The sequence below is a fragment of the Capricornis sumatraensis genome, chromosome 9 (genome assembly GCF_032405125.1).
Source record: "Capricornis sumatraensis isolate serow.1 chromosome 9, serow.2, whole genome shotgun sequence".
Classification (NCBI taxonomy): domain Eukaryota; kingdom Metazoa; phylum Chordata; class Mammalia; order Artiodactyla; family Bovidae; genus Capricornis; species Capricornis sumatraensis.
The window spans coordinates 23,909,615-24,387,318 of NC_091077.1; the positions used below are offsets into that span (position 1 = coordinate 23,909,615).

At 38.7% G+C, this 477,704-nt stretch overlaps 2 protein-coding genes across 2 annotated transcripts; both read right to left on the reverse strand.

The window, feature by feature from the left end:
• Positions 1–38,652: 38,652 nt before the first annotated feature.
• On the reverse strand, positions 38,653–326,226 carry CHSY3 (chondroitin sulfate synthase 3). Its single transcript, XM_068980453.1, has 3 exons — positions 325,425–326,226; positions 322,619–322,902; positions 38,653–40,995 (listed from the first exon to the last, which is right to left on the reverse strand). Exons 1-3 carry the CDS (start codon positions 326,224–326,226, stop codon positions 39,433–39,435), a joined length of 2,649 nt encoding a protein of 882 aa, XP_068836554.1. The 3' UTR covers positions 38,653–39,432.
• Positions 326,227–454,470: 128,244 nt separating this feature from the next.
• MINAR2 (membrane integral NOTCH2 associated receptor 2) lies at positions 454,471–468,367 on the reverse strand. Its single transcript, XM_068981025.1, has 3 exons — positions 468,203–468,367; positions 458,505–458,732; positions 454,471–454,650 (listed from the first exon to the last, which is right to left on the reverse strand). Exons 1-3 carry the CDS (start codon positions 468,365–468,367, stop codon positions 454,471–454,473), a joined length of 573 nt encoding a protein of 190 aa, XP_068837126.1.
• Between the last annotated feature and the right edge of the window lie 9,337 nt (positions 468,368–477,704).

Consider the following 477,704-nt stretch of genomic DNA (forward strand, 5'->3'; position numbering starts at 1 on the left):
AAGACTCTTGAGGGTCCCTTGGACTGCAAGGAGATCCAACCAGCCCATTCTAAAAGAGATCAGTCCTGGGTGTTCTTTGGAAGGAATGATGCTAAAGCTGAAACTCCAGTACTTTGGCCACCTCATGTGAAGAGTTGACTCATTGGAAAAGACTCTGATGCTGGGAGGGATTGGGGGCAGGAGAAGGGGACGACAGGGGATGAGATGGCTGGATGGCATCACCAACTCGATGGACACGAGTTTGAGTGAACTCCGGGAGTTGGTGATGGGCAGGGAGGCCTGGCGTGCTGCGATTCACGGGGTCGCAAAGAGTCGGACACAACTGAGTGACTGAACTGAGCTGAACTGAAGTTCCTGGGAACTCATGGCCAGACAAAACTGCCACATCAAAGTCTCCATTATACCAATAAGATCTAGAATTAAATGAAGGTAACATCATCAGAAAATATAACTAAATCACTAAAGAGACAGTCTCACTACCACCCTGAGAGTAAGAAAGAAATCTTCATAGGGTCAAGGCAGAACTTTTACCCAGTCCTACATAAAATATTCAGCATATATTTTTTAAAGTCCTCATTCAGACCCAAAATAGATAGCAAATTAAATGTCTACAAATAGTAATTGAAACACAAAAAGCAGAACATGTGCTAAAAAAAGAAAAACACAACTACTAGAGAAATATCTCAGTGTAAGCAATCAGCAAAATAAAACCTGAATAATACCCAATATTAAAATTTTAATTATAAAAATATTAAACTCTTAAAACTTTTCTTTAATGTGTTACTATTTTGATTTCCAATCTGAAGCCTCACATATTTCTGTGGTGCATGCATGCTTAGTTATTTAGTCATGTTTGACTCTGCAACCCCATGGACTGTAGACTGCCAGGTTCCTCTGTCCATGGAATTTTCCAGGCAAGCATACTGAAGTGGGTTGCCATTTCCAAGGATCTTCCCAACCCAGGGATTGATCCCTTGTTTCCTGAGTCTCCTGCATAGGCAGGTGGATTATTTACCACTGTGCCACCTGGGAAGCCCTATTTCTGTGGCACCATAATATAAAAATCAAGTTTTATTTTATTTTTGATCTTTTGAAGTAGTTCTTATTTCTAAGCAATTTCTTGATTGAAAAGAATGGTACACAAATATGGTTACCCATGAACATGGATAAAATCTTGCAACATGATTTATATTTAGGGAATCAATTCCTAGGATATTTATAGAAATTTGGTTTCTAATATTATTCTACTTAGTTTTAGTACTATGTGATGCTATAATTCAGTAACATCCATTAGTACTTTTCATTCACATTTTCAAACTTAGGAAAGTGAACTGGAAAATAATAGTTTATTTTCATAAAGTTTGAAATTAAAGAATTTTATTTTTGAAAATTGTTTTCTAACCTCCAAATTTTTAGACGGCAACTCAAGCCATTACTTCCTTTTGAAAACCAGTCTCTGCTTAGGAAAGCAGACCAATTGGGCCCTGCCTAATGAAGTTCCCAAAGTCATAATTTCCCTAGAAAAGAGCAAATTAAAACATACACTGGTGTAATGATATAAATTCTTTTGAAGACCTTGCTGAGAACAGTCAAAGGAATTTCAGTAGCTTAAAATGTTCATCAGAAAATGTTTGATCTAGTCTTCACCGGTTAGCTGATTTTCACTGCTTTAAAATTTCCATAAAATGATTCAGTACCACTTCATAAGAAAACCACCTAACCTCAATTTAACAGAGCCAGCCACCACATTGTACTTGCAGTTCATCAATCAAGACAGAACTGTCTTCAGTTCAAGCCAGGAGAACACAACTAGGATAATAGTATTTGTTCTTACCAAATATCTCTATCCCTTTTCTTTAATCCCAATAGAATCCCATTTTTTTCCCCCTAGAAAATCAACCTCTTCTAACTGTTCATGTATTTCAGGGAAAGTGACTCAACTTCCAGCTTCCAGCACAAGCTTTACTGGTATTAATATAATTCCTTTTACCAGTGAGTGGTTTTAGGAAAGATTTCACGTATTCCACTGGATAGTAAAGTTTTTGAAAAATGTGTCCAGCATCTCATCAGCCTGAATGTAAAACTGACGTGGAGGAAGCATATGGTCTTTAATGACACATCAAAGATACTGAATCCATCAACCTTAAACCTTCCCTTGGTCTGAACTTTCTACATATAAAATTATTAATTTTCATATTCTAAGCCAACTTGAGTTGGAATTTTCGATTTCGTGCAGTTGATAGGATTCTATATGATATAGGTGAAGTTTCACTTTGAACTTGTGAACACAATTCTATTCTGTTGAATGATACAATGACTTTATGTTCATTCAGCACTGCAAAATGTTTTTTCCTCAAATTTATGTCCTATAAGAGATCCAATGTTTGAAGAACCATTCCTTAGCTGAACCATCTGTAGGCACTCTTAACAATTTTGACCAGTCTATACTAAAATTCCTAAGATGCTTTGTTAAACAAAGTTTACATTGGTTCCTAATGCCGTGTTTGTCATGGGTACCATGTTCAAAATTTTTTGATCATATAATAATCTGTAATAATAAATACTGTTGTTTAGGTGGAATTATTTATATCTACATTCTCAAAACCTGCAGTAGAAACATGCCACTAACAATTTGACTTTTTCATGCAATTGTTCGGGAAATTCTCAGCTAACTCTTCAACATGCTGATGAGTACTAATTCTGTAAGAATTAAATTAGAAATTATTTGTGGTCTCAATTCACTATCACTGTTTCATTCAATAGACATACTCATCTGCCAGAGGCTTTGAATACATGGAGAACAATTTTACTTAAGACAACTCTATTCACAGTAGTACTATTCTTTTTCACACAGAAAAAGAATGTTTTAAATAAGTCTTTGCTATCTTGGCCATTAAGATTTTTTATTCATAAAGTTTCAAATATGTATCATAATTCTGTCCAAAATAATTGTGTTTCATAATAATGACTTACTCTGCAGTTTTCCGACACAGCCACATTTGGTTTGCACACTGAACAAGCAGCATCCTCTTCAATCAGAATAAGAAATATGTGTTCTCCTATTTTTCTTTAAAAAATATATTGCCCTCTTACTTTTATATTTCAATTTTGAGAGAGAAATATTTTGCTGAACTCCACTGTAAGACGTAAGAGCAAAAGAAAGTACAGTGATAAATGGCAAATGACACTTTGTTTCACTGTCAAACAAACAGCAAGAACGGGAGGGGCCGTGCAGAGGGGAGTACTGCGCAAGAGGTCCCGGCCCAGGCACAGTGGGCGTGGTTCCTCACTTTCAGCTCACATCCGCCCGCATAGAGAGTGTTGCCAGCCTGAATTTTCAACAGAAACTGGAAGGCATATTGTGACACTCCCAATTTTAGATTCTCACAACCAATTAAAATGTTTAAAACAAACACTATACAAATCATAAAAAACGAGTACGCATTCCTATCCCTTGGGAATGCACTTTGTTTCTAGAGTGGAAGCTTCTGTAATTTCATGTCTTCCTTGTCCTCCAATTACATCCTTATTTTGTTGAGCACCTCTTTTAGCAGCTTGTTAAGGAGTGAGAGATTGGGATCTTATGTGTATCAAAATGTCTTAAGAATATCCTTCCCCTGGCTGATAACGTGTCTGAGCATGGAAACTTTTGAATAAAGTTAATTTTTCCTCAGGGAGGATATTGCTTCATTTCGTTATCTTTTAGGATTCAGAATTCTGAAGTCATTTGATTTCTTTGCCCTTTGTAACATTTGTTTTTCCTCTGTCTGGAAGCTTATAGAATCATCTCATTTCCTTTATTTTTCCCCCTTTATCATTATTTTCCAGCCCTTCTATTGAGTTATTTTAGCTCTATGATGTTTTAAATTTCGAAGAGCTTGTTTTAATTTCTGAATGTTCCTTTTCATGGTAACTTGTACTTCATTCATTTTGGGGATTTTGGTCTTGTTGGTATAGCTTTCTTCTTGTCTCTTCTTCCCTGGTTATTTTTTCTGCCTTTTTCTCTTTCAGATTAGAAACTTTCCTTGGATGTTTGGTAGCCCTTGTTTACCCGCTTGTATGTATGTGCACTAGTACAAAATTAGATTAGAAGCTCTAAGGACATGAATGCAGCTGAACAAAGTGATCTGACCGAACTGGTTAATTTTAGAAAACCTTAGCTGTATTTTAAAAAATTTCTTCTGGATTTCCCAGAGGAAATTCTTCTAAACTGCCTAAAAGGTAAAGCCCTGCATTCCAGCTGAAGAAGGTAAGAGGTTTTATGGTCTTTGTATGTGGAACGGACACATCAAGTTAATCCCCCTGTTTGCAGCACAGCACCCCCAACCTCAAAGGTGCCTGGTGGCATCTCTCAAGTAAATTATTCTCACAAGTAAAAAATCTCCAACATCTTGTGGTGAGGAGTGGAGAGAGGTGAAGGAGCTGGGGGAGAGGTGAAGGAATTTATAAATCTGGCTTCTTAACTTCTTTTAACCAAGTTTCTTTACCTCAATCCCATACTCCATACATACCCTCTTCTGGAAGTTCCTAGCCCAACGATTCCCAAATCACTGGGGAATTTTCTATTCTGCTTAATTGTCTGACTTATTCAAGTAATTTCCAGCTTCCAAAATTTTGACACTGTCTCCTCTCCTATTCTCCATGTCCTTGTGAATTTATACCTATTAAAGTTGGGTAGGTTTAATCTCTACCTTTAACTCGATGCAGATTAACTCTCTTAAATATATTAGAAATTACCATGGTTTTGGTTGGGTCTTTAAACTTGCAACCTCAGGGAATAAATGGTGATGATGATGATATAGGAATTAAGTATTTCTTCTTTGTAAATGCTTTACAGGGAAAAATATCAAGTATATTTAAAAACAGTGTAAAGTTGATATTAATATCCATATTTTCATATTTTGCCTTTGGGGGAAATGTGGAATAGATATTAAAACCCCTTCAGCAGTGAAATATTTTCTTACCAATATTTTTACCTCATCATTTTCTCTCCCCACAGTGGCTACAATGCAGTAGCATGTTATACAGTAGAAATCATTGCTTACACCTAGCTTTGAGAGGAATGTTTCTAATGTTTTACCTTTAATTTCCTCTAATTACAAAATCTGTTGTATATTTCTGATTAGAACACAGTTTGGAAAGGGTCTTTCCCTCTACTTTTAGATTGCTAAGTGTTTTGTTTACTTATTCTCCAGGCAAGAATACTGGAGTGGGTTGCCATTCCCTTCTCCAGGGGATCTTCCCAACCCAGGGATTGAACTCAGGTCTCCCTCACTGCAAGCAGACTCTTCACCATCTGAGCAACCAGGGAAGCCCTTATCAAATTCAGATTTATTGTATTTATCAGCTTTTATTAACCTATTCATATAATCAAACTGGATATTGATAATGTACAATGTAAAAATGTAATTTTACATTGAAAATACAGTCAATTACAGCAGCAAATTTCAGAATGCTGAGCCATCTTGGGCTTCTGTTAAAAAAACTTTTTCTAACATGCAATGATTTTAATTTGCTTGAATTTAGGATATTTGTACTTGAAATTTAAGGACTGTTTTTAGTTTGTGCTGTATCCTTGCCTGGTTTTGGTTAGTCTCATAAAATAAGTCGGAAATATTTCAGTTTTGTTTATCAGAAATGTTGAATCAAGAATTATCTATTACTTAGAGACTAAGTAAAACTCACTCCTCTGACTCTAATGAAAAGCCAGGAAGTAGATCTTTCCCTAGTTTTCCAAATTCTCATACCATATTTATCCAAAAATGGATATATTAATGTTGATTTTCATAGAAAATAATCTACTTCTATATTTCCAAATTTACTGAAACACAAAGTTGAAAATAGTGTTAAGTGATTTAAGTAATAAAAAGTACATAAAGAACTTAGAATAATTCTGTTATAAAGTACTCAAAAATTATTATTAATTTGATGTGTTACAGGTATATTTTTATAATTGTCATCTATGCTATATAACTACACACACATGTGTGTGTATTCAGGCAGGTTCTTTTAAAATTATACAGACCTAGAATGCCTTTTGGCCCTTTAAAGCAATTTTATTTTTTTCCTCATTTGAAAGCTTAACTCTTAGTGCAAAAACTGAAGTTGTCTCATTCATTCAAAATTTTTAGGGAAAGAAATCCTACAAACCCTCTATAATGATGGCAGTGTAGACATTTTAACCAATTAAGGGTGGATAACTAGTTTTAGGGGCTTCCTCAGAAGCTCAGAAGTAAAGAATCTGCCTGCCATATACAGGAGATGCAATAGACATTGGTTTGATCCCTAGCTCTGGAAGATTCCCTAAAGAAAGATTCAATGGCAACCCATTACAGTATTCTTGCCTGGGAAATCCCATGAACAGAAAAGCCTGATGGGCTATAGTCCATGGGATCACAAAAGAGTCAGACATGACTTAGCGACTAAAAAACAAGGTGATTTTTTTTTTTTTTTAAGTAGAGCCTGCAGGAAAGTTACATTTATTTGCTTCTTTGTTCCTAGAAATACATAACTATTTATTTAGTAGTAAATCCTACATGCCATAAGCTGCACTAGTGAGATACAAAGATAGTAAGGCATAGTTTTGAGTATCTAACTTGCTCAAATTTTAGTGCAGAAGACTGACATATCAATAAATATCTGTAGTGCAACATGTCAACATACACAGAATACCCTAAAAGAGATATGTGGAAATGCTGTCAAGCTCCAAGAATGGAACAAAATCATTTCACAAGTTTTATATGGTGTGAGGATCTTGGAGAAAGTTACGGAGAAGAAATGTCCCCAGCCTGTCATTGGCTGCCAATTTCAAGAGGATGACTCATTTATTTTCCTGGATCTCATCAGCCACAGGTAACCATATCTGGCCCAAAGTCCTACCCAGTTTTGTTTCTGAAACAGTCTTCCATCTGCTCAGGCATGTTGGTGAGTGACTTTCGCTTTCTTGGAAGAGTTAGGAAAGAGAACCACCTGATTACCCACTCAGGATTGAATGCTAAAGCTGCCTATAATACAACAGTCACCACATGCTCCAAATCCACAGGTCTAATTTTTAGCCTTACAACCAGGACTTTGGATGCTGCCCAATCTTTCATTCTTTCTCACTGGTTCCATTCAAAAGTTACTGACCTCACATTATTTCCACCAAAGCCAATACTTCATTTGTCCATTGTAGATGCCATTATACAGTGTGACAGCATTCAGGCAAATTTGATATATCTGTCCATCCTCTCACATATTTGAGCTTTCCTGAAGTCTTTTACAACCTAAGTCAGATCACATCACTTCTCTCCTTACACTCTCTAAAAGGCTTCCCATCTCTCTGAGTTAAAGCCAAAGTCATTACATCTTGCAATGCCCTCTATGACCTGGCTCTTAACTACCACTGAAGTCTCATTTCTCATACACTCCACCCCAACTACTGTTTTGTAACCATATGCGTCTCTTTGCTGTTCCTCCAACCTCAAGTACAGTCCCGCCTCAAGACACAGCACGTGCTTTCCCGTTGCCAAGGAAATTCTTATCTCACACATCAGTCTATTCTTAATTCAAATCTCTGCTCAACAGTCACCTTCTTAGAGAGGCCTTCTCAGGCTAGCGTGTATAGAATAGCAAGCTCCTCTCCCTCTGGCACTATCCTCCCTAGCTTGTTTCGCAGAATAAACTCTGACCTTTGTGCCTGCTTTGTTTTCTGTTTCCTCTAGTGGAATGTGGGCACAGTACTGTTTTGGCCACTGTTTTATCTCCAGTACCTGGAATAATGCATGGCACTTACTAGGTCTTCATTAAATATTGTTGAAAGATTGAATTCCTAAGGCATTTGATACTTTCCTGTGCTGCTCATTACACTCAGACTTGCAGAGCAATTCACATTCACACCCCGTTTGTTTTGTATATTACATTGCCACATTTGAGTAATGAGATTATGCAGAATCCCAATATGAGAATGAAAAATTAAATGGATAAACAAATACGTATTGTTACATAAAAATATAGTGCATTCTCAGGTAACAGAATACTGAGAGGAATAAAGAATATACATTTTTGTGCAAAACCAGACATATACAGTGCTATCTTCTGTCCACTTAATTCATCCAGAATGTTGAGAGTGGTCAATAACTTTCTAAGTATATTGAAATTTGGGGGACCTAAGTAGACTCTTCTTTATATGATTCATCTTAGTAGCTGGGATGCTCCGTATTTATAATTGAAGCCTGTTTAATTTAGTCTAGGATATTATGAGACTTGGTTTATAATGAATAAAATAATTAAGAGCAAAATAGGATTAAGTTAATAATTTTTCCAAATATTTTCCCCCAGGGAAAGTTCTGCTTTTTAATACTAGCCTGAATTGATTTGAAGTCTTATTAAAAGAAAATGAAAGATTTGTAAAAGGTTCTGTTTGTTTTAAGAGGAGGAATGCATTATTTTTATTCCCTAGGGGGAAAATTTGCAACTAGTTGATTCTGCTCTTTCCACTGCAGAAACCAGAAGCAGTTTCCTCATAAGCATTTCCACTATTTTTCTCCAAGTCCTCTATTAAGTATTTTAACAGCAAAATGTTTGCTAAAAGGAACAGAGGAATTAGATGAATATGAAACAAAAGAGAATATTTAGATTATTTGTTATCAGTATGATCTACATGATTTCTATCTTTCTGAATTTACTGAAGTTTCCTTGGTGGTCTAATATGTAATTAGTTGTTTTAAGAGTTCCATGGGAATACACAAAGAAACAGTATTCTGTATTGTTAGGGTATTGTGTTTGGGACACACTGATTAGGTCAACCATATGATTTATTACATTACAAGAACTCTTACATATTTTGGTCTGCTTCATCAATCATGATCTGGCAGTTTATTTAAATTCACCTACAACTACTGTGAATTTCTACAAGCACTTTTGCTTTATGTATATGTATGGTGTGACAGTTGGTATATAAAGATGTTTTAAAGTTATATCCTTCTTCTAGACTGCATGCACTTCATCACTTAAAAGGGTACTCTTTTTCTTATTTATCATTATGCCTTGAATAAAACTTATCCACCAAGTCCACAACTTTGTTAAATCTCCAAATATTTCCTTCATTCCATTATTAACCATTTCCATGTCTGGGTATTTTTTTATTCTTCTTCCATACTGTATTATAGTGCTACTCTATTATACTGTATGAAAGAAGAATTAAAAAAACACCAGACTGGTTCCAAATAGGAAAAGGAGTACGTCAAGGCTGTATATTGTCACCCTGCTTATTTAACTTATATGCAGAGTACATCATGAGAAACGCTGGACTGGAAGAAACACAAGCTGGATTTAAGATTGCCGGGAGAAATATCAATAACCTCAGATATGCAGATGACACCACCCTTATGGCAGAAAGGGAAGAGGAACTAAAAAGCCTCTTGATGAAAGTGAAAGAGGAGAGTGAAAAAGTTGGCTTAAAGCTCAACATTCAGAAAACGAAGATCATGGCATCTGGTCCCATCACTTCATGGGAAATAGATGGGGAAACAGTGGAAACAGTGTTAGACTTTATTTTTGGGGGATCCAAAATCACTGCAGATGGTGATTGCAGCCATGAAATTAAAAGACGCTTACTCCTTGGAAGAAAAGTTATGCCCAACCTAGATAGTATATTCAAAACCAGAGACATTACTTTGCTGACTAAGGTCCATCTAGTCAAGGCTATGGTTTTTCCAGTGGTCATGTATGGATGTGAGAGTTGGACTGTGAAGAAGCCTGAGAGCTGAAGAATTGATGCTTTTGAACTGTGGTGTTGGAGAAGACTCTTGAGAGTCCCTTGGACTGCAAGGAGATCCAACCAGTCCATTCTGAAGGAGATCAGCCCTGGGATTTCTTTGGAAGGAATGATGCTGAAGCTGAAACTGCAGTACTTTCGCCACCTCATGCGAAGAGTTGACTCATTGGAAAAGACTCTGAGGCTGGGAGGGATTGGGGGCAGGAGGAGAAGGGGACGACAGAGGATGAGATGGCTGGATGGCATCACTGACTCAATGGACGTGAGTCTGAGTGAACTCCGGGAGATGGTGATGGACAGGGAGGCCTGGTGTGCTGCGATTCATGGGGTTGCAAAGAGTCGGACACGACTGAGCGACTGAATAAAGAACTAACAACTATTATACTGAAAACTCAGGTTAAGTTCTAATTTTAACCATTACCAATATATTTTGGATGAAATAGTAAAAGAAAGGAAGCGAAAGTGGGAAATTGATTAAATACATAAATAGAGAATTAGCAACATCAAAAACAAACAAGCAAACAAAAATACCATAGGTTGTTGTTATAACTTTCTTCAACTAGTCTTGAAGTGATAGCTGGTATTTATAACTTCTGTGTTCTTCAGCTGGTAGGGTTGAGTGATACAGTGATACAAACCTTTCTCACTGTGGGGGATGAGACTTAGTAGTTTTTATTATTATTGCTTATTTTTAAACTCCATGGATCTTTTCAAGTGAAGCAGAAGTGCTAACAAGCATCCTAGAGAAAACTGTGGGCTTCATATATACTTTCCCCTTCTATTGTGTAATATCAATCATATTCACTCTCTCGTTGGTCACAACAGGGAATCTATCCACTCCATTCTTTCCTCATTGCTTCAAGGGCAGAAAGAGCCCCAACAGTCAGCTGGCAACCTCCTCATCAAGGTCAAGTGAATTCTTATTTTATGCCCTTGTGAATGATTTCCTGCCTTGGAAACCAAAAATCTAAAACTGCCAAAAGTATAGCTAGAGAGAATAAAACCCAATCTTGACAAAAGGTTCATTAAGAGAAATAATGAGAAGTACCATGCCCTTGGTGGCTATATTCTGGCTATGGAAAGCCAGAAAAATTAGATACTGATTATTGGTTTAGAGAGCATCCCATAGGATAGCACCTCAAATTTACAAGTCGTTGTCACCAGCTGGTATCATACTGAATAATTTACTGACCACTGAACCATTTTATAATAAATCCCTTAAGTATCAAGCTGTCTTGTCATTTTCACCATAAAAGAATTTCTTTGTTAAAAACAACGTATAAGCAATACAATTATGGGAAATATGGGATTCAGGATGTCTGCCGGGGTCCAGCCCCGGTGGATCCAGGGAATTTGAAGGGTGGACGGCGTTGGCGTGGAAAGACTTGTTTATTTATTAATATAAGATTAGATTAAGAAAGTATAGTGTAGTAGGAAGATTAAGTGGAGGAAGAGAGCTGAATAGCTTGGGTTACACGGAAGACCAATAAAATTCCAGACAAGGAACTTGCACCATCTACGTTGGGCCACTGGCGCTCACTTGAATATCTAAGGGTGCCTGGCCTTAGGCTCCCTTTCACGCGGGTCTTAACAGCCAGGGCAAGTAAGTAGACTTGGTGGGCCTCCGCGCCCCAGGTGGAGATTCAGCCTGAAATTAAAGTAAAGAGCAGAGGGAGGGAAAGAGAGAGGAGAAGAGAGAGAGACACGGGGGGAGCCAGATTCCCAAGAAACTAGGCCGAGAGACTAGTCCGAGAAACTGGTCCGAGAAGCTGGTCCCATCCTTTATTGTTCAGAAGGCCTTTTATACTTTTGATAAAACATGGAGATCAATGGGTAACACAAAATTATGTAGCATTCGCAACCCAGACTCTTTCTGTATATCATTTTGTATACAAAAGGTCTCAGGTGATTTACTATCTTCTGGCCAAGAGGCTTGTTAACACTTTTTGGCTCTCTTCCTTAATGAATGTTAATTTTGTTTCCCCCTGAAGTGTTTTTCTTTAATCTACATCTCCTTAAAGCGCTAAAGTTACATCTCTATAGAACAAAGGCGCAGTGGGTTATAACAAAGAAGGTACTTAACTCAAAGATCTAATGTTGCTAATACGAGGTCTACTACTTGTTTTTCTATATACCAACTATATCTAAAAATAAAGGATACGATAATTTAGCAGCAAGCATCGACTCAACAAACGAAACTTTTAATCAGTCCTATTCTAAAGATTTTGACTTCTCGGAAGCCCCTACATTCCTAGGATGTTTTAAGCTTCCTGTGCCTCCTGCGGTCAGGAGGCCTCAAGCAATCACATGTGCAGCTGTACGAGTCCTGCAGGCAGGCTAGAAAGCCATCAGAGGGGTTTTTGGATTGAAACACTCTTTCAAATGCAGAAGACTAAAGCCCTGAATTGACTTTTTCCAGAGAATGTCAGAAGAGTGGAAAAGCAGAGCACAAAAACCGGCAGATTTTTGTTGGGGTACATGCTTAGGAATTTCCAGAGGGGTCCCTGAAGTCTGAGCACGCCTTGCGTATGTCAGCTTCCTTCCTCATAACCTTGTCACGGGCAGGATTCCTCACACTGGCTTCCGGCAGATGTCTAACAAAGACAATCTATATTCAGGAAAAAAAATGTTTATTCCGGCAGGGGTAGTGGAATTCTGCCCCATCCATGCTGATATGGCTGACTATTCAATCCTCCAATCCCTAACCGGAGGGAAAAGGGTCTGTTTTGGTCTGCGCTGTTAGTATATGAGGCACTTAGCAGTGGGGTTAGCCAGATGAACTTCTGTGAGGGAAAGCCAAGGTTGTTTATAATGCATATAACCTGCTATCTTTGCCACTGTGGCCACTTTGCTCAACCCATTGAGCAAACAAGCATTGAGGTAAGATTAAAGAGTCACAAAGACATCCCTAGAACGCATCTTATAGTCTATCTGATAATTGAAAGCCTGGTCTGCAATATGTCTTTCATGAAAATTCATACAAGACACATATATTCTATACTCCAGGCACATTTTGAGGAAACCATATTTCAAATTGGCTTAAATATTGTTGCCGGTCCTTCCAATCATCTGATCATTCCATCCAAAACTGAGCCACTATTTATCAATCAGTATACAGTCATACTTCTTGCCAACCCTTTTCCACACCCTCCAGATGTATTACCTGAAGACACAGCTAACAGGACATTATTGCTTCTTCACTGTAGTCCAAGGATAGGAGGCTGCAACAGTTCTTTTCCGGTTACTACCATCAAACTGTGTGCACTTACCTGCAAACCAGGCTCAGCTATGTTTGAGCCTGGTCAAACTTCCTCGGTCAACTGTGTCCTGGTAATCTTGACATGCGGCCATAGACCAATGTTGAGGAAAGGGTGGTATTGCCAGCATCTCCGAGTAAATGATTGAAGACCAGACGCATTAACCACCTAACAGCAGGCACATGAGCAGTGAGCTACAGTTCGTCTAGCCCTGGACTGTCAGGCCCTCAAGATCAATGTGGTCATGGCCTTTCCAAAACCATCTGGATACTGTCATGGGGGAGAAGGGTCCCCGTTTGCAATACTGGGGTTGAAAATGTGACGCCAATTAGTCCCCATTAGATCGTGCTGCTGATGGGGTCCTTGGGCCTCACCATCCAAGACTCCCAGATGATTCTCATTCTACGACGGCTCTGTCTCCCCTATCAACAAGGCCTCGGTGTTCCCGAAAACGTGCAGCTTCAGAGTGAATGAGAGGCTCAGCACAAGTGTGAGCTTGGACACTGGCAGATGCTTGGTTTTTTTCCCGTAAGAGTCCTGGAGAGTAACCGGCCCTCCTCCGAATTGCTTCCGGCCAGGACTGACTCCTCTGTGTGTTTCCCTTCGCTCCGGGGAATTGCCCAAGCCACGCAGGCGCATTCGCTCTCTCCCTGGCCTCCCTGAGCCATGACGAGCTCAGCAACATGTCTCTTATTTCCCAGGTGATGTCTCTTATTCATAGATCCCTCAGCCAGCCGCTCCCCTCACCCTCATCCCCCGCCCCAGCAAGACTTTTAAGTTCCCCCAGCACCTCCCCCACTCCCCTTCTTGGGGAATAGGCAACGTTCGGTGGGATTGGGATTGGAATTAGGTAGCCATACTGGGTCCCCCATGAACCAGCTCCAGTTATCCGGGCCCTCACGACCCTTGAGTTCTTTAAGATCTCTGGTTTCTCTGAACCTCAAGGACTCACACACGCAGTACACATCCTTTCAGTAAGTCTTGGTTGGATCCGAACCCCCCAGACGGTGCCGTCCATGTGGAAGGATTCCCTCTGCCTCAGTACACGATACGTTAGAATTTAGAACATTCCAACATAGTTTGTAATATCTTAAGACTCCATTCACCTCGAGGTGAGGACTGAGGAAGGCGCTTCCTCAGGCACATTAAATTTAGAGAACTTGAGGATCTTGAAATAAAACTCTTAATATTTGCCATGATCTCTTATAGTCTTTTAAAGTCTGAATATGATGCCAACAGTTCTCAAATCCAGTTTAACTATAGCTATAGTAAACTCCTTGCAGTTTACAAACATGCTCATTTCTTGACTGCAACTGTATGAAAGAGCACAGCGGCTCTCTCTTAAAAAACCACTGGCTTCACTGAGAGGTGATAATTTCTCCTTTCATCATCTCAGGTGGGAGTCCCTCAACCATGCTCATACATAGGGAATACATCCTCTTTTAAACTTAATTAATTTTTGCATTTTGAGCATTCCATCTCTTTCCTGACAGAAACCTGACCAATAGAGATAATATATTGAATTTTTATAGTGTTTTCGTGTTTCTTTGCACGATTAACTAACCTACTCCACTGCTCCATTAGCAGAATAGCTTTGTATTAATCATTAATGTGAATGGCAAATATAGGTAGACAAAAGTTAAGCTCTTAACAGAAATAATAATATTTAGAACAACTGAATTTCCAAAGCTAGAGAAAAGAGTTTCTTGAATTCCAACAGGTTGACTCCTCATATCAAGAGCCAGAGCAAATTAAATATGGGTTAGTAACATAAACCATAAAACAGGAAAATATTCCAGATTATAATTTGAGAACAGATTTTCTGGAAGGGGGAGGATGAGGTGGTATTTGGAGAGAAAGATATATAAGTAGAAAAGAGCATAGATGCAAATAGAAATCATGTCTTCCACTCCTTTGGGTTGAGATCCCCAGGGTCAAATTGAAAGAAATTCCACATAGGCTTGGGTGAACAGACAGACTTGTTCTTCACTTTATGTAGTCTAAGAAGGTCCTTGTGCCTTAGAGGAATGTGCGTCTAAACAGTACTCAGGAGTGACTGACTAAATACTGTAGACAGACAGTCCAGAGAACAGATTCCTATAGCAGTGAAGAAAGCAATAGCTTAGAGCTCTAAGAGGGAATGCGAGATGACTGAGAGAGAATAAGCAGGGTAAGAGAAGATACAGATTACAAGGATCTGACACCTGTAAATCATTAGCATTATCTTGTAGCTTAGAATGACAGGGATCAGATAAGATGCTTCTCCATAACAGAAGCCAGAACCAAGACCAGAGTGATGTGATGATATACTTATCTCTCAGTGCCAGAATGATAACCAGCACGTTAGATACTGGGTTCATAACCAATGAGATGAAAATGAGAAAGAGGGGGTGGGACCTGAATTGACTTGAGTATTTACCCAATGTGACTGAATTCTAAAGCAGGCATGACCAAGTCACTTGAATTGACATATTGAAGTTTTCTATCATTAGCAGACATAGTATTGCACTAAATTCCAGACTAAAGCAAGCTTTTTATAGGTAAGCAGAGCCGTATCAGCATTCATACTTCGAGAAAGGTGACTGCTATGGATACAGGTGGGAATGCAAAGGACTTTGGAGAAATCTGCATGCAGAAAGTGAAATCATCTGGGCTTTCGACAACACGGGCTGGGAAGATAGATTGCACTTGGAAGAGAGTCAAACATAAGGACAAACAAGCGGTCATTAATTCTCCATCATCCTTTAGTTTTGCTCAGAATACAATGTTAGGGAAGGGGCTGATGAGCAGAAAAAGGTTATTGGATTCTGTAACACATCTAGAGTTGAATCTAAAGGTGAGCTAAAAATAACCAAAATTTCTGCCAATCCTGTCCCTACACAAATATCGAATATATCAAAGAGGTGGCACCTCAGGAAATTGGGGCTTGAGTTAATCACAAGTGAAAATCAATTTACATATTCAGCCTATTGGACATATCCTCCTGGAAGGAATATGAATGATCAGCCCTCAAACAAGCTGGGAGACACAAAGCCTTGCACTCTCTGAGAAATAAAAAAATAAACATTCACTCTCCAATATTCCTTTATACACAATTCTCAGAATATAATAAAATACATTACAAACATGAAGGAGGAAAATGTGATTCAGAACCAAGAGAAACAGTTGATAGAAGCAGACTTGCAGATAGGCAAGTTATTGAAATTAGCAGGCAAGAGCCTTAAGACAATTATTAACAATGTTAAATAGTTTAAGGGAAAATATGGATATAATCTGTGAAGAGATGGGACACTTCAAGAAAAATATAGAAACTCTAAAAAAGAACTAAGAAGAAATTTTAGATCTTAAAAATGCAATAACTGAAATAAAAATTCCAGTGGATTGGTTTTTTTTCTTGTAATACCCAATCTGCTCTTTTATCATGATTCAGTGATGGCTTGGTGAAATGAAAAGTTAAAACCAAAATGAAATATCAGAAAAGCTAAATTTTTCTAATTTTATGTACTGGAGACATTGTAAAGAAAAATAACTTTCATACATTGCTGGTAGGAGTATAAATAAAATAAATCACTCTGAACAACACTTTGCACAAGATTAAACATACATCTCTTCTACAATCTAGCAATTCTGCTCCTTAGCAAAGGACAAGAACATGTACACACACACACACACACAAAATGTGAAGATTTATTCACCATGGTTCCAAACTGAAAACATTTCAAACATCTACCCATAGTATAAATTACTTTAAAATTTTGATAGGATACTATATAGCAGAGAATAGGACATGTCATAGCAGAGAAAAAGAAAAAAAATGCTGGTACATATAAACTACACAAAAATCATAAAAAAAACTTTATGCTGAAAGAAATAGGATTAAAAATGTACTTACTGCATGATTCTGTTTGTATGAAATTCAGGAATAGAATGAAACTAATTTATGGTAATAGAGTTTAGGATGATGGTTACCTCTGGGTACATAGATAAATATTTACTAGAAGGCTTCAGAGGGAAACCGCTGGGGAAAAGGACTATGTCTTGATCTGTACATATGCAAAAATTCATCAGGCAGTACACTAAAGTTTGTGTACTTTACTGAATTCAAATTATATTGCAACAAATAAAGTGATATATTTAACATAGGCTACTACAGCACGATAAGATGTTTTAGACTTTTCAGGATAATACAGCTAAATAAAAATAAGAAAATAGTAAATATGATTTGTTTAGCAGTTACCAGAATATAGGATAACATCTATTAAGTGGCTCTTGAAATGGTCATGAGAAACACTGGACTGGAAGAGACACAAGCTGGAATCAAGATTGCCAGGAGAAATATCAATAACCTCAGATATGCAGATGACACCACCCTTATGGCAGAAAGGGAAGAGGAACTAAAAAGCCTCTTGATGAAAGTGAAAGAGGAGAGTGAAAAAGTTGGCTTAAAGCTCCAACATTCAGAAAACGAAGATCATGGCATCTGGTCCCATCACTTCATGGGAAATAGATGGGGAAACAGTGTCAGGCTTTATTTTTTGGGGCTCCAAAATCACTGCAGATGGTGACTGCAGCCATGAAATTAAAAGACACTTACTCCTTGGAAGAAAAGTTATGACCAAACTAGATAGCATATTCAAAAGCAGAGACATTACTTTGCTGACTAAGGTCCGTCTAGTCAAGGCTATGGTTTTTCCTGTGGTCATGTATGGATGTGAGAGTTGGACTGTGAAGAAGGCTGAGCGCCGAAGAATTGATGCTTTTGAACTGTGGTGTTGGAGAAGACTCTTGAGAGTCCCTTGGACTGCAAGGAGATCCAACCAGTCCATTCTGAAGGAGATCAGCCCTGGGATTTCTTTGGAAGGAATGATGCTGAAGCTGAAACTGCAGTACTTTGGCCACCTCATGCGAAGAGTTGACTCATTGGAAAAGACTCTGATGCTGGGAGGGATTGGGGGCAGGAGGAGAAGGGGACAACTGAGGATGAGATGGCTGGATGGCATCACTGACTCGATGGATTCGAGTCTGAGTGAACTCCAGGAGATGGTGATGGACAGGGAGGCCTGGCGTTATGCGATTCATGGGGTCGCAAAGAGTCAGACATGACTGAGTGACTGAACTGAACTGAACTGAAATGGTTTATACATTCTAGAATCATGTCTATGTTACAATCATTGATGCTCCACCACCTAGCTGTGGGATCTGGGCACAATAACTTAATCTTTGTGTTTCTGTGTTCTCATGTGTAAAAGAGAGATGGCAATAGTATTTACCTGATAGTATTATTGTAGGACAAATGAGAAAATATCTATAATTATTAGAGTGCCTGGAAAATGAGTAGATATCAACAAATGTTTATTATCATTATTATTTGTAGCAATATCCAAACCTGTATCTTTTTCAGATATAAATATTTGTTAAAAATAGCCCATGTGTCTGTTGTAAGGAAGGCCATAAATAACAAATAGTGATTTCTTAGTAAAATATTTCTGAAGGTTTATTCTAAAAATTAAGAAAAGATATTTAGGGAGCAAACTCATTTAGATTTGTCATCTGGAAAGATGTGAGGAAGGGAGAGCACTTTATACACAAATATACATGCGTGGAGACAATTTTATAAACAATATGCTGAAATTATCACAAAATTGAAGATAAAGGTCATGGACTTTAACATTTGATTTTGAAAGAATCTTAAATGCATATTTGTCTTTGTCATTCGCCATTTAGCCTTCATTTACAGAATAAATTCCAAAGTCCTTAGTATGACAGGAAAAGTCTTTATTAGGGCTTTTTTTTTTTTTTTTAAGAAGATGAAACCTACCTGCTCTCTGGTCCACAAAAAATTTACCCTGACTCCTCTGAACTTCTAATACATTCCAGTGGAATGGACCATGGCATTTCATGTGTTTTTCAGTAGCTTTTTGCTCTTCTTCCTTTTTTCCTAGACTATGTGTTCCTTAAGAGCACCAGCCTTATTTTAATCTGCTTTGACCAGAAATTAATACCATGATGAGAGGAATACAATAGGTACATAAAAACCATTTACTGAATGAATAACTACTTAGAAGCCTAAAATTAACAGAAGCAGGGGGCAGGGGAAAGTCAGAGAACATACACAGCTGTCTAAAATTATCAGAAACAGTCAGTCTATAAATTAATGTATAATAAGAGCAGGAGAGTGAGCATCTGCTTAAGGAAAGGATACTGAGAAATAAAGATACAGCAACAGCTTTCCATTTATCATTTTCAGAGCAACAAGCAGCTATTTAGAGCTACTCATCAAAGACTACTTAAGAAAAAGAAAGATGATGATAATGAAGTGTGATGAGCTTAAGGTTTAAAAAAGATTGTTGCCATTATTATTATTATATACTACAACGGAAAGAAGAAAAATAATTTTAAAATTGCATCCTTGAAAATTAAAACTGTGGGAAACCAGGAATATTGAAATGCATATAAATCAGAACTGTTCTAAATTATTTTAAAAAAAACCAACCCAAAAACAGGGAAGAGAAGATGGTGACACAAGTAGGGAAACAATGACAAGAAGGAAAATTGCTAGATTTTCTTAAGTGTATATTTTCCATTGGAGTACCAATAATCTTGCTTGGTTGTAGGAAAATTTAAAATACATATTATATCCATCATTCTCTTACATAAAAAGATTTATTTTTTAGGGTATTTAATGAACTAGTGGTCAACAAAAATGCTGGGTTTGCCTCTGTGAACGTGCTAAGTTCTTCACAGCATTTGAAAATCACTGGAGAGGTAAAGGAACCAATTAAACATACTCTTTTGAGATTTCAGTTTCCTGTGTCAATTTAACACTTCGGTCTAATCAAAACTCTTGATTGACACGTCCTCCTATTGTGGCATTTCCAACCCACTAGAAATTCTTTGTCTCTGAGAGATTGACAGTGTTCTGTGAAGTGCCTTTTAAACCCACTTTCCATGCATACACCTGTCTTCTGCTTGAGAAAAATAACAGCAGTTAACTCTTGACCCTTTCATAAGTGCGTCACTTTGGTTGTTTCAGTTTCTCTTGTATTGAGATTAGAAGTTGCAAGCTTTGAAGAGAGTCAGTATTTCTTTCTCTAGTTTTAATTCCCAGTTTTCAGGAGAGAAAGAGTTCAGCAATTTTCTAAGTATCTTGAATATGTGATAGGTTTAAAAGGGTCACAAATTCTTTGTAATTATTCCCATTGGGAGGTAAAGTGGAATTCCCTCTCCTTCATGACTTGATTAATGAATAGAAAGTGGCACACTTCTGAAGCTAGCTTTTAATAAGCCTTCGATACTCTGCCTTGGGAAGTTAAAATTTTGCTGGAGCTCTCAGCTGTCTTGCAAGAAGCTCAACTACCCTGGAGCAATCGTGCTTTGAGAATCCCTCGCCACACGAAGCGGAGAAGGCAATGGCACCCCACTCCAGTACTCTTGCCTGGAGAGTCCCACGGACAGAGGAGCCTGGTGGGCTGCAGTCCATGGGGTCGCTGAGAGTTGGACACGACTGAGCACCTTCACTTTCACTTTTCACTTTCATGCACTGGAGAAGGAAATGGCAGCCCACTCCAGTGTTCTTGCCTGGAGAATCCCAGGGACGGGGGAGCCTGGTGGGCTACCGTCTATGGGGTTGCACAGAGTCGGACACGACTGAAGTGACCTAGCAGCAGCAGCAGCAGCCACACGAAGAGGGTTCTGGAGGATGATACATCATGTACTGAAGAGAGGGAAAGAAGGGAGAGGGAGACATACAACCAAGAGCACCACAGCTCCAGACATGTGAGTGAAGGCACCGTCTTGGAAACGTGTCCTCCGTCCAGCCATCCCAGTAGATGCCATGGGAATCAGCTGAGCGTTTCCTGTATTTCTGGCCCACACAATCATGAAGAATAAAAAATGTCTGCTTTAAGCCACAAATTTTGGGTAATAGTTGGTTATGTAGCAATAGTTAACCAGAACAATTGGGAATCTACCAAAAGTTTCTTAAGATGTTTTTGTAAAATTAATCTTGCTTTCTACTTCTGCTTCAGTAGACCATCTGGATAAATAACAAAACAATTATTAAATTAAGAGTTATCTAATTTGCATGTAATAGGTCACTCAGAGAGTGTTCAACTAAAATATGACTTTTAATTATGGAAATAATAGCAATAACAAAAATTGATATTCTTCAGACCCTTCCTTAATTTTTCCCCAAGGGATGATAAAGTGTTAGCAGTTCTAACTATCTGAATTTTTTTTTGTAGAACAGTTTGTGCTTTTTTGACATGGTTGGAAATTGATGAGTGAAGAGGATGTCAAGTTCATAAAAATGACAAATGCTTCTGTCATTAACAGATGCATTAATCTCTGTCAGGAGAAAATCTTTCATTTGAGGAATAAGTTAAATAAAATTCTCATGCTGAAATTCCATTCCCATTGAAAATAAGCCTTTAATGGTAAACTTTCATTTGGGATGAAGTTTGTTTTTTTTTTTTTTAAAGTGAGGACATACATTTAACACACAAAAAAACATGTCACATTTCTGCCTGATCAATAAATTCCAATGAATGGTAGAGGACTGTAAAATGAAACAAGAAAGAATACCCACTGGATACCAGTGAGCACTGTTTCTTTCAGGAGGAAGTTCTTAGGAATTTTTGAGGCAAAAGTATTGAGTCAGCCTTGATTTTTACCCCCCTTTAAAAAAAGGCATTATGTTGCTTTCTTTTAGTTTTCTGAATCAATATAAAAGCGGGACTTCAAAAACCCTATTTCTTGAGTCATTGGCAGGTAAGATAATTAAGAGAAAAAGAGAAGCCCAGATACACTGATAACCAGAAATTAAAATAAAACATTTTGAAACAGGGACTAAAAGAAAGTATGGTTCATTCCCAACCTTGATAGAAAACCAGTTTCATGCTCCAGACACTGCCAAGCATGTCATATATGATCAAATCACTCAGTGATTTTTAAGAGAGAGTACACTGGCGTTCAGGAGTCAATGTTCCATGAATATTTTTTTATATCTCTTCATGGTCAGAGCTTACTGAGCCAACAGTGCTAGTAACCTGGGTTAAAAGTGCATGAATGGTAAGCACACTTTGGAAATTCAAGTCAGATACCTCAGAGAATGCTTTACATTTTATCTCCCCTGGCCTCGTTTATTTAATAGATTACAAGGATAATGGTTCTAGAGTCCCTCTGTCCTTATTTGCTCAGAGATGATTATTTCAGAGAAAGATAAGGTTTCTCCTTGTCCTGAGGATGAGCAGGATGGGTAGCTCTACCAGGCATCCTATGAAAGCTCTGAGATTCATAATTTTGGAATTCTTGTCCTGTGATACTGAGCCCCACTCTGCATCTGTCAGGTTTATCTGCTTGTAGAATCTGAGTGAACTCTGGGAGTTGCTGATGGACAGGGAGGCCTGGCGTACTGCGATTCATGGGGTCGCAAAGAGTTGGACAAAACTGAGCGACTGAACTGAACTGAGCTACCTCAACTTGTAGGAGGTTGGGGTATGGGAAATCAGTGAAGAGGCTGTGTAAATAAATAATCTGTTATTTAAGTGAGAAAACTCATGTCTTTTGTCAGGACAAAGCAAATATAGCTATAAAAACATAACAGAACTGGGGTCTATAGGATAAAATCTCCCATATTTGTGGTGAAAACTATGTTTAGGGTTTGGAAATCCCTGAGTTCTCTTAATCAAATTTCTATCCTATTTTTTCTCTATGTGTGTGTGTGTGTGTTCAGTTGCTTCAGTTGTGTCTGACTCTTTGCAACCCTATGGACTGTAGTCTGCCAGACTCCCCTGTCCATGGAATTCTCCAGGCAAGAATACTGGAGTAGGTTGCCATGCCCTCCTTCAGGGGATCTTCCTGACCCAGCAATCAAACCTGCATCTCCTGCATTGCAGGCTGATTCTTTACCCACTGAGCCACCTGGGAAGTCCAGTTTTTCCTCTATAATCCTGGAAAAATAAAATATTTTAATAAAGGCTAATTATGTATTAGAAATATTACTAAAGTGAAATTAATAATTTATTTTAATAGAACTGCATAAAAAATTTAGCCAGACCCCAAATTCTTTGCATCACTAGAATTTGAGTACAAATGCAGAAATGTGGTCACTAGTAAAGTAGAAAATGATTTCTCTTACCCAAAATTGGTGGGATTATTGGGAGTGGGGTGCAGGTTTTACCAAGTTTTCAGTCTTGACACAGTGCCTTGTATTAGCTGGTAATTAGTACACATTAATGGAGGTAAATCAAACAGGTAATTTGTCCTGTGATAGTTTATATGTGACTAGAGACCCATCCCAAATCACAAAGATTCAATGTAATGATGAAAATATTATGAAATAACATAAAATAACCTGTAATCTAGCCAATAAAGCAGAAGTAGATGTTTTTCTGGAACTTTCTTGCTTTTTCAATGATCCAGCGTATGTTGGCAATTTGATCTCTGGTTCCTCTGCCTTTTCTAAATCCAGCTTGAACATCTAGAATTTCATGGTTCACGTATTGTTGAACCCTGGCTTGGAGAAACTGTGGAAAATTCTGAAAGAGATGGGAATACCAGACCACCTGATCTGCCTCCTGAGAAATCTGTATGCAGGTCAAGAAGCAACAGTTAGAACCAGACATGAAACTATAGACTGGTTCCAAATTTGGAAAGGAGTAGTCAAGGCTCTATATTGTCACCCTGCTTATTTAACTTAGATGTAGAGTACATCATGAGAAACACTGGGCTGGAAGAAGCATAAGCTGGAATCAAGATTGCTGGGAGAAATTTCAATAACCTCAGATATGCAGATGACACCACACTTAAGGCAGAAAGCAAAGAACTAAAGAGCCTCTTGATGAAAGTGAAAGAGGAGAGTGAAAAAGTTGGCTTAAAACTCAACATTCAGAAAACTAAGATCATGGCATCTTGGTCCCATCACTTCATGGCAGATAGATAGAGAAACAGTGGAAACAGTGACAGACTTTATTTTGGGGGGGCTCCAAAAATCACTGCAGATTGTGACTGCAGCAATGAAGTTAAAAGATGCTTGCTCCTTGGAAGAAAAGTTATGACCAACCTAGACAGCATATTAAAAAGCAGAGACATAACAAAGGTCTGTATAGTCAAAGCAATGGTTTTTCTAGTAGTCATACGAGAGTTGGACTATAAAGAACTGATGCTTTTGAATTGTGGTGTTGAAGACTCTTGAGAGTCCCTTGGACTGCAAGGAGATCCAACCAGTCCATCCTAAAGGAAATCAGTCCTGAATATTCATTGGAAGGACTGATGCTGAAGCTGAAACTCCAATAATTTGGCCACCTGATGTGAAGAACTGACTCATTGGTAAAGACCCTGATGCTGGGAAAGATTGAGGGTGAGAGGAGAAGGGGATGATAGAGGATGAGATGCTTGGATGGTATCACTGAATCAATGGACATGGGTTTGAGTAAACTCCAGGAGTTGGTGATAGACAGGGAGGCGTGGCATCCTGCAGCCCATGAGATTGCAGGGAGTCGGACACAACTGAGTGACTGGACTGAACTGAACTGAACTGAATCAAGCCATGGATTTCCCAGGTGGTGCTAGTGGTAAAGAATCTGCCTGCCAATGCAGGATGTACGAGTCACGAGTTTGATCCCTGGGTGGAGAAGATCCTATGGAGGAGGGCATGGCAACTCACTCCAGTATTCTTGCCTGGAGAATCCCCATGGACAGAGGAGCCTGGTGGATTATAGTCCATGGCGTCACAAAGAGTCAGACATGACTGAAGTGACTGAGCATGCACACATATATGCACGCATGCAATCTATCCATATTTAATATGTCCATTATGAAAATATGATCTCATGAAAGAATAAGAATGGTCTGCATGGAGGCTTAAAAGAGTAAGAAGAAGAATTTCTTCCAGTACCTCCATCACTTTTGGGAGACTGGCAGACTAGAATTTTCTGGGCTGCTTGGTAATTAAAATGCTCACAGTGAAGAAAATAGAGCTGGAGTTAGGAAATGCTAAGTTGAAAGACATATATCAAACAATTAGTTTTTTTTCATAATTCAATTTTCTTTCATTTATTCATGCTTGTGTGATGGATATAACATATCAATTAACTGTTAGTCATAAGCTGTGGCTAGACACTTTTTCAATTGACTACCCAAAAGTTACAACCTTCATGTACTACTTCTTGCAAAGTATATATATAATTGTAAAGTTTGAACAATTAACTTAAAATAACTATCTCAAATATCATATGATATCACTTAAATGTGGAATCTAAAAAATGATATAAATGAACTTATTTACAAAACAGAAATAGACTCATAGACATAGAAGACAAATTTATGGTACCAAAAGAAGGGGGTGGGTGAGGGATAAATTAGGAGTTTGGGATTAACAAACACACACTACTATATATAAAATAGATAAGCAAGAAGGACCAACTGTATAACACGAGGAACTGTATTCAGCATCTTGTAATAACCTATAATGGAAAAGAATCTGAAAAGGAATAGATATATAATTGAATCACTTTGCTCTATACTTGAAACTAACACAACACTGTAAATTAACTATACTTCAATTAAAAAAAAGAAAAAAGAATAACTGCCTACATAACAGGAGATCAAGACATTGCAGATTTCTGATTATGTTTATTCTCTTTTTTTCTCCCCCAGCCTGACCATTAGTCACTGATGTTCATTCATAAGAATGTAGTTTTTTAATAATTTCTTATGCATATAAGGCAAGTTTTCAACTTGCCCAAGTTGATAGTTCACAAAATATAGTTTAATAAATTCCAAAAGTGAAATAGGCTAAAACATTTCATCCTCTAAATAAAACAGTGGATACATACACACTAAGACTAGACGGTTCATCTCAATAGCATTTATGAATGAAGCAGAAATATATTAACCTGTATTGAGTGAAGAGCCTGAAACTTCCTGCAGCCATGTAAGGGTGAATACTGTTACCTAGGATAAAGGCTCATGGTCTAGGGAGATCTGTGCCTTGGGAAATAGTATCCATTTTCCTGCTAGGTAAAGGCTCCTTGGACTTTCAAGCTCTCAAAATCTGATGGCAGCATGGCTTAAAACCATTATCTATTCCCATTATCTCCAAACTTGTGCTTACCAGACAAACTTTCACCCTGAATTTTGCTTCTAAGAAGGCTTTGGATATTGGAAAGATAACAATACAAGGCCAACTAATATGCCCTTGTGAATTAATTGGCAGCTGTTATCTCTAAATTGGCAAGCCAGTTGGAATAATGTGCCCTGTAAAATTTGCTAATACAGATCAATCCTCTCAAAATCTGCTCAAAACCCCTTAATAAGATGGAGCTCTGAACCCACAAGGGTCTCTTGATGTAAACCCAGTGCTATTCAGATTCCATAAAAGTGTAGACCCTCTGAAGTCACAATCTTTGATCTGAAGCTTCAAACCTAGGAGAGATTTGAGAGAGCATGGATCAGGAGATCGTACAACGACAGCCAGAGACAAGGATTATTTTAACATTCTAGAAGCAAAAAAGGAACCCCTACCACAGCTGTGCAGAGTAGAAGATCGAAATGAGCCATAACATCCCTGCTGACATCCTGAAGGACACTTTTAATACTCAGGATATTCTAAAAGATGGACAACCTGCTGATGAATGGGTGGAGGGGTAAAAAGCAAAGAAGTAAAATGGTGCATGACACTAAATCATGCTGAAGCTAGAAATCCACAAAGTTAAAAAAAGTGAAAAGGGTGAATTAAAAAAGAGAAAAGAGTAAAGATGCCGGGGGATAAAGAAGACAAAAAAGGGAAAAAAGGAGAACAGAGCTGAGCCTGAGCAGGAGACAGCAGTGATCTATGAACTAGCGATCTAGTGAACCCTAGATTGGGTTCAGGCTTCTGGTACTGAGATCCCTGAGCCAGTGCATGAATTCAGTTCCATGCTTTTCCAGAGCCTAAGCACCCGGCACTGAGCAAGGCAGTTACTGTCCTTGTTTTCATGGAGTGGATTATCTCAGAGAAGACAAGATTGGTATATGAAAAAGTAAACAATGAGAATACCAGGTTCACTGTGAAGGAATATGCTAGATAAAGGTATATGAGCTGCTCTATCAGGGGGATGAAAATTATCTACTGGTGATAAGCAGGTCAAGAAACATAACTTGGAGGGGGAGGGTGAGAGGAAGAAATTTAAGACTATGTGGATACGAAAGCCTCACTCACCAAGCGACCTTTGTAGTGAGACCTGAGTTACAAAAAGGAGTCAGCTAGGAGAAGATCTCTAGGACCCGCTTTCCAAGTTCAGGGAACAAGAGCAGCAGAGGCCTAAAGGTGGGAGTGAGCTTGGCATGCTTCAAAGTTCAAGTAGAGGCCCCAGTAATGGGAACAGAATGAAGCTGGGTGTAAAGGAGGGGCAGGGGAGGATAACACCAGGCAGGTGCCTGGCGACAGCTTAAGGAGTTTAGGTTTTATTCTAAGTATCTTTGGAAAATTTTAGAAACCTTTGAAAAAAGAAGCAACAATCAAACTATACATAATCAAAATTCTGCTTATTTTTGGAGTCGTAACATGCTAATTCAAACAACAACTTGGGGCTTCTAAAGTCAGTGAAGATTCTTATGGAAATACAGACTGTCCTTAGGCATTATTTTAAAGCAAAAAATGAATCTAGAATATCACTTATATGTGAAAACAAATGATACAAATGAACTTATTTATTTACAAACAGAAACAGATGAACAGATTTTGAAAACAAAAGGGAAAGTGGTGGGGGAGGGATAAATCAGGAGTTTGGGATTAACAGGTATATACTACTTTATATAGAATAGATAAAAAATAAGTTCCTACTATATAGCACAGGAAACTATATCTTCAATATTTTGTAACAATCTATAATGAAAAAGAATCTGAAATATATATATCTATATTCTTTCTCTATTCACACAAATATAACTGAATCACTATGCTGTACACCAGAAACTCATACCAACATTGTAAATCAACTGTACTTCAATAAAAACAAAAACACCAAAGATGAATTTTGTAATTTCTAAAGTCAGGTGTTCAAACTACTTTTAAAAAAACTACATTTGGCTTCAGTGGAAAGGAAAAAGAGGTTAGTACTATGCATCTTTGATCAATTTTGAGATTAAAATATATTTTTTCAAAAAGTACCCTAGTGTTTAATCAAACATTTTATCAAATATCCATTGCAAGAATTTTAAAATGTGTAATACAATATTCAAGCTTCTGAATATACCAAAGAAATCAATTAGAATGAGAAATGAATTCAGCGGTTCTGCCCATGTGACAGAGAGACTGCTATGAAGAACAGAAGAAATAATGAGCCGCAGGTTAGAGTTCCTGGTTCAGGAACAAGTTCCCATCTAAAGAGAAAAGTGCTAGAAACAAAAAGGTCAAAGAATAAAGGAAATACAAAAGTACATACAAATGAATGGGAGAAAGAGACTCATTACCATGCAAATTTCTCTAAATGGCCTTCCATTTCCTTGCAGCTAACTTTTGAAAAGAATTTCCTAAACTCATATCTCTTTTCTGAAAATGCCCAGCAAAATTATACCTGCAACTGACTCATAACAGGATTTTTTTAACCAAAAATGTTATGAATTCTCCCAGAATATCTATTGTTTCATAAGTGACTTTGACATTTTCCCATATGATTCAGAGACTAAAAGTTATTTCATGAAATAATACTAATAAAATTAAAAGAATATCCAGGAGCTATGAGAAGGAAACAACGAAGCGTGTCTTAGAAGCAAAAACTAGTATGTTTGATATATTCATTTATTTAAGGAGTAAGAACAGTTAATTATGCAGTTTAAAAGGATATATAAAAGTTTTTTTCATTCCAAAAAACTATTCATTCTGTGCAGCTTTAAAGTCTTTCTTTTAGATATTTGTCCCACTATTTGTGAGTCTCGTTTTCATATTAACTCTCTCCTTTAAGATGTTTTGAAAACATGAATTTTAGTATTATGGACAACCCAGTCATTTGGTGGAGACTGATGCTATCAAGGCAGTGGTTTGAAGATAATGAGATGTTATCTTGATATATTGTCTCCAATACGTCATTAGTGTATGTTTGTTAAGTGAGGAACTATCAAAGGAAAGAGGAAGGGAAATTCACTTTGCTCACCTGTAAGATGAGGATATGGTACCTACTTTAGAACTGATGAAGCTCAAAGGAGATGCTGTTTCCCCAAATAACACTGCAGAGTAAGTAAGCATTTAATGAATGGTAGCTGTTTTGCTGTTATAATGGTAAGTCAAATAACATAAACAAATCATGTTGCCTTTTCCTCTTCTTTATTAAAATGGCTTCCTGGATGAAGCGACAAATGGGAGAAATGTTTGGGGACAGAGGGAACTTTCCCTAAATAAACTGCACGTTGTCTAAGGGGCAAGTGGAAGAGAAAAGATGAATGAGAACAATAATGCGTCCTTTTCCTTCTGAGCCCTTTCTGAACTCTGAGCCTTTTAAAAAGAATTCTGTTTGTCTTAGGTAGAATATAAAAACATAGACATTACTGATATTAGGAAAGTATAGTGGTAACTGTATAAATCACACAATTATTTGATATTCTTAATCTTCATATAATAATCTTACCAGAAAAATAATATAAAATATATGCTAAAGCAAAATGATTTCTAAAAATACACAGTAAGGTTTATTCATAAAGTCTCCTTTCCTGTAAATGACTGAAAATTAATTCAATAAATATTTTGATGCAATGCTTTTCCTATTAAAGTACAAACCTGAATTTAATGTCGAACAGACTAATTGAGCACTTGGAAGCACTCCTAAGGGATAGCAGAATTTCAGACTTCTCTGCCTCCAGTCTAAATACTCAAGAGGAAGCATAAGATCCATACCCTTGGGATTCTGGCTGGCTAACAAGGAGGATAAATAATTCCAGCATACCTTAAATAGACCAGGGTTGCTAATAAAAGGGTTGAAAAACATGTTCACTTCAGCCTTCAAACTCATGATTTATACGGTAGTAATTTCTGAAAGACAACACTAGAAACTTGTAGTCTAAACATTACATCGCTTGTATCGAGTAGTTCTTCAGTGTGGGAGACAGGGAAGAATCTACTAGCAGTAAAAAGGAAGGAAACTATTAAAAGGAAAAGTGGGGCATCAGTATGTTGGAATGGCAGGAAACCCAGAAGGCGAGTGACAAAGAATGATGCAAACGTATACAATGCACCATCTCCCCTCACCTCCCTTCCCATTTTCTTAGTATTATGCACTGTTTTTATTGGCTGTGCTGGGTTTTCATCACTGCATGTGGGCTTTCTCTAATTGTGGCAAGCAGGGTCTACTCCGTAGATGAAGTGCACTGGCTTCTCATTGAGGTGGTTTCTCTCACAGGGTACAGACTGTAGAGTTTGGGCTCAACAGTTGTGGCACACGGGTTGAGTTGCTCTCTGGTGTGTGGAATATTCCTGGATGAAGGATCAAACCTATGTCCTGCACTGGAGGGTGACTTCTTAACCACTTGACCAACAGGGAAGTCCAAGTATTATGATTTTAATTAAAATGTTATTTATCACCTATAAAAGATATTCCTTTTATAAGTATAAAAGAAGGAAATGGCAAACCACTTCAGCATTCTTGCCTTGAGAACCCCATGAACAGTATGAAAAGGCAAAACGATACGACACTGAAAGATGAACTCCCTAGGTCGGTAGGTGCCCAATATCACTACTGGAGAACAGTGGAGAAATAACTCCAGAAAGAACGAAGAGACGGAGCCAAAGCCAAAACAGTACCTAGTTGTGGATGTGACTGGTGATGGAAGTAAAATACGATGCTGTAAAGAGCAATATTGCATAGGAACCTGGACTGTTAGGTCCTGAATCAAGGTAAATTGGAAGTGGTCAAATAGGAGATGGCAAGAGTGAGCATCAACATTTTAGGAATCAGTGAACTAAAATGGACTGGAATGGGTGAATTTAACTCAGATGACCGTTATATCTACTACTGTGGGCAAGAATCCCTTAGAAGAAATGGAGTAGCTCTCACAGTCAACAAAAGAGTCCAAAATGCAGTACTTGGACGCAATTTCAAAAATGACAGAATGATCTCTATTCATTTCCAAGGCAAAACATTCAATATCCCAGTAATCCAAGTCTATGCCCCAACCAGTAATGCTGAAGAAGGTGAAGTTGAATGGTTCTATGAAGACCTACAAGACCTTCTAGAATGAACACCCAAGAGATGTCCTTTTCATTACAGGGGACTGGAATGAAAAAGTAGGAAGTCAAGAGCTATCTAGAGTAATAGGCAAATTTGGCCGTAGAGTACAAAACAAAGCAGGTCAAAGGCTAACAGAGTTTTACCAAGAGAAAGCACTGGTCATAGCAAACACCCTGTTCCAATAACACAAGATAAGACTCTACACATGGACTTCACCAGATGGAAATACCAAAATCAGATTATCTTCTTTGCAGCCAAAGATGGACAAGCTCTATACAGTCAACAAAGACAAGACCAGGAGCTGACTGTGTCCAGATTATAAACTCCTTATTGCCATTTTCAGACTGAAATTGAAGAAAGTGGGGAAAACCACAAGACAATTCAGGTATGACCTAAATCGAATCCCTTATGATTATACAAAGGAAGTGACAAATAGATTCAAGGGATTAGATCTGATAGAGAAAGTACCTGAAGAACTATGGATGGAAATTCGTGACATTGTACAGGAGGCAGTGATCAAGAACATCCCCAAGAAAAAGAAATGCAAAAAGGCAAAATGGTTGTCTGAGGAGGCCTTACAAATAGCTGAGAAAAGAAGAGAAGCTAAAGGCAAAGGAGAAAAGGAAAGATATGCCCATTTGAATGCAGAGTTCCAAAGAATAGCAAGGAGAGATAAGAAAGCGTTCCTCAGTGATCAGTGCAAAGAAATAGAGGAAAACAATAGAATAGGAAGGACTAGAGATCTATTCAAGGAAATTAGAGATACCAAAGGAACATTTCATGCACAGACGGGCACAATAAAGGACAGAAATGGTATGGACCTAACAGAAGCAGAAGGTATTAAGAAGAGGTGGAAAGAATACACAGAAGAACTATACAAAAAAGATCTTCATGACCCAGATAACCATGATGGTATGATCACTCACCTAGAGCCAGACATCCTGGAATGCAAAGTCAAGTGGTCCTTAGGAAAGACCACTACAAACAAAGCTAGTAGAGGTCATGGAATTCCAGCTGAGCTATTTCACATTCTAAAAGATGATGCTGTGAAAGTGCTACACTCAATATGTCAGCAAATTTGGAAAACTCAGCAGTGGCCACAGGACTGGAAAAGGTCAGTTTTTATTCCAATCCCAAAGAAAGGCAATGCCAAAGAATGCTCAAACTACCACACAATTGTACTCAACTCACACACTGGTAAAGTAATGCTCAAAATTTTCTAAGCGAACCAAGAACTTCCAGATTCAAGCTGGATTTAGAAAAGGCAGAGGAACCAGAGATCAAATTGCCAACATCCGCTGGATCATCGAAAAAGCAAGAGAGTTCCAGAAGAACATCTACTTCTGTGTTATTGACTATGCCAAAGGCTTTGATTGTGTGGATCACAGCAAACTGTGGACAATTCTTCAAGAGATGGGAATACCAGACTACCTTACCTCCCTCCTGAAAACTCTGTATGCAGGTCAAGAAGAAACAGTTAGAATCGCACCTGGAAAAATGGACTGGTTCCAAATCGGGAGAGGAATACATCAGGACTGTACATTGTCACTCTACTTATTTAACTTACATGCAGAGAATATCATGCGAAATGCTGGGCTGGATGAAGCACAAGCTGGAATCAAGATTGCTCGGAGAAATATCAATAACCTCAGATATGCAGATGACACCACCCTTATGGCTGAAAGCGAAGAAGAACTAAAGAGCCTCTTGATGAAGTGAAAGAGGAGAGTGAAAAAGTTGGCTTAAAACTCAACATTCAGAAAACTAAGATCGTGGCATCTGGTTCCATCACTTCAAGACAAATAGATGGGGAAACAAAAGAAACAGTGAGAGACTTTATATTTGGGGGGCTTCAAAATCACTGCAGACAGTGACTGCCACTATGATATTAAAACGCTTGCTCCTTGGAAGAAAAGCTATGACCAACCCAGAGAGCATATTAAATAGCAGAGACATTACTTTGCTGACAAAGGTCTGTCTAGACAAAGCTATGGTTTTTCCAGTGGTCATGTATGGATATGAGAGTTGGACTATAAAGAAGGCTGAGTGCTGAAGAATTGATGCTTTTGAACTGTAGTGTTGGAGAAGACTCATGAGAGTCCTCGGACTGCAAGGACATTCAACCAGTCAATCCTGAAGGAATTAGTACTGAATATTCACTGGAAGGACTGATGCTGAAGCTCGAATACATTGGCCACTTGATGGGCAGTACTGACTCATTGGAAAAGACCCTAATGCTGGGAAAGATTGAAGGCAGGAGGAGTAGGGGACAACAGAGGATGAGCTAATTGGATTGCATTACTGACTTGATGGACATGAGTTTGAGCAACTCCAGGGGTTGGTGATGGACAGGGAAGCCTGGTGTGCTGCAGTCCATGGGGTCACAAAGAGTTAGACACAACAGAGCAACTGAAGTGATAAACTGATTAATCCTTAAGTTGTTGTATTTGTTTTCATTTTCATATGAACTTTTGGACTGAGTTAGTTTTGACTCTCATCATGTTGAACACTTAATGCAAAGATCCAGTAACAAGAATCAAGGCAGATTTGTATGTCTGTATTTGAAATTCACCTAGGTATACACCTACTTCTACCCATTAAGAGAAAACGAGAAAATGTGATGTTTGTGGGAATTTAGGAAATAGAATTTGTGGAAGAACTGAGAATGAGATGGAGACCAGCCCCACAGAAGCAACCTTAATACTAGGGAGAGGTTTGCTTTCAGGTAATGCATATTTTCAAGTCTTAAATTTTTTACTGGAGAACATTATTCCTAAGCAAGGTCTCAATAAATGTTTGCTAATCAATTAACATACAGATAAAAGCAATTATTCTAGGAGTTAAAAAAAAACCTTTCCTGTTGAAGTCTTTACATATATATATATATATATATATATAGTAGATCCAACTTAAATAAAAAATTATCCTTCTAATCTTGGACATACTGATTCCTTCAGAACTGATTCTATAAATAAAGACTGAGGTTGGGTGCTGATAGAATAGCAAGAACACTTACCAATGCATGATGGATAATCAAAACTTGGCACTCTCAGCTTTGATACCAACCTATGGACTAATAAACAGTGGTTGAATTTGACTGAAAGAAAATCCTGCGTGGGGGAGAATTCCAAATATGGCACAGAGGTTGGCAGCTTCTGGCGAGAGAAAGGAAAAGGGAGACTAACAACTCGCTGTCAAGCTGCAGGCAATACTGGAATATCCTGGCTTCCCTGTGCCAGCACCAGGTGGTTTGCTGCCTGCTGCTGATGTGGCTGTGCCATCACTTGGGGGCATGAACTACTGCTGAGGACTCATTATCCCGCCATCTGCTGGGTCAACCCCTGCAGTATGACTGGTGCCTGAGTGAGGCTGCGGGCTGCAGAGGCAGAGCCCACCGGTATATTCTGGGGCTCCATCCTGCTTCTACTGTTGCTGCTGCTCTAAATAGAAGGCCTCGGAGGCTTCTGGCTACAGCACAAACTATCGGTACTACATGCCTGACAATGATTAGGATGCTAATAAAAGTACAGATGGGGAAGGTAGGCAAGTCAGCAGCACTAAAACCTGAGAACAGATCCATTTATTATCCTTCAGGACACTACTTTGCCCCATAATATCCATAATTACAGACTACTGCTGGAGAGATATGCCATCAATATTTAAGAACAAATGGGAGTTTAAGTGGCCAATTCCTCAGATTACCTATAATCCCCTCTTAGATATTCACACTAAGTTCCTATGGGGTGCAGAACCACGGATGCAGATACTCAGAAAGCACGAGGAGTTAGGGAAGGAAAGGCAGACGGCCACATAATGAAAAGTATGGTGATACCTTCATTCCCCCATGCACATCGCATCACTGTGGCCCAGATGAAGCTACAAATACTTTATTGGCTATTTGAGACTCATCTTGATGTATTTCACCTGACTAAACATTTTTTTTTTTTTACCTGATTAAACATGCGTTCTTTTGGGTAAAAAGAGGAGATGAAGGAAGATACTTAATCTCTTTCTAGGTCCAAGTCTGCCTTAGGCTACTCCCTCCAGGACAAGGCAGTCCTAGGTGAGGGCTCAATAGGCCTGGCAGCACCACCACCTCTCTCTGAGCAAGATTAACACTTACGTATGCAATCTAGAAAAATGGTGCTGATGAGCCTATTTGCAGGGAGGGATAGAGGCACAGGCGCAGAGAACAGACTCGTGCACGCAGTGGGGGAAGGAGAAGATGGGACAAACTGAGAGAGTAGCACCGACATATATATACTGCCATGTGTAAAATAGACGGCTAGTAGGAAGCTGCTGTATAACACAGGGAGCTCGGCTCGGGGCTCGGTGATGACCTAGAGGGGTGGGAGGGAGGCTCAAGAGGAAGGGGATACATGTACGCTAACAGCTGATTCATGTTGTTGTACAGCAGGAACTAACACGATATTGTACAGTAATTATACTCCAATTAAAAAATAAAGTAAAGACCAGGAAAAAAAAAAAAGAAAAGGGGCCTCATCTTCTGAGTCCTCCTCCCAGAAGAAGAAATTGCCCAGGGATAATCTGAAAATGCAACCATGAAAAGTCAGAGTGGCCCAGCTATGGGGCTGCTGACTAGAGGTGGACTTCAGCTTTCTCATATGAAAAACAAGGGGACGTTGTTAACTTACCTTTGCAGCGAGCATTTAGTCTCTTGGTTGGACTATCAGTTCACACACTTGGATATTTCATTCCAGTAGTTCCCATTTATTAACTAGGCACAAAAGGCTCAACTCTTAGATTCAGAAATATATCAGCTGCATCACGCTAGTCTGTAAGGGTAAAGTGACATACGCAGTCAAGCAATTATGCAGTGGCATTCATCGTGGACAGCTTCTGTTCTTAGCTGACTGAACCACGTAAAAGGGCTGCTGCTGGTATTGGGAATTCTGAAAATATTTTTCCTGCTGGCTGAGGTCCAATGACTTGCAAGCAAGTAGATAGAAGAAATCCTGCTCCAACACAGTGCTACTCAGAGAGAGCCGGCAAAGAGGGCAAAGACTAGGATCAAAGCCTGCTGCTGCTGCTGCTGCTGCTGCTGCTGCTAAGTCGCTTCAGTCGTGTCCGACTCTGTGTGACCCCATAGACGGCAGCCCACCAGGCTCCCCCATCCCTGGGATTCTCCAGGCAAAGCCTAAAGAGGCTCTAACTGAGCAAAAGACCAGCAAACTTCTCTCTGTCGAGAACAAGCAAAGAGCAAATCAAGCTGAATAACAGATCAAATGTGGCTATGGCGTCGGCTGGATCTTTGCTCCCCCGTTGTCCCCTGCATTCTCCCCAGCAACTGAAAAGCCATGGGTTACAGTAGAAAGACGGGTGCTTTCGATTCAGACAGTAATGAGCATAAATTTCTTAATTCTAAAACAAGCCAACTGTGTGAATTCAGGATAGGTTACTTCATGACTCATGGCCTCAGTTTCCATATCTGTTGAATGAAGAAAGAGAATCAATATTCTGAGAGCTATCGAGAGGATTACATATAAACGGATAATGTAAGTAAAATGTACAGTGTTATACTGAGTGAACAGAAGGTGATCAATAAGATGATGCTGAAGGTTAATGAAATGGGTGTTGAGCTGATATTTAAATAGAACATCCATAGCTGTCCAAATAAAGTAATGCCAATAACACACACATACTGTGCTTCAGGCTGCGTTCGCATTGTGTTACCCCTCAACCATGGGGTTTTAACTAGTAGATAGCCCATGGACAGAAAAACACTCTTAGTTTTGCTAGTATCATTTTAATAAATTTTCAGTCATATTGCAGTACCTGAATAAAACCATAGGAAAGCTAATGCAGAATTATAAAGTAGAATTTAAGTACATTTATTTTAGCTTCAGTACCACACGCATGTGTGTAATTAAGTCCCAATGAGATCTCTGCATTCCCTTGTGTCATCAGAAGAATTTCATCAGAGAAATGACGAAATGGAGAATGCCACCTCATCCCTGGGCAGGTGCCTCACGACTTTCTAACATTTGGGGGGGTTTTAAATGAGGCCCTTTGCATTTATTCCTCAGTAAAACTCTGCTATTTCAGTTGCCCTAATTAAAGAGGAGATCCTGATTTCTTTTGTCCATTAATAACATCATTAATAATTATATTTCAGTAATAAATCTTCCCAAGTGACTATCTTTACTGAATATAAGTATGCTTATTACAAGGAAAATAAAATCCGCAAAAGAGCTAAGTGGACAATGCAGGAAAAGAGCTATTAGAAGAGGTTTGTGAAGGACAGAGACAAACAAGAGAGCAGAGATCAGCTCTGAAAAGTCAGCCTTGTCAAGATTTTTAACATCTAAAAGTGCCATTAATTCCTCTCTAATGAATCTTACATTATGAAGATTATATGTTTTAGTCAAGGAAAGTGCCATATTTGTCACAATATTAAGCAATGTTATTTTTTTGAAACCCCTAAAAGGTCTTTGCTAAAAGAGACGGTTGGCACATAAGAAAGTCATTACTAAGGCAAATGCGACATGACCTCAGGACAATCAGTTCCAAATAACGGCAATAACTTACAATGCTTTCAAATCAATTTTGATGCAAATTTTAGTGTTCCAGTTTGAAAAAAGAAAATCAAAGTATAAAACAGCATGTATAATACGCTACATTTTGTGTATCAAGGGAGAAGAAAATACACATATGTCTTTTCTGCTTATGAAACTGTAGAAAAACATGCCCACAAACATACATACACCTAAAATGGGGGTTATGTGCAGTTAAGGGCAGATTTAGGTGAATAGAGAGTGAGGCTGACAGCGGTAGACATTGGGAATTTTTGTTTGATTTTGGAACTATGCAAATATATTACTTATTTACAAGATGAAATTTTAAAAATATGCTTTCACAAGAGCTTCTTATACAGATTTTCATTTTTTCTTACATTTATTGAATAAGATTATATTTTTCTACAAACTGGGCACTACTGATTCAGATTTGAGAAAGAATGGTATAGAAATGAAACATTTTCCTATGTGTTTTATAAATAGCAATATAATTGTAAAATTAATTTTATATTTATAATTTCTGCATTTATTTTCATATCTTTGTGCCATCAGCCAACCTGTATTAAAATCTTTTTGACCTATTCTTGGTTCAGTTTGATCACAAAGCTAATGAGATCGAAGAGGAATAATACTTCCTCCAGATTGTAAATTATTGACTAAACAACTGCTCATTTTAATCGCTTATGAAAGCCAGAACTCAAAGCATACTGATATACATATCATGCCCATAATCCCTTATTAATGTTTCCAGCCTTTGTAGCAAGCATGCTCTGGTGACTATGACCATTATGAAATACATCAAATTTGACCAAAAGGAAACAACACAAATTTTTCAGTGTTTTTGAAAAAGAATACTGTCATACCTGTTTTATTATAAATAACCAGGTTCTGTCATATTTTATCTTCTTGCCAGCAAATGAAGGACATTGTTTCATAAAGCTTCTAAAATGTACATGAATATTTACTTAAATCATATTTCCTTGAGAAAATAAAGTTCATTCGCATTTATAGCAGACAGTTGTGAGGAGTAAGATAATTGTCATAAGACCAGGGTAGCCAGTACCGGTTGCTTGTGGAACAAAACTCCTCAAATTTTTAAAACTTTTTTTAAAAAATAAACTTACAATCATAAGTGTTCATTTACTTTAAAAATCCTAAAGATGAAGAAAATTATTGTCTATATATTTAAGTCCTTGTATAAATTACAAAACTCAAGTTTATGTTACAGAGTCCCTTCCCCATAGGAAGCATAAAGCACTTTTGTGGTACCTTTCACCAGTAAATATTTGTATCACATTGAATTTGACAAACAAAAGAAAAGTCGATATTGCATCTTAAAGCCCAAAGAGAACATTCTTCTAAGCTGTCTCTCATGTTGAATGAGCTTCAAAAGTCATTTGATTGCCACGATTTAACTCAATCTCAAATAAAGATATATAAAAGTAATATGCCTATTGACTTCAGTAGAAATCTGAAATATCAGTGAACTGCAGACTCTTCTTGTTTGAGGTCAACAAACACTCTTTGGAAGACAACCAAGAGTAGTTTAAGACCTGGACAACAAAATAAAATTATAACAATAATAATTATAATAATAAAAATAACAATAATAAAATTAAACAACAACAACCAACAATGAGGTAAACTCCCCTTTAAAAAGGCAATATGTGTTGCCTGGATTGTCAGGAGAGAGTTCGATTGTACCTGACACCCAAATGTTTTTCCAACCATAGTTCAGCCAGTTGCACGGTTGAGGCAAAAGTACTTGCCTTGGATCCTAAGCACATCTTATACTGCTTAGGGTCCAAGTTAGGGTCACAATGAACTGGATGGAAAATGTGGACCACTCCTACTTCTTGACTTCTGAAGGGCCTCAAGCCAGATAAAATGACTTTATTGTAGAGATCTACATCTTCCAGTCCCCAGCCTTGTATTGAGGTATCAAATCCACCTGCACCCAGAAGATCACTTTTATAAATACAGGTAATTCCATATCCATAATCTCTCCAGAATCCAGTCTTCTTTGAGAAGACAAAGTCGTCATCGGTTGGAGGGTTTCCCCCATTGGTCACCTTTGGGTCATACTGGCTAAAGATGATGGGGTAGTACACCTGTTGTCCCTGAATTGTATTGTCTCTACATCGTTGGAGAAAATCTCCTCTGAAGATCAAGTCAACATCACAAAATAGCAGCAAAGTATCATTGTCAAACTGGGAAGATCCCATTTCAAGACCAAGACCTCTGGAAAACTCCCCCTTCATGGGGATCAGGGTGATTTCTGCTTTGGGGTACTTGTTCTGATATTCTTGTATAAGCTCAATATGCTTGTTGGAATCTTGGCCAGAATCCTTACTGAAAAGGATGATGATCAGTTTTACATTCTGCTTTGGGATAAGACAAGTGTTTTCAAAGTTCTCCATGAATCTCAAGAAAGTCTCATACCTTCCAATGAGAGGAACAAGAATGTGTATTTTCTTTTCACTGTGCCCTCCCACTTCTTTGGCACCTTGAAAAGAAGACAGTATCTTTAAAGAATTAGATATAAAGGAGAATGACTGAGTGTCACTGTTAATACTCTCTACAAGGCTGTTGACATCTAGCTCTTCAGTTTCTCTGAAGAAAGGCTTGCTGAACAACTGCTGAAGATAGGCATGGCGTCTTACTGGCACAGTCAGTTTCCTCCCCTTGTGTCTTTTGTATAAGAGAAGTAAATCCAAAATGTACTCCACCCCGTGCATGGGATCAACCCTGCGGTAGCCATACTGAATTTCTTTGAAGTCAATGAGCCGTCCTCTAGTCTTGGCATTCTCATTGATCATCTCCATCACCTGTAGGATGGTATCATCCAGCGCTGTTCTCAGGATGCTATTGATGCTCTGTCGAGGAGGCTGGTTCTCAGATGCTGAGTAAAGGAGTTTCCCTGTCAGGAACTCCCATTCTATCACTTCATCTCTCTCCCGAGGCTGGAAGTGGTTGAAAGAAGGCATTACTCCCAGCTGCTGGTCCTCTTTGCTCACTTCGCTATTACTAAGCTTGCTCATCAGCGCACTCTCCCGGTGGAGCTGGATGGTGCGGTAGCGCAGTTCAGAAATTTTGCGGCTGAGCATGTAATTATGAAGCCTGTACTGGTAGGCGGGCCTTTTGTTTGGATGAAGTGTTATGGCTGCATGGATTTTGCTGTTGTGAAGGTCTTGGATATAACCCTTGCGATTGTGTTCATAATTTTCATGGAACAGTTGTTGCATCTGAAAAGTAGAAGGAAATCAAGATGTTAAAATAAATTTTAAAAGAAACTAAACAATAAAACAGTTAAACTAAAATACTTAATAAGAACTACTTATACCATATTTCATAACAAAAATGACATAACTTATGAAAAATGGGAAAAAATCTTTAATGGGCTCTTCACAAAGGAGAATATGTAAATGCCTGATAAACATACAAAACATTTCTCTCGCTCATTCATCACCAGTTTAACGCAATTTAAAGTCACAATGTGATATTTAACCTACAAAAATGGCTAATGATACATAATGCACTGTCAAAGTATTAATAGCAGATTTGGAACTCTCATACACAGCTGGTGAGAATGTAACTTGGTTCAACCACTATGGAAAACTGTATTGACTAAAATGATCAGATGCATTCCCTGTTACTCAGTAATTCTACTCTTAGAAATATGCCCAATACAATTACATCATACATTTACCTAGATATATATATATATATATATATATATATATATATATATATATTCAAAGCAGTATTATTCATAATACACCCAAACTGAAAGCAACGTGATGTACATCAAGAATTGATAAATAAATCTAATAGAAAATAATACATCAATTAAATGAAATACTACTACTCAACAACACAGACAAACTCACAAACAAGTAAAAGAAGCCATGTACAAATGAATACATTTTATATGATTCTATTCATATGAAATCAAGAAACAGGTACAGCTAACCGATGCAGTTAGCTGTAAGAATACTGATCAAAAATCCAGAAAGGGGGCAGGAAGCTCTGCAGTGTTAACAGTATTGTATTTGCTGATTTAAGTCATGGTGACACATATGCATTTAATTTGTGAACATTCACTCAACTATTACTTAAGATGTATTTGCTATCCCGCAATTAATAAATAACTTTCTTTTAAAAATATGCATATACATGTATGTAAAACCAGGTAGGTTTTTTGATATGTATGTACATAAATGTGTGTGGATATGTGAGAAGAGAGAGAGAGAATATGAATATCAGAATTTTCCTAGCAAAGGTGACCTAAAAAATGTAAGACCAATACCATGGCAGATTCTTTATCTCCAGTATTTCTCCTGGTTCTTATTCTATACTCTTAGATTTTCAAATCAACATCATCTGACCTTGAAGAATGTAACAGCAGATATTCTGATATGGATTTTAATGGCAACCCACTCCAGTGTTCTTGCCTAGAGAATCCCAAGGACTGGGGAGCCTGGTGGGCTTCCATCTACGGGGTTGCACAGAGTCGGACACGACTGAAGCAACTTAGCAGCAGCAGCAGCAGCAGCAAGAGAGTTTAGTTACATCCAATATTTTTTCCTAAAAACATACCAATTTTTATTTAAAACTTTGATGTTCAATCAAATTAAATCCATATAAATGGCCTATTATATCTCTAGTTTTGTATTATTATCCTTCACCTGAAATTGCCTCAACATATTACTTTAGGTAGGTTTCCATGGGGTTTTTTGGTATGCAACAAGGTAAAAAATTCTAATGGCATATAGAATACTAATGTTACCACCTCTACAAAGTATTGGCTCTCTGAAACTCTTCTTTCTTAAGGCCTGCTTTACATTACTAACAAAACAGGAACATGCTAAATTAAATAGGAGACATTGCTCAGAGGTGAACTGTTAAATTGCAGACTTATCTAGCTCCTTTAGTGATACTGAAGTGATTAATGATTAATACTGCACAACTTGATAAAGGTGACATTTGTTATAGAACAAAAATTATCAGTATTAAAATGGTTAAGTAACTTGCATCACTCATATCATTACAACACAAGTTCCCTATATAGTGCTTGTTTTTCTAGTGTATTCCTTTGCAGAAATATTACAAGCAAAGTCAGTGAGGGGGGCAATATTTAAAAAGAGCACACTCATACATACTCTAGGTAGTTAAGATCATCTTGAATTCATGTTATATTTTCCGTTGAGAAACATAGAGTATATCCAAATTTTCTGCTTATATGTAGGGAGGATCAAGCTCTGTAGCATAGACAGGAGAATGTTTAAGAGCCTGGCTGTGAAATTAGCCAGATCTAGACTTGAGTACTGGCTCCACCATTTCTAAGCCATTTCCTAGCCAGTCTATCTAAATCTCAGTCTCCTAATCTATAACAGAGAAAATGCCAACCACCTCAATGTATATTAAAATGTTGCTCAATAAGAAAAATATATATATACATTGCTTAGTACTATATCTGGTATCAATCAAGACAATCAAGACAAGGATTTGCCAGCCTCCTCCGGAGAGTCCTCTTTTTAACTAGGAGTTTTCAGAGAATGAGAGGAGCTGTCTTTAGGCTTGCCTCATCTTTGTTCATTTCTGGAAATGCTTGGGAACAGTTATAATTTGGCCATATACACTCAGTGCTTCAATGTATCAAGCATATCACTGAGGAACCTTCTGCTAATAAAAATCCTCAACATTTTACTACAAGAGAGATAAAGTATTGTGGGGATTTTTGGGAAACCAAGGTTCAAGAAGGTTAAGTGATTTAACCAAGGGTCTACTGAGAGCAATGGGATTATGACCAAAACTAGAAGAAGCAGTCACTTTTGCTACTTATCACACAAAATTTTGAATACAGCAAAATTGTTTTAAGAAAAAGCATAAAATATACATTAAAATTATATTAGCTTGTTTGAAATAATTCAGAATTTCCTTTCCCTTATAGAATTTTCAGTTGATTTCATGGTATCTCCACAGCCTCATACTGAAAGTAAAAATCATTTCACACTAACAAAATCACAGAAGCAACTGACATCAATGGGTCCTGACTGATTTCAGTGTTTCTGCAAGTTTCTGTGTTTCAAAGTCTCTGCAAGAGAAAAAGACTAGATGAACAATTGCCTCACTCCACCAAGAAAAGAATTCATGAAACCTAGGAAAGTATTAAGGGACAGTTCTAGAAGTCACAAGAAGAATTTTCCTCTCTCTTGGAAAACAACAAATTAGAAATATAAGATCTAGGGATGTCATGGTAGAGATGAAATGTCAGTTCACAGAACTAAGAAACAAAGATAAACTGTCTTTATTATATACCTTTGTTATATATATAATATCTTTGTATATTATACAAAATAAACTCAGATGTGAAAATTAAATCATAAGAAAAATAAAGAATAAACACTGTGGAAGGCTCAGTAAAGGGGAAAAAGAAATTAAGAAAGCTAAAAAATAAAATATAAATAAAGTTATGATGGTTTAAGAGAAATAATTCAGGACTTAGAAAAGTACTTTGTTTAGAGTAACTGCTATTAATAAGAGTTATAATAAGAGTAAGCTATTATTATTACTATAGTTGTTACTTCTTTTTTTTTAACTACTATTATCATCAGTGTAAGTATTGAATAAATGAGTAAAGGAGAATGGCCTCATTTTCCTTAGAAAAGAACTCAAATATGCTCAGTACAGCCATTATTTAATTTCAGATCATCATCTTAAAACTAAAAGACTGAATTGTCTTTAAGAGGTCTTTGTTGAAATGAAGTGGAAATAAAAGGCCATGCCATTATCAGAAAGCTTTGTGTTCTTTCTTAAGAAAATAATTTAATTATTTTTTCTCTATGAAAGAGAAAATGTCTATTTATATAAAGAACCTATTTCAATTTATTATAAGTTCTATTGTCCCCATTAGGCTACTTCATTTTTCATGAAAAGGATTCTCTAATTTAGAAAATTCTCTTTAAATCTCTTCCTACATATCAGACTAAGGAAAACTTGGGAAAAGAAGGTATTCTTGTCCAAGGAAGTACAGACTCAGAATAATTCATGAAGGTGAACAAGGAAATAATAAATCATTAAAGATGTGTAAAATATAATGGTGACTAGGTACCTAAGGGCTGGGCAATTTGCCTTGCAAATATTTTAATTCATTTTACTATGATTTAGTTATGCAGTTGCATATATCTAAAGGGAGAGTCTTAGTGCCCTTGATGCAAATGCCTAGTGATTTTTCTTTTATTTTATAAGACTAGTAGATATAAAGGTTTAGAGCAAAAGAGTGAATTTTTTTTAATTTTTATTTTTACTTTATTTTACTTTACAGTACTGTATTGGTTTTGCCAGACATTGACATGAATCCACCACGGGTGTACATGCGTTCCCAAACATGAACCCCCTCCCACCTCCCTCCCCATAACGTCTCTCTGGGTCAATCCCTGTGCACCAGCCCCAAGCATCCTGTATCCTGCATCGGACATAGACTGGCGATTCGTTTCTTACGGATGGCTAACAAACACATGAAAAGATGCTCAACATCACTCATTATCAGAGAAATGCAAATCAAAACCACAATGAGGTACCACTTCACACCAGTCAAAATAGTGAATTTTTGAATTAACACTATTACTTTTCCTCAATTATTATCTTCACATATTAACAGTAAAGTTCTTAAACTATGTCTTGCCTTTCTGGTAATAATGACACAATGAAAACAGTACCTAATTCTAAATATTAAGGAGAAGAAATAAGTTTGGGAAAAATAAACACCCATATATCATTCTATAATTATAAATAGAATGAAGAAATGTTAAAGGTATACAGTTTGAAAAAGTTTTGGAATTTGACAGCAAAGAACTAAATATGATAAGATATACCCGTCTTCATGCTTGTCACATAAAATTGAGAGCATTACATATTTTGCCACTAAAGATTTATAAAATAATAGTACCTTGGCAATAGCCACATCTAATCCACAAATTCTAGTTAAAAAAATTCAATGTACACAAGTAATAAAATTGAGTGAAACTGTATGCGTAAACATAAGTAAAACTTGGGAAATCTAAATAAGATCAGTGGAATATATTAATGCCAATATCCTGGCTGGGATATGTCACTATAGTTTTGCAAGATTTTGCCACTGGGAGAAACTGCTTTAACAAATCCATGGGATTTCCTTGCATTATTTTTTAGCTGCTATCAATAATTATCTGAAAATAAAAGATTTAATAAATATATGTGCAAAAATTAAAAATCATATCTTTTAAAAAAGTCATCCCAAAGTCTACTTAGAAGAAGGTGTTAAAACTTGTAGTTCAAAGGTTGTGGATCCAAAACTGTGACTTTGCCTTTGTTTACTTGGTAAACCCAGTGTTTTGAATACACTTGAAAAATGTTATGTGAGCAGTGCATTTTCCAGTAATTTTCAGTCCCATAAAGTTTCTTTATGTTTGTTTTATGAATTTAAAGTTGCCTGAGGGCATTTGTGTTCTTGACTATCTTTTTAAAGTAACAAAAAAAAAAATCATAAAATGTCTTCTCCTTTTGAAATTTTGTCACATGCCACAACACAGATGAACCCTGAAGACATTACACTAAGTGAAATCAGCTAGTTACAAAAAGACAAATACTATGCTTCTACTTTCATGAGATCTATAAAGTAGTCACACTCATAGAGACAGAAACTAGAATGGTAGTTTCCAGAGGCTGGGGGAGGGGGAAATGAATTGTTCTGTGGGTACTGAGTTTCAGTTTTGAAAGATGAAAAAGTTCTGTTGTTGCACAACAATGTGAATATAGCTGACATCACTAAACTGTACCCTTGAAAATGATAAAGATGGTAAAAAATCTTTTCCTTTTATTCCACATGAGCCTCACCTTTCCTAAACAGGAAATCTGGTCAATTACAAATCACAATCTGGCCAATTAGCATGTAGTAAGAGAAAAGTGTGAGCGGCTCAGTCATGTCTGACTCTTTGAGACACCATGGGGATTGTAGCCTGCCAGGCTCCTCTGTCCTTGGAGTTCTCCAGGCAAGAATACTGGAGCGCACTGGCATTCATTCCCTTCTCCAGGGGATCTTCCTGACCCAGGGATGAAACCTGGGTCTCCTGCATTTCAGGCAGACTCTTTACTTTGCAGGCAGATTAGTTTCATTCCTGGGTATGAGCAAAAAAAAATCTTTCCCTTTGGCTACAGGCTCAGACCTTGCACCCAGACAAGGGCAGAGAAGCAATACAAGAAAGACAGCACTCTAGAGAGCGCTGAACACATGCTGAGCTGTACCTAAGATTACCCCCAGACTTCCTAGTGTCCTAGGACAGTAGTTTCATCTCTCATTCAGGTAGTTTAGCTGTGGTTCTGTCACTTGCAACCAAAGGAATCCTGTCAACAACAATCTGGTAAGTGGATGTGTTTTAATTTTAGCTCTGTATTGATGCTCTGTATGATTTGCCTCTGTTTAATTAGCTAGTTTAATTTTGGTTGAAATCCTAAACAATCTCATATGGGCAATCTGTACCATTAAGACTGGTACTATTTTTTCTGTTACATTTAATTTTGTTAGCTATTTTAGTTTAAGAAAAAACAACCTGTCAGACAACACAGAAAATAGCTTCCAGATACTCCTAGTTGTGATGAAGTTTTCTCAGCAGTATATATTTGCAACAGTTTAAAAATACTTTCAGACAACATAGAACATCATCAAGTGACAGATTTCCCAGCAGGGTATATTCTGGACACAGGCCATTATAGGCAAACTTCAAAGGGATTTAAAATAAAAAAAAACAATCACCAAGTTCATAAGATTTCAGTTTATAATATTATGGCACATAATCAATTGTTAGTTTAAATAAATCCATATACCTTAATTAAAATTAACCTGTTAGAAATAAAGTAATACTATGATTAAATATGGGCTTCCCTGGTGGCTCAGAGGGTAAGCGTCTGCCTACAATGTGGGAGACCTGGGTTTGATCCCTGGGTCGGGAAGATCCCCTGGAGAAGGAAATAAAACTAATGATAACTGAACTTGATTGCATATCAGTTTGCTAGATTTAGCCTGACATACACACTTTCAGGCAGTGATCATACAAATGCTTCCTGATATTACAGTTAAGATAATAGCAGATGATTGTTGAAATCTATACACTTTACTTCCCCTGTAGATATTTTTAAATCTGGTAAATAGTCAAGTAAATTGTTTGCATTCAATATTACCTTAAAGCTTTTATTCTATTCACAATTTATTACAGTGACGAGCAAAGAAGAATTTTGAAGAAATTTTCAAGCTACCTCTTTGCAAACCTACACACATTCTTTCTTGATCTCATACCAATATAACTTAACTATGCCCTTCACTGGTGATTTAATTACCACACAATAACTTATATGAGACAATGGGAAAGAAGGAGGTTATCACTTCCAAACTAGACTTCAAGACCTCTGAAAAACAAATGGAAAGATAGTCGTTGCATGCAATTTTGAAAGACATGAACACAATTAATGAATCTTATCCTCTGAAGGAAACATATTAACTATATGCTGGAACTGATCATGCATAAAATTATACCTTGCTTTCCAAATAAAAAAAAGAAAGTAGTCTATTTTCTAGCTCATGAATTTTATTCCAGTTATGAAAGCTGTGAAAGCCCAAGTTGTTTCCTCTTTAACTATAAAGATGCTAAAGCTACAGTTAAAGACTTTTGTTGTTGCTGTTGATTTGTTATTTCCATTTTCCTGCAATTCAAGCTACCAATCATTTACCCTCATGAAAGACTGAATATGAAAGTGGTAGTTGCTCAGTCGTATCTGACTGTGACACCATGGACTGTAGCCCTCCAGGTAGGAGTGATTGCCTCTGTCCATGGGATTTTCCAGGCAAGACTACTGGAGTGGGTTGCCATTTCCTTCTCTGGCGGATCTTCCCAACCCAGGGATCAAACCCAGGTCTCCTGCATTGGACACAGATTTTTTTACCATCTGAACCACGAGGGAAGCCCAAAAGACTGATCATCAGCTTATTAATTTGAATGAACATCATATTATCCAATAAGGTAAAAGGTACAAGAATGGAGCAGACATGATATTTTACTTAGAGAATGACATGTGCTTTTATAATTATGAACTTAGGCTACAAGACCATTTTTAGTGATCATTATTAATGTTCCTCAAATAAAGAAAGTGAAAGTGAAGTCACTCAGTCATGCCTGACTCTCTGCGACCCCATGGACTGTAGCCTACCATGCTCCTCTGTCCATGGGATTTTCCAGGCAAGAGTCCTGGCCTGGGTTGCTATTTCCTTCTCCAGAGGATCTTCCCAACCCAGGGATCGAACCTGGGTCCCCCGCATTGTAGGAAGATGCTTTACCATCTGAGCACCAGGGAAGTAACTTCAGGGTAATTTGGAGCACTATTTGTAAGAAGCTATAAGTTGATGAAAGTGAAAGTGAAAGTGAAGTCGCTCAGTCGTGTCCGACTCTTTGCGACCCGTGGACTGTAGCCCACCAGGCTCCTCTGTCCATGGGATTCTCCAGGCAAGAATACTGGAGTGGGTTGCCATTTCCTTCTCCAGGATCTTTCAACATATAAAAGGAAGGCATCATGCAATTTAACATTAATGGTTTATGTTAGTAGGTCTATGTTTAATGTCAGTGGGTCTATGTTTAAATATACTCTGAAATGAAAATACGATATTATTTCTCAAGATTAAAGAATGAATATTTAATATTCATTATGTAGAAAGTTGACTTAGGCTGTCCGTACATGATAGAGTACAGTCTTATTGGATAAATTGGGTAGAAGAATATAGGACAATGTTATGTGCAGAGCAGATGTTCGGGAAACCTAGTGGAATCCAATTAATAAAACTTTTGAAAACACGAGAAAGATAACAGATTTATGAAAGTATGACAATTTCAGTAACTTTCCCTGACCAAACCATTCCTGATGTAATCCCTCCCGTCATTTTGTCTGCCTCTCATAATTGTAGAATGAGTGACACATTCATTCATTTAAAAATATTCATTGTGTTTCTACAACATGTCAGTTGCTATGGTAGAGCAACAAAGAAGCCTAGTCCCGGCCCTCATGGAGCTGACTGCCTACTGGGGGAGACAAGCACTAAATATATAAACTCATAAACAGCTGTCTAATTTTGACAAGTTATTAATTATGCCATTTGGTACCTGTTATTTTACTTGACTTTATATGCTTTTCTAGATAACCTGCTCCCAGGGGTCTCCTGGGTAGAGTACTTAATAAAATATTTATAATTAATTTTTAATAAATTCACATATTCACTCCCAAACTAGTTGGTAACCAAAACAGGAATCAAAACATTTACTCTAAGAACTCTGATTCTCTAAAGGAAAATTTTCAGCATTCTGCATTATTTCTCAGGCTTTTGAATGTTTTGTTAAGTTTAAAAATGCAATGTAACAGAAGTCTTCACACATCTTTGCTGTACAAGATTTGGGATGACAGAGGAAGAGATGGCTGGATGGCATCACTGGTTGGATGGCATCACTGACTAGATGGATGTGAGTTTGAGTGAACTCCGGGAGATGGTGATGGACAGGGAGGCCTGGCGTGCTGCGATTCATGGGGTCACAAAGAGTTGGACACGATTGAGTGACTGAACTGAACTGAACTGAACTTAAAGCTTTTATATCTCACTTTGCCGACTAAGGTCCGTCTAGTCAAGGCTATGGTTTTTCCAGTAGTCATGTATGGATGTGAGAGTTGGACTGTGAAGAAAGCTGAGCACTGAAGAATTGATGCTTTTGAACTGTGGTGTTGGAGAAGACTCTCGAGAGTCCCTTGGACTGCAAGGAGATCCAACCAGTCCATTCTGAAGGAGATCAGCCCTGGGATTTCTTTGGGAGGAATGATGCTAAAGCTGAAGCTCCAGTACTTTGGCCACCTAAGTGGCGAAGAGTTGACTCATGCGAAGAGTTGACTCATTGGAAAAGACTCTGATGCTGGGAGGGATTGGGGGCAGGAGGAGAAGGGGACGACAGAGGATGAGATGGCTGGATGGCATCACTGACTCGATGGACATGAGTCTGAGTGAACTCCGGGAGTTGGTGATGGACAGGGAGGCCTGGCGTGCTGCGATTCATGGGGTTGCAAAGAGTCAGACATGACTGAGCAACCGAACTGAACTGAACTAACTACTCACTTGCACTCCAATATTTAGACCATAACTGATGGTGGTCATACATCTTTTTACTATTTTCATAATTGATGTAGTCACCCAAGCAGGGTGAAAGGTGGAAGATACCCATCATCTTTCCTGCTTTGTGCCACTGGAATGTGAAATGATCGTAAGAGTCCAAACCGAGTCTAAGTCACACTGGCCTCTGTCACATTAATAATTCCTGCACAAGTAAATGAAGTGCTGCTGAGAGACCACGGAAAATGGGAATGAAAGCAGAGCAGGAAGAAGGTCTTTGACACCTGCATGGAGACACAGCAGTCTTCCTTTCAAGAAACAGGACACAACTAAGGTTAAAGTGGGTGGCGTTAGAACTGGATTGGGGGTACATTTCAGTTACTTAAAGGAAAGAGAAATGAAACTGTCCTGCTCATTTCTCTTTCATTCTTTCAGCTTGTGCTCATGCATGTCTATTTTGAGCCAAGATCCTGTCTCTGGAGTCATGGCCCTGGCTTTGAGATCTGCTCCTCCATTCCCCATCTGACCCCAGACAAATTACAACTTCTGGGAAAAGAGGAGCTCCTGGACTGTTGTGTACATTATATAAAACGTGCTTAAAATAGTGTCTGGCATCAATGGGTATCTTTATTACTATTATTCCATAAACTCTAGACAGTGAAATTTCTGGTACTTTAAAGCAGACTCAAAGATTTTCCTGCTATATGCTAACATTTAATTTGATAGGTTACTCATGAGTAGCCTTTCATATACATAAAGTGTAAAGATTTTAAAATTGTATATACTTTGCCTATAAGAAAAGACCTGTGCTTTTAGATCAGTTTCCAGATCATCAGCTACAATCTAGTAGATCATCAGTGGGTGACCAAACTCTGGACATGTTTCTACCTGGTTTAAAGGTCCCTTACCTCTCTTCTCTTGGAACATTCACTTTAGAAAACTTGTGGTTGTAAATGCTGCCTCTGCTCCTTTGAATAATAAATCTTTCAGCCTCTTGCCAGTTTTATAACCCAGGATTCTTTATCAAGTAGCTGGTATCCCTTTGAAATCAAGTAGCCCTTTGAAGGTAATGGCACCCCACTCCAGTATTCTAGCCTGGAAAGTCCCATGGAGGGAGGAGCCTTGTAGGCTGCAGTCCATGGGGTCTCGAAGAGTCAGACACGACTGAGCGACTTCACTTTCACTTTTCACTTTCATGCATTGGAGAAGGAAATGGCAACCCACTCCAGTGTTCTTGCCTGGAGAATCCCAGGGACAGGGGAGCCTGGTGGGCTGCCATCTATGGGGTCATACAGAGTCGGACACAACTGAAGCGACTTAGCAGCAGCCCTTTGAAATATAATCATCCAGAAAGACAAATCCTATGTCCCTATCTTAAGGGGAAGGTAGGAGGCTTACTTCCATAAGCACCAATTAGCAAACACAGATGTTCTGATATCACTAACCAGTGTCCATGCTAAAGTCCTCCAGAACTTTTTCATGACCTCATTCCAGCACTTACAAACTCTCCTGCATTGTGTTTCAGAGGTAGTTTAATTCAGTCTCTCTCCTCTATTGCAACAGTTTTGAATAAGGTCTTCCTGCCCTGCTTAACTCTGTCATGTGTAATTTTTCTTTCACATGGGTCATAAGCAGTACTTGGTGATGCATTATGTTGACTCACTTAAAACTCTTTGCTCTCATTAGCTTAAAAAAAAAAAGAAAAGAAAAGAAAGGCTCAAATTAAGATTCTACTCCTTATGGTGTAATCAAGGAGATAAGTAGTGCTTCCTTCCAGCTGATTTTATTAACATTAAAGTTTTATGAAAAATTATGAAGATCCCTAGAGCTAAACATCCAATTAAAATAAAATAAGCATGGCAGGATGTCTATTATAATGTTTTTCTTGGAAGAAAATTCCTAATTATAGTGCTGTAGACTTCTGCATGGGCTCAGCACTGTTGCGGAATGGAAGGGAATCACAGCTCTAATTAACAGGTAGGTGTTTCCAAGATGGTGCTAAACTAAAAATAAGTAAAGCATCATCTTTTAAAAGTCAAGTTTTCTGGAAATGAAAAGACAATGATTCAAGTCATTTTGGCCTTTTTAATTACACTGATATTTCCTTACTGGAGACTGGGTATATGGCTTTTTTGTAGCACAAATGTCAAATTGACACAACAGAAAAATGTAATTTGCTTTAGGGATTGATAAAATTATTTCATGAGACCCAGTTAGTGTCATAGTACACTCATTAGCTTTAGTAAAACAGAAAGGATAATTTGGGTTTCAAGTTGCAGAGTTATCTTTCAAGCTAGGTTAAAAGGAGTTTTTTTTAAAAAGTCATCTTGTCTGAACAGATAAATGACTTTTTAGTCCTGAGAAGCAAAGGTAGAATTCCAAGAAGAAAACAGATGAGAGCTGAGCAATACAACTATGCTTAGTACAAGCAATGACTTAAAAAGATGTATTTTATAAATAAGCAAAATTATACACTCCAAATCCCACTAGCTTTGAGGTTTGTTTTCACGACTATTCAATGCTATTCCTCCCAATACTGAAGGGTATTTAAAATATTTTCTACATAATTTTTATAGGGTTATTTAAGAAGATGGATCACTTATTTAATGAATATTATGTCTATTTTTTTTAGTATTTTGTAGGGCTAATCTCAGTGGCACATTCATTATAAAAAAAAACTTCATAAAAAGGTAAACGACTTGGAATCACAATTTAATGTATGAGTTATAGAACAATTAGCTATTTACAAGGAAAAATAAACTTAGACCCTCACCTACCTCACGTCTTATGCTGAATACATTATATACATGTATGTGTGTACATATGTCTGTATTTCAGACATATTCAAGATCTAAATCCTACTAGTGTTACCCCTCAAAACAAGGAAAAATACTGTAAAAGAATCAGAAAAATGTAGGTAAGCGTTTACATTTTCTAAGCACATGGATAAATCCTTAAGCAAAAACAAAACCATAAGCAAAAACACAAACAAAAATGATATGTAGTATTATATTAACTGTAAAACATCACCATATCAAAACTCCATAAATAAAACTTCAAACCAAATATTAAGTTGTATAAGTGATTCTTGCAATAATGATGCCACGTCAAGAGTTATTATCCTTAATATATCATTAATCTATCATTGCTCTCCTTTAACCCTCATCACCAGTCTCAATCTCTTCCATCTCCCAACTATCACCTGAATCTTTATTTTCTTCTTTCTATCTTCAGGATGGCCACTCTGGTCCAAGATACCAAGAACTTTCTCTGTATTTCTGTACTAATCACCTTTCTGACTCTGTATGTCTGACTAATCACCTTTCTCTCCTCTGCCCACTCTCTAAATGGTTCTCTATGATGCAACATGAGTCGGCTTTCCAAGATGCATATATGATCATGCGACCCTCCTTTTCCCCATCAATGACAGCCAATGCTCTTAGAATGATCATGCATTCCTCTCCAGCCTTCTCTCTTACCTCCTACCCTCTATGCTCTAGTCCTGCTGGCTTCCTCTCTCTCTTTATTGCCTTTGCACATGCTTTCCCACTATCAGTTTAAATATCACTGCCTCATGGATACCTTCTCTGAAAAGATTAGGCCTGGTATATATTCCCCTGGTACCAGGCACCATTCTTCCCCACGATTTGACTCAGTTTTAATTTTACATTAGTTTATTCATCTAAATATATGTCTCTATCACAAATTTGGGAGTTTTCCTTTTTTTTAAATTTTTTTTTATTTTTACTTTATTTTACTTTACAATACTGTATTGGTTTTGCCACACATTGACATGAATCCACCACGGGTGTATACAAGTTCCCAATCCTGAATCCCTCTCCCACCTCACACCCCATATCATCTCTCTGGATCATCCCCGTGCACCAGCCCCAAGCATCCTGTATCCTGTATCAAACATAGACTGGCACTTTGTTTCTTACATGATAGTATACATGTTTCAATGCCATTCTCCCAAATCATCCCACCCTCTCCCTCTCCCTCAGAGTCCAAAAGTCCATTCTATACATCTGTGTCTCTTTTGCTGTCTCGCATGCAGGGTCATCATTACCATCTTTCTAAATTCCGTATATATGTGTCAGTATACTGTATTGGTGTTTTTCTTTCTGGTTTACTTCTCTCTGCATAATTGGCTCCAGTTTCATCCATCTCATTAGAACTGATTCAAATGTATTCTTTTTAATGGCTGAGTAATACTCCATTGTGTATATGTACCACAGCTTTCTTATCCATTCATCTGCTGATGGACATCTAGGTTGTTTCCATGTCCTGGCTATTATAAACAGTGCTGCAATGAACACTGGGGCACATGTGTCTCTTTTAATTCTGGTTTCCTCAGTGTGTATGCCCAGCAGTGGGATTGCTGGGTCATAAGGCATATCACTGATGAACATAGGTGCAAAATTTGGGAGTTTTCTGAAGTCTAAGAGCATGTCATAGTTTCACTCTATCGTCAGTCCCTGGTACGGTGTAAATGGCTTCCCTGGTGGCACAGATGGTAAAGAATCTGCCAGCAATGCAGGGGACCCAGTTTCGATCTCTAGGTCTGGAAGATCCTCTGGAGAAGGTCCCCACTCCAGTACTGTTGCCTGGAGAATTCCATGGATAGAGGAGTCTGGCGGGGTTCGTGGGTTGCAAAGAGTCAGACACGACTGAGCGACTAACACTTTCACACTATGCTGTAAGGAATGCAGGACCAGGGCTGTCTGTAATCACACGCCTCTGAGTAGATTCCAGATTTTCAGAAAAGACAGAGACTTAAAGATCCTAGAATAAATCTGGTCTTTAAGTCTCTGCTTTAAAGCCTATCTCAGCACAGTGATAAAGTGAAAGGGAAAAAATGAATAAAACATACATACTAAAGGAAACAAATATAGTTTATTCTCCTGACTTTCTAGTTCTCTGCCTAGTACCACTGATTTTCTTCTTGATATATACACTCATTACTTCAGCAATGTTGCAGATTCCTCTCTTCCTCTTCCCAGCAATCCCTTTCAACATGTTGTATTTATTTCTTTTACAACCACTTCCTAATTATCCTTTTGTTTCCTCCCTTTTACTGCTTGGAACCTGGTTCAAGTTTGGATTACTGTAAACATCTCCATTATGGACACAGGCAGTAATACTCAAAGATGCCACAGAATATAAAGAAAAGATGAAATATAAGTGTATAATTTTGAACATGCCTAAATCAGAACTCCAGGAGAAACCAAGAGGACAGATTTCACAGGACTCTGGAGCCAATTTCTCTCCTTACTTCAATCAGAGCAGCTCTGCTTTGTATTATTATATATTCAGTTTTAAAGGAACAGCTTATTTGAAAAAAATTTCTGCAAACAAGAAAAAAACCAATTTGAAAAATCACTATTCTCTATCACCTGAAGTTGCCCGTTCTGCACATCCTTGCCAATTCAAACACTATACATCCTTTTAAATCTAGCTAAATGTCTACCACACAAATGTATCTTCTGTTAATTCCAGGACAGCCTGACTCTTTTTTTGCAAGGTATGACAGAGCTCACTGTATCACACAGTTTGGTGTTTACTATAATACTTGGTTTTCTAATTTATTCTTTTGTCAATTAGACAGTCATTCATTTAGCTAATTAGCTATTTACTTATTTTCACTTCCTTTCCTATCCAAAGTTAGATTGTAAATTTATTTTGGCAAAGAAACTACCTAGCAGATTTTGAATTTAACTCACTATGACTAGTGTTGGGTAATTAAGGATGACAAAATCTGATTAAATGATAATGTTTTTAATGAAGAAAAAAATAAATATGTTATATTAGAAAAAAATAAATAGATTTTTTCCTACCACAGAATTTAGAATAAATGGGAGTAGCTCTTTGGTACCGTAACTTGAGGAAGTTTCATAAATTGAAGAGAAAATTGCTTTGACAAGTTTGGAGCGAGTCCCATGGGACTGACTCTGTCCTTTGTGTAAGGACATGAAATGTGAGGCATGCTGTTTTGCTTAAATATCTTCTTTGTCAAACAAATAGTTTCTATGAATGTTTATGTAAGTTATGTGAAAGAAAAAAAAAACAAGCATAAAATATACTTTATGTGCATTTTGACAAATCCTTTCTCTATATAACAATATCATGTATGACACTAAAAGATTTATTCTACTCCTCTCAAATTTAAACTCTTTTTTTTTTGAGAATGAGAACCACTGTGATATTATGTGATAAAATGTGATATTATGTTTTTCCTCCAAATGTTTGCTTTCCACGTAATCCTTCCTCAAACTTCTTGATCCTTTTATTTTTTTGGAAGGGTGGGGCTAAGCATTAAGTAGTGCCTGATAAATGAATTCAATAATTCATATACCAGACTGCTGATCTGCAGAAGCTGCACTGATTGAAAAATTGCTTGTTTGATGACAAAATAAACTTGAAAGTAATTGCAATTACATAGAGAAGGTACAATATTGCTATATTCACAGCACCTGAATTTAGATCTAACTTGATTGCAGCTTTGTAATTTATTCCTTCTGTATTATTGTGAGATCCACACTATAATTGCTATGTGGCTTTTCTATCACCCCTCAAGATTCCCTTCTTACAGTGTCCTCACAGCTCTGCTCCAAAACTGGCACTTGTAGAAAATGTAATGAGAAATAACATACAAACTAAAAACAAACAAAACAAAGACAGGAATCTTGAGAGGTAGTTTCATGGCTTTTTAAAAAGGAATATTGGGAAGGAGTTGTTTTTACAAGAAAGACCATCGGATTGGTAATCTTTTAGTAAGCAATGTGATAGTGAGAAGCAATTTTATTTGTGTCAATCTTGTTACCCATTAAATGGTGAGAATAAACCATTGCCTTTCAAATATACAATATTGGTGTGAAGGTCAAAGAAGAACAATTATGTGAAAACATTAAATATATTCTTATACATGATATATTATTTAAATAAGCAGCTTGAAAGAAAAGATATAGAAAAATTTATCTCTGATTAAATGTTAATTTTTAATAAAAGTCTCAACAAGGCAAGGAATGATATAAAGACAGAACTATCAATAGATAAGAGAGGAGGAACTAAAGAGCCTCGATGAAAGTGAAAGAGGAGAGTAAAAGAGTTGGCTTAAAACTCAACATTCAAAAAATGAATATCATAGCATACAGTCCCATTACTTCACGGAAAACAGACGGAGAAACAATGGAAACAGTGACAGACTTTATTTTTGGGGGCTTCAAAATCACTGCAGATGGTGATTGCAGCCATGAAATTAAAAGACGCCTACTCCTTGGAAGAAAAGCTATGACCAACCTAGATAGCATATTCAAAAGCAGAGACATTACTTTGCCGACTAAGGTCCATCTAGTCAAGGCTATGGTTTTTCCTGTGGTCATGTATGGATGTGAGAGTTGGACTGTGAAGAAAGCTGAGCACCGAAGAATTGATGCTTTTGAACTGTGGTGTTGGAGAAGACTCTTGAGAGTCCCTTGGACTGCAAGGAGATCCAACCAGTCCATTCTGAAGGAGATCAGCCCTGGGATTTCTTTGGAAGGAATGATGCTGAAGCTGAAACTCCAGTACTTTGACCACCTCATGCGAAGAGTTGACTCATTGGAAAAGACTGATGCTGGGAGGGATTGGAGGCAGGAGGAGAAGGGGATGACAGAGGATGAGATGGCTGGATGGCATCACCGACTCAATGGATGTGAGTCTGAGTGAACTCCGGGAATTGGTGATGGACAGGGAGGCCTGGCATGCTGCGATTCATGGGGTCGCAAAGAGTTGCACACGACTGAGTGACTGAACTGAACTGAGACAGGATATTAAAAAGCAGAGATTACTTTGCCGAAAAAGATCCGTCTGTCAAAGCTATGGTCTTTCCAGTAGCCATGTATAGATGTGAGAGTTGGATCATAAAGAAAGCTGAGCACTGAAGAATTGATGCTTTTGAACTGCAGTGTTGGAGAAGACTCTTGAGAGTCCCTTGGACTGCAAGCAGATCAAACTAGTCAATCCTAAAGGAAATCAGTCCCGAATATTCATTGGAAGGACTGATGCTGAAGCTGAAACTCCAATACTTTGGCCACCTGATGTGAAGAACTGACTCATTGGAAAAGACCCTGAAGCTGGGAAAGATTGACGGCAGGAGGAGAAGGGGACAACAGAGGACGAGTTAGTTGGATGGCATCACCAACTCAATGGACAAGAGTTTGAGCAAGCTCCGGGAGTTGTTGACAGACAGGGAAGCCTGACATGCAGCAGTCCATGAGGTCGCGAAGAGCTGGACACAACTGAGCAACTGAACTGAACTGATCTGTAGATAAAAGATCTATCGGGGAGTAAAATCAAGTCCTTTTTGGTATAAATCTTAAATATTATTCAAGGATACTTTTACATTTTCAGCTAGTATTTTTCAAGTAAAATAAAATTGAATGGTCAATTGAAATCAGTAATCCTCAATGGAATAATGGTATACTAGAATTTGGGGTAAAATATACAGATACTATGGTTTGAATGAAACATAATTTAAAATTATTACTCCTTTCATTATTTTTACCACACTTTTTCCATCTAAAGTTTTTAACAACAGCAAAGAAGGACATCAGATTAGTAAATTAGTTTAAAAAAAAAAAACAGGAAACTTGGATTTCAGTAATTTGCTTTAGAACTCTGGGTTTCTTAAAACTCCATCAGGAAAAGTAAGAGTGGTTTAAAATTAGATGTTTTGTTCTTTCTGAATCCCTGAAATAATTTGTTTGCCTATTTTTGTAAGGCAAAATAATCAAACTACATTTTAGGGAAATAAAATCACTCAGTTCTACATCAAAACATTATGCTAAGTCCAAAGTGGTGAGAAAATGCAATAAGCCTTCTTTTACTGCAATGAGTTTGTAATAATTGTATAATTGACTGATATCCTTTCCAAAATAACCATGCCAACTTTGTGATAAATATGATGATGTACCTTTAAAATCCTAACAAAAATCTATACAACTATTAAAGAGAATTTAAGAACGTAAGAGCAAACTCTGAATAAATTGCCCAACCTATCATAATCCTGAATAAGCAATTCTTTAAAAAATAATTTCTGTTAGTTAAAAACTGATTAATTAAATTTATTATAATTTATTTTAAAATACAATGCAATTTCAGAAAACTTATCAGCCTAAAAAAAATGGAACTTGATAGGCTTACCCTAAAATATCTATGGTGGTTGAATAAAACTAGCTAACAAAAGCTTGAAAAGGAAGACATCAAATTTCCTTGAGTAACTTAAATTGTGTGGTAAAAGTATAAGAAGAGACAAATAGATTAACAGAGTGAATAAACAATCCACAGAGTCCTATATATATTCAGAATTTGGGTAAACTAAAGGTAGTAATTTAGTAATTTTAATAGGTAGGTAAACAACAACTGTTATTAGGACGACTGTTCATCATTTAGGAAAAATTAATTTGATTCCTAATATAGGCCACACCCAGAAATATACATTTTAGATGATTAATCTATATGCAGAAATACAAAACTATAGATGTATTAGAATAATTTACTTTTTCCCTCCCTATCTTTAAAAAAAAATATTAAACTTCAGAGCCTACTTTGAATAAAGAGAGAAAAGATTTTCAAAGAGGAAAAGACTACATATGTTAAGGGTATATACGGGAAAAAGCTCCAAATGGAATGCAAGAATTCTTTGTTTCTGCCACTTTGGGACTTTATTTTCATAAAACTCAGATGAATAAATTTCACTCTTTGTTCTCTTAAGTAAGTTGTATCAAAGTCATTGAACATACTTGCCTGAGGGAAGGCAGGAAACTATTTGTTCAGAGTTTTTGGTATTGTCTTCCTAAATGGATTATGGAGAATCTTGCCACAGGGGTGAGAGGGCTGGCTATGGGATCTGGTGACTCCTGTTTAGCTGTTAAGTCGTGTTGGACTCTTTGTGACCTCATGAACTGCAGCACACCAAGTTCCTCTGTCCTTCACTCTCTGGGTTTGAATCCTGCTCTACCTATTGTGATCTAGCATAAATCATTCAGTATTCCTTTATCCCAATTTTCCTACCAGTAAAAGGTAGAAAATATTGTAGTGGTCATGAAAATTAATTAGCATACACAACACATCTGGGAGAATGTCTGGCACACAGTAATCACTCAATAAATATTTCACCATGAATACTAGGAATGATTGAATATCACAGACAGCCCATAGACTATGCTCCCTGGAAAGTAATAATAAAAACAAGCTGGACTTCATTCCACTTTCTGGAGGTGCTCCTGGTATTCCCTCCAAAGGTTTCACTGTAGCTGTCATGAGTTCTGCTGGCGACGCCTCGCATCCTCTACTCCTACCTTCATTTGCCAAGTGAGCAACACAATCTAGATGACAACCTTCCTTTAGGAACTGAGGATTCCTTTTTTGGAAGCACAGAACTGAAACCAGTGTAGTTTTTTTTCTGCTACTAAGGGAAGCGTTTAATGCCAGAAACAGAAAGGAGATTTCCAGGATTCCTCCCCTCTGTGAGAATAAAAGAATGAAAACTCTCTAGCTCAAAGAAGCATCTCCAAATGCAGAAGACACCAGGACAGCACATAGTAGGTGCTCCCCAAACTGCTTAATGGATTTTGAGAGAAAGAAGCAAGAGGCAAAGGGAGGAAATTAGAAGGGGAAGGAGACAGTCACCTGAGAAGAAATGAGGCCCAAAACACCAGCGATGGATGGGCCTTTACTAGGATAAAAGACATTTCCTGTGTTACAGTAAGGGAATGAGGAGAAAAGGGTGCAGAATCAGGCAGGACTGAGGGTCAGGTGGTGGAAAAGGGAAGGCCCATGGCATGTTTTACAAGTAACTACTTCTAAGTAGCAGAGTATTGGGAGTAAGATGGTCAGAGAACTTGCTTGTTCACAATTTAACTCTTCTTGGTTGAAATGAGTAAAGCTGTAGTTCTGACTTTCATAATCTTCCCTTGAACAAAAATAGGATGCAAAAATTCAATCTGTTCCAGATTTAGATCCAAAATGGTATGAAAGACTTGACAGAAATCATCTTCTAAGATGAAGTTGTCTTTAAATGGTGCTAATGAATCTCAAAATAGAGTATATATCCAAAACATATGCCTCTCTTTTTTTTTTTTTCCTGAAAGCAGGGTGACACCTTCAAACTCTTTTCAAACCACTGTGCTGCCTATGATTTAGAGAGAAAAAAACCCAAGCCTACTATATGGAGTTTTAGTTGGAAATGTCCCATGTCACATTAGATGGGCACTTCTACCAAGAAGCTGTCCCATGGTAATGTCCCCAGGAAAAGATTATGTTGGATGCATTTCTTGGCTGCCTTACAGCAATTAATGGTGCCCATCCCTGTTCTTACTTGGCCTTTCAATCACTACCAATATCCTAAGTCTCACCACTCACACATCTAGTCATGTGTGCAAAACTGCTATAATAAGTATAACTGACATGCTAATTCAGTTGTGTAAAGTTATTAGATTTAATTTGCCATCTCACAGAGAAAATTCATAATTAAGATACTGCATTCAAGCATTTATTTCATTTACTTATTATGCCTCAACTGAAAGGGTTGATAAAGGAGGGGAAATATGTGTAAAACAAAAGTGCTTGTAATGTAGTCATCTCTTTTTACAATTCTTTTTTTTCAATTAACTGATTTATTTTAATTGGAAGATAATTATTTGACAATATTGTGATGGGTTTTGCCATACATCAACATGAATTGGCCACAGGTATACATGTGTCCCCCGCATTCTGAACCTGCCTCCCACCTCCCTCCCCACCCCATCTCTCTGGGTTGTCCCAGAGCACCGGCTTCGGGTGCCCTGCTTTATGCATTGAACTTGCACTGGCCATCTGTTTTACACATGGTAACGTACATGTTTCAATGCTATTCTTTCAAATCATCCCACCCTCGCCTTCTCCCACTCAGTCCAAAAGTCTATTATTTACATCTGTCTTCTTTGTTGCCCTGCATGTAGGATCGTCAGTACCATCTTTCTAAATCCCATATATATGCACTAATATACAGTACTTGTCTTTCTTTTTCTGTCTTACTTCACTCTGTATAATAGGCTCCAGGTACATCCATCTCATTAAAACTGACTCAAATGTGTTTCTTTTTATGGCTGAATAATATTCTCCATGTGTATGTCACCATAATATATAAATACGTATAAAGTCATCTTAATAACAACTTTTGTGTGAAACCTTCTTTAGAACATCTTAATACAGGATTAAGGAATAAATGCTTTTTAATACACTGAAAATCTCTGACTTCAATTTTCTCTTTCTTCCTTTACCCTTCAGTAATACTTTCCAGGTTATGTTGCAAAAGCTTCGGAACAAACTTTCAACTCATTTGTACTTTCCTTTATGAAATATCACTGTTTACAAAATTCATTCCCCTGATTAATGGCTGCCCCTGATTTAGAAATCAAAGGTCGTCCAGCTGTTTAGAACATACCTTGTCTAAGCCTCAATCCATGTAAACTGAGAAACTGACATTAAATGTTTACTAGGTGCTCTTGTTGGCCGTGAAGAACTCCAGTAAATTTAACACAGAATAGACCCTATTGTTATTCGATTCTTTAGGAACAAGACAGCATCAGAGAAGATGGTAGAGTTGAGATTCAAACTCTGGCAAGTCAGACTCTAAAGGCATGCTCCTTCCACTCAACCAGTCTAATGAAACTTTAATGATTAGGATTAGGTAGCTTCCTGGCTAACTGATTTATTTCTTGAACAGATCTGAGTCAGAAAAATTTTCTCTGCTAGTCTTTGGCCCTTTAACTCTTAACTGCTGGTGTTTTGTTCTAATATCTTGTGTTCTAGTGCCAAATACAGATGAGATTCCTTATTCCAGACAACATCCTTTCACATGAATGATGACTATGACTAAGTCTGCTGCAGTGCAGCCTAAATAGATCCGACTGGCACAGCAGTTCTTCACCTCTAAACACTGTTCTGCTGGATTTTAGTCCTCTTCAAGTACAATAACCAACCGCACTCCAAGCATGGTCTGATCAGAACAGCATTCCATTTGGCTTCTTATCTTGGCCTTTTGAAAATGTACTGAATACTTATTCTCTTAACTAACATTTACGCTCTTAATCTTCACAGGGTTCCTAAACATGATGTGCTTCCTGTCTATACCTCCACCTGAGCCTCTCATAAGAACAAGAGAGAGAGAAGTCAACACTGGGGAGCATGCCTACAAAGCTCGCTCCCTCCATCAACAATGTCATCATCGGCATGTCTGGGTACCACAGGTAAGCAACCACTCACAAATTCAGGTTTGAATCTAAGCCTCACTTTCAATTAGACAAGTGATCTGGACAAAGAAATTTAACCCATTAAGCTTAGTTTTTTAAGTTCTCAAGTTGGGAATGATAGTACCTTCTCATAGACATCTTAGCAATGACATTTGTAGATTCTAAGATCATCTACACACAGAGTAGATGCTTAAGAAAAAGTACTTGCTGTTTAAAAAAAAAAAAAAGCTTGCCAGGATATTGTCACAAGAGATGAATGTCAAAAAGTCCATGGTTCCACTTTCAGTCAGGAGTTTTCCCTGCAATGCAGCGTGCTTGCATGTGGCACACCTAGCTCACGTAGTAATCAACTAAACTCTCTAATAATTTGTCTCTTCACTACTTAAACAAAACTATCCTCGCATTTAATAACATCGTGTGTCCTCTGAGCACTGGGTGCAGGGGCACTGATGCTCAGAGTGCGATATGTGGTGTGATCTCCCAGGCTGGTGCTAGGAATCCATTCCTGGTTGACTTTGACATGTTATATTCCCTCATTCAAATCACTCAGGTTCTGCCATCCGACTTTCCTGATTTTTAAATGAGTGATAATAATATTGACCCATCTCACAGGCAGGCTGTGAAGAAATGCTAATTAATGTTCATGAAACCCTTTGAAAACACAAATTGTTATTGAAAGGCTAAATATGTGTAGTCAACAGAGGACAAGTGTAACTTGGGAGTAAGATGTCCTAGATGCTGAAACGGCCTTGTCTTGCTCAAACCGGAAAACCTTATAAACAATCTGACACCTGCTCAAAGTCCATACCCTCACTCTATTTTGAAGCAACACAGTTTTTAAGGATTTTGTGACTGAAAGCTAGAAATAAGCAGTAACTTGAATGTCTCTCTTTCTAAAAGGTGCAGGATGCACTTTCAAGGACTGTCAGAAAGAGAAGTTACTAAATTGCACAGGCGGGAATAAAATGACTCCAGGTAGAATATGATATGCTAAGAAATCTAGCAGTTCAAGACTCTTTTCTGTAAAAACTCAATATTACCAATACAGGTTTAACAGTACTCTACTCATGCAAAAGATCTATTGATTTGGCTCAACAGATACAACTTGCTCTCAAATTCTAAACTGTCAGGGTAAGAAAACATTTTGGGGATTGCCAAATATATTAGGAGTGTAAAATGGCTTAAAAACAAGAGAAAACTTGAGTTATCCCAGCCTTCTGCTAAGGCAGATCTTACCGGAGCTGAACAGCTGTTTAGCAGAATCTCACTGATGCACTGGTACCCTAGGAACTAGGCGGAGGGTTGCAGAGGCTTCTGAAAAGGAAGCTGCTAAATATTCCTCCAAATGACTTTTCACCAACTCATCCAGTGTAGGATCCCCCACCCCTTGCTCCCAGGACATATAGAACATAATGCCTAAACCATCTGGAAACGTTTTAAGTTGTCTTTTTACCCCACCAGGGGACTATGGCAGGATTTGTATTTTCCAAGCTTTTCAATTTTAAACAGTTAATCATCTTAGAGAATAGGGATATGCAAAGCTGGCAGTGTTTCTTAGGAGACTTGATACAAACTCAGTAGAGGAAAAGCAATGTTTTTAGTTTGAAGTGGAAGGTTGCATTAAACATGAAGTAAATATGCCTTCCTGAGCTGCCAGAATCTAAAAATAGGCCCTTGAACAGATTTTAAAGTGCCATTCTATGCTTTCTCCAATGAAGCCACTGGCACTATTAGCCTGATTACTATGTAAGAACAGGGCCAGATGGCTTGCCCTTGAACTGAAATCAAAGGGCCTTCTTTTATGTGAGCATTTTTTCACAGTGATGGCTTCCTAAATATGTAAAGGTTCTGTGTTTAGTACACAAAGGGAAACCGTTGCTCCATCAAGAACTTCCTCTCCAGAGTTCAGTACTAGGTTTTCTCAGCACACTGAATAATTACAAGCGAAATAAACTCATGGAAACGCCTCCTACAGCTTTTAATTCAGATAGCAATGTGTCCTGGAGAGGGAGTCTCCCACTTATTCAACATTTAAATTCTCTATTAAAGGATCAAATGTGTCAGACTTGCACTCAAGGTTTTGCCTAGGAGATTGCTAGAAATACAGACTTTTGGGTCCCAGGCTGGACCTACAGAATCAGAAGCCACAGTTTCTCAAGATTCCCAAGTGGCTTGGATGCAAGTCCAAGTTTTAGGTGCACAGAGTTAGTCACTTTCAGTCCAACTCTCTGTCTTCCTAGTAAGACCTCTAATTCCCTTAGTAGTTCAACTGTATTATGTCACAGTCCTAACAGCAACTTTAAATTCTCCTGCTACAAAACAGGGCTTCCCCGGTGGCTCAGCTGGTAAAGAATCTGCCTGCAATGTGGGAGACCTGGGTTCAGTCCCTGGATTTGGAAGATACCCTGGAGAAGGGAACAGCTCCAATATACTATTAAATAAGAAAGAATTTAAGCTGAGAGTTACAAAGCCATACCACACTGACACCTCATGTCAAAGTTAATAGACCTGTTGCTATTTATTGAACATCTTACTATGTGCATTTCATTAAAAAATGAAACAGATATGCTCTCAATCCAAAGAACAAACAATAAGAAAAGGCAGATGTAGGGAAAGCTTTGAAAACCAAGTAAGAAGTTACTCTTTTGTAAGAGACATTTACATTTATAAGGGAAAGCTCCATTTGCTAGCGTGTCTCCCTCTCTTGACCTCTGAAGAGGAGGATGACTAATTCTCTGGAAACCTGTATCAATGGAGAAAGCATAACTTTTTTGTATGCCAATCTGCCCTTGTTTTCTGCACTTTTCCGGGTATCCTCCTATAACTGACCACCGCCCCCACCACTACCCCTGGTGATGGTATTTAAGGTGGTGGCTTGGGCCAACTGTGTCTTCCTTGGTAGCTCAGTGGTAAAGAATCTGCCTGCAATGCAGGAGACTCAGGAGCTGTGGACCCCTGGGTCGGGAAGATCACCTGGAGGGCATAGCAGCCCACTCCATTATTTTTCCCTGGAGAATCCCATGGACAGAGAAGCCTGATGGGCTACACAGTCCATAGAGTCGCAAAGAGTCAGACTGAACTGAGCGCACTCACTTGGGTCAATTAGCTTTCTTGGGTCTCTTCTATGTATACAGGAGGTAGGCATGTTATTAAACTTCTACTTACTTTTCTCCTGTTAATCTGTCTTTTGTCATGAGGGGTGAGGGTGAGTATGGGAGCAGGTCTCAGGCAAGAACATAGCAGAGTTGAAGGAAATTATTTTGCCTCCCCCACATTATCAAAAAATGAAAGAAAGGCTTTTAACAGATGTTCAAGGGACATGAAATATTATCAATCAAGTTGATTTCATATTTCTTCTTAAACAGCTTTTAAAAACAGCTGTGATTCTTTTATTTGCTGCTTTTTAAGAGAAACTTTTATGTCTTGCTATATCTGTAATTTTAATTGTAAGTATTCCATCTGTGATTTTAAATTATTTATTTAACCTCCAATATTAGCGAGAAAGCACTGATTAGGAACTTAAATAGCTTTCTCCCTCTTACTTACTATCATAGAAAAAAAAAAATTAAATGCTCTTTGGTGAAGAAAAAAGCTCAACATTAAAATATCTACAAAAATTTCAGAAAGAAGAGAAATGATGAAGTTTATTAGAGTATTAAAACATCTTGTTAAGCATATTTTATTTAATTTTTCAGTGTGTGCTCTGGAAATCATTAATGTAGTCAGCCTGCAGCTGCTTCTTTTTGAATACAGAGGGTAAGAATTGGAAGACCACAGCTTTCATGGCTAGTCAACGATTTCGGTTACGGTCACAAGGTTCTCAAATTTCTCTGGCCTTCAAATATTTTGCTATTATTTCTTCATAGTAAATATTAGAAATAAATGCCTAGAACAAAGGCTTTTTATTTGAGTTTTCAAATTTAAAAGGTTTTAAAATTTTGATTCACTCAACTGAGGTGTGATTAACATGTAAGAAGCTGCACATATTTGATGTATACTATTTGTGAGTTTGTGGACTGGTGTGCACCCGTGGATTCTTTACCAGTTGAGCTACCAGGGAAGCCCAGGACAGGGAAGCCTGGGATGCTGCAGCCCATGGGGTCGCAAAGAGTCGGACACGACTGAGTGACTGAACTGACGGATGCATCCATGGAACCAACGCCACCATCAAGGCCACAGACAGGGTCATCATCTGCTAAAGGTTCCCCCCATCCCTGTTGTTGCTGTTATATTATTATAGTCTGTGTGTGCACAGTGTGTAATGTATATTAAGGGCACTTAAGAACTACCCTCTTGGAAGTTGCTGTTTAACACAAGGAGTTCAACCTGCTGCTCTGTGACAGCCTAGACGGTGGGATGGAATGGGAGGTGGGAGGGAGGCTGAAGAAGGAATATATGTGTACTTGTGGCTGATGCATGTTGATGTATGGCAGAAACCAATACGACATTGTAGCTCAATCACCCTCCAATTAAAAATTAAGAGGAAAAAAAAAAGAACTATCCTCTTGATCACTAGTTTTAAACTTCAGTGTGAAGATGCTGCTGGGGGGATAGGCACTTGTTTAAAAAAATGCAGATTTCCAGGTCTTATCTAAATACAATATAATTCTGATTTTTCAAAAGAGCCCTAAGTGATTTTGATGCAAATGGCCCCAGAATTACATTTTTAATGATGCTGGGCTGATGATGCACTGAGAGTCTGGAATCTTCAAGGAAATTAAAAACTTCTGAGATATATCCGCAGTGATCATGCCAGTGAATGCGAGTTCCATGAGGGAACGGACTTGTCTGACCTGTTCACAGTCACGTACCCAGTGCTGAGGTCAGCACCTGGCACAGAGTGGGGACTCCATGGCCATTTGTTAAGTGAATTCATGAAAGAATGAATTGACCATGTCAGCAGCTGCTTCTAGATTCCACACCCTTTACTTGGTCCTCTGTCTCAAATTAAACATCAGTCGGGTAATGGAGTCATGTCACAACATGCTCATCAAAAGACACACTGGCAGGCTCAGAATGGTGACATTCTGCAAAGTCATCAGCAGTCTTGACATTTACGCTGATTAGTTTTCTTCTCTGACCACTCACAAAATGAGAATATATCTGACAAACTTGCAACACCTGGGTGGATTATGATGCATCAGCATTCGTTTTTCAAATGCTTTCTCTAACACATCATACAAGGTACGGCACCCATAGTCCTAGTTCAGTGCTGTGTACATCTGAATGATATTGAAACACAGAGGTTCTTTTTTTCCAGATCTTGTGAACTTGTGAAATGTTTCTGCATTAGTTCAGTCATGCTCTGAAACCAATTTGGTGTGATGTTGCAACTGCAACTAGAGGTGAAGGGGGTAGGCCCACATAAACACATGATTTCTTTTACAAAATCTTTTATTATTTCTCTAGGGCACATGGAAATATTTTTATGAAACCTTCAAGTTACATAAAACACAGAGGAAGAAACCAATACAGTTGCAAGTTTTATTTCTCCTTGGAGATTCAGAAGAGATGGAAAACCCATGCCATTAACCACTAGAGCTGACCCAGTGCTACTTCAAATGTGCTTTTCGTTTGTAAGGACATAAGCACTAACGCAGTTTAGACTTCTGAGGTCCTACTCTATCCTGCAAGTTAGCACACTTAGCATGAAAGTTCACAGTGCTCTTAACACCAAGCTAAAAAAATCCTGAGACTGCTTTAGCCTAAATATTGTGTAATCATTAGAATTCTATTGATAGTATATATTCAAGCATTGTTATTTATCAATACTGGTTCACTGCATACTTTTCTGTTTATTGACAGTATTTTCAATGGTTTCTCTAGCACATTACTTCCAGTTTTCATTTTGAAATAATAAATGTTTGTTTTACAAAATGTGGGAAATAAAAAAGTAGTCAAAATATCTATTTTCCCAAAATCACATGAGCATCACCATTAATATTTTTATATACATACTTCCAATCTTTTTTTATTTGCATACAGTTGTATACAAGGCATATGCAATTTCACAATCTACTTTTAAAGATAGCTAGTTCAAATAGTTCATAAACATCTTAATGGTTGCATTAAAATTTCAATCATAATTTATATTTTAAAATTACTGTAACTTGCCACTTCCTTAAAGAAACTTAGGCACAGATACTGATGTATTTAGCAATAAATGCAAAGCAGCAACTCTGTGTAACTCCAATCCTGGGAAACAGATCTGACCCTTATATACCAGGCTGTTTGTCCATGATGCAGTTCTCATTCTTCAAATAAATCAGTTCTATTTAACATGATAATCTATCATAATGAGAAGCCATTACACATGCAGCTAAAATGTTGGGTGTTTTAAAAGTTAAAGACATTTTAACTGAAACTTCAAAAATAGAATATCACCTACTAGTAACATTAAGCAAAGCACTTCATCTTTCTATGACTTGATTTATTCTCTTTAAATAAAATGTCAAAAATATTTTCATTTAATTCTATTGCTTCAAAACATATGAAATTTAAAATTGAAAGAATTACAAGACCCATTTAGCAATCGACACTTATGGTAGGAGAGTTTAATGTAGATTTCTCAGTAAATGGTAGATCAGTAACTGTAAGGAATGAATGTTTGTGTGCACTCAGTCATGTCTGACTCTCTGTAGTGCCATGGACTGTAGCCCACCAGGCTCCTCTGCCCACGGGATTTTCTAGGCAAGAACACTGGAGCGGATTGCCATTTCCTTCTCCATATGACTTGATTTCTAATTTCTTTTAAAAAGGGAAAATGATATATAAATGAAGATAGAGCTGTCATGCAAATGAGCAGTGTCATGCAAATGACTGCCTGAAATAAAGTTCAGCTAAAACAATTACAATTCACATATACTTTTAAGACTGGCTCACAGAACTATGTCTGTATCTGAGAAAAACAGGATCTCAGGCAATACTACGAAAGTCTCAATCATCGGCCCAGATTTGATGTGGAGTGATACTCTGCAAACAAAGATTTTCAGCTTTTAACTTCTCTGTGAAAATGGGGCAAACAGTATTATCATTAGGTAACAATATGTGAAAAACTTTGGAGGTTTTGGGAAGATTTTTCTGTGTTCTGAAGTACTATTACTTGTATAAAAAGTCATTAAAACTGCCTTTGGCAAATATGAAAGTGCTTCTGAATATTTTTCAGCTTGGAAAAAATATCTTTATAGAAGAAACACTTTTAGAATCTTTTAAGCAATAGTGACCTATGGTCACCTACAAGTCATTTTCACTAGTATGTAGTTACGCTTAGATTGACTTCAAAAAAAGAAGATAGAGCAATGTAAAAGTGCCATTCTGATGTTTACTTTGTGATATTATTTTTCCCTGAATATAAAGGTCATACTTAATTTCCTACACTACTGGTAGGACTGCAAAACGGGCTCAATCTCTTTGGATAACTGTTTGGTAGTATACAGTACGGCTAAGTATGCATATCCCATGACCACTGATCCTACTCCTTAATCTATATAAAAAAATATGTACATCTTTTCACCAAAAGCCATGTATAAAATTTTCATAAGAGCAATAGTACGTAATAGCTGCCAAGAGTAGCAATAGCCCCCAATTGAAAATAGTCCAAGTATCTATTGAGCATTAGAATGAGTGAATGTATCATCCAAATGAATAAACTATACCTCTATGCAACAATATAGGTGACTGTCACAAATGCAATGCTGAATGACAGAAGCCAGATGCAAAAAAGCATAACTACATGAATTCATAGATTTAAAGTTCAAATAGCTGAGATTAATTTGGCCTGCTTAGAACTCTGGTACCTTAGAGGGTCTTTTAAGGTGGTTTTTTTTTTTTTCTGTTTGGCTTATTTTCATTAGTAAATTCAGTATTATTTTATATCTTGCTACTACAACCATTCTCACACTTAACTAACTCTGGAGGAGTAGTCCCTTTCTGTTTCAGCTGATGAATTCAAGCCAGTGTCATCAGACCAGTTCTGACAATGATCAAAGGAAAGAAACAGTCTGAAGAAGACCTACTATTTTTTATGCTTAGCTATCACTGTACTTCTGTCTACAAAAACATTCTCTCGTCATTATAGATTTTTTTTTAGTACACACAGAATTTCATAGCAATGCATATTAGTAAGAAAACAGTATTAGCAAGTGATAGATTGTGTGTTGAGGTGTCACACATTTCCAAACATTTACAGAAGACAGAATGCAGGGTCAGTTTCACATACACTATTCCTGTTTCTTTCACAGTCGCTCCCTTTCCTCTTTCTGTCTATCCCACTTCCTGCTATCTCCTGTTTTCTGGCTGATAAGAAGCTCCACCCACACAGGATCACTCGATTCTGCCCTGTTTCCTGGGGCATGGCCTCTCTGAAAACTCACCAAAGCAGCTATTAAGCTGCTTTTCCACCCTTGGAAAGTAGAGATTTGAGACTTTCAACCAGATGGTCTAAAAGATCCCTATACATTTAATAGCAGCAGCAACTGCCAGGATAATTTCCGCTCAGAAACAGCTTTAAAAGTAAGAGTTTGATGATCTTGAGTTTATGCTTTCATTGTCTCTTGACATTATGTAATTGATTCCCACAAAAACAACCAAAGCCTTTAAAACAAGATGGATTATGATACCTTACTTCTAAATATTTTCTTCAAATTTCATCACATTGAAATATTTTATTTCTTATTTAGCTAAGAGTAACATTTCAGAAAAGAAAGGTTTCAACTTTCCAATTGGAAAATAAAAAATATAAGCAAAAAGCCAAGATTCTCACATCAGAGAACACATTTTTGAGAGCCAGCAAATAAAATCATTGCTACCAAATGAAGTCATGATTTACTTTAAATAAATGAAATCATTATGTATGTATGTGTGTGTGTGTGTGTGTGTGTGTGTGTGTGTGTGTGTTGCAAAGTACACTAAGATTCCTATTTCCTCAGTTTGTGGCTTGGCCATATAAGCCAGTAGAAAGTGAACAGAAACTAAAAAGCCTCTTGATGAAAGTGAAAGCGGAGAGTGAAAAAGTTGGCTTAAAGCTCAACATTCAGAAAATGAAGATCATGGCATCCGGTCCCATCACTTCATGGGAAATAGATGGGGAATCAGTGGAAACAGTATCAGACTTTATTTTTTTGGGCTCCAAAATCACTGCATATGGTGACTGCAGCCATGAAATTAAAAGATCCTTACTCCTTGGAAGGAAAGCTATGATCAACCTAGACAGCATATTCAAAAACAGAGACATAACTTTGCTGACTAAGGTCCGTCTAGTCAAGGCTATGGTTTTTCCAGTGGTCATGTATGGATGTGAGAGTAGGACTGTGAAGAAGGCTGAGCACCGAAGAATTGATGCTTTTGAACTGTGGTATTGGAGAAGACTCCTGAGAGTCCCTTGGACTGCAAGGAGATCCAACCAGTCCATTCTAAAGGAGATCAGCCCTGGGATTTCTTTGGAAGGAATGATGCTAAAGCTGAAACTCTAGTACTTTGGCTACCTCATGCGAAGAGCTGACTCATTGGAAAAGACTTTGATGCTGGGAGGGATTGGGGGCAGGAGGAGAAGGGGACGACAGAGGATGAGATGGCTGGATGGCATCACTGACTCGATGGACGTGAGTCTGAGTGAACTCCGGGAGTTGGTGATGGACAGGGAGGCCTGGCATGCTGCGATTCATGGGGCTGCAAAGAGTCGGACACGACTGAGTGAACGAACTAAACTGAAATAAGATTCAGGAAATATTGATTGGTAGTCTAGTGATGTGAAAACCATATTACTTTGCAATGTTTTTAAAAAAGGCTTCAAACCTTGTCACTGCACCTGACTTCACAACTAAATTTTGTGAGATGCAGTTACATTTTTGAGGTGAGGTCTATTATAAACACAATCATTGGCTAAAAATTGTTTTAAAATCATACTTAAAATGTATCCAAGACCTAAACGTAAGGCTGGACACTACAAAATTCTTAGAGGAAAACATAGGCTGAACACTCTTTGACATAAATTGTAGCAAGATCTTTTTTGATCTACCTCCTAGAAAAATGAAAATAAAACAAACAAAAAAAAATGAATGGGATCTAATTAAACTTAAAAGACTGCACAGCAAAGGAAACCATAAACAAAATGAAAAGACAACCCACAGAATGAGAGAAACTATTTGCAAATGAAGTGACTCACAAGGGATTAATCTCCAAAATACACAAATATCTCATGCAACTTTATGTCAAAAAAAAAACCTAGTCATAAAATGGGCAAAAGATCTAAATAGACATTTCTCCAAAGGAGACATTCAGGTGGCCAAAAAGCACATGAAAAAACTGCTCAACATCATCAATTATCAGAGAAATGTAAATCAAAACTACAATGAGATATCACCTCACAGCGGTCAGAATGGCCATTATCAAAAAGTCTACAAACAATAAATAAATGCTGAAGATGGTGTGGAGAAAAGGGAACCCTTCTACACTGTTGGTGGGAATGTAAATTGGTATAACCACTATAGAAAACAGCATGGATTTCCTTAAAAAACCAAAAATACAACCACCATATGATCTAGCAATCCCACTCCTAGGCATGTATCTGGAGAAAACCATAATTCGAAAAGACACACGTACCCCAGCACTCACTGCAGCACTACTTACGACAGCCACGACATGGAAGCAACCTGAATGTCCACCAGCCGAGTAACTGATAAAGAAGGCGCGGCACACGTATAAGATGCAATATCACTCAGCCGTAAAAAAGAACAAGATAATGCCATCTGCAGCAACAAGAATAGACTTAGAGATTATCATACTAAGTAAAGCAAGTCAGACAGAGAAAGACAAATGTCATATATCACTCATATGTGGAATCTAACTTTTAAAATGATATTAATACAAATGAATTTATTTACAAAATAGACTCACAGGCTTTGAAAACAAACCTATTGTTACCAAAGGGGAAACATGGGAGAGGGGGAGCAATAAATTAGGAATTTGGGGTTAAAAAGCACACACTACTATACATAAATTAGATAACCACCAGAACCTACTACATAACACAGGGAAGTCTATCCAATATTCTGTAATAGCCTATATGAGTAAAGAATCTGAAAAAGAATGAATATATGTATATGTATAACTGAATCACTTTGCTATACACCTGAAACTAACACAACATTGTACGTCAACTCTATTCCAATAAATTAAAAAATAGTCATACTATTAAGCATTCCAGTAATACAGTACCTTCAAAATACTGCATTCTGCTTCCAGTTGCTTCACAATAGTCAGCATCTATTCTAATGACACTTCTTATGATAAGTGTATTCTTTGCCACATTTCAAATATATAATAATCAAGTAGAATGGTTTTGATATTCTATTGTAAAAACTCAGAAGGCAGCCACATGTCCCAAAGCCAGGAGAGAAGAAAACCTCAAACTCAAAATGAAGAGGATCCTTTGCCAAAAAGTTGTTTTTGTGCAGAGTTTCTAACAAAGTGTTGCTTCAATTATTATGGTTGACAGCTTTTTGCCTGACTAGTGTCAAGATGTAACTTTATCACATTCATTCGGACCTGTAGCTCACACTAAGACTTCAGTGTCCTGCCAAAGCATGACGGAGCCCACACAGCTTGCTCTCAGCTTCTGAACTTACAAAGTAGGAAAAATCATCATCTGCTGTTATCACTACTTCTGTCTTCAAGGTTGGTTTCCATGTGTCTTGCCCGAGGGATCTCCTTGAGCCAACTGATGACTAGCCTTGGCTGACTTACTGTTTGGATAGATTTCTTTGAGAATCTCATCACTGCTCTATTTTAATAAAAGTGATTTAGTTCCAACAGGAACTGTGTATGCTCTTGAGTTAATATATCCTTATCTCATAATTTAGGACTATTTTAGCAATATCTTGCTGATTGTTTAAGCAGATTGAGGGTTTATTCTTTATGTGGCCTCTATTATCTCTATTACATTATCTTTGCCAATGATTATGAAATGGAGTCAAATTGGAACATATCTGTTACATATGATTACTCCCCAATAGATCATTTTTCAAAAGGGTGCTGATTTAGGACTATGATTTTATAGTTTACATTTTAATATGGATTAGCCTAACCACTTTGGATCTGCAAGGAAAAATAACATAAATGCTAACCTTGGAAAGTCTTTTGCCATAAAACAAAATCATCTCAACCTGTTATTTATCATCATTCTCAACAACAAAAATACATCTTTCACAAGCACAAATTAAGAGGAAGCTTTCTTTTATCTTTCCCTTAGAAGACCATAAACCACTTGCCACACTGTGAAAATTCATTCATTTGACAAATATTAATTAAGCACCAATATACACCACGTACCATACCAGACTAGGTACATAGAAGCAAACTCAGTGACATGATACGGCCCTTCAGACTTTTCACTAGGCTATTTCCCTTTTCATATAGTTGGATTCCGAATCTTAGTGGGATTATCAATGTTGAAATTATAAAATCAGTTACTTCTTTCAGTTACCTATATTCACTTTCTGCCATGTAAATGGGTTCCCATTTCAGATTCTCTGCCTGGCTGACTGCCTCTGAATCCCCTGCCTCTAAGCTATGCACACTACCAGTACCCTGTATGCACAGGGTCCTCCCTTGCTTGCTCTACCAGCTTTAGAGGGAAAGTTTGCCTATCCTTAGGTGGGTATGAGATTTCCTGGCTGTTGCTGATAGCCTGTGTCTATCTCTGGCTGCAGCCTGCCTCTAGACTCCTAAGGAGATGCTGCCCTTGGCTCATCTACATATGCCCTGGCACCTGGGGCTGGCTTGGCCCTCACACAGCCTCCTCAGCCCAGCTGTGCCTCTTTGGCTCCACAATTCAGCCAAATGAGCCTCAATTCTGAAAAACAACATCTGCAGCAGAGATTGGTAAGCAGGAGTAACAAACCTGCCATGTCTGGCATACAGATGTATTTATGTATTTTGTTTGGCCAGCACAGTGTTGATACACAGATTTTTCTCCCTTAAAAAAAAAAAAAAAACTCACTACTAACATTTAAGAATTAGAAATTTTCACGTAAAAACCCCAAACAAACAAAAATCAAAAACTGGGCTTCCAGGCTGGTTAGAAGGTGGAGGGTGGAAGCTATAACATATGCTGGGTCCACAATGGCACATAACAATCTACCAGAAATGAGCAGTCTTTGATTCTTCAGGTTGTGTTATTTCTCTCTCCAGATGTTACCGCTGATGTGCAGTCTGTGGTCTCTCTCAACTGCAGTCAAATGTCAATGTCTGTGGTCATGTTTGTACTGCTGCTTTTTTTCATATGGAAGATTTGAGTAGAAACTTCATATATTCTTCTACCTCTGTCTCTTCTACAAGTGGGAAAACAAATGACTGATTTAAAAAGGGCTTTCCCAGGTGGTGCTAGTGGTAAAGAACCAGCCTGCCAATGCAGGAGATGTTAGAGACTTCGGTTCCATCCCTGGGCTGGGAAGACCCCTTGGAGAAGGAAATGGCAACCCACTCCAGTATTCTTGCCTAGAGAATCCCATGGAAAGAGGAGCCTGGCAGGCTATAGTCCATGGGATCACAAAGAGTTGGACATGACTGAAGTGACTTAGCACACAGCACAAAGGTGAGAGGAAAGGGAGAGAGAGAGACAGAGAGAGAGGATACATACCTATTAAGGGAAGAGAAGACCGTTCCATTCCTAAATGTTTAATGTGCAACATTTCTGATAGACTTCCAGTCAAATTCACACATTCACCTTAACTGCCTGATTCCTGTTCACATTCAAGTTTTTAACCCTTATAACAGAGTGCTTTAAGGAAAAGGCTCAGAGTGTGAAAGGATTCAAAATCAAGCAGAAGTACTGAGAATACCTGGTAGGATATTTAGCTGGAAAAGAGAAAACTGAGAAAGTAGAAACTCAGAATCTTTTCATGTCTGAATAGCTATTAGAAGCACTAACTTTGTCTTTGTGGTTCCAGAGGGCCAATAATGAGGAAGGGTTTGTAGGGAGATGTATTTGGGGTGTTTTAAATAGCATGAAAACCAGCAGGATACAACAAGATTCTACATCCCTGGATGTGTGCCACCGGGGTCTGTAGCAACATCTAGACTCCAGTTTTCTTTCAGCCCCAAATGGCTATGATTTTTAAATGGCAGGAGACACTGTATTAAGAACAATGATGCTTCCCTCAATTTTCTCTGAAGAGTGGAGGCTGGATAAAGGATGTGTATAAGGAAAACTGAAGAAAGAATGAGAGGTAACAGTTTTAAATACAGAGTATTGTTGGGAGCCAGTGAAATATTAAAAATCCCAAGAATTGTGAAGGCATACTCGGCCTCCTGAGGCTTATAAGGCTTTGGGCACTGAAATAAACTCTTTAATTCAGAGACAATACACTTTTACCTTCCTATAATAAGGTACAAGTTCTGCAGGAGGAAAAAATTACTGGAACAAACTCTAAGGTGATTAATCATAAAGATACCTACCACTTATGTACTTGTTAAGTGTCAAAGCAAGGCTATTTCACACTTCCTTTAGGCATATGCTAGGATCATCAAAAATAATATATCTCTTTTTAATTATAGTCATTTAAAATACAAACATATTCTTGTCTTTGAAAATAATCCCTATGAAAATACTCTGCACATATCAATTAAATCTTTTACTTTGGAATACTTTTTGTTCAGTGAAAGAAATGGAAAATTCAAAATGTAATAATTTCCATTTTATTTTTTCTCTTTATATGTAAGTTAAGTTTTATGGGCTAAGGTGTACATCTTCTCTGGGTCTGTAGCAGACACCCCAAAGTCACGTAGAAAGGGTAGTTTAATAAGCATTGCTGAAAGATCAGCCAGATTTATTAAAGAAATTTATATAACTACCCTGATAACATTTTTACATGTGGCTCCAGGTAATTCCGGAGAAGGCAATGGCACCCCACTCCAGTACTGTTGCCTGGAAAATCCCATGGACGGAGGAGCCTGGTGGGCTGCAGTCCATGGTGTCTCTAGGAGTCGGACACGACTGAGAGACTTCACTTTCACTTTTCACTTTCATGCATTGGAGAAGGAAATGGCAACCCACTCCGGTGTTCTTGCCTGGAGAATCCCAGGGATGGGGGAGCCTGGTGGGCTGCCGTCTCTGGGGTCGCACAGAGTTGGACACGACTGAAGCGACTTAGCAGGAACAGCCAGGTAATTTCAGTTGTTTGGCTTTGTTTTGCCTCAAAATCCCCATATACTTATGGGTTACTTTAACATCTCAAAGCTTATTTCTCTCACGCAGAATATTATATATTGCATAGATCATCAGTTATTAGGATGAAACTTGATCGTAAGCATTTAATATATTTTCTAAATCGGAAAAAGAATTGTAAGAAAAACAAATTTACCTTCACAAAATATATAGCTATACAAATCAAATTCCCTCCAACACGATATGAAAATCCTTTACTGGGTCTGGAATGCATCTGATCTTCAAGGTTGGTGCTTTGTCACAGCCTATAACATGGGGCCCCTCTCCCAGGAGAAGGTCAGCCTATGCCCAGGGTGATGAGTGAGACTCTTCAAAAGGATATACACAGTAACAGAGTTTCTAATAGACAATTTTAATAACATTCTATTCTTGCTATCTTTCAGAGACCATTCACATTATACACAGTTTTATTGTTTGTTTTTCTGTTCTAACTTCTTGTCTTTGAAGGAAGGAATGTCAGGAAAATATAGAAATAGAAAAAAAAATATTGTCAAAGACAAAAGGGAAAAACTCATTTTATTAGCTTCACTCTCATATCTAAGTCTTGAGGACTGATGTCTCCATGGGAATTCCAAGACTTTGTTTTTGGGTTATACAATGTATTAGCTTGTCCTTTTTTGCAGTGTATCTGTACACTATTACCCGAGAGAGTGGGATTATCCATTTACCTATCTATCTATCTCAAGAACCAGTTGAGCTCTATCTTCTTTCTGTCTCTGAGCCCACACTTCCTCATTTGTTAAAAAGAAAAAAATACTATTTTATCTGAATATTTTAAAAAATATGTGTAAAATTTCCATCTGTTGGGCACCATACATATAGCTATAATATTGATATGCTTTCTCACAGAAAGGGAGAATTTATTGGAAGTATGAGAATAAATATCTTTTGATGCAATAAAACTTGCCTTCTGGGCTTCCCTGGTGGCTCAGTGGTAAAGAATCCGTCTGCCCATGCGGGAGACGTGGGTTCAATCCTTGGTCCAGGAAGATACCACTTGCAGCAGTTCAACTAAGCCTCTGCGTCACAACTACGGAGCCTGTTCTCCAGACCCCAGAAGCTGCAACTACTGAGCATGTCCGCTGCAAATACCAAAGCTTGCATGTCCTAGACTCATACTCTGCAACAAGAGAAGCCACCACAACGAGAAGCTCTCGCACCACCACGCAGAGAAGCCCCAACTCGCCACAACTAGAGAAGACTCTACGCAGCAATGAAGACCCAGCACAGCCAAAAATAAATAAATAATCTTAAAAATTTTGCCTTTTACAGTGAAAAGGCAAGTCACAAACTGGGAGAAGATATCTGCAATACATATAGCGACGTGTTTATCATACAGAAGACACAAAAAGTATAAGCCAAACAGAATAATAAACAAAAGACTGTTTACAATAGCCAAGAAGGAAGCAACCCAAATGTCCATCAACAGGAGAGTGAATAAAGATGTACATACATACAATGGGATAAAATTAAAAAGGGTGAAATAATGCCACTTGCAGCAACACGGATGGACCTAGAGACTGCCATAATGAGTTAGGTAAGTCAGAGAAAGAGAAATATCGTATGATATTGTTCATATGCAGAATCTTAAAAAATGTGAACTTGCAAAACAGAAACAGATTCAGAGAGTGAACTTATGGTTACCAAGGTGGGGCAGGGGAAGGACAGATAGGGAGCTTGGTATTGACATATTTTAATAACAAGTTGACAGAGTAAATTTACTTGTGATAAACCTAATTAAAAATCAGGCTTAGGGATTATTCCTGGCGGTCCATTGGTTAGGATTTTGCCTTCCAATGCAAGAGGAGTGGATTTAACCCCTGGTCAGGGAGTTAAGATCCCATATGCCTTATGATCAAGAAAGCAAAAACAAAAAACAGAAGAATTATTGTAACAAGTTCAATAAAGACTTTTAAAAAACAGGGCGGATTTAATATCTTTTTCATTGTCTTAAAGATTAATTTTATCTCTTTTACAAAGAATATTTTTAATCTTTGAAGTGCTAAAAATAAAACAACCAAAGAAAAATGAAACTGATCATTCAACAAAGATACTTTGACCCTAGACAGCTTTTGCACTAGGGAGGCTATCAAGAACAACCATGTCAATATTGCTGTGATAGCAAAACAGTAACAGTAAAAACCTTAAAACTGAAACCAACAAACTAACAAAAAAAACCATTAGCAGAAGTCTAGATAAGTAACTTAGGGTATACTAACACAATGGAATATTAAACAATAGTAAAAATTAATGGACTATAATAATGCAAAATAATATGAGGGAATTTTAGAAAAGTAATGTTGAGCAATAAAACCACGCTGCAGAGAGTTCTATACAGTGTGGCATCATTTTAAAAAGCTCAATACATATAATTGACTCATTCAATGAATGAATGAATTAAAATAGTTTTAAGGCATACATACTAACATGAAAGAATTCTGTGTTTAAAGCTGGGAAATGATGTGCTCTAACCCAATATAATATAATAGATACTATGCTGAGGCAATGGTTGTAGGTTAGGGGAGAAATACAAAGAATCATCTATTGATGATGATCTGGTTTAAGTTGCATGATAAGCCCAAAAATATTTGTTATTATTCTACCTTATATTTTAAATAAGTGTTTTTTTTTAATTTTTGATGCACAAAATAATTCAAAAATAGAAAGCATACGCCAAGTAAAATTTAATCAATTTCGGAAAAGAACTGTCAAAAGTTTTGTGGTTCATGTGTTGCAAATAATGAGATTCTGACTCAAGTCTAAAGATAATCAACATCTCCATTAGATTATAAAATCTAACTATAAAACATTTGAAGTCAGGTACTGTAGTAAAATATGTTGTTAAGACAAAAAAATCATATATAAGATATAAGAACTTAAAAAAATTGTCATGGTCTCTCTGTAAGTGGCCATATAGTCAAAACAGGAATAAAGTCAACAGTTACATATCTTGCTGTTGCTGCTGCTGCTGCTAAGTCGCTTCGGTCGTGTCCGACTCTGTGCGACCCCATAGACGGCAGCCCGTGAGGCTCCCCCGTCCCTGGGATTCTCCAGGCAAGAACACTGGAGTGGGCTGCCATTTCCTTCTCTAATGCATGAAAGTGAAAAGTGAAAGTGAAGTCGCTCAGTTGCGTCCGACTCTTAGCTCACATATATATAAATAAAGCCACATCTGGTGTAAGGAGTCTGGCATTCTAACATAGTTCAAATATTTCTCAAGCTGTCATATCTCAGGAACAAATCTGTGGCTGGAAGTACATGGCAAAATCGATAGGCAGGATCCTATTTCAGGGTGATTTAAGATGAAGAGAATTAGGAGAGGCAATAGGATACTAAGGAAGTGATAAATCAAAATCATGAAGATAACACACTAGGGGAAGGTGACAGAAGATAATAAACTAGGGGGAAGGTGACAGGGATGTGAAAGGGGCAAGTGATGCATGGAGGTCAGAGATGTTGTCTCTGAGGAAGTAGCCATTAAGCATAACATTTTCTGGAGGGAAAAAAATCTGTTAGTTCAGTGGCCCTGAATGGGACCAAGGTTGGCGTATCTGAAAATCAGAACCAGATCTATCTGGCTGAAGCCATGAACTTGAAGGCCTGTTTAGGCGGAGGTCACGTGGCCTTGCCCACCATGGGGAAGTTTCTCAGAAGTTTATTGATCAACTTCTTTTGGCCTCACTCTACAGTCTACACATTTTCCCTGCACACTGTGATAACACCTCCATAGATACAACTGCCAGCTACACACCATAATTCTCATATCTTTTTGTATCTTTCACCAGATGACACTGCTGACAGTCACCTAAATTCAGCCTGCCAGCTTCTCCAGTTGGTGTTCGCACAGGTTCCTAAAATTCAACAGAACCAGAACCTCACACATTCCCCAGCAGCACAGCTCCTTCTGTGGGGTCCCTGCCCCTGCTCACCCAGTTGATCACTGCAGAATTTGGGAGTCAGCCTCAGTTGTGTTGTTCCACTCACTCCTTGAGTTCATGACTGAGTATTACTGATGCTAACTCATAACATGTCTTATCTGTGTCCTGACCTCCATTCCTGCCATTTCTTTAGTAATTGTCACCCCACCTATAATTATTAAACTGGTCTATTTTGCTGTTCTTCCTGCCTCAGGTCTTGCCCACCTCTAATTTGGCTTGCACTAGATTCTTACGGGAAACTTTTTAAAGGGCATGTCTGCCTTAAAACTCGTCAACTGCTTGCCTTGCCTAGAGGATAAAGTCCAAACTCTTAATGAGGCATGTAAAGCCTCTGGGCTCTGTTCCCTGACTCCTTTCCATGCTGTTCACATGCAAGGCTCCAGCCCAACTGAGACTGGCAGTTCCCCAGAGAGAATCATTACTCTCTCTGTCCTCATTGCACTAGTATAAACTTCCAATGCAGCATGGAAAATATTGTTGCTCTTATTTGATAATTTGCCTCTTTTCTTCATACCTTCCATTGATCCTCCATATTTAGGACAGAACCTACTAGTCCGTGGGTCGTGGCTACCTTCTTACTGAATGACTCAGAAGTGCATTAAGATCTGTCTGTTTAATTTCTAGATAAATCTCAAGCTTTCTTTCCCCTCATCATCCCTGCCAAAGCTCAGATGTGTGTCTCATCAGATCTGGCCTGGACTATTTCAGTAGCTTCTGAAATGGCCCACTCTCATCGTTCTCAAGTCCATCTGCCATACAGCTGCCGGAGTTAAAATCCGCTCTCATTGCTCCCTGCCTTAAAACGTAAGCTGCTCAAAGCTCCTTGGCATGAAGATCCATGACCCTCCCTGGATTTCTTTGTAGCCATCACACACTCAGTACGCTTCAGTTTTACAAACTTGGAGTTTCCCAAATTTATTTCTTGCTTTGGACTGAACTAATTCCTCTGCTTCAATCTTTCATTTCTCTTCTACCTCTTATATCACTCCTTCCCCAATCCTCTCTCTGTCTGGCTTAAAGGACTCAGCCATTAAGATTCAAATCAAGTATTACCTAATTAGTAAGCCTTCCTCTGACCCCTACATGGCTACACACCTCTTCAGATTCCCACAGTATTCAGTGCATACCTGGGTTATACAAAACCATGTGCTATTATTTTTCACCGACTTGCTTGTCTCTTTCATGGAAGGCGGGAGTCTGGAATTTTTCTTAAAATGAATCCTTGACACATGGCATAATGCCTAGGAAATGGAGGGCCTTCCATAAACATTTCTAAGAACAGGAGAAAAATTAATGTTCTTAATTTTAATCTATTGATAACATATGGCCTCTAAACAATTATATAAGCAAAATAACAATGGCTGTTTCTGATTTTTTTTTTTGAGTCTGAAGATTAATGAGGGCGGCAACATAATCTTCTGTCTTATACTTTTGCTAGGAAATATATAATCAAGACATAGTCACTTGCATGAAACACTATTTCCAGAGAAATGAGTAATGAGTTTAACACTACTTGCAAAGCCTGAGAGCTTTCTAAACAGCATTTAAGTGACAGTTTTGACATTTAGGGAAACCAATTCATTGTGATATGAGGAGATGGAGAAAAATGATGGTAACAAACAACAAATAAAATCAAATTTTGGAGTGTGGAGAGTCATGAAAGAACATGACTGGCATGAGCTACAAACTGAAACAAATGAAAATATATGTAAAAGGAATTAAAAGCTGATTCTAAACAGCTACAGTGCTTCTTGGTCTGGTTTTCCACAGAAAAATCTCAATGTCTATTCAGCAATTCATCCTGCAGTCCTCAAAAGGAATGAAATAACTCTGTATCTGTCAGTATGCAGTGTTTTAAGAGATGTTATCAAGTGAAAGAAACTAAAGTACAAGAGAGTGTTTATATAATATACTCACATTCATAGCCAAAAGGAAGAGAACACACATACACAAATATGTGTATATGTGTATATATATTTGTAAAGGTGTGTATATCTATGACTATATCTATGCCCATCTATATACAAAAAGTATTTCTGGAAAGATTAGATTCACAAATGGGTAACTCCAGGGAATGTTCTTTAGGGTCTGGTAATGGAGAGAAACACACTTCTCAGTTTACCCTTTTGCAGTAGCTTGTGAATATTTAGGCACATGTCACAAAATCATCAGAGGGGAAAAAAACACAAAATGTGGAAGAACATTTAAGTAAATAAACCAGAGTTGACCGTGCAATTTAATTGTTCACTTTGTTTTAAAGAAACTCTATACTACAGTTGTCCTTACCATTAAAACACTGAACTATGACATTTCAAGTGTGTGCACACTAATGTTGCAAGCAATATATAAAATTATATATATATATTTAAGTTAAAACCTTCAATCATAAGATCTTAAATAAATTAGTATAGGAGTAGTAATAGTAGTTAGTAATTTCAAGAGGATTCGTAAGTTTGTCCTCCAAGGCGGTAAAGGTCCTTTTCAAGAGTAAATGTCTTCAACATATGTATGTAACTGGGGTGTCACATGCACACATAATTAAAGATTATAATTAGTGACTGTCAACAGGATTCAGAAAAATGTTACATGTTCTTGATGGCTATCTGCCAATGTTAAATTAATGATCCTAGTCCTTATTGTGCCTTTACCAAAATACATAACTGGAATATAATATTTTGATTTCTAAGCCTCCCCTTCTAAAGCACAAAACTTATGACCTGCCTGATAGAAACAAAAAATAATAAAACAAAAAGACTGTTGGAATGTTCAAATAAATCACCACAAACTCTAGTATAGTAATCACTTAAGGACCACTTAAGGACCACTGCCTATGTACAGAATCAGACAAACCTAAGCTTGAATGAAAATGTGACACTTACAAGCTCTGTAACCCTGTAAAGCGAAATAGCTTACAAAAGCTTCACTGTCCCCTTCAGGGGCTTCCCTGGTGGCTCATATGGTAAAAAGTCTGCCTGCAATGCAGGAGACCCAGATTCAATCCCTGGGTCACAAAGATCCCCTGGAGAAGGAAATAGCAACCCACTCCAGTATTCTTGCCTGGGGAATCTCGCGGGCAGAGGAGGCTGGCCGGTTATAGTCCATGGGGTCACAAAGAGTCAGGCATGACTGAGCATGCACACATTAGCACTGTCTCCTTCAATAACAAAGGGAACATGTCTCTCTGGGTTGTTTAAAACATTTCTCTTTGGGAAAATATAAATAAAACATTAAGTAAATGGCCTTTAGTAGATGCTCAAATGTTATTAAATGGTAACACTAATACTTATAATAGTTATTAATCCTAATAATATATCAATAGTATTGTTCATGTGGTCTTCCCAGGTGGTAGAGTGGTAAAGAATCTGCCTGCCAATGCAGGAGATGAAGAGATGTGTGTTCAATTCATGCATTGGTAAGATCCCCTGGAATAGGAAAAGGCAACTCACTCCAGTATTCTTGCTTAGAAAATGCCATGGACAGAGGAGCCTGGTGAGCTACAGTCTATGGGGTTGCAAAGAATCAGACACAACTGAGCAACTGAGTACACCCCCCCCCACACACACACACACACAGCACTGTTCATATGAAACAACTGGAAATCAAGACTAGAATCAAGCACTGGAGGAGAGTAAGTCATCTAAGTAAAGGGAGTATGGTCTGGGAACAATTTAAACAAGTTAGCTACCGCTGCTCTCCATCAGGCTGGCAGCTCACTAGGAGACCCTTTCACTCTTTCTATTCCTTACAGTTTTATCTCTATGCTTAACCTCTTGTGAAACTTACTTTCTGAGATATGATAGAAGTCATAACATTCCATTAATTCCAAGTTCCTGACAGCTAAAAGTATAAATTATGTGTCCCAGATGGCACCCAAAGCTACCCAATAATCATGCATGTCTATACACAGCAAGGGGTCAATTTCAAGAATGACTGGATGAGAAAAAATATATTGCAAGTAATCTGCACAATTATCTCACCGATGACTGAGAATTTAATGGAAGCAAAATTATTAAAACCTTCTGATTCTGGCCCTTGTCACAGTGTTGAGACTGAGTCCTTCTTGTGTCTATCAAGAGGAACTTTTGGTAAATGGGTAAGTGGTTATATAATCTTTTACAAAAAAATCCCAGGACTCAGCACTAACAACATCTCTCCAACATGTCCAATTATATTGCAGAAGAAGTCGAGAAGGGACATATTTTACCCACCCATAAGAATTTCTAATAAAGGTTTTCTGAATGAATTATGCCCTGTAAGGGGGCTTAGAAAATATTAACTGTAATTTTTATGATGCCTTTAGGGAAAGACTACAGAGTCAGATTCTGAGGATTGTATTGGGCTCTCTCGGGTTTCCCAACCTCGGTGTTATTGACATTTGGGGCTGGAAAATTATTTGGTGTGTGTGTGTGTCCGTGTGTGTGTTTCTGTAGATATGTGAAGGGGGTCAACTTACACACGTAGGATGTTTGGTTGCGTGTTGGCTTTCACTAATTAGATGTAACTGCTATGTGTGACAATCATGAATGTTTTCAGACATTGCCAAATGCCTCCTGGAGTGGAAGGTAAAAATATCCCAGCTGAGAAATGCTGCACTACCTGTATTAATCAAATCAATTCTTGCTTCTGTAAGCCTATTCACTTTCTAAAGGAGTGCATATATTACACCTCTAATTCCTTCAAGGGAGTGAGGAAAGGTCTGATCTTTTAAAACTGTTTGATAACTAACATCATTACTCCTTCCCTGATAGCTCAGTTGGTAAAGAATCTGCCTGCAATGTAGGAGACCTGGGTTCGATCCCTGGGTTGGGAAGATCCCCTGGAGAAGGGAAAGGCTACCCACTCCAGTATTCTGGCCTGGAGAATTCCATGGACTGTATAGTCCATGAGGTCGTAAACAGTTGGACACAAGTGAGCAATTTTCACTTTAACTTTATCAATTTATTCATTCTTTCTCTAAAGAAATGATCAGCAGCTAGAAATATATTTTGGAAGTACTTTATTCATGAACCCATGCTGCCACCTGTTATGCTAGGAGAATGAAAACTTTGAATAATAAAGCTTTTGTTTGCTTATTTGATTTTGTTTTGCTTTAATTTTTTGATTGGCATAAATAACTAGGACAATGTATTCATCACCATTGTAATAATTATTCTCTTTCTTGTTTATTTTCTCACTGTCAACTTCAGTCCACTCTAAATCTTATCTACTGTATTGGCTATTTTGATATTTTCATAGGGAGATATACCTGTGGTTTACATACCCCCTCCACACATACACACACCTGTATGAAAGCCTGTGGTGCAGAGTGGAGGGAGATTGGACATGGCATCAGTTCCTGTGAAGGATCTTGTATGACTGACATCTGCTGTGATCCCTCAACAGATATTTGGTGCTTAAATTTTAAGATCAATTATTGATCAACCAAAGACAATAAAGATAAGACAAGTTAATTACAGTGGAAGCATGATATCCCAAAGAGGGTGAAACCAGACCTTTGTAGAACTAGGGGCCAATGCTATATGAACAAAATAAAATTAAACATAGAGATACAAGAAATCATGACGCAAGAGTTACAAGACACATTGTGAACAGGCTGGACAGCAGCATAAATGGGAGAAAGGGTGCCTTCTTGAAAAGTTCAACTGTGAGGTTATTTTTGCTGAGGCAGAAGCCAGCATTTGAGGAAAAGCCCCCAACAGGAAGAATCACTAAGCAATACAGTGAGCCAAGCAAGTTGCTACTTATTCTATGAGGAAGGTCAAAATCAAGCCAAAGGACATCTTCCTATTGAAAGACATAGGGAAGACTACAATTTAACCCCAACAAAGTCAGTTAACAGAACATGTGCCTTATATATCCATATATCCCACTGGAAAATAGCCTACTTATATCAACTTGAATTTTGGTACTGTAGCTTAAATCCTATGCATAGTAGGTTTTTCTACAATAACATCATGTCATGTTACATTATAATTATGTATTATTATACATAATACATTGGAGCAGGAAATGGCAACTCACTCCAATATTCTTGCCTGGGAAATCCCATGGACAGAGGAGCCTGCTGGGCTACAGTCCATGAGGTCACAGAGTCAGACATGACTGAGTGACAAACACACACACACATTTACATAATACACAAGCACTCACAACCAGTAAGACGCAGGGAGAGCTCCAGAGTTAGAGCTTCTAACAGACCATGCATGCTCTTTCTACTACAATATACTTTCAGGACAAAATTTAAAACTAACTTAAATACTCACTTCTCTAAACTTCTATGTATATTTACTTCATTGCATATCTAAAGAAGGTAAAGGCCTAAACATTTTATTAGTGTTGTAAACAGTACATGTATAACCATGGAAGGGAAGGTTATCATTCTCTTTTGAAACTTAGATAAACAGCGCAATGAAATTCTTGTATGTTGCAAATTAATTTGGGCCATGTAAACAAGGGAGTATTCCTAACAAAGACAGCAATTTGACTGCTCACCTAAAAACTCTGGATCCTTAACTATGTGCAGCTAGCAGCACATGGTGTATACAGAGCCTGGAAGCCCTGTTTAACCAACTCTTCAGAGCAAGTCCACCTTTCAGGGTGGTCAAACCTTGATTTAAACACCTTACACGGCCATTTAGTCAAGGGAAGATTCAAAATGATGGCATCTTTTATAGGTGTTATATTCTAGGTATTCATTAGCGGAGAGCAGATCTTGCGATGAGAACATACTGGTCAAGGCAAACATCCTCTTCCAATAACACACGTGAAGACTCTATGCATGGATATCACAGAGGGTAAATACAGAAATCAGACTGATTATATTCTTTGCAGCCAAAGATGGAGAAGCTCTATAGAGTCAGAAAAAAAAAAAAAAATGACCATGAGCTGACTGTGGCTCAGATAATGAACTCTCTATTGCCGAGGAAAGGAAAGGAAAGTAGCTCAGTCATGTCCAACTCTTTGCAACTCCATGGACTGTAGCCCACAGGTTCTTCTGTCCATGGGAATTCCCAGGCAAGAATACTGGAATGGGTTGGCGTTTTCTTCTCTAGGGAATCTTCCTGACCCAGGGATTGAATCTGGGTCTCCCACATTGCAGGCAGACTCTTTATTGTCTGAACCACTAAATTCAGACTTACATTGAAGAAAGTAGGGAAAACCACTAGACCATTCAGGTATGACCTAAATCAAATCCCTTACGATTACACAGTGGAAGTGACAAATAGATTCAAGGGATTAGATCTGATAGTCAGAGTGCCTTAAGATCTAAGGACGGAGGTTCATAACTTTGTATAGGAGGCAGTGATCAAAACCATCCCCAAGAAAAATAAATGCAAAATGGCAAAATGGCTGTCTGAGGAGGCCTTACAAATAGCTGAGAAAAGAAGAGAAGCTAAAGGCAAAGGAGAAAGGGAATGATATATCTATTAGAATGCGGAGTTCCAAAGAATAGCAAGGAGGGATAAGAAAGTCTTTCTCAGTGATCAGTGCAAGGAAATAGAGGAAAATATTAAAATGGGAAAGACTAGATATCTTTTCAAGAAAATCAGAGATACCAAGGGAACATTTCATGCAAAGATGGACACAATAAAGGACAGAAATGGTATGGACCTAACAGAAGCAGAAGATATTAAGAAGAGGTGACAAGGAAACACAGAATAACTGTAAAAAAACAATCTTAATGACATGGATGAACCACAATGCTGTGATCACTTATCAAGAGCCAGACATCCTGGAATATGAAGTCAAGTGGGCCTTTTAGGAAGCATCACTATGAACAAAGCTACAGCTATTTCAAATCCTAAAAGATGATGCTATGAAAGTGCTGCACTCAATATGCCAGCAAATTTGGAAAACCCAGCAGTGGCCACAGGACTGGAAAAGATCAGTTTTCATTCCAATCCCAAAGAAAGGCAATGCCAAAGAATGTTCAAACTACCACAGAATCACACTCATCTCACATTACTTGAGTAAAGTAATGCTCAAAATTCTCCAAGCTACGCTTCAACAGTAAATGAACTGAGAACTTCCAAATGTTCAAGCTGGATTTAGAAAAGGCAGAGGAACAAGAGATCAAATGGCCAACATCCGTTGGATCATAGGAAAAGCAAGAGAGTTCCAGAAAAACATCTACTTCTGCTTCATTGACTAGGCAAAGTCTTTAACTGTGTGGATCACAACAAACTGGAAAATTCTTAAGGGATGGGAATACCAGTCCACTTTGCCTGCTTCCTGAAAAATCTGTATGCAGATCAAGAAGCAACAGTTAGAAACGGACATTGAACAACGGACTGGTTCCAAATTGGGAAAGGAGTACGTCAAGGCTGTATATTATCACCCCGCTTATTTAACTTATATGCAGAGTGCATCACATGAGATGCTGGGCTGGATGAAGCACAAGTTTGAGTCAAGATTGCTGGGAGAAATATCAATAACCTCAGATATGCAGATGACACCACCCTTATGGCAGAAAGTGAAGAACTAAAGAGCCTCTTGATGAAAGTGAAAGAGGAGAGTGAAAAAGTTGGCTTAAAACTGAACATTCAAAAAACTAAGATCACAGCATCTGGTCCCACCACTTAATGGCACATAGGTGGGGAAACAATGGAGACACTGACAGACTTTATTTTCTTGGTCTCCAAAATCACTGCAGATGATGACTGCAGCCATAAAATTAAAAGAAGCTTGCTCCTTGGGAAAAGAGGTATGACAAGCTTAGGCAGCATATTCAAAAGCAGACACATTACTTTGCCAACAAAGGTCCATCTAGTCAAAGCTATGGTTTTTCTAGTCAAAGCTGTGATTTTTTCAGTAGTTATGTATGGATGTGAGAGTTGGACCATAGAGAGCTGAGCACTGAAGAACTGATGCTTTTGAACTGTGGTGTTGGAGAAGATTCTTGACAGTCTTTTGGACTGCAAGGAGATCAAACCGGTCAATCCTAAAGTAAATTGATCCTGAATATTCATTAGAAGGACTGATGCTGAAGCTTCAATACTTTGGCCACCTGATGTGGTGAGCTGACTCATTGGAAAAGACCTTGATGCTGGGAAAGATTGAAGGCAGGAGGAGAAGGGAACAACAGAGGATGAGATGGTTGGATGGTATCACCAACTCTATGGACATGAGTTTGAGCAAGCTCTGGGAGTTGGTGATGGACAGGGAAGCTTGGCAGGCTCAGTCCATGGGGTCTCAAAGAGTCAGACACGATTGAGCAACTGAACTGAACTGAGTGGAGAGCAATACAATAAAGAATTGAGGATCCTCAACATAATTAGCCCTGATTATCTTTAAGATTTTTTTTTTTTTAATGTGGACCATTTTTAAAGTCTTTATTGAATTTGTTACAACATTGCTTCTTTTTACGTTTTGGTCTTTTGGCCCTGAGGGATGTGGGATCTTATCTCTCCAGCCAGGGATCGAACCCAGACCACCTGCATTGGAGGCAAAGTCTTAACCACTGGACCACCAGAAAAGTCCTGGCCTTGATTATCTTAAGGAAACTTGATAGAGAGGACTTTCCAGTGTCCACTGCAGTTGAGATGTGTATCACTAGTATTGAGTGGATGAGTGTTTGCCTGCATGCATTTCCCTAGAGAACTGACCAACTGGAATAGTCATAACTTTGCCTGAGCATTCTCATCAGAGGTGTTGAAAAAGGTTTTGGTGGGAGACCTCATCGTTTCTTTAATATACACATGCGTGTGCCCCTCCTTTAATAAGAAATAAAGGCTGTTGGGGAAATATATTTTAATCCTGCTCACTTCTGAGAGCAGAAATGTTGAAAGAGACTTGTATTTTTTTCACTCTGGGATTTTGCTATTTTCATTCTTCAGTATGTGTTCAGTATTAGAACTGGAAACATTTTCTTGCAATAAGATAAAAACATTACTTTTCATATTAAATTTTCCATAAAGTTGGGATCAACTTATTTCAAACTTTTTGAATAATTTAAAGTTGCAAATTGTCAGTGTGGTGATGGTAATTTAGGTACATACTTCCTTTCTTGGTTGATAAGGTGCTGAAAGTCTACCTCACTGCTATATTTCAAAGCATATATTTATAGAATTGAGAACACTAATAGTGTATAATCATAATAAAGCATCCTACGCTCTGAAATAATCTTTTTTAGAAGAGAACAAAACCTTGTTAGTTCATCTTCATGGAGAAAAAGCATGGGAAACAGGTTAACCCTTATGCAGCTGCTGCTGCATTGACAATTTCAGGATCAATGATTTTTCAATTATCTACCCAAACTTGAGAACTTACTAATTTTGTGACTGTCGGGTTTTCCTAAAGTATGACTTGGTAATGGTCATAAGTTATGTGAAAATAAACAAAAAAGCTTATTCATGAAAGTGAAAGTGTTAGTCGTGTTCAACTGTGTGATCCCATGGACCATAGCCCAACAGGCTCCTCTGTCCATGGGATTCTCCAAGTAAGAATACTGGAATGAGTTGCCGTTCTCTTCTCCAGAGGATCTTCCCAACCCAAGGATTGAACCCAGATCTCCTGCATTGCAGGTAGGTTTTTACCATTTGATCCACCATGGTTTATTCATTGATTTACAGAATATGACTTCTCTGAGGTAACAACTAAAAGTGAGACATTACTATATTATTATTACAAGCTGATGGTACTTGTTAATTAAAGAGATATCAGGGTTTAGCAGAAAGAACATGGATTTAGAGGCAGACGGCTCTATAATAATATGGAAACCAGAACCTACATTTTACTGATGAGGCAATTTTTTTAATCTCTCTGCTCTTCTTTTACTTCAGATTTCACGTGCAGAAATGATACTCAGCTTACAGATTTTAGAAAATTTATTAAATATAGTGTAAGAAAGCAGCAGAATGTATGGCATAAAATAGGGGCTGACTTTGGAAATATTAGTATAGTTACCCACAAGTTGAGATTTTTTAGAAAGTCTAAGTCTATGAGGACTGGCTTGAGAGAAGCACGTGGCATGAAGTCACACCGACTAATGCCACAGCATTTGTATCATCACAGTATGGTGACAACTTAAACTTGGAGAACAAAATTGCTGCTTGACTCAGATTAGCTTCCATGAGAGTGTCTGCATACATATCACAGAAAAACAGATTGAGCCTTTGCTGGGAGATGACAGCATCTTTCTTGTCTCTTGGAGCGATGCTCCACTGATAGAAAGCCAGAAAACATTTAGCAGAGCCACACAGGCCACGAGCAACAGAACCACAGCAAAGCCCTTATTGCCTCTGTTGGAAGTCAGACAGGGTGGCTCACAAGTGAAGTAAGAAGTTAAAGGGGAAAAGACAATAATGACAAGGTGACCCTACAGCTTCCAATGGTACTTTTCATTTCTAGATAATTACAGATGTGCCCCTATTATGCTCAAAACATCTTGGTTCATATACTCTATCATAAGGTCATGCTACTATTAAATCATATGACAAAAAAAAAAAGCTAATAAATGAAATGTGAACAATCTGACCATTCAAGTTCTGGCTAACTGGAACAAAGGACAAAGACATAAGACCATAACTTCATAAGATCAACAGGCACTCAGTTTATGGACAGAGTCTCTCTCTCTCTTCCTGGCTCCCTCATTTTCCGACTCTCCTTCATGATAAAATTACAGGCCAATCTTATTACTACAGGAAAAAAATTAAAAGGTGGGCACCATTCTTACTAGGAAATTCTACTTAATACCACAAGCACAGTTATGTCTTCACTGATTCAGAGTTGGTAACTTAAGGACTATAAACACAAGCCAACATGTCACAACAGGATTTGGAAGCAGAGCAGTGGACTCTCTAATGTTACAGCATAAGACTTGGTATTTGTTACTAAACCTATATAACCAGTAACCATTGGTCTTTCTTCCTCAGGCAAGGTTAACGAACCCAGCAGAGACCACTCAGCAGGAAGTCAATACTAGCATATTTATCAACTAACTGTAATGTATTAGAGACTCTGTATTGTGAAGAAAACTATATGGGGAGAAGACATGAAATCAGTTCTTGAGCCACCTCAAAATGTGAGTATTAATTAGAATAGCGTTTGCCAAAGAACAATGAAAAAACAAGAATATAAACAGGCATTTGCAAGAGATAAATCCAAGGTATTATCACGATAATCAGTATGCAGTAAATCAGTCTGTAAGGAAGACACCTTGAGAGCTGGGAAGATACAGTCAGCTTAAATGTTCCAATTAACTGAACTCATTTTATCGGCTATAGAGTAAGAGGGATGACATTTCTGGGGCCAGTTTCCACAATCAGGAGAAAGAGAGTCATAAAATGTAAAATTCATGCTGGTTACCCAAGAAAACCTAAGACAGCACCATCCTTACAAGAGCAATTCTTAGGATCACTTCTCTCTTCTACTTTTTGTTTTGCCACCATCGATTCGACAGATTCAAAGGCAAACAAACCTGTTCTCCAGTGACCTTCACAGCAGTGCATAGATTTGTGATCAAAATGGAAATCAAGAGGCTAAATTTTGATTCCATTACTCTTTCCTTATATTAGATATTTGTTGGAGTTCATCACTGTCTCTATGCTGAAATTTTGTTATTTACAGCTCAGCATTTCATTGCTAACCTTTATTCCCCTTTGTGCTCTAGGGATGAAGTGAAAAAGAAGAAAAATGCACCATGGCTAATACTCAGTCCATTTATTTTATTTTAACAATCATTTTCTCTGCCAGGATTTTTACTGATGTTGAGAGGCAGATGTGAGAGGTGACTTAAGAACTATGCTATGCCAGAGATGCTGAAGGGTACTTCAGCTTATTTCTGGCCTGCCTCTTTATTATCTCTCCCCTATCTTGTGTCTTCAGCCATACCTCACGCTATGCTCCCTCTCATTCTCAGCACTGCAGCCACAATAGAGTTTTTCCAGTGTTTCTAATGGACCGTGGTTCTTTGCACTGCACGACATTGGTACATGCCACACCCTCTGCCTTACGTGGATGGGAACAGCTCTGAGTAATTATCTCCTACTGATCATAATTCATACATCTTATCAGTAGCCATTTTCCTGTAGGATGTGTTCTGTAAGTCAACTCTACAAATGTACATTCATTCGTCTTTTTATCAGTTTTAAGCTCCACGGGGTAATGAATCGCAGAAGAAATGGAGGAGCCATCAGAGTCAGCAAGAGTCCAAAATGCAGTACTTGGATGTGAGCTCAAAAATGACAGAATGATCTCTGTTTGTTTCCAAGGCAATCCATTCAATATCATGGTAAACCAAGTCTATGCCTTGACCAGTAACGCTGAGGAAGCTGAAGTTGAACAGTTCTATGAAGACCTACAAGATCTTTTAGAACTAGCACCCAAAAAAGATGTCCTTTCATTATAGGGGACTGGAATTCTTGCCTGGAGAATCCCAGGGATCGGGGAGCCTGCTAGGCTGCCATCTATGGGGTGGCACAGAGTCGGACACGACTGAAGCGACTTAGTAGTAGGAATGCAAAATTAGGAAGTCAAGAACCACCTGGAGTAACAGGCAAATTTGGCCTTGGAATGCGGAATGAAGCAGGGCAAAGACTAATAGAGTTTTGCCAAGAAAATGCACTGGTCATAGCAAACACTCTCTTCCAACAACACAAGAGAAGACTCTACACATGGACATCACCATAAGGCCAACACCAAAATCAGATTGATCATATTCTTTGATGCCAAAGACGGAGAAGCTCTATACAGTCAGCAAAAAAAAGACCAGAAGCAGACTGTGGCTCAGATCATGAACTCCTTATTGCCAAATTCAGACTGAAATTGAAGAAAGTAGGGAAAACCACTTAACCATTCAGGTATGACCTAAATCAAATCCCTTATGATTATAAGTGGAAGTGAGAAATAGATTTAAGGGACTAGATCTGATAGACAGAGTGCCTGATGTACTATGGACAGAGGTTCATGACACTGTATAGGAGACAGGGATCAAGACCATCCCAAGAAAAAGAAATGTGAAAAAGCAAAATGGCTGTCTGAGGAGGCCTTACAAATAGCTGAGAAAAAGAAGAGAAGCAAAAAGCAAAGGAGAAAAGGAAAGATATATCCATTTGAGTGCAGAGTTCCAAAGAATAGCAAGGAGAGATAAGAAAGCCTTCCTCAATAATCAGTACAAAGAAATAGAGGAAAACAACAGAATGGGAAAGACTAGAGATCTCTTCAAGAAAATTACAGATAACAAGGGAACATTTCATGCAAAGATGGGCTCGATAAAGGACAGAAATGGTATGGACCTGATAGAAGCAGAAGATATTAAGAAGAGGTGGCAAGAATACACAGAAGAACTATACAAAAAAGATCTTCACGACCCAGATAATCACGATGGTGTGATCACTCAACTAGAGCCAGACATCCTGGAATGTGAAGTCAAGTGGGCCTTAGAAAGCATCACAACGAACAAAGCTAGTGGAGGTGATGGAATTCCAGTTGAGCTATTTCAAATCCTGAAAGATGATGCTGTGAAAGTGCTGCACTCAATATGCCAGCAAATTTGGAAACTCAGCAGTGGCCACAGGACTGGAAAAGGTCAGTTTTCATTCCAATCCCAAAGAAAGGCAATGCTAAAGAACGCTCAAACTACCGCACAATTGCACTCATCTCACACACTAGTGAAGTAATGCTCAAAATTCTCCAAGCCAGGCTTCAGCAGTACATGAACCATGAACTTCCACATGTTCAAGTTGGTTTTAGAAAACGCAGAGGAACCAGAGATCAAATTGCCAACATCTGCTGGATCACTGAAAAAGCAAGAGAGTTCCAGAAAAACATCTATTTCTGCTTCATTGACTATGCCACAGCCTTTGATTGTGTGGATCACCATAGACTGTGGAAAATTCTGAAAGAGAATATCAGATCACTTGACCTGCCTCTTGAGAAATTTGTATGCAGGTCAGGAAGCAACAATTAGAACTGGACATGGAACAACAGACTGGTTCCACGTAGGGAAAGGAGTACATCAAGGCTGTATATTGTCACCCTGCTTATTTAACCTCTATGCAGAGTATATCATGAGAAACGCTGGGCTGAAGGAAGCACAAGCTGGAATCAAGATTGCTGGGAGAAATATCAATAACCTCAGATATGCAGATGACACCACCCTTATGGCAGAAAGTGAAGAAGAACTAAAGAGTCTCTTTAGTTGAAAGTGAAATAGGAGAGTAGAAAAGTTGGCTTAAAGCTCAACATTCAGAAAATGAAGATCATGGCATCCGGTCCCATCACTTCATGGCAAATAGATGGGGAAACAATGGAAACAGTGTCAGACTTTATTTTTTGGGGCTCCAAAATCACTGCAGATGGTGATTGCAGCCATGAAATTAAAAGACGATTACTCCTTGGAAGGAAAGTTATGACCAACCTAGATAGCATATTGAAAAGCAGAGATATTACTTTGCCAACAAAGGTCCATCTAGTCAAGGCTATGGTTTTTCCAGTGGTCATGTATGGATGTGAGAGTTGGACTGTGAAGAAGGCTGAGCGCCGAAGAATTGATGCTTTTGAACTGTGGTGTTGGAGAAGACTCTTGAGAGTCCCTTGGACTTCAAGGAGATCTAACCAGTCCATCGTAAAGGAGATCAGTCCTGGGTGTTCATTGGAAGGGCTGATGTTGAAGCTGAAACTCCAATACTTTGGCCCCTGATGCGAAGAGCTGAGTCATTTGAAAAGACCCTGATGCTGGGAAGGATTGAGGGCAGGAGAAGAGGATGACAGAGGATGAGATGGCTGGATGCATCACCGACTCAATGGACATGAGTTTGGGTAGGCTCTGGGAGTTGGTGATGGACAGGGATGTAGGGAACAAGGTATAAAGAAGGTTGAGAAGTGCTTGCAAAGGAGACTCTCAACCAGGGCTGAACATTCTTGCAAACGAGATGTTCTGCCCAGTGTAGGGAACTAGGTTTAAGGAAGGTTGAGAAGTGCTTGCAAACGAGACTCTCAACCTGAGCTGAACATTCTTGCAAACGAGATGTTCAGCTAAGAATCCTGTTTGTTCCCGTGGGAAAAGAACATTTCTTGCACACAAGGTGTTTCTCTGATTCCTCAAAAGGAACAGACCCTGGGACAAAACGGATTCTAAGTTGATAAGGAAGTTCCCCAAAACAAAGTCTTAGCTGCAGTAAATAAGTCAAGGTAAAGGTTATCTCGCCCTGTGCCTGCGCACTGTATAGTCTCTGAATCATAGTGCTTGGCAGCTTGCCCTGTAGGTTGTTGTGCAAGGGATATAAAATAAAGCAGCTGTAAGAAGCAAGTGTTAAAGTATAAAGATTCAAACCACTCTGCAGTGTTGGTGTTTCATTCCGTCGCCAGCACAGGGAAGCATGGCGTGCTAAAGTTCAGGGGGTCGCAGAGTCAGACACAACTGAGCAATTGAACTGAACAGTTCAACATGCGTTTTTAAAAAAACATATTTTCACAGAAATAACTTTCTAGCTAATTGAAGCATTAACATGCTTGCAAGACCCACTTTTATAGACACGATTACAAAGATGACTACTGCTGATTCAATCTTGGTAGGATATTCCCAGGTAGAGGTTTCAGGGGCCAGGAATACGTAAGAAAGATATGAAATGTAAGTTGATGCAGGATGAGTTTGGCTTAGAACAGCTATTTCAGCCCTTTGACACACTCTTTTGCCAGCAGGGCATACATCCTGTTGACATCACTTATAAGCTATCAGGAAATTCTGTCTTATATTTCGTCATGTGACTTACTTTGTTGTTGTTGAGTCGTTAAGTCATGCCTGACTCTTTTATAACCCCATAGACTTTAGCCTGCCAGGCTCCTTTGTCTATGGATTTTTTTTTCCAGGCAAGAATACTGGAATGGGTTTCCATTCCCTTCTTCAGGGGACCTTCCTGACCCAGTGATCAAACTGGGGTCTCCTTGAATGCAGACAGATTTTTTTTTACCACTGAGCCACCTGGGAAGCCCGGGAAATTACTTTACTGAATCTTTATTGCTTAATTTGTTCTATGCTTTTCTTCCAGTGCTCTTAGAACTGTTTATTTCTTTATATTAACTTTTGTCATCACTGTAACACACTGTTTTTGAGCACTGATTATGTCTGTGTACAAATTTGCGTGTATGGATATGTGTGTATTGGCACTTGAAAACTTGATAAAAATCAATAAAGAGCAGTAAAGTTATATGCCCTAAAACATTTATTTGAAAAACAAATCAGCACATTCATCAGATTGAAAATGATTAATTTAAAACCTACACTTTTTCTGAAATGCTCTCCCTCTTTGGGCTCAACATAAATACTTTCAAATCATTATAATTTTATTTTTAACACAGTAGCCACTCTATAAAATTAATCTTTTATTTTTATAAGTATCTGATGGAAATGTTTTTAGTTACTGGCTCTCTTTGCTACTGAGCCTTTAACAAATCTTTTCATTCTGCATGTTATGGGGGTGAAGGGGGGTCACACCTATCAATTCAAGAGAAGGTCAGTAGGCTGGGTCCAGAATATTTATTTGCTCCAAGTATCTGAAATCTAAAGGTAGGATAGCATCAAATACCACAGAAATACTGCCATGGGGTGAGTCAACATCACTTTTCTTGACCACTGAACTGAGAGCAGACAGACATCAGAAATGACTCCCTATGTGGTAATTTGCCCATGTTCTCTGCTGCTTCTAATATGTGTTGGTATGAAAGCACATTTGCAAAGCACATGAAGGAAAAGCACACAACAGTTTGAAAACTTACAGCTGGCTGGCTGATAATCTCTTTCCCTTGTATTTTTAAATATGTAGGTAAGCCTACATATTTAGGCTGAGTTTCCTGAGAAAATACTCAAAACTTCAGAAGCAGCATCAACAGCACCACCTTCAGCCTACCAGCAAACACCAGCTGTCACGTATTCACGATCACGCAACTGTCTGCACGCCTCCCTTTGAAAACTGCCACAAACACCTTTCAAGACAATGCTGTCAGAAAGCTGAGTGCTGCCTTTGTGCTCCTTCCCGTTGGCTGCTAAGAGAACAAAAATGTATGCTCCTATTTCTTCTGCTTTTCCTTTTTCAGAAAGGCTTCAAGAAAAAGTCCAAGTATGGAACAGCATTCACCATTAAGACCTGAACGGCAATACAGAGCAAGAATTCTCCTCAGATTAAACAAAGATCCTCCATCTTTTGTTTTGTACAAATCTTATCTTAAAATCTGAAAAAAAAAAGTCTATTTCAACTTCAAGAAAAAATATGGTCCTCTAATTATAGAGAAAGTGGGGAACAACAGAAAGAGCGACAAACTGAAGGAGCTTGGGGTCACCTAATTCAACACACATCCTCTTGTGCAGAGAGTCTTAAGACACGGTAAGCACACAGTAAATGCACTGTGGATCTATGGAACGTGCAGCCAAGAGCACTGAGGCCTGGACAGACTTATCCAGGGTCACGTAGCCATGGCTGGCTCCATTATGTAAGCCAAGACTCATCCTTCTTGGCAGCCTTACTTTCCCCAGTTCTGAAATGTGATAAGCAATTTGAAGATTTATATGGCCCAACAAAACACAGTGGGTTTACTCTTATTGCTTGCCTCTCACCAATGACAAAGAATATACTTGTTATTTCTTAGAAGAAAACAAAAAATATTGGAATGAATGACTTCAAGCCTAGTTAACAAGATCACTACCCTAAATTCCGCATAAATCACGTATAGATCACAGCAGACAAACATTCTACTGCAGTCATCTAACATGGGCTGCACCCCCTTTATCCATATATGTCGATGTCCAAGCTTTATGACTGGAGCCACAGTGAAGCTCGCAGAGAAATTACAGAGAACCCCTCTAATAAATTCATAGCCTGGCCTCCAATTGTGAAAAACTACCGAAGGAAAAGAAATTCACCAGTCTCCTCTATCAATTTACCTTGACTTGACATCTTCTCTCTAAATACATTAGAAAAATGGATCTTTCAGCTTCCATGTGAAATATGGTTTCACCCCTCCATCCTTCCTTCTCTCCTCATTCCTTCCATTTACCTATCTACTCAGTGTTTAGTTACAGGGCCCTTACTCCATGCCATGAACACTATTAGATTTTAGGACCTTGTATGGAAAATCCCATGGACACAGGAACCTGGCTGGCTACAGTCCTTAAGGTTGCAAAGAGTAGGACATGACTGAAGCAGTTCAGCATAGCATTCAAAGTGTGGATTAGCAGCAGCAGCATCAGAACCAAATAGAACTTGCCTTTTAACAAGACCCCCAGTGATCCATGCTCAAATTAAAGTTGAGGAAGTACCAGGAAGACATGGTCCCTATTCTTGAGATTTACCAAACCTGTCAGGAAACAGACAGGGCCACAGCCTGCCTGAACAGAGCAGCTGGACACAATTTTTTTTATATGACGCTGATAGCTCAATACACTGTTTAAAAAAGTTATTGAATTAGTTACCATATTGCTTCTGTTTTATCATTTGGATTTTTGTTGGTGAGGCATATGGGACCATGGATTGAACCTGCATGCCCTTAACTTGAAGGTGAAGTCCTGACCACTGGACTGCCAGGCAAGGCCCTAGACACTTTTTAAAGGTACTGATCCCCATATGGCTGAAGAGTGGTGGGCACGTGATGTCGCAAATAGAGGCATTTTCATGCAAACTAGAAAAAGGAGCCTCTTCCTCCAGGCAGTCTCATCCACATGCCTGGACTCAGGGCTGCAGGAAGCAGCATGCAGGCCAGATTCAACTAACTGAGTGACTTGTGCAACTAGAAGTATTATACAGTGTGTCCCTGAGATAGTCATTTTTTTTGTCTTTCTTCCTCCCTCCCTCTCTTCTCTTTCTCTCCTGTCTTGTTCTCTTTCTGTCTTTCAAGAGAGACTGACAGCCCCCATTCCCAGCACACCCAAAGGAATAGATTGTATATTATTCTGGGAAGAATGAACATTAACTATAGACAAAAGAAGACACTATAGGAACTGCCCAACTTACACAATGATCAGGTTTTCTGGTTTGTTTACCGGAAGATGATATAAGAAGCAATGGAAGAAATGTAAGAAAGGTAAAAAAAAAAAACAGAGCAGAGATATTTAAGGGAAACCCCTCAGAGTGTCTAAGCAAGAGGTAATGAAGCCCTGGAAGACTGTGAAGGTCACCAAGGAGCAAGACGGGAAGGCTCTCTGGACGAACGAGTTGGGGTGGGAAGTGGAAGAGTGAATATTTCTAATCCAGGAAACCACATGGACAATGAGTCAAGAATAACAAGCCATGAACTTCCACCAGGGCAGATAATCCCTTCTGCTGGGAGTATCAGGTTGAATGTATCAAGCAGAAGCCTGCAATAAAGATGGAAATTCAGGAGCCTGTGCTGCTCTGCGTGGGAGAGAGCATATGAGTGTCCAAGAGGGAGCCCCTCCCTGAGGTCGGAGGTCTTGCAGAGGCATTCCAACACACTGAACACCCACACAATGAATCGGGGGCACAAACAATAGCTAGAGTTCCATTTTCCTCATACATTCAACCCTTATTCCTGCAATCATGGCCACAAAATGGCCTGTTTCTGTAAATAATCTGGGAACTGCTGAATGGCAGGAAAAGAGAGCAGAGAGCAAACAGCAAATGGCCAGTCAGTCCGGGTTTGGAATTCTGGATGTTCCACTTCCTAAATATGACCTCGGGCAAAGTGTTTTTCTCTAAAACTGTCTTCCTACCTGTGCAATGGAGGTAGGGGTCTGATGTTCCTGTCTGGTTGTCAAAGATAGCATGACCACATTTCCCCATGTTTCCAGGACAGTCTTTTTTTTTTTTTTTTAAACAGCTCTTGCTCCTGATCAATTATTAAGTGTTCCCTTTCGTTCTCAGATGTGTGAGTCTGAAAGAAAAAGGTATGCTATCTCCTAATCATGGGGACATTAAATGAAAAGATGCGTGGAAAGCCAGACCCAGACTTCTAGCCAGCACTTTCCCCTGTCCTATCTGTGCATGAAAGGAAATTGGCCAGCTCTTCATTAATGGAGCCACACCTAATGACACACCTGAACACAGAAGCATCACAGCACCCCTACTTCATGGACACTTAACTGAAGAATCACTTTAGCAAAGTGCTTTGCCCGTGGTAATCTAGGGAATAAAATTTCACTTCCGTGAAAAGAAAAGGCACAATTCTCCATTTTAAGGTTACATGTGGAGAAAGGAAAGTGATGGTAATTTGCAAAAATACTGCTGGAAAGTATCATACTTTGCAGCATATGCTCACCTGCTCCAGTCCACCCTCCCCATATACAGAGCAAGAGCTGAAAGTTCATGTCAATCATCGCTATTAACACAGGTGGTAATCCTGGGTGAGCTAGCAAATGTCTACTCAGAACAACCTGGTTTAATGATAAGACATCTTTGCAAATTCTGATTGTTTTGGTAAGTATATTTGCATTTAATACACTGTAAATGTCCTAAGTCATATATGTTGAAAACAGAGCTGAAGTATCAGTTATTAATGCCTGAGAATTTCAAGGAAACACAACAGTGTTTCACTGAGCACCAAGGAAAGGGATCTGGAAACATCAGGATTCCACAGATGCACGGGGTATGTCACACTAGATGAGCTGTTTACTCCCAGCACTGTTGCTCTCTGGCCATGAGATCTCGAGGGGATTTCTTTGAGCTTCAGTTTTATTGGCTATATACTAAATAGTTTGGAAGCCTCTGTTTCCAACATTCTTTCCAGCACCCAAGTTCCATGACCGCACGCTTCCTTAGTGTAGAGATTACCGACATAGGACACATCTCCCAGGCTCCTCTGCATTCTGGAGGCACAGCAACACCATCACTCTTCCATTCCCACCAAGTCCTTATGTTCCACCAAGAAGGTTCCCATACTGGCATCTCTTTGCTTCTTTATCACACCCCTGTGGAGGGTTTCTGCATTCTCCTTGACCTGCTCCCCTCTAGTTTTGCTTGAGAGACAAGGAGCTGCTAGGAAGGGGAGGGACACACTCTAAGAATTAGAATGCTCTCTTTTCTCATCTCAACCCTCTCCTCCATCCTCCAAAAGGTAGTCCATCTCCCCAGGACAAATGATCCATAGAAACTGTAAAAATATAACACCAGTCAGTCAACACTTCAGTTTATAGCACAATGAATTAACTCTTCAGTCAAACCATTCAAATTAGAGCTGAAAGATGATTTCCCCTTAGGGTAGGTTAGTCAATTCCCTCATGATACGCCTGAGTCAGTTTTCAGGAGAACCAATTTTGAATAAGTTTGGCTTCAACAGTCATAGTGGATCATCTGACCTTTACCTGCTACTGCTGCCTTCAGGCTGACATTCCTCCAAGTGGCACACAGGTGGGCTTTGTGCAACCCTAGGCAACCCATGGAGGTAGCAAATGCTCCATTTCAGGAAGAGTGATGGACTAATGAAATCAGGATGCACCATTCCACTTGGCACCAGCCAACTGCCCACGGAGGTGGGATAATTCATCACAGCCAATTACAGCGATTGTTCCATTAGGATAAAGAAAAGCATGTGCCAATGAAGTTTCTAACAGGATGAATACTGCCCAGGAATCTTCCTTCTCTTTAATTCATATGAACTCCTGTTTAGTCCATAGGAACAAACATTCCAGAAGAATTAAACACTGGATATAAAAAGTGACAAACCTATTTCAAGAACATATTTAAAAGCACAGTGCTTATTCTGATTTAGACGACAGTATTTATAGCTGGATTGTATCAGAAAATGAACATTACAATTACCATTCTGTCCTTGTCACATTTTGAGAGCTCCTCTAAGATAATTAGTATGATTGCTTAAGGTTGTGGGAGTATAACCCTCCTTTTTAACGTTTTTTTTTTTAAGTGCTGGAAATGTTGTTGTTGCTATTTGGGTCAAATTTCTTAAAACTTCCCAGAAAGATTTTTCAAAAATAACTCCAGGAGGCAAATGAAGGAATCACCAGGGAGATTCTTGAGAAGGAAGGGGTACCAGGTATGCTGGCTGAGTCACTTTGGGATCGATAATGAGCTGAGGGTTTGAAGTCCCCCTAGGCAAGAAATGAGAACCTCTGGTGTGATTAGTGAGAAGACACTGGGAACAAGAGGAGAGGAGTCTTTGATGTGGTACTAGGTGCTTGACATGGGACATGGACAGACCGCATGGTGGGCTATCCTGGGCCTCCCTAGGCTGCAAGTCTAGAAGAAAAATCCAGGATGCTGCCATTCCAAAGAGCAGTGCTGCCTTAAAAACTGCCCTCCTATCAGCATGTAATCTGACTGAGCTCAGATCAAATGTTACTTAGGACTAAAGGCTGCATGCACTGTGTTCTTAGTTGCTGGAAATTCACTAACACAATCTGGGCACAGACAGGAAGTCAGCAAAGACCATGCTACAATCATCCCACATGAAAAATCGACAACTGGACCCTAAATAAGGTATTGACAGTGATGTAATAAAGATCAAGACAGACAATCATGCAGAAGTGAAAGATAATGTAGGAATACAGAAAACCTTAAATCATTAAGAAATATGAGGGGAAAAGGACAGAAAAGTGTCAAATTCTGGCTTAGGCAGAATATTCAGGGCTTTCACTTTCAAGGAACATCAGAAGCAGAAAAGAATTTGATGTGCTAAGCTGTGGGAACATGAAGATATAAACCATAAGCAAAAATATTAGAAAATGTCAACATGGAAAAACACTTCATGGAAACTGGGAAATTGTGAAATTCATGCATTGCCCTGACGTGATTTTTTTCAGATCTCATATTGCAATTTAGGAATATAAACATTAACATCAAAACATTAAAGTTGAGTATTTGCTTACAAAATGATTTTGTTCTCTGTATTTATGGAAGTAATTTTTCTTTTGGGGGGTTTGTGAGATGAGATTTGAAAACAAAAAAAATCCTCTCTGCAGTCATTCATACTATAATTTTTCAATTTCACTGTAGAAGATATATAAAAAGTTGAGAAAAGAAATAAAATGATCTAAATTTTAATAAACTATTTAATATTTGCTTATTTTTTATGCATATATATATGTGTGTGTGTATATATATATATATTTGTTGTTATTTAGTTGCTACGTCATGTCCGACTCTTTTGCAACCACAAGGACTATATCCCTCCAGGCTCCTTCTGTCCATGGGGTTTCCCAGGCAAGAATACTGGAGTGGGTTGCCATTTCCTTCTCTATGGGATCTTCCCAATTTAGGGATCGAACTCTCAGCTCCTGTGTTGGCAACTGGATTCTTTACCACTAAGCCACCAGGGAAACCCTATACATAAAAACATACATATATATACATAGCACGCAATGTTTCATAGTTGTGATCATATTTTACACACAATATTTTGGCTGTATTTGAAGTTTGACATGTCAATTGTACACTGCAAAGTGATAGCTACAGATGCCATTGTTAGTCGAAAGATCTAGGACTTATTGGAGAACTGTTCCATACAAGTGTAGCATCTTCAGGAGTCAGCTAAAGACAGATGATCCTGGAGGCAATAAGGCAGGAAGAGAAACAGGTACTGGGAAAGGGGGCAGCATCACTTGTACCACTCAGCCTGGGACTGCTGGATGACATCCTAAAGCACAGCTAGAAAGGGACATCATCTGAAGAGTCCTTGCAACTATTTTGAAAATGGAAAAGGCAATAAAAGGATAAAGCTTTTTGCTTCAGGAACATAACATGAAAAAGCTTTCAAGGAGTCTGCTGCTGGCTAATTTATAATTGCATTTATCAAACACTTCCATGGCACTACTAGGTATTCATGATACCTCCATGAAGTATCATGCTATGATTATTCTCAGTATGGAAATTAAAAAGTGCTACATGTTTTCACATTTCTAATTTCACGCAGGGGCTTTGGGATCTTAGGAAGCCAGAAGAATAGCAGTGTCCAACAGGACTTTACTATACGATGCATGTTACACATACTTTCCCAAGCCTTCTCTTCTATATCAACCACCATTACATTAAAAACTTTAATCACAATTCTCTAGTTGGAAAACTCTCCAGTCTTCTAGCTGTTTTTGCTGTCCTTATAAGCCAATATTAAGAACCACAATTAAAACAACAATCATATTTGGGATAAACCATCATCTGGGATTTTCAAACCTACAGTGACATTTTCTTAGGCTATTTCATACAAGTGATTTACGGTAACAAGAAAGAAAGAGATTATTAACAGAAATTGAGTCTCATAAAATGATACAAATGACAAAAAACATTAGCGGTAGCAATGAAGCTCTCATGTTGGCAATGAAAAAAGGAGAGTATAATTATAAGAACTGTATATTTAATTCTTATTGACTCCATTGAGAGAGACAACTTTTAGCACTTTTATGCTTCCTAGGAGAAGGCAATGGCACCCCACTCCAGTACTCTTGCCTGGAAAATCCCATGGACGGAGGAGCCTGGTAGGCTGCAGTCCATGGGGTCGCGAAGAGTCGGACACGACTAAGCGACTTCACTTTTACTTTTCACTTTCATGCATTGGAGAAGGAAATGACAACCCGCTCCAGTGATCTTGCCTGGAGAATCCCAGGGACAGGGGAGCCTGGTGGGCTGCCATCTGTGGGGTCACACACACAGAGTCGGCCACAACTGAAGCGACTTAGCAGCAGCAGCAGCAGTGGTATTTTCAGGTGAAATATGTTTTAATAAAAATTATTTGAGTTTTATGTAACTGTGAAAAAAGAGCACTATTAAAATGACTCTGGGTGGTGACAGAGATGGTGGGTGAAACAGCTCCGGATGGTGCAGTGTCTTGTGGGTGTGTGTGTGTGTGGGTGTGTGTGTGCGCTCTCTGCTGCAGATCTACCTTTCCTGCAATTCCTGGGCTGCATCAGACTGAAGAGGAGAGACTGAGAAAAGGAGATACTGAGCTGTATGCCACACAAAGGAACCATGCAGTGGGAGCAGAACTCATCAGACGTCGACGTCCACTCTCTGCCAAGCCATTGAGTAAAGTGTGTCCATGTTTCTGAACTGCTAGTTCTGGTTATTCTTCTTTTAATTCTGGATTACTAGTTTTATAGAAAACAGGTTTCTTTTGAATGGATAAAAATGTTCTTTTAATAGCTCTATCTTGCTTCTGAGATTAAATATATATTGTGACATTTATTGACTGAGAGATAATGAAGTGCATAAAATCGTCCAGAAAATACATTCTTACAGAAGTCAAAACTCACACTTGTGTTGGACAAGGGCATACTAAAGATCTAAGCCTTGACAAAAAAATTTATGGGGACATTATGCTTGATTTACACAAACACTAATGTTTTGGGGCTGAAATATTACCAGAAAGATAATCTATAAATTCATCATTTGTCATTTTCCCTGCTATGAATGTTAGCTGATATTCTATCTCATACTCTTAACAGAAATTCTCTCTCCCCATATATGTGTATACATATATTTTATTGTGTCATTTACAGGATCACTCATAATCACAGAATTCTAATATATCTCTCACCCCAAGAAAAGATTAATACAACTAGCTTAAAAGTGACTTGTAGTAGTCTCTCAAAGCAGCTACAAATGAGTCTGTAACAAAAATTTTCTGCATCAAATTACTAACCACTGAATTATCGAGCCAAAGGAAAATGGAGTAAGGATGCTATGGAACACAGTGCCTAAAATGGGAAATAGTTGAACTGTGGTGAAAAAAAAAAGAGTGGAATGAGGATACTCTCTATTTACAGTCTTTCCCTTTTATTGTCTTTTTGTTTGTTCAATCTCTAATCAAGAACCCAATGGCAGCTTTTGCAATTAGCACCCTGATTTATCACTGCCAAACGATGCCAGCCCATGCCTCTACAAACTAAACAAAGGTGACTCTGAGAAGAAAATATGTTATGTTTATAATGAGACTCAAACTTTTACGTTTATATTATTCTTAATTAAAAAGACTATTCTAGAGTGGAACATCACGGGGCAATTTGGAGAGGTAGTGTAGGAGAGTATAGTGATTCTCGGTGGTTCTCCAGGTGATTACCAGATGGGTAGCAGCATCACCTTGAAACTTAGAAATGTAAATTCTCAGGCTCCACCCCACATTTATTGAGTATGAAATTCCAAGGAGGTCTGAGGATGGATTTCTAACAAGCTTCTAGCCGAGACTGATGTACCTGATTCAGGAATCACACTTAGGAGCTGATGGATTAGAACACAGACTCTGAAGCTAGGCCCAGTCCTTCACCAGCTGTGAGTAAGCCTGAAGAATTTGAATTTAATTTTCTCAGAGTATGTCACAGAATTGCATCAAGGGTTAAATGAATCAACCACTAAAAACTCTGCCTGACATTCATTAAGTCCTATATATGTGGTTTTTCAAAAAATAAAGTGTGTGAAATCTAATGCATCTGATATATTTCACTCACACACTCAGCTCAGTTTACCTGCTCAAATTCTGCCAGCATTTATTTCCAGATGGCAGAAGGAAGTCAGCTGAATCCAGTAGTTTCCAATAACTATCAACTACTAGAATCACCTGGGGATCTTTTTGAAATTTACTGATTTCATGATTTTGATTTATTTGATCTAAACTGAAGCTCAGGTATTAGAATATTTTAAATGCTCTGCAGGAAATTCCAATGTTCAACCAGGATTAGAAACTATTACCTTAACTCATAGATAAGTGGTACATTTCTAGAATACATGGGTCATATTTAGGATCCTTTGTGAATCAACATAAAGACTTTTATACCGAATAGAGGAAAGCTCTAGTGCCACATAGAGAGCTGTTTGAAAACTTAGGTTGATTGTGTAATATGGCTGCAAACCCCAAAACGCCTGGATCTTGACATATCTCAGGCCTTAGGATAAAATAAACCATGTATATTCAGGGTGATAAAATGTATACTTTCAGGCAATTCACTGTGATGTGTACAGAATTTTAAACACCTGGTTATTGATTGAAGGAGTGATTCTTCAATCCTGGCAATACTAGTGAAAACACAAATATAGCAAATTCTTGGCATTTAAGGGGTTAAAGTTATCAGTTTTTCATCCTGAAAGTCCATAGCTAGAGGGCTTTGTACTTTACAGAAACACAGATTCAAAGGAGTCATGCCATGGAGCTGGAAAAAAGGATTCGAACTGCTTTAGCGAGTGAGCATAGCTGACGGGGTAGCATCCTTTGCCAGCATCCCACATCATGTTTTCAATGACGAAAACATGGAGGTTTCTGTATAGATAAGGGCAAAGCAAAGCAAAGGGCAAAGGAGAAAGGGAAAGATATACCCAACTGAATGGAGACTTCCAAACAATAGCAAGGAGAGATAAAGCGTTAAGTGAATAATGCAAAGAAATAGAAGAAAACAATAGAATGGGAAAAACTAGAGATCTCTTCAAGAAAATTAGAGACATAAGGGAACATTCCATGCAAAGATGGGTACAATAAAGGACAGAAATGGTATGGACCTAACAGAAGCAGAAGAGATTAAGAAGAGGTGGCAAGAATACACAGAAGACCTGTATAGAAACAATCTTAATGACCTGGATAAGCACAATGGTGTGATCACTCATCTAGAGCCAGACATCTTGGAGTGCTAAGTCAAGTGGGCCTTAGGAAGCATCACTCCTAACAAAGCTAGTGGAGGCGATGGAATTCCAGCTAAGCTACTTCAAATCCTAAAAGATGATGCCGTTAAAGTTTCGTACTCAACATGGCAGCTAATTTGGAAAACTCAGCAGTGGCCACAGGACTGCAAGACATCAGTTTTCATTTCAATCCCAAAGAAGGGCAGCACCAAAGAATGTTCAAACTACCGCACAACTGCACTCATTTCACACGTCAGCAAGGTGCTCAAATATTCAGGCCAGGCTTCAACACTTCATGAACCAGGAACTACCAGATGTACAAGCTAGATTTAGAAAAGACAGAGGAACCAGAGATCAAATTGCCAACATCTGCTGGATCAAAGAAAAAGCAAGAGAATTCCAGAAAAACATTTACCTCTGCTTCCTTGACTACGCTAAACCTTTGACTTTTGTGGATCACAACAAACTATGGAAAATTCTTCAAGAGATGGGAAATACCAGACCATCTTACCTGCCTCTTGAGAAATCTGTATGCAGATCAAGAAGCAACAGTTAGAACTGGACATGCACAACAGACTGGTTCCAAACTGGGAAAGGAGTATGTCAAGGCTGTATATTGTCACCCTGGTTATTTAACTTATATACATTGTACACCATGCGAAATGCCAGGATGGATGATGCACAAGCTGGAATCAAGATTGCTGGGAGAAATATCAATAACCTCAGATATGCAGCTGACACCACCCTTATGGCAGAAAGTGAAGATGAACTAAAGAGGCTCTTGATGAAAGTGAAACAGGAGAGTGAAAAAGTTGGCTTAAAACTCAACATTCAGAAAATGAAGATCATGGCATCTGGTCCCATCACTTCATGGCAAATAGATGGGAAAAAATGAAACAGTGACAGACTTTATTTTCTTGGTCTCCAAAATCACTGCAGATGCTGACTGCAGCCATAAAATTAAAAGATGCTTGCTCCTTGGACAAAAAGCTATGAAAAACCTAGACAGCATATTAAAAAGCAAAGACATCATTTTGCTGACAAAGGTCTATGTAGTCAATGCTATGGTTTTTCCAGTAGTCATGAATGGATGTGAGAGTTGGACCTTAAAGAAGGTTGAGTGCCAAAGAACTGATGTTTTCAAGCTGTGGTGCTGAAGAAGACTCTTGAGAGTCCCTTGGACTGCAAGGAGATCAAACCAATCAATCCAAAAGGAAATAAATCCTGAATATTCATTGGAAGGGCTGATGTTGAAGCTGAAGCTCCAATACTTTGGCCACCTGATGCGAAGAGCTGACTCACTGGAAAAGACTGATACTGGAACAGACTGAAGGAAAGAGGAGAAGGGGATGACAGAGGTTGGATGGCATCAAGTACTCAATGGGCATGAGTTTGAGCAAACTCCAGGAGATGGTGAAAGACAGTGAAGCCTAGAGTCCATGGTGTCGCAGAGTCAGACGCAACTGCATAACTTAACAACAACAATGGGCAACATACAAAAAAAAGAAAAAAGAAAAAAAGTCTGGCTTCCCTGGTGGCTCCGTGGTAAGGAATTCGCCTGCCAATGTATAAGGTAACAGTTCGATCCCTGGTCTGGGGAGACTCCACATGCTCAGGAACAGCTAAGCCCGTGTGCCACAGCTACTGAGCCTATGCTTTAGAGTCTGGGAGCCGCAACTACTGATCCTGCGTGCTCCAGAGCCTGTGTTTAGCAACAAGAGAAGAAACTGCAATGAGAATCGCCTGCATTGCGACCTGAGAGTCACCCCCTCCTGCCACAACTACAGAAAAGCCCATGTAGCAACCAAGGCCCCGCACAGAGAATAAATCAATAAAATTTATTTTTTTAAGTGAAAAATAAAATTCTTGGCTTAAAAAAAAGTCGTTTCAATGAAAGTAGAAACAATAGCTATAAAAAGCTACTCACAGCAAAAATCAGTATTTCACAAGAGCAGATGCCTGTCCAAACATTTTCATGTTCCCAGTTCTAGACATTTCTAAAAATCTTACAAGTATTGCTTTTGAAGGCATCAAGGATACAATGTACACAGGGTTTAAAGATCTCTTATAATACCACATATTTCATTTAGATTCAATAAATCCTCCAAGTTAATGAAATGGAAAGAAACCACACTTCTTACATAAAATAGGAGTTAGATGCATTTATGTAAGTTAGGAAAAAAATTGCATGTAAGTGTCCATCTACTATGAAGATTGTATCTCCCTAAGCCTCAAGACAGCTCTTATGAAATCTGAGCTTCACAACTGCCAGCATAAACTCCCCTTGGCAGAAGAAAAGCCACAGATTAGATTGTGGTTTACCTGGGTTTTCCCTTGAGAAATTTTAGAACATATTTCCAATGAATTATCAAAGCTAATAGAAGCAACAGTTTTACATAGCTGCTCCCTCTTTGTGTTAATGTGGGCATGCTGGCAGAATAAAGAAAATCAGATGAAGATATATATTTCTTAATCCTAAACTGAGATATCCATTTTATTGAAAACACAACTCTTTGCTGGTGGTGGAAGTTTAACTACTGGCAAAAATGTATTCAACCTTTTCTCAAGAAACTAAATGAGAAACACTAGTGACTCAATCAAACCCATGTTCACTTGAAGCCAAGGCAAATTTTCAAAATCACTACAAAAATAAGGTTCTGGAGCATTTCTTGTAGACAAATGCCAGCAAAAAAATTCAGAAGCAACTAGGTTTGCTATCGATAATCATGTTCTCTCATTGTTTCTCTTTATCAAAGAAGTTACAGACTGTATGGTATCTCCAACCCCAATAGTTAAAAGCCTTTTTCTGTGGGAAATTATAAGCAATGGTTTCCCAAGAAATTTTAAACTTCCCATTCTCTGTCCTACCTCTATATCCAAGCTCTAGGCCATCTCCTCTTTTGAAGCTCTGCAGCTTCCAAACCACTTACAAGTCAAACAAGAAGACTGTGAAGACTAAATGAAATGATGGATGAAACCTGCCTACCACAGTGTACAGCTGTGATTAGATTCTAGATAATTATCAAAGTTCAATCCCTTATCAAGTTCCCACCCAGTATTTTCATTTCCACATTGCTTTATAAAGTATTACATATGCAAAGTTTTGTTTTTGAAAATTACTTCCTCCACAACAGGAAACTTTGTTCTTTAAAGAAGCAAAGATAAAGTATTTGATGGGCATGCTCTTTATACTCAATACTGCTGAGGGGGAAAAAAAAAACAAAACTTGAACTGAAATTTGGAAATTGAGAAAAAATTGCTTGACCAACATATTTACATTTAAGTCTCAAAACAGTATGCTTTGTTTATGCTTAATAAAGATTTTAGCTTTCTTCTTGCTGGACCCAACTTCAAACATATTAATCTGTCTCTTACTTTTACTAAAAACATTTTATCGGCGAGTTTTCTACCAAGAGTTTCCATTTTGCAATGGTAGGGCTGCAGTGTGTTTTCAAATTTTCTCTTCTTATTACTTTCAATAGCAGATCACCCCCTAGTGGAAATGCAGTATATATTTCTGTAAATTTAAAGAAAATCCATGTCACTTATAATGATGTTTATACTCCTAAGTGAAGACTGAAGGGGGACTATGTAATCAACATAGATTTCAAAATTATAGTAAGTCTTCATTTGCATAACAATAGACAAATAGTTTTAAAATTTCTTAGTTTGTTAGTCGTTCAGTTGTGTCCATCTCTTTGCGACCCCATGGACTGTAGCTTGCTAGGCTCTTCTGTCCATGGGATTCTCTAGGGAAGAATACTGGAGTGGGTTGCCATTCTCTTTTCCAAAGGATCTTTCCAACCCAGGGGTTGAACCTGGCTTTCCTGCATTGCAGGCAGATTCTTTACCATCTGAACCACCAATGTGCATCCTAATTCACAAGTTAACATCCATTTTCATTAGAACTTTTTTTCATTTTCAAAGAATGGTTACTTATAGACTGTAACTGTAGTGGATTGTTATCATCTTTCTGCCCAGGAAACTTGAGGTTAAGACATAGGCAAATGAGTAATACTCATTCTTCAGATTATTTGGACCTGTTTGTAGAAGAAAGTGTTCACAACATATGAAATAAACATTTACCTTTTTACTGAATAGATGCTATATATATCAGGACTACTCTGGGTGCTGGACAGATGCTATTTCATTTATAAACCTTTAAAAATACTTCTAGATAAAAATGCAAAATTATTATCTCTATGTGTGAATCCACTTCTGAGTTCATAATATAGCATGTGAATGTTATAATGAAAAGCCTAAGTACCAATGCAGTTATTCTTTTAAATGTCATGAAACCTTACCACATTTACAAATCAAGTCCCAACAAATCAGCCAAACCTCACATTAACCTCACAACCTCATGTACGTATGACTGTGTTTTTAGGATAATATAATGACAATGCATTACAACTTAGATTAAGTGTTAATTTTATATTTTTCTATCATTCTATGGAATATTGAGGACAAGTATTACTCCTGAAAGAATAAAAATCCAATCTCATATAACTGGAAATTACCACTTACAATAAATTGGCCAAAGGGAAAATTATTTGTATTAAGATACTTTACATAGACTCTAGATTGCCCTATAAAATGTAAAATGTACACACAAATATAAAAGTATAATATAAAACATTAATGCAGGAGGATAATTTCTTCAAACTTTTCTCTGGAATTAATCATAGAAATTCTAACAGGAGCATGATGCTTACAGATAACTTCAAATATATCACTAACACATTTAAATATACAAGCATCGATGTGACTTTTCATTACATAAAAAGTGTTTGCAAGCATTTTAAAATTAAATGTGCAATAACTACAGTGTATAAGCTAGAAATAAGCATGGGATATTAATTCTTGCCTGATACAGCATTCAAGACTTTTGGGAGTACCAAAATTTAAAAAAATAATAATGTATCAAAGTCTTTTAAAAAAAATTATAAAATTTTCAGGAATTGTTATGCTTGTATCAGATTGTTTTCTGAAAATAAAATTGTTTTCTGTTTTCTGAAAATGAAACTGTTTCTGATAATAAAAAAATTCTTGTTTTCTTAATAAAAAACATTTCTCATTCTGTAAGTGCTAAAGGAATCTACCAGCTTTAGGAAAGAGTGTGTTAAACAGTAAAACAAACATAACCTCTTGCTCTTCTGCTTCTGGTGAAAGGAAGTCAGAGAGATGAGAAAATCAACTAGTTAACTGATTAATTGTGGATAGAGATGGAGAGGCTATAGGTTGCTTCAAACACAGGATATCAATGATTAGATCTGCTTACTACACTGAACTGACTGGACTGGTCAAATATCACGAAGTTTTACATTGTATCTATTCCCGTCTAATTTTTAACTTCTGAGTCCTACCAGAGTTTGTTATATAAATCGCCAAAACACATTTTCACAACAGATTGTGTAATTCTATGAATTGCTACCAAACAACACATTTGCAAAAGTGGTATATGTATGTATAAAGCAGAAGAAAACCAACTTATTTTCAAATTTATTTTAATATCAGTATCTTTCTCTTTAGGTAGATATATAATAGCCCTCTCAGTTCAGTTCAGTCGCTCAGTCATGTCCGACTCTTTGCGACCCCATGAATCGCAGCACGCCAGGCCTCCCTATCCATCACCAACTCCCGGAGTTCACTCAGACTCACGTCCATCGAGTCCGTGATGCCATCCAGCCATCTCATCCTCTGTCATCCCCTTCTCCTCCTGCCCCCAATCCCTCCCAGGATCAGAGTCTTTTGCAATGAGTCAACTCTTTGCATCAGATGGCCAAAGTACTGGAGTTTCAGCTTTAGCATCATTCCTTCCAAAGAAATCCCAGGGCTGATCTCCTACAGAATGGACTGGTTGGATCTCCTTGCAGTCCAAGGGACTCTCAAGAGTCTTCTGCAACACCACAGTTCAAAAGCATCAATTCTTCGGTGCTCAGCCTTCTTCACAGTCCAACTCTCACATCCATACATGACCACTGGAAAAACCATAGCCTTGACTAGGAGGACCTTAGTCAGCAAAGTTATGTCTCTGCTTTTGAATATGCTATCTAGGTTAGTCATACCTTTTCTTCCAAGGAGTAAGTGTCTTTTAGGAATGCTTAATTATTAATATCCAGTAAAAGGGACTCAGAGCAAGTCACCTTTATTTAAAAATACATACGACCCAGCAATCCCACTGCTGGGCATACACACTGAGGAAATTGGAATTGAAAGAGACACGTGTACACCAATGTTCATCACAGCACTGTTTATAATATCTAGGACATGGAAGCAACCTAGATGACCATTGGCAGATGAATGGATAAGAAAACTGTGATACATATACACAGTGGAATATTACTCAGCTAACAAAAAGAACACATCTGAATCAGTTCTAATGAGGTGGATGAAACTGGAGCCTATTATACAGAGTGAAGTAAGTCAGAAAGAAAAACACCAGTACAGCATGCTGCTGCTGCTAAGTCACATCAGTCATGTCCGACTCTGTGTGACCTCATAGATGGCAGCCCACCAGGCTCCCCCGTCCCTGGGATTCTCCAGGCAAGAACACTGGAGTGGGTTGCCATTTCCTTCTCCAATGCATGAAAGTGAAAAGTGAAAGTGAAGTCACTCAGTCGTGTCCGACTCTTAGCGACCCCATGGACTGTAGCCTACCAGGCTCCTCCATCCATGGGATTTTCCAGGCAAGAGTACTGGAGTGGGGTGCCATTGCCTTCTCCCAGTACAGTATACTAACGCATATATATGGAATTTAGAAAGTTGGTAACAATGACCCTATATGCGAGACAGATATAAAGAACAGACTTTTGGACTCTGCGGGAGAAGGCAAAGCTGGGATGATATGAAAGAAAGGCACTGAAACATGTATATTACCATATGTGAAAGAGATCACCTGTCCAAGTTCGATGCATGAAACAGGGCACTCAGGGCTGGTGCACTGGGGCAATCCTGAGGGATGGGATGGGGAGGGAGGTGGGAGGGGGGGACACGTGTAAAGCCATGGCTGATTCATGCCAATGTATACCAAAAACCACTACAATATTGTAAAGTAATTAGCCTCCAATTAAAATAAATATATTAATTAAAAAAAATATATATATACTATTCATTTTGCTAAGTTGGTGGAACTCTACATTACTAACATTAGCTATTGTAACATTATGAAGAAGCCAGGAAAATGTACCTATTATATAATGCTCAGATGGTAAAACTGCAATTCAGATCAGTTTTCCCTCTGTTTTTACAGATGAAGAGTAAAGAATTGAGGCTCTGATCCAAATAATACAAGCTACACAAGTATAAATCATTTTTCTTTGAAAAAACACAACATTAAATGAAGAACCATTATCAATGTTATGCTGTATTAAGCATATTAGCAATCTCAGTTACTCATATTTTAGTAAAAGATCTAAGATCCTTCAATGGCACAGCCAGAAATGGACTGTTACGGGGACAAAATGGCAGCAACTAATTGTCACTCAATCTCAGCTCTTCAAAGCATAATCAAAGCATAGATAAAAGAGGTCACTGAGATTCTGGAGCATATGCCACATAAAAGCTGCTTTGATGAAAATCATCAACCTTCTTGAGTATTCATCCAAAGATGGATTGATTCATATTGTAATTTTTCTAATCAGGTTCATTTCCAGGCTTTCTTGTCCATGCAGCTAATAAATATAATAAGTGACGCATTTTGAGGAAGGTTTCATGACCCCCAGAGCAGTGACAGTTGAGATTAGAAAACCATCTTTGAGACAGACAAACATAACCATACCAATGTGTCATACAATCAGGAATATTTATAGCAGATGATGCCAAGGACAGGTTAAACTGTGTTCAGTACCTTCCTGCCAACAATCCCTTCTTAGGCCGATTCCGCCACATCTATTTATTTGTTAATAGGTTTACTGTCTGTATCCCTGAACTCAATTAACCTGAACATATTAGTCGCTCCGGACTAATGAACACAGTTGTGTCGACTCTACAATCCCATCGCCTGCAGCCCACCAGGCTCGTGTGTCCATGGGATTCTCCAGGCAGGAATACTGGAGTGGGTTGCCATGTCCTCCTCCAGAGGATATTCTCCACCCAGGGATCAAACCCAGGTCTCCTGCGTTGCAGGCAGATTCTTTTACCCTCTGAGCCACCAGTCTGTACATCTGCAGTAGAATAAAAGCTGCCTGGAGGCAAGGACTTGATCTACTTTCTTTCCTAAAGTATCCCCAGTGCTCTCCATATAGAAGGATTCTAAGTAACTGATGGACCTGTAGGGTGTGGTTTGTCCTCCTGTACTGCTAGGGACAACAGGCCCTAGACACAAAGTATTTTGTGATAAGGATGCTCTTTCACAGCATTCAAAATCACTAAAACTGTGTGAATTAATGAAAAAGCATAAGTGCATGACGGTGTGATATACTCACTTAGGTTATTGAAAAGCTAAGCAATGTTTTTTCATACCATTAATAAAATAAAATTCCCTTTCAATTATTGTGGTTGATTAAATCCATTGTGTGGTGCAGTAAAATAACACGCTTGGTAGTTATTTCTCTGAAAGAAACCCGAGACACTTACTCTCAAATCTAAATCCATGTGGGCTTGTTTGTTTTGAGAGACTGAATAAGAGTCTCAGAGTGAAACACTTTCACATATTCACAACAACAAAAACACTGAAACCAAAAATAAAACCCTAAAGCTCTGTTCAATAGAAAGAAAAGACCAACACTTCAGTTCTCGGGGAAATGCTAGGAAGACATTTTGACAGAATTATAATGGGACGTATGTGATAAAAGGTGGGATATGCATAGGGCTGTATTGCTATAAAGATCCGAACTTTGTTTTCCTTAATCTCAAACTCATTTTCCACTTCAACTGATTGCCACATTGTTGTCACATCGATTATCCCTAAAAACTATTAAGGCCACCTGCTCAAATAGTTAAGTATGGTTGCTTTGACTTGATGCATCAAATTCAAACTTCCCTATCAACTGAGGCCTTTGATAGCCTGGACTTATCATATTAGTCTCACATTAGCATCTATAACAGCATATTAAAAAAGAGGTCCTAGAAAATCCACCCCACCCCATGCCTTTGTTCAGGGTACTGCTATTTCACTGTTCTTCCTTCTCTGTGGTTACCTGACATCTCAAGCTATGAGACCAGGAGCCCTGGACCTCTGCTGGGGTTTTTGGTGCGAAGTCTCTCCTGAAACGAAGGTAATCTCTTCCTCCAGTTCCCAGGTCCCAAGTTTTCCTTTCTGAGTCTCATTACGCTTCACCAACAAAGCACATCATCATGATGTAAGGTGGTATTTGAAAACACATTTAGTTAATTTGATCAAGAGTGCTAATTCATTCCGGAAGCCACATAAGTATGCGTGAGAGTATTCTTTGGTGAGAAAGGATTCCCATAAGAAAACATCACAGCTGAGATGCACTGAAATATGTGTTGAATCAACAGCTTCAATTTTAATCTGCTGGCAAGTATGCAGAAGTATTTCTTTTATTAATGTGAATAAGCAAGCTATCTATGCCTCTGCTGAGTTTTATGGACTGGTGATATAAACTGTAAAAGGTAAGCTCTTAAAGTAAAAATCAACTTAAAAAAAAACCCTAAAGTTAATATAAAAATGTGCTTTCAAGTTTAACCACCAAAACAGCAGATGCATTTGGCCATTTATGAAAAAAGAATGCTTAAATTGAAAGTCCATTTATTCTCTGCCTAGAACAAGCTGCTGCTTTTAAAATATAAGACATTTTGAGGATATAGGAGACTCCTGGCAACACTATCAGTAATGAATTATCTCAGAGTAAACAGTGTATCTTCACCAGCTCAAGAAATGTGCTTCTTGGCAGTTACAAAGGACAGTCAGAATTAGGAAGGTATTTTATAAACAGAGTGAAGTGCAAATACAAAAAGCAAAATTTGCCTATATATTAGAAGCTAATGCCCTCAGGTAAACTTATGCATAACATTAAAAATTCCCTATTTGTAGTAGTAAATGTTTATGCACTATAAAATTGTTCACAGAGCAAGATATTTCATTTTCAGTACTTTTATATATCCATATATATATATACATATCTATTTTTCTTCCACCAGTCAGATTTTCCTCTCTTATCTAATAACACAATGCTACCATTTTCTAAGTCTCAGGTATGCTCTGCAAAAAGATGGAACGTGAATGGACCAAAACATAAGAGGAAGATAATTATAATGATGAAACTGCAGCATATAAAGGGAACATTTAAGAATGCCTTATAAGACACACTTGGCTTTCATACATTTACCTTACTTTCTCCTCTCACTGTGGTACAATATCACAGAAGCACAAGACTCAGTGGAATCACTTTAATATCATCTTCCTAATACATTAATCTCAGAATTCCACAGATCCCTTCACTTTCAGATTGCATACAACCCTTCTCCTGCATAAGTAGTTTTGTCTCACAACTTTCAAATATGGCCAGAAGGCTAAACAAGACCACAGAGTATGCTGTTGCTAGAAATCTTCTACATTCTAGAAATGGTTCTGCTAGTGCATGGCTGGTTCCCAACAGGAGTCTCTTAATTAGCCTCTGCCATATGTTCATCTGGCTATATCCATAGTTGCATCTAGGCATAAGGAGTCTGAGCAGTCCTATTTTCCTAGGCGGGCATGTGATTCATTTTTTGTTAGGCAAATAAATAACTGTGCTGCTGCCCTTTGAGTTCCTTGGTAAATACTTTCCTCTTCAAGTGGAACACTCTACTAGAGCCATTTTAATAACTTTTCTCAGAGAACAAGCTGCTAGGAAAACATGAAGGCAGGACAGTCCATAGAGAAGGGAGAACAAAGTTCTGAAATAACATTGGCCGGAAGATATCTGGCCCCCGTTTCCATCTTCCTTCTCCATAACTGGGCCAATATGCAGAAGCTTACATTCTAATTAAACTATGTTTATAACTCATGCACTGGCTTTAGATTCAAGAATTATTTGTGGTCACCAACATTATCTCATCCTATGAATCATGTTCTTAAATCTCGTAGATAAAACATCAGGCATGGGCTTAAACATCAGCAAGGTAAGTGGCCCCAGCTCAGAGTGAAATCACCTTGCTCCTGCCATAGTCACTGATCAAATGACTTAACGATGTTACTGCTTGCTGGGTTGGACTTCTGTTTGTAGGAGGAGAGCAGTTCAAAAACAGAGTGTCTTCCTTGATAGTTAACGCCCAGTAACTTCTTTGCATTATATTAAAAGATTTTAAATTACACTGATTTATTAATAGTAATGGGCTTCCGAGGTGGTAGTAGTGGTAAAAAACAAACAAACAAAAAAACTGCCTGCCACTGCAGGAGACATAAGTGATGCAGGTTCCATCCTTGGGTCGGGAAGACCCCCGGAGGAGGGAAGGGTGACCCACTCCAGTATTCTTGCCCGGAGAATCCCACGGACTGAGAAGGCTGGCAGCCTACAGACCATAGGATCACCAGAAGTCGGACACGACTGAAACGACTTAGCATGCATGCCCATTAACTGTAAACATTTTACTGTTGTTTACTTATAACAGTATTCAAGATTGATAACATAATTTGTGAAATATTTTAAAATTGATATATTGATAGGATATAACAAAAATATATTAGAATTTACACGTGTGATAGATTTTGAGCTCAATTCTTTGTGTTCATGTGTGTGTACATGTGTTTTCATTTCTGGCTTTATTGAGATATAATTGACAAGTAACACAGTACAAGTTTAAAGTATACAACACGATGGTTTCTACATACTACGAAAAGATTATTATAAATAGGGTTAGTTAATATTTCTACCACCTTACACAATTAATTCTGTGTTGGGGGTAGGACATTTAAGATCTACAATCTTAGTAAATTTTAAGCATATGATACAGTGTTGTTAACTATAGTCACTAGGCTCTACAGTAGGTCCGCGGGACTTATTCATATTATAACTGGAAGTTTGTACCTTTTGACTGACATCTTGGTGGGGAAAAAATGACACTTAAATGTAATAATGAGGCACTTCAATATAATAATACCATAAACAATGCTGTTTTTCTTAGTACAGTCTTGTTTTCAACATTCATTACAAGCTGTGAATTGTAAAAGTAAAATGGTGCTTGGAAATAGTCTGATCCTTTAAAATAAACTCAAAGGGAGCAACTGAATTTTGAGAAGCCTCATTAAAAATTAAAGAATGATACAGAGTTAATATGGCTTAATTTTCAACCAGTAGCAGATTTTAAATGCTTCCTAAATCAAAATACTTAAAGTAATTGCAATTAGGTGATTTCCCAACATTCTATTATGGGACAATGACAGAATTATGTACCTATGAGTTTCTAAATATATGGATTATTTGAGCTATTTACCCAGTATTCTCCTTTAAGAATGAAATACTATGAAAAATATTGGCTTGACTGACAAGGCCATGTGTTTCTTGTGATTTTTTCCCCCAGGAGAAACGTTTGGGCTATACAGTGTTTCTCATAGGCTTATAATAATTGCTGAATAATGATGAGAAATATATGTATATTATTCTATAGGGGAAGTGATAAAGTAAAAAATGACATTTATTTGGTCATTAATCTGGCTGAAATTATGCTTTGACAATGTTAAATTGACAAAGCAAATCAAAATCATGAGGTGTATTTCAAGATTTTGCAGCAGTGTGATCACTAGTGAGAAAATGGGAGTATAAAGAAAGAGTCCACTGAATACCAGCTCGTCTGAGATTCTCCAGCTGTCAGATAATTGCTAGCAGTCTTAGTTTTCAATTAAAGAGCACTTTAGGGACTATTTATTATATTTAGATTCAAAAAGATTGTTCACACCTCTGGGGCAACTCAACCAGAGAAATTTATACCAGATAAGCGAAAATTTTATACTTCAAGGCAAAGCTGAGATGAGCTTTTTCATTACTGGTACAGTTAATGTTTGATTAAATCAAAAGGTAGTCAATTGTTTTTTTCCTAAAGTCTATTTAAGAGTACTGATGGTAATTACAAATTTACAAGGGGGAAAGGAGTGAAGAGGGATGGATGGGGAGTTTGGGATCAGCAGATGTAAACTATGTAAAATGCATAAACAACAAGGTCTTACTGTACAGCACAGGGAACTATATTCAATATCCCATGATAAATCATAACGGAAAAGAATATGAAAATGAACGCATACACACATGTAGAACTGAATCACTTTTCTGTCCAACAGAAATTAACACAACACCGTAAATCCATTATACTGCAACAACATGTGTTTATAAGAAATACCACCTTTATAAGGTTAGTTTGAGGATTAAATCACACAATTCTTGCAAAGCACGAACCCAGTGCTTGGAGAATAATAATAAACACTTAACAACAGCTAAATTATTTATCTATTATCACTAAGGGGCTTAAATGTAACTCTTCTGTTCAAGTTTTAGGTGGAATCTAGAGAAAAATTAACTACTAGATACTTTGATAAATAAGAACATAAAAATATATAAATGAATGATATGTCTAAATCTTCAAATTATGTTGAAAGAGTACACTAAAAGCCTTCTTTTTCTCTCTGTCCTTCTGTGAAATATTTTCATCTCTTCTCCCTGTGCTCATAAAAACATTCTCCTATCAATGCCTGGGGTTTTCCCACATATAGTATGTATTTTCCAAGTTTCTCCTGTAATACTTTCTCTATTTCTTGTGATCATTTTTAAATATAAGGAACAATAACTGGCAGATGACTAATGAGTCCAGGCACTCTTTAGCGATCTGAGCAGAGTCTATGACTGAGTCTGATTTAGCCTGTACCAAAGTTTCTGCTACAATTGCCAGTCAGCTCTGAAAGCTTGGCAGCTCTGGCTTCAAGAGATTGACATAGCTCTTATGTGCCACGGATTAACTCATGATTTTAACCTGAGAATATGTGCAAGGATGATCCTCTGGGAGTGTTTTGTCATTCGACTCTGACCTAACTTTAGAATCACAAATCCAGTTGATAATAACAGACATCTCCTCATGTGGGTATAAAAGAAATGAAAAGATGGAATGCTTAACACTATATTTATAGGTAATTACTTGCATATAAAGAGAATAAATTATGTTCAAAATAGAATTATTCTCACACATTTCATGTGTGAGCCAACATGAAATGTTCCCCTTTACTTATAAAGGCAGGGAAAATTCCTAGTTCATTGTCATTGTTAAATTATGTAATTTTTGAGAACTATATAAGACTTTATATGGCCATACATCCCTGGCCTCTGTGTCAAAATATGGTCCAATTTTAGTTAAAATATTACTAAAAACGAACATATCCACTTGCCTCCACATCATTAACCAGCATGCCAAAGGAGGTGTGGAGAAATGGAAAGCACTGCCTTTCAAATGTTTTCTCAAAGAGACTCGTTTGGAAAGAAGCATTGGAAATGCCAGTAAGAAAGACAAATTCAATACAATTATTCCATTTTTATCAACGACCAAATAAACATTTTCAGACAGTCTCCAAGCCAGTCTATGGGAGGTAGAGTCAAGGTTTATTTTAGATGTATACAGTTGTATGACTCACTGGGGGGAAAATGAATGTGTTGATTTACCAATATGTTGTATCAATTACAGGCACTGCTCTGCCTAACTGCTCCTGAGCTCTGCATGCTTAGTAGAGAATGAATTTAGATCTGTCCAGGCGCACATTTAGGGTTGTGCTGCAGAGCCGAGTCAAGCCCATATGATAAAATAAAGGCATGTTTTAAGGGAGCATTCTAAAACATTTAAAAATTTTCAGAGACACTAACGGATAGGCTTTGATTATAGATGATGAAAAGCAAATATCACTGTTATCCAAAGTTAAAATACTGATCAAGAGTTCTTTCTAATTTTAATTCTACTTTCATATTTTTTAAATACCCTGATGGCTCCTTTGAGGAAATGAACTCATATAAACTTGATAATTTTTCTCCTGGGCCTGAGAAAACAGGAAGTAGGGTTTTCAGATGTCACTTGCCTTTCCCTCACTTTCTAAACTCTGTCAGAGCCGCCTCCATCAGGTAAGAGTTCCAGATGGATCTGAAGGATGAGTATGTTCCAGTTGCCACGTTGAATAATTTACTTAAATCACCTCCTATAGTTCTGTCCCCAGTACCTTAAGGTAAGTATCATTATTCTTCTCTGATCCACCCTGCTTCAGAGAAGTCTCCAGTTTGTCCAAGGTCACAGAGCCAGTAAGAGGCAGAGATATAATTTTATCCTTGGTAGTGGGTTGCTGATCCCTGTGAATTTACCACCAACTCATCCGAGCACAGCTCTCATAGGTACCCAACCTTACAGGTCAAGGTCTATAAACATGGTAGCATCGACCCTGTCAGGTTATGGGAGAAAGATTGCCTTTTATTGGGAAGCAGGCAAATCAATTAGTCTTTATTAATTATTTTTTTAAGTGCTTACAGAAATACAGAACTGAAGAATGGCTGTCAGGGATTAAGAAGGAGGTGGGGCAGAAAGGGAGGCAAGGTGAAAGGACAATAAGAGGGATCCTTCAGGGGATAGACATGTTCTGTATCTTGAGTGTGCCAATACCTGTGCAATAGATTAAAAGTTTGTCCCCTGAACCCCCTAAATTCATATGCTGAAACTTAATCCCCATAATATCTGGAGGTGGGTCTTTTGGAAGGTGATTAGGTCATGACAGTGGAGCCTTCATGAATGGGATTCGTGCCCTTATAAGAGACCCCAGAGAGCTCCCTTGCCTATTCCTTCATGTGAGGGCACAGCAAGAAAGCCTGCCATGAACCAGGAAATAGATCCTCGCCAAACACCAAATCTGCCAGTGCCTTGATCTTTGTCTCCCTGGCACCCAGAACAGTTTGTTATTTAAGCCGCCCAGTCTATGGTACTTTTCGTCAGAGCAGTCTGAATGGACTGAGACACTTTCACTGTGATATTGCCTTCTAGTTTTATAAGATATTTCCACTGGGTGAAAGCTGAGTAATGGACATGCAGGATCTCTCTCTGGTATTTCCTAGAACTACACATGAATCGGCAATTATCTCAAAATAAAACATTTAATTAAACATGGTGCAGGCATTTTCCCACATAGTTACACAACACTAATGTAAAATACCAACTAAATAAAACTACAAAGTCAGGTCCGTGTTTGAAAATCCAAACCCAGGAAAGATGCTCATATGGCTGCCAGGGGTAGGGAGTGAAACCCTGCAGAAACACTTTCTCAATTCAGTCATCCTCACAGGGAGCAAGAGATGCCCAGTCCCTGCTGGAGGCTCCTCTATGACAGTCCAAGAGAAAATGAGTGATGGCAGCCAGTCTTTGTAGGGTTCCTTCCTAGGTCTGCTCACAGAGGGAGACAAGCAGAGAGGTGGGAGACTTTCTCCAAGGCTTGTCTGGCCCTCTGGGCTGACTGGCTTCTCTGAGAAGCCTGCTAGTAGATGTACCCAATAGCTGGTGTCAGGGTCATAAAAGGAACCACTCAGAAAATGACAGAATGGTTGGTGACCTCGGGACTCTGCAGAGGCCACTCTGCAAGCAGAAGAAAATGGACTATTCTACATCTGACATACTATCTAGCAGCTTAGGGCTCCGTGGGCAATCAGTAATTCCAAATTTCTTAGCAAATTTATAGTTAAGTCACAAAGTTATCAAAGAAAACTTCTCTGTGTGTGTGTGTGTGTGTGTGCACATGTATGCACCCCAAAGTGGGGCAAAGACCCAGATCTGGCCTTTGAAAGCAGCATACTGAAATATTGTATTTAAATATCAAAATATTGTCGACTACACATCATAATAGGAGAAAGAGAGAGAAAGAAAGCAGTAACAATGTTAGTACTTTAAGGAGAAAAGATGACTTGCAGATAACCCAAGGTCTCCATTAAGGTAATTCTTCCAGGTACTTTCCATTAAAAGCATTTGGAAGTTACCGGCTCTATACGTGGGATGAAGAAGCTGAACTTTACAACAAATGAAAGATGGCACAATTGCTTCTCACTGTAGGTGGTGGTCACTCATTTTAAAAAGGTACTAAAAAAATGTTTGGCAAAGGTTTTATACTATATTATGGATAGAAGGATTAAAAAATTCTTTTTATTATGAGATAACTTTAGATCCACAGAAGAGTTGCAAAAATAGTACAGAGAATTACCATATACCTTTTGCCCAGCTTCTCCTCTCTTGATGTCTTACATAACCATAGAAGAGACATAAAAACTAAGAGCTCTGATACAATCCTAATAACTAAAGAACAGAAGAGAACTTATTTAGATTTCTCCAGTTTTTCCAGGAAAGTAATTTTTCTGTTTCTGGATCCAATTCAGGATCCTATATTGCATTTAATTGTCATATCTCCTTAAGTCATTTCAAGACTAGAGCAGTTCCTCAACCTCCTTCACCTTTCATGACCTTGATGCTTTTTGAGGATTGTTTGGGTTATTTTATAGATTGTTCCTCCATTTCACTTTGTTGATGCTTTCTCGTGATAACAGTGAGACTATGCATTACCTGGAGTGATACCACACAGGCGTGTCCTCTGTGCATCATATCAGAGGTTTCATTATGACCATTTACTATTGATGGTGATGTTAACCTTGGCTAAGATCATGCTACCAGGATCAGTTCAGTTCAGTTGCTCAGTCATTTCCAACTCTTTGCAACCCCATGGACTGTAGCACGCCAGTCCTCCCTGTCAATTGCCAACTCCCGGAGTTTACCCAAACTCATGTCCATTGAGACAGTGATGCCATCCAACCATCGCATTCTCTGTCATCCCCTTCTCCTCCTGCCCCCAATCCCTCCCAGCATCAGGGTCTTTTCAAATGAGTCAACTCTTCGCATGAGGTGGCCAAAGTATTGGAGTTTCAGCTTCCAATGAATATTCAGGACTGAAATCCTTTAGGATGGACTGGTTGAATCTCCTTGGAAGTCCAAGGGACTCTCAAAAGTCTTCTCCAACACCACAGTTCAAAAGCATCAATTCTTCAGTGCTCAGCTTTCTTTATGGTCCAACTCTCACATCCATATATGACTACTGGAAAAACCATAGCCTTGACTAGACGGACCTTTGTTGGCAAAGTAATGTCTCTGCTTTTTAATATGCTACTAGGATAGTCCATGGTAGAAATACTATTTTTCTATTTGTTATTGCCAACTATCTGGGGGGAGATCCTTTGTGCTGTGCTCAGTCGCTTCAATCATGTCTGACTCTTTGTGACCCCATGGGCTGTAGCCTGCCAGGCTCCCTTGTCCACAAGATTCTGCAGGCAAAAACACTGGAGTGGGTTGCCATTTCCTCTTCCACGGGATCTTCCCAACCTAGGAATTGAACACATATCTCTGGGGTCTCCTGCACTGCAGGCAGGTTCTTTACCCACTAAGCCACCTGGCTTAAACTAATTTTAGCATCCATTTATGGATCTTGCCTGCACCAGTCATCACTGTGATAGCCTATTAGTGATTTTCTATTTCTGCTTTTGTATTTCTAATGAAGTCCTTCCTTCTGCATTTATAACTGCAGGAAAGAGTTGCTGTGTAATCCCCCTTATTTATTCAATTATTTATTCATATCAGTATAGGATCATGAATATTTATTCATTCCTTAAATTATAATCCAGTACTATCATTGTTGCTCAAGTTCTTTCTGGTTGGCTCCTATGCCACTTTCGATATGCCTCACCTCCTCTTACTTTAAGCACATTTCACTATCTGCATCACAGAAGTCATAAGATGCTCGATACTCATCTTGTATTTTCCCTGCTCCAATCCTAGAATCAATCAGGTATCCAAGGATCCCTCAGTTTTTCATTGCAGAACATATTAATATTTAGAGAGGACTCGATGAGCACTCAGTGTGGTCCTTGCCACTGAGGAAATGACTGATTCTAGCCCCTTCACTGAAGAGAACTAAGGAGTATGTGTATGTACATTAACTCATGTATGCGCAAGCCTCTGTATTTCTGTATCTAGTTTTGTGTGTATGTAATAAAAGGCAGAGGAATAAGAGGGCAACTTGACAACATTCCCTGGATCATAGAGAAAGCAAGGGGATTCCAGAAAAACATCTACCTCAGTTTCACAGCTAAAGCCTTTAACTGTGTAGATCATAATGAGCTGTGGAAAGCTCTTAAAGAGACGATCATGTTACCCGTCTCCTGAGAAACCTGTATATGCGGGTCAAGAAGCAACAGTTAGAACCCTGTATGGAACAACTGATTCGTTTAGGATTGAAAAAGGAGTATGACAGGGCTGTCTGCTGTCATCCTGCTTATTTAACCTATACACTGAGCATATCCTGGGAAATGCTAGGCCAGATAGATGAAAATTAAGACAAGGTGAAATTAAGCAGGAAAAACATCAACAACCTCAGATAGGCAGATGATATCACTCTAATGGCAGAAAGCAAAGAACTGAAGAGCCTCTTGATGAGGATGGCTTAAAACTAAATATTTAAAAAACTAAGATCATGGCATCCACCCCATTACTTCATGGCAAATAGAAGGGGAAAAGGTAGAAATAGGGACAGAATTCCTCTTCTTGGGCTCTACAATCACTGCAAATGGTAACTGCAGCCATGAAATCAGAAGATGATTGCTTCTTAGCCGGAAAGCTATGACAAACCTAGGTAGTGTGTTGAAAAGTAGAGACATTACTCCGACAAAGGTCCGCATTGTCAAGGATATGGTCTTCCTAGAGGCCATGTATGGCTGTGAAAGCTGGACCATCCGCATTGTCAAGGATATGGTCTTCCTAGAGGCCATGTACGGCTGTGAAAGCTGGACCATAAAGAAGGCAGAGTGCCAAAGGACTGAGGTGCCTTCGAACTGTGGTGCTAGAGAAGACTCCTGACAGGCCCTTAGGCAGCAAGGAGATCAAACCAGTCAGTCTTAGGGGAAATCAACCCTGAATACTCATTGGAAGGACTGATGCTGAAACATCCAGTATTTTGGTCACCGACCAGCCAACTCATTGCAAAAGTCCCCAGTGCTGGGAAAGATTGAGGGCAGAAGAAGAAAACGACGTCAGAGGATGAGATGGCTGGATGACATCACCAATGCAATGGACATGAATTTGGGCAAAATTCCAGAGATGGTGAGGGACAGGGAGGCCTGGCGAGCTGAAGTCCATGGGGTCGCAAAGAATCAAACATGACTGGGCAACTGAACAACAAATATATGTATGTACTCATGACGTGTATATATATTTTATGCATCTATATAGGTACTTCTGCCTCTAACCTTGTACCACTGGATTCATTTTCCCTTTTTCTCTTCCTTTTTCTAACTCCCTATTCTGATAGGGGGAAACCTGGCCTTCATCATCTGTATTTCTTCAACTCTAGTTTACAGAATTCCTTACTAATTTGCCTATGAGAAACAAATTTATGAGATGACAGTGCTTGTGTACAGTTTGGTTGGTTGTTTACAAACAGCATCCCAGTCGGAGCACTACTTTCCAAAGTCACGCAGATCGGGTCCTTTCTTCCCCATCCTCCTCAGTGTAGGTATGTGGTTCACATGTAATACACGTAGGTTCATTTGTGTGCATTCTATTTTTCCTGCATCTCCTTTTTCCTTTTTAATTACCAAGCAATATCTGCTTTTTGTGGTGTACAGTTCTTTGGATTTTAACAAAAGCGTGAACCATATATCTACCTCCACAGTTCCATATAGAACAGTTTCATCAACCCCCCAGATTTCTCTGTGCCAATTCTGTATAGAAAACTCTGCCCCAAACCTTTATCAAAGCAAGCTTATGCTTCAATTATCCTGGTATATGGCTTGGAATTAATTAGAATTAAATACAGCAGTTTAGGCATGTAATAATAATAATGCACCTAATGTCAGTATAGCAAAAAAGCCTAATCTGTAAAGCTGCTGCTTACATCAGTGCATAGATTCTACCTTTAACTGGATCTAAACAGCTCAAAAAATCACACCATGGATTTTTTGTTGTTGTTAATTTTTCCTTCCTTGGTTATTTACACTTGGAATCTCCCAAGGCACCCAGGGTCCAGAATCACTATTTATAGAAAAGCAATAAAAAAACCTGCCTGCTCTTTTACTCCTTCACATGGTGAAAGACTGCAGTTCAGGAAGGCAGTCGGCACTCACTGAAGATCCCTAGAAGGACTAACATTTGTGTCACCACCGAGCCCCTTCGGAGACTGTGCCAACACCAAATGGCCCATGTGGAGAGGACCAGCGTTTTGTTTTGTTTTGTTTTTTCCAATGTATCCCATTACTTTGTTAGTATTGCAGGCAATTGTGGGTCATGGTGAAATGGGATGGAAGACCATGATTAGCAGGATGTTACGAGAAGTCAGTAAAGGAGATATGTAGTCATATCTTTTAGTCAGCAGAAAAAACAAACAACAACAACAAAAAACACTTTAAATTATGATGTGGACTTTTTCTATGCTTAAATAGAAATTTTTCGAAGTGCGTTTCTTGGTGGTTACTATCTGTGGTTACAAATAAATACAGGGAGGAAAAGAAACCCACCCTTCGAGAGGATACTGTCTCCTTATGGCCCAATCAAGCAGAGCGCAAGACGGTACAGCTGCCCTGGCCCAGCAGCTATGTGATCTGTGGAACCTAATACATCTCTCTTGCATTTCCTTCTATGAAAAATACCCCACATAATATACAACTATTAAGGTTGCTGTGATAATTAAGTTAAAGCATATGAAGCACCTAGAACAAAGAAGTATACAGTAATAATAATAGCTAGTAGTGGTAGTGGTATTTGTGCATGGACTTTCCGAGTGGTGCTCATGTGCTCAGCCACCTCAGCCTTAGAAGAATCCTGGAGTCGTTAGCCATTCCCTCCTCCAGTGGATCTTTCCCACCCAGGGATTGAACCTGGCTCTCCTGCACTGCGGGCAGTTTCTTTACTGTCTGAGTCACCAGGGAAGACGCTCAAACCTAAACATCATCATAGTAGAGGTCCCTGGCCAAGACTGTGCCAAATTCGCAGTGGGATCTGGCCAATTTATGCAAATCTGGCTTCCTAGTAGGGGAGGTCTGCCAGTACTTCCTATATTGTGGCGTTTGTAACTCCGATTTCTCCCTAAACTAACCTCTTCTCTGCAGTGTGATAGAATGTAGCAGGATGGGGAAAAAAGCATCTTCTCATGTTATATGCCGGAGAAGGCAATGGCACCCCACTCCAGTACTCTTGCCTGGAAAATCCCATGGACAGAGGAGCCTGGTGGGCTACAATCCATGGGAGCGCTAAGAGTTGGACAAGACTGAGCAACTTCACTTTCACTTTTCACTTTCGTCCATTGGAGAAGGAAATGGCAACCCACTCCAGTGTTCTTGCCTGGAGAATCCCAGGGACGGGGGAGCCTGGTGGGCTGCTGTTGATGGGATCGCACAGAGTCGGACACGACTGAAGCTACTTAGCAGCAGCAGCATGTTATATGCAAGAAGCCAAGGTGGGCTCAGGGTTTTTAGGTTTTCAAAGATGACAGGTCCCCTCTACCTTCCTGATGGTGTGCGACAGTGGAGTCCCAGGGAAGGGTCGGAAACACTGTGGGGCCTTCACACACAGGGCTCAGCAAGAGACCTCACTCAAAGCCACAGGCACAGAGAGGAAGAAGACGAGAGACTCCAGTCACTGACTGGCTTTGTTGCTGCAGACGAATGAGAGCGCATTCCCTCTGGGGACTCCCAAATCTAACTGCTGGGGACCTGACGTGGGCAGTGTCAGCAAAACAGGCATCTTCACCGTGAATGGAATTACTTTTATCCTTCAGGCTAATTAACCTTACGAAGCATGGAGGACCTGGAAATATCAATTAACTGTGCAAAAAACCAAAACAATGCCCACGGGCAACAAAACCAGTAAAACTGGAATTTTGTGAAAATTTCCTCAGAAAGGAAGCTTCCTCCCAAAAAGAAAAAAACCTTTCTTCAAGAACACGTTTAAAAGTCTATTTAAAAAAAAAATCTAAATGTTATATGTTATTAGAGAAAACAGTATTTCATGTTGTTTTAGGCATTGTTAACATCATACAATGTTCCTATGAGTTTTATGAAGTATAATTACCTTAATCCTCCAGATAAAGAGCATGAAAACTGAAAAAGTGAAAAAAAAAAACTTTCTGGCATCTTCAGGAAGATCTTCAAATGAGCATTTATTTAGCTTAGTCCTGCCATCCAACATTTAAGCTATTCACAGATGTTTTGCAGTTAACGCAATGGATGCTTCAAATTTTCCTTTTTTTGGGGGGTTAATTTATTTCAAGATTAATTCTCTCTACCAAGTAGGAATTCAAATTCATGTGTTTACATTCAGGATCACAAAGGCACAACTGAAAACAAAATGCTGTAAAAGATTTCCAAAGCAGAGCAACTCTTGGTTTTCTGACAAAAATATAGAGATTCTCACTTTAGCAAATCGAGGACACTTGGGATAATTACACACTAGAAGGACTGAATCATGGTCCTGATAACAGGAGAGCAAAAGCCTACATAATTAAACAGAACAAAAGCAAAGAAGTTTTTTCTTTAAAGTTCAGAAACACCAGACCTGGTGCTTCTGGCAACGTTCCAGGTTCATCACTGGTAAACAGGAATTATAACTACTTCATAAACAGAACATCCCAAATGAAAAGAAAAAAGATCTGAAAGAGAAGAAAGCATCCACGTGGCGGACAGATAGTTTCTAGCAGGCTCTACTAACAACATTCTTCACACAGAATATTCATTCACTCGTTTCATAGGCAAAAGCCAAGTAAGGCCCCCTTTATTTTCAAAGATGTATAAAGGCCACATGTTGGGAAGTAATAGTCTGAGAGGGAGCACTTGCTTCTTTCTGAACTATTTGTGATATTTTTAATATCACAAGCATAAGAGTCTTAAATGGGAACAACTCCATGTTTTCTATATGTATCCTGAGTAAATATATTATGTGCATTAAGATTCATGAGCGCTGAATGTAATCACTGCAGAGAGAAATGGGTGGGCCCTGCAACGTGATACATGTTCCCCAGACTTTGGAGGATGCAGGGATAGGTACAAGCTCACAGCTGAAAAGTTTACATGCTCAATAGACCTTCTAGAACCCAAAATGAGGAGAGAGTACCAGTGGGGAGAGGAGAGAGAGAACAGAGGTGGACTCTCGAGGAAGAGAGCCAACACTGCATTTTTCCTGAAGTGATTCCACCCAGGTGGACACATGTTAAGAGAAGTGAGCAGAAAGGAGGCATTGACAGCCAGGGGGCTAACCAGAGGGACTTCAGCATTCCAGGGAATCAGGAGATTCCAGTGAAGGGCTCCTGGTGGAACACACAAAAGCGCTTCACAAGAAAAAGGATGTGCAATTGGATGACACCATCCCAGGCTTTTCTGCCCCCTTATCTCACCTTCTCTCCTCCTCATCCAGCTCTCCGAAGCACAGGCAGCGGGTGAGTCTAAGAGGAGAGCAAAGGGTGTAGAAGCTAAGGCAGGCCTGAGAGGGGAAGACAGTAAATTTCAAGCTAGTAAAAGATGTGATAGCAGGCTGCAGTGAACATTTTATTGCCTGAAAAACAAAACCACTTGGTACCTAGAGTAAGTGTGAAAGCCATGGCAATTATAAGGGGCTTTAGCCAGGAGCATGAAGGAAAGCCAGTGGCATGCAAGAATGAAGATGTGTGCCCCCTACTGTGTTCAGCTAGTTCAATATACCGGTTACAACTGCATTTTCACATTGAAGTGTAAATATTGGATGAAGAACCTTATTAGTCCACAGTTGTTATCTGGACACACGCTGACAATAATAAGCTTCTATTTCCCTTGTCATCAAAACTACACGGATGCCAATTTACAGAGCTCTGCATTTCCTTTACCCATCTGCCTACATATACCCAACACAGGGAGAAATATATAATTAGGCACACACAGAGTCCAGCATTCTAAACAGATGAGAAGAAATCAAACAATCATACTCAAGTCAGGCAATGTTGACTCCTCTAAAATCACTTTAGCAAATATTTTTCAACCAATACTTGTATCTTCACTATTACAAACTAATTGGATACTGGAAACTCAAGTCAAGTTTATACAATAAACACATCTTGTACCATCTGCAGATTGAAATTACTGATAAGCAAAAGTTTAATACCCATTTGAAGGTAGCATTTTTTTTCTTCTCTTGGTCATTATATGATGCTTAATTAACTAAATGAGCTTTCTATTGTTGAATAAAATAACTCTATATCATCCAAGGTAGAAAATGCTCTGATTTAAAATGCATCATAATTATAGACAGAATTTCTAACACTGAGGTGATTCATTAATCTTGTCTGTGATGTTTTTGAGACTCCATTACATATCAACATTTCCTATTCACTATTTGGTTCATAATATGTATTACACTTTCCTGTTTAAAAATCTGATATAAAATGTTCCCACTGTTGAAGAGAATGAATTTTCAGTAATTCCAGATATCTGTAATATAATCTCCAATGCAGAAGAAAGTAGAGAAAGGGCCTTTTTAAGGTTATCATATAGAACTAACGTAAATCATGTTAAGGCAACTATAAAAAATACTCAGTTTGTAGTAAACTTCAATTCTGACTAAATCACATCAATGGTTAAAGAGAAGAAAGATAAACATGAGTGCTGGGTAGTACGGTTATTTAATAAAATTCACATTTCATATTTAGAGAGAGGAAAACAATGAAATATAATCTCCAACTTAAAAAGTAAAATAAAAATAAAACAGAAAGATCAGCACAAATCTTTTTGTAAAAAAGCCCCCAAAAAGTATACTCCTTAAAAGCTTCTGAGGAATTCCAATACAGATAGAAACAAGCAAAAAGAACAATAATATTTTAATGATAATGATCTTGAATCATCATAAAAATGTTTGCTGGCAATTAGAAAAAGGTATTTTAACAACTCATACTAATATAACTTCATATTAGAAAGATACACTGGAGAAAGCCTGCTAAAACGGAAAAGCACAGAATAAAATAACCCTTTATTATATAAAATATTCATCTATATTTATTATCTAGCTCCTTAATAACGCCACATAAATCAGATGTTACCACATGTGATGATTCAAATTGATTGTAATACTTTTCTTGTCATATTTATGGCTAAGTAATAATACTTATACCTCCTGATAACATAGAATTGTTAGCCTTAGGGCAGTGGAAATGAGTTTTGAGAAAAGAGAAAGATAGGATGTATTTTCCTATGCACACATTTCCATAAAATGCTAACATTAGCAGAGACAGTTTTAAAATAATAGAACAGGATCCAGTGAAAAAAAAAGATGCCTTGCCAGCTCAATACTTTCTCTGTTCTAACATAAGTAGGTACGTAGGAAGATGAAGAATTGAGAAATGAATTAGCTTTACTGATGATCAAATGGACAACACCCAAATACAAAATAAAATAATTGAAATGAGACCAAACAGTGCTTCTGAGCACAGTAATCACTTGTAACAGGGAGGGACAAGGATTCAGGTCTTGGGCAAGTTGTCTCGACACTGTAGTCAATGGGAACTTGCAACACTGAAAGTAACTGAAGCTCCTATTTCTGTCACCTCTGTTTCTATGACTAACAGAATTCCTACTCTCATGAAAAAGGTTCTCAAGATCACTGGTTGCCAGGGTGTCATGGGGGAATGCGGTGGGGCGGGGGGCGGGTATGAATAGGTAGAGCATAGAGAATATTTAGGGCAGTGAATATACTCTGTGATATTATAATGATGGATAAATGTCATTAGACATTTCTCCTAACTCATGGCATATACAAGACCAAGAGTAACCTGTAATGTAAACTACAGACTTTGAGTATTATGATGTGTCAATGTAGGTTCATCAATGGTAACAAATGTATTACTCTGATGAGGATGTTAATAATAGAAGCCAAGCATGTGTGGAGCAGAATGCATACAGAAAGTCTCTGTGGATCCCTCTTAATTTTGCAGTGACCCCAAAATGTCTCTTAAAAATACAGTCTTAAAAAAAATGTTCTCCAGCCTCTTGGGAGAGCTCCTTTCAGCCAAGCATGTGCAAGTAATTAAATATACTTCATTTCTGTAATTGGGAAACTTGGGTTTATCATGTGTTTGTTGAAGACTTTTTGTAAGCAAGGCCAAAAACATGTAAATGTGTCTTCTCACCCCTGTTCCACCCCAAATCAACCATTTGTGATACCTGGGGATAAGATACAATATGCTCAATAGGGAAATGTTGCTGTTCAGTCACTCAGTTGTATCTGACTCTTTGCAACCCCATGGACTGCAACACACCAGGCTTCTCTGTAATTCACCATTTCCCGGAGTTTGCTAAAACTCATGACCATTGAGTCAGCGATGCCATCCAATCATCTCATCCTCTGTCATCCCTTATTTCTCCTGCCCAAAAACTTGCCCAGCATCAGAGTCTTTTTCCACTGAGTCAGCTTTTTGCATCAGGTGGCCAAAGTATTGGCACTTCATCTTTAGCATCAGTCCTCCAATGAATATTCAGGACTGATTTCCTTTAGGATTGACTGGTTTGATCTCCTTGCTTTCCAAGGGACTCTCAAGAGTCTTCTCAAACACCACAGTTCAAGGGCATCAATTCTTCAGTGCTCAGCATTTCTTATTGTCCAGCTCTCACATCTGTACATGACTACTTGAAAAATGACAGCTTTTTCCGGACAGACTTTTGTCAGCAAAGTAATGTCTCTGCTTTTTAATACACTGTCTAGATTTGTCATTGCTTGTCTTCCAAGGAGCAAGTGTCTTTTAATTTCATGGCTGCAGTCACTGTCTGCAGTGATTCTGGAGTCCAAGAAAATAAAGTCTAACACTGTTTCCATTGTTTCCCCATCTATTTGCCATGAAGTGATGGGTCAGATGCCATGATCTTTGTTTTTTGAATACTGAGTTTTAAGCCAACTTATTCACTTTCCTCTTTCACCTTCATCAAGAGGCTCTTTAGTTTCTCTGACTTTCTGCCATAAGGGTGGTGTCATCTGCATATCTGAGGTTATTGATATTTCTCCCAACAATCTTGACTCCAGCTTGTGCTTCATCCAACCTCAACATTTCACAGGATGTACTCTGAACAGAAGTTAAATAAGCAGGGTGACAATATACAGCACTGACGTACCCCTTTCCTAATTTGGAACCAGTCCATTGTTCCAAGTCATTTTAACTGTTGCTTCCTGAGCTGCATCCAGATTTCTCAGGAGGCAGGTAAGGTGGTCTGGTATTCCCATCTCTTTAAGAATTTTCCACAGTTTGTTGTGACAGTCATTTAAAACAAGTCAGGCAGAGAATTTGATCAGATTCTTTAATTAGGGATCAGCATTAGTGAGATTTAGTTAGATAATCTCTCTTAACAATAGAAAAGGAAAGATTCCCTTGACAGCATTGAATACCAAGGATAAATCATTGTGGGGAAACGTCTTATTAGATCAAACACATGATTGGAAAATAAACTGTTTTGTGATTTAATTTCTTATCTCTGAATAAAATAATAATAACTGCTTCTCAAATCTGTCATATCCAGAATCTCATGTATTAATTTTTCCAGAGAATTCATATTTTTAAAAATGTAATGAATCACTTGATAATTGTCAATAATTGTTACTTTTTCAAATCAAAGCTCTTCACCATGTAACACATACACAAAAATTCAGCAATTTACTCTAAATGTCATTTCTGTTAGATTTTTGAAATAAGGCCATTATCATAAAAATTCCATGAACCTCCAATGGAGATGACTAATGCTAACAGTTAGGGTTGCATTATCCTGGACTGAGGTAAGAAATACAATTTTCCATTGTATTCATATAATGTGCACACCAGTCTGTGGGTATTCCTTAGAGAAGGATTACGTTCAGTGTGGAGTATCTTTTCAGATGTACTTCTGATTAAAGGCATATAAATAGAGATAATCTCTAGTTTAAGCAATAACTTGGGGTTGTTTTCCTTAATTCTCCTATTAAATCTTTGTGGCAAATATTTTAAAAGGGAGGAAAAGAATACATGTTGGATATAAAGTGCTCTTTTGAGACATTACACAACGTACCTAATTTAATCCTCGCACCATGCCCATGGGATATATAGTCTTCAGTTTGGAAAAAGGGGCTTAGAGACTCTGACTGACCAAGATTCACAGTAAAAGGAAGCATCTTAGAGCCATTCCACTCTTTTCTGCTTGGGTGCTGCCCACTACTTTCAGGCAATAATGGGATGAAACAATATAGAAGGCCATTTTTAAAGAGAAGCCAAACTGTTTAGCTCAGCACACACTGACTTCTGGTTTTGACTCTTTTCCAAGGATTACATTAAGTAATTGTTGAAATTTTGTTTACATTCCCATTCAGTTCAGTTCATTTCAGTCTCTCAACTCATGTCCGACTCTTTGCGACCCCATGGACCATAGCACGCCAGACCTCCCTGTCCATCACCAACTCTCGGAGCCTACTCAAACTCATCTTAACTGAGTCAGTGACGCCATCCAACCACCTCATCCTCGTTGTCCACTTCTCCTCCTGCCTTCAATTTTTCCCAGCATCAGGGTCTTTTCAAATGAGTCAGTTCTCCACATCAGGTGGCCAGAGTATTGGAGTTTCAGCTTCAGCGTCAGTCCTTCCAATGAATATTCAGGACTGAAATCCTTTAGGATGGACTCGTTGGATCTCCTTGCAGTCCAAGGGACTCTCAAGAGTCTTCTCCAACACCACAGTTCAAAAGCATCAATTCTTTGGTGCTCAGCTTTCTTTACAGTCCAACTCTATATCCATACATAACCACTGGAAAAACCATAGCCTTGACTAGACGGACCTTTGTTGGCAAAGTAATGTCTCTGCTTTTTAATATGCTGTCTAGGTTGGTCATAACTTTTCTTCCATGGAGCAAATGTCTTTTAATTTCATGGCTGCAGTCACCATCTGCAGTGATTTTGGAGCCCCCCAAAATAAAGTCAGCCACTGTTTTCACTGTTTCCCCATCTATTTGACATGAAGTGATGGGACCAGATGCCATGATTTTAGTTTTTTGAGTGTTGCGCTTACATTCCCATATTTTACCTAATATCCTAAGAACAAGGACAATATATCATAAACAAAATAATAAACTCATTACAAAGTGCTCTGCTTGCAGAAATAAATTGTGAGAAGAAACAAATTCTACTGGGCTTCAACTGGCAACTCATAGAAATCAGCCCAGTTATAAAGCAGTCCTATAATCAATATCGGAGAAGGCAATGGCATCCCACTCCAGTACTCTTGCCTGGAAAATCCCATGGACAGAGGAGCCTGGTAGGCTGCAGTCCATGGGGTCGCTAAGAGTCGAACACGACTGAGCGACTTCACTTTCACTTTTTACTTTCATGCCTTGGAGAAGGAAATGGCAACCCACTCCAGTGTTCTTGCCTTGAGAATCCCAGGACGGGGAGCCTGGTGGGCTGCCATCTATGGGGTCACACAGGGTTGGACACGACCGAAGCTATTTAGCAGCAGCAGCAGCATAATCAATATGGACAGAGTGCCTACTATGTTCAGGCCCTGAAGGTGATGGACAGAATAAATATGACAAAAATCAAAGACTTCCCATAAAAATCTCAAATTGTCAAAAACAACCCTGAAGAAAAAGAACCAAGCTTGAGACATGGTGCCCCTAGATTTTAGTCTCTCCTTCAAAACTACAGCGACGAAAACAGCACGATACTGACACACACGAAAGACACATAGATGAATGAAACAGAAATAAACCCACACACCTACCATCAATTAGACATATGACAAAGAAGGCAAGAATATTCAATAGAGAAAAGACAGTCCCTTCAATAAGTGCTGTTGAGATAGCTGGACAGCTACATGCAAATCAGTGAAGAACACCCCCTCACACTGTACACAAAAATAAGCTCAAAATGTATTAAAAACCTAAATGTGAGACCAGAAACCGTAATGTCTCTAGAAGAGAATATAGGTAGAACACTCTTTGACATAAACTGAAGCAATACTTTTTGGGATCACCTTCAAAGGCAAAATAAATAAAAGCAAAAATAAACAATAAGCCCTAGTTAAATTTAAAAGCTTTTGCACAGCAAAGGAAACTATTGTCTTTTCATTTTGTCAACGAATGGGACAGAACAGGAGAATGGAAGAATGCACAGAGTGTATAGAATGGGAGAAAGTAGTTTTAAATGATACAACCAACAGGGGTCGTCCCCACTAGGGGCTAATATGAAAAGTAAATATATAGCTCAACAACTCGATATCAAACAAAGAACCCTATTTAAAAATGATCAGGACTTCCCTGGTGGCACAGTGGATAAGAATCTGCCTGCCAATGCAGGAGACATGGGTTCCATACCTGGTCCAGAAAGATGCCACATGCTATGGAGCAACTAAGCCCCTAAGCCACAGCTACTGAGCCCCCACTCTATAGACCCTGAACCACACCACTGAGCCCACATTCTGCAACTGCGGAAGCCTGTGTGCTTTAGGACCCACAAGTCAGAACTAATGCGCTCCTGTGCCACAGTTACTGAAGCCCGCGCGCTCTAGAGCTAGCAAGTCACAACTCTGAGCCCGCATTCTGCAACTTTGGAGGCCCGTGTGCCTAGAGTCTGTGCTCCGCAACAAGAGAAGCCACTGCAAAGACAAGCCTGTGCACTGCAACCAGAGTAGCTCCTGCTCTCTGCAACTTCAGAAAACCCATGTGCAGCGACGAGGACACCATGCAGCACAGAAATTAAAAATAAATAAACTAGAAAAAATCCAGTGATAAAAACATAGGCAGAAGATCTGAATAGACATTTTTCCAATGTCTATTCAGACATAAAAGTGGCTAACAGGCACATGAAAAGATGTTCAACATTGCTGATTATTAGACAAATGCAAACCAAAACCACAATATTACCTTACACTTGTCAGAATGGCTATCATCAAAAAGTCCGCAAATAACAAATGTTGGCTAGGATGTGGAGAAAAGAGAACCTTTATATACTGTTGGTTGGAACAAAAATTGGTGCTGCCACTATGGGAAATGGGGCTTCCCAGGTGGCTCAGTGGTAGAGAATCTGCCTGCGATATAGGAGATGTGAGTTCACTCCCTGGGTGGGGAAGACCCCCTGAAGGAGGAAATGGCAACCCACTCCAGTATTCTTGCCTGGAAAATCCCATGGACAGAGAAGTCTGGTGGGCTACAGTCCGTGGGGTCGCAGAGTCAGACAGCATTGACAGACAGACAGACTATGGACAACAGTATTGAGGTTCCTCAAAATCTACAAACAGAACTACCACATGCTCCAACAATTCTACTCGAGTGTGTATCTGGAGAAAATAAGCACTAATTTGAGAAGATACATGAACCCCAATGTTTACAGCAGCGATATTTACAATAGCCAAGATACAGAAGCAACCCAAATGTCCACCAATAGATGAGTGGGTAAAGAAGACGTGGTATATATAATACAATGGAATAGTACCCAGCCACAAAAAGAAGGAAATGTTGCCACTTGCAACAACATGGATAGATGTAGAGTATATTATGCTTAGTAAATGGGTCAGTCAGAGAAAGATAAATACCCTATGCTATCCCTTTTATGTGGAACGTAAAAAAAAAAAAAAAAGAGTGTATAACACAATGGAAATTGGCTCACAGATATAGAAAACAAACTAATGGATACCAGTGGGGAGAGGGAAGGGAAATAAATAATATGAGCAATAAGGATAGATTGTACAGAACAGGGTTAATATCATAAATCAACACATTTCAAGAAAATGTTTTTTTTAAAATAAGAGAAACTATTTTAAAAGTAGTAATAAATATGCGACGCTCTGACCAAAAGAAAATAAAAATTATAGACTTTGGACACAAAGAGGGATGGGTACACAGTGCAGTGGAAGTGCATAATGGAGGTCTGACCGAGTGAGAAGGTAAAAAAACACTTCCTTGGTGAAGCGACTTATAAAACTATATTATTTTACTAGATTTGGATATGAAAAAAAGGATAAGTTTGAAATTTGTAAAGATTTCAAGTAAGGAGTTAATCTACTTAAATCTTTCCATTTATAGATGAATAAACTGGGGGCCAATTGACTAATTTCGGCCATAGAACCATTAAATAGATTGGATTCTTTTTGGCTTGTAGAATCAGATTCATGATTGATTGAGAGACAGATATACGTACATACAGAATTTTATGTATATGCTTAACACATTATTGGCCAGGGGATTTTTGCAGAAACTAATGTGTGTGAGTGGCCATTTGTTTGTAAGTGAATATCACAATGTCTCCAGTCATAACATTCAGGTAACAAAAGATGTATTAATGTTTCTGGTCAACAGGTTGTTAAGTACATGCATATGTATAAAAATATGCAAGCATATTTCTTTAGGGCCAAAAATATTTCCCTGAGTGAGGCCAACTATGAGCTTGTCCGAAAACAACAGAAAAATTTCATGGCTTCACAATACCACTTGGATCATTAGAAGGAAGCTAGAGAGAGAAATGCTAGGCTTCCAGTTCTCACACTGATGTACTCACTTATACCAAGGATTTCATGTGAATATCAGGTTTCTGCATAGCATCTCTGTGCAACAAAAATGGTTATTATTCTACCTTCATAGAAAAAAGAAAGATATAAAAAGGTTGAAATGTTTGCCTGAAGTCAGGGCATTAGTGTCAGATTCATCTAGTGTTTGGACTAAGTCTGTAATGTTTGTATCTGTGTTCTTAACTGTGTTATCCTTTTCTCCTTCTCTCAAAACCATTTTCTTTAAGCCTAGCGGAGTACTTCATTCTACTCATGACAACAATCATTGAAACCATACATAAGTAGCAAAAATATTTGTGTTTAAACCTAAGAAGACAACATTCTGTTTTCTATATACACACAGCCTGAAATCTATCCCAATGTCCAAAAACAAAATGACCATATGCGGAAAAAGTCTTCCTTGTAAGATATGGTTTCAAGTCTTTCAAAGAAGAAATTTCCATTTATTTATAGGGGCATAAAATATATTTAAAGAAAATGGTCTTCTTAGAAGACACGACAGCAGTACAAGTCAGACTACCAAATGTCTACAGAAAGTAGCTCTGGCCTCAGCTTGGCACTTTGTCCTCCTTACGACCTATATCCAGGCTAGGAAAATGGCTGGATGAATACTGTCATGGGTCTCAGAGGCAGACAAGATAAAAAAAGTGGAGAAGAACATTGTTTTGCTTCAAATTCAGCAGCTCCTGATATGTAGGCATCACTTTTCATTTGATGTTTGCTGGAATCTTTCACAAATGTAATCTCATCAATCCTCAGAATAACTTTTGGAGGAAAAGAAATCTCAGGACTTAATGTCCTGCTTTGATGACTACAGCACGTTGCACAAGTGAGCCCTGAGGGGCACGTTATCAGAAAGAGGCTGGGGAGAGACAGGGCTGAGGTCAGGTACCGCTAGATCCATCTTACCCTCTACTGTTCTGCACAGCCTCCCCAGGGCCTCCCAGAGAGGTACCTAACCTGTTTTCCTCCTTCCCTTTTGGATCCCAGCAGGGCCCCAGCAAAGGTTTCAGCAATGAACAAAAACAATCAGGCTGCTTTGACGAAGGGAACAGGAATTTGCTTTGGGGTTTTGTATCTTGTGCTTTTCAGAACCAGCTATGCATCCTATATCCAAGTCATTTTCTAACATCATGCCTGTAATAGTGACTAGGAGAGCAATCTGTCTTAGCAATGATTGATTAGGTCAATAAGTCCAAATCATATCTACAGTTTTTGAACATCAGATAAAAAGTTGAAGTGTCAGCGCCCACTGGTGACAAAACTGACTTGTGAACTAAATTCGAAAAATCTCACACAAGGATCTCAGAAATTAATACCTCTTATAATCCCAAAGAGATCACATTATTTAGGTGGGGCAGCTTTGCAGGACCCACAGCATGTGCTTCTCTATGAGGCAGCTCTATAGGCAAGTGCTCACTGTCATCTTCCAAAACAATGTGCAGACCAAAGGAGTCAGAATATCACAGCATGAGGAGCCTGTGAAATATCTGGTGTTTCTGAAGCTAGAGAGAAAGCATTTATGTTTCAGGCGACACATATATATATGGGTGGTAACATTCTGTGGATGGTCCCACAATGTGGTATCTTTGGGATCTGGAGTTAGCCTGATTTACAATCCTATTGCAACCTCTTATAAGCTGTTTCACCTTCGATGAGTTCTAAACTCTTTAAACTCTGCCTCCTCATCTCTACAATGGAAATAATACTTCACAGTGTGGTAAAATTAAACAGAGAAAATTTACATATGGTACTCAGCAAGGTCATCAAGGTCTGACAGACTGTGGTCCACTGGAGAAGGGAATGGCAAGCCTCTTCAGTATTCTTGCCTTGAGAACCCCATGAACAGTATGAGAAGGCAAAATGATAGGATACTGAAAGAGGAACTCCCCAGGTCAGTAGGTGCCCAATATGCTACTGGAGATCAGTGGAGAAATAACTCCAGAAAGAATGAAGGGATGAAGCCAAAGCAAAAACAATACCCCGCTGTGGATGTGACTGGTGATAGAAGCAAGATCCGATGCTGTAAAGAGCAATATTGCATAGGAACCTGGAATGTCAGGTCCATGAATCAAGGCAAATTGGAAGTGGTCAAACAAGAGATGGCAAGGGTGAATGTCGACATTCTAGGAATCAGCGAACTAAAATGGACTGGAATGGGTGAATTTAACTCAGATGACCATTATATCTACTACTGTGGGCAGGAATACCACAGAAGAAATGGAGTAGCCATCATGGTCAACAAAAGAGTCTGAAATGCAGTACTTGGATGCAATCTCAAAAACGACAGAATGATCTCTGTTTGTTTCCAAGGAAAACAATTCAATATCACAGTAATCCAAGTCTGTGCCCCAACCAGTAATGCTGAAGAAGCTGAAGTTGAACGGTTCTATGAAGACCTACAAGACCTTCTAGAACTAACACCCAAAAAAGATGTCCTTTTCATTATAGGGGACTGGAATGCAAAAGTAGGAAGTCAAGAAATACCTGGAGTAACAGGCAAATTTGGCCTTGGAATGCGGAATGAAGCAGGGCAAAGACTAACAGAGTTTTGCCAAGAAAATGCACTGGTCATAGAAAACACCCTCTTCCAACACCACAAGAGAAGACTCTACACATGGACATCACCAGATGGTCAACACCAAAATCAGATTGATTATATTCTTTGCAGCCAAAGATGGAGGAGCTCTATACAGTCAACAAAAACAAGACCAGGAGCTGACTGTGGCTCAGATCATGAACTCCTTATTGCCATATTCAGACTCAAACTGAAGAAAACAGGGAAAACCGATAGACCATTCAGGTATGACCTAAATCAAATCCCTTATGATTATACAGTGGAAGTGAGAAATAGATTTAAGGGACTAGATCTGATAGATAGAGTGCCTGATGAACTATGGATGGAGGTTCATGACATTGTACAGGAGACAGGTATCAAGACCATCCCCATGGAAAAGAAATGCAAAAAAGCAAAATGGCTGTCTGGGGAGGCCTTACAAATAGGTGTGAAAAGAAGGGAGGTGAAAAGCAAAGGAGAAAAGGAAAGATATAAGCATCTGAATGCAGAGTTCCAAAGAATAGCAAGGAGAGATAAGAAAGCCTTCCTCAGCGATCAATGCAAAGAAATAGAGGCAAACAACAGAATGGTAAAGACTAGAGATCTCTTCAAGAAAATTAGAGATACCAAGGGAACATTTCATGCAAAGATGGGCTCGATAAAGGACAGAAATGGTATGGATCTAACAGAAACAGAAGATATTAAGAAGAGGTGGCAATAATATATAGAAGAACTGTACAAAAAAGATCTTCACGACCCAGATAATCACAATGGTGTGATCACTTACCTAGAGCTAGACATCCTGGAATGTGAAGTCAAGTGGGCTTTAGAAAGCATCACTACAAACAAAGCTAGTGGAGGTGATGGAATTCCAGTTGAGCTGTTTCAAATCCTGAAAGATGATACTGTGAAAGTGCTGCACTTAATATGCCAGCAAATTTGGAAAACTCAGAAGTGGCCACAGGACTGGAAGAGGTCAGTTTGCATTCCAATCCCAAAGAAACGCAATGCCAAAGAATGCTCAAACTACCACACAATTGCACTCATCTCACACGCTAGTAAAGTAATGCTCAAAATTCTCCAAGCCAGGCTTCAGTAATACGTGAACCATGAACTTCCAGATGTTCAAGCTGGTTTTAGAAAAGGCAGAGGAACCAGAGATCAAATAGCCAACACCCACTGGATCATGGAAAAAGCAAGAGAGATACAGAAAAACATCTATTTCTGCTTTATTGACTATGCCAAAGCCTTTGACTGTGTGGATCACAATACACTGTGGAAAATTCTGAGAGAGATGGGAATACCAGATCACCTGACCTGCGTCTTGAGAAATTTGTATGCAGGTCAGGAAGCAACAGTTAGAATCGGACATGGAACAACAGAATGGTTCCAAATAGGATAAGGAGTACATCAAGGCTGTATATTGTCACCCTGCTTATTTAACTTATATGCAGAGTACATCACGAGAAATGCTGGGCTGGAAGAAGCACAAGCTGGAAGCAAGATTATCGGGAGAAATATCAATAACCTCAGATATGCAGATGACACCACCCTTATGGCAGAAAGTGAAGAGGAACTAAAAAGCCTCTTGAGGAAAATGAAAGAGGAGAGCGAAAAAGTTGGCTTAAAGCTCAACATTCAGAAAATGAAGATCATGGCATCCGGTCCCATCACTTCATGGGAAATAGATGGGGAAACAGTGTCAGACTTTATTTTTTGGGGCTCCAGAATAACTGCAGATGGTGACTGCAGCCATGAAATTAAAAGATGCTTACTCCTTGGAAGAAAAGTTATGACCAACCTAGATAGCATATTCAAAAGCAGAGACATTACTTTGCCAACAAAGGTCCGTCTAGTCAAGGCTATGGTTTTTCCAGTGGTCATGTATGGATGTGAGAGTTGGACTGTGAAGAAGGCTGAGTGCCAAAAAATTGATGCTTTTGAACTGTGGTGTTGGAGAAGACTCTTGAGAGTCCCTCGGACTGCAAGGAGATCCAACCAGTCCATTCTGAAGGAGATCAGCCCTGGGATTTCTTTGGAAGGAATGATGCTAAAGCTGAAGCTCCAGGACTTTGGCCACCTCATGCGAAGCGTTGACTCATTGGAAAAGACTCTGATGCTGGGAGGGATTGGGGGCAGGAGGAGGAGGGGACGGACAGAGGATGAGAGGGCATCACTGACTCAATGGACATGAGTCTGAGTGAACTCTGGGAGTTGGTGATGGACAGGGAGGCCTGGCGTGCTGCGATTCATGGGGTCGCAAAGAGTCGGACACGACTGAGTGACTGAACTGAACTGGACTCAGCAAGGTGACTGGCAAATACTGAGTGTTCAAGTGATGTTAGCTGTTATGATTACACATTCATTTTCAACATTACCTAGAAACAGTCTAACTAGGCAGTCTCTATTTGGTATATGTAATAAAACACGATTTTTCTTCAGTATAAATCTAGGTAAAAGAGATATATACATAGACACTTATGTATTATGTATGTTAAAATACTAAAAGGTTAATTTAAAAGTAAGACAATAATCAGGCATCATGTTTTTAAGGGTTAAAGGATCTGCTAACAGGTAATAGAGGTACTTCTGAATTATCACTCCTGATATTTAGATTTCCCTGATAATCTCAAATTTCCATTTACCAGTACAGAATTTTTGCTGGTTTGCAAGGTATAATATACAATAAGATTTTTTCAACTCTTCTTGCTTACCTCTCTGAACTAAACATACCATCCTGAATACTGGAGATTATTAATTCTGTTTCATATATCTTTTGAATATGGCATATCCAGGTATTGCTGGACCAACAGCTCCACAATGAGAATGGAGCTAATCTTTTAAAAAATTCCCACATTGGCTGTGTCACACTGGCCATATTATGGCTAGCAGGAGTTGCCAGTGTACTTTGCTACTGTATATTTGGCTGAAATTAAATTCTAAAATCAGTAGGGATGTAGCAGTGGCATTTTGAATATTCTGTGAAGCAGGTTGTTCATTTCTTCCAGTCACATGTGGGCACTATTTGTGTATCTCTTCCAACTATTTTTTAAATTTTTATTCGTTTTAATTGGAGGATAATTATTTACAATGTTGTGATGGCTTTTGCCATACATCAGCATAAATTGGCCATAGGTATACATGTGTCTCCCCCATCTTCCAACTATTTTTGTCACTATTTTCTTAGTCTAAAATCTTTAACTCCAAGGAACGACCACTGACTCCTCAACTTCAAATGTTACATTTAAATCCAAGAAAAGTTATGACCAACCTAGATAGCATATTCAAAAGCAGAGACATTTCTTTGCCGACTAAGGTCCGTCTAGTCAAGGCTATGGTTTTTCCTGTGGTCATGTATGGATGTGAGAGTTGGGCTGTGAAGAAGGCTGAGCACTGAAGAATTGATGCTTTTGAACTGTGGTGTTGGAGAAGACTCTTGAGAGTCCCTTGGACTGCAAGGAGATCCAACCAGCCCATTCTGAAGGAGATCAGCCCTAGGATTTCTTTGGGAGGAATGATCCTAAAGCTGAAACTCCAGTACTCTGGCCACCTCATGCGAAGAGCTGACTCATTGGAAAAGACTCTGATGCTGGGAGGGATTGGGGGCAGGAGGAGAAGGGGACAACAGAGAATGAGATGGCTGGATGGCATCACTGACTTGATGGACATGAGTCTGAGTGAACTCCGGGAGTTGGCGATGGACAGGGAGGCCTGGCGTCCTGCGATTCATGGGGTCACAAAGAGTCGGACATGACTGAGCAACTGAACTGAACTGAACTGAAGGAGTAACATCAGAGAAGGCACTGGCAACCCACTCCAGCACTCCTGCCTGGAAAATCCCATGGGTGGAGGAGCCTGGTAAGGCTGCAGTTCATGGGGTCGCTAAGAGTCGGACACGACTGAGCAACTTCCCTTTCACTTTTCACTTTCATGCATTGGAGAAGGAAATGGCAACCCACTCCAGTGTTCTTGCCTGGAGAATCCCAGGGACGGGGGAGCCTGGTGGGCTGCCATCTATGGGGTCGCACAGAGTTGGACACGACTGACACGACTTAGCAGCAGCAGCAGCAGGAGTAACATAGTCTCCTTAGGAAGAAGATGTGCTTACTTTCATACTGAGTAAATTTCAAGAAAAGTAAAACTCTATTATGTATGTGTATCTGAATATATATTTTTCTTTCAGAGAACTTGGAAAGTGTATATGTAGGAATATTTTCAAAAATATTAATCTCAAGAAATGTTATCATTTAAGTCTGAAATTATTGAGTTATGCATTCATATATTCATTCATTTTTCATGCACAAATATTTATTACTAGCCTATTCCTCAAGACTCAGGACACCAATGTGAAAAGGAACAGTCCTTTTCATTAAGGCCCTTTTAAACTAGTTAAGGGGTAAAGAATACTCTCAAATAATTATAATGTGCCATAGCATGGGATGGAGCCACGAAAGAGGTGGAAATAAGTTCCCACCTAAGGGTCCATCAGCTTTGGAGAAACGAGATTCGCTCTTAGTTGTGAGGGCAGAATGTCCTGAAACCTGATGCAAAACACATGGTGAGAAAAGACAAGCAAAGTTCATGGACAAGGTTGCACCTGAGTCAGCTGTTTATGAAAGTGAAAGTGAAGTCGCTCAGTGTCCGACTCTGCAACCCCATGGACTGTAGCCTACCAGGCTCCTCTGTCCATGGGATTTTCCAGGCAATAGTACTGGAGTGGATTGCCATTTCCTTCTCCAACGGATCTTCCGGAACCAGGGAGCAAACCCAGGTCTCCCGCATTGTAGACAGATGCTTTACCATCTGAGCCACCTTTGTAGCCTCTAGTAATTACTTGTAGAGAAAGGGCATTCCAGGTGGAAGAAAATAGATATGCAAGGCTGCAGAAGACCAGCGGCATAGGGTGTGTTCACAAAGTGGGGATAGTTAGTTCAAAGCAAGGCTGGAACCAGGAAGGCAACAGACACACAAAGCTCTGTTTCAAGGCATACAGATCCTGGCCTTACAGAGACTGGATGTGGAGAACGGGAAAGGGTTAAAGACTACAAAGACTTTAAGCCTCCAAGCTGAGATGAGGGTGGCATCCTTGAAAGAAATGGGAAAATCAGGTTAAACAAAAATAGTATTTTTGGAAACGATGATAAATTCAGGTTGTATACCATTGAATTTGAGGTACTGGGAGAGCAACAGAAACAATCACAGGTAGTATGAATAAGCTATACTGGTCTAGATGAAAAGGACCTAGGGTGGTACATGCCTTATTTAATCTTATGCTCCTGACACTGCCCTCTGCTCCCAGAGATGGCACAGTAAGCACCATTCCATTTTTGCCAAGGCATTACTGTCTTCTTTTCATTTTGTACTTTCATATGCATAGTCAATTGATTACCTTTACCCTACTAGATGCTAAGCAATTGGAGGTCAAGATTTATGTTTTGTCACATTATCCTTCATGGTGCTTAGCAAAAGGTCTTCTCTCTGTATCAACCACTTGAAAAATAGAAGCTTGAATGAATGAGGAAGGAAGCAAGTCTGTCCTGAGAATCTAGGGAGGAGGGAGGGGGGTTCAGGATGGGGAACATGTGTATACCTGTGGCGGATTCATGTTGAGGTATGGCAAAACCAATACACTATTGTAAAGTAATTAACATCCGATTAAAATAAATAAATGTATATTAAAAAATTAAATAAATAGTAAATTTTAAAAAATAAATAAATGAAATAAAATCAAGAAAGAAAGAACAAAGAGGCACTTTGGTATATTCAAAAAGGAATGTTTTTTCATAGAGGAAAGTTCAGTTCAGTCACAGTCGTGTCCGACTTTGCGACCCCACGGACTGCAGCATGCCAGGCTTCCCTGTCCATCACCAATTAGCATGGCCTGCTCAAACTCATGTCCATCAAGTCAGTAATGCCATCCAACCATCTCATCCTCTGTTGTCCCCTTTTCCTCCTGCCTTCAATCTTTCCCAGCATCAGGGTCTTTTCTAAGGAGTCAGTTCTTTGAATCAGGTGGCCAAAGTGTTGGTGTTTCAGCACCAGTTCTTCTAATGAGTATTCAGGACTGATTTCCTTTAGGATGGACAGGTTGGATCTCCTTGCAGTCCATGGGACTCTCAATGATCTTCTCCAACACCACAGTTCAAAAGCATCAATTCTTTAGCGCTCAGCATTCTTTATAGTCCAACTCTCACATTCATACATGACTACTGGAAAAACCATAGCATTGGTTAGATGGACCTTTGTTGGCAAAATAATGTCTCTGCTTTTTAATATTACTGTCTAGGTTGGTCATAGTTGTTCTTCCCAGGAGCAAGCGTCTTTTAATTTCATGGCCACAGTCCCCATCTGCAGTGACTTTGGAGCCCAAAAAAATAGGCTGTCACAGTTTCCATTGTTTCCCCATCTATTAGCCATGAAGTAATGGAACCATATGCCGTGATCTTAGTTTTCTGAATGTAGAGTTTCAAGCCAGCTTTTTCACTCTCCTCTTTCACTTTCAAGAGGCTCTTTAGTTCCTCTCACTTTCTGCCATAAGGGTGGTGTCATCTGCATATCTGAGGTTGTTGATATTTCTCCCAGCAATCTTGATTCCAGCTTGTGCTTCTTCCAGCATGGCATTTCTCATGATGTACTCTGCATATAAGTTAAATAAGCAGGGTAACAATATACAGCCTCGATGTACTCCTTCCCCAATTTGGAACCAGTCCGCTGTTCCCTGTCTGGTTGTAATGGTTGCTTCCTGACCTGCACACAGGTTTCTCAGAAGGCAAGCAAGGTGGTCTGGTATTTCCATCTCTAAGACTTTTCCACATTTTGTCATGATCCACACAGTCAAAGGCTTTGGCGTAGTCAATAAAGCAGAAGTAGATGTTTTTCTAGAGCTTTCTTGCTTTTTCAATGATCCAACGGATGTTGGCCATTTGATCTCTTGTTCCTCTGTGTTTTATAAATCCAGCTTGAACATCTGGAAGTTCTTGGTTCATGTACTGTTGAAGCCTCACTTTGGAAATTTATCTGTTCATTTCTAAGCCAAGCCAGTCAATATCACAGTAATCCAAGTCTATGCCCCAACCACTAATGCTGAAGAAGCTGAAGTTGAATTGTTCTATGAAGACCTACAAGATCTTCTAGAACTAACAACAAAAAAAGATTTCCTTTTCATTATAGGGGACTGGAATGCAAAAGTAGGAAGTCAAGAGATACCTGGAGTAACAGGCAAGTTTGGCCTTGGAGTACAATATGAAGCAGGCCAAAGGCTAACAAGAGTTTTGCCAAGAGAAGACAATGCTCCTAGCAAATACATTGTTCCACCAACACAAGAGATGACTCTATACAATGACATCACCAGATGGTCAATACCGAAATCGGATTGATTATATTCTTTGCAGCTGAAGACGGAGAAGCTCTATACAGTTAGCAAAAACAAGACCATGGCTCAGATTAAATTCAGACTTAAAGAAAGTAGGGAAAACCACTAACCATTCAAGTATCACCTAAATCAAATCCCTTATGATTATACAGTAGACGTGACAAATAGATTCAGGGGATTAGATTGACAGACAGACAAGGCTGGAACTGGGAAAATTACTGCATAATTTTAATTTTAGGTTTTTATTTGTTTTACAGAAAATTTTGTAATTTTTTGTTAATTTTAATTGCATAAAAAGGAAAGTGTTTTATTTTTTTCTGCAAAGAAAGGAGAGAATAATGAGATGGATGTATCACTGGGCCTGAAATATTTTAAGCCCTTTTAAAGTATGCTTACCACAATATCCTTTTGCTATTGTTGAAAACAGTGGAAATTGTTTTAAAATAAATGTTATAGCATCTCAAAGTGAGACTTAATGGTCTCAAAGCCCTGTATTCTATTTCATACTGACAACATTCCAATAATAAAGGAATTCTTTTTTCATTTACAAATGATGAAACTGAAGTTCAGGGTAACTTGTCTGAAGTTATGTGGCTATTAAGTCAACAAGTTTGATAAAGGATTCCCACATTCTGACTTCTTTATTATTATTATTTGTTTCTTTAACTCCAACTGGTTCCTTTCAGAAATTCAGCTTTTTAAAAAAAATATTTAAAAATCAAAGTATAAAATCAAAGCTCCCAATGCATTAAAAAATATTGAATTCTAAGTGTAGTAATGATATTTTTATATGGCAGTACTCACATTTATGGGCACTACTAAGTTAATGTAAAAAACAGAATGAAGTCTTATAGTCTTTAATAAACCATTTCTTTTCCCAAGACAGTTACTAGGGCAAACTGTTTCCTATTTTCACAACCAATAAATAGGAGGATTCCAAATATTTTCCATACATACATAGTTGGATCTTATATATACATAATAATATATATATATATTATTGGGGTTTGTTTTTCAGTCACTAAGTCATGTCCAACTCTTTGCGACCCCATGGGTTGGGATTATACAGCAATTTCACATTCTATCAATATGTTATTTTCAGCAGTTTCTAGATTTTAAGAGCGTTAATTTATATCCACATGGATTACACCCAAATCTACCCTCTTATTTCCCTCTTGTTGTTTACAGCTTTATTCAACTGTGTTGCTGTGTCTTTTAGAAACGTGTACCATAACTTCCAATAGGCAGAACACTATTAAAGAAAAGAGCTGAAAACTTACACAGTGGATAGCCACACAGTAGCCATAAATGAGCTGTCAGATTGTCCAATGTGATATCATTTTACTGGAACAAAGATGAGGAAACAGAAAGTCAGATGAACTAAATAAGTCTAATCCCCATGTGGAGGGGTCTTTATGTACTAGTTCTGCAAACTTGAGTTTGTCACTTCAATCTCTGTATCTCATTTCTCCTATTTGTGAAGCCTGCTGTGAGATGAGAAATAAATGTGAACATGCTTTGGAAACTATATACAATATGTTCTCTATCATGAAAATTGTGGGGAAAACTATTATATTTTATTTCAACACAATTTTGCCAATGGTGATATTTTTCTACTCTGCTATAGTTTGTTCCATGCTACAAGGTGAAATAAAACTGCTTCATTTTCTCACACAGACATGATGGATGTTTTCACTCATTTATTTATATTGTTCGAACTGCTCAAAGGATGGGCCCGAATTCCTCTTCTAACAATACGTAAACAACAGGTTGGGAAATTAATTTTGAATGGAAACCTTAACTCATTTCCATGCAGACATCTAAATGTAAAAGACTATGCCACAAAGAATTAGTTAATATTTCCTTCACAAATGCTACTTATGGTATAGTAATAAAAGTGGGTCTTTACTGATTTTTCCAATTAGTTAAAAAACAATACTGTGCTATGGGGCTCTCTATATCTCAGTAGTGCTATTACTGAGAGAACGCTGAATTAATTTATTGTCAGTGTTGGGCGTAAGATTGGGTTCCACATGGTTATGCTGGTATCATCCTGAAAATAAATATATAGGATAGTTAAAAGGCACAGACAAATAGATAGACAAACGCATTAACATTTAACACCTGTCTATGAAACCTCCAAACTCTTTCCACTGCAAATAAAAAGAGATCATATAAAAGTGACTTCCAATCTTTACCAAAGCACCAATAAAACAGATCTGAGCTTGAAAGGAGTCAAATCTGAACTATTTTTATTCCTACTCAGTTTTATTTTGGCTGCTGAAGACAGTTTTAATACCACTGAGATTTATCTTGCTTTTATTAACACTTTGAGAATATTGAAGATCTATATTTTTATTTTACCAAAGTAGTAAAAGTTGAATTTATTTTTATAAAATTGTAATAAATAAGCTAGGAGTGCAGGCTTTAGCCAAATAATTGAGTACTGACCTTAAAATTATTATCCAGTTTCAACTTTCAATAAAATCAACTGCATTCAAAAATTTCAAAACTGCACTATGACTTCTATAATTAACTGCACATTTGTACTTGGAAGATTTTTCTTTTTTAATTTGATGATTTTAAGACAGCAAAATCAATGGAAAATTTAACGCGATCAACCAGGGAAATCTGGACTTGGAGGATTCATTCATCCAACTCTGCTTTTCAATCACTGTGCCCTAATCGTGACTTATTTTTGGTTGAAAATCAGACATTCCACCCTTCACTAGCAAGAACCTTGATGATCCAATCAAACAGTATCAATCCTAGGGGCAACTCTAACTGCTTGATTAGTTTAACAGTTGGTTTAACAGTTGTCCTATTTTAACATTAAATGACAAGTGATAATCCAAATGAAATAATAAAAAAAATTATATACATATATATACATGCTCTTTATATATATATGTGATTTTAATTAATAGAAACATCTGCATAAAGAGTATACTCAGGTAGAAACAGAAAGGGAAGATGTTTATCAAGGTTTGACGATTACCTTTTTAAGAACCTGGCTGTTCAGAAAATACAAAAAAATGTTCACAGGAATGAGAGCACCAATAGGAAAAAGAAGCAAGATACCAACTGTCTTTGCTTTTTAAAAATTTTTTCAAAAAATAAAACGTGGTGTCCCAAGGACAAAAGTATAGGGGGGAAAAAAAAAACCAACAAGGAGGGTCTTGGAATGCAGGAATGGAAAAAATAGAAAAATAAGACAGATCCTTATTGTCCTTCCCTCCCCCACATTGTAATGATTAACCGATTTCTGGTTCTCCTGAGCAGTATAACCTGTCTCCCCTCCTATGCCACAGGGAGAAAGTATTTGGCTTACTCTTCCCCACACCCAGTATACATGCCTCATCCAATCAGCAAATGACCCCCAAGACCCCTATCCCACTCCTTGTGTCCTGGTTATAAAGATGGACTAAGGACCTCATTCAAGGTCGGTCCTCCCTTGAGCTGGCCTGCTATTCTAATAGTGGTCCTACTCTAATAAACTTTATTTCCCTCTCATTCTGTCTGTCTGGAAATTATTTTCCAACCCTGGCAGAGACCACAACATAAAGAAATTCTTAGTCTACTTTATAATCTTAAGGTTAAAAAAGTCACCTGAGTTTTTTCTTTATAGACAAAATTTAGATTAGGATATCAAATAACCATCTAACATTCCTACACAAAATCTTTGTATAAATTTGACTTAAATACTCTTTAAGTATTTAAAAAGAATCTTTCTCTTAAATTTAAGCCATACTTTGAGTCTTTACACAACTGTGGAGAAACAATACTGTGAAGATGGTTAAGAGAGAGGTTTGGGAAGAAAAAAGGAAGATACCTCTTTATGAATGAGGGAGTAACCTCCAAGGTTTTACATAGTCAAATCTTTCAAACAACTTCTACCCACTACCAACATTTGTGGATAAAGAGAGTAGAATCAGGTTTGTTGAAAAGGCTAACTTGGACAGTTTGTCATGCTATAGGGACTATGCAAGGAGATCAAACCAGTCAATCCTAAAAGAAACCAACTCTGAATATTCACTGAAAGCATTGATGCTGAAGCAGAAACTCCAGTCATTTGGCCACCGGATAGGAAGAGCTGACTCACTGGAAAAGATCCTGAGGCTGGTAAAGATTGAGGGCAGGAGGAGAAGGGGTCGATAGAGGATGAGATGGTTGGATGGCATCACTGACTCAATGGACATGAGTTTGAGCAAACTCCAGGAGACAGTAAAGGACAGGGAAGCCTGGTGTGCTGCAGTCCAGGGGGTTGAAAGAGTTGGACACCACCGAGCAACTGAACAACAAAAACAGGGACTATATGTGTAAGAAAAAATAGGTGTCTAAAAGAACTGCAGAGGGATGAGGAGCCTTGGAATCTTTGATACTGAATAACAAGTAAATTTAGAACAAATCACAAAAGGAAATTTTAGATCCATGGTGAAATTTATAGTGAAAGTGAAAGTTACTCAGTCGAGTCTGACTCTTTGCAACCCCATGGACTATACAGAATTCTCCAGGCCAGAATACTTGAGTGGGTAGTCTTTCCCTTCTTCAGGGGATCTTCCCAAACCAGGGATAGAACCCAGCCCCTCAAATTAAGAAACTCAACATTGTTCAGATATGTATCAAACTCTACCTTACTTTTTAAAAGCATGCTCTAAAATAAGTATGCATTTGCTCTTCTGCTCAGTGTTTACAGAAATTTAGATGCTTTGAGGAATATGTACATTTTTTATTGAAGTATGGTTGATTTACACTGTGTCAGTTTTTGGAGTACAGAAAAATGATTCAGTTATATATACACATATATATTCTTTTCCATAAGAATATGTGCATACTTATACATACCATTCTTTTTCATGTATACAGACAATTCAAGAAGCCACTTCTTCAAAGTGCATCCACTCTAACCTTTGTTAGAACCTATGGATAAATCTATCAAAGAAATGGAGTATAGAAGAAATGGAGTAGCCATCATAGTGAACAAAAGAGTCCAAAATGCAGGACCTGGAGGCAATCTCAAAAACGACAGAATGATCTCTGTTCATTTCCAAGGCAAACTATTCAATATCACAGTAATCCAAGTCTATGCCCTGATCAGTAATGCTGAAGAAGCTGAAGTTGAATGGTTCTATGAAGACCTACAAGACCTTCTAGAACTAACACCCCCAAAAGATGTCCTATTCATTATAGCGACTGGAATGCAAAAGTAGGAAGTCAAGAAATACCTGGAGTAACAGGCAAATTTGGCCTTGCAGTACAGAATGAAGAAGGGCAAAGGCTAATAGAGTTTTGCCAAGAGAACGCACTGGTCATAGCAAACACCCTCTTCCAACAATACAAGAAAAGACTCTACACATGGACATCACCAGATGGTCAACACCGAAATCAGATTGATTATATTCTCTGCAGCTAAAGATGGAGAAGTTCTATACAGTCACCAAAAACAAGACCAGGAGCTGACTGTGGCTCAGATCATGAACCCCTTATTGGCATATTCAGACTCAAATTGAAGAAAGTAGGGAAAACCACTAGACCATTCAGGTATGACCTAAATCAAACCCCATACGATTCATACAGTGGAAGTGAGAAATAGAGTCAAGGAATTAGATCTGATAGAGAGAATGAATGAAGAACTATGGATAGAGGTTCCTGACGTTGTACAGGAGGCAGGGATCAAGACCATCCCCAAGGAAAAAAAAATGCAAGGTGCCAAAATGGTTGTCTGAGGAGGCCTTACAAATGGCTGTGAATAGAAGAGAATCTAAAGGCAAAGGAGAAAAGGAAAGATATACCCATTTGAATGCAGAGTTCCAAAGAATAGCAAGGAGAGATAAGAAAACCCATCCTCAGATATCAATGCAAGGAAATAGAGGGCAACAATAGAATGGGAAAGACTAGAGATCTCTTCAAGAAAATTAAAGAAACCAAGGGAACATTTCATTCAAAGACAGGCTCAATAAAGGACGGAAATGGTATGGACCTAACAGAAGCAGAAGATATTAAGAAGAGGTGGCAAGAACATAAAGAACTGTACAAAAAAAATCTTCATGACTAGAAAATCTTGATGGTGTGATCACTCACCTAGAGCCAGACATCTTGGAATGTGAAGTCAAGTGGGCCTTAGGAAGCTTCACTATGAACAAAGAAAGTGGAGGTGATGGAATTCCAGTTGAGCTACTTCAAGTCCTAAAGAATGATGCTGTGAAAGTGCTGCACTCAATATGCCAGCAAATTTGGAAAACTCAGCAGTGGCCACAGGACTGGAAAAGGTCAGTTTTCATTCCTAACCCAAAGAAAGGCGATGCCAAAAAATGCTCAAACTACCACATAATTGTACTCATCTCACACACTAGTAAAGTAATGCTCAAAATTCTCCAAGCCAGCCTTCAACAGTATGTGAACCGTGAACTTCCTCATGTTCAAGTTGGATTTAGAAAAGGCAGAGGAACCAGAGATCAAATTGCCAACATCTATTGGATCATTGAAAAAACAAGAGAGTTCCAGAAAAATATCTACTTCTGCTTTATTGACTATGCCAAAGCCTTTGACTGTGTGGACCACAACAAACTGTGGAAAATTCTTAAAGAGATAGGAATACCAGACCACCTTACCTGCCTCCTGAGAAATCTGTATGCAGGTCAGGAAGCAAGTTAGAACTGGACATGGAACAACAGACTGGTTCCAAATAGGGAAAGGAGTACGTCAAGTCTGTCTATTGTCACCCTGCTTATTTAACTTCTATGCAGAGTACATCATGAGAAATGCTGGGCTGGAAGAAGCACAAGCTGGAATTAAGACTGCCAAGAGAAATATCAATAACCTCAGATATGCAGATGACACCATCCTTATGGCAGAAAATGAAGAACTTGCAGACCCTCTTAACAAAAGTGAAAGAAGAGAGTGAAAGGTTGGCTTAAAACTCAACTTTCAGAAAACTAAGATCATGGCATCTGGTCCCATCACTTCATGACAAATAGATGGGGAAACAGTGGAAACAGTGACAGATTTTATTTGTTTGGGCTGTAAAATCACTGCAGATGGTGACTGCAGCCATGAAATTAAAAGACGCTTGCTCCTTGGAAGGAAAGTTATAACCAACCTAGAAAGAATATTGAAAAGCAGAGACATTACTTTGCCAACAAAGGTCTATCTAGTCAAAGTTATTGTTTTTCCAGTAGCCATATATGGATGTGAGAGTTGGACTATAAAGAAAGCCGAGCACTGAAGAACTGACTCTTTTGAACTGTGGTGTTGGAGAAGACTCTTGAGAGTCCTTTGGACTGCAAGGATATCTAACCAGTCCATCCTAAATGAAATCAGTCCTGAATATTCATTGGAAGGAGTGATGTTAAAGCTGAAACTCCAATACTCCTGCCACCTGATGCGAAGAACTGACTCATTTGAAAAGACCCTGATGCTCAGAAAGATTGAATGCAGGAGGAGAAGTGGATGACAGATGATGAGATGGTTGGATGGCATCACCGACTCAATGGAGATGAATCTGAGTAAACTCCTGGTGTGCTGCAGTCTATGGTGTCACAACAGTCAAACATGACTGAGCGACTGAACTGAAGTGAAGTGAACTGATAAATCTATGTAAAAAAATATATACCCACTTTTCTAATGCAAGACTGGAAGTAGAGGATTCAGTTAACATCCCCAAGTATGTGTGAGAAATGCTGCAGGGCAAGAGGGTGTAAAGAGAATTGGGCTACTTGATTTCCAAGGCCATTTCTGATACTGATATAATAAGCAGTTAAAACTGGACTTGGAAAAACAGACTAGTTCAAAATTGGGAAACGAAAACATCAAGGCTGTATATTGTCACCCTGCTTGTTTAACTTATATGCAGAATACATCATGCGAAATGTTGGACTGTATGAAGCACAAGTTGGAATCAAGATTGCTGGGAGAAATATCAACAACTTCAGATACCAGTTGATACCACCCTTACGGCAGAAAGCCAAAAGGAACTAAAGAGCCTCTTGATGAAAGTGAAAGAGGAGAGTGAAAAAGGTGGCTTAAAACTCAACATTCAGAAAACTAAGATTATGGCATCTGGTCCCATTACTTCATGGCAAATAGATGGGGAAACAATGGAAACAGTGACAGACTTAATTTTCTTGGGCTGCAAAATCACTGCAGATGGTGATTGCAGCCATGAAATTAGAGGACGCTTGCCCCTGGGAAGAAAAGCTAAGACCAACCTAGACAGCACATTAAAAAGCAGAGACATTCCTTTGAGGACAAAGGCCCCTCTATGGACCGTAGAAGGACTGGTCAGATCTATGGTTTTTCCAGCAGTAATGTATGGATGTGACAGTTGGACCATAAAGAAGTTTGAGCACCAAAGAACTGATGCTTTTGAATTGTGGTATTGGAGAAGACTCTTGAGAGAACTGTGTGCTGCAAGATCAAACCAGTCCATCCTAAAGGAAATGAGTCCTGACTATTCATTGGAAGGATTGCTGAGGTGGAAGCTCAGATACTTTGGTCACCGATCAAAGAGCTGATTCATTGGAAAAGACCCTGATAGTGGGAAAGACTGAAGGCAGGAGGAGAAGGGGACAATAGAGGACAAGATGGTTTGGTGGCATTGCTAACTCAACGGACATGCATTTCAGCAGGCTCTGGGAAATGGTGAAGGACAGGGAGGCCTGGCATGCTGCAGTTCAAGGAGTCCCAAAGAGTTGGACCTGATGGAGAGACTGAACCACGAAACAAAGCAAGGAAAGAATATATGTAAGACTACTTGAAAGAACTTTAGCAAATCATTATGCTAATGTAGGCCTTAGGACACTGGATTCTGATTTCTTTCACTGGAAATTATATTTAACAACAATACCCACCTCACAGTGTTACTGTGAAGATTCAATGAAATAATACATAGAATGTGCTTAGTATAGTATTTGGCATTTAGAGACTGGCCGGTCAATAGTGTTCATTAATTTTAATACACTATCAGCTCACCTAAAATGAAAGATCAGCTCTTTGAACTAGACCTTGACTGTGGCAAACTATAAATTAATTGACAACCCTGATGCTGGGAAAGACTGAAGGCAGAGGAGAAAAGAGCGACAGGGGATGAGACGGTTAGATGGCGTCATCGATTCAATGGACATGAACTTGGACCTGGCATGCTGCAGTCTGTGGAGTCGCAAACAGTCGGACATGCCTGAGTGATTGAACAACAAAACATCACATACCACCATAATTGATGAAATCTTTTAGAAAACATTTTTATAGAATTACACTCTTCAAGACTGTGTTTCATACAAAAACAGTATGGTGGGAGCTTATTTCCTATTTTCTATCCAGACTTTTGTGCTTGAAATCCTTTTCACCCTGCCATGAACCTCCAATATATACCCAAGGATGTTAAGTGAATTTCCCACAGTCAGACATTTTTATATTAGGAAAGGGAGTAGAAATTTTGTTCCACAGTCTTTCCTGCTTCAAAGGAGTGCTATTTTCCTTCCAGTGTTTTCCTGGTCACTACTAACAAACAGGAAATTGGCACAACTGAAAACAGCCCATCCTGTGAGCACCTGGACCATAATTTACAGTCAGAGGCATCAATTCAAAGCAGCAGAGAGCCTCTTCAGTAATTATAAAATCTTCTGAAAGTGAAATAGGCAATTAGTGAATTTCCATCTTATTTTTTAATTTTCATGGGAAACTCAAGTGTATTCAATTCTTTCACTTGCAATTATAGGGCTAATTAACAGGAATTGGTGGTACTCTGTGTATGATAATGACACTTAGCTGTTGGCTGGAAAACCAATACAGAATTACAAATGAAATTAAGTTCAATATGAAAACAGGCTACATAGCAGAAGGAGTGGAAAGAGGTGTTGGCAACTTAAATATTAAATAATTACACACAATAAATGCCTGGATATTTATGAGAGGGGAGTCCAGTTATTCACTGGGACAGTTATTTACAGACTGACAAACATTAAACTTTCACAAACCTAAACTATGACTGAGATTTATTTTCTTAAGAGTTCTAGATTATGTTGGGGAACCTATACAACATCAAATCATTCAACCATGCTTTACTGTGATAGACTCTTGGAACCCAAAGATGAATAAAACACAGTCTACATCTCTGCGATCACAATCGAGTTAGAAAAGCTGATATGCCAGCATTCATAATTCATATTCTTAACTTCTACCCTGAACATTCCTTTCATCTTTTTGTTCTAAAATCTCTCCCACAAGGGCATCACTTTCCCTGGAATCTTTACAAGGAGCTACTCTTCTAAAGCTTAGTCCATCAAGCATAAAAGTTTGGTAGATCCCTTAACTGCCACTATACATAGTCCCTGTCTTTCCTCTACAAAAACAGCCAATTTTGCATTTCTTGTCATCAAATTATGTCTGCCATCCTCTATCACAGCTACAGCAAATCTGGACCACTGTCCCCAAATCCTTGCAAATTTAAGCTCTTGAGTTTCTGAAAATATCTTTAATCCTGTCATAATTCTTTGTAATATCAACATCCACTAAAACCAACTTCATAATACTCTGGCCTCTCAAATCTTTATCCTCTTCACCTCAAATAGTATAATAATCTTATCATCGCTTTATGTTAGCCCTTCACTTCCAAGTCATCTTATTACAAATAAATGTAACCTCCCCATAATTTCATTTTCCATTATCCCATCTTATGACTAGCATCTTCTATCATTCCAACATACTCTTTTAGTAACACCACAATTATTTAACACCTATAGGACCAATGATTGATCCTGTTAGTATTTTACTTATGTCCTTACTTCCTGCCTTCCTTAAATGATCCATGGTCCATTAATATAATCCTCATAATAAAACATACTCTCAACTATTGCCACTCTCTTGATTCACTTACTCCTTTCTTAAAAACACATCCGTGAACACATCCAGTCTGCACTTACTCTGTATTTACTCTGTGCTTGCACGACTGAACAAGTTGGGAGAGAAAAAAAATTGATTTCCATATCATCCTCATTGCAGTGGCAACCTCTATCTTGCTAGTTGGTCAGGTCAAAATATCTCGTTCATTTTTGACTCCTGTCTTTCTTCCACATACCACATTCAGTCCATCAGCAAATCCTGTTGACTCTCTTCAGAGCAAAACCACCATTTAACTACTACTTCTTACCACCTGTACTGGTGCTGCTCCAATCCAAGCCATCATCGTTTCTTCTATGGATTAATAGATTCCCAGCTTCCTGTATTGCCATCCTGTGGTCTTTTTAACATATTATCTCCTAATATTCTCCCTCTTACTCAGTGCCCCAAAGCCATACTAACCTTTTCCTTATTCTCAGAATAATCCGGGTATAAGCCAGGACCTTTGTTCCAAATTGTTCCTGTGCCTGGAAGGCCTTCTCCCCATCTAGTCACATGGCTCACGACCTCAGGATGGATGACGTATAAATTTTTAAAATAATTCGTATTGAAGTACACTTGATTTACAATGTGTGTGTTAGTTTTAGGTGAATAGCAAAGTGAATCAGTTATACATGTGTATGTGTGTATAAATATTCTTTTCCCGTAGAGGTCATTACAGATTATTGAGTAAGTCATTACAGATATTTAAGTGCTGTAGGTCTTATCAGTTATCTCTTTTATATGTAGTAATGTGTATATCTCAATCCCAATGTGGCATTTAAATTATCATAATAAAGAAAGTGGGACCTTACGAACTGCTTAAAGAAAAGATGGCAAAAACAGGAGGAAGGTCAATTTAGCTAGGAGGAGTGAAAAGTAAAGCCACAAGAGCAAAACTTGGCATGAGAAGCTATGACAAAAAAATCCAGACAACAGAGCATTCTGTCATATCCCTGCAAGGAGCTGTCTAATTGGCAGGTATAGACAAAAATATAGGTGGATCCAGGAGAGTTTTACAGTCTGATTCTGATGGTTTTAAATATTTGAATCATACAACTTACCACCTTTACATTTCATGCTCTCTATAAAAATATTTAGTTGTTTATAGTTTCATGCAACTTTCTACTTGGTACATAATTGACTAGTAACTTTAAAGCGAAGAGCTGACTGATTAGAAAAGACCCTATAGCTGGGAAAGACAGAGGGTAGGAGGAGAAGGGGGCAACAAGAAGAAGAGATGGTTGGATGGCATCACTAATTCAATGGACATGAGTTTGAGCAAGCTCTGGGAGATGGTGAAGGACAGGGCAGCCTGGTGTGCTGTAGTCCATGGGGTCACAAAGAGTTGGACACAACTGAGTGACTGAACAACAAGTAACTTCAATGTCAACACCCGTTTATTAAGTTTTTTAATTTACTGCTTCAACAAGCAACTGTTATTACAATTGAGCATCCCAGATACTCGCTTACAGGCAAAGAATGTAGAGATCACTGATGTAAATATGCTGCACTTGACATTGTACATATTCTTTGTAATTAGTAAGCTGCATTTTACCTTGGAGATGAACAGAGATCATTCTGTCATTTTTGAGATTGCATCCAAGTACTGCATTTCGGACTCTTTTGTTGACCATGATGGCTACTCCATTTCTTCTGAGGGACTCCTGCCCACAGTAGTAGATATAATGGTCATCTGAGTTAAATTCACCAATTCCAGTCCATTTTAGTTCGCTGATTCCTAGAATGTCGACATTCACCCTTGCCATCTCTCCAAGCCAGGCTTCAGCAATACGTGAACTGTGAACTCCCTGATGTTCAAGCTGGTTTTAGAAAAGGCAGAGGAACCAGAGATCAAATTGCCAACATCCGCTGGATCATCAAAAAAGCAAGAGAGTTCCAGAAAAACATCTATTTCTGCTTAATTGACTATGCCAAAGCCTTTGACTGTGTGGATCACAATAAACTGTGGAAAATTCCGAAAGAGATGGGAATACCAGACCACCTAACCTGCCTCTTGAGAAATCTGTACGCAGGTCAGGAAGCAACAGTTAGAACTGGACATGGAACAACAGACTGGTTCCAAATAGGAAAAGGAGTCTGTCAAGGCTGTATATTGTCACCCTGCTTATTTAACTTACATGCAGAGTACATCATGAGAAATGCTGGGCTGGAAGAAACACAAGCTGGAATCAAGATTGCTGGGAGAAATATCAATGACCTCAGATATGCAGATGACACCACCCTTATGGCAGAAAGTGAAGAGGAGCTAAAAAGCCTCTTGATGAAAGTGAAAGAGGAGAGCGAAAAGTTGGCTTAAAGCTCAACATTCAGAAAATGAAGATCATGGCATCCGGTCCCATCACTTCATGGGAAATAGATGGGGAAACAGTGGAAACAGTGTCAGACTTTATTTTTTTGGGCTCCAAAATCACTGCAGATGGTGATTGCAGCCATGAAATTAAAAGACGCTTACTCCTTGGAAGGAAAGTTATGATAGTATATTCAAAAGCAGAGACATTGCTTTGCTAACTAAGGTCCGTCTAGTCAAGGCTATGGTTTTTCCTATGGTCATGTATGGATGTGAGAGTTGGACTATGAAGAAGGCTGAGCACTGAAGAATTGATGCTTTTGAACTGTGGTGTTGGAGAAGACTCTTGAGAGTCCCTCCGACTGCAAGGAGATCCAACCGGTCCATTCTGAAGGAGATCAACCCTGGGATTTCTCTGGAAGGAATAATGCTAAAGCTGAAACTCCAGTACTTCGGCCACCTCATGCGAAGAGTTGACTCATTGCAAAAGACTCTGATGCTGGGAGGGATTGGGGGCAGGAGGAGAAGGGAACGACCGAGGATGAGATGGCTGGATGGCATCACAGACTTGACAGATGTGAGTCTGAGTGAACTCCGGGAGATGGGGATTGAACAGGGAGGCCTGGCGTGCTGCGATTCACGGGGTCACAAAGAGTCAGACACAACTGAGCAACTGAACTGAACTGAAGCTGCATTTTGGCATCAGTGTTAGTGAATTTATTTTGATCCAAGAAGATTCTTCATCAATGTACTGACTTAACATTGACATTAATGGATATAATGTAATTCAGTTATGGTAACTCCCAAAGTAAAAGCTCCTTTGTAGGGTTCTTTGTGAATTGGCACCCATCAGTGTCTTCTGCCTCACCCCACACTATGACTTATTTCCATTTCCAAATGTGAAGAAAATCTAAAGAAAGGGTTTGAGATATCAGGCTGGCACATACTCTGTTGAATTTGTAGTTGTTCCAGCAGAAAATAATCATACAGCAAAATGACACTTAGAAATAATCTCTTTGGTCATGCTTAGACAGTGTTTTTGCATGTAAGTTAAAGATGGAAGGGGAACACAAATAATTCCAAATTTCCACCTAAGAATAGCCATTATTTTATCTAATTACTCAAAAACTAGTTTCCTTCTGATTTCCCTCCTGGTTATACACTAGAAACAGTTTTAAATCTTTTAAATGAATATTTTTACCACTAAAAACATCTGTTTTAATATAAATACTCTTCTCAAGTTTTTATTAGACAGCTAATTAAGAAGTTGGGAGAGGGAACAAAATTTCATGATCTCAAAGTCATTTAATTAGAAGATATTTGAGTGTCCACTGCATGTAAACCATTCTGCTAAGTTTATAAAGGATATCCCAATATTAGAAATGGCCTCTGCACACAAAACATATTACAAAACAGAATTATAGAGACATATTTAATAAAAAGGTAGAAAGTATCAAAGTCATATAGAAACTTACATATTCAATGATTATAATACTGAAGAGGAAGAGAACTATTTGACCAGTGGAATTAAAGAAGACTTTAGAACTTCCCTTATGGCTCAAATGGTAAAGAATCTGCCTGAAGCGTGGGAGACTCCCGACTTGAGAGGAAAGTGCAGCCCACACAAGTATTCTAGCCTAGGAAATCCCATGGACAGAGGAGCCTGGCGAGCTACAGTTCAGGGGGTTGCAAAAGAGCTGAACTTGATTTAGTGACTAAACACCAACAAAAAGGAATATGGCACCCTAACCTAGCTGACAGTTATCCAGCACGGGATAAAACATCACTCTCACTGAAGTAGCCACCATGAGTCTATGATGACCTAGACCCCGAATAAGGCTAAGAAGTGTCTGTGAGGATGTTCCTGGGCTCACTGCCTTGTCTGCATTTTAGGTCTTTACCAGAACACCCAGAACAGATGAGTCTTCATTTTCTTCATAGAAATGTTAGATTTTATCAAGAAAATCACCTGGAAAAAAAAGTCAAAGTGCTTCTGCAAGTTAAGTAGAAATTAAAAAAAAAAAAGTGTAAGCTAAATAAAGCTTTATCTGCCTGAAGACTGGGTGAAATCTTTGGAGATGCAAGGGAAGCTATGTTTGGGGTTTTCCTCACATTGCTTTTGGGGTAGTCAAACCTCACTGTACCAAACTTCCAAGTTTCATTTTGTTTTGAGAGTAGAACAGTATAGAAATAATACTGGACTTAGAGCAAGGAGTCTTAAGTTTAAAGTCTTAAGTCTTAAGTTTTATCTCTGTTACTAATTAATTGTAGATATTTGGCCAAGGCTCTTTGATTCTCCTTAGTCTTCTTATTTTTCAAAAGAAAGGAAGTTGACCAAGTAGCTTCTATGTGCTTATAATGCTCTATCATTTTGGTGGTGGTGGTGGGGTGGTTATGGGGGTACAAAAGATCATACTCAAATGTTTCAGAATAACACCTTACATCGTTGTCTGTGAAATCAAAAGGGATAGAAGATTTTGGTAGAAACTCAATAATCACCTATGTATCTTCTAGATAAAAGGAAGAAATATGTAGAGAGATATTAAGACAGAAGTAATGATTAGCAGAAACCTCTCACAGAAATGACAGAAAAGGCTGACTTGGGGAAATATGTAGAAATGAGGGCAAAGATCCATGATTCTGTGTTGGTGCAGCCTCAGGACACTTTGTGTCCAATTTTGGGTTTATTTTCCATGGAAGGAGCCAGTATGTGTTTGGGAACAATGAGTTAATGCAATTCAACTAAAAGCACATTGGGGAGAATTAAATATAATATAAAGCAGAATGAATAAGGGAATTGTTTAGAATTAGGAAAATTGTGGGCCCTGAACCAATGTGACAAGGGAGGGTACTCTGTGTGAAGCAGAGCGTTCAGTTTAGGAATCTGGAATCTCAGCAAAATGGAAAAGTCGATGAATAACTGTGATTAAACAATGAAGTTCGACAATAAATTTAGGAATATATTCACAAATTGGGTCCAATGTAAGAGTTAAAAGTACATCCTTCTCTGATCCCTTTACACTGTAGTGAAACAGTAGTGAGAGCTTAGACACCTTGTACATGCAGGCTCAGTTGTGTCCGACTCTCTGAGACCCCATGGACAGTAGCCCACCAGGCTCCTCTGTCCATGGGACCTCCCAGGCAAGAATACTGGAGTGTGTTGCCATTTCCTTCTCCAGGGGATCAAACTCACGTCTCCTGCGTCTCCTACACTGCAGGCAGGTTCTTTACCACTATGCCACCTGGAAAGCCAAGACACCTTATACTTAACCAGCTTTTCTTGACTTACTATAAAGTTAATGAGTAAGGTTCCCAGGGAGAGTCTTTGGTAGTCCTGTGATCTCCACCAATTTGTCAGATGCTTCCAAGGACAAGAAGTTGCTCCAAGGAAGAGCAAAGAGTCATATAATGGATGGAGTCTAGTGAACTCCACACAACCGCTAAAAAGCAACCTCATTTTACATGAATACCTTAAAATTGTCCCATAATCAGAATTTTCTATGGAAAGGAAGAGATGAAGGGCCATCGACCTACATGGCTTGTTTTTTTCTGTTTGTTTTTTATTTGCATTAGATACAGGCTAAGAGCTACTACCAATTCTTCTATAAATATACAAACATTGTTAAAAGAGAACTTTCCAAACTGGTTCTAAATGTCAAAGTTATTATTAGTCAGCAACAGTGTTCTTCCTGCAAAGTGAATTTATTCTTTCACAGCCATGAACACGAAGTTCATATTTAAAGGCAAACCCAAACAACCATCACAAAAATACAACAGATTTTTAAATAAATTCAATTGTTCTGAGGCATTCGCATCTGTTGACTCAGTAGTAGCAAAATAATGGACTTCTTCCAGATGAATGAGCTACAGAAAACAAGTTCTGTTCACAGCATATGCAGGAAATCATTGTGCACAGAGTAAAGAAAAGAAGAAAAGAGAAACTGTTCTTGCAAACTAATGCATGCAAAGGAGAAACTATACGTGGATCCCTGATATTCCAAAATAAACATATTCCTCCTAGGCAGCTACCCAGAGAAGCATACTTCCTTAAACTTAACACAAAGGCAGCATCAAAAGAAGGGAAAAGAAAACTGTGTTTTCATACACGCCGAGGAAACCAGCATTGAAAGAGACACGTGTACCCCAATATTCATCGCAGCTCTGTTTATAATAGCCAGGACATGGAAGCAGCCTAGATGTCCATCAGCAGATGAATGGATAAGAAAGCTGTGGTACATATACACAATGGAGTATTACTCAGCCATTAAAAAGAATACATTTGAATCAGTTCTAATGAGGTGGATGAAACTGGAGCCTATTATACAGAGTGAAGTAAGCCAGAAAGAGAAAGACAAGTACTGTATATTAGTGCATATATATGGGATTTAGAAAGATGGTAACAATAACCTTGTATGCAAGACCACAAAAGAGACACAGATGTATAGAACAGTCTTTTGGACTCTGTGGGAGAGGGTGAGGGTGGGATGGTTTGGGAGAATGGAAGTGAAACATGTATATTATTGTATGTGAAACATATCGCCAATCCAAGTTCAATGCATGATACAGGGTGCTCGGGGCTGGTGCACTGGGATGACCCAGAGGGATGGGATAGGGAGGGAGGTTGGGGGGGGGGGTTCAGGATGGGGAACACATGTACACCCATGGTGGATTCATGTCAATGTATGGCAAAACCAATTCAATATTGTAAAGTAATTAGCCTCCAATTAAAATAAATAAATTTATATTTAAAAAAATAAAGCATGCTTATTTGGTAATCTACCCAGTTTTTCCCTCTCTTCTCACAGTAAATGACTTTGGACTTAACTTTCTAGCTCCCACAAATTATTTGGGAGAATTCTAGAAAAAGCCCTTGCCGTGGAAACTTTCTCAGAGTTGATTCTAGATGAAGACTCAGGCATAAGCAGCATTAAACATCATATATGCATAATGTGAAATATGAAGTCACTGAATAGCAGACAAGACTTTCATCTGTTTCCAAATTAAGTAAAATCTTTGAACTGTTTTCTAAATTCTTAACATGTGTCACAGAAGTAGGTTTGCTCCTAAAACATGCCTAGAGCAAGTAAAGATCATTTCAAAACCACTACCTTTATTCCCAAACACAAAATAGATGGCCAATGAAGAACTGGAGCAATAAACAAACTTCACCTCCAGGCCTGGCTCAGCCACTGTATAATAGGGTGCAAGTTTCATACCCTCTGTGGTCGTTAATCTCTCTATGTAAAATATAGCTTATCCCTACTTGAGGACAGGAAAGAATATATGCAAAATTCCTGGCACGTTTCTGTCAGAGCCTATGTACCTAAAGATAATTGTTAGTAATACTAATAGATAAGACTACCTAGCAGCTTATCGGCTAATGATGGAAATATTTTTAAATGTAAAGATGTCTCCATCTCAAGTGCCAAGTCAGTTGTTTTCTAAATCTTCCTTAACACATCACTGTGTTAATTTGGCAAGCCTCTTAGAACTTCTCTTTCTCTGAAGTCTGAAAAGAGGCAAAGAGATTGCTCCTAGAGTCATCCTGTACTGTTAGAAACCCTCCTGGTCAGTACTCACTTCCCTAATTAACCAGGAAAATGAAAATGCTAATTTTATAGAGAGACTGTGTTAGGGGAAGCACAGGACTGAAACCGCCCACCCTGGCCAGGCACCATAGTAATTATTTGCATGAGTTGTGTTTCATGATAGGAGGTCCTGGTAAAGAACACGGAACTAACAAGCCACTACCAACTGCAAGAGTTCTGGAAAGATCAAAAGGAAACACCAGGTGTCCAACCACCTCCTAGAATTCTCCCTGGCATCCATCTTGGCTGAACAAGGCGTGCACCACCAGGAAGGACTCTGAGTAGAATGACTGGCTAAAGACAACCCAGAAACTAATCCCATCACCATAAAATCCAAGACTGTGAGCCACATGGCAGAGTAGTTCTCCTGGGTTCCATTACCCTACTGCTCTTCACCAGGTACCCTTTCCCAATAAAATCTCTTGTTTTGTCAGCACATATGTCTCCTCAGACAATTCAATCTGAGTGTTATCCGAGTGTTAGACAAGAGCCCAGTTTTGGCCCCTAGAAAGAGTCCCCCTTCCTGCAACAATTGGACACTCTCATCAGATATTTAATAACAATAAGAAAAATGACAGGTTCTCAAGAGGAATAAAGATGAATTTAGGAAAAGAAGAGAGGAGATACAAAAGTACTACACAAACGTACGCCTGAGATGTCCCAACAATAATAAATCAGAAAAAGAATATTTTAGTACAGTGGAAATTGTGCTACTGAATCGCGTCCAAGTTTGTGGATGAAAGTTGAGCTCCAAAGGCTATTTTAAAAGTCATACGGCTTATTCCTTTATGCTTAGAATCATTTTTTTCCTTCATTTTCAGCTGTTCTCCATACCACCCCGAAATCAAATACCTGATGAAATTCAGGCCAGTGGACATATATTCATAAAACTACTGATCTAATTATTTCAACATAACAAGAGAATCTCTATAATTTATATTGTTTCCACAAGGTGAGAAAATTAAAAACCAGATGCAGCTATTTCATATAGAAGACAAAGTTCTATTTTGAATATCAAAAGAAGAGATTTTGAATAAGAAAGAAGACAATACCAAAAGAAGCCACATTCAACAAAATCCAAAAGCTATTTATTATCTGACTGAATGCAAAATTATTTTTAAATGAAAATCTGTTTTTTATTTGGCCACTGACTTCTATCTGAAAAAAAATCTGTATTTTTTCAACATGCTTAAAAAAAAAATTGGACAGGCAGAGGGGAATTAATACATACCTTAAAAGCACAGTCATATTTCAATCTGATACATAAGAGACAGAGTAACTTATTCACTGGAAAAAATTCTTCATAACCTCTGGCAAATATGCAGATTAATAAAACAAAAATAACATGTGCTAACCTCTAGGCCTAATATTTAGAAATGAGTGTCTGATTTGTAGAAATATGGATTTCCTTGTAAATTACTTTCTTTTTTTTAATGTGGCTTAGATTCTAGATTTAATTAACAAATATAGCTATATGCATGAACTTTAAAGTTATAATTCACTAAACTATTAATCCATCTTATGGCATTCTTCTCTCTTGTAAATTCCACCTGGCATACACACTCACTCACTGATGCAAATAAAATTGTTTTGTGTTGATACTTGTTTTAAGAATTGTTTCACTTCCTAAAAACTTAACATTCTGTGGTATTCCTTAGGTAGAATCAGGAATTCCTAATTTACAGAGTAGTTGTGGTAGGAAGGAAAATGCCCCTCCAAAGATATCCACATCAAGTTCCTGAAACTTGTGAATGTTACCTTATTTGGATAAAAGGCCTTTGCAAAGGAACTAAGTTAAGAATTTGGAGATGAGGTCAACCTGGATTATCTGGCTGAGTCCTGTGTTAGTCAGAATTCTCTAGTGAAACAGAACCAATAGCAAACAGAGACAGAGAGAGACAGAGATAGACATTGACTGATGAATTCTAAAGAATTAGCTCATGCAATTGTTGATGTTGTTCAGTTGCCCAGTCATGTCCGACTCTTTGCAACCCCATGGACTGCAGCACACCAGGCCTCTCCGTCCCTCATCACCTGAAGCATGCCCAAGTTCATGCCCACTGCATCGGGGATGCTGTCCAGACATCCCATCCTCTGATACCCTCTTCTCATCTGCCATCAATCTTTCCCAGCATCAGGGACTTTTCCAGTGAGTCTCCTGTTTGTATCAGATGACCAAAATACTGGAGCTTCACTGATAAGTCTAAAATCCATACGGTAGGTCTAGAAATTTAACTAAGAGGTCCTGTAGTCTTGAGTCTCATACTTGTAGTGCAGGCCAGTAGACTGGATATGCTGGCAATTTTTTTTATGTTTGTCTTAAAGTAGAATTTCTTCTTTTCCTAGAAACCTCCAGTTTATCTCTGAGGATTTGAACTAATGGCATGAGGTCCACCCACATTATTAAGGATAATGTTCTTAAGTTAACTGATTATAAATAAATGTTAATTACATCTACAAAATATTTGTGCAGAAATACCTAAACTAGCATTTGTCCAAACACTGAACATCAGAGCCTAGCCAGGTTGACACTTAAAATGAAACCTTGCAGGCTCTCAGTCCGAAGACAAGTATCCTTGTTAGAGACACAGAAAAGAACAGATACAGAGGAGAAGGCCAGATGAACATAAAGCAGAGAAATGTGGCCTCAAGCCAAAGAAGCTGGCAACAACCAGAAACTAGAAAAGACAACAAACAGATTCTCTCCTAGAGCCCCATGGGGAGAACAGCCATAACGACACCTTGATTTTGGGAGTCAGGCCTCCAGAACTGAAGAGAAAAGTTTCTGTTTTAAGGCACTAGCACAAGAATCTAATGCATTAGCTATAAACAGAAAATTAATATCTACCTCAATCAGCCAATTAAACTAAACTTCTTCTACTATTATTTTATGATATAGGGGGCTTCCCAGGTGGCAGTGGGTAAAAAACCTGCCTGCAATGCAGGAGACACAAGAGATATGGGTTCAATTCCTGGGTTGGGAAGATCCCCTGGAGGGCATGGCAACCCACTCCAGTATTCTTGCCTGGAGAATCCTGTGGACAGAAGAGCTTGGTGGGCTATAGTCCATGGACGGCAAAGAGTCAGACATGACTAAAGCAACTGAGCACAGCTGAGAACAATCTAAATTTCTTCAAATATTATTTTGTGATATGATTTTTTATCATCCCATGTCCATTTTTCATCTACCCATACACAAAATATCATTAACCAATGCAACATTTTTAAGACAATGAGCATCTTGATATCTGGATTCACTAATAAAATATAATTTGATCAACAAAAACAGGTTGCTGAATATAGTGTTAATATAGGAAGAAGACAATCAGAAATGGAGGGTTCTGTCTTAAGTCATGAAAGGTGATGGAGAAGAAGGGATAGTAACAAGAGTCCTTCCATGTTACTGAATAGAATATAAACAAGGGCTATTTTAAAGGAACATTCACTAAGAGTTAGTTGCCTGCTGAATGAATGTAATATAGAAAAATTATAAATCAAATAAATTAAATTATGAATCAAGCTATTCCCACAAAGAATACCAGCTGTAGTTCAGCTGGTAAAGAATCCGCCTGCAATGCAGGAGACCTGGGTTCAGTCCCTGGGTTGCGAAGATTTCCTGGAGGAGGGCATGGCAATCCACTTCAGTATTCTTGCCTGGAGAATGCCCATGGACAGAGGACCCTGGCAGGCTACAGTCCAAGGGGTCACAACTGAGTGAGTAAGCACAATCTTTGGGACTGGGAATTAGGAAAACAAAGGTACATCTGAAAAGGAAGTTGAGCAGAGATGTGTGTGTATGCATGTGCAGATGGAGGCAGCAGAGGGGCAAAGCTGGAGGAGTAGAAAAAGAGGGAAACAGACATAAATGATTAAGACTGACGTTTCAAATATTTTGAATTTGAGGGGTTAGATAGACACCTTGGTTTTCACTGACAGTTATTAAGATAGATACAAAGAGAAAACTGCCTAAGAATCATAGGTGATTCTGCCACTAGTCTATTTATATTTACCTTAAAAGTCATCATCATTTAACAAATGCAAAAGCTTAATGTTATTTCTTTTGTTATCAGCTCTGAAAATGAATCAACAGCATATTGACCAGAGATGTATTAATACACCTTTTGTTAACCAAATGTTATTGACCAGAGTGTTTCAATATTCATGTACGTAACAAATTGCCAGCCATAGGCATTAGTTGCTGCAAAAATCTCCCAGTCAATAATGACCTATAATATTAATGACAAATATCAATATTATTGGCTTACTGATAAATATTTTCCTTTCAAAGGTAACACATTATGTTTTCTGTACTTTTATACTGAGTCATCCAAAGGAAAGAAAAACATCTTCAGAAAACAATGATACCAATAAGAACAATTACTGTGTAATTAGCATGCATCCTATCTGTAGTTTGGAAGCTACTTGGTAATAATTTACTACACGTAAAATATTTTCACAAACAGCTTCAGAAATAATTTTATTTTAGATAGTCTAAGAACTTAAGCTTCCCCATAATTTCAGGTGGTTTCCTTTAAAAGAAATACCAATATCAAACACATACATGGTGCTTCCATGCAATAAGCATTGTTCTATGCGCTTGGTGTATACTGGCTTATGTGGTCCTCTGAACAATACTGTATGTAAAGCAGATACAACTATTCCTAGTATATGCTGCATGAGGACAGTGAATCTCAGAAAGGGTGTCTTTCTTGCTCATGCCACCTAGAGATAGGATGGGAATGAGCCAGGACTTTATTCGTGATCCAAATCACTAAACTCTACTAGTTTATGCATTCTATTTCACTTAGGAGAATGTGATAGGTTTGGAATGACTTAGTTTCCTTTTTGGAGAAGGCAATGGCAACTCACTCCAGTACTCTTGCCTGGAAAATCCCATGGACGGAGGAGCCTGGTAGGCCGCAGTCCATGGCGTCACTAAGAGTCAGGCACGATTGAGCGACTTCACTTTCACTTTTCACTTTCATGCAGTGGAGAAGGAAATGGCAACCCACTCCAGTGTTCTTCCCTGGAGAATCCCAGGGACGGGGGAGCCTGGTGGGCTGCCGCCTATGGGGTCGCACAGGGTCGGACACGACTGAAGCGACTTAGCAGCAGCAGCAGTTTCCTTTTTAATTGATGTGGAAACAAGTTGCAAAAAGAAAAGATTAATTATGAAAGTCAAGTTTCCCTTTATCATTTGCACATGTAATAAGGAAAATGTCATCTCTTGATTCCTTTTGAAATTCCTCTTCTTTCTTTAACCAAAAACAAACAAACAAACAAACAAAAAAACAAAACCCCAAAACTGAAGATGGGAACTATCATAGATGAAAATGCTATCATTTTAACATAAAGGCAGCCCATTTTAAACCCAACTGAATACTGAGGTGTCAAATTTACTGCTCTGTTTTTAATTTTTTGTTTAATCCTAAACTTTTATTTTTGATGAACCAGAAGTTTCTTTAACCAGCTGAGTCAGAGAGTTTTAGTGCCAAATTGATGCCATCAGATAGTTTTTGGGTCAATGACTTAGATCCAACTCAGAGAAGTTAGATGCGCCAGAGAAAAGAAATTACAGTATGAGGTTTCAAAGCATGTCACACAAACCTCACTCCTTAGATAGGGCATTACAGGCATTCCCCTCTCTACCAAGGAGAGGTTTAATGAGCAGCAAATTCCAGGCAATAAGAACACTTATGAGCTCAAAAGGGAAAGAGAATCAACATCAATTCTCATCTTCCTTCCAAGTCTTTCCACCAGCATCATTTTGATCAGTTGCTAAAATGACAGCTCTGCAGGGAAGGGATGAAAGCACCACCGCCATCACCCTGCATGAGCTCAGACACTGACTACATCATCTCTTCAAAACACCCGAGAGCCTCACTGGCACCCTGCTTGGAAAATTGAGTCCACTCCCAACCCAGTGCTTCTGGCGGCAGCTGCTGCTGCCATGCAGCTAATCCCCTATTCAGAATATTCTTTGGGATGTGGAGGAAACACACTGATGCTCTCAGGGTACTTTTGTCTTCACATCTTCTCATTCTCTGCCCTGATGATGCTATTTGATTCCATGAAAATAATTGAGAAAGCTCATCTAAGGAACAGGTGAAGGAACTCTTACGTCTCTTCTAGTAGTTCAAAAAAGCCAAGGACTTAAGATGCTTTCCAGTTTTTCCCAAGCCTTCTTTCTAAATCAATGAATGAAAACCTCAGCTCACAAGGAAAAATCCATACTCTGTGGTATTAACGGATCTGTTTAGACATTACAGCCACATATCCTAAACTATAGAATGGAAACAATGACCTTATCTTTATAACACTTTTGTAGACTGCCACATGTCCATAGCTAAAAATGACCATTTTGACAGGGGGCAAATACTAAGACTGAGTGGAAGAGAAAAGGTTATGTTAAAATTACACAACTGTTTGTCAAATAGGATTATGCAATTCACATTAGAAGCAGCCACCGAGGATCTGCTCAAGAAACAGGTCACAGCACAGGGTTCACTTCACTTTCTCATCATAAATCCTTACAAATGACAGAAGAGGGAGACCCACAGGCTGACACACTTCCAGTACAGTGAAGAGCAGTCATGTCAAACTGGAGTGGCTGGTGGCCCTCCACCTCAACACACACTTGGAGTGAGAAAGAGCCACCATGCTTGCCCACTAGCATCTTCAGACTCCAGCCATCCCTTTGGAGCTGTAAATGCCCCAAGTGAATGACTACATTCACTAGGAACAGAAAGTCCCCAGACTCAGAAGACAAACTACTGGTATACTGCCCCCAGCAGCACATCCTAGCTTCTCACACAGTCACTGGGGTCTGGCTGCAGTAAAGCACTTCGGCAGACACATAATACCAACAGCTAATATTTATTAATAATAAGCACTTCATTATTCTCATAACATTAAAAGCCAGTACTTATTGAGTGCTGCTGTCGTTGTTCAGTCGCCTAATCATGTCTGACTCTTTGCAACCCCATGGACTGCAGCATGCCAGGCCTCCCTGTCCCTCACCATTTCCTAAAGTTTGCCCAACTTCATGTCCATTGCATCCGTGATGCCAACCAGCCATCTCATCCTCTAACGCCTCTTTCTCCTTCTGTCATCAATCTTTCCCAGCATAAGGGACTTTTCCAATGAGTTGTCTGTTCACATCAGATGACCAAAAAATACTTCAGCTCCAGCATCCGCCCTGCCAATGAATATTCAGGGTTGATTTCCTTTAAGATTGACTGGTTGAGTGTTAAGGATGGGGTATGTGGTAGGCTGTCTTCCAAAACTTTTAAACATTTAATTCTCACAAGCCACTTCATTGTGGCTCAATTAAAGTCACTTAAAAAAAAATAAGCCACTTTTTTAGCCACTTAATTAGAGCCACTCACAAAACCTTATAGCTAAGGGCTCTAATGGCCTTCATTTTAACGATGAGGAAACTGAGGGGCAGAAATGTGAAGTCATTAGTCACATCCCCAGCTCTGGGGCTCTGGACTGTGTACCCTTAATCACTTCACTAGACGTTTTCATGAGCTAACAAGGAATCTCAGTTACAAAGGTGAGTGCACAGACAGCTGAGGAAAGCCAATGCCACGGAAAACAGGTAATGCATATTAATATATCTGGAAACACAGTTAACAGAAGAAATTGCTTAAAAGTTTAGATGAAATATAATTAATGTCATCAGGGATATAAAAGCCTATAACATCCACAAAGAGTCAATTAATTTTCCAAGAAATGACAAAAATGATCATTGACATTTGAATTGTAATGGATAAGGGAACTCCCTGGCTGTCCAATGGTTAGGATTTGGTGCCTCCACTGCAGGGGGAATGGTTTGATCCCTGGTTGGGGAACTAAGACCCTGCAAACCAGACAGAGCAACAAACAAACAGAAAACAGCAATGGATAAGCTGAATCAGAGTAACTTACAGCTGAAGAACAAACTACCACAGCTAAGGAATGCTCAGTTAGAAATACAGAGACACAGAAAGAATGAAAGAAAAGCCAAACGATATGGAAGACTGATTCTAATATTTGGCAATAAGCTTTCCAAAAACAGAGAATAAGCAAATAAAGCAATGTAAAGCAATAATAGGACAAAATGTCCTAAAACTGAGGAAAGTTTCAGGTTTAAGTTTTCAGATGTAGAAGTCCCAATAAATGCTTAGTCAAATAAATTAAACATATCTGAACACATCATGCATAAGCTTTCCAGAGTTTTAAAAATTAGTATTTCACTGCTTTTGATCACCCTGACGTTATCATAACTAAAACATATCTAAAATTGGGCTCACCTAATCTAAATAGGAGATCCAACCAGTCCATTCTGAAGGAGATCAGCCCTGGGTGTTCTTTGGAAGGAATGATGCTAAAGCTGAAACTCCAGTACTTTGGCCACCTCATGCGAAGAGTTGACTCATTGGAAAAGACTCTGATGCTGGGAGGGATTGGGGGCAGGAGGAAAAGGGGACGACAGAGGATGAGATGGCTGGATGGCATCACCGACTTGATGGACGTGAGTCTGAATGAACTCCGGGAGTTGGTGATGGACAGGGAGGCCTGGTGTGCTGCAATTCATGGCGTCGCAAAGAGTTGGACACGACTGAGCGACTGAACTGAACTGAGCTGAATCTAAATAGGTTCATCTCATCTTAATCTCACCATATCTATCACCAGTATGAATATTCTTCCAATCACCCAGGCTTTCAATGAATGCCTTCCTTACTTTTTCTCTTTTCTGACTGCTATACACTGACGCATGTCCTTTGCAAATTTATATGGTGAAGCTCTCACTCCAAAGTGTGATGGTATGTGGAAACGGGGCATTTGGTTGGTAATTAGGGCTAGAGCAAGTCATGAGGGTTAGGCCTTCATGATGAGTTAATGCCCTTATTAGAAGAAATAGCAAGAGTTGGCTCCTTTCCACCACATAAGGACACAGTGAGAAGGTATATTCCAGGAAAAGAGTTCTCACCAGAACCTCAACAGGCTGGTACCCTAGTCTCAGACTTCCAGCCTCCAGCACTGTGAAAAAAAAAATTTTCTGTTGTTTACATCAAGTCTATGGGTATTTTGCTGTGGCAGCCCAAGCTAAGAAATTGACCATACTTATTTTTCATCCTACTTGGGCCTTTCAGTTATAAAGAACAGAGACTCACTCAGGCCAGGACTCATTATAAAGACACATGTGGCATTATAAAAGTGAGGGGATTACATGGAAGTTCACAATCATGAGGTATCACCAGCTTGGTCTCACCATTATGAACTGGAAGACAGCTCTGGAACCAAGTGAGTAACGAGGGCTCTGAGAATCATAAAAACAAGGAATGATCTTCATTTTTAACATATTTAGTTCCACATTATGAATTCCTTCTATAAATCTGCCTACTTGGGCTTCCTACCACAGATTCACTAATTTTTCCCTCTCATTCTATGCAGCTTTGTTAGGGGAAGCACACTGACTGACTGAAACAGCCCACCCTGGCCAGGCACCATAGTAACTATTTGCATGAGTTGTGTTTTATGACAGGAGGTCCTGGTAAGGAACACAGAACTGATAAGCCACCACCAACCGGAAGAGTTCGGGAAAGATCGAAAGGAGATACCACATGTCCAACCACCTCCCAGAATCCTCACTGGCATCCATCTCGGTTGAACAAGGCATGCACCACCAGGAAGGACTCTGAGTCAGAAGGATTGGTTAAAGACAACCCAGAAACTAATCTCATCACCATAAAGCCTGAGACTGCAAGCCGCATGGCAGAGCAGTTCTCTCGGGTTCCCTTACCGTACTGCTCTCCACCCGGGCACTCTTCTCCAACAAAATCTCTTGCTTTGTCAGCACACATGTCTCCTCAGATAATTCATTTCCGAGTGTTAGACAGAGCCCAGTTTCAGGCCCTGGAAGGGGTTCCCCTTCCTGCAACAGCTTCTGCTTAATTACAGTTCTTGCTTTCCTTGAATTTCTGTGATTTTGGTCCTTACTCTGTCTTTGCCCTCATCGTCTATACCATTCATGTGTTACTGAAAATCAATTACATCTCCTAGTTTTTATTTTATTTACTTCTCAGATGGTAAACAATCTGCCTGCAATAGAGGAGACCCAGGTTTGATCCCTGGGTCAGGAAGATCCCCTGGAGAAGGGAATGGCAGCCCACTCCAGTATTCTCGCCTGGAGAATCCCAAGGAGAGAGGAACCTGGCAGGCTACAGTCCATGGGGTAGCAAAGAGTTGGACATGACTGAGTGAGTAATACTTTCACTTTCTGTAATTCCAGTCCCCTTTATGTTACTATGTCTTATAAATAGCAGCTATTTTCCTTTTTACAACAAATTCTGTTTTAATTGCTCAATTTAAGGAGAATGTCTCTACCCGGGAATACATAACTTGCTAAACACCTCCAACCATGCTAAATATCACTTTCCTCTGAACTTATAACATTTAACACCATACAAGTGACTCACTAGTTAATTATGCAATGCTGGGGAGTTCACCAATTCACTCGATGTCTTTCACAATTATTAACTTTTTACATTGTTTACTTGTCATGGTTTATACGTTTTTGTCTCTCCCAGGCATTCTTTCTAGCATCAGAGCCTTTTCCATTACTTAAAGTGATGGGTTTGTTGATTCGAGTCCATTCTTCTCAGTCTCATGTAGCTTTGAGACAATTTAAGTGCTTCTGTTTTCCACTTGTGAAATAGGGGCAGCAAAGAATAATCAGAGCCTGTAGATATTAGCTGATTACATTCAAATAGATTTAAGATGTAGAAACCAATAGCTAAAGACGTAGGCTCCATTTGAAAACTGGAAAAAAAAATTCCATGATTGGTTTCAATTTTTCTTGATTGGACAGAAGTCTGTTTTCCTTTTGACTAAAATCCCTGTTTCTTTTCTCTCAGATCAGAAAAGTTCTAAAATCAAAATAGTTATTCTTGGTGGTGAACTGGTGTGAGCAGAGGCATGGGAGCAATGCTTCATCTCGAAATATTTCTTAGAACTATTTTTATTAATCATCATTCCAGAAGGGAAATATCTACAATGGCTATTACATGGTGACTAGCTATAGAGTTAATAGAGGGAGAAAGTATCTGGTTGATTACTCGACTTCCCCCTTTCTCTGAGAATTGCACTCCCACACTGGGGTTAATGCATAGGAGTCACGATTGTACAAGCAGCAGCTCACAACTCTCACTGGAGGGTGACTGCATGGGTTCTGGAAGCAAGCTTGGCTAATCAGACTCCTCTCTCTCTGTGATGAGAGATTTGGGTGAGAGGGGATCCCAGTACTTCTGTGTAGGGGAGTACACCATGCAGAGAGGGAGCTGGGGAAGTGACCGTCTGTGGCAGCGTGAACTGAGAGTCCCTGTAAACTCATCTGCCAAGAAAGAAAAAAAGGATAACACAGATACACCTAGAAAAGCCAAGAGGAGGCAGATTATAGTTCTTGATTGGCTCAGCTCTAATCCTTTCAGTATATTACACTTTTGTTTCAAAAACCAAATGCACACAGTTGTCATTCTCAATTCTCCTCCAAACATGCTCTGTCATTTCAATGTATGGCATCTATTTTTATGCCACTTGTCACCTCCTCTGGCAGCTCTAATTCTACAATTGATTTACAAGCCCATTCACAATTCACTTCAACTTGTTTTTCCCCATTAGATTCTTCAAAATGCTTCATCAGTTTTGCTTTTCATCTGTCTTGATCTCTGCTCCTTGCGTGTGTGCACTCAATTGCGTCAGATTCTTTGCAACTCCATGGATTAAAGCCCACCAGGAGTAAGGAATTTTCCAGGCAAGAATACCGGAGTGGGTTGTCATTTCCTTCTCCGTGAATATGCCTTAAATGCTACCTCTCTCTTTGCCCATAAGAATGTCTCTTTCTTCAACTGTCTGATTGTGACTTCTCATTCTAAGTAGTTAAGATTTCCTTCACCTCAGAAAATATCCCTCCCCACTCCCACCCAGGTATTTATGACTCCATATGATAATTTTCTAAATCATTCTTTGGGGTCCTATTATATATATCCACATGGTATGAGTTTCTGGTATTTAATGATTGCACTGTGAATACTTCAGGCTCACTATGGGCTCCCAATCAGTGTATTGAGTAAGAACACGTATACACCTGTGGTGGATTCATGTTGATGTATGGCAAAACCAATACAATATTGTAAAGTAATTAGCCTTCAATTAAAATAAACAAATTTATCATAAAAACAAATAAAAAAATAAATGTTCCCTTTCTTCTCAAAAATATGTCTTTCTGAGATTAGGAAAGTAAAATAGGCTAGAAAGAATAACAATTTTGTAGGATCTTAAAGACAGATGTACAAATATCTCAAGAAGTTTAGTTTCTCTAAAAAAAAATTCTACAGTGATTTAATAACTAAACTTCTTGGTTTTGGTGATTTTAAATTATATTCCTTATATTTTACTTATAGAAAACAACATAAATATATCTTTATCTTAAAAACAAATTCAACATATAAATACTACTATATGTAACATAGATAACCACTAAGAACCCACTGTATAGACAGCACCGGGAACTCTACTCAGTACTCTGTAATAACCTATATGGGAACAGAATCTAAAAGAGTGTATATATATATGTATAACTGACTCACTTTGCTGTACAGCAGAAACAAATGCAACACTGCAAACCAACTATACGCCAATAAAAAAATAATTACAGGAGAATGAACACCAGCACGCCCACGCCCTCTTACCTAGGTGCATATTAAGAATCCCTGTTTCTTGACACTAAAGTACAACATGGGAGGTATCAACTTTGATTTCTACTTTGCTTCTTGTATTGCAACGAAATACTTTACTTGTGTAAAGTAAAAAAAAAAAAAAATTCGAATAATACAGACTTGTACAGAATATAATATGAGGCTTCCCTTCATGCAGTAAACTGCCACTTTTCCCTTCCCCTTCCACCTCAGAGGAGATAGATGTAAGTGTTTCATGTACATTGTTCCAGATTTTTTATTGAAGATTTACCTGTAAATATGAATACTTTTTATATCAATATTTTGTTAGCAAAAAATGATAATGCTTTACGGAACTCTAAAATTGACTGTCTTCTGTTTAAGAATATTTTATATTTATTTTTCTATAATAAATAATACATGCAAATATACCATACTTTTAGCTATAACTATATTAATAGTCCAAAGACAGATGTATAACAATTAACACAGCCATGTTGCTATTGCAACAATCCTACAGTGAAAAAAGATAAATTGTGATTTCATTTGCCAGCTGAGTTTGGTGACCATCTTACCAGTTGGTTTTCCTCAAACCTTGATGTGTCTCACTGCCTATTTGTATCTACAGACGAACGTCAAAATTGGAAATGAGTCTATTTACATAAGCTAAGTTACAATACTTATTCCCTTGTCAGTGAAGACAGGTCCTTATCTAGAGTTTGAATCCAAATATGTGTGATATTTGGATTCATTTGTCCATATTTCTTTCCTTTTTATCAGGTTTCCAATTTTTACACATATTTTTATTTGTTTTTGTTCCTAAATGTCAGTGCTTATAAAATCTTCTGTAATGGGTCAAGTAGTATCTGTAACTAGCTATGGCGTACTATTCATTTGAATTATTATTTCTTTATAAATTTCTGGTAGTTAAAAAAAGCAGTCAGTTAAATCAAGATTATACAACATAACAAAAAATTGGTATTCTTTGTGTAGACAGAGCGCTAGGCTTTCCGTTAGCTGGCAGATGGTATCAGTTACAAATTCCCCTTTTAACAATAATATATTGTTTGGAAAGACCACAAATGAAATGTAAATTATTTTTAAACAAGAAAATATAACAAATGGAAGCTAATTTGAATTATTCTTACGAAAGCTTTTAAAAAGAAATCATAGAAGGTAACTGACATGCTACTGGCAGCACTTGAACAACACTGGAAAGGGATACACAGGCCGAAAGAGCCGCACCCGAGCACAGCCCAACTACAGCTGCGCTTTCAGTCCTCTCCCTGGAATGTCCACACAAGGACTAGACCCCAGGTGGCTTAGCAGTGAAATCTGGGTTCTTAGTGCTCAAACATTAAGGAGATACAGCTCACACATCATACTCACAAAAGATACTCTTATGTGCCTTTGAAGGGTTGAAAGAAACCTCTTAAGATACTAATACAAGGCTCTACCTTAAACTCCCCTGGCAAGGCATTCACAAATATACAAACCATAGAGGAATTTTACTACCTAACCAAGAGGGCAAAGGGATAACAAGTTTATTCCTTCATTGTACCAACTTTATGGTGCAGAAGAACTTTATTTCCTCCTATTTGTGAATTGACATGGGAAGGACACAGTTACTGACATTCTCAATTAAGGACATGGGAAGATGTGCAGGAAATGTTCTATCAGTCACTGATTGTTGGTCATCAAAGAGAATCACCCAAGTAGGCATTAATTAATGGGTGCATCAAACAGTATTTTATCAAGACATTTAAAAAGCAAATTCTAGTGGAGTTTATCCTTCTACTTTATTAAGCAAACTTCTCCTGCTATTCCTTTGACAGCACCTTTTAAAATTAAAATATGTATGTATGTACATATATATGTATATGTATACATATATATATTCAGTGTGTATGTATGTATACACATATATAAATATATATATATATATATTCAGTGTCAGAACACCTTGAAAGGTTTTTCCCAGAAGTCTACTTAGACTTCTTGATTTAGAGGAGCGGCTACATTTGGACACCATGTAAGGGAACATCTGAGAATGATTTCTTGTTCCTTTTCATGGCAAGTGCCAGCTATCTGTCGGCAAAGTATAAAGGGACACAGCTTTAATGAATTATTTTATTTCATAAGAGCAGGTTTGTACTACGCAAGCATGTTCCCAGCTGACATAAAGAGGAGCTCTAGTCTCCGTCAATAAAATCATTAAAAAAAAAAAAAATCTTCTTGAAGTGAAAATTTCTTGCCAGTCATGAAAACCAGAACTCTCAACTCTGGCCAAATAAATGTCATACCTTATCTTTTATTTAGAAACTTCACATCAAGTTCTAAAGTGACAGTTTAGAAATGTATTAATATATCTCATGACTTAGGGCCAAATTATACATATCAGTTATGTAACCACTATCCCATCTTTCCTCCTGTAACTTTGGTAAAGGAGAAAATAAGAGGGCTGAAAACTGGGTTTTGCTCACAATCCAAATCCTGGTATCTGTGCTCATCATCTCATATATTAGAAGGGAACTTAGAAAGAGAAGAACCTGGACAAAGTTTACATAACAAGATCAAAGAAGAAGAAAAATAGAGGAGAAAAAAGGGTGGGATCCAGTCTGGACATGGGGTGGTTTGTTTCCTGACTGAAGATGAGAGTTCACCTAGAGACAAGCAGAGACATAAATCTGTGCCCCCAATTGTGCCTCTACCCCAATCTGTGCTCCATATTTTTAAAGGGATACAAGAACTGCTTCTGCTGAAATAATTATATATAGAGTGCTCAATTTCCAGAGGCGCATACTGAAAATCATAAACTGAAAAAATGAAATAGGGACAAGGAATTACAAAGTACACAGAAAGAGTCTCCAAGGAGTAGGAATACAGGAAGTACTTGCGTGTGAGCTTAGTAGCTCAGTCGTGTCTGACCCTTTGCAACCCCATGGACTATAGTCCACCAGGCTCCTCTGTCTGTCAGATTCTCCAGGCAAGAATACTGTGCTACATATTTCACTTCATATTTTAAAAGATACTTGACTTTTTCACTTTTTCCTCCTCTTTCTTTGCTTTTTTTTCCTTGCTTCCTCCATTTTTAAAGCCAGATGCATGCAAAGCAGATGAGGTTATACTTACTTTTTACTTAAAAAAGAAAGAAAAAGGATGGATACTCCTAGAGTTGCAAGTTAAACAAAACCCTGAAAATATACTCTACTCAATAATTACAAAAAGGGAAACATTATATTAAAAACTGAATTTACAAAAGTAGTTAAAATATGTAGATATATAATACAATGATAGGTTATAGGCAAACATGACATCATTTTAAGGGACTTGAGTATCCATGGACTTTGCTCTCCTGGAGTGGGAAGGGGTGTCCTGGGACCAATATCCTTCAAGGGAACTGAGAGATGACTGTATTTAACTTGTAATTAGATTGTATTTGTAAGATGCTATGGCTAGAGGCTCCTGTCTAGTTTATCTTCATATCATAGTAAGAACTCACATGGTACTTTACATACAGTAGGGGAAAAATAAATATTTGTTGGATAAATGAGTCATTACTATTCCTAAGAGTAATTAAATCTTAAAGAAGAAATATCAAATAAAAGGTGAGTTGAGTTAAAGTTATATGAATACATTCTTGAACATGTAAACATTTTACAATGGTCAATAACAAAATTAAAAATACTTTCTCTTTTATTTTTATTATCCTGAGGTTTTTGCAGAATCAGATCTCATAGCTTCTCAAATATACTTTTAAGTTTGACTTATTTATGCTTCTTATATTTACAGAAGATACAGGAAAACATGTACCCACCGAACCAAGAGAGGAGAAACAGTACTATTTTTAAATTTTTTTATTTTAGCAAATTTTATAATTAATGTATTAATTTAATAATTACATAATTAAAATCTAATCTCTTCCATATAGATAACAACTGAATACACTGAACTTATTTATAACTAACTTGCTACCAATTAAGATGTCACTGAAAGTCTGATTTTTCTAGATAACCATGTTAATAGTAAATTTAAAAATTGATTCTAATTTCATGCAGAGGTCACAGAGAAAATTATTTATTGATGTTTAGAGCTCCATTCATCTGAGAAGTCTGTCCTGACAAGTTTAGCTTCCCTGCTCTTCCAATGAGGATGGTAAGGTACCATCTGATTGCATCTTTTACTAGAAGGCAAGTTTATTCAAGTCAGGAAATACATCATATTTAATACTGTGTGTCCAGGTACAGCTTCCCTCAAAATTAGTTGGTCAGCAGTTATTTGGGACAATCCCAAGACGAAATCTATTAGTCTACAAGTTTAAGGTCGAAACGAAAACATCAAGTTTTGAAGTACCTTAATAACTAAACAATTTTTAATTTTGTTTTTTCATGATGACATCCCTCCCATCTCCTCAAACTGCAACCATTTATTTTAGCATATACTAAAAGAACAGCACAGCACACATGGCATTTAATTATTAGCCAGTTTCATTTTTGTCATGGATAATGTAGTTCCCCTTCACTATAAGCCCCATTGCTTCCTAACCTTCAAAAAGATTAGGACAGAGAGATTCAAGTTCTAAACGCAGGATCATTTCTACTTAGATATAATTCAATAATAATAAAGTGGCCCCCCTGGGCAGGACTTTTTCCTCTGTAATGAGGTAATTTTAAAGATGTTAGTATAATGACAGGAGTTATAATAGTTGTTTCCCATTCTCTAGCCTTACTGATCATAGCAGAATTGGGACTGCTGCTTACAAAATGTGCAGGAAAGTAGACTGCAGTCAAAGTAAATGACACAAGGTTGTCAAGGACCGGCACAGAAAGACACTCTATGAAAGTTAATTTGCTTCACTCCTTGCCCTGCCACTGAGCACAGAGCATTTCCTACAGCAAGAAGTCTGAAGCACACTTAGCTCAGATGGTAAAGCGTCCGCCTACAACACGAGGGACCTGGGTTCAATCCCTGGGTCGGGAGGATCCCCTGGGGAAGGCAATGGCAACCCACTCCAGTACTCTTGCCTGGAAAATCCCATGGACAGAGGAGCCTGGTAGGGTACAGTCCATGGGGTTGCAAAGAGCCAGACACGACTGAGGAACTTCACTTTCACTTCACGTGGCAGGGTTGAGAACTATGACCCACTTTGAGCATGCACACGCATAGGAGTGACATTTTCTGTCTCAGAAGACTCGCCTGACTGAGCAGGACCCAGGCTGAGGCAAGCCAAAGAACATCCCCATATCCTTAGCTGGTAATGGTACTCACAGAGCCCCTGCATTACCATCTCCTCCCATGGAGAGTACCACCTTCATTACACCAGGGAAATCTTCAGGCACCCAGACAGAATTGATTGGGCCTCCTTTCACGTGGATACGTTCAGGACTAATTTCATCCTGCACTTTCCTGGCAACCAGCAGAAAGCAAACTTCTGGATCAAATCACTTATTCTGACTTGGACTTTCATCTCCAGTTGACTCTGCAAATTTTCTAATTTTCTTCGCCTCTAAACATTTTTATGTGTCCTCTAAAATGCCATATCTATGATCACCAAACTTTCCTCAACTCTGAATTTCTCTTTATTTCTTTTACCTTGCTATACCCAAATTTGAGCACAGTTTGTTTTTTTTTTTTCTTTAAACCAGCCTCTCCTAGTGAACGCCTTTCCATTTTCTTTTATACTCTGTGTGCCTTGGGGCCGGGAAGTGGGGATGTGTGTTCTTGACCCGTTTTCATATTTGTAATACAATTAATCCCATTAAAAACTCTAACTGCTTATGCCAACCAACTATGTCATATATCAAACATTCTCACTTGGGTCATTCGTCAAACTCAGGTGATTCATTGACAACATGGCAACATACCCATGACAACATGGGTATCTATCTCCTCTGTTATCCTTCTGGGTGATCAACATCCTGTAAATGACCCATCTAATACTCTGATGTCTTAATTCCTCAACTTCATCACTTTTAACAACCTTTCCCTATTCTCCTTCTTAGGCTCCCCCAGTATCCTAGTCCTAGTTTTCAACTGAGAATTCTCTACCAGCTTTCATCTTGTATACAAGTATCAGTACTGACTTCCTCCTACCCTTTCCATTTACTCACACACACAACTCAAAAATTCAACTACCTCATAATCACTGTCACTGATTATGACTTTTTTCACTGCTCATCACCATTCTCTCAACTTCTAATTATTTCCTTTGCTGTTGTTGTCCATTCGCTTAGTCATGTTCTGACTCTTTGTGACCCTATGGACTGTGCCCTCCAGGCTCCTCTGTTCATGGGATTCTCCAGGCAAGAATACTGGAGTAGGTTGCCATTTCCATCTCCAGGAGATCTTTCCAACCCAGAGATCAACCCAGGTCTCTTGCAGCTCTTACATTAGCAGGCAGATTCTTTACCACTGTGTCACCGGGAAGCCCACTTATTTCCTCATCTGACTTTTATTCCATCATCCATCATTATAGTTGCTGCCTTATAAATAATTCCAATGTCTTGGCCACCCTAGACAAACCTTGACCCAATTTTCTGCCATTATCTATATCTGTATCTGAGCATCTAATATTGCTGGAAGAAATCACACAATGGGCTGACTGCTTCCAAATCAGATTCACAGCAGCCAATATCGGGTGGCTCTCAAAAGTACCAGGAAGTCCTTCTGTTTTCTAATAACGACCATTTCCTACTCTTCAGAAAGATTATTTGACACATTTTCTTCTGCCTTAAACTGTCCCATTCCTTCCCTTACTCATTCTTGGCTCATGATTATACTTTTTACTTAATTGAGAAAATAGAAGCTATTAGGTGAGGATTCCCCACCTTCCTATCACTGAATCTACAAACCTGCCTGCATCTGTACCCATCCTCTCTGCCGTCCATCCTGTCACGATGGAGGAGGAGTTTCTTTTCTTACTAAAGGCCAACTTCTCCTCTTCCGAGTCTTTTTCAACTTCTAACTCTGCATTGCACCCTGCCTTGTCTCCTCTGGGACTTTGCAAGATACTATCTTTGTCTTGTAACTTGAATTTCTCCTTTCTATTAGGTCAGTCTCATCAGTATGCACAAACATGGTTAACAGTTTTTTATCTTTAAAAAATATACATTTCCTTTGACCTCATCTTCTCTCCAGCAACCATTTTTCTTGTCCCTATTTCAAAGCAAAAGCCCTTAAAAGACTTGGCTTAACTTTCTTTCTGTCCTCTTTTTCTCCTACCAATCATGCTTCAGTACACTTCAATCTGACTTCTGTCTACTACACTTCTGAAATTCCTCATCAAGGTCACCTACAAACTCTGTGTTTTAAAATTCAATGACAATGTCTCTAGATTCATTTTTTAGCCACAGATGACCTCCTGTCTCCTTCTCAAAGTATCCAATTATGTTGTTCTCCATGTTACCATATTCTGCTGATTTTTATCCTTCTTTCTCAGCAACTCCTTGGGCTTATTTCCTTGTTCTTTCTTCTCTACTTGACTTTTAAACAATGAATTCCTTGACATCAGTCAGGTTTACATTTTCTTGACCTATATTGTCTGCTTGAAGCAAACTTATCTGGTTCTAGGCCTTTAACTGCCACTGAAAATGTATACCTTCTAGCATATGTACAACATTTTTAACTCTGGTCTATATGCTATCGACTCAATTCAGCTGTATACCTGCCATCTCCATATCAGCTGTCTAACAAGAATTTTAACCTCAGTGTGGCCAAATCTAAGTCTTGATCCCCACGTTGATACTGCCTCCCCAGGCTGGTATCTGTCATCTCAATAAACCATTCACCTAGGTTGCTCAAATTAAAAAATAAATAGAAGACATCTTTAATTATTGTTTTTCTTCTCTGTTTTAAATTCAGCAGGTTCTGGTGGTTTTATCTCCAAGTACTGCTATCATTTATTACTTATTTGCACTGTTCTCACGCTCATGAGCATGCATCTCAGCAGCCTAACTGATTTCCCAGCTTTCAACCTTGTGCCTCTATTCTATTTCTCCAGAGAAATCTCTTAAAAACATTGCCATTCCCTTCTCCAGGGGATCTTCCCCACCCAGGGATCGAACCCAGGTTTCCCGCATTGCAGGCAGATCTTTTACCAGCTGAGCAACCAGAGAAGCCCAAGAATACTGGAGTGGGTAGCCTATCTCTTCTCCAGCAGATCTCCCCAGCCCAGGAATCGAACTGGGGTCTCCTGCATTGCAGGCAGATTCTTTACCAGCTGAGCTTCTAGGGAAGCCCAATTAGATCACATTGCTTCTCTGTTAGAAAACTATGAATGGTTTTCCACTTTCCTTACAATAAAACCCTCCCATTCATCTATAAGACCTTAAGAGATGGGGGCCTTGCCTACCTTTCCATCCTTGTGCTACAGCTTGGCCTGCAATACCACTCAGTGTGCGCCAGGAAGCCTGGCCTTGGCACCTCCCCTTAGATACACCAACCGTCACCCATGGCAGGATCATTGCTAAACAACTTCCTTAAAGTTACCTCTCCTCATCCTTTCTTTCACATCACCTCCTTAGCTCCCTTCACTGCAGTTTCAAGATTTATACTTATCTCATTTATTTTCCTGTTTATGTCTCCTCTAAAAGACCTTAAGTTTTATTAGGGCAGGTATCTGCTCTCGTTTTTACCTCAGCATTCCCAGAATTGAGCACAGTGAAGAGCTCTGGGTAGGCACTTAATAAATACTTGCTTAATGAACAAAATGAATGAAGGAATGTATGAGATCATCAAATTCCTGTTCCAAATTCTCATTTATAGCACACAGATTTGTTACACAACCACAAAGCTGATAAAAGAAGCCTTGCATGGTGAAATGGTTTTCACTGTAAAAATACACTGATCCTGAATCTAGAGCTAAATTGTAATTAAATCAGAAGCCAATACTTGTCTTGAAAGATGTTTTAAAGGCTGCTCTTGTCCCATGATCTTTAGCACAGTCATAAACATTGTAAAAACGTGTGCATACTTCAGTTATTTTCCAATGATTTCTTAAACTGATTCTGCTACATTATATCAAATGCAACAAATGGATAATCTGTGTTACATGTGACTTATTTTCAAATTAGAAGGCCAAACACTCTGCAGTAGTACTGCAAAAGATAACCATAGAGTCAGCACCCTTCATTTAGGATTATAGATGGCTAACGCTCTAACACTTTGACTCAGGGAAAGCATATGCATTATTCCTGTCTGCCAAACAGACAATGCAAACAGATCTATGTAGGGAAGACTGTGAAATGGGAAATATCTCAAATAACTTTGCTACCTATCTCCAATTTCTGGGTTTTCTCCATCCCAGACATCCAAATCCGTGCAAAATCTCCTTCTGATGCCTTGAAAAGTGAAAGTGTTAGTCTCTCAGTTGTGTCCCACTCTTTGCAACCCTCTGGAGGGTAGCCCGTCAGGCTTCTTTGTCCATGGGATTCTCCAGCCAAGAATACTGGAGTGGGTTGCCATGTCCTCCTCCAGGGGATCTTCCTGACCCAGGAACCAAACCCACGTCTCCTGTGTCTCCTGCATTGCAGGGAGATTCTTCACCAGCTGGGCCCTCAGTGAAGCCTTTTGATCCCTTATCTCTTTATTAAAATCTATCCTCAGGAAAAGATTTGGTGAATCATTCACCTGGTATTACAGACTATAAGACAAGAAAATAGATGACTCCCCATTTGAACAATTAACATTATCTAGACATTTAACAATAAATAAAGTTAGAGTTTAGTAATGCAAACAAAACAAAAGCCAAACTAACTAAAAAAATAAATAAATAAAAGTTAATTTCTAACACGGAAGATTTTAGCCTTTCTGATCTAGTTAGGAAAGGTAGTCTTGAAAACAAGAGGATTGCTTGTTAACCTAAAATTTATATCAAGATTAAGGGAAACATTTCAGCTTGCTTGCCAGGTCAGTTATAGCTCTAGATGGGTTTCAGGTTTTAGGATAACTACCTGAGGTCCGTTACTTAACTCTCTATATTCAAATTTGGTGCTGTCAGTTCTTGAGGGTAGAAATTTGTAAGTTATTCTCACGAGCTTGCTGAGGAACCAGAAATTTAAACTCCTCTTCTAAACACATTCCTGTGTCTCTACTAATGAGAGTTAGATAATATGTGCCATTAAAACAAGCGCAAACTGCTCGAGGGCTTTTCACACAAGAAACAAAATAAGGAATTAATGTTTATTTGCTACATGAGGAGCGAGGAAGATTAAAAACATCAGGGTACCACTTTACCCCATAATAACAGTCCTGCTAACTGTAACCACTATAAACATGTCCCTACATGAGAAGAAAGTGATTGATTTCACCTCAAAAGATTGATTTCACTGTTGTTTAGAAAAATTAAAAACACAGTTTTATTGAGCATTTTTATCAAACTTAGAACATAAACACAATATATCAATAAAAAACAAATAAATATTGAAACCCTGTCATATATACAAGATGCTCATGGAACAAAATGATGAGCTTGGCTTGTTAAAGTCAGTAGACAGAAAGGAACTGATAGCATGATAAGCATTTATTATTTAAAAATTGTAATAGAAGGTGCAAATAATTCAAAGTTAGGGTATATGAATATTTATTTTCCCTTGATCTAATTAAAGATTTGCCTGAATAATTACTGTCTGGGGGGAAATGCATATTAGTTAAATGCTATGCTTCAATAAATTCATATGCAAATGAAAATCTAGAAGGTAGTAATGATATCTGGTAATAGGATATTCATGAATCTTAATGCCAGCTTTCCTTAAAATTTCTTAGAAAGATTTTATCACTTCTATCAGGGTCCCCTTTTTGCACTCTTTCTAATTTATAATTTAGAAAGACACAGGCATGGATAAAAGATGTAAGAAATACTTTTACGTTCTCTGAATTTTGGAATGCAATGGTTATCCATTTAATCTCTGTCTCTGTACTGCCTACCTATAACTATGTTAAAATACAGCTTTATGACCATCAAAATAAGCAAATCTTTTAAAATGTCAAAAACGGAAATTTAATGACCCATGCACCAGTATCTTAAAGTCACTATCTGTGACCTTCTCTTTCTCTGAGCCTCATCTTTACAAAATTAGAACATACTTCTCAGAAAACACTCTTTATTTTTGTCATTGTTAGTTTAGTATGATGACTGGAGCTAGGCAACCGACAGCTTGTGCATCACTTCAGGTGTCTCTTACATTTGATACCAACAATTAAGAGTAGAGGCGATGAAACACAGCATTCACCTTTGTCTTGGATTGGGTTGCCCAGAGGCAGGCTCAGGTGCACAGGTCTACTGAGGGAGCGCCCTTGGATGAATAGGAGTGAGGGGAGCAGTTAGAGCAGAAGAGGTTAAGCTTGACGTGGTCTCAAGTAGAGTCCAGCTGCACGGTGACTGCTTGGAGAAGAATGGAGGCCACCTACACATCAGAGTGTATTCCACCTGGAAGTGAGGCGGCCTCCTTCCATACCCTTTTATCAGTCCATCATTGGGTGAAAACAGATGCCTCCTTCAAGGGTAAGATAATTCTTGTTGTGCTAACAGCAATTCCCAGAGAAGCAGACGGTTTGAGCTGTTAGCAGTCAGCCCTTGCAGCAGCTTCCTGATGATAGGATAGGTGAAGATGTGAGCTGTAGCCCAATAGTGGAGACAAATAGGTCTTCCTTAGCCATCATATCTACTCATCAATATGAATTTGCTTCTGTTAAAGAAATACCCAAACTTTTTTTTTCTGCTTGGTCTTACTAAATATTATTTTTTCTTCTGAAAACAAACAGACTTAGTATATGTAATCATAAGTTGGCCTCCCAAAATGATCTGTATGGTATATACACTGAGGAACTTTAAAAGGAGCCTTGAAAGAACCACTTTTTCTCTTTCCTCAAGAAATACTGTGTCAACTTAGGTTGAAAACTGTTCATTCAGGTGTTTGATGTGAAGAATCCATTTTTCTGAAACCTAATCATTTCCTCATTTTGAGTGCCCATGAAGTCTCAAATTATTTGCCTTTCTAATTTTCAACATCATAGCTGCATGTTATAATTTACAGCATTTCATAATACCGAAAATGTAAGACCCATAGAGAATTCATCATAGACTACTGAGTAAATTCCCCGCTAGTATGAGACCTCCCCACTGCCTCAAAATCAAATATGGGCAAAGAAAAGCAGTTTGGATAGCTGGAACCTTTTCACAGTCTCAAATACATATCATTACATGTCTGAATAATTTGAGGGAGCAAATTTTAGAATGACTATCTTGTCACAAGATATGGAAATTGGTACTCTGGACATCTGATGACAATCTAAGGCTGACATCTGGACAAAGAAAGCTTCCCCTGAGACTTGATTGCTCACAGTACACTCTAAATGCAAGACAATGACTCCATGTTTCCATGACAATGGTCACTGATTAGTGGTTGAAAATTCAATTTATTTTGAAAGCAACTTTATTTCAAATTTAATGGGAAGACATCCAGTGGCCTCAATTAGTGCTCATGCACCTAAGCTTCCAAGTATCTAGATTCTCAGCAATCAGTGATGTGTTCAACAGATCACAAAACTCTGGACTGAGGTTCAAAATGTTTACAGCCACACTCTTCACTTTCCTCATGGAAGAAATAGATTAATTTCACCTAAGTCAACCTCCCTAAATCCACAGTGTCAGTGTTAAAATTTGAATTACTTAGACTAATATCCAGACTATTTCAAAATGGAGTGCTGGAAAATCAGATATCACAAAGAGAAAAGTGCAGCAGTAAAGTTCTTGCAGGACAAATCCCTTTGCCACAATTTGTGTGTAGGTTGGACTGCAAGGAGATCCAATCAGTCCATCCTAAAGGAGATCAGTCCTGGGTGTTCTTTGGAAGGACTGATGCTAAAGCTGAAACTCCAGTATTTTGGCCACCTCATGCGAAGAGTTGACTCATTGGAAAAGACTCTGATGCTGGGAGGGAATGGGGGCAGGAGGAGAAGGGGACAACAGAGGATGAGATGGCTGGATGGCATCACCGACTCGATGGACATTAGTTTGGGTGAACTCCGGGAGTTGGTGATGGACAGGGAGGCCTGGCGTGTTGCAGTTCATGGGGTTGCAAAGAGTCGGACACGACTGAGTGACTGAACTGAACTGAAAGAAAACTGTTTATGCCATGGGGAGGAACTCTAAATCCTAGACAATAACAGCAACAAAATTCCGATATATTAAACAGTCTAATAAAATGCTTTAGCATTCAGTCAAGTAACTTTAGGAATACAATGAAATAATCACAAAGTTGTCTTTCCTGCTCCACCACTTCCTGCCTAATGTAGGCTCTCATGAGCATGTTGGGCGCGCGCGCACGTGCGCGCACACACACACACACACACACACCACACTTTCTCTCTATCTCATCATCTATTTTCATTCTATGAACTATCCTGTTGCTGGAATTCTATCCTGGTAGATACTTTTCTTTTAAATCACTCTGATGTCCTTAGAAAGGGAATCTACCACACAATTGCCACCTTGCTCTTGGTGTATCTTTAATTAGAGATAAATCAAAATCAGAAAAATGTCATGAAGATATTATAAGAAATTATAGTTATAACATCTTCATGACATTTTTCTCATTTTGAAAATCTGGAAAATATTTCAGTTTTTTTCTTCCATCTCTAATAGATTCTGAGGAACCATTCCACTATAGAAACCTCCTAATTTGGGCATTAATGTTATGCTGTTTCTTGTTTTTCAAGTAAAATTTAATTTCAAGTAAATTTAATTACCATAGGTGGAAAAGGAAAAGAGCCTGGGAAGTAAAGATAATCTTGTAACTAAGTTTGCTTCTTCTTTCCTAATGACTTCTGTTACAACTTTACTTAAAACCAGTCATTCATTCTTAACCACAATAATGGTTCACATATTGTATCGTGAGGTGCAGATCAACATTTTCTATCCAGGACACAGAACATTCATTGTCTTCTGTTGCAGATGTAGAGGGAAATAACCATTTGGCAAAAGGACAAAAATAGTCAAACGATGCACTGTGCAGATGAAGGTAGAGAATCCCTCAACAGAATTAGCTGCCTCACAGTATCACTAAGGCTTTGATGTACTTCATTCTTTCCCAATCTCTGCATGCAGGGTATGAATCTATGCATGTAAAATCTCTACATTACTTACTCTTTACACAAATTTATGGTCATATTTCAGAGAAAGTTTATAAAGCCTTTTCTATAAAGTTATAATTACGACCAAAAATAGCACAGTCACTTTGTAAGTTAAGAAGTGTATTTTCAAGTTTAATAACAATCAGCTGTAATATGAGAAGGCAACAGAACAATATTGATTTATAACTTCTCAAGGAGATAAAGGCGGAGAAGGCAACGGCAACCCACTCCAGTACTCTTGCCTGGAAAATCCCATGGATGGAGAAGCCTGGTGGGCTGCAGTCCGTGGGGTCGCAAAGTCGGACATGACTGAGCGACTTCACTTTCACTTTTCACTTTCATGCATTTGGAGAAGGAAATGGCAACCCGCTTCAGTGTTCTTGCCTGGAGAATCCCAGGGATGGGGGAGCCTGGTGGGCTGCCGCCTATGGGGTCACACAGTCGGACACGACTGAAGTGACTTAGCAGCAGCGGCAACAGCAAGGAGATAAAGGAGAACGAAATGGCACCCCACTCCGGTACTCTTGCCTGGAAAATCCCATGGACAGAGGAGCCTGGTGAGCTGCAGTCCATGGGGTCACAAAGAGTCGGACAGAACTGAGCAACTTCACTTTCACTTATCACTTTCATGCATTGGAGAAGGAAGTGGCAACCCACTCCAGTGTTCTTGCCTGGAGAATCTCAGGGATGGAGGAGCCTGGTGGGCTGTGACACGACTTAAGCGACTTAGCAGCAGCAGCAGCAAGGAGATAAACATAAAGAAGGGCCCTTTTCACTCTAACTGAATCCTTTTCGGGGACAAATGATCTGGGGACAGAAAGGAAAGGATAATTACAGCATATGAAAATTCTGCCATTTTGCTAGGCAGAAGTATTTAAAGTCATTTCTTACAGAGAGTTAAATACAAAAGAAATGTAAATTTCAGGAACTCCCTCTGCTGCAGAAATTAACCTACCAAAACAGGTATCTTTTGAATTCAGTAGCACTGCATATCACAGGGGCTAATGAAAGATCAAGTTCAGGTTAATAATATTTATCTCCCTTACCATCCTCTCACAGTCATTCCTTAACAGTCAAATAGCACCACAAATTAAGGGTCAATAGGCTAAGTGATTCTAAAAATAAGTATCTCATTGCCGATACTAATGACCCTGGGATTAAAAACCAATCTACATTCTTTTCTCTATACTTGAACAGATGACTACTTTTACGTGAAGGGAGGATTCAAATAGCTGAGTAGCTAACATCCCAAGGAGATGGTTATTTCTTCCAAGAGATCAGACTCTGAGACACACTTTTCTCCCCCCATGAATGAACCCAGTACTGTGCTGGCCACTTTGAGGAATATCTACTTCTAGTGGGCATTATGCTAAGTGAAATAAGTTACACAAAGACAAATGCTTCATGATCTCATTTACATGTGGAATCCTAAAAACAACAATCAAAAAACACCTCATAGAATGAGAGAACAGATTGGTTGCCAGTGGCACAGGGTAGGTGGTGGGAGAAGGGGGTGAAGGGAGTCAAAAGGTACAAACATATAGTGATAAGTTCTGTGGATATAAATATAACATTGTGACTATAGTTAATACTGTATTGTATATATGAAAGTAGCTAAGAGAATATATCTTGAAAAATTTTCATCACAAGAAAAAAGTGTATATCTATGTAAGGTTATGAATAACCTCAGGATAATCATGGTTCCATCACTTCATGGGAAATAGATGGGGAAACAGTGGAAACAGTGGCTGACTTTATTTTTTGGGGCTCCAAAATCACTGCAGATAGTGACTGAAGCCATGAAATTAAAAGATGCTTACTCCTTGGAAGGAAAGTTATGACCAACCTAGATAGCATATTGAAAAGCAGAGACATTACTTTGCCAACAAAGGCCCATCTAGTCAAGGCTATGGTTTTTCCAGTGGTCATGTATGGATGTGAGAGTTGGACTGTGAAGAAAGCTGAGCGCCAAAGAATTGATGTTTTTGAACTGTGGTGTTGGAGAAGACTCTTGAGAGTCCCTTGGACGCAAGGAGATCCAACTAGTCCATTCTAAAGGAGATCAGTCCTGGGTGTTCGTTGAAAGGACTGATGCTAAAGCTGAAACTCCAGTACTTTGACCACCTCATATGAAGAGTTGATTCATTGGAAAAGACTCTGATGCTGGGAGGGATTGGGGGCAGGAGGAGAAGGGGACGACAGAGGATGAGATGGCTGGATGGCATCACCGACTCGATGGACATGAGTTTGGGTGAACTCCGGGAGTTGGTGATGGACAGGGAGGCCTGGCGTGCTGCAATTCATGCGGTTGCAAAGAGTCGGACATGACTGAGTGACTGAACTCAACTGATGGGAAGGCGACTGCTACAGTTTTGCTGAGTACAGTCCCTAAGGAGTGCATGCTTCTTGAGCATTGTCTAATTAATTCTTCACAGTGTCCTGGGAACAGCGTAAGAGAAGTGAGTATGAATTATTGTCAGGGTACAGCAGAGTGCAGGATACTATTCAGAAGCTACATCCACCTTCCACCTTTTTGTTAAGACCAGCAGTGCATCTGGAACCAAGCCAATGGTCTTCACTCAGGGTCTTGCAAAGCGACTTAGAACATTTTAAGCGTCGACAGCTTTTAAATTCAAGGCCACCATGCCTGACACCAGGGTGTGAATGAAGTACTTGTAAAGCAGTACTGAATGAATGATCAGACGGGCAAGGTGCTCTAGAATTATGCTGCACAGGCCACTGTTCTGATCAACTGCATACCTTGTTCTTAATTTCACTGTGATTTCAAACAGCTGCCGAGATTTCAAGACGCCATTTTAATTTTAAAAGAAAGTAATTTAGCAAGAAGCCAGTGTTTTCAAAGTGAAGATCAGCTCTGTCAGACTTTTCACGAACAGAACCGATCCCCGACTTCACACAGTGTTCTTTACTCATTGCTACTGACCTCGGTTCATTTTCTGCTTCCTGTATCTTGTGGACTATGTGACGTATCACTCATTTCTCTTCACGGAGCATTTTCTCAGGGTTGTGTACAGCCTGCCTGAGATCATCTATAAGCCTCACATTCTTTTACGTACTATAGCCAGTTTAGTTTGTTTTTCTCTCCTCTGTCTAGCAATACCTAATACCAAGGAGTGTCCAACACCAAATGTAGACATGATTATGACTGGATCACAGATATTCACATATTGTGATAACTCATCTTTTTTATTTTTAAAATCTTTTCTTTTTAAAAATCTCTTGGCTGCAGCAAGTGGCATATAGGAGCTTAGTTTCTTAACCAGGGATGGAGCCCACGTCCCTTGCATTGGAAGTGTGGAGTCCTAGCCACTGGACCACCGGGGAAGTCCCCATTTGGAAGCTCCTGAAGGCAGGCCGACTGCTCTTTTTGTTTTGCTGTCAGTCCATTAGGAAATCCCACTGGCTCAATCTTCAAAACATCCAGAAAAAATGCCTCTTCTCCCTCTCTCCTCCATGACTATGTTTGGTTCAGGTCACTGTCATCTCTCATTTGGATTGCTACCACTGCCTCCTACATCATCTCACTGCTTCTTCCTTTGTTTTGATATATTTGCAATACATGTTGAAATGGAAGTCAGAACACTATCACTCCTGTGATCAAAATACTTCTATGCATTCCCATCTCACTCATCATAAAAGTCCTAGTTCCTAAGACAACTTAGAAGACCTCCTCCACCATGTCCCTGTTCCTTACCATCTTTTTGGTCCATTCCTCTGTCCACGCCATACTAGCCACACTGACCTCCCTTCTCCTCCTTTAACACACCAAGGAACGCCTTGGCACTTGCTCTTCTCTCTGCCTGTGATGTTCATCTTCCATGTATTTGTCTGACTGGCTTTTTGACCTCCACTCAGTCTTTATTCAAATGTTATTTTCTTAGTGACCACTTTCTGACTTAATCTTACAACACACGGTCCCATCAGCACTCTCTGCTCTGACTTCTTGCTTTATTTTTTCACCATAACAACTCACAACCATGAGGTACGCTAAATATTTTTCTTTTTTAAACATTGTTTATCTTGTTTTTATAAATACGAGTTCTATGCAGTGAATAGCTTTGTCTGTTTTGTTCAAAGTTCAGTCATAGCCCCTAAATCTGTGCCTGTGCCATAAATATCTGTGGAATGGATCCTTTGTTGGTTTTGAAAGAAAACCAATTAAATGTCAAAGATGAGAATAGTCACAAAAGCTTATAATGAAATGTTGCTAAAATTGTCAGTGCTCAGATTTCTATTTGGGGAAATGAACCATTCTTTTAAAAAAATATAAAGCTGTACCTCTTATAAATATGGAAGAGATGAATTCTGAATAACTTGAAATTAATAATGCTAGAGTCTCCCATAAGAGAATCATTCAAGATTAAAAGCTAAAACTCATCAGAATACTCATTGTAAAAGAAAGTAAAATGTGCTTCCATTTCATTTAGGTTCTTTGTAAACAATAATAGCAACCCCCACAAATCTTGACTTCCATATTATTCTAACAGAAGAAAAAGTAGAACTAGCCACAATTAATGTAAATTCTATTTCCAGTGATAAACACCAAAGCAATTTGCAAACAAGCATCTGGAGACTTTAGACACATTTAAGCAACAGCCAAGGGCAAGATTTAGTTAAATTTGATATGTTACTCTGCTCAACAACATCTTCCCTAAAAATTCACTCTTTCTGAAACTTACTAAAATGTATTTTCCTAAGGCCAAAACCCACTTAAACCCATTTAAAGCTATCTTCCAAAGATGCAGAGAACTGCAAGTTGAGCTTCATGAGTCTGTTCTGAGATTGTTGTTGTTCTGTCACTAAGTTATATCTGACTCTTTGGAAGCCCATGGACTGTGGCCCACCTGCCAGGCTCCTCTGTCCATGGGGTTTCCCAGGGAAGAATATGGGAATAGGTTGACATTTCCTTGACCAGGGGATCTCCCTGTATCAGGGACTGAACCCGTGTCTCTTGTGTGGGCAGGCAGGTTCTTTACTACTGAGCCAGTGAGGAAGTCTTTCTGTTCTGATACAGTTAATTGTATTTACTCACTTGATTTTACTAAGAGTAAGAGCAGTAATTGGTAAGTATTATCAAACCCAAGGGTTTTATTGCACTAAAAATAAACAAGGAAATATAAAGTAAACAAGTCTACCCTAATTTGGGCAGCCTATGAACAAGAACTGTGGGATCCTCAGATTCCAGCTCCTCCAATTTACCAGCTGGCTTTGGTTCTCATGCTGCTGCTGCTAAGTCGCTTCAGTCGTGTCCAACTCTGTGCGACCCCATAGACGGCAGCCCACCAGGCTCCGCCATCCCTTGGATTCTCCTGGCGAGAACACTGGAGTGGGTTGCCACTTCCTTTTCCATATATAAGGATTAATATAAGGGTTAACATTCAACAGGGTTATAAATAAAGTGCTTAGTAGAGTGTTCAAGTGTCTGCCAAATCAGTGGTAGGTATTATGATTAGTGAAAGCACATCAGAAGTATTTAATACTTTTATCATTCAATAAAGTTCCATTTATCACACAACAGTTTCCTGAGAAGAGAGTCAGTAATTGCGCATCTATTGGTCAGATAGACCCTCACAGTATCTCGTCTTTCCACCAGTATCTCTCCTTCTGTGTTTAAACTGAAAGGGTGAGAAACTACCTCTGGCAAGTGGGAAGAAGGAATAGTGTGGTCAAATACATGCTGGAGTTGGAAGAAAAAGAGAAACTTAGAAGAAAATTCAGAATTCTGAATTATTACACTAGACTGACAAAATTTAATTACTTAAATGAGACTGTTTCATGACTAAAAGTACATGGAGGACTTTATGACTATAAACGGAAATACTAGGGATTTTTACCAATGGAGATGCCCCATTCAGATTCCTCTCCAAGAAAGCACTGGAAGCCTAAGTATGAGGAGCAGGACTGGTGTCCAGCTGTCAGCTTCACCTTGGTCTGCCTCAGCTTTTAAGCCAAGGGCACCATTTTCTCAGGGTGGTACCCAGGGTATGACTGAACAAGGCCTTGATACAAGGGCCTGGCCATTTCTACCCAACATGAGATGCTTCTCAAGTACACTCTGCTCAGAGCTCCTCCTACTGGACCGGCTGAGACTTCATCAGGCCTGCATGGCTGACTGATGACTTTCCTGGTTCAGTCAATCAATCCTGCCCCTTTCCTTTTCTTTCCACATGCGTTAACTTTGCAATAAATCCTTTTGCACTAACTCCATCCTACTGTCTGCTTCCTGGAGACTCCAACCTTCAGTAAGAATGATTTAAGATTCACCTTGGGAAACTCCAACAAACTTTAGGAGTATAGGTGTACCCCATGGCACCCACCTCTCTTTCATTTGTATTCAACTTTGATTTCTCAGGCAGGCATCTTTTAGACAGTAGTTTACTCTATCTCTAAGTTTCAGGGACTCATTTCGTGCCCTCAGAGCAGTCTCCTTAAATCTTCCCTTTCCTAACCCAAGGTGAAGAGAGAAGTACCCCTTAGAAGGGGGGGGGACCAGAAGACACTGCAGAGCTCTCTCCAGTAAATCTCCCTGAAGACTCTGTCACTTGGCTCAGGTAGGAGCTGAAATCCTGCACTCTCCTCATTTTGGGTCTAGGAGATGTTGACTCACAGCCAGTTTCTCCCTGAAGGAAGCCTAGGCAAGATCTGCCTTGATAATGAGTTTCAGTCAAGGCTTCCATTTTAACCCTCTGTCACACAAATAAGCACTAACAAAATATTATTACATTATTAGAAATGGAATACATACAGTGTAGGTGCCAGGAATACTATTTTTCATACAATAACTATTTTAGGAGGGAAACACTGTCTTACTGTTTAAAATTGTCACACATCTCTGAAAGACGGGGAAAAATGATTTGCAAATAGCTCGCATAAGAGACCATAACTATAGAGAAAAGAACATACTACAGAGATGCAACAGACACATTCCAAACCCATGCATACTGAACTTATAGACAATAAGCAGTAGAGGAACAGGGGTCAGTCAGGGGTGAAACAAAAGTGTGCTTTCAACTTGGAATTTACTAAGTGTTTCATTGAATGCCTAAATTCTCTTATTTTTTAAATTGCAAATTTATTAAGGTACATTTGAGTCAAAGATAATTTTCTTCCTCCTAAAAGTTCCTAGCCTGTTTTTGTGACATATCAGAATGTTTGCTTGGGCATACTTCTGTTCAAATAAATTTCTCTCAATAGAGAGAATTTATTTTCAAAGCTGAAAACAACAGATTGTTACATATTTACTTAAATGTCACTTTGTGACATCAATTTGCATGCTTCATGAAGGAAAATATTGCACTTATTTGGTTCACTTTTGTGTACCAGCATCTTACATAGTTTGGGTACATTGCTGAATGAATAAGTTAACTGTTTGCAAACCATGTATGCTATTAAACATATTCTATAAAACAATGTATATGGTATTCACATTTTACGCATGATTATGTACCCTTGGAAATCTCAACCAATTCAAAACTTTCATAATGCACATGAATCCTGATGACCAATGACAGCTTTATTTGTTTACTAGTCTAAGCAATGATGTCACATGGAATATCATAAATGAAGTATACATATTACTTAATCAGCCATCTTTGGAATTTTGGAATTCTCTAACAGGTAAAGAGTTAATTTGGCCTGTCTGTACATACAGTGAGACAAAAATATTGTATATAATACTATTCCAAGTTTATATTATGCAAAATTGCATAAAATCTATTAAAGGATGACAGAGCAGCAAAAAAGTACATCCTAGACAAACCAAAACAATTAGAGTCTCATAATATCAGTCCTTGAACAGACCTTCAGTTACCTCGTGTCAATAAAGATGCAGAAGTTAAGGACCCATCCGGACACACACAGGGAGAAGCGGCATCCAAATCTTCATATATTATATCCTCTTTTATCTTTAATAATTAATATTCTTTTTTCTCAAAGAAAACATTAAGAACTAAGATGTCATACTCTCAGAGCATGCCTATACATAAGCTACTCTCAGTTCAGTCGCTCAGTTGTGTCTGACTCTTTGCGACCCCATGGACTGCAACATGCCGGGCTTCCCTGTCCAGCACCAACTACCAAAGCCTACTCAAATTGATGTCCATTGCGTCAGTGATGCCATCCAATCATCTCATCCTCTGTCAATCCCTTCTCCTCCCGCCTTCAATCTTTCCCAGCATCAGGGTTTTCTCCAATGAATCAGTTCTGTGCATCACGTAGCCAAAGTATTGGAGTTTCAGCTTCAGCATCAGTCCTTCCAATGAATATTCAGAACTGATTTCCTTTAGGATGGACTGGTTGGATCTCCTTGCAGTCCAAGGGACTCTCAAGAGTCTTCCCCAACACCACAGTTCAAAAGCATCAATTCTTTGGCACTCAGGCTTTCTTATCATCCAAATCTCACATCCATACCTGACTACTGGAAAAACCATAGCTTTGACTAGGTGGAACTTTGTTGGTAAAGTAATATCTCTGCTTTTCAATATGCTGTCTACGTTGGTCTGAGTTTTTCTTCCAAGGAGCAAGAGTCTTAATTTCACGGCTGCAGTCACCATATGCAGTGATTTTGGAGCTCAAAAAAATAAAGTCTGCCACTGTTGCCACTATTCCCCATCTATTTGCCATGAAGTGATGGGACCAGATGCCATGATCTTAGTTTTCTGAATGTTGAGTTTTAAGCCAACTTTATTACTCTGCACTTTCACTTTCATCAAGAGGCTCTTTAGTTAGTTCATCTTCGCCTTCTGTCATAAGGGTGGTATCATCTGCATATCTGAGGTGATTGATATTTCTACCAGCAATTCTGATTTCAGCTTGTGCTTCATCCAGCCTGGTATTTTGCATGATGAACTCTGCATATAAGTTAAATAAGCAGGGTGAGAATATACAGCCTTGACGTACTCCTTTTCCTATTTGGAACCAGTCTGTTGTTCCATGTCCAGTTCTAACTTGCTTCCTGACCTGCATATAGGTGTCTCAAGAGGCAAGTCAGGTGGTCTGGTATTCCCGTCTCTTTCAGAATTTTTCAGTTTGTGGTAATCCACACAGTCAAAGGCTTTGACATAGTCAACAAACCAAAAGTTGATATTTTTCTGGAACTTTCTTGCTTTTTCAATGACCCAGCAGGTATTGGCAATTTGATCTCTGGTTCCTCTGCCTTTTCTAAAACCAGCTTGAACATCTGGAAGTTCACAGTTCATGTACTGCTGCAGCCTGGTTTGGAGAATTTTGAGCATTATTTTGCTAGAGTGTGAGATGAGTGCAATTGTGCAGCAGTTTGAACATTCTTTAGCACTGCCTTTCTTTGGGATTGGAATGAAAACTGACCTTTTCCAGTCCTGTGGCCACTGCTGAGTTTTCCAAATTTGCTGGCATATTGAGTGCAGCACTTTCACAGCATCATCTTTTAGGATTTGAAATAGCTCCACTGGAATTCCATCACCTCCACTAGCTTTGTTCATAGTGATGCTTTCTAAGGCCCCCTTGACTTCACATTCCAGGATGTCTGGCTCTAGGTGAGTGATCACACCATCATGGTTATCTGGGCCATGAAGATCTTTTTTGTACAGTTCTTCTGTGTATTCTTGCCACCTCTTCTTAATATCTTCTGCTTCTGTTAGGTCCATACCATTTCTGTCCTTTATTGAGCCCACCTTTGCATGAAATGTTCCCTTGGGATCTCTAATTTTCTTGAAGAGATCTCTAGTCTTTCCCATTCTATTGTTTTCCTTTATTTCTTTGCACTGATCACTGAGGAAGGCTTTCTTATCTCTCCTTGCTATTCTTTGGAACTCTACATTCAAATGGGTATATCTTTCCTTTTCCCCTTTGTTTTTTGCTTCTCTTCTTTTCTTAGCTATTTGTAAGGCCTCGTCACACAACCATTTTGCCTTTTTACATTTCTTTTTCTTGGGATATTCTGAATCACAGACTCCTGTACAATGTCATGAACCTCCATCCATAGTTCTTCAGGCACTATCAGATCTAATCCCTTGAATCTACTTGTCACTTTCACTGTATATTCGTAAGAGATTTGATTTAGCTATTAAAATTAAGGAAATCAAAACTATTTCTAAGCAATTAGGCAAATTTTTTCATTTTCTGCATAGCAAAATGTTTTATAAGAAACTAATATGCTAATGAGCCTTAACTACCATCCTCAGACCATCTTTGAATCTTCAAAGGCAAATTCAAAGAGCCTGGACTCACAGGCACTCTTCAATAGCAACTCCAGGGAGTAAGATAGAATCCCCAAGAGCCACACAGAACCACTCTGACTAAGTAAAGAGCCCACCCATAGGGCACTGTAGGATATAAGCTTAACAGTATTTCAAAGCTGGGTTTTGGAATTTAAAATGTCTAATTATTACTAATATAACACTTTTCAAAAACTATTTAAAGACCACAATTGAATTAACATTTTGAGAAAACTAAATAATAATAAAGAGTAACATTGACATTTTTCTTTTTAAATTATGACAAAAGCAGGAGTATTTGAATCAGAGTTGTGACACAGGCTCCTCTGGGAGGAATTAACCCTGAAATGCAGTTTTCATAATAAAAATAACTTTACTGGACTTCCTGATAAGGGAAATTTAAACAAAGCTGCCCATTGCTAGAAAAAAATAAAAAGACATACACATTTAAAAAACTCTTCTGAAAACTATGTAGAGAGTAAAAAGATCAGCTGGAGAGGATGGTGAGGGACATACAGGTGGAGAACAGAGGGTCTGGGGGGCAACGAAGCACTACGTATGACACGGTAACCGTTGTTGTTCAGTCACTTAGTCATGTCTGACTGTGTGGACCCCGTGGACTGCAGCATGCCAGGCTTCCCTGTCCTTCACTACCTCCCGGAGCTTGCTCAAACTCAAGTCCATTGAGTCGGTCATGCCACCCAACCATCTCATCCTCTGTTGCCCCCTTCTCCTCCTATAACAGTAGATACATGTCATTATACAGTTATCCAAACCCACAGAATGTGCAACACCAAAAGTAAACCCTAACGGAAATTATGGACTTTTGGGTGATTGCAGTATATGATTACAATGTGTCAATGTAGGTTCATCAACTGTAGCAAATATACCACTCAGGCTGGGATGCACAGGGCATGAAGAGGCAGTGATAATATGGGAAATCTCTGCTACCTTCCCCTTAATTTTGCTAAGCAGCATAAACTGTTCTAAAAAAGTAAAATAAAGCCTTAAAAAAATTGCTCTTCTAAACCTGCAATGCACAAAAAGCTAAATGTCACAGAAATGGAAAACTATGACATTTAAAGTTTCCCTTTTCAGTTGACTAGAACAAAAGATCAGCAATGATAAAGATATTTTAAGACAGAAAATTCAAATATTGTTAAAGTATCCAAAATAATGAAAAAAGATCAAACTAGAGAGTAAATTAGAGGATCTCTGGAAAGTAAATAGAAAAATGAGACAGAAAAATCAGAAAAGTAATTTAGGAAAAACATGAAGCCCAGGCCAGATGCAAACGTTTGTGCCTATAATAGCTTTCATTTATAATATTTGCAGGAAAGAGGACTAATATGCTACTTATGTTTTTCAGCTGTCCAACAAAGATATGATTTGGCATGTTGTTGAGAAGGGGAAGTGGGGCTTCAAGTCTCCATTCCTGAAGGAAATATAGAAATGGGGCATAATTTCTCTGTGCAAAATGGCAATGGATGCAAATGTGCTCTCTGACAGCAAGAAGAGATCGTATTACTGGGGAGTCTGGATGATCTAAAACAATGCGTTAAAAAAAAAAACCCAGGCATTGTTATTTAAAAAAGAAAAGAAAGGGAAGTAAGAGCTACTGGGGAGAAGCAGAACATGATTAAATACATTTACAATATACTTCAGATCAACTGCAACATTAGCATTATAAGCACTAAATAATAGAAATATCTAAATCAAACATCTTGTCTTATAGATGAAGAAAGGAAGACCCAGAGAATTTAAATGCCTTGTGAGGCTTTGACATGGGTAGAATTCAGAGCACAAGAGCGTAGGCTAGATTGTCTATTTTCTAATGCCAGCTCAGTTGTTTGTTTAATATATCCCGGATAAAATACTTCAGTTCAGTTCAGTAGAGTTGCTCAGTCCTGTCCAACTCATTGCGATCCCAGGGACTACAGAACGCAGGCCTCCTGGTCCATCATCAACTCCGGGAGTTTACTCAAACTCACGTCCATTGAGTCAGTGATGCCATCCAACCATCTCATCCTCTGTTGTCCCCTTCTCTTGCCTTCAATCTTTCCCAGCATCAGGGACTTTTCAAATGAGTCAGTTCTTCTCATCAGGTGGCCAAAGTATTGGAGTTTCAGCTTCTGAAACTCCAGTCCTTCCAATGAATTCAGTCCTTCCAATGAATATTCAGAACTTATTTCCTTTAGGATGGACTGGTTGGATCTCCTTGCAGTCCAAGGGACTCTCAAGAGTCTTCTCCAACACCACAGTTCAAAAGCATCAATTCTTCAATGCTCAGCTTTCTTTATAGTCCAATGCTCACATCCATACATGACTACTGGAAAAAACATAGCATTTACTAGATGGACCTTTGTTGGCAAAGTAATGTCTCTGCTTTTCAATATGCTGTCTAATAACTTTTCTTCCAAGGAGTAAGCGTCTTTTAATTTCATGGCTGCAGTCACCATCTGCAGTGACTTTGGAGCCCCCCTAAAATAAAGTCTGCCATTGTTTCCAGTGTCTCCCCATCTATTTACCATGAAGTGATGGGACCAGATGCCATGATCTTAGTTTTCTGAATATTGAGTTAAGCCAACTTTTTCACTTTCTGCTTTCACTTTCATCAAGAGGCTCTTCAAGTTCATCTTTGCTTTCTGCCATAAGGGTGGTATCATCTGCATTTCTGAGGTTATTGATATTTCTCTGGGAAATCTTGATTCCAGCTTGTGCTTCCTCCAGCCCAGCATTTCTCATGATGTACTCTGCATAGAAGTTAAATAAGCAGGGTGACAATATACAGCCTTGATGTACTCCTTTCCCTATTTGGAACCAGTCTGTTGTTCCATGTCCAGTTCTAACTGTTGCTTCCTGACCTGCATACACATTTCTCAAGAGGCAGGTCAGGTGGTCTGGTATTCCCATCTCTTTCAGAACTTTCCACTGTTTATTGTGATCCACACAGTCAAAGGCTTTGGCATAGTCAATAAAGCAGAAATAGATGTTCTTCTGGAATTCTCTTGCTTTTTTGATGATCCAGCAGATGTTGGCAATTTGATCTCTGGTTCCTCTGCCTTTTCTAAATCCAACTTGAATATCTGGAGGTTCAAGGTTCATGTATAATTGAAGCCTGGCTTGGAGAATTTTGAGCATTACTTTGCTAGAGTGTGAGATGAGTGAAATTATGTGGTAGTTTGAGCATTCTTTGGCATTGCCTTTCTTTGGGATTGGAATGAAAACTGATCTTTTCCAGTCCTGTGGCCACTGCTGAGTTTTCCATATTTGCTGGCATATTGAGTGCAGCACTTTCACAGCATCATCTTTTAGGATTTGAAATAGCTCAACTGGAATTCCATCACCTCCACTAGCTTTGTTCTTAGTGATGCTTCCTAAGGTCCACTTGACTTCACATTCCAGGATGTCTGGCTCTAGGTGAGTGATCACACCACTGTGATTATCTGGGCCATGAAGATCTTTTTTTGCATGGTTCTTCTGTGTATTCTGGCCACCTCTTCTTATATCTTCTGCTTCTGTGAGGTCCATACCATTTCTGTCCCTTATCGAGCCCATCTTTGCATGAAATGTTCCCTTGGGATCTCTAATTTTCCTGAAGAGATCTCTAGTTTTTCCCATTCTATTGTTTTCCTTTATTTCTTTGCATTGATCACTGAGGAAGGCTTTCTTATCTCTCCTTGCTATTCTTTGGAACTCTGGATTCAAATGGGTATATCTTTCCTTTTCTCCTTTGCCTTTAGCTTCTCTTCTTTTCACAGCTATTTGTAAGGCCTCATCACACAACCATTTTGCCATTTTGCATTTCTTTTTCTTGGGGATGTTCTTGATCACTGCCTCTTGTACAATGTCACAAAGCTCTGTCCATAGTTCTTCAGGCACTCTATCAGATCTAATACCTTGAATCTATTTGTCACTTCCACTGTACAATCATAAGAGATTTGACTTAGGTCATACCTGAATGGTCTAGTGGTTTTCCCTACTTTCTTCAGTTTGAGTCTGAATTTAGCAATAAGGAGTTCATGATCTGAGCCACAGTCAGCTCCCAGTCTTGTTTTTGCTGACTGCATAGAGCTTCTCCATCTTTGGCTGCCAAGAATATAATCAATCTGATTTTGGTGTTGACCATTTGGTGATGCCAACGTGTAGAGTCTTCTCTTGTGTTGTGTGGTTGAGGGTGCTTGCTATGACCAGTGTGTTCTCTTGGCAAAACTCTATTAGCCTTTGCCCTGCTTCATTCTGTACTCCAAGGCCAGACTTGGATTTTCTTGATGTCCTACTTTTGTATTCCAGTCCCCTATCATGAAAAGGACATCTTTTTGGGGTGTTAGTTCTACAAGGTCTTGTAGGTCTTCATAGCACCATTCAACTTCAGCTTCTTCAGCATTACTGGTCGGGGCATAGACTTGGATTACCATGGTATTGAATGGTTTGCCTTGGAAACGAACAGAGATCATTCTCTCGTTTTTGAGATTGCAATACTTACTTTTTCTCTAAACCACAATCTCCTCATTTATTGAAGGGGTACAGTATGGTTCTAAACATTCAAAGATGTGTTGAGGATACAAGATTATAATAAATATGCAGTACAGGGTCTGCTACACAGTAAATCCCTAAAATTATAGTGTTTATTATTGTCACACAGAACCCATTTTGAGTCTAACACATCTGGGTGAAACAAAGCTCCTGGATACAGATATGGGCAAAACAGAATTTTACTTACTTCTGGGGAACTGGGGTAAATGCATTTTTGCTGGAGATATGGAAGAAGTGGTATTCTTGTTTCTATGGGATCACCAGCACTGATTTTCTTTCTTTTTTTTTTTTTTAAATTTTAAAATCTTTAATTCTTACATGTAACTGTCAGAGGCCATCCTCACACCAGAGGCTGCCAAGAATTATAACCAACAAACAGGAAAGTAGGTGGGAGGGAGACAGAATAGAGGAGGTGACAAAGAGACGCACCTGGAGGGACAGAGAGAAGGAGGGAAAGAGAAGAGACACGAGGGAGAGTAGAGGTGGGGAAAAGAGGGCGAGGGGAGAGAGAGAGAAAAGAGAGAGGCGTGTAGAGGTAGTGATAGAGGCAGGAAGAGTCAGTGGGAGAAATGATAAAGGACACAGTTTTAAGGAGAAAGAAAAGGCAAACAGAGAGCAACAAAGAGGCAGAGAGAAAAGCAGAGACAGAAACAGACAGAAACAGCGAGAGAGAGAATCACAGAAAGTGACATGAGAGAGAGAAAACGGATTGATTTTTGGCAGCACCTTTTCTGAATGAATCGGGAACTGGTACTACCCCTGGATGTTTCAGTAATGTGAGACAATATATTATAATTTTTATTACAGAGACTTAAATTGGGTTTCACTTCAAATAAAATTATTAAACGGCTACTATGTACCAGGCAACATGTTGGATGCTCAAATACATAGCAAATCATCACCACTACCACCATCCCCATCATCATTTTTAACTATTGAAAACTGCTACCCATCTAGAATTTTGCTGCATGCCATATTTAAGTTAGTCCTTACATTAATCCTATGATCACATTCATTTTACAGATAAAATAAATGTTCAGCGAGATTTAGGGCCTCTGCTAGTACCACATTCATGTTAGTGACCAGCTGGGTGTTCTTTGGAAGGAATGATGCTAAAGCTGAAACTCCAGTACTTTGGCCACCTCATGCGAAGAGTTGACTCATTGGAAAAGACTCTGATGCTGGGAGGGATTGGGGGCAGGAGGCGAAGGGGACGACCGAGGATGAGATGGCTGGATGGCATCACCGACTCGATGGATGTGAGTTTGAGTGAGCTCCGGGAGTTGGTGATGGACAGGGAGGCCTGATGTGCTGCGATTCATGGGGTCGCAAAGAGTCGGACACGAATGAGCGACTGAACTGGACTGAACTGAATAACCAGCAGAGCCATGGCTATTCTTCTCACTAACTATATTCTCCTCTCCAAACTGGTCTAGGGTTTAGACTTTTCTAGACACCAAGTGAAAGACTAGGTCCTTATCTGCTCTATGTTCATTAGACTCATGTTACAAAAATTATTCGGTTTGATGCAGAGTATCAGTGCCAGTGTAAAATTCCTTCCCCATTTATCCAGAAGTACCAGGTGCAAGAGAATCCCAAAGGCTGAATTTACCATGGTGCTTCGGGCACATATTTCCTTAAAGGGCTGCAAGGGTAATTCATCTGAGGTAGGGATTCTATAGTGATTAAGACCATAAATGCAGGAAAAGAGAACACAAACCATCCCACTGTCCATTACTTTAAGTTAGATTGGTATACATAAAGCCCTTGGGAAGAATAACATTTTCTTTTCACAAACTAAAAAAAAACCAAGTGAACTAGGTAGTATTTTTTTAAGTGTGATAACAGAATAAAATGTTATAAGCATTTTGGTTCATTCACATGCTTTAATACAAATTTAGATAGATTAATCAGCCAGCTTGCAGAAGGGAGGTAATTTTTAAATTATAGTTTCTTTATAATAACATAATTGTAAAAACACAACCGAGTATAAAATGCCCAAAAAGTTACACACAATTTTAAGGGAAGCAAAATTCCATTTTCTAAGAATTAGTTCTGGACTATGGTTATTAAACATGATTTTCCTGTAAGAATGCAAATTAGCAAATTAGGCCCAGAAATTAGAAGGCATAAACCCATTTACACAATACCACTAAAATATATCACTTCTATTTATAGATTCCACCTGATAAATCCATAATATTTTTTTGTAGATACCACCTGATAAATCCATAATTTTTTTTTTTTTTTTTGCTGATACAATGCAATGAATTCTATTGAAGGAAATCCTGCTCACCAGTGTTTTCAGCAGGCAGTTTATTTAAAAAATGATTATCCTCCTTTACTACAGTATTTAATTATAGTGAAAGCAGTTGATATTTTAATCACTTCATTACTCATATTTTAATGCTTATCCAATAAATGTGATGTTTTTCAAACTGGTAATTAAGAGGAAATACTACAGATACACAGTAATTCCTATTTATAGATGCTACAGGAAACTGCTAGCGAATTCAGAGTAATATGGAAAGTTCAAGGAAAGGAGGGCTGGAATGCAGGGGTTACAGGGAAAAAAATTAAGGCAAAAATTTTGAACAGTAACCTTCAAAAAAAAAAAAAAAATGAGCAGTAACCTTCCTTGGTTTGAGACAACATGGTCCCGTGAGCAGATTCCCTGCATATCCGTTCATTTCTTCCTCACCACCCTGGTCCCGAGAGGCACCTCCATCTCTCACCTAGCTGCCGCATGGTGCTATGAGTGACCGTGAAACTGATCTCTCCTTGCTTCCTTTTCAGTCCATTCTCAACCTGGCGGCCCAGATGATGTTTAATCAGAACATACCACTTTTCTGCCTTAATAACTCCTCAGCTTCTTTTATTAAAAGACAACACTTTTTGGTGATCCAAAAGGGCCCAGGCAATCTGGCTCCTCTTGGCTCTGCAGCTTGTCTGAGGCCCCATCTCCCTTGCTCCTTTCACTACAGCCTTTCTCGGGTAGCTTCTCTTTGGCACATTGCCTCTTTTGACTGGAGCACACTTCTGTGCACTTTTTACATGGCTTGCTTCACCAGCTTTCAACCTAAAGGTTACTTCTTTAGAGAGACTTCACTGATCACTCCACCAAACCCAACTTAGGATCCTTCTGTTATTTTCTCTCATGGAAAGCCAAATCAAGGGGCCGGCCAGCCAGGAAGGCTATTTAGGGGACCAATCCATAACGGTCCCTAATATGACACAGGAATGAGTATTACAGCCTGAGGAAAATATGTATTTATCAAAGTTTTTCCCAAGTGATAAAGTCTTGGTTTTCCTTTTCACTGTGAAACTCGCTTCAGATCATAAATTAATGACTTGGACATCTGCTGAAACAATTAATGACTGCAGAATCACAAAACAGAATTCAGTCACAGCGCTCCCACTCTCAGCTTTGATCCTGTGCTGATCTGAACTTCTGATAGGTTATTTTTCAAACTGGAATTAAAATAATAGCTGTCCAGCCTACTTCATGGTGTTTATCAAAGATTAAATTGGGTGGTGAATATGTAAGGTGTCTTACCTCTGTAAAATACTTTTTACTATTTGTCCATATTGTTAACTTGCCCAGTGAATCCCTACTGAGGTCTCACATATTTCCTTTTGCATGGAGGACAGCAGCTGTGGTTGGAAGGCTATTTCTGTTACTAAATAATATCAGTTACCTTTTGAATTCCCCTGTCAATCAAGTTTATATATAGTAGTTGACAGAGCAATGGTAGGGACCAGTCAGAATTTGCCAATCTTAAACTGCAGATTCTTCAATGGAAACGGACTGCCTCAATGTTATATCTAATTTTCTTTCATGCTATCCATGGTAAGAAAAACCATCTAATCTCTCACCACTTTTCTAGGCATACAGAAAAAAATTAACTCTCCGTATGGTCTATAAGAAATCAGCAAAAATATACTTTGTAAAATATGGTGTGATTAAGACTGTCTCATGACTGAAGTTGAAATGGAGACTCGGTGCATCTATGGGACTGCCGCATGGTGGACCAGGCAGGGAATCTGCTTCGGGGTCCACACGCAGTCTTCTCTCTTAGAGTACACCCTCCCCAAACTAACTGCTTGCACATTCAAAGCACTCAAGACATTTCCCTTATACTAACCAAGCAAAGGCTTAATAAATTAGAGAACCACTGGGTTTTCATATTAAAAATATTTAGGTGAACTGCTGTCATTTTGAAATTTTATCAAACTCATTTAAACTGGATTCTATTTCTGCTGGAAAAGCGAGGAAAAAAAACCTTGATGATATGTTATGCCTAATGGGGAAAGAACTAACATCCCCCTGGAGGTTGGGGTTATACAATTACATAATAACCAGACAGGCAGTGAGAGAGCCCTCCATGGAGCAAGGGCAGTTTTCAGTATCTTATGGCTCTCTTATTATAGGGAAAGATGGGGGTGGCACTGGATTAGTACAGAGGAGGTATAAGTGGGGCCCAGGAAAAGCATCTATACTGCTTACTTATTTTATCTGGAATAAACTGTTCAAAAATTCTGAGAGGTGCTTATAATACCTGATATCAGGAACATGTGATACTATGAGGCATCATAGTCATTCATGCCATAAAGTTTCATTTCCCTTTAAAAAGCTATTTTGTGTAAAAAAAAATTTTTTTTTTACCTTTTGCTACGTTGGATTTAAATAGTGTGTACTTTAATGCTGCATATTTAGAGAACAAGAGTATCCGCCTATGTTAAGTTAAATTGCCTGACTCATTTTCCCTCTCTGCACATTTTAATAACACAGGAGAGATAAAAAACGGAGTTTCAGGGAGTGGAGGGTGTTACATTACAACCTGGGTGTTAATTTCCACAACACTGTTCTCAGGATGGTCTTTAATATCCTGTGAAGATAGTTTTAGACTTCAACATCCTGTATTCACTGCTTATATATGTTTTATTGAACACTTGCAAATTGGAGGCATAAGACACAATGATTAGCTCTCATTTAAGTTTGGTTGGGCCCTTCCCGTTTGTATGTTAAACACAATGGTTTTAAACAGCTGATGAAATTCTCATAAACACTCTTAATTTCCCAAATTAATTTTCCATAATATTTTGCACTTATTACTATTATTGTACTATATTTAGCTTCATGATAGCTATTATGAGACACAGTGGGAAACAGACTTACAGCGAAATTAAGCTGCAGCACAGTCAGAATCAAAGGCCTAACTGGGGTCCCTTGTGCTCTGTGCAATTTCTGGGGAAGTAATGTATACACCCAAAACCTCTTGGTATTTACTGAATTCCCTATAACTGGGTGCACCAGCATTGGTAACAACTACAACCTTTTTTTTTTTTTCTGCAGAGTGGGTAAAATTTAAAAATTGCAACAGAAACCAAAAAACTCAGAGACTATGCAGTTCATATGTTGAGGTCTATCCATTTCTGAAGGGGGAGTTGAGGCTCCCATTATCTAAGAGTTTGCCCTGGAGAAAATCATTCTAGCCTGGAACATCCTAGGAGGTATTATGAAGTCTTTCAAGGATTTTGGTAAGTATTCTCCAGGAATATTCAGGGATATTCTAGTCACTGTTTATGGCTTCCAGTATCTCAAGTTTATGAGTCTACCTCAAGTCAAGTTTACAGTATCTCAGGTTTAAGTCCATCATTATTTGACTTCAAAACACTGTTACTGGGAATGTAAACAGGTATATCCACTATATATACATTGGAGGTTTGTCAAAAAACTAAATACAGAGCTTCCATACAACTCATCAATTCCACTCTTGGGCAAATATCTGGAAAAAAAAAATGAAAACACAAATTTGAGAAGACACACGCAGCACGATGTTCATAGCAGCATTATTTACAATTATCAAGATACGGAAGCAACCTATCACCAGATGAATGGATCAACAAGATGGGACTGATATATACACACATATATCTATATGTATATGCGCATAGATGCACACACAAACAGCGTGGAATACTACTCAGCCATAAAAAATGAAATTTTGCCATTAGCAATAACATGAATGGACTTGGAGGGTATTATGCTAAGTAAGTCAGAGAACAACAAGTATAATATGATATCACTTATATGGGGAACCTAAAAAATACAAAAAACTAGTGATTGTAACAAAAAGAAAGAAACAGACTCATAGATACAGATAACAAACTAGTGGTTACTTTTTTGTCTTTCCAAAGAAAACCAAAATAATAGAACAGAATAATTCTGAATTTACTGTTTAAGAAAAATTACTAGGAGAAACTGAAAACACATCATCCTCCAAGAGGAAATGGCTCGGAATGGTCACAACAGAGCTATTCTAGCAAACTTACTGGTCTTCCAAGTTAAAGACCCTTTGAGTAGTCAACAAAAAAAGAAAAAGGAAGAAGAAGAAGGCAGTACAGATCTTTATTAGCCATAATAAATTCAAATCATTGACAAAAATAAGCTGGTATAGGTAGAAATAGATATTCACTAATTTCACAGGTACAGAGTTAAAATTGTTTTCTACATTAATACTATAAATTAAATTACCATATCTATCCAGGTTCCATAATGGGGGGAGGTATTTCCAAAAGCAAATTTAGTCTTTTAGAGGACAGAAGAAATTTATCTACTTCCCCATCAAATGAGCTAATTCATTCAAACCTATAAAGAATAACGTGTTAATTACCACCATACTCCATGTGTCTCTTCTGAGAAATGGAACACAATTACACAAAATGCATATTGGTAAGATAATGAACAAACAAAACGCATACTGGCAAAACAATAAGTAAACAAAAGCAATAAAAACTCTACTTTCAAATTTCATTAAAACCCCCAATAATTAGAGAAGTAAAAGTCTTCATAACTTTTATGAAGTTGTAGTATATTTTGGAAATATGACACATTTGCTCCTTTCTTACTTTCTAAATATTTATTATAACATGAATTTAGATACTGTTTACCCTTTTCTGAAAAGGGAAACAGCATTGGTAAGGCAAATTAACTGAAGCAAAAAGAAGTATTAACATTGATTCTAGTTTTGACAAATTTTGACAGAATAACTTTTTACAGTGTATGTTATATATGTGATTATGTATGTGTGTGTGCATGTGTATATACATATATATATTGTGTGTGTGTGTGTGTGAGAGAGAAAGAGAGAGAAAACAGGTTGTGATAGCATTCTTTGCTGGTTAAACACATAGAAGGCTCCATTACCATGGAAACCATCAAGAGAAGCAATTTTTTTTTCATTTATTCTCTTCTCTTATGTAGCAAGATGAAGAAAAAAAAATCAGGTTGCACTGTTGTAGTTAGAACAGGATTTCAGTTATGACTCAAAATAATAGTAATGAAAAGCTCCAATATTGTTTGGTAAGTACTATTACTATTAGGGGCACATTACCGGTGGTGGTAGAAAAGATAGCATTACAACATCTATAGGCATTGAAACCAAGAATTTCTTAGTACAGCACTTAGTCATCCGTGTGTGTGTTCAGTTGCTCAGTGTGTCCGACTCTTTGCAACCTCATGGACTGTTAGAGCCTACCAGGCTCTTCTGTCCATGGAATTTTCCAGGAGTGGGTTGCCATTTTCTTCCCCAGGGAATTTTTCCAACCTAGGGATCAAACCCGAGTCTTCTGCGTCTTTTGTAGTGAAGGCAGAAATTTTTTACCAATGGGCTACTGGGGAAGCCCATACTTAGCCATGATCCCTCAGCTATTAATAAGATTATGTAGATGGTAATACATACTTATTGGAGTGTGAATCCAGGACAAGATTCTTGTGATTAAACCCATCATCTTAAGCAAGTAATATTAGAGTAATAAAGAAAACATAAGTGCAATACACAAATATAAATATAGCAACAAATAAATATCCTGCCTCCAAGGATTATGACCTTATAAATACAATTATACAATTTCATGTATCTATTAATATTTGACAGTCACTTCTATACGGATATTTGCTGCACAGCAAATTCTGGGGACACTGAATGAAACACAGCTCCTTCTCCTTTTCTTGTGAGCCTACAAGAAAGCTGAGAAGGAAAAACATGTAAATAACTGAAAATGTTATGGTGTGGAGGAAAGTCGATAAAAGTCTGTACAAGGACAGATCGGAATGCAGACATGTAGCATCTCCGGGCAGGGATCAGGGGAAGAGGCAAGGGGATTCCCAGGGGGACAACACAAGCACTTCATCAGCCAAAGTTATTTACTCCTTGGATGAAAGTCAGTGATTTCATGTTTATGAACTTGGGGTGGAGCCCAGATTCCTATGTCTCACTCCCAGAGTCTCTGATTCTTCAGATCTGGGAAACAGTCTGGCAATTAATAATTTTAATATGCATCTCAGGTGACTCAGACACATATGGTTGTGGGTGGAAAAAGACCACCAGAAAGGCAATGTGAAAAGTCTCAAGGAGGTTCAGAAGGCTTTCTTCAAGGGAGCAGATTATGAACTTTAATCAGTAAGATGTGGGGGAACTGGAAAAAAAATTAATAGGGGGGATCAAATTTGTGTTTTAGTAAGATCTCTAAGACAACAGTGTGGAGAAAGTATATGTGTCTCATTCTTAACATCAATAACCCATGAAAATGAGATGTTCTGATATTCTTTAGTAAAGCGTTCATTGGAGCTTATTTTCCATTATTTCAAGTGGAAAGAATTATAATGCATAATAAATAAATCAACCCAAATCCTTAACATTTTACTGAAGCATATTTTAAATGACTACAGAGTTTCTAAAGCATATTTTAAAATAACTACAGGCTATTATTATATTTCCAGATAGAACAATATGATTGTGAAACCACAAAGCTTTGTGAAGAGTACCATAGCTTCTCATTTTAGTGATATCAAAGATGTACAAACTTTTAGCTGGTACTCAACCTAAGGCATCTTTACTAAATTAAAATTGTATAAACTTTTCCAATCCAAAGATCAAGTGAAATTATTCTATGATGCTTTAGTTTCAAAAACCAAAACGAGTTCTACCGGGAAAACATGAACCGGGTTGTCATCTGTGGGATAAATCTGTAGAAAGACTGGCCAGTCTGGAAATAGATTAATTAGACAGAAATTGCAATAATCTAAGTGAGAAGAGATAGGAATTTGAACTAAGGAAAAGGGGATCCAAGTGGGAATAAAGAATTGGGTGGAGAAGTGACGGAAATAAGAGATATTTGAGATAAGATCAATCAGGTAGTAACTGAGGGAGATGAATGCATTCTGGAAGGCAAAGGATGCCGTTTTCTTGGCTTAGTGATGGAGTAGCTGATGTTGCCATTCATGGAAATAAAGATCACATGAGGAGAAAAGGGAAAAGACAAACAAGGGCAAAATGAATTGTTCTAGAATGTATGTTACAGTCTAATAATATTGCCATGTTGATGGTAGCTGTAAGAACTCCTCAAATAAGCAGATGTTAAGTTCTGTTCAGTTCAGTAGCTCAGTTATGCCTGACTCTTTGAGACCCCATGGACTGCAGCATGCCAGGCTTCCCTGTCCATCATCAACTCCTGGAGCTTACTGAAACTCATGTCCATTGAGTCAGTGATGCCATCCAGTCATCTCATCCTCTGTCGCCCCCTTCTACCCCTGCCTTCAATCTTTCCTAGCATCATGGTTTTTTCAAATGAGTCAGTTCTTAGCATCAGGTGGCCAAAGTATTGGAGTTTCAGCTTCAACATCAGTCCTTCCAATGAATATTCAGGACTGATTTCCTTTAGGATGGACTGGTTGGATCTCCTTGCAGTCCAAGTGACTTTTAAGAGTCTTCTCCAACACCACAGTTCAAAAGCATCAATTCTTCAGCACTCAGCTTTCTTTATAGTCCAACTCTCACATCCATACATGACTACTGGAAAAACCAAAGCTTTAACTAGACAGACTTTTGTTGGCAAAGTAATGTCTGCTTTTTAATAAGCAGATGTAGAAACTGTTATTTAAATGACAACATGACACATTTTAGAAAAAAATATATTTTCTAGGTGAAATATTAGGCTAGAGCCACGAAAATTCAAGGCTGGCTGGTAGTTAGGATGTCAAATCATTTTTATAAATAACCAAACTCCAAGAAATCTGTTTGACCTAAAAGAATCACCACGAAGTCTTGCATAACAAGAATACGTTCACTTCAAGAGACAGTTACAGCATCCTATGAAAAGTACAGGCTGAACCAGAAGCAGAGTACTACAGAAGTGTTTATTATCTCAATTACATTTTGTTATTTATTAAGTATGTTAAATAGCTGGAAATAGATGGATGCTTTCAGTGCAAACAGTAACATTTCTGGATGATCATTAAAATACCAGGAGATGTCTATCTAGGCAAGAAACAGTGATTCATCCAGCAAATAAGGGCCTGCTATCTTTCTACTGAGTTAGTATGACTTATTTAAACAAATATCAAATCATATTCTCTCTTTAAGGAGGAGAACAAAATAGTTGAGGTAGGAGAATTTGGCTATTAAAAAAATTAAAAATAAGAGAACCTAAAACGAGCATCTCTGCAGTCTTCAGTGGCAATTTCCTCATGAGATGACCAGGCAGCGGGCACCCAGCTGTAGCCCCCAGGCCCCTTCCCAGGAGACAGTAGTTACTACAAAGGAGTTCCATGTCCTTCAGCCCCATTCTCCCAAGAGTAAGTTTCCTTGTTCAAGAGGCTTGAAGAGAGTTAGGGTTGATTTTTACTGGAAGTGGAAACAAAGCTGTTTTTGTTACTTTTGTTACTTTCTGAATTTCCGGTGTTCAATCCACTTAATGTCCCCGTTTAATTTTGTATTTAAATGGGTTCCAAAGCTCTGTTTTAGTAAGCTTTATATTTTGCAACAAAAGATTGTTTGGAGACATTTTAAAAATTTGTTTCAGAACCTTAGCTTTCAAGATGTCTGAAGGAAACAATAAGTAAGCCTAAACACTGATCAACAGAAAGGAATATGGGGTGAGATTTCCTTGAAAAGAGACTTTGTGAGAGCCTGTCAAACTTTCTTATTGGAGAAAATGAAGATAATAAGGACTTCTCAGGAGATCAGAGCAGCCAAGCAAAATGTTCACTTTCCTTGCTTTCCCCTTCCATCAGGATGAACCCCCACGCTCGCCAGCACCCCCGTCGGTGCCTGCAGACACTAAAAGACGCGCTGGAGAGGCAGTGGAGGACGTTAATGACTCAAGAAAGCCTGAGGCAACCGAGAGACTAGCTTGTTAGGGAGTCTCCCTTTCTGACTGGGGAAAAACAAGCAGCAGGAATCTGAATAACTCCAGAATATCTGGAGGCAGGCAGCATCCTAAACGCACACCTTTCACACTCAAACCTCTGTGTCTGCATCACCACAAACAGAGATACCGCCAACACTGTGCGTTCCCTCAAAGGACTTCAAATACCATAAAGTAACTAGTTAAAAAAAAGAGTAAATCCTAGGTAAATCTGGGTTATCTCAGTGTCTTTCAATTTTCAGGGCTCTTGCCCTCATCCTGGTCCTCCTTATCAGGATCAGATGGTTACAGTAGTCTCCTAAGACCCAACTCTCTTCCCCGTCCTTGCCAGCATCACTGCACCACACCCCATTCTGATGTATCTCTTGATCATATTTCCCATACCAGCCCTCCTTCCCAATCTCCTCTACAACCTCAAGAGCCTTTACTGAATGGTGTCCATTGCCTACTAAATAAATTGCAAGCAGAAATCCTAGGTCAAACACCATTTTGGCCTCACGTCTAAGCAATCCTGTGTGATCTCTATGCTTCAGGCATCGAGGGCTCTTCCTCTCTTGAATGCTATTAACGTTTATGAAATGGTGGATACACAAAAACATCGGCTATGCCACTCAGCTTTGTCTACTCACTCCACACACAGGATCTATCATACAATCTATGCGCAGCCGAATTTCCTGATTGTGTGTCTTTATCTCCCCTTTTAAATGGAAATTTCTTAAGGGTGATGATAACATCTTTCACAACTTTTTGCCCTTCACAATAGATTAGTAACTAAATAAACAACATAAAGGAAAAACATAAGAGAGTGCTGAATTTTTCACAGTATCTAAAGGTGCCTGGATAGCATCTTAGGACAGTATTTTCGATACAAATTAACACCAGCAACAAGCTGTACATTGTTGTCCATGCACTGCACATTAAGAAACTTGTTCAGTTGCTTGGTCGTGTCCAACTCTTTGCAACCCCATGGACTGCAGCACAAAACGCTTCCCAATTCCTTGCATCTCTCAAAGTTTGGTCAAGCTAATGTCTACTGAGTCGATGATGTCATCCAACCATCTTATCCTCTATCGTCCCCTTCTCCTCCTGCCTTCAATCTTTCCCAGCATCAGGGTCCCTTCCAATGAGTCAGTTCTTTATATCAGGTGATCAAAGTACTGGAGTTTCAGCTTCAGCATCAGTCCTTCCAATGAGTACTGAGGGTTGATTTCCTTTAGGATTGACTGGCTTGATCTCTGTAGTCCAAGGGACTCTCAAGAGCCTTCTCCAACAACACAGTTCAAAACCATAAATTCTTCAGTGCTCAGCCTTCTTTTCGGTCCAACTCTCACATCCTTACATGACTACACTAAGAAACTAACTTACTGAAAATTCCATTTTATTACTCAAAGTGTAATCCAAGGACATACATCATTGGTATCACCTGTGAGCTTGTTAGAAAGGCAGACTGGCTCCACTCCAGACCTACTGAGTCAGATCCTTTTTCTTTAAAGGGGATCATTTTAAAAATATTTATTTTCTATTATTTATTTGGCTGCACCAGGTTTTAGTTGTAGCATATGGGATCAATTTTCCTGACCAGGGATCAAACCCAGGCCCCCTACACTGGGAGCGTGGAGTTTTGGTCATGGGAACACCAAAGAAGTCTTCAGGATTTGTACTTTTAACAAGATTCCTAGTTGGTTAGTATAACACTAACATTTAAGTGAAAGTGAAACTCACTCAGTCATGTCTGACTCTTTGCAACCCTATGGACTATAGAGTCCATGGAATTCTCCAGGCCAGAATACCAGAGTAGGCAGCCTTTCCCTTCTCCAGGGGATCTTCCCCACTCAGGAATCAAACCAGGGTCTCCTCTTTACCAGCTGAGCCACACGGGTCATCCAACACTATAGGTTAGGGACCCCTCCTTACTGATTATATCTACACAGGATTAGATAAATTCTTAGAGGCCTCAAACAATAAAAATATAAACCCTTCCTATATGCAATTTAAATGACAATAATAAAATTTTAAAGTTTAAAGCTCTATTTTTTCTTTTTGCCATTAATGAATACTGCAATGCCTTTCTTAAAGATATCAAAGCCTTTCACAAGATTTTTTGAGAATATTTTGCTGATATGCCACACCTGTGCTTCATCTATCTTTTGGGTAATTCAACACAGTATTTTAGAAAATACAAAACTTTATTAACAGTTTAAATACTGTCAAAATCTGTAGCATAAACTGTTGACCTCATAAAACATTTTCAAACACATGACCCCAACCCAGAGCCTCAGGAAGCTTACCACCTTCTGATCCAGGATAGAGCTGGTTCTTTAGCACTTGTTGCCCTCAACCCAGAGACTTTCAGAAGCCACAGAACAAACTGCAGCCTAACACTGTTCCATCTCTATCGCCTTGTGTCACACTGCATGAGATTGTCCTCTTCCAGACAAACATTTTATGCACAGTCCTAACTCGACAACTTAACCCAAATTTCCACTGTTTGGAAAATGTTCCTCCTTGTTTTCTGCCTTTTTGAGCTCAGTCCTGAAGGTGATAACCAAGTATAAAATCCAAGAGCATGAGTTCCCAGACCACTCTAAAACCCCCAGTATCCCAAATACCCACCTACTTTCTGCAATACTTAGATTATTTTTGGCACACATTTTCCACACACACTACTGTGTGTAATCACGTGTTTTTTATTTTATCTTTTTAAGTACAATTTTCCCAGCAGACCAAGTTCCATGCCTGATCCTCTGGGATTTCTGTTACCTTCAGGAATACTCTATAAAGAGGCAAGGGAGGACATGATTATATGCTATTGATAGTACAATGAAGATAAATGAAAAGGAAAAAAGGCATGACTTAATATACTCTATAGTCAAAAATAAATTATTTGGGGATTATATGTGCAATACCTCCCTCTTTCAATAGAAAGCTTTAAAGCTGACCACATTTCCAATTTGCAGTTGAGAGTGCCAAAGTGCTTAGGGCAGAAGTTATTCATTATTATCTGACTGTAAATCTGAACAGATAAAATAAAGATTGTTAGGCTCTTTTCTAGCACTTTAATTTGAAATCTTACCAGAAATATCTACAGATTAAAAAATGCAATTAGAAAGAAATAATTAATTTTAAAACATCATAGGTTTTTAAATTTCCATATCTCCAGAATGTTAGTATAAATTGAAATGCAGTACTGTGTTGAGTCAAATATAGAAATATTTACTACAGAAGTGACCTTTTAAAAATTAACTTTTCTCAATAATAATAGCCTGTTTTAAACGAAAACTTTAAAAAATCTTGGCTAATTTATTAATCTAAATAATGGTAATTTTTGCAAAACTGGACTCTATAATTATCTTTTAATAGTTTTATATAGAGTTTTAACATGTGCTGTTGAAATAGAATTCTCAAATTACTAATGTTACATATATACACAAGCCATTATCTTTAGATAACATTCAAATAATATTCACCTAATCCAATACTTGATATAATGGCAAATGGCATAAAGTCACTCGTATTTCATAAAAAAAAAAATGCTACTTACAAAATAAGATTGAGATTGTAAGGATATTAGGTAACAAAGAAAATAAAACATGCATAAATATAACTTTAAAGTGACAAGTATACTCAAGTCCTATGTTATTATCTTCTAGTTTCATAAATTTTATTTCCCCATCTCCTAAACAGTATTCAAATCACTTTAAATAAAACATTCATATTGAAAATTATTCATTTTTAGAGATATGCAAATAAGTAATTCAGAACTGCCTCAATCCACAAAAATCAATTTAAAAAAAACTGAAATATATTTAGGCCTTCACATTCTTATCCTAATCAAATATCATATGTTTTCCTCATCCTATCTCTTCCCTGTTCACGTAGATGTTGTTAACAAATAAAACAATAGGAAAAACAGAAATAGCTGGGTAACTGTAGCTTCTATGTTTTAGTCTCTTTTTTACTGTATCATTTAGTCATTAATAAATATCAAGTTCCTATTTGCTTATCTACTCTAGAGGATTTAAATTTTTCAAAGTAAATAGAACTATATCACTGACATTCAAAGATATAAAAATTTTAAATACTGCAAAATATATTTATTTAATAAAAGATGTTGCATTATTCACTATTCCCACGATCAATCTCATACTATGGATCAGATAAAAAAAAAGGATAGTTTAATTTAAGAAAAGTGGTTGAACAGTCACCATATGGAGAATACAAAAAGAAACAAGAGGCCAATTCCTTCCTACATTTTAGCACTTCAAAGTTTACAGTATAAAGCAAGTTTAAGGATCACATATATTCAGAAAATGTTTAACTTCTCAATAGCTTCACATGTTTTGAAATATTCCAGGTACAGATCTCAAATGAAAACATTCTCAAAGGAAAAACAAAAAGAAACCAAATGGCTATCCCATCAAACTAGTCTTTAAATGAATAAATATCCATATTACGTGAGAGATTTGAGCCAATTCTAAAATTTTACAGCCACATGCAAAACAATGAAACTACACCTCTCTCTTACATTACCCATAAAAATCAACTCCAAATGGATTAAAAACTTAAATTTAAAACCTATCACTGTGAAACTCCTAGAAGAAAACTTAAGATCCTTGACATCAGTCTTGGCAATGAATTTTTTGGATTTGATGTCAAAAGTAAAGACAACAAAGGAAAAAATAAGTAAGTGGCACTATATCAAACTAAAAAGCTGCACAGCAAAGGAACCCATGAACACAATGACAAGGCAACCTATGGAACGGGAGGAACTGCAAATCATGTTAACTTATTGCCCTCCTCCAGGGGATCTTCCCGACCTAGGGACTGAACCTGAATTACAGGCGTTAAAATCAAAATATATGAAGAATTCACACAAGAGCAAAGAACTAAGCAATCTAATTTCAAAATGGGCAGATTATTAAATAGACATTTTCCCAAAGAAACCATAAACATAGTCAACAGGTACATAAAATTGTGCTCCACATCACTAATCATCAGGAATGTGTAAATCAAAACTACTTGAGGTATGACCTTATACCGCGAAGAATGACTATTCTTTAAAACACAAGAGGTAGCAAGTGTTGGTGAGGATGTGGAGAAAAAGGAACTTTTAGGCACTGTTGATGAGAATGTAAACTGGTGCAGCCTCTACAGAAAGCAGTATGGAGATTCCTCAACAAATTAAAAATGAAACTATTACATGATACAGCAATCTCAGTTCTGGCAATGTATCTAACAGAAATGAAGACAGTATCTCAAAGAGATATCTGCACTCTCATGTTCATTAAAAAGCATTATTCACTACAGCCAAGACTTGGAAACAATATAAGTGGACAAAAAAAATGTGGTATGTATAAAATGGAACACATTCAGTCATGAATATTTCTGAGTATTATTCAGAAAGAACATCCTGCCATCTGTGACAACATGGATGGAACCTGAGGACATTATGCAGAGTGAGATAAGTCAGAGAGAGGAAGAAAAATACTGCATAGTATCACTTATACGTGGAATCTTTTTTTAAAAAAAAAGCTAAATTCTTGAAAACAGAGTAGAAAAAGGATTGTTGGAGGTGGGGGACAGGGAAAATAAGGAAAGGTTGGTAAAAGGGTACAAACTTCTAGCTATATGATGAATAAGTTCTGAGGATTTAATGTATTGTATGGTGACTACAGTTAATGATATGAATTTCATAATTGAAATTTGCTAAGAGAGTAAAACTTAAATGTTCTCCTACACACACAGATAAATATGTGAGGTGATAGAGGAGGAAATCCTTTTACAATGTGTGTGTATATATATATGTATACTTTAAAAGCCTTAAAATTTCATTCATCATTTATACCTCAACCAGAGATCAAATTGCCAACATCCGCTGGATCATGGAAAAAGCAAGAGAATTCCAGAAAAACATCTACTTCTGCTTTATTGACTATGCCAAAGCCTTTGACTGTGTGGATCACAATACACTGTGGAAAATTCTGAAAGAGATGGGAATACCAGACCACCTAACCTGCCTCTTGAGAAATCTGTATGCGGGTCAGGAAGCAACAGTTAGAACTGGACATGGAACTGGTTCCAAATAGGAAAAGGATTCTGTCAAGGCTGTATATTGTCACCCTGCTTATTTAACTTCTATGCAGAGTACATCATGAGAAACGCTGGACTGGAAGAAACACAAGCTGGAATCAAGATTGCCGGGAGAAATATCAATCACCTCAGATATGCAGATGACACCACCCGTATGGCAGAAAGTGAAGAGGAGCTAAAAAAGCCTCTTGATGAAAGTGAAAGAGAAGAGCGAAAAAGTTGGCTTAAAGCTCAACATTCAGAAAACGAAGATCATGGCATCCGGTCCCATCACTTCATGGGAAATAGATGGGGAAACAGTGGGGGAAATAGATGGGGAAACAGTGGAAACAGTGTCAGACTTTATTTTTGGGGGCTCCAAAATCACTGCAGATGGTGACTGCAGCCATGAAATTAAAAGACGCTTAGTCCTTGGAAGAAGTTATGACCAAAAGCAGAGACATTACTTTGCCAACTAAGGTCCGTCTAGTCAAGGCTATGGCTTTTCCTGTGGTCATGTATGGATGTGAGAGTTGGACTGTGAAGAAGGCTGAGTGCCGAAGAATTGATGCTTTTGAACTGTGGTGTTGGAGAAGACTCTTGAGAGTCCCTTGGGCTGCAAGAAGATCCAACCAGTCCATTCTGAAGGAGATCAACCCTGGGATTTCTTTGGAAGGAATGATGCTAAAGCTGAAGCTCCAGTACTTTGGCCACCTCAATCGAAGAGTTGACTCATTGGAAAAGACTCTGATGCTGGGAGGGATTGGGGGTAGGAGGAGAAGGCAATGACCCAGGATGAGATGGCTGGATGGCATCATGGACTCGATGGACGTGAGTCTGAGTGAACTCCGGGAGATGGTGATGAACAGGGAGGCCTGGCGTGCTGTGATTTATTGGGTTGGAAAGAGTCGGACACGACTGAGCGACTGAACTGAGCTGAACTGAAAGGCTGAAGGAAGAAAAAAAGTGAACATCTCTCAGTTACACAATAACTTTTCTATGCAGTGTGGACCAAGAATAAGATGTTTATAAAATGTACTCTAGCTTATTAAAAATTTACTGAATTTCCTATATATCAATTTTAATAAAGGAAATAAGTTTTTTGAATCTCAAATCTCAGCACTAAAATGACTGTAGTAATTGTCACCATAACTCTGAAGTAACTACTTTTCAACAGTGAGCATCCTAGCTATACTGACTACTAGTAAAACTCTAGCATCAATGCTTTTCTGATTTAAACACGAGGTAGATATGAAATTTTATACTGTTATCAAAAACACTAATTCTTTAACATCTATTTTCCAATAAGTAAAGGAATAAATCATCCTAAAAAAAGATATAAAAATTGATTCATGACATCTTAAAGGATGGTATTTCAAAAAAAATCTGTATAGGTCAGAAGCAACTTTTGGGTGCTTTAAGGTGCATATGGATTTCCCTGGTGATTTAGCAGTAAAGAATCTACCTGCAATACAGGAGTTGCAGGTTCGATCTCTGGGTCAGGAAGATCCCCTGGAGGAGGTCATGGCAACCCACTCCAGTATTCTTGCCTGGAGAATCCCATGGACAGAGAAGCCTGGTGGGCCAAAGCCCATAGGGACAGAAATAATTGGACATGACTGAAGCAATCTGGCATGCATGCGTGCGTGCAAGGCTCATAAACCAGCCCTACCATGGGACATTTAATTTTCCTCCTTATACAAAGTTCAGGAACACTGGACCACAACATCTCAAGTTGCCCACAGAAGAACTTTAAAATTCTTCTCCTCTTATTCTTTGGGATTATTTTTTAATAAAATATTGTTTAATCCTGTCTGACTCACCTTTCTCTGTTTTGCCTCCTGAGCACATGAGCCAAGGACAGAAGGGAATGGGATCTTTTTCCCCTCCTTTGCCCAGGAGCAAGACGGCCACCCACAAGGCCCAGTGTCACCCTGCCCTTGGCCAAATCTAACCTGAGCCTCCCCACTACAACAAGGTCCCTGAGATAAGGCTTCCTGCAAATTTTTCCTTTATAACCAGTTCACCATTTAGAGTAATCATCTACCAGATGCAAGGGTGAAAGGTCACTCTAACCACACTAACCCCCACAAGGAACCATAGTGTATGGCTCTTTTAAAGCCATGTGCCCATCCAAGAGGCTTCCCAAGAGGTTCCAGTGGTAAAGAACCCAGCTGCCGATGCGTAAGACATAAGGCTCGGGTTTGATCCCTGGGTTTGGAAGATCCCCTGGAGGAGGGCATGGCAACCCACTCCAGTATTCTTACCTGGAGAGAATCCCATGGACAGAGGAGCCTGGTGAGCTACATTTCATAGGGTTGCAAAGAGTCGGACATGACTGAAATGACTTAGCATGCATGTAGGCCCATCCAAAGGAAACAAAGATATCACCATCCCCTTTACATACCAGCAAAGTTGATTATCACATGGCATGCTCCTTATGAAAAACTTGTGACCTGAGTAATCATGCTGCTAACCACATTACAGTTTTGAAAGCAAGAACCTGGACTGTCACGGACCTCCCATCTGGAGTCCTAATAATTCAGTGGGCAACGATCCCATCACAACATCAGAAAGCAGGGCACGGCTTCTCACAATACACACAGCTGAGTTCAGTTGTTACAGGACAGCTTAGAACAAATCAGTGTGAGTAGGAAGTTATCTGAGACATCCAGATAACATTCCTGTGCAAAGGGACAAGAGGAAACTGAGACGGAACACAGGAAATTTAGACAAAGAGAAATCAGAAACAGTAATTCGAAAACAAAGAAATGAAAGCATTTATGAAACAATTTGGGAGCACATCAGTTACGTTGGAAAGGTGGGTTATGTATTAATAAAACAAAAACCGACTAATAAAGAAATAAAGAAGGAAGAGGGGAGGAAGGGAGGGAAGGGGGAAAGAAAGAGCTAGAGAAAGAAAGAAAGAAAACACAATGTATGTCAAGGTTCCAACTATTAAAACTTGTCTCTTTAGACTCTAATCTGCTCTCAGTGGCCCCTTCAGTACAGTATGAGGCTCAGGATTGTCTGAAAATGACTCTGAGAATACCCTGGCTGCTTAGACACTGTTGGCTGTTATGGGAGTTCCCCTGTCTCCTGACAGGAGGGACCAGGCGGCTCAGCTTCCCATGACTTATCTCTATCTACAGAGAGAACTGGAATACCTTAGAGGATGAAACATCTGGAACACATGGCAGCTGGCATTTCCATATTTTTAAATGGCTAGTATCCTGAATTCAGGCTCTCTGGCACCCATCAGCCTGTGTATCCCCCTCTAAACAACGTCCCCAGAAGCACCCAGCCTTGATACATTTCTCTATGGAAAGAAAAAGCAGAGACATCACTTTGCCAACAAAGGTCCATCTGGTCAAAGCTATGGTCTTTCCAGTAATCAGATACAAATGTGAGAGGTGGACCATAAAGAAGGCTGAGCACTGAAGAATTGATGCTTTAGAACTGTGGTGCTGGAGGAGACTCTTGAGAGTCTTATGGACTGTAAGGAGATCAAACCCATCAATCCGAAAGGAAAGCAACCCTGAATATTCAATGGAAGGCCTGATGCTGAAGCTCCAAACACTTTGGCCACTGATGCAAAAAGCCAACCCACTGGAAAAGACCCTGATGCTGGGAAAGACTGATGGCAGGAGGAGAAGAGGGTGACGGAGGATGAGATGGTTGGATGGCACCATCAACTCAATGGACATGAGTTTGAGCAAACTTCAGGACATAGTGAAGGACAGGGAAGCTGGGTGTGTTGCAGTCCATGAGGTCTTCAAGAGTCAGACACGACTGAGTGACTGAACAACAGGAGGAAGAGAGGGCCCCACACTCTCTCTTCTCTTGTTGATCCCTGGCTAGGTATACTGTCCCGACAAAGTCTATTCCTTAACTCTGAAGGCTTTGTAGAATTTGTCCTGAACCCTGGGCTATGAAAGGCAGAGACCCATAATGGTTCTCGTAAGAGACAACAGTTAAGAGACATAGAAGGAAACCACCTTGCCCTACCTTCATATATAGGCAATAAAATGTCATCTTTCATTGTTATTAAGTCATGGGTTAAAAAGAATAGCACAGGAGTATAGAGAGTAATTCAAATGTGAATATAAGGATTCACTTACACATCAATTACCTAAAGGCAACAGGCAGAATTTTAACTAACTGTGTGAGCTACCTTTTTTTGTTGTTGGGGTAGGGGGGCACCTTTTTGGTTTACACAGGATTATGGTTGTGTGGGTTAAATCTCTGAATGTCAGTTTCAGGCATATAGACGTTTGTATTCCCCGAACCTAAAAATCTTCCCTGGTGGCTCAGAGGTTAAAGCGTCTGCCTCCAATGTGGGAGACCTGGGTTTGATCCCTGGGTCGGGAAGATCCCTTGGAGAAGGAAATGGTAAGCCATTCCAGTATTCTTGCCTGGAGAATCCTATGGACGGAGAAGCCTGTTAGGCTACTGTCCACGGGGTCACAAAGAGTTGGACACAACTGAGCGACTTCACTTATTTTCTTACTTAATCTAAAAACACAGAAAGCTATTGGTCAGTGCATATTCAGGGTAAGAGATGACAATTTTTATGAGGATAAGGATCTTTTAAAAATAACATGCTATCAATTTTTATGAAATCACTATGGAAAACAGCTAATAAACAAGCTTTTAAATTATTCTATACCTATTACCCTACCCTCTTACTAGAAGCAACAACACATCAGTTCTCACAGAATGCTCACTTAGCTCTCTTCTTGTGGAATAAAGGAAGGAGGGAAAGACATACTCAGTGAGGTCCCGTTTATCTTGGTTCCCGTCCCAGGCCCTTCACTGGACCCTTGTACCAATCTCTGCCACAGGCACAATAGGACATTGCATAATGTGTTACTGTCAACATCTCCATTATTTGGCAATTTCTTCAGTGGCCCACTTACTGAATGTCTTCAAAGGAAAAGAAAAGGAGAATTAAAAAAAAATGAATTCCAATGAAACTCTAATTCTAAAATTTTTTGAATCAAGACTATTTCTCAGATAACCTTTTCTTTCCTATAAAACTGAATTCAACCTCCAAGGAAACTGAGGGTTGAGAGGTGGAGCCCTTTGCCTAAATTTTAAGCACACACATCAAAAAGAGCCCCAGATGTGTACCTGGCTTTTGCTACAGTCTGTAAAATAACTGTCAGGCTGTAGGTCACTTAGTTTGGGGAGGAAGACTAGGAGGGAGGAAGGGTGATAAAGAAAATGAGAACATAATGAATACAATGAATATATAATTAAAAGGTAGTAGGCATAATACCAGAGAAGGCAATGGCACCCCACTCCGGTACTCTTGCCTGGAAAATCCCATGGATGGAGGAGCCTGGTAGGCTGCAGTCCATGGGGTCACTAAGAGTCGGGCACAACTGAGCAAGTTCACTTTCGCTTTTCACTTTCATGCACTGGAGAAGGAAATGGCAATCCACTCCAATATTCTTGCCTGGAGAATCCCAGGGATGGGGGAGCCTGGTGGGCTGCCATCTATGGGGTCGCACAGAGTTGGACACGGCTGAAGCGACTTAGCAGCAGCAGCAGCAGGCATAATACATCTGAACATAAATCCATGTTAGAAAGATCTTTTAAACTGACAGAAATAATGTGAAGTTTTACAATGAATTTTTAAAATTTTGGTTGACTTGAAATTTAACATCAGAGATAATTCTAGTCATTAACTCTTAAATTACAGACAGGCAAATAAAGATTACGCACCCTCATTCTATTTACCTAGTTATTTGGACCTGTTAGTAAAAGTGTTATTTTATAGTGCAACCTTTCACACGTTTACACCAAAATCCTAAGATGCTTTTAAACCTTATTGTCCATCTCTTAAGATGGAAAAAGACTTTTTTCCCTCATCTCTCCTAAAAAGCAACAGAAGGTGAAATATTTATTCTTCTTCTTCATTATTTTGGAAAACTAAGTGTCTCTTCTTTTAAAAAGTCATGAGTTCTTTGAATACAGTTATCATCTTTATGAAAAATATTTTTCACCACTGTTCAAAGTTAGCTGCTAGTGAGACATAATGCTGAAATTCATCACAAGTTTCTTGGCAGGCGAAAGGTTTTAGGTTTCTGAATGAACAAAGTGATGCTGTGTAAGAGGGCAATGACAACCAAATAAGCCACAGCCTTACAAAAACCAGTAGCTCTTACAGCAAATATGAAATGATTTCAAATTTAGTCTTCAAAGATTTGTACTGACATAAACTGGATTGAGGATTTTTTTTTTCTTTTTAAGATACATTTATATGCCAATGGGACTTGAGCCTGTGATAAATACACACTCTGAACATACTCACATACTTGAGGTTAATGAATTATGTCATTACTTATTACTTCCCTCCTTTATTCCCTCAACAAACATTTCCATAGAGACTCTTAAATAGTAGGCAGGCGCTATTTTATGTGATAGGCATGACAGGGAGTCGCAAAAAGACAGTGCCTGACCTTGTAGGGTTTGTAGTCCAACGAGCAAGACAGAAATTAAATGAATAATCACACAAAGATGGAATATACTGTGCTAAGTGCTATTATTAATGGATGCCTTGAGAGATCACTGAGAAGGGGATATCAGAGCAGATGCCTTAGAAAAAATTAATACCTATGCATTTTTAAAAACCGTTCATGAAGAGTATTATAGAAACTTTTTTTAAAAGGCCAACAACAAACTGAAAAAATAATTTTGCCACATATGGCAAAGGACCAATTTTCTTACTGAATGAAGGGTTCCTATAAATGAATAAGAAAAGCCTCTTCTATAATTTAAAAATGCAAGTTAAAACAGCTGAAGAGGGACCTGCCATTTCTCACTAATCAGACTAACAAAATTCAAAAAGACTGATCATAAACAATATTGGTGAGTAGCTGGCATGAAAGGTGCTTTCAGAAACTCATGGAAGGAACATAAATTGTGGCAACTGGCTTGCAATAAAATTTGGCAAGGTCTATTATCACTGAGAAAGCACAAATCCTTTGACCCAACATTTTGCTTCAAAAATTCACCCAATAGATATATTTAAATGTGTATATAAAAGCATTTTAGTAATATACACTGCAGCATTGTTTTTAAAACAAAGGCTAAAACTATCTTAATGTTTGTTTATAGACTGAATCAATAAATGAAATTATGTCCACACAATGAAACACCTCATAGTTGGTTTTTAAAAAGAAGCAAATCCTTATGTAGTAGTATAGTAACACCTTAAAGATGCATACTTTTAAGTGGGGAAAAAGAACCAACGGTTATAACAGTGAATGTAGTATTCATTCATTCATACACCTTGATGCTGGCAGAAGAGTTAAAAATGTTTCCAAATATTTTACTGTTAAGTTACTGCAAATCAAATACTTGATCATTTCTGGGCATGAAGCCAAAGGGTCTGAGGTGGCAAAGAGACTTTCATGTCATTGTACAGTTACTGTTTGACTTTTTAAATCCATGCATGGATATGAATTTTTTATAGAAAAAAAAAGCTAGCTTAAGAAAAATCAGTTTAAACAAGGAGGAGTGCTGCCCTTAGAACTTTATTGTCTGAGAGAAGATGACATGGGTGTTATATATTAGTCATACATAGGGCATCTGTTTTCAAATAACTGATTTCACAAAGTAAGTGAAAACAGTGGTCTGGTTTTCTTTAACTTGTTCTTTTTTTTTTTTTTTTAAGTCATCCTCAAGAATGAAACAAAAGAGCTATAAATTCTTAAATATACTTTGAGTCATCTGAGAAATGCATCCATCGGTGGACTTCAAACATCAGAAGTTCATGCAAAGATGATTCAAGAAACAGAAACTAACATTTACAGACGCATAGTTATGAGCCAAACACTGGCACTTCACATAGTTTCATTCATTAGTTCAAAAAATTCGTAAACTCAGCAGCTGTGCTTTGCACTAGGGATATTGAAAACAAGTCATTTAAGAGCTCTACTTTTATTAGTCTTTGAGTATGGTGGGGGAAACATTGTAAACAAGAAAATAAGACTGTTACAGACAGGATAAATGCTATAAAGAAAAGAAAAGAAAAGCTAATGATATAAGAATATGCGTGTGTGTGTGTATCGGGGATGGCAGACCTTAGGACTGCTATGTGTTTGTCATTAAGATAAGAAATTCTTTGAAACATCCAATCTGGTTCAGAAGTCTTTTTCTTCAGAAACTTGACCACATGAAATTTATCTATAGTGTTCATCAAGACAGAACCTGGCTGTGTACTTTTAAGACAAGTTCTAACCATGAACTAGGAAATCAAATTTAAAAATCCAGTATACTGGTTGGGAGGCAGAAACTGTTGCTGGCATTTATTTCTACAACATTTTAAAATGTAGGACGATGTAACAGTAAACACATCCCACATATCCAAACAACTCCAGGGTTCTAAGAGGCAAAACCACCATCCGGTCCTACTGGCTTCTTGTACAGTTTGTTAAGACATTCACAGATGGTGTCTGAAATAACACAGCTTCTCAAAAGATCTTAGGAGCAAACTGTCCAATCAGCTCTAGAGAGGTGACAAAGAAACTGGGCTACACTGAGTGTATCAATGACATCAGCTTTGAGAGTTACCCTCCAATATGACCTAAAATAAGAATACGGATAATAATAACAACATTTAATCATAACAACCACAGTTACCACGGTTAAGAACTTCCCAGACACAAAATCATTTAAATGGAAATTACTCTGACAAGGGTTATTACTTTCTTTTTTAAGACGGGAAAACTGAGTCTTGAGGAAGTTCAGTATCTTTCTCAAAACAAGGTGGTGAACAAAAGACGGACCAGGTCTTGAAATGAGGTCTGTTTGGTTCGAAGCCCCATGTTCTTTATCTAAAAGCTGAGAGAGGGATGGGAGGTGAAAGGAAGCAAGCAGAGAGAAAGAAGAAAAAAGAAGAAAAAAAAAGTAAAACAAAAAGAAATAAAATGCCCAAACACGTAACTCCAGGGTTTTCCAACATGTGAATTGATAGAGGGTTATTGAATGCAGTGGAACTCTCTTCATGTATATTCACTTTCTAAAAAGAATAAAGGCAACCTCTATGAACATGTACTACATTTTTTAACGTACACAAATGCTATGGAACCAGATCATTCTTACAAGACAAAGTATAGTGGATATCAGGTGCTACGGTCATAATGAATGACTAAAACTAGAATCCTGGTTCCAATACACATTAGTTGCAACATAAACTTCAGCAAGTCAGTTCAACTTTCTGAGCTCAATTTTCTCATCTGAAGCACCATATACTAGTATCCACTTCTTATATTTGGGGTGAAAATTAAGTGGTAATATTTATAAGGCATTTAGGACAGTGTTCTGAGTGTCAGAACACTGAAGAAAAGTTTGCTTTACAAAACACTGAACTCCGAACATTCAAAAATACTGAACACACCTTTGTTGTTAACTTATCTCTAATAATAGTAATAAAGAATATGTGTGAGAATTAAATATAGAACTATAGATTTAGGGCACAATTTGACATAACATGGCATGGCTGCGGATTTGCTAGGAAATCGCTACAAATAGACCAGCATGCTGCAATTAGAAATGGCTTGGTTCTTTTGAACAAAACCTTTAGTCGGATCAGAGATTGAAAAGTCAAAGCCACAAAAGGGAAAAGTGACTACAAACAGTCACTCCAGCTACGAAACACAGGAGTGACTGATGGGACAGGACTCCTGATCGCAATCTATCTACCTCGCTTTCAATACTGCCAATAACAAACATCAAGATTGCTTTCCTGCACTTCTGGCTGGATGATATAAAAATACATTTCCTTTGAAAATTTAAAGACTATGAAATATATTCAACAACTCAAGATAATCTTTATGTTCCAAAGGTACCAATTATTTCCATTCTGTATCTTATCTTGTACTTGTCATTTCCTTCATCTTCTTTTCATAATTAAAAATACCAGTAACTCAGTGATTTCCTGTTTCTGAAGTTTACATAAAAATCAAATGTTATTAAAAAAGAAATCTGAGTGGGAGAGATATTCTTATTCCTTCTAAAAACCACATTGGCTTAATCAAGGAAATCATTTAGGTGTGAGGCCAAGGTAATGTTACTATTGAACTCTAGTCAGATTTTAATCTGCTTTTATTGTTGTTGTGCCTGAAAGATTAAAAAAAAAAAAAGTGTGTGCCTTAGCAAAAGCATATAACATCTTGGAAGAGAATGTTCACAGGTCTTCAGTTTCAGCAAGCTGACTTAGACCATCACGTGGCTGGTTTGAAGTGCTAAAGGAGCACCCAGAAGAGAAGACTTCAGAGGAAAACTACAGAACAATTAATTACACAAAAGACCCTCTTCATCCACAATTGTCTGTATCCAGTGCTTCTCAGCAGAATTAAATGGAGAACATAGAGTAGCTTGTACTATAAGATGGGTCTATCCATACACTCTCTAATAGAGAGAGGGTGCTTACCACAGTGCAGTTACCTAGCGAACTGCAAGCAGCAGCTTTATCTCTGCTAAAAATCCCAGGGATAACACTGTTCCTTGGATTCTGTTCTTAATCTAAGGGCTAAGGGTTACCTCCCTCCCCGATTTCCAGTGCAGAACAAGAACTCCTCCTCTTCCCCTCGCCCCTCCCTTCTCTTCTCTCCACTCCTTCCAGTGGCAGACTACCCATTGCCCACGGGGAATGTTTTTGCATTACCCACGGCTGCTTCAAAGTTACATTACTTATAGAATCTGAACTTCATGGCTGTTAACAATGGCAACACAGTCGATTTCATTAGGGCAGAAACTGGTTAAGACTTGACTTTTTAAAAAAACTTGGAAGAGTGTTGATTGGCTCTCAATGCTTCATCTATTGTTACCTTTATTACTGTTACAATATCCAAGGACCAAAATGTCAAACACATCAGCACTATCATTATTTTGTAATTAGAACACAAAGGGTAATTAATGGATGTAGAAATTTCATACTTGAGATGCCAAGCATACATTGGTATAAAAGCCAGAAATCTCAAGGTCATCCTGATTCCATCTACACTCTTCTTTCCCACTTTGAATCTGTCTTCAAATCTTTTATCTCTACCTTGTAAATTTTCTTCAGATGTCCAAGCTGACATCATCACTCACCTGGATCACCACTACAAAACTCTTAATTTGTCTCAAGCTCCAGACAGGTCTTCCTTCCAATTAACTCCTCACCTGCCACTAGACGGTTTCCTAAGGACAAATACAATGATGCTATTCCTCAACTTAGTCACCGTCGCTGCAATTATAGAGATGTGGAACCTCGCAATCCTTTCTCACATGACTCACCCCTAATGAGGTCACTTGGTGTCCCTCTGTGATCTTTAAGCTTGGTGTTCCACCTGTTCGAAATGCCTTTCCTGGCATCCTTAAACCTGATAACAATAACCTCTCCATTAGGTCTTATTTAGGTGTCATCTCCTTGGGAAGGCCATATTATACATCATGTGCCATTTCTCTGCATAATCACAGCCCTCTGATGTCTGGTTATGGTGCCTTTGTCAATCAGAATATAGTCACGCTATTGTTATTGTTTCTCTCCTGTTCTATTCTACTGTTAACATCTTAATTGCTGGGACTATGGGTTTTTTGTTATTCATTCTGTTGTTCTCATATCCTAACTGAGAAAAGGTGCTCAGTAAGTTATTACTAAATGAATTTATGAAGGAAAAACTGAGTCTCGATATAAATGAATATAAGTGAAAACCACTACTGCATAAGCAATGGAGTTTGATTAGATTAATCCAACCTCAATGGAAAAAGAGACTAGGATAATATTTCTAATACTAAGTCAGTTACAACCGGATAGTAAAGATTAAGGTCTCTAAAATCAAAAGTCTGAGTTGAAAACATATTACCTACCCATCTTCAAACATACACATTGCTTCATATTAAATTTCTATTTGGCCAAGAGGTAAATATTCTGAATCCAATCATACTTTCAGTTCAGTTCAGTTCAGTCGCTCAGTCGTGTCCAACTCTTTGCGACCCATGAATTGCAGCACGCCAGGCCTCCCTGTCCACCACCAATTCCCGGAGTTCACTCAGACTCATGTTCACCGAGTCAGTGATGCCATCCAGCCATCTCATCCTCTGTCATCCCCTTCTCCTCCTGCCCCCAATCCCTCCCAACATCAGAATCTTTTCCAATGAGTCAACTCTTTGCATGAGGTGGCCAAAGTACTAGAGTTTCAGCTTTAACATCATTCCTTCCAAAGAAATCCCAGGGCTGATCTCCTTCAGAATGGACTGGTTGGATCTCCTTGCAGTCTGAGGGACTCTCAAGAGTCTTCTCCAACACCACAGTTCAAAAGCATCAATTCTTCAGCGCTCAGCCTTCTTCACAGTCCAACTCTCACATCCATACATGACCACAGGAAAAACCACAGCCTTGACTAGATGGACCTTAGTCGGCAAAGTAATGTCTCTACTTTTGAATATACTATCCAGGTTGGTCATAACTTTTCTTCCAAGGAGTAAGCATCTTTTAATTTCATGGCTGCAGTCACCATCTGCAGTGATTTTGGAGCCCAAACAAATAAAGTCTGACACCGTTTCCACTGTTTCCCCATCTATTTGCCATGAAGTGATGGGACCGGATGCCATGTCTTCGTTTTCTGAATGTTGAGCTTTAAGCCAACTTTTTCGCTCTCCTCTTTCACTTTCATCAAGAGGCTTTTTAGTTCTTCTTCACTTTCTGCCATAAGGGTGGTATCATCTGTATATCTGAGGTGATTGATATTTCTCCCGGCAATCTTAATTCCAGCTTGTGTTTCTTCCAGTCCAGCATTTCTCATGATGTACTCTGCATATAAGTTAAATAAGCAGGGTGACAATATACAGCCTTGACAGACTCCTTTTCCTATTTGGAACCAGTCTGTTGTTCCATGTCCAGTTCTAACTGTTGCTTCCTGACCTGCATACAGATTTCTCAAAAGGCAGGTTAGGTGGTCTGATATTCCCATCTCTTTCAGAATATTCCACAGTTTATTGTGATCCACACAAAGGCTTTGGCAGAGTCAATAAAGCAGAAATAGATGTTTTTCTGGAACTCTCTTGCTTTATCCATGATCCAGAGGATGTTGGCAATTTGATCTCTGGTTCCTCTGCCTTTTCTAAAACCAGCTTGAACATCAGGGATTTCACAGTTCACGTATTGCTGAAGCCTGGCTTGGAGAATTTTGAGCATTACTTTACCAGTGTGTGAGATGAGTGCAATTGTGCAGTAGTTTGAGCATTCTTTGGCATTGCCTTTCTTTGGGATTGGAATGAAAACTGACATTTTCCAGTCCTGTGGCCACTGCTGAGTTTTCCAAATTTGCTGGCATATTGAGTGCAGCACTTTCGCAGTATCATCTTTCAGGATTTGAAACAGCTCAACTTTAGACTAGCTGATAGAAAGGCCACAGAATGAGAAAGCAGTGGGTGAGTGCAGGTGTGTACATGTATACACACAAATGTACACACACACACAAGTGTACATACATACACACAAGTGTACACACATCAACTCAGCCCCTGTTCCTGCTGTTTCCCAGCTTCTTGATTGTAGAAAATCACTAAAGTGTCCCTAAGACAATTTCATTTACATTAAAAATAATATTTTCTAACCATATCTTTCAACTAATTTGAGGGTTCCTGCCAGAAATCTTCAGACATTCTTTCACACAATAATAATTTTGCATGTTTGTTTTAAAAAATTAGATCTTCAAGTACCCTCTCTTTTTTTTATACATTGGGTAACTTTAAGTACACTCTCTTTTCTTTATACATTGGGCAACTCTTTGTGTCCACAATAGGTTAACTGATGAAAAGTCTCAAAAAGGTGGGAGACAATAATTTTGAAAGTTGATTATATACTAAGCACAATTTTAGACAAGGAGTCAGGAGACTATGACTTCTGGACTGCCTGTTTTGGTAAATACATTTTCATTGCAACATACTCACATTCATTTATAGATAATCTATGATGCTTGCACATCAGAACAGTGGAGGTGAGGAGGTGCGCGAGCCTGAAATGTTTACCATCTCTTCTTTTGCAGGAACGTTTGCTGAATCTTGCTCGAGGTACTTTACATATATTGAGTCACTGAATCATAAAAACAACACTATGAAGTTGGCACCATGGTTATTTCCATTTTATGGATGATAAACTGAGACACCAAAAAATTAAGTAATCTGTCCTAAGTCACAAAGTTAGCAAGTGGCAGAGCTGAGAAAATGGCACTTTTTAAACCACTGCCTGTCAAGTTAATACAGTATAAAGAATCTAAGCAAAGAACACTACTCGAAATCACTTTTTTTGACTGTTGCTTACTCTGTATGTTATTTTCCACTACAACACATCAATTTTACAAAACCTGACGTAAGAGAGAAAAGAGTTTGTATCTGCAAACTAGGAAACCTAGTTGTCACAGTGTTTGAATCCAAGTTAATTTGATGCACTTTAATGGTTTGCTAGGTTTAAAATTAATAACTGCTTTCTAAATAATGAATAGTTCAGTACATATCTCATAAACAGTAATTATTTATATAAAACAGATAGCAGTTTTCTTCAGTGTCACGCTGTATGCTATGAAATCCAGTAAAATCTCTGAGGAAGTAATTGGGAACCTTGATGCTTTCTTCTTTCAATGATATACTTTTCGGGAGTGGCTTCTAAAGCATGAAGCTTTGGGGCCAAATTGTTAGAAGGTATCAGGATTACCAATGATTTCAAGCAGATTTTACTGGACTTCAAAATCTCTGAATGTGCACTTCCTTCCATTTGGAGGCTTTCCTCACTGGAATGCAGCTTCATGAAGTAGTACAGCCAGTAATGAAACATTTCAGGCAGAAATGTTCCAAATTGCCCTTCCAGGAGGTATGCCCCTTGGATGACACTGGTACAGAAGAACAGATTGCAAAGTCCTCCCAGCTTTAAATTCTATAGCAGCATGTACATATACTTCCACATTTTCTAAAATCTTAATGAGTAATTAAACTAATGTAATTATTGCAAAGATCAGAATTCTCTCTTGAGAAGTAAGTAGCTCCAAATGGCTAAATCTTCAACTTTAGCCAAATGATCTCATAAAAGTTAACTGATACACAAGTGACACTTCTAGTAGAAAATATATAATGTATTTATTCATTCAGTAACATTGAGTGTTTACAATATGATAGGTTCTGTTCTAGATGCTGGAGATATAGCAGTGAACAAAACTAATAAAAATTTCTGCTGAGTCATCCTGAAAGTTTATCATAATTATACTCTAAAGTAGCTGTAAATAAAAATGTTGCTATGGATTTTAAAGGAAAATGAAACAAATATAGCAAATATGCACTTTTCTCTTTCAAAATCAAAATACAAAGAGTAAAATAGTGTTATTATTTGTACAGTTGGTGTGAGATGGTAACTGCTAACAGATACTGCTTTTCATTCTGGCTTTATATGCCTTATTTGCTAGACTCTTCCTTTGAAACTTTTATATATATTCTTAAAATGCTAATATTTAGCTTTTTTCCTCTTGTCAAAAAAGGACTCTTTCAAGTCAAAGTTATAGCTTTGGAGAGTAAATGGAAAGATGATCATTTCTGCCCAACACCATGAAAGGAGAGTCAGCAGCCAGATCATTACTTATACGCTGAGATTATAGACACACTCTGAGGATAGAGTAGGCAAAGCATGACACCTGGCGATACAGGAAATGCAGAGCCCATGGCTGTTCGTCCTCTTTCTAAAACATAGTCAACCCTCCAGTCCTCTATATCTGCAGGTTCCACATCCACAGATTCAACCAAACGTGGATCAAAAGTATTGGGGGAAAAAAAATACAGAAAGCTCCAAAAACCAAAACTTGAACTTGCTGGCAACTAGTCACATAACATTTACATTGTATTAGGTATCATAAGTAATCTAGAGGCGGTTTAGAGAGGATCTATGTAGGTTACACACAAATACTACACATGCCAGTTTATACAGGGACTTGAACATCCACTCATTTTGGTATCTGCGAGGGTCCTGGAACCAACGCCCTGCAAGAACACTGATGGATAATGGTATATGAATTCATGTACTCTGAAAAAGCAGAGGCCAACAACGACTAACACCAACACAGAAAAAGAATATTTCTAGACAATGCTATGAAAGTGAATGGATTTCTCTGGTGGCTCAAATGGTAAAGAAACTGCCTGGATTGCAGGAGACCAGGACTGGATCCATGGGTCAGGAAGATGCCCTGGAGAAAGGAATGGCAACCCAGTATTCCTGCCTGGAGAATTCCATGGACAGAGCAACCTGGAGGGCTACAGTCCATGAAAAGGAATGGGGCCTCATCGCTACCCTTACCACTGCCTGATTCTCAAACAGTATTTAAAAATAGGTCTGCTTCTGAAAGCCATGTTGTAAGGAAGGTAATGGAAAATAATGATAATCTTTTAGATGAATATTAAAGTAAGCCTTCCATCAGTAATGTTTGCATCTCCTGTACTCCTCTCCTGAATGAGGGAAAAGGGTTAAAAGAATCAAAGAGATTTAGACTCACTTACACGTAAAATGGCTGTGGTGTTATTACTCATCCAAATTCAGGGAACAATATGCCATTATTAGGAGAGTACATGTCCCTGGACAAGAACAGTAACCTGTTTTTAGCCCTGATCCAAATGTCACTTTGAAGCAAATGTCATCCTGTGTCTCTAAATGTTTTATAAAATTTTATTGCACTTCTTGGTTCACTAAAACACACACAGATTTTTTTTTAATCAAGCTGCTAATTATAAACTATAGCACAAGTATAAAGGGGAGATATTTGAGAATGATCTGAAACAGTAAGTTATGATATCTTTCAGTTCAGTTCAGTTGCTCAGTCATGTCCGACTATTTGTGACCCCATGAACCACAGTATGCCAGGCCTCCCTGTCCATCACCAACTCACGGAGTTTACCCAAACTCATGTCCATCGAGTTGGTGATGCCATCCAGCCATCTCATCCTCTGTCATCCCCTTCTCCTTCTGCCCTCAATCTTTCCCAGCATCAGAGTCTTTCCAAATGAGTCAGCTCTTCGTATCAGGTGGCCATAGTATTGGAGTTTTAACTTCAACATCAGTCCTTCCAATGAACACCCAGGACTGATCTCCTTTAGGATGGACTGGTGGGATCTCCTTACAGTCCAAGGGACTCTCAAGAGTCTTCTCCAACACTACAGTTCAAAAGCATCAATTCTTCGGTGCTCAGCTTTCTTTATAGTCCGACTCTCACATCCATACATGACCACAGGAAAACCATAGCCTTGACGAGACAGACCTTTGTTGACAAGGTAATGTCTCTGCTTTTTAATATGCTGTCTAGGTTGGTCATAACTTTCATTCCAAGGAGTAAGCGTCTTTTAATTTCATGGCTGCAGTCACCATCTGCAGTGAGTTTGGAGCCCAAACAAATAAAGTCTGACACTGTTTCCACTGTTTCCCCATCTATCTGCCATGAAGTGATGGGACCGGATGCCATGATCTTCGTTTTCTGAATATTGAGCTTTCACTCTCCTCTTTCACTTTCATCAAGAGGCTTTTTAGTTCCTCTTCACTTTCTGCCATAAGGGTGGTGTCATCTGCATATCTGAGGTGATTGATATTTCTCCTGGCAATCTTGATTCCAGCTTGTGCTTCTTCCAGCCCAGCATTTCTCATGATGTACTCTGCATAGAAGTTAAATAAGCAGGGTGACAGTATACAGCCTTGACGTACTCCTTTTCCTATTTGGAACCAATCTGTTGTTCCATGTCCAGTTCTAACTGTTGCTCCCTGACCTGCATACAGGTTTCTCAAGAGGCAGGTCAGGTGGTCTGGTATTCCTGTCTCTTTCAGAATTTTCCACAGTGTATTGTGATCCACACAGTCAAAGGCTTTGGCAGAGTCAATAAAGCAGAAATAGATGTTTTTCTGGAACTCTCTTGCTTTTTCCATGATCCAGAGGATGTTGGCAATTTGATCTCTGGTTCCTCTGCCTTTTCTAAAACCAGCATGAACATCTGGAAGTTCACAGTTCACATATTGCTGAAGCCTGGCTTGGAGAATTTTGAGCATTAATTTACTAGCGTGTGAGATGAGTGCAATTGTGTGGTAGTTTGAGCATTCTTTGGCATTGTCTTTCTTTGGGATTGTAATCTTTAGTTGACATTAAATGACTTCAGAGCCACAGATGTAGCTACTAGTGTTAGCAACTCTTTCCACATCTTTAACAACAACTGAAAGAAATGGCCCCCAAATAAAATCATGCTTCCCAAAATATTTATTTTTTTCTCTGGCCAGCTATCATTTAGGTATAATTTATGGTCAACTCATATATAACAGAAATATGCTAGCTTACACATATGACCAAGACAGGGGGAGAAAAGGGAGTTAACATGGTAATCTTCTTTGGAGAGGAATTAAAACCAAGCCAGGGAATACCATTAAATCTCTAATATCTATGAATGAGATTATTACTTTCCTTGAGAAGTCATTCCTTTAAACGTAAGTGATATATATCTTTGTTAGTAACTCAGAATATTTCACGGAGGAGGCACTGGCACCCCACTCCAGTACTCTTGCCTGGAAAAATCCCATTGACGGAGGAGCCTGGAAGGCTGCAGTCCAAGGGTTCGCTAAAAGTCGGACACGTCTGAGCAACTTCACTTTCACTTTTCACTTTCGTGCATTGGAGAAGGAAATGGCAACCCACTCCAGGGTTCTTGCCTGGAGAATCCCAGAGACAGGGGAGCCTGGTGGAGTCTATGGGGTCGCACAGAGTTAGACACGACTGAAGTGACTTAGCAGCAGCAGCAGCAGCAGTATATTTCAATGAAGACATTACCCTCCTCCAATACTATAAAAGAACTGATATTAAGAAACATCTCCTATCACTAATTACACAGAATCCATATTAACGTTCAATTAGTTTAAAAAAAAAGCTTATTATAATAAAAGTATTTTATACCCACTTCACATAACAGGGACAGAATTTTACATTCTCAGCATCATTTATTGGAATGCTGTTGATATTAGTCTTATATTAAAGAGATCCTTCTATTTTTCAAATAGCTCTACAGATAACATAAAGTTGAGTCCCTTGAATATGACCCAGAGAACTTTATGAACAGAATGATGAACTGAATCCCTTCCACCACAAACTGAATTCTAGAGCAGCAGGTAAATCTTTATGTTTTCTGCCTTTATTTTAATATTTTTATTTTGTTAAACATCAAGTTCTAATACAACCAGCAAACTTTGAAAAACATATACTTTTAATAAAACCAAATTTTTAGAAATTTAAATAATTATAAAATAAGTGAAAAATTTTGCTTCAGTTTTTATATCTATTTTCCAATTTCCTTTAATCAAAGAAAATTCATTAATAAGAATATTTTTATAATTCATAAGTGGCAATAAACCAATCAAGCTGGTATTTATAAACTCAGTAATATATTAAAAACTAAAAGATAGTCTCAATCAAATGAAGTGTGAATGCTTTATTATGAAGAATTCTTTAAAAATGAGGTTTCCAATGCACTTTCTTATTAATCGTCAGGCAGATAACCCTTCCTTCTTACCATAATTAATTTTTTAACTAGAGTGCATTAGGATGTTTTGCTTAATATTCAGGAAATTATCATGATCATAAGTGAATCTTTACTGATGACTGAGGGTGTAGTGATAATTCAGAAGGATAATTATGAATATAATTATCATTCTACTTTCTGAAGAGTTGTTTGGGCTCGATTCACTTCCTGGAAGCTAGATTAGATGTTTTTCCGACACTTTTATTTTCCTAGCATTTTATGCATGAATTGGTCTTAACATTTCACAAAGTGCACTGAAATGAGTCTGTATGTACCTAAGAATCCTAAGGCAATTTTCACGGTTTAAGTATATAGTTGATGCTCAATAAATATGTGTTGAACAATTTATAGTCCACATCAGAGAAAACTGAAAAGACTTCATCTTTCTCAGAAGTCAAAAGAATAGTTACGCTTAATCTAAGCGTATACAGTAGAATGTTGATATGCTTCTAAAAATGGAGCAAATAATAAACTGATTTCTTTCATAATAATTAATATATTGCATTGCTTACATTTATAATACTGACAAATATGGTTCTCTAGGAGGACAAGGAATGCTAGGCAAAACTATAGATTTAATTACAGTCTCAGTGAGTATAAGTTTAAAATAATTAAAATATAGCACAGTACTAAAGGTCTCTTTAGGACTGAATGAGACCCTGAAAACATAGAGATTTCATCTTTCCATTCAGGAAACAGAGAAGAGAAGTAAGGCAAAAACACAGCTTAAAATACACAAAGGATACCCACTAAATTTTACTTTTTAACTCAGTGGATGTATAACAGTCTTTTTCAAAGTAAACCTTAAAAGTTAAATTTTTATTTTTAAAAAGCATATGCTTCCATATAGTATGGAAAGTTACAAACTGGTTAATGATAAAAAATAAAATTCAAATCCCAACTAGAAAATTATAATGAACATTAGCTATTGATAAATGCCACCATTTATTAAGCATTTATTGTATGCCAGGTACTGCGCCAATCCCTTTATCTACATTGGTTAATTTAATTCTTAAAAGTGCTTTGTGAAGCAGGTACCATTTTAGCTTCTATCAGATAAGGAATCATTAAGAAATGAATTAAACTTCACATTTAAATCAAAAGCAAAAAGTATATACACTTCAAATCAAATTTAACTCTATTAATGTTTATAGAATTTGCTGAGTGCTGCCTCTGATACTTTGCTTTAGTTAGACTAATATAAATTTTCTAAAGCCTAGATATGGAATGTTTAATTTACATTTGAATTTGATGAAACTTCTAAAATAAATTGGAAAGAGTGAATGAAAGGCACTCTATTTTATATAGTAACTGTTTCTCTCACATTTTTTTTAAAACCATAAATCTGAATTGTTCAAAAGAAAATTACACACTGGGCTAATAATCCCAGATACTAATTTTGATCAAATTATATAACTGCTTTTAAGCCATTATTCCATTCTCCAAAGGAGAAAAGATGCTTAAAGAAATATGCTCACATCTACATGTAATAAATAGATGAAAGAGATAAACTATGTCTTTGTCCTATGTTTTAAAATATTTGTGTTTATAAAGAAAACCAAGCCAACCATTCTAGTGTAGAGGTCATCATGGCGGGGCGGGGGTGGTGGTGTGGGACTGTGCTTTTATATCCGAAGAATATAGTCAAATATAGACATACATAAAAAGAAGAATCATTGAAAAATGACTTCCTATCATATAAATGAATTAGGTATATAATGTATTATAAAGAACCTAAAAGAAGACTTACAAAGCAAATTAAATTATAGACGATTACTAAAAGATAGTACTTAACATCAGTAAAATTTAAAATATACATGACACTCAAATTCTATTAAAAGTCAAGCAAGACTCTCATTCTAATTGAACCATTTTTTATGAACTGAACCATTGAAATACTACATATCATCATCCAGTGGAGAGTATATAAGAAACACAGATCGAAACCTCAAGTCCATTTTAATTCTCATTTATGATTTTAACTTTTAAGACTTTTTTGATGTGCAACCATTTTTAAAGTCTGTATTGAATTTGTTACAATATGGCTTCTGTTTTATGTTTTGGTTTTTTGGCCACAACGCACGTGGGATCTTAGTTCGCTGACCAGGGATCGAATCTGCAACTCCTGCACTGGAAGGTAAAGTCCTAACCACTGGACTGCATGGAAGTAATTAACTGTCTAAAGCCACCTCACGCGAAGAGTGACTCATTGGAAAAGACTCTGATGCTGGGAGGGATTGGGGGCAGCAGGAGAAGGGGACGACAGAAGATGAGATGGCTGGACGGCATCACCGACTCGATGGACGTGAGTCTGAGCGAACTCCGGGAGATGGTGATGAACAGGGAGGCCTGGCATGCTGCGGTTCATGGGGTCGCAAAGAGTCGGACACGACTAAACGACTGAACTGAACTGAATTGAATGTAATATTTTCCATATTACTTTCTGGTTTACACTGTTTACTACTAAACTAGCAATAATTTTGCTAGTGACAGTGGGATACAAATGGACAATTCTCTGACCTCTCAGGTCAGTAAATATATAAATAAATAAATACAGTTGTAGTTGGGAAGTTAACCATAATTTCAAGCTTAAAAAATAAATTATCAAACGTAGTGTTTTTTCTTCTGCCAGATAGACTTTCATATATTTAGATAAACTAAGATATAATGATTGGAGAAAATTCATAAAAGCATTCAAAAAGACAAAATACTCAGTGCTCATAGGGAAATCCCATCAATATTATGAGCTTATCTTTAGGATGACCTGTCTATATACATACATATATTCTATAAGTAAAACAATTCCAAACATATTGTTTTACCACGTGCTTTTTTTCTATTGCATTATCAGAAAGACCTTTCTAGGATAATGAATATAAATAACAGACTATACTTTTCACTGCCTGTACCATGTTACATTTTCTCAACATATCATGATTTTCTTTTTACCTCCATCCCAGTAATTGACATATAGACTGTTTCCAGTTTTTTCATTATTACAAACAGTGCTTCAAGAAATACTTTCATTCACATGACCCTCCAATGTGTTTTCTCCTGAAAATAAATATCAAGAAGCCAAATTACTGGGTTAAAGATTGTCCTTAAATATACTGACATTGCACCCAAGAATCTCTTACTATTTTTAAACTACTTATCATAATTCATAATAATTTGTAACTTCCCTTCAACTTTCCATATCCTCATTTCTTCTGTATATGAACAAGCCTCTTTTCCTCAGTTTAATTCAAAATAATGTGGTCTAATGGTAAAGTGGCACTAATGGTAAAGAACCTGTCTGCCAGTGCAGAAGACATGGAGATGTGGGTTCAATCCCTGGGTCAGGAAGTACCCCTGGAAGAGGGCATGGCAAGCCACTCCAGCATTCTTGCCTGGAGAATCTCAAGGACAGAGGAGTCTGGCGGGCTATAGTCCATAGGGTCTCACAGACCCAAATGAACTGACTTAGCATGAATGCAACCAATGGTCGCAACCGGGGCTTCCGAGGTCTGGTAAAGAATCCACCTGCCAATGCGGGAGACACAGGAAATGCAGGAGACATGGGATTGATCCCTGAGTTGGGAAGATCCTCTGGAGTAGGAAATGTCAACCTGCTCCAGTATTCTTGCCAAGATAATTCCATGGACAGAGGAGCCTGGTGGGCTACGGTCCATGGGGTCACAAAGAATCAGACCTGACTGAGTGACTGAGCATGCACATACACACAGTGGCTACAAGTGGCACAGATGCAATTCCATATGATTTCTTCATATGTACATGAGTCTCCCATTCAAATCTATCATATTAAAGTCAAGAAGCCACATCAAAACAGCAAAGAAACTAAAACATGTAATCCAGGCTTTTCACATATCTCAAAACTACTACTTAAAAAAAAACACACACACACACCTCTAAATTTGGTCCAGTGGAGAATGCACTCAGATGAGGAAGACATGAAGCTTAATTCCCCCTGGTTTGAAAGTTGTAAAAGACAAGGATTATAGTACTGAAAGCAGGCAGATTAGAATTCACAAGAGAATTCACAAAGAATTTTCACATATATATATAGGTACATTTTCAGATATAAATATATAACTGCTTTGAAAACTCTTACAATTAATGTTCAATATAACAGACACTTGAAAGCCTGCAGCATTTTAGAAATGGTACTAATTTCTGTGGAGATATAAAGATGAATTAACTCCTAAAACTCAAGGAGCTTTCACTATATCTATCTTAAGAGAAGAATATGAATAAAGGTATTAAAAAACTCACATTAGTTCAATCTCCATTGGTAAGACATATTTTAAGTAACTTAGATATGACTAAAATAAATGTTATATTAGATATGAATATGTTTGGGGATAAAAGACACAGCATAAATATTAAACTATTTCATCGGAAGCATAATTTTGATAATCTTCTTTTCAAAAGCAAAAAACAACAATGAAAGTCAACAATATAATCAGAACCCCAAGCTTGGAACTTTAGGAATATCCAAAAATAAATGATGTTAATATTCAATTTACAGCACTGTAAACTCCTGTAAGTACTTAACACATTTACTTTCTGGAAAGACAGAAAATTGTTTTTAAACTAGAAATAAATACAACAAAAACTGCAAAAGAAAAGGGACTAGGGAAATCTGATGAAAGAAAGTTCTGATGGATTTCTTTCAGGACTGCCTTCCTATAAACCCCACTTAGAAATCTTCCTCTCCTTTATTTTTTTTCTCCTGTTTTTACTCATACATACAATGGTAATACTAAGCACATCAAAATCAAGGAAATGGTGTGATATTTCCACATATGTTGTTAAAATGTTTCTTTTAAATTAAAACTGTAATACAGATTATCTCATCATTACTAATCTTTGACAGCTTTATGGTCATAAAAAAAGGTATTTTTCAATCTTTTATTTCCCCACAAAGTAAAAGAATATTTACTTAAGGGGGATTATTACCATAGAAATGCAGATACCAGCTTCAAAGGTATGCTCACTGCATTCTTTTTTGAGATTTTGATGCACCATCAGCATAATGTATTTATTCTCAGCCTACATTGTTAAAACTATCACAGATAAATTAAAGCAACTTTGGGTGACATTAGACAAATGTGCATTTAATTTATCTAATAAAGACACATTATGTATGTACACATGGAGAAAGAAATGGCAGCCCACTCCAGTATTCTTGCTTGGAGAATCCCACGGACAGAGGCGCCTGGCAGGCTACAGTCCATGGGCTCGCAAGAGTCGGACGTGAGTTAGCAACTACACCACCACCATGTAGCTGCCACAGCAGTGAGCAGGAAGGGCTCACTGGGGCGTTATTCCCAAGAAATCTGTGTCCAAATAAAAGCACTGTCCTTAAAAGCCTGCTTAGACTTTATCATTTGTTTGTTAATCAGTAGGTCAAAATACAACCTACTGTTGAAAATGCTTTTTTTTTATTTTGATTCATATTGTCCTTGGAAGTTGGTGTGATACCAGGAAAATGGTGTGACCTCTGGGGTGAAGGGACTTGGGGTTTGGATTGCAAGAGTGTCATTTCCTGCATGACTTCTGGAACATATCACTTCACTTAAAATTATCTCAACTTTGGCTTTTTTGTAAGTAAATCAGGGTTAATAAATTATACCCCTTGCAGATTATAAAAGTGATATATATATACAAATATATATAGAAAATCACCAGAGACTTTCATAGTAGCTACTCAATTAAATGATATAGATTAAAATATTAGACTAATGAGAAACAAAAAGCAAAACTAAAATAAACAAGAAAATCTTACTTATATACTTACGTAAGTATCTTATACCTAACTTACCTATGTCTAATACACAAGAAAATTGCTTTCTCAACAAATCAAAGAAGAAATTTATATATATATATATTTTATGGACTGCTCAAAGGAACTATCCCTGGAGACTATCATAAGAAAAAGTGATTTACTTTGCTCTTCTTTTTAACAAATCCTTTTCATGTTATGATAGAGATTCCTTCATCATGAGGTTAAAAACTCCTAAAGTAGCCAGTTTCTAAAAATCTGCTACAGTCTTCCATCTACAAAGTATTACAAACACAGCCTGAAATCCCACCATTAAAATCAAAGACCTGTGTGTGAAGACTTTTATGTACATGTAAATCTTTAAATCAGAAAAAATCTATATTAAATATTGCTAAAGGAATATAATTTCCAAAAATGTTAAGGTCCTCAGATACTCTTCGTTCAACCTCTCTTTCATAACATTTGATTCTAATGTTCCAAGGAAATTCTCTGTGATTTTAAGCAGACATGTGTCACAGCAAATATCTGAGTACAATCACAGGGGTGTTATATATGAAAACAACAGGAATTATTACAGACCTCAAATCACTATATATTTCCTTATTTTACTTTTTATAATTTACAGGCTTTTGGTGTACAGTTGCCTAGTTGTGTCAAACTTTTTGTGACCCCATGGACTGCAGCACACCAGGCTTCCTTGTCCTTCACTATCTTGCTGAGTTTGCTCAAACTCATGTCCATTGAATTGGTGATGCCATCCAAACATCCCATCCTTTGTCACCCCCTTCTCCTCCTGCCCTCAATATTTCCCAGCATCAGGGTCTTTTCCAGTGAGTCAGCTCTTCACATCAGGTGGCCACAGTACTGGAGTTTCAACTTTAGCATCAGTCCTTCCAAAGAATATTCAGGGTTGATTACAGATAACCCTTTTTTTCTAAAAATGCTGTTCTTAATGTTCCTCAAATAATTCAGAGGGAAACACTATGCTCCATATTACAGAAACTGGAGCATGTCACTCTAAACATTTAGAATTTGTTTATTTTTACATTATACTCTTATTTACTAAAAGATGATTATGTTTTAGAATGAGTAAGACAATCCACAAAGACTTTTCAATATCTTTAACCCTAGTTACCTAATATCTCAGCAATATACTCATTTAAATACATATGGAAATACATGAGTCATCCCATGGAAAGTTCTGACAAGTGATGACTAAACTCCTAAAGTAAGTGTAAATTCTTGAATCTCACCCTTCCTGGCAGGTAAGTGGAAGTGAAAGTGGGAAGTTGCTCACCTGTGTCTGACTCTTTGCGATCCCATGGACTGTATAGTCCATGGAATTCTCCACGCCAGAATACTAGACGGTATAGCCTTTCCCTTCTCCAGGGGATCTTCCCAACCCAGGGATCGAACCCTGGTTTCCCACATTGCAGGCAGATTTTTTTAGCAGCTGAGCCACAAGTGAAGCCCAAGAATATTTCCCTCATAGCTCAGTTGGTAAAGAATCCACCTTCATTGCAGGAGACCCCGGTTCGATTTCTGGGTTGGGAAGATCTGCTGGAGAAGGGATAGGCTACCCACTCCAGTATTCTTGGGCTTCCCTTGTGGCTCAGTTGGCAGGTAAGCAGGGTGGCTTTTTTGTGTGTGAAATAGGTTTTTATTTAGGTTCAACTTTAGGAATCCCTGGTTTCCAAGGATGTGTGGCAATCAGCTAAAATTTGACCTGCTTAGGCTCTGAAAGCTTCACAGGTATTTGCTCACTGGATGGTCACCTCAGCTTGTTTTGTTTTGTTTTAATTCCATTGGAGTACAGTTGATTTACAATGTTGTGTTAGTTTCAGGTATACAGCTTTAGTAGCAGAAATACCTGAATTGGTAACAGAACACTGGGAAGATCAACCAGTACGCTGGCATCCAAATACAATGTGTAAGAATCTGAAATGTTCATTAAAGATGAGATGGTAACTGAATGAAGTTGAGTGTGAGAACACGTTCTGAGTCCAAGGGGAGGGGATAAGTTTAAAAGACACCGCATCTGTTGATGGTGAAGGAAAAGGGTTCATTTGGCAGGAGAATTAGGATTAGGAGGATTTGTGCATTGATTTCCACTATTCTCAGGCTACACCCTCAACACCGCATGAGCCAAAATCCCTTCATACTGCTGAAGGTAGCGCTCTGGGGGCCAAGTTTCAGACTACTTCCTTGGGAATGTTCTGCCTATCTTTACAGTTTCCAGCTTATAAAAGACAGATTCTAGTTCCAAACTGACTGATCACATCTTCCTTGTTTGTGAGATTTGTTTCTCACAAATTCAGGGCTCATTTCTGACAACTGTGGGGATTCTAACAGAGAGGTGTTTTCAAACCAATGATTGTATCAAAAAGAGAGCAAATAAAACAGCAGACACTCTTGAAAAAGAAGAAACTGCAGCCAACTGTTTCAGTCCTGACAGACGTCTCTCGGGGACCTTCTTGCGTAAACCGAGGAGAGGAGGGCTACTGTAACGGCTTCAGGCATCTGAGCCAGCGAATTCAGTCTCTGCCTTTAACTACTGATCAGCCTTATTAAGTGTCTAAGTCAACTTTCAGGAAGAAAGAGATGACTCCGGTGCACTTTAGGTAAATGGACAAATATTTGCTAGATGTTGAATTAATAAATGCCTTATGCATCACATAACAAGTTGCAATAGAGTAAAATGAAATCTTAGAACAAATCATATAGCAGAAACAAAGCTGAATTTGCAGTCACGAGATCCTACTCCTAACTGACTACTGGTATATGACCCAGTGAAAGCATATGACAGTCACTAGGTCTATCTGAAGAGATAATTAGGTAGTGTCTTAACTTCCAAAACAAAGAGCTTAGACAAGTCTATTGATTCAAACTACTGAACTGAACCTACAGATGCAGGATAGATGTTATGCAACTGGATCTAGGTTGTGCCCCTAATTTCAATCAGAGAAACTTTCATTTTATTTTATTTTTTTTTTAATACACAGAATGGTAAATTGGGTCAGACAAGTTGGAATACAGCTCTTAACTGCAGCCACTTACTAACCTTGGTAGGTCACTTCAATCCCCCATGCTTCAGTCTCCTTACTGCCCAAAGACGAAAATGATGGCAATCAGCTCAGAAACGATCTCATTCAATTACTTAGTAGCCCTACACAAAATATGGGAAACACTGATACGCATAAAATATGAGCTCAAATTTCACACAATAACTATCACCTTGTCATCATCATCACTATTATCAACACTGTCACCAAGGAGAAATATTATAAGAAAGGTGGTTCAAAAGTAATTTCTTCATTACACAGATGCCTTGCTATGCAGAACATATGGAAAGTTTCAAAGGAAAATTCTATTTAAATATGCATAGAATGGCATATAGTCTATGCCAAAATCAAACACAATCATCAAATCATCAGATTAGAGAAAGTGCTTTCTATTTAAAATTTAATTTTGACCATCAGAGACACATTTGAAAAGAAATAACTTTGTTACATATGAAATAATTAATAATTCATTATTTATTAAAATACTGTCCTCACATTAAAGAGCTTGACAATCAACATAATCAATGATTTGCTAACATTTTTCAGCTTTGTGCTTCCTTTAGAAATTTAGGGTCAAGGAGAAGTCATTTTGTCATATAAATTATAAAGTAACCATTTTAAAGTGATAATTATATATAGATTGAAAGCTAAAGTTCTGCATGCACTAAGTTGCTCAGTCATGTCGGACTCTTTATGACCCTATGGACTGTAGCCCGCCAGGCTCCTCTGTCCATAGGGATTCTCCAGGCAAGAACACTGGAGTGGGTTGTCATACCATCCTCCAGGGGGTCTTCCTGACCCAGGGATCACATTCTTCTGCCTCCTGCACTTGCAGGCAGGTTCTTTACCAGTAGCGCCACCTGGGAAGCCCCTAAAGTTCTGAGTAGATGCTAAAATATCAGAAACAATGAAAGCAACAGTTTTACTAGATTTTAAATATCATCATGCCTGACATTACTTCTGTACACTCTTATTTTATGCCAGAAACCTATTTTTCAGTATAAATTATAAATTTAGATCTTTTCTACAAAAAGAACATGGGCCACTCTGCAGTGGCACGAAATCTGTAAGAGCAGCTGTGACTCCTTCACCATCTGCTGCGCTGTTCAGCTGGACTCCCAGTGAAGGAAACCTGCTCAGCTTTCTGTTCCCAGGGGCACCTGGCAGTTTCTCTGAAATCATGAGGTGCACCAACTAACCCCTCTCAACAGCCCTGAAGAACCACAACTACACAGGGGCTTTTGCTTTTTATTCTCAACCATGGTAGTTTGATCTCACCAGAGATAATTTAAAAGATTCTGGTGCTTCAGAATCCCAGTTCAAAGATGAGCAAAATAATGATATCAAGAGCACTGAAGGGTAAGAGAGAGCATAAACACATTTTAAACATTTCAACTGGAATTACTGTTCCTCTGACCATTCAATCCTTATTAAGAGTAACAGTATTTCCAAGCCAGAGTCAGTCCACATAAGGGCTAGTTAGTTTCTCCATCCTGTGGTAACCATCTGCACACCCGGACTGGCACATTCCATCCCTTGTACGTGAATCAGAAGGAGGTCCAGGCAGGAGTGAAACCAGATTAGTATAAAAGGCACCAAGAATTCAAAAGGCACCCCTTCCCATGAAGGATTACTAGAAAGAAGTTACGTGCCCAAGAAATCCCATTTCCTTCCAAATACATTTGATGAAATGTATTTCTAACATGTCATATCTAGGTACGTGCACTAATGAGTTATTTTTACAATGACAGAAAGTTCCAGGGGTGGTCAATCTATGAAGAATGCGGGGCAGATAGGAATTTGCCAAATAGACAAAATAAAAGCATTCCAGACTGAAGAACCAGCATGGAAAAAGTCATAGTGTTGTGTAATAGCATATCATTCTAACAGAAAATACAAGTGGTTTGGGTTTTACAGCAAGTAGGGTAAATTTTATTGAGAAGGCAAGCGGGGGTAGATCTTGCTGGAGAGCTGGGTTTTTGTCAATAGGGAGACATTGAAGAGCCCTCAGCATAAAAACACCTTACTCAGAGTGACACATTTTAGAAAGATTACTGTACATGCAATTGTGTGGAAAGGGGAAGGACTGTGAGGATGCAGCTCATCAATCCTCTGGGAGAGGTAATGACGCCTTTAATCAAAGCGCTGGCTCTAAAAACGGAAGAGAGATTTCACAAAACGACAATACAGACTGCTGAAAATTTCTAACAGAAATCATACCAAACAGCCATGGGCATTAAAGAGACAGAGAGAAAAAAGAGTAATAAAAATTTTGAAATCCTGAAGAAACTAAGCTACACTTTAAATTAACCTCAAAAATTTAGCAAACATTGAAAAAGAAACACTTTGTACTCATTCAAATAGGATCAAGAGTTTTATCTTTCAGAAAACAGCTAGTCATACAGGAATATAATTCAGAGGTATATAAAAATTGGCAAAATTCGCTCAGTTCACTTGAATCTGCAGTTAGAGGTCGTTAAGCTAGGGGTATGATAGGATTCTAGATTCTCTTTAAAATTCCTCATAAAAGGTGTCATAAAATTTGAAGAAATAAAATAGAAATGAGCTCTTTTCGGAAAGCTGACAATCTTGCCCTGAGTAACATATGAATCAACAATTACGGCTTAACAGGACTAAAGTCCTAATAAGAGTTGCTCAGTCGTGTCCAACTCCTTGTGACCCCAATGGACTGTAGCCTGCTAGGCTCCTCCGTCCCTGGAATCCTCCAGGCAAGAATACTGGAGTGGGCTGCCATTTCCTTCTCCAAAGATTGGTACAGGCGGGACCACAAACACTAGAATGGAAAAAGAACTCACAAGAGAGGCATGTAGTGAAAGAGCCCTCACAGGGAACGGAGGGGCAGGAAGCATCATGTGAGAGTTAGAACGACAGCGTGAGAGGAACAGAAGGCATGAGACTCATCATGAGATGCGAAGGGATGGGTGAGCCCTCGCAAGATCCAGTCAATGCGCTAAAAGTCACATAAGAAGGAACAGGGTGGTACATGGGAGAAAAGGGCAGAGCAGGCGAGACAGGACTACAGGACAGGGATGACGGGCATGAGAAGGCACCCCGCACATGACTAAGATGGGTGACTAGAGGACACAGGTATCCAAGGCCAAACCTAAGAACTGCGCTGGGAGAAGAACAAAGAGGAGAGATGCCCTACTTACCTCTTGCCTGTCACAGGCCAGGTTTCGAGTGGGGGAGAAATATCCTTTAAGAGTTCAATCAAGCGGCATTTTCCCATAGTCATCTAAGATAAACAGATATACACACACACAACACAACTGCAGAAATAGGCTAGAGGGTGCTTTCATGGTGCAGATTTCCCAGACCAGAGCTCTTGAAACAGACATGAAGAGTTTTAATGAGCTAATAAGGTCATGAACTTTAGTTTATGAAAAAAAGATCAAGATACCTCCTTCTATATATACACAGGCTGAGAGGACTAAACTGGGTTTGTTTCACCACATCCTGGAATACTAGAAATAGAAAGTGGGAAGGGAAACATTCCAGGGACAGGGGTTAAGTGTCCTCAAGTCATCTCCTCTCTCGTGCATGATTTTTCATCCTTTTATCTTTCTAGAACTCTGATGTCTCTTTAGACACTGGGATTTTCTTAGGATGCTTTTCTTAGGTACTGCTAGAGCTCTTAATAAACTCTGAATTTAAATGAAAAAAAAAACTTTTATGTTGTTATTTGAAAGGTGAACATGGACTAAAATACTAAACACAAAACAACAAATATGTGTAGGATTATTTCTCACTTTTAGCAAGAGGCAATGAATGTGTGGTTAGAGGTCACTCCAATTGAAAGAGAGATCACAGGCAGATATTCTTAGGATACTGTTCACCCTAAACACCGAGGAACTCTTCTCCCCATCTCCTATGCAACACACACCTTTAATGGTAATTCCTAAAGCTGAATATTGGAAGTATTACTCTTTGGTGTATATATACTGTGTATTGATTTTGTTACTCAGATCATAACAGGATTGGAAAAATATGAAAATATACAAGTTTACAGATGGTACCCTGACAGTTATTACAGGAAATTAGACACATTTAAGTTTTATTATCTAGTTAAAAGCAAAAACAAACACAAATGCATATAAGCCATGATGACACTGTTGGAGAGACAATTTGACTGAATGGAACAATATGACAGTCCTCACGCTAGCAATAATGATGTTATAAACACATCCTATGTTCAATTAAGCCTTTAATGTTTTTCAACATGAGATTTCTCATTTTTCAATGGAAACAATTTTGCTTTTGTGAATCTTCAAAATTAAAGAATCAAACCAAGTATACATACAAATTTTTTCCTTGCAGATTCCTCCCAGCTAAAAAAGTTTGTGCCCTGATCCCTTTCTCTTAGGCAATTGACAATGGTAGCAAGTAAGTACTTCTGCTTAGGATTTCTCCCTTATTCTCGAAAGTAAAATCTTTCCCAACTGAAATACTCAGTGCTGATGAATTAGTCCTAGTCTAATAAAGTTTCACCTTGAAAGGAGTTAAACAATTACAGCTGGTCATCACTAGAAATTACAAGCCTTTGCCTAGTAACTGGATTTATTAATTGATCCCACATGCATTAAATAAAAGTCAGTTGTGTCCAAAGTCCCAGCTTGGTGTTACAGAAACAAAAATGTATGATACGATCCCTGATCATCAGATGTTTACAATCTATTTGAAAATATAGTCACACACTGAGTATAGAGATGAATGAGGACGCAAAAGGTTAGGGAACAAAGAACTGTGAAACAATATGGGCTAAAAGAGTTCTGGGAAAGGATGATTAATAGGGATGGGAATAGTTGAGAATGCCTTTGCCAAGGAAGTTGACTTGAGCCAGACATGAAATACAGTAAGGTCTGCCAAAGCAGCAAAAACACTCCACACACAGAGAACCCTACAGGAAAGGATTAGTGTCAATAACCACCGGGGCAAATTTAGGGAATAGGAGGAAGATAATTGGCCTTTCAGATTTGAGGGCTCAGAGGGGTATTCTAGAGACAATTTGGAATGTTTTTACATTTAGAAACTGATTATGTATTTTGAAGTCAATCTAACTGAGATTTACTCCATAGGTAGCAGGCAATATTGAATTTATTTTTGTAAATTACCTACTTTAATACAGTCAAAATTCCAATCTGATTCATAAGGGAAAATCTGTCTCTTGCCAGAATGATTTAGTCATTGTTGGTTAACAAGGCACATTGAGAGTTGTGCTAGGGGAGGCAGTCCTTTTGTAGTTTGAATTAGCTAGAGATGAAGAAACAGTGGGGCTAAATTCCCAGTAGAACCCAAGCATGTACAGAAATTTATAGCCACTAGTGACAATCTCTTCCTACCAAAATAAAGCCCTTGGGGACAAGTTTTATGCACAATTTTAGACTGTTCCTAATTCTCATTCAGTACCTGAGTACTCATTTCTTCTAAATGACTGACTAATGGAAAATATAAACTACATTAATAATATCTCTGAATATCATTTTAAGTTGCTGAAGCTATTTTCTAGAAGCAAGGCAATACATTATAAAGAATTGGGGGTTTGAAAGCAGATAAACTTGACTCAGCAACTTTTTAGTGATCTGGCTTTCGACCAATAAATAACCTCTAAGCCACAGTTTTCTCATCTGTAAAACAGAAGTAATAATACTAACTTGAGTTGCTGGGAAGTTAGATACATTAAAAAGCTTATCTAGCTCAGAGCCTGATAATATAATGTAATAAACAATTACATTTACAGTGTATAGTATTCTCATGCTAGTCTTTATTAATCAATGATTGAAGATGTATAAAGCTGAAAGACTAGCATGTGAAAATAAAATTAAAAACCAACCTCATAATTTATTATTATTATTATCTTTGGATATCTTTAAAACAGCCTGCCTTAATACAACTTATATATTGTCTAATTAAATAACATATTATCTACTATCTTTCTCAGCAAAATGATGCCAAATCTAAAATGCACAGTTTCTTACCTTATTGTTAAAATTAAAATACATGCAGAGCTCTTTTCATCTTAGACTACATTAGAGGAAAGAGTAATTTTGAAAACTTCTCTTTTACAGTCTCTGGGATCTGTTCATTACATTATCTTTCAATTTAAAAAGCAGATGAATGGATAAGAAAGCTGTGGTACATATACACAATGGAGTATTACTCAGCCATTAAAAAGAATACATTTGAATCAGTTCTAATGAGGTGGACAAAACTGGAGCCTATTATACAGAGTGAAGTAAGCCAGAAAGAAAAACACCAATACAGTATACTAACGCATATATATGGAATTTAGAAAGATGGTAATGATAACCCTGTATGTGAGACAGCAAGAGACACAGATGTATAGAACAGTCTTTTGGACTCTGTGGGAGAGGGCGAGGGTGGGATGATTTGGGAGAATGGCATTGAAACATGTATAATATCATATGTGAAATGAATCGCCAGTCCAGGTTTGATGCATGATACAGGATGCTTGGGGCTGGTGCATTGGGACAACCCAGAGGGATGGTACGGGGGGAAGGCGAGGGGGGGGGTTCAGGATGGGGAACACGTCTATACCTGTGGCGGATTCATGTTGATGTATAGCAAAACCAATATAATATTGTAAAGTAATTAGCCTCCAATTAAAATAAATAAATTTATATATTTTTAAAAAGTCTATTTTCCTCTAAATGTTTTCATGTATTTTTAAAAAGAACACTAAGGAATGTGCTAAGTATACATTTTATAGATACATACTGCAATAATGTTTCTTTTTCTTCCTTCATGGAAAAGAACTGCCAAATTCATATATTTATCTGGCTTTCAGTTCAGTTCAGTCACTCAGTTGTGTCTGACTCTTTGAGACCCCGTGAACCACAGCTTGCCAGGCCTCCCTGTCCATCACCAACTCCCAGAGTCCACCCAAACCCATGTCCATTGAGTCGGTGATGCCATCCAACCATCACATCCTCTGTTGTCCCCTTCTCCTCCTGCCCTCAATCTTTCCCAGCATCAGGGTCTTTTCTAATGAGTCAGCTCTTCACATCATGTGAGCAAATTATTGGAGTTTCAGCTTCAACATCAGTCCTTCGAGTGAACACCCAGGACTGATCTATCTGTCATAGTAGAGGCATTTACACTGATAAACGCCAATAATAATTTAGAATTGCATACATCAATTCTCTTTTTTCTCCAATGCCATCCTATGTATCATCAAGTTTAGATATTTATCAAATTCAAATCATAGCATAACTTTTGACAACATGGCTTTACAGCCTAGGGTAGCTGGTGGCATTATTAATCATATTATACCCATAAGTCATGTCTCTTTTACAAAACAGAGAAAAAGTATGTTCACCATCATAAAAAGAAAATTTCATCTGCAGTATCAACCAAGTCACAGTAATAAAGCACAGGATCTCAGGAAAAATGACACAAGCCACAAAATGCTACAGCTCGATTAGCTCAATTCCACTTAAACAGCTTAGATAAATATAAAATTACTCTAAAGGTTTCTCCATTCCTCAACACTGATCAAATGTAAGTAGTATTTCATGTTAGCATGCCATTTAAGATCTCTCTCCGTAAACATTTTCAACCCAAGAGCACTTATCATTCAGCTACTCATCCATGCATCCATCCAATCCTGAAGTCAAATATATATATTGAGTATATCTTATGTGCCAGTCCTTCTGCTCGGCTCAGGCGATACAAATGTTTAAAAGAGAAATATTTTCTGTAATCTCAAGTTGCTTACAGCCCAGTGGAAAAGACAATCAATGAGTCTACAGACAAATAAAACAATTACAAAATGTAACAAGTCTTAAGAAAGAAGCAAAGGGTTGTAACTGAAGATCTACTTTAAATACAGTAGTCAAATGAGGCCAGACTGAGACAATGACTTTTAAGTGGGAATCTAAAGGATGAGAACAAGGGAGCTTTGCAAACGTGGGGGCCTTTGCATAGGCAGAGGGACAAGAACCGAGGACAAAAAACAGCTCTGAGTATTGGAGAAACTGAAAGAAATGCAGTATTCATTTTATTTATTCAACAAATAAATATATGCATTATGCTTCACTAATCGTCAGTTTGTTGTAAGTTCTTTTTTTCCCCTTGAGTCAACAGAAACTGTCTTAATGAATTAATTAAAATAGAACATTTTGTTCAAGCTTATAATGCTGGCTGACCATTAGCTATTGTAGACACAGCACTAAGAATACCTTACCAACAAGATTCCACTCCTGAATAGAATAATTTAAAATTGGGGAGGAAGGAGGATACATTTTCTACTCCAAAGAATCTTACAAATCCACTTACATCATGCTTTGAAACTGCACATCCTCTGTGTAAAGAGAAATGAATTAAATGTTTTAGGATAAAGTTTCTGTTAGGCCTGAGTTCAGTCATAGGTGAAAAAAAAACCAAAACTGATAGTTGTTCTTATAGTATTTCAAATTAAATGTCTATAAAGAGCAAGAAAATGTGGTTAGCATGCAATCAGCATACTTAATGATTTAACTACAATTATCTAATGCTTAGTTGAAGAAAATATGCATCATAAAACATGATCCATTTAATTACATTAAGTAATGTTTAAGCATTAAACATTAATGAGTAAATCATTACCTTGATAACAGAAGTAGTATCAATTACTTTAAATATAGTGGTATTTATACCGACTCCAGAAATCTGGTCCCAAATTTGTACCAACTTATTTAACCCTGGCTATGCCTGAACTTAACTGAACTGAACTGATGCCAATTGTTAACATCACATGTGTGTTACACGTACACATACAAAGTAAATTTTTTTGAGGTATCATTTTATAAGAAATAGGCAAACATCTGTCACAACAGCATCAATTTACTTTCACTGACCCACTCTCCTCCCATCTTTTGAAAGATACAGTAATTCTGTAAAATGTATACCAATACATAACAACAATGATTAAACTATAATGTGATATCCACTAAGTACAAATATTATTCAGAGAAATAAATTCTTCACCACCCCAAATGCTAAAAAGATAACTTAAATCAGTGGTTAAGTATTACCCAAGAAGTGGTTTTCAGATTTCCCAGCTCCACTTCTTAGAGATTCTGACTCAGTTAAGTCTGGAGTGGGGTCAAGAAATCTTCATTAACATATATTTCAGATGCAGATAGACTATCAGCAGCCTGAATTATATAGCCTGGAAAATCTCCAGAAGAATGTTTAAATACACTCTGGCCTATTTGCTCCAAGATCTTATTGTCAGAATGCTTATCATTTAATAAAAATGTACAATCAAAATTACTGATTCCCTTTTGCGTTTGCTCAAAGTGTGAGAAATATCTGCCATTTACATACATAGTTACATCTCAACTCATAAAGAACCAATGAGAAACCAAGTGGTCAGATAAGATTACTAAACATTCCATCCACACCATGAGCAGTGTGGGAAAATCCTCTCTTCCCTACCCTGCCTTTCCAAGGTAAATGCTAACTGTCCCAAATTTCAACCACCCATCGGAATGATTTAATATGCATACATACATACACACACACACACATACACATATATATGAATGATTTAATATAGCACAAAGCATTTTACACACAATATTCAATATGTTTGCCACATGACATTAAGGCATATCATTTTAATATTGGAAATGATATGGATTTTGCATACAAAAATCAAATACAAGCATTTAACTTCAAAAAGAGGCCAAACTTGAGAGCACATGGCCACATTTTAAAAACATCAGCTGCACAATCAAAACTGAAAATAGAGAATCCACAGGGCTTATTGCACAATCATTTTACTCGATACTTATGATGGGTTTATAGGGTTTCCCAGGTGGCGCTAGTTTTAAAGGACCTGTCTGACAATACAGGAGACAAAAGAGACATGAGTTCGATCCCTGGGGTTGAGAAGATCCCCTGGAGGAGGGCGTGGCAACCCTCTCCAGTATTCTTGCTGGAGAATCCCCATGGACAGAGGAGCCCGGCAGGCTACAGTTCATAGTGTCGCAAAGAGCCAGACACGACTGAAGCACCTCAGCATGCATACACGATGGGTTTATAAAAATATATTATGAGAAGACGCTACTCTAAGAGAAAGGAAAGCAAAATGCAGATTTCCAGTACAGTTTATATTTAATATGACACAATCAACTGGCTGACATCTTAACAATAGGTGTGAAGATTGCCTCTTCTTTTATCTTTATACTAAGGAAACATTTTATTTTAACCTGTGATAGAGTTTAGAAGAGTACACCATTCTACTTTATGATGAAGGAAGAAGAATTTGGTTCATAAAAACTAATCGGCAGCTTCTCAGGATTGACTCCTATTATATCATATATGCTCTTTTCTTGCTACTTTAAGCATTCATGAAAACTCAAGAAAAATGACTTAGCAGTAAATTTAATTAAATGAAAAAAACTTGACATTAATGCTGCTTCTAGATGTGTCCTTTAAAAACCCTTACTCTGGCTGATTCCAAATACTTAGGCAAATTAATGCCTGTCAGATGAAGTGAATAACGCTTGAAGACACAGTCAGGTTTAAGCATGGTTTGCCTTTGAATGATCCTTTCTATTCACTCATCGTCTTCTGTATAATTAATAGCCACTCTCCCAAATCACATGCCAGTTAATGAGATGCAGATAAAGGCCTAAAGGTCTGTACTGCAATTCAGTCTTAATGAAAGTCAATATCCTTTTGCCAAGAAAGCCCAGATCACATTTGGCTTTCTCAGATAATTAGGAAGGTTTTATGGAACCAAATAGTAGCAGACAGTGGTAAATATTGGACCTTTTAAATAAATGTCATATTTAGTCAGAAAAAAAACAAAGTTATTTTTAATTTCTACAGAAATAAATTTGTTTTATTATCTTCAAAAGATATTTAAAGGAAAACAAGGTACACATATACACGCACATCTATAATTTAAATGTCATATAAATACTTTTTATCAAGCAGGATCATTTGAAAATAGTTTTCCTTCATATTACTTGATTTCTCTTGGATCAAATGTTAACTCTTCAGATTGGGAAAAAAATGCCATTTACTGATTTCATTTCCCTTCAGACTCTTTTTCTCACCCTACATAAATGTGGCCTGAGAGGTTATACATTATCCTGTATAATCAGCCTCATTCTCATCCTTCCTAAACTCATATTTTCTGAACTGTACCTCATGTCCTAAAGTGTTCTTCTCTTCCCATCCACCCATATGCATTAAGAGATAGCTGAGCCAGATATCTCCACACTTGAGTTCAGTATGCCCAGGAACTACTTTCTAGTTCTACTATAAAACCAAACATTATCCTACTGATTATGTTAAAGACTTACAGGAGCTCGAGACATTTCTCTGTCCTCCCGAGATCACTGGTACCCGAGTCAGGTAGCTTCTTTGCAATCATCTTGATTTTATTCAGCCAATCTCATTTAGATAAATACAATTATCTGAAGAAAGAGGTAATTTTCCATTTCCCTTCCCTTTTTAATGAAAAATGAAATGAAGGGAATTCTAACGAAGATTCAGTTCAGTTCAGTTCAGTCACTCAGTCGTGTCTGATTCTTTGTGACCCCATGAACCACAGCATGCCAGGCCTCCCTGTCCATCACCAACTCCTGGAGTTCACTCAAACTCATCTCCATCAAGTCGGTGATGCCATCCAGCCATCTTGTCCTCTGTCATCCCCTTCTCCCACCCCCAATCTCTCCCAGCATCAGGGTCTTTTCCAGTGAGTCAACTCTTCACATGAGGTGGCCAAAGTATTGGAGTTTCAGCTCCAACATCAGTCCTTCCAATGAACACCCAGGACTGATCTCCTTTAGGATGGACTGGTTGGATCTCCTTGCAGTCCAAGGGACTCTCAAGAGTCTTCTCCAACACCACAGTTCAAAAGCATCAATTCTTCGGCACTCAGCTTTCTTCACAGTCAAACTCTCATATCCATACATGGCCACTGGAAAAACCATAGCCTTGACTAAACGGACCTTTGTGGGCAAAGCAATATCTCTGCTTTTAAATATGCTATCTAGGTTGGTCATAACCTTCCTTCCAAGGAGTAAGCGTCTTTTAATTTCATGGCTGCAATCACCATCTGCAGTGATTTTGGAGCCCCCCAAAATAAAGTCTGACACTGTTTGCACTGTTTCCCCATCTATCTGTCATGAAGTGACGGGACCAGATGCCATGATCTTCGTTTTCTGAATGTTGAACTTTAAGCCAACTTTTTCACTCTCCTCTTTCACTTTCATCAAGAGGCTTTTTAGTTCCTCTTCACTTTCTGCCATAAGGGTGGTGTCATCTGCATATCTGAAGTTATTGATATTTCTCCCAGCAATCTTGATTCCAGCTTGTGCTTCTTCCAGCCCAGCATTTCTCATGATGTACTCTGCATGTATGTTAAGTAAGCAGGATGACAATATACAGCCTTGACGTACCTTTCCCTATTTGGAACCAGTCTGTTGTTCCATGTCCACTTCTCACTGTTGCTTCCTGACCTGCATACAGGTTTCTCAAGAGGCAGGTCAGGTAGTCTGGTATTCCTATCTCTTTCAGAATTTTCCAGTTTATTGTGGTCCACACAGTCAAAGGCTTTGGCATAGTCAATAAAGCAGAAATAGATGTTTTTCTGGAACTCTCTTGCTTTTTCGATGATCCAGTGGATGTTGGCAATTTGATCTCTGGTTCCTCTGCCTTTTCTAAAACCAGTTGAACATCTGGAAGTTCACGGTTCACTTACTGCTGAAGCCTGGCTTGGAGAATTTTGAGCATTACTTTACTAGCATGTGAGATGAGTGCAATTGTGTGGTAGTAAGGCAATGGCACCCCACTCCAGTACTCTTGCCTGGAAAATCCTATGGACGGAGGAGCCTGGAAGGCTGCAGTCCATGGGGTCGCTAAGAGTCGGATACGACTGAGAGACTTCACTTTCACTTTTCACTTTCATGCATTGGAGGAGGAAATGGCAACCCACTCCAGTGTTCTTGCCTGGAGAATCCCAGGATGGGGGAGCCTGGTGGGCTGCTGTCTATGGGGTTGCACAGAGACGCACACGACTGCAGTGACTTAGCAGCAGCATGAGCATTCTTTGGCACTGCCTTTCCTTGGGATTGGAATGAAAACTGACCTTTTCCAGTCCTGTGGCCACTGCTGAGTTTTCCAAATTTGCTGGCATATTGAGTGCAGCACTTTCACAGCATCCTCTTTCAGGATTTGAAATAGCTCAACTGGAATTCCATCACTTCCACTAGCTTTGTTCGTAGTGATGCTTTCTAAGGCCCTTTTGACTTCACATTCCAGGATGTCTGGCTCTAGGTGAGTGATCACACCATCGTGATTATCTGGGTCGTGAAGCTCTTTTTCGTACAGTTCTCCTGTGTATTCTTGCCACCTCTTCTTAATATCTTCTGCTTCTGTTAGGTCCATACCATTTCTGTCCTTTATTGAGCCCATCTTTGCATGAAATGTTCCCTTGGTATCTCTAATTTTCTTGAAGAGATCTCTAGTCTTTCCCATTCTGTTGTTTTCCTCTATTTCTTTGCATTAATCGCTGAGGAAGGCTTTCTTATCTCTTCTTGCTATTCTTTGGAACTCTGCATTTAGATGCCTTATAGCTATAGAAAAAATTCTGCTTTTATGGCTTATTCATTTATCTTTTATTTATTTTTCAGCACCTAAAATCCAATTCCCAATTTTGAGAATTTTTATAAATTGCATTTTAAAGTATTATAATGTGAAAGACTCTATGATGTTAAATACTTACATTTTGAACAATTTTAACAAAAGATAATTAGTTTTCAGTTCTGAAAAATAAAGAAAATTGAAATAAGTAAGTCCTGCTATTTTAAGCTAGATTTAAGCCATTTCCTCTTCCTATATATAGAAGAACCACTTTGTTACAGAAATGGTGACACACCATGGGTCACAGCAACACCCCAATGACCACAACTTGAAAGAAGTTCAAGTTAGATTTTTGATATTTCTGCAAACCAATGTTTGAATCAAGCCAACCTCAAATAACTGGATTAAGTTTCATATTGACATATAGGGGGTACTTATTATATGTGAAGTACATTAAACTGGAGAATCAGTAAGAGAAATATCACATTTTTATTCTACAGATTAAAACACAGAGGGCAGTAGAGGAATGAAGTCTGATTTTAAACATAGGTCCTTTGATTATAAGATGAGTGTTTTTTCCATTACAACCTTGTCACTCTAAATTGGTCATATAAATAGAAGATGGTCAGAATCATTCATTTACTGCCTTCTTAAATTGCTTTCGACTCAAGTAACACTAGACACGTTGAGATCCTACACAAGGAGTCCTTTGACTTTAAGTATAAAATTACTCACAGCATGCCCAGTGTGAGACAGGCAACTGGGCACCAAGAGAGAAAATAAAGTCAGACACAGCTCCCTTCTTATTGTTACATCTTATTGCCTTTTTTCTTTCCCTTTTTAAGGCCAGAGCTAAACACATTTCAAGAAAAGTGATCCTCAACAGCAAGTTACAGGCTCTCCTTCAAGAAGCCACTGAATAAAACTGGACATTTTTATGGAACTGAAAATCTCCCATTTAGTAAAGAATTTCTGCTGAATTTGCAGGCTTCATAAACTCCAAACTGATTTGATGAGTATATCCTGGGAGTTCTTCTGTTTTGATTTCTTTAAAATGTGCTAAGTCCCAAATACAAATATCTATTATTAAAATTATATTACTTTGTTTATATCTTATTATCCAATTTAATGCTTCTAGCAGCCCCAAGGCATGGGTTTTACGATTGCCCTATTTTCCGATGAACACACAGAAGTTCAAGAAAGATAAGGGCTATCAGACAAACAGGTTGGAGAGGCAGGAGGCAAGCCACTCGCGGGCAGCAAATTGAACAGATGACCTGTCTACCTGTTGAACTGTGCACTAAGAATGAGGCCTTGATTACTCTTATTCACCATATATATCCTTCAGATAAAAGGCACTGGATAATTTCCAAAGATAAATTTACTTGGATGAACAGATTAAGCAGAAGAAAAATATTCCACAACAGCTTGTACCATTAATTTTCACATGTGTGTAGAGAGATCTCCCCCTATCAAAACATGTTTCTGATTAATATAATCCACAATGCATGGAACATAACAAGACTTCCTCAGCCAACTACTGTTCACTGAATAGTTTTAAACAGGAAATTAAGACTCTGATCTCACTAAATGATGTATTTCTACCAGCAGGTTTTACAAGTGACAATGGGTGATGAACAAGTGTTTTATAAAACAAAGCCTCTGGTGACCCCAGAAGGGACATCCCTACACTTTCTTTCTTACTGCTGGAACAAATAATTACTGTAGAAGAAAATGTCTGGCAAATGTGGAAAATTACCCCTTATCAATTATATGTTGGAATTAGTAACCTCCCAACAATTCCAGGTTTCTTTTTGAAAACTGTCAATTATCTCGCTTCAGTGAAAAAAAGTAGAGAGAAAACTTGTCTTCAACTACTCTCAGAAGCAATGTATTGATTTACAATGTGTTTAAATGGAACAACAGCAAGGCCCACTTTAGCACCAAAATAGCATATGATAACTAAAATCAAGACTTCCGCAAAACAAGTACACACAGTATTTATGTAACTGTCAGTACTGACAGTTAAAACAAACTTCAGATGAGCTGCAGGTAACATGGAAATTCTTGACTACAATGAAAGAACATGTGATGGTGTCACAGATTTTAAAACTAGCTGTTTTAAAGGACTGACTATTGTGTCCCTCAAACCATATGTTGAAGCCTCAATTGATTGGTATTGGGAAGGTAATTAGGTCATGAGGGTGGAGCCCGCGTGATGGAATTAGTGCCCTTACAGGAACAGACATGGACAGGAATTCTCAGTTGGGACCAAAGTGGCCTAGACCTTGATTTTGGACTCCGAGCCTCCAGAATCATGAAAGATAAACATCAACTGTTTAATCTGGGCCTCCCTCGTGGCTCAGGGGTAAAGAATCCACCAGCCAGTGCAGGAGACACAGGTTCAATCCCTGGTCTGGAAGATCCCCTGGAGAAGGAAATGGCAACCCATTCCAGTATTCTTCCCTGGAAAACGCTATAGACAGAGGAGCCCAGTAGGCTGCAGTCCATGGCGTTGTGAAGACTAGGACACAACTTAGCAGCTGAACAACACAAATCTTTAAGTTACCCAGCCTAAGTTTATTTTGTTTAAGAAACCCAAGCTAAGTCTCTGGCCTATCAAAATCCCTGGAATAGATCTAGCCAAATTCTGCTTATTTTAAGATGATCAATATTTTTTAAAGATTTGTTTTTTGATGTGGAACAATTTTAAAGTCTTTACTGAATTTGTTACTATATTGCTTCTGTTTTATGTTTTGATAATTTTTGGCCTCAAAGTATGTGAGACCTTAGCTCTCTCACCAGGGATCAAACCTGTAGCCCCTGGATTAGACCAAGTCTTAACCACTGGGCCACCAGGGAAGTCCCTAAGATGATTAATTTAAGTGTTAAAGCAGTAACACCATTTGCCCAAAGTTAAATGCCAGTGTTTATCAGAAATTGACCTGAAAACCAGACTTCTGATACTCATTACATGGGTAACAGATATAACATGCATCCTCACCACTGCCCAATCTCTTGCCGCTTACTCCTAAAACGGAAACTCCTCTTAAACCTAAATTTTTGCTAATACTCATACCCAGAGAGTTCAAGGCATGTTGAAGCTTGGAATTTTAAAAAATTTAAGGAAAAACATTTTAAATAAACGTGTGCTGAGAGCTTGTAGGTATCAGGAGTGTCACCTGCCTTACCTATAGATATCACATGGCCTATTTCCGATTATCAGTATATTGTCCTGGGCAAATACACAATACTGCAGACACTAAAGGAATACAAGAACGGGCTGGCCTCATTAGCCAATTACCCACAGAGGTGACAGAGAAGGTCTTACTGTCTCTTCTTGATGATTCCAGTCACTAAGTCATTCAGCAAGCCTTCACTGGCTTCCCTGTTCACTCAAAGGAAAAGCAACATCCTTGCAAGGGATTCTAAGCATGCAATGGTCTGCTTACATCCCAAGATTTTACTGATTCCATACTACTATTCTTAGCTTTGCTCACATCTCTCGTCTTAATGGCCTGCTTGTTAAGCCTCTGAGTACACCAAGCCCATGGCCGCCACAAAGCCTCTGCACTTTCTCTGCCTAGAACTTTCTTTCTTTAGATATTCACAGGGATCGCTACCACACTTGCTTTAGCCTCTGCTTACATGTTATGTCAGAGAGAGCTTTTTTTGATTTTTCTTTGTAGCACTCGGCAGCACTTAACACAGAATAATTTATTTGTTGGTTTGTTGTCTGTCTTTCTGAACTAAAATGCAAATTCCAAGAGGGCTGGGATTTGGTTTTCTTCATCTTGAAATCTTTAGCACCTAAAACTCTTCTTGGCATATAATAGGCATTGAAATTTTGGACAAGTAAGTTTAACATGCAAAGCTTATTCTAATGCTTGTTTTGTTGTTGTTCAGTCATTAACCTGTATGACTCTTTGTGACCCTGTGGATTGCAGCACATCAGGCTTCCTTCAGTGCTTATATTTATAAAGATTATTACATTAACGGTTGGATGGCATCACCAACTCAATGGACATGAGTCTGAGCAAGTTCTGGGAGTTGGTGATGGAAAGGAAGCCTGGAGTGCTACAGTACATGGGGTCACAAAGAGTTGGACATGACTGAGCAAATGAACTGAACTGATTACATTAATAAAAATAGGCATGCTAATGCATATATTTATAAAAATATCACATCAAAATTAAATTTTAGAAGACAATGACCTAAATCAATTAGCACACTGAATGCAAAGGGATTAGTTCCAGAGTATTTAACTTTTCCCTTGAAGACCAGCTCATTCATTCATTCACTCATTGAAAAGTTATTTACTGAGTGCTTACTATGAACCTACACAGATATGGATATAGGTGCTGGAGATAAGGGCCAGTGAACAAAGCACATTTTAAAAAATCTATTATGAACTTAACATTATGAATTGCCAAAAGAATACTCACAATCCCAGTCACCTAAATCTTCAATAAGAGAGAACTATTAATTTTAACTAAAATGATATAGCTGCAACAGAAGTAGATACTAGCAGAGATGGCTCCTAATGTGTGTGTGACCAAACAGCCTGACAATTTCTAGCACCTAACACTCTTCATCCCCTCACCACCCACCCACACACATGCCCCTCCTGGCACTGCACAGCCACCAGCACTGACATCTATCTTTCAAACTACAGTCAAGGAAACACTCAAAGATTAGAGTTCTGATGGCAAAACGTAAGCCTAGGTACAGCCCCCGATGCTGATGAGATGGACAATCACAGCTCATTGTGTTTAGACTGGTAATAAGGCAGATACCAACACAGCATTCTCATGAGACACGTAACTACATTTTTGCAGTTACAAAAATCAAAAGTTTAAATTGGTAGAAATAAAACCCTCTAAATGGCTCAACCTGTATTTTTGATAGCAGACTAAACATACTTCAAAAACATATCCATGTTTGAATGCCATAAAAATTATTTGGGGGTGTGTGTGGAAAGCAAGATTAAGGTAAGAATATTTTGTGTTTTCGATTGCATCTCTAAAAGTAAAAAAATAAATAAATAAGAAAGAAAAAGTAAAGAAATGTTTATAGTGTGAGCAGCTTTATAGCTCAAGCTAGTTAGTTTGTACAGGGAGGAATAAAGACTGTTCAAAGTCATTTGAATTTTAAATATATCAGAATTACAGAATTACTAATAACCTATCTTATGTTAGTCATTAAGATTATTTCTAAAGTGATTAAGATTCTGTACCTACTATTTGCTATACACCGGGGAAAAAATCATACCAAATAACTCATTCCTAGACTGTTAAATAGTGGCTGTTAAAATAAGGAGTATTGGAGATCATGCACAGTTTCCAGGTAGAATCTGAAACAGAGAAGAGACAATGATATTGTCAGGGATGGATTAGGAGCTATGGGAATTGCCCAAGCCGTGTATGCACACTGGAGTTACACTAGCCCCGAGCTTCTAGGAAGGTTATATTTATTCTCTTTCCTGGATCACTAGCACCTTCACCGACCTCCTCCCCAAGATAGGCAAGAACCTGATTGTTGGGACCAGGGAGGTTATGGTGGCAGTGAAATGAAGTGAAAATTGCTCAGTCGTGTCCAACTCTTTGCGACACCATGGACTATACAGTATATCGTATAGACCATATACAGTCCATGGAATTCTCCAGGCCAGAATACTGGAGTGGTTAGCCTTTCCCTTCTCCAGGGGATCTTCCCAACTCAGGGGTCGAACCCAGGTCTCCTGCGTTGCAGGTGGATTCTTTACCAGCTGAGCCACAAGGGAAGCCCATGGTGGCAGTACTTGCTGGGAATTTCACCTTAGAAAAGGACCCACCCCTCCTTGTACACAAATATGCACAGAGTCAAATCAGACCTGCAGCCAGTCACGCTAGAATCACATGCCAAAAGGCACATCAGATTCTCTTCTCTTGAAGCATCTTCCAGCCCACGTAGAAAGTCTGGCTCCTGAGGGAGAAACTGAATGATTTCTTCATTTCTACCCAGCCTAGACTTTTCTGTTGTCCATGAGGTGGGCGTGAAGGGGAGATAACCCATTTTATCTACTGCTGACTGGCACTCACATTCTGAGAGTTGAGGATAGAAAAATGAAGCTCCACCATGACTCAGAAGTTCATCACAAGTGAATTACAGGACACACGCGCACATATGCAGAATTTCTTATTAGTTTTTTCTTTTTTTAATTCTCAAAGAAAATTTAGAAAATCCTGACATTCTATAGGACTCAAGATCAGCTGAGCCCATTCTGTAGAAGAAAATGAAAATGTGTATTTTCTGGGTCAGAAAACATCAGAGACTTTCAATTGGTGACTAAGGGCAAGTAACACCAACCAGAAGGTTGTAGACACCGCTCAGTGCTGCTCTGGGCTCCATCCCAAACCCAACTAAAAATAGGTCAACTTAACTGCTGCATAGAGGGCTGCATTGTGAAAAGCAGCTGAAAATTGACTCCTCAATGTCATCTGCTGGTTATTTTCCCACTGCATTACACTTCACTAATATGTTAATAGTACACACTGTGATCGGAATAGTGTTGAATTTTCTACAAACCCCACTATGTGCAGCACAGAAATGAAATGTGGTTGCTCATTCTGGCTTTGAAACTTATGAGTTATGTTGAATCTACAACCTTTCTTTTAGCTTCCTTCTCTATACCAAAAGAATCTGGAAAATGGTGTTTGTGCCCACTTTAAGCACTGAGATATAAACCAAGTTAGCAGCTAAACATAGCTTTATAAACACTAAATGCTATAGAAATGGAAATTATTTGCAGTAGCTATAATCCACTTCCCTAGTTTGAGAAATAAAATAAGATCATATTTTCCTTTAATAACCAATAATGTTCTAACCACTTAGCACAGAGATCATCTCTCTCTACCACACCATAGCTTCACTGGGAGGATTATAAGCAGTGGACAGCTCTGGTCATCCTGGCCTCACCAATGAAGCTGGAACTCCACGACAACCACCTGAGTTTCCTAGAAACCACCTTGAGGCTGGCAGAACTCCAGCAGCACATGTACCATAAATCTCATCTGATCTAGCTGCTCCAGGATGGCTACTATCACCTGACATGGCTATCATCTAGTTCACAATCCATGAGCTCTAACCTCTCAGAGTCAATTTGTCCTTCTAGATTATTTAGAGGATTCTAGAGAACTCTCTTACTTCTGGCGTCTTATTTCGAACGCAATCCTTGAGGCCAGAATTCTGCCACTGAGTTAACATCTACAGAAAACCTGAGTTCAGACACCTGATGTCGCTATCGAAGATGAGGAAACAGGATCCCTTTGCTGGGCCAAGGAGAGAAAGGAGGTGTGACTGGAAATCGGGAAGCAGGCAGAAAAAGGCAGGGCTGCAAATGCAGGCAGGGACTAGTCCAGGTGGGATCTTACAGCCACAGTAAGGACTTTGCTTTTTATTTTGCTCGTTATTCAAAGTAACTGAAGAGTGTTAAGCAGAAGAGTAATGGGTCATAGTTATAATCAGAAAAGATAAACACAGCTTCCTATTGGAGAACAGTCTTGAAGAATTAGGAGAGCTTTTGATACTCTCTGGTAGGTGATGCTAGCCTGGATGAGGGTGTTTAGGGAGGTGACATGGGAAGAAGTAGATATTCTGGAGACCTTTAGGAAGCAATAGCAATAAGACTTGGTGACAGACTGAATTCAGGAAGTGTGAGACGAAAGCTCACGAATGACCCATGTTTCTACGTGCAATTGGCTTGGAACTGCACTATTCACTGAGACCAGGGGATCAAAGGCAAGAGGATGGTGTTGAGAGTCAGGCTTTCAGTCCTGGAGGTTTGAGTCTGAGGCTTGATTACAGTGATTCTTTTTGTGATCCCTAGTGAGATGAAACAGCTAGCTTGGGAAAGAGAAGAGAGTTTAACTGACAAGGGAAATTTCCTGAGACAGCCAGTGATATAGGAAATAAATCCCAGATGAAGGCACTGGCATGACATGGCCAGAACCTCTCTTCTGTAACTGAGGGGAAAATTGAAAGGATGGCTGCAGCTGCAGGTAGCTTCCTGATTTGGTTAATGGAAGCTGTGTTATCCTATGATGCCTTTCATATTCTTTTGCATAGAATAAACAGGGTCTTCTGTAGAAAATGACATGAGAAATAAGTGGAGGTTTGAATGGCTATTGAAAGTTTCTTTGTTAAAGTATGTTGATTACGGAAAGTACAGTCATTGTATAAGTTGACATCAGGTTGTATTTTTGTAAGAAAGTTTGGGCTTAAAGGGAGTTATGATAAAGCAAAGAGTTAGTGAAACTGTAGAATATGCTGTGGGGATAACATACACACACTCTCTGCCTGTCTATATGTACATATATATATATATAACACCTTTCACACTTAAGAAAGTATTAGTTGCTCTGACATGTCCGACTCTATGTGACCCTATGGACTCAGAGCCCACCAGGCTCCTCTGTCCATGGAGTTTTCCAGGCAAGAATACTGGAGAGGGTAGTCATTCCCTGCTGTAGGGGATCTTCCTGACCCAGGGACTGAATCCAGGTCTTCTGCATTGCAGAATCTGTATTTAATCACAGGTGGTGTGAAAGGATGGAAGGCAATAAAATGGCTAGTGGAAGGAAAAGTAGGGAAGAGTTGAGTGATTATTCTGACAGAAAATGTTATCATCAGAGAAAGGGCTCTCTGAGGTGGTGAAAATTAGGAACACAGAGAGATGAGAAAGCCTAGAGCAGTTTAGGGCTTTGGTGTGTCAGAGAAGGGCTTCCCTGGCATCAGAGTAACATCCCAGGGCTAAGTGCATATTGTGTAGAGTTTGCTCAGATATTAGATGAGGAGGTGATGACAACTGACCACTGTTCCTTAAAAGGGGTAAGTAATCTAAAATTTTATTCTCGAGTGAAAGGGTTCAACTTGGGAACTGCAGACAATTCTGAGGAGAAATTTTCCCTATATTGCTATGGTTTCACATGAAAGTACTGTAAGAGCTTATGGGCCAGTGTGAGCACATTTGTTACTCTCTCTCAGTTCAAACCCTTTTATCACTATTACATACCTCTCCTGCTTTTACTGACTTTATATGTTACAATTAGGAAAGGAAGCATTTTGAACAACTTTAGTAATGTCAGAAGTACTAAATTTAAAGAGGGAAGGAAGCAAGCAATTACCCCTTTTGGTGTATTCCATGCATTAGCTGTAATTTCCATTGCCCATTTTCTGAAAACTCACGTCTGTACCATTTATGGTGAAAAGCCAGTCAGACTTGCCGCAATCAACCAACATTCCAATTCAAGTCACTCTGGGAAGAATTTCAGCTCACAACATGCTGCAGAAATTTTCTACTGGTTTGAGCATATCCACTGGTAGACATAGTATTTAGAATACCTTAGAAGATAAACTACAATTTGATAACTCAGAACACTGGACCCAAAGTAAAATTACTACAAGGGCAGTCCTTTCTTACTCTTCCTTAATCATGCTAACACTGGAAGTAGAGTACATATAAAATGTTTCATAAAATCTACCAAATAGACTTCAGGAAAAATAAAAATTAGTTTATTTTTTAAATGATGAAACAAGTTCATTGTTTTAAAAAAAATGACATTATATAAAACAATGGAATTACTAAAACAAGTCTGATGCAATTACACACTTATCTAAATTATCACAGATTTTATATCAAGTTTTAAAACATTCAAACAAATAAATCTAAAACCAGAGCTGGAGGTAAAATTACCCTTTTTATAATTTCCATTTTCTCATGTATTCAAGTAAAGTGTCCAAATCCTTGCTCATCTCACTATAGCCATCTTTGAAAATTAAAAATAAATTTACTTGAGCCATTCCATGAAAAAATAAACCTTTGAATTTTTTATTTATTAAAAATGTATTCAGTAATAAAATAACAAGATCAATGGCATTTTAAAAGGCAAATAAATTTTTGAAAATAAATATTTGTAGACACATTTTTACCATGTTACTTTTGGTTAATAACCTTCAAAGGTCCTCCAATGTTCATGAAATCAAGTTTCATTCATTTATTCACTTTCTCTCCGCTATATGCCAAGCCCTAACTATCCTCCTGTGGACAAAGCCAAGTAGATAAAGAGGCCTATAAAACCAACCAAGGCTGTATAATGACCTTGTTGGAAAGATATGCTCAGACCTTTGGGAACAGAAAAAAGTTAGTCATTAATGGGATCCCAGAAAAGCCATTTTAATTTCATCAAATGGTGGCCTACTGTCATAAAACCAATTCTATTCAGAGTTTTCAGGATTAAGGATTTTCTAAGGTTTGTTTAAACAATATTACCAGCACAAGAAATACTTAAATATTCCACAAGAATCAATTATGTAGCAATGTAAAAAAAAAAAAAGATAAAAGAAGTTTTAAGATGCTGTCAAGAAGTAAAAAAAAAAAAAGATTTACATCAAGTATAATAAAAGGAAAAACAATACCTTAAATTGTAACAAAAAGTACATGAAAGTACAACTGTGAGTAAAGACAATTTTCAAATTTAGTATAGCTCTCAGCATCTCTCTCATGCTGGTGACATAAAAATCTTAATGCAAATAAACCTAAAAATGCTATCTATGGAAACCACTTATATTTAAAATCTTGCCTCTTTAAGCTGTACATTCAGGCTGAATAACAATGAGCTCAGCTATTACAGATCATAAATATACGTTTATTGTTATTTTTCTCTGTTTATCCATATTGAACATGACACAGCTCACATCCTTTTACATGCAAATTGGTAGCTTCTTTGCTTTACTGAGTTATAATAAATATGAATGTGAAAAAATAGAGAAAAGAGTAATTTTGTTCAAATCTTTATTTGTAACATCCATATTTTAAAATGTAAACCATAATCAAAAGACAAATTATAATTCCATAGAAAACTTAGGAAATATGAGAGAGCACACCAAAAGGCAGAAATATTCTGCATATATGAACAATGATTTTGCTTAGAAAAAAGTAAGAAATTATCATTGGAAAATGGTAAGATTGGAATAGTTCCAATTACTTAATATTATTTACATGTCTATGAGGCAAAAATATCTTGGAAATACACAAATACAATAAAAAAACATTTTTCACAAGCAAGATTGACAGCTAACACTAACTATAATATTAGCACACAAATCTGCATATGAAGCAAAATATCATAAGTCTCATGAGAGAGGGAAACAATGATGTGATTATGTAAACTGATTAAAGAACATATTTAGCTGGGGTTTGTCCAGGAAGACTTCATTAAAAAGGGCAAGATTCAAGCTGATCTTTGAATGATAAATTGGACTTTGCTATGTTTGGCTAACAAACTAGGGTAACAATTCACTTGTTTAGGCTAGTAGGGAAATATCAAATTCTGTCTCTCATTCTTTCAGGGATTAATCTTTGTATGTTTCTTTGTCCATTCAAAAATAATCTCTCTCTAGAAGAAATTACTTTTCTATTTTCTTTAGAAAGAAGGCATTGAAAACAGTTTAACTTAGAGATTATATAACTAATTCAAATTCTATAGCTTCATCCTCTATTTACTTCCAGTCTCCAGGAGAGCACCTACTTCTAACCATACCTCTTTTCATTATTTTATCCTTTTTTTAAATCTAGGGGTAAAGAAACAAGAAAGCAATCTGGTTAGAAAAATAGGGAAACACATAAATCAATGAAGTCCTTTATGAAGGATAAGAAATAAAGTTCTTGATTTTTCTCTAAGGTTTCTGTGACAGAAATTTTGAAATCACAGTACCTTTCTTTGTTCACTTTCAACCCTGCTTTGCAGGTTAAAAATACTTGACTGAACTTGTTAATAAATAGGATTTCCATGAACATAGAACCTACAATAAAGTGAAACTTAATGGATAACAAAAATAATTCAACAAAAGCATTTAAGTTCCAAAACTCAAGTAATCCAGAGGATAGCTGTCTCCTGTAGGCTTGGAGGTCATCCACTGGCCTGCCCACTCACTCTGAGTAAGACTCATCAGTTAGCTCATCTCTCTCATACACACATGTGGGTCCCAGGGAGATGGTCTACTCCAGAGAAAGGCCCAGTAGGAGAGAGGTCAGTGAGACATTAGAAAGAAATCCACACAGCCTAATTAGAATAACCAACCAAAGTTTTCACTCAAATATGGCAGACAACCAAAAATTCGCCTGATTTCCAAGGAAAATCAACAACATGAGCAAGAAAGAACAGGAATAAAAGGGCTATTTCAAGCTATAAAAGAAAAACACATAAACTAATAACACCCAAGTGCTCAAGAAGGACATGATACCCATAAAAATAACTGCATGCTCTGCAAAGAAACCACTTGAGAACATTAAAAACTCAGAAAGTTACACAACTGTCAATTTAAGATCAATAGTAGGTCTGGAAGATAAATTTGAATATATTACCCAAGATGTAAACCTAAGAGAGAGGAAAATACGAAATAAAGATAAAACAGAGAATCTTTTCAGCAGGTAAAAGATCTGAATAATGAGTATTAACTTCAGGGGGAAATGGGAAAAAATGTAGTGAAGAAATGCATCAGTCACAATAGTGGAAAAATATCCCAAATTGAAAGGACACAAGTATTTATGTTAAGACGAATAGGAACCTAGACACCTCAGCATGTTATAACTGTGTCCTACCAGGCAGTATGAGCCTATTCACAACCATGTTAACTTAGACAGCATATTCAAAAGCAGCGACATTACTTTGCCAACAAAGGTCCGCCTAGTCAAGGCTATGGTTTTTCCAGTGGTCATGTATGGATGTGAGAGTTGGACTGTGAAGAAAGCTGAGTACCAAAGAATTCATGCTTTTGAACTGTGGTGTTGGAGAAGACTCTTGAGAGGTCCCTTGGACTGCAAGGAGATCCAACCAGTCCATTCTAAAGGAGATCAGTCCTGGGATTTCTTTGGAAGGAATGATGCTAAAGCTGAAACTCCAGTACTTTGGCTACCTCATGTGAAGAGTTGACTCATTGGAAAAGACTCTGATGCTAGGAGGGATTGGGGGCAGGAGGAGAAGGGGACGACAGAGGATGAGATGGTTGGATGGCATCACTGACTCGATTGACATGAGTTTGGTTGAACTCCGGGAGTTGGTGATGGACAGGGAGGCCTGGCATGCTGCGATTCATGGGGTCACAAAAAGTTGGACACGACTGAGCGACTGAACTGAACTTACTCCTTCACTAGAGCCAAATAGGGTTCTCCTCATTATCATGAGCTAAAGATAGCAGAAAAGAGTCAGATTCAATATGGACATAATATATTAGCACCAAGATGAAGATTAAAATAACATCAATGAACACTAGGATAAAGGTTTTGTAGCAGTTCAGAAAGAAGAATGACACTCTTGAGCTATTAGCTGCTGAAGATTACACAAAATTACTAGATTTGGTAAAAGAAAATTGATAGGATTAAAATATCTTCAGAACACGTGTGTATGTGTATTAATTTAACTATTCTTGAATGAAGCCATGTTCTAAACATTATTCTCAAAATATCCATGTTATTCTAAAATATCTATTAATTAAAGCAATATAGATTTCACTTTTATTTATTCCCTTCCAATTGTTTTTCAAAAATGCTAGTCTCATTGAAAACCTTATATGTCAGTTTTTGCACTAACATAACACATTTGAATTTACAGATTAGAAAAAAACCTGAGAAATAATAGTAACTCTCAAAGTGCTGAAATGAAATTACAAAAAAATATTATATTATCATAATAACTTTTCTACCCAATCACATTTATTTATATAGACATGTATCACTTAAATATACTCATATTGATACCAATGATTCAATAATAAAAAGCAACTTAAACCAAGATAGGATGATATTTAATGTAACTCACAATTTTATCAAATCAAAAAATGCATGTATTTAACTTAAATACACCTTTTTAAATTAAAAGTGGAGAAGGTACACATTAATGCAAATTCTAACATAAAAAGTTCTCATAAATTTATAATTGTGTTTAGATTGTTAGGTTAAAAATTTCAGTTTTAACCCTATAACCTAATATTTTATCTTGACCTAATCTTGAATAATTGCCTCAATCTAGAGAAATCTCTTCTAGAAATATGCTTACCAAAATCCCCTAACCTGTCCCCAAAACCATTCTCTAGGATGCAGATATGAAAGGAGAAATAAAAATGTCTAAAAACATTGTTTTTTCTCAAAGAAATGATTCCTTTCAATCATTTTACTTAAAATCAGCCAACATACATAAACACAGACATGGTTAAAAGCAAAAGAAATAGCTGGTGAATAATCTAGGAATATCCATCAAGGTGAAGTACTCTCATTGTGTTATACTCACCAAGTCAAGCTGGGCTTCTCTGCTGCTATTCAAGTCACTGCTAAGTGTGGGAAGACTGTTAAAAATAAGTTTTGTGGCTCCAATAATATTTTTATAGTTTCACTTCTCTCAAAGTCTTGTTCTTTTTTTCTCAGAGAAAGTCAGAGCCTCTCAAATCCACAGGATTAAAAAAAAGAAGAAGAAGAAAAAGTACCAGCCAGTTGAAGAGTTTTAAAGAAAAAATAACTGGCAAAGTTTGGGAGCTAGTGCTCAATACCAGCATCGTTGCTCCTTAATAAGAAGAGAAACTAAATTCAAAAGCCCACAACTATTTTTACATGCCCTACCATGTGCAAGGTACTTTATTACATACTGTGAGAAATCCTCAATTTTTATCTACCCATCTCTTCTCCCATATTACCCGAAAAGAAAAATCGATGAATCTCCTCTCTTTCTCCTCATCCTCATCATATAGCAGAGTTACTCAAATTTTCCCAAACAGACAGGACACAAAACCTCAGAGAGATGTAAGCTCAATGCTTAAAAAGAATTTGTCCTGTCTTATTGCTAAAATTTTAAAATCCCTACAAATTAGGCATTTAATTTTATTCCTTAACACCTCATTTATTTTATTATAACTTTCTACTCTCAAAACTTGAAGCAGAGTTGATACTTCAGGAAACTGTGCCATATTTCTCCTGTGGCTTTTCTTAGGGTGCTCAAGCCATCTGAAAAGAACAGGCCAGTGATTTTGGTTTTTGTTTTCTCCCAGTAGGTGAATGCACCATGTTCCACATTCCTCCTGCCCCACAGAGTATCTGAATGCCCATCTTTACCTACTAAACCCAAGGCAGTAGCTCAAAGAAGGCTTCAGAATGATTCAGGGACTTTGAAAAGTAGAGTAATGAGGTATTAAACAGACATCTGTTGTTACTGAAGCACAACAGGTCCAACCTGTGGGCTCCTTTCATGTTAGTTTCCAATCCAGTCAATTTGGGAAGACAAATTAAAAGAAATTTTAAAAATCTAATAGACATCTTACCAGGAAATATTAGTATACAAAAATTATCATTTGACGTCAGCATTTTATAAGAAAATGGCAAAATCATCCTTGCTGTGCCATTCGTTTTTCAATTAAAAATCTATTGTTTAAAATATGAACACATATTATGAATGATAAAGAGAAAGGGGACTGACTTTGTTCCACTTACCTGTTAGTAATTTTACTTAATAAGAAGCATGCATTATTTTCGTTATGTAAAAAAGGAGAAAAACTATAGAACTTGGAATTTTCATCTACAAGCAGGATAATTTTTTTTTAATGTAACACTTTTGCAAGTGTATTGATCTTTGAAATTAGATCACAGTTACAAATATATGTTCTGGTCAACAGTTCAAAATACGAAACCAATTTCATTGTCCCAAATGAGTGACCTTTAGACCCTCTAACACAGGTGATTTATTAGGCCATCTGCACACAGTTTATTACTCTATTTAAGGAAATTAAAATGGATCTCTTCCTTGTTATCTTACAGCACCAGCCTAGAATGACTAGTCTTCTCTCTCCTCCTCACCACCACCAGCTAATTATAACACCACAGGTATCCAGTCGGGCTACCTATTCCAAGAAAGGAGACCTCTAGGTTAAAGGTGCTGACTCTTCCTCAGATTAATTTCAACTAACCCCTTTCCAAGCACCATAGGAAGGGATGCTATAGACTTAGTGTTGAAGCACAGGGGAAAAGGGATAATTTCCTGACTATTGCTTGCTAACTGGAAACTCTAAATTTAATAAGAATTGCTGAAGAGCTATCGCTATAAAAGAGAGGTAACACTGAATAGAAGAAAGATATTCATAGAAAGCAACTTTAAAATAACTCATACTTGTGTGCTCCCCAGCTCTGTGCAATTCATGTTAGCATTCATCTAATTCATGAGATTTCTAGTTGATGTCATTATTATAGAGTTCTATGTTCTATGTGTATGATGACCAGTGTCTCTTTAATAGTACATTTCATATTATTTATATTTATACTATATATCAGTTCAGTCACTCAGTCTTATGCAACTCTTTGTGACCCTATGGATTGCAGCACACCAAGCTTCTCTGTCCATCATGAACTTCTGGAGTTTACTCAAAGTCATATCCATAGAGTAGGTGATGCCATCCAACCATCTCATCCTCTGTTGTCCCCTTCTCCTCCTGCATTCAATCTTTCCCAGCATCAGGGTCTTCTTCAATGAATCAGTTCTTCGCATCTGGTGGCCAAAGTATTGGAGCTTCAGCATCAGTTCTTCCAATGAATATTCTGGACTGATTTCTTTTAGGATAGACTGGTTGGATCTCCTTGTAGTCCAAGGGACTCTCAAGAGTCTTTTCCAACACCACAGTTCAAAAGCATCAATTCTTTGTTGCTGAGCTTTCTTTACAGCCCAACTCTCACATCCATACATGACTACAGGAAAAACCATAGCTTTGACTAGACAGATCTTTGTTGGCAGAGTAATGTCTCTGCTTTTTAATAAGCTGTCTAGGTTGGTCATAGCTTCTCTTCAAAGGAGGCTGAAGTCACCATCTGCAGTAATTTTGGAGTCCAAAAAAATAAAGTCTATTACTGTTTCCATTTTTTTCCGCATCTATTTGCCATGAAGTGATGGGACCAGATGCCATGATCTTAGTTTTCTGAATGTTGAGCTTTAAGCCAACTTTTTCACTCTCTTCTTTCACTTTCATCAAGAGGTTCTTTAGTTCTTCACTTTCTGCCATAAGGGTGGTGCCATCTGCATACCTGAGGTTATTGATATTTCTCCTGCAATCTTGATTCCAGCTTGTGCTTCATCCAGCCTGGCATTTCGCATGATACACTCTGATATATAAGCTAAGTAAGCAGGGTGACAATATACAACCTTGATGTACTCCTTTCCCGATTTGGAACCAGTCTGTTATTCCATGTACAGTTTAACTGTTGCTTCTTGACCTGAATACAGATTTCTCAGGAGGCAGGTCAGGTGGTCTGGTATTTCCCATCTCTTGAAGAATTTTCCACATTTTGCTGTGATCCACAGTCAAAGGCCTTGGCATAGTCAATAAAGCAGAAATAGATGTTTTTCTGGAACTCTCTTGCTTTTTCCATGATACAGGGGATGTTGGCAATTTGATCTCTCGTTCCTCTGCTTTTTCTAAATCCAGTTTGAACTTCTGGAGGTTCACAGTTCATGTACTGTTGAAGACTGGCCTGAAGGATTTTGAGCACTACTTTGCTAGCGTGTGAGAAGAGTACACTTGTGCAGCAGTTTGAACATTTTTTGGCATTGCCTTTCTTTGGGATTGGAATGAAAACTGACCTTTTCCAGTCCTGCGGCCACTGCTGAGTTTTCCAACTTTGCTGGCATATTCAGTGGAGCACTTTCACAGCATCATCTTTTGGATTTGAAATAGCTCAACTGGAATACCATCACCTCCACTAACTTCATTCATATTGAAGCTTCCTAAGGCCCACTTGACTTCACATTTCAGGATGTCTGGCTCTAGGTGAGCGATCACACTATCGTGATTATCTGGGTCATGAAGATCTTCTTTGTACAGTTCTTCTGTATATTTTGCCACCTCTTCTTAATATCTTCTGCTTCTGTTAGGTCCATACCATTTCTTTCCTTTATTGTGCCCATCTTTGCATGAAATGTTCCCTTGATATCTCTAATTTTCTTGAAGAGATCTCTAGTCTTTCCCATTCTATTGTTTTCCTCTATTTTTCTGCACTGACCACTGAGGAATGCTTTCTTATTTCTCCTTAGTATACTTAGGAACTCTGCATTCAAATAGCTATATCCTTCCTTTTCTCCTTTGCCTTTAGCTTCTCTTCTTTTCTTAGCTATTTGTAAGACCTCCTCAGACAACCATTTTGCCTTTTGCATTTCTTTCTCTCGGGGATGGTCTTAATCACTGTCTCCTGCACAATGTCATGAACCTCCATTTATAGTTCTTCAGGCACTCTGACTATCAGATCTAATTCCTTAAATCTATTTGTCACTTCCACTGTATAATCATTAGGGATTTGATTTCGGTCATGCCTGAATGGTCTAGTGGTTTGCCCTACTTTCTTCAATTTAAGAATGAATTTGGCAATAAGGAGTTCATGATCTGAGCCACAGTCAGCTCATGGTCTTGTTTTTGCTGACTATATAGAGCTTCTCTATCTTTGGCTACAAAGAATATAATCAGTCTGATTTTGGTATTGACCATCTGGTGATGTCCATGTGTAGAGTCTTCTCTTGTGTTGTTGGAAGAGGGTATTTGCTATGACCAGTGCATTCTCTTGGCAAAACTCTGTTAGCCTTTGCCCTACTTCATTCTATACTCCAAGACCAATCTTACCTGTTACTCCAGGTAGCTCTTGACTTTGTACCTTTGCATTCCAGTCCTCCATAAAGAAAAGGACATCTTTCCGGGGTGTTAATTCTAGAATGTCTTGTAGGTCTTCATAGAACCATTCAACTTCAGCTTCTCAGGATTACTGGTTGGGGCATAGACTTGTATTACTGTGATATTGAATGGTTTCCCTTGTAAACAAACAGAGATCATTCTGTCATTGTTGAGACTGCACCCAAGTACTGCATTTCAGACTCTTCTGTTGACTGTGAGGGCTATTCCATTTCTTCTAAGGGATTCTTGCCCACAGTAGTAGATATAATGGTTATCTGAGTTAAATTCACCCATTCCAGTCCATTTTAGTTCACTGATTCCTAAAATGTTGATGTTTACTCTTGCCATCTCCTGTTTGATCACTTCCAATTTACCTTGATTCACTGACCTAACATTCCAGGTTCCTTTGCAATACTGTCCTTTATAGCATCGAACTTTACTTCCATTACCTGTCACATCTACAACAGGGTGTTGTTTTTCTTTGGCTCCATCTCTTCATTCTTTCTGGAGTCATTTCTCCACTGCTTTCCAGTAACATATTGGGCACCTACCGACCTGGGGAGGTCATCTTTCAGTGTCCTATCTTTTTGCCTTTTCATACTTTCATGGGGTTCTCAAGGCAAGAATACTGAAGTGGTTTGACATTCCCTTCTCCAGTGGACAATGTTTTGTCAGAACTCTCCATCATGACCCGTCCATCTTGGGTGGCCCTACATGGCATGGTGCATGGTTTCATTGAATTAGACAAGGCTGTGGTCCATGTGATCAGTTTCATTAGTTTTCTGTGATTGTGGTTTTCATTCTGTCTGCCCTCTGATGGATAAGGATAAGAGGCTTATGGAAGCTTCCTGATGGGAGAGACTGACTGAAGCATGAGACCCAGTAAATCTTTAATCCAATTTTCTGTTGATGGGCAGAGCTGTGTTCCCTCCCTGTTGTTTGACCTGAGGCCAAACTAAGGTGAAGGTAATGAAGATAATGGCAAAGCAAAAGAAAAGTGAAGTTGTTCAGTCATGTCTGACTCTTTGTGACCCCGTGGACTGTAGCCTACCAGGCTCCTCAATCCATGGAAGTCTCCAGGCAAGAATACTGGAGTGAGTTGCTATTGAAGATAATGGCGACCTCCTTCAAAAGGTCCCTTGCATGCACTGCCACAGTCAGTGCCCCAACTCTACACCAGGCCACACCTGGTGGACAGTCACCAGGTCATGGTGGACGACCCACGCCTCCACTGGAGACTCCTGGACCCTCATGGGCAAGTCTGGGTCAGTCTCTTGCGGGGTCACTGCTTCTTTTTCCTCACAATTCTTCACAAATTTATTGAAAACATCTATTCTCTAGAGGTCTGAATAAGACCTAGTCCCTGTCTTCAAGCTATTTGGAGTATCCAAATCAACTCTTCATCAAAGTTTATGTATAAAACATTGTGAAAGAAAAAAAGTTCTTAAGGATCATGATTGTTGACTTGAACTGTTTATTTCTATTGTACCTAAATATGTACAAACATAACACTATGTATAAAATACACAGACTCATCCTGCATAATAACATCCTTTAAGATTCTAATTGGAGAAGGAAATGGCAACCCACTCCAGTATTCTTGCCTGGAAAATCCCATGGACAGAGGAGCCTTAGGCTCCAGTCCATGCGGTTGCAAGAGTCAGACACAACTTAGCAACTAAACCGCCACCACCAAGATTCTATTATAACACATCATTTAAACCTTCCAGAATCCGTTCATGTTCTGTTATATAATTTTAATTATAATCAAAATAAAAACACAGAATAACTTCCACGAAGAACTTTCAGACTCATAAAAAAAGCAATTCTTAATTCCATAAAGTCAAAAAGAAAAAAAGAAAACCCTCTATGGAACTTTTCCATTGGAAGCAAGATAAAGATAAAGGAAGCGAATCTCATAAACTATTATCAACACTATTTGCATCATGCTATAAGTGAAGGAAGTCTTACACACAAGTTCTTCCTCCAAAATCCATCATTACATAAAAGATACTTTAAAAAATTCAAAACAAAATGTGTATTTTCGCGCCAGTCTGGGAAGGTGGAATGCTAAGAGTACAGGCCTTGAAGTCAGATTTTAGTTAAGATTATTTAACCAATCTAAGCATCAATTTTCATTATTTGTAAAATGGAGATAAAAACACATACACTAAGGGTTACAAAGAAACTAAACAAAATAATATGGAACACGCTAGGCACTGTGCCTAGCTAAATAAATGTGAATTTTTTCCATTATTCCAGTTAATTAGGATAATCTCTGTTGGGGAAAATTTTAAGTAATTATTATTTGATTTTATTTTTGTACCAGAATAAAATTTATACTCAAGAATATGGAGTAAACTTATTTTAGAAAAGTGATAGAAAACTACAAATATAATTTACAAATAATAGAAATTATGACGTTTTTAAGAGAATAATATACTCATTTAAATAAACTAACTGCTCTTATGGTTTCAATAAATGTTAATCTCTGGTAATATTCACAGATTAGATGGGTTATATGAGCTAGAATTCACCTTATTAGAATTTAAGCGGGCCTTGCTTGCTTTGATGAAAACATCAAAAGTGATGTTTTAAAAAGTGTATAGTAAAGTTTCACTAAGAAACATGGTATAAAAATAAAAAAAAAATCACAATGAAGACACTGGTATAAATCAGTCTACTACTAAAGCTGTGTGTGTGTGTGTGTGTCTGTGAACATATGTACAATTACAGACATAAATATATGTATATAGATAGATAGATGGATATGTTTGTGCCCTGTTGCTTCAGTTGTGTCTGACTCTTTGTGAACTCATGGAGTGTAGCCTGCCAGGCTCTTCTGTCCACGTGATTCTCCATGCGAGAATACTGGAGTGGGCTGCCATGCCCTCCTCCAGGGGATCTTCCCACATCTTCCCAGGGATTGAATTCGCATCTCCTGCAATGCAGGCAGATTCTTCACCATTGAGCCACAAGGGAAAGCAGTATATAGACATATTTATCTGTAATTACTATTTAGGTAAATAAATATATATGCAATACACATAACATATAATATACATACATATTCATCCGTACGCATATACTTTCACATTAATCTGTACAGTGTATATAATGAATACATATATAGTATACATGTACAGATAAATCTTACCTCATTTTTTAAAAAATAGAAGTGAAAAATTTTTTATAGTTTTGCAATATGACTTAATATAATACTTTCTGTTAATTATAAATTGGAAGAAAATTTTTAACACAATTACTATCTACACTCTGTTTTGGTAGAGAATAAAAAGATACAATGCTATGTCTCTTACTTCATTCTTTTTGTTAAAACACCTAATGCAGGGTTTAATGAATACTTAATGATTGATAGATATTTCATATTATTAAATCTATAAAAGTGAAATTTTTAAAGCATAATTTATAAAATGATGAACAAAGTCAGCTTCAGATAATTCCAGTCTCCCAAGCATATTTTTTCCATTTTTAAGCATCTACATGGAATTACTTATGTGTAGATTTGTTCTCAATGTATTTTGATAAAAGTTAACATAATGGCTAAAGAATATATGCATAAAATTTTTTTTGCAAAAGTCTAATGATGTATTTTTGACAACTACTTTCTCTAAAAAAGTTTACTTTCTGATTCACATGTAAATTATCACTAAAAGTGAAAAGAATGAGTGAGAAGAATCAAAAGATTCCTCACATCTTAAATAATTCAATGATCAGAAGCTCATCTTATATTGGCAATAAATAAAGATATCATTTTCTTTTTTAAAAAGCAAGCAATATGCCACTCCCACATTCTTTTAGATCTAGACAATGGTCTTAAGTGGGGGCTTGCCTAAAGAATCTGCCTGCAATGAAGGAGACCCAGGTTCAATCCCTGGGTTGGGAAGAGCCCCTGGGGAAGGAAATGGCAACCTACTCCAGTATTCTTGCCTCAAGACAGAAGAGCCTGGTGGGCTACAATCCAGGGGGTCACAAAGAGTCAGACAGCTGAGCAACTAACACATACCTTGTCCAGAGACTATGTGTGATGCTGCAGGCAGTGAGAATATATTCCCTATGTCCCCAAAGACTAAAGTAACCCAAACTGGCAAAAGGAATTTAGAACAGTTCTATTTGATGTTGAGCCTTTAAAGAATCCTTTCAATGGTATCATAATTTGATTAGCATAAACTACTTAGAATCTAAGATAATATAGCAAGATCTTTCTTTAATACTTCTATAAATCAGATAACAGAAAAAGGTCCCCAGTGAATAGGAATAATATCAGCCCCTATGATAGGAAACAGAATAATCAGAACTTCAGATATGCTTGATCTTTACATCTTCATATCCTCAGGCTCTATCATCTCATTGTGAGGCAGTACTTATAAAAAGATTTCTCATGTTAATTGATATTATGGGCTCAGCATTAAAACAGTATGAGCACCTTGTTTTCAGTGTATCATTTTCAAAACCACTGAAGATTATTCATGTCTCAAATGGAAATCCACAATCATTTTAACAAAGTCTACTACATGGCATAAATTCAAAGCATCAGTTGATAAATTAAGACTATTCATATTGCAAGCCTTCATCTAGCAATATTCCCAGTTTGTGTTGTCTTTTATTTTTAATCTGAAAAATTCCTTACATGATAGCTTACCAATATCACTGAACCTACATTTAAACAAGCAGGCAGGCAGACTTGGTTTTAATCCAAAGCAATTTATAACATTACACACTAGTATTTGGGGAGAAAAATTCAAAACATGTTAATTTCTGGGTTTGTTTTACTTTTTAATTTTCAAATTCCATGTAGAGAAAATACCTGAAGCTGTATGCAAAACAGTGCTTGGAGGAAATAAAGTAAAATTGTAAATTCTTATTCAACTATTACAAAATTAGAGTCTTAAAGAGTCCCATTAAAAACTCTTTTGACTAGGGTCAAAAGAATGTACCAGTGAGTACCGCCTAATGATCAGCATGACTTGAAGCTCCACCATCTGGAGGAGCTTTCCACTCAAGGGAATAAACAGAAACCAAAAAGAGAATAGGAGTGAAAGCAAGAGAGTGAACTCAAAGTGACTGACAGTATTTCTTTCTAGGGAAAAAAGGAAGATTTTGCCTATGACGTGGTTACTGGCAACCCTTGAAGGACAATCTACATAAAAAGGAAAATCTCAGGCTCAGGAAACAATGTAGCAAAACTACAGTGTCAGAAAATTCTAAGGCTTGCTGAAGAGTTGGTGGCCAGAATGCACAGTGTATGGGTCAATGCAAGGGTGGAAGAGAGTAAGGTATGAGGCTGAAAGTTGAAGACCTTGGAGGCCATATATATTTTATATACGGACTCTGATCACCTATATTCCTTTATAGTGTTTGAGGACTCCTCCATCTTAGACTATCCAAGAAGCAAGGAATGAAACATAGCCACATTCACAACCTTCCTTAGAGCTAGGGTCCAGAAATCTGCCAGGGATTTTCCCATCGCCCCACATGATGCAGTAAGCTAGTGACATGAAGAGGCATAAGTAGTGCAGGTCGCTTCCCTGCAAGGGAAGATTGTTGTGGATCCAAGGGCAGGGTCTGGAAAGTGAGGTCTGGTGTACGCTTAGCCACAGAAGCAAACAACATCACACCAGACAGCGACTGGAGCATAACTCTGGGCCTGTCCCTGGCACCCTAGCCTCAACCTGCTTCTCAGAGTCTGCCAGAATTTTGTAAAATGCCCGAGATACTTTAATAAGTCCCCTTCTGTCTATCCAGAGGAGGTACTTTCTCTTTCAACCAAGAATCCTGACTGATATGCCATTCAGAAGTTCTTTTTTTTTTCTTCGCACTTAAGATGACTTTATTGTGTATCTGAAATTCTAATATACCTGGTGTCCTCTATTTCTGTTTCTTTTTTTTTTTTTTGGTCATTTTTAAAATATAAATTTATTTGTTTTAATTGGAGGCTAATTACTTTACAATATTGTATTGGTTTTGCCATACATCAACATGAATCCATCACGGGTGTACACGTGTTCCCCATCCTGAACCCCCCTCCCACCTCCCTCCCTGTACCATCCCTCTGGGTCATCCCAGTGCACCAGCCCCAAGCATTCAGAAGTTCTTGACCCTTTTGTAGAGAGTACAGAAGCAAAAGGGACTTCCCTGGTGGCTCAGGGGTAAAGAAGCTACCTGCGATAGAGGACACCAGGGTTCGATCTCTGGGTTGGGAAGATCCCCTGGAGAAGGAAATGGTTACCCACTCCAGTATTCTTGCCTGGACAGAAGAGCCTGACAGGCTATACTCCATGGGGTCGCAAACAGTTAGACATGACTAAGCAACTAACAATTTCATTTTTTTTTCATAGAACCAAAAGTCTATCAGAGGCAAGTTAATTTTCTCCAAATGCGGGTTTAATTTAGAAGTGTTCTATCTCTTATGCTTTAAAGAATTTTATAAAGTTGATCAAATTTTCCCAAAATTTTACATAAGAACATATGTACTATTAATTGATAGTTAAAAAGAATATGGATATAGATCACCTTTTTTGAATACAGATGATCTTTTAATTGTTAGTATTTTACTGAAGCTTTGAAATCCTGATTTTTTTTAACCTTTATCTTTTTTCCAAAATTGTCCTCTAAATCAACAAATAAGAAATTGTTTCCTACTCCCAGATCTGTGTAGTCAGAAACTTCTCTGCAGCAATTTGCTTTTAAAAAGCATTCAAGAGGATACTTTCCTGCACCAACTTTGCAGATGAATACTGTCTAAACAATGGTCAGTAATTTATAAGCTATATAAGTTAGTACCTGAATGTGGCCACATCAGATTAGAATTTGAGAACTGAAAATGCTATGTTTTTACACTTAACTTTAAAAATGCAGTATTTCCATGTGATCAACTCAGAATTCAGTAAAAAATCAATCAATCAATCAAAAGAACATTCCCATCTCATTTCTAAGCCCAACAATTTTAGGTTTTCTTTTTCATGCATTCTACCTTTTCATTCAGGCAATTCTGCTTATAGAAAATTTCCCTTTGTTATCCTTGTTGTGCATGAATGAACTATGAAAATACACACTCTGCCAAATTAATATTTGTCCAAGTGATAGATTGTTAAGACCCACCTTTTAATTGGATGAATGACAAAGTGGCCTCAAGAGTAATGTCTCTCCTTATTTATTCGGCAAGCAATATGAGCGTGCTGAGGTAAGGCTGTGCAGTGAGTCTAATTTAGGGACAGGGAATGGATATAGCTTGCCAAAAATAAAAACAATCTTCTTATTTCATATATCTCATAGGACTATATGTGACTCCTAGGAGGAAAAGTGGTACATAATAAGACAACCTCTTTCATGGCTATGATCAGAAAGAGATTATTTAAACATTAAAGGGACTGTTAAAAGTATTTTAGAAAGTCCACCACAGAAAAAGGAATTTGAATATTCAAATTAAAATTTTCTTAAAATAAAAAAAGAAGGAACTGCACAAGAAAAAAACATATTGCAACCAAGGAAAATTCTATCTTTACTAGAAATGTACTTCTTGGCACAGTAATTAAAATAGCTCTTTTTAGGAGTCTGTCTTCTTTTTATAGCCCAACCCAGTATGATTCATGTAATGTGAGGGTCTAATTCTTATTATGAGTAAGAATTTCTTTCTGTATTTCTAAGCACCACCTTTAAACTACGTGCTCCTAAGTTTGTACCATGATGTTCCCAAGTAGGTTGTTAACAGTGAAACTCTTTCCAGTTGTCAAAGCTAAACCTCTTAAAGCAACCTGTTTTCCCATCACTTCTCTTCTCATTTAGATCAGATCTTTATTGGAAATAAAAAGATGTATTACTTTTTGAAAACAAAGTAAAATACCTAAGTTTAATTTTATGTTTTCCAAGAACTAAAACTGAGCCTTTTTTCACAGTCAAGTACAATGAACAACCCATTCGAGATAAATAACAAACGCTTCCTATCTACCTTTTCAAATCCAGTTACTCCTCTAGAATTTTCCACATACTGTGCTTCAGCTATCTTCCTCAAAGACTACTGTAATCACGGAACTTAATTACTGAAGAATATATGATAGTGTATATTGCATTAAATTCTTCTATATTGACTATATGTCCATTACCTAGCAATAAATGTATCATATTTGTTTATTCATTTCCCCACATGAAAAATCACTCTACATTTCAGTAAGCAGAGCACTCACAGTATTTTACATATTAATATATTCTTGGGAGGAATAAAAGCATGCAATGTACTGTCCCTGAAGTCCTAATTATACTGCAATATATAATTTATATATTGAATTGAGGTAATGACTTATACTCCATTGTTAGCCTATTTTTTCACATAGCATTATGTCATAAGTATTTTTCAGTTTCATATAGTGAACGTAGGAAATCATTTTTAATGATTGTAATTCTGTCATAGTGTGCGCAGTAGTTTCATCATCACCTCTATATGTTTTCTCACTTATTAAGTATCACTCACAAATGTAAAGTCATCTCTGCTTTCTTTAGGATAAAAGGATGAAAGTGAAATCACCAGGACAAAGGCTAAATTAAAAATAACCAACACTGAAAACTTGAAATCAACTTTGATACTTTAAGTGTTCCTTTCATATGAACCTCAAGAAAAAGTGTTAAAAGCTAGTGTTTAATAAGTTCAAAATCAATACTTTTAAAGGAATCAAATTGTTAGGCGTACCTTATAAATCTTATAAATAAGTTCACATCACGTATAAAATACATTCAAAAATCATTCTCCCAAAGACATTTAAAATTATATGGCAGAAGTCAGAGGTTAATGATAAATTTAGTTAGGGTTACATAAATCCCATTCCAGAGAGAGATTTATTATCACCTATTTTTGAAGTTTACTTGATTTGGATATGCTTGAAATGATGGCCCACTGAATTAAGAAATTGTCAATGACTTTTACTTGTGCCTAACTATTCTACTCTAACTCAAGTCGCAGAGTCGGACACGACTGAGTGACTGAACTGAACTGAACTGAACTGTTCTACATATAAGAAAAATTAAGTAACAACACTCAAGACTATTTAAAGGCTGCTCTTCATTAATACATTAGATAAACTCTTCTGTTATTCCCTCCTCTATTTAGTTTTTTAAATTAATATTTAGCTATAGAATTTTGTTCTTAAAATGAAATATTTCTTGAATTATATTTATCCAGTATTAGTTGAATAATTGTGTATTTCCAAAGGAGAGAGCAGGAGAAGCATGGATTGAAACAGCTGTCATGGTACCAAATCTAACAGCCTGATGTTAATTTTGAAACATTCCTCATTCTGCCAGGGAATGGCCTCCTATGGCTTTCCAAAGAATCACAATCTCATGGAATGAATGTTCCTTTGAGGCCCTCTAGGCTAAAGTTTATCCCATCAGTTTGGACCAGACCATTTCTGAGTCTGCATTCAGCTCCAACTTTCATTTGACAGCTCAACAGCCATGCCACCCTCCAATCACAGAGGAGGTTGTTATGAGACATTTATCTTTATATCTGAGTGTCTCAATATATTTTTATCACTCTCTGGTTCATAAAGCATTTTTAGATCCATTATCTCGTGTAACTGTCACAATCCAATAGAAAAGGTATGAAATCTATTATTAGTTCTCTTTTATAGGTGATTCAGGAAGACAAGGTGATAAAGTAACTGATGTTAGAGATATTATAAATACCTAGGTCTCTTCATGTCCAAGACAGTCAACATTCCACTATCTCTTCTAACATTCTCTGGTCATTTAGGCAAAAATAATCTTATTGCTTAAAATGATCTGTCATTTACCACCTTAAAATACACAAGAGCCTAAGAAATCTCAGTAGATCTTTTTTTTATTAAGATTTCTCTTATTTAAATAGATAGTACTCTTTAAAATCCATTTCAGAATTGGCATAGGTAATTTTCTACAATACATAAAAAAATATTGTATTTGATATACATGAACTACAACATGAAAAATGTCAATCCGCTGAGGGTAAGGCAGGATTTGAGGATGCAAATGTTCTAAACCACTGGATATTATCAAACCTTAGTAAGTAATGCAGGTATGATGGCTAATTTTATGTGTCAGCTTGGCAAGGCTATGATGCCCAGCTGTTTGGTCAAACAACAGTCTATGATATTGTTATGAAGGTATTTTTAGAAGTGATTAACATTTAAATCAGAACTCTGAGTAAAGCAAATTACCTCCACAGTATAGGTGGGCCTCATCCAATCAGTTGAAGGCTGTCAGAGACAAGAATAAGAGTCCCCCCAAAGGCAAGGCATCTTGCCTCCAGACTGTTTTCAGATATGCGCTGCAACATCAACCCCTGCCAGAATTTCCAGCCTATCAGACTTCCCTATAGATTTTGGACTTAACAGCTCCCACATCGTGTGAACCAGTTCCTAAAATCTCTCTGTCTCTCTACAGAGAGATGGATAGACAGGTAGTTAGACAGACATACATACTATTGGTTCTGTTTCCCTGGAGAACCCTAATGCACTAGGTTAGATTTATTAACACCTATTCCTAAGCTCCTTCTGCTTTTCATTCTTTGGGCTATGGAAGGTAGAAGTACTATATTTACCCACCTCTCCTGTAGTCACAGACAATTCTAACCAGGTATATGGAGGCAGAGGTCTATGGAGACTTCAATCCCTGAAAAAATGGACTAAGCTCAAGCCAGTAGAAAGTATTCCCCCTTCCTACCTGGTACTAGGGTTACTTTCTTTTAGATGCATGAAATCCATACGCATGGGAAGAGTCAACACCCTTAGCAAAAGCAGACCAGAAAGACAGTAAAAGCATGGGACCATGATGGATCATTTAGTATCTCCTTAGTCCTGGCCTACTCACCTACATATCTGGAAAACTGACAAACAAAAGCCACCGTGGCCAAGTTTTTATTTTTATTTTTTCGTTAAACATATTCTTATCTGATACAATAACTTGTAAAATGGCTTTTGCAGATCTACCCCAATATTTACAGCATTAAACTGGTAAGTATTTGTTTCCTTATGAACAGGTTAGTAAAAGAGAATTTTAAAAAGTAAAAAATTAGAAGCCTGAGTACAATTAAGCACTTAATGATTTCTTTAATGAAAATCTGAGACAATTCATGAGTATCTTTTTTAAAAGGCCTCATTTACAGCTATGCTGGAAGAAATCAGCCATGCTAATCAGTTGATACCCACAAAGCAAAACTAAGAAGTCAGTTCACCCATAGGTACAAATAGCTCTAGAACAGCATTAATAAATAAGAATGTAGCCACATTTTTAGGCTAGATATACTTTTCACAAATAACACATTTTATTTACAAAGCTGCACAAATCAGAAGCTGTTTTCAGTGAATTAATAAAAATGAAAAAAAAATTATTTAGCATGAAATATGACCCTAAATGGCAACCCACTCCAGTGTTCTTGCCTGGAGAATGCCAGGGACGGGGGAGCTTGGTGGGCTGCCGTCTATGAGGTCGCACAGAGTTGGACATGACTGAAGTGACTTAGCAGCAGCAGGGTCATAGGCAGGTTTTAATATGATTTTGGAGGCTGAAATAGAGGCATTTCAAAATGAACTGGATTGGAAAGATTGAGGCACATTGCACAGGAATTTGAATAAAGCAGTTTTCAGAGTACATTAAATTAACCTAGTGGCTTAAGGTTTCCCAGAATTCTAAGACTAACTGAGAAACCAGAAGAGATCCTCAGTTCCCAGTGGGAAAAGAGGATTGTCATTCATACTTTTCAGGGTCCATCTGTCAGCTCTTGTCTGTAGTCTTATGTACTGCTATTTGGCAACAGTTCAGCTCTCAGTTACACACTGACACAATCAGCCTTATGTGGGTTCAGTTCAGTTCAGTTCAGTTCAGTTCAGTCTCTATTTTCTTCTTTCATGCTGTGACCTCCTCTTCTACAGCTTTGACCTCAGGGGGTCCAGACTGCCCACACAGCACCCAGAGAGCATCAGGCACAGCCCACCTTGGCTCACCTATGCTGAGGAAACTGACCTACTTACTCTTTAAAGTTAAGATAAACTTTTCCATTGAGCCTTCCTGCCAAAATGGCACAGCCCCCATTGATGCAACTTTTAAACGTTTACAGTGCTCATCTATATACAACTCACAGATTTCATGCTCATTTCCACACTATTAATATTCTCAATCTCACTATCTTTTTTCCCAGATACACTCTAAATTCTTCAAGGGAAGAACAATTCATGGACTCTTATATACGGTTAAGTGGTTTAACCGCACTTATTCAGATATGGTCTCAGTTCAGTTCAGTTGCTCAGTCATGTCTGATTCTTTGTGACCCCACGGACTGTAGCACGCCAGGCCTCCCTGTCCATCACCAACTCCCAGAGTTTACTCAAACTCAGGTCCATTGAGTCGGTGATGCTATCCAACCATCTCATCCTCTGTCATCCCCTTCTCCTCCCGCATTCAATCTTTCCATCAGGGTCTTTTCCAATGAGTCAGCTCTTTGCATCAGGTGGCCAAAGTATTGGAGTTTCAGCTTCAGCATCAGTCCTTCCAATGAATATTCAGGACTGATCTCCTTTGGGATAAACCAGTTGGATCTCCTTGCAGCCCTAGGAACTCTCAAGAGTCTTCTCCAACACCAAAGTTCAAAAGCATCAATTCTTCAGCACTCAGCTTTCTTCACAGTCCAACTCTCACATCCATATGTGACTACTCAAAAAACCATAGCCTTGACTAGATGGACCTTTGTTGGCAAAGTAATGCCTTTGCTTTTTAATATGCTGTCTAGGATACAGTCTAATAGCATGATATTTCTACTGTATAACATCATTTTATTTAAACTCAAGAAGTAGCTGTATCTTTCTAAAGATAAAACCATTTATCTTTCAGATAAAACCGTTATCTGAAGCACCATCTTTATTTTCGTATTATGTCTACAGCTAAGTGCACGGCTGGCACTCAACACAAATCAGCTCACCCTGATATTTCTAATAAGTATGTTAATAACTCCATTTACACATAGGGCTTTTCATGAGAATTTATTCAGTGTAAGTCCATGTAAAAGTCACTCTTAGAAACTAATAATTATGAAACATTCATATTAAAAATCTCAGAAACAATAAGGGTTTTTACAAAGTCTTCACTCTTTTTGAAAAAAAAAAAAACATATTTCACCATTTCTGAGATACTACCTCTTATGTGTGTGCTTTTTTGAGAATTAAGGAGAAATATTCATTCTAATATAAACTAATTATCAGAACAAGAAATATTCTTAAGATAAAATGAGCTCTCGGAATACATCCCAATAATCGAAATTCTAGTGTGATATATATGCTCGTGTGCACTTCATTTCTAAACAGTACAGCTGGGAAAACAGTTTAGATAAAACTGACAGCCTACATTTTTACTCTTGCCCTGAGGTAGAGTAAAATACACAATTTTCTGTTTCTATTGAGAATGAAAACTTTAATGTTAGATATTTTTCTTGTAAACATAAATGCTAAGGACTGGAAGAACTCAAACAATTTTGGTCCCTTTCATTCACTCTTCACAGATCTTTTCCCGAAAGATTAGGAGACTCTTTATCTCTAACAGGTACGCATGTCTAGCGGAGAGGGCAGTACCTCTCCATTCAGGGTCTTTACTGTCTGACCTTTGTAGCCTACCTCTTTTCTTTCCAATTTCCTCATACTGAATTACTTGAACTTGTCAATTCCTGTCTGACATCATAGATTCAAAATAAAAATGAAATGCCATTTTTTGAATCCGTAGGCAGAAGGTGAATGTAACATTTCAAGAAAAATATGGTCTTGGGAAGCAAATAAAACAGAGTTTGAAGCTAAACTCTGACAGCTCTCTAGCTGTGTGACCTTGGGCAAGTTACTGGATTGCTCTGAGCCTGTTGTCCACTTCTAGCATAAGACAAGGCAAACTTCATCTCACTTAATCCCCCTTACAGCCAGTATAATGCTTGCTACATAACTAGTGATCAATAATTAATTTTCATGGCTCATATAACTATAAATCAATTTGGTGGTTAATTTGATTACATTATAGACCTAGAAAAGTTAAAAAGCTCAGATTATTACTTATCATAAACATCATAAAATACTGAACACATCAGACGTTTCCTAGCATATATTCATGAGATGGAGTAGAAATTAATAAAACCACACCGAGCTTCAGGCCAGCATTTGATCACACTGTCTACACTGCTTTTTATACCACAATAAGTCCTTGTTTTGACTTCCATTTTCTCCACAAGCAATAAAGCTTAACTATTAAAAGATCCAGAGATGCATCCAAATTTACTTCAAGAGTAAGGATAGCTTTAAAAAAAATCTGACAAACAGCACTATAACATGATGCCAGCACTACTAATCAATTTTTAAAATAAAAGAAAATCTATTTTACCCAGATCTAGATTAATTTGGCCAAGCCACACTGGTTCTACTCTACAGAGAAAAAAATATGGCAAATATGCCAACCCAAAAATGCGTTCACAATTTTCTAATATTCCAAAATCTGTGACTAACAAATGTATATAAAATGGTGATAAGAATAATATGCCATTAACATCATTCTTTATTCAGCTTACACAGGAATTGTGGAGGCTGTCTGTGTTTATATCACATCTTTACATACATTTAAACTGAAATTTACAACTAGGATAGTGAAACAGAAAACCAAAAAAGAAATTAATTACTCAAATCCCCCCAAATATTTTTTCACATAGTGTTTTCAATCACAAATTTCCCTTTGGACAAAGAATAAGATGAAAGTAGGAGCTCTTTAAAAAATAAAAGCACAAATGTTTTACATAAGCAAGAACTGTCAGTATTATTACTTACACACTTTACATAAAACTGATAATTGCTAAACAGTAACACCTGGAAAGCAATGGAACAGATAGATCTTCTGCTATTTTCACATACATTTTACAACTGTCTGTCAAATTTGGTAAAAATCAACTACACCCATTATCAACTGTTTCAAGTGATTCTTCAAAATGATGTATTTGACAAAACAGAACTTTGGTCCAATTCAACTGAGATTTAAGTTTTACAAGCCTTGAGTATTTTGAAAGTGCTTGCTAGGATTATATTTGCATCTATGAACACAAAACCCACTCCATGTGACCCTTTATTAAAAACGTCAAACAGAAATGCCATATTTTCTCTCTTAATCTGGCAATTAAGTTTTATAAGAAAACTATAATCAAATTTCATAATGTGTCCAGATTATTAGGTCAAGCTTACTTTGTAAGCTTAGAAATCATTCTAAATATGAACTGAGGGAGAATAAAATCTGACAACACACTCTGAACACTATGAACTCTAGAAAATAGAAATATTAGGTAAATAAAGGACAGAAGTTAAATTTTAGTTAAGATTAAGAAAATTAGAAGTTAGGTAAGAAAAAGGATAGAAAAATAAACTTTATTTAAATAGGGGACTTATAGGACCTCATGATAAATGTCTACACTTATAGGGTTTGCTTCCTGACTTTTTTTATTGCATAACTCATAATTATAATAAATATATATTTCAATTAATACAATGTCATTTATTATATTGCTTAGGTTTCAAAACACTAATTTATCGTATAGTGTTAAATGTTCTTTAAATGAAAAGACATCAGTTAAAATGGACTTGAAATTATTTTTACAACTGACTAAGTGTTAAATAGTCCATATGTAGAATTTACTTAACTGAATATATATTACAGTAATGTATGTGTAACAAATGTATAGCAAAAGTAATCATCAGTTACACACTTATAACCAATGAAAATAAATACTCACAAACACTATTATGAAATATATTGTCAGAACAACTATTGATTAACAAAGGTTATTTGACTATGGTGGGTCTCTCTACAGACTTTCCAAAGTTAGGAGATATTCTTTCTATAATGTGATTGACTACATCATTGTAAATCTTTAAAAATATTTAATTTAAAACAAGGAAAGCAGGAAAGCTATACATTAAATATGAGAAGTGCACAATTTTAAAGAACCTTGGGGTAAAGACATGAATCTTAATGTAAGCAATTATATGGGTATGATGGATTTATATGCTATGTAATAATCTAAAATTATCCTGCTCTAAATCTACCTGTAACAGAAGCACCTACAGTGCAATTAATTAAGACACTAACAGAATTATATGTTCATAAATCTGAAACTCCAGTTTGACAAAGGAAGACATGTATCTAAGACATATGGAACACTGACCTAAAGCCATTTCAAACAGAAACCTTATAAAATGATTTTATAAGAATAACTCCAAAAAATATTCTTTATTGAAAAAGCAGCATTCAGAATAATATTTCTATAGGCTACCTCTTGTGACAGAGAAAAATTAGTGACTAGGAGGAATACAGTATACACACAGTTGTCTGATACCCAAGACAAACCCTGGAAGAAAAGAGTGGATACTTAACAGGTGGAGGGTTTCTCCAGGCAGATAGAAGACAGAATTTGAAAGATTTTTCACTGTATGTATTTCTATGCTTTTAGGGTTTTTTTTGAGCCATTTTATAATATTGCTTGTTCAGAGCACTAACTACAATTTACATTTTAAAGAATTTTAAGATAAGTCACTAACCTTAACAATTAAATTTTAAACAAACTAAACTATTTCATCCTATGACTATGATTTGATTCATTTTTATTTTTAAACAATAACTGCTTAATCTATGAGTGAAGCTTGCTTTAAAAAAAGGCATTTATGTAGTCTGATAATACAGCAGAGCAATACTCCTGCCTGTATAATCTGGGAAAGTTGTTCAAGTTATGTGGACCTTACTTTTTGAGTATTTGCTAAATATATGAATGATGAGTGAGACTCAATATACCCAAAATAGAACTCATTTCTCCTTTGCCCATGCCTCAGAGAAAGCAATCACTGAAAACTACCTTCTTCCATTACTCCCTCCCTCTAGAGATATTACTCTCACCTGAGACCAAAACCTAGGCGTCACCTTAAATCCCATTCCCCCCTACCCCCTACTACATCTAACCAATCACCTACTCTGTCAATTCTCTGCCCTCACTATCTCTCAATTCCATCTCTTCACCTTCACTTCCACTTTGATTCTTTGATTAAGACTTGTCTCTAACTTGGATATGGGGCAACAGCCTCCTAACTGTCTTATTTCACTGTCCTTCAATATAAGAGCCTCCAATCCATCTTTCTGTGCTCCGGCCACTAAAGAGCAAACTGATCATGGCTGCGTATGAAGAATTCTTCAAAGCTCCCCATCATGGAACCGATTTTTCACACTGACTGCTCATTAGAATCACCCAGAAAGAGTTTTAACATACTATTCATGGTCTCCCCATCAACTGAATCTAAATCAATTATATCGACCCCACTAACTCTAAGAAACACTCATCTACAAGGTATACCCTAAACTTTTGAGGATGCACTACAGGGCCTTTCACAATCAAGTTCTACCAACAGCTTTGGAGCCTCATGTCTCCTGCCACTAGATATGATTGAATCAAACACACTATTCACTATCATGCTATTCTTTTGCCCTTGACTTCTCATATATCCACACTTACTTGGCAACATCCTGATACATGACTTCATTTGGAGGCTGCACGGCATCTTTCTGTTCTCTTTGGGGACTTCTTGTCTTACATTCCTGTGCTCCCTAGGCTGCTGGTAGGAAACAGTCAAGTGCTCAGTCGACTCTGACTCTTTGTGACCTCATGGGCTGTAGCCTACCAGGCTCCTCTGTCCATGGAATTTTCCAAGCAAGAATAGTGGAGCATGTTGCCATTTTCTACTGCAGGGGATCATCCTGACCCAGGAATCAAACTTGAGTCTCCAATGCAAGTGTCTCTTACATTGGCAGGCAGATTCTTTATCACTGCAACACCTGAGAAGCCCCCTGTGTATCCTATACTTTCCTCCATGATAGCAGTCAGCTATGGCAGTGGACAAGGAAATACTTTAGAATGACAGGCTGAAATTAAAGTCATCCCTTTAAGCTATGGTTTCTGTACTCAATGAAATAGATCACTAATAGCTTTTTTCCTGCCAAGCTCTAATTCAAAAAGTCACTGTTGAAGCAAATAATTCAATGGAAACCTTTCACCTATATTTTAAGAACTCTATTACTATATAGTATTCAAATGCAATAAATAAAAACAGAAACACCTTAAGCCTTGCATGGATAAACAATGTGTTTTTTTAAAAAAATGTTTTAAATCTTGTGTTTTTCTAAAACAAAGAAATATATGAACCATAAAAATCAGACCATGAGAAAACATACAATTGTTTTCATTTAATATATTAATATACTCACTTGGAACAGACAAGAAACAAACATAGAAATAAATGCATAAGTGCTGATTCTTCTCCTGTGACTTTTCCCAAAAGGGAAATACAACAAAAAGAAAAAAATATAACTTTCAAGGAATAGTTAAAGATGGACTGTATATTTGAAAACAAAAAATTAATAAGCCACATGAGAATCACAAGTTTTTAACACTATCCATGCTATTGGACTCACTTGTCAAAGATTCTGATGTAATGAGTCAGGGATGTGTTCCAGCATCAGAATTTTTTCAAAGACCCCACAGAGCTCCCATCGTGCAGTCAGGTTAAAGTTCCACTGAACCAGCACCCTCCCTACTACAGCAAGGTCCATCTTTCAAAAGGCAATTGCAATAAAACCTTCCAATCAACATGATTTCCTTCCCATGAGGGGAAAAAGGCATATTAACATTGTAAATTGGAAAATATTAATGATAGTTGTTATGCAGGAATTAGCATATGTCACGCATTATTCTAACAGCTTCCAATACATTGATCTTTTCATTCTTTGCAATGAAACGCTGTAACGCTGGCACTGTTGCATGCTGATCTATTTCTGCAAAAATAGCTAATAGTTACAGAATGCTGACCACTGTCAGGTATTATTCTGAGTGCTGTCATACACATTAACTCATTTAGCCTTCACCTCAGTGTTGCGAGGTAAGCACTGTTATATCGACTTGACAGAGGAGGAAACTAAGGCACTGAGAAGTTAAATAACCTGACTAAGGTCACACAGCTCTGGCAGAGCCAGGTACTTAAGCTCCAGACTTAATTAAAAACCAAAATTCTAGTGATCTGTGCTTCAGTCAGTCGTGTCCGACTCTTTGCAACCCCATGGTTTATGCAGTTGATGGGATTCTCCAGGCCAGAATACGAGAGGGTAGCCTTTCCCTTCTCCAGGGGATCTTCCCAACCCAGGAATCGAACTGGGGTCTCCTGCACTGCAGGCGGATTCTTTACCAACTGAGCTATGAGGGAAGCCCATATAACAGACCTAAGATATATTAATATGCAATAAAATTGCTATGTCTTTAGCTTTCTCCTCTTCAGGAGACTGTAATACAAACAAGAGAGGATGATGCTCACTTAAGAAAATTAAAATAAGGATCTTTTATTTGATTCTAGTTCCAAGACAAGTACCACTGTTGGACACAACTGGAGCACTCATGATTTAGAAGGAAAAAGACTGAGAAGGATGACAGAGATGGAAACCCAATTCAATATCAGATATGAAATAGATTGGTTAGAAGACTGACTCTCCCTCCCTGGGAGCTCCATAAAGACAAGGAAGGTGTGTGTGCCCACTGCTGATAAAAACTGCTCAATAGATCTATTTGAGCAAGTGAAATGAGCTAGCTTTTAAGATGTAAAATAACTGAATTCTAAGGCAGAACACTTCAATTTATTATAACCTTATATATTTTTCACATTTTAAGATACTCATCATGAATATTAAATATCATTATTTCATTAAAGATTCATTCTTGTATAATAGAGTATTAGATATTATAATATACAATTTCATCATTAAAATGTGGATCTTTAAATCTTTATGCATGTAAAATTTATGTTAAAATTAAAATTTATATAATAAATTTTAAATACATATAATTATATAACATATATAATACTTATTAAATTCATAAAAAAAGACTTTTCTAATAATCAGCTCAAAAGCTAGGTAACTCTAGGCTGAGCTGTTAGGAATTCTCTTGGGCCTGACCCTGGGCTTCTCAGGTGAGGTTTGCTATCTGTCCATGATCTGGTTTTGTAGCAGGCATCTCTACCTTCCTCTTAATGAGCAAAGCACAAACACAGAGCTTCCCTTAATCAAGGACACAGTGGCTGTACTCTGGGTTCCCACCGAACAAGGTGCATAAATCAAACTTCCTGTTGGTCAACCTACTATAGATCATTCAAGCAAGAAGAAATACCCATGGAGGGCTCTCTGAAGGCTATTCTGTATTTTAAAATATAGTCAAGCAAATTATCAAAGAATGGTGTACTTGCATTGTCTCCAAGTAGAATTCCTCCTGAAGAATTGCCCTTGTGTGCTACAGTCCAGGTTTATATCGAGGGAATTCAAAAGAAACATCCAAGCCAATCATACTATTCCACTTATCAAAGAAGTGGTGCTGAGTATATATGATCCCTCATAGCCCCTGTCTGCTCCATGGGGAAGACTTCTCTTAGGTATCAATATAATGTCAAGCTAGTGTTCTCTTTAATGCCACAAAAAAAGGAGTTCAACATGCATTTTTCCTTTGTGAAAAAAAATATTTTCTATACATCTTCCTTTCTCCTCTTATTTTATTATACGTTATGTATATTAATCTGTATATTTCTTTAAACCATCCACTTTTGAAGGTACTGGTACTCTATAAATAAATAGGTCTACAGTAAAAATTAAAGACACAGAAAGGAATATGAAAAGAAACTGACTGTGAAGAATGAAGGACTTTAAAGAATTAGAACTCAGAGAAACTGCCTCCCTTCAACTGTTCAGTTTACATGTTTTCCTATTGTTCAATAATATTAGATAATGACTTTATGATTCAAGACACTGATTTTTTAAGTTTTAATAAAGTTTATGATTAGCTTAAATACTTATTAAAAGTTAATGGCTTTCAAAATAATAAATGGTGAGTGAAGATTTTAAAATCTCAAAAAATTAAGATATCTATTTCATTCATTAGTTCCAAAACAATGCCTGCTGAATTTTAAAAATAAACATATTTCTTTGATTCAGTTCATTTAGAAATGTGTATCAGGCTCCAGTTCAGTTCAGTTCAGTCACTCAGTCGTGTCCGACTCTTTGCGACCCCATGAATCGCAGCACACCAGGCCTCCCTGTCCATCACCAACTCCCGGAGTTTACCCAAACTCATATCCATTGAGTTGGTGATGCCATCCAGCCATCTCATCATCTGTTGTCCCCTTCTCCTCCTGCCCCTAATCCCTCCCAGAATCAGAGTCTTTTCCAATGAGTCAACTCTTTGCATGAAGTGGCCAAAGTACTGGAGTTTCAGCTTTAGCATCATTCCTTCCAAAGAACACCTAGGACCGATCTCCTTTAGAATGGACGGGTTGGATCTCCTTGCAGTCCAAGGGACTCTCAAGAGTCTTCTCCAACACCACAGTTCAAAAGCATCAATTCTTCGGCGCTCAGCCTTCTTCACAGTCCAGCTCTCACATCCATACATGACCACTGGATAAACCATAGCCTTGACTAGACGGACCTTTGTTAGCAAAGTAATGTCTCTGCTTTTGAATATGCTATCTAGGTTGGTCATAACTTTCCTTCCAAGGAGTAAGCGTCTTTTAATTTCATGGCTGCAATCACCATCTGCAGTGATTTTGGAGCCCAAAAAAATAAAGTCTGACACTGTTTCCACTGTTTCCCCATCTATTTGCCATGAAGTGATAGGACCAGATGCCATGATCTTCGTTTTCTGAATGTTGGAGCTTTAAGCCAACTTTTTCACTCTCCTCTTTCACTTTCATCAAGAGGCTTTTTAGTTCCTCTTCACTTTCTGCCATAACGGTGGTGTCATCTGCATATCTGAGGTTATTGATATTTCTTACTGTACTATAAATGTCTAACACCTTTCAAAGACTGGGTAACATTAAATGTCTGTCATGATTCAAACTGATTTATTTGTGGTTAAGCCTAAACTAGGCTAAACTGTTTATTAGGACAGTAAATGAAGAGCTCATTAGAAATCTGAGAAATTGCAACCCTTCAACTTTTCAGTTTACATCATGTTTTCCTATTGTTCAATAATATTAAATAATGACTTTATGATTCAAGACACTGATTTTTTAAATTTTAATAAAGTTTATGTTTAGCTTACACACCTTATTAAAAGTTAGTCTTAAAATATTTAGAGCAAAGGAAGTCACGTGCTATCGTCAAATTAAAGTGCAGTACGGTTATATGACAAATTACACTTATTTGTATGTTGAACCCTAATTCATCAATTCACTAGATAGAAAAGAGATTTAAATAAATGTTTCTCACATAGCTTTTTGGAAGCCAACACAAAGGAAGTGCAAGCAGAAAACTGACTTGGATTTTTTTCAGGAAATGAGAATAATTTTGATTGATTAAGAAGGAAGAGTATTCAAAGGTTTTTAACTAATATGAGAATTTATGTTATCATGGAGCTAATTTCAAATTGCATGGAAGCATCTTCCCAGCTTAGTATATTCCATAACTGTTAAAAAGCACACATTTTTCATAATTCAGGTGGTAAGGCACCAGTTAACAATGAAAACGAACTACCTAAGGCTACAAAACATGGAAAATCTGTACCAAGTTTCTCCTTCAACTCATAATGTAATTTTATTTTGTACAATGAAGAAAACAGTGGGGTAGAGAGAGATTTCATAAAATCAACGTGTGATGATTTCATCTGACAAGTGGAATGGGGGTGGGAAGAGTAGGTGTGAGAAGCTTACTGCTTTTAGTGAAGTTAAAAACTAAATATGACTGAAACTGAACCAAGAAATGATTTCTGAAAGACTGAATTTAAGATAAAAATCCCAGACTTATACTTTTCCATAGATATTAATATACTTTGGGGGCATAAACTGTGTTCACGATACAGTAAAATTAGCATTATAGAAAAAGGAAGCTCATAAGTAAGAGAAAGAAGCTAAGCAGGATGTGTAACAGCCCTATAAGAATGGGGCACATATTTTAACCTTAATGGTTATGCTACAAAGAACTTATATATACACTTAAATTTTTTATAGTTTAGCTCTCTGGTATTAGAAGCCCAGGGAAACTCTGCCAAGATATATCCTTTTGTGAAATAATGGAATTTTCTAGGGTGTTTATAGCCTTTAGGGGGCCAAGCTAAGACATAAGACACTTTGGTATGAAATTAACTCTTTAAGAAATCTAATAAAGATCTCTTTAGTCATAAGAAATGGTTTTTTAAAACCACAGAGAAATATTACTATCAACATTGAGCTCTGCCTTGTTTGAAACAACATTTAATTAGACAATAAAGATATATATTCTTTGGCTCCATTTAACTGCAAACATTAAAAAGATAAATACACACTATTCTGAAAATGACTCTAAGATAGATGAAATGCAAAACTCCCTCATAGGGAAAAGAATTATGGAAATTAAGTTGTTTTAATGCTTTAATATAAATGATCTTACTAAACCCAGAACCAAAGAAAAGGAACCTCCAATTCTACTAAGACACAGAATGAATATGAATTGTATAAAGAAATTTTCAACAGTGAGAACTTTCTAGTTATTTACACAAAAATTCCTATAACAAAGAAAGTATAACTATCTTATATGATGTACAAGTCTAAATGGCCAAGTTTGAAAGAATTAATTCTTCTGTACACTATTTAAAATAACATCTCATTTTCACTAGAAAATTCTTCATATCCTGGAGAATACTTTAATGAAATTTTCAACATGTGGATTATTGATTCAAAGTATAACACTCTTATACCTATCTGGGCCAGGCAGTTAAATAAGCATGCAAGGGAAGGCTGGTGCACAACAATAATAAGATGTGAAGGGACACAAGACTGCCTGCCTCTGATGATGGCATCAAAAAACAAAATTTAAAAAAAACCTTAAAACAACTTACATGCCAAACAACGTTCAAGAGCCATATGCAGCCTCCTAAACTGCCAGATTGCAGCCCAGATAACTAGAAAAACTGTAGCCAAGATAGAGCTCAACCAAAAATGTGAACTTAGCCAAGAGTAGATGCCAATAAATTCTAACACTCACAGAGTGTAAAGCATAGAATAATTTTTCACGATCATGCTTCAGTTAGTCATCTATACTTACACAATTTGAGGTATAAGTAAGTATAATAGCAACTCATGAAATCTGTTGATTATGAACATCTGCCTCATGTTCTTGAGAACTAGATGTTTCTAACTCCAGGTGGGAAAGTCAGAATCTCAATTCTGACTCTCCAGTGGTCTCAAGTATAGAGAGAACCAGTCTAAGATCTGTCAGCAACCAAAGGCCTCTCTATTCAGAAGAAGGCTAGCTGTTCCTGGGCCCTGCGAGTGATGTCTTGGACTATCAAGGTTGGCCTGTCATGAGCACTTTCATTTACTGAAAACCTGATGAGGAGAGTACGTATCAAAATGCAATTGTAATTTATTTTATTTATCGTTAAGGACAGAAGAAAGAAAAAGTAGGTAGAGATGACAGAGGAAGAAACAGATCAAAGGACCAACAAGAAAGACATTTTTCCAGACCACCAGGACCAGATGGTAAGGAAGAACTGAAGCTATATATCAGTTCCTGAAATACCTGGGAAACCCCGGGATGGGGTTCTGGTTTCCTTAAGACATAAGTTCCTGGGTAGGTCCTGTGAACTGACTGCAGGATGAGATACTGACTTCCTTTCCTACTGAAAATTCCAATGAAATTCAGAAAAGGAGGTTAACCTAGAAAGACACACAGTCATTTTTTTATAATGTAGATAGAGTCTAATCTGTATGGGGTTCCTTAAATACATATATTAAATATCGCTTGTTAAACAATATTTTCCACCATCTCCTTGAGATTATTTAATATGATGTTCAAAGACTGAAGCAAATATTTGTAGTGTGTGTCTTAAAGTCTTCCATGTTTTATGTTTTACTAATATTGGATTCTTCATAATTCTAAAATATTATAGAAACATACTGGATTCTTGTTCTTTGACAAAAAAAACCCTCAAACTTGAATTCTGTAATGAACAAAATTTCATTTATTTCCAGTCTGACGTTTCTGATATAACTGAATCACTTATGACTAACAATTATTAAATGAATAAAACTGATGAATTGTGTTATATGTAATATACTATATGATCTATGCAGCATTATGACAATAATAACTAACATCTATTGACAATTTACTACATGCCAGATACATACTGTCAAAACTGTATAGAACTATACACGGATCATGTCATCAATTCACTTAATCTTCTAGAAAATCTATGAGGTAGACACCATTACAATATCTACTTTCAACCGAATTAAACAAGACTTGTAATTTAAAAAGACAATGAAACTAATGAGCGGTACACTAGTGACTCAAATCCAAATTCAAGTTTATACCTCCATCTCTCCCCGCCCTCCTGACTTCCTTTCTCTCCTCTCCCTTGCTAATATTATGCTTAATTATATACATAATACAGAGAAAGTAGACTTCAATCTAGCAGTAAAGAATACTAGAAGATTCCTAGAATTTCAAAAAATGTAATTTATAGTCAAGAATAGCTACATGCTATACTGCTGCTGCTGCTGCTAAGTCACTTCAGTCGTGTGCAACTCCAGAGATGGCAGACCACCAGGCTCCCCCGTTTCTGGGATTCTCCAGGCAAGAACTGGAGTGAGATGCCATTTCCTTCTCCAATGCATGAAAGTGAAAAGTGAAAGTGAAGTCGCTCAGTCGTGTCCGACTCTTTGCAACCCCATGGACTGCAGCCCACCAGGCTCCTCTGTCCATGGGATTCTCCAGGCAAGAGTACTGGAGTGGGGAGCCACTGTCTTCTCCACATGCTATACAATCTATAATTTTAATATTTTGTCTCAATGCTCTTCCTACAAGATCTGCAAGCCTGTTTATCATTTTTAAAATATTCAGGCTTCCCTAGTGGCTCAGTGGTGAGGAGTCCACCTGCCAATGCAGGAGACACGGGTTCGATCCCTAATCAGAGATGATCCCACAAGCCACAGAGCAACTAAGCCTGAGCGCCACAACTATTGAACCTGCGCTCTGGAGCCCCAGACCCTCAACTACTGAAGTCTAAGCACCCGACAGCCAGTGCTTTGCACCGATAAAAGCTACCACAATGAGAAGCCTGTGTACTGCAGCTAGAGTAGCCCCCATGCTCCAAAACTAGAGGAAAGCCCGCACAGCAAAAAGGCCCAGCATAGCCAAAAATAAATAAACATTATAAAAAAGATAACATTCCATCATGTTTAATTTATTCAGACTCAGAAAGTGCGAACATGTTTCTGTAACAGTCCTCTAAACTTAGCAAGAACTTTCATAAGGAGGAAAGGTCAAACAAATTTCTGAAATCCATCCAAAGTTCAGCAAAGAAAATTCAAAATTTTAAGAAAAATTTTTTTGCAGATGGTTCTTTTAAAAGAAATATGGAAACAAAATTACAGAGCAATTTCATAGTTTATTCTGTGACTGGATGTGAAATCTCACCTTTATGTGAATGCCAACCCAGAATGGAACAAATTAATTTTTAAATATAATGTGAATAGTAGCATAGTTGGACATTTCAAGTAATCTAAAATCCAAACTGGAAAGCCCTAATTTGGCTGTGTCCCAGTCCACTTACTCAGGCATCTATTAAATGTAGAATATACCCTAATATTAAAACACTTAGATATAACTTAATTGTATACTTATCATTATTAACTTTATTAACAGATACTGTTTAATATATTCCTTGGTAATGAAAGTTTCCATCATTCCTTTAAATAAGACAGAGTTGCGGTTCAGTCTCCTTTAAAGACTGAAATCCGAAAATAAATTCTACACAATTGCTTAGCAAAACATCAAGTCAACATTCTGAAACAATATTTCTTTAGAAAATAATGCTTTGTAAAGCTAGGAAAAAATGTAGAAATTATTTTTTAAAATAGATTCTGAACTTAGTGATGGACAATTGTCAGTCTAAAATTCAAATGTATTACCAAACGTTAATGTAAATATGGTTGTCATGAAGTTATATCCTACAAAGCTTGGCATCCCCTCTGTCTCTTCACTTATGTCAATTAATGAAAATACCTAAGATCCACTTATTCCAATAGAGAGGGTACAGATCTATGATAATACCCTTTTAAGCGAACAAATACCTATATTATAAATAAAATAATAAGTCAATTCTTAAGCATGTATGTCACCTGAGCATATTTTACTGTCTTGGATCATGAATGGGTAGATTGCTTTGTGAGGATTGCACCTTCATAGCAGAATCAATGAAAACTTAAATGGAAGGACATGAAACAAAAGGTTTTTTAAAACTGCCTATGTGATTTTAAGGCAATACAGTATCAGATAAAACACAATAATTTTCCATCTTTTATTTAAAATATGGATGATTTTTTACTCATCCATACAGAGCCAACATCTACAAAATGATATTTTTATGTAAACAAAAATCCCCTGAGATTTTCATGTTAAATATTCATTCTTACCTTCCAGCTAGTTTTATATAAAATGGAGACAAATCTTTTTCATTAAATTTATTCCAAATTACCTATTTTTCAACTATAATCTACTTACCTATATCTTTATTATAAAAGTAGTCATTAGCCAGTTTTATAAAAGAAAATTACTATTTCTATCAATAAAAGTAATGAGGTATATACTCATTTTAAATTTGCATAGTGCATATTCCAAGTAACTAGTTTTTATTAATATTTACTCTCTGTAATAAATATAAGAAATATTTTCTGTAGTGTAGATATCCTGAATCACTAAAAAAAAAAAAAAGCTAAATTAAGGAAACTAGGATTACACTTCTAAAAGAAAAGTGAATGGAACTGTGTAATCTTGAGGTATAATGACTTCACAGGGAACATGTTTTCATAAAATGTTTCTTCTATACTAAGAAAGTGTGAAAAATTTGAAAAGATACCTCCATGAATTAAGTTATAATTCACAGAGGTGTGCACTAGGTAGCTAAAATATATTTAACTCCAACCATTTGAAAACCAAAGTATACTGAAAATTGCAATATGTTATTTAAGTGTTAAGTAATTTTTACTCAGATTAACTTTCAGGAAAACTGTTTTAAATACAACTGCTTTTCATATCAAAATCAATTTCTGAAGGGGAAACAAAAAAAACTCAGATTACTTTGTAAAACTAATTACTACAATGAAACAGCAGTTCATAAACTCAGATTATTTAAATAATGGCTGCTACTGAGAAAAATGGAATAAAGGTAGACAAAAAATTTTAAAGAACCAGCCATAATATTAAGCAGTTACTTATTACCTTCAGAACTGTTTTACCAGATAATCATGCCTCTTAAAATGTTGTGAATAAATCTATTAAAAATGATATAACATTATAAGTTAAATTTTCTATGCTTTAAAAACACTGCATGTTAAATTTCCATATAAGCATCTTCCAAGAAACTTCAGAGTTGAATTATTTGCAAACAAAGAGACACAATCACATACCTAACCAAAATGACAATTAGGGACAAAATGCTAAAAGCTATGGCCCATGAGCATAAAATTAGTCCTCTTGTTAGAGACAGGAAATGTATTTAAACACCAATAAAGCAAATAAACAGGAAATAGCCTCTTCAAGAGATATGACTATACATGTAAGATGCTGCTTAAAGTTATGGGTCACACTAATAAGAAAACCTCAGACACACCTTAGCTCTAAGACAGCCTCTCACACAATAGCCCTTCTGTCCATCACTGACTGTTGCTATCAATTTCAAGCAGATACAAAGATACGGAGAGAATAAATAAATAGAATCACTGACCCAGACTGTAAACTGTTACCTACCTGTAAAACGGGAACATTTTCATCACAGCTCAAGTCTTACCTCATAAGACCAGACACACTGAGTCCCGCCAAAACGTCGAACACATCTGCCCACTTCCACATCCTCATGAGTCGTGTACATTTCTCTGAGGCATTCACCGATATGTGGCACCATCCTCCTGAGAACCTCACGACTGAAGATCATGCCAGGTCCTCCCATGCAGAAGTTCTCCCCAGGCTCCAGCCCCAGCTTTCCAAGTTCTTCAATATTCCCCAGGCCAGTCTGGCCCAGGTAGAGGGGCTTGCTGCTATTCAGTGATCTAAGAAACTCTTCTAACTTATCACCTACAAAGAAAAAAACCAACAATCACTCCTTTTCCTAATTTCATAATCATCTATAACACAACAAGTAAGGGAAAGAGTTCCCAATATTGTGGATAGACAAGTCTCATACAATTGAAAAGAAGAAAAACCTCTTTGAATATTTCATTATTTAAAAAATACTAATTCATAAGTATTAAACTAAAATTAGATTTTATCAACCTTCTAGTCAATGAAAAACCTTAGTAAGTCTAACAGTCATTGGATTTTTTTAAAGCTTAAATAATGCTGAGAATAAAGACAGGCTTTTTAACATGTGTGAAGTAGTGATAAAATTCTCAGAAACAGAATATTAAATATCAATATTTAGCACTGATAGGAAGATCATTGACACCCAGTAGATTTTTTTCCTGATAATTTAGTTTACTGCTTCATCCTTAATTAAACTCAAGCCATAAACAACCCAAAAGACGTAGATGTTTGTATGAACATATGTACATACATATATATAGAGAGAGAGAGAGAGAAAGGGAGTCTGGGAGAGAGTGAGAATATCAAACTTGTCTTGAAATATAACACTTTGGAATTTTGGAAAGCACCATTTTGGAAAAAAAATTAACATTTGTTAAAATTTATACAATATAATTGGTTTATAAGTTTGTAAGCTCATCAAGAAAAACAATCTTAAAATAAGGTTCTGTAGCTAAAACAGTTCCAAAGCATTAGGTACTCTACAAAGTGATACACTGGAATAAGTAGTTGCCATCTTTATTTTCCCAATCAGCATTTCTACTATGATTTTTGATGAGCACAGAATCTGCAGTCATTATCTTGATCCTATGCCACGCCCCCTTGGAGCTCAATGAGTTTTAGCTATTATTGGGTTCTTGATACAAAATGCATTTCATTCTTAATAGAAATGGAAAGAATATGGCATTTCAGTGTTCTGTAGGACAGTCTTTCATTAAAAGATATGATACGGATGGTGTTAATGTATTTTGGAAATTGCAGAGTGTGCAAACTTCTGCCAGGAAACCTTTGTGATTTTAATGAGGCACAAAAGACATGGGGACTGTAAGATAGTGGATCTATCAATTATAGATAAAGATATCTACATGCATCTTACCTACCTATGAGACAGTGGGTTCACCAGGAATGCAATTTCTTTAAAATTTTTCTATCAAATTATTCAGTTCTTTATTTTCATATCTAATTATCAATATTCCCTCTGCCAATCAGCCCTAAGGATTTCATTCCTCTCAACCCAAACCCAGGAAATTTCTAGTTATTAAGTCTACATTCAGTCCTTGTGCCAAAATGTGTCTGTTTGTTATTTGTTTGCTAAAAGAGTTATGTAAATGATGCTACCTGAATCAGGAGAAAGCAATGAGGCTGCAAGTAGAATGGGGTAAACTGAGTAAGGGCTGCCCCTCTTTGACCAAGAAGCTAGGAAATGTGGAAAGAAACACTTCCTTCAATACAAGCCTGCTACTTCCCTTGTGTACCTCTCTGCAAAGAACAGGGCTGGAAAGAGTTCCTCCTGCTCTAAGGAACATTCTTTCGCTGAGTTTAGCAATCTCTGGCCAGAGCCACTCACACTCAGGGTGAAGGACGGCGCCTCTTTTAAAACTGACAAAGTTTTTTCGTGCTGGGGCTGCGCGTGGTTTGGGGAAGGACTTCCAGCCTCTGCTTAACGCCGCAACCACCGAAACAGACTGGAAGGGATCCACACTAGTGAGTGCTGGTACAGGCTGGAGCTCCTAGGGTCTGGATAATTCGCGTGCGCCGTCCCCTTTCCCTCCACCACTAATTCCTGTCAATACAGTCATGCCTTCTGGGGTTTACTGAGCTGTTGCCAAGGGGTAGGGAAAGGCTTGCTACTCCACCGTGGTGGCTGGAAGGAGCTGCCCGCTGGAGTGGTTGGGGTGCCCAAGGACTCCCATTGCGCGGTGGGTGGTGCGAAAGGGAAGGAAACGCACAGGAAAGGGTTTGGGACAACAAGGACGGTTCCTCGCTCTCACCAGTCCCGAAACTAAGCTAGATTTAGTTAAAACAAAAGGGTAGGGGAATAGCGAACATCACCGATTGCCCGTCTGGCTCTCGCGGAATGTTCCACCCTCCTTTCCTCCACGGAGGACACGCCCCTCTGGGCCAACGTGGGAAACTACCACCACCTGGCAGGGTAGAATAGGAATAGCCTCAGGTTTAACCCCGAGGCCCCTTTCCTCACCTTCCTACGCGGTAAGGAGGAGCAGCAAGCGATGGGCGGAAACCAGAGCAGCAAGAGTGAGGAAGGCGGAAAAAAAAAAAAAAAGCCAGGCAGGTCTGAGGAGGGTCCAGACCCGCAGCAGAGGAGGAGGAGCAGAGTTGGAATGGTGGGCGGAGGCGAGAGGTGGGGGCGACCGGCTAGGGGCTGCAGGAGCCCGAAGCACGTGCAGGCAGAGAAGCAAGACAGGGGCTGGGCAGGGATCGGGGCTGGGCAGGGATTGGGGCTGGCTGCAGAGAAAGGAGGCGGGGAGGCGGGACAGCTGGCGCTGGGAGGTCACCTTTAATGTAGACATCGTCGTCCGCGCGCATGAACCACTCATACTTGTCCAGGTAGTGGTCGTGCATGTACTTGATCATCATGAAGGACTTTTTCTGGGGAGGGTAGGAGTCGTCCACCCCAGGCAGCGCGATGACAGGCAGGGGTGGCGGGGGCTGGCCAACTCCAGCGTTGGGGGGCTGCTGGCTGGAAAAGAACTCCACGCGGCCGGGAATGAAGCGCGCCCAAGTCCGCTGCGCTGCCAGCGCGCGGCTGCCCAGGTACTTCTGCGCGGTCATCACCCCCACGTACAGGAAATCGCGGGGTCGCGAGCTAGAGGCAGCGGCGCCCCCGTCCCCGCTGCCGTTGTGGCTACTCCCCGGCTGGCCTCTTCTCCGGTGCCCAGCCGCGCCCCCATCCTCCTCCTCTGGTTCCCCTTCAGCCACCGGGGCTCCGGGGAGCCCCGTCGCGCCTTCGGGCTCGCGTCCTCGCCGCCGCTGCTGCAGCGGAGGTGGTTGCTGCCAAGGGCTGCTCCGAAAACTGGTTACCCCAGGCGCTGCTTCAGGCAGCTGCGGCCCCCGGAGCTCCTGGCGCGCTGGGGGCGGCGACTGCCCTGGCCACTGCCGAGCATGAGGCTCGGGGAGCGGCTGCTGTGCGCCGGGGCCAGCGGCCGAGCGGCCGTAGTAGGAGCAAAGGCTGGAACCGCGTCTCTTCCTCTCGCTCAGCTCGGCCACTCTGGGGGCGATGAGCCAGGACGCGGCGGTGAAGCCCAGCACCAGCCCCAGTGCCACGCTCATCCACGGGCGGCGGGAGCGCACGGCCATCGCGGCTTCCCGGGGCGCGGACGCTGGCTGAGTGGCCGCGGCGCTGGGCGCGGGTATCTCGGTTCACACCCACCCCTCCTCCGCCTCCACGCCCCCAGCCCGGGCCGCTGCCGGTTGCCCAGGCTCCGACTCCTGATCGAGGTCGGAGCGCTCCCGGCGCCTAGCCGGCAGCGCGTTGCAGCTGCCCGCCGAGCTCCCCGCTCCGCTCCGGGTCCGGGTTCCGAGCGAGGGTCGGGAGTGAAACTTCTCCCGACGGAGGCGGCGGCGGCGGCGGCAGCGAGAGGAGCTGCAGGAGGACGAGGAGGTGGAGCGGCGGCGGCGGCGGCGGCGGCGGCGGCAACGCGTCCGCTCCTAGGCTGCCACCCTGTCACTGGCGCGCCTGGTCCCTCCCTCCTCTCTCCTTCCCGAACCCCCACCCTCGCTCCCCACCCCCCCGCCGCCAAGCTCCGGACTGGCCCGGAGGAGGAGCCACGAGCACCACCACTGCCAGCCGTGGGGAAGCGCGGGCCGCGGTATTTTCCCGTTACCCGCCCGTGGACGCCCCCCGCCCGCGCCTCGGTCCAGAGCCGGCCTCCTCTCCGGAAGGAAACGATCTCGGTCGGGCCGCCTCCAGCTTTCAGCGCCAACGCCCCCTCGTGCCTCCTCCCCGGGTCCTAGTTCGCCGTCCCATTTCCCGTCCCGTCCCGCCCCTCCGCCGGCCTCGCAACACACCCGCGTCCGGGGGCTCCGTCGCCCCCCTCCCACCACGTCGGCTCCACTGACCTCATCGGCTGAGCTCGGGTCCCAGATCCCCGGGCGAGCGCCCGCATCTCCCTCCCCACTCGTCTCCCCCGGCCCGCAGCCGGGTAAGTCCCGGCGTGACCCTTCCCCATTCTGCCCCGCCCAGGTCCGCCCCGGCTCCGGTCTTCGCGTTTTTCGGTCCTTTTCGCTTTAGTCTCGCGGCTGCCACTTCGTGTCTACTCTCTCCTTATCCCGCTCACTGTTCAGGAAACCATCTGTCCCACCCTAGCACCTCTCCACCCAGCCTTACCAACTCGCCAGTCCCTACCTGCATCCTTCACCACTTTCAAAGCTACTCCCCAGCCGTGCACAGAAGCACCATTGTCCCTCCTAAAAAAATCTTGGAGGGACTAGAAATACCTACCCTGAAAGGCTACGGGAGGTCACAGTGAGTTGGGGCTTAATCCCCAAAGACAATAAACATTCCATCTTCCCCACCTGTATAGTTGGGGCATGTGAGGCTCCTAGTGGTCCACTCCTCAGCTCTCCTTTGGTTTCATGGCTAGAACTTATTTGCATTCTTGGTAGAGACTAGCCTAGAAGGATTGGTAAATGATGGAGAAATGTGAACAAATAACAGAAGATTGAAACTAAGAAAAGTCTTATCCCCCAACCCCAGAACTTAAAGTGAAAGTGAAGCCGCTCAGTCGTGTCCGACTCTTTGGGACCCCATGGACTGTAGCCTACCAGGTTCCCTCGTCCATGGGATTCTCTAGGCAAGAATACTGGAGTGGGTTGCCATTTCCTTCTCCAGATCTTCCCGACCCAGGGACTGAACCCAGGTCTCCCGCATTGCAGTCAGACGCTTTACCGTCTGAACCACAGAAAGTAGAATGTTTATTCATGTCTATAAAGCATTTTCTTTACTAAGGCAACCGCAGAAAATGTTTTACCTCTCCAATTAGGGAGGTGAAATCTCCAGCAACAGAATCTCAAAAAAGGTTAACTTGTATTGGCCAAAATGGCTTAAAAGTTATATTATGAAGAAATCACCTGAAGATAACTGACATTTGGAAGAAGGGAACATTTAAAAGCTTTCTCTCTAGAAATTGTGAATCTAACTACAGTCTGAGGTATATTTGGCATCCCAAGCACTTTCCTCTTCTCCAAATGTCAGTCTTCTGTTTAGTACATCAAATGCAAAGGGATGGTATTGAATGGCATTAGACATAGGGCTGGATCCAGCAAGGTGCTGGCAGCGTCCTTGGAACAGTAGGCCTGCCTGGAGCCTTTGGAGGGGTGGTTCTTTCCACACCAGTCACTGGCTGTGCAGGAGCACGTCTGACTAAATGTTTCATCTGCTGGACAATGAAGCTCCTTTTCCATGTCTAGGTCTTGCCCAGAAACACTTGGGAATGCAGATTACCTAACTCTTTCTCGAAGTTTAATGTTAGAATACAAAACTAACAAACAAACAGGCCCCTTCTGATTTAAAACTACATCTTCCCAAGGACATTTTAAGCTTTCTAAGGCAGTGCTGTTCAATAGAACTCTCCTACAATGGAATTTTCTTTGTCTGTGCTCTCCAATAAGGCAGCCAAATGCCAACGAGCAGTTCGCTAAATGGTTGGGCAAGGAATTTTCAATTTTATTTATTATTAATATTGATTTAAGTAGCTCCATGTGACTAGGGGGTTGCCATGTTGGACAGCACATTTCAAGAGGAAATTCTTAATATTTAGTGTCCCCCTACCTGTGGTCTGTTGTAAAGAAAAAGAGTCCACCAACACACCAGGATATCCAGCTGCTCATCCTTCCACTGGATGCGGTTCATGTAGTTGATCTGAAAATCATTAATTCTCATCAGGCACAGATAAATTACTTGTCAACTTTTACACTATTTTGGGATAAAGTGGACTTCATTTATTCATTTATTCAATATCTATGTGTACAAAACTAAACATTAGACAAGGTGGGAGGCTCTAGACATGGAAATATCACAAGATACTCACTGCCACCTATCTGAAGTTTACAGTGCCATGAAGGAGACAGACATTAAATACCGCAATACAAAATGAATTACCATGATGACGATTGATATGAAGGGAAAGTGTAGAGTACTCAAAGGGTATTGACAAGATCATCTAATTCAGTCTGGGAGCCAGAGAATTCATTTTTAGACACTGAAATGAAATGAAAAGAATGGAAAATGATGTTCCATACTGGCTAAGTGACCTTGGGAAAATTATTTAAATTATCTGAGCTTCAGATTTCTTATCTGAATATAAGTACATTTCTGTGGGGATTTATTAAGATATTATATGTAAATACTTAGCACAGTGTCTAGTTCATTTAGGCGCTCAGGAAATGTTTGTTCTCATTTTCTAACCCTTCATAATAAAATCTCTTTGATATCACCTTGCTTATTTTTGATGATATTCTACTTTTTATTTAACAAATATTTACTTAGTGTCTATAATAAGCTAGATACTATTCTAAAGAAACAGCAAACAAAACAGTCAAAGCCCTTGAATTCGTGGGGATTATATTCTACTTGGCCACCTCATGCGAAGAGTTGACTCATTGGAAAAGACTCTGATTCTGGGAGGGGTTGGGGGCAGCAGGAGAAGGGGATGACAGAGGATGAGATGGCTGGATGGCATCACTGACTCGATGAACATGAGTCTGAGTGAACTCCGGGAGTTGGTGATGGACAGGGAGGCCTGGCGTGCTGCGATTCATGGGGTCGCAAAGAGTCAGACACGACTGAGCAACTGAACTGAACTGAACTGAAGGAGAGATTACACACACACCCACCCCTCTATGTATAATATGCCAGGTGATAATTATTTTGAAAAAAATATAGTGGATGTGTGCTTGTGTCAGATGAGGCCTTTTTTTTTTTAATTTTTATTTTATTTTACAATACTGTATTGGTTTTGCCATACATTGACATGAATCTGCCACGGGTGTACATGAATTCCCAATTCTGAACCCCCCTCCCACCTCCTACCCCATATCATCTCTCTGGATCATCCCCGTGCACCAGCCTCAAGCATCCTGTATCCTGTATTGAACATAGACTGGAGATTTGTTTCTTACATGATAGTATACATGTTTCAGTGCCATTCTCCCAAATCATCCCACCCTCTCCCTCTCCCTCAGAGTCCAAAAGTCCGTTCTATACATCTGTGTCTCTTTTGCTGTCTCACATACAGGGTTATCATTACCATCTTTCTAAATTCCATATATATGTGTTAGTATACTGTATTGGTGTTTTTCTTTCTGGCTTACTTCACTCTGTAAAATCGGCTCCAGTTTCATCCATCTCATTAGAACTGATTCAAATGTATTCTTTTTAATGGCTAATACTCCACTGTGTATATGTACCACAGCTTTCTTATCCATTCATCTGCTGATGGACATCTAGGTTGTTTCCATGTCCTGGCTATTATAAACAGTGCTGCGATGAACACTGGGGTACATGGGTCTCTTTAAATTTTGGTTTCCTTGGTGTGTATGCCCAGCAGTGGGATTGATGGTGCCTTTTTAAATGTATTGGTCAGAGAAGTTCTTTCTGAGAAGTTTAGCAGAGAACAAAAGAAAGTGAGGAAACTAACTCTAAGTATATCCAAGAGAAGACTGTCCAGGAAAACAGAATAGTCAACACAAAGGCCTGAGATAGACATGGTAAATCTTAGAACAGCAAAGAGACCAATATAAGTTGAAAATGGAAGGGAGTTGGTGACTTGCTAATTATTTAAGCTAGTGTGGTTCAGTAGAATTATAATGTGAGCTATAACCTCAATTAAATTTTTTGTGTAGCTGCAATTTTTAAAAGTGAAATTAATTCTAATAACACATTTCATTCAACTTAATATATACAATATATTATCATGGCAACAAGTAATCAGTATTAAATTTTTGCTGTGAAAATTTACATTATTTTTTAACCAGTTCTGCTTTCCAAATCTATTGTCTTTTTCACACTTAGAGCACATCTCAGTGCAAGCCAACCACATTTCCAATGTTCAGTAGATGCATGTAGCTAGTCCTGCTATATTGAACAGTGCATATTCTGAGCCTGGAAGACATTTGAAAAGAATTTCTTTTATTCTGAGTGACAGTGAAGGTGTTAAGTGGTGATTTGGTTTTTATTTATGTTTTTCAAGACCACTGTAGCTCTCATGGGGAAAAAAAAAAAACAGAGGGGAAACAAAAGTAGACTCAGGGAAAGCATTTAAAACATTGTTGAAATCACCCCATGACTTTGAAACAGAAGAAAAAGAGTGTTCTTTCCTTCTTTCCATAGTGTCTGCACCTCTTCCTCACTTGGAATAAGTAGAAGCGCTGGGTAAGTTTGTTATATGAGTTTAATTTCATATTTATTGAGATTCCTCTAGCTATTTATTTGTTATTTCCCAAAGTCAGTGAAGTAATTTTCTCATACTCACTTTAATTTTGAAGATACATGATTTTTAGGGTAGATAATTTTCTGGGAAATATCTACCAAGGACTAAGTTTTTAATTAAAAAATAAAGTAATACATTCTAGGAATAATTTAAGAAAAAAATTTATTTGGATAAGCAGGGTGAAAAGTGACAACTTTGTATGGAAACTTGTTATCACTGAAGACAAATAAACATAATACATGCATATTAAAATATAGCCAGATCGGAAGAAAGAATACAGAAATGTAGGTCAATGTACAATATTTCTGGCTAAAAATGTCTGATAGGATTACTATTCTGATTTAAAGAATAATGTTTCAATATATACACTTGTGAATCACCTGATTAGAAATCCCTATGAAGCGCCCCAACAGATTTTGAAAAAATAATAGAAATTTCATAAATTATAATAGTTTACAGGCGAAAGGTACAAAACTGATTCTCTGTCTTCTCCAAATACTTTAACAGTTTCAAGCATGTCCATATTTGACTATTGTAACACACGAATCATTTGCCTCCTTCTCAAAGCTGAAGCTGTTAGGACCTAAGGGACCATCTGGATTCATAGTGAAGCAGAATTCTTACAGAGGTGTGTCCCTGGCTTTGGAACAACACTATGTCAACCACCCTGAAACCAAGTCTGGTACATTTAGAGCCCTTCAGCAGACTGTTCTGAAGGTTTTAATTGATTGGAAAGAATTAGTGAGAACTTTAAAATCACAGACAAAGGTCCAAGTGAATTTAAAAGGAGGATGCCATCCAGCCATCTCATCCTCTGACACCCTCTTCTCCTTCTGTCTTTTGTGAAGTGGGTGTCAGACCATGGACTGTATAGTCCATGGTGTCGCAAAGAGTTGGACACGACACAGCAAGTTTCACTTTCAGGGTCTGAGATGGCTGGGTGGCATCACTGAGGCAATTGACATGAACTTGGGCAAACTTCCGGAGATGGTGAGGGACAGTCCATGGGGTCACAAAGAGTTGGACACAACTGAGCAACTGAACAGCAACATAGTCTGATCAGTTACAAAAGTTAAAGGTAAATATTTAAATATATGGTTCAATACATGCTTCTGTTACAAGATGTAAGCTAAGACACTTTGATTTAGTATTTTACTGTGATGTTTAGCATGTTATCATTTTTTTCCTGACAGATCAAGACTAAGCTGATTTCATTTGCATGAAGCAATTCTGGCATCTAGTGGTTAATAATCATAATGTAATTCAGTTTATTTCTGAGGGACAGATTGTGTTGTAAAATAGTATTAACATTGCCAATGAAGATTATAAACATAGAGACGTAGTAAGATAACCATTTATATTTTTATTTCCTCAGAAATCAGCACGTAAGGGGATGATAGAAGCTCACGTACTGAAACATGAAAAGGTAATTTTTTAGAGTACAGTATAAAACTGTAAGTTTTAAAGCTACTATTGATGTGCATTTAGCTAACCAACATGAAAATGTTAATTTTTTATACTGACAATACATAATGCTAAGGAATTAATTTCTTTTTTATGTATGATAAATGGTATTGCGACTATGTTTTTTAAGAGAAGTTCTTAGTTTTCAGAAATATATACTGAGATATTTATAGATTTACTAGTATGATGTCTAGAATTCAAATAATATCAGATTGAGGGTGGTGCTAAGTGGATGACAGTGTGGAGGGTGAGAGAGCAAGAAAGGACTGAATGACCAAGTATTGATTACTGGGACTGGGTGATTATCTCTGGGTAGATTTATATTCTCCATAATAAAAAGTTTAAAGAAAACATTTTGTTTAAGATCAGCATACATTCAGTTTTTATTTCCTAAAGTTTTATCTAAGACATGATCCACCTGTTCGAATCATCAATGTACTCTGAGAAGAAGACAATGAAACTACGGCTGTCACTTATGAAAGGATTAAGAGGTGACCATTTCAGAATTAACAGTTGCCTATCTTCAATCCCTCCTGGGCCCGAATGACAGTCTCTTCAGTTCAGTTCAGTTCAGTCACTCAGTCGTGTCCAACTCTTTGTGACCCCATGAATCGCAGCATGCCAGGCCTCCCTGTCCATCACCAACTCCTGGAGTTCACTCAAACTCATGTCCATCAAGTCGGTGATGCCATCCAGCCATCTCATCCTCTGTCGTCCCCCTCTCCTCCTGCCCCCAATCCCTCCCAGCATGAGTCTTTTCCAATGAGTCAACTCTTCACATGAGGTGGCCAAAGTACTGGAGTTTCAGCTTTAGCATCATTCCCTCCAAAGAAATCCCAGGGCTTATCTCCTTCAGAATGGACTGGTTGGATCTCCTTGCAGTCCAAGGGGCTCTCAGGAGTCTCTTAGACATAAGCAAAACATCCAATCAAGCTTTTACAAATAAAGAGGCACTGTTTGTGATGTGAGGATTTGTTTTTTTTCCTGTAGTTGTCTATGATTAGGCAGTGAGCTTCAAGATCTTCAGAGAGCTTCTAATCACCAATCTGAATTTATTCTAAAAAGATTTTTTATTTTAATTTTCTCCTTTAGCTACTCTCCTAAAATACTAATAAACTTTAACTTAAAATTTACTGTCTTAAAAAGTTAAAATGTACATGCCATCTTTCCTCTGGTTTAATTTTCAAACTCTGTTAATTACTTGGTTTCTTTCCCTGTCTACAGATCACTGCTGTGGAAAAGAAATATAATATGATCCACATATACAATTAAAACTTCTCTAGAACCCACATTTTAAAAAGTAAAAACAGGTGAAGTTAATCTAAAGAATATACTTTATTTTACCCACTAAATCCAATTCTATTAAGTTTTAAAGCTCTTTTTTTTGAATAATAAAAAGACAAATCGATTTCAGAACATTTAAAGGATTTATTGTGCTACTTTCCTAAGTATCAATATATAAATATTATGCATACTGATCAATACAAATATGATACATATGTATGCATGTAAATACAGGTATATACAGTGAATATATATATAATATTTTTCTTTATAGCCTCACTATCATTATGGAGTAAACATAAGAGGAGAGATTAGAGGATCTTGTCTTTTTTCTCATGCCTATTTTTATTGAATTTCAGGATATTTTATAAGAACCAAGAAAAGTTAGATATTACCTTTTTCAACCCATTGTATAGTATCTTCAATGAGTGAGTTTATAAAAAGTACAGTTTATAATTCAGTTAAGTCTATTGCATCCAGCAGTGGATTTTAGAAGTCCATAGTGAGTAAATAAATGACACGAATCTTTGAATAGTCTTGAAAGTCTGGTTTGATAGATTTCAATAAAGTATCAACATGGGGAGGGCAGAGCTTTTATTTTCTGCCACTCTCTGTGATTTTTATTTGATTTGGAAAATATATTTATGTTTATAAAATATTTATTCATCTTAACATATAATAAGCTTATTATTTATATACCAGTTAAAACTGTAATAATATCTAATTTTTAGCTTATCATATGACAAATATTTGGGATCCTGATTAAATTTTAAGATGGTAAAGGGATCCCAAGAACAAAATACTTGAGAACATTGGTATTGGTCTAAGGAAATTCCTTCATTTATCTTTTCTCCTGAAAATAGCACAATTTTTTTTAGAGAAGAATAATTGAGTTAGAATGTCTTATTCCTGTCCTGATGGAACGTTGACTTTAATAGTTTGCAGTGACATGAGAGTGACTAGGATTCTGCAATTCTGAAACTTAGACATGTTTACAAGTTTGTTACTGTCTCCGTGGTTTTCAAGTCACACCTACTGCATTCTAGGAATCCAGTAGTTTAACTTGTGTGTGTGTGTGCACGTGTTTTGCTGCTATTAGAAGGAAATAGCAGGAATGAATCTTTTGAGACAGAGTTTAAATCATTCAGACATTTCTGATGTTGGTTTGTATCTAGTAACAAATTAGTATCTTCAAGAAATTTAGGAGTATAGTCTTCCTCTCTATAAAAACAAACCACAGGACAATACATTATTCTAAGGCTCCAACCATTTTGTAATATTGGGCCAAAGAAAGAATGTCTCAGTAAATTAATTCTAGAGCTGAAGAATCATAATATTTAGTGAAGAAGGAAGAGGATAGCATTGCCATACCAATAAAACTGAAGGGGCAACTATTTGCCTTTTGAAGCCAATTGGAGCTCTAGGAATAGATGGAATGTGAAATCTAAATAAAATTGTATGAACTAATTGAAAAAGGTATACTGGCTCTCATAAATAAAATAAGCGATCACAATTTGGAGATTGCTGTAAGAATATTGTTCAAGGTGCAAAATATGAGTGTGTGTGAGTGCTGGGGATGGGGACTGGATGATGATCCTTTCATTCCTGTGGCCTTAGTTCTGAATCTTACTGGGCAGAAAGAGGACTAGAAGAAGAGCCTTAGTAAGAGAGGAATAAGAGCAAATACTAGCCTCACAGCTAAGTGATTTCTCAGCAGTGCTTTCTGCTTTCATCTCCCAACTGGGCACAAAAAGATTCAAAAGGAGACATGGCTGAGGCACACCCAAGAAATGAGTGAGGGGTGGAGCAGTGCATTTTTACAACCGTTGGTAGAGTTATGCTCACCACACCCTCCATACCACGCCACACATTTTTTTTTTCCAGACTGCATTTCCCATGTCTACCTTTACAGAAAGCAGAACAGAAATAGCAACAGATTCATCTGAACTAGATTAAAATTAAATTTAGGTTTTAGTATTAGCACAGAACTGGAACTCCAGGATGTGACAGAGTCATCAGATCAAAACTTCTTATAGACGTTTAGAACCCAACTGGCCTGACACTTTGTGAGTAATGAAAACCTTGGCACTTAGCTTGCTGTTTCTCAAAGAGAGACTCTCAGAACTCCTGTGAGTATTTCTAATATTTTATTGTGCATAACTAGTAAGTCTGGATTTCTTCTGATTTGGAATCACTGAGCGTGGAAGAATCCACATTTATAAAAAGACATCAGAGCAATTCTTAAACATGCTGAAATTTGTTATCTACTGTTCTACTCTTCCTTGATAATTGGGATAATTCAAAGTCCAAAGAACACCCATTAAATAAGCAAAATAACATAAAAAACAAAACCGCTATATACCTCTACTGACATTTACCAGCTTCAAAAGAGTGGACAGATAGCTAAAATTTTAGGTTCCCCAACCTCAAATGATATTAATAGAAAAACCCTCATTCACCTGCTGTTTGCAAATTGTGTCTATAAACATTTTTCTGTGCCTTGGTATGGGTTCCTCCAGAAGTAGATTCAGAAGAATTTGGGAGTATGTAGTTTATTTGAAAGTGATTCCAAGGAATAATGGGAGGAGAGTGGAGAAGTGGATTAAAAAAAAAATAGTAAGGGAAGGAACCCAGTAAAGGGTGAATTCTGAAGTCTGTAACTATTGAAGATAGTTGGCGTTTACTCTCACTTGGGAAACTTATAGTCAATACAGACCATGGCATCAGGCTTATCCCTCAGAAGAACAAAGTAGTTGACTGTATTTACACTTTAACTTCTGTCAGTCATTGATTATGGGCTGTACCTGGGTGACATCAGTTCATTTTGTATGTCTCTCTGTCTTCTGTATCTTCTGTGAACTGGTAAATTGGTATTAGGATCTAGAGAACTGCCAGGTGCAAGTTCAAGTTTTCTTTTTGAAAAAAGTCCTTAATAGGTGATACTGTGTTTGTTCAGTTGTAAAGAACTTTCAGAAGTTGTTTCAGTCACTTCGTTGTATCTGACTCTTTTGCGACCCCGTGAACTGTAGCCCACCAGGCTCCTCTGTCCATGGGATTCCCCAGGCAAGAATACTGGAATGGGTTGCCATTTCCTTCTCCAGAGAATCTTCCCAACCCAGAGATCGAATCTACATCTCTTGCATTGGCAGGTGGATTCTTTACCACGGAGCCATCAGGGAAGCTCAAACAAAACCAACCAACACCACCACACTACGTTCTTTCAGTTGGAAGCACACAATATCTTCTCTGTTTCTGATGTACCATTGATAATGAATTCCTAGGCTCATTAATTCATTAGAAGTTGCAATGGATAATAATTCTAATCCTACCATTGCCTCACTCTTTATTAACTGGAATATCCTTATGAAAACGTACAATCTGCATGGGTAAAGTCAGCATCAATGATTCTTTTATCTTTTCATTTTGATGATCCAGATATTTTTTTCAGTAAAGATGTTTATATTCAGTTCCTCAGAAAACCTGGCTAGGTAAAATTAATTAAAATAATCCAAAATCAGAAGCTTTCTTGCTATCAGAAGTAATCTCATTTTCTACTATTTAATCCCCAATCATTATCACTAATATTTTAATCTACAAATCAAGACTTAAAGCTGTGACTGTAAGAAGAATAAAATGCTATATTTTCCTATTTTTACTTTTTTATGCATCAAGTTGCATTTATAGAGCTTCTAAAATTTGAAGCTGGCTGTGAATGTAAGGTGGGAAGTATTTGTTTATTTCCTGGCCATCTGGAATTTCTGGTTTATTGTTTATAAAATTGTATATGAATTATAGGAAATTTTTCTTTGCATGGCTTCACAAGTGAATTCTATCAAACATTTAGAGAAGAGTTAATACCTATTCTGCTAAAAGTATTCCCAAAAATTGCATAGGAAGGAATACCCCCAAACTGATTCTATGAGGGCACCATCACCCTGATATCAAAACCGGATAATGACACCACAAAAAAAGAACATTACAGGCCAATATCCCTAATGAACATAGATGCAAAAATACTTAACAAATTACTAGCAAACTAAACCCAGCAATACTTTAAAAGAGTTGTACACCATGAACAGGTGGGATTTACCCATGGATGCAAGGATTTTTCAACATCCTTAAATCAATCAGTGTGATACACCACATCAACAAATTGAAGGATTAAAACTGTATGACCATCTCAATAGATACAGAAAAAGCTTTTGACAAAGTTCAACACCCATTTATGATCAAAACTCTCCAGAATGTAGACACAGAAAGAACATACATACCAGTGAAAAGCTGAAAGCATATTCTGTGAGATCAGGAACAAGACAAGTCTGTCCACTCTTGCCACTTTTATTATTAAACATAGTTTTAGAAGATCTAGCAATGGTAATCAGAAAAGAATATGAAATAAAAGAAGAAGTAAAGCTGTCCCTGTTTGCAGATGATGTAATATTATACATAGAAAATCCAAAAGAGGTTACCAGAAAACTACTAGAGCTCATCAATGAATTCAGTAAATTTGAAGGATACAAAATTAATACACAGAAACCTGTTACATTTTATGTGCAAACAGTGAAAGGTCAGAAAGAGAAATTAAGGAAAGAATCCCATTTACCATTGCATCAAAAATAATAAAATATCTAGGAATGAACCTCCCTAAAGAAGGAAGATGACCTGTATTCTGAAAACTATAAGATGCGATGAAAGTAATCAAAGATGACACAAATGCATGGAAAGATTTACCAATTCTTTCTTGGATTGGAAGAATCAATATTGTCAAAATGACTGTATTACCCAAGACAATCTACAGATTAAATGTTATCCCTGTCAAATTAACAATGGCATTTTTCACAGAACTAGAACAAATCTTAAAATATGTATGGAGACAAAAAAGACCCCAAATAAGCAAAGCAATCTTGGAAAAGAAAGATGGAGCTGGGAGAATCAGGACTCCTGACTTCAGACTAAATACAAAGCTACAGTCATCAAAACAGTATGGTACTGGCACAAAACAGAAATATAGATTAATGGAACAAGATAAAAAGCCCAGAAATAAACTCACCCAACTATAATCATAGAATTTATGACAAACAAGGCAAGACTACACAATATTGGAAAGACAGCCTCTATAACAAATGGTGCTGGGAAAACTTGACAGCTACATGTAAAAAAAATAAATTAGAACATTGTTTAATATTATACACAAAAATTACCTCAAAATGGATTCAGTTCAGTTCATTTCAGTTGCTCAGTCATGTCCAACTCTTTGCAACCCCATGAAGTACAGTACGCCAGGCGTCCCCGTCCATCACCAACTCCTGGAGTTTACTCAAACTCACGTCCATTGAGTCGGTGATGCCATCCAGCCATCTCATTCTCTGTTGTCCCCTTCTCCTCCTGCCCCCAATCCCTCCCAGCATCAGAGTCTTTTCCAATGAGTCAACTCTTCACATGAGGTGGCCAAAGTACTGGAGTTTCAGCTTTAGCATCATTCCTTCCAAAGAACACCCAGGACCAATCTCCTTTAGAGAGGTTGGATCTCCTTTACAAGGTTGGATCTCCTTGCAGTCCAAGGGACTCTCAAGAGTCTTCTCCAACACTGCAGTTCAAAAGCATCACTTCTTCGGCACTCGGCTTTCTTCAGTCCAACTCTCACATCCATACATGACCACTGGAAAAACCATAGCCTTGACTAGACAGACCTTTGTTGGCAAAGTAATATCTCTGCTTTTTAATATGCTATTGAGGTTGGTCATAACTTTCCTTCCATATGATTATCTCAATAGATGCAGAGAAGGCCTTTGACAAAATTCAACATTCATTTATGATAAAAACTCTCCAGAAAGCAGGAATAGAAGGAACATACCTCAACATAATAAAAGCTATATATGACAAACCCACAGCAAACATTATCCTCAATGGTGAAAAATTGAAAGCATTTCCCCTAAAGTCAGGAACAAGACAAGGGTGTCCACTTTCACCGCTACTATTCAACATAGTTCTGGAAGTTTTGGCCACAGCAAGCAGAACAGAAAAAGAAATAAAAGGAATCCAAATTGGAAAAGAAGAAGTAAAACTCACTGTTTGCAGATGACATGATCCTCTACATGGAAAACCCTAAAGACTCCACCAGAAAATTACTAGAGCTCATCAATGAATATAGTAAAGTTGCAGGATATAAAATCAACACACAGAAATCCCTTGCATTCCTATACACTAATAATGAAAAAGTAGAAAAAGAAATTAAGGAAACAATTCTATTCACCATTGCAACGAAAAGAATAAAATACCTAGGAATATATCTACCTAAAGAAACTAAAGACCTATATATAGAAAACTATAAAACACTGATGAAAGAAATCAAAGAGGACACTAATAGATGGAGAAATATACCATGTTCATGGATCGGAAGAATCAATATAGTGAAAATGAGTATACTACCCAAAGAAATTTACAAATTCAATGCAATCCCTATCAAGCTACCAGCCATATTTTTCACAGAACTAGGACAAATAATTTCAAGATTTGTATGGAAATACAAAAAACCTCGAATTGCAAAGCAATCTTGAGAAATAAGAATGGAACTGGAGGAATCAACTTGCCTGACGTCAGGCTCTACTACAAAGCCACAGTCATCAAGACAGTATGGTACTGGCACAAAGACAGACATATAGATCAATGGAACAAAATAGAAAGCCCAGAGATAAATCCACACACCTATGGACACCTTATCTTTGACAAAGGAGGCAAGAATATACAATAGAGTAAAGACAATCTCTTTAACAAGTGGTGCTGGGAAAACTGGTCAACCACTTGTAAAAGAATGAAACTAGATCACTTTCTAACACCGCACACAAAAATAAACTCAAAATGGATTAAAGATCTAAATGTAAGACCAGAAACTATAAAACTCCTAGAGGAGAACATAGGCAAAACACTTCCAAGGAATAAATGTCTTTTAATTTCATGGCTGCAATCACCATCTGCAGTGATTTTGGAGCCCCCCAAAATAAAGTCTGACACTGTTTCTACTGTTTCCCCTTCTATTTCCCATGAAGTGATGGGACCGGATGCCATGATCTTAGTTTTCTGAATGTTGAGCTTTAAGCCAACATTTTCACTCTCCACTTTCACTTATGTCAAGAGGCTTTTTAGTTCCTCTTCACTTTCTGCCATAAGGGTGGTGTCATCTGCCTATCTGAGGTTATTGATGTTTCTCCCAGCAATCTTGATTCCAGCTTGTGCTTCTTCCAGCCCAGGATTTCTCATGATGTACTCTGCATAGAAGTTAAATAAGCAGGTTGACAATATATAGCCTTAAGGTAGTCCCTTTCCTATTTGGAACCAGTCTGTTGTTCCATGTCCAGTTCTAACTGTTGCTTCCTGACCTGCATATAGGTTAAGACCTAAATTTTAGACCAGATACTATAAAACTCTTAGAATAAAACATAGGCAGAACACTTTTTGACTGAAATTGCAGCAATATTTTTTTCCAATCCATCTCCTAAAGCAATGTAAATAAAGCAAAAATCAATAAATGAGAATTAAACTTAAAAGCTTCGGCACAGCAAAGAAAACCATAAACAAAACTATAAGACAACCCCCAGAGCATGAGAAAATATTTGCAAATGATGCAGCTGAGAAGGGATTAATCTCCAAAATTTACAAACAACTGATGTGTCTCAGTATTTTTAAAAAAAAGGCATAAAATGGGCAGAAGATCTAAATAGATATTTCACCAAAGGAGACATGCAGATGGCTAAGAAGCACATGAAAAGATGTTCAACATCGCTAAATAGCAGAAAAATGCAAATAAAGACTACAATAAGGTGTCACCTCACACCAGTCAGAATGACCATCATCAAGAAGTCTACAAGTAATAAATGCTGCAGAAGGTGTGGAAAAAAGGGAACCCTCCTGCACTGTTGGTGGGGATGTTAATTGGTACAGACACTAGAGAAAAGCATGGAGGTTCCTCAAGAGACTGAAAAGAGAACTATTATATGATTCAGCAATCCCACTCCTGGGCATATATCCAGAGGAAAACATGACTCCATAGGATGTATGCACCCCAATGTTCATTGTAGTACTATTTACAATAGCCAAGGCATGCAAGCAACCTAACTGTCCATCAACAGATGAATGGATAAGAAAATGTGGCACATATATACAGTGGAACACTACTCAGCCATTAGCAAGAGATAATGCCATTTAGCAACATGGATGGATCTAGATATTATTGCACTAAGCGAAGTTAGACAAAGACAAATATCAAATGATATCACTTATATGCAGAAGCTTTAAGAAATGATACAAATGAACTTCTTTACAAAACAGAAACAGAATCACAAACTCAGATAAGGAACCTAATGGTTACTTGGACAGAAGAGTGGAGAGGAGGGATAGATTGAGAGTTTGGGATTGATATGTACACACTGCTATATTTAAAATATATAACCAACAAGGACCTACTGTATAGCACAGAGAACTCTGTTCAATACTCTGTAATAACTAAATGGGAAAGGAATTTGAAAGAGAATAAACATATAACTGAATCACTTTGCTGTACACCTGAAACTAATACAACATTGTTAATCAACTGTACTCTAATATTAAAAAAAAAAAAAGTTTAGTTGGCGGTGAATATCATACATACAAAAATCTCCTAAACATGGTTCTTTTATACAGTAAGTGTTTATGCAGTTATTTTCTATGTAGTTTTGGCTTCATATGTAGCTCGGGGTCTTTTACTGTTTGTATTTTTGTTTCTTTTATTCTTACATTTTCATTAACAACCAAGCAATGTTAGATATCAAGAGATTTAAATTCATGCTCCTCTCTCAGTGCTACCACGACATGACTGAACCTTCCAAAGGAATTTCGATTCTGCTAAGTATTTCTTCTCCTATAAAAATGAAGGTATATTCATGCAAAGTATGTGTTGCCAGTTTATTTCAGAAAGCCTGTCTTTACTAGTGAAGTGAGCTACCCCTTGGAGACTTTTGATATTGTCTCATGAAAAATGTCATGAATTTACAATGACCTAATATTTATCCATAAGTGACAGAAATTAAACATTGAAGATGGTGAGGGGAGGGGGAATTGGATGAAAGTGGTCAAAAGATACAGATTCCCAATTGTAAGACAAATAAGTACTAAGGATATAGTGTACAATATGATGACTATACAGCTAACACTGCTGTATGATATGTGTGAAAATTAGGAGTAGATATTGAGTTCTCATCACAAGAAAAAAATGTATATAAGATGATGAAGGTTTACTAAACTTACTGTAATAATTATTTCACAATATGTAAGTCAATCATTATGCTATACACCGTAAACATAGTCACTGCTGCATTATATCTCAAAACTGGGGGGAAGAAAGCTAAAAAAATAAATTAAATAGAATGAAGGGTATTGTGCTAGAGCACAAGTTGGTAAACTGTGGCCTACATGCCAAATCTAATCCACTACCTTTTTATCGTGGTCTCTAAATTGAGAATTTTTTATGTATTAAAATGGTTTTCACTTTAAAATTGTTATTTTTAAACATTATGCAAGTATCTACATAGTATCCTGAATTCTGCTTCTTGGTTTGCAAAGCCTAAAACACTGAGTAGTTGGCCCTTTCAGAAAAAGTTTAACTCCTGGGCTATAGCAATGATTTTCAAACCATTTTCAGCAGCAGAACTTTTCTAAAAAAGGAAAAAAAATCTAATTCTAAAATCCTTTGATTAAAATAAATAAATGCATATTTAAATTGCATAAAAATTTCAACCGCTTACTAAAAACTTCAAACAGGAACAATGAGGTTGCTTTGATGAAGGCTATAGACAAAAGAAGGAACAACAATTTTGACATTGAGGACTAGAGATGACAATTACAGTCAGCGCAGATTCAACCTACAATTTATTCCTGCATATGTTTTGTTGGATGATTTCAAAAATAAAATCCTGTTTCAAGAAGATAAATGGTTATAAATAGTAGCAATTTTTTAACAGCTCACCTTGGCAATCTAAGGACACTCTGAAATTAAACTAATCCACATTTTAAAAGAGAAGTAGAAAATTTTGATTTTACCTATGACATAAAAAAAACCCTCATAATCAAAACAGCAATCAGACATGAAGCACCAATAATTTGGAAAAAGATATCAAATTGTCTGTATATTTTAACTCTTTTCGGTGTTTTCTTGTCATTGCACCACTGACAGCTGTGCTGAGGAGCAGGCCCAGAGCAGAGTGTACTGCAACAGTCTGATGTCAATGGACAGAAGCAAGCTTGAGTTTTAAAGAATGTGGTGAAGGACTGCAGGCTTCTTGTTCCTCAACACAGTAGTCAAACGTGCACAAATATGACAGTTGAAGTTACATTCAAAAGCTCAAACAGAAACAAGGTGACTTGAAATCTCAAGGAAGTTAAACTTAAATAGAAGCTACATTTCAAGAGATGAGATTAGGAACTAAGCTGAAAATTGGGTTGAGAAGAAATTACTTTTGAAAATCTCTTACTTGCCCATAAAAGAGATTATACCCTGTCTTGTATATATAGCCCCATGTAGTATATTTTTCACCACTCAAGTTTGAGCACTGCTGAACTAGACTAAGAAAAAGAATACTTTTAAATGTGTGCTTATCATGCCTTTAAGAAAGCTGATCAAACATTTGCCGTTATTAAAAGGTGGGTGGAGAATGCTAAGATGCCCCTTGCCTTCAGGGTTTAACTGCTACTGATGTACCTTAAGAACACTGCAGGTTGATGTGTGGACCAAGTGAGTTAAACAAGATGAACACTCTAAGAATATGGTCTGGAACATAGGAAGTGCTTAAAGGTTTTATTTTATTATGAGCCCAGAAATAAACCCATGCACCTATTGGTACCTTATTTTTGACAAAGGAGGTAAGAATATAGAATGGGGCAAAGAAAGCCTCTTCAATAAATGGTGCTGGGAAAACTGGACAGCTACTTGTAAAAGAATGAAATTAGAACACTGCCTAACACCACACACAAAGATAAACTCAAAATGGATTAAAGACCTAAATGTAAGACCAGAAACTATAAAACTCTTAGAGGAAAACATAGGCAGAACACTCGATGACGTAAATCAAAGCAAGATCCTCTATGACCAACCTCCTAGAGTAACGGAAATAAAAACAAAAGTGAACAAGTGGGACCTGATTAAACTTAAAAGCTTTTGCACAGCAAAGGAAACTATAAGCAAGGTGAAAAGACAGCCCTCAGAATGGGAGAAAATAATAGCAAATGAAACAACTGACAAAGGATTAATTTCCAAAATATACAAGCAGCTCATACAACTCAATAGCAGAAAAAAAAAAAACCCAATCAAAATGTGGGGAAAAGACCTAAACAGGCATTTCTTCAAAGAAGACATACAGATGGCTAACAAACACATGAAAAGATGCTCAACATCACTTATTATTAGCAAAATGCAAATCAAAACTACAATGAGATATCACCTCACACCAATCAGAATGGCCCTCATCAAAAAGTCTACAAACAATTAAAAATAAATTTTTTTAAAGGTTATTTAAAAAAAAGTCTACCAACAATAAATGCTGGAAAGGATGTGGAGAAAAGAGAACATTCTTGCACTGTTGGTGGGAAAGTAAACTGATATAGCCACTGTGGAAGATGATATGAAGATTACTTAAAAAACCTAGGAATAAACCACCATATGACCCAGCAATTCCACTCCTAGGCCTATATCCTGAGGAAACCAAAATTTAAAGAGACACATGTATCACATTGTTCATTGCAGCACAATTTACAACAGCTAGAAAATGGAACCAACCTAGATGTCCATAGACATATGAATGGGTAAAGAAGTTGTGGTATATATACACAATGGAATATTCAGTTCAGTTCAGTCCAGTCACTCAGTCTTGTCAGACTCTTTGCGACCCCATGAGTCGCAGCATGCCAGGCCTCCCTGTCCATCACCAGCTCCCAGAGTTCACTCAGACTCTGGTGCATCAAGTCAGTGATGCCATCCAGCCATCTCGTCCTCTGTCGTCCCCTTCTCCTCCTGCCCCCAATCCCTCCCAGCATCAGAGTCTTTTCCAATGAGTCAACTCTTCGCATGAGGTGGCCAAAGACTGGAATTTCAGCTTCAGCATCATTCCTTCCAAAGAAATCCCAGGGCTGATCTCCTTTAGAATGGACTGGTTGGATCTCCTTGCAGTCCAAGGGACTCTCAAGAGTCTTTTCCAACACCACAGTTCAAAAGCATCAATTCTTTGGTGCTCAGCCTTCTTCACAGTCCGACTCTCACATCCATACATGACCACTGGGAAAACCATAGCCTTGACTAGACGGACCTTAGTCGGCAAAGTAATGTCTCTGCTTTTGAATATACTATCGAGGTTGGTCATAACTTTCCTACCAAGGAGTAAGCGTCTTTTACTTTCATGGCTGCAGTCACCATCTGCAGTGATTTTGGAGCCCCCAAAAATAAAGTCTGACACTGTTTCCACTGTTTCCCCATCTATTTCCCATGAAGTGATGGGACCGGATGCCATGATCTTCGTTTTCTGAATGTTGAGCTTTAAGCCAACTTTTTCACTCTCCTCTTTCACTTTCATCAAGAGGCTTTTAGTTCCTCTTCACTTTCTGCCATGAGGGTGGTGTCATCTGCATATCTGAAGTGAAGTCCCTCAGTCCTGTCTGACTCTTTGCGACCCCAAGGACTGTAGCCTACCAGGCTTCTCAGTCTATGGGATTTTCCAGGCAAGAGTACTGGAGTGGGGTGCCATTTCCTTCTCCAGGGGACCTTCCCAACCCCGGGATCAAACCTGGATCTCCCGCATTGTAGGCAGACGCTTTATCCTCTGAACCACCAGGGAAGCCTGTGTATCTGAGGTTATTGACATTTCTCCCGGCAGTCTTATTTCCAGCTTGTGCTTCCTCCAGCCCAGCATTTCTCATGATGTAGTCTGCATAGAATTTAAATAAGCAGAGTGACAGTATACACCCTTGATATACTCCTTTTCCTATTTGGAACCAGTCTGTTGTTCCATATTCAGTTCTAACTGTTGCTTCCTGACCTGCATACAGGTTTCTCAAGAGGCAAATCAGGTGGTCTGGTATTCCCATCTCTTTCAGAATCTTCCACAGTTTCTTGTGATCCACACAGTCAAAGGCTTTGGGCATAGACAATAAAGCAGAAATAGATGTTTTTCTGGAACTCTCTTTCTTTTCCATGATCCAGCGGATGTTGGCAATTTGATCTCTGGTTCCTCTGCCTTTCCTAAAACCAGCTGGAACATCTGAAAGTTCACGGTTCACGTGAACCTGAGAACTGGGTATTGTTTTCGCTTTGGCTTCATCCCTTCATTCTTTCTGGAGTTATTTCTCCACTGATCTCCAGTAGCATACTGAACACCTACCGACCCTGGGAGTGTCTCTTTCAGTATCCTATCGTTTTGCCTTTTCATACCGTTCATGGGGTTCTCAAGGCAAGAATACTGAAGTGGTTTGCCATTCCCTTCTCCAATGCTGAAGCCTGGCTTGGAGAATCTTGAGCATTACTTTACTAGTGTGTGAGATGAGTGCAATTGTGCGGTAGTTTGAGCACTCTTTGGCATTGCCTTTCTTTGGGATTGGAATGAAAGCTGACCTTTTCCAGTCCTGTAGCCACTGCTGAGTTTTCCAAATTTGCTGGCATAATGAGTGCAGCACTTTCACAGCATCATCTTTTAGGATTTGAAATAGCTCAACTGGAATTCCATCACCTCCACTAGCTTTGTTTGTAGTGATGCTTTCTAAGGCCCACTTGACTTCACATTCCAGGATGTCTGGCTCTAGGTGAGTGATCACACCATCATGATTATCTGGGTTGTGAAGCTCTTTTTTTGTACAGTTCTCCTGTGTATTCTTGCCACCTCTTCTTAATATCTTCTGTTTCTGTTAGGTCCATACCATTTATGTCCTTTATTGAGCCCATCTTTGCATGAAATGTTCCCTTGGTATCTCTAATTTTCTTGAGGAGATCTCTAGTCTTTCCCATTCTGTTGTTTTCCTCTATTTCTTTGCATTGATCGCTGAGGAAGGCTTTTTATCTCCCCTTGCTATTCTTTGGAACTCTGCATTCAGATGCTTATATCTTTCTTTTTCTCCTTTGCTTTTCACCTCTCTTCTTTTCACAGCTATTTGTAAGGCCTCCTCAGACAGCCATTTTGCTTTTTTTTGCATTTATTTTCCATGCGGATGGTCTTGATCCCTGTCTCCTGTACAATGTCATGGACCTCCATCCATAGTTCATCAGGCACTCTGTCTATCAGATCTAGTCCCTTAAATCTATTTCTCACTTCCACTGTATAATCATAAGGGATTTGACTTAGGTCATACCTGAATGGTCTAGTGGTTTTCCCTACTTTCTTCAATTTAAGTCTAAATTTGGCAATAAGGAGTTCATGATCTGAGCCACAGTCAGCTCCTGGTCTTGTTTTTGTTGACTGTATAGAGCTTCTCCATCTTTGGCTGCAAAGAATATAATCAATCTGATTTCGGTGTTGACCATCTGGTGATGTCCATGTGTAGAGTCTTCTCTTTTTGGAAGAGAAGTGTTGTTGGAAGAGGGTGTTTGCTATGACCAGTGTGTTCTCTTGGCAAAACTCTATTAGCCTTTGTCCTGCTTCATTCTGTACTCCAAGGCCAAATTTGCCTGTTACTCTAGGTGTTTCTTAACTTCTTACTTTTGCATTCCAGTCCCCTATAATGACATCTTTTTGGGGTGTTAGTTCTAAAAGGTCTTGTAGGTCTTCATCAAACCGTTCAACTTCAGCTTCTTCAGTGTTACTGCTTGGGGCATAGGCTTGGATTATTGTGATATTGAATGGTTTGCCTTGGAAACAAACAGAGGTCATTCTGTCGTTTTTGAGATTGCATCCAAGTACTGCATTTCAGACTCTTTTGTTGACCATGATGGCTACACCATTTCTTCTAAGGGATTCCTGCCCACAGTAGTAGATATAATGGTCATCTGAGTTAAATTCACCCATTCCAGTCCATTTTAGTTCGCTGATTCCTAGAGTGTCGACGTTCACTCTTGCCATCTCCTGTTTGACCACTTCCAATTTGCCTTGATTCATGGACCTGACATTCCAGGTTCCTATGCAATATTGCTCTTTATAGCATTGGACCTTGCTTCTATCACCAGTCACATCCACAACTGGGCATTGTTTTTTCTTTGGCTCCATCCCTTCATTCTTTCTGGAGTTATTTCTCCACTGATCTCCAGTAGCATATTGAACACCTACTGACCTGGGGAGTTCCTCTTTCCGTATCCTATCATTTTGCCTTTTCATACTGTTCATGGGGTTCTCAAGGCAAGAATACTGAAGTGGTTTGCCATTCCCTTCTCCAGTGGACCACATTCTATCAGACCTCTCTACCATGACCCACCGTCCTGGGTGGCCCCACATGGCATGGCTTAGTTTCATTGAGTTAGACAAGGCTGTGGTTGGTGTGATCAGCTTGGCTACTTTTCTGTGATTATGGTTTCAGTGTGTCTGCCCTCTGATGCCCTCTCGCAATACCTACCATATTACTTGGGTTTCTCTTACCTTGGATGTGGGGTATCTCTTCATAGCTGCTCCAGCAAAGTGCAGCCACGGTAAGGAACACCTTTGAGTCAGTTCTAATGAGGTAGATGAACCTAGAACCTATTATACAGAGTGAAGTGAATCAGAAAGATAAATACCACATGCTAATCAGGGGCAGGAGGAGAAGGGGACGACAGAGGATGAGGTGGCTGGATGGCATCACCGACTTGATGGACATAAGTTTGAGTAAACTCCAGGAGTTGGTGATGGACAGGGAGGCCTGGTGTGCTGCAATTCATGGGGTTGCAAAGAGTCAGACACGACTGAGCGACTGAACGTAACTGAACTGAGCACATATATACAGAATCTAGAAAAGTGGTACTGAAGAATTTATTTACAGGGCAACAGTGGAGAAACAGACATAGAGAATAGACCTATGGACATGGGGAGAGGGGAGGAGAGGGTGAGATGTATGGAAAGAGTCACATGGAAACTCACGTTACCATATGTAAAATAGATAGCCAACGGAAATTTTCTGTATGGCTCAGGAAACTCAAACAGGGGCTCTGTATCAACCTAGACTGGTGGGGTGGGTAGGGAAATGGGAGGGAGTTTCAAAAAGGAGGGGATATATGTATACCTATGGCTGATTCATGTTGAGGATTGACAGAAATCAGCAAAATTCTGTTAAGCAATTATCCTTCAATAAAAAATAAATTAAAAAACATACCAATACAATATTGTAAAGTAATTAACCCCCAATTAAAATAAATAAATTTATATTTAATAAAATTTTATTTTGATTCTTTATATATTCTTTAAATACATATTTTAAGCAAATGATAAAATATTTCTTCATAGATCTGTGTGTGTATATATGTGTGTGTACAATAACAATTTGGAATAAGAAGTAAAGCTGTCTATAATACTTCTGGGGTTAAAAAATATACAAACACACACAAATCTTTTTTCCACTGATTATCTAGCCCTTATTCATTTATTCAACAATAATGCACTAAGTAACTTCTATGTTTCATCATTAAATACAGCAGTTCTAAGTGAATTTGAATTTGTGCCGAGTAAAGTTGCAAAATATTCTCTGCTGTGGACCTTCAGGTATTTGGAAAATGGATGATCTCTCAAATGATATTTATTCTTATAGAGTCATCTGCAGAACCATATTTTTAAGATAATAACTGCTGTTTATCATCTGTGTCTCTCCCTCTTCATTCTATTTCACAAGCTGGTAGCCTGGTCATTTGTATTTCCTTGCTCCTCGACTTCTTGCAGAGGTGGAAGGAAAATTATCTTGAGCATGACAGCCATTCCTATCTTTTCTAAAAGTATTAGCTCATTTTGGCTGTCCTAGCAGATGAGGAAAGAAAGGAGAAAAGAGTAAGGCCTTTGAAGCCAGATAGTGAGAGACACAACATTTTGAGAAACTGTGAAAGAGACCAAAATGTATGGGTTCCTATGGGTGGCCTCCAGGGAGCCTGGACCCTAGACACAGTGGTTTCAGACTCTACAAGGACCAAGGGCACCCAGTGGAGGAGAAGCAGAGAGCACTAGCCTGGAAGGAACCATCCTTCCAGGGGCCATGGATACATCACCTGGAACCACTGCAGGTCCATCATTTCAGGGGCATCCCACACGCTCGATGCCACACACCACCCTAGGATTTTAGACAACTGTGAGTTGTCTAAGACAATGTCTCAGATTGAGTTCCTTATTTTTCACTCCAAATCTCCATTTGGAGGCCTGGAGAGGGACTTAAGATGACTTAGAAAAATAATGTGACTTGGTGTGTTTATTGAAATTAAAGATTAAGAATCATACTGTACATAGGCCATCCTTCCCTAGGCAATAATGACCATTAAAAATATATTTAAAAAGTTCTTTCTCCAATGACACTTCTTTTTTACAAAGAATGTTAATGTAGTGCTTGCTGTTGCTTTAAGGTCTTGTAACTTCGGAACTTATTTTATTAAACATGGTTCTTAGCAATCACATTTATTCAACTAAAGAATGTGAATAAAGGTGACATTCATCCAATAGAAATTTTCCAGTCTTTGATTTTATATCCTCAGAGAATTGCAAGTAAAAGTTAGGATGCCTAGAACATTAGAATATTTTTAAAATCCTGAAGGGCTAAATCAGACTAGTGTCTAATTTAATCAACTTATGTACATTTAATCTTTAAAAAACTGATGCTTAGGTTTGATGCCATCGCATTTAGGTCTAGGTATGTTGAATTCTGAACATTATTCCTCTAGTAGCAGTGCAGTTGGGTACATAATTTATCTTGAAAAGATCTGATGACTTACACATTGTGTGAACTTGGCAAGTTGTATTGGTCTTTGTTACCTGAAAAAATAAAGATAAAATCTAACTCACAGTATTTTTGTAAAGTTTTATGTGGGGTTTTTGAGTAAGTTTAGTATTTCACAAGATCCAGTGTCAGTGTGCATTAATGGACTTTTATTTTTTTTGCCTGTTTAATATCCTTTTGAGGGATCATCTAACCTCTCCTGCAGTAACCTTGTTCAGTCTTTAAGGTTTGGACAGGGCTGACTATTGTCTGCAGCGGCCTTAAAATCCTGACCATAATCTGTCTTTAGGCATGTGACGCAAGCAAGGCTGATCATAAGCGTTCCTGGGAGTACTGCCAGAGATGGAGGGCAAATGCTCTCACTCTCCATGATTTCCGGCTTCAAGGAGCTTGTGAGCCTACAGCGGCTGGTGGCTGTCCTTCTAGTCATGTGGAGGCAAGTCTGAGAAGAAAGCCACGAAGATGGCAAGCGATAGACCTTGCTCTTATTGAAGTATCTGGATCCGGCAATGTTTGGAAACCCACTCCCAGACTTTGCAGTTCTATAAGGCATTCTATACCATGACTCACAGGAGAGCTGATGATACGTTTCTGTCACTTGTGACTGACAGAATTTTCACCAAAGTATTGTTAAGTATCCTTTGAGGTCAGAGCATTTGTTATCAAACTCCAGCTCTTTCACTTGTGAGCTTTGTAATCTTGGACAAGTTCCTTTAATCCTTCGTGCCTCAGCTTCCTCCTCTGTGGCTAAGCGTAGTAGTAACACCACCAGCCTCCTTAAATGAGAGTATTAATTGAGACTGTATTTCTGTCAGTTTTATTTACATTCTTTAGCTGAATAAGTGTGATCACTAAGAACCACGTTTTAACAAACAAAGTTCAGAAGTTATAAGAAAATGAAGCAACAACTAGCACCTCATTAACATTCTTTGTGAAACAGAAATGTCACTAGGGAAAGAAACTTACCTTTTAATATTTGTAAATGTCACTATTGTATAGGGTAGGGTGGACTACGTATGGTATGAGTCTTAATCTATATACTCAATACACATGCCATATCACATTTTAAAAGTTATTTTAAATTCATTCCAGGCCTCCATTTGGAGTGAATAGTAAGAAATTAAATGGTACAGTAATTGTCTGCCCCATGATAAATAAGCAACGAATACAAGGTATTACTATCATATTCGATAATACATACATGGGGGAAAAAATTACCTGGTTAAGAGGAGATGCATTTAAAAAACAAAGTAGTAGTAATAAGTAGAAACTATCAATGACAGAGAAAATAGAGCACCCTGAAATTAAATGGAACTCAAAGAAAGATGAAATTCTTAGTAAGAAAAAATAGGAACATAAAAGAAGTTGAGACATAAATTCTTATGTTCAATGACACCAGCAGCACAAAAATTCCTGAGTCAAAATTTGCCAACCAGTGGCCCAGATGTTCTGTTTGTTTAATTTTTTAAAATGGAATCTTTGATTCTGGCACTAAAACAAAAACTCTATGGATAGCACCATGAGGAGATATCCTAAACTGGCAGAATTTTTATTAGCTATTTCAGTACCTTAGTTGTAAATTATCCTTAATTTTTTTCCCCTAAGAGTAGTGTTAACAGAATTATATAAAAGTTAAATGTTAAGTTTCCAGTGTCCTAAGAATTTAGACAAACAGAGCAGACATTTCTACAGACATGTTGTAACAGATATTTAATAGAATGTAGCTCCAGTCTGAGGGTTTTAATTAGTGGCAAGTAAGATGATTACAGTAAAAGCAAATTATTCTATATCAAAAGAGGAAGATAAGTTATACAACAGCAATTATTATACTAAAATGACAATTTGTGATGTTTTGTTGTTTCTTTTTAAATACAGCTAATCAATTCCTAGGCCTAAATCAAAATTTCAGAATGCAAACTGGATTTAAGATAACATGGCATAAAACATAGAGCAAATCATTGAAATTTCTGACTATAACACAGATGTTTTTACTTGCTGATAACTTATAAATGTATCCATCTGGTCCATAAATATTGGACTTTTATAAATCTTGAGATAATTTTTATTATTTTTTTCTTTAAAATGAATCCAGTAAGAATGCTCTATAATGGAAGGATAGCAAAGCATTATAAAAGACTGCCAATTGCCTAGAAGAGAATATAGGCAAAACATTCTCTGACATAAATTGTATCAATGTTTTCTTAGGTCAGTCTCCCAAGGCAATAGAAATAAAAGCAAGAGGAAGTAAATGGGACCTAATCAAATGTACAAGCTTTTGCACAGCAAAGGAAACTATAAACAATGACAATCGACAAACACTAAACAAAAAGATAACCTACAGAATGAGAAAATATTTGCAAATTATGAAACTAAAAAGGGCTTAGTTTCCAAAATAGACAAAAAGCTCATACAACTCAACAAAGAATCCAAAAAAAGAACCCAATCCAAAAATGATCAGAAGACCTAAACAGGCATTTCTCTAAAGAAGACATACAGATGTCCAAGAGGCACATGAAAAATGCTCAACATCTCCAGTTATTAGAGGAATGCAAACCAAAACTACAATGAGGTACCATACCATACCAGTCAGAGTGACCATCATCAAAAAGTCTACAAATAACAAATGCTGGAGAGGGTGTGGAGGAAAAGGAATCTTCTTACACTGGGAATGTAAATTGGTAACGCCACTATGGAGAACAGTATGGAGTTACCTTGAAAAAGTAAAAATAGAGTTACCTTATGATCCTACAATCCCATCCCTGGGTATATATTTGGGGGGAAAAAAAAAAACCACCTGTAATTCAAAAAGATACATGCACCCCCATGTTCATATCAGCACTATTTATAATAGCCAAGACATGGAAGCAACTGAAATGACCACTGACAGATGAATGGGTATCTTTTGTTTAAAGCAGTGTCTTTCAGTTAAAAAAAAGTCTACTGCACTATTATTCTCTTAATCCAAAGTTAAACTTCCTATAGGAATTTTCTCCCTTTCATTTTCCTCGTAACACTGAAATTAGAGTATAGAGAATACTTGCAGTCCTTAAGGCATGGGGCAAAGGTTTTCCAAATCTTGTGTGGTCCTTGTATCAACCTTTGCCATGGGGAGCCTAAAGGTGCCTTAGATCCTTTTCTTAACTCTCCACCAATCTTGCTCTTTCCCTTCTTGGTGGAGAGGGGTCAGCCTGTGTGTGGTTTTCCAGGGCTCCAGAGAGAGTACAAAGTGAAAGCTATTATGTTTTTTACTTTCTTCAAAACTTGTTTAATGTTCATTCCACCACCCACCCCACCAATAATTCCTGGGGAACTAAACTAGAAAAAAGGGAAGCTTGGACCCAGGGCATTGACCTCTTATTCCCTGATGCATGTGGTTTTCCTTCCGCCAAGCCAAGGTCACTCAGGGCAGGCTCTCTCCCTCTCGCTCTGTGACAAGGATAGCCCTTATCTTATTCTGATTCTGTTCTGTTCTTGGCTTATGATAAAATTCTATGATATGATCAACAAAGCTTAGCCCCAGATACATTATCAAAATCCTCTTCTCAACAACCTGCTTTCAAGCATATTTTTATTGACATGAAAATTCAATTTTGGACCTCAAGTGCTAAATGTTGACCCCATCTTCCTTGTGGCACCCTTCCTGTAATAACCAAAATCTGTCCTAAAGAAAAATAATGTCTGTGGAGGATTGTCAGGAAGGAGTCACATAAAAGGAATTTTTTTAAAAGGATAAAAATACACTAATGTATTTCAGAATCTTTTCTTTGCATTTCAATTAGAACAAGCCAACATTTGCTTTACTCAGAAGTAGTAAAAGGTCCTACATGCATTGTTACGATCAGTGGCAACATCAAGCTGAATATGTTTAGATGTAGGAAAGGTTCACAGAAGAGTGTGGAAGATAATGTCCATTGTAACACAGATTTAACTGTGTGAAAACAGAAAGGTAGGAGAGCAAATAAATTTGGAGAATGTTTGAGAGATACTGTAACAATCTGAAGATCTTAGAAGTGTACCTATCTCTTTATACCATAGAAAGTAATAGACAAAATATACTGGACAAAGGAGACATTCTAAAAAGTCCAAAAATGGTATTTTACTTGATAAGCAAATCCAAGGAAGACACTCAAATGTGGTATATGTCACTTGCAAAATTGAAAAAGTATACCAAGCATTATGACTCTTTAGAAATAAGTGGTATAAGATGGAGCAACCTGCTTTTCCCTTTGAGGGTATTCTCCCCATGTACTAGCTCCTCCTTCTCTTTAGCATTTTATAAAATTTTGTGTCAGAGTTGTTTTTAAGTAATACAGTAAGCGGTTGGAACCATGACTGAACTGAGAAATAGAGTGTGACTGTTTTCTGGAGTTGGATACAATGGCTATCAGCACTTCTTTTTTGGGAGAAAAAGAACACCTCCATTTGTATGAAGAGTGGTTGCATTGTATTGGGTGGAAATATGGATTTTCAGTTTGCATTTGCTTTATATGAATGTTGGGTAGCCAAAAGTAGATTTGCTAATTATTAAGCTATTCTGTCCAGCCCAGAGTTTTACCTGCTGTACTCTGCATATGAGTTAAGTAAGCAGGGTGACAATATGCAGCCTTGTTGAACTCCATTCCCAGTTTTGAACCACTCGATTGTGCCTTCTTGACCATATACAGGTTTCTCAGGAGGCAGGTAAGGTGGTCTGGTATTCCCATCTCTTGAAGAATTTTCCACAGTTTGTTGTGATCCACACAATGACTTTAGCATTGTCTATGAAGCAGATGTTTTTCTGGAACTCCCTTGCTTTTTCCGTGATCCAACAAATGTTGGCAATTTGATCACTGATTCCTCTGCCTCTTTGAAACCCAGCTTGTACATCTGGAAGTTCTCAGTTCATGTACTGCTGGAGCCTAGCTCAAAGGATTTTGAGCATAACCTAGCTAGTGTGTGAAATCAACAATCTCAGATATGCAGATGATACCACTCTAATAGCAGAAAGTGAAGAGGAACCCAAGAGCCTCTTGATGAGGGTGAAAGATGAGAGTGACAAAGCTGGCTTAAAACTCAACATTAAAAAACTAAGATCATGGCATCTGGTCCCATCACTTCATGGCAAATAGAAGGGGAAAATGTATAAGCAGTGACAGATTTTATTTTCTTGGGCTCCAAAATCACTGTGGATTTGCTCCTTGGAAGAAAAGCTATAACAAACTTAGACAGCATATTAAAAAGTAGAGACATCCCTTTGCCAACAAAGGTCCATCTAGTCAAAGCTATGGTTTTTCCAGTGGTCATATGGTATTGTGAAATTTGGCCCATAAAGAAGGCTGAGCCCCAAAGAATTGATGCTTTCACACTGTGGTACTGAAGAAGACTCGAGAACCCCTTGGACAGCAAGATCAAACCAGTCAACTAAAGGAAATCAACCCCGAATATTCATTGGAAGGACTGATGCTGAAGCTCCAATACTTTAGTTACCTGATGCGAAGAACTGATTCCCTGGAAAAGACCCTGAGGCTGGGAAAGATAGAAGGCAGGAGGAGAAGGGGTCAACAGAGGATGAGATGCTTGGATAGCATCACTGACAAAGGACGAATTTGAGCAAACTCCAGGAGACAGTGAAGGACAGAGAAGCCTGGTGTGCTGCAGTCCATAGGGTGGCAAAGAGCTGGACTTGACTTAATGACTGAACACCAATCACAAGCTATTCTGTCTCAGCTCCAAACACACCCTTCCGTGTTCATTTTGAGATGTTAGGACTGAAATTCTACTAATCATATTGCTGCTTTGGGCTGGCTCCCTGTTTTCACAGCTAATATCTGGCACTAGAGAGAGAGAGACTCAGGCTATAAGAAAGAAAAGAAACTCATTCCATTCTGTTTGCTTCATGTTTACTTCCTGATTGCTTCCTGCCTCTCTGTGTACCTTCATATCAACAGTTTTAAAAAATATTTCCAATAAAGGAAGCTGTGCTAACTTCTGCAGCAGATTAATCCATTTTATACATTTATTTCCAACATTTTCATAATCAGCCTCATTATATTGCCTTCAGAGACCCTTAGACTTGCCAAATGATAAAAATATAAAATAAAAACCAAACAAACAAACAGTGCTTCCTTACCCCCCCGCCCCACTCCAGAGATCTGGGTTTCAGCTCCATGGGGCCACTCTTTTCAGCTTCTTATTTTTTAATTTCCATCTCTTCACTTTGCTTTTGGGAGGTGATAACTGTCTCCTGCAGTTTCTAATCTTGTTAATATAGTGGGAGTGTTTTCCTTTTAAATTAACTAGATAAAAAATACTTAAACTGTCCTTCTTTTAAAATATGTATGTGCTCAGTCACTTTGTTATGTCCAGCTCTTTGCAGCCCCATGGACTGTAACCCACCAGGCTCCTCTGCCTGTGGAATTTCCCAGGCAAGAATACTGGAGTAGGGTGCCATTTCCTATTCCAGGGGATCTTCCTGACCCAGGGATTGAACCCATGTCTCCTGCATTGATGGATTCTTCACCAACAGCACCACCTGGGAAGCCTTTATGTCCTCTCTTTTAAAATGCCAGACTGATACAGTGATAAATTTTTGCAATTGTTCTATGTGTACTAAAAAATATTTGCTTTATTTTTGGGGTGTGATTGTTCTGTATAATAAATTCCAGTTATTTCCTTAAAATATGATGTGTATTAATTCACTTCACCAAAAGGAAAAAAAGTAAGAAAGAAAACCCTGGGTAGGTAGGAGGTAGTGTTGCGATATTAAAAAAAAAAAAAGCGACTCACTCAAGATCACATAGCCATCAAATGCTGGAGCTGAGATTCCAAACGAGATGTGTCAGAATATTGCTCTGAGCTAACACAGATGTTATATCTCAGGTTGTATCAATTAGAGTTGAATGCAGGAAATAGAAAGCTGTCTAGATATTTGAAGCAGCAAAGCCTTTACTATGGGGGATTAGGTTTTTGCAAATCCACTGGATGAACCAGGAGGTCAGAGGCTGTTTCTGGTCTTTTTAATTGAAAGTTGTGCCCTCATACAATAAATCCAGATCCCAGGACACTATTGCTGCCATTCATAATTCTGGAGATGGCTGCTTTCATTCCATTATTTAAAAAAAAATTTTTTTTTGGACTATAGTTGATTAACAATGTTATGTTAGTGTCAGGTATAAAGCAAAGTAAATCAGTGAGACATATTTACACGGTGGTGGTTTGGTCATTAAGTCACGTCTGATGCTTGTGACTCTGTGGACTGTAACCCTCCAGGCTCCTCTGCCCATGGGATTTTCCAGGCAAGAATACTGGAGTGGGTTGCCATTTCCTCTTGCAGGGGATCTTCCTGACCTAGGGATCGAACCCGGTCTCCTGCACTGCAGGTGGTTTCTTTACCGACTGAGTTTCCAGGGAAGCCCGCATATACATATATCCACTCTTAGAGTCTTTTCCTGTATGGGTCATTGCAGAGTATTAAGTAGAATTCCCTGTGTACAGAGTAGGTCCTTATCAGTTATCTGTTTTATATAGCTCTGTCATTGTTGTTGACACAGCTACTCTTAACAGGCACTTTACAGTGGGACACCGATTCTTTTCATGCCCTGCTCTTTGCAATTTGTGTTGCTTTTAGATTCACAAAGAACATCAAATTCCCACCTGCTCCAGGTATAGTAGTCTTAATAATGGCCCCAAAGATTCCCACCATCCTATCCATAGATAAACTGAAGCACATTGAAATTTCAAGAGTTTATGTGAGCATCAATTTGAATTCTTCAGTGCTGAACTGAATGTGGTCAGAAAAGCTCTGAAGACGAGCTGGAGAAGGGCTTTTATAGAGCAGCCTCAGAGGCAAAGCAATGGCAACCCACTCCAGTACTCTTGCCTGGAAAATCCCATGGATGGAGGAGCCTGGTAGGCTACAGTCTATGGGGTCGCAAAGAGTCGGACATGACTGAGCGACTTCACTTTTCAGAGGCAAAGAAAGAAATTACCTGATGGGCTACAGTTTAAGTGGTGGCTTTCTTTGGGAAAGCATAGTTGGCCATTTGTGATTGGACATTCTTAAGTGTTGTTTTCAGGAATTGACTCTGGGTTAGGTTTTCATGTGTTTATTTAGGCTACCAAGACAGTAGAGGCACCTCAGTCTAATGGCCTTAAAGGCAAGCAGAATTTGCCACCCCAAAATAAGTGTCTTTAGCATTGTTTTAGGTGGATTATTTAGAAAAAAATAACAGACATAGAAAAAGTTCTGAAAACTGAATAGAACTTACCCTTTTATAAGAGACATTTACATATATAAGGGAAATCTTCATTTGTAAGGTGGTTCCCTCTCCAGGAAAAGAAAATCTCTAGAAACTCTTATTAATGGAGGAGGCTAGGATAACTTAACACTGGGCTTCCCTGGTGGCTCAGAGGGTAAAGAATCTGCCTGCAATGCTAGAGACCTGGGTTTGATCCTTGGATTGGGAAGAATCTCCTTGAGGAGGACATGGCAACCCACTCCAGTATTCTTGCCTGGAGAATCCCTGTGGACGGAGGAGCCTGGCTGGCTACAGTCCATGGAGTCACAAAGAGTTGGACAAAGCTGAGTGACTGAGCACAGCCCAGCACAGGATAACTCATGATTCTGCATCTGCATAACTTTACCATTGTTTACTGTGCTTTTCCTGGTGCATGTGTGTTAAGTTGCTTCAGTCGTGTCTGATTTTTTGTGACGCTATGGGCTGTAGGCCCTCCAGGTTCCCCTGTCCATGAGATTCTTCAGGCAACAATACTGGAGTGGATTGCCATACTCTCCTCCAGGGAATCTTCCCATCCCAGGGGATCTTCCCATCCAGGGAATCTTCCCATCCAGGGAATCTTCCCATCCCAGGGATCGTACGAGGGTCTCATGTCTCTCGCATTGGCGGTAGGTTTTTTACCGCTAGCACCACCTGCTAATCTCCCTTCACTGGCCTCCCCTACACAGTATCTTTAGTCTTTAAGTGGAGATGGTGTTTCAGGTGCTGGCTTGAGATATTTTGGGGTGTTACTTAGTTTTCCTGGGTCTCTCCAGAGCATACAGGAGCTATACATGTTATTGAACTTCTGTTTGTTTTTCTCCTATTAATCTACCTTCTATTACAGGGGGGGTCTTAGCCAGGAACCTAGAAAGGTAGAAGGAAAGTTATTCTTCCTCCCCTCTCTGTTGAATTATTGTAATAATTCTATCCCTAGAATGTGTGAATATGTTGCCTTACATAGCAAACAGACTTTACAGATGTGATATAAACTAAGGATCTATTTAGAGCTGGAGAAAGTATCTTGGGTTAGCTTTGCCAAGCTCACAGAGCCTCAAAAGAGGGCAGCAGGAAGGTCAGATTCAGAAAGACTGAAAGATACTATACTACTGGCTTTCAAGGTGGACGATGAGGCTATGAGCCAAGGAATGCAGGAGGTCTCTAAAAACCAGAAAAGCCAAGGGAACAAGGTCTCCTCTAGGCCCTCTCCAAGGAACTCAGCCTTGTTGACTGGCCATTTTAGGACTTCTAATACCAGTACTATAATAGAATAAATCTGTGTGATTTAAATCACTAAATCTGTGGTCATTTTTTAACAAGAGCTCTAGAAAACTACTACACTGGGGAACAAACTCAAAATCTGACCCAGGAGGAGACAGCATCTACTCTAAAGGAACATCTAGGGAATGTGAGTGGAATGGAGAAACTAATGACACATTCCTTCTTCTCTGATCCAGCATCTTAAAATCCATCCCCACACACTGGCTTTGGAGAGGGCAGAACTAGGTCTTTAAGCAAGACAGAGCCAGCTCATCAGAGTGGGGAGAGGCAGCCTCCACCAGCAAAAGGAGCTCTGTAATATTTGTGGGTTCAAAGTTCACCAGTTCATTCCCCTGCAGCTTCACGCTAATATTCCAGTTCTCAGGGGTCACTGCTTTTCAATCAACCCCCACACTTCTCAGCTTAACAAAGTTTCACTCATCTTTTCAGATCCGAGGTTTTTGCTGTTTGAATTTTCTTCATTTTTCTCTTTAGAGAAATCTGTACTTCTGAGTAAGTTATTGTAGTATTTGATCACATAAGAACTTATTCCTACTCATTACCCCATTTTTTTAAATTTTATTATTATTATTTTTACTTTACAATAGTGTATTGGTTTTGCCGTACATCAACATGAATCTGCCACGGGTGTACACGTGTTCCCAATCCTGAACTCCCCTCCCACCTCCCTCCCCATACCATCCCTCTGGGTTTAAGTGGACTTAATTATTCAATTGTGCCTACCAGTGCTTCATGAAGGTTAGGAAGTCAATAACTCATGGCTGAATGAATAATGTAGCATAATAAAGAGAGGTAAGTAGTTTCTGTTATTTCCTAAAGAAATATTTTTAGGGTTTTTCTAAATTTCAAAAGTCAGAGTGACTGAAGTTCTAAGCTTTTAGGGTTTTCCAGCTGTCACTAGTGGTAAAGAACCCACCTACCAATGCAGGAGGTGTAAGAGACCAGGGTTTGATCCCTGGGTTGGGAAGATCCCCTGGAGGAGGGCATGGCAACCCATCCCAATTTTCTTGCTTGGAGAATCCCATGGATAGAGGAGTCTGGTAGGCTACAGTCCATAGGGTCGCAAAGAGTTGGAAATGACTGAAAACAAGTGTTTTTTTTTTTTTAAGTTTACATTTCATTTTGATTTTTTTTTATAGATTACATTGTTTTACATGAAGCTTTAAATATTTTTAAAAATAAGTTTAAAAACAGAAAAAACCTATTTGAAAAAGCAATAGTGAGCAATTGAGAATTTGCTGACTGTTGTATATACAGGAAAGGATTTAAATCAAGATCACTAACGAATAATATGGTGAATTCTTATTAGATATGTCTGGTCTTGGAAGAGTCTTTCTTTAGCCACACTAACCATTTTCATGACCCTTGCTGCAACAGTGACCCTTGCTGCCTCCCACCGCATTTTATTTTGAAGAGTTGCTTCCTCTTTTACCTTCGAACCTGAAAACTCACCTGAGATGCTACTGTTCCCCTTAAAAAGCACATCAAAATATCTTACTCAGTGAAGCTGTTTTCCCTACATTTGGATTGCTTCTTCAGTTACCAGGAAAAAAATCCCTTAAAACTATAACATCAACAGAGGTGGCTTTGTCTAGGTTTATATGCATAGGTGGTTACAGCTATATACTAGTTGATGTCTCCTGGTCATAAAATTTTACAGCACTGAAATATTCACCTTCCACATCACACTATAATTGCCTTTTGAGATATTAATATTTCTCTTCCTTTGCTGTTTCTTAATTCTCCTTAATATTTATAACAATCTCTCCCCCCTTTTCCAAACCTCTGATTCTTTTCCTTCTGTAGTAAAATGAATCTATTTCCATTCATTTCTCTGGATTTCTAATTACTTTGTGGTTTTAAACACAACCCTAGAAGTTTTAAGAATTTGCATCAAGAGAGTATTGGGAAATTATCCAGTTCAGGGTAGTTATTTCTGTAATCCATGGGGTGCATCTTCCTGCACCTCCTGAGTCTTCATATCTCCTCCACGTGATTAACTTGGTATGCCACTCCAGCTCTGGTTCCTGTTAGCTTCTTTTTTTTTTTTCTTTCAATTAATGACAGGGAGCAGTGGGTGGTGAAATGCTGGGAAGACACTCAGAGGGTATGCACCACACTGCTCTAACACAGTAGTGCTAAGTGGGGACTGAGAACTAAGTGAATTAGGCCAAAGTAGAAAAAAAACAGGTACTGAGCGAATGCAGATTCATTAGTGACAGAAGGTACGGGTTTGTGCACTAAAGTAAAGGAAGCGCAAGTGCCTGGGAGACTAAAAATGATAAATGGAAGAAGTTAGAGGGACTAACATCTTTTCCTCAAATGGCTCTTACAGTAACAGTTATTTTTAAAATATCTCCTAAATGTCTGTGTGTATTTGCATTAAATAGAGTTGTGACTATAAGTGATATGATTTTCAAATTTGATCTATGACACTACCTCCAGAAATTTTGAGTAAATTTATGTACCCATTTGAGGAGAAGGCAATGGCAATCCACTCCATTACCCTTGCCTGGAAAATCCCACGGACGGAGGAGCCTGGTAGGCTGCAGTCCGTGCTGAGTTGGACACGACTGAGCAACTTCACTTTCACTTTTCACTTTCATGCCTTGGAGAAGGAAATGGCAACCCATTCCAGTGTTCTTGCCTGGAGAATCCCAGGGGCAGGGGAGCCTGGTGGGCTGCCGTCTATGGGGTCTCACAGAGTTGGACACGACTGAAATGACTTAGCAGCAGCAGCAGCGTGTACCTATTGCACCTCTCAAAGAAAATAGAAATAAACCCCAATTATCTATTTCTTTCTCCTTTAATCAGTTCTTTCCTCTGGATTTTATTGTAGAGATCCCAATGGCCATGTGTGATGACCCTGCCTTCCACATAAAATGTAGCTGAAATGACTGATTAAATATCAAGTCTAATTCATAGGTGGCTTGGGGAAAACAGGAAGGGTTGACACAGTAAGATCAGGAAAATGGAGAATCCCTGAAGAAATGTAAAGTAGACAGGAACAAATTGATCTCAAAGTCAAAATATCTGAAAACCCTGAAATTCCAAAATAGTGATAATGATGACCTCAAAACCAAACAAACAAAAAAAAAATCCCCCAAATTCAAAAGATCAACTTTTCTTTTTTTTAAAGCAGGACGTAAATATCATCACAAGATTAGAGTATAGCAGGGTTGGAATGAAAACACAAAGGTGGCAGAATAAAGAAGGCAGCCTGAGACACTGAATCTTGGTTTTACCCTTGGGCCTTTCTCTAACCCCCACCGCAGCCACCTGTGAATGGATGTTTTTGACTCAGACACAGACACCTACCTCCTATCCTCATTGCCTACTTTCCTACCTGGGATCATCAATGGAGGTTGAGTTCAAAATCAGAACTTTCTTTGATGCTTGGTGAACTAAGTATTGGGGGGGGGGTGATATTTATTACATTAATTGAGAAATATAGAATGAAATATTAATGTTTAAATACAGGAAGCTAATCATCAGAAAATTGGAACTGGTTAATAGAACTTTCAAGTTACCAGGAGAAGACAATGACAAGAAAATATAATAGATCGATCCAGCCAAAGTGAAGAAAAGAGAAAAGGAAACATATTATGATAAACATGATTTTTGTCACAAATAGAATAAAGTAAACTATGCTGTGCTTAGTTGCTGAGTCATGTCTGACTCTTTGTGACCCTATGGACTGGAGCCCGCCAGGGTCCTCTGTCCATGGGGATTCCCCAGGTAAGAATATTGAAGCGGGTAGCCATTCCCTCCTCCAAGAGATCTTTCTAACCCAGGGATTGAACACAGGTGTCCTGCATTGCAGGCGGATTCTTTACCATCTGAGCCACCAGGGAAGCCCAACTCAAGTGTGATTCCTCCCAAATCAGCCAGTGCACTGCCATCCGTACTTCATCCATCCACATATTCACAATATGTAGGGATGAAGTTCTTAAGACATCTCAGGACACCAAGTCCAAAAGTCAATCCACTCAACTCCCACAAGCTAGTTCTTAGGATAGTGTGTATCACAGTAAGAAAAGTAAGCTGAATTTGGTAATAAAAATTAAATTTACTGTGCACCAAAGTGGGCAGTTAGAAGATCGACAAACACAAACTCCCAAGTCTAACTTGCCTTATTTCTTCCCCATGGTACCCAAAGGTGATTTATCTTCTCTTTCGTGCCCTTATTTTTTATTACAGAAATCCTCAGGCTGACTGGCTTCATCTCATATTTTGCTGTGCTTATTATCAGGAAATGACTTCAAAACTGTCTCCTCCCTTAAGTTTGGGGATGCTGGAGCAAAATTTCACCAAGTTTTCATCATCATTAAGCTTACCTTATTTACCCTAGCAGGTGGATCATAGAAAAAGCAGAGAAGTTCCAGAAAAATATCTACTTTCGCTTCATGAATGACCCTAAAGCTTTTGACTGTGTGGATCACAAAAACGTGTGAAAAAATCTTAAGAGATGAGAATATCATACCACCTTACCTGCCTCCTGAGAAACGCGTATGCAGGTCAAGAAGCAATATTTAGAACTGGATATGGAACAGCAGACTGGTTCCAAATTGGGAAAGGAGTACATCAAAGCTATATATTGTCACCCTGCTTATTTAACTTTAATGCAGAGTGCACATGGAAAATGCCAGGCTGAGTGAATCACACACTGGAATCAAGATTGCCAGGAGAAATATCAACAACCTCAGACATGCCAATGATACCACTCTAATGGCAGAAAAGTGAAGAGGAACTAAAGAGCCTCTTGATAAGGAGGCTGTGACAAAGAGAAAAGTGAAAGAGAAGCGTGACAAAGCTGACTTAAAACTCAACATTCAGAAAACTAAGATCATGGCATCCAGTCCCATTACTTCATGGCAAATAGATGGGGGAAAAGTGGAAACAGTGGCAGATTTAGTTTTTTTGTACTCCAAAATCACTGCAGACGGTGACTGCAGCCACAAAATTAAAAGACGCTTGCTCCTTGGAAGAAAAGCTATGACAAATCTAATTTGTTTTTTTAACCTAGCATATAAAAAAGCAAAGACATCACTATGCTGACAAAGTTCTGTATAGTCAAAGCTATGTTTTTCCAGATGTCATGTACGGATCTGAGAGTTTGGCCATAAGGAAGGCTGAGTGCCAAAGAATTCTTGCTTTTGAATTGTGGCGCTGGAGAAGACTCTTGAGAATCCCTTGGACAGCAAGGAGATCAAACCAATGGGTTGTAAAGGAAATCAACCCTGAATATCCATCAGCATTCACTGATGCTGAAACACCAAAACTTTGGCCACCTGATGTGAAGAGCTGGTTCATTGGAAAAGACCCTGATGCTGGGAAAGATTCAGGGCAGGAGAAGAGGGTGAGAGAGGATGAGACGGTTGGATGGTATCACTGACTCAGTGGACATAATTGTGAGCCAATTCGGGAAGACAGTGAAGGACAGGGAAGCCTGGTGTGCTGCAGTCCATAGGGTTGCAAAGAACTGGACACGACTTAGTGACTGAACAACAAGAACTCTAGCAGGAAAGGGCAGTTGAGTTACAGTCAATCTTGGACACCATGAATCTGTAAAGGCATGGTGAGTCTCACATTAGACCTTTCTTATGTGTGCATCTTACTAGAGAAGTAGAAAAGTTCTACAGAGATGAGCACAGAACAGAAGTGACCAGGGCTTTGCTCCACACTCGTGATGGATCCAAACCTGTGAAGCTATGTGAATACTCTAGATGGCCTTTGGTCTTCAAACCTTAGCTAATTGACACCGGGCTTAGGGGAGCAAGAAGGTTCTCTTCTGATGTGCCTTGGTTTCTTTCTCACTCTTATCATTGAGCAGGACAGGCAAACAAAATGGGTGCATTAACCATGAAATTTCTAATTACTCCAGTTTGTCTAGAATCAGGGGGAGAAGCAATAGGTCAAAATGAGGAGGAGCGATTAGCTTTCTAGATGTGCAGACAGACAGGCTTAGTTGACCACGTGACAGGTTTTCTTTACAAAAAAATGTGAAGAATGCTTTCTTTACATTCTTTTCCTCTGTCCTGATTCATAGTCAGTATCACGAATCCAAATTCCTTCCTAGAATCTACAAATGTAAAATAAATGGACAGGTAGGTAAACAACCTCTTGATCCAACTTCAAGTTACTAAGTACTTCACTTGCGTGTGTTTGTTTTCTTGTTATAATAGCCTTAATATAAGGTAGAGTTCCTGTCATTTAGGACATTGTGAACAGCTTTATTGAGGTATAATTTGATTTTTTTTTTATTTTACAGGGTTAGTGAAGTACAACTATCATAAAATGAACTGCATATAGTAATAGAAAATTCGATACACTTTTGGCATAAATATGTACTCATGAAACTATCATCTCAGTCATGATAATGAACATGGCCATCACCCCCAAGTTTTCCTGTGCTCCGATGTAATATATCCTTTCTTTCCGTATCTCATTCTCAGTCGATCACTGATCTACTTTCTGTTACACTAGATTGTGTGCATCTTTCTATTATTTCCTATAAACATAATCATTTAGTATATATTCTTTTTTGTCTGGTTTCTTTCACTCACCATAATTATTAATATTTTGAGACTCAGCTATATTGTTGCATGTACCAACAGGTTATTCCTTTTATTGCTGAGTAGTATTCTGTTGTATGAATTTACCACTATTTCCTTTTTTTTTTTTTCATTCATCTGTGGATAGACATTTATGTCATTTGGTATTGGCTATTATAAGTAAAACTGTTTGAACATTTGTGTACAAGTCTTTGTATGCGAGCATACTTTCACTTCTTTTGCGTAAATGTTTGGGAATGGAATGGTTGGGTCATATTGTAGGTATGTATTTAACTTTCAAGAAGTTATCAATCTGTTTCCCAAAAATGTGCCATTTTACATTCCTAACAGTAGCATATGACATTTTCTCTGTTATATCCTATTTAAAGTAGATAGTTTGTCTTTTAAATTTTTTCTATGAAATGGTATACAAATATAATTTTAATAGCATTTCTCAAGTCACTAATGATGTACAGCATCTTTTTGTGCACATCTTTACCATTTTATGTATCTTTTTTGGTGAGGTGTATGTTCAGATCTTTTGTCCATATTCTACCAGTTGTTTTCTCGTTACAGAGTGGTAAGAGTCTTTGTATAATCTAAAAAAATATATATGTGTACATATATATATGCAATTTTCTTCCTATTTTTGGTTTGTCTTATTATTTTTATGCCATGCCTTTTCAGTTCAGTTCAGCCGCTCAGTCGTGTCCGACTCTTTGTGATCCCATGGACTGCAGAACGCCAGGCCTCCCTGTCCATCACCAACTCCCAGAGTTTACTCAAACTCATGTCCATTGAGTTGGTAATGCCATCTGACTGTCTCATCCTCTGTCATCCCCTTCTCCTCCTGCCTTTAATCTTTCCCAGCATCAGGGTCTTTTCCTGTGAGCCATGCCTTTTGGAGAACATAATTTGGATTGATGAAGCCCAATTATTGATTTCTTTAATAATTCATATTTTTTATCCCATTTTAGACATATTTGCCAAGTCCAAGGTTTTTAAGATTTTTCTCCTATGTGTTCTTCCAGAAACGCTTATGGTGTTAATTTACATTTAGGTCTTGGATCGGTGTTAATTTTTGTATATGACATAAGGTAAGGGTAGATTCTTTTTTATCATTTTTGTTTTTCATTTTCTTGTTTTTCTTTTTGGCATATGGTTATACAATTGTTTTTGCCCTGTTTGTTGACAAGATTGTCTTTTCTTTCTGAAAGTTTTCATTGGAAGATAATTGCTTTGCAATGAAGTCTTGGTTTCCGCTGTATAACATGTATCAGCTGTAAGTGTCCGTATATCTCCTGGCTGTTGCGCCTCCTTCCCTCCCTCTCACTCCATTCCTCTCGGTCATCTCAGAGTGCCCAGCTGAGCTCCGTGTGTTATATCGCAGCTTCCCGCTGGCAATCTGTTTCACACACGGCAGCGGCAGCGCCACCATCTCAGTTTGTCCCACCCCCTCCTCCTCTCCTTTTTCCACTGAACTGCCTCAGCTTCTTTGTCAAAAATCAACTGATTTTATATATGGTCAAAATTTTTAGCCAAATATTTTAGCTCTAATTACTAGGTCCCTGTGGTATCACTGACACTCCTCAGATTATTCAGTTCAGTTCAGTTCAGTCTCTCAGTCATGTCTGACTCTTTGCGACCCCATGAATTGCAGCACGCCAGGCCTCCCTGTCCATCACCAACTCCTGGAGTTCACTCAGACTCACGTCCATCGAGTCGGTGATGCCATCCAGCCATCTCATCCTCTGTCGTCCCCTTCTCCTCCTGCCCCCAATCCCTCCCAGTATCAGAGTCTTTTCCAATGAGTCAACTCTTCACATGAGGTGGCCAAAGTACTGGAGCTTCAGCTTCAGCATCATTCCTTCCAAAGAAATCCCAGGGCTGATCTCCTTCAGAATGGACTGGTTGGATCTCCTTGCAGTCCAAGGGACTCTCAAGAGTCTCCAACACCACACTTCAAAAGCATCAATTCTTCGGTGCTCAGCTTTCTTCACAGTCCAGATTATTATGAGGATGTAAATATTTTTTTACTCTTTCCTCTTGTTTCACTTTTTCCTCCCAATGTTTAATAAACTACTGTTTAATATCAAAGTAATTTACATTTTTATATCAAATAAGTCAGAAAATATATTATTCAAAATGTATTCCTGAAAGGTGTTTTGAGTAAAGGTGTTTACTCAAGCTGTACATTAAATGGAATCCTAGAAAGAGGTAGAACATAATTAACCAGGTTGAGCAGAAAAATTATTTAAATGTATACCATGGAACTAGAACATATAGGCTTTATAAAGTCTGTGGTCAGCCCATAAAGGGAATGCTGTGTATCTATTTACTCTTCAATTGCTCAGGAAGCAAAGTATTTATTATTTTCTGTAAATATATGTATTATCTCTAATTACATTCATGAAGTATTAAAAAACATGTATACTACACATACATTTATATATGATGTATATATGAAATGAAATTTGCATTAAATATGTGTGAAGCAGGTCCATGATCATTGAACACAAATATTTAAAAAATTTAGAATATATATATGAAATGAAATTCACATTAAATATGTGTGAAGCAGGTCCACGATCATTGAACACAAATATTTAAAAAATTTAGAATATATATATGAAATGAAATTCACATTAAATATGTGTGAAGCAGGTCCACGATCATTGAACACAAATATTTAAAAAATTTAGAATATATATATGAAATGAAATTCACATTAAATATGTGTGAAGCAGGTCCACGATCATTGAACACAAATATTTAAAAAATTTAGAATATATATATGAAATGAAATTCACATTAAATATGTGTGAAGCAGGTCCACGATCATTGAACACAAATATTTAAAAAAATTAGAAGGCAGAAAAATATTAATAACTATACACAGATGAAATTTGAGCTATTAGAAGAACACATGAGAGAGTAGCAGAGATACATCTGGTGAAATGCTTCAGGTCTTCGCCATAGACAGGATATATTAATTACCAATGACATTTATTAAAAAGTCTCAAAAATATCAGAGAACTATAAAAGTATGCTTGACTTTCGAAAGCCTTTGGCTGTGTGGATCACAATAAACTGGAAAATTCTGAAAGAGATGGGAATACCAGACCACCTAACCTGTTTCTTTAGAAATCTGTATGCAGGTCAGGAAGCAACAGTTAGAACTGGACATGGAACAACAGACTGGTTCCAAATAGGAAAAGGAGTATGTCAAGGCCATATATTGTCACCCTGCTTATTTAACTTATATGCAGAGTACATCATGAAAAACGCTGGACTGGAAGAAACACTAGCTGGAATCAAAATTGCCAGGAGAAATCTCAATAACCTCAGATATGCAGATGACACCACCCTTATGGAAGAAAGTGAAGAGGAGCTAAAAAGCCTCTTGATGAAAGTGAAGGAGGAGAGCGAAAAAGTTGGCTTAAAGCTCAACATTCAGAAAACAAAGATCATGGCATCCGGTCCCATCACTTCATGGGAAATAGATGGGGAAACAGTGAAAACAGTGTCAGACTTTATTTTTGGGGGCTCCAAAATCACTGCAGATGGTGATTGCAGCCATGAAATTAAAAGACGCTTTCTCCTTGGAAGAAAAGTTATGACCAACCTAGATAGTATATTCAAAACTAGAGACATTACTTTGCTGACTAAGGTCCGTCTAGTGAAGGCTATGGTTTTTCCTGTGGTCATGTATGGATGTGAGAGTTGGACTGTGAAGAAGGCTGAGCACTGAAGAATTGATGCTTTTGAGCTGTGGTGTTGGAGAAGACTCTTGAGAGTCCCTTGGACTGCAAGGAGATCCAACCAGTCCATTCTGAAGGAGATCAGCCCTGGGATTTCTTTGGAAGGAATAATGCTAAAGCTGAAACTCCAGTACTTTGGCCACCTCATGCGAAGAGTTGACTCATTGGAAAAGACTCTGATGCTGGGAGGGATTGGGGGAAGGAGGAGAAGGGGATGACCGAGGATGAGATGGCTGGATGGCATCACGGACTCGATGGACGTGAGTCTGAGTGAACTCTGGGAGATGGTGATGGACAGGGAGGCCTGGCATGCTGCAATTCATGGGGTCGTGAAGAGTCAGACACGACTGAGCGACTGAACTGAACTGAACTTTTGAAATGTTACAGCAAAAGTCCTCTCAGCCTACTGAGAGACTCTTATATATACAGATTTATATATATACACACACACAGAGATTATTATGTACTATCTTTATATAATTATTTGTTCAATTCATTATCAATATGGGGAAGATCTAGGGTAAAACCTTGTTTTTGGAAATCACCAAGTAGGTTATCTTAGATGAGTTTCTGCCCTCTTGTCTCAGTTTCCCCATCAACAGAAGGAAGATATTAATGCAAATCTTAGACATCATCTGCTACAGTTCACCTCATGCATCCCTTAGACCTACTCACGATTCTCATTAAGTGTATTCCATTCTGAATTTCATTCTCCAAGGGGGTAGCCAGTCTTCAGTTTTAAAGAAAATATTTACAAGATGTGGATCAGAAAGACCAGCCATGTTATTTTCCTGTAGCGGTTAGTTAAGAGGTCACAAATAAAACCATTTCTTTCTTTTACCACCCATTGTTCACCCTTATCACCCAAGCTAACATTCTGCTGGTCTAGGCTGCATGTTTCTTGGGTAACCTACACCTTCATCTTTCAGGAGTCTGAACTGGCCTTGCATCCTTTTGTCAGGTTACTCTGGCTGTTCCACATCATCACCAGACATGGAAGAAAGAAGTGATTCCCCAGCGAACCCCTGAATTTTAATAATATTCTGCCTTATCCCAATAATGTATCAGGAACTCTTATCTCCTCATGAGAGCATGATCAATTAGCTTTGCTAGTATAACAAGCCAGCCTCTGCCTGCTCATCTGTGGGTATGGTTGTTCAGCTGCTCAGTTGTGTCCGACTCTTTGACACCCCATGGGCTGCAGTACACCAGGCTTTCCTGTCCTTCATCGTCTCCTGGAGCTTGCTCAAACTCAAGTCCATTGAGTCAGTGATGCCATCCAAGCATCTCGTCCTCTGTCGTCCCATTCTCTTCCTGCCTTCAATCTTTCCCAGCATCATTGTCTTTTCCAATGAATCAGCTCTCTGCATCAGGTGGCCAAAGTACTGGAGCTTCAGCTTCAGGATCAGTCCTTCCAATGAATATTTAGGAATGATCTCCTTTCAGTCCAAAGGACGAGATAAAACTGAGCTGAAGTTTTATTTTTAATGGAACTCATATTTCTGTCATAAGATGGAAGCAATCCCATTTATCCCAGGAACCAGGGCCTCTAGTCCAGAAAACCTTAAAATTTCAGGAACAGGAAGCACAACACTCCCTAGTGGGCTGTTTGGACTGATGGTGAGGAGGGCTACTCTTGCTTCCTCGCCTTAATTTCTGGATGCATGTATCTTATGTCCTGGGAATGTTGAACCATAGAAAAGCTGTTGGTTCATATGCTGCATCTTGAAAAACAATGCTCCAGTCCCTTGATGGCATCTTTCTTTACTTCCTTTCTTTTCTTTTCTTTTTTTTCTTTCTTTCCTTTTTTTTTTTAACATTTTTTAAATTGGAACATAATTACTTTCCAATGTTGTATTAGTTTCTGCTGTACAACATCAGCTGTATGTATACATCTATCCCCTCCCTTTTGAGCCTCCCTCCCACACTCTCTCCTTCCACCCATCTAGGTCATCATAGAGCAATGAGCTGAGCTCCCTGCGCTATTCAGCAGCTTCCCACTAGCTGTCAATTTTAGGCATGGTAGTATATATATGTCAATGCCACTCTCGATTCATCCTCCCCTCCCCTTCCCCCTCTGTATCAACAAGTCTGTTTTCCACATCTGTGCTTCTATTCCTGCCTTGAAAATAAGTTCATCAGTACCATTTTTCTAGATTCCATTTATATGTGTTAATATATGATATCTATGTCCATCAACAGATGAATGAATAAAGATATGATATGTATATAGAATGGGATATTACTGAGCCATTAAAAGGAATGAAACTGAGTCAGATGAAGTGATGTGAATGAGCCTAGAGATTGTCATCCAGAATGAAGTAAGTTAGAGAGATAGTGTCGTTCTTAAGCTGAAACTTTAGCTATGCATTGAAGAAGCCATTGTGATGTCCTATTGGGTTGGCTTATGAATAATGACATATGCATCGGGACCCATGGGGATATGCCCAGCTATCACACCTTCTTTGACACAAAATGGGTCTCTTCCAATGAGGTGATGTCCTGTGAGATTCTATGATTGTAAGTCACCCTAAGTCATCAAATAGTGGTAGTGGTCAAGGTACTGTGGGAATGGATGGAAAGAAGCGTAATCATGCATCAATCCCTATAAATCAAATGGTTGACCCCTCCAAGCTGAAAGATTCACTCAACTTGCCACCAAGTGGCTGTGTTGTTTCTTTGGGAACGGTGCCATATGGAGAGTTTAACAAGTCAATTCTTTTTTTGATTGGTTGAAATTCAGCATTGGTAGTAACCATGTACTGCCTTGGGAGCACAGGCATTCATGTACAATCCTTTTTCCCTGACGTTGTGATTACTCCATTTAGAGGCTACATTTTTAAGCACTGTATTGCCATTAATATATCTGTGCATGTAGCCGTGTCAGGGATACGGATGATATGCATGTCCTTAGACTGCCTCCATTCTGTGGCTACTTGATGACCAGGTATACTGTTCGAAAGCAGAGGGTGTTGCTCAGCTGGTAAAGAATCCGCTTGTAAAGAGGAAGACCTGAGTTCGATCCCTGGGTTGGGAAGATCCCCTGGAAAAGAGAGAGGCTACCCATTTCGGTATTCTGGCCTGGAGAATTCTATGGACTGTATAGTCCATGGGGTTGCAATGGAGCAACTTTCACATCACATACTCTTCAAAGCTCTGCCTACAGGAGTGTTTCATCTCACTGCTGTCTTGAGTGGAACTGTAGTATTGCACCAATATGCTTAATTTTACCAGCACGACAACCTGAACCCGTCATATTCCGTCAGCTGTCACAGGGAATCCCCCCACAAAGCCATAAGTAAGAGTGTGGGATTGGCATTAATGCAATAGAGAAAGGTGTCTTGAAGGGAAATTTTGGATTCTCGGTAGCTTTCTTATATTCCCTAGGCCCCCTTTGGCACAAACTTGGAATGTATTACTTCCATCCTCTGCTTTAGCCTTCAATCTTATTACTGAGTGGCTCTGATAAAATCCAGATATAGACAGGCCTCGCTATCATATCATCACTTGATGCTGCAAAGTCAGATCCCAAGCCTCTGTTAGAGTCCAGCAGCATGCTAGGAGCCACCTTTCAAGTGATACATAGTTCTCTGTTGCAGATGGCATCATCTTGCTGCATAAGTGAAGGGTCTTTACTGTGACTCTTCTCTTGGGGCTCATGGAAAATGTACATGGTCCCCTTATCTAGAAATCTCTGACACCACAGGAGTCACTGTGTTATACGGCCCAAGAAGCAGCAGTGTTTATAACGCAGCCTGATCCTACAGAAGAGCCCCATTCAAAATCGACAGATTCCCACATTACCCAATAAATGGGTTCACATCACTGGCCGAAATTTATCTCCCTTTTGTTGGTAGGTTAAATGGGGATATAATGAGGACTTGTAGTATTCTTTTATGTTTTTGAGGGCAGCACTAATCCCTGCAACTCCACATAGGATAATATATTGCTTCTGATTTATTATTTTGGCCAGAGTCAGCAAGTTCAAGCACTGCCACTTGGCTTTTTCTCTCCTTCTGGCTCCTACTGCATAGGCCAGGGAACCAACTTGAGTGTACTGCCAGCTACCAAGTGTATCCATACCAATGATCCACTCAGAGACCAGGAAAAATGACGTATTCATCCCACTGTGAGACAAACTTTGAGCCAAGATACTAATTATCACCAGCATGTGCACTTCCACAGAGAAGCCATTATGGTGTTTTGTTCCCTGTGTTAGAGTCATTAGACCCAGTGTCAAACTGCCCCTGAAAGTTTTGAGTATTATCCTTCCTCTAGTGGATGCATCTTGATTCTGTTTATCCAGGGGCTTCCCTGGTGGCTCAGATGGTAAAGTGTCTGTCTGCAATGCAGGAGACCTGGGTTCGATCCCTGGGTTGGGAAGATCCTCTGGAGAAGGAAATGGCAGCCCACTCCAGGATTCTTGCCTGGAAAATCCCACGGACGGCAGAGCCTGGTAGACTACTGTCCATGGGGTCATAAAGGGTCGGACACGACTGAGCGACTTCACTTCACTTTCACTTTCAGTGGGTGCATATTACCCAGGGAAATGATTGTATCCCTAAGAAGGAGGACTGGAAGACTCACACTGTAAACACTGCACAGGCATTTCAGAATCTTTCCTCAAGGGGACCCAGTCTTTTCTTAAATCTATCAATTCCAAATAGGCTCAGGTCTGGAAACTGGCAAAAGATCACGACTTTACGAGGGCCGACAAAGCCTTCTGTCTCTGTACCTGTGACCATTTTTGTGATAGATATTAAGTAATACTCTTGTTGGTTCTTCAACTATCTTGATCCTAGGATGGTGGGCTAGTACAGTCCATGGGGTCACAAAGGGTCGGACACGACTGAACAACTAGACAGAGAAAGGGAGAGGGTCACCATGTTCTATGAACCATTATCATCGATTGAGCCCTGAGGGTCAGGGCTCCCTGGTTGCCCCTGACGTTGCTGCCCATCATAGTAGCTACATCAGTCTTGACTCTGATAATTAAGTGCTGCCACCTGGACTTTGCTAGTCTGGACCCACATCATTTGCAGGGAACCCAGATCCGTAACATTATAGCATACTGTTGGTATCCATACTCTTGGCCCAGCTCAGAGAGGACAGTCCCCGCTGAGCTTCTCTACAACACTGGCTCTGTATTACTAGCCGATGCCTATGAGTAGAGTGAATGGAAGTTTCCGCTGGGACCTTCAGAGGAACATAGCTATTCTCTGGCACTATACAAAATAAATCCCTTTGGACATGACTAATTTTCTGAGCCTTTCCTCAGTATTCATCCATGCAGTTCTAGCTTTTCTAGCTATCATTTTTCCAACTTCAGGGAGCTATATTAGCAGCCTCTTAGCAATAACTGTAGGTGTAACTGCTAGGACATTAAACTCTAAACCACAGGATATCCTCATTTAGTATCCAGCATGTTCTTTGGGTTCCTGCTAATATATGTTAGCTAGATTTGGAAGGGTCTTTGATGAATAATCCATTTCCTCCCCACGTAGGGCTAATAGGTCCCTGGTCATGCCATGGTAAGACTGAACCTAGTTAGTGGAAGGAAGGAAGTCACTGAAGGAAGTCAGGGCAGATTTTGTGGAGGCCAGAATCATCTTGCAAGCCATATACCTCACAGGAGAATTGTGGAGGCCAGAATCATCTTGCAAGGCATATACCTCACAGGAGCACTTTAAATGGTCTCCAAGCAAGAAGAGGGTACTTCAGTGACAGGAGGAAAACACTCCTGCTGGCTTAGATGATGCACGGTAAAGCTAGGACTATAGGTCCCGACAGCCACCAATACTATTGTTACTGTTCACTCAGTAGCATCTGACTCTGCAACCCCATGGACTGTAGCATACCAGGTTTTCCTGTCTTTCCTATCTCTTGGAGCTTGCTCAAACTCATGTCCATTGAGCTGGTGATGCCATCCAACCATCTCATCCTCCGTCGTCCCCTTCTCCTCCTGCTTTCAATTTTTCCCAGCATCAGGGTCTTTTCCAATGAATTGGCTTTTCGCCTCAGGTGGTCAAAGTATTGGAGCTTCAGCTTCAGATAAATATTCACAGTTCATTTCCTTTAGGATTGACTGGCTTGATCTACTCTACATACTGTCATCCAATATATCAAGATCTTACTCCTTATTTATCAGGATTCTGACTTTAACATAGAAGACTTTTGAGGGCTGTTGATTCAATGATCTTTGTAAATCTGCTAGTCTGAAAACCAGGTCCCGGCACTGAACTTTGAAATAGTCTCCCTCTGACTTGAGATAAAGAGGTCTTTAGATACTCCCGTGGAGGCCTTTAGGCTTTCATATGTGAACCTGAGTTGAGAGTTAACTCATCTGACACCATCATTTTCTCCCCTTGGTGCATGCATGGCATGGAGCAGCCACTAACTGGCTTCACAGCCCTTATAATTACCATTGCCCCATCTTGCCCAAATGCTTGAGATAGATACCTTCTAAGCAAGTGCATTGCCCCCACTAGTAATTAGGTACTTATCAGAGTTAACAGCTCAAGTAGGCTATCCTTTTGTGCTTCTGAACTGAAATTACTCTCTTCTTCAAAATAAACTGCCAGATCCCTCTCATTCCTTTTCTCCAACCCCCTGAGAGAACCTAATATGATAATGTTACTGCATGGCAGAAACTTTCTGATGAGCTTGCAAAATACCTGTAGGCGTGAAAAGCTCTTGCAGAACAAGGTATGGCTTAGAATTGCCGGCATCTAGCTGACAGAGGGGAAAAGGGAGGTGGTGGGGAGAGAGTGAAAGAAACAGAGAAACCGACCTGAGTGAGTTTCCAAACTTTCCAGTCAGATAAATCTTCTTCCTGCTCTGAGGAGTGAGAGGGGGCAGAAAGAAGACTCCTCTGGTTCAGAAACCCAGATGTAAACATGAGGAGGTGGGGAGAAGTATATAAGGACTGACTAGTTTTTTCTTTTAAGAAATATCTTCAAAGACCAGTTTGTTTTAAAAATCAATTCTTAATAAGCAAACCGTTGTAGAATGGCTCACTGATAACAATACATTTGAATGACTAATTTAGGTTACTTTTCTATAATAATAAGCTAGAATCACCCAGTGAATACAGTGCACCATGGGAATGAACCAAACCCTGTGAACACACATGGATACTTTCAGGATATGAGGATAGAACCTAGGAAGGTACATTTGTTATCTTGTAGAAGCACTGGGAAAAACAAGCTCCTTTTAGAAATAGTTTTAAACCCAATAGGAAATAAAGATGACACTATTGAGTCACAATAATATTCCTAGCATACATCATGCATGATGGAATTTTTTCTACCTGCTGAGCTCATTCTCCCTTTCTGTAGGGTTTGGTGGTTTGGCCAGACAGTTGATTCTCTAAGACACATCTGGCTATGTCGTTAACAGTTATTCCTGAATGTTTTGGCTATTGCCAAAGCGGTCTGCTGGTTTAAAAAAAAATCAGAGTGCCATCTTGGGAAAAATTATTCTTGCAGACACTTGTTTACAATCCAACTCAGTTAAGAAGGCAAAAACTATTTTTTAAGCATCTCTTAAAAGTCTTTAAGAGAAAATGCAGTGAAGAGTTTGTCTTTGTTTCTCTTTAAGTTGAGTCACTACAAGTCCATGACATTTATTGAGAGTGTTGTCTTATTTACTTTCTTATTTACATGGGGTGTCAAAATACTCTTAAATATAGAGGTTTTTCCAACAGTTTTTCATCATTGGAGAAACACAAAACACCCACCAAGAGCCTCTTCCTTTAAATTCTTAATAGGAAAAAGGATGTATGTGGAAACCCTAGATGTTTCTTTCATTTTCCCTCTTCTTCATTTTATCCTTTTGCTGATCTTGAATTTTCTGGATGTTAAAGTTGGCAAGAAAGTATTTCCAGTCTGTGATTCAACTCCAGGTAGAAGGCAGAAAAAGCTGAAACACTATACTTTTATTCTCACTCCAAATACATATCCTTCTTATTGATGACAATTTTATTTTCAAAGTATTTAAAAAACTACACATTGATCTTTCACAAACTTAAAAGACAGTATTTTTAGTCCTAAGTATATGGTACTCTTCTAAACACCTTCCTTATATTACTCATTTCACTGTCTCTACAACTCTATGCCGCGGGTTCCATTTTACCTTTATTTTACGGATGTAGATCTCAGGCACAAAGAGGTTATGTAACTCGCCCAAGTGAGGGATGGAGATCAGGCAGTCTTGCATCAGAGTCTGTGTTCTTACTCATTAATTTATACTGCTTCTGTGTGTACTTTTATTATCCACATCGGAGAGAAAGCTAAACAGCCACAAAATAGCAAAGAAGAAGTGTGTCTTTTCTCACCCTGGTTTCCATTCTGTTCTATAGCATCTGCTTGACGGTCTGATGGTAATAAGTTTGATGTCAAAAGCCTTGCACTGCTCCCTTTTATTTTTTAAAGTGACACAAATAATGCTAGAATTTTTATGGCGATTACTGCAACTTAAAGAGAGCTGTCTCTGACAAACTATCTAAGGCATGGAACCAACAAAACAAACCAACAAAAAGCTTTGATTTCATTCAATCCATAATACTTCTAAATGCATCATTTTATTCATTAAAAGATGCCGGGCATGTTCGTAAACCACATAAGTGTAGAAAGGGAAAATATAAAGAATAAAACCATGAGAAAGCAAATTCTCCCTGAATCAGTCATCATGTCTATTTCTCTCCAACTCTAGTCCAAGCCGTGGGCACCACTTACCTGAACCATGTCACAATCTCCTAAGTGGCGCTCTTGCTTTTTATCCCTGTTCTCCATCCAGTATCTTTCAACTCTCCTAGCTTCCCACTTCAGTGTGAGAACCCCAAATCTCTTCAAAATCCTTTCTGTCCAGGCTGTCTCTTCAGTCTCAGTTTTCCTCCTATTAACAAATTGTTAGCCTCACTAAGCTTCTTGCAGTTTTAAAAAATACCCTGTTTCTATATTCCTGAAAACCTTTGCACCTGTTATTTCCCGTTCCTTTAACAACATCTAAGACTGACTCCTATAAGCGTGTTTTACACGTTACTTCCTCGGAGGCTTTCCCTAACTTCTATTCCCAATTAAATGTTTTTGTTCTATGCTCTTTATCACTGTCCCTATTTTTCTTTGAAATTTTAACAAGCTTGGTAAAACATATTTGTGTCGTTTATCTTTCTACTAGACTATCCAACTGAATTCTCACTCAGGGCACACGTCACAATAGCTGTCACATAGCATCCACCACTGCTGCTGCTGCTGCTAAATCACTTCAGTCGTGTCCGACTCTGTGCGACCCCAGAGACGGCAGCCCACCAGGCTCCCCCGTCCCTGGGATTCTCCAAGCAAGAACACTGGAGTGGGCTGCCATTTCCTTCTCCAGCATCGACCACTAGGTGGCACCAAAGCACAGTGGGGACCCAGGTGGATGTGGATCCCAAGAGGGATTCCTGGTTCAACACATTTATTTCATTACACTGGTAATAGCGTCAACCTGCATTTGAATTTTTGGACCACCCCATTCCCCAAATATATGAGAGTAAGCTTTTATGGAATTGTGTTCTGTTCTGATTCTACTGTCTACAAGGTTGATAATCAGAGAATTAGAACATATATTTTACGAGCTTGTCTTGGGTCTAAAGACCATGACTCAAAAGTCTTAGAGATACAGAATTCATAGCAAAATGGTCAACTGTTTTAATATTAGCATTACACTGGAACCTACTTTGGATGTAATGATTAAGTTACCCATCACTTGAGTTGCTCAATAAGAGACCAGATGTTCAGTTGCCCTGATACTGTGTAAGAGATTGAAGCTTCCAGAAAAAGTTTCAATTAGATGACCTCAGAGACTTTCGGTCTTGAGAATCTGTGCTTCTGGAATCCAATTTAAACATTAAAAAAATATAAAAGTTCTTTGACAATACCAGTTAAGAAACAATTGGCATTACTCTTCAGGGGAATGAGAATTCTTCTTTATGGCCATAATATGGTCAAAAATGCTTAAATACTAGAAACAGGCTGACTTGAATTAAAACCCAAATTCTGCCACTTTCTAGCTATGTGATCCTAAATGAGATTTTTTTTAAAGTTTCTTTATTTCTAAGTGTATAGTAAGACCAAATTACTGAATTATCCTTATGTTTGCCAAAACCACCAGTAATGTTTGGTTTTAAAAAGATACTCCCCCCCCACCAAAAAAAAAGATAGTTCTTTCTGGAAGGTATACAGTGATTTTAAACCAACACATGGTCCACCGTCACCACTAGTATCAACAACAAAAGCCCCAGATTCCTCTTTTGCCTATTCCAAAAGCAAAGATTGTTTCTGAGTCATTTTTAAATGGCAAATAATGTAGGAAGATTGACGTTAGGGAGATTTTCTACTTACTAAACCTATTTTTAAAATAGAAATAGCTTGGAAACTATTTTCCTCTCTTCCAGTAGGGGCTGGGCACAAATGTTCTTTTTCTTTTGGTTTTCCATCCTCTGGATAATTAGGAAACAAGAGGATCTTGTGCGAGAGAACATAGGAAAACCTTTCTGCAGCAACAGGAATGCCAGAGAGGCAAAAAAGAGCTTTACTTTCATTAACTTCAGCAGCTTAGTGGAATTAAAATGATAACCCGTGGCTTACATGTCAAGAAGTAATATAGAGTAGCCAAGAAACAAGTTACAGGGGCTTTGACAATAAACTAGCCTAAAGTCAGAAGTTACCTAAGCTTAAGCCCTGAAAACGACTGACACTACTCTAAGATTCAGGGTGGTTTATTTGAATATTACAATCAACATCTGTATATAAAATAAAAGTTAGCATGATATGAAATGCATCTCATTATGTCTTTTTCTAAAGTGTATCTGTGAATGTGGCAAGGCACTGGACTCAGAGGTCAGAAAGCTGAATAATCATCTTGACCTTGCTTCTTACTTGTGGTGTGACAGTTTCTGGGTTTCACTATGGTTTCCCTGGTAGCTCAGCTGGTAAAGAATCCACCTGCAATGCAGGAGACTCCAGTTCAATTTCTGGGTCAGGAAGATCCCCTAGAGAAGGATCAGGCTACCCAGTCCAGTGTTCACGGGCTTCCCTGGTGGCTGAGCTGGTAAAGAATCTGCCAGCAATGCAGGAGACCTCAGTTCTATCCCTGGCTTGGGAAGATTCCCCTGGAGGAGGGAAATGCTACCCACTCCAGTATTCTGGCCTGGAGAATCCCCGTGGACAGAGGAGCCTGGCAGGCTACAGTCCATGGGGTCACAAAGAGTCGCACATGACTGAGTGACTAAGCACATGAGTCAGAAAGCTTCATTCTCAGCAAAATTAGAAGGTTGAAGCCAGTCACTCTCAAGTCCCACTCAGCTGCTGAATCCTCTGATTCTACCTGTTAAAGTTTATTCATATGTTCAGTCAGTAAGTCAATCAGTTGTTAGTGGAAAAAATTCATTCATTACCAATGTGTTGGGCACATAGACACAATTTATTCAGCAAGAATATTTAATGAGCTCTAACTGCAACCTAGATAGCATATTCAAAAGCAGAGACATTACTCTGCCGACTAAGGTCCGTCTAGTCAAGGCTGTGGTTTTTCCCATGGTCATGTATGGATGTGAGAGTTGGACTGTGAAGAAAACTGAGTGCCGAAGAATTGATGCTTTTGAACTGTGGTGTTGGAGAAGACTCTTGAGAGTCCCTCAGACTGCAAGGAGATCCAACCAGTCCATTCTAAAAGAGATCAGCCCTGGGATTTCTTTGGAAGGAATGATGCTGAAGCTGAAACTCCAGTACTTTGGGCACCTCATGAGAAGAGTTGACTCATTGGAAAAGACTCTGATGCTGGGAGGGATTGGGGGCATGAGGAGAAGGGGACGACAGAAGATGAGGATGAGATGGCTGGATGGCATCACCTACTCGATGGACGTGAGTCTGAGTGAACTCCGAGAGTTGGTGATGGACAGGGAGGCCTGGCGTGCTGTGATTCATGGGATCGCAAAGAGTCGGACACGACTGAGCGACTGAACTGAATTGAACTGTGTGCCAGGCCCTGTTCTGAGCTATGAGAAAACATTAGTTTGAAAACATACGGTTTTTAGTTTTATATTCTACAGAGGAAATGGGCATAAAATTGGCAAATAAGTAAATATGCAGTATGTTTGAGAGTAATAAGTCCTGTGAAGAAAGCCAGGAGGAGATGTCAGGAGTTGAAATTTTAAGTCTCAATGGGAAGATCGCTGTTGAGCAGAGACAGGAAGCAAAACACACGTATATCTGGGGAAAGGATGCTTCAAGGAGAAGAAACAGAAGCTGAGCCTGGAAGATCCAAGTACCAGCAGAGAGGCAGGTGTGGAGGGAACAGATGCCTGGAGGCAGAGTACCAAGAGGTGAGGTGTTTCATTATGATCCTGGACACATGTGGACGCTTCCACAAGATAACTGAGAATTTGATGAGGGAGTATTTATAAAGCTGAGCTGTGTTAAGATTGACGAACAAGAGCTGATGAATAATCCCAGGACAGTCTAGACTTGGGATGGGAAGGAGGGGTCGCTAAACACAGAGGGAGTTGTCACTGGAGATGGAGGAGAGGATAGTGGAGATGGTCACCAGTAGGCACTGAGGACCTGGGCACAGAAACACAGCTCCTGCCAGGATGGGGCCTGGCAGAGAGAGGGCTAGCGGAATAGACACCCCACCTCTTTTATCTTACTCTTCTGTTTCCACAGTGGTCCCCATCCTCTAAAGCAAACTAGAAGCCAAGGAAGGGGACCTGTTTGTTGATGTGGTCAAGGTCAGCATCCAAGGGCCCAGATCCGCGGACAAGAGTGGTTTAAAAGAGTAGAGAATATATGGCACATGAAGTCAGCGAGGTGCTGAGGAACTAGGTCAAAAGAGCCTCTAAAGCCAACTAGGGAAGCAAGGACTATTTTTTAATGATGTCCATCCTATGCAAAGGGCTTTCCTAGTGGCTCAGATGGTAAAGAATGGTACAGATGGTAAAGAATCTGCCTACAATGCAGGAGACCTGGGTTTGATCCTTGGGTTGGGAAGATCCCCTAGAGAAGGGAATGGCAACCCACTCCAGTGTTCTTGCCTGGAGAATTCCATGGACATAGGAGCCTGGTGGGCTATGTCCTATGGAAAAGTTGCAAGAACGGTTCTTTCCTTTTGAACGTTTTCCACTTGCTCCATCACCTTTTCTCTCCCTCCCTCCCTCTCTCTCTCTCTCTCTCTCTCTCTCTCTCTCTATATATATATATATATATATATATATATATATATATATACATAAACACACACACACACACACACAGTGATAAATATAAATATACAAACATCTCTTGACCGGCAGTCCTATCACTGCCAAATAATCCAGTAATCCAGCCTATATGCCTCAAAAACAAGAATGCTGTCCCAAAGAATTGGCACAGATCCCCTTTAGTTTAGAAGTGAATAGTGATAAAACGTTACTGTCTAATTCACAGACCCTATTCAAGTTTTGCCGAGGACACCAGTAAGGATCCCAGCCAGGAACCCAGAGCTGCCGCGTCCCATCAGTCTCCTTACATCTGCAACAGTTCTTTCACATTTCCTTGTCTTTCATTCCTTGACAATTTAAGAGACTACAGATCTTTTCTTTTGTAGGATCCCCTCAACCTGGATGTTTCCTTATATGCATCTCAAGCCGCGCATTTCTGGCAGTAATGCTGGGCGCTCCGCAGAACCTCGTCTCAGGAGACCCACAGGACACCCCATTCCTGCTACTGGGGATTTTAAACTTCCTCACTTGTCAAGTCAGTTTTTGTCAGATTTCCTTACCATCTTCATGCAAAACAGAGTCAACATTTTCCCATTTTTATTCGGTTATTAGTATTTAATGTTTTAATTGACGTCTAGTTGCTGCACAATAGTATATAATCTACAGGTGTACAATATAGTGATTCACAATTTTTAAAGGTTATACTCCACTTATAGTTATTACAAAATACTGGCTATATTCCCTATGTTGTACGATATACCCTTGTAGCCTACTTTACACCTAATAGCTTGTACTTCTTATATCCCTTTTTATTTAAGTTCACTGGGAGATTTTCACATATTATGTAAGCATCCTATTCTTTTTTTTTGTAAGCATTCTATTCTTCATTGAACCTCTACCCATTAGCCTTAGTATCCATGGACGACTCCTTCTGGAATTAACAGCCATTTATGATAGTTGGTTGCCAAAAACTGGCTGTTTTATCACCAATAATTCTATGTCTATAAATTGATATTTTATAGTAAGACAAAAGTTTGCTATCACCTTCATTTACTTATTCATTTATTTATACCAGTAAAATTATCACATATATACCATAGGGATATTTACATGTTTCTCTGCAAAATGAGTTCTTATTTTATTCAATGTTTTGTAAACTGGAATTTTTATTTATTTCAGTGCTCTGATTGTCATTAATCTGGCCACGGAGAGCCTCTTCAAGTTGGCTCTTTTGCCTTTTGACATGTCACCATAAATTTTTAAGTTTTTCTTTTCTTTCTGGCACAAAAAGATGTTCCAGTCTCATTTTACTATTTCTCTGTCCTAGCCCTGGACTCAGCCATTTCTCTAAGGAGTCTTAGTTTCTTTCAATGATGGATGGTATTTAGAAACCAAAATCTGGATTCTTAGTATACTAATTACTATAAGTGTTATAGCTTCTGGGACCTTTCAGCAGACAGAGCTAGGATATATATATACACACACACAGATAGCTATTCATGAATCCATCTCTGTGTATAGGTGCTGCTGCTGCTGCTGCTGCTAAGTCGCTTCAGTCGTGTCCAACTCTGTGCGACCCCATAGACGGCACCCCAGCAGGCTTCCCCATCTCTGGGATTCTCCAGGCAAGAACACTGGAGTGATTGACATTTCCTTCTCCAATGCATGAAAGTGAGAAGTGAAAGTGAAGTCACTGAGTTGTGTCCAACTCTCAGCGACCCCATGGACTGCAGCCTACCAGGCTCCTCCATCCATGGGATTTTCCAGGCAAGAGTACTGGAGTAGGGTGCCATTGCCTTCTCCACTGTATATAGTTGAAAAACTATAAATTCATACAAATACTTCTAACTCTAATCAACACTTATGGACAGATCAAATAAGATGATAGACTGAATTTAGCGATATGAAGTTTTTTAATGACTTTTCTAGGAATATTTCTAATGGAACAATGCAAGTCAAAGTCTGTTTAGAATAGGTTTGAATAAGAGGGATAAAATTGGAAACAGTATGTAAGACAGCGCTTCAAAGAAGTTTTTCTGTAAAGAAAAAGAAAAGCATAATACTAATTGAATTTGTTATTAAGCCAGATGATATAATAACAAAAAGAAACACTTTGTTATTAAGCTGGCAGAACAGTTGTGAATAATGCCAAAGAGAAGAAACAAAAAAGGATTTTCCATTTACAGTCATTAAAGAGTAAGTGGAGTATTTGGGTACAGTTGCAGGTTAGTAGGCAGAGACAGTGGGAACTTGTTGAAGTTTTCTTCTGATTGAGGAGAGAGCATGAATTAATCATTTGGTAGATATGTTAACAAAATGAAGATAAGAAATATAGCATGATTGCAAGGTAAATACAAGAGCCCATTTGAAGTTCGTGATCATATTTTTAACATGATGCAAGTCAGCACACCTGTGTATTTTTCTTTAGCCACTTTTGGTTGCAGAGAGTTGAAATTACTCTGACTAGTGATAAAACTAAGTGAGAGAGTTGAAGGAAGACAGAGGAGAAAGTCGAGGATATTTGCTGGGAAGAGGGTATGATTGACCATGGAATTTAAGCTTAAGAAGAGAGAAAATGAGTTGGTGATGGGATCAATTATCTGAAAGTCCTGGTGAGACTGCGGGTTGATGAAGTGGGGTTACTAGGAGTGAGCAGGAGAGATATGAGGTCAGAAAGCAGCCTCTTTGAAACTGAAATTATTGAGGGATTGCAGTCATTTGCAGTGACAAAGTCAACGATATGATTCAGGGTATAAGTTGTTGAGATAAGATACTGGGGAATTTATCAAGGATTAAGAGGCCAGAGAACGGGGTCATTTACATGGATTTGGACATTACCAAGAAGTAGAAGAGATTTATACTGGTAAGGGAATAAAATCATTTGTGAATAAGGGGCAATATCTTAGCAGTGATAGATGATGGCAATAAAAAGGGTCAGGGAATGCCACATCCTGCTAATAGAAGATACAGAACTGGACATTTTAAAGGACAGAGGAAGAAAGGTCTGAGCCAGCAATGGGGCCTAAGAAGGACATGCGTTCCCTCCCACAGGCCAGTGGAATGAGAGGAGCGGGAAGGCAAACAGCCATTACACACAGGGCAGTAGTATCTTCAACCCAGGTCTAGATAGTTTTGGAGCAAAAAACGAAGGAAATGCTCAGAGAAACGGATAAGGATACATGAGATTTTTGAGTCCCAGGAAGCATACAAAAGGGCTTCCCCAAATTGTGGGGGCATAAAACATGGGTTAGAAAAGGTAAAAATCAGAGCCATCCAGAAATTAGAGTGTGTGAGATGGAGGACTTAGAATGTGGGGGTTTACACCCACAAAAATGAGAACGTGGTGAGATAAGGCCCAACGGTCTTCAGGCAGAATACAGAAAGGGACCATCAGCGTGGGAGGGGGGTTTGTGGTTCTTGGTAGACATGTGCGGGTTTAGAGACCTCAGTAGACTCTGGATGTTGGAGATATAAAGTCCCACAGAGGCATAGTCTTCTGACCTCACAAGACACTGCTTACTTTGAGGAGTGACTGTAACCTACACTCAAGGCTCCCCTTAATTCCTGTTGATAGTGGTGAATGGGACTCGTTTATTGATACAAATGCCCTCACAAAGGCCATGTGTGAGTTTGTGTGATAGAACAGTAAGTAGACGTCTTTGGAGGTATTTCAAGAAATTAAACTACGACATTAAAAGTGACAGTATCCTCTACCTTCTTGTGGCATAATCCTCAATTTTGGTACCTCTCACAGGACATAGAAAATAAGGATGAAAATCTGTCCTGGAAACCCAGATGAACGTGGCCAACATACTCTTTACTTTCCATTCTGTTTATAAGGACTCCTGCTCCTCCTCAGCCTGGATTGATAAGAACTGAATTCTCCACAAGCGGAGAGAATGTTCACATCCAAACCTGAAAGCATTCGGTTTCTCCAGGTATAAATGGTGGTGCCTTTGTATTGCAATACTTTCAAATATGTGGGGAAATGTGGAGGTCCTCCAAGCTGAACTGATTAGTAAAGACTCCAGGGCAGATTAGAGATTGAGGCTCTGGGCTTCAGTTTCTTCTCTGCTTATCTTAATGCCATTACAAGGATGATTAGGGAAAACTTGCTTAATCTTCAGTAGTGCCATTTCCTCCCCACCACTCTGAACCTTCTTAAATGAGTAACTCCTGAGATACCTTTTGTTGAACAAGATAGACGAACATGCAAAATCACAGAAACCAGGTAAGAAGGGGAAAGAGACACTGAGCGGATAATCCAGAGTTCAGAGAAGAGGAAACAAAGAAGAGAGACACTGAAAGCTGGTAAAAACACTGGCAGTGGGCTGAGAGAGAAAGAGAAACAGTAAAGATGGTTAAGTGGTTTTCGAGAACTTAACTCTGAACTATGAGATGCTAGCTCCCTCCTCTGTCTCCTTAGACACATTTCAATAAAAATCTATCTCAGGTTTGCTATTTTTGCCCTGTTGCTATGATTTTTATTAACGTGAGATATAATGATATGTAAGACTGGATTCCAGCTGGGTGCCAGGTGAAGCAGGCCTGTCCAAGGGAGGCTCACTGAGCCTTTCTCCCTTATTTTTATGGCAGCTCCCTATTTTTTTGGAGGCAAACTGCAACCAACTTACATATTTGGTAAAGACTATCTGTCCAGTACATGAACACTGCTGTATTAGCATTATAATTTCTTGCTGTAGAAATGTCATACTCAGAAAATAAAGTATAATAATGTGGGAACCACACCTTTCTGGTCTGAGCGCTTCGGTGCTGTAACCCGAGGGCCCTAGTCTGTCTGTGGTCTTTCTTCCCAGGATCACAAAATTTAGCCAGAGGGGAAGCATGTGCCTCCGGCAGTGGACTGCTCAGTTTGAAAGCAGTCCCCATTTCAGAGCAAATTTGGGTTACTGGGTTTCAATGTCCAAGTTCAGATTTTTCACCTGTAAAAATTGGGTTAATTACAACATCTGCTAAAGCATGTAGTGAATTCCTTAGCACAGTACCTGAAACAAATCTTTAATAAATGTTAGCTACTATTAAAGATATAATAATTCCTAACTTTGGAACATTCAATTGTGTATTTCCCATTAAGGCAAAGTCTAAATTAATTTTGTAAACTATATCTACTTTTCAAAATCCAAAGATACTTTTAAGCAAATATCTAATGAAAGAATATATATTGATGACTAAAGATTTCTTTTGATTCTATGTTTGCTTATTTGGTTTGTTTATAAAATAGAAAATCAATATCCATTTAAAAGCATCCTTTTGTAAAAGTGGAATTTTAAATGATAAGTTAGAAAATTTTGCTGGCTAATATAAATGAGTTTATTTTTTCTCTTTTTTCCACAACTGTGATTCTAAATGTCTAGTATCATACTTTTCCCCGTTTTCACGATTAATTTGGTTTTAAAATTACTTACTATATCGTTGTCTAAAGGAAATGTTTTAATAAATCTGATTGTCCTTCTTTTTCCTTTTAGACTGGTATCATCCACAAATAGCTATCTATTGCTCCGCTGCTAAAGTATTCTCTTAATCTTTTAATGATCGTCTCCAGGTAACATGGTTCATAATCTGCCTACCAAATCGTTATATGTGCCTGTGTGCTAAGTCGCTTCAGTCATGTCTGACTGTTTGTGACGCTATGGACTATAGCCCATCAGGCTTCTCTGTCCATGGGATTCTCTAGGCAGGAATACTGGACTGGGTTGCTATTCCCTTCTCCGGGGGATGATCTCCCTGACCCAGGGATCTAACCCCTGGTCTCTTATACCTCCTGCATTAGCAGGTGGGTTCTTTACCACTAGCACCACCTAGGAAGACCTATATTTGTGGCTCAGATAGTAAAGAGTCTGCCTGCAATGCAGGAGACCTGGGTTTGATCCCTGCATTGCGAATACCCCCTGGAGAAGGGAATGGCAACCCACTCTAGTATTCTTGCCTGGAGAATTCCATGGACAGAAGAGCCCTGGTGGGCTACAGTCCCACAAGGGCCACAGGGCAAGGAGTCAGACACAACTGGGCAACTAACACTTTCACACTTTTTTTGCTATATATATACAAACATAGTTTGTATATATATATATATATACACACACACACACATACACAAACATACATTTACTTATAAATACTCAATAAAAGTTCATTTTTTAAATAGATTTAACTCTTTTCTATTTTTGCATTAAAATGTCTAGGTTTATTTTAAACTTTATATTGTTTACCATGTTCTGCTCCTTCAACTTAATTAATGCTTGTTAGTTACTCACATCTGATACTGTTTTACTCTTTATACTTCCACTGTTATCTCTCTGTAATATTTTCTTTTATGATGGCTGCATTTTCAGCTCATATAAAGTTTTTCCTCTGGCTGATTTCAGTTCCTATGCATATTTTTGCATTTTTGGCACTTAATTTTTTTTTCAAATTTTAATATTGATAAAACTTGGAAATACATTTTCTGATTAATATCTACTACTTATTACCTATCAGTGTTAGGATTTATAGATTAAGATATTGGTTTTACTTGATCACTTGATGTTTGTGCTTTTGTCATTAGGATCATACAAAAGCCCTACCCAACTGAAGCTGGAGGAAAAGAGCCTAATTTTTTGTGTGTATCATCAATGGACTGATCAATACAGAAGTGGAAAGGCAGGTAGATATGTAGACAGATATAGACAGATAAACAGATAGATGACTGTATTATGAATAATGTTCTATTATTTCAGTTAATTTCCTTGGGCTCCAAAATCACTGTGGACAGTGGCTGCAGCCATGAAATTAAAAGACAATTGGTCTTTGGAAGGAAAGCTATAACAAACCTAGACAGCATGTTAAAAAGCAAAGACATTACTTTGCCAACAAAGTTTCATATAGTCAAAGCTATGGTTTTTCCAATAGTCGAGTACAGCTGTGAGCATTGGACCATAAAGAAAGCTGAATGCTAAAGAACTGATGATTTTGAACTGTGGTGCTGGAGAAGACTCTTGAGAGTCCCTTGGACTGCAAGGAGATCCAACCAGTCAATCCTAAAAGAAATCAACCCTGAATATTCATTGGAAGGACTGATGCTGAAGCTCCAGTACTTTCACCACCTGATGGAAAGAGCTGACTCACTGGAAAAGACCCTGATGCTGGGAAAGATTGAGGGCAGGAGGAGCAGGGGGTGACAGAGGATGAGATGGTTTGATGACATCATCAACTCAATGCACATGAATTTGAGCAAACTTCAGGAGATGGTGAAAGGACAGGGAAGCCTGACGTGCTGCAGTCCCAAAACACTGGACACCACTTAGCAACTGAACAACAACTACAATTTGTGTTAATAGAATCTCCACAAAATCCTGCTTGGCAAAATGTTCCCAAGCTACATATTTAATTCAAAACAAATACACCTTTCTGTAGCCTAATAATTCACTGCAACTCTTACTGGTTGATGTAAATGCCTGCTCAGCTCTTTGGTTTAATAATCTTTCGTTTGGAACAAAGCTGAATTAGTCTTGATAGATCACTCTCTTGATGGCTCATCATGATTATATAATTTATACTAAAAAGGAAGCTAATGAATGTTCACTGATGATTAATTAAAGTACAATTAGGTTTCAGTAACAAGTTAGTCCAAACTCAAAATTAATCCATTCAATAGACATTTACTTGCCACCTTAACAGTCCTGGCTGGGCGGGCCAATGAAAGGGTGTCCATGGGCCAAAGCAGGTAGAGATTATCCTTTCTCTATCAAGCTTCCTGGTCACCCCATTAATGATTTTTGTTTTATGGCAGTTGAAAGGACAGCAGTGAGATGAACAGAGGAAAAACTTGAATAGTTTTATTTAGTTATTCATCTTTAGACCCAACTGATTGGAATGGTTCCCAAGGTTAAGTGATTAGAAAGTTTGTCATTTGTTCTGAGATTCCATTTTTAATCTTGGAAGAGCATTTTAGAGGGTTTCCTAATTGGTATCCTATTTTATAAGTTTTTATGTAAAAGGATCTTGCATTCTTTCTCATTTATTTTGCTAAATGACATTTTTGGCACTGAGGAATGACTTTTTGTAAGTGGTTTGCTCTCTGAAATAGGCTGTATTTCTTTTTATAATCTAAAGTGGTAGCAAATAACAACAAAATCGAAGGAACAAAAACTTTGCCGTGATTATAGCATGAGACTCCCCAAGATATAAAAGAAGTATAATTGACACTGTTTGCTTCGGCAAATTGAGTTGGGGACTGGTTAGGCATGCAACTGTGCAATCTATGGACTTTTACTCTTTAGAGATAATTTTAGTGGTGTTGTAGATTAAGGAAGGTTCACATAGCTCACCATAGCAGTCAGGTTTGTCTTAAGTTTTGTGAAACGCTATTCCATTCTAACTGTATGCTTTATCCAATATAATACCATCTACACACCCTTGGCTTCAAATTGATGAGGACAACATTATATTTCAGCCCAGACTACTTCTGAATGCCAGAACTAAATTTTCATTAGCTTCTTTGGCACATCCCCTAGATATCTCAAGTCCTTTTGAACTCTTCTTGCCCAAATGGAACTCATTATCATTCCCCTAAATCTGGTACCCAGCGAAAGGGACCACTACTCATGAAAATTCACAAGCCCAGGACTTAGAAAACATCTATTATATCCCTGATGTCACCCATCTACACGTTCAGTTCAGTTCAGTCACTCAGTCGTGTCCTACTCTTTGTGACCCCGTGAATTACAGCAAGCCAGGCCTCCCTGTCCATCACCAACTCCCAGAGTTTACTCAAACTTATGTCCATCGAGTTGGTGATGCCATCCAGTCATCTCATCCTCTGTCATCCCCTTCTCCTCCTGCCCCCAATCCCTCCCAGCATCAGAGTCTTTTCCAATGAGTCAACTCTTCGCATGAAGTGGCCAAAGTACTGGAGTTTCAGCTTTAGCATCTTGCCTTCCAAAGAAATCCCAGGGCTGATCTCCTTTCGGATGGACTGGTTGGATCTCCTTGCAGTCCAAGGGACTCTCAAGAGAGTCTTCTCCAACACCACAGTTCTAAAGCATCAATTCTTCGGTGCTCAGCTTTCTTCACAGTCCAACTCTCACATCCATAAGTGACCACTGGAAAAACCATAGCCTTGACTAGATGGACCTTTGTCAGCAAAGTAATGTCTCTGCTTTTGAATATGCTATCTAGGTTGGTCATAACTTTCCTTCCAAGGAGTAAGCGTCTTTTAATTTCATGGCTGCAATAACCATCTGCAGCGATTTTGGAGCCCCCAAAAATAAAGTCTGACACTGTTTCCACTGTTTCCCCATCTGTTTGCCATGAAGTGATGGGACTAAGATGCCATGATCTTAGTTTTCTCAATGTTGAGCTTTAAGCCAACTTTTTCACTCTCCTCTTTCGCTTTCATCAAGAGTTACTTTTAGTAAATCCTATTGACTTGACCTCGTAAATATCATTTCTGTATGTCTGCTTCTCTTGTACTCACATCTACCACTCTTGTCAAACTGTATATACAGTCATTATTTTCTGCCACAAGAACAAAATCCTTAGTGGGGCTGCAGTGGCAGTGTGGATGGGACCTTGACTGCATCTCAATCTTGGCTCATTCTGTTCACATCCTTTAGACTCACTGAACTCTTTAAATTCCTCCAATATAAAAGTTCTCTTCGATTTTAGGGGCTTTTGTACATTCTCTCCATCTCTGTCTCTGCCTGGTTAGCCCCTCTTTGCTATTTAGCTCTCCTGTTAAATGTGCCTTCCTTAAGAATTACCTAACCAGATCTTGAGTCCCATCTTGCAGCCTATGATTTCCTTTTCAGAGCTCACCAGAGCATAGTTTGGATCCATGAGTGTAGTATTATCTTTGCTTTATTCACCACTGAATCTCAGGTGCTTAGGAGAATTTCTGGCATACAAAAGGTACTTGATAAGTATTTGTTAAACAAATAAATATGTAAACATCGCTGGCAACCACACTGCAATGTTGGTCTTGGTTGTACTCTTCTTGAAGCTCTTCTATTTCAGCACCTGGGAAGCCTCAGTCAAGAGGAGAAGACTGTCAACCTAGCCTATGCAATAACAACTCACAAAAGTCTACAAATAACAAATGCTGGAAAGGGTGTGGAGAAAAGGAAATCTTCTACACTATAGGATGGAATGTAAGTTGATGCAGCTGCTATGGAGAACAGCATGAAACTTCCTTAAAAAACTAAAAACAGAGCTACCCTATGATCCGGCACTCCCACTCCTGGACAGACATCTGGAGAAAACTCTAGTTAGAAAAGATACATGCACTCCAATGTTCACAGCAACACTATTTACAATAGCTAAGACATAGAAGCAACCTAAATGCCCATTGATAGAAGAATGGATAAAGAAGATGTGGTACAAATATATATAACAGGATATTACTTGGCCGTAATAAAGAATGAAGTAACACCATCTGTAGCAACATGGATGGACCCAGAGATTAGCATAGTGATGTAAATCAGACAGAGAAAGGAAAATATCTGTTATTGCTTATATGTAAGATCTCAAGAAAGAGGTACCAATGAACAGAAATAGAACCACAGGCATGGGCGGGTGGGGAAAGTATGGTTACCAAAGGGGAAAAGTGGGGGAGGGGTAAATTAGGAGTTTGAGATGCACATATACCCACTACTATATATAAAATAGATAACCAACAAGGACCTACTCTATAGCACAGGAAACTATACGCAATATTTTGTAGTAAACTAGAAGGGAAATGAATCTGAAAAAAGACAAATATAGATGTATGTAGAACTGAATTGCTTTGCTGTACACCTGAGACTACGGCTTCCCAGGTGGCGCTAGTGGTAAAGAACATGACTGCCAACCCAGGTAGATGTAAGAGACCCGGGTTTGGTCGCTGGGTTGGGAAGATCCCCTGGAGAAGGAAATGGCAATCCACTCCAGTATTCTTGCCTGACAGAGGAAGCTGGCAGGCTGCTGTCCATAGGGTCACACAGAGTTGGACACGAGTGAAGTGATTTAGCACGCACACACATGAACACAACATTGTAAGGGAATATAATTCAATAAAAAATAATTTTCTATACTTACCTCTTTTGATTCTCAGAAAATTAGAGTCGTTCTTTTCAGATTTTAGAGATAACATAACACTGGCAATCTGAAAGTCTGAGTTTGCTAAAAATTGCAAAGTCAGAAATTGTGGAATTGGTCCTAGAAATCAAACCTTTGACTTTTCCTATAGGATTATTTCCAAGCTATTTTCTGGGCTGTTTCTAAGTCAGCTAACAATCTGGAGACCAGAGGTCGACTCCTTATTCTCAGGGACACTCTGGACTGACCGTGTAGGCGGCCTCTACCTCCCATCTGTTCCTTTTCCCCACTTGCTGCCTCTGCCACCTCTATGGGACATGACCCGTAAGGAAAATGACTCCTCCTCTTAACATCAACTTGTGCATATGAACATTTTAGGTAAACACTTTCCTGCTCTGAATAGTTCAACTAATTCTCATTCCAATCCTTAACAAATTCAGATGTATTATAAACTTAGGAGACATGGAACAAATTTCTTTGAGCACATGTATTTTTGGAGTTACTTAAGGGCAGTTTTTCTGAAATGAGTAACCAGTTAATGTCACAGGGAGTCATAGGAGACTATTTTTGTGCAGTGTATAATAAAAGTAAGTTTTAAGGAAATTGGAAAAAATAAAATAGTAATTACCATTAACTAAAACCTCTGAGGCATAGCCAAAATTGATACAATAATTTTATGCTTTTTAGCTATCTTACAATCTAAATATTACATTTTACAGATGAGGGAAAACTTTTGGAATAAATGACTGAGATTTCCAAAGTAGAAAGGGTTAGAGGCAAGATTCAAAGTTAGCTTTCTTCCACACCCCAATTTAGAAGAAATATCTAATGTCAATGATCAGACAATGCTAGAAAATGCTAATAATTATAATTCATTTAATATATAACAACCAAAACTGTAGATAGTAATGGAAAGTGAAAATAAGTGGCAAAAAAATGTTGGTATGAGAGAAAATCTCCATGAAAAGGGATTTAAAAATTAATAGTTTTTACTACTTATTCTTTTTAATTCAGTAATGATACTGATTTGAGGAAAACTTTATATGTAAATTACAGATCATAAAAATACTACAGTTTCACAATTCATCTATACCAATATGCTGTTGACAGGTTAGTATATCTTTCTAAACTCCATACATTAACTTTTCATTTATAAAAATGAGATTAAGGTATAGGCACTGATATCACACACAGTTGTGCAGAAAGTGTAAGGCACAGTTGTTCCTCGCCAAGCAGGTAAATTGAGGCTAAAATCTCCAGTCATTTAGGGCCCACCATGGGACTGCAGCCTCAGGAGGAAGGACTACAGTCTTCTAGTTTGCTCAAAGACATCGTCTGCTCTCCAAGCCAAGTATTCACAAGGTTGTATCTGCCCAGAGGGGACATTTTTGTCTTGTCAGAGCAAAAGATGCTTATGGGCTAGCAGTGGCCCTGACTGTAGTCTGCTTTACTTATTTAGCCAAGAAAGAATTTTACACCATTCCCTAGTAAAGCACAACCAGATAAGAATAAATCTTATGGCAGTATTGTATAAGAGACAATTGACTTGATTCAGTTATTTCGTATTTTTAATATTACTTTTTGCTTTTGGTTGCACACATTCATCATTCAAAAATAAAAAGCTTCTGGTATTTGTTAAAAACTATAAAAATGGAAGAAAGCAATCAGTCTATCAATCTCTATTATACCCTCTTGAAGTTTATTTTCTCTTAACATTTTAACGTTGCAGATAATTTCTTGCTCCTTGGCCTCAAGGCAACACTGAACCTATAGGGTATTTTGGGGACTAGTCCTCCATCTTGGAGGAAAGCATTAGAAAGGGAGCTGATGCATTTTGGTCCATCAGTCACTATCAATTGCTAGATTTCATCTATGGGTTCTGGTATTCGTCACTTCCAACTTGATCTGGCACAGAGATTTTGGCAAGTTTTGGCATGTTCACTATCTTTCAATTGCTCTGTTGATTTTTACCAAACCTGAAATGTCTTGATATTTTTTTGTCTTCCTTGGGTAAACATGATTAGGAGCCGTGGATGGCTTTCTCATTCTCTTTTCCTATTAAACTTTCTGCCAGCATCCTTGATTTTGAAAAATCCATTGCAATTCTTCTCCCTGGTGATGGCAGTAGTGCAGATGAAGCTTTTCCTTGGGGTGGCAGGCCTGGCACATAAGTGCATCCATAATTGGAAGGGCCTCAAAGCAGTGTGGTGACAAGGTCGTGTAATTAGCGATCCATCTGTCGCTGGGACTCAGACTTCCTGATCCTCACTTCCATCCAGCAAACCATATTGTCTTTGTCCTCCTCTAATTGTTTTGTCTTCTGTTACAAACGACATCAAACCCAACCTGTTTGCTTGTTTCTTCTGTGCTAACCTGACACACAGGATAGATTTCAGAACAAGCTGCTCTCAGAGTGCTTTCTGCTTAAAAAAAATGGAATGTTCCAGGTCAGCAGTAGCTACTGTGGGTTGGGTAGGGGGGAAAAGCTCTCTCCAGCCCATTTCAAGCCCTAGCATCATGAAGGCTCCCTCCTGCAGGACATAGAGATGCCTCCTGCAGAAACAGTCTTTCCTGCCCATTTCTAACCATCATAAAGGGAATATTCTCAGCACAAACCACCTCAGTGTGCCATTTTCAAGCAATACAGCTTCAGAAAGTCTAGAACTAACCCTGAGGGGCTTTATCCCACTTATTTTCATTGTCTTTGGGTTAAAATTCAAATATTATCTAGTACAGAATACCTGGATTGTTCCTTACACTGATGACTTTATGGAGGATAACTACACATTTTTTAAATACAGTTTGCTTGGAATAAATGCACAAATCATACTAATACTATACACCAGAGTTTGAGTATAAACTTTTTATTTTTCTTCTCAAAATTTAATGAAAACACTTAGCTAGTATCTCAAGAATGCTCTTTGTTCACTCCTGGGAGGGGTTCCTCTTTAATCATTCTGCTTGGCCTGAGCCCCTTAAGTTTCTACCACCTGTCATTCTCTTTTCTATTCAAGAATGGCTATGCCTTGGGATATGGTTTTCAGATAATCCTCAACTTTTACAGCTGAAATTTATCCAGGATTATATATACAAGATTTTTATTGGTGTGTTTTTATAGAGATTGATTTTCTCCACAAATATTGCCCATTTCTAGTGGGAAGAAATGTTTTTCTCCTTTATTTACTGACCATCCACAAGGCTATGCTTTTGCCAATCCAAAGTGCTTAGATTTTATATCTACCATATTTTTATCTACTGAAAAGGGTTCTCAGTAAGATGAAATAAAATACATATACATATATATTTCATCCTCATATATATATATATGTATATATATACATGGTAAGGAACAGTGGCTGTGCTTTGCTGGATCAGCTGTGAAGAGATACCCACATCCAAGCTAAGAGAAACCCAAGTAAGATGGTAGGTATTGCGAGAGGGCATCAGAGGGCAGACAGACTGAAACCACAATCACAGAAAACTAGCCAATCTGATCACATGGACAGCAGCCTTGTTTGTCTCAATGAAATTAGGCCATGCCATGTGGGGCCACCCAAGACAGATGCGTCATGGTGGAGAGGTCTGAAAGAATGTGGTCCACTGGAGAAGGGAATGGCAAACCACTTCAGCATTCCTGCTTTGAGAACCCCATGAACAGTATGAAAAGGCAAAAAGATAGGATGCTGAAAGATGAACTCCCCAGGCTGGTAGGTGCCCAATATGCTGCCGAAGATCAGTGGAGAAATAACTCCAGAAAGAATGAAGGGATGGAGCCAAAGCAAAAACAACACCCAGATGTGCATGTGACTGGTGATAGAAGCAAGGTCCGATGCTATAAAAAGCAATATTGCATAGGAACCTGGAATGTCAGGTCCATGAATTAAGGCAAACTAGAAGTGCTCAAACAGGAGATGGCAAGAGTGAACGTCAACATTCTAGGAATCAGCAAACTAAAATGGACTGGAATGGGTGAATTTAACTCAGATGACCATTATATCTACTACTGTGGGCAGGAATCCCTTAGAAGAAATGAAGTAGCCATTATAGTCAACAAAAGAGTCCAAAATGCAGTACTTGGATGCAGTCTCAAAAATGGCAGAATGATCTCTGTTCATTTCCAAGGCAAACCATTCAATATCACAGTAATCCAAGTCTATGCCCCAACCAGTAACACTAAAGAAGCTGAAGTTGAATGGTTCTATGAAGACCTACAAGACCTTTTAGAACTAACAACCCAAAATGATGTCCTTTTCATTCTAACGGACTGGAATGCAAAAGTAGGAAGTCAAGAAACACCTGGAGTAACAGGCAAATTTGGCCTTGGAGTACAGAATGTAGCAGGGCAAAGGCTAATAGAGTTTTGCCAAGAGAACGCACTGGTCATAGCAAACACCCTCTTCCAACAACACAAGAGAAGACACTACACATGGACATCACCAGATGGTCAACACTGAAACCAGATTGACTATATTATTTGCAGCCAAAGATGGAGAAGCTCTATACAGTCAGCAAAAACAAGACCAGGAGTGGACTGTGGCTCAGAACATGAAGTCCTTATCGCCAAATTCAGACTTAAGTTGAAGAAAGTGGGGAAAACCACTGAACCATTCAGATATGACCTAAATCAAATCCCTTATGATTATAAAGTGGAAGTGAGAAATAGATTTGAAGGACCAGATCTCATAGACAGAGTGCCTGATGAACTATGGACAGAGGTTTGTGACATTGTACAGGAGACAGGGATTAAGACCATCCCCAAGGAAAACAAATGCAAAAAAGCAAAATGGCTGTCTGAGGAGGCCTTACAAATAGCTGCAAAAAGAAGAGAAATGAAAAGCAAAGGAGAAAAGGAAAGATGTACTCATTTGAATGCAGAGTTCCAAAGAATAGCAAGGAGAGATAAGAAAGCCTCCCTCAGCGATCAGTGCAAAGAAATAGAGGAAATGACAGAATGGGAAAGACTAGAGATCTCTTCAAGAAAATTAGAGATACCAAGGGAACATTTCATGCAAAGATGGGCTCAAAAAAGGACAGAAATGGTATGGATCTGACAGAAGCAGAAGATATTAAGAAGAAGTGGCAACACTACACAGGAGAACTATACAAAAAAGATTTTCATGACTCAGTTAATCCAATGGTGTGATCACTCACCTAGAGCCAGACATCCTGGAATGTGAAGTCAAATGGGCCTTAGGAAGCATCATTACAAACAAAGCTAGTGAAGATGATGGAATCCCAGTTGAGCTATTTCAAATCCTAAAAGATGATGCTGTGAAAGTGCTGTACTCAATATGTCAGCAAATTTGGGAAACTCAGCAGTGCCCACAGGACTGGAAAAGGTGAGTTTTTATTCCAGTCCCAAAGAATGCTCAAACTACTGCACAATTGCACCTACATACATGCTAGCAAAGTAATGCTCAAAATTCTCCAAGCCAGGCTTCAGCAATACATGAACCATGAACTTCCAGATGTTCAAGCTGGTTTTAGAAAAGGCAGAGGAACCAGAGATCAAATTGCCAACATCCGCTGGATCATGGAAAAAGCAAGAGAGTTCCAGAAAAACATCTATTTTTGCTTTATTGACTATGCCAAAGCCTTTGACTGTGTGGATCACAATAAACGGTGGAAAATTCTGAAAGAGATAGGAATACCAGACCACCTGACCTGCCTCTTGAGAAACCTGTATGAAGGTCAGGAAGCAACAGTTAGAACTGGACATGGAACAACAGGCTGGTTCCAAATAGGAAAAGGAGTATGTCAAGGCTGTATATTGTCACCCTGCTTATTTAACTTACATGCGGAGCTGGAGGAAGCACAAGCTGGAATCAAAATTTCAAATATCAAATATCAATCACCTCAGATATGCAGATGACACCACCCTTATGGCAGAAATGATGAACTAAAACGCCTCTTGCTGAAAGTGAAAGAGGAGAGTGAAAAAGTTGGCTTAAAGCTCAACATTCAGAAAACGAAGATCATGGCATCTAGTCCCATCACTTCATGGGAAATAGATGGAGAAACAGTAGAAACAATGGCTGACTTTATTTTTGGGGGCTCCAAAATCACTGCAGATAGTGATTGCAGCCATGAAATTAAAAGACGCTTACTCCTTGGAAGGAAAGTTACGACCAATCTAGACAGCATGTTAAAAACCAGAGACATTACTTTGTCAACAAAGGTCCATCTAGTCAAAGCTATGGTTTTTCCAGTAGTCATGTATGAATGTGTGAGTTGGACTGTGAAGAAAGCTGAGCATCGAAGAATTGATGCTTTTGAATTGTGGTGTTGGCGAAGACTCTCGAGAGTCCCTTGGACTGCAAGGAGATCCAGCCAGTCTATTCTAAAGATCAGTCCTGGGTGTTCTTTGGAAGGACTGATGTTGAAGCTGAAACTCCAATTCTTTGTCCACCTGATGTGAAGATCTGAACTCATTTGAAAAGATTCCGATGCTAGGAAAGATTGAGGGCAGGAGGAGAAGGGGACAACAGAGGATGAGATGCTTGGATGGCATCACCGACTCAATGGACATGAGTTTAGGTAGGGTTCAGGAGTTGGTGATGGACAGGGAAGCCTGGTGTGCTGCAGTCCATGGGGTTGCAAAGTGTCGGACATGACTGAGAGACTGAACTGAACTGAACTGATATCAGTTTAAGAATACTTAAAATTTTATGTACTTTTACATAATTTTCTTCAGTGGTTATGGCAAAAGTTTTGTGTTAAAGTGGGTAGATAGTATTATCCAAAAACTGAGTAATGATGTACCATCTAAAGTTTATATTTGATTGTCTCCAGATACGAGTAACTCAACAAATGCAAATGGTGGCCCAGAGTCTAGTTTCCTAGGGCTAAGCTAAGGAGGACAGTTTCTTCTGTCTTGAAGCTGTGCCAGTTTAGAGAGGTTTTCATCTTAATCACAGCACCACTTTTTATTAGTATATGATTCTGGACATGTTGCTCATTAATAGCTTTTTTCTGATCATTTGAAATGGGGATGATAAGACTAAGCACTTCATCTGCTTGTTATAAAAACTAAATGAGGTTATCCAGGTTGAGTCCTTAAGACACTGCTTTACACATAATAAAAGTTCAGTGAATATCAATTATATTTGACTCAGGACATAAAACCTCTGTTTTCTTATCTATTCATTTTTATGCTTTTGACTTGTTCTGATGCCGTTTAAAAAAAAAAAAAGTTTAACCTAAATTGCTTTAAAATTCCCTTGAAAAATGCCTGCTTTTAAAATCTGAGTTGAAAACGTATGGAAAAAGCACTCGTCCCAAGAAGTCACAGTATATGGATCCAGCAGATGTGTCAATTGACAGAGTGCTATGCAGCTCCTACTTTAGAAAGTTGGGAGAATCCAACTAAAAAGACTGAATAAAATGGTGGAGGAGACTGGAAAAGAGTTTTTAACACAGCCCCCATAATGGCCCATAGCTATTCTATAAGAGTACCTTCTTTTCCTGAATTGCAGAGGCCCTTCAGAAAGATCAAAGGATGGGAGTTACGCTGTAGCCCTAGAGATTCATGAAACGGTCAGGCTTGACGTTAACAAGGAGAAGTGATGTGGTATTTGTAGATTATCTTCAGAAGGAATTGCTGCTTTATGAACAGTCCTGAGATCCTGCTGCACATTTTGTACCATCAGCTCTCAGCTGAAAGACAGAGCATGTTCCTGTTTCATCAAGAGTCAAAAAATAAAAACCCATATTTGCCACTGGGAAAGTGATAAAAATCAGTAATAGAGGAAACACATTCCATTTTTCAAATCTGTTAGCAGTGATGGGAGATGAAACATATCCATAAAACTACTTAACATGCCCTTTTAAATGTAAATTATCAAAGGCAGCATACCTAGCAGAGGCCCACACATGGAAAGAGAATATATAAAAGGAAACTGTAGCCTCTCACTAAGTCAATTTTGCCTTAAAGTCCTTTGAATGTTCAAGTCATAGAACTTGTTTTTGACTGTTTCTCACTAGTATTGACCATCCGTTTGGTCGGGTGAGAATGGATTACAAACAGGCTACTGCACATGGGACGCTTTGGTTTCTACGTAACTGTTTCTTTGGTTATAACTTGCAATGATTCTCTGGGAAAAATGAAAAGGTTCCTGATTCTTGAAACAGAATAGGTTTTGTAATGCAGATGACTGCATCTTAGATGAGGAATAAGCAAGTGTATGCTGGGAGATAAAATGAAAAATAGTGCCTTTAATGAAACCTTTTAAGCCCGCTTTAAAGCTCAGTATTTGAAAGGCAACATTATCATCAAGTAGGAATTCAAATGTTGTTAATATGCATAAATATACATTGAAAACAGTCATCAAAATTCCACTGAGAGACAAGTGCTTCTAAAATAAGTATTGCCAATATGGTCTCTCATAATTTACTCTCAAGCATCAGTGTGTATGCTTTGGCATATTCTTTAAAACTGGCAATGAAGCAGTTTTATAAAACTGAAAATGTCATGCCAAGGTATATTTTTCACTTTTAATGACCTCTTTTAAAGCAATTACATGATACTGTATTTTTCCTACTGGCATGCAAAATGAGCAAGGTTTATATTTAAAAATGATATTATCCTTTGTCATGAAGAAAAGGGTTTAATATGCACATGGAATGATTCTTATAAGTACCTCCCATTATCTTTAAACTAAAATCTTACCTGTGAAACTTTGTAGTCTCAAAGAGAGAACATACATAAAATTTAAGTAGGTCACTACCTTTTATTCTAAAGGTTTTTCTTCCAGCATTTTATTAGAAACACATGTATGTCTGAGTGTGGTACATATATTAGAAGCATTTCTCAAAAACATACATAATTGCAGAGATGATGATCTTGTATTTTCATAAATGTTAGCTGTAAAATGGTAATATCTGATACACTCTGAAATTTTACCTTGATACTTCTATTCAATGCTGTATTAAGTTACATTTAACTATGTTTTTAAATTGAGGTTCTTGAATAGTCTTTAAAAGGAAGTATAGTCCATTTAAGAATGAAGGCTTGTTGGATCAAAGATTAAACTATGCAAAGACAGAAGACTACAAAATGATAGTAAGGAGGTGCTGGCAATAATCCACAAAGATCACATCTTCAAATATTGTTTGAGAAGTAATGTTTTCTCTTGAAAATTGGAAATTAATCCCTTCCGTATGGCCAAAGGTTATCAGAGATTTAGGGAACACATAGGGAAAAAATATAGAGTCTATCTCTGATAATGTGCATGAAGCAGAAATGTAAAGAGAGAAAGGAACAGGGTGAATAGTGAAATGGGCAAGCTAAGTTTCAATGCCTATGACTAAAAATAACCCTTTGTCAAAGGCTTACAGAAGGACAATATCACCAGAGTTTTAATACTGATGAATTCATTTGCCCTGCTCTGGAGCTAACTATGGATGTCCTCAAGAAAAATGAAGAAAAAATGATGAGTGTTGTTCTACTCAATTTAAAAAGAACTAGATGTGGTATCTTGCTGCTTTATTGACTATGCCAAAGCCTTTGACTGTGGGGATCACAATACACTGTGGAAAATTCTGAAAGAGATGGGAATACCAGACCACCTGACCTGCCTCTTGAGAAATCTGTATGCAGGTCAGGAAGCAACAGTTAGAACTGGACATGGAACAACAGACTGGTTCCAAATAGGAAAAGGAGTCCATCAAGGCTGTATATTGTCATGCTGCTTATTTAACTTATATGCAGAGTACACATCATGAGAAACGCTGGGCTGGAAGAAACACAAGCTGAATCAAGATTGCCGGGAGAAATATCAATAACCTCAGATATGCAGATGACACCACCCTTACGGCAGAAAGTGAAGAGGAGCTAAAAAGCCTTTTGATGAAAGTGAAAGAGGAGAGCGAAAAAGTTGGCTTAAAACACAACATTCAGAAAACGAAGATCATGGCATCCGGTCCCATCACTTCATGGGAAATAGATGGGGAAACAGTGGAAACAGTGTCAGAATTTATTTTTGTGGGCTCCAAAATCACTGCAGATGGTGATTGCAGCCATGAAATAAAAAGACGCTTATTCCTTGGAAGGAAAGTTATGACCAACCTAGATAGCATATTGAAAAGCAGAGACATTACTTTGCCAACAAAGGTCCGTCTAGTCAAGGCTATGGTTTTTCCAGTGGTGATGTATGGATGTGAGAGTTGGACTGTGAAGAAAGCTGAGCACCAAAGAATTGATGCTTTTGAACTGTGGTTTTGGAGAAGACTCTTGAGAGTCCCTTGGACTGCAAGGATTTTCAACCAGTCCATTCTAAAGGAGATCAGTCCTAGGTGTTCTTTGGAAGGACTGATGCTAAAGCTGAAACTCCAGTACTTTGGCCACCTCATGAAAAGACCTGACTCATTGGAAAAGACTCTGATACTGGTAGGGATTGGGGGCAGGAGGAGAAGGGGACGACAGAGGATGAAATGGCTGGATGGCATCACCAACTCAATGGACATGAGTTTGAGTGAACTCTGGGAGTTAGTGATGGACAGGGAGGCCTGGTGTGCTGCAATTCATGGGGTCTCAAAGAGTCAGACACAACTGAGCGACTGAACTGAACTGAATGACTAATGATGCTGAGCATCTTTTCATGTGCTCATTAGCTATTTGTACATTTTACTGTTTATTTAAATCATTCATCCATTTTCATTGGGTTGCCTTTTTTTGTTGAGTTAAATATTTCTTCCTATATTTGGGGAAAAACAGATGTGCATGAGGACGTGGAGAAGTTGGCATCTTCATACGCTGCTGATGGGAATGAAAAATGTTGCTGCCACTGTGGCAAATATTTGGACAGTTTCTCAAAAAAGTTAGGCATAAGGTTATATAAATGACCAATTCTACTCTTAGCTACATATCCAAGAGGATCAAAAACAAATTAACACAGAAAACTAGCAGCATTATTCACAATAACTCACTCAATGCCTCATAATAGATTAATGGATAAAATAATTGTTATGTTCATTCAATGGAATATTCAGTTCAGTTCAGTTGCTCAGTCGTGTCCAACTCTTTGCGACCCCATGGACTGTAGCATACCAGGCCTCCCTGTCCAGCACCAACTCCTGGAGTTCACTCAGACTCGCATCCATCGAGTCAGTGATGCCATCCAGACATCTCATCCTCTGTCGTCCTCTTCCCCTCCTGCCCCCAATCCCTCCCAGCATCAGAGTCTTTTCCAATGAGTCAGGTCTTCTCATAAGGTTGCCAAAGTTCTGGAGTTTCAGCTTTAGCATCAGTCCTTCCAAAGAAATTCCAGGACTGATCTCCTTAAGAATGGACCGGTTGGATCTCCTTGCAGTCCAAGGGACACTCAAGAGTCTTCTCCAACATCACAGTTCAAAAGCATCAATTCTTTGGCGCTCAGCTTTCTCCACAGTCTAACTCTCACATCCATACATGAGTACCCAAAAAACCATAGCTTTGACTAGATGGACCTTTGTTGGCAAAGTAATGTCTCTGCTTTTCAATATGCTATCTAGGTTGGTCATAACTTTCCTTCCAAGGAGTAAGCATCTTTTAATTTCATGGCTGCAGGCACCATCTGCAGTGATTTTGGAGCCCACAAAAATAAATTCTGACACTGTTTCCCCATTTATTTCCCATGAAGTGATGGGACTGGACGCCATGATCTTTGTTTTCTGAATGTTGAGCTTTAAGCCAACTTTTTCGCTCTCCTCTTTCATTTTCATCAAGAGGCTTTTTAGTTCCTCTTCACTTTCTGCCGTAAGGGTGGTGTCATCTGCATATCTGAAGTTAGTGATATTTCTCCTGGCAGTCTTGATTTCAGCTTGTACTTCTTCCAGCCCAGCATTTCTCATGATGTACTCTGAATATAAGTAAATAGGCAGGGTGACAATATACAGCCTTGACATACTCCTTTTCATATTTGGAACCAGTCTGTTTTTCCATGTCCAGTTCTAACTGTTGCTTCCTGCCCTGCATATAGGTTTCTCAAGAGGCAGGTCAGGTGGTCTGGTATTCCCATCTCTTTCAGAATTTCCCACAGTGTATTGTGATCCACGCAGTCAAAGGCTCAGCAATAAAAAGAATAAAGTACTGATTCATGTTACAAATGTATGAACTTTGAAAGCCTTATGCTAAGTGAAAGAAGCCAGACAATACAGGTCACATATTACATACTTCCATTCATATGGAATACCAGAATAGGCAAATACACAAAGAAAGTAGAGTATGTATTTGCCTACTGCACTTCCCCGGTGGCTCAGCTGGTAAAGAATCTGCCTGCAATGCAGACTTGGGTTCGCTCCCTGGGATGGGAAGTTCCCCTGGAGAAACAATGGCTACCTACTCCCAGTATTCGGGCCTGGAAAAATTCATGGACTATGTAGTCCATGAGGTTGCAAAGAGTTGGACATGACTGAGTGACTTTCAATTCACTTCAGTCATATGAAATATCCAGAATAGCAAAATACACAAAGAAAGTAGATTATTGGTGGTGAGGAAATGGAGGAAATTAAGAGTGGCTGCTAACAGGTACAAGATATTTTGGGTGGTGGTGATGAATATGTTCTGAAATTAGCTGGCAGTAATGACTGTACAATGTTATATCAAACCCACTGAATTATACATTTTTAAATGGTGTCTTTTATGTTCCATGAATTATGTCTCAATAAGAAATGAACTACAGTCATAAAAGCAGAGATTGGTAACTAAGTGGCATCTAATTGATCCATTTACAGATTTAACAATACAATTTGAGACTTGCAAGTAAACTTAGCACATCTGTGAGAGATTGATATACCAGAAGCACAGCTCCTAACTAGTTTAGATTCCGCAGAGATATTCCTGGTATAGCCAGTTACTGAATGTAGACATGAGTTCTAAGGAGAGGACTTCATTGGTGATTATACTAATCAGGAATTCAGGTATAATACTGCCAAAGGAAAAGGAAAAAAAGTTAAAAAACACTCCTGCAAAGCAGCCATTGTTTCACTTGCTGAGAAGAGAATCAGTTCAGTTCAGTCGCTCAGTCATGTCTGACTCTTTGCAACCCAATGAACTGCAGCACGCCAGGCCTCCCTGTCCATCACCAACTCCTGGAGTTCACCCAAACTCATGTCCATCGAGTCAGTGATGCCCTCCAGCCATCTCATCCTCTGTCGTCCCCTTCTCCTGACCCCAATCCCTCCCAGCATCAGAGTCTTTTCCAATGAGTCAACTCTTCGCATCAGGTGGCCAAAGTATTGGAGTTTCAGCTTCAGCATCATTCCTTCCAATGAACACCCAGGGCTGATCTCTTTTAGGATGGACTGGTTGGACCTCCTTGCATTCCAAGGGACTCTCAAGAGTCTTCTCCAACACCACAGTTCAAAAGCATCAATTCTGCGGTGCTCAGCTTTCTTCACAGTCCAACCCTCATATCCATACATGACCACTGGAAAAATCATAGCCTTGACTAGATGGACTTTTGTTGGCAAAGTAGAGAATCAGTAGGAGATAATTCTTATTTTGATTTTCAAATAATATGTAAAGTTCTGTACAACTTTTTTTCTGATTTACTAGATTTAATTTAGTGTTTTGAATATTTTTGATAAAGCTGTTTTCAAGATTTTGTAGCAACTCAGTTCTTTCGTTAGGATAGCATTTTGAAATCAAGCTCTCTGAATTGTTTTCTCTGAAAATGTAAACAAGTAATGTGAAAAGAAGCAAAGAGTATGCCTATGTGGAGTTGGGGGCAATTCTGTGGTCAGGTAAATTAGGGGACATTGCCTTAGAGAATCAACAAACTTCTTATTATCATATTAAGACTTCAGAAAGTCATGTAAGAATTAAACATAACACAAGATGAAAAGAAACCTCTTCAGATTTAACTCAGCATTTCCCAAGTTTACTTGCCATCTCACCATTTTTCAAGGAATTTGATTAAAATCTTATTGCTGTTCTTTGATAAAGAAATTGGTTAGAGCCTCGCTTTGCTCTACTTCTAAGTCAGAGAGAAACCTCTAGTTTTGGTTAGACGTTTTGGACAAACAAAATGTGTCCTGTTGTTTTTCAAACTTTAGGACTATGTTTGGTGCAACTTGGATTCACAATTGGTGTTTATTAGCTAAAACACATGGTCTCTGACCCCCTTATCAATAGTATGGTCTTTATATACAAATGACAGTATTACTTTGAAAGCATGTGTACCATATCAGAGAGGTGTGTTATTTCTGGAAACATTTTAAAGGAATGTGGCTGCACTGAAGAATATATTCAGTCAAAGTCAACTTTTAGAATTCACCCTACAATATTAGAATTGATTGTAAAAACTCTCTTAATACCTCACATGCATAGGAAAAATGCTCAAAATCACTAATAACCAGGAAAATGTAAATCAAAACCACAATGAGATATCATCTCAAATCTGTCAGGATGGCTATTCTCAAAAAGAGCACAAATAATAAATGCTGGCGAGGATGTGGAAAAAAGGGAACCCTAATATTGATACATTGTTGGTGGGAATGTAAACTGGCAATGCCATTTTGGAAAACAGTATGGAATTTTTTTCAAAAAACTAAAAGTAGAACTACCATGTGATCCAGCAATTCCACTTCTGGGTATCAGTTCAGTTCAGTTCAGTCACTCAGTTGTATCCAACTCTTTGTGACCCCATGAATCGCAGCACGCCAGGCCTCCCTGTCCATCACCATCTCCCAGAGTTCACTCAAACTCATGTTCATTGAGTCGGTGATGCCAACCAGCCATCTCATCCTATCGTCCGCTTCTCCTCCTGCCCCAATCCCTCCCAGCATCAGAGTCTTTTCCAATGAGTCAACTCTTCACATGGGGTGGCCAAAGGACTGGAGTTTCAGCTTTAGCATCAGTCCTTCCAAAGAAATCCCAGGGCTGATTTCCTTTTGGACGGACTGGTTGGATCTGCTTGTAGTCCAAGGGACTCTCAAGAGTCTTCTCCAACACCACAGTTCAAAAGCATCAATTCTTTGGTGCTCAGCTTTCTTCACAGTCCAACTCTCACATCCATACATGACCACTGGAAAAACCATAGCCTTGACTAGACAGACCTTTGTTGGCAAAGTAATATCTCTGCTTTTCAATATGCTATTTAAGTTTGGTCATAACTTTTCTTCCAAGGAGTAAGCGTCTTTTAATTTCATGGCTGCAGTCACCATCTCCAGTGATTTTGGAGCCCCCAAAAATAAATTCTGACACTGTTTCCACTGTTTCCCCATCTATTTCCTATGTGTCTGAAGAAAATGAAAACACTAAATTAGAAAGATATATATACCCAATGTTCATAGAAGCATTATTTATGATACTCAAGTTATGAAAGCAAACTAAATGTCCATCAACAGATGAATGGATAAAGATGTGGTATATTTATACAATGGAATACTACTCAGTCACAAAAAGAATGAAATTTTTTCATTTGCAAAAATATGGATGGACCTGGAGAATATGATGCTAAGTGGAATAAGTCAGAGAAAGACAAATGGTATATGTTATTACTTATATGTAAAATCTAAAGAATAAAATATAAAAATATAAATAAACAGAAATAGACTCACAGATACAGAGAACATAGTAGTGGTAACCAGCGAGAAGAGGAATGGGAGAGGGGGCAAGATAGGGGGAGGGGGTTAAGAGGTACAAACTACTATGTATAATAATATGCAAGGATATATTGTACAGCACAGGGAATATAGCCAATATTTTAGACTAACTTTAAGTGAAGTATAATCTATACAAATGTTGAATCATTTTGTTGTACATCTGAAACTAATATTATAAATCAATTATACTTCAATAAAAAAAGAACTATTCAAAAAACTCTTAATACTTTAGAAAAAGTGGTGTACATGAGACTTTTAAAAAATTGGGGTATAGCTGCTTTACAATGTTGCATTAGTTTCTACTGTACAATGAAGTGAATCAGCTATATGTACATATAGTATCCCCTCCCTTTGGCCCTCCCTCCCACCTCCCCCATCCCACCCATCTATAAGTGGTGCTAGGAAAACTGAAGAGCTACATGTAAAAGAATGCAATTAGAACACTCTCTAACACCATACACAAAAATAAAATCAAATGGATTAAAGACCTAGATGTAAGACTGAACACTATAGAACTCTTAGAGGGGTACATAGGCAGAACACTCTTTGACATAAATCACAGCAAGATCTTTTTTGACCCACCTCCTATAGTAATGAAAAATAGTTTAAAAAAAAAGGACCTAATTGAACTTAAAAGTTTTGCATAGCAAAAGAGACCATAAACAAAATGAAAAGACAACACTGAGAATGAGAGAAAGTATTTGCAAATGAAGCAACTGACAAGAGATTAACCTCCAAAATATACAAATATCTCATGCAGCTCAATGTTTAAAAAAAAACAAACAACCCAATCAAAATGGGCAGATGACTTAAAGAGACATTTCTCTAAGGAAGACGTACAGATACTGAAGAGGTACATGAAAATATGCTCAAAATCACTAATTATTAAAGAAATGTAAAACAAAACCATCATGAGGTATCACTTCACACTGGTCATAATAGTTATCATTAAAAAAACTATGTGAGACTTTAATACATGTATATCTCAGAGATATTTCAGGTGAGGTTTCAGACCACTGCAATAAAGTAAGTGTCACAATTAAGCAAGAGATATAAATTTTTTGATTTCCCAAGGCATATAAGAGCTGTTTTTTTACTATATTATAATCTATTAAGTGTAAAATAGAATTATATCTTAAAAATGATGTAAATACCTTACTTAAGAAAAACTATATTGCTAAAAACTGCTAAGCATCATCTGAAACTTCAGCAAGTCCTAACAAAGACCTCTGATCACAGATCACCATAACAAATAGAGTAATAATGAAAAAGCTTGAAATATCACAGAAATTAACAAAATGTGACACAGACATCCAAAGTGAGCAAATATTGGAAAAGTGATGCCGATAGCCTTGTGTTACTCATGGTTGCCACACACCTTCACTTAGTAAAACCCACAACATCTGCAGAGCTCAAAAAATCTAAGCGCAATAAAATGAGATGCGTGTATAGCTTGCTACATTTAGGGACCCTAACTTGAACAGATAAGTTTTTAGGACAAGTCTTTCTGGCCAAAGTTAGTAAAGTTTGTTCATCACCGTCATCATTTATTGAAAACAGCAAGTGTGGAAAATAAATTATCAAGTTCCAGCTTGCAATGAATTAAAAATTATAATTTATAAGCTGTGCAAAAAAGTGTTAAGATTTTTACTCTAATTACTATTTTTTTCCCCACAAATATGCCTGACTATTCAACTTCAGCTCTAACCTTATACTTTAGGCAGTCCAAGTTTAATAACATGTGACACCTGCCCTCAGGATCTGAGCCTAGGGGAAACCAGACAGGTGAAGCCTTGATGGAAGAATATGTCTGATGCTATACTAGCGTTATGTTCCTCTAAAGCAGGAGGAAGTTTGGGAAACTTCCTGGAGTAAGTGACACTTGAATAAGAGTTTTAAAGGATGGGTAACACTTAAGAAAGGTATTCAGAAGGCAAAGGAACTTTCAGACAAAGTAAATGAGAGTGAATGAAGTGTGTAAATGAGAGTGAATGAAGTGTATAAATGACAGTGAGTGAAGTATATAAATGGGAGTGAAAGAATGTAAAAACACCAAGTGAGCTTGGTTAACTGCTAGTAGCTGTGTACAGCTCGGGTAAGAATACACATCCAGGATGGACAGGGCAAAGTGAGAAAGACCTTCATCAGAAGTAGGAAGGAGATCACCTGTTTGGAGATGAGTACCTGGAAAGAAAGAGCACGTGGAAGAACAGTTGAAAGGCTATTACAATAATGCAAGCACTAAGGAGCAGAGAGAATGGAGAAGATCAAGTCCACAGTCCAAAAGAGACAGAATCCCCAGTGCTGGGGGCTTGCGCAGCTAGGACTGAATGATGTTATGGAAAGAAAATGGGAAGCTTCTAGGACACTTCACTGGCCTCTAGTGTGGACCTCTGCTGTTCTTCACTGAGATGGAGAACAAGTAAAGAAGCAGGTTTGCAGGATAAAATACTTCAGTGTTGATCACGTAGTATAAGGAGGCTACAGGCAAGACATTCTTGTCAGATGACATCAAAATATAGGAATATATTGGGAAGCAGGTCACAAGGTGAATGGTGGGCACCACAGACTGGCTTGTCATGAGTTTCAGCTTCCTTCTGAAATGCTCTCTTGCACTGCAAAGGCTGGAAATCCATTCTGCGTTTTCCTCACCTTTTGCAGGAAATCAGAGGGTATCAGAAATGAACTTGATTTTGCTGCTCAGATAAACTCATATGAAAGTCAGATTCAAAACTAGGAGGGAAAGTCCAGGCTTGATCTGGTTTTGATGATCCAGGACCTGGCAGACGCGGCATGGTTCTGCAGACCAGAAGCAACTCTTGATTCTACAGCTGGTGGATTATAACAGTTGTAGCAGGCCTTTTAATGGCCATAGACTGTTTTGCCCTCTTTTCCCTAGAAGTTTAGCTCACAGTCTATTTCTTCAGTTTGTCTAACCATTTTAGAAGAGTGGTAAAAATTTCCCTTTTAGATTAAGTTAGATAATGTCTTTCTGAAACAATGTACTTCTCAGTAATAGGGATGTCTCTAGGTCACAGAATTCTACAGGAAATGGAAATTTGGGTTACCTTACCTGGAAAGAATTTGTATGAACATGAAATGAGAAGAAAGTGGCCCAGGGTTGACCAGGGCAAAACCATTTTCATCTGTGGTTATCTGATGAGAAACGAAGCTGAATCTTTGTTAGACCTAGTAGCTGTTGCAATGAACCATTTGAGTGGGAGGGAAGAAGACAGACATTAGATGTAGGGCAAGGCTGTCTGCTTCTGTCTGTACTAGAGAAGAATGAACATAACATCCGCATAGTTTAAAGTTCTCAGTACAAGACACAGTGAGAGAAGTGAAAGTTGCTGAGTGGTATCCAACTCTGTGTGACCCCATGGACTGTAGCCCGCCAGGTTCCTCTCACGGAATTTTCCAGGCAAGGATACTGGAGTGGGTTGCCATTTCCTCCTCCAGAGGATTGAACTCAGGTCTCCTGTGTTGCAGGTAGATTCTTTATACCATCTGAGCCACCAGGGAAGTCTGAAAGGATCTCTTATTGTTTGATACAAAGGCTAGTGTAGCTGAAAGTCAGCAACAGAGTTTAATATTGTGGGGTGTTAAATTACAGTGTAGAACAATGATACTGAATGAGGGGGAAGGAATTTTGGATGGATAGGAATGGATGTGAGCTCTCAGGCCTTACAACTCCACTGGGGCACTTCTGTTTCCAGCTATGATGGAATTTAGCAGACCATTTATCCTGTGGAGAATACTTAGAAAGCCAATTACTAGATTGCTCTAAAATACAAAATCATCTGTTTGAAGGTATAAGAATGTTCCTAGGCAACCAGACCATGGGAAATAAGATCATAAAATGAAGGGACTGTGAATGGGTGGGCTGAACTCTGCTTTTCCCTCAAGGTATTTGACAATTCTTTTCTGTAGAGTATTGACAGGGAAACTAGATGGAGACCTACAGATGAGAAGTAGAGACACCAGCAGAGCTTTCGGCAACTGCATAGTTCCAGTAAGACAAAAACTGGATGTGGAACAATGAAGATCCTGAAGAAAAGAGAGGCAGGGAGATGAGAGCCCTGCCGAAGGGGTTTCTCCTCAAAGCATTTGCACAGAGATGGAAACTAAGAAAACACATTGGAAGTCACTGCAAAGGAGAACAGACTTTTTAGGAGTCTTACCAAAAAATACCAAAAGTTAGGGTAAGTGCTCACTTAAGAGGCATGTCAGTTTCACCTGGATTCCAGACTTAATCTCAATGCCTGTAGTACAGTAAGAGCTGTACTGCATTGAGATAATTAGGACTGATCACCCAGTCAACATATGTACATAACCAAAAAGGAAGATGTATCTGAATATAAAAATAACTCCTGCAAAGTTAAAAAAAAAGAGAGAGAATGCAAAAACAAATGGGTTGGAGACTTGATCAGACACTTCATATAGAAGACAAACATAGTGGGAATACACATTGTAAAAATGTGTCATTTATTAGATATTACAGAAATGCAAATTTAAATCACAAGAAGATGCTGTACAAACTCACTAGAAGGGCAAAAATGAAAAGGGCAGACCATACGAAATATTAGCACGAAAAGGATGCTACAAAAACTTTCATCCAAATTTTCCTTTGCCTATAGAATTGTAAATTGGTTACAAAAGTCATACTCTGTGACCAAGTGATTCTATTTTTCGGTACATATCTAACAGCTGCACATATATTACCCAAAGCACATACACAGATGGTCATGGAAGCATTAACAGTAATAATAATTTTGGAAACAATCCAAATATCTTCAAATAACAGAGGTCTAAATAAATTGTAGCATATTTATCAAATAAAATACTACGCAGTATTACTTCTCAACTGGCAGTGATTTTGGTCCCCAGGAACAGTTGGCAGTATCTGAAAGAATTTTAACTGTCACATCTGATAGGAGTGCTAATGACATTTAGTGGGTAGAATCTACACCACCGCTAAACCTCTGACTTTACGCAGGATAGCCCCCGCCACAAAGAATTGTCTGGTCCGGAATGTCAGTAGTGCTGAGGTTGAGGAACCCTAGTTACCAGTTTTCTATAAAAGCATAAATTACTATGAACTGTTACAAACCACCGCAGAGTTTTTCTCTTACAGTTTTGCAGAAGTCTGACACAGGATGAACGAGCTGAAACCAGGTGTTGGAAGGGCTGGATTCCTTGCAGGAAGCTCTAAGGGAGAATCTCTTTACTCGTCTTTCGAGGATATCTGTATTTCATACTTTATCTCCTGGCTCCTGGACCACTGCCTTCATCTTAAAGGGAAAAAAGCCAGCCTCAGCTGGGTCATTCTCACAGATTCTTCTCATGACTACCTTGAGTTCACCTGGATGATCTAGAATCCTCTTCCTAGATTAAGATCAGCTGCCTAGCAACCTCAATTCCACATGCTAATCAATTCTCCTTTGCCAAGCAGTGTGGCCTTCATAGGTTCTAGGTGTTAGGATGCTAACAGTTTTGGAGGCCATTATTCTGCCCACCTTGTCCTGCTACGCAGCAATGGAAGTCTGCACCACTGCTTAACAGAACAGCATTCCAGGGTCTCACATACTGATGGTGACGAGCAGACGTCAGAGTATATAATTTCTGGTTTTGTTTATATAAGGTTGGTATAATAGACCCAACTAATCCTATTTTCAGTTTGGTGGGAATTGAACAGTGATTTCCTGGTGTGATCACCAGGTGGAGTCTCAGGCAGAGCTCAGGTAGTAAAGCCAGCAGAGTTAGTAAAAGCTTCCTAGTGATTCCAAGGCTTCCTGCTCCGACACTTGACAGCGCAGGGCAAGGACAGCAGCTTCCTGGTTAGCCTATTCTGCAGGCAGTTTGGGGGGGCTTTTCTAGAAGCTTACCCTAGTCTCCATTTCTTCAGCCCTACCAAACATTCTGGAAGTGATTTAATCCTCTACAATAAATCCCTTTCTGCTTAAAGAAGCTGGAGTGGATTCGATTCCCTGTAACTGAAACGTCACCAATTGTAAGGCATTAGCAAGAGCTAAATAAAAGCTCTTTGTCAGTCAGTATGAAGCACTGCCCTAAGGCTTTGTAAATATTATCCCATTTAATCCTAACAATCGTTAGGTATGGCTGCCATTTATCATAAGTGATACAATTGAGAATCAATGTGATTAGCTTAAGCTTAAACTGGTAATGGTGGCACCAAGATGAGACCCCAAAGTGCTGACAGCTGTGTGCTCCTCCTTGTACTTGGTTGTTCAGCTTCATTATCTTTTAGTAGAAACATCTGATACACTGACTGCACATAAATTCTTCCCAGTAAAGATTCAAAGAGCTCAAAGAAACACGTAGAGCTTGATTTGCTCCCACCTCTCTGATGTATGAGCTACAATGGTGTATCAGTCAGGATACTTAGCTGTATACAATAGAATCCGTTCTGATTAGTTTAATCAGAAAAGTGATATATTTAAAGATACAGGTGGTTAACAGATTCATTGGGATACTTTGGGAGAGAAAAAAGAATGGACTCAAAATTAAGCTTCTAGTAATAATTCTCCAAATCATGAAACAGAACCAGACTATGGAGGAAACTGTACTCACTGCCTCTGTTGGATGCCAAGCACCGGAAGTTCAATGTGAAGGGCACTGTGCCTGGTGCTGACTGCACTTCTGTGCCAGGAAACCAGCCTTGCAATGACTGGGAACTTGATGCTGTCCCTGCTCCCACCTCCTGCATTTAGCTGCTCCTGGCCCTCCCGTCTGAATGCAAGGCCCAGCAGGTGTGTCTGCCTGCCGCGCTCCGGTCACGTGCCTTCGTCCTATGTGCAATGTGGGCTAAGAATTTACTTCTGATTTCCACACCAGAGAGGTGATAATCATACTGTGAACATTTCCCCTCAGAAGGAAGGGCATGCAAAGGGCATACTTTGGGATGTAGTAGACGTCCGTTACAAAGAGGGTTGACCTTTAGCCCCTGCTCTCTTTTCTACCAACACCTTGAAAGAGGCAAGGATTTACTAGTCCTGAGTGTTGTGCATAATTAGTCAATACTGAAGGAAATCAGTCCTGAATATTCATTGGAAGGACTGATGCTGAAGCTGAAGCTCCAATACTTTGGCCACCTGATGCAAAGAACTGATTCACTGGAAAGACCCTGATGCTGGGGAAAATAGAAGGCAGGAGGAGAAGGGGACAACAGAGGATGAGATGGTTTCATTACTGACTCAATGGACATGAGTATGAGCAAACTCTGGGAGATGGTGAAGCACAGGGAAGCCTGGCATGCTGCAGTCCACAGGGTCGCAGAGTTGGACATGACTGAGCGACTGAACAACAATCATCTCCTAACACATTTTGAGAGCCTATTATTGGCTCTGCTCTGTTTAAAACAAGCTGCTAGTTCAGAAGAAAAATGTTTCTTTAGTGAAAAACTATGGTAGGGAATATTCACTTCACCAGTTATCCATCTCACTAATGAGCAAAACAAATGGTCATTAGCATGCTGTTGATTTCTCCGCTGTGCATAATTTTTAGTTTTGAGCTTAGAGGTGCTCGTATGTTTTGTGTTTGTAACAGAATTTTTAATACACAGATGTTAATCTCACAAAAATAATTGAAGAATTATGAATCAGACCATAATTTTAATCACCATCCCTTTTAATTAGGCTCATTTTTTCTTCTGAACATGCGATTTTCTGTAATGATTTCACTTCCCTAGTACTTCACAGACCTTTAAAAGATCGTTGTTAATAACCTCAGTGTATATTTAGGATTTCAAAGTTCCACTTACTTGATGTACATGGATGAACTGAGTTTCTCTTTCCATCAATCAAACCTTAATTCCTTTCTCAGCGCTTGCACAGGTGGTGACTCTCCTCTGCTTTCCCTGCTGCCACTGCCTTGAAATAGATACCGTTAATACACATCCTCTCTTCATTGAGGAACAAGGAATGAGGTTTACAATGATTTGTCCTTTTTAGAATTTTCTTATGTTATTCTCTTGCCTAGATGATATCAATTAGCTGCACGGTAAGCATTTTAAGACTTCCTTCAAATGGGATGACCGTTAGTTCTTTATTTCTATTGTTTATTAGGAAAGCCTGCTTTATGTTAAGAAAGAATAATAGGCAGTTTAAACAAATACATACAAATCTTCCTGTGAAGATCTTTGTCAGGTAATTAGTGGATGCTGAGAATACAGAGAGGGGTGTTAACTGGAGATACTTTTAATTAGACAAAGACATACACATGAAGATAATTAGTGACTAGACTATGAAGCTGCCGCCTACAGTAACTCTGTGTGCCTGAGGCAGCGAGGCCAAACAATACCAAAACTGCGGAGTCTGGAGTAGAGAAAGGTTTCTGACAAGGCTGTGTTGACAAAGGTTTATTACAGGACCATGTAAGGTGGCTCTTGCCTTAAAAACCTGAGATCCCCCAACGCTTTCAGAGAAGCCCTTTTCTAGGAAAGGTGAGGCAGGGTGTGGTTAGTTGTTGCAAACTTCTTGGTGTCACATTGTTTGTTCTTGGGGTCTACAGGGGACGATCTTCCTGCAAACCTCCACTGAACAAATGTTATTTTCTGTTCTGACCAGAAAGGGTGAGACTCCAAGGCTCGGCTTTCCCCCTCAGAGGTCAGGCCCTGGAAGCGGGCCCCTGTGCATCCACTTGCCCTGCCTGGGAGCTTTCGTCCAGTTCCAGCCTGGTTCCTCCTGCCAGTGTCCGGGCCTGGGGCACTCTTGGGGCCAAGTTCCCAGAGATCTGCCCAGCCCACATCACTGAGCCAGCCAGGTGACCAGGACCCAGCTGGCCCTCAGGCTCCTCATGGAGACCGTTGTTGGGTCCCCAGGGCTGCGACCCATGGAGACTGCACCATTAGGCAGTGGAGGTGGGGATGGCGGAGATGTTTGTTGACCCTACAAGACCTAAGCCTGGCCAATGGGCCGTTGTGGTGAGGGTTTTGGAGCCATCAGTTTGCCCTCGGCCCCCTAGTTCATCCACCGGCCGAGATAGGAGAGTCCCTGGGAGAAGGCTCTATCTGCCTCTCACTACACTCTCTACCCCAAGGACCATGCCTTGCTGACTGTTGGCAGAGTGGTACCTCCAACCACTGTGTTAAGGATCTTGTGTTAACAGTGTACCTGCCCCGCCCTGGTTACAAAGTCACTTTGTGAGCTAGTTATTAATATTCCCTGTTACAAAATCCTCAACCATCCTTTGTCCCTCCCTGCCCAACTCCAGTTACATCACCTTTTTCCCTTTTAATGGAATTCTCTGAAATCTGCTGTCTCTAATTTTTCACCTTCTACTTTATCCAAAACTGTTTACATGTGAATTCTGTCCACCTCTTACGCTCAAGGTCACTGAACCATCTCTCAGCAGGGTCACCAGAGCCCTCTCTTACTCGATCCCTGAGCAGAATTTAACACCACTGACCACCTTGTTCTTACTGAAAGGCCGACTGCTTGATTTCTGTGACACTTCACTCTCCTCACTTCCTTTCTCTGTCTTTAGACATTTCATTTCATCCTCCTTGAAACTCATTATGTCTGTCTTTCCAGGTTGCCATTTCTTGGGAGTTTATCCTCATTCTCCTCTCACTCTGTATATTCCCTGGGACATTTCAACCAAACCTACTGATAAAATGATCACTTATACACCAGAGATTCTTTTTTTTTTTTTCTTAACATGAACTTTACTAACATGTGAAATGAACACAATTGTACAGTAGTTTGAACATTCTTTGGCAGTTCCCTTTTTTCGGGATTGGAATGAAAACTGACCTTTTCCAGTTCTGTGACTACTGCTGAGTTTTCTAAATTTGCTGGCATATTTAGTGCAGCATTTTAACAGCATCATGTTTTAGTATTTTAAATAGCTGAGTTGGAATGCCGTTTTTTCCTCAAAGTTCCAATATAACTTCATACCTATGTCCTGGGCACCATACTCAGTATCCACCTTCTGTGAAGCATGATACTTGGACTTATAAACACCCTGCCACATCAACTTCCTGCATCATTTATAAGTGATCTCATGTTTTAGAACAGTGATTTCCAAACTTTTTTGGTCTCAACATTAACAACTATTAAGCCCCCACAGAGATTTTATTATTGTGCCTTATCGCTATAAATTTTTGTCACACAGCCTTTGAGAACTTTAAAAATTATTCACTTATCAACACTTAATAAACTCATTAACCATTAATCTATATAACATTTTTATGAAAAATAGCCATATCTGGAAAGAAAAAAACTTAGAAGAGTAGAATTGTTTCAGAGTTTTCGCAACTCTCTTTAATGTACGACCAGTCCATAAACATATGGATTTTCCCATCTGCTTCTGTATTTGACCTGGAAACTGCTTTGTACTACTAAGAATAAATGAGAATTAAAAAGGCAAATAAACTATAATGTTACTATAAATTTGTCTTTTACCCTGTTGAACTGCTGAAATGGTTTCAGGGAGACCTCCAATGTTCTTCAGATCACATTTCAGAACCACTGGTAAAAAGATCTAAATGGCTGGGTTGACCCATGTTAAGGATTTCAGTTAGGTAGCTGTGACGGAGGGTCAAAATGAATACCTATCACTGATAAAAGTGTGGTTGAAATGAGTGAGCATGGACCCAAATTGGGTAAGAAGGGAAAACTGTCAGTTTGGCCAAGTCAGACTGGGGGTAATGTGTACATATGAGGGGGTCTTGATGACCAAGCTGAGATGGAAGGATCATTACAATGTCCATGAAGGCATTGCTGAGACAGAGGACCAATGCCACAGCCAGGATAGCTATCAAGACACAAGAGCCTGCACTAATTTGAGGTAAGAGGTCAAAACACACTGTGGACAGTAGGAAGGAGTCAAGAGCAAGGAATGAGGGAAAGTACAGGAAGGTGGAGACAGTCCAGGAAGCCGCCTTTCTGAAAAAGGGATAAGCATTCCAATACTCAATTTTGACTGCATTCAACAAGGACTCAGCATCTTAAATATGATGTATCACATTAAATACTAAGGAAATAGAAGCATCTTCAAAGTTGGGTACACAATGGCAAAATCTTTCAACCAGTAAGATGGTACAGTTTTCTTCAGTCATCTCATGAATGTGGAAATACTCAATAATTCCAATTCAGGATTTTCTGTAGTCATTTTTCCCAAAGCTTTCAAACAGATGACTCCAACAGAAAGGTTTCCATTTGTTCCAGTTTGTCTAAATTACCTTGAGAGCAGAGCCATCACAAATGGCAAGTCGAATTATGCACTGTACAAAGATCCAGGCCATGAGGGAGGAGCAACTAAAGGTCTGTTCTTGCTTTGCTTGCCAACTTGTATTCCTGACTGCTTGCTTTTGCTCAGAGAGTGACTTTCCCAATTCCATCCCAAAAGGGGGGCGTTTGTCTAATTTGCAACAATCCATCACATGGACAGCTATGTGTTCCTGCAGAAGAGTAATGTTTGTAAAATGGAGCACCACGATGGAGTTCCAGTAGCCAATGCCATCTGCATTTTTACCTGCAGGAAAAAAGCCCCCAAAGTTACCATGGCAGAAAAATACAATTCTTGTGTTAAAAAACAAGCATGAGGAGTTAGTGGTAGAAACAAAGCATTAGCCAGAATCTATAACTGTTGTCTCATAATCTGTCATTTATATCTGATACACAAATTTAGGAGATCATCTAATTAGAAATTCAGCAGGACTGGAAACTTGGGTGGATTCTAAAGTGATGTGTTAAGTGGTATGACGTCTAGGAAATCTTGATGACCACCCTTCACCATGTGCCTAATGTCTCTATTTGCAAACCCCCTGAGCTCAGTTAGGACAAATGAGGCCCAGTTTCAGAAAGAAGAGTGTGTGCACCATGTACGCATTTAAACAAAGCTATGACTGTAGCAGCTAAGGTAAGATGTTGAACAAGGACTGTTTACTATCATTTGAGTATTCTAATTTCTTTCCCAGGATTCTCATGGAAATCAGTAAGAATTCTTGATCTTTTTCATGTGTAGTACAGTCTTTTATGTCTTTATATATGTATTTGTTTATAGTCCAACCCTTTTTTGGAAAGTGGACTGAAGATCATTCTTTTCCTCATCTGTTTAATTTTGAAGAAATTATGGGACCCAGTCCATTCCCCACCAACACAGAGGTAGGTCCATTCCATGCTAGCTACCAGACTCTCTATCCTTGGAAATCACTTACTACATAGAAACACTCAGATGTGGAAGGGAATTGGAAGAGGGTTTTCTGATTATAATGCTCTATAATAAATTTGAAAGTAGTGCCATTAAAATACTTGAAACTATTCTGATTTTGATCTGGTCTAAGATTTAGTTTTTAGTTTTTGATTTTGTGAACTACATACTTTTAAAAAATTTATTCTTCCCCTCCTTAAGCATAATTGGTTTCTGTTGGCTGCAACCAAAGAAATATGACAAAATTAGATACAAAACTTGGACTCTAGGCAATAGACCTCAAGAAAATGTGAGTTACCTTGATTTGATTTTTTGAGATAGAGTAATATAGTAAGATTCCTGCTCAAGAACATAACTGCTCGTGTTCTATCACAGCAAGAGTACTAATCAAGTCTACTCACCAGGAGTCATACATCCACTGAGGATGAAACTCTCTGGCACTGGAAGTGAGTCCAAAAGGCTAATTTAAAGGAGATATGAGATGCCAGACAGTGGGGTGGAATATTTAATCCTGACGGTATTGGCTAAGTTAAGGCTAGAAAAACAAGCTCATGTTGCGAAATGCTCTCTCAAGATATAAAATGAAACTATTAGCCTTACTGTGATAGTGCTAAAAAAAAAAACACTTTATTGATTGTAGCAGTTGCTCGGAGATCACTGAAAATCAAACTGGGAGATTGATTTTTTTTCTTTTTTTGAGTTGCTGAGTTATAGCAGCCTTTGGATTAATAACCTTGCCAAGTCTTTTAAGTGAAAGTTAGAGCCTTGATCAATTCAGAGTGAGATTTTTATAACTGAAACAATAAAATCCAAGAGGATTTTGAAAGATTTGAGAACTCTGAACTAATGAATCCATCTGAAGTAATTTTCACCGTTCCTTTCTTGGCTGAGTATAGACCTCTTTCGTAAAAGAAAGTTGAAACATCCACTAGTGCCTTACTGCCTCTAAGTAAGTAGGATTTTAAAAATATCAACATCGGTTAGATGGTACAATGAAAAAAATCAGAGTAAAAATGATTGCAGGAATTAATGAATTTAAAGTGTCTGGGGAAATGGATATTTTGAGTGCTTATCCATGGATGGTTAGACACAACTTTAGATTGGGCTGAATTTTTTCATGGGTGAACTTACAGAGTTTCTGTACTTAATATGGTAGCTATTTAGATGTAGGAGGATCTAAAGAGGATGAGAAGGTTAGATAGCATCACTGACACAATGGACATGAATTTGAGCAAACTCTGGGAGACACTGGTGGCCAGGGGAGCCTAGTGTGCTGCAGTCCATGGGGTCACAAAGTCAGACACGACTTAGCGATTGAAATACTTAGATCTAAAAATTTTCTATGTTCTTTAGTACAACTTAGACTGCACAGAGAGCTTGAATGGCATAAAAAGACCAGAAAAATCCTGGCATGATTTGAAGATAGACTTGAAAGAGTTTGGGACACAAAAATGCTAGATTATATATCCTATGCTTTCAAAAACCCCTGCCTCATTCTAGGGTTCCCAAACTTTTCCTTCATACTTGTGATAAAGAGTAGATTGAAGGGAGAGTGTTAGAATCTTTAAAAAATAACTTTATTGGCTGTTCATTCTAGGCAAGGAATTCTAGTTGAAATGGCAATTGAATGGGATAAAACTGGATTCTACAACTTTAGTAAAAATGGGAGGACCCCCATGGGCACAGCCTACATAGTGTCAAGAGGAGCAGAAATGTAGACGAGTTAACATCTCAGGGAGTGGCTGTCCACTCAGAATTCTCTAGGATGGTTAATTACAGAGGTCTACCAAAATCAAATAATTAGAAAGTCAACTAGGTCTTACTGAAACTGTAAAAACTTTAAATTTCAAATCTGATCAACAGAGGACTGACACAACAGTAGAAAGTCCCAACTCATGCCTGAGTCCTATCAAGACTCAGAGCACTTTGGATAAAGAAGAGGTCAGGTGACATTAGGGAGAGTGTAATGAATTTGTTGGATTTATACTTCTTAAGTGGAGCACAGAGTGACAAATGGTGACCTGCTGCTCTTCAACAATGGACCACAGGAGACACTGAAGTAGAGAAGTTTATAATCCAGGTCTTGAAGGACCAGAGGGGCCAAATGGGGAGGTCAAGGCAGAGTACAGAGAGAGAGAGAGAGAGAGGGGTGGGACCTGGGACACACGCTTTACTAGGGTCTCTGTGTGAGGTGGTTTGGCTCTGGTTTCTCTGGTTCAGTCAACTCAACCGTGAGAGGAGGCTTTTGGTAAGCTCCACTGTGGGGTCTTATCTAAGGGTACTCAAGAGGAAGGCACTGGGAAGCCAGGGAGACTACTGATCATGAGGGCTGTTGATTAAATCATACCAAGGACTTACACTGGTTTATGACTCTGTGGGCTGCTATCTAGGGCTTGTGCTGGCTTGAAGGGACTAGTACAAGCGTAATGTCACTGCAGGCCACTTGGCTAAGCAAAATGGATGCTGAGACAGCAATACCATGGAGTGTCAGCTAAACTCTTGACAGAGAGTCATTGTGATGATACACATATGTCTACCTTCATTTAACTTTTTCCTAAAGGAACCCTTGAGTAAGGAAGGGCTATAAGATACTGGCTGAGAACTGACATTAATTTCTGGAGGTCCAGGATTCTAGTTCAGCCCAATAATTATAATGGGCACTGAAAGTGAAAGTCAAAGTTACTCAGTCATGTCTGACTCTGTGTGACCCTATGGACTATACAGTCCATGGAATTCTCTGGGCCAGAATACTGGAGAGGTAGCTTTTCCCTTCTCCAGGGTATCTTTCCAACCCAGGGATCGAACCTAAGTCTCCTGTATTGCAGGCAGATTCTTTACCAGCTGAGCCACAAGGGAAGCCCATAGTGGGCACCAACTAGTGTAAAAGGACGTCAGTGCTGGGTTTGCTTCCTGGTGACTCAAAGTGATCTTCAAAGGATCCCTTACCCAGGAAATAAGTCCTGCAGTCTCTTCTTTCCTTCCAAACTAGCCAATTCAAAGTAAAATCATTTCACTGTAGGAACTGCAAGATTAGTATCTACATTATGATCACAGTCTCATTAAATTCCACATTTGGGGAGTTAAAAGCACTGAAAAATCTTGGAGAATGACAAAGGGTTCAGTTCAGTTCATTGGCTCAGTCGTGTCTGACTCTTTGCGACCCCATGAATCGCAGCATGCCAGGCCTCCCTGTCCATCACCAACTCCCGGAGTTCACTCAGACTCATGTACTTCAAGTCAGTGATGCCATCCAGCCATCTCATCCTCGGTCGTCCCCTTCTCCTCCTGCCCCCAATCTCTCCCAGAATCAGAGTCTTTTCCAATGAGTCAGCTCTTTACATGAGGTGGCCAAAGTACTGGAGTTTCAGCTTCAGCATCATTCCCTCCAAAGAAATCCCAGGGTTGATCTCCTTTAGGATGGACTGGTTGGATCTCCTTGCAGTCCAAGGGACTTTCAAGAGTCTTCTCCAACACCACAGTTCTAAACCAAATCAGGTGATGACTTGATGTTTATGTTCCAGATATGGTTTTCTTCTGAGGCAGATTAATGCAACTCCAAGTAAATGGTAAGGAAGGGAAAAATATCAATAACCTCAGATATGCAGATGACACCACCCTTATGGCAGAAAGTGAAGAAGAACTAAAGAGCCTCTTGATAAAAGTGAAAGAGGAGAGTGAAAAAGTTGGCTTAAAGTGCAACATTCAGAAAACTAAGATCATGGCATCTGGTCCCATCACTTCATGGCAAAAAGATGGGGAAACAGTGGCTGACTTTATTTTGGGGGCTCCAAAATCACTGCAGATAGTGATTGTAGCCATGAAATTAAAAGATGCTTACTCCTTGGAAGGAAAGTTATGACCAACCTAGATAGCACATTAAAAAGCAGAGACAAAAAAAATAAAATAAAATAAAAATAAATAAATAAAAAGCAGAGACATTACTTTGCCAACTAAGGTTCATCTAGTCAAGGCTATGGTTTTTCCAGTAGTCATGTATGGATATGAGAGTTGAACTGTAAGGGAAACTGAGTGCCGAAGAATTGATGCTTTTGAACTGTGGTGTTGGAGAAGACTCTTGGGAGTCCCTTGGACTGCAAGGATATCCAACCAGTCCATCCTAAAGGAGATCAGTCCTGCATGTTTATTGGAAGGACTGATGTTGAAGCTGAAACTCCAATACTTTGGCCACTTGATGTGAAGAGCTGACTCACTGGAAAAGACCCTGATGCTGGGAAAGATTGAGGGCAGGAGGAGAAGGGGATGACAGAGGATGAGATGGTTGGATACCATCACCAACTCAATGGACATGGGTTTGGGTAAACTCTGGGAGTTGGTAATGGACAGGGAGGCCTGGCATGATGCGGTTCATGGGGTCGCAAAGAGTCAGACATGACTGAGCAACTGAACTGAACTGAATGTCAAATGAATATTTATGTAATACTTATGAATAGCACAAGTATTTTGCTTTAACCGACAGTATTGCAGTATACCCTCACCATCTAGACACTGATTCATTTCCTCTTCTGACAAACACTGCAATCTAGTTTGGACTGAATTCATCAGGACAGTATATCACAGTCCTTCACAGTGTGACGCTTACCCATTGATAACATCATGCCCTGAATATTTTGGTGTTATTTCTGAGGGTGAAATTCTCCTATATAGACCCCAAATCACTTCACAGTTATAAAACTGATCATTTTTATGTCTTTCTCTTAGGAAATAGAAAGAAGAACATTAGCAAGTAGTAATTTTTAAAAAGTAAAATGTAGTATTTCAGAAAAATTCTTTTCCCATGTTGTAACAAATGGAATGTGTGATATTTCCTGAGTTCCTCTAAGACATACATGTCCCAAACACATGCCAATTTACATAAATAGCACTAATAAAGGACAGAAGGGACCTGCACAGAAGGGACCTGAGCCTTCCTGTATGTGATGGTGAAGATTTGGCAGAATTCACCTGTGAAACCATCTGGGCCTAGGGCTTTATATGGGTATTTCCTTAATAACTTTCTCTAATTCTTCTACGGAAAATGGTCTAAATAAGCTTTTCTAACTCTAATAAGATTAACTTTTACAATCTGTATGTCTTTGGGAAATTATCCATTTGGTCTAAATTTTCATATATATTTGCCTAAACATGCAAAACAGCATCTTAAGACTTTAAAAAAATATTATTTCAAAGGTTATTTCCTCTGTCACTTTTTATTTTGTGTATTTATGCTTTTCCTTGATCAAATTATATAGTTTGTTTGTTATTTTGATTGTCTATTTTGTTAATATTTTCATAAACAAAATCTTTTGATTTATTAATTAGGCATTCTGACATTTCTATTCTCTAACTCATTAATTTCTGTCACCTATGTGGGATTTGTTTCTCTTTAAGTTCTATCTTTTTCTAAGTACCAATAATATCACATTAAAAAGAAAATTTAGCAATATGAAGAGCTCAAAAATATTGTCCTCCTGGCAGAGTTGATAAAGACAATTAGAGCAAAATGTTTTCTTTATTACAGTCTTGTGTATTGTGCTAATAAAGCTTTATTTGGTTCATTAAATATTTATATTACAAAGTAGCTGGACATTATATTAACTAATAAAAAAGAATACATTAGAAATGAATGTGTTTCTGCCTAAAAGGAGTATTTATCTCAATAATTCAAGTTTTACTTATCAATGACAAAAGAAGATTAATGGAACATATATTTCACTGTTTTATATTCTATCCTCATTAGAATATTTAATTTATTAAACTTACTGAAAGTGCAGATTTCTGGATATTCTGTGAATCCTCATTTTTCAGAAAAGAGTGGGAAATTGCATGAAATTTACTGAAGTGATGGAAAAAGCAGCATGTTTACTCTTCAGCTAATACTCTAAAAAATGAAAAAGAAAACTCATTAGCCTTCTTTTGCTGTTGTCTTTTTCTGAATATAAAGTGAGCTAGTTCTGTCTTCCCATCATCTCTCTGAACGCCCATCATAACTTAGCACACTGCAGGAGTCATGAATTGTTATTGTGTGTGTGTGTGTGTGTGTGTGTGTGTGTGTTTTACTCACATTTTTTATTGTAAGCTATAAATTCTAAAAGAACAGAGGTTAGTATTCTATTCTGGGCTCACCTGAGCACCAAGAAAAGTTCCAGGCAGACTTGAGCCTAATGAAAAAAAAATTATCCACTTAAAAAAAAATCTTTTAGTTATCCACCCTGTCATGTTCATCCTATATTCTTTAATTAAGAAAGTAAAACCCTCTATCAAATTCCATATAAGGTAAATTCTGGACCAATTATATTCAGTGCTAAAGTTGCAAGCAGTGAGAGACTCGCCACTGTGCATGGCTTTTCAATGGTAACATGAGGACAGGCAGTTACTGGAAGGTAATTTCCTATTCAGCCAAAAGCAGAGATGGTGTCAGCCAGGCAGTAAGTCCATGCCAAAGACTGAAGATAAAATGCTTAATATGTTTCTTTTTTTCCTTAACATGGGCTTTCTTATTGTTAACAGGGTATTGATGATAGAAATTTCAACCAGGAAAACTAATACCTGAGTGTGTATGAAGAATATACAGCATTCCAAAATAGATTCTACATTTTAATTTAGTCAATTTAATCTTATAAAGAAGTTTCTTTTTTCTATTCCTAGCAGATTTTCCTCATATTCTTATCTTTCTCCTAGTAGATGACTGACTCTGGAGGCTGGGAATAAAAATGGTCAATGGTTTATAATCAACAGTGTTAATTTTCCATTTCGGGAGACTGACCTCTTAAGATATTTCTGAAACCACACTGAAGGATCACAGAGCTCAATGTTAAATTATTTCAAACATTTTCTTTAGGGAACATTGTGTTTTTGAAAAAAACACCCTTTTTAGACACTACATATTTTGGAAATGCTTAGACAATTGTTTTGAAAAACCAACAAGGTCTGCCAATACATAATAAGCAAAAAAGAGAGAGAGAAGAAACAGTGTATTAAGATTATTTAAAAGCACTCAGGAACAACTGATGAAAAGATGATTTCAGAGAGCTAATGCGAAAGCTAGAACTTTTCAGATTCCTAGTTTCTTATCAATGTTGCTACCGCTTTTCTCTCAGCGAGAGAATGAAATTAGACAGGATGCGTCATGTACTGATAAAGATAACAAGAAGTGGTGCTTAGTCCCGAACAGGAAGATCTGGTCTTTGGGCACCATGAAGAATCTTCATGTACACTGACTGGACAATAGACATATATACATAGATGTCCATCAATGTCAATAAATTATGTAATAACTGTTTAAATCAAATTGTTTATATAGTCAGTGGAAGCCCCAGCAACAAGGTTTTGCTGACCAAGCACCAAGGATAGAAATGTGCCAAGCTCACTATACTTGGTACATTTGTTAACACTAATCTTCACAACCTCTCTATTGGGTAATTTTAAGAAATTATTGACATTTTAAAAGAAGAAACAATTTCAGCTCAAAGACACTAAGCAATATGTCCAAGGCTACAAAAGCAACGAGTCAAGCATGGATTTAATTCTCGTGTGTTCAGCTCCAAAACCCAAGCTCTCTCTTAGTAAGTCATGAAGCCTTCAAAGCAGATGTTTGGGAGGCACTGATGCTATTACCTAAAGTATCAAGGCATGGTGGAGGCAGTGAGAGGTTGGATGGTGCTGGGTCTAGTCTCTGGAGTTCATTAAGAAGGAGAATGGAAGATTAATATTTATTTTGTGCTCTCTGCTGGCAATGAATCTAGTAAATTGATTACAAAGATTTAACTGACTAAGAAAATTGCTGGACATTGAACTGTTATACACCAAGGTCTACTTATATGGTACATTTAACTTTTCAAAGCACTTTTATATGAATTATATCATGTCATCCCTTTCAAGTTGTAGGGGACTGACTGCAGATGCAACTCTGGACTTTGAATGTGTTCGTAGTCTGCAAACATGTGCTTATTCAATGTTAGTGCTGGCAAGGTCTCTAAAAAATCACCCAGTTCAACACGTTTAATCTACAAAGGAGGAAGATTCCCTGGTGGTCCAGTGGTTAAGAATCTGCCGGCCGATGCAGGGGATGTGTGTTCAGTCCCCAGTCCAGGAAGATCCCATCTGCCGTGGGACAACCAGGCTCAAGTGCCACACCTACTGAAGCCCGGGTGTCCTAGAGCTTATCCTCCACAACAAGAGAAACCTCCACAATGAGAAGCCTGCACCTAGAGAGCAGCCTCCACTCACTGCAACCAGAGAAGACCCACCTGAAGCAACGAAGACCCAGGGCAGCCATAAATAAATAAAAAAAAAATTTTTTTTAATCTACAAAGGAGGAAACTAACACTCAGGTTAAATTATTCACACAGTGCAATACGATGGCTTAGTAGAACAGCTATGATTACAAACCCAGTTTTTTGTTTGCAATGATATAAATTTATGTGTGGGTTTTTTTTTTTTTTTTGGTTTTGAACATACATTTTTGGTCCCTGTCCTTTAATTTTAGATAGGAGCTAAGCTGTGGGGGGTGTTGTGGTGAGAAGCACAATAGAACAAGAGACTATGATAAATAATGGCTACATACTAGGCTTTTAAAGTACTCTAACAAATGATAAGAGAAAGGGCTTTCTAGAGATTTTGATGCTGTCATGGGCTTGCACCTGACTTGCTCAGGACTAATTCTTTAAGGGGTAGGGCTGTGTGTGCTTATGTAAACAGCTAAGTTTACAGATTCAAGTGTAGTGGGCACAGTGGTCTGCTTCATACTTGAAAAACAATGACATCCATGGGGCAGCTCCCTTACCTTCCAGATACAGGAGGAATAGAATGGAATTGGCTGCATGGATTTTTAGAGTCAGAATAGGCCTCAGATGGCTACACAGAAGCTTTTCAAGATCTAGAATGGCTTGGAATAACTCAAACTTTGTTTTGTCATAATAAGGTACAGGATTATGCAAGAGAGAGATGGCAGACCTGAATACACCACTTAGCTGTATGTGGAGGATGGAGGTAAAAGTGCCAGTGACTGGACTGATGTCTTATATAAGGAAATCAACAGAAAGAAAATACCAGACATGAAGACAAACCTTGGTGAGGGTATCTCAACAGATAGCACAGTGAACAGAGGCACTGATCACAGACCAGGTAATTCAACCCCTGTGAGCTCTTTAGAAATTAGATGATTGCCAGAGGGAGAAAAATGATCAGGAGAAATTCCAGAACTGACTTTATGTCTAAATTGACTTGTGATCAACTAAGTTTATCCTTTCTGATATCAGACGAGATATGTAAACTTGAATATAAGTAAAGATGAATGATATATTAAAGTTACATATTTGTGCCCTCATGAGTTTTATGGCCTTTAGTTCAATTCAGTTTAGTTGTTCAGTCATGTCTGACTCTTTGCGACCCCATGGACTGCAGCAAGCCAGGCTTCCTTGTCCATCACCAACTCCCAGAGCTTGCTCAAACTCATGCTCATCGAGTTGGTGATGTCATCCAACCATCTCATCCTCTGTTGTCCCCTTCTCCTCCTACCTTCAATCTTTCCCGGCATCAGGGTCTTTTCTGAAGAGTCAGTTCTTCGCATCAGGTGGCCAAAGTATTAGAGTTTCAGCATCAGTTCTTCCAATGAATACTCAGGACTGATTTCCTTTAGTATGGACTGGTTTGATCTCCTTACAGTCCACGGGACTCCTGAGAGTTTTCTCCAATACTACAGTTCAAAAGCATCAATTCTTCGGCACTCAGCTTTCTTTATGGTCCAACTCTCTCATCCATACATGACTACTGGAAAAACCATAGCACTGACTAGATGGACCTTTGTTGGCAAAGTAATGTCTCTGCTTTTTAATATGCTGTCTCGGTTGGTCATAGTTTTTCCTTCCAGGAGCAAGAATCTTTTGATTTCATGGCTGCAGTCACCATCTGCAGTGATTTTGGAGCCCAAGAAAATAAAGTCTGTCACTGTTTCCATTGTTTGCCCATCTATTTGCCATGAAGTGATGGGACTGAATGCCATGATCTTAGTTTTTTGAATGTTGAGTAGTAAGCCAGCTTTCCCACTCTCCTCTTTCACCTTCATCAAGAGGCTCTTTAGTTCCTCTTCACTTTCTTCCATAAGAGTAGTGTTATCTGCATATCTGAGGTTATTGATATTTCTCCTGGCAATCTTGATGCCAGCATGTGCTTCATCCAGCCCAGCTTTTTGCAGGATGTACTTTGCATATAAGTTAAACAAGCAAGGTGACAATATACAGCCTTCACGTACTCCTTTTCCAGTTTGGAACCAGTCTGTCCATTGTTCCATGTCCAGTTCTAACTGTTGCTTCTTGACCTGCATACTGGTTTCTCAGAAGGTGGGTAAGGTGGTCTGGCATTCCCATCTCTTTAAGAATTTTCACAGTTTGTTGTGATCCACACAGTCAAAGGCTTTGGTGTAGTCGATAAAGCAGATGTTTTTTGGAATTCTCTTGCTTTTCCTATGATCCAACAGATGCTGGCAATTTGATCTCTGGTTTCTCTGCCTTTTCTAAATCCAGGTTGAACAACTGGAAGTTCTCAGTTCATGTACTACAGAAGCCTTGCTTGGAGAATTTTGAGCATTACTTTACTTTATGGCCTTAAAAAATTGTAACCACTAATCCTGATCTCAGACAAATGTTTTATCATCTAAAAAATTATGTAATTTACCTTAAAGTGGGATAGTTTCCTATGTAGATATGTGTGAACACAAAGCCTTGTCAACATACAAATCATTCAATGTGAGAAAAGAAACATTAAAAATCACTGATTTTTGAAGAAAGTTTGGCATTTTCTCTTGTCATGATTTTGGAACAGAATTGGACTAAATGATTGATCAGTCTGGTAGCTTTCAGAGTGGCTACCTTAAGAGAGGCTCAAACATCACTGAAACTGATTAAAACTTGGAATAAAAGCATAGATCAAGTCTGTTAATTCAGGTTGTTACTTATGGCCCTTTAGATAACCAGAAAAAAATTCAGTTTGGTTTGTTTCCTCTTTCTCTACTTATTTTGAATTGAACTATATTATACCATTTAATGTGTAAGCTCAATTGCCTCGTAAGGAAGATGGGTGCTGGAAAACCTTTCATTTTCTTAGTATAATCAACATGTCTCTCCTCATCAAAATGACCTTGGATATACTGGATTTAAATGAAGTAGTGGGTTAAATCATATGGTCTGCAGCAGGAATATGGGATAAGGTTAAACTGGTGTTCATAGTAAAGCAAGAGAGAGATTGGTGGTGGTTTTAGTGGTGCTGAGTGGAGCTGGCTGGGGTGACACAGGATTGAGACAAGAATTATAGAGCCAGAGGGAGGAAAGGGGAAGGAAAACACCTGATAGATGGGAGGCCAAGAAGGGAAACTTGGAACGGTGCAGATATAATGGAAATTTTCTAAATGAATGCTGTACACTGTGAAATAGAATTCCTTTCCATGTGATCTCTGTTAACTTTAATAAACTCACCATTACTTATTAATGCTCCTTTGTGAAGACAATTTTATTTGGTGGTTTAGTCGCTAAGTCGTGTCCGAGTCTTGCGACCCCGTGGACTATAGCGCACCAGGCCTCTGTCCATGGGATTTTCCAGGCAAGAATACTGGAGTGGGTTGTTATTTCCTTCTTCAGGGAATCTTCTGGACCCAGGAACTGAACCCGGGTCTCCTGCATTGCAGGCAGACTCCTGCACTGCAGGTGGATTCTTTACTGACCGAGCTATGAGGGAAGCCTAAATTTTATTTGGGGAGAGCTTAAAGGAGAATGATGAGTTACAAACTTAAATAAGTGTATAATTTTTTATCATTAGAGAATGACTTTCATAAAAAAGCAAACTGACAGTATTAGGAAAAAGACTAACCATTGTGGTCAGAGAATTCTAGCAAATGCTTCTCTGAAACAAGGGAAAGAAACAAATCATTATCCCCAGTATCAAAGTTGAGTGATACAATTAATAAGACCAAACTAATAGCTATAAATAAAACTTGGCATATAACAAGCAACTAATTCTATAGTATAACAAAAATCTGGTACTTTAACTTAATTTAGTGTAGGCCATTGTGGGTTCACATTTTGGACAACTAACCAAGAAAACTGTTAGAGTCAAGTTTAGTCCTTCAATTTTGAGGGTATAAAATCTGATTAGTGACCCTTTTCAACAGATCACCCTGATCCAATTTACGTTGCTTCCACTTTGATGCTCTACTCATGAAATCTAGTCCTGTGCACACCTCCCAGCTTTCTGCAAAAGTATTCTATTTGTGTTTATCAGATGTTCTCACAGGTCACAGCTGATATATTATCCTCTGGGCTCTGCTGGACCGTGAGTTTTATAACAGGTCTAGGAGAAAAAGCAGTGGTGGGCAGGCACACGCTCTGGGCAGTCTTAGCAGTACCTTGCAAGATAGCCACCTCAGGGGGAAGTCCATGCAGGTTCTTCAGACAAGGGAAGTCAAAACCTGCTTAGACAGAGGTTAAAAGGCTGCTTCTACAAGCAAAGGGGGCTTGGCAGAATGGGGTGGTGGTGGTGATTTGAAGTCTTGAGCTTGATTAGAATCTGCCTATGTTGTTGTTCACTTGCTAAGTTGTGTCCACCTCTTTGTGACCCCATAGAGTGCAGAAGACCAGGCTCCCCTATCCTTCACTATCTCCCAGAGTTTGCTCAGATTCATGTCCATTGAGTCAGTGATGCCATCCAACCATCTCATCCTCTGCCATCCTCTTCTCCTTTTGCCCATATGATCCTTCTCCAATTTTTCAGGTTCTATTCTAGCTCTATTCTATTCAATGCTCTAACTGTAATGAGATTCTAGGACTTCCCTGGCGGTTCAGTGGTTAAGAAGCCACCTGTCAATGTGGGGGATATGGATTTGATGAGAACCCCACACACCATACTAGACAGTGGCCCCTGCTCACTGCAGCTAGAGAAAGGCTGCAACCAGCAACAAGACCCAGCAGACACAAAACAACAACAAAAAACAGAGATTCTATACAACTGGGAATTCAATTTGAATGTGTAATTCCACTGCCCACAGATCAGAAATTGGGTTTGATTTTTAGAAATATCTTCCCTGTGGCTATAAGAGATAAAAATTACCTCCAGAACTGTTATTAAAGCTTTTATTTCCTTTATGAAGACGTTAAGCTTAGAATTTAAAGCCCTGAGCTCACTATTTTCTTCCCCCATTGCTGCAGCACAACAGCCAAGCAACTCCATTACACTCTATTTTTACTAAAATGTTCTATGGAAGCAATTACTAGGCCACCCAAAGAGAAGACTTCTATAGGCACTTGATTACAGTTATCTATAGGTGATCATTTGAACAGCACTTGCACGACTGCATTTCATGGATGACGTGTCCTTTTTATCCCTAGAAGGAGGTCATTAACGCCAAAAGTCTAATCAGATCAGAGGATCCAGTCCAGGAAAGTCAAAATCCTTTTAGAAAGCTAATGTGAAAGGTTCTGTTCCTCTGAAACCATTCTTGGTACCAACTATACTAGTCAGCCAATAGAGAGATTAAAGGATATTCCACAAAGATTTGACCTTACACAACTGTGGGAGTTTGTTAGTGTCTGTATGGGAGTTTGTTAGTATCAGGGTTTCCCTGATAGCTCAGCTCGTAGAGAATCCACCTGCAGTGCAGGAGACCCCAGTTCAGTTCCTGGACTGGGGAGCTCTTCTGGAGAAGGGATAGGCTACCCACTCCAGTATTCTGGCCTGGAGAATTCCACGGACTCTATAGTCCATGGCGTTGCAAAAAATCAGACACAACTGAGTGACTTTCACTAGTGTCTGTAAGTCTTTGCCTCTGACGCTGGAGCTGAAGTCTGAAGGCCGATAGCCAGGAAGGAAAGATGGATGCAACGGAGGGAAAAGCACAGACAAGCTATGAGCCACAGACAAGAATGGGACATAAGAGGATGAACTGAACACATATCAGTTCTTGCCATCTCTGACCTTGATGCTATCGATGTCTCCAAGAGAAGCTTTTGCTATTTGCCTTCATCACGGAACGTGCCGTGCACCTGGCTCAGGAACCGGAGAGCCCGAAGGGGGATCAGGAGAAGGTGGTTGCTGTCTTTTCCGATAAGATGAGCCAGCAGAGAAGCCATCGTGTGTGAGTTGCAAAATGGATGGTTTTTCACGTCTGCCCTTCTAATTCTGCACAACAAGGTTTGAGTCACCCTGTAGAAAATACAGAGAAAAGTAAATTGCGGGAAATGTATTTCAGTCTAGCTGAACTGACACACTTCAAGCACTACCACATGTTTATGAGAGAGGAGTGTGGAAATCCTCACTACAATGTGGACAAGTTGGTTTCTCCTTTAACTTTTATTATTTTTGGTTCACGTACATTGAAGGCTTGTTATTATGTGCATACAATTTAGATCATTTTTTTAATTGACCCCATTATCATTACATAATGTCCCTCTTTATAGCCCTATTCCTTTTCTGAAGTCTATTTTGCTTGGTATTATATGCCTACTCCAGCTATTTTGTGGTAAGTGTTTGCATGGTATAGATTTTTTCATTCTTTTACTTTTAACCTATCCATATCTCTATACTTAAAATGGGTTTCATCAAATACCCAGTTTAGTCTTATGTAGCTGTGTCTATAAAGAATATTTTTGCAAGACTTATTACAAAAATTTGCTTTTTGTTTGCCTTCTATAATTAAATTCTCACTACATGGAGTGCCACTGTATTAAATTTATGTTTTCAGAAGTCCCAACTAAAATTTAAATATATTTCCTGGGATGAAAGGCACATCAATAAATTTATAACCACTTATCTCATGAGTAGAAGGAAGAATCCAGAGAAATCAGAGTCCATGGTGGATAAACTTTGACACCTAGAGTGGATTTGAGACAGCAGTGGGATATGTGATATGGTAGAAGGGTTACCCTGTGTGAAAGTGACCACAGATGATACAAGATGGATAGAGAAGTGGAGAGAAGGGAGAAGAAACAAGAAAGAAGTAAATGCATAAAAAGCAGCAAGAGCAATGCAAGCAAAATCGACTTCAAGGTAGGTTTAGAGTGAAAGAACTACTTATCAAAAAAGAAAACCCTTTATCTTACTTCATGGGTTTTTCTAAGTGCCAGGACTAGACAGTACCCTCATTTAATCTCATTTCATCTGGTCTAATTAGGGTGTGGAAACTCACAGAGGTTGTCAGAAAGAGAATAGAGGTTGATGAGGCCATGCGTTAACTCAGTGCCCAGACGGTTCTTTTGTAACGTGGAATTTCGACCAGCTACATTTCCAGATCATCTGCAGATTTCTCACTATCCAGAGTGTTACCTCGCTGCATAGCCCCACTATGGGGTTACACTATATTTGTAGTTCTGTGCATGGAACCTGCTCTGTTTTTGCTGTTGTTGTCATATTCCTTTCATAATCATTCTCTTTTGCTTGGGGGCACATAATGTCTTTTTCCATCATAGTTCACTAATCAAAGCCTTGCTTCTGTCATAACAATTCAGTTCAGTTCAGTCACTCAGTCATCCCTGACTCTTTGTGACCCCATGGACTGCAGCACGCCAGGCTTCCCTGTCCATCACCAACTCCCAGAGCTTGCTCAAACTCATGCCTATCGAGTTGGTGATGCCATCCAACCATCTCATCCTCTGTCATCCCCTTTTCCTCCTGCCCTCAATCTTTCCCAGCATTGGAGTCTTTTCCAATGAGTCAGTTCTTTGCATCAGGTGGCCAAAGTATTGGAGCTTCAACTTCAGCATCAGTTCTTCCCATGAATATTCAGGACTGATTTCCTTTAGGATGGACTAGTTTGATCTCCTTGCAGTCCAACGGACTCTCAAGAGTCTTCTCCAGCACCACAGTTCAAAAGCATCAATTCTTCGGCACACAGTTTTCTTCATGGTCCAATTCTCACAACCCTACATGACTACTGGAAAAACTATAGCTTTGACTAGATGGACTTTTGTTAGCAAAGTAATGTCTCTGCTTTTCAATATGCTGTCTTGGTTGGTCATAGCTTTTCCTTCCAGGAGCAAGAGTCTTTTAATTTCATGGCTGCAGTCACCATCTGCAACGATTTTGGAGCCCAAGAAAATAAAGTCTGTCACTGTTTCCATTGTTTCCCCATCTATTTGCCATGAAGTGAAGTGGCTGGATACCATGATCTTAGTATTTTAAATGTTGAGTTTTAAGACAGCTTTTTCACTCTCTTCTTTCACTTTCATCAAGAGGTTCTTCAGTTCCTCTTTGCTTTCTGCCATAAGGGTGATGTCATCTGCATATATGAGGTTACAGATATTTCTCCCAGCAATTCTGATTCTAGCTTGTGCTTCATTCAACCTGGCATTTTGCATGATGTACCCTGCATATAAGTTAAATAAACAGGATGACAATATACAGCCTTGATGTACTCCTTTCCCAATTTGGAACCAGTCCATTGTCCCATGTCTGGTTCCAACTGTTGCTTCTTGACCAGTATACTGGTTTCTCAGGAGGCAGGTAAGGTAGTCTGTTAGTCCCATCTCTTTAAGAATTTTCCAGTTTCTGTGTCATAACTGTTAAGCTACATTTACTCTTGGGCACAGAGTGACTCCATCAATGTCAAAATCCTATTTAACTTTGAATGGTTTTGCCCTAATTAAAGGCTTTCTCAGCAAATCAAAAATAATACCTGCATATAACAGCAAAGAAATACAGAGGCATAATGTCACTTAGATTCCAGATAGACCAGAAACATATGCCCTGAGGGGAATCATCGACTATGTTAATAAGGGAAGATGCATTTTATACCATGGGGTCTTTATATGCTTTCACATATGCCACCATTATACTGCTGAGGCTCCTGGGGACAACAGAGAATGACGGAATAAGGCCGTCTTTCTTCGGCAGAGCACCTCACCAATTACAAGGAATTCTTGTATGTTCACTCATTTGATCATTCCACTGTTGTGAGGAAGGCAAGGAATGACTACTGAGTTTTTAGCGGGTGAAGGTCACACTAAGTGAGTGACTTGCCCAGGGTCACACCAGTGGCAACTGAGGCCAAATACTAGGCTCTTGCTCCTTAACTAGTATCTTTGTGGATTGATTTTGGGTGGAAAAAGACAAATCTGACAGAACTATCTGCTTACATGAGACTGAGAGCTTGGAAAACTGCCAAAGATCACCCTGTAAATAAATCAAAGCCAGAATTTTACTTTTGCTTTAGTTACTAAATTTTTATAGCATCGATCCATTTTCAGTTGTTTTCTTAAGCCAAGTAAATGTCAAAAGATAATCAACATTCACCCGCTCAACTCCCTGAGCTGCTGCCAAACTCCATGGCATATAATAGAAACAATTTGGTCTGACTCACTTTTATGGGTCTGGAAGATCCTTGTATTTATCTCTGCTCACTCACATTTTACCAGTTCTTTCAGACCTATTTCAGAGATCATTTCTTCCATGAAGCCTCAGATCTTCTGCAAACAGATGTGAAACTTTTTCTTTTGAACTGCCACTGTACTGTACTTGTGCTCATGTTATTGTTGTTTAGCGCTAAGTCATGTCATGTCTGACTTCTCTGTGACTCCATGGACTGTAGCCCGCCAGGCTCCTCTGTCCATGGGATTTCCCAGACAAGAACACTGGAGTGGGTTGCCATTTCCTTCTCCAGGGGATCTTCCCGACCCAGGGATGGAATTCACGTCTCCTGCTTGGCAGGCAGATTCTTTAGCTTGAGCCACCTGGGATGTATTATTTCTCAAACTTACTTTCTTGGAGCTGCTGAATTAATTAAAGAAGGAGGCCATTAGATGGGGGGATCTTTGTGTCATGGCAGCCTGTGAAACTAACCCAAAATCTCAGCCTGGAAATGCCTCAAGGTTATGAAATCAAAATGTTAAGGACAACCAATCACAGATAGCCAGCTAGGCTTTAAACTATAATTAATGTAATCATTTCCTTTCTTTGTTTCTACACTTTTTCTGAAAGTCCTTCCTGTGGCTCCCAATGGCAGAGAGCTGCTAATCATTTCTGGCTGGGTGCTATCTGATTCAAATACACTTTTGCTCATATAGTATTATAAATACAATGGAAAAACAATAAGTTCTCTATACCATACTGTATACTATACTGTATAGTATCCTCTAATGAAAAATAATACATATATACATATAACTGGATCACTTTGCAGTATAGCAAAAATTAACACAACATTGTAAATCAACTATACTACAAAAACTAAATTAAGAAAAGATTTTTGCTCAAATGTACTCTTAAATTCAAAAATTTCCTGTTTATCTTTTAAAAGTGCTTTCTCATTAAACATATGAAAAGGGAAAAAGAGAAATCAGAAGTTAAGCCAAATCAAGAAGAAGATAAGATTTCTTGTATGAGTCACATATTTCAGAAGTATGTATTGAGTGCTTATAATGTACAAGGTATTATAGATTCTTTGAATATATCAGTAAAAATTAAATTCCTGCCCCATGGCAAGGCTGGGGTTAATAAAATATTCATTGCATTGAACTCTGAACTTCACTGCAGTTTATCATTGGTATTGCTCTTTCATGAGTGCCTTTTACCGTTTATAAGTTACATGACATATATGTGTGCTCACTAAAACAAATTTAAGCCCTGTAAAAACAAGAATTGTATTTTACTTACCATTTATCACATTTAGAATCTGATTTAAGTGACTGTCTATAAATGGACATTCAAATGACGGTTGATTCAAATCTGACTATCTCAATCTGATAAGGACTGTAAACTCTGGTGAATGGATACAGGGCGTAAGCAGGTGATGTAAAGGGGAGAACTGGCTGGAGGCGGCAAAGTTATAAAAGGCTTGCTTCAGGTAAACAGGGAGGCTGGCACTGAGCTCCAAATGTTTGTAGCCTTCTAGGAATGCTGCCTTCAGAGAGGGTAAAGGCAGGATCTGTGAAGGTGCACTTATCTGAATTGTAATGCTTTGCATTCCACCTTCCAGATAATTAAGATAGAAGACTCTAGAAAAGGTCTTACCTTTCTGTGTTTCGGCTACAGTGATTCATTACTGAGATGTTTCATGACTAAGTGCCATCATTTTTTTTGGACCACCTGTAATGCAGTAACAACAATGCCTGAAATGTACCAGTGTAAGTCTCCCAGTCGTGTCCAATTTTTTGCGACCCCATGGACTGTGGGTAGCCTTTCCCTTCTCCTGGGGATCTTTCCAACCCAGGGATCAAACCCAGGCCTCCCACATTGCAGGCAGATTCTTTACCAGCTGAGCCACAAGGGAAGTCCACAAATACTGGAGTGGGTGAAGTTGCTCAGTCGTGTCCAACTCTTTGTGACCCCATGGACTGTAGCCTACCATGCTCCTCCGTCCGTGGGATTCTCCAGGCAAGAATACTGGAGTGGGTTGCCATTTCCTTCTCCAGGAGATCTTCCCAACCCAGGGATCGAACCCGGGTCTCCTGCATTGCAGGCAGATGCTTTACCATCTGAGCCACCGGGAGCCTATCCCTTCTCCAGCGGATCTTCTCTACCCAGGAATTGAACCAGGGTCTCCTGCATTGCAGGTGGATTCTTTACCAACTGAGCTATCAGAGAAGCCCAGAATGTACCAAGTGTCAACTAAAATTGGCAATTTCTAATTTTTCAATAGAAGTTATAAAACCACATACTGATGGGAAATCCTAATGTTCATAACTGATAACTTCATCAAAATTCTAACTATAGCTGTGCATTTTAAAAATATTCAAAACAGACAGGGCCACCAGTTTTCAACCTTTTTGAGACTTCTATTTTAGTGTCAATGTTACATAATTATTCAATCAGTTAATTAAGTACTGGGGCTTCTGCAGTGAATAAAATTCTTTGCTCCTGTGGCTCATTCATTCTGGTGGTGGTCGTGGCACGCAGGAGTGAGGGAGAAACAGGTAGAATGATAGTCAATAAACAAAAACAAAATATGTTTGGGAGTGATAGGTTCTATGGAGAAAATTCATTTGGGAAAGGGGCAGGGCTACCTGGAGTAGGATGGGCAAAGGCAGATTATCTTAGGTGAATGGTTAGAGGATGACTCTGAAAAAGCAAGGAACTGGAGCAGAGAATGGAAATAAATGAGTGGACGAGCCATGAGGTCATCTAAGAGCTCTTCCAGTGAAAGGGGGTAAATGCAGCGGCCTTGCATGGGGAAAACAGTTGGTGTTTTTGAGGAGTACCTAAGAGTACAGTGTGACCAGAGCCTAATGAGAAAAACGGAGACGAGGTCAGAGAGATCATGGGAGCCAAAGCCTGTTAAACTTTTAGGTCACAGCATAGACTTTAGCTTTTATTCTGAATAAGACAGGTGGCTTAAGCAATTCAGGCTGCTATAACAGAATATCACAGACTGGAAGGCTTACAGACAACTAAGATTTAGTGTTTAGAGTTCTGAAGGCTGCAGCTTTGAGATTAGGGTGCCAGCATTGTTGAGTTCTGCTGACAGCTCTCTGCAAGGTGGCAGAAGGCCATTATCCTCACATGACAAAGAGTGTAAGAGAGATTTCGGGATCTCTTTTTAAGATCAACGATCTCATTCATGAGGGCTCCACCTTCACAACCTAATCCCCTTCTGGAGGTCTCATCTCTTCATATCATTCCTTTGGGGGTTAGGATTCAACATATGGGTTTTGAGGGGACACAGACTTTCAGTTTACAACAAAAAACATTGAAAGATTTTAATCAGAAGAGTGACATGATTAAATTATATTTTTCAAAGGCCTCTCTGTTACAATGAGTTTCTCTGGTGGCTCAAAAAAAAAACAACAACAACAACAACAAAAAACCCGCCTGCCAATGCAGGAGACACAAGTTTGATCCCTGGGTCAGGAAGACCCCTGGAGAAGGAAATGGCAACCCACTCCAGTATTCTTGCCTGGGGGCTCCCATGGATGGAGGAGCTACAGGCTACGGGATTGCAAAAAGAGTGAGACAGGACTTGGTGACTACATACCAACAACAAAACTAGCTGCTATGTTAAGATGAGACTGTGTGAGGCAGGGAAGCAGAGAGAACAGTTAAGAGGTTACTGTGAAGTGAAGCGAAGTCGCTCGGTCGTGTCCGACTCTTTGCGGCCCCATGGACTATAGCCTACCAGGCTCCTCGGTCCATGGGATTTTCCAGGCAAGAGTACTGGAGTGGGGTGCCATTTAAGAGGCTACTGTAATTCTCCAAAAGAGCTTATGGCAAAACTGAATTGGCAATTAGACCTTTGACCAGTGAGACTGAGTAGTTAGTTGTATACATAAATTTGGACTTGTGAGACTAGCTTGGGCAATGGAGTATCTGGAATTACCAGTGATGGGATCTAAATCATGGTGTTGAGTGAGGTCACCATTGAAATGAGGGTCGATGAGATATGAGGACAGAGCGCTGAGATGCTCTCTCTACATGTAGAGGATGAGAAATTGAAGATGATCCAGCAAAGGCAAATAAAAAGGACTCATTCAAGCATCACGAGAGAGTAAATAAACTGGAGGCCGAATTTTGGAAATGTTTTTAGGAGGATCCGCCAGGCAAATGCTCTCAACAAACTGAGTAGCTGAGGATTGCAACTGACCTTTGGGCTTGGCAACGTCTTGGCAAGACAATTTTAGTAGATTCATGGAAATAAAAGTATGAGCTGAATGGGTTCAAGAGAGAATAACAGGAGATAAAGTTGAAAACATGACTTTGAGAATTCTTTCAAATGTATTGTAATTCATTTGAAATTATTTTCAAATTTATTGCAGAGAAAACTGAGGCACTAGCTGGAGAGAAATATAGGGTGATGACGTTACTTTTTGCTGCTGTTGTTTTTAACTGGTTTTAAAAGATGTGGGATATTTTAACATTTTTATCTGTTGGGAAGAATCATCTAATAGAAAGAGAGGCTTTGCCAGTGGAAGAAAGACAGCGGTCAGGGTTTGTAGGAGGTAAATTTTTGGTGCATGGTTTGGTAAGTTTTAGCACATTTATAGAGCTGTGTGCCTGTTACCAGAATTACTATTCCACTTGAAAAGCACCTTCAGGCTGCCCCTTTTTAGTCATGCATTCAAACCACCCCAACTCTTGGTACAGCTGATCTTTGCTCCATGGCTATGCTTTTGCCTTTTTTCAAATACATTTTACTCAGTGTTTCCCACAAGGTTTCTAGCACTCCAGGGGAATTCCAGAAACCTCTTCTTTCCTGTCTGGGGTGAAGTTGGTAATATTAACCACTTCCTTGTGGACAGGTCCTGAGAGGAACTGTGTTGAAATAAAGGAACTTAAGCTGATGATTCACCCTCTGTGGGCACAAGCATACGTGGCAAGATGAAGTGGGAAGGAAGAATCAAATATTCATACTCACTTCTATCTCTTTCCCTAGGTTATCTCTTGCTATCTCCTGTTGCGATAGATGTCTCAAACTGCATTGACAGTCTGAAGACTTCCACAGAGATCAAGGGGCCCTGGTCTAAATTATATCATTCAAAGATGCTGCTCCTATCACAAAACAGGGCAGACTCAAAATGGGTATAAGAGATCAAACTGTCTTCCTGCCTTGGAATAATACTAAAAATTCAAGCTCTATGAGGACTAAGCTTGGAGGCTGAGCTGGTGACCATCTTCAGAGGTCTTCTGGCCAAAGGAAGTCATAGATGGAGGAGAAGCACGTGACAGGGAGGTATGTGGACCTTCAGGAGGGAGCTGATGGCTAGAAACTCCAGTCTACTGTGTGGGTAACCGTGGTATTACCTGCAGGAGCCAGCACCCTATAGCACCGGTGCTATAGGACAACAAGGGGGGAAGGTAGCTCTCCCTCCCGCCATGGGTGTGTGCTCAATTATCTGAACAGGCTTGTCCTTCCCTTTCCATAAGTACATTTAGATTTAAATGAGATAATTTAGGGAATAAAATGAAGAATTAAAAATTGGACTTGGTTGAATTAGTGATCTTGATAAATGATTTTAAACTGAATTTACTCCAATACTATTTTTCTGGAGGCAGGTTGGGCATTAGTTTTCTTCTCACTCAAATTGGTATCTGTAGAATTGAAACCTCTTACGCATGTCTAGGGTCAGACAGATTGACTTTGAAGCGCAGAAACCAGCTTTTGAGCCAGTTATGGCTGGACTGCCAACCTCTGACTCACACCAAAATCTTCTTGATGATTGAGACCTGGGTACCTCCTTATCCCTGATGGCTGAGGCTTCCTTCAGTTGAAAACTGTGTTACTAAGATTTCATGTAAAATGCAGTACCAATTTCAGCTCAGTGCTTTAATCATAAAGTATCTATTGAATCATGATCAGTTTTAAAATATCTTAAGGGTTCAACGGTTTATGAATCTTGTTTTCCTGAGGAGAGGGTAGAGCAGAGGGAAGGTGCCAGGGCAAAGAGATGGCTTATAGCTCTATGTCCACCTCTTTGTACCAGAGAGAGATGCTACCAAGTGGAGCAGAGCTTCCTGGGAGCCTGGAGTGAGTGCTCGGCAACTCCCAGTGCAGCCTAGGAGTCTCATGGGCTCCCACAGCCCCGAGCCCTAGCTTTGAAAAGCCTTTACCCAGGACCTTGTACTCTTCAAGTTCTTTTCCCAAGCTTAAGAAGGAAAAGAATCACCCGGGGAGCCTGTTAAACATGAAGTTTCCGGGTTAGCTGTCCTGGGTTTCTGCATTTTTTAACAAGCATGAACCTCAGTTTGAGTAAAGACACCACAGAGGACTTGGTTAATGAGCTCCGGCTGCGCAGCTGGAACCGCATGCGGTCTGAAGCCTTCGCAGTAAGGAACCCCAATTACTGTCACTTCCCTGCGCTGATGCACACTCAGCGGGCTCGGCAGGCCCCGGCTCTCCACTCCAGGGCTGAATCAGCAGTTAAGCACTCCTATTCTTTGGAAATTCTCCACTCACTCGTGTGGATTTCTGTTTCAGCACCAAAGAACCAGCGTCCTCAACTTGGGCTGGCAGGAGATTCACATCCTGGTGCTCACCTGCCATCTGGTGGTGAGAAATGAACACCAAGATACAGGGAAATTTTTCTCCATTCTGCTTTTTCTCCATGGTTAACAACTCGGAGTGTTTGGTTACTATAAAATGTAAAAGATGCATTAAAAAAAAAAACGTATAAAGATGGGGAAAGTGCATGAACAAATGCTATTGCCAGACTGTGCCTTGGTGCCTTACCTGGCAAGCGCCTTACCTGGCAAGCGCCTTACCTGGCAAGCGCCTTACCTGAAGAGTGGGTGTTTGAGGGATTCACTCAGGGCAGGAGGTCATTTTCTCCTCAGAGTAGCTCTGATGTCAGCTTCTCTGGTACCAGGCTCCTGTCCCATCTCTAGAGGAGTTGGGGCATCCTGTGGCTGGCACTGAATTGAGGGACGAGCCAAGGCAAAGTTTGATGTTCTCAGGTCCTGTACTCTGGAAAGTTGTGATAGGAAAAAGACATTCTATCAACATTATATATGATGAAGAGTCATTAATCCACAGAATTCTTAACAGTGGGATCCAGGGTTTACTTTTTATCTTACAAAGAAGCCTTGTGAACCTAAACTGACAAAACAATGCACCCTTATGGCATTCAGGTTTACCGGCCTTCTGGGCACAACTGTGTTTGCACTTACTTAAATTGTGCATTTTCTAGATTGACTCTTGAGACTGGGGCTGGAAAAGAACGTGACTGTATGAATGGCTGTGGGCGGAGGAGAGTTCAGCTTCTCCTGTTTTTGTCAACAGCGGGTGTATACCAAACTCCCATTACGTCATGAGAAAATAAAATCTAGAGTGGAAAGACCAACCAAAGGAGGTTTAGAAGATCTGAGCTCTCACTCCATTTTTCTTTCTGACAAGTCTTTTGATGACCTTAAGTCTCCATTTCTTCTCTTGTAAAATGCAGGTTTTATACTTATCTTACAAGATTATCATTGAGATGAATGAGATTCTGGAAGGAGAAGGGTTTTGAAATTATGAAATGTAGAATGTATGATTGTATCCATTGATTTATATCAGTTCCATTGATGGCCAGGAGGAAAGTTTCAGGTGTGTGGGTAAAATGAGACACTGATGTCCATGGGTACCTACTGGGAATCTTTCTGAATAACTAAAAAAAAAAAAAGGCTCCAAAAGTTGTCATCTATGTGTTGATGATGATACAATTTTTAAAAAATTTGCTGTGTTTAGAGTTCATGAAAGACATTTGTGACTATTACATTAAAAAATGGCAAAACAATGGCAGTAGTAACAGTAAAATTACTTTTAGCTATAAAGGGTTGATTCTAAATGTTTTGGCTTTTAAATAATATAGTTTTAGAAAGAGGCATAGTTAACTGCTCTTTGTTCATACTTGCTGATAAAGTTTTGAATCTAGCCTAGCCATTGTTTTTATTATTCAGGTAATTATATAGTGTTTTACCAAACTCAAAGCTAATTCAAATGTGAGAGATTTTAACACTGATTTCTTAATTGTGAAAAATGAGCAGGTTTAATGAGCAGAAGGATTCTTACTCTCCTCTTTGTCAGGAATTTGAAAACAGTGGTATAGAATAAGTAAAACTGAGTCATGAATCTGATTTCTTTTGGCTCAGAAAACCTAGTTAGGGAGCATTTTATATGAAAAAAAAAAAAGCATTTCTTTCTTTATATTTTTAATTTCAAAATCTTTTGAAGGAGAGTCTTTTGTATTTGGTTCTGACATACCTATGGATGCACATAGGATGAACACACACACACACACAGTTCTCCTTGTATCCTATCTCTGTATTCTTAGCATCTTTCCATAGGTTTAAGGCATTTAAAAAGCAGAACACTGTGGAAGTACCTTAGATTTGAGTCAGTGAGGAACCCCAAGCACAGGATGGACGATGAAATGGAGCCACAGAAGGGACGGGAAAGGCGCACGAGGAAGTCCTCATAGTTTTTAAGGAGAGAGGCCCAGCTCGGTCCTGAATTTTTCCAGCAGCCTGCGCAGAGGGAAATTTGATCAGGTACATGAGTCACCGTGTCCATAAAGTGAGAGCAGAACCACTGCTCTGGCAGAGAGCTGTGTTCAGCCTCTGAAGCTGCTCACTTCGGTGGAATATTCTCACCTCAAGCTGGGCAGGAGCCTGGACTAAGTGATTATTTGGAAGAAACCAAACAAGTTATCTTTCCTCTGAAAAAGCACAGTCTGTGTGCCTTTGTCGGCATGTAAGTAGAAATCCAGAGGGGTTGAGATTTAATCGCCCTATCTAATAATAGTTTTAAAAATGATTTCTCATAGATGATAAAATTACTTTTTTCAATTACATGAGGGGAGAATGAAAAATTGGTAAGAAACAATAGACATAGGAAAAAGGAATTAAAAATAAAGACACACTCAATACAGAGAGCTAAAAAAGCAGGCATTCAGGCCATACTGTCTCTGAAATAAGCAGCAAATTATTTAATATTCCTGGCACATTAAGCAACTGGAGGAGGTTTAGGAAAGGGGTGATCTCTGAAAACACTTCTCCCTTTAGCTTTAGCGTAATCATGTACAGTAAGTAGATCCAGGACTTCAAGCTGAGGGGTGCAGCTCTGCCTTCAGATGTCAGGATGACTTAAGGTCAGTCGTATTTCTTTTCTTGTAAGATGAGATGGCAGTTGCAAGACGGAAGACAGGAGCTGTCGGCCATCCCATCACACTGATTATAACTGCAGAGGCAAAGTCAGGCCGCCACCTGTAAAATGCCCCTTTGGCAAAACGCTTTTTCATGGGCTAAGGGCAGGCACAATAAATGTCACCACCAGGGGGCAGGAGTGCACTCTGGATAAATGGAGTGGTCCTGCACCCTTCTTTGTCTTCCAACCACAAACTCTCCGCTAGGTGACAGCAACGTGAATATGATCGGAATAGTCATTAATAGGTAATATATAAAAAAATAATTCTTTTAAATCAGAGAGCAGCACTTTAAAAAAGTATCTACAGTTGGAAATTTTCTCTCTAGAATTTACCATTTGCTTTTAGACCTCCCATACACTAACCTAATACACAAAACCAAAACAAAACGCCCAAAACTTTTTTGGGGGGCAAGCAGCAGTGCACATTCTAAAGAACCTGGGAAAGACAACTATTTGAAACCATTATTATTTAAGAGTTTACAGCTCCCAGTCTTTCTTATCCCAATTAAAAAAATTTAAAATAAGTGATTAAAATAGTTATTCCTTTGAAGATAATTATAGTTGTTGTTTCAGTTCAGTTCAGTCTCTCAGTCTTGTGCGACTCTCTGCGACCCCATGAATCGCAGCACGCCAGGCCTCCCTGTCCATCACCAACTCCCGGAGTTCACGCAAACTCACATCCATTGATTCAGCGATGCCATCCAGCCGTCTCATCCTCTGTTGTCCCCTTCTCCTCCTGCCCCCAATCCCTCCCAGCATCAGAGTCTTTTCCAATGAGTCAACTCTTTGCATGAGGTGGCCAAAGTACTGGAGTTTCAGCTTTAGCATCATTCCTTCCAAAGAACACCTAGGACTGATCTCCTTTAGAATGGACTGGTTGAATCTCCTTGCAGTCCAAGAGACTCTCAAGAGTCTTCTCCAACACCACAGTTCAAAAGCATCAATTCTTCGTTGCTCAGCTTTCTTCACAGTCCAACTCTCACATCCATACATGACCACTGGAAAAACCATAGCTTTGACTAGATGGACCTTTGTTGGCAAAGTAATATCTCTGCTTTTTAATATGCTATCTAGGTTGGTCATAACTTTCCTTCCAAGGAGTAAACGTCTTTTAATTTCATGGCTGCAATCACCATCTGCAGTGATTTTGGAGCCCCCCAAAATAAATTCTGACACGGTTTCCACTGTTTCCCCATCTATCTCCCATGAAGTGATGGGACCAGATGCCATGATCTTCGTTTTCTGAATGTTGAGCTTTAAGCCAACTTTTTCATTCTCCTTTTTCACTTTCATCAAAAGGCTTTTTAGTTTCTCTTCACTTTCTGCCATAAGGGTGGTGTCATCTGCATATCTGAGGTTAGTGATATTTCTCCCGGAAATCTTGATTCCAGCTTGTGCTTCTTCCAGCCCAGCGTTTTAATAAGCAGGGTGACAATATACAGCCTTGACATACTCCTTTTCCTATTTGGAACCAGTCTGTTGTTTATTGACCACTAATGTCCTAAGGGTTGTATTTAGATGCTTTTAAAGCATTAGTTTATTGAATCTGGATTGGAGCTTTTTAAGAAAGCCCAGGTTTGAACTTAAGCTTATTTAGGGACATCATCTCTGAATTTTTCATGATCTTATTATGCTTTTTCTGTTTGAGCCATTTTCAAAAGCCATACTGAAGGAGAAATTGGAACTACCCTCATAGTATGATTTTTAGTACACACATGGATGTATTGTCTCTGCTTAAGACTTTCTTTCCCTGAGACAAAACATTAACCCGAAGAGGGACAATAATATAATTTGATTCTTCAGTTACACAGAAAGCTGAAAATGAAGACTGGTTTGGGAGTAATAGCAAAGTAAAAACTCATTCAAGCTGAAAGAGAAATGACTGGAGAGAATGGTAGACGAGAATAGGAGGGCCAGAGAATGAGAAGATGGTTGAAGGGGCCAGGAGTTCAGGTGGGCAGCTTCTCACCTCTATGCTTACCTCTGCTTCATGCCTTCAGAGAGCCTTGCCTGTTTGTGGCCCTGGACAGCCCAGTGTAACCTGCCATGGGACAAATGCTTTCCGTGTGAAGCAGATATCTGAACATGTTTGAATCCCTTAGAGGCAAACACTGGACACTCAAGCTTTGAAAGCAGAGTAATAGTAAGTGGTTGTCTATAAGCCAGTGGTGGTGGTGGTGGGGCTCACCCTCAGGAAGCCCCCAGACCTTCACTGCTTCTTGATTCAGTTCTAAATCGGACTGGAACCTATCACAAAGGAGAGAAGGAATAAGAAGTAAAGGAGAAACATGCTTATGACAATTTTTACACACAATGATTTTACTGTAGTCACATAGTATTTTAATGTTCAAGTACTTTGTTCAATGTTCAAGCATCTTTAAGAGAAATAACAAGAAAACTATATGGCAATCCCAAGGACAAAATCTGTCTAATGGGAAGAAGAAAAAGCCCTTTTTTCGTTTCTGCCCAAGATAGTCTGGGGGTGGGGAGGAGTCTTGTAAGAGGAGAAAGGAACATGGTTGGGGGACTTAGGGAAGGGTGTCCTAGAAGGGAGGAAAGAGTGGTGACCTGCTTCTCCTTCTGTGCCCTGAGCCATTACCCAGGTACCTGCACACAATTAAGGTGACCTCAGGTGCCGTTAACCCAAATGAGTTGAAACAACCATAGTTAACTAGCCAACGACTACCAGGGGCCAGGAGTTACTTTTTTTTTTTTTAATTTTTTTTCAAATGTATTTATTTTTCTTTTTTAAAAACTTTTAATTTCATATTGGAGTATAGCTGATTAACGATGTTGTGATAGTTTCAGGTAGACAGCAAAAGGACTCAGTCATAGACATACGTGTATCCATTTTCCTCCAAATTCCCCTCCCACCCAGGCTGCCACATAACACTGAGCAGAGTTCCCTGTGCTATGTAGTAGGCCTTTGGAGTTACTCTTAAGGCAAGCCCTACTGGGCAGGTGATATTATCCTTTCTTGGAGAGAAGGACCTGCTAGAGGGGCAAGATTCAGCAAAAGGCACAATCAGGATGCAAGATCTGTTCTTTCAGCAGCATCCTCTCTGACTTTTTAGGGCCAGCATGCTAAATCCTGGAGCTACATCCTGATTGCTACCAGGGGTCACACTAGCCAATGTAGATCAATCAGTAAGCACAGTTGGATCTAAATGCGATTAATTATATAACTGTGGCCTGTCCAAGTTTAGGTCTATTAAAATCGCAACATGAGACTGGGGCATTATAAAGGATTGCTGGGAAAATAAAAATGTTGGAATATTCCACAGCCTCCCCTCCCTTTTTTTCTGGCTTAAACAAGAATAAAGGAAGATAAACAGCATGAATTCAACCCAACAGGCCACACAACCAGAAGTTTTTACCCTATATACCTGGCAGTTGGCCACAAAATGATCTGCTCAACTTCTCCAGTGATGACAGGAGGGTGGTAATAGTGTTTTCAAAATAAGGTGAACACTGGTGCACGGGGATGATCCGGAGGGATGATGTGGGGTGGGAGGTGGGAGGGGGTTCATGTTTGGGATCGCATGTACACCCGTGGCGGATTCATGTCAATGTATGCCAAAACCAATACAGTATTGTAAAGTAAAATAAAGTAAAAATTAAAATTTAAGTAAAAAAAAAAAGACAAAGCTGCTGACGATTGTTGGTACTGTTTCATTCTCTATTAAAATGTTTAATTTTGGTTGTCTTAATACAAACTTAATACCTTTCAGAGGTTACGATCCCCAGAATTCCTGATGCCCAAAGGCCTAGGCTCAGGTTGGTGATTCTTATAAAGGTTTCACAGAACAAAGTAGAGAAAGCCAGCATTATCTCAAAAGAAGTTTGCCTTCTCCAATACAATTAAACTAAGCCATCAACAGTACATTTATACTCCACGAACATGTTTTTCTGCAACTGTTTATTTAGAAAGATTTTAAAGAAATTTGAAGTGACTGTGTCTGGGGGTAGTTTCTTTAGATGAAAAAAGTGCTAACAGTCACTATGGAAACCAAGATGCAGGCTACAAGGAACAGAATCAGGCCTATACGACGATATTTTGAATGCTTCTCTTGTTCTTCTTCCTTCTTCAGTAAGGTATCAAATCCGGGTGTGTACATTTCTCCCAACCAAAACCGTAGGTCATTAGGATTTTCCTAAAAGAAAATTAGATGGAGGATAGGATCAGTCAAGGTTCCAGACTAACTGAGATTGCAGAATAAGAGAGTAGAGGTAATTTGCATCCATATTCACAGTGCCTTGAGTGAGGTTGAAGTGTCAGAGCTCTAATAACAGAAGCTAGGCTTCTCTGAATAGCTGGAACATGCAGCTACAGTCTCCTGGCTGACCAGAAATCCTCAGCTTCAACCTGTAGCTCTGCATGACAATTCACTGTTTACCGAATAAATTGCTCACACTCTAGGGTCACAAACACAAGAGTGTTTCTGCCATGTTTTTGCCAATTTAGTGTCTCTTACAATTTATAAACAGTGCGTGTCAATCAGGTTAGTGAGTTGAAATAAAATTAAAATTCCTTGCCTCAGATGATCTTGGGGGTTTGATTTTGTTGGCATAGTAGGAATGAAGATGTTTGCTGAATTTTTCAGTAAATCCAGAAGCTGAGTTCCATGGAAGGAGGAGGAAGACTTAGAGTCCAAAGTCTTCTCTGTGCTTCTCAAATTTCTGGTCTTCCGTGTAGAGGGCTACAGCAGGCCAGCATGCAGCAATTCTGGCACTGTTGCCCTTCTGGATAAAGGACCCGATATACCCATTCCTGTCCTTATTTATCCCCATGTTTCTGATTCTTTCACAGGCCTTGTCTCCCTTTCAACACTACGGAATTGTCTTCAACTCAAATTTATCTCCTGTGTCCCCAAATCATCTGCCAACTCTACTGTCCATACATCTAACACACACACACACACACACACACACACACACACACTTCCCTGTTGTCTCCTGCTATGTGTGTGTGTGTGTGTGTGTGTGTGTGTACTCAGTCATGTCTGACTCTTCACAACCCCACTGACTATAGCCCAACAGGCTATTCTGTCCATGGAATTTTCCAGGCAAGAATATTAGAGTTGGTAGTTATTCCCTTCTCCAGGGGATCTTCCCACCCCCAGGGATCTAACCCAACTATGTCTCTATTGTCTCCTGCATTGGTAGATAGATTCTTTACCACTAGTACCACCTGGGAAGCCCTTATTTCAGTGCTGAAGATTCAGTGTCTGTGCCTGGCATCTAGTAGACAAATAATTTATGGTGAATGCTGAATCTCTGTTTTCACAAATCCATTTCAGGATTTATTGTTTCTCACTTGGATTATTGCAATGGCTTGTAGCTGGGTTGCCCACCCTCTCTTGGCTTCTCTAGTCTCAGTGACTTCAAGTTAGCCAGTTTCCACAGCTAGGTAATGAATTAGCTTATTACCCTTGTAATAACTAGCTGGGTGGATTCTGGTGATGACAATATAACTCTTCCATTGCTATTAGTTTCAAAGTCCAGTCTTAGGAAAGCTATTAAAATAAAATTTGAATGATCTGTGCAGAATGATAGACGATTTAAAAATCCTTGCCTGACTTCACTCTTATTTTCATTTTGTCTGTGTCCTAATCAGAGGCCTGCACTTTGCCTGCAAGGTTAATGGCTCATTCTTCAGTAAGAACTTCCATAATGGAGACTATCCACCCCCACATTCTGCTTATAGCTTGCGTTGGTAACTAAATATGGGATTCTTTTCTCCTTTTTTATTTATAAACTTAGTAATTCAGAAAAATGGGAGTGACCAAAAGCACATGGAACTTTCATGGCCTGTAAAGTAGTTGAAAAGGTTTCAGAAATTAAGTTGGGCATTCCATGTGCTAATTAGGAGATGGGGTAGGGATGGTGATGAAGTAAGTTGAATTGATGAGGTGTAAGAGGAGATACTTGGAGAAGGCAATGGCACCCCACTCCAGTACTCTTGCCTGGAAAATCCCATGGACGGAGGAGCCTGGTGGGCTGCAGTCCATGGGGTTGCAAAGAGTCAGACATGACTGAGTGACTTCACTTTCACTTTTCACTTTCATGCATTGGAGAAGGAAATGGCAACCCACTCCAGTGTTCTTGCCTGGAGAATCCCAGGGACGGGGGAGTCTGGTGGGCTGCCATCTATGGGGTCGCACAGAGTCGGACACAACTGAAGCAACTTAGCAGCAGCAGCAGCAGCAAGAAGAGATACTAATACAAACCAAAGTCGTGACTTTATGAGGTCTACCCACCAGTCTCCAGCCTTGAGGGGCCTTTGCTCTGAGGTGAGTGGGCAGGTAGCAGATAAGTGGGAAGAGGGCCAGCCTTGGTTTTAGTAAAGCAATATATACATCATATTCACATTCAGTCTTCCTAAACATGTCATGGTATTGCCAACAAAAAATTACCCCTTAGTGCCAATAACATTCAATTTCTTTAGCCTTACATTTGAACTTTATTTTGAATCTGTTTGTTAGCCTTATCTCCCCCATTTTTCTATTACTTTAGCTGTAGCCCTACCAAAAATGAACTACCTATTGCTCTGACAAACTCTCTTACTCTCTTATATTTGTGCCTTTATTCTTGTTACTTCTGATAGAATAGAGCCTCTCCTCTCATGCAAACGACTCATGTCATCTGGAGTTCTACATATCCTTCAAGTCCAGCCTAAATCAACTTTTCCACAAAGCCTTCTTATAATTCAATGTGACTTCGTCCTCTTTTGAATCTGCACAGAACTTTCTACTCACCATATAGTCACTGTCTTCCTCTCTCTTATCCTAGAGTTACTGCTTGTTGCTAATACGTCACTCAGATGAACTTTTGGAGGGCAAGAATATTCTTCTTTACAGTACCCTTGCCATTCACGTAAACAACAAAGAGAAGAACAGAGGCTCTAGCACCTAGTCAAGAAATGTTTGTGAACTACATCAATCTATCTTTCCTAGTTGTAGAAGGTTATTTCTTAAGAGGTCTTGATCTTTGGATTCCTGATTAAAAAACACAAGATTACTGTTGCTAGGGGGAAGCATCTGTTATGGAAACATCTCTGGAGAAGAGGCTACATTAAGGATGAGATACACTAAACCCACTGGGAGATAAAGAAACTTCAAAGATTCTGGACAATATTTAAAGGTGTGCAAATTTGAGATTTTTTAAAATATAAGACTTTAAGGGGATGTAATGCTGTCTCCTTCAAAAGAAAAAGCCTGTAGGTGACTAGGGTATGAGGCTTAGGACAGACATACACTGGTACACTTGGAATATGTCAGGTCTTTCTGGCCCTAGGACAGGCAGAGGCCAGCCAAGGTTGGGTAGAAATCCAGTCCACTCGGAAAACAGGGTTCCTTTCCCTGCTTTTCAGGGATTCCTAGACTTTGTGTTTGAAGGGTGACACCAGGGGAAAGAAAAGGAAAAACTTGAGTTGGGTTTAAGCTGGGTGAATGAGTTCATTGCATACTTTTCCTGTGTTGAAATGCTTTTGTTTTGTTTTGTTACTGAGACACAGGAAAATGTCCAAAATGTAAATCTGCAATCTTAAATCACCGAGTAGGCTTGAAATAAAATGATCTTTGATGAGAACTGCCTTGCACAATGCCTAAGACACAGCAATTAATCAACATATTTGAAAAAATATAGAATAAGGAACTCAGCTATTCACAAACATAAATGATCTCAAAACTAGAGAAAAACCCTTAATCTTACAAACTGACTTTCACAACCTGATACCTTCCAGGTAAACCCTTCTTCTTGTCACATCATTTCTTTCTCTCTACACTGTAGTGATGCTGGTAACTGCTGAAAATATAAAACACAAAACATATAAATAAACACAAATACTGACTAGGAGAGAGAAGGTAAAGCCAAGGGCCAAAATGACCTCAAATCTGGAGATTTTGTGCCCATTGAAGAGTGCCTCTCACCTTAATACCCGTTTCTTTAAGGATTATGTAACTGATCTCCCTCATCAATTAAAGGAGTTGGTTCTTTGCCTGAGTACCTTCAGATGCCCAGAGAGGTTGGTATGCAGGGAACGCTTGTCATATTCCTCAGCGGTCCATGAAGGATTCTTTTTTCTTTCTTCCATAGCTTCCTCAAAACTTACATCACCATATAGTGGGTTATTCTTCAAAACTGATGATAAGGATGGTGGGGGGCTCTCTACGGTGATGGTGCCCTTCATACTGGATCCCCTCATGTGTTGAGCAGTAATATTCTTCTTTTCTCTCTGTCAGGAAACACAGTAACAAAGTTTCTCTTACAAAGAGGTCACTGATAATAGGGAAGGAAAATGTGAAATAACTATACCAGAAAGTTTAATGATTCTGCCTGGACCCAACAGCTTAGGACAATGAATGAATGCAGAACTCTAGGATCTAGTTTGACTTAGGATGCTATCACAGAGCTCTTTCTTTGCATGTGATCGTGTTCAGATTCAGTAATCATTCATTAAAATGCTATTTTACAATGACAGAGAAAGAACAGCATTCCTTAATTCAAACAGTAGAATTCTAAAGAAAGTAACTTTTCCCCAGTTCATTTGCATTGAGATTTAATGACGTTACCTCTTTCCACTTGCGCATTCTATGACTGAAAAAAATAATATTTAACATTGCTGTATTAATCCAGCAAAGTCAAGATTAAAAGGCATTTTATAGCTATGCTTTGGCTTTCATGAGAACTCCCCTGGGACTCTGATTTTAGACAGCTTGGAGAACTAGACTAACTTAGCATTGCCCTCTTATATGTCACTATAGACCAGCTGGCTATTGGATAGCTCTAATTCTGACTTGTAGATCTTTAAAAACTTAAAAAAAATTAAACCATGATATACTTGTAGAAAAGTATATATGTTATAAATTTAGAGTTCAATAAATTTTCACATATCAAATAAACCCAAGATACTACCAAAAAACAAACCATACTAGCATACCCCACACTGCCTTCTAATTACTCTTGGCTCCCCTCCCCAAGGATAATCAGTATCTTCAGAATCCCCATCACAGGTCAGTCTGTACTCATTTATATAAATGGATTATACAAAAACAATGTGGTTTTTCTGTGTCTGGTATGACCTTCATATTTTTACTTTGCCTTTTTTTTTTTTCCTTATGACTACAAAGCTATTATGAAGATAGAAAAATTTCAGATTAAAATGTATTCATTGACCACATAAACTGGAGAAGAAACAGAAAGCATATAGAGTAATGTCTTATTTATCATAGGGCATCAAGGGAAAGGAATTCCACATAAGTTAATTTTCAGAAAATGTAGGTTTGACTCTTAAAAACTAGCGACACATTTCATTATCTTACAGCAATTTTTCAGTAAATGTGTCTCACATATTTCAGCCTTCCTAAACAGAGAAGTTTAAGTAGCAATTAATATTTTTCTGAGTTATATTTATAATCATCAGTGCACTGATTCCCTCACATCTATTGGGGTATATAGGTCACATTAAATACGTATTTATATAAGTAAAGTTGTAAACTAATATATGTAGCTTCCTTCTGAAATGGCTGGTAGCCACCCCAAAATCATCTAGATAAAGCCATTCATATTCTCTTTGGCCTTAGGTTTCCCTAATTTTCTTAAGCCAGATTTTTCTTTTAGACAGGTAGAGATCAACTTGGAGGTCTTATCTGACTTTATTAGATTGCTGGTCTGTTCAAAATCAATTTATATTCTATAATACTAAAGTTTGCAATGAAATAATAAATCATCTTGATTTAGCATTCATCCTTAAGATGGATGAACTCATGAAAAATGTTTCTGCAACTGAGAAAAAACAATTCGATATAAAATTTAGATAGTTTCAGTTTAGCATAATTCTGACTCAAGTTTTTTGCTTCAAGGCTAGATATCTATGATTTTCTATGAAGAGAAATAATCCTTCTGATGCTGAAAAATTGGCTTTGTCTGTTTTCTTGCCTGACTGACTATTCCTTGAGTTTCCTAAATAAGAAAGCTCTATAAATCAGAAAAATAGTTTTAGAGGTTAAGAAAAAAACACAATACCCTCTATTACAATGTTTAAAAACCTTGAGAAACTAATATACAAAAGATAGAAAAAATAATCAGAGCTATTTTTAAAAGAACATTCAAGGTCTTAATTCTAAACAGTATTCTTGAATGTTTGAGGTTTAGAATTTAGTGCCATTTAGTTTTGCATTGTTGGAGAAGGCAATGGCACCCCACTCCAGTACTCTTGCCTGGAAAATCCCATTGATGGAGAAGCCTGGTAGGCTGCACTCCTTGGGGTTGCTAAGAGTCGGACACGACTGAGCGACTGCACTCTCACTTTTCACTTTCGTGCATTGGAGAAGGAAATGGTAACCCACTCCAGTGTTCTTGCCTGGAGAATCCCAGGGACGGGGGAGCCTCATGGGCTGCTGTCTATGGGGTCACACAGAGTTGGACATGACTGAAGTGGCTTAGCAGCAGCAGCAGCATTTTTGCACTGTATGACAATTTCATGTCTGAAGGACATGTGAAGGGAAAATTACTAGAATAGTTTATTAAGAATTTTATGGAAGAAACAGAATATACTAATTGTGGCTGAGGTTCTTCTATATTTTGATAAAGTAAAAAAAGCTCTTCAGAAAGAAAACCAAAGCATGTCTTTGATTTTAACCTTTCACTCTACATTCTACATGGACTACATTTATCAAAAGGAAGCACAATAGTAATTTCATTATTTTAACAATATGGGCTCTAAAATAACTTAAAAAAATACTGTTTAAGGAAATAAGCTTCAGAGCTTACCTAGGCTTTTCTGTATTAACCATTACTTTGCCCACATATCCTTTATACATTTTAATCAATATTTATGCTATTTATGTATAAGTAAATGATCATTTAACAAAAAGAATAAAATGGAAGACTTTCAACAGACAAACACTGAAAGTATACAATTAATAGGCCAATAAAGAAGGAATTTCTAAAAAATATACTTCAGGAAGAAGAAACCTGATATTAGAATGAAAGGTTAAGATGGATAAGAAGAAATGCTAGGAAAAGCAAAGAAAAAGAACAAAAGGAAAAAAAGCTGATGAATATATACAGAAATCTAAGCAAGCACTGATTTTATGGTAAAATAGAAATAATAACCACTAGTTTGTGAGTTTTAAGATAAGAGAAACCTAAAACTAAACAGTAAGATCTTTAACAGATATATTTGATTGGGAAAGTTCTTTTTTTCTTTTTGGCCACACAGCACGTGGGATCCTCATCCCTTAACCAGGGGTTGAATCCATAGCTCCTGCAGTGGAAGTGTAGACCCTTGGGCCACTTGAGAAGTCCTTAATTATGAAATTTTAAGAAATAGTTTCTCTTATAGGATGGAGATACTACTTAAAAATAGAGAAAGAAGGTGTAGATTCTAAATCAGTAGAGCAGAAGAAAAAAGATGACAGAAAGTTCATCTAAAAGATAAGAAACCTGAAACAAAGAATACAGAGGAGAAAATCTTAGGAAACAGAAAAAAATTTGAAACAATCATGTTAAATGAATAGGTGAAACCCTCTATTTAAATAACAGAGACATCATATGAGATTTTTAAAATACTTAAAATACAAGAACTCAGAAAAAATGAGAGTGAAAGTACGTAAAAATATAGAGCAGGCAAATATAAACAAAGAAGAGCTGGTGGTGTGATTGGTTAAATACTCACCAATTTTGTTTTCCTTTTCTGAGCACAAGGCATGACCGCCTTCCTCAGGCTGTTTGACATTAAACTGGGCCCACTCTTTCTAGTAGTTGATGTGGGGTCAAAAGTAACAGAGATCATTTCCAGGCCAAGCCCCTGAACTCTCCAAGATTCCTGGCTCACCTGTCCTCACTTCCCATTTTCTGTTGTATCACTGTAAGCAAGGATTTTGAAGTGGCAGAGCTATGTAAGATGAAAGAACTTCAAGCTCTGGGATACTGCTTAGAAAAGAGCTGCCCAACCCCTGACCCCCCCCACCCCCCACCCCTGCCAACCTATCTGTCCTCTCTCAGACTTTCCATGCACAAGAATGTTTTTCTTTTTAGTTATTGATATTTTGTCGTCATAGTGTGGCCTAGCCTACATTTCCCTTAGTACAGAAAGTGATAGCTTGAAATTCTACAACTATTGGCATTGGCTTAGCAGTTAAGAAAGGGATGAGAAGGAGTATCAGAAGCTGGATGGATGGCTATTCATAGCATACAGCGAGAAATGTTTGGTGTGTTATCTGTGGTCATTTGGAATCTAATCCCCTGTAGCTCTATGAGGGATAAGTAATACATGTACAAGGATCACAGCATTGCTGTATTATAAGAAAGAGATGAAATGATAGAAAGAACTGAATCATTTGCAAAAAAACAGGAGAGAAACTATGGAAATTTGATACCTTCTATCATTAAAAATCTGACTGTTTATAGACGCCAAACACTAACTGAGGCAGAAAAAAAAAAAAAGCTCATTTAAATTTCCTAATAGAATGAAGTGACTCAGGATTAAAGGTCATGTTAGGATGTGGTTTCATAACTATTACTCCTGACTGTCTCCAGGCATTTGTCATTGAGTCAAAGGATGGAGAAATGGAGGCAGAAAAGCAAACCGTTAAAGCCTATTTGAAACGCCTTCAAAGAACTTAAGGTGTATTTATTGACATATAGAAGTGACCACAAAAAAATAGAAATGATTGCATTAATAAATAGCTCACACTAAGTTTTATAAGAAATGGTTCACCAGAGAAACCACAAGCCTAGACCTAAAAGTTTTTAAGATTGTTAAAAATTACAGACAACAGTAACCTTATGCCTCCAAACATGGATGTATTAATGGATTAACAGGAGTGAATTCTGAAGCCTCTACTGCCTTGAGGGGGGCCCACTCTGATATGGCAAAAGACTGTGATGAACAAGGGAATGCTTCCTAGTGCGTTGGACCAGGAACTTTAGAGAACAGTGTCCCAGGAGATCTTCTAAAGAGGAGAGTCCTGGCCTAATCCATCTTCCCCACCATCAAGGAAGGAGGGCCACACAAACTATTCCCAGTAGAATCTCAGAATTACTTTGGAGCAGTGTCTGCGTGCTTTCACTTTTCCCATTCCGGAAGGAAGAATTACTGCAGCGATTGCATGTCTAGTGAGCAAAGATTATAGGACCGTTCGGATGGGGCGCTGGATAAACGTAGTGACTGCCTCTGGTGAGGGATGAATGTTGGTCAGATTAAATCTAAGAATATGGTCACCATGAAATAATAAAGACAGGAGAGAGCAATAAATATTAGAAGAAAAATAACCCATATATACGATGGAATGAATCAGTGATATTGAAAGCTATTTCATTTTGAAAAGGTTCAGTTCAGTTTAGTCGCTCAGTCGTGTCTGGCTCTTTGTGACCCCGTGGACTGGAGCATATCATGTTCACAAATTGGGAAAATCAAGATCATAAAGATTTCCATTTTCCCCAGTGTGGTCTATATGTACAATGTAATTCCTATTATAATCATAATCCAAACAGGGTATTTTGTTTGTATTTCACATGTGAGCCCAGAGACAACTTTTCCTAGAAAGTTGCACCCCACTGGTCATGATAACTCTGTTTTCCAAATTGCTAAATGGTTACCTTTGTGAAACACAGATTTGATCATGTGATTCTCTTGCTTAAAATTTTTCATCAACCCCTCCAAACTTTCAGGACAAAATTTGAAATCTCATGCAATACCCATCAAGCCTTCCCAGTCTGACCCAGACCTCTCTTGGAACCTCTTCTTCTGCCTTCCCCTCCAAGTAACCAGGGCTCTGAAGTCCCACATGTGCTCCTGTGACACACTGTGCTTTAATAAGGTTTCGGTGCCAGAGGCATTTGGTCTCATTGAGGAGCAGTGATGGGACAAAGCGGGTGATGCTTCTGGCAGTATTATCATCCAAAGGTGAATTTCTGACCCCACTGGAGATTTTGTAAACTACATACATTTAGCATAACTTGATAAAATCATGTCCTGATAACTGCAAGTAAAATCCTGAGCAAGTCAATGATGCTCCTTAATCTACTTCTTAGACGATAATTTATGTACCTCAAAAGTCCGACAACATTTTGCCCAAATATAAGCTTATATGGGCTGCTCTTATTGAAATAGGATATGGAATACTTGAAATAGAGACAGTCCTGGAGAAGGCATGACACGTGTGTTCACAGATAGATTGTGAAATACAGTTATGATACACAAAAACAAACAAACAAAGCTGAGGGAAAAAGAAGAAATGTTAGAATTTAAAGGGAAAAGAGAGCCATAAGACTGGAAAAAAAAAAGTAAGGAAAGGTGATTAGGAAATACACTCAGGAAATGACCTTGTCTAGAAACCAAGGGAAGAGCAACCTCCTTACCCTTGATCTTCTGCTCTAGTTCATAGGTTAGTACAGAAATCCCCTGGGTTCTCAAACAGACATCATAAAACTCAGGAAAAGATATAACAAATAGATTAGTCTGGAAAGATTCCGAAGTCTAACTGCTAATCAGAAGAAAAATCCCACTACAATATCTGAAAAAATATATTTTATCATTTATACCAAAAGAAAAGGAATTTTTTTTTTACCTTCCTCTATAAATGGATTGGCAGAAATATTTGGAATATAATCCCAAATGCCTTCATCAGATACATGCCCCCAATTATTTCAACAACCAGAAATACTAGATTTTGGCAAAAGTTTGTTCATTGCATTGAGAAGAACTTTATCAAGAAGGCTTCTTTATTTCTCTAGTGAAAGAATTAAAGAAAAAGTATAAATCTAGTTAAATCAAGAAGTACCTGCTTGTACTCTTTACCTGCAGATACAGGTGACCTGTGTATGCATGTTCACAAAGGGAATGAACAGTGTCCTGAGATGCTGGCATGCCTGGGGACATCCTTGCTTACTTTCCTATATGCCTGGTACTGCTTCTGCTCATGTGAAATGGCTTAGAAAATTGCCTCTGAAGGTGGAATGAGAATTTCAAAAGAGCATAAAACACAAATCATGAATATAAATACACTATTTTTTTTCCTTCTTGCTGCACTGTGCAGCATGTGAGATCTTAGTTCCCTAACCTGGCTCCTGCAGGGGAAGCAAAGTCTTAACCATTGGACTGCCAGGGAAGTCCCTAGAAGTTCTCGTTTCAACTGTTTGGTTACTGCCAGTGTTGACGGCAATGTTTGTAGGTTAAGTCCTTTGACATTTCTTGACGTAGGCTTAATTCTAAATACTCTGTACCTGGGGTGGGGGACGGACGATGAGCCAAAAAGGTAAGCTAACACAACTCTGAAATTTGTGTGGATTTCATGGAAGTATATAATCTAACTGCTTGATTTGGCCACAGAGCTTGGTAAAAGTACTGACTACACCCTCTAACATGCACACACACACACCCCTCCATCCACGGCATATATCAAAGAATGCAAGTGGTCTTATCTGCTATTCCAAATTCTAATGATAGGCTAATTTAAACACATTTAGGGATACTATTAATAGCAAATGATGACATGATACCCATTTCTTAAAGGAAACTCTGTCAGTTGTTTTTACCTTATTTGCTCTCACTTTCAAGGAACTATGTAAAATGAATTATACACTAATTGCAAGTGGAAATACTGCATGGACTGAGTAAGGGCCATAATTGATGCCTCTCAAACTGGTTTATTGTGGATTTGAGACAAGAAACCAAGTTTCAAATTAAGCCAACAAGGTGAGGGTTTTAAATTAAGAACCACTTAACAGCTGCCTGCCACCTCTCAGACCCCTAGTACCTTAGTACACCTGGTATATTCAGTGCCCTTATTCCAGGTATCACCATAACGACTTACAACTTTCATACATTCTTTTCTTTTAGATTTGTTTTTTTTTTTTTTAACCAGTTAATATTACCACTCTCAGATTTTTAAGATCCAACCAAGGAGAGAAGCATTATTTATTGACATATTGTAATCTGAAGTAGCAAATATAATTGTTTTTACTCATTCGAGCCACAGTTACCCAACTAACTAAATTTGTAATTGATTTACTTCTTCCCTCCAAGCATTATTTAGTAGTGTATTGGCCTTTATTCAGTCATTAGACATTTCTTTTTAGGGTAAAGTTATAACTAAATCAAGTTTACATATAGTTTACGATTACCAATGACACATTCAAAGACACATGAAACAGATTTTTACATCCTTGGTTTGCCCTGTAAAACTATTTCTATACCTCAGGGCCTGTTGGGAAAAAATGCCTTTTAAAATTTGCATTTCACTCAGGTTTAGGAACAATATTCAATGGAGCTTTAAACTGTGAAGTTACACATGAAGGAAACAGGTCAACTCCAGTACTAAACAAAAGATGTTAGATCGGTGTGTTCCAACCTCAAAGGAATTTATTGGATATGTTTTCTTAGACTAAACTTCATAGCACAGGAGGGCCAAGGTATTCTAAGCTGACTTTTGAGTTATTTTAGTTCATGATATAAACAGTAAGAAAGACAAAGGAGGAATTTCATCGCATTTAACTTAAACTAAGCAAAACACACAAAAAGCAGCCATCAAAAAGGTGTGTGTGGATAGGTTTTGAAAATTACAAAAGGGAAGGATGTAAAATTTTTTAAAAAGTCAGTTGTCGTAACAGGCTGCCTTACAATGGAAAGGAATTAAAACCCTCATAGGTGGAGGAAACACTTACATAACTATTCAAGTGTACTTGATTCAGAATGATCTCATGATAAAGGTCCTGAAAAGCCCACAAACACACCACAAAGGAGTCACTTTACACCAGGACTCATGAGTAGCAACTGTTTCTTAAAAGAAAACAAATTTCTGTTCAGGGAATTTGAACCACTCCAAAGGATTTAATGATTTGCAGGGGTTTGTAGGTCATTCACATCTGTTCTGAAATGAAATGCTTCTTCCTGTTTCTAAATTGACTAACCCTTAACCCCGTTAGCCCTCATGTCTTAAAACAAAGATTATTCCTAATTCATGAGCTGGGCAACACTCAAGGCCTTTATGTTTCTTTCAGCACATGGAACTCATCAGTTGTATCCTTCTCTTGTGGTTAGCAAAAAAGAAGGAAGATGCAGAAGAAGAGAGCAAGAAATGAAGTCTGGGTTTGAAGATTGCTTGTTAAGTCTTGTCTACATGGATACCCACCGAAACAAAGAGCCTCTACAATAACAGCCAGCACCTTTCTCAGGTAGAGAGTTCCCTCTATTTTCTTTCTTTCCATCATTAGGTTTCCATTGTTTCACTGTTTTGAGTTTCTTCCCCATGAGATGAAAGGGAGCCAGTCTGAATGAGGTGGAAGCAAGATTCAGTTGTCTTAGAGGCCATGTATGAGCCCACAGTGTAATCTTCAGATGCTTTATGCCTAGACTACACCAGAAGACAGAGGTGGGGTTCCACCCAGAGCCTTATCTGCAAATGTAGTGATTGATCTGAAGACATCTGAAGGGAAGGCTAGGCAAAAATCTAAAAAGAAGATGGTATGAGAAGCTGGGGCATGAAGGAAAATGAATGGTTGGGATAGTTTACGGAGTTGATCAAGTGATCAGAGCAAGCCTCCTTCCCTTGACAAAGAGAGAAAGCCCCTTTCTATGGCAAGAGTGAGCAGCTACCCTGTACTCTGCTGCCTGTAGCTGTTTTGCACAAATGAGGAAGTGGCAGATGCCGAGAAGGCAGCAAGCCCCCATCGGCATATATGTGTGCTCCCGCACCTTACCTGTGAGTAGACGAGGTTTTGCCAGTGTTGTGCAGCAGGGTAATTCCCTCCCGGAAACCGCACCAGGCTGGCCTGGAGAAGGGCTGAGTTCCTCATTAAAGACTTCACATCGAGCTGCAGGAACTTGTCAGGATGGTTGTTATTTGGCAAAACAGAGAGATCCATGCCTCCCTGCATCTACAGTGGAAAACAGAGGTGAGCGAGGCTGCTGCTCTCAGAGTGGTCCATTATTAATGAGCCTGAGGGTGCCCGCCTGGCGTGTGAAACCACGGCTGTGGGCTGTGCCCAGAAACCGCTCTCGAAATGACATATCAACACAGGGAAGAGTGGAGCACCCTGACTTACCCTTCACACCACACACACACACACACACACACACACACTCACACTCACACACTCACACACTCTCTCTCTCTATCCCCTCGGATGCTCGAATGGAACAGCTGTGCCCATACTTATTCCATTGTAAAGGATGAATGAAGATGTGTCTTCATACAGAAATAACATCTTAAGAGGAAGTACTCTTTGGATCAAGGCTACCAGAATTTCAGGGTCCCAGGCCATAATTTGGAGCACATGCTACAGTCACCTGTAGAGAGACATCAGTTGATACTTCTCTTTGAACACTGCCGAGCTGACCCAGCCGGCTTGGCCTTGTCTCCGCAGCCTCACATGTGATATGCAGGATCTTGTTTCTTCTCATGTTTTGACTCCCAGAGTCTCAGGGTCATGTGGAAACCTAACCGTGTTTAGGTTGTCAGGCTCAGCTTAAAGGGGATATAGCAAGAATTTGCTTGATCGTTTGCTGCAGTAATTTAGTGCCCCAAACTACCGCCCCTTGGTCCGTTCGCCCTCTGAGGTCTCTTTGACTCTGCTCTTAGCTGTTCACAAAGCGGACTCGGAAAGGGAGGAGAACATGGCGGCTGGGTTTGGATGTCGTGCATTCCTCAGTGAACCCATCTGCCGTTCAACGAGCCGAGGCGGGAGTGAGGTTATGGAGAGTATCTCAAGCCAGGAAGTTATGATGACTTTAAGGTAGATAAGCTCTCTCATTACAAGCCACTCTGTCTCTGGCTAACCATACTTCTCACCAGGAAAATATGGATTTTCATCTAGAGAAAGAGAAGGCAAAGGATAGACACATCAGCAGTGTTTAAAAGACACAGCCTGTTATTTTGTGCCCTAGATGCAAACCCATCTGATTCAGCAGGAAGGATTTTCTTACAAAGCTAATGGGGTGACATGTGGAATTTATCAGCACCAGATTTCAGAAGAGTGCCCTATGGCTTATTAGACTCAGCAGCCAGGATGTTCTTGAATCAAGCAGACGCTAGAGAGTACTTCCCTTTTTTATGGCAATAAACATGAGGGTATTGAAAAAAAATAATGTGTCCTACTGATAGCTGTAAACTGGAATAAACAACCAGTGTTTTCCACAATAATTTTTGGACCCAAACTCTATCACTGTCTTACAATGCTTAAAATATTTGAGTCGTCTTTTTTTTTTTTTTTTAATCAGTACACTTAACAGAGAAAGTAAGAAGGACTTCACAGGACAGTTGATAATAAGAGTTAAATCATCCGTGTTTGAAGAATCAAGTGTGCTATGTGTATGTACATGTCCTTGGTTCTCTCTGGACTTTTCTGGCGGCTGCCAGAACACATCTAATGAACAAATATTTCTCAGGCTGTTTGCTTTTCCTAAAAGATTCTTTGGGGAATAACACACATCTTCAAGAAGAACCTTACTTCTCTTTGGCTCTCTACATTGGCAAGTGGAGACACAAAACCCAGATCCAAATATATTTGATTAGATCCTTTCCGTAGCCAAAGTATGAGGTAGGTGAAATGAGCCATCAGTTTTCCTTAGGCGCCCTTCCTTTCAGATTCCTCCACTGTGCTCTAGATGCTCAGAAGTTCGTATACTATCTCCTTCTTCCTTTCCAGTTTCAGACTGCCCATCTTCTCCCACCATCCTTTGTCTACCATCACTCCTAAACCATCAGTTCTTATTTTTCACTACTATCCCTATGGGTAGCCCACATGACTGACAATCAGAAAATCACGTTTTCTCCTCCCTCTTCTGCTACGGTCAAGCCCCACTCTCACTCCACCCCTAAATCGTGCCTCTGTTGAGGCCAGTCCTGCCTAGAATCATTTCTTCCCAACCCTGGATGTTGACCACTTCCTAATCATACTTCACGGGCCATGGCTGACACCCAGCCTTTCACAGAAACTTCACATATTTTCTCTAGTAAGAGAAATGATTTTTCCTTCCTTTGAAATTTCAGAGTGATCTGTTTATCCTCTTATTATCTTTTGTTTGATAATATATTTCTCTCTTTTTGTTTATGAGCCACTTTACTGGATACATCATGAAAGAGCAGCCTTATTGGATGCTTCCATCCTCTCATGAGTCATGTCTGAAGAACCTCACAAAGCCCTTTGCTCAATAAATAATGGTGGGTGTTACCTCTTTCAGAGCCCTAGAAAGGGCTCTCCTCTGACTGGAAATTGATAATGCAATTAAATTTGATTAAAAAATGGCTTAGTGCTCTGCTTTTCAATCAATCATGCCCAGTGAAAAAAGGATCCCACTGCTAAATATATTTATGACATACTCCATATTCTCTTCTGGTAGTTTATAATGCACAGACTCGCACGGAAGACTGAGAATTTCCACTTAATTAATGCTTGCTTGCTAAGTCACTTCAGTCGTGTCCGACTCTGTGTGACCCCATAGATGGCAGCCCACCAGGCTCCCCGGCCCTGGGATTCTCCAGGCAAGAACACTGGAGTGGGTTGCCATTTCCTTCTCCAATGCGTGAAAATGAAAAGTGAAAGTGAAGTCACTCAGTCATGTCTGACTCTTAGTGACCCCACGGACTGCAGCCTACCAGGCTCCTCTATCCACGGGATTTTCCAGGCAAGAGTACTGGAGTGGGCTGCCATTGCCTTCTCCGTCATTAATGCTAGCATTTGCCAAATTTATTTGATCACATAACACCCATTTCATTGTTCACCTTTCAACACTACAAAAAATTGACCTCAGAATGATTGGATAAATACTGTCTTAGGGGTTCTATTTCTTCACTGTCACTAACACCTTCATTCTCTTATAAATATAAGTAGTTATACTGTAGGAATAATCTGATAGAGATCTGGATATCTGGGCCTTCTCGACTCTTACCATGCACCTAATCATTTCTCTTTCTTTAAAACAAATGTTCATAAAAGCATCATTTCTCCTTGTATTTGGGCCTAGAAGTCTTTTGAAACATGAGAATGATAAAAATAGAATTAAATGTGGTTCACTAGGCCAAACTATCTAAATACTAGTTAAGCATATTCTTTTTTTCTTCTCCTCATCCTTCCTCAGTCCCTTCCTTTCTTATGCCAAACCAACTGAAATACCCGAAAATGTTTCCACTGGAAAAGTCTGGACAATATTCAGATGAACAGTTGGGTTCATAAAATTATCTAACTTTGAAAATTAGTTGGATAGTTTTGATTAGAAGCAAAGCCTGTGATTAGATTATAAATCCTTCTGCATCTACCACATAACATTTTCAAAACTGATGAATAAGGGAGGCAGTCAGGTTACCTGAGTGCACAGAAGCGGAAGTCAGAGTGTTTCTGTGACATGCAACTAAACTGTGCTCTTGGGCAAGTTGCTGCGTCTCTCTGGGTCTCAGTTTCCTCAGCTACAATGTGAAGGTATTAATGGTTCCTTACAAGGGTGCACAGCAACCCACTCCAGTGTTCTTGCCTGGAGAATCCCAGGGACAGGGGAGCCTGGTGGGCTGCAGTCTACGGGGTCGCGCAGAGTCGGACATGACTGGAGTGACTTAGCAGCAGCAGCAGCAGCAGCACAAGGCTGCTGTGAGATTTAATAGGTACAGTGGTTAAGAGAACCCTTAGCATATATTAAGTGCTTAAAACAGGCTCTCTGCTATTTTAAGAGAGCATAAGAAATGGATTTTCATTTCAGTCATCTCTGATATAAAGCAAAATGGGGGAAAATAAAAGAAATTTGAAGTCATCGTGCATGTGTGCTAAGTCACTTCAGTCACGTCTGGCTCTTTGCAACCCTTTGGATTGTAGCCTGCCAGGCTCCTTTGTCTCCATGGGGTTTTCCAGGCAAGAGTACTGGAGTGGGTTCCCATGGCCTCCTCCAGGGGATCTTCCCAAGTCAGGGATCAAACCTGTGTCTCTTATGTCTCTTGCACTGGCAAGTAGGTTCTTTACTGCTAGCTCCACCTGGGAAGACCTGAAGTTCTATTGTCCATAGTTAAAAAGCAAACTTCATTGGGATAGACATGTACACACTACTATATTTAAAATAGATAACCAACAAGGATCTACTATAAAAATATTTTTAAAAAATCATTCAAAAGGCCAACTTCATTTTCCAGAATCCCTTTCTTTCTATGAGTCAGGGTTAGAAGCGGCTGAAAGAGAAACTGGCATGAGATTTGGAAGGCAAAATGGAAGCAGCATCCATTCACCTGAAATTCTTTTTGCAATCAGATACAGTGACAGAGGCAGAGGCAGGTTCTAGATTGCCTTTGCTCTCCTGAGTTCCACATCCATTTCTTATTTCTAACTGTAGGCCCTGATGACCATCAGGAAATAGATCCATTACCCAATATCTGGCTGTGGTCCTACAGAGGAAGAAGCTAACAGAGGCAACAGCATCTCATAGACGTCTTTACAAATCACTCCTTCATAGCTACACTTACCTAGTTGTGCCTGGCTGCTCAGACTGGTTGGTGACTGCTCTGATCCTTCAGCTCCTCTTACGGACCTTCACTTCCCCAGCTCTTCTTGCAGCTGTATGAGTTCAAATCTGTCATCCCCTAACACAGGCTTGCTGATTGAACCCTGGCAACTACCAGTATGAGAAGTCCTTCCAAGGAACAGAATTTTACAACTGAATCCTGGAGTTAGTTCTCTGATATGACTAGACTTAAAGGCATTAATGACAAGTAGTAAGTGGGACCCTGGTCATTCAGGGCAGAATGGTTATATAAACTCTCACTGATAAGTTACCTGGAGTGAAGTACCTAGAGAAAGCAAGGTTCTGGGTTACAAAATACCTGCTGCAATAAAAATTTTTCATAGAAATAAATAGAATAAGGACTTTGGGGTTGGATTCATTGCTTCTAACTCAAGTGGAGAACATAAGAGAAAGAGATACGCCTGCGGTTTTACATTCGCAGCTCAAGGTCCAAGTTGGGAACCAGAAAGGTTTTATGACTGCCTTGAAATAAAACCTTTTAAACTATACTGCTGATGTCCTATCACCTGTGATATCTTCTAAATCTGTATTCAGATTCAAGTCCTGGAAGATCCAGAACCAGATGAAAAGTATGACTCTAAGGTGTTAACATACAGGTCAAAGGAATTGCAGGATTTCACCAATTCACATTAACTGAAACCCAAGATATATGTATAGGAATGTTTTTAATTATATGAATTAGGGTAAAAGGAATATAATATTCTATTAGTTGCTTCTAATATGGGTTCACTAAGCAGAGATTCTGGATTCAAATGGTTAGTTCATAAGTCTGGAAGTAACTCTAACAATAAGACTGAAAACTGGACCCAATGGTAGTCTACACTGAATGAAACTGAGATACTATAACTTCCTTGTAGTAAAAAGGAAAGTATACATGAATTTAAAAAACATCTATTTCTGCTTTATTGACTATGCCAAAGCCTTTGACTGTGTGGATCACAATCAACTGTGGAAAATTCTGAAAGAGATGGGAATACCAGACCACCTGACCTGCCTCTTGAGAAATCTGTATGCAGGTCAGGAAGCAACAGTTAGAACTGGACATGGAACAACAGACTGGTTCCAAATAGGAAAAGGAGTCCGTCAAGGGTGTATATTGTCACCCTCCTTATTTAACTTTTATGCAGAGTACATCATGAGAAACGCTGGGCTGGAAGAAACACAAGCTGGAATCAAGATTGCCGGGAGAAATATCACTAACCTCAGATATTGCAGATGACACCAGCCTTATGGCAGAAAGTGAAGAGGAGCTAAAAAGCCTCCTGATGAAAGTGAAAGAGGAGAGTGAAAAAGTTGGCTTAAAGCTCAACATTCAGAAAACGAAGATCATGGCATCTGGTCCCATCACTTCATGGGAAATAGATGGGGAAACAGTGGAAACGGTGTCAGACTATTTTTTTGGCTCCAAAGTCACTGCAGATGGTGACTGCAGCCACGAAATTAAAAGACTCTTACTTCTTGGAAGAAAAGTTATGACCAACCTAGATAGTATATTCAAAAGCAGAGACATTACTTTGCTGACTAAGGTCCGTCTAGTCAAGGCTATGGTTTTTCCTGTGGTCATGTATGGATGTGAGAGTTGGACTATGAAGAAGGCTGAGTGCTGAAGAATTGATGCATTTGAACTGTGGTGTTGGAGAAGACTCTTGAGGGTCACTTGGACTGCAAGGAGATCCAACCAGTCCATTCTGAAGGAGATCAACCCTGGGATTTCTTTGGAAGGAATGATGCTGAAGCTGAAGCTCCAGTACTTTGGACACTTCATGCGAAAAAAGACTCTGATGCTGAGAGAGATTGGGGGCAGGAGGAGAAGGGGACGACCCAGGATGAGATGGCTGGATGGCATCACTGACTCGATGGACATGAGTCTGAGTGAACTCCAGGAGATGGTGATGGACAGGGAGGCCTGGTGTGCTGCGACTCATGGGGTCGCAAAGAGTCGGACTCAACTGAGCGACTGAACTGAACTGAAGAGAGATTAAAAACACACACACACACACACACACACATAGATGTGCTCATCTCTGTGTTAAATTTGTCCCCTAAGAGGGTCCAAAGGGTATTTCCTTCACCAGGACTTGAAAAATACATTGGTGAAGGTAGTACTGGATCCTTCAAGAACTTCATAGTAGCTGTTCTCTGTAAACCAGAAAGGACATTGGGAAATGCTGCCACAGAACAGAGCTTCTTGAATTTAATGAGGATGATGGAATTCTACAAGGGCATTTAAATTCCAGGGACCAGACAGGTATGGTTTAAGGGGCAGGCAGAGTCAAAAGGGTAAAGGTAAAGGTTTGACCTACAAAGATTTTTGGCATTGGTTAATTGATTACGGAGGCCAGAGTACTGAAAGAGATGACCAGGCTACTAAAGTCCTACTTGGTTTGTTGAGGCATTTAATCTCTAGACTTGATGAAAATAACTATGACTTGAATCACCACACCAGGGAATTCCTTTTCTTTGATCCATTCCATGTGACAGCAGGTTCACAGACCCAGAACTTTCTGAATAAAGGGGAGGCTATATCTTTTAGAGGAAGGATTCTGCTGCAAATTCTCCAAAATTCATACTGTAAATCTAACTTCTAGTCTTCCCTGATGGGATGAGTGTACTGGAGAGAGGGAAGTAATCAGACTTTTGGATGCCTTGTAGATTACCGACTCTGAATCAATACTAATTGCTGGTGACCTGAACTGCCACTGAAGTCCCACAGTCACAGCAAGAGTCTATGGAAGCCCAACATTTTAACTAAGCTTTGGCTTAAATCTGTCTCATACTGAATCAGAGTCCCTAAACCTATCTGACAGTTATTTTCCTAATTCTGAAAGGAACATTTGGAGGAGAAATACTCAGAAACTGGCAGAATTCCTGCTTCACTGGTTAACTCCATGATCTGTAGAATGAGGGCTTTTACGGTAGTAACGGCACTGTCAGTCCTAGAACTGGCCCTTACATACCAAAGTTAAAAACAAAATCAATACGGTGTTCATGAAGCGATGAGAGTTACTTCTACCAAAGAGGATCGAAGGATGCAGGCATGATAAATTCATTAATTCATTCTTTCACTCTTTCTGCCTATTGTCCTTACAGAAGATCAATGGATTTTGGAGAATTACACTGGATTATCACAAATTTAAACAGATGGGCGAGGGAAGAATTACACAGGAAGAGCAGACATTCTCAATTCCACCCCTTGATTCTTGAATTCATAAATCTAGATAGAAATATCACCATGTATAGGTTGATGAATCAGACCATACATAAAAACTCAGAGGAATCACACCATATACAACATCTCAGAGGCCTCCGAAAATGTTTTCCACTCAGCTGGTGCCAGAACAAAATATTAAAAAAAAAAAAAGGCCATTGCATCATCCTGTTAGGCCATCTGCTTCAAGGTGATGCTGAACATGGCAGTACCAGAGTTACATGGGCATGAATCTATGGCCACAGTGTTTACTGTAATATGAATTCTCTGAACAGAAACCACACCGTATGGAATATCCTAACCATGAGCAAGGCATTTGATAAGTTCATGGATGGTGTTTTGGCAGAAACTTTGCAGGCTGGGGAGGCAAATCCATACTGAGGGTAAGTGGCTATTTCTGTGAGAACAAATCACTGCTTGTTTGGTGATTAAAGTGAACTAATGTAATCTTACTACAATCAAGGCAGTGGGCTAGTCCTGCCATAGAATGGTGCCATGTTGGGGAATAATATTTTCTCTGCTATTGTTAGGCTGAGCCCTTGCGATGGCTGTAGCTGGAGGAGGGGGGTCTTGGTGAGCGGAAGGTCATGTTACTGAACCCATGCATAATCTCTAGTCCTGCCACTACTGTCTCTGTTCCTGGGCTCATGGGCAAGGACAAAGGTGGCTAATGAAAGAGACTGGCCAGTATACACAGAACTTGTCAACTTGTCCAACTGGTGATTAAGCCCCCACTCCTGATAGTGCTCTTTGGTGAGCAGTCAAATGGAATGTAAGTTATTCACATACCTTTTCTTCAAAATTTCTTCATCACCAATTTTCAAACCATGCTCCTTCCAAGTCCTTGTCAGTCCTCCAAAACATCTGTATTGCAATAAGATGACATTAGATCACTTTAATCACCAAACAGGCAGTGGACTATTTTCACAGAAATAGCCACTTACTCTGAATATGGATGTGTATTGCCAGCCTGCAAAGCTTCTGCAAAATACCATCCATGAACTTACCAAAAGCCTCATTCACTGTCAGGGTGTTCCATATGAGATATTGTTTCTTTTCAGTGAATTCATGACAGTAAACAGTGTGGCAGTGGACTGACGTTTTCTGAAATCTCCAGTATTAATTACCATGTCCCCCATCATCCTGAACAAATGGCCTGACAGAATGATGCAACAATGCCTTTTCTTCCCCAAGTGTTCAATTCTGGCATCAGCTGGGTGAAGACATTTTGGAGGTTCTCTAAGATGTTGTGCAGGGTCTAATTCATCGATCAGTAAATGGTGACATTTCTGCACCAATTCATGGATTCAGGAATCAAGGGATGGGTTAAGAATGTTTTCTCTTACTACGTAAGTTTTCCCTCTCCCATTCCCCTACTATCTTCCATAAGATGTGTTGAAATTGACTGGTTTTATATCTCAGCAACTAAACTTAAGGATACCCATAGTAAGGGACAATCTAGAAACAAACTGTACCTTATATGAAAATGAAGG

Excerpts from the sequence above, each read along its gene's own strand:
- CHSY3 (XM_068980453.1), bottom strand. The coding sequence starts at position 326,226 with ATGGCCGTGCGCTCCCGCCGCCCGTGGATGAGCGTGGCACTGGGGCTG. Across the intron at positions 322,903-325,424 it reads CGACGATGTCTACATTAAAG|GTGATAAGTTAGAAGAGTTT; the intron begins GTGACCTCCCAG and ends TTTTCTTTGTAG. Across the intron at positions 40,996-322,618 it reads AGTGTGTCTGGTCTTATGAG|ATGCAACAACTGTTCCATGA; the intron begins GTAAGACTTGAG and ends TCTACTTTTCAG.
- MINAR2 (XM_068981025.1), bottom strand. The coding sequence starts at position 468,367 with ATGGATCTCTCTGTTTTGCCAAATAACAACCATCCTGACAAGTTCCTG. Across the intron at positions 458,733-468,202 it reads AAAACCTCGTCTACTCACAG|AGAGAAAAGAAGAATATTAC; the intron begins GTAAGGTGCGGG and ends GTTTCCTGACAG. Across the intron at positions 454,651-458,504 it reads ACCTCTCTGGGCATCTGAAG|GAAAATCCTAATGACCTACG; the intron begins GTACTCAGGCAA and ends ATTTTCTTTTAG.